The sequence below is a fragment of the Antedon mediterranea genome, chromosome 6 (assembly GCF_964355755.1).
Source record: "Antedon mediterranea chromosome 6, ecAntMedi1.1, whole genome shotgun sequence".
Taxonomy (NCBI): Eukaryota; Metazoa; Echinodermata; class Crinoidea; order Comatulida; family Antedonidae; genus Antedon; species Antedon mediterranea.
In genome coordinates, this window is record NC_092675.1 from 30,561,979 (window position 1) to 31,091,042 (window position 529,064).

At 32.9% G+C, this 529,064-nt stretch overlaps 44 protein-coding genes and 3 long non-coding RNA genes across 68 annotated transcripts; 27 read left to right on the forward strand and 20 right to left on the reverse strand.

Annotated features, from left to right (window-relative positions):
• Positions 1-1,322: 1,322 nt before the first annotated feature.
• Positions 1,323-13,618, reverse strand: LOC140052589 (ubiquitin-protein ligase E3C-like). Of its 3 annotated transcripts, none has more exons than XM_072098210.1 (22): positions 13,466-13,618; positions 13,136-13,189; positions 12,790-12,999; positions 12,341-12,453; positions 11,537-11,757; positions 11,292-11,448; positions 10,582-10,826; positions 9,935-10,068; positions 9,218-9,402; positions 8,777-8,863; positions 8,430-8,584; positions 7,914-8,119; positions 7,404-7,514; positions 6,850-7,008; positions 6,603-6,744; positions 5,861-6,105; positions 5,282-5,406; positions 4,891-4,981; positions 4,370-4,468; positions 2,964-3,120; positions 2,305-2,435; positions 1,323-1,578 (listed from the first exon to the last, which is right to left on the reverse strand). In XM_072098210.1, exons 1-22 carry the CDS (start codon positions 13,529-13,531, stop codon positions 1,411-1,413), a joined length of 3,261 nt encoding a protein of 1,086 aa, XP_071954311.1. In that variant the 5' UTR covers positions 13,532-13,618; the 3' UTR covers positions 1,323-1,410. The 3 variants fall into 3 exon arrangements, 2 of the variants coding, with proteins under 2 accessions (XP_071954311.1, XP_071954310.1); XM_072098209.1 differs by having other exon boundaries at positions 6,850-7,023; XR_011845631.1 differs by having other exon boundaries at positions 1,522-1,578; positions 3,079-3,120; positions 6,850-7,023.
• Positions 13,619-15,328: 1,710 nt separating this feature from the next.
• On the forward strand, positions 15,329-25,321 carry LOC140052030 (alpha-N-acetylgalactosaminide alpha-2,6-sialyltransferase 3-like). Its single transcript, XM_072097401.1, has 7 exons — positions 15,329-15,391; positions 15,642-15,775; positions 16,465-16,503; positions 16,808-17,068; positions 18,188-18,612; positions 20,774-20,881; positions 21,961-25,321. Exons 3-7 carry the CDS (start codon positions 16,483-16,485, stop codon positions 22,424-22,426), a joined length of 1,281 nt encoding a protein of 426 aa, XP_071953502.1. The 5' UTR covers positions 15,329-15,391; positions 15,642-15,775; positions 16,465-16,482; the 3' UTR covers positions 22,427-25,321.
• Positions 25,322-25,831: 510 nt separating this feature from the next.
• On the reverse strand, positions 25,832-38,542 carry LOC140051945 (protein wntless homolog). Its single transcript, XM_072097298.1, has 12 exons — positions 38,356-38,542; positions 37,730-37,996; positions 37,291-37,406; positions 36,718-36,903; positions 36,078-36,214; positions 34,076-34,116; positions 33,761-33,888; positions 33,390-33,487; positions 32,962-33,025; positions 32,510-32,653; positions 32,098-32,332; positions 25,832-28,506 (listed from the first exon to the last, which is right to left on the reverse strand). Exons 1-12 carry the CDS (start codon positions 38,459-38,461, stop codon positions 28,355-28,357), a joined length of 1,674 nt encoding a protein of 557 aa, XP_071953399.1. The 5' UTR covers positions 38,462-38,542; the 3' UTR covers positions 25,832-28,354.
• Positions 38,543-39,609: 1,067 nt separating this feature from the next.
• LOC140051230 (solute carrier family 35 member E1-like) lies at positions 39,610-47,905 on the forward strand. The gene is made up of 6 exons (XM_072096367.1): positions 39,610-40,010; positions 42,376-42,446; positions 43,641-43,778; positions 44,250-44,375; positions 44,751-44,996; positions 45,468-47,905. Exons 1-6 carry the CDS (start codon positions 39,683-39,685, stop codon positions 45,597-45,599), a joined length of 1,041 nt encoding a protein of 346 aa, XP_071952468.1. The 5' UTR covers positions 39,610-39,682; the 3' UTR covers positions 45,600-47,905.
• A 1,008-nt stretch (positions 47,906-48,913) lies between these two features.
• On the forward strand, positions 48,914-51,135 carry LOC140051406 (uncharacterized). The gene has a single exon (XM_072096616.1). The coding sequence runs from the start codon at positions 49,205-49,207 to the stop codon at positions 50,522-50,524; it is 1,320 nt and encodes a 439-aa protein (XP_071952717.1). The 5' UTR covers positions 48,914-49,204; the 3' UTR covers positions 50,525-51,135.
• A 253-nt stretch (positions 51,136-51,388) lies between these two features.
• On the forward strand, positions 51,389-57,816 carry LOC140051525 (translation initiation factor eIF2B subunit gamma-like). Of its 2 annotated transcripts, XM_072096770.1 has the most exons (12): positions 51,389-51,498; positions 52,163-52,335; positions 52,827-52,987; positions 53,291-53,462; positions 53,888-53,996; positions 54,319-54,408; positions 54,681-54,799; positions 55,084-55,274; positions 55,554-55,625; positions 56,166-56,314; positions 56,616-56,719; positions 56,989-57,816. In XM_072096770.1, the coding sequence occupies exons 2-12, from the start codon at positions 52,188-52,190 to the stop codon at positions 57,039-57,041; spliced, it is 1,368 nt and encodes a 455-aa protein (XP_071952871.1). In that variant the 5' UTR covers positions 51,389-51,498; positions 52,163-52,187; the 3' UTR covers positions 57,042-57,816. The 2 variants fall into 2 exon arrangements, with proteins under 2 accessions (XP_071952871.1, XP_071952872.1); XM_072096771.1 differs by lacking the exon at positions 51,389-51,498 and having other exon boundaries at positions 52,292-52,341.
• A 698-nt stretch (positions 57,817-58,514) lies between these two features.
• Positions 58,515-60,977, reverse strand: LOC140051526 (holocytochrome c-type synthase-like). Its single transcript, XM_072096772.1, has 5 exons — positions 60,890-60,977; positions 59,995-60,269; positions 59,522-59,790; positions 58,993-59,076; positions 58,515-58,775 (listed from the first exon to the last, which is right to left on the reverse strand). The coding sequence occupies exons 2-5, from the start codon at positions 60,262-60,264 to the stop codon at positions 58,559-58,561; spliced, it is 840 nt and encodes a 279-aa protein (XP_071952873.1). The 5' UTR covers positions 60,265-60,269; positions 60,890-60,977; the 3' UTR covers positions 58,515-58,558.
• A 920-nt stretch (positions 60,978-61,897) lies between these two features.
• On the reverse strand, positions 61,898-106,744 carry LOC140052220 (polypyrimidine tract-binding protein 3-like). Of its 7 annotated transcripts, XM_072097681.1 has the most exons (18): positions 106,653-106,744; positions 101,336-101,372; positions 82,045-82,158; positions 80,666-80,806; positions 79,647-79,793; positions 76,058-76,147; positions 74,204-74,414; positions 73,562-73,620; positions 73,079-73,250; positions 72,108-72,251; positions 69,222-69,358; positions 67,181-67,214; positions 66,091-66,183; positions 65,771-65,868; positions 65,422-65,540; positions 65,078-65,152; positions 64,537-64,600; positions 61,898-64,244 (listed from the first exon to the last, which is right to left on the reverse strand). In XM_072097681.1, exons 1-18 carry the CDS (start codon positions 106,658-106,660, stop codon positions 64,176-64,178), a joined length of 1,812 nt encoding a protein of 603 aa, XP_071953782.1. In that variant the 5' UTR covers positions 106,661-106,744; the 3' UTR covers positions 61,898-64,175. The 7 variants fall into 7 exon arrangements, with proteins under 7 accessions (XP_071953782.1, XP_071953787.1, XP_071953784.1 ...); XM_072097686.1 differs by lacking the exon at positions 82,045-82,158 and having other exon boundaries at positions 106,653-106,735; XM_072097683.1 differs by lacking the exons at positions 101,336-101,372; positions 106,653-106,744 and adding an exon at positions 101,149-101,265.
• A 7,040-nt stretch (positions 106,745-113,784) lies between these two features.
• Positions 113,785-115,880, forward strand: LOC140052179 (NADH dehydrogenase [ubiquinone] 1 alpha subcomplex assembly factor 2-like). Its single transcript, XM_072097617.1, has 5 exons — positions 113,785-113,940; positions 114,239-114,325; positions 114,445-114,560; positions 114,719-114,782; positions 114,976-115,880. The coding sequence occupies exons 1-5, from the start codon at positions 113,829-113,831 to the stop codon at positions 115,077-115,079; spliced, it is 483 nt and encodes a 160-aa protein (XP_071953718.1). The 5' UTR covers positions 113,785-113,828; the 3' UTR covers positions 115,080-115,880.
• Positions 115,881-119,767: 3,887 nt separating this feature from the next.
• LOC140051065 (DNA excision repair protein ERCC-8-like) lies at positions 119,768-127,114 on the reverse strand. Of its 2 annotated transcripts, none has more exons than XM_072096144.1 (10): positions 127,007-127,114; positions 126,281-126,485; positions 125,949-126,050; positions 125,365-125,570; positions 123,743-123,878; positions 123,221-123,324; positions 122,670-122,794; positions 122,105-122,302; positions 120,951-121,028; positions 119,768-120,845 (listed from the first exon to the last, which is right to left on the reverse strand). In XM_072096144.1, exons 2-10 carry the CDS (start codon positions 126,448-126,450, stop codon positions 120,795-120,797), a joined length of 1,170 nt encoding a protein of 389 aa, XP_071952245.1. In that variant the 5' UTR covers positions 126,451-126,485; positions 127,007-127,114; the 3' UTR covers positions 119,768-120,794. The 2 variants fall into 2 exon arrangements, with proteins under 2 accessions (XP_071952245.1, XP_071952246.1); XM_072096145.1 differs by having other exon boundaries at positions 127,028-127,050.
• Positions 127,115-127,213: 99 nt separating this feature from the next.
• LOC140051286 (serine/threonine-protein kinase Nek8-like) lies at positions 127,214-136,568 on the forward strand. Its single transcript, XM_072096449.1, has 15 exons — positions 127,214-127,305; positions 127,656-127,861; positions 128,059-128,114; positions 128,411-128,637; positions 128,825-128,906; positions 129,086-129,297; positions 129,598-129,668; positions 129,758-129,951; positions 130,261-130,405; positions 130,696-130,890; positions 131,166-131,316; positions 131,997-132,154; positions 132,418-132,582; positions 132,841-133,002; positions 135,888-136,568. Exons 1-15 carry the CDS (start codon positions 127,259-127,261, stop codon positions 135,893-135,895), a joined length of 2,079 nt encoding a protein of 692 aa, XP_071952550.1. The 5' UTR covers positions 127,214-127,258; the 3' UTR covers positions 135,896-136,568.
• A 957-nt stretch (positions 136,569-137,525) lies between these two features.
• LOC140052043 (multiple PDZ domain protein-like) lies at positions 137,526-191,539 on the reverse strand. Of its 3 annotated transcripts, XM_072097420.1 has the most exons (38): positions 191,420-191,539; positions 190,380-190,422; positions 189,400-189,937; positions 188,842-189,043; positions 188,329-188,478; positions 185,844-186,011; positions 183,918-184,014; positions 183,028-183,119; positions 181,776-181,896; positions 181,426-181,542; positions 180,796-181,043; positions 180,165-180,491; positions 179,666-179,899; positions 179,169-179,307; positions 178,427-178,545; positions 177,449-177,706; positions 176,612-176,810; positions 176,173-176,196; positions 174,132-174,327; positions 173,575-173,873; positions 173,304-173,404; positions 172,840-172,944; positions 167,646-167,723; positions 164,908-164,986; positions 160,619-160,703; positions 156,422-156,533; positions 152,942-153,091; positions 149,055-149,150; positions 147,372-147,473; positions 142,833-143,106; positions 142,249-142,403; positions 142,002-142,085; positions 141,513-141,712; positions 141,111-141,258; positions 140,591-140,732; positions 139,983-140,170; positions 139,326-139,570; positions 137,526-139,066 (listed from the first exon to the last, which is right to left on the reverse strand). In XM_072097420.1, exons 2-38 carry the CDS (start codon positions 190,399-190,401, stop codon positions 138,799-138,801), a joined length of 6,162 nt encoding a protein of 2,053 aa, XP_071953521.1. In that variant the 5' UTR covers positions 190,402-190,422; positions 191,420-191,539; the 3' UTR covers positions 137,526-138,798. The 3 variants fall into 3 exon arrangements, with proteins under 3 accessions (XP_071953521.1, XP_071953523.1, XP_071953522.1); XM_072097422.1 differs by lacking the exon at positions 177,449-177,706; XM_072097421.1 differs by lacking the exon at positions 176,173-176,196.
• Positions 191,540-193,488: 1,949 nt separating this feature from the next.
• On the reverse strand, positions 193,489-195,431 carry LOC140052107 (uncharacterized). The gene is made up of 6 exons (XM_072097516.1): positions 195,268-195,431; positions 194,942-195,080; positions 194,646-194,741; positions 194,177-194,410; positions 193,788-193,921; positions 193,489-193,673 (listed from the first exon to the last, which is right to left on the reverse strand). Exons 1-5 carry the CDS (start codon positions 195,353-195,355, stop codon positions 193,789-193,791), a joined length of 690 nt encoding a protein of 229 aa, XP_071953617.1. The 5' UTR covers positions 195,356-195,431; the 3' UTR covers positions 193,489-193,673; position 193,788.
• Positions 195,432-196,159: 728 nt separating this feature from the next.
• On the forward strand, positions 196,160-205,539 carry LOC140051743 (gelsolin-like protein 1). Its single transcript, XM_072097039.1, has 10 exons — positions 196,160-196,270; positions 197,573-197,821; positions 200,284-200,349; positions 200,719-200,846; positions 201,270-201,381; positions 202,207-202,317; positions 202,807-202,976; positions 203,283-203,361; positions 203,617-203,712; positions 204,834-205,539. Exons 2-10 carry the CDS (start codon positions 197,579-197,581, stop codon positions 204,927-204,929), a joined length of 1,101 nt encoding a protein of 366 aa, XP_071953140.1. The 5' UTR covers positions 196,160-196,270; positions 197,573-197,578; the 3' UTR covers positions 204,930-205,539.
• A 263-nt stretch (positions 205,540-205,802) lies between these two features.
• On the forward strand, positions 205,803-212,935 carry LOC140051763 (S-methyl-5'-thioadenosine phosphorylase-like). Its single transcript, XM_072097069.1, has 7 exons — positions 205,803-205,894; positions 208,835-208,921; positions 209,377-209,435; positions 210,478-210,748; positions 211,276-211,521; positions 212,144-212,266; positions 212,680-212,935. Exons 1-7 carry the CDS (start codon positions 205,880-205,882, stop codon positions 212,719-212,721), a joined length of 843 nt encoding a protein of 280 aa, XP_071953170.1. The 5' UTR covers positions 205,803-205,879; the 3' UTR covers positions 212,722-212,935.
• Positions 212,936-213,483: 548 nt separating this feature from the next.
• LOC140051762 (lysosomal dipeptide transporter MFSD1-like) lies at positions 213,484-220,284 on the forward strand. The gene is made up of 14 exons (XM_072097067.1): positions 213,484-214,123; positions 214,644-214,963; positions 215,140-215,243; positions 215,496-215,590; positions 215,973-216,028; positions 216,557-216,700; positions 217,052-217,137; positions 217,304-217,456; positions 218,056-218,183; positions 218,283-218,397; positions 218,540-218,677; positions 218,950-219,089; positions 219,215-219,314; positions 219,493-220,284. Exons 2-14 carry the CDS (start codon positions 214,945-214,947, stop codon positions 219,604-219,606), a joined length of 1,392 nt encoding a protein of 463 aa, XP_071953168.1. The 5' UTR covers positions 213,484-214,123; positions 214,644-214,944; the 3' UTR covers positions 219,607-220,284.
• A 2,645-nt stretch (positions 220,285-222,929) lies between these two features.
• Positions 222,930-224,600, forward strand: LOC140052693 (uncharacterized). Its single transcript, XR_011845655.1, has 4 exons — positions 222,930-223,080; positions 223,590-223,733; positions 223,884-223,969; positions 224,440-224,600. It is a non-coding gene; the product is annotated as an uncharacterized lncRNA (long non-coding RNA).
• Positions 224,601-225,162: 562 nt separating this feature from the next.
• LOC140051338 (uncharacterized) lies at positions 225,163-225,984 on the forward strand. The gene is made up of 3 exons (XR_011845508.1): positions 225,163-225,271; positions 225,452-225,589; positions 225,921-225,984. It is a non-coding gene; the product is annotated as an uncharacterized lncRNA (long non-coding RNA).
• On the forward strand, positions 225,985-231,591 carry LOC140051337 (uncharacterized). The gene is made up of 3 exons (XR_011845507.1): positions 225,985-226,060; positions 230,393-230,492; positions 230,769-231,591. It is a non-coding gene; the product is annotated as an uncharacterized lncRNA (long non-coding RNA).
• Positions 231,592-231,593: 2 nt separating this feature from the next.
• On the reverse strand, positions 231,594-236,633 carry LOC140051336 (lysosomal dipeptide transporter MFSD1-like). Of its 2 annotated transcripts, none has more exons than XM_072096522.1 (13): positions 236,369-236,419; positions 236,132-236,235; positions 235,771-235,862; positions 235,460-235,515; positions 235,214-235,357; positions 234,997-235,082; positions 234,620-234,775; positions 234,156-234,289; positions 233,941-234,055; positions 233,514-233,651; positions 233,262-233,401; positions 232,976-233,075; positions 231,594-232,773 (listed from the first exon to the last, which is right to left on the reverse strand). In XM_072096522.1, the coding sequence occupies exons 2-13, from the start codon at positions 236,165-236,167 to the stop codon at positions 232,588-232,590; spliced, it is 1,383 nt and encodes a 460-aa protein (XP_071952623.1). In that variant the 5' UTR covers positions 236,168-236,235; positions 236,369-236,419; the 3' UTR covers positions 231,594-232,587. The 2 variants fall into 2 exon arrangements, with proteins under 2 accessions (XP_071952623.1, XP_071952622.1); XM_072096521.1 differs by lacking the exon at positions 236,369-236,419 and adding an exon at positions 236,538-236,633 and having other exon boundaries at positions 232,048-232,773.
• A 32-nt stretch (positions 236,634-236,665) lies between these two features.
• LOC140052350 (RNA 3'-terminal phosphate cyclase-like protein) lies at positions 236,666-241,620 on the forward strand. Its single transcript, XM_072097877.1, has 8 exons — positions 236,666-236,804; positions 237,442-237,513; positions 237,843-238,018; positions 238,153-238,224; positions 238,635-238,885; positions 239,506-239,659; positions 239,974-240,077; positions 240,702-241,620. Exons 1-8 carry the CDS (start codon positions 236,666-236,668, stop codon positions 240,853-240,855), a joined length of 1,122 nt encoding a protein of 373 aa, XP_071953978.1. The 3' UTR covers positions 240,856-241,620.
• Positions 241,621-241,719: 99 nt separating this feature from the next.
• On the reverse strand, positions 241,720-247,936 carry LOC140052349 (calreticulin-like). The gene is made up of 9 exons (XM_072097876.1): positions 247,761-247,936; positions 245,701-245,805; positions 245,185-245,388; positions 244,886-244,980; positions 244,286-244,495; positions 243,595-243,708; positions 242,721-242,864; positions 242,521-242,613; positions 241,720-242,316 (listed from the first exon to the last, which is right to left on the reverse strand). Exons 1-9 carry the CDS (start codon positions 247,843-247,845, stop codon positions 242,113-242,115), a joined length of 1,254 nt encoding a protein of 417 aa, XP_071953977.1. The 5' UTR covers positions 247,846-247,936; the 3' UTR covers positions 241,720-242,112.
• Positions 247,937-248,165: 229 nt separating this feature from the next.
• LOC140052348 (uncharacterized) lies at positions 248,166-262,461 on the forward strand. Of its 3 annotated transcripts, XM_072097875.1 has the most exons (10): positions 248,166-248,295; positions 253,203-253,388; positions 253,614-253,703; positions 253,956-254,087; positions 254,471-254,620; positions 257,534-257,716; positions 257,972-258,187; positions 258,643-259,201; positions 260,162-260,247; positions 261,095-262,461. In XM_072097875.1, the coding sequence occupies exons 2-9, from the start codon at positions 253,248-253,250 to the stop codon at positions 260,236-260,238; spliced, it is 1,548 nt and encodes a 515-aa protein (XP_071953976.1). In that variant the 5' UTR covers positions 248,166-248,295; positions 253,203-253,247; the 3' UTR covers positions 260,239-260,247; positions 261,095-262,461. The 3 variants fall into 3 exon arrangements, with proteins under 3 accessions (XP_071953976.1, XP_071953973.1, XP_071953975.1); XM_072097872.1 differs by having other exon boundaries at positions 258,643-260,247; XM_072097874.1 differs by having other exon boundaries at positions 253,212-253,388; positions 258,643-260,247.
• A 667-nt stretch (positions 262,462-263,128) lies between these two features.
• LOC140052351 (arylamine N-acetyltransferase, pineal gland isozyme NAT-3-like) lies at positions 263,129-265,198 on the reverse strand. The gene is made up of 2 exons (XM_072097878.1): positions 265,147-265,198; positions 263,129-264,408 (listed from the first exon to the last, which is right to left on the reverse strand). Exon 2 carries the CDS (start codon positions 264,399-264,401, stop codon positions 263,514-263,516), a length of 888 nt encoding a protein of 295 aa, XP_071953979.1. The 5' UTR covers positions 264,402-264,408; positions 265,147-265,198; the 3' UTR covers positions 263,129-263,513.
• A 133-nt stretch (positions 265,199-265,331) lies between these two features.
• LOC140051091 (dimethyladenosine transferase-like) lies at positions 265,332-271,835 on the forward strand. Its single transcript, XM_072096183.1, has 11 exons — positions 265,332-265,593; positions 266,148-266,221; positions 266,403-266,489; positions 266,853-266,914; positions 267,295-267,438; positions 267,710-267,833; positions 268,175-268,267; positions 268,780-268,844; positions 269,130-269,193; positions 270,566-270,672; positions 271,162-271,835. The coding sequence occupies exons 1-11, from the start codon at positions 265,536-265,538 to the stop codon at positions 271,202-271,204; spliced, it is 921 nt and encodes a 306-aa protein (XP_071952284.1). The 5' UTR covers positions 265,332-265,535; the 3' UTR covers positions 271,205-271,835.
• Positions 271,836-274,400: 2,565 nt separating this feature from the next.
• LOC140051463 (mesoderm induction early response protein 1-like) lies at positions 274,401-281,889 on the reverse strand. Its single transcript, XM_072096682.1, has 9 exons — positions 281,847-281,889; positions 281,312-281,442; positions 280,723-281,041; positions 280,269-280,351; positions 279,550-279,619; positions 279,022-279,176; positions 278,272-278,448; positions 277,767-277,894; positions 274,401-277,185 (listed from the first exon to the last, which is right to left on the reverse strand). Exons 2-9 carry the CDS (start codon positions 281,417-281,419, stop codon positions 276,732-276,734), a joined length of 1,494 nt encoding a protein of 497 aa, XP_071952783.1. The 5' UTR covers positions 281,420-281,442; positions 281,847-281,889; the 3' UTR covers positions 274,401-276,731.
• A 4,974-nt stretch (positions 281,890-286,863) lies between these two features.
• Positions 286,864-297,683, forward strand: LOC140051435 (dynein axonemal intermediate chain 4-like). 2 transcript variants are annotated; one of them, XM_072096650.1, is made up of 20 exons: positions 286,864-286,998; positions 287,700-287,898; positions 288,150-288,275; positions 288,609-288,789; positions 288,974-289,155; positions 289,716-289,823; positions 290,715-290,784; positions 290,963-291,082; positions 291,715-291,833; positions 292,201-292,303; positions 292,485-292,636; positions 293,567-293,653; positions 293,992-294,069; positions 294,279-294,352; positions 294,687-294,974; positions 295,099-295,315; positions 295,612-295,709; positions 295,898-295,973; positions 296,416-296,493; positions 297,009-297,683. In XM_072096650.1, exons 1-20 carry the CDS (start codon positions 286,973-286,975, stop codon positions 297,066-297,068), a joined length of 2,442 nt encoding a protein of 813 aa, XP_071952751.1. In that variant the 5' UTR covers positions 286,864-286,972; the 3' UTR covers positions 297,069-297,683. The 2 variants fall into 2 exon arrangements, with proteins under 2 accessions (XP_071952751.1, XP_071952753.1); XM_072096652.1 differs by having other exon boundaries at positions 292,491-292,636.
• A 60-nt stretch (positions 297,684-297,743) lies between these two features.
• On the reverse strand, positions 297,744-300,785 carry LOC140051436 (NADH dehydrogenase [ubiquinone] 1 beta subcomplex subunit 6-like). The gene is made up of 4 exons (XM_072096653.1): positions 300,440-300,785; positions 298,559-298,660; positions 298,426-298,470; positions 297,744-297,995 (listed from the first exon to the last, which is right to left on the reverse strand). The coding sequence occupies exons 1-4, from the start codon at positions 300,698-300,700 to the stop codon at positions 297,987-297,989; spliced, it is 417 nt and encodes a 138-aa protein (XP_071952754.1). The 5' UTR covers positions 300,701-300,785; the 3' UTR covers positions 297,744-297,986.
• A 1,972-nt stretch (positions 300,786-302,757) lies between these two features.
• LOC140051344 (ferric-chelate reductase 1-like) lies at positions 302,758-319,005 on the forward strand. Its single transcript, XM_072096530.1, has 17 exons — positions 302,758-302,772; positions 306,401-306,477; positions 306,945-307,133; positions 307,426-307,521; positions 308,054-308,210; positions 308,494-308,582; positions 308,939-309,127; positions 309,380-309,475; positions 309,776-309,932; positions 310,619-310,732; positions 311,183-311,298; positions 311,601-311,696; positions 311,891-311,991; positions 312,859-312,917; positions 314,318-314,467; positions 316,863-316,945; positions 317,327-319,005. Exons 2-17 carry the CDS (start codon positions 306,403-306,405, stop codon positions 317,423-317,425), a joined length of 1,866 nt encoding a protein of 621 aa, XP_071952631.1. The 5' UTR covers positions 302,758-302,772; positions 306,401-306,402; the 3' UTR covers positions 317,426-319,005.
• Positions 319,006-319,109: 104 nt separating this feature from the next.
• Positions 319,110-321,898, reverse strand: LOC140052578 (uncharacterized). Its single transcript, XM_072098187.1, has 6 exons — positions 321,777-321,898; positions 321,270-321,330; positions 320,706-320,949; positions 320,397-320,456; positions 319,979-320,081; positions 319,110-319,566 (listed from the first exon to the last, which is right to left on the reverse strand). The coding sequence occupies exons 1-6, from the start codon at positions 321,896-321,898 to the stop codon at positions 319,533-319,535; spliced, it is 624 nt and encodes a 207-aa protein (XP_071954288.1). The 3' UTR covers positions 319,110-319,532.
• A 1,468-nt stretch (positions 321,899-323,366) lies between these two features.
• LOC140052711 (UMP-CMP kinase-like) lies at positions 323,367-341,657 on the forward strand. 2 transcript variants are annotated; one of them, XM_072098400.1, is made up of 9 exons: positions 323,367-323,517; positions 326,151-327,848; positions 329,222-329,350; positions 332,751-332,897; positions 333,421-333,558; positions 333,854-333,948; positions 334,194-334,290; positions 335,297-335,328; positions 340,091-341,657. In XM_072098400.1, the coding sequence occupies exons 2-9, from the start codon at positions 327,846-327,848 to the stop codon at positions 340,266-340,268; spliced, it is 819 nt and encodes a 272-aa protein (XP_071954501.1). In that variant the 5' UTR covers positions 323,367-323,517; positions 326,151-327,845; the 3' UTR covers positions 340,269-341,657. The 2 variants fall into 2 exon arrangements, with proteins under 2 accessions (XP_071954501.1, XP_071954502.1); XM_072098401.1 differs by lacking the exons at positions 323,367-323,517; positions 326,151-327,848 and adding an exon at positions 327,980-328,174 and having other exon boundaries at positions 340,091-341,655.
• A 78-nt stretch (positions 341,658-341,735) lies between these two features.
• On the reverse strand, positions 341,736-344,885 carry LOC140052710 (ribosome biogenesis protein BRX1 homolog). The gene is made up of 9 exons (XM_072098399.1): positions 344,728-344,885; positions 344,241-344,355; positions 344,107-344,150; positions 343,816-343,886; positions 343,518-343,567; positions 343,179-343,303; positions 342,544-342,645; positions 342,137-342,265; positions 341,736-342,054 (listed from the first exon to the last, which is right to left on the reverse strand). The coding sequence occupies exons 1-9, from the start codon at positions 344,827-344,829 to the stop codon at positions 341,869-341,871; spliced, it is 924 nt and encodes a 307-aa protein (XP_071954500.1). The 5' UTR covers positions 344,830-344,885; the 3' UTR covers positions 341,736-341,868.
• Positions 344,886-345,567: 682 nt separating this feature from the next.
• LOC140052579 (vimentin-type intermediate filament-associated coiled-coil protein-like) lies at positions 345,568-346,047 on the forward strand. The gene has a single exon (XM_072098188.1). It carries the CDS (start codon positions 345,568-345,570, stop codon positions 346,045-346,047), a length of 480 nt encoding a protein of 159 aa, XP_071954289.1.
• Positions 346,048-349,430: 3,383 nt separating this feature from the next.
• Positions 349,431-357,168, reverse strand: LOC140051047 (RNA 3'-terminal phosphate cyclase-like). The gene is made up of 12 exons (XM_072096120.1): positions 357,123-357,168; positions 356,444-356,483; positions 356,153-356,253; positions 355,616-355,759; positions 353,068-353,191; positions 352,805-352,863; positions 352,494-352,635; positions 352,164-352,288; positions 351,832-351,890; positions 351,637-351,731; positions 351,057-351,161; positions 349,431-350,755 (listed from the first exon to the last, which is right to left on the reverse strand). The coding sequence occupies exons 2-12, from the start codon at positions 356,480-356,482 to the stop codon at positions 350,660-350,662; spliced, it is 1,089 nt and encodes a 362-aa protein (XP_071952221.1). The 5' UTR covers position 356,483; positions 357,123-357,168; the 3' UTR covers positions 349,431-350,659.
• A 1,239-nt stretch (positions 357,169-358,407) lies between these two features.
• On the forward strand, positions 358,408-363,199 carry LOC140051048 (lipoamide acyltransferase component of branched-chain alpha-keto acid dehydrogenase complex, mitochondrial-like). The gene is made up of 11 exons (XM_072096121.1): positions 358,408-358,513; positions 358,923-359,025; positions 359,161-359,236; positions 359,359-359,540; positions 359,760-359,908; positions 360,130-360,232; positions 360,593-360,858; positions 361,091-361,168; positions 361,559-361,750; positions 362,002-362,073; positions 362,222-363,199. Exons 1-11 carry the CDS (start codon positions 358,433-358,435, stop codon positions 362,387-362,389), a joined length of 1,470 nt encoding a protein of 489 aa, XP_071952222.1. The 5' UTR covers positions 358,408-358,432; the 3' UTR covers positions 362,390-363,199.
• Positions 363,200-363,514: 315 nt separating this feature from the next.
• LOC140051633 (TLC domain-containing protein 4-B-like) lies at positions 363,515-368,963 on the forward strand. Its single transcript, XM_072096906.1, has 7 exons — positions 363,515-363,619; positions 365,439-365,633; positions 366,257-366,346; positions 366,613-366,671; positions 367,028-367,122; positions 367,599-367,672; positions 368,165-368,963. The coding sequence occupies exons 2-7, from the start codon at positions 365,449-365,451 to the stop codon at positions 368,487-368,489; spliced, it is 828 nt and encodes a 275-aa protein (XP_071953007.1). The 5' UTR covers positions 363,515-363,619; positions 365,439-365,448; the 3' UTR covers positions 368,490-368,963.
• A 3,193-nt stretch (positions 368,964-372,156) lies between these two features.
• LOC140051356 (small integral membrane protein 7-A-like) lies at positions 372,157-374,370 on the reverse strand. Its single transcript, XM_072096545.1, has 5 exons — positions 374,254-374,370; positions 373,659-373,700; positions 373,309-373,364; positions 372,898-372,988; positions 372,157-372,526 (listed from the first exon to the last, which is right to left on the reverse strand). The coding sequence occupies exons 1-5, from the start codon at positions 374,277-374,279 to the stop codon at positions 372,511-372,513; spliced, it is 231 nt and encodes a 76-aa protein (XP_071952646.1). The 5' UTR covers positions 374,280-374,370; the 3' UTR covers positions 372,157-372,510.
• Positions 374,371-388,362: 13,992 nt separating this feature from the next.
• LOC140051828 (alpha-N-acetyl-neuraminyl-2,3-beta-galactosyl-1,3-N-acetyl-galactosaminide alpha-2,6-sialyltransferase-like) lies at positions 388,363-412,312 on the forward strand. Of its 2 annotated transcripts, none has more exons than XM_072097149.1 (6): positions 388,363-388,444; positions 399,487-399,632; positions 400,729-401,169; positions 402,573-402,997; positions 405,056-405,163; positions 408,883-412,312. In XM_072097149.1, exons 2-6 carry the CDS (start codon positions 399,591-399,593, stop codon positions 409,292-409,294), a joined length of 1,428 nt encoding a protein of 475 aa, XP_071953250.1. In that variant the 5' UTR covers positions 388,363-388,444; positions 399,487-399,590; the 3' UTR covers positions 409,295-412,312. The 2 variants fall into 2 exon arrangements, with proteins under 2 accessions (XP_071953250.1, XP_071953251.1); XM_072097150.1 differs by lacking the exon at positions 388,363-388,444 and adding an exon at positions 394,810-395,076.
• Positions 412,313-412,596: 284 nt separating this feature from the next.
• LOC140052184 (uncharacterized) lies at positions 412,597-421,505 on the forward strand. Of its 2 annotated transcripts, XM_072097624.1 has the most exons (9): positions 412,597-412,832; positions 413,482-413,534; positions 414,112-414,214; positions 415,846-415,928; positions 416,055-416,131; positions 417,106-417,264; positions 417,800-417,900; positions 418,129-418,251; positions 419,971-421,505. In XM_072097624.1, the coding sequence occupies exons 1-8, from the start codon at positions 412,705-412,707 to the stop codon at positions 418,232-418,234; spliced, it is 810 nt and encodes a 269-aa protein (XP_071953725.1). In that variant the 5' UTR covers positions 412,597-412,704; the 3' UTR covers positions 418,235-418,251; positions 419,971-421,505. The 2 variants fall into 2 exon arrangements, with proteins under 2 accessions (XP_071953725.1, XP_071953726.1); XM_072097625.1 differs by lacking the exon at positions 419,971-421,505 and having other exon boundaries at positions 414,117-414,214; positions 418,129-418,460.
• Positions 421,506-430,140: 8,635 nt separating this feature from the next.
• LOC140051601 (uncharacterized) lies at positions 430,141-438,827 on the forward strand. Its single transcript, XM_072096867.1, has 2 exons — positions 430,141-430,191; positions 436,304-438,827. Exon 2 carries the CDS (start codon positions 436,314-436,316, stop codon positions 438,246-438,248), a length of 1,935 nt encoding a protein of 644 aa, XP_071952968.1. The 5' UTR covers positions 430,141-430,191; positions 436,304-436,313; the 3' UTR covers positions 438,249-438,827.
• A 3,682-nt stretch (positions 438,828-442,509) lies between these two features.
• Positions 442,510-462,026, reverse strand: LOC140051980 (fizzy-related protein homolog). The gene is made up of 13 exons (XM_072097342.1): positions 461,887-462,026; positions 460,878-460,963; positions 460,410-460,462; positions 460,179-460,297; positions 459,328-459,538; positions 456,413-456,596; positions 456,073-456,138; positions 453,127-453,229; positions 452,838-453,022; positions 448,594-448,827; positions 446,250-446,354; positions 445,502-445,594; positions 442,510-443,909 (listed from the first exon to the last, which is right to left on the reverse strand). Exons 2-13 carry the CDS (start codon positions 460,950-460,952, stop codon positions 443,868-443,870), a joined length of 1,470 nt encoding a protein of 489 aa, XP_071953443.1. The 5' UTR covers positions 460,953-460,963; positions 461,887-462,026; the 3' UTR covers positions 442,510-443,867.
• Positions 462,027-462,124: 98 nt separating this feature from the next.
• On the forward strand, positions 462,125-465,711 carry LOC140052134 (cilia- and flagella-associated protein 144-like). Its single transcript, XM_072097560.1, has 4 exons — positions 462,125-462,408; positions 464,229-464,288; positions 464,579-464,682; positions 465,068-465,711. The coding sequence occupies exons 1-4, from the start codon at positions 462,276-462,278 to the stop codon at positions 465,179-465,181; spliced, it is 411 nt and encodes a 136-aa protein (XP_071953661.1). The 5' UTR covers positions 462,125-462,275; the 3' UTR covers positions 465,182-465,711.
• Positions 465,594-471,142, reverse strand: LOC140052133 (probable rRNA-processing protein EBP2 homolog). Its single transcript, XM_072097558.1, has 9 exons — positions 470,889-471,142; positions 469,999-470,082; positions 468,643-468,773; positions 468,172-468,295; positions 467,673-467,762; positions 467,435-467,510; positions 467,198-467,270; positions 466,610-466,778; positions 465,594-466,172 (listed from the first exon to the last, which is right to left on the reverse strand). Exons 1-9 carry the CDS (start codon positions 470,928-470,930, stop codon positions 466,101-466,103), a joined length of 861 nt encoding a protein of 286 aa, XP_071953659.1. The 5' UTR covers positions 470,931-471,142; the 3' UTR covers positions 465,594-466,100.
• Positions 471,143-472,701: 1,559 nt separating this feature from the next.
• Positions 472,702-478,374, reverse strand: LOC140052263 (sulfotransferase 1B1-like). Its single transcript, XM_072097737.1, has 7 exons — positions 478,159-478,374; positions 476,017-476,141; positions 475,577-475,699; positions 474,799-474,925; positions 474,335-474,429; positions 473,732-473,921; positions 472,702-472,915 (listed from the first exon to the last, which is right to left on the reverse strand). Exons 1-7 carry the CDS (start codon positions 478,343-478,345, stop codon positions 472,797-472,799), a joined length of 966 nt encoding a protein of 321 aa, XP_071953838.1. The 5' UTR covers positions 478,346-478,374; the 3' UTR covers positions 472,702-472,796.
• A 1,191-nt stretch (positions 478,375-479,565) lies between these two features.
• Positions 479,566-491,334, forward strand: LOC140052202 (uncharacterized). 3 transcript variants are annotated; one of them, XM_072097655.1, is made up of 16 exons: positions 479,566-479,625; positions 482,969-483,520; positions 484,026-484,077; positions 484,715-484,779; positions 485,114-485,179; positions 485,285-485,635; positions 485,896-485,973; positions 486,122-486,232; positions 486,493-486,596; positions 486,764-486,834; positions 487,406-487,564; positions 487,961-488,172; positions 488,259-488,389; positions 488,742-488,867; positions 489,280-489,367; positions 489,484-491,334. In XM_072097655.1, exons 2-16 carry the CDS (start codon positions 482,980-482,982, stop codon positions 489,570-489,572), a joined length of 2,244 nt encoding a protein of 747 aa, XP_071953756.1. In that variant the 5' UTR covers positions 479,566-479,625; positions 482,969-482,979; the 3' UTR covers positions 489,573-491,334. The 3 variants fall into 3 exon arrangements, 2 of the variants coding, with proteins under 2 accessions (XP_071953756.1, XP_071953757.1); XM_072097656.1 differs by lacking the exon at positions 479,566-479,625 and adding an exon at positions 480,419-480,447; XR_011845591.1 differs by lacking the exons at positions 489,280-489,367; positions 489,484-491,334 and having other exon boundaries at positions 488,237-488,389; positions 488,742-488,854.
• Positions 491,335-491,906: 572 nt separating this feature from the next.
• LOC140051650 (uncharacterized) lies at positions 491,907-511,352 on the forward strand. Its single transcript, XM_072096925.1, has 13 exons — positions 491,907-492,037; positions 493,168-493,267; positions 498,117-498,317; positions 499,335-499,565; positions 501,992-502,112; positions 502,384-502,544; positions 505,256-505,437; positions 506,019-506,166; positions 506,430-506,506; positions 507,165-507,288; positions 507,643-507,747; positions 507,952-508,094; positions 508,569-511,352. The coding sequence occupies exons 2-13, from the start codon at positions 493,183-493,185 to the stop codon at positions 509,814-509,816; spliced, it is 2,826 nt and encodes a 941-aa protein (XP_071953026.1). The 5' UTR covers positions 491,907-492,037; positions 493,168-493,182; the 3' UTR covers positions 509,817-511,352.
• A 1,869-nt stretch (positions 511,353-513,221) lies between these two features.
• LOC140051437 (trafficking protein particle complex subunit 5-like) lies at positions 513,222-520,084 on the reverse strand. Its single transcript, XM_072096654.1, has 7 exons — positions 519,963-520,084; positions 519,490-519,578; positions 518,824-518,950; positions 517,350-517,407; positions 517,018-517,077; positions 516,347-516,411; positions 513,222-513,975 (listed from the first exon to the last, which is right to left on the reverse strand). Exons 1-7 carry the CDS (start codon positions 520,023-520,025, stop codon positions 513,877-513,879), a joined length of 561 nt encoding a protein of 186 aa, XP_071952755.1. The 5' UTR covers positions 520,026-520,084; the 3' UTR covers positions 513,222-513,876.
• Between the last annotated feature and the right edge of the window lie 8,980 nt (positions 520,085-529,064).

The window sequence follows — 529,064 nt, forward strand, 5'->3', positions numbered from 1 at the left end:
TGAGTAAAACTAAACAAAGAACTATTCATCTTTTGCATTACAAAACTGCCGTGGAAAATGTGGTTATGTTAATAGTGATATTATACAATTTAAGCATTACAGTATAATGATATGCTTCAATGCACATATGAATGTACCACACAACATCAATTGGCTGTCTGTCTAACTGTGATGTACCACACAACAGAAATTGGCTGTCTGTCTAACTGTGATGTACCACACAACATCAATTGGCTGTCTGTCTAACTGTGATGTACCACACAACATCAATTGGCTGTCTGTCTAACTGTGATGTACCACACAACATCAATTGGCTGTCTGTCTAACTGTGATGTACCACACAACATCAATTGGCTGTCTGTCTAACTGTGATGTACCACACAACATCAATTGGCTGTCTGTCTAACTGTGATGTACCACACAACATCAATTGGCTGTCTGTCTAACTGTGATGTACCACACAACATCAATTGGCTGTCTGTCTAACTGTGATGTACCACACAACATCAATTGGCTGTCTGTCTAACTGTGATGTACCACACAACATCAATTGGCTGTCTGTCTAACTGTGATGTACCACACAACATCAATTGGCTGTCTGTCTAACTGTGATGTACCACACAACATCAATTGGCTGTCTGTCTAACTGTGATGTACCACACAACATCAATTGGCTGTCTGTCTAACTGTGATGTACCACACAACATCAATTGGCTGTCTGTCTAACTGTGATGTACCACACAACATCAATTGGCTGTCTGTCTAACTGTGATGTACCACACAACATCAATTGGCTGTCTGTCTAACTGTGATGTACCACACAACATCAATTGGCTGTCTGTCTAACTGTGATGTACCACACAACATCAATTGGCTGTCTGTCTAACTGTGATGTACCACACAACATCAATTGGCTGTCTGTCTAACTGTGATGTACCACACAACATCAATTGGCTGTCTGTCTAACTGTGATGTACCACACAACATCAATTGGCTGTCTGTCTAACTGTGATGTACCACACAACATCAATTGGCTGTCTGTCTAACTGTGATGTACCACACAACATCAATTGGCTGTCTGTCTAACTGTGATGTACCACACAACATCAATTGGCTGTCTGTCTAACTGTGATGTACCACACAACATCAATTGGCTGTCTGTCTAACTGTGATGTACCACACAACATCAATTGGCTGTCTGTCTAACTGTGATGTACCACACAACATCAATTGGCTGTCTGTCTAACTGTGATGTACCACACAACATCAATTGGCTGTCTGTCTAACTGTGATGTACCACACAACATCAATTGGCTGTCTGTCTAACTGTGATGTACCACACAACATCAATTGGCTGTCTGTCTAACTGTGATGTACCACACAACATCAATTGGCTGTCTGTCTGTCTGTCTAACTAAGTTCAAAGCCTGCATCAGACTCAATGGCATACACCAATTTCTCTCTCATTATTTCCTCAGACTTAAATTCTGGTAACTTAAGTAGGTTCATGCAAGTACTTGCAGTGGGAAGTCTTTCCTCAGCTCCTCCATAATGTACACAAAACTTTGGCACCAATTCCTGAAAAAAATTATATTCTATTAATATTTAAAAATTTGTTCATCATCAAAAAAAAAAATGCTGATAATAAACAATACTATGGTAATAATTTAGATGCAATATAACCTGCATAGATGCAATATAACCTGCATGGATGTAATATAACCTGCATGGATGTAATATAACCTGCATGGATTCAATATAACCTGCATTGATGCAATATAACCTGCATGGATTCAATATAACCCGCATGGATGCAATATAACCTGCATGGATGCAATATAACCTGCATAAAATGCAATATAACCTGCATAAAATGCAATATAACCTGCATGGATGCAATATAACCTGCATAAAATGCAATATAACCTGCATGGATGCAATATAACCTGCATAAAATGCAATATAACCTGCATGGATGCAATATAACCTGCATGGATGCAATATAACCTGCATGGATGCAATATAACCTGCATGGATGCAATATAACCTGCATGGATGCAATATAACCTGCATGGATGCAATATAACCTGCATGGATGTTTAGTAATTGCATGTTTCTTATTTATTGCTTGTTTTGGACCAAATAAAAAGTAAGTTACACATCCAGGATTTTATTTATTTATTTTTGTACCACTGGATATTATGATCAGAATGATAGTTTAAAGTTCCAGCTGCCCTTTACACACCTTGCAACACTTGCCAAGCAGGTAATGTAAAGTTTGTGTTTTAAATGTTATCACTTTACCTTGAATCCAAGAAGAGGAGGGCGTGAACAACTGGTGACAAACTTGAGTAAAGCGGACAGCTGTGCTTCTGTCAAACTACTCACTATTTTCCAAAAACTTACAATCACTGGATGCTCATTGTTATAACCACCTAGAAAAACAAGTACATTAGCAATCACAGTAATATAAGCACTTCTTTTGGTATTAGCAGTTGAGGACGTTTGAGCCAACAATTACGTACAACCTGTTTTAGTCCATGATTAGGGCTTGATATTCACCATTTTATACTCATGATTTGAGTATAATTGCAATATTTACTTCAGATAATAAAGATAAGATGATAATTAAAAATGATTAAGTCTTATGCAAATTCAGAAGGATGAAATAAACTTTATCTTTATCAATGAATGAATGAATCATTTTTACTGGTACCGGACATACAGGTAAGATTAAAGTGAGATTTCAGCAGCTACCTTGTACATGGTATGTACAGGTAAGATTAAAGTGAGACTTTAGCAGTTACCTTGTACATGGTATACTAAGACAAAATACCATTGTCAAAAGGGTTTCCTGGTATAGCTAAATCAAACCCAAATTAAATAGTTTGAGATTGAATGTGTCTACAACATTGTAACATTGTAACATTAGGTAATGTTCAACTATGAACTAAGTAGCATACCAGAATAGTTTGTGTTATGTTTTAAGTCATCTATATCTATTGGTATTGAAGCACCAGATATGAGTACTTGTAGCTCATGATGATCAAACATCCTTAACCATTCCAAGTTAATTACCTCAGACATGCCTTCCCGGAACGCCATAATATGAGGCCGAATCTATGATAGGTCACAAATGAAGGAAAAACATTTTGTGTAAAAACACTGCATTACAAACACTGGTAGAACTATTTCTAGATAGCCATGGGAAAATATGTGCAGCTACAGTATATATTCTAGTATAAGGTTATCATCTATATATAAATTTACGTAAGGGCGAAATTTGGTAAATCGTGCGTTATTTCTAGAATGTTTACTCGATGGTATATAAAGTTGGTTAGAATCTCGGTACTGATTTTAACCCTTACTAATTAAATTGAGTTAGATAATTAGTTATTGACAATTAAAACGAATTTAGGTTCAACGATTTGCCCCAAATAGGGGTGTTTTCCGATCGTGGTATACACTGTCTAATGGATGTCCTCTTGAAAAATACCTGCACACAATAATACGAGGCTGCTTTGCATTTTCCTATCTCCTCCTATGATAATTGTTTTTAAGCTGAAAACCGATTGTTGTTTATGTATTGTATGTTTATCGTTGAGCGCATGCGTAGTTGTGATTTCAACCATCAAATATGAACCCGTATAAACAGTTTTTGTATATGGAAGATTAGACCAAGTTTAATTAAATTTATGGCAAGATACTGTATAAATTTGTTTTTTTTCTTTATCTCTTGTCCAATTGCTTATAATAGTGTACACTAAGAGATAAAATCGTTGCACCCTGCTTGTTCTTACGAAATACGGGAAAAATCTACAAGACCAGAACGTAGATATTTCCCGTATTCCGTGAACAAGCAGGGTGTAACTAATAGTATATTCTTTGGAATGTGTACTTGTATTTAATGTGTAATAGCATTGTGTAATGGTCGTAAGTGCTAAGATACGTAATCTATGCAAAACCACAAACCAATACCAGACTATTAACACACCTTTGTGTATGTTAATAAACATTATTGAAAACATAACAATTTATAGAAATAAGAGAGATATGTGTATGTGCACAAAATACACTTTCAACTTTTAAAAATTCAATCCAAAAAGTATCTTTTACCTTGAATTCCTTCCATTATTTATATACTGTATGTTTTGTAGATAGTTACCTTATTGTAAGTGTGTGTGTAGGCCTACTAATGTAAATTACTGTGTTAGTTGTCTTTGAATTATATATTATATTGATGTTAATATTCTCTTCTGAACCACTTTGGAAATCAATGCTTTAGCACTGATAGTGTCATTCAGTATAAAGACAGAATAAATAAAAAAAATGGCCAAGCACCAGAATCAGAGATTATTCAGTTTGTTACCTGTTTATTTAATCTGTAGTCGGCCATCTTGTATATGTAATCTAAGCGATTATTATTAGTTACAGCAATATCCTTCCCGCCTGCTATCAGTTCATGATTCTAAAAATAGAAAACAAATTTTCAGTTTGTTTATTTTAGTAAATAATGATAATGTTTAATAATAGGATTATTATCATTACAATACTAATACATTGAATTCATTCCAATAACATTTGCGAGGTTATTTAATATGATCTCCAGACTGTTGTTGTTTTATAATGAATGAGTCCAACGGGACAAATAATTAACTTCCCAAACATGCAGCCCACAGCCTAGCCTTGTGTCGCACATTCCCATTGCTCACTGTTAACACAAAATGAACAATGCACTCTGAGAGTTTAATAGTATATGTCTATCGAACATCATGTGACCCACTATCATCCAATCAAATGATAAGAATCTATTCAAGTGTGTAATATAATAAATGTTACTGTTACAGTTACTGCTAGTTAGATTATAATGTATAGCATGTTATTTCTTACCTGTGTTTCACCCATCTGACTATCAGTGACAACAAAGTTCAAGTAAAGAGATGACACGTCGCCATCGTAATCTCTCAGATACAATAGATTCCTACAAATATTAGTATAGGAATGCTTTAGGCGATTTCATAGAAGAAATACAATATCTGCTCAAATGCTCCATGCAAGTTAAATGGAGTTTATTTATTTATTTATTTATCTATACAGTATATTAATTTGGAGACTCAATATCAACGTTTATTCACAATTATAATATTCAATAGTATACCAAAAGAAGCAGGTGCTTGTCAGTTTGGTAACCACTTAAATGTACAGTACATACATGCCAGACAACATTCATAAACAAAAAAAAATTATGTACGATGTGATGACTTAACACCTTGGAACTTACTTGTACATGAGTGGATCTAAGGAGGCAAGGTGATGAATATCAACATCACCGGTGTGACGAGTTAAAATCTTGGAAAGGAAGAAACTTGCAAATGGAATCTCCACTAACATATTTTCATACAGTGCCTAAAATAAGAATACAATTTAATCAAATGTAGCATTATCTTCATGAAAGAATGAGGACTATACATATATATCAACAAAAAGGTAGTGAACTCAATCTCTCATCACTGTATTGTATTGCATACAGCTACTGTATTGAGTGGCAAGAGCTTTAAACTGGCTTGCTTAACATAACCTACAGTACTGTAAAGGTGTCTACACTATCAAACCTTATGTGACAACAAAATGTGATGTGCCCATATATAGACATGATGATGTCATATTACTACCATATTTGGGAATATCACTGCCATATTTGGGAACATCACACTTTTTTTGTCAAACTAGTTTGATAGTGTAGACAGAGCTTAAAGTTACTAGGGATACATTTTCAATTTTAACTTATAATGAAATTGATGATTCTGAAATCCTTAATGGTAGAAAATTCCACAATCAAAATAAATAAGAAGTTGCATACCTTTCCCAACATTCTACCCATAAAATAGTAATGTTTCTTGTAGTCTTCATGCAGAAGCACTGCCTGTGCATTGGGATACAACATTTGGTCTGTTGTTGTTTTAAAGAATCCTCGATTTGGATCAAAAGCTGTCTTGAGTAGTTGTGCTAAGAATTCTCTGAATATACCACCACCGTCAATCCCAGCTTCATTTAGGCCTTGAGCATTCCGAATCACAACACGCATTCTCTTCTTTAACGATGGTTCTATTAGAAGCAACGTTTTAAAAATTCAAATTGTGATCCATCATCAGTAATCAAACAAAAAGCTCTATCTACACTATCAAATTAGTTTGACAAAAAAAAGTGTGATGCACGCAAATATGGTAGTGATATGCTCAAATATAGTTGTGATAATATGATGTCATCATATCCATAGGCACATCATAATCCGTTTTGGCACATAAAGTTTGACAGTGTGGACAGAGCTTAAGTTGGAGTACACAAAAATTAATGAAGTAGCATTGTTGTCAATGCCATAGCACTCTGATAATGATGATGACATCATAATCAGATTTACTTTTGTCCTTTTCAAACTGGGGACAAACAGGGATAGTGCAAGTAAGTTTAGGAACTGAATAACTTGACTATTTTCGAACACTTCCAATGATACATTATATGTTTGTTTATGCTTACCATGTTTATGGTGGCTTATATTGAGTAAATAAAAGAAAAAAAGAAAGTTCAGAGTGTATTAACGTTACCATTTTCTGGCCTCAGTCTGTCATAGGCATCTTCATAGATGAAATCTCTACGTATAGTAGTATCAATACTGTGTCCAGACAGGTAACGTGACATATCTCCTTGGAATTCGTTTTTATCTTGCTTGATTAAATCATGTAATATCTACAATAAAAAAAAACAAAACAATATATTACAATGGAATTCAAATAGATATTTCAATGAGTAATTATGCTAATTCGTATGCTAATTAATAGTCAAAGTACATACCAAGACTCGTTCAGTAAATGGAATCACAAAAGGAAGTTCAGCCAAGATTGTGAGTTTGCGAGCTTCTTGCACCGAGAGTGGCGGACCGTCATCATCCATCGCCATGTGTGATTGGAGGAAACGAAGCCTACCAACGTTTGAATAATTTGCAATACGACTCTGCCGAGAAACACTCTGTCAAACATTGATTTATTAGTACAGTAGATTAGTACAATTTGATTTGATATGTTCAGTTTAATTTGTAATAAAAACGCAAATTACAAAGAGGTGTCTATGTCCGAGATGTCAGAGCTGGAACTCCGAACTTCAGTTTGGAAGTTTTTATTGTTTCAGTGACTTCAAATAAGCACATTATAATTATTACTAATAAATTATCATCTTCAATAAGATAATGTGGTAATTTACACTTCATTTCAAATATAGCATCCTCTCTTAGGATTCAAAACATGCTTTTAAGACATTTTTTTAATAGTCCCAAAATATACTAATTACTAGTTAATTAGGTAATTATTAGAAGACTATTAGAAGATCTTTAAGAATTGCAGGATACCTACCATAACCTTATCATCTAAAATATGTATATGCTTAGCAAGCCAGTGATCAGCAGGACAAAATGTCTTGCGTATATCTCTTGAATGTAACTGTTTAACTAAATGACTGGCCACCTGCAAGTAACAACAATGAGTAAACAATACCGTACTTAAGTACTTAGGCCCAGGGAAGAGTCACTCTTTCCTGGTTCTAGATAGTATGTTTGGTTCAATTTATAACAATTTTGAATGAGAATAATAATAGTTCATTCTTAGAGCACATATAAGCAAGCTCTCAATGCGCTGCACATTATTACCCCGGTCATTTTTTGGATCAAACACATATTGAAACATACTCCCATAATAAAGTAGCTAGTAATCAGTGCAAAGTTGTGTCTTGATCCATAGAGATATTATAGTGAACTATAATATCTCTATGCTTGATCTAACCGGTACCCATTTTATACACCTGGGTGGAGGGAGGCAAATGTAATTCTAATCTATTAGCATTTAAAAAATAAAAATAAATGGCACCTTAAAAACATGCATCCATTGTGCCACTTGATCTGGTGCATAGCTGGTGTGTATTCTACCAATGCTAGCCATTGCTTTACTGTAGTTTTCCCCTAGGCCTACATGGCTTTCAGGTAGGGCTAACTCTATCATACCAAGACAGGCATCACGCAAGATCAAACTCATGTTGACAAGCTCTGGCAGGTTAAATGGCATCAGGCTATAGCCTACCAAATAATGAAGTAATCAAAATGGTAAATTAATAATAAAAATTAATAAAACAATAATAAAATTAGTGATTAAATGAAACATCTGGAATTTTTATGCGCAACACACACATTTTGTCAAAATAGTTTATAAACACCATACACACACAATGGTGTGCGTGCCAATGTCTGTCAACTCTGGTATTTTCTTGGCGATGTGAAAGGGATATCAGACTTGTTTATTAAACAGATGCAATAAAAAACGTACAATTTAATAATGGAAATTTTAATAATTTTCTTTTTGTATGTTTTAGAGTGAGTTACTACATACCTGTCTGATTTGCATGGAATTCCTTATCATGAACTGATAGTAAAGCATGACCAAATAAGGAACAAAATACTGATAACATTGTAACAATTCTCTCAACATCTTCAAAACTCAACTTAATACCACGTGATAACAGCTGAATTAATGGTGTTGATGACCTTTTAAAGAAAATTAATAAAATACAAAATAAGTTAAGTCATGAGAACATATTTTGAACAAATAATACAAGTAAGGAGTAAGCAAAGTAGTAGTAAAGCCCAGCGCACACTAGAGCTTTCGGTTGAGCAGGTATGCGCTGGTCTTAAGCAAACATGTGAACCACTAAACAGTTAACATTATGATATACCTACCCAATTGTTGATATTGCTGATAACGATACAAGACTGAACCACAACTGTCTCAGAAATTTGGAATCTAAAGCTAGTTTATACAATAATCTGAGGAAATAACATCAGAATGTTATGTTACGACTTACAAGCTGTCATTTATATTTTAAAGATTTCAAAAAAATTGAATAGTGTTAATAAATAGAGTTAAAAGGTGATAATATTTTCATGATTTGAAAAAATAGCTGCCGTATTGTGGAGCATACATCTGTTCTAGCTTTATATTTAATCATGTTGAAGGCAGCATTCAGAAATTCTGGATTCAGCGGGAGAACAACTGAGCATGCAATAGTGCCATAGTATCATGATGAATGGATAAAATAATGCATGGCATGTGAAATCAACCAATCAAATGGCAAGGATACACTTTGTTATAAATAAACACCACATTAATTCTCAACTTACTTTGTTCTTGGTACATGCTGCCGATGTCGGACTATAAGTTGATGACATAATACACATAGATCAGTAAGAAGTTGTATACTACCTTGTTCTCCGCTGATTTTAAGGATGCTTGCTATGTGCTCCTCAGTATTTAATAAGTTCAAACATTTCTCTCTCAAAGCTGGTAAAGTGGTGAATCCACCAGTCTAAAAATAAATGAGTTATTATTTATGTATACTTCATTTTGGTCTTTTTTTAAAATTTATAAAATAATCTTCTTCACAAAAATCTGAGCCTATTCACTTTTTTAAATTATAGCACTGTACATCATCTCTATTCGGTATTTAAGGGGTTATATCTGATTTATTAGTATAACAATTTCAATTTGGTATTTATTGAATACCGGATATTATAGTATTTAGGGTGTAATTGCTGATACTATGTTGCTTTCATTTGAGTATTTAGAGGGTAATTGCCGACACCATTATGGTTGAGGTATATGTTGCTTTCATTTTAGTATTTAGAGGGCGATTGCCGACACCATCATGGTTGAGGTATATGTTGCTTTCATTTTAGTATTTAGAGGGTGATTGCTAATACCATTATGGTAGAGGTATACGTTGCTTTCATTTTAGTATTTAGAGGGTGATTGCTAATACCATTATGGTTGAAGTATATGTTGCTGTTTTAGTATTTGATGTAGTACACTATAACATCAATAAATAATTAGATATTAACCTCCGTAATCATAAGCTCATCATCTGAATCATCATCCTCATCATTTGAGTATTTATCAGAAATGCTAGGCAGGCTGGGTAATAAAACTTTAATAATGTGTAAATAAGTTTGGAGTGACTTTGTATCAAGTTGACCTGAAAAGAAAAATGTAAAATACATAAGTTATCATTTTTATCAATTAATTAAAACATTTTTATTTATTCTTCCTGTTCATATTTAATTTATGCAGAATAATATTTTTTTTGTAAATGAGTATGAAAATCAAGATTTATATAGCAATATGAGCAAGTTAGTAAAATATTAAGCTTTTTGGGGTTTAAAGCTCTGTCTACACTATCAAACTAGTTTGACAAAAAGAGTGATGGGCCCATATATGGTAGTGATATGCCCATATATGGTAGGGATATGCCCAAATATGGTAGGGATATGATGTCATTGTCACATCACATTTTTAGTCACGTGCAAACGCGACTCTACAGCTCACTATGTTGGTCCGTTGGTAAACACTAACACAAATTTGAGCATGCAACTGCAGCCATGTATATGGCCGGCCATGTTTTTTTCACAAAAGTTTGATGGTGTAGACAGAGCTTAAAGACTCAAGATATGTTTATAAATAAAATACATGGTACATGCGCATAACTTACTGACAATTGGTTTTCCAAAAGACAGTATGGAATAGAGTAACCATGGTGATGTTTCAACCTCAATATGACTAGTGTGACATTCTTGATTCATGTCCATCAAATCAGTTGGCAGTAAAGATTCAAACAGCTCAACAACTGGAAACTCTGTTGACTTGTCACATAATGCCGGCAAAATGAAATGTGCTATTTGTTCTGTGAAAGCGGGCCTCAGCAGGGAATTGCAAAGACTGAATAATGCCAACCTCCTGAACATTGAAGAAATTAAACAATTAATTTTTATTTCATACGCATCCAACAGCGAGTAACTCGCCAATTACAGGATGGGTAAACTATTTTACAATTTATTGTGCTTAAAAAATACTCATTTGAGGCTTAGGGAGTGGAGTTGAAAAAGTTGTGAGTTACAACCCTGGCACTAGGTCAGGATAGAACCCTGGACCTTGTGATTGGAAGGCAAGCATGTTTAACCACCAAGCTACAGCTCCACTTCCTTGCATTAGTACTTGTTATATTCAAATGGTAAACATTATTTTCTGTTTGGGCTCATGCCTAATAATTGTTTTGGTAAATTATATATTTTTTTTTTAAAAATGTAATGTTATTATTACGTAATAGAAACCGTTACAATCCATCCTTAATATTCATTTATCAACTAAATAATAAATGTGTTGAATTTGTAAGTTTGTTTAAAAACACTTTAAATTAAATACCTAAAGGAAGTAGATCTACCAAGGTCAATATTGGAGTTCAAAGGTCGCATGATCATGTCAAAGATTGTGTTGGCTAACGGTGTCGGCGGATTGGCTGACGGCTCTATAACAGGTGGTACTCTACAATGTAATAGTTCTCGCAAATGCTCATAATAATCTGAAATTAAAAGTTTTGTTGTTTTAAATTCATGGGCACACCTGGTTTTCATGTTATAATTATTCAAATAAAATTCAAATATACTTACTATTCTTAATTAGATATTGGAAGATTTGACAGGTAAACAGTTTCATAAAATCTGAGGATGTGCGTTCAATCATGTCTGAAGTGCAGCCAACTGTAACAGAACTAACTGTGTTTGCAGTCAAGCTAACCTCTTTAATATAAATATTCACATCAGTAAAAACCTCTAATATTCGAAGAGGCATAGCGACAGGCAACATTGAAAACTGCGGGTTACCTACATACCTATAAAATAGAATATTAGAAACTGTCTACAACAAAAGATTCAATAGATTAAAGCAATTCATTATATGATTGATCTACTGGTTAATAAACAATATATATTATCACTTATTTTTGTACCATGAGTATTATCATACCGATATTAATATCTCTATGATATTATTATTACATTTCTGGATTAGCTATCTGTAACATGGAGTACTTCACCATGTAGGTAATAATAATAATATCCTTGATTTGAACATTAATACCCCGGTCATTTTTGCATCAAACACGTATGGAAACATACTCCCATAATGCAGCTAGTAATCAGCGGAAAGGTGTCTTGATCTAACTGTAGATAGTTAGAAATAAACAAATATACAGATGTATATTGAATACGGATTGGATACATTTTAGAACAAGTATTTCATTGTAAACATAATAACATAAATCATAATAAATAAGTCATGAGCTGCACCTTTAAGTCAATACTCAAATTTCACATTTTCTGATATTTTTTGCAGCGCTATGAGCAATGACTGTTGGAATGGCGCTATATAAACCGAACGATTGATTGATAATAAATCATAATATAAATCATTACCTGACACAAAGCAGCAGAAGTCTCTTAGTGTCAAATAGCCATGAATGATAATTGACTGCTAACAATTTGAAGTACACTGCTTGGTGCTTCAACAAAATCTGACAAAATGCCACCTGTAAACAAATATAAGGTTTTATGTACAGTGAGTGTCATGTGTCATGTCATGTGTAGACTAAAGTCATGATATTACAAAAATATAGACATTTTATATACTATACATACATTTTTTTATACACTCAGTGTTAAATAAAGAACTTGGACTAAGTGGGTAGTCTGTCAGAAAAGTGCAAAGTCATTCCTTCAACTAACAAATGACATTTAAATATTAAACTTGCTGTTTGCAGACCTCCCAACTCTCTGGATAAAGAGTGAGTCATCTCCCTCTATAGTTTCATAAAACCTCCCGATATTTCATTTTTCCAAGTTTGAAGGTCTGCGTTTGCGCTTACCAATCGATTGCCATCACATTTTTGTTTATAGAAGAAAAGCAGCTTCTTAAGAAGGAGCACCAAAGAATCACCATTGACATTTTTCTTTTGCAATTGACGAATACAAACATCAAACTGGCTACGAGCTTCTTGCCTTAGCTGATTGCGTCTTAAACAGCCACGTACAAATGACTGAATTTTTAAAGCACTCTGCACTTTTCGTCTTGATTCCTTTTATAGACAAAAAAAAAATACAAGATTCATTATATTCTAGTTATATATAAAATAGAATTTCTTCTGAACTCAGCTTGAAGTTAGGCTATCCAATGTATTACTTTGTGTTGATTTCTTTCAACACTTTTATTACCTCACGTCTCTTTCGTTCTTCATGGTTTCTTTGAAGGAGCGCCTCTTTTGCTTCCTGAAATAGCAAAGAAAAGTTGTTTGGGTTAAAAAGAATAATAACTGTTTGTTTGGTTAATATAAAATCAACTACCAATTTCATTTTGGGATAGCTATTATATAGGCCGTTACCCAGGCGTTATTATGACAGTTAGGCTAGCTACCTAGGCACCATAGCATAGCTGCGGCCGGAACGAACCTCGGCCGGAGTGATCTATCTGTGTGGTACAATATGCCTCTCTACTCTAGCCTAGCTAGTGGTGGTCCTAACAAAAAGAGAATAAAATACATGTACCTTTTTACTCGCTCCTCTTAACGAAACAATAGGTTTAGTCCTGAAGTCCCCATTGAATCCGTACATATCGTAAATGTTTTGAATTTCTAAATGAAATGAACAATTTTAGAAAACTGAACTGATACTTTGTTGTTGTCCAGAATGTTCTGGGGTTTTTTGTTATTAATTTTTTTAAAGACACAGAAATCAAGTAGGACGCCCTCTGTAATTAGTATTTACAAGGAGGAATATGGTACTGTATTACAAAATGTAAATTGGTCATCAGTGTCAGTGGTACAAACTTCGTTTAGTGGTGGTGCAACCAAAATAAAACAATAAAATAATTAAAGCAAAACAAAGTGTATGGGAAAAACAAAAATAAAAACATATAAATATAACCAGGCACACTACATCAATCGATCAAATAAATAAAATATGAGCACAAACGTTACAATACAAAAGAAAAATGAAGAAAAAAACGCAAAATAATATTATTATTTTTTAAATATTGGTGGTAAATAGTCATCATTAATTTATAAAACTTGTTCCTGGCGATCCAAGAACCGGTCAGATATTGTTTACAATAATGTTCAAAAATGTTTATATAACAATGGAGCTTCTGTTAAATTATCAAAGAACGTGTTGAAATGGTATTTATATTCAATAAAGTCTTCCCACGTAGAATGGAGTCCGCAATAATAATCTGGGTTGTTTTAAAGTTCTTCAGCCAGAAATATATATTAATATAAAAACCACAGGTACAGAACAAATTCTCTATGTACTATCATACTTGCTACTCATCATTATGATACTTGGGATGTTGGTTTATTTACAGCTCGTCAAATTAAAGTTGAAAGCATTTTTATCAAACTTATTTTCAAATTGAACTTTATTGATATAGCGTGACCGGGCGTGTTGGTGTTTACGCGTTTTCACGAAGGATAGTTTAATAATATTCTTATATTTTAACTTCTTATATTTAACTTGTTTCTGGTAAAAACAAATACATGTTAATGAAATTTAACATTTTATCCTATTAATAACATGGATTTTAAACTAATTTATATTATAAAGACAATACTTAATTTACCGGGCGTGGCAATGGTAAAGAATAGGAGGCCGTGCTGAGTAACGATTCGTTGATTTTTGGTGTTATACACATTTTGAAAATTGTGTAGCAAAAAATACTATACAAAACTATGTTTCTCAACCTAAAAATCAGTTTGATTAGCAATATTGCTAAACAAAATTTTTAAATGAAAATTTTCCCTGAACTGTTGCTGTGTTAGGCCTTTTTTTGTGAACTAATTTAGCATGTTAGTAAATAATTGTCTGTAAAAGTGAATGTACACTAGTTTGTTAATAAATATGTATTATAAAATAGTTTACAATTGCTAAAGATATTATCATAATTCTATTTAATGTGACATGTATAATATCTATTAAATCAAGTCTTATTTAGTATGTATACATCCGCCCTTATGGAGCTCTTTGTTACAAATTTCTCATGCAAAAATCGCGGAATACTCATTCTTGTGATATATATTCTTTGATATTATCAAATTAAATTAGACCTATATTTAGTCCGATTTCGGGCGGCTACTATACAAAAAATTAATATAAAGTGTTTAATAATAATTATTATATAACACCTAAATAAATTCCTGTCATTTGATTGGACGATTGTGGGTCACATAACGTGCAATAGTACGCACTATTAAACGATTGTTTATTATTTGTATAATATTTGCTGGATAGCATCTATCAGATCAGATCTTGTATTTTATTTTGTTACACGCCACCACCAGGTTGTAACTCTACTTCCGGTATAAAGTCCACCATTCACCTCAACGTTACATGTAATAATGCATGCATCACTGGAGCCTTTTATGACAAAGTGATACACACACAAAAGGACAGAACTTGTCCGTTTTTCTTATGGTAATTGTAAGTATTAACACAGTATCAAAGCTAATGATTGGTTGATTGTTCATGAGTGTTCAATTTTTTTGCTTTTTGTTACTATTTTTTAAAGAATATACTTCTTTTATAAAGAACATAATCGCGTAAATATAATCTTGAATCTGTTTCACAGGCTTCCTAGAGACGGTATTTATGTCAGGCGTTGACAGGCCCAGCGCTAGCTTAAATCGTGTTATTTGAGCTGTCTGTTGTATATCTCCTTTCTTGCTTTCAGATGTATTCTTGTATACGTTTGGTTTTCCTTCTTAATAATTGTCGAAAATGAAATATAGGCCAAAGGAATACGTCTTCATTAGGAATAATAGGAACTACGATACGAACATCTAGTACTTTACTAGGTACACTAAAGTAAGTATTATTTTACAACTCTGACAGTGGTAGTAGAAACTTTGGTTTTGTTGGTTCAATATATTATTTGTTTTACCTAATTGTGTCCCTACCCTTCACATATAACTGGCTAACTATTTCAAATTTCTGACTATCTTATTTATTATCTGTTCAAAATGATTCCAATATTTGAAATACTTGTTGTTCTTTTCGATCTCACCTGCTTGGTTCTTCCTAACTTTTTTTTTGTTTTTCTAGTTTTAACTTTTTTTTTTATAAAAAAATTTTAATAGACAAGTTTTTTTATCTCTTTGTTGTATTGTATTGTATGTTCTAATAACAAAAAAGAAACAAAACCATTTATTTTATAATAATTGGGAATGTTAAACTATATTCAGTATATTCTCCCATTACTTTCTGACGATTCAAATAAAAATTTCCAATTACAAAAAATGCTAAGTGAATATTTTTCATTGACAAAAAACAGGGTCAGCAGCCTATAGAATAAAACATATATATAACATTGAAATGTTATGAATTTCTCAAATTCAGAATTCATGGTTTGTTTTGTTATAAAATGCCATTAGAACCTGATGCATTTACTCTGCAATGAAGTTTTCTTTTTTCAGGACAGCCAACAAACACTTTTTAATCATCAACAACAGCGTTTTCATTTAATATTAATTTTATACCATATTTATTATTTTTAGGTAAACCAGCTTACAAGGATGGCAGTCTATTTACCAAAGGTGTGTAAACTATATTATTACTATAGCACAGCATGCATAATATAAACTATTAATATAGGCACCAAATGCATACTGAGAAAGATCTGCTCCTGTATCATATATCAAATAATGTAATCCTTTTCAAATATAAGGTCCTTGAAAATAGTCATTAAAATATGTAGTAAATAGATTATGATGTTGACACACCCTTTTTTACCCATTACAATACCAACTACAGTACCAACACACCCTTGTTTACCCATTACAATACCAACTACAGTAGTCACCATTTAATGACAAAAACTATTATTTGTTTGATCTTCAGAGCTTAAATGGAATGTTATTTGTGGTGACATTATATGGATCTTTATGCATCATCGCCCTGCTCCTTATAACAATGTACCCTACTGATGAAATTGAAAAATGCACCAGACAAGGGGATAGCAGCTGTCGCCATTTACACGGGAAACAGTTAATTACTGACGGAGAGATGCGTCAATTTGACTATTTTAACGTTACTCCCATCGTACCTGTACTAGATACTGCCACTGAGGAAAGTGGCTATGTCGCTCTTCCAGGTCTAGAGGTAATAAACATTGCTTTGTTTTAATAATGTACATTATTTGTATTCTATTGCACATGAACATTCATGAATTATTTATTATGCTAATATGACTTATACCTGAAAAAATTCACAATACAAAAATGAAAATGCTATCCATAATATACACAATGTTGGTTTGTTTTAAAAATAGATTTATAAGGAAATGTTTACTTATGAAATAATTTCCCTCATATGCTGATTCAAAAGTGAGGGTTTGGTGGCATGGCTGACGGAGAATTACAATGTAAAGAACAGACTTTACGTTTGTTTGTTTCTTTATTTCCATTCACAAAATCATAAACATACATAAATAATCATTACAAAACAAAACAATGGAAAGAGGGTAATCTCTGAAGCACAGCTTATAAGTAGAAACCCCTTGTTACAAAACAATATATATAAATAGAAATGTGAAAAAAAGGCACAAGGGCATAGGCAAACAAAAGAAAATGCAAACAATCTTTTTTCTTTTTTTAACAAAAGACCATTTGACCCGAGGTTTAATATTTATTAAAATTATGTTAACCAAAAAAAGAACATGAATATCAAGGGTATTGCTAAACACCGCAAACCCCCGCAAACCTCCAAAAAAACATAGCAAACCCCACCGAACCAACAGAAAAGTGATTGAATAATGTAGTGTACGACCCACTGGGTATATAAATTATTAAATTTCTACTGTTAACTACTTTTTTGGGGATAAAACATCATTTTTTGGTTAAAAATTAGCAATCATTTTTGACCAAAAAATGATGTTTTACCCCAAAAATAAGTTGTTAACAGTAGAAATTTAATTTTTTTTACATGGATATACCCAGTGGGTTGTACACTACATGATTCAATCACTTTTATTATGTTGGTTCGGTGGGGTTTGCTATATTTTTTTGGAGGTTTGCAGGATTTAGCAACCATTTTTTACCAAAAAATGATGTTTTACCCTAAAAATAAGTAGTTAACAGTAGAAATTAAATATTATTTTACATGGATATACCCAGTGGGTTGTACACTACATGATTCAATCAGTTTTATGTTGGTTCGATGGGGTTTGCTATGTTTTTTTGGAGGTTTGCGGGTGTTTAGCAATCAATGTTGTTTTTGCAGCCGTTATCTCTTCAATGCTCAGAGTGTGCGTTTGTTACAAGTTCTGGTCGATTACAAGGAGAAGGAGCAGGTGAGGAAATAGACGAAGCACCTTGCGTTATACGAATGAATGCTGCCCCCACAAACGGTTACGAAAAAGATGTCGGTAGAAAAACAACTTTTCGAATTATTGGACATCGTAATTTTCCCCGTATGATGAATTCTGAGGAGAAAAGAAAGTATCATTTGGTAAATGCAACAACTAAATCTGATAATATTGTATTAGTATGGTTATATGCTGTAGACTTTAACCCCAAAAGAAATCCAGCGAGGAGGTGGGCATCTGCCATGGCTCAGAAATATCGCACTACCAATTTTTATATGGCAAATTATAAAACAATGACAGAAAATGAGGAGATATTTACAGCAGAGCTTGGTGTTTCTAGGTAAGCTGTTTTCTTTTTGTATTTTTTAATGTTTTGTATTGTAACTTTTTCTGGTGTTTTAATGTTTTAATCTTTTTATGAATTACTTTTACCTTTAATTTCTTCCATTTTTTATATATACTGTATGTTTTTATAAACCTTTTGTAAATGTGTGTGTACTATGAATTACTTTGTTAGTTGTCTTTGAATTATTTTTATTATATTGTTTATGTTCTCTACTGAACTCACCCAAATCAATACTTTAGCACTGAAAATATTATTCAGTATAAAGACATAATAAATAATTAATCAATAAATAAATATGTATTTTATATTGTATTATCCAATCACAATTAATTATGTGCAAGTAAAATGTAAAGAATGTTTTGTTTGGTAAAAGCCTGGTTGATTCAAAATCAGTTTTGCCTTGAAATAGAACAAATTCATAAAAATATTCTTGAAACCACATTCAATAAAAAAAACATTTATTATATATTTGTTTGCAAGTAAAATGTGAAGAATGTTTTGTTTGGTAAAAGCCTGATTGATTCAAAATCAGTTTTGCCTTGAAATAGAAAAAATTCATAAAAATATTCAACCACATTCAAGCAATAAACATTTATGATATTTGTATAATTAGTCTCGATCCACTCTGAATAATTCTCAGTCATATCAGCCAGACATTTAGTTTAAACTATTTCAACAAAAACTAATTTTACAACAGTACTTGATGTATTAGAATGTTGTATGATGATGATGTAATAATTCGTATTCAAATTCTTATACCTAATTTTCTCAATGACCTCAATCCTAAATGCATATAACATCTGGAAATGTACAGAGGCATAATATTAAATGCTAGCTGCAGTTTATACTGTAGTTGTTCATATCCTGTCTTCATTGGCTGGTAATGCAATTCTTGGATAGAAAAATAGCACATTGAAAGATATCATTTCTCTGACTGATTTCTGCACAATTTCATTAAATAATGTGTTTGAATATTGATTAATGTCGTACTGTACAAACTACAGTCTTTCATTTATGAATATTATTAGTCTTGGCCTATGATAATAATTACCTTTGTCAGAAATATAGCGAGAGGTTATGTCGTCGATCGCATTTGTTTGTGTGTGTTTTTGTTTTAGCAGGATTACTCAAAAAGTGATTGCCCAATTTCCATAAGATTTTAAAGGATTATTTCATAGGTGTATGGGAATTCCATTAAATTTTTATATGCATCAGATCAGACGAAGGTTTGCGCTCTCTGAGTGCCCTTCTAGTTGCAAATTGTAAATGATCCATTTGCAACCATACTGCTGATAACCCACCAGTACAAGTATTGCAACCATACTGCTGATAACCCACCAGTACAAGTATTATTAATAATTGAATGTTCAATTATTTATATAATATGTATCATATTACAAAATTGATTTGATTGAGTGATTTAATTTGTTTGCACATTTATTTGGCAGTCATAACCATAAAATACAAAAAATAATACCATAATTATTAAAAATTGAACTCACAATTCCTACATTACTAGCAATAAATTATAAAATATGGTTAAAACAATGCAGAACTCAATTAAGTGTGTAATATTTAGAAAGGCATACCGCTTTTTTTATTGTATAACGACTATAAACAATATGAAATCTCAATCATAATCAAAATCAATTGATAAAAAGAAAAACATGTGGAGGAGTTTTTGGATATTGTACATGTAATTCATTTCATAATACTTTCATGTTTCTGTGACATTGTACTCTGAAATCTAAAAGCATAAATCATAATTCAAACGATAAAATTAGGATTGATTTTTATGTTTTTGCACTTTGGGATAATAAGATTATAATTGGCCTAGTTTAAGCACATTACTAAGAACATTTCATTCAATTAAGATTTATTTCTTGTAGCATAAAATACCTCATATAACTGGTTGCAACAGGTTGATGATAAATTAGACAGATTAATAATTCTAGGGAGTAGTTAAAAAGTGAACCAGACTGGCATGTATAAAAGCATAGTTGAAGTCCTGTCTGCTACATTTTTTTTAAATATAATAAAGTTAAAATATATTGTATAATTAATATTATGATGTGAAAATAGTGGCAAATTGCTGCTTTTGAACCACACTTTATTTTATTTTTTTTTGTAATAATTTTTAATTGTTGAAATGTAGGAAAGAAGCTAATACATGGCTAACTACAGGATGGAATAGCATGCTGTTTGCTCTTGATGTCTGTAAGAAGGTAACAGTGTATGGCATGATATATGAAGATTTTTGCAAGTAAGAAACTAACATAATACAATGTACAGTACTGAACTTAGATAGAAATTAACCACAAAAAACGTTTTAAAGGCTATTTCAATAGTTCCTAATAAAAAGGATATATATATATATATACCATGACCTGTAACCCGTTGGTGCCTAACTAATTGTTATAAGTATTCCCTTTATGTACAATGTTGTGCATAATACTGTATAACAGAGATACAATTTGTCTACATACGTTTTACATTGTAATACAGGGCCGTAGGTGGGTAAGGTTTCAACCTCACCATTTTTCTCATAGGCCTTTGACAACCCAATGGCTTGCCAGAGATTGTTCCCTTTTCTTGCGATCACCGCACCACTTTATTTCTCATGACTATGGCACTGTATTATATAAACCATACAGTCGAATAACAAGTTTAATATTTGAAAAAAAAAAATAGTGGTACAGTACATACCAGCATGATTCATTTTTTAAATGTTAACAAATAAAGTGGCTCACATTTTTCAGAGTTTGTTTTTCATAATCCGTTTATAACTCTGTAATTGAAATATGTTATAGCAAAAAGTTTAGTAGGTATTAAATGAATGACCAATATCGTACCAGGAAGTACGTGTAATAATTAGTAGTTAATGCCATGTTGTATGCAAAGCATTGTGTATTTACATTTTATTATTCCACTGAGCATTGTGTATACCTACTACTGTATATTATTATTACCAGCATTGTGTATACCTACTATATTATTATTACCAGCATTGTGTATACCTACTACTGTATATTATTATTACCAGCATTGTGTACTATATAATATTATCCTATTAGAATTGTGTACTATATTGATATTTACCAAGCATTGTGTCATTATATTACCAAGCATTTAAATGTTCTTAACTTTGACCATCTTTATTGTTAACATGTAATGTTTGACTATTCTTATCATTTGTTTGTACATGAGGCTGACATTGTCACATACTGTAGTATTTATACAGATGTACCATTGACTCAGTTTGACCGCATTGTGTAAAGCAAACATGACTTTGCTTTTCGATAATATTTAACAGATGACAACTAACGAACTTTTTTTTTTCAGAGAGCATCCAAATGATCAGAAGTATTACCATTATTTTGACCATGTGCAACACGAGTGCAAATATTACGCTGTTAGTGAAAACAAATTAAGTACTGGACATAAGTTTGTGACTGAGAAAGCAGTGTTTGCTCGCTGGGCCGAGACACACAACATTACTTTTAAATACCCTTCTTGGGAAAACAAAACTGTAAAAGGAAAAGGTTTGGACACACCTTTCTTGAAACGATGGCGCGCTTATAAAGATTGTTTACAGGAACATGTAAATAATACTGTTGGTACATATGACTGCGGTGACCACAATGGTATCGTAATGAACGGTACCAACGTTCACACAGGTAATAGGACAACTGATTATGTAGAAACAATTATTAAGAAAGATGACGGCACTGTAATCAAACAACGTGTTTATCAAATTGCTCCAAATAAGAAAAAAATTGTAAAAATAATAAGTAAAAGGCGACATTAGTAAAGCATACACACACCAGTGCAGATGGAGATTAAAGTCCAGTGAGAAAATGAATTAGCACATCAACAAGGATGGACATTAAAGTCCAGTGAGAATACATAGGAAGCCTAGTAGCACATCAACAAGGATGGACATTAAAGTCCAGTGAGAATACCAAGCACGCCTAGCACATCAACAAGGATAGACATTTAAGTCCATCGGCAACACCAAGCGCATGTATTACACCAGCGAGGGTGGGCATTATCAATTTAATAATACTCATTTATTTAAATCTAATTTAAAAATTTTAACTGTTTTGGGCATTTCTAAGCCATATTTTATTATATTTTACTAGTCTACTAGCCACATTTATTGGTACTTCATTTGAAGCTATTTAACAATTATATTAAAATAAGAAATATGTGATGGGGGTGTACAACAGTTCCTTCCTTGTTCACCATAAGGGTACAAGCAGATTATAATATAATGTTTAAACCATACAATAGACAAAGGAAATATAACTAGACATTGTAACCATATCTGTATAGCAGAACAAGGTCATGTGATAAGACCATTTTTTAACTTGTTAAAAAATGATAAGAATTTCCCTGACGATAAAAGCAGTATACCAAAAGTTAAGAAAATGAAAATGCCAAAAATGTGGATAAATGTGTAGACTACCTACAAGCAGTCTACTAGAGTCTAGTAGTAGTACTATAAAGTGTGTATTCCAAAATGCTCTTCATTTTCCTCAAAACAAATTGCGTTGCAAATTGTTTTATTTTATGTTTGGCCAAATATTGCTATTTTAATTTCTTTTTTTTAATGGTTGTATTCTGAATTAAAATTGCATGGTCGCAACCAATAGTTATCAAATTAAATAATTTTTAGTACCAAATCCTAGATGTAAAATAAACTGAACATTTTTTTTAGAATAATTTTAGAAATTTTAAGGTAGGAGTTAATATCTAAGTTATTCTAATTTGTATGCACCACATTCTTGTGAGTTGAAATGGTTTTAAAATGTAAATGTAATTTAAATAAGGATAATATACGGTAATATTTGTTAAGCTAAAAAAGGTCAACCCCCACCCCCGCAGGAGGGGGTGGGGGTTGGGGGTACAAGTACTAGTCATGAGCCTAAACAGAAAACTGTCCTTACGTCGTTACGTCGCCATTAACATCAAATAAAAATGTAATAAAGAATAACCTCCTGCAGAAACAAAATTAAAGAGTCAATTATATTTTTGAGTTGCGGATTTATTGGCATCATCAACAACACTGCCTCCCCCACTATAGTCTTCTAATTCTAAATGTATAGAAGTACAGTATATTATAAGGTTTATATTAATGTTATTGCTTCAAAATGTACTTATTTTCGTGTTTATACTTTAAACTCGTCGTGAGGTGGTTTCCCATTTAATCGTACGATCAAAAACGGTATGTAAAACATGGATGAAAAGAATCTAGTTCCTTAATGGTATAAATATGTGTAATCATGTATACACACTGTATACCACTGTTTGGCAATGAAAACTGTTTATTAAAATGAATTACCAAATGTTGGTTACCATTACAAAGAATTACTTTTAAGAGGAAATATTTTATTGTTTTGCGGACAAAAGAATTGTACTATTTTCAGGATTACGTCAATGGTCACTCTATTTACAATATTTATTGCACGAAAAAGATACAAAACAGTAAATACAAAGTACCGTATATTGATAATATATTATGTTTGGTAAAATTCCTCCTTGGTTAAACATATTCTTGCGTAAAATTAATGATTGAATTTGATCAAATATTCTAGGTCAAGGTCCATTTGACGACTAGTGTCAGTGACACTATCGAACCATGGAGGTATAAAAATACCTCCATGATCGAACAGTTCAAATAATGTTGTCACGACATTGCAAAATATGGTATATTGGATAATGATGCTGCCTGTAGCACATCATAGTATTGTGTAATACATTCTATCTGACGAGTATATGTAAGCAATGCTTATATAAATGCTATGTTTCATTATCAACAGCTTTTTAGGTATTTACTACTCTATTATGTGTGCCAAATTGTCTTGATTTGTGGTTTCAGTATGTGTTTCTGTTACCATGGTAATTTATGTTTCATTTTTGTTAAAATTGTTTACATTTTTAAGTTTATTCTAAATTGTTTACATAAAATACTGACTATTTACTGACTATTTACTGACTATTTACTGTAGTTTTCTTTAAAAATGCCAAACTTATGAAATGTAGTTTTGAATAGTGTTCATTTCAAAATATATCAGTTTTTAAAATTAATTTTAATCATAGCTAATGTAAATATGTTTTTAAATATTATTAATATTTTGATGATGATGACTCAATTATTAAAGAGTACCATTTTACCAATAATGGTGTGTAACACAGTCTATTGTTATTCATAATAGTAAAGTAATTTATTTGATTATTGCATACAATGGTATTCATTGGTGCTAGTTAGAGTAAGCATCAAGAGAAAGACAACAAATGTCAATGGACAATATTGTCAATGACTGCATTGTATGTATGCTATTGCAGCTCTCATGTCTTGGTTTGTGTCACTGTGGCATCACATGCTTGCTGCTTTACCAATTCTTGGTTCCAAATTCTTTCATAGTTCCTAAGATTTCTGATGTCCACTCTCTTAGGGCAGCTACTTGCTGTCTCATAAAACATGTGTTTTCCATTCTGTAATTAGCTAGTCATGTTTTTAATAGAGATACCAGTGCCTTCCCGGTATAGGCATTCTAAGTCATTATATAGTATTGATATTAATTACTAATGTTTTTATATTTAAAAAAATAAAAATCTTTCGTTCGCAATTAATTGAACGTTGATTTGCTTTGAATTCAGGTGCTATAATATAACTTTTTGATAAAATAAAATATGTAATGTTGATAATGTAAACATCTTTGGTTTGTTTTATTTTTCTACAGTTCACTTTACGCGACTCTACAGTTCACTATGTTGGTCGGTCGGTAAACACTAACTCAAATTTATCACGCGACTGCAGCCATGTATGGCCTTGTTTTATTCATTGAATATTAACCAGGGAGTTATTTTACAACTCCCTGCTTGAACCCAACACAATTAGGACGTAAGCCCACCGTTGACCAATCATAATCATCTAAATTGTTGCTTGTAATAGGTCAAAACACTTGCGTTCATCCACAACATTACATAAGTTACCTACTATTAAGAGTTTACTGTAATGTATGGAATAGAAATGCTCCAAGGTCGGAAAAGTCAGACAACAGCAGTAACCTATGGCAACCTATAAATCAGTGGAGGATGCAAAAAAAAGAATTGAAATGAAATGATAGCAGAGATGTATGGATGGGAAAAGGAACTGAAAAAGGCCATACATAATAAAACCAGTATAAAAAATGTGGGGAATACACATTTATACGAAACTGGGCGGTAGGCAGACAACAGGTGGTGTAACACAGGTGATACTGACTGCTAGCTATTATAGTAAAATGATGATCTGAATGGTATAAAGTAAACTGCAATAATGCAATGATTATGTCAATTCAAGAAGTATGTAGGGTAAGGTTATCTCCTAAGCAACACATAGACACTGTAGTAAAACAACACAAATGTCAACCAACTATAATTACTTACTGTATTTCAATATCAAATATTTATTTTTATATGCGAATTACCTTCATACATGCAATCATTATCAGTTGTGTATGTATGCAGTTTTCTTTCTTTTTATATCAAAATGATTGATATCATGAACAAGATGTTTATCGATTTATATTAAAGACAGATGATAGGAAACATACAAGAAATCACCTAAACTAAGAACATGCAACAACCTGTTTTTGTAAAATCTAACGTTTTAATTTATTTTAACATTTAATTCAAAAAATATACTTCGCTTATACAACATTTACTGCTTTTGACAACTTTTAAGTTAAAAGGATTTTGCAACTAGTCACACACTTGGACTGACCTAAATGAATTAGTCTCTCACATCCAGACACAATCAAATGATTGATTGATTGATTGATTGACTTACTAAATGGATTCTCTTCTCAGCACATTTGTGTCACATATTGTTTGTATATATCATAATTACTTTTATATTTAAAATAACATAAACAAGTTCCATCAAAGCTGGATTTTAATTTTTACATAACAGCAAGGTATTCAGCAAAGTTTATATATATGGTAATATAATAGCATTGAAGGATTGTTCAACAGCTCCCAGATAACTTTTAGCAGAATTAAAGAATTTATTAAATGAAGGTGAATACATACAGAAAACATATAGTTTTAATACCTACATTGAAGATTTCTTTCAATTTATTCAATTAGTGTAATTATAAAGATTAAGATAATTTATAGCCATGATAAAACTATTAGCTTACTCTTAAATAAGACTACTAAGTCTAAGTTTAATCCTAGTTTAAGACTTCAAAGCACTTTAAGCATTCAAACTAGCAATAATTCACAAACAATAATTTAAACATACATTATCTTAAAGTAATCAATAAGTATAGTAATATTGATTAACTTACACATCACTAATCAAATACAGTACACATCCATATTACATTAGACACAATATTCAATATTAAATTATGAAGCTTCACTGGTCTAACGAGGCATAATCGTTTTTCACAAACTGATATTCAAACGAATTAAAGCACTTATAAAAATGAGATAAATACTTCAGAAAATGCAGAGTGCATGTTATTTTCAGCTCAATTTGACTGATTTAAAAAAATATATCAATTGGCATACTCAAGGATGACAAACAAACTTACAAACAAGTAATTATTATGTCTAAAAATATCAAACGTTATGTAACAAAAAAATGTGATGTGCCCATATGGACATGACATCATATCACTACCATATTTGGGATAGATAGAGCTTTATTAATTTTTGTGATTGACATACTTGCGTTTTATCTCTGAGAGAACTCGGATATTTGTCACAGTCAAAACAGCAGCATGCCTAATCTACCTAAGCATATATACTGTACAAGATTAGCTTCTGACAGGGAAGCCAGCAAGTAATATGCCTAAATGTACCTAAGCCTATACACAATCTGGTTTAATAGAAAACATGGCATCATTTTCTGACAGGAGAGAGAGGCCTAATATATAAATTTAACAGAATATAATACCTGAAACATGCATAAAATGCCATATTCTGACCTTTGTTCCAATTTAATTAATGTTTTTATGTACGTTAAGTATGCATACAATTTTATTACATTCTTGACACAATGAAAATATATAATACATGTTATATTTCGTTTAAAAATTTCAACAATATGACATCAAGAATATTATATCAGGGCTTGATATTTCACTTGTCTGGCATACAAAGTTGTATAAAATTGTTCTTATAAGACTGGGGCGACTAGTAGGCTTAGGACAAAATTACCTTAGCAATTAATAAAGAATCTATTTGGTCAGCATAGCATAGAAAGGATAAATCCTAAACAAGGCATGTATTTTAATGCTTGGTATATACATGGACCTAGGTCCACAGTATATATACTACTCTAGGAACAGTGGGCTAAAATACACAATATCATGTAGTATAAATATCCAGTTAGGTTAGGTACACTCAAGGATTCAATGTTATCTTAAGTAAACGTTATATACAAATATTGGTGGGCCTCTTAAAGTTACTAACTACAATCATTTGGATAGCTTTCACTAAATTAAACTTACATGAAGTTTATAAATAAAGAAAAATAAATATATTTGGCACTTTGTATTATGATATTTAATACTCAAGTTTTCAAGGAGAAATGCAATTATTCAAGTTAGTTTTAATCTGTGATTTGCATACATGTGTACATAATAAGTTGGACCACTTGTATGACACATTTTATACGGTTTTTGTATAAGAACATACAGTGTACCGTTATGCAATGAACACTCTTCCCTGATTTATATTAATCAATAGCGGTTTTTGTAAGGAGGTTCTTCAATTCTGATTGGTCGGTTCTTGCTGCTGCTGTTGCTGTTGACGGTGGGTCATCACACCCTGGGGTCGTGGCTGTAGATTCCAACTGGAACTCCACATGACTTCCTTCACTGCTGTCATCTGTAATGAAACCAATGTGAAAGATTGAATAATCAATAGTAACTCTCTGTCCACACGATAAGACTTAGATAATTTTATTTATACTTTCAAGTGTTTATAGTCACTCTCTGTTCACATGATGAGATTCATGTTCAATATTATGCACTTTAATTATTTATCAAAACTAATGGAAAAGAAGGAGTTTGTTGGTTCTTCATTTAGTGCTACATAAAAACACGATCACAACTATTAATTCTTTTAAAACAACAAACAATACTGCTATGATGTTGATTATAGATCATGCATGTTTTAATTTGGTGATTAAACTCCCACTCACTCACAACTTGAAATACATCATTCAGGTTGTCATCGCTCAATGACTGTTAAAAACATTAATGTCTTAATTTGATACAGAATTCAATTCAAGTATGATAATTGATTATTATTTTATATTCTTCTCATTGGATCATAACAATGCAACCCACTTAGGAAATTTGCAATATATATGGCAAGGCGACAGAAATATTGAATGATTTTCAATTTCAAGCCTTGAGGAAAATGGACTGCTAAAATATAAATTAAAAACCGAAGAGTAAAGTCCAATTATTTGATGACCTTTGACAGTTGTCATTGGCGACTGTTTGATATATTTATTGCAATAATGTATAAAAATTGAAACATTTTTTAACAAAAACAAAAAAAGAAATTTAAACAGTAAATGTTAGGATACACTTTTATCAAGCTCATTTTGAGTGTTTATGTTATTTTTACTTTTAATCTCTTTATCAACATTATTTTATAATTTCTATATTGTAACGATGTTGAATAAAATATATTTGAATTGATTGAGTATGTTGACATTGCGTAATGTTATAATCTCATTCTGCACAATATATTTTACAAATGTTGTTGATAGAGTAGGTCATTTTATTACTGTAATATAATAAAAAATTGGGAGTTAGGCCCTTAGGCGACTTAAAAGAACACATAACACTAAACTTGGCGCATTTTACTAAATTAAATAAACTGGGACCGACATTATTTTTATCCTAGTAAATGATGATGTCATTGAAAACATTTAAAATTTACAGTAGAAAGACAGATGTATATCTTGCATGTTGTTCTCACGAAAAGATAAATAAAGCTGTATGGATTGACCTCGGAGGAGATAATGCAGTTCTTCAATTAGAATAGAAAGGAGTCATCATCAACCAACAATCATGTTGTTTGTTATTTTAGATGCAAATTTCAGAACATACAGCTAACATGACTAATTTATATTGATGTAACTATTTTTTGTTGCTACTCTCAATTTAATTTATTGTAGAGTTTCAAAATTGTAAAAGAAGTTTAACAATTATAATACGAAAGTATAAAGAAACATGAGATATTAAAAGTATTTATAGCAATAATCTGATGAAGCTGAAGCTATAGGGTAGTATTGCTTGCCACATCAAATTATCTAAAACAATGTTTGATGCAAAGGAATCATGTGAAACTATCATACTGCATTTACTGCAGTAAGTACATTTTACAATAAACATTTTCAATTGTTTGAATGTCAAAGAAGCCAAACAAAGTGAAGTTACATGGTCCAAATAATATTTTTTTAAATAATAGAATATGAAATATATTATTTTGTGTACAAAAAGACAATAGGAGTGTCATAATAAAAGGCAGTCAAATTACATAGTTGACCTAAATGAACTATAATCAATTGATGTGTAACCAGGAAAATGAAAATCAATTGTAAACTTTTGTAAAAACAAAAGTAAATTAATAAATTAACGACTGTGATGTTTAATATCCATCATGCTGCATCATGTATCAAGTGACTGTGATGTTTAATATCCATCATGCTGCATCATGTATCAAGTGTCTGTGATGTTTAATATCCATCATGCTGCATCATGTATCAAGTGTCTGTGATGTTTAATATCCATCATGCTGCATCATGTATCAAGTGTCTGTGATGTTTAATATCCATCATGCTGCATCATGTATCAAGTGTCTGTGATGTTTAATATCCATCATGCTGCATCATGTATCAAGTGTCTGTGATGTTTAATATCCACCATGCTGCATCATGTATCAAGTGACTGTGATGTTTAATATCCATCATGCTGCATCATGTATCAAGTGTCTGTGATGTTTAATATCCATCATGCTGCATCATGTATCAAGTGTCTGTGATGTTTAATATCCATCATGCTGCATCATGTATCAAGTGTCTGTGATGTTTAATATCCATCATGCTGCATCATGTATCAAGTGTCTGTGATGTTTAATATCCATCATGCTGCATCATGTATCAAGTGTCTGTGATGTTTAATATCCATCATGCTGCATCATGTATCAAGTGTCTGTGATGTTTAATATCCATCATGCTGCATCATGTATCAAGTGTCTGTGATGTTTAATATCCATCATGCTGCATCATGTATCAAGTGTCTGTGATGTTTAATATCCATCATGCTGCATCATGTATCAAGTGTATTCCTTCTCTATGCACCATGCTAACAATGCAATTCATCAATCAATATAATAATAATAGTATTTTTACTCACTATTGTTTACATACTATTCATTGAAAATGAATTATCTTTTTTAAAAAAAGTATCTTCAACAACGCTTAATTTTGTAATCAATATTTTGTTTTGTTTGGAACATTCTGATGGAAGCATTGACAACACGAACCGCACATTTATATACTTTGCGTAGGTAGATGTAAATTAACATGAACAAGGCACTTATATTCTTTTTGTAGGTAGATGCAAAAAAAACATGAATAAATGTATTATATATCCTGTAAACAAGAGGTTGCAAAGACATATTTAATACAACTTTAAAAAAATAGGGAACTTTCAAAGATGATGAGCTATGCATGACGCAACTATGAGATCTTGTTCCGAATATGAGCACTGTGATTTGACAGCTGTATTATATATATATATATGTGTGTGTGTGTAGTAATGTAGTTAGGAAGTTACGGCCTGTGTGTTAATAGTATTATTGCACATGTCTTTGTACAAACCTTTGTTTCTTTTTTTTAAATGCTTGACTCAGTTTTATTTGGTTTTTTTTTTTCATGGTTAAAAGGTACAAAATATCTGCATTACCTATGCACAAGAATCATGAACAGGAATAGCTTTTTAGAATATTTCCATGTTTCAACATATGGAGCAATGCATTGTCGGTGCGAATTGGTCAATTTGAGGATGCAACCTATTGGGTGGTCCTTTTCCATGCTGGATTGCTTTTTGAGCTGTAAGTGCTGCTGTTTTGCTTGCTCTTTATGTATATATGATATTTGTGTTCTGTTGTTGGGGAGCGCAATACAAAACAAAAGTGGCCTCTAGTCGTTGTATAATACCTCTATCTTTTAATCATCCAGTCAAATTATTAGGGTAGCAAACTAATAATGAGGGCAGCAAACTTGAATAAAGTGATGTAGCTAGCAGTGGATATTTTCATCTGTGTATTTTCCACTGTGTATTTTCCAGACTTTTTGGAATAAATGAAAAATAAATAATTGAAGGCATGCTGAGAATATTCTTGTCTTAATCAATTGGATACACATCAGGAAGATAATAAAAGATATATGGTTCATACCGTTGTCAGAGGAGACTTGCTTGTGAGAAGGGGCATACAAAAAGATAACAGCAACCACATAGATGTTCCACATGCCATAAACACCGGTGAAGAAGGCGCTGCTAATCTGAAGCGTCTTCTCATGTCCCATTTTATAGTGATCTTCATAAACTTGACTCAAAATGAAGAAGATTACAGTGAGGGCAGCACATAACAAGGTGAACAACATGAAGAACTTGAATCTGAAAATCAAACCCTAAAAAAAAAAATAGCAAGACATTTAGAAAAAGTGAGACAGCAAGATTGTTCACCTTCCCGCACAAATAAGTATACAAAAAAAGAATATTATGTTATAAAATGTTAAAATTTAATATTACTAGATAGGTAGTAAAAAAGGAAATCAAATTTCTTTTAGATTTAACTTCAACAATACCTCATAATGAAGGCGTCTCGCTTTGGCCATGTGTGGAAGCGCCAGACGTTTAATACTGATGTTTCTGAATATTTGCCACACCATGAAACAAAGAAACAGGAAGTAAGCACTGAAACAGATCCCAGCCATAACAAGAAATATCATCTACACTCAGATAAGGAATTTATCATTATAGACAAGCAGACACTATTTCCATCGGAATGAATGGAATTCGAACGATGTTCGTAAAAAAAATATATTTTGTTAAAGCTATAAATATCTTTGTATAGAAAAGAAAAGGAGGTGGACATGAAAAACATTGTTGCCTTGTCTCAGGTACTTTGCTTGAAACTTACAAATGATAATATGAATATTGATGATGATAATGAAGATGATAATGATATTATGATGATGACGATAATATTATGATGACGATGCAGATGTATTGTGTTTAATTCACACTGAAAGGATACAGCCAAGTTTTTGCCCGTCTCTGTTGTCCATAAAGTGAAGAATGGATTTGAAATCTGCACTCCTCTGCAAATTACAAAGAGTTGATTTACATTGTTATTCTAGTAGTACATTATAACACTGTTATTCTAGAACTATAATCCCTAATAGGAGAGCATCAACATGAAACATGGATATAACATACTAAAATTAAAAATTAAGCAATAGTGGTAGAGTTGATTGGCAGCTTGCCTTACAATCCTAAGTTCTGGTTCTATTCACAGATGTCATTATTAAGTTACAAGTGACAAGGCTAGTGACACTATAAGTCTACACAACAGTGACAAATGCTCTAAACAGGGTCACTTACTCCATAAACCTACACATCTCATTAAGATTACAAATGTGCGTCTGGTTCATATTCTACATTTGATCAAGATACTTTACTTACCTTTCGCACATGTCAAAGACAAACATACAAAAACAACAAAAAGCAATTGTTCCAACTTGCTTCCAGTAGGCACTCAATCTTGCTCGCTCAACTGTGTCCTAAAAATTGAAGAAAAGAAAATATATACGACAGAAGTTCTTGTATTCCTTGCTATACATTTATAAACATGTTACACAAGCTTGTCCAATCACTTATTTGCGCACAAGAATGCAAACATTTTGTATAGAACAAATTTCCACTCTCAACTTGCACTTTCAATTTCAACGCAAAAAACGGTTTGGAAGATGGAAATGTGTTAAAAGCACGCAAATAAATTGGTCTAGTGTGAAAGGCTAATATTTCAATGTTAAGTAATTGATGAATTTAATTACCATGAGATGTTCACCAACAAATATGATCCAAGACGAGAGTAACGTGGCGTAAAAGATTCCTTGACGTATGTCACTAATCAGCAACATGTATGGGATGTTGAACCAGAACGTAAACCATTCAATTGGTACTGAAAACAACAAGGTCAAAGGTTAAAAACACAAATCTTGATTTCAGTACCTTTTATAAGTTTTTTAACTATCCTGGAAAAAGTGTTTAATGTCTTTTTTCATTGTCAGTAAATTATGTAATATTTAAACACTTTTTCTAAATAAAATCAAATAAAATAAACTTGTTTGTTAATAATTAATACTTACTATTGAGGAAGGTAATAGAAATTCCAAGAACCATAACAAATCTGTGAAATAAAAGTGTGATTGTGTAATCAGGAGTTAATGGTATACTACTCCTATATCATGGAATTAACAAATGTGATTGTGTAATCAGGAGTTAATGGTATACTACTCCTATATCATGGAATTAACAAATGTGATTGTGTAATCAGGAGTTAATGGTATACTACTCCTATATCATGGAATTAACAAATGTGATTGTGTAATCAGGAGTTAATGGTATACTACTCCTATATCATGGAATTAACAAATGTGATTGTGTAATCATGAGTTAATGGTATACTACTCCTATATCATGGAATTAACAAATGTGATTGTGTAATCAGGAGTTAATGGTATACTACTCCTATATCATGGAATTAACAAATGTGATTGTGTAATCAGGAGTTAATGGTATACTACTCCTATATCATGGAATTAACAAATGTGATTGTGTAATCAGGAGTTAATGGTATACTACTCCTATATCATGGAATTAACAAATGTGATTGTGTAATCAGGAGTTAATGGTATACTACTCCTATATCATGGAATTAACAAATGTGATTGTGTAATCAGGAGTTAATGGTATACTACTCCTATATCATGGAATTAACAAATGTGATTGTGTAATCAGGAGTTAATGGTATACTACTCCTATATCATGAAATTAACAAATGTGATTGTGTGATCAGGAGTTAATGGTATACTACTCCTATATCATGGAATTAACAAATGTGATTGTGTAATCAGGAGTTAATGGTATACTCCTATATCATGGAATTAACAAATGTGATTGTGTAATCAGGAGTTAATGGTATACTACTCCTATATCATGGAATTAACAAATGTGATTGTGTAATCAGGAGTTAATGGTATACTACTCCTATATCATGAAATTAACAAATGTGATTGTGTAATCAGGAGTTAATGGTATACTACTCCTATATCATGGAATTAACAAATGTGATTGTGTAATCAGGAGTTAATGGTATACTCCTATATCATGGAATTAACAAATGTGATTGTGTAATCAGGAGTTAATGGTATACTACTCCTATATCATGGAATTAACAAATGTGATTGTGTAATCAGGAGTTAATGGTATACTACTCCTATATCATGAAATTAACGAATGTGATTGTGTAATCAGGAGTTAATGGTATACTCCTCCTATATCATGGAATTAACAAATGTGATTGTGTAATCAGGAGTTAATGGTATACTACTCCTATATCATGGAATTAACAAATGTGATTGTGTAATCAGGAGTTAATGGTATACTACTCCTATATCATGGAATTAACAAATGTGCATATACTTATATACAGTACATCACATGTAAGGTGGATTCACATGGAGAGGACTATGAAAGTCAACATGATGTAGCTTTCAAATTGTGATGAAATCTATTTTCAGGGTTTGCTTGTCTTTTACAGATTAATATCCTTTTCACATCTGCATATATTATTACAAAAATTACAATCAATTATTGATCATTCTCCCGGTTTATTATTATTTTCATACACGCATACAGGAACCCTGAGAAACTTTGGAAGAAAAGCATAGTTGCGCGCTATTTGATTACTATGATTGGTCAGTTTAATACCAGGGCAATACACACACGCGCAGTGAGAACTCGGAACAACAGGCCTCTCATCAGTGTGTTTTCCCAGAGGTCGTCTGTGAAATCTTGGGAGATTTTCAACAAAATTGTTTTCACACTACCCTAATATGCAAACCTAGTTACAACTTGTTACAAGTTGTTACATTTTGCAGATGTGAAAAGTGATAATAAGACAACTGTGACAATTATACTGAAGAAATATTGTATCATATTGTAACTGTAGATCATAATCAAGTTGTTTATATTTTTCTGTCTTACTTTTAATATTTGTTTTGTATTTGGAATAAATGGAATTAAATCTATGTTTTTTTTTCACATTGTAATTCATTTAAAACTAATAAAAACTTTTGAATGTCATACTTTTCCATAAGAACTGGCGATCGATTTAACTTGGAGATTCTTAGCCAGAACCAGATGAGGAAAACAAGTGGAATAGGTGTCATGACAGTCTTCATTGTCAGCCAAACTAAGGTAAAACCACCAGTTTGATGAATCTCCTAAAACGGTAAAACAATGAGTGAGTGGCCAAGCGGTTAAGACAGTGGAACCATAATATGTAGCTATAACATCAGCAAGGTCTTCGAGGCTCAATCGCTCCATGGTTCTGGTGGTAGAACGAGTCTTCTTGGATAATGACTACTGTATAAACCATAGGTCAAGTGTACACATCTGGTTCATTTGCACTTTAAATAACCTAGTACATCTTTTGAGACGAGTAGGGGGTTTCCCCGGTGTACTAGTACATTACAGCCACTGTTTCATCATAGTACTACAGTATACTATACACTGGGCCCTCTGGGAGAACAGTATTTGACTAAGAGGCTACCCAGTATAAAGAACAAATAATAACAATCTTTGATTTCATTTACATAAATAAACACAATTTGTATAGATGTAAATTATTATGACATAGCATTTTAGTAGAGGAGAGAGATATTTGTTATATTAGTAAGATAACCAAAATGAATAATAATAATGTCTTTAATAAAATAGAACTCACAATGATCCAAATATCATTGATACTGCCTAACTTAGTGTTGTACTTCTGTTCATTGGTTTTTTTGTTAAATTCTACCGGTAATCGAATATTGATTAGGTACTGCTTATGATGGCAGGTGCTTAATTCAAAGAACGGTAGAGGCTCACAATCATACGGGTCACCGTCAACTGGACCTTCGTCTTCATTCTATAAAAGACAAATTCATCAACAGAACATTTCAATTACAATCAATATGGCTGATATTTTTAAAAGTTCAACTAAGTTCACAACTTTTAAGTCCTAAAAACAATTTCAGAAATGTTTACATAAACATACGAGTCATAGTCTGACAAGTCATTATGACATTTCATGTTTGACAAAATATATTTAAATACTTTTTAAGTTTAGACTATCAAACTAGTTTGCCCAAATATGGTGGTGATGTGCCTATATATGGTAGTGATATGACATCATTATGTCCATGTATGGGCCCATCACATTTTTTGTCACATAAAGTTTGATAGTGTAGACAGAGGCTAATAGTTAGTATTTCAACTTCTTCTCGCATTTAAATTTACAGAATTTAATATTTACCGAGTGCAGCAGACATTCAAGTTTTCTTGTTTCTGTTACTCTAGTAAGTTCTTTCCAATCTTCATACTCACTATCTCTGTAACCAACACGCACAATCATTGTCATTTCTTCTGGTGCTATTAAAAAAATGTTAACAAAAATGCATTCAATGGTCTTAAAATATAAATATAAAAGTATTGATTGCCTAATTGTGAGGTTTAGGAATAAGTCTGGACTGGATTTCATTTCATTTTTTTAATTACATGATACTTAGATATAAACAATTAAATTGATAAAGTGCATGTATAAACACTATTTTTTAGCAAAAAGTAACAACATTATTATTTTGGATTATGATTTACTTGTACATAATTAAGCTTCCCTGTATTTAATAATAATAATAGTAATTATTAATAAGTATTTTTTTAATGTAGTAAAACAATTTTTTTTAAAAGCTAACCATCAGGAACAGTTAACTGGTACTGTGTTTCCAATCTGAGCATGGTTAGTATGAATTGAAAGCTACGACTCATATTATACGGCCTATGTGGCATTTGTAACGAAAAAACGATCTGATTCGCATCGAAGTACTTCCTTGCTGCCTCTTCAAAGTTAGCAACTTTGGAACACTCTCCAGGTCCGTTGGGTATGAACCATTTATGAACATTGTCGGCAGGGTCTACGCATTTGGTGGTCAGGTGACTATTGGCATCTGTAGGTTTTGGAGCTAAATAAACAAAAAGAACATTTAACATTGTTAAAACAAAGAAAAATTTTCCCGCATTTAAAACATACATTATTCATTAAAATCATTTTATTTTAAAAGTTGTAATGGAAACAGCAGTAAGTAGTGCCATAATAATTTGAGAGATCTATACTGGATGAATAAAGCAGAATGTACCCCCATGTTCTTCCAACTAAATAGCCTAGATAAATCACAGTAGGCCTTAGCCTTATCAAGAAATTGAATTTGCTTCACATTCTCATCTTCTTCAGTTCACTCACTCACGTCAAGCCTGACTGGTCGCTCGGCGGCGGCGCGGCCGGAGTGAATTGAGTGAAGTGAAAACTTATTATGCAACTTACCGATAAGTCCCCCGACCAAGAAACAAATTATCTGAACTATTAGCAGGATTACACAAAAACCGAACAACTTCTTGGTACTGAGATTCTCTAAAATAACACCAGCCATGATTCTAAATGAGAAAAAACAAATAATTTGCTGAAAATGTATGGATATCCGTAGGTGGTCGTTTTCTGCTTTGTTAAGCGGCGGTTAGATTTAATTACTTTAATAAATACCAAAAATACCTCTTGATTGCGCATGCTTATCGAACCTTCTCTTTTCCGTTTGTCAAATAAAGTGCGTGTGCAATGCGTTCATATATTAATTGATAACACTTTGTGTCAGCGGCGCGCGCACTCACAGCAAGAAAATAATTTTTTTTAAAGAGAAGTAATTTTAACTTTAATGTAGCCTAGCATACATTAGCATTATATTAGAGGCACACCTTAGGCAGTAACATTTTCGAATAAAATTGAAATTGAATTGTATGGAGATTCAGGATAAGGCAATAATCTCTCTGATATTAGGTCTACAATGAAAATACTTCTCATATGATCTTTCCATTTGATTTGGTTTGACTTTAATTTATTTAGTTGTTAAAAGTGACAACATGGTATGAATACATGATAATGTAGCACAATTAAAAACTGTAGCAGACTAGTATTTCCAGCAATAATAAATAATTATAATTTCACACACAATTTGATGTATTTTTCTTTGTTGTTTTATTGTCTTAATTATGCCAAGCAAAACGAATTTCCATTTTAAAGTGGACCAATACAATTTCTTGAATCTTGAATCACAAACACGTTATCTAGAATTAATAGGGTAATAAAATACAATAAAACTGTAACATAATAAAATTGTAAAAAGAATACAGGTTTAAAAGGTTCATAATCATGGAACAAAATAGTGTTTTACATAATATTAAAAATTAAACCATAATTGCAATTAAATGAAGAAAAACAATAACAATTTCAGAATGAAATTAATTAAGTAAACACACAGAGAGAAGCCTTAAAAACTTTATTCAAAATGTTAAACTTTATTTCAATTCAATCAGTTCTTCCGAATTTTCTTTTTGGAATATGATATGAGGTCCTTCACTGAGTTTGAAAGAAACGCAATCGCGTTTCTAAACTATACAGTGAACGCGAAATGTCAAACTTCTTCACCGCTGTATACAAGGAAAACTAATTCAGGTCAAAGGTCAGTTAAAGTCAACAAAACAAAAATTAGAAGAAGAATTGAAACAAGTGGCAACGTAGGCCAGTATCACGTAGGCAGGCATGTACCGCTAACATTACTAAATTAAATTGACGGTTGTTGAAATATAATTTCAACATCATGCCTCTTCCAAACAAGGCATATAAAGAAGGATGTTGGATTGTTTTTCTTTGTTCTGTGTGGTACACAAGCAGTTCAGGACAAAATGTAATAAATAAGCAACTTCTAGGATATTTTCCGTACCCTGTCACGATATCAATGGTTCACATGCTTGCCGTTGCCTTGTTTCTTATACCGGTATTACGAATTCGAAAAGTAGAAAAACTAAAAATTCATGATAAACGTCGGTTTTTAATTCTTGTTCTTCCATTGGCTTTTGGAAAGTTTTTTGCATCAATATCTTCTCATCTAAGTATTGCAAGCGTGTCAGTGTCTTTTGCTCATACGGGTAAGTAATATTATTATTATTAATTATTATATTAATAAAAAAAAATGGGAAAAAAAAGTGGCAAAAGGCCATCATAAATGTTTTTAATTATACGTTTAATACTAGTTTATTATTATTTTATTGCTAAATCATGTCAATTTTGTGGTTATTTATGATTTAATCATGAAGAAAATTCTTGAAATGTGATCGATCAAGATTAAATGTGTTTTTAATTTGCAACCGTATATGAGTGTTAATGTATTCTATTTGCCACATGTTGTTTAATTTGTTTCGTAAGAATTGATTATAAATATTTAACCGCATATAATTTTATTCACAGCGCAAGTCTAATGATTTTGTATTAAAAAGCAAACATGAGACAGTATAATTTTATTATTGTAAATTTTCAAATTCAAATTATTATTATATTATATATAAATTAATATTTGTCCACAGAGCGATTAAAATGTCCAAAAGACTTACAAAACCACATTATTAAAATTTCAAATCTCAAAATTGTTTCCAATTATTATTTTTATAAATTGTTATTGGATAAATTGAATACAGATATAAAAATATTGGCTATTCGATTGTGTTCGACAAAAATGTGAAAGAAACCTTTGAATGGTAAATGCTAATTATTGCAAATTAATTAAGCTTGTTCATTGGGTATTTACTTAATGTTGTAAAAATAATCCACTAAATACTAAATGAAAAAATACAAAAATCAAAGTCAAAGAATATACGTCCCATGTGTGCGCTAAATGTATTATGATGGCATATGGAAGTCTAGAGGTAGAGAAGTCTATGCCACGTTACAGATTGATTCTTAAATGATTAACTACAATGCCATTCAAAATCTACTTTTCTCGTTAGTATATTTCTCATGAAAATAGGTACTGCAGGAATATTAATATATTTTTACTGTTTAGTCAACATTTACTGGAATAAAGAACATCATTACTTTTAATAACTTTATACAGTAGTTGATTAAATAATGATAATGTGCACCTCACTCAGCAGGAAATCATATAATTCAATTATCAATCAAAGGGAGTGCTAATGTGTTCTCCTCTTCCTCATTCTAAAATAGACAATATAATTTGTTTAGTTTGTTGTTGGATACACTCCAGGATTAAAGAACCTACTTGATTCTCAGCAAATAACTAAATGAACCGAAAAGACCAATATATCTAGACTGAAAGAAATCCAATATATCTAAACTGAAACAAATCCAATGTACTAACTGTAGACTGAAACAAATCTAAAGTACTAGAATGAAACACATCCAATGTACTACTGTAGACTGAAAAAAATCCAATGTACTAACTGTAGACTGAAACAAATCTAAAGTACTAGAATGAAACACATCCAATGTACTACTGTAGACTGAAACAAATCCAATGTACTAACTGTAGACTGAAACAAATCTATAGTACTAGAATGAAACACATCCAATGTACTACTGTAGACTGAAACACATCCAATGTACTAACTGTAGACTGAAACAAATCTAAAGTACTAGAATGAAACACATCCAATGTACTACTGTAGACTGAAACAAATCTAAAGTACTAGAATGAAACACATCCAATGTACTACTGTAGACTGAAACAAATCCAATGTACTAACTGTAGACTGAAACAAATCTAAAGTACTAGAATGAAACACATCCAATGTACTACTGTAGACTGAAAAAAATCCAATATCTAGACTGAAGCAAATCCAATGTACTAAAAGTAGACTGAAACAAATCCAATTTACTATCACTGAAACAAACCCAATACAACTAGACTGAAGTAAATTTAATGTACTAGACTGAAAAAAATTTAAAGTACTAGAATGAAACACATCCAATGTACTACTGTAGACTGAAAAAAATCCAATATCTAGACTGAAGCAAATTAAATGTACTAAAAGTAGACTGAAACAAACCCAATACAACTAGACTGAAGTAAATTTAATGTACTAGACTGAAAAAAATCTAAAGTACTAGACTAAAAAAAAATTCAATGTATTAGACTGAAACATATCCAATGTACTACTGTAGATTGAAACAAATTCAGTGTACTAGACTAAAAAAATTAAATGTACTAACCGTAGACTGAAACAAATCCAATGTACTCTATTGTAGAGTGATTCTTGTCTTAATCCAATGTACTCTATTGTAGAGTGATTCTTGTCTTAATCCAATGTACTCTATTGTAGAGTGATTCTTGTCTTAATCCAATGTACTCTATTGTAGAGTGATTCTTGTCTTAATCCAATGTACTCTATTGTAGAGTGATTCTTGTCTTAATCCAATGTACTACTGTAGAGTGATTCTTGTCTTAATCTTTGTTTTCACCATTAGAATAATTCAGTTTATGTGTAATTATATTTTCAGTGAAAGCCATGATGCCAATTTTCACAGTTATTCTATCAAGGTTTATAGTAAATGAAAGACCAAGTAACAAGGTATAGTTTGATTTCTCAATTTAAATACACAATGTAAAGTAAAAAAGTAGATAAATAGATTCAGTGTATATATTGTACCTGATTAAACTGACTAACTTTTGCCCTCTGAGGGGAGATTGAACATAAAACAAATCAACAAGTTTTAATGTACTTTCAAGACAGTGGTATTGTCGTCGGTGTGCCATGCCCTTTTGCCCTCTGAGTGGTATTGTCAGTGTGCCATGCCCTTTTGCCCTCTGAGTGGTATTGTCAGTGTGCCATGCCCTTTTGCCCTTTTGCCCTCTGAGTGGTATTGTCGGTGTGCCATGCCCTTTTGCCTTTTGCCCTCTGAGGGGTATTGTCGGTGTGCCATGCCCTTTTGCCCTCTTAGTGGTATTGTCGGTGTGCCATGCCCTTTTGCCCTTTTGCCCTCTTAGTGGTATTGTCGGTGTGCCATGCCCTTTTGCCCTCTGAGTGGTATTGTCGGTGTGCCATGCCCTTTTGCCCTCTGAGTGGTATTGTCGGTGTGCCATGCCCTTTTGCCCTCTGAGTGGTATTGTCGGTGTGCCATGCCCTTTTGCCCTTTTGCCCTCTGAGTGGTATTGTCGGTGTGCCATGCCCTTTTTGAGACGTTGAAGCATTAAGACATTTTTGCTGTAGCGCAAAGCCAAGTATAATCATAATCACCACCAATCAATAAGTTTGAATATTTCTGGCAGAAAAATGTTCAAAATCTTCTCAAGAAAATTTAATAAAATAGTAATTGGGGTTTATTCTCTCGAAAAATATTATATCATTCAATTTGCCATTTCAAATTACAGTACAATAAATTCAATAAAAAGAGGTACAAAAGTAAATCAATGAGGAATATCCAGACCAAGGATTTTCTATTCAATTTTATATTGTTAACTTTGATGTTTCTGTTATATATTTGGCCTCAGTCACCATATTGTGTGTTACATTGTTCTCTATCTTCTTTCACTAGAGGTGAATCATGTGGAAATTTATATTTTGATTAAACATCTGTATAAACTACCAAACTAGTTTAACAAAAAAGTGTGATGTGCCCAAATATGCTAGTGATATGCCCAAATATGGTAGTGATATCACATCACAAACTGGATGCCACACTGAATGAAATGCACCATCAGTATAAAGCTGATTTTAATGAATAAATAAAATAAATAAATTGATAACTGTATTATTTTGTTGTAGGTGTACATGGCCTTAGCTACAATAATTGTTGGTGTTTTGATAGCAACAGTCACAGAATTGACGTTTAATTACGTAGGTGGTGCTTTTGCATTAATAGCAACTATAACATTTGCTCTTCAAAATGTTTATACAAAAAAGGTGAGTTGATAATTCTTTGATTTTTTAATAGGTTTGTAAAACCATATTATGTCTAAAATAGTAAGAGATACCATCTGTGTGCAGTTTTCTGCCAATTTTGCTGGTGGTTTTTTGCAGATTGAGTTTATTGCCAAATAACATTGCAGTGTTCAAAGTCTCTTTTTATCTTAAAATTTCCTTTTAAGTGTATATACCCATCCATCCTCTTTATTTTTTCTACGGCATTTTCCTTTATTGCAATCCACTAAGGCACCAGCTGTCTGCCTCATATTGTTAATTTATCTCCAAGTACTCTAATTTTCTCTGACGAAGGAATTGTGTTCTCAGAAAACTTGGCACATTTTTCTACAATTTTTACTTTACCATTTTAATTCATCTTTTTACTTATTTTAGTATTATGATAATAATAATAGAATTTCAAAATCTAGCTTTTAAATTCCTGTTTTTTCTGAATGAATGTTTTGTTTGTAGGCAATAGGAGACCTGTACATCCATCATCTGAGGCTTTTGTTGATTATTGGACAGCTTGCGTCTCTCATGTTGTTTCCTATCTGGGTGTATGTTGATCTTACACGCATTCTCAACAATAAGGAATTAGTAAGCATTTATATTTATTTTATAGTAGAATAGAGAAGAATATGTATTTGAAGAATGAGCATTGGTGTTTGTTAATCAAAATAATGGTAGGCTTATATAATGCCTAATACAATGTTTAAAGTGCTTTTTACACACAAAATGATCCATAAATATCCAAAAAATGAAAATAGCAGATGAACCATTTACATCACTCCGTTCTTAAGCACTTACAAAATAGCAGATGAACCATTTACATCACTCCGTTCTCAAGCACTTACAGGAAACATTACCATTATTATTATTCTGATATATTCTTTGGTTTAAATTAAACAAACGAATACATATTATATATTATAAGTAATAATAAATAATTTTTTTTCACCATTTTTTTTTCAGATAGAAAAGTTGAATTGGCCTAGGACATTATTGTTACTTTTTACGAGTGGCTTTTTGAATTTCTTGCAAAATATATTTGCATTTAGTGTTCTGTCACTTACAAGTCCACTAAGCTATTCAATCGCTAATGCTTCAAAACGAATTGTTATTATTACAAGTTCGCTGTTGTTTTTACAAAATCCTGTCACACCTATGAACGTTTTTGGAATGGGAACAGCAATTTTAGGCGTCCTAGCTTATAATAAGGTATGTGTACAGTACTTATCAATATGTATTTGAAATATTTTGAAAGGTTTTATTTCAAATTCATTCACTGAATTCATTATGCAGTCAGTGGACTTGACGACAGTAAACCCTCATTCACACTGAACTTTTTTAACCAAGCGACTGTTCAGTTTGAGTGGAAATAGTTTAATGTGAACACTTAATATAATAATGAATATTTAACCCAGCATTAACCATCAGAGTCCAGTGTAAATGAGGCCTAAATCTCAGTGCGAATGAGGATTGAATTTACTGTGCAAATGAGGCTCAAATTCCACTGAAAATGCAGCTTAAATTCCAGTGTGCATGAGGATTGAATTTACTGTGCGAATTAGGTTTAATTCCAATACAAATGCAGCCTAAAGGTCATTGCAAAGTAGGCATGAATTCATGTGCGAATGAGACTCTTTGAAATTGTTTTAAATAAACTAAATCATTGTTATCTTTTGGCAGGCCAAATACGATGACCGATGTAGTAAACAAACGTTACCAGTATATACCAGTGACGCAGACTTGGTGCATATGAAATCATATAGGATGCGGGATGAACATGTATCTAATGGCCACCCCAATTATAATGTATAGCAAATAGTTACGCCACATGTTCAGTTCATGCATAGGGTAGTCCCGTATTGTCTAGATTGATCTTAATTCTCAATACATGCATAGGGCACTTCCTTATTGTCCAGATTGATTTTAAACAGTAAATAATATATGATTATGTACATTAAATCTATTCACTGTCAAATTGCAATTTTTATATTTATTGTTATATATTTATTATGCAATAATAACGTAAACCAAGTACTGCATACGTTTTAGTAACCTCAACTTAACTTAATATTTATAAATTAGGACCACTCTAAACTCTTCCAGGTAAAGTGTACTGATAATTACTAAGTATTATAATCAGGTTTCATCTGTGGTTTTGTCAGGCTGTACTAATTTGTATTCTGTTCTAAACCTCTTTAGCTCTGTCTACACTATCAAACTTTATGTGACAACAAAATGTGATGTGCCCATATATGGACATGATGATGTCATATCACTACCATATTTGGGCACATCACTACCATGTTTGGGCACATCACTACCATATTTGGGTGCATCACACTTTTTTGTCACATAAAGTTTGATAGTGTAGACAGAGCTTTTATAGACTGGTGGCGTTATAAACTAAGTCTGCTGAGTTTGTAACAGTGTATAATGTTGTATTCAGTGCCCCAATGAAAACCAGTTTAAATGTTTGGACTATACCCTGGGTAAAGAAATATAATAATAATAATAACTTAATTCTCCGATCACCTTTACCATATTTGGTATTTTACGTGTTTCATTCATGTTTGTTTTATCATGATTTCTTAAGTCATTTTACTTCATTTTAGAATGCAGTTTCTTATTGTTTATATTTAGGTTTTTTCTTTGTGTTTTCGTTATGGTATACAAATGTCTTTACTTGTTTACTTGATTCCCAGGATATCCTGGGTATAGAAGCCAAGCATACAGTGCTTATAGGCTTCTCAATGAAAATAATGTTTTAACATACGGCGCAAATTTTAGTGGGTGGTCAGCCCATTTCTCAATTGCAGCCTTGAAAGAATTTAACGATTTTGAATTTACATCGTCCTCAGACAGTGAATTCCATGATCTGGTTACTCTTCTTGAAAAAGCGTTTCTCCTTGGAAGAAAAATGATATTTACTTAAGATTGTTTTTGAGGTATAAAACAATCAAGGGATGCTACTTATTTTATTTACTTTTAGGTATTTTTTTAATGTTTCATTAATAATATATAAATAATCTAGAATATTACATAAGTTATTAACTGTGGAAACTGATCTCATAGTAATAATTATATATAATTAAACACGATTTACAGACATTTTACCTTAAATGTATATAAAAACTGGTTTGCTGCTGTACTATGTGTACTAAAGTGTGTACTTAAATGTGTACTAATATGATATATAAATGAGCTGTCTATATTATTGTCAATGTATGTTAAGAGATTTTAGACAAGGTTTAAAAAATGATTATATAGTAATATATTTGCTATGGATTGTAATTTTTCTGTAAGAAATTATACTGTAAATATAAATTGAATATTTTTATGTAATTTAAGTCTAACCCACCAAGATACTGTAATTTATATTTAGTCTACCTATCTTGCTAATATTTAGCCTAGCTAGCTTGCTTATAATATTTAGCCTACCTATCTTGCTAATATTTAAAGGTAGTTAGGCTAATGGCTCTAAAGACTCTTGAAACGACTGTAACAATTTATTTTCAGGGAATTCCAGTATATTTTTCTTTTTAGTTTGTAATAATTACTTTTGGTGTAGTGGTATTTAATTGATCTAAGCTAAATCGGTGCTTTTGGCAGGTTCTGTTTATTTATTAAAGCTATGGTGTAGACTGGTAAAATTATAATTAAACTATTTATTAACGAAATGCAGTATTGTGCGTACATACCATATCTTAAAGTAAGAGTAGGCCTACTTGAATTTGTTATACAAATTCGGATAAACTAAACTAATAAACATAAATTCGGCGATCAATTCGAAATCTACTCTTTGCAATGCAAACAAAATTGGCAACCAACATGAGCTCAGGAATGTTTGAACCGCGGCGGGACGAATAGATTTGCCAGTGGAAACTAGATAATTGATTGTAATTATGAGGTTCTAAGATGTCCGGTACTCACTCACGTACTGGTTACTGAATTGAAACTTATTTGGAAAATATACGACAAACCAAGCGTAATATTTTACAAAATACACATACAAAAATAAAACGGTGAGACACGACAGACAGACAGACAGACAAGTCAAGTTCAACCTGACAAACTACAATAGAAAATATTAATTGATTTATTATATTCTGTCAATTGGATGCGGACCTGTCTGACAAATTTGTTTTATTGTATTCTGTCAAATTGGGTCTGTCTAACAAATTATTTCTGTCGATCGGATGTGTGACCTGTCTGAAAAATTATCTGTTTTATTGTATTGTCAAATTGGATCTGTATAACAAATTATTTAATTTAGTGTAAATGATGATGTTTCCAACTCGTCGGAATGTTGTGTTTGTAGTAATTACAGTACGTTTACAACTCGGATTTGTGGCGTATAAAATATAAATGTGTTAAGGCCAGCAGTTTACACAGACGAACGGTAACGGTAATACAAATATTATAGAATCTATGTTATTCCTTATGACCATTTAGACAAAGCGGAGTAGACTGACGGGTTCCGCTCAATATAGATACATATTCTACGTGGGATAAGCTACGCGGCAAGTTCCGCTTACCGTTATCGCTCGTCTGTTTGGCCTTTAGTTGGGAATATCTTGTGAGTATTTCCATCTCCGCAAAACGCATCGATACGTCGCGTCGTCTAATATACAATTACACTTCATTCACGAAACCGTGATTTAGAGATGATAATTAAGAATACATTAATCGGCCATACTCGTAATATTAATCTACTTTTTCATTATGTCCAACCAAGGCCTTTTATTCAGAAACATTAATATGTATATCCACGCACACTCTAGTAACATTGAATGATAATTAATGCCAACGTTTGTTAATATATCCAACTGATACAATGAGAATCTGATAGATTCTTCTCACGAGTTGGCTTGAGAAAAGATGTTTTTAAGGTACTTAAAACTTTAGACTATATCAGGTGACTTGCATATCATCGCCGTCGTAAATGCATTGTCACGACATGAGGGTAGGCCTACATTTATTAAGTATGATACTTTAACTTCCTGTTTTATACAAAAGATCGTTGTTCGGTGGAAAACAAGAATTTACTAAATCATGCAAGCAGAACTAAAGCTCTTTCAAAGCAGTCATTTTCGTCATTTCTTTCTTGCGTACAAATTTGTGAACAAAAGAGTCAATGACGTTTGTATCTATTTTTTCAAAAACTGAAAAAAAAGTTATTGAACCGAGAAAATAATCAGGTATTATTTCCATTTTGGATGATTTTAGTGAAGCGGATCGTGGTGTTAGCTGGATATAGTTACGCATAGCAACAGTCAATGATGAAACAACACTAACCATTTAATATACAGCTGGGATTATACTTTCTAATTGGTGTTACGTTGATTTCTGTTTCATTGGATTCTCAAATTTGTGATACTAATTGTGTAATTGACTTCTGATGTGGTTGTGACTGTATTATGGGTGCAGATATTAAATTGTTACCAGAGCTACATGCTGCTATATGGACAGGACAGTATCAAGATGTGCGTACTATCATTGATACTGGGTGTGACGTCAACACCAGAGACCCGCAAAAACGAACCGCTTTGATAACTTGTTGTTTTATCGAACAAGAAGATTGGGCAGTCGGCATTGCTAGAATGCTGTTAGAAAAAGAAGCTAAGATAGGCCTAACGGATCGCAATGGTAGAAATGCTTTAATCCATGCTTGTATTTATCAACGCAACAAATTAATTTCACTTTTTCTGAAAGCTATTGATTATGACTTGGACCATCGTGATTGTTATGGAAACACGGCGTTGTTTTACGCGGCATCTTGTGGAAATGTCAAAATTACAACTGCGCTGATTGAGAAGATGTTAACATTCAAATTAATGATTGATCAATTAAACAAGTGGGGAATGAGTGCCTTAATGGAAGCCAGTCGACAAGGGCATACACATTGCTGCGATATTTTATTTACTAAAGGAGAAGCTTCTAAGGATCTTCGAGATTCGGTTTGTGGAAAAACGGCGGGAGAGTGGTTACTAGAGCACAAACGTCTTCAACAACTCCCCACTGAACTTTTTATTCCTCGTCGAAACCTTAGTAGACGTACGCACCAAAGTACTATTCATTCTAAAACTTTTCCCACCATGTTAATTAGATCAGAAACTCAAATAGAGATGAAAACTTTTAGTTACGACGGATTAAATCCACGAGAGGTAAGACCAAGTACCGGTGTGCGTCGCCACACTGCACGCAAAGTAAGCAATCGAGTTAGAATGGAATACGTGCAAAGAAATTGGATTCAAGAAGCTATAGGTGATAACATTATTTCTACAAGATTTAAAACGTGTCTTTACACCACGCCTACTGATGACATCACTGAGATGCCGCTGGCATTACCACGAATTAACAACTGCTGGAGACAAGATTTTGGAAAGTTATGTAAACGATTTGAGGTTGTAGTTTCCAGTTCATATAAAAGGAAAGCAATCCCACGGACTGTTGAATCACTAACACCACCACCAGACCCTCCGCGACTGATAAGAAGACATACCTCTCACTCATTGAATGAGTTCATTAAAAGCAACCGAAGAAATGTCAGCGAATCAGCAGAAACATCAACAAAAGTTTCGTCTAAAAGCCGGTCTGAATTTGGATCAAATCACCAGCTAAAATCCAAACGGGAGGACGACTCAACGTCGGGGGCAGCGCGGAAGCTGATGAGTGTTGTCCGGCGTCGAAATTTAAGAGAAACAAACAATAGTACAATAAATAATACAAATAAATAGAGATTCGACTACAAAAAGAAGAGTTACATTTTCGCAACAAACAAGGAATGAAATGTACTGTAAAAAGAGAGTAAAAGCATCAATGAGCAAAGAAAAAAAGACAAAGTCACAAATGGAAAAGCAGCCTCAGGATGATCCTTGAAACCTTTGGAATTTTCTTTTAAGTCCTCAACATAAAAATGTACATAATGTAATGTACATGATTATCTGCACAAAATAAAATTAATATTTATAATTTTTAATCATACAAACAAAATTTGATTTGTTAATTTGTTTATTATTTTTGGATTATTTATATTACAATATCGTAGAAAAAGTTGTATTGATTATATTAAAATTATGATAAATTATTATTTAAGTTTTGCAATGTAGATTGATATATATACAAATTCAAAATGGATATCGTAAACTTACTTGTCATTGAGGTAATGTTTCTTTAGAGCTAACTTGAAGGAATTATACGAGGTAGGCCTACCGTAATAAACCAACACACAAGTTGGTCGGCAAAAAACAACGACGAAGAGATAAACATAATTTTTTTTCTGATGAAAACATTTTTGAACGATAAAAATAATAAAATTAAGTTTAATAGGCCTATTAATAAATCGGACGTCACGATCAATAAGTTCTTTTTCTAGAATGAACTTGTTTTTCTTTTGTTTTCTTTATAAAAATATACATTTGTCATTCATTTTCCATTTATAGTTTCGTATACGGGGCTTTATTGTGTGAGATCATGAATACTGCATCCCCCCAAAAAAATAAAAACAGATCAAACCACAGCATCATCATCATTTGGAGCAGCAGCAGCAGCTTGCATGCACAACAGAGAGAGAGAGTGACTTATGTAGTTTGTCGCCCTCTACAGTCTCAAACTTTTGAAAAATGAAATGTGTATGGTGCTGCTGAAAACTTGTGCAATATTGTGAAAAAAGGCGTACATAATTCAGTATAAACCTGCATGATTGTACATGGTAGATTATATACTATTACAAATACTTATTTTATATTAATTAAGCCCAGGCCAAATACTAAATAGTAGTACATAGACTAGGCCTAGGCCACAGACAGACAGAGGCCTACCTAGCAGGCCTACTAGGCTAGGCTAACCTACCTTTTTAGTCTTCTAGGGGGCCCTAGTCTAGGCTAACACCGCCTGCATACCTAGCCTACCCCAAAATAGGCCTAGAGCTAGAACTAGTTAGAGCTCTTATAGGCCAGGCCTAAATAGGGATGTGTATGATAATTCAAGGTAAGGCAGCTATATCAAATTTGTCTCACCCTGTCTTGGAAGAAAATAAAAATAAAATTGTACATAACATAGAGTAGAGAGCCTAGAGGCTAGGCCTACACAAGAAGGAAAGTATAGCAATTTAAAATATGCGCGTTTAAAATATTAGGCCTCTCTAGACTAGGAGGCCTGAGCTTAATAAAACTGTTATGCAATTAATTAAAAATACTTTCGATTTCTTTCGCAAAAGCAGTAAATTGATTTTCTTCTAACCTCAGACCCCCATCTCTTTCCGTCTAATTTCGGTTGTCTCTGGAAAACAATGTATATTTTTGTATTTGTATATATTGTTATGATTTTGTCATGTTGTACCATATTGCATAATTTGATTTGTTGATGTTTTACAGCTAGCCTCGAAATTAAACGGAAAAGATGGAGTTGCAGGCTGTAATACTGGCAGCCGGCCGAGGTTCTAGGATGACAGACTTAACATCATGCTTACCAAAGCCTTTGATACCAATAGCAAATAAACCTATGATATGGTATCCAATAAATATGCTGGAAAAGGCAGGATTTGATGGTGAATGTAACTTATTTGTATTTGTCAATAATAATAATAATATCCTGGATTTATATAGCGCCTAATGTTGTGAAACCTCTAAGCGCTGAACATAAACTAATATGATAAAAATAACAAACATTAATTATCATCACAATTTGTTTGTCATTCACCTTATAAATAATGATGTAGCCACAAGAATTAAAATTGTTTGCAAGAAAAGGGAACAATCTCTGTTCAAGCTACTGGGTTGTCAAAAGCCTCTGTGAAAAGTGGTCAGGTTGAAACCTTACCAACCATACTGGATACCATTTTTCTTTTAGCATGTTAATACTTTTTTCAGAATATCTTTATAAATATTCATTGTAGTAGTGAAAGAGTAAATGATATTCTGACTATTGAAAAACACATACAAAACAAACACAACAAATACACTAAGTAAGTTGACCTACTATGCTCAGTTAAAAAACTAATGATGATTAATACAATCGCATTGTGATTTTTCGTAACAGAGGTGATTATAGTAACACTGGACAGTACCAAAAGCACGATATTAAGAGCATTGAAATCTGCACAAATACAAATCAAAATGGACTTTGTAACCGTGTCGGGAGAAGACGATCTTGGAACGGCGGATTCTCTCAGGATTCTTAATGAACAACGCAAAATAAAAGTATTCTTTTTTTTCATTTTATATTCAGCAAATTGATACTATCTAGTGGCTTTTACCATATTGATACTATCTAGTGGCTTTTACCATATTTGAGTCTATCATGTATAACACAACTTGTTAATATTAACCAAGATACTACAATTTAGATGTTTTATGTGAAATAAATGATATAGTATTCTTCATTTTATTGTTATTTTACTGATACCACTTTTTAGACATTTTGTATATTTAAACTCTTTTACTGTTATTTCTCAATGTACATATTTTACATTTATATAAGTTTCTGTATTCTTACCACTACAGAATGACGTGCTTATTGTAAGCTGTGACCTGATAACTGATGTAGCTCTTCATAAACTTGCTGATGTTCATAGGACGTACGATGCCACGGTTACCGCTCTTATGATGTCACTTCCTGAACAAACTGCCGAGTCTGTCACAACAGTACCAGGAACAAAATCAAAAAGAAAGCTAGGTAAAGAAGATTATTATTCAAGGTGTAGCGGCGCTCACTGGCTAAACCCAAGGACCTCAGAGCTCAAGGGGCCCCAGAGCATAAAAATTCCAATGCAACTACCCAATGTTGAAGGGGCCTTTGCCCACTGTCATACACCATTATCAATTGTGGCTGAATACCTACTTTAAATAAGAGATTACAGTATACCACCTATTAAGGTAACACCTTCAGGGCCCAACATACAGTAGTCCCCCCTTAATACTATCCCCTGAATATGAGTTGGCCATGGTACTAAAACATATTGTCCCCTTGTTCATTTCACAAACAAATTTCAAATAGTGGTGTCAAGTGTGAAAACTGTATAATTGCCCTTTTTTTTGGTTTTTTTTTATGATGTTTACCTTGATTTAGTTGGCATGTATACTATTTTGTTGCATTTACAGAATCACGGGATTTAGTTGGCCTAGACGAGAAAGGACAACGTGTGTTATTTATGGCTGCCGAGGCCGACATGGAAGACTTTCTGATGCTAAGAAAATCAATTCTTGAAAAGTAAGTTGATTATTCTTTCATATTGAGTTGATTTTGATAAAATAACTTCTGTGTTAATTATATTTTATTATAGAAAGGAAAATATAGCAGAACTAGATCATGTAAACATCTTGTTAGATTGCAAGCCGTCTAGATAAAATAGCAGTTCACATTTCATGATGATCATGTAAATGATGATTATTCAAATTTATTATAAATCTACCAAATTAAATGTTTATTGACCAATGTAATTTGATATAACCAGACATTTGGTAAGATGCAAATAATGGAAGGTTCCTAACCAACACCTAAGGCAGTACAGATGTTGTTTGTTTTTTTACAGACATCCTTTTATTAGAGTTGGAACTAATTTACTAGATGCTCACATGTATATATTCAAAAAATGGGTCATTGATTATTTATGTGAACATAGGTGAGTGTACTATTGTAAAGTATTAATACAATACTGTTTCAACAGTCAAAAACCAAACATTTAATTCAATTTTGGAGTTGAATTTACTTTACTTTTCCCGTAGCCATTTAAAGGGTGTTGGAGCATCATAAATGATTTAACAACTCTCCTCCATGTAGCCCTGTCCTCCGCCATCCTCAGTGTCTTATTGTGAGTCTTAAGTTTGGTCCTAAGACACTGAAGGAGTTGAATAATGTTTGCATAAATTAAATACATTGTAATTATTTTAACAGACATATTTCATCTGTCAAAGGGGAATTGATTCCAAGTCTTGTAAAAAAACAGTTTATTAAGAAGCAACCTAAAGATGTTATTAGTGAAGGCACTATTATGGAAGAAACAAACAATAAAAGTAAGATTATTGAATGTCATTGTCATTAACTGTTAACTTGTTATTTCATTCTAAGTTGCTTCGTAAGCTCTGTCTAAGTTTATGTGACAAAAAAATGTGATGTGCCCAAATATGGACAAGATGATGTCATATCACTACCATATTTGGGCATATCACTACCATATTTGAGCACATCACATTTTTTTTTCAAACTAGTTTGATAGTGTAGACAGGACTTTATAAGAAATGAAATCAACTCTTTCGCTATAATATTTGATTATGCTAAGATTTGATATATTTGATAGACAATGGTGGTAATCCAAGTGAAGATGATTTAAAGGTTAAAACGATAGAAATGTCATCATGGAACGAGGGAGGAATAACAAAAGATAGCAAAGCCAGTGTGGATGCCATCAAATGCCATGCATTCATTATGGATACTGGTTTCTGCTCAAGAGCCAACTCACTTGCAGCGTATTGTGATGTTAATAGACAGGTAAGTGGATGGAAGGCCGACAATTGATGGAACATCTTCTAACTTTACAAGTGTAAATAAAATCCTGTGATGTTATAGATGGTTAAATAGAGGGAGGCTGAAAGCTGATGGAACAGCTAATTTCACAATGTATCTTATTAGTGCAGTACTGTTTATACTCAGTGAACAATTTCTGAAATTGTAATTGTTACTGAGGTTCAGAAATAAAAATCTCCAAACTTAGTATTGAAAATCAACTCTTTTGCAATAATGTAATAATGTTCTTAATTTGTTTGCTAGATTCTTCAAAGTAAATATACATTAGATGAAGATTTTATTCATTCAACCGCCAAAGTAAAAGCAAAAACACAGGTAAATTGGTCATTTATACTGTATTATTTTGTTTAATATACAGCAGTACATTGCAGTTCAGTTCAGCTTCCATATCCAGCCTTTTAAGGCTATTGAAAAAGTGTCGACTTAAATATATTGACTGAGACAGGTGTATAGGTATTCAAATAATGAATTATTGTTATTATTGTATTTTATTGTCATGCATGTTTCATTTGTATGTTCATTCTGTTTGTTGTGACTGTCTATGCTGTTTTTTAAATGACCCCATTGGAATTAAGTTGATTTTTCTTTCGACTTTGGTTTCTTGTATTTGCTTGTAAATTGTTTGTGTTCATATTGTCTTGTAATCTTGTTGAAACCGAATAAAATCAAATCAAATAAAAAAAAACTTTTTTCTGTACATGAGAATTGCGTTGGCTTACCACAAGTTCTGTTGTCATGTGACATCTTACATAAATCATCTGGGTTTACATCCTCAAACGCTAGTCAAAACATGCTTTAGTGTCTAATCCACTGGCTAGTACCAAATGTCTTTAAAAAAATATCTTACAATGATAGGTTGGTCAAGATTCAATGGTTGGTGAGGAAAGCGTAATTGGTGAAAAGGTGTCTGTCAAGAGGTCAGTAATAGGTCAACATTGTAACATTGGGGATAAGGTGAAGATAGCTAACTCTATCATTATGGATCATGTCACTATCAAAGAAGGGTAAGTACAAGCTATTCAGTATTTAAATCATAAAGATACATATTACATTTTTTACAGTGTGAACGTACAGGAAAATGATTTTGGTGAAATGTTAATGCCAACAGTCTAGTCACATGCCTTGTCTACAGTATCAATCTTTATGTGACAAAAAAATGTGATGTGCCCATATATGGACATGATGATGTCATATCACTACCATATTTGGGCACATAACACTTTTTTTGTCAAACTAGTTTGATAGTGCAGACAGAGCTTTACACACTCCTTAATATATTGTTGTTTCATATCATTTTGTTGCTAGTTGTGTCATACATGGCAGCGTCATTTGTGGAAATGCCAGCCTAAGTGAGCAGGTTGAACTTAAAGATTGCCTCGTTGGAAGCAAACAAACATTACCAGAAAAGGGTAAGCTCTTAATAATAATAAAAATAATATCCTGGATTTATATAGCTCCTAGCGCTGAACATTATTACCCCAGTCATTTTTTTTATGGAAACATACTCCCATAATGCAGCTAGTAATCAGAGCAAAGTTGTGTCTTGCGACGAGAGTTGGATTCGAACCTTCACAAGTTCTTGCAATTACAGAATGCAAAAGCATCATACTTATTATTTATACTTTATTTATATATTTAAGTTATTGTTTGAATTATAATATGTCTTTTTTTTCTATAGCAAAGTTCAGCAATGAAATTGTTATTGACAATGACTACATGATGGAAATATGAGGATTATCAGCCTACACAGAGTGTATACCACTAAACAGGATCCATGCTGTGGATAACTCAAAATCAGGCCTTGTCTTTTAAGGCGAGCAAGTACGATCACTCACCTAACACACTCCTAAACTGTCCTTGAGGAGTGCGATTTACAACACGCTTAAATTTGGTAAACTTCTACACACCAAAATACAAACAGCACACCCTGAATGTATTGAGCAGTGCAATTTGTAGCACACCTATAATTTTTAAGACAAGGCCTGCAACATGACACATCTAACAGCTTTATGTGTTAGCTACAAATTAGCTACTAATTTTGTCATGAAAGAACAAAGCAAGGATTTTTAAGCAAGAACCTTAATTTTAAGACCACTAAGCGTGTGTATTAAGAGCTATATAAGACTATCATTATTATTAAGCTACAGTGGCCTTAAGATTTTGCAATATCATCCAAAACATGTTTATTGGCCAGGATAATGCAATGGAGATGCTAATGAATACCACAGTGTAAATAAAGGACATACACAAGTAACAAGTAGCTCTTTTGAATCATTTCACTTCTAAGATCCTAATTACTGAGTTCTCATACAGACAGCCTGTAGGCCATGTTCAGCCTGTAGGCCATGTTCAGCCTGTAGGACATGTTCAGCCTGTAGGACATGTTCAGCCTGTAGGACATGTTCAGCCTGTAGGACATGTTCAGCATTTTTAATTTATAATGTTACTGTTGAGAACCCTGTACTAATCAATCCAACATTAAAGGTTGTCAACGTATTGCATTGAATAGCAGGTCTGTCACATTTGTTACATAATTGGAATATAGTAAAGTAACAGTATGTTTTTTATTACCTTTGTACACTCAACTTGGCTACATTACATTGTCTGAGCTACTTTGGCGTATTTCGGCCATTTTTTTAAAAAGTCCCTGTACTATTTCGACCTTTTTATTTGTTGACATAAATGGTTACTAAAGGTCTATAAGATGATAATAAAGCAATATATGAACATATATAGCAATATTATTGCATAATAATAGTATTTTAAAAAGTGCATATTTTGGCCATTTTATAAAAAATCTCTGAACTATAGTACAGAGATTTTTTCGGAAAATGGCCAAATTTCGACCTTTTTATTTGTTGACATAAATGGTTACTAAAGGTCTATAAGATGATAATAAAGCAATATATGAACATATATAGCAATATTATTGCATAATAGTATTTTTAAAAGTTCGCTATTTTTTGAAAAATGGGCAAATTTTGACCTTTTTATTAGTAAAGTGAATATTTTTGTCATTTTTTGATATATCATCACAAAATTCAGTCAACAATTAGTCCTTCTTGTCATTGTCAATAGTAATATTACATGAATATCATTAACCTTTCATGACGTCGCGTAGTTATTGTACAAATAAACTAAATCGTTGAACACAAACAATCATTTATAATAAACTCAAACAACACACCTTGTTGAAATCCTAAATCAATTCGCTATAAAATATCAAATATATTTCATTGTTTAATTTTTCAATTGTCTTTATCAGCGTAAAACCACCGCCACCATGCAACCTTCATTCTATCCCATAATGCAGTAGGTGAATCTAACGCAGGCCTGACGTCAAGCAATGAGAAATGTCCACTATCGGGATCTACGTGGCCACTATCGTAATAGTCTATAACATAACGTACATGCTTTCCACACCGGTCTACGATCCAATCGTGTCTATCAAAAGGCCTTTCATATCTATAACAGAAAACATTGAAATATAATAAGTCTGCTATTAACTTTTAGTTCATAATAAGATTAAGCATAAAACTCTGTCTACACTATCAAACTAGACAAAAAAGAATGATGTGCCCAAATATGGTAGTGATATGCCTAACCATGGTAGTGATATGACATCATCATGTCCATATATGGGCAGATCACATTTTTTTGTCACATACACAAAAAAACGTACCCCATCCACATACGTATCCTTGCTCTAGGTGATAGTTCATTATATTTACCGCCAAACTTTACCAATTTAGGGTTACCGCATTCCCTGCAAAATAAAGTTGCAATGATGATTGTAAATTCATGATTAGATAAAACAAAAGCAAGAATAAAAAGAGAAATTAAAGGAATGACAGATTAAATTAAAAATAAATATTGAGCTATTAGGAGACAATAATTAGGACCAACAGTGTTCATTGACCTCGTTCATTTCACAGTGTCCCCTTAATAGAGGTGTCCCCTGAATATTGGTTGACTGCAGTGTTAAAACTTGTTCATAACACAATGTCCCCAATGCGCCTTGAGCACTCTGGAGTGGTATGTGCGCTATAAAAATCTTATTATTATTATTATTAATAGGAGTTGACTGCAGTGTTCAAACATATATTTCCCCTTGTTCATAACACAGTGTCCCCTTAATAGAGGTGTCTGAAATGAGTGGTTTTATTGTATATTAATCATAACCTCCTTGGCGGCAGAGGTAATAAGCGTACTTAGCATGCAGTGCTTCCCATTTAAGCACCTCTAGCCACGCCTGCTCATTGTTATAGTTGTGTATTTGGATGATCCGTGCCATGTCTTCCTGAAGGATATCTTCTTCCTTCCACCTCCAGCCTTTCCTAAGCATCGCATTCCAAAACATCTGTTGTGATGGATATTCCCATGTTTCATCTGAACCTGCTTTTGGTATTGTTGAACGTTGCCGCTTTGTATCTAGAAGAAATGGTTGATCTGGGGCAGGTCTTTGATTTGGGGGTGGCATCTAAAGTAAGTAACATACAAAGTAAAGTTTTGTAAAAAAGTTGGTTGCAATGTATAATAAATTATTTGGAGGTAAATCTGAAACTTGTATTGTAATGATTTAGCCTAAAATGATCATTATGTACAGTAGTAACATACAGTAAATAAAAATCAATGAATTACAATTTTAGTTTTTAAAGTTAGTTGATAATAACACTTCACTTACTCTGTTTCTTAAATCAATATCACTATCTTGCTGTGTTACTAGTGTGGTTTTTGATTGGCTACTCATAGGACATTCGCTAACATACGTGGCTTGATCATTTTGGTGCATTGGACATTCTGAGGGTGGGCTAGTTTGGGTTCTTTTATCTGAGGATTCATCATTATGCATTGGACAACCCGTAGGTGCTGGTGACCCCTGAGTAGGTCCTGATGACCCCTGGGTATGGTTGATTACTCCGGATGGAGCTTGTATCGACTCTCCTGCCCCCATGGATTCTAAAAAGAAAGAAATATTATTAATATTAGGATAATCATATTAGGCATGTGTACAAATTTGCATATGTGTGAAAAAAACATAAATTGTGTTCTTTTTGTAATTTATCACAATTTAAATTATCAATATGGTTATAAATATCTGTATGCATCAATATAGGCCAATTTAGGCCTAGGTTTTTATTATTATTAATATTATTATAATTTAAAAATACTTTACAATTAGGACATTGTTTCAAATTCTAGCTTAAGTAGCCGGCTATCTATGGCCTAGCTACCCTAAATTGTTAGGCCTTTTAATAGTACTGTAGCTAGCTAGCCTAGTAGGTGGCCTGCCTCTCAGTCTCTACTATCTAGGCCTAGTAGCAAAGGCCTACTCTAGCCAGATTCCCCTCTTTTAGTTAGGTCTAGGCTAGGCCTAGCTAGGAGCAGGGCCAGCTAGGCCTAGCTAGGCCTAGCTAGGCTAGCCCAGCAGCAGTTGAGTAGAGTGAGTGGTTTGGTACAACGCCCACCAGAACCAGACATGCAGTGGGCCTATCATATCTATCTAATAATTAAAACAATGGAAAATGAGAAACATACAGTTTAAAAGTATGTAATGTTGCTATTTAATCACAACTTACTTTTTACTAGCTAGGCCTAGGCCTACAAACGAACCACGTTGTGTCTGACTACTACCAACCAACTATCTTCCACGGATTTTCTTGTTCGACATCGAGTGATGTGATTGGCTGAAGCTTATACTTATGTAATTCGCTACGCTTGAATGAATAGCATATCAACAGAAAATATTTCGTTGTTTTTTGTAATGCCCTTGATAATTAATCATAGAAAAACTTGTTTTTATCATATTTTACATGCTTATTGTTTTCTTTCAATCTGTTATAAATAAATAGTGTTTATTTGGTGTTATTTTAGCAGAAACACCGCTAAGGATAAACTGAACCAAATTAATTTTTTCTGTAAATAGTCTTGCTTTTATCTTGCATTTGAAATAGGAACATTAAAAAAAATGCTGGAATTATTGTTTAAATCGCAAACTCATTCAATGCAATATCAATGTGTTCATAATATTGTCTCTCTTCTTGCAAACTATCATCCACAGAAACTATTCCAAATACAGATTTCTTCTGGGTAGGGGTTCACCATCAGTCAATATCAAATACAAAGGGTAGGGGTTCACCATCAGTCAATATCAAATACAAAGGGTAGGGGTTCACCATCAGTCAATATCAGGGAATTTTCTCCTTAAAGCTTGGTTCTCACTAGAACGCATCGCAAGGATGTAAGTGCAACGTAAGCGAGTTGAACGATCACTCTCTTGCGTTGCGTCTACGTCCTTGCATTCTATTGGAACCAAGCATTATAGTCATGTTCCAAAGGAGAGGTTCTATTGTATGGAGCGGCAAAATGTTTTAGCGAAATCTGTTAAAAGGCGCAGCATAAAGGCACACAAACACAATCATGCTGGTATGCCTGCTAGTATGCCTGCTGCCTTAATACAATCATGCTGGTATGCCTGCTGCCTTAATACAATCATGCTGTATTATGCCTGCTGCCTTAATACAATCATGCTGTATTATGCCTGCTTCCTTAATACTAAAATACAAAAGCAGACAATACAATTTGAGTTCTCTATTTTACAAATTCAAACTTTTTAATAATCTTCATTTGTTGTAATTCCACACTGGTTTGTATAAGGATTTGATGATGTAGCTAGATGTGTATGAAATATACCACAAAATTCAGAATGTTTACAAATCACTGATCCAACCAAGAATTCAATAAATGTTTTTATACCTAGAAATACACAATAAATAAAACATCAAGGTCTTCAATATGTGATATTATATAAAATGTACAAATCCACAGTACAAAAAGACTGAAAAAGACTCCAAACTATCTGGGTACAACACTTATCATTGTCGTTAAATAATCCAATAAAAAAAATGGTTGATCTTTCACGTATTGTAAAATGTATTTCAAAGCTCTACTTATTGCTCTGATTATCACCTAGCAACACACCATATGACTGGCTCTGTTTTATATCCACTACAAGGTTGACAAAATATGATATTTATTTTAAACCCCAGAGTGAAAATAGTGAAATGATTACATTGATACCAGCATTGTGGTAGCACCGTTCAAAATATGATGCCGACATTAGGAGTAAATAAATGACAACACACAAATATCAATGTTCAAAAGCCAGGTACGTATAAATGCTATTGCTTAGATGTCTTCACTTTTAGTAACAGAAATTGCGTGAACAAAATAACTTTTATGACTTGCATTGAGTTATTATTAGGCTCTAATAAATGTATCCAGAAAAAGCAAAAAGCAAAAGTTATTTAAAAACTGTCAATTCATATACAGTAAAAACTCCCTTTTTTCAGTCCTAAAATTTCACTCTTTTAATACAATTCCAACTATCTTGCATTTATTTATTTTCGCGATTTTAATGTATAATATAAGAAACATGTACAGTATCTAGCGTCAAGCAAATGGCAAAGGTATTCTAAGCAGGTTTCTGATTAAAATAACATTGTTGAGAATTGTGCAGGCACATAAACTTTGCCATAATAATAACAAGAAATAAGGGTACAGTACACTACCTGGCTTTTGAAAATATGTTTTGACTTATTACACATCATACTATTAAAAGAATTAAATGCAGTAGACTATAAGAAGCATTCTGACTATACGCATTCTGACTATACGCATTCTGACTATACGCATGCTCATCTTATACAAGACACCTTTTTATCTTCCATATTATCTTTCATACTATGGTCTTTTTAGACATGCAATTCTGTTTCAAACAAAGTCTTTAACTAAAATCTAAGAGAAAACGTGCAAATTGAACGTTCTGGTTAATAAATATAACACTATTTATAACATCTTTTAACATGTATGTAAGCAATAATATATAGTAATATCTAACACATGATAAAATGAAAACAAAGAACTTTTTAAATAAAATTGTAAATAAATGGTAAATATTTAAAGTAACAAAACTACAAATATGATAATAGTAAACATACAGATATTAAGGCACCATGCAATTGGGTTGGCCCCCACTGCCAAGATTACATCATTATATTCTTCTTGACCAAAAAAAAAAAAAAACAACCTGGTTATAATATTTATCAAAGTTGCTGGAAAGCCAGCTGTTTGTTGCAACTAGTACCAAAATATATAGTCAAGCCTCAAATACTTATACTTTATATAAAGAAAGATAAAATCCCACATACATAATAAAAAAAAGGAAAGATTAATGCAAGATAAGGGTAGTTATATTATATACTTTATCCTAAATTATTATCAGGGTCTATTAATAAAAAAACATACCTTTTACAAATACTTTGTTCAAACTGTTGATAATGGTTAAATTAAAGTCTAAGATTTGTCTAAAACATTATGTACCAACTAAAGGGTAACAAACACCATCAACAAGGTACTGTTTTAAAACAAATAACCTGTAAACAATAGGGTGACAATATCTATATTTAGATTAGATATCTACAATTATAAGTTTAAATATAGTATATTTAATTTAAATATAACAAATTACAAATAAATATAACATGTTATTTTATTTAAATATACATATACTTAAACATATCCTATATACATATGCAAGATCGCAACACAACTGGATTTCTATAGAAAATATGCGTACACATACATGAGTGTAAACTATTTAAAAGATTTTATCGACACACAGGTCTATAATTTCAAAAATAAATAAATATGGAAAAAGTGTTTTGAAAACATGTGGGATAAATTTAAATATTAAAATAAAAATTACAAATTATGATTCTCGTTTTATGGGTTAAACATGAGCAGTAGCTATCAGTTGGTCCATCATATAAAACATCAGAGACAGACGAAAAGAGGATGAAAGAATTAGATGTTGGCTTTTGAAAATGACACTCTAAGATGTTGATTGTCTCCAAGGGGATAGTTATGCATTGCCTGTTGAAGAAAGAAATAAAATAAATAAATACAAATCAACTATTTTTACTAAAAATACTTTTATTTAAAGTTCTTAAATTATTATTTGCACAACTACTCAAATAGTAGTAGGTGATTTTAATGTCTTTCCTGACATTTGATAAATGTGATGAAAGAACATCGAGGAAAGATATGCGAGATATTAGTTTAACAAACGATGTGAACATGTGAACTAATGATGTGAACATGTGAACTAATTTTGAACATTCAGATGACTTTATTATTGTGATGATTTTGGATAATTGATACTTACTACAAGAGCCTCTACAGATTCCTCTAGATTGTTCAGCTGAATTAAGGCCATCTTACGATCCTTACTGTTAACAAAACAAATATGTTTTAATAGGTGCTTCCTTAAAAACACTTTAGCTTTCTGTAGTTACATCCTAAATCCTATTAATGCTATAAGTGTTAAACTTGCTAATAGGAATTGGATAAAGTATATTGTGCTCATTTGAGGCTTAGGGAGCAGAGTAGTTCAATTACAACCCAACAAAGGGCAAATCAATAAGCTGTTTGTAACAGCTGTGGCATCTGTAGCAAACATGCATTTATTTATTAATGATTGTAGGTTTCTATATTGGTTATATTGGTTATATTCTTTGCTGCTAAGTATATCATGTTAAGAGAGTTCATTAGCATTGCCTACGGAGCCAAACTATAAAATTGATAATCAGCAACAAAAATGTGTTTTTTTTACAGGAGTACATTTATATACGTCTTCATGCTAATCTGAATTTCCTCAGGTCTTATTATCAATACCCTAACTTTTAATTTATTGATAACATACTTACGGGAAAAATTTAAAACCACACACAGTACCATGTTGGTTAAATGCTGTCTTTAGCTCGTCTTCTGTTACTGATGCTCTGAAAAATATGATTTATTTTCATTTTATTTGTATTTTCAGGCACAAACAACATAAAATATATGAAAACGGTGCAGCACCCTGGAGATGAGTGCTAAGCGCTATCAAATTGGCTTTCCATACCGATCACAATGTATACAGTTCTGTCTACACTATCAAATTTATGACAAAAAAATGTGATGTACCCATATGTGGACACGATGATGTCATATCACTACCATATTTAGGTACACTTTTTTTGTCAAACTAGTTTGACAGAGCTTAACTTACGGAATGTTTGAAAGATGGAGAACTTGGTTAGGTGGGTAAATATTCTGGTAATTTTTTGATCCTGGTTTTTTGAAACGATGAAGAGGTGAATTTGTGAAATCTTTTGTCAGTCCAGCATCCTTTTGGAATGAAAAAAAAATCACACAATGGTTAATGGTAATCGGATTGAAATTATTACTGCAATATATTGGGATTGTGTGGACACAGGGTTGTAATGCACCATGACTGTATCCAGTCTCACATTGAGCCATTACACTGATATCCTTATTTGGTTTGTTTTTATTCTTTTTTATCATCACATCATAAATAAAAATGCTCTTTAGTTACACAGCTATTTAGATTGACATACCTGCTGTCCTTCTTTAGGTAATGATACTTGTTGATGTTTTGATAACGCCACTCGCATTGGTTTATCGTATAACTTCAAACTATTCAAATGTGACATCGCTAAAAAGCAAATCAAAATTGAGCACCATTTAAAAATATTGTCAATATTATCTTTGCCCTTGTCTTTGTGGAATGGGCACTGATTGGTGGCAGCAATCAACATGTAGGGACTCTTAGGGTGAGATCAAACTTGTTGTGTCATTTAGTCAACAGCACATTCAGACGGTTATCGCATAAAGCGCAATATAAAAATGAGTAGTACTAGTAATACTAATAACTTACCAAGGTGAGACTGGTTTGAATCGGCCAACTGAATCAGAGCGCTGTCTCGCTTTTCATACAAGATTTTCACCCTATGTACGTCCCCATATACACCTGAAGAATTGTAACATACAGTTAAGATTGTATATAAAATAAGATGATATTGTGTAAATCAAAACACAGCAAACAAAACAAGGTTTATATAAAAAGAAAGCTTGGCGTCTTAAGATATTAAAATTGTTGTCTTATTAAAGTGAGTGTGTGTGTCATTAATGGAGGTGACTTAATGACATTTAAAGAATGTGACTTAAAATTGTATGAATAGAATTTAAGAATACAATATTCAGGACACCAATTACAAATGTTATTTTCACATGCACATCCTAAGAATGACATTTTGAACGCATCCTCCAGAATTGAATTATTAGTTATTTAATGAGGAACTTAAGGTACCTATTTAAATGTTTAAAGTAACTTAGGTAGTACTTCCAAATGAATAAGTAGATATTAATAGTGTGCAAAACCCAAATCATTTAGTAGTTATAAATAAGGCTGTCACCAAATATATATTAATCTTTTCAAAACAATTTTAGGTTTCAATTGTTTAATTTTTGATTGCTCATGGATAAAATATAAGTGGGGAGAGAAGCTTTGGGATAAATTTACATAATGTGTATGTATGAAGCTAAACATGCATGAATGGGTGGGAAGTTAATAAAGCCACATGCAAATGTGCACTACACAGCAAAACCAGAACCAATGGACAAATTGGGGTTTAAAAAATAAATCAATAAAAGAAAAACATTAAAAGATAAATAAATTAAGATGAAATTAAGACTACAAAGTTACATAAGAAATAAAATCACCGGGTGTAAATTGGGATAAAACATGCAAAAAAGGGGTTGCCAGAATATTTATTGGGTTCTATATGAACATAATTATAAAATTGAAGAATGATTTAAATTCAAATAATAATTATTAAATATTAGTTAATTAAATATAATTATATATTTTGAATGTTGTTTAATTGGTCTTTAAAAAAACCTTACTTAAGTTATATTAATAATGACTAAGTAGTAAGGAAATACAAAACAAAAAAGAAGGTGCATACCAAAAAGGGTAAAGAGAGCATCAGGCGTAACTCGCTATGCACACGTGAACGATTGGGTCAAAGGTGAAGGCACAGGAGACAAATGATACAGGAAGACATAGAAACGAGAAAAGGAGAGATGAAAAAAAGATGATCGTTAACAGTATATCATGAACATTCCACCTCCCTATATAATATAATATCGCTATAGACCATTTCTTAATTTGAACTAGACAATCAAAGGCTTTGTCAATCAGTGATAAATCAATCAATAAATCAATAAATCTGATCAGATAAGTCAGAATAGTTTTACGTTCAACTGCATTCGGTTTACAATTGATGTGCGTTCCTGTTGGCGGCGCTGTTTCAAATTATGATAAAATGGTCTATAGAATAACAAGAGACATAGTAGTCGGAGAAGGCCATAATATTATATTCTGTATTTGCAATCTCACAGTTGAGGAGGACGAATATATAGCCCCTGTGTAAGAAAAAAGCATTAGGTGGTTAGCCCAGCAGATTGAATGTTTTGGTGGATGTTATCGAATATAGAATACTTCGGAGACAGAGAGTGCTTAGGTTGTTTAAAAGTTGTCTCTGCTGTTATACACATAAGAATATAAATACCATCAACATCTAGGAAAAATAAATAGTGCTAGTTATATATAAGTGTGGATGTATACATATAAAGAAGCGGATTCATTTTCAATCATATTAAAACAATGTTTGACATTGATTCTAACTGAGCATGTGGGACTGATTAAATGCCATGCAATGACGTAGCAACTGCAGCAGCAGCGTATTAACAGGCAAAATTATAACCTACACAATATTACGCTGTTTCAATGATTAAATATATGAAAATTATCAGTATGGTATTTAAATGAAATAATGATTATCAACAAACAAACAATCATAACTTTGAAAAATTATAGAATTATAAAAAAGTTGTGATAGTATACGATGAATATTTTAATATAATACTAACTTTAGTATTATATTTTATATAATAAACTAGTACAATCATTCAAATAAAAATACATAAGAGTTCAGTATTTTAAATATTATTTACAATTTACCTAAATCGTCTACTATATTACTATCTTTATTGTATAAAATGTTACGGTGACCCATAAAGTCAGGGTAAACAGCAAATTGTCAATAACTTATGGGCTACCGTAGCTTTGGACATATATATTAATTTATTTCTGAATAGTATAATTTCACACAATATTCATATCAAAAATAATTTTAGAAACTATATAAAAATAGGAATATGCTGTGAAAAAAAAACTAAAAGATAGAATTGTGATGTATTTGAAATGAGTATAGAAGAAGATGTTCCTGGCTGTCAAATGGCACCACAGAGAACTAGAAGAGGAAGAAGAACAAAACAAAATAACAGAGAAAGATAGATTAATAAGAAAATATATGTAATATTTCTTTTAAACATTATTATATCATTTAAAAAATCATTCTAGTATTGAACTTTTCTTTAAATATTAATGTTAACATGTTCATAAATATTAGAATGTTTAATTTAATAATAAATAAGGTTGATACTGAACATTTTTACAAAATATTAACAGCATTTTAAGCATTTGAATAGTTGATGGCTTAAAAGGATATGGGGTTTTATCTGTTGACTATGTGTAACAGGGGAAAAGCCTATGAATCAGCGTCCTCAAAACAAAAAAAACAACATCCCTTCTTACAGCCTTAATGATGTTCAAGTTCTACTAAAGCTCTGAATAAACTTTTGACACTCACACTTTCACATACACACTTTGCCCACAAAAAAGTATTTTTAAATACTTATTAAAAAGCATCATTTTCAAAATATTCTCCATTCTTCTACACTTTTAAATACTTATTAAAAAAGCATCATTTTCAAAATATTCTCCATTCTTCCACACTTTTAAATAGTTATTAAAAAAGCATCATTTTCAAAATATTCTCCATTCTTCTACACTTTTAAATACTTATTAAAAAAGCATCATTTTCAAAATATTCTCCATTCTTGCACACTAAAACCGTAATAAAAACAAAGAAAATCACTTACGTCTGGGTTCAGGTTACTAACAAGAAGAACACTGCTGCCGCTATTGGCGCTGTGCATGTTGGGGAATCGCATTCCACCAAGAACAGGGTTATGATGATGATGATGATGGTGCGGGAATGAAGGTAGCAAACCGGGTACTGTAAATAACCAATGATTAAGTCTTTTAATCAAATTAAAGGCAACAATATCATTATACAACTTTTGTCATGAAAACTAAATTATATTTATTGTTTAGCATTTCACTTGTTATTAATATTAGGACTTGAGACCAAAGAAATGTATCGTTTATTCAAAATTATTTTAGAAAGTATAGTTTATTGATGAAATAATTATATTCAGGAGTAAATCCAGAGTGCTAACTTTTAATAATTATATTCAGGGGTAGATCCAGAGTGCTAACTTTTAATAATTATATTCAGGGGTAGATCCAGAGTGCTAACTTTTAATATTACTAATAGTCAGTCCAAATAATTATATTCAGGGGTAGATCCAGTGTGCTAACTTTTAATATTACTAATAGTCAGTCCAAATAATTATATTCAGGGGTAGATTCAGAGTGCTAACTTTTAATATTACTAATAGTCAGTCCAAATAATTATATTCAGGGGTAGATTCAGAGTGCTAACTTTTAATAATTATATTCAGGGGTAGATCCAGAGTGCTAACTTTTAATATTACTAATAGTCAGTCCAAATAATTATATTCAGGGGTAGATCCAGAGTGCTAACTTTTAATATTACTAATAGTCAGTCCAAATAATTATATTCAGGGGTAGATTCAGAGTGCTAACTTTTAATATTACTAATAGTCAGTCCAAATAATTATATTCAGGGGTAGATCCAGAGTGCTAACTTTTAATATTACTAATAGTCAGTCCAAATAATTATATTCAGGGGTAGATCCAGAGTGCTAACTTTTAATATTACTAATAGTCAGTCCAAATAATTATATTCAGGGGTAGATTCAGAGTGCTAACTTTTAATATTACTAATAGTCAGTCCAAATAATTATATTCAGGGGTAGATTCAGAGTGCTAACTTTTAATATTACTAATAGTCAGTCCAAATAATTATATTCAGGGGTAGATCCAAAGTGCTAACTTTTAATATTACTAATAGTCAGTCCAAATAATTATATTCAGGAGTAAATCCAGAGTGCTAACTTTTAATAATTATATTCAGGGGTAGATCCAGAGTGCTAACTTTTAATAATTATATTCAGGGGTAGATCCAAAGTGCTAACTTTTAATATTACTAATAGTCAGTCCAGATAATTATATTCAGGGGTAGATCCAGAGTGCTAACTTTTAATATTACTAATAGTCAGTCCAAATAATTATATTCAGGGGTAGATTCAGAGTGCTAACTTTTAATATTACTAATAGTCAGTCCAAATAATTATATTCAGGGGTAGATCCAGAGTGCTAACTTTTAATATTACTAATAGTCAGTCCAAATATTTATATTCAGGGGTAGATTCAGAGTGCTAACTTTTAATATTACTAATAGTCAGTCCAAATAATTATATTCAGGGGTAGATTCAGAGTGCTAACTTTTAATATTACTAATAGTCAGTCCAAATAATTATATTCAGGGGTAGATCCAGAGTGCTAACTTTTAATATTACTAATAGTCAGTCCAAATAATTATATTCAGGAGTAAATCCAGAGTGCTAACTTTTAATAATTATATTCAGGGGTAGATCCAGAGTGCTAACTTTTAATAATTATATTCAGGGGTAGATCCAGAGTGCTAACTTTTAATATTACTAATAGTCAGTCCAAATAATTATATTCAGGGGTAGATCCAGAGTGCTAACTTTTAATAATTATATTCAGGGGTAGATCCAGAGTGCTAACTTTTAATAATTATATTCAGGGGTAGATCCAGAGTGCTAACTTTTAATATTACTAATAGTCAGTCCAAATAATTATATTCAGGGGTAGATCCAGAGTGCTAACTTTTAATATTACTAATAGTCAGTCCAAATAATTATATTCAGGGGTAGATCCAGAGTGCTAACTTTTAATATTACTAATAGTCAGTCCAAATAATTATATTCAGGGGTAGATCCAGAGTGCTAACTTTTAATATTACTAATAGTCAGTCCAAATAATTATATTCAGGGGTAGATTCAGAGTGCTAACTTTTAATATTACTAATAGTCAGTCCAAATAATTATATTCAGGGGTAGATTCAGAGTGCTAACTTTTAATATTACTAATAGTCAGTCCAAAATTGAAATCAACAATTAATTCTAGTTATCAAAAGTAGGAGTGCATGCTCCTAGAGCTCCATCCAGGATCCACCCCTGATAATTAGGATTTATTCAATTTGAAATTTTTTGTTTTTTTTAAATCATGCAAGAAAGAAGAAACATCACGTTGTTATCATCACTAAGCATTCTAAATGTGAACATAAACAAAGCAGAAATCATTATCATAATCAATATTAGTATAATCATAATCATATTACATGTATTTATGAATGCAAAATATTCCAACATAATGCAATATAAACATAAAATGACAAATTTAAACTATGTTATGAAATTATGACAAATGTAATTGATTTAATATCGATTTAATTCTCAATTAAAAAATTTAAATTAGATATCAAATGAACAAAAAAAAACATTGATTTGAATGTCAAAGGTCAAGGCTAGTAACCATGACAATGATTTGATCATGCGGTTATGTTATGAAATCATACCATTGCATGTGTGAGTACAAACATTTCATGCACATTAGACTAGCGTTCATGCCTTAGTCATTGTTAAATGTTATCATCCTCACCGTAAAAGACAGGCCAAGAACCAGAGAATTTAAATAAAATCATATTTGCCATAACAACATCATCAAGAAACAGACAAAACAAAATGTTATACCTGTCTGGGCAGGTATGCCCGGTATTCCAGCAAGACCAGGGAAGCCAGCAAAGTGTGGGTTTGTAGCAGCTGTGGCAGCAGCAAAAGCAGTGGTTCCAGCCATTGATAATGGAGATGGGATGAGACCAGTTGCACTAGGTAAGCCTGCAGCACAATACAGGGGGGAAGCATGCGCCACCAAATGTTAGTGGGTTTAGTTTCAGCAAATGCCACATAAGGGATTGATAAAAATGGCCATGGTGGGGGTACGGCCATGGTGGGGGTAACGGCCATATATACAACTTGGTTAAAGTGCAATGATTTATAAATAAATAATAAGCATATATTAACAAATCAAAACCAACTATCAAAATATTATTATTCAAACACAATATATAAAATCAAAATATATCATCTTTAGTTTAATGAAACAAAATATTTCCCCCAAAGTTACATCAAAAATGTGTTATAGCCTAAAGTCAAGCGCATGCCAAAACTTAACGTCCTGACATGACCCAACTTTGAAAAAAATAATGGCAGGTGCAAAAAACCTGAAGCCATGTTAGGTGCACATTAAATTAAAATCAACCGTGTCTGCTGCAATGAATGATGGGTAAAAACAAGTGATAAACAGAATGAAAGGAATAGCAGTGAGAAGGAAGGAAGGATAGTACGTCGCCAATTTTTATGCAAATTGCTCATTTTCATGCGCCAAATATTTCTTTAGAAATTTGCTATGTAATTTTGTCTAATTTAAAAAGGCTTTTTAACCTTTTTCTTTTATCATTCATGCAATAAATTTAAAACAAAATGGTTTTTAATGGAAATAATATCTCTAACAAAAAATAGGTTTTTTTTGTAAACAGTTAGTATGATAAACCATCAAATATGGATACATCAAAAATACATTATGATTTACAAACTGTAAAAATGGGAGGAGGAGAAGGAAAAAAAGGAAACAAAGAGTGAATGAAGGTGGGAAGACGACCTACCGTACATAGCGTGGTCATGTGATGGCATACCCATCGTCTCCCCCGATGGAAGGTCCATCTTGGTATAATCTCTACTTTTATCGTTGTTATATTTCACTTGTAGCGTTGTCATTTTGGAGTAATCAATCCTTAATGTGCAGCATCCATTGTATACATTTTGACCATCTAAAGACTGGTGGTGAAATATATTGTAATTACAGATATTGTGAATGGTTACGTATATCAAAATATGGTTGCTAAGTAACACCCTTTTATTAAGCAGTGTGAAAGGAATACAGTAAAATAGTATATACAATATAATAGCACAGAGCAAAAACAGAATTTGAAAATGAATTTGGCGTTTCTTAATAATTTCTCTTCTCAGTCGTTCAACCAATATTGAAGGAAATCCCTTCAACACATTTATTTTTATTTGACCTTTCTTGATTAATTTGTCATAACCCTTGACCTCACTAGAGGAATGTTCCTATACTTTTGACTTACATATCTTGCGGCTTGTGCTGCTATTTTGTCTTGAAATTGAATCAGTGCTTGAAATTGTGCTGAAACAAAAAAAGATTCCATATTATAATTTTTCCTGCTAAAAGGCCTAAGGCTGTAATATGCCTCATCTGCATAAAGATGTTTTGCTTTTTTTGACATTCAAAAATACATAACACACCTTTCTTAAGAGAATCAATGATAAGTAGCTTAAATAAAGGATAGGAATCATCATTTAAATAATTTAAATCATCATCATCATGTGGACTAATACAAAGAGTGACAACATTTCTGTGTTTTATCTGTTTGTCTATATATATCTAGACTGTATCTAGACATTTCTGTGTTTTATTTGTTTGTCCATGTATATCTAGACTGTATCTAGACATTTCTGTGTTTTATTTGTTTGTCCATGTATATCTAGACTGTATCTAGACATTTCTGGTCATTCATTATTAATAAACTTGACACAATATTATGGTTTAATTCTGTTGACTCCTCACCAGAATGCTCTTTTGTTTTTGTCTTATTTTTTTTATTAAAAACGTATCAAGTTAACTAGGAATCACTTTATAAATGTTAATCTCCAGAAACGTTCATAATTTGTCAAACCATTGTTTTGTTTAGGATGGATGAGCAACATACTGTTTTTTGTGAATGTAACAATTCTGAGAATCTGGCCGAATTTGCTGAAGATTTGATGAAGAATATCCAACGTAACTGGGTAGAGCATATTGTCCACGATGACTCGGAGTACCGTGTTTTCTCCGCCGCCTTCTACCGCCTTTGCTGTTGCTCCCGGGAACGTTGGCAGCAACGATTGCGCAGCTTGTAAGGCTGCCTGTGCTGCAGCATTCTGTAGAATATCAATTAAATCAATTGAATAAACAAATTAAATAGGTTATTATTAGGTTAGTTTATTTACATTTTACACAATAGGTATGGTACAATTGTGACTACAAAATTATAAACCCACTCAATGTTGTGATAACTTCCATGTTTAACCTCAATCTGAAAAGTTAGTGTTAGTACTTTATAGTCTTTTAGGTGCAATCTGGAGTACCCACATAATATTACCCACAATCCATCCATGTTATTACAATGTCATTCTTGTTACTACAGTGCAGTTTGATTAATAATTTATCAACCAATGATAAAAACATTAGATAATCACATGACGGAATAAAGTGACCAAAAAAATATTAGTATTATTTTTTTTTAATGGTATTAAATAATGATGATCATAACAAAATTGAAATAAACAATTTATTTTATTTAGCTTATAAATAGTAAAAATACTATCTTGATACCAACACTTACTATTTTTTGCCAGTTTTTATTATAATCAGATCTTTTTTCAAGATATACTTGCATCAACAAACTAAAATACTTCTTCCATTTCGGCCATATTATGCTTTTAATATTAATATTTCACCAACTTATTAATTAAACATTTATATTCAAACTTGTGTCTTCTACGTGGCACCTGCACGTCTTTTAATTTCATCAAAAAGTGTTAAATTCACAAACATGTTAATAAAATAATTCTGCAAATGTTGATCTCACAAAATAAAACAAAGCTGTTACCAGAGTGCACCTCATTTATTTGAAATACGCAAGTAATAAACTTCACCACAAAATAAAAGAAGCTTAGCCAACTGGTGCATGAACCATTTAGCATTTGAATACATTGGTTTTATTAAGTGGCATGCATGAAACAAAAACCATTACACACTTATATCAACAAGATAAAATGAATCAATTATCAACGCCGTTGATTTAATTGACATAATACCTGCGAGACCATTGTGTTATCTGAAACCTCTCACTTACTAAAATCACCTTCATATTTTAAAATAATAATCTTGTAAGAGTATTTAAGAATAGAGGTAAGTGCAAATATTATAGTAAGTGCGCAGAAACAAGAACAAGAAGCATAAAGGTTACTTTGCATGAAAATAGACAAACACTGTATTCTTCCTCAAATTCACAACGCGACACAAATAACACCAATTTATTTATTAACCGTATCTTCTATATTTGAAATGTTTAATATTTTCAGTATGTGAGATAATGTATCTATCACGTGTGATCACGTGACACAGTATGCTGTGCACTTATGTATTATACCATGCATGATCATGTCTCACAGTAAGTTAACTCATGTATTGCGCGACGTGTGATCATGTAACAAAGTACTGTATGTTATTTATGTATGACATTATATGTTGTGCGATCATGTCTCACAGTAAGTTAACTCATGTATTGCGCGATGTGTGATCATGTAACACAGTACTGTATGTTGTTTATGTATGACATTATTTGATGTGCGATCATGTTACACAGTAAGATTGCATGTTGTGTGATCGTCTGCCTTAGTATGTTCACTAATAATATACGACACAGTGTGTGATCATCTATTATACAATAGTTGCGTAACAACCATGTATCACGTTGTGTCATTTTGGAAGAATAAGAATGAGATATAAGAGAAAGAACCTTATCAATAGGAGCATCTGATTGGTCGTTTCCTTCGTTAGAGTTCAATACTGCGTTTACTGCAGCGATAGCAGCTTGAGCAATAACAGTCTAAAGGAAAAGAAAAGCTTACATTGAAGAGAGATTTTAAGTTATTAAAAAGAAAGACAAAACATAGAATAATAATAATCAAGATGTTTGTACATTGATAGACAAGAAAGAGAAACAACCTAAAAAGAGAAAATATAATGTATTGTAAAAACAAATTACATTAGAAACTGTAACATTTAGTTTTTATACAGTAAAACCTAATAAGGGGACACATTTTGAACCCTCTTAAGCTCTGTCTATACTAGCAATTTTATGTGACCAAAAAATGTGATGTGCCCATATATAGACATGATGATATCATATCACTACCCTATTTGGGCACATCAGACCATTTTTTTCAAACTAGTTTGATAGTGTAGACAGAGCTTAATAGAGGGTTCTTCATTTGTTTCATTGAAAGTGTCCCCTCTAAAGAGGGTCTTACTACTTATATATTTTGAATAAAATATGTACTTTCCAAATACAGGATTGTTTTTAGACTTGCCCCAAGTCTGTATTTTTTTTATTTATTTGTTTTTATTTCGACCGTGATTTTTGTCTGAAAATACAGACTTGTGAAACACGTATAGAAATCGATTTGCAAAAAGGCAAACGTCTGATAAGAATGACGTAGTTTATCATACCGTATTTGGCTATATGGGGCGGGCGGTATGTAAATATGGATTTCGAATCAACCAATGATCATTTTGTTTCAAAATGAAAAAGATCGAGTACGTACAGTGCTGAATGTACGATCGAGACTGTTGAAATATAAAATCGTAATGCCTAGTTGTTTTGTTTATTAATTGTTTAGTCCTTGGCCTAGGCCTCTTTCGTAGGTCCTACTCAATTCGCACGTATGACCTGCCAAATAAAACGCCAATAAAGTAGGCCTACATACCACCACCGGCGGCACACAACAACAGGGCTACACCACCACACAGAACAGGACAGGGTCTGGGTGGGAATTAAATCAAAATTATCTCCGCGTAATAAATGATCCATTCAATGTTTGATTTGCGGAGAAGCTAGCCTATCATATCAAGACGAGTTTTCATGTTCTTGGGAAAAATCCCATCAAATGTTTACCAGACTACTAGGCATATAAAATAATTTCTAGCCTTCAGAAACTTTCATAAATGTACCCAAGTACACATTGTCTAAACGTAACATAGCGCATGCGCATCATCTTAGTTGTTGAGTCTTTGAAATTCTGAAATATGAATATTAAAACAGTGTACGAGTGAGTAGCCAATCGCATGCAGCTGAAACTAGTCAACCGGATAATCGTATGCACCAAGAATTCTTGGTGTCAAACCACGTGACTTGTGCGTGTTTCCCCAGACGGAGTATCCAAAATCAAGTAGTATACGTATGAAACGCCATATGTGCCAAAATATTTATCTTTTTACTAATATTAAGACAAAACTCCGTCTGGAACCCAGACTAGATTGTTTTGTTTACTGTGAGTTTGGGAGAGTTGATTCGTAGAGTATACAAAATATTACTTAATAAAACAGATGCAATAAATAGGTGTTCATTACCAATCCCTTCAGGGAATTCTTTCACAGCCATTTGGTAAAAGCTTTTTACTTGCATTTAAGGCAAGGTGAATAGAAATCATCACAATGGCTGCTGCACCCATAACACACCTTTATGCTTTTATTTTACAGTAAAAAATTTTTTTTTCAATATTTTTCCAACTTTATCATATGTCAAAAAGTAAAGTGTGGGTGTTTTACACTATTTATAATGCAAGTGAACAGTTAAATTTCGGTCTAGCATATGAAAGTTCAGAAATTAGAAAATCAAAGAAAATTTGTTGCGTTGAAAATAGAGAAAGATTGAGAAAAAAGGTTTTATTTTTAGTAGGAAAATGAGAATAATATGAATTAAACAGTTTATATTGAGAAAGCACAGCAGCTGCAATGTCATTGAGTCACTTACACTTGTATAAGATGAACAGCTGTGAAAAAAAACAGCCATTATATTATTCACTGTAAACATGTGACTACCCTAACACTCTACACCTAACAACACACTTTCACTTTTTTAGGGCAACTTTTTATGTCACATGACTTGCAGCACTATCCGCTCTAACATTTTTTTTTTCCAGAATATTAATGTTTTTATTAATAAATGTTATTTATTTACATTTTTCCAAGGATAATCAATGTAAAAGATGTTAAAAGTTTTTATTAATCTAATATAGACAAAAATCTTAATCTCTATAAATACATCAGATTTAAATCCAATATGTTTTTTAAAAACGAGTACAAATCTGGAAAGTAAAAACATGTTTGCAATTTAACTTTATTTATACAATTTAGTTTAGGACTATTAAATTTAAAAAAAATTATGTTTGAGCCTGAGATAATAATAATAAAATGGTATTAAGTATGTTAAATAGATAAACATAATGATTAAATCGAATAATAATAAAATAATTTATAATAACTGGTACTTGATATAGCGCATTATGCTGAAAGCCTCAATGCGCTTTACATAGACAGACAAATTTAGAAAATTAAAAATTTAAAAGGTGGGTTTTGAGGAGAGATTTGAAGACACTGGTGGAAGTTGCCCGACGGATGTCAATAGGCAACGCATTCCAAAGAAAAAAATGGAAGCAGAAGAAAAACAACGATTTCTTTAAAACTTAGTGGAAGGATGAAATATATGGGCAAGAGGAGACTCAGATCCTGATCTCAGAGACCGCTTAGGAACATAAGGTTGAAAAAGTTCAGAAATGAACTTATAATTAATTGTAATAATTTATAATGTTGACTATCGCGGGGCATAAATATAAAAACTATTGTGTGAAAATAAAGAAATAAGTTGAATTTCTGAAGAGACTGATTTTAAAGTGCGAGCTGAAATCAAATGCAGACTGCTGCTGCAGGAGATACATGCTAGTATGTGTGAATAATATCACTGTTAGGTTTGTCTATGTTTGGATACCTCAATTACCAATGCTTAATGATGCAAGATATGAAACATATGGATTCTACTATAAGATATGCATTATATCAAGCTAAACAACACATGTTGTACATTAATATTATTATTGCCATTTGTAAAACATATTTTGTATAATGTTATAATTTTTTGTTATTTCATCTTGAAAATTTAGTTATTTTATTTTCACATAATTATATCTACAGTAATTTGTTCAAATATAACTAATTTGTTTATTTAATTATTAATTATATTACATGTATATTTAATATACTCTTTATATTGTTGAATACAACACTTTTTACCCCTTTCACACGCCTAACTCTTTCCCCTTCACACGCCGAACTAAACTCTGGCATTTTGTATGGTCTGTGCTTTGGTGTGTGTGTGTGCATATATGTAAACTCCAGAGTGTTGCTAGGCAAACGGATATTACATAAAAGCTTACTGTTACTTGCTGTTGGTTTTTAAATAAAATAAAATTATTATTATTATTATATAATAATAAATTGCCATTGGGATTGTCATTAAATTATTAAATTGCCATTTTATATGTAAATACCTGTTGTGCGTTGATTTTATCAGTGGTAACCTCCTTGTGATTAGAGTACTGTACATAAACTGGTCTACCACGAATCGTTACAGATACATGTGTGTAGTAGTTTACCATTGTGGCTGCTGAGTTTTCATCAGGCATCTCAAGAAAAGCCTGATGACAAATACAAAATATAAACATTAAAATTGAGTAATAATTTCTCCAATTTTTACTTCATTTTAGTACTTTACTTCAATTATTATGAGCATGTTAAATTTAATACTAAATAATAACACCTATGACACATAATATTAATGGTGACTTTAATTAAGAACTTATTGACTAATTTGAGTGGACAGAACTTAAGACGTCAATATCATTGACCAAACAGCACAAAAGGTTTGACCAGTACTATTCAACAAACTATCTAAATAATTTAATAAAATACAATTTAGCAAAAACAAAATCAAGCAACGTATCTTTCGGCTTAATCCGATAAATTGCACACGAATACAAACTTGATAACATACATTTGTATTGTAAAACATAATCAATAGTGGATTATGAGAAGGTCATTGTTTTTGTTTCATAATTACATGCTTTAATATGTTTTCTCAATTTGTTATCACGAGATGTTTTAACAAACAACGAGCATTATGTTATCTACAAAAGCCTGTTGTGAGTGAGTGGCTGATGTAAAGACAGTTGAATCCATAGCCATATCGGCTATGGTTCGGTGCTCACTTGTTCCAAGAAGGTACAGGGTATAGACAATACTTGTATGCACAGTCAAAGAACCAAAAAACTGAGTAAATCTTTCGAGACGAATAGGGAGTTATTGCTATAGTTCATAAGTAGGAGAAAGAACAAGAATTGGTAGCACCGACCTTCAATGACCCCCAAAGGAAAAGCACATAGTTTAGTTGACCACTAGGCAGTCATCATTTATGGGCCATGTTGCACACAGAATCAACAGCTAAATGTCTCATTCAAAGAATGAGTGGTGTTTAGATGAGAGTAGATTTAGATATCAAAGGAACACTCACCTGTCGTTTACCCTTTAAAATAAGCACCTTTGTAGGTTTGGCAAAGGGCATGCCAAGACCTATTACGTCTGCTTCTGTTGTACTATCATCTAAGTTTCTGATGTGTACCACTTTTGATACCACAGGCTTATCTCGTTTTACCTGTACACACATGCAAATTAGAACATTAGAAGAATTACCATATGCACAATTACAAAATATATTTCAGAATTAAACAGCATATAGATCGTGGAATTTCGTTTTACACAAACCCATTATGCATATTGTAATGCATTAAAAAAAACTTTGGAATATCATTCATCATACATCAATTGTAAAAAAAATGTTAATTTTGTTGTACCAACATATGTGTAATTTTAAATTAAAATGATATTCTAATAGTAGATGGGTTTAATGATTGGTTAAATTTGAATACATTATGCGCAGCAAGTGGATTGTGATAATGAAAATCAAGCTGTCTTCTAGTTGAGTTGCTTTCTTTGGTATTCACCATTAATAGTCTTTTGGTTGACTGAACATTCACAATCTTTTTATTCTTTTATCATCAAGTTAACTAGCAGAAAAGCTTCATAAAGCAATCACTGAACTCCTCTGCACAATCTTTATAATACTGCTATTGCGCAACATGTTCTTTCTTAAGCTCTGTCTACACTATCAAACTAGTTTAACAAAAAAGTGTGATGTGCCTAGATATGGTAGTGATATGACATCATCGTGTCCATATATGGGCACATCACATTTTTTTTGCCACATAAAGTTTGATAATGTAGACAGAGCTTTATTCAACTAGTTAATATATTCCCTAAAGTATCTGCTATATTTGAAATTTATTATTATATTTTTAAAGAAAAATCAAATGTAATATTGAGAACTGAGCGAGTCAATTATTTTGTACTGTACCATTGCAAGCAGTTGATGCCATTTTAACATTTTCAAGTTAAACTTGGAAATTTACATTTTTTTTCGAAAATTCTGTGTCAAGACATACTTCTGGTTGTTAACCTTTTGAATGCAATGAATTGATGGCGTTGTGTTCAACTCTTTCAAAATTTATAAAGCTCGGCAGGCAATTACTAATTCAAACTTCATTTAGTTTTTATGAAGCTTGCATGGAAATCTAAAATATCATATTTTATTTAACCAATAATTTCAAGTTTTTATACATAAAAAAAGTGAAAACAAAAAATACAGTTTAAAATAAAAGAAATAGAATATTGAAAAAAAGGCACAAGCATGATTTAAAAACCAATATATTAGCTGTTACGTCAAATGCTCCCATCTCCTCTGTAGATAAGATGAAAATAGTATAAAAGCAAGATAAAACCAGTTACATGCAATAGGGGTGATGAAAGAAAGATGAGGGGGTAAAGTTGCATTACCTTCTTAGCATCATTGGCAATAGACGAGACACAGTCAGAGTGGTTTGATGGTGGTATGACGTTAGTAGTGACGCAATCGCTAGATGTCTGATTTAGGAGCTCATCAGACCCTCTCTGTGAGATGGAGAAAAAATACAAGGTGATGAGTGAAGTATAGAAAAACAAAAGAGGATGCGATATCCAAAGAGGTTGCCATAACAACTAAAAGAATCCAGCAGCAATTGTCATAACAATGATATAATGCTATAATAACCCTTGAAGATGTAGCAACTATTGAGCAACATATAGGAATGTCACTCAAAATAGTTTCTTCACCTAAAAAATGGTTATCAGAACACAAAACAAGGTTGCCATAACAACCAAAGAGGATTAATAAAGTTATGCCATAGCAACCACATGATATTAAGAATTTTCAGAGAAAATATAACAATAGGCAGAGTTCAAAGTATCCATGCTGTGAAATGATTTTAAATAACAAACAAGCTTAAAACATGCATTCTGTAAAAAATTAAAATAAATAGCATAACATACAATTTAAAGATGTTGTTAATTTGACAAGATTTTAAACCCTCTCTATACAATAATATAAAACACAAAAAAATATCTAGCATTAATTATGACTTAAAGATTTAGGATGTTAGTCCATAGTTTATGTTAAAACCCCTTACAGCAGTGTTAACTAGGTGAGGTCAAATGGGGGTTGTGACATACTAGTTACTACCATTTAGTTCTCAGGGTTACTTGTAATGACAAGGTCAAAGGTCATTAACCTTGTTCAATTATTTATTTCACATGTCTGGAATTCTCTGCATAAAAAATGAACTCCACTCCCAAAATTATAAGAAAGGCCTAGTTTTTTATGTTTGATCATAATAAAATAGTGAACAATGTAGTCAAAAAGCATGATTGTGGTTTAGATTTAAATGTCGTCAGGTGATTGACGGCTACTGCTTCATTAGTTATCAAACCTTACAGTTTTACTTTTAACTAAATTTAAAATAGAAAACTAAACTACTTTGCGAGTAGGTTATGTATTGTTCTTTTGCATTCCTTGTTCACTACTTTTCAAAGTGAAATTCAACCCTAACTGCAGCATTCAGTAACATCATTATATCCGCTTAGTACGTTCAGACACAGTAGAGTAAAGCGTGCATTTACAACATATTTAAGTCGATTTATATCCTTTCATATTATATCCGACGTGAGTAATCATGTGTTTGGTTAACCACGATCTTCAATGACATTATATAAAATGCCAATGTACCTCCAAAATGAGGTATGTTATATAATGTACTGTACCTCACTCACACATTTGAATGCCTAACAAATTAAACTGATCGAATAACTGACATTTAAATAAATAAAGGGCAGCGCTTGTAAACATAACTTGTCATGTGACCAACAGCCGTATAATAAAATATAAATTAAAATTTTCAGAAAAGTGATAAAATTTAATCAAACCGCTTTTATTTTAATTTGTTGGTTATTGTATTGATAAAAGATAATCGCAAGTAAGAATTCCTCATGTTTTGGAAAGAGATTTATTAGCAATTGCTAGTCGTAAGCAATTACAGTAATATTAGAATTGGAAATTTAGTTTCTGCCAAAAGCCGCTTTTGATGGATAGTCAACTAATTTGAATTTCTCCATCAAAGGACAGATTATGAATGTGTTAATTACACCCTGTGGAACTCATTTTATACCAACAGAGGTTAGTTGTTATAATAACAATATATGTAAATAACAATTAAGATCTAATTAACAATTCAACTGCTATACTTGTGTACTTTGCTGTACTGCTATTGTACTTTCATCAATATTAGGTTACACTCATTAAAAAGAAATTAGTAGACCCAATGTCACTATCTCCATGTTTTCAATATCAATTTCAATATCTTTTTTGTAGGTTTATTATATTTTCAACAACAACAATCTTGATTAAATAAAAATTAACAATCATTCAAATTTACTGCCAGTAAATATCAATACGAAAGAGAAAATAGAATAAACATTTTGGTTATTCACAAAGGAAAAATCATTATTGAGAAGAAACAAAATAATAACAAAATATGGTATTGAATCTTATATTCAACTCGCTACTAGCTGTACTTTATTTAGGCCTACCATCAAATAAAAAAAACAAAATTTTCAAATATTGAATACGAAACTCAAAACTTTTACAAATTTTTTTTAAAACAAACAGAAAAAAGTTTCTTTAGAATTTGTTATTGTAATAGTTCAGTTGTTGAATTCAAAGGTTTTTCTTTTCACCTGTATAAACAGTGGGAAACCACAATAGAAAGTTTTAAGAAAAATCCTTAAGGCCATTCAAACACTCAATGTTACTGTCCTCAAAGAACAGTGAAGGGCCTAACGCAAGCCTTTATGTTACTCTCCTCAAAGACTAGTGAAGGGCCCAACGCAAGCCTTCATGTTACTCTCCTCAAAGACTAGTGAAGGGCCTAACGCAAGCCTTCATGTCACTCACAAAGAACACTGCTGAAAGTCCTAACGCAAGCCTTCACACTGCCTTATGATAATTATAACAAAACAAAGACAAAAATAAATGTAATAATTTCAATCAAAAATCTAGTTTGGATATAATAATTTCTAAATAGTTTTTCAGAATTTAAGAATTTTTAGAGAACTAGTCTAACCAACAGCAAATCGTGAAAATAAAGAAACCTCATGCTTACTATTATTTATTAATAAATTCAAACAACTAAAACAGGTGGCATTAACTAAATGTCACAACTGAGATGATTGGTCAACTTGCACAATTCTAATTTACATAAAACTTTTGTACCAAATAAATATGTAGCAACTAGTATGTAATAAGCAGAGGGAGAGTATACAATGCTTAGGAAAGAGCATGGCTGATTTGAACAATTAAGAAGATACGGTCACTGTTATTTAAGTATACTAAATTAAATTCTTACCAAACTCCGTTTTCTTGACATCTGATGCGATAGCTGTAATGCAGATTGCGGTGGTAGGCTATTACTAGCGATAGCGTAAACTGGTTGACCCATCCCCATAGGATCCGTTACGAGAAACATGATGGGTAAGCAGTAGGAAATGTGATGGGGCCTGGTTACAGTTGAGCACACGTAACCAGAGTGTATGTAAGGAAACAACAAGCCCGCTCCTTGTGGCTTACTTAAACAATGCTTGTCTAGGCAATCAGAGATTTCTATGCTGTCACTCCTCACACAAAAGGCTTACTTTGCCATCTTTTCATAAGAAAATCAATGAGGCGTAAAGAACAGTGGAGCGCAAAGCAATGTGGGTGCAATAAGAACACTATGAATGCAAAGTCAATACACTGCAATGAACACAACCTTTTGGGAATAAACGCTAAATTAGTCCATTTTGCAGAGCTTTCATTATATTGCATTATGGGTCAAAATATGAATAAAATATGAATTGCTTTTCTGGCTTTTGATTCTATAACATAAATATCAGCTTGGCAATATATGGTATATCGATAGCTATTAGCGCGTATATTTTCACACGACGCTATGAGACAATCCGGTAGCGAGTGGCTCAACAATACTACGATATTTGGCCAATTAGCTCGCAATTATAACACAAACATGAATTCCCGTGTGACGTTTGATGCGGGTTTAAGTTGAAAATGTGTTGAAATATACTCGCAAAGCATTTCACAGTTGGACGACCTAGACTATCTTAGCTTTAATAATGCATTTTGCTATTCACTTTCTCAATACGTTGAATTAACAACTACAATAAAACGCGTAACGCACTCTATTAACAAATTCACATATAAAAGACTGAAATAGCTGGCAATTAGTTAGTTGGAAAATGCCTGGTTTAAGTCTTAAGTACTCGCAGTATTTCCCTCGGGAAGAGTTATGTCTACTTTGTTGCAAAAACAATACCTAATTAGTATGCATACTGATAAATATTTTTGAAAAAAAAAAACTATTTTTAGAATTTTAAATGGTGGTAGAAATATCCATAATGACCTCAAGTTGTTATAATTATCAAATATGGATATTTCTAAATGTAAAGTATTTGTTATAATTATTTATAGTATTAATTAGTAGAAATTCTGGTATTGTAAACTAACAGTGTATACAGGATAGGCTAGCTACATACAGTAAGGGTAGGTGTCAAAACATTACAGGTTTGATGACAATATAACAGTAGGCCTACATTCAGGAAGGTATTTTGAGTGGGTGCAAATTAAAAGCTGGGTGGAAAGAAGACATCAAAGGTGGTATTCCCACCTACCTCCACCTAGCACTATTACATCCATGTTACTATAACTAGAGTATTTACGTCATGTCCGATTGTTGTTATTCACTGTGTTCAATAGGAATGCGTTGGCATGTATACAACTCTTTAAATTATAAATCTAGATAAAATAATTAAACTATTAATGGCAGTAAACTGTAGACCTTGTCTAGCAAGTTATCAGATAAACCAAATAATTACCAATAAAATAACTCAATATTAATATGATGAGATAGCAATAAATAGACCAATCTGATATTAGCAAACAAATAATGAGTGGAATGGGGAGAATATTTCCATTAATGGCAACACCAGCCTTGCATTGCACACAATTCTAAAAATGTGTCCTTACAAACAAAAAAACTGAGAGTGCAATAGTATTCAAAATTCTAAAAGATAGGAGAAATAATGCATGAATATCAACCAATCAATAACAAGATACAATAGGTTTAAATGTTATAATAAATACTGTAATATAGGTATATTTGTCTTTGGTTTTTAATGTTTCATATAAAATATATATTGGATATTTTTTAAGTTTAAAATTTCTTTCATTCAAATCAAAATAACAAACATTTATGTCAAGTAACGCAGTAATAATATAGACTTCCTTCAGTACTTGAATGTGTAACAAAATATGCGACTAAGACTTGATGTATACTGGGCACTATAGAGTATGACATTGCCACGTTGTGGCTACAATTGCAATAGGCAAACATTAATTACTACTCTGCTTCTAGGGGGCTTTTGTAATGCAGATTATATTAAGCACAGTAAGTAAATATTACAGAATTGAAAGCATTCTTTGTACTACAATGTAATATTATAAGGGTAGCAAGGGAAACTGAACCTAACGTTACAAAATATTATCAGCATGTAATTTGATATAAAATGATCTTAATTAAAAGAATTCATAATTGGTGATATTTAATTATAACAATTTCTAATACTTAATTAAATAATTTATTTTAACATTTTTTATTTTCTACGGAAAGGTAGAATTTCAATATGACTTCTTCTTTTCATATGAATACCCAAGAATGATTCTTGTTAAACATGCACCATAATGCCATGTATGAACTCTACGATACAGTAGTTAATAAAAGCCACAAAAATTGGAATTGATTTTTATAAGCTTTGAGCTGCTGTAGCCTACTTGTATCTCAGGTTCAATTATCGTGGTAACATGAAGCGACTTCTCAACAATGCCTCACGGTTGCACACTCTGCGTACAATGCCTCACGGTTGCACATTCTGCGTACAATGTATTAATTTATCACATTTTTCTTGGAAATGCAAAAAGTATATAAATCACAAGATCAATGTGATTGTTGTAGATGTACACTTAATCACATTTCAGTGCCAAACAAACAAACAGTATGAATTTATAAACATCTACCGGTACTGTACAATTGTTGAGAAAAAACAGTTTTTATTGAAAAATCCCAAAAAGAACGTTTTTTTTCGCAACCAGTTTTGGTAGTTTGTTTTCAGTGACCATGTTGCAGGTTGATTTTTTCTGTTTAAATTAAAGAAACTACGTTATTCAAAATACTTTTTTAAAACCATACTCTGTTACTCAATTTAGATGGGCCTAAAAAAAGTAACATTTTGGATTCAAGGTCACTGACCATGTGCTCCATCATCAGCACATTAATGTAAGTTGATAACGAGTTAATGTAACAGCTTTCCATTATGTTTGTTAATATAGAGAGTAGCGTCTATTTGCTGATCTAATGTAATATTTATAAGGATTTCACGACTTTAATATGCTAGGTCATCTCACAATGCCGACTCAATCAACATTCTGAAATCTACCGACAACGTCTAATTAAACCATAATATTGTATCAAACCCACAAATGGTTTTAGGATGTTATATTCAAACACTGTGTTTGTACAATTAAGATGTTTATCAAATGGAGTTTGTCTTATCATGAATTTTAAATAAAACCTTTGCGGCATTTGGCAATAAAGAATTTTATGATGTTTGTGTATCTGTCATAAACATGGGACATAAGTCAAGAGCCATATGGATGTTCTAACATTAACATGATATTGCTGAGCATTAGGTGCTGTACCTTCAAAACACTAGTCTATCAAGCATTAGGTGCTGTACCTTCAAAACACTAGTCTATCAAGCATTAGGTGCTGTACCTTCAAAACACTAGTCTATCAAGCATGAGGTGCTGTACCTTCAAAACACTAGTCTATCAAGCACGAGGTGCTGTACCTTCAAAACACTAGTCTATCAAGCACGAGGTGCTGTACCTTCAAAACACTAGTCTATCAAGCACGAGGTGCTGTACCTTCAAAACACTAGTCTATCAAGCATGAGGTGCTGTACCTTCAAAACACTAGTCTATAAAGCATGAGGTGCTGTACCTTCAAAACACTAGTCTATCAAGCATGAGGTGCTGTACCTTCAAAACACTAGTCTATCAAGCATTAGGTGCTGTACCTTCAAAACACTAGTCTATCAAGCATTAGGTGCTGTACCTTCAAAACACTAGTCTATCAAGCATGAGGTGCTGTACCTTCAAAACACTAGTCTATCAAGCATGAGGTGCTGTACCTTCAAAACACTAGTCTATCAAGCATTAGGTGCTGTACCTTCAAAACACTAGTCTATCAAGCATGAGGTGCTGTACCTTCAAAACACTAGTCTATCAAGCATGAGGTGCTGTACCTTCAAAACACTAGTCTATCAAGCATGAGGTGCTGTACCTTCAAAACACTAGTCTATCAAGCATTAGGTGCTGTACCTTCAAAACACTAGTCTATCAAGCATTAGGTGCTGTACCTTCAAAACACTAGTCTATCAAGCATTAGGTGCTGTACCTTCAAAACACTAGTCTATCAAGCATGAGGTGCTGTACCTTCAAAACACTAGTCTATCAAGCATGAGGTGCTGTACCTTCAAAACACTAGTCTATCAAGCATTAGGTGCTGTACCTTCAAAACACTAGTCTATCAAGAATGAGGTGCTGTACCTTCAAAACACTAGTCTATCAAGCACGAGGTGCTGTACCTTCAAAACACTAGTCTATCAAGCATTAGGTGCTGTACCTTCAAAACACTAGTCTATCAAGCATTAGGTGCTGTACCTTCAAAACACTAGTCTATCAAGCATGAGGTGCTGTACCTTCAAAACACTAGTCTATCAAGCATGAGGTGCTGTACCTTCAAAACACTAGTCTATCAAGCATTAGGTGCTGTACCTTCAAAACACTAGTCTATCAAGCATTAGGTGCTGTACCTTCAAAACACTAGTCTATCAAGCATGAGGTGCTGTACCTTCAAAACACTAGTCTATCAAGCATGAGGTGCTGTACCTTCAAAACACTAGTCTATCAAGCATGAGGTGCTGTACCTTCAAAACACTAGTCTATCAAGCATGAGGTGCTGTACCTTCAAAACACTAGTCTATCAAGCATTAGGTGCTGTACCTTCAAAACACTAGTCTATCAAGCATGAGGTGCTGTACCTTCAAAACACTAGTCTATCAAGCATGAGGTGCTGTACCTTCAAAACACTAGTCTATCAAGCATGAGGTGCTGTACCTTCAAAACACTAGTCTATCAAGCATTAGGTGCTGTACCTTCAAAACACTAGTCTATCAAGCACGAGGTGCTGTACCTTCAAAACACTAGTCTATCAAGCATGAGGTGGGTCATTCCATCTCAGTTCACCCAAAAAAAATGGAATTTTAAACCCTACCTCTTCCAATTTTGATGAAATTTGGTATATGGGTGATTCATAGCAATTAAAGCCAAAATTTCAAATTTTAACTTTATCGGACCAACGGTTTTCGAGATATCGCAATTTCAATTTTCGGTTTTTACGCAAAAAAGCGCGCGGCCGCCACGTTTCAAAGAGCTGTATCTCGGGAACTATAGGTTCGATTTTAAAAACAAAGGTATTTTTGTAAAGGGGAGACCATAAGGAACCTAAATATACTAATTGTGTGTGTTTTATGTTAATTTTAAGTTGAATAAAACTTTGACATATATTTTGACCTTGAAATTGACCCCGTGGAACACGCCCGATTTGTTGGTGACTATCACAAAAAATGTAGCCCTACGTGTCAACTACAACATATAAAAAAATTGGAGGGGTTTTTTTTCTTTGTTTCCATGAAATTACAATTTGAAGTTGACATACCTCTTCCTTTATAGTGTATTTTTGGTGTTGTTATACTTATACACAGTGTGAACACTAACTGTTAAGGTGTCTTATTGTTACGCTTTCTCATCAGGCCCACTTAAACAGTAGATATATTTTGATATGAGAAATACTGGGTAACTCGCATACTTTTCAAATCAATTTTGACACATAGTTTAGTGTCCTTACTATGTTATTATGCACATTAACATATGCATAATAAGTGATTGCAGAGAACATACAACAGTTACTGTATATGCCTTTTTAAAGGTTGTCATCCCCTATATAAAAACAAAACTACCAACCATGAAAAAAGTTCATTATTTCACAGATGGATGTGGCGGCCAATACAAAAACAAATATAACTTTATTAACCTTTGCCACCACCAGGAAGATTTTGGTTTAGACGCCGAGTGGAATTTTTTCGCTACATCACATGGCAAGAGTGCGTGTGATGGCATAGGTGGAACAGTTAAGAGGCTTGTCACTAAGAGAAGCTTACAGCGTTTGACTGAATGTCATATTATCACATCTCTCAGTATGTTCGACTACTGTGTAATTTTTTATTTTTATTATATGTCTTTAGGCAATGTGGCCAAGGATTATCAATAGTGAATTAATCACTGTCCTATCAGATAGGTGGTAATCCCCCTGATACAGGGGCTATTGTGTGAACCAGTTCACCGGGGTAACCCCCTACTCTTTTTCGAATAATGAACTGGGTTCTTTAAAGTACACACATGTTATAACTGGACTGGACCTACGGTTTATAGTCCTTATCCGAGAAGACTTGTTCCACCACCAGAACGGAGCGAGTCGGCCTCGAACCCTTGCCGATGTTGTTGTTGGCTCTTTTAGGTACGGTAAACGGCGCCCCTGCCTTAACCGCTCGGCCATATGACTCGCTCATATGGACATTCCAGGCATCAACTTTTTTCATGTGGGAATAGATGAGGTATCTACTGTGGAAAAAGAAATAAAGCCGAGATTCAACCTCGCCCAGACCATCAAGGGTACATTAGAATATCATCGCTTTGTTCCCGTTTCTCTGGCACAGATGCAGGTCTACAAACTTAGTACCCAGATAAACCCTCCGGATGTGGTAGTGATTCAAGAATCTTTCAGTGATGAAAATGAAATTGTTGCTGATACACAACCCACCATTATTAGACTTCAGAATTTTGTGTGCTGTAGTTATGATGGTGTCCCATGGATTGGTTTGGTGGTGGATGTCTCACTCTCAGAAGAGTTTGGGGATTTTCAAATTAAATTTATGCATCCTCATGGGTCAGCGAAAACCTTTTATTGGCCGTCCAAAGAAGACTGTTGTTGGATTCCTGAATCAAATGTACATTGTATTATAGCCTCTCCGTTTATAAAATCCTCTTCGACTAGGAATTACAGTATTTCCCAAAATGATCGCCACAACATTTCTAAATACTGTTTGAATTGTCCAGATGACAAGGAGTAAAGGCCAGACATAGACAATTGTAACATTATAATAATATTTAGTTTGTAAATAAAATTAATTTTGGAATACATCAAATTGACATTGAAGTAATGCATGGACAGACACCAAAAATACACTAAAAGGAAGAGGTATGTCAACTTCAAATTGTAATTTCATGGAAACAAAGAAAAAAAACCCCTCCAATTTTTTTATATGTTGTAGTTGACACGTAGGGCTACATTTTTCATGATAGTCACCAACAAAACGGGCGTGTTCCACGGGGTCAATTTCAAGGTCAAAATATATGTCAAAGTTTTATTCAACTTAAAATTAACATAAAACACACACAATTAGTATATTTAGATTCCTTATGGTCTCCCCTTTACAAAAATACCTTTGCTTTTAAAATCGAACCTATAGTTCCCGAGATACAGCTCTTTGAAACGTGGCGGACGCGCCCTTTTTTGCGTAAAAACCGAAAAGTGAAATTGCGATATCTTAAAAACCGTTGGTCCGATAAAGTTAAAATTTGATATTTTGGCTTTAATTGCTATGAATCACCCATATACCAAATTTCATCAAAATTGGAAGAGGTAGGGTTTAACTCATTGGGTGATCTGAGATGGAATGACCCAGGTGCTGTACCTTCAAAACACTAGTCTATCAAGCATGAGGTGCTGTACCTTCAAAACACTAGTCTATCAAGCATTAGGTGCTGTACCTTCAAAACACTAGTCTATCAAGCATTAGGTGCTGTACCTTCAAAACACTAGTCTATCAAGCATTAGGTGCTGTACCTTCAAAACACTAGTCTATCAAGCATTAGGTGCTGTACCTTCAAAACACTAGTCTATAAAGCATTAGGTGCTGTACCTTCAAAACACTAGTCTATCAAGCATTAGGTGCTGTACCTTCAAAACACTAGTCTATCAAGCATTAGGTGCTGTACCTTCAAAACACTAGTCTATCAAGAATGAGGTGCTGTACCTTCAAAACACTAGTCTATCAAGCACGAGGTGCTGTACCTTCAAAACACTAGTCTATCAAGCATTAGGTGCTGTACCTTCAAAACACTAGTCTATCAAGCATTAGGTGCTGTACCTTCAAAACACTAGTCTATCAAGCATTAGGTGCTGTACCTTCAAAACACTAGTCTATCAAGCATTAGGTGCTGTACCTTCAAAACACTAGTCTATCAAGCACGAGGTGCTGTACCTTCAAAACACTAGTCTATAAAGAATGAGGTGCTGTACCTTCAAAACACTAGTCTATCAAGCATTAGGTGCTGTACCTTCAAAACACTAGTCTATCAAGCACGAGGTGCTGTACCTTCAAAACACTAGTCTATCAAGAATGAGGTGCTGTACCTTCAAAACACTAGTCTATCAAGAATGAGGTGCTGTACCTTCAAAACACTAGTCTATCAAGCATTAGGTGCTGTACCTTCAAAACACTAGTCTATCAAGCATTAGGTGCTGTACCTTCAAAACACTAGTCTATCAAGCACGAGGTGCTGTACCTTCAAAACACTAGTCTATCAAGCATGAGGTGCTGTACCTTCAAAACACTAGTCTATCAAGCATGAGGTGCTGTACCTTCAAAACACTAGTCTATCAAGCATGAGGTGCTGTACCTTCAAAACACTAGTCTATCAAGCACGAGGTGCTGTACCTTCAAAACACTAGTCTATCAAGCATTAGGTGCTGTACCTTCAAAACACTAGTCTATCAAGCATGAGGTGCTGTACCTTCAAAACACTAGTCTATCAAGCATTAGGTGCTGTACCTTCAAAACACTAGTCTATCAAGCATTAGGTGCTGTACCTTCAAAACACTAGTCTATCAAGCATGAGGTGCTGTACCTTCAAAACACTAGTCTATCAAGCACGAGGTGCTGTACCTTCAAAACACTAGTCTATCAAGCATTAGGTGCTGTACCTTCAAAACACTAGTCTATCAAGCATGAGGTGCTGTACCTTCAAAACACTAGTCTATCAAGCATTAGGTGCTGTACCTTCAAAACACTAGTCTATCAAGCATGAGGTGCTGTACCTTCAAAACACTAGTCTATCAAGCATGAGGTGCTGTACCTTCAAAACACTAGTCTATCAAGCACGAGGTGCTGTACCTTCAAAACACTAGTCTATCAAGCATTAGGTGCTGTACCTTCAAAACACTAGTCTATCAAGCATGAGGTGCTGTACCTTCAAAACACTAGTCTATAAAGCATGAGGTGCTGTACCTTCAAAACACTAGTCTATCAAGCATGAGGTGCTGTACCTTCAAAACACTAGTCTATCAAGCATGAGGTGCTGTACCTTCAAAACACTAGTCTATCAAGCATGAGGTGCTGTACCTTCAAAACACTAGTCTATAAAGCATGAGGTGCTGTACCTTCAAAACACTAGTCTATCAAGCATGAGGTGCTGTACCTTCAAAACACTAGTCTATCAAGCATTAGGTGCTGTACCTTCAAAACACTAGTCTATAAAGCATGAGGTGCTGTACCTTCAAAACACTAGTCTATCAAGCATGAGGTGCTGTACCTTCAAAACACTAGTCTATCAAGCATGAGGTGCTGTACCTTCAAAACACTAGTCTATCAAGCATGAGGTGCTGTACCTTCAAAACACTAGTCTATCAAGCATGAGGTGCTGTACCTTCAAAACACTAGTCTATCAAGCATTAGGTGCTGTACCTTCAAAACACTAGTCTATCAAGCATGAGGTGCTGTACCTTCAAAACACTAGTCTATCAAGCACGAGGTGCTGTACCTTCAAAACACTAGTCTATCAAGCATGAGGTGCTGTACCTTCAAAACACTAGTCTATCAAGCATGAGGTGCTGTACCTTCAAAACACTAGTCTATCAAGCATTAGGTGCTGTACCTTCAAAACACTAGTCTATCAAGCATGAGGTGCTGTACCTTCAAAACACTAGTCTATCAAGCATGAGGTGCTGTACCTTCAAAACACTAGTCTATCAAGCATGAGGTGCTGTACCTTCAAAACACTAGTCTATCAAGCACGAGGTGCTGTACCTTCAAAACACTAGTCTATAAAGCATGAGGTGCTGTACCTTCAAAACACTAGTCTATCAAGAATGAGGTGCTGTACCTTCAAAACACTAGTCTATCAAGCATGAGGTGCTGTACCTTCAAAACACTAGTCTATAAAGCATGAGGTGCTGTACCTTCAAAACACTAGTCTATAAAGCATGAGCTACCTTTAAAACACTAGTCTATAAAGCATGAGCTACCTTTAATTTTAAACATGCAATGCACTCGTAGTTTGGAATAAAAACACACTGTCAATTTCATACTGTCTATTTATAGATTTCATACAAATATTAGATACCATTATTAAAAAAGGAATAATAAACACGGTAAAGAATTTCATTTTTAGGAACACAATTTTACACCTTTATTACAATGCAGTTGAATTTTTCAGCAAGTACAAGCGCACCAAAAATAATTTGACCAATCTCAATGCAATGGCTCATTCAAACTGTTGCTTGTGATTGGTCAAATGCATTGTGTCTATACGCCATTGCAAAACCAAACTTAATACGAAAAAACTACAGATACATGACAAAAAAACATTCCAATCAAGTTATTACAGTTGTTTATTATTATTACTATGAAATTAGTCACCATTTCAATGTGGACTTTTTAGGATAATGAAATTACTGCTGTGCTATTGTGTTACTGCAATAATTCTATTTCATTTTCATTCAAATCATGAGACATATAATTTAAGAGGAAATTGGTGGTTGTCTTGTGATTCTGTGGAAGATTACAGTTCAACAGTATCATGTGAATTGTACGGTATTATACACAGGATTACTGTTATTTTGAGGTAAACTCCAATTTGAAAACTAGAATTATTCATGTATTTATGACATTTTGATGATTTCAATGAAGTAATTTCATCATGGTGTAATTTAGAAATTAATTCCATCACGTTGACAAATTTAATTCACAGTTTAAATCTAGTGTATGGTTCATTTTCCCCAGACTCAATTTATATTAAGTCATTAAACTTAATTACATATTAATAGACATTAGCATAAAGATTACAACTAACTCAATTAACAAACTGTGCAATTATAATCATACTGGTATGATATGTCCCAATCAACTGACATATTTGTAACTGTACTTTGTCTTTTATTGAGACGCTCTTGTTTCTATAGGGGTCCTCTGCAAGAGTGGAATTGTGGCTTGGTGGTTATGATGCTTGGCTACCACTCCAACCAAGGGTCCTGGGTTCAAGTCCCGTCACATGTCAGGATTTTTTCTAAGGACAAAATTACAACTCCACTCCCAAAGACTTGTAATAACACTTTCGTTTATGTAGAGCATCTTATGTATATGTTTGTCTTGTGAACCTCTGAGGGTCCCTAATAATCAGCAATTACTGGATGGATCACCCTCATTAAAATATGGTAAAAAAAAAAAAAAAAAAAAAATCTGACTTGATATTAAGTAGTCCCTATGATTTGTGAATATTGACTAGTAGTACCGTATTTTCCGGAGTATAGGTGGACCCCAAGTATAAGTCGACCCCCAACTTTGCCCTAAAATATCGTTGATTTTGGTATGACCTGAATATAAGTCGACCCCCAAAATCAGCTAATAACACAACTTACTTTAAAGTTCAAAGAGGGCTAGAAATGTATGAAATGCGGTTGTTTGTTTATATTATTAAAGTGTAATCAATAATATTTATAAGACAATCTATTATTATTATTTATGTAAACCACAACGACTTCGCCATCGTCTTCACTAGCCTATAATAAATGACAGCGATGTAGCGTTACTTGCCATCAGCAATGTTTTTTCGCGTCACTCGAATAAATTTAAACAAGTTTTCCGTTAGGAGGCTTATTAAATTGTACAGGCGAGTAGTTGTAAATCGCGTTATCTGTAAATGTACACGCGTCCGACTAAGGAGAATTTATTTTATGAATAGACATGCGCAGTAATTGTAATTACAAACAAACAAACTGCGCATGTGTATAGATGAAAATATCGCGCAATAACAAACATGCTGCATGGACATTCCGACGTCGTGTAGTTCGTTTGTGGTGTGTGTTACGATGTTTTCGCGAGTGAATAAGAAGCATATAAAACAAAAACTATTTATTCTTAATTACCTTAAAAGCGTAATATTAACATCAAAATGAGTCTTTGTGATATATTAATATTTTATTGACCAGTACTTGTTGGAGTTGTATTATTTTGTACAATGTAGGTAGGCCTATTAAATTGAAAACTTCTGTGAGTGATTGATGATAGGCCACTGACCTTGCTAGGCCTTGACAGCTGACAGCTTTTGAACAAATTTTTTCGGCTTGATTTTTTTCAAAAATCGCATGGTCGGAGTATAAGTGGACCCCCCGATTTTGCAATTAAAATTTTCCCACAAAGTCTCGACCTATACTCCGGAAAATACGGTACACCATTATCTAATAATATAGCTCTAAAAACATACTTATTATACAGTGATCAAGAAACATAAAACTGTGTTTAGAAAATGGCAGAACACTACTATAAGCTCAAAAGCTTGTTTCTAAAGGTTCCTCCAGCAACACTGTAGATTGTCACATGATTTTTGTGTGAATATTAATATTAAATGCATGTCACGTCTTGTGAGGCTCACACTATATTTTTACCCAATCTCAAGCTTTCATGCCACACACCTAAAATCTGACACTTTAAAAAAATCTCACTATTTCATTAAACCAATAATTTTCACTAAAAAGAACTTAATTGTATCATGCCTAGAACAACTGATCCTAGGCCCTTAATTGTATTGTCTATCATGCCTAGAACTGATCCTAGGCCACAACAAGCAAAGCAACATAACATCAACTTATTTTACGTTTCGTTCTATTCTACCCAATTTTATTGATACTTCTTTTTAGGGGTTGGAGATTTATAGTGGGGTTAAAATTGGTAAACCTAAAGCCAGCAGCAACCTCTAAGTTGACATGTATGTTTGGCTCACCATTTTATTTAATCACACTCTGAAATATATACTGTCATTACCTATGCAATATCAACGAAGCAAATATGATGCTTATACAGTATTGGTAAATTTGCTGGTTGAATTGGGTCAGAAAACAATCATTTGAATAGTTTAATAAAACAGACATCTCATATTACTAGTCACAATCAATTCAAACCAGGAATCTACACAAACCTTTTATTTTAGTTTGTTTCATTTGAATTTTCCCATGAACACGTTGTTTGTTTTGCTTTACACTATTACAGCCTTCTATGTCTGAATCTAACAATATAAACAAGCTAAACCTTAATGTATTGAAAATATGATATCCTAAGATGTGTACAGTAGTGTAGGTGTATATTGGGATAGAGTATTATGTACCTATGTATGGATTATAACGCTTAATGTAGAACCAACATTAGGGTTAGGTCACTCAACTACATACTATTCATTTATTTCCTTTATATCGGATCGTACATTCATACATATAAAAAACAAAAAAGGAGAAACAAATTCACCAGGAAATTAACAATAGCATCTCCCACAAAAACAACCTAAAATATCTATTTACACAATGCTGATGCAGGTTGGATTGTAAATAGGAAAACCAACTCTCATATTATTTACTGAATTTATAAATTGGTAAAACATGGCTTTTTTAAGCAGAAGAGGCACTAACAAACATGGTTGATACAAATGTCAATTGAGAACAAACTTCAAGCAAAAGAGACAATCATCCCTCAACCCTCTCACAATCATTCCTCAACAAAACACTACTACTTTTACTCCCTTCCCACCTCACTCCAACCAACCAACCAAATAAAACAAACCACCTTCCATACCCTGCCATTACACCATATGTCACTGATAGCACCAATAATTGTGTTAATTAGACATCAATTAGTACAATCAAAACATCCCTTTGTTTATATAACTAGTACAGAACAGTTGTCAGTCTGCTAATTAACTAATGATAAAATTGATAGTTAATTGATTGATTTTGTATTCAATAAACAAAACTATATCCTGAAATAAGTGTAGTGAGGTGATAAAATATTGATTCCTAATAAAAATGCTCTGAAAGCAAACAACAAAAACGTGACAATGAGTGCAGAGTGTTAACAACTTGATGGGTATATGTTGTGACTGCTAACAGATGATGGCATAGCAAATGAGTGCAGAGTGTTAACAACTTGATGGGTATGTTGTGACTGCTAACAGATGATGGCATAGCAAATGAGTGCAGAGTGTTAACAACTTGATGGGTATGTTGTGACTGCTAACAGATGATGGCATAAGAAATACTACAGTTCAATTAAGCTGCTAGTGCTAGTCTACAATTATAAACTGACAACAAAAGGGTGTAGACAGAATTTTAAAAAATGCTTGGATTTAGATCCTGGATGCAAAAATAAATCATTAAAGTTTTGTTTGACCAATAATAAGTGACAGATCATTCAAACTATCTTGTGACAAAAGTTGCTAAAAACTACAAAAAACATTTAAATTACATCAGTACAGAAGCTGTTGGCCTCTTTGGTCACTCCTTGGCGCAATCTAGCTATTTTTTGTCTTGTTTGTATAAATGTGTTTGTCGAAATCAATAAAATTAAATTAAAATTTAAGTGAACTTATACTTTAATACCCTTGTGATCTTGTAACCACCAGTAACTCATAAACAATTAGCATGATAAAAAACCTGTTGTTAATGAATGTAGCTCTAGCATGAATTTACTGCCATGAATATTCATACAACTTTACAATAATACTAATCATCATTTTATTGTATTTGATAAATATATCCTTGTTATTGTTATTAATAAGTAAAAGCCACTGGGAGAGCCAATGATGAAAGAATAAAATACTAATTATTATCTTGTAAATCAATAAAGAAAATATGAAATTGTCGCATAGAGTTATAAAAAGGCGTTGATTATAATAAGAATGGAAGTGAGGGGTATTGATGCATGCTTAATAATACATTGTAAGCTATGATCCAACCTACGTTAATCAATACAACTAGGCAAATTTAATTGTTACAATAATATTTTCATTTTGCAACCAGGACAATAGCAGTTGGGGGCAGGCTTCACATGTAACATACCATCATATAAAATAATCATTTTCGTAAAGGAGTCAAATGTTACTAAAAAATAGTAAGATTGGGAAAGTAAAGAAAAGGAATATCATTTTAAATTAATTTGAGTCAATAATATTAATTTTTACATATCTATCATTATAGATATGTTGTGGTGGTTAACATGCTTGCCTTCCACAAATCCATGAGATTGACTTGGTGTCAGGGTAGTAAACTCACAACTCCTTCTTTCTACTCCACTCTCTAAGCTTAAATTAAGATTCATATAATACAATACAGTATCTATCATGCAATTGGCAAGTTTCTCGCTGTTGTAGATAAATTTAAAAAAATTTTTTAATATTTAAATATAAAACACAACAGTAAATTATACATGTTTGTTATACTTGTAAATTTCACACACTTTGTGCTTGACCGCTTGTGTGTTTGACCCATTGTGCTTGACCCTTTGTGTTCGACCCTTTGTGTTTGACCCCTTGTCTGTTTGACCAATTATGTGTTTGACCCCTTGTGTGTTTGACCCATTGTGTACTAGACCCTTGTTTGATATCCTTGGGTCAAGATATTGAAACAGTACTACTGTACTCATCCTTATTGATTTCTTTCCTTTCTAACATAAATTTAAATTCAACGACATTTCTTTCAAAATAACATGTTGAACAATTATGGGTGCCTAGTTTATTATCGCATCAATTATAGACACCAGTACTTAGCCGTTATTTACTTTCTTTAAGCAGATTCTGTTTGGAGACAGGGGTACTATTTAGTTAGCCCACATAGCTTTACCTTCAGTAAACACTTCAAACAATTGCACTTGAATTCACAATGTGTACCTGTTGAAAAGGCCTAGCCATCAATTAAAAGTACACCTGGTTGCCAAGTGATACAGAAACTAAGCTAAGGAACTTAATACTAAATAAAGAAAATAAAACAGAATGCATGATGAGAAAGCAGAATATTCTGTCTACAGCAGCAATACTTGAGTACTATACAGCTGTCAACAAATAATGATATGCATCGTAGGTAGCAGTAGTAGTATAGTATGTAATCCTGACAACTCAATAGTACTGTTGTACCAGGGTTCACAATAATCATATAATAATATATCTTAATGGCTACTTACATCAGACATGATTAGAAGCTGGAAGAAAACAGTTAATAGAGATGAAAATAAAAGAAGTACTTAATACAGCTAGATGACAGTAGACTGACTTAGAAGGGTGAATACTAAAACAGACTGATCTAGCTTCACATCAGTTAAGCCCAACAGTGAGATTGAATAGCAAACATATTGATTCATTGATTTTTACCTTTGTTCCCGAGCCATTCATGTCCGTGGTAGTGATCCTGTGGGGTAGAGAGAAAAAAACATATGGTTAGTTGTTAATTCAATAAGTAAAATGGATGACAATAGACAGTAGTTATATATGCAATGTAACAGCCGGTATAATTTGGAGCCATGTGTCGTTTACGGCTAATTTGCTACATCAATTTCAATATTGATTTTCAGTAACCAGCTTATTGACTCCTAAATTGAAATCAGAATTGAAACAAGTCAGTAATGCTTCATGTTTTACACCTCAATTATAAACATTTCCAGCAGACTGATCACAAATACACCTTTTGATTTTAAAAACAATTTGGTTGGCTCTAATTATGAATCAACTATGAACAAACAAACTTCCAAATATCCGGATATAAACTGTAGTTTTCAATTTAGCAATGTCAGAGTCAAGGGTCGTATTCACCAATCACACTTAAGTGAGATATTTTTCTAAAATATTAAGCATTTCACTTAACTCAATACATATTTAAGTATTTCCCTTTAATTGTATTCACTTAGATAGGAGATTTTTTTAATGTTTAAGGGAGAATGTTTCCCTTAGCCTCTTGTACTGTATGTGAGAATAGCAAATATGGCCACTGGATCCTAAGTGAATCAGGACTCACAAATGATAACTTATAGTGCTAAACTTAATCACTTCAGATGTTTATAAATTTACTTGTCTAAAGCACATTCACAAATTTTTATAAATGATTAATTAACAGATTATTATAACGGTTGTGGAAACACTTTTTAAATTCATTCAGTCAACACAAAATGACTTGGACCAAAATAGTAGCCTTGCAGAAACAAGAAAACTTTTCCTATTCTTTAAAATAAATTCTGAACCTTTGCTTATTTTGGGGTTTTTATATAGAGTCTATTGTTCACATAAAAATATCTTTTAGGGTTAAAAAGGAATTTAATAAAAGCAAACTACGTATTTCCCATTGTACATTCAAATGTATTCACTCTGTTTTCTTAGCAATGCATACAGTACCAAAGCACTTTTATAAAAACAAAAAACAATTCATAAAAGGTTAAGTTGAAAGAGTATAGAGCAAAAAAAAAGGAGAAAATGCAACTCAAATTATTATTCAAACCACAAACCCACATTTTCTAAAACATCAATTACTTTGCCTAGTCTTTCATATTTATTTCTTTTATTATTTCATACTTGTGTTAACCTGTTAACCACAAATTAAATCAACAGTCTAAGGGTTCGAGCCTCACTCGCTCCATGGTTCTGGCTGTAGAACGAGTCTTCTCGGATAAGGACTATAAACCGTAGGTCCAGTGTACACATCTGGCTCATGTGCACTTTAAAGAACCTAGTACATCTTTCGAGACGAGTAGGGGGTTGCCCTGGTGTACTGGTATACACACAGCCACTGTCACTCATCAAAGAGGGCCCCTTGATTGTCAGCATACGCTGTTTAGGGTCACCCTCTATAAATAAGGTGTAATAAAATAAAATAAAGTTGACAAGCAAAACTTATTTTGTTACTTAAACGCCATACAGTGACATTTATTACGCGGTGTGTAAACTCACGTTTGCTAGGACACGCGTATGTATCATTTTTAATCAATCATTCTCATAGTGAAGTCTAAGCAGTACACTACAGAGTCAGTAGTTTACCAAAACTTAAAGTAAACCAAGAGAAAGTTAGTATTAATGTTTCACCACTGTTACTGCATGCATACTGTTTTCACTTTGAAATAATACATTGGCAGTACAGGATTACTTTATTTCATTACATAATAATAACTAGTACAGTAATACCATAATACAGTACTATATTGTAATTAAATTATGTAAGCAATTATTGTGAATGTGAGAAGGGTAATAATATAACCTGGTTTTCACTAAATAGTTAAATCGAAGGCCAAACAAATACAGTATTGTTAAGCGTCAATCTCTGAATAAATTTTAGGGAGGTAGAGATCGATAACCCACTCACAACCCCTATTAAATCACTATTTAACAACTCTTTTAAAGATCATGAATTTTCAACTTCAAGAAAACCATAATAAAATCAAATGTTCCAGTACACTCTATAAAATCAAAAACACTTGCCTAAATCATTATTTAAAATTTACCATTTTTTTTCTATTTTCCTCTCCTCACTGCTTAATATTTCTTCTGCTTCATATCATAGCCATTTTATTAATTTTATCTATTTTTCTGTAAATAATTCAGCGTCTTCATTTGAATGCCTCGTAGGTCGTTTTATTAAATTATATCTTAGTATTGTTTGCATTTTTATTTTATTGATGAATAAAGATTGATTTGAGATAGTACAAACCAACTGCACAATAGAACACACAACAGATAAAAAAACTCTTAATATATAGTAATCTAAATTACTAAGAAAACAATAAAATACAATAAAATCTATGAAATATTGAATTTGATTAAATTAGAGAACGCTATTTATAATACTGTAGATAAATTGACAATAAATTTATTTTTAAATTCTAAAAATATATGTTACTGAAAACATACAGTATTAATAACAATATCCTTTCTACCACAAATACAGACTTATAATACACTCTATTTTATTTTGGCAAGAGCATATTTTTAATACTGTACATAAAATATTGGTTACTGTATACAATTGTATGTATTGTATGAGGCAATTCCTCCGGGTGATCACATTAACTTGACATACCATCAAATAGTACAATATGCAAAGTATAAACTTCTAGGCCTAACAACTTTTTAAATAAAATTAACAATTTCATTAATGACCTAGAAAAAAAATGTATAAATGATCATGGCGAGGGATTTGTAACGGACAGGAAATTAGAAATTAAAAGAGTTAGCAAGTTTAAATGAGGGAAGGATGTAAGTGCTGCTGATGACTGTGATTATTATGAAATACTTATTATCTGAAGAATACATATTTCACTGCTTATTTCAGTACTGTATGCTATTTAGTATGCTATTCATTTTCATCCGACTGCATGTGTTCCTATACTTGATAATATTAACTTAGATTTCAATGTATATAATAACCTCATAAAAATATTCCCTATTTGTATTCAATAATATTACAATAGCCTAAGCTTCTATAGTACAGCTGGAAGTTGGAAAATAAACCTCAAATATTGGCATGGTTACTGCATGCTTTACATTGATTCTATTTTATTTTTACTTCCAAGCTTTTTCTCAGTTTTGGATTCTTCCAGTATTTTTTTAGTGTTTTAAAAAATTTAAATATTGATACTGTACATATACAGTGGCGGATCTAGGATCTGATGAGGGGGTGGGGGGTGGCCACGAAAGTGGCAAACGAGGTGCGTAGCACCGAGCGGGGGAGGGATTGGGAGGGGGTGTCCCCCTCCCGAGGCTCCGAAAATTTTTGAAAAAATAGAAGCTTACACACTGTTTAATAGGTTAGAGAAACTGTTTCCATCACACTTTTATAACAAATATCACATAATGTAAATTTAAATAAATCCTTCCTAAATACTGTACGGATCGTTTTTGACGAACTAATAATAATCTTTGGTCAAAAAACTTTCAAACAAAATGAACATTTGGTAATGCGTTACTCCGAAAATGTCTCTATAGTGCATGTGTTGTGTACCGTGTTTTGGTGATCTGTTAACCTCAGAGATATATACCCTACAGCCGGGTGAATAACTCAATGTAATTTGGTATACAATGATTGCAGTAATCGCCGTGTCTATAACACAAATCAAAAAACAACAAATACGTCACATACTTTTTTTCGACCGTCCCGTGTACATACAAGACATTTTATGTTTATTTTATGCCTATAAAATAATAAAAGAACACCATGTTTCTCGTTTATTTTTTCGTTTATACTGCATACTATAATATTATACAAAAAACCTTCTTGCGCGAAAAAAAAGTTCCCGATATTACACTCTCAGGGGTGTAAATATACCACGCTAACGCTTGCACACGCGGACGTACCAGAGCGCACCAATGGAAAATGGTGTATTTTTGGAGAGTGATGACGTCGGTATTCACACGATGAGTGAACTAGACAACGTGACGCTGGTAGTTTTAGGAGTGCGTGTGTTTTGAAAATAAATCAGTTGTGGGTATTTTCCGAAGATTTTAAATCGCGTTTTCTTTTTAAACTCTTGAATTCATAATACAGTCAACTCTCCCAATACCGGACTCTCTGAAAACCAGAAACTCTCCCAATACCAGACTTTTTTTGAGGACCAAAAGGTCCCAAATTTATATTTACCATTAAAAACACATTCCGAATACCAGACTTTCCGGAAAACCAGACTTATTTGGCCGGCCCAAAGGTTTCCGGTATTGGGAGAGTTGACTGTAGTAATTGAACTCTTAGCTCTTTCACTGTGTAGGCCTATTTACACAACTATTAATGCTAACCCTAGCTCTAGGCCTAGTAGGGCCTAGCTAGGCCTAGGCTACCTCTTCTTAATTAAAAGATTAATCCACGACTAGCGACGGTCAATCGCCGGTAGGTTGCATCTTTTTTTCTTTTTTTTTGAGAATTAAGGGGGGGTGGCTAGACACCCTATTTACCCCCCTAGATTCGCCACTGATATATTTATTTATTACGAACTACTTACTCTACTAAACTACAGCATCGATACAAACAAATTATACAACGGGGGTGGACACAGGGTTTTGCTCTGACTACTTTCTTTGTTGGATTGGTCAACAAATTGATTAACCGATATCACTGTACTGACAGAAGATATCATTTCTGCAAAAACAGTAGAGTCCTTCAAAGAAAAATTGAGGGCCCTTTCTTAAGTACTACAGGGTCTATCTACCAAGTAACCAAGTAAGTAAGTAACCAAGTAAGTAACCAGTGGCGTTTATTGTTTCTCTGTCAGCAGTACCTACCAGTACCACTGACTGCACCCCGCACGCTGCAGTGCATGCCAGGAGGAGGGAAAATCCTTCAGCTAGGAATCAAAACAAACTGTGTCTTTAATTAGCACTATGACGTGTGTAATGATATTTATTGATAAAACACTAGAAAATATAACAATGCATTTGTAATGGTTTATAGAATTTAATAAAAATAGACTCAAAAGATTCCTGAATGTCTGTTTTTATAGGCCACCGTCTGTTTGACTGCGAGGCACGTAAACACACACATGCACTTACTGTGTGTACCTTTTCTGAGTGAGTCAGTCAGTCAGTCAAACAAATTTATGACAAATTGTATTTTACTAAAAATTCAACCGAAATAGACAAGTTTGAGTTTTGACATGACAAAAGAAGCCACTGATAAATATATAAAACATAAGGAAAATAAATTTAATGTTCTATTTACCCCTCCATTCCTTGAAATAGTGAAGAATGTCTACAGAATTACAGAAGATAGGCTTAGAAAATCTGCAGGTAGCTGTACAAAGCAAAATGGCGAAAAATTAGGAGTGGGCCCTCAACGTTAATTAATTGACCATCCATCTTTTTCGCGCGTTTTTATACTCGGTGTGTTGCGCAGCAATGGTATACACTATAGTAGAGCAGTTAATGACATGAGCTGTGCATTTTATTACCAAAGCATGAAACTTGGCACAAAGTTTCTTTGATGTATATAGATTCAAAATATCGGGGGGTGCCAAGTGTCCAACGTCCGGTATGGCGGCCATCTTGATTTCAAAATGGCCACCATAAAAACAAAAAATGTTCATATCTTGGCAACTATACACATTAGAGACTTAATTCTGGTCTCAAATTGTTCACAAACTATGTATTTCTATTTGCTCTAATGAAAAGTTTCGTCTAAAAATGACCGGAAATGACGTTTCTTACAGTTTGACCTTTGACCTTGTATTTGTATATCTCTGTAACTACTGGTCATTTTCAATCGATTTTGGTGTCATTTTGTTCAGAATAAATACATTTATATTTGTAGTAATGAAACATTTTCACATAAATTGACCGGAAATACAATTTATGACCTTTGACATTAATTTATTGATTTTTAATTATGTGAATATACTGTAGGTGGTTTTTGTTGGTCTAAAGTGCACCTAATTTTGAACTTTAACCTGATAGGCGTAATTATATTAAATGATTAATGGACTTAAATTGTATATAGTACATAAAATTGGTAAACATTGTGCTTGGTGGTACCATTAGTTCAATGATGTTGGCACCTTCTGATTCGCTAAAAGTTTTAATAGTTTGACAGAGGAAATAACATACATGTTATTGAATACCGTAAAACCTCGAAAAGGTGATAGTATGAGCTTCTTTTCGAGACAGACTGTATTTGATTGTCAAATGAATATAGTATGATGATCGTGTTTATATCAATATATTATTAATGACCTTACAAAGAACCCTTTCTATTTCAACAATTAAGCCACAGTTATTCTACAATTTATTGTTTTCCAAGTGGTAGGCCTATTTTGATTGCATCTTATTTTTGTATTCTTCCTCGGTTAATATGGTCCTAACCCTCCTTCTTTGTCTGTAGATGATCTTATACCCCATTCTTTGTCTGTGGATGGTCTTTACCCGCTTCTGTGTCTGTTGATGGTATTATTACACCCCTTTCTTTATGTGTGGATGGTCTTACACCCATTTCTTTGTCTGTAGATGGTCTTACACCCCTTCTTTGTCTGTGGATGGTCCTACACTCCCTTCTTTGTCTGTGGATGGTCCTACACCCCTTCTATTTCTGTGGATGGTCCTACACCCCCTTCTTTGTCTGTGGATAGTCTTATGCACCCTTCTTTGTCTGTGGATGGTCTTACACCCCTTTCTTTGTGGACGGTCTTATACCCCTTTCTTTGTCTATGGATGGTCTTATACCCCCTTCTGTGTCTGTTGATGGTATTACACCCCTTTCTTTGTCTGTTGATGGTATTAAACCCCTTTCTTTGTGTGTGGATGGTCTTACACCCCTGTCTTTGTCTGTAGATGGTCTTATAATCCCTTCTTTGTATGTGGATGGTCTTACACCCCTTCTTTGTCTGTGGGTGGTCTTACATCCCCTTCTTTGTCTGTGGATGGTCCGATGGTCCTACACCTCCTTTTTTGTCTGTGGATGGTCTTATACCCCTTCTTTGTCTGTAAGTGGTCCTATACCCCTTTCTTTGTCAGTGGACGGTTCTACACCCCCTTCTTTGTCTGTGGATGGTCTTACACCCTTTTCTTTTTCTGTGGACGGTCTTATACCCCCTTCTGTGCCTGTGGGTGATCTTATACCCCCTTATAACAACTTTATTTAAAAACGGATGCAACACTTGAATCACCATATTGGTGTTTTTCACAAGGCCGTTACTTACTACAAAACTATTTATACTATTACACAAGTTATCAATTACAGTACAAAAACAACAAAAAAAAAAAAAAAAAAAAAAAAAAAAAAAAAAAAGATTTCATGAAAAAATATAGAGTTTCAAGTATATTTTATCTTTGGTCATTTATCATTTTTTTAAATATATGTATATTAGGAGCTGTAATTGCATTTGAGTTTATAGCATTTAAACTATTCCATAGCTTTGCGCCAGAATACGAGAAACTTTTCTTTTTATACTCAGTGTTTGCCTTATGTAAACTTAGAATATCTTTTGATCTAGTATTATATGTTTGTTTGCGTTCATAGAATCTGTTTCTTAAGTAGGATGGTGTCAAGTTATTCATTATTTTATACATTGTGACTGCTTCGTTGTAATATTGTTTTTCTTCTAAATTAGGCCAATTTAAATCTTTGAGCGCCTGTGAGCTAGAGTCATACCTAGATGTATGTGTAATTATTTTAGCCGCTCTATTTTGGAGTACTTGGAGTTTATATTTGAGGGTTTGGTTACAACGACCCCATACTACATTGCAGTAGTCAAAATGGTGGGCTATGATAGATTTGTACATTAATGATTGAATATTTTGAGGGAAAATATTGCTGCATTTTTTTAGATAGTACAGACCTGATATTACTTTATTTTTCACCTGATCTATTTGTTTATGCCATTTTAAATTTTCATCGATAATAACACCTAAATGTTTACAGTTATTTACCTTTTCAAGTTTTGTACCGTCTATATTAATATTAATATCCATGTTAATCAATTTATTTAATTTTTGATGTGTTCCTAAAATCATATATTCAGTCTTTTTAATGTTTAGACTTAATTTGTTACTTGCTAACCATAGTTGTACATGTTTTAGATCAGTATTTACTTTGCTTATTATATCGTGTATGTCTTTAGATGCATAATATAACGCAGTGTCATCTGCGTACATGCTTACATTTACATGAGAAACTGAGTTAGGTAGATCATTAATATACATGATAAATAGAAGGGGCCCTAATATTGATCCCTGAGGGATTCCACAAACACTATTAGACTTTACCGAATCAACATTGTTAATATTAGTAATATGTGTACGATTTGTTAAATAATTTTCAAACCATTTGATAACATGATTAGCAAAATTAAAATTGTGTAGTTTTTTTATTAGTATCTGGTGATTAACAGTGTCGAAAGCTTTTTTGAGATCAAGCATTATTAGTCCTATGTATTTACCATTTTCAATACTGTCAATCCAATCTTCAGTTATATTTATTAATGCCGATGATGTCGAGTAATTTGGCCTAAATCCAGATTGTTGATTGTATAATTTAGGGTTGATTTGTGGATAGAGTTGGTCAAAGACAGCGCGTTCAATAATTTTTGATAAAATTGGTAGTACAGAAATTGGCCTGTAGTTAGATGGTTCACTTCGGTCGCCATTTTTAAAAATTGGGCATATTCGTGCATTTTTCCATTTACTTGGGAAGTCGCTGGTTCTTAGAGATAAATTAATTAAAAATGTAATGGGTTGTACAATTGAGTTGATTGCTAATTTTATTAGTTTAGCAGGAATTTCATCAGTTCCTGTAGCCTTTTTGTCAGATAATGATAAAATTTGTTTATATACATATTCCTCGTCAACAAGTGTGAAATTGATTTTGTCTTCACCTTGATTTGGGTATTCATAATTTACATGGTTATTTTCAAATTGAGGAATTTGTTTAGCTAGGTTAGGTCCTATGTTTGCAAAAAACTCATTTAAAGTATTAGCTATCTTGTAAGAATCTGTTTCAAGGCCATTTATTGTATTTATACTATTTATAACACTTTTTTTATTCTTAGATGGTACAATATATCTTATGTTTTTCCAGATTATTTTGGAATCTTTTGTATTTAATTGTTCAGAGAAATAATTTTTTTTTGATCTCCTGATATCGTAATTTACTTTGTTTTTTAATTCACGGTATTCGTTCCATAATTGAGGACAATTTTCTTTACTCGCTCTTTTTTTCATTGAGTCACGTTTTCGCATTTGTAATATTACATTTTTTGTGAGCCATGGACTATCTTTATTTCGAACCCGTTTTTTCTTTAAAGGTACATGTTTATTAACAATTTGTAAAAACTTGTCTTCAAAAAACTGCAGAGCGTCATTCACATTTGTATATGAAGTTATTTCATGCCAATTTACATTTAACATATCAATTTGTAGTTTTTCCTCATCAAGGTTATTATAGTTCCTTTTTGTTTTATATTTATGGTTATGTTTTGGTTTTTCTTCTTTACCAATGACAGCGTAAATAGCTGAATGATCACTACTTCCTGTGTTAAGTACACCCGAGGAAGAAATTCGGTTTGGAAAGGATGTATAAAAATGATCAATCAGAGTTTTACTTTGGTTTGTTATCCTTGTCGGTTCAGTTATAATTTGTGTTAGAAAATGGTTATTAGTTATATCCATTAATTTTTGTGTATAGCAAGTAGGGTTTTGTGAAAGTGTGTCACAATTGACATCTCCTATTATTATTATTTCTTTGTTTAGACATTCGTTTTCTTCTAAAATTTGTTCAAAAATATCTAAAAGTTGAATTTTTGAGTTTGGTGGGCGGTACCATGCTATTAAAATGATTGGTTTAGTTTTTGGTTTACAAAGTTCGATTACTACTATCTCAAGCTCCATTTTCATGAAATCATTTCTTAGTTTACAAGTAAAACATCCTCCTCTATTTACATAAACTGCAACCCCTCCCCCTTCCCTATTTCTGTCATTTCTTTGTCTGTTGATGGTATTACACCCCTTTCTTTGTCCGTTGATGGTATTACACCCTTTTTTTGTATGTGGATGGTCTTATACACCCCTTTCTTTGTGTATGGCTGGTCTTGCACTCCTTTAATTTGTCTGTGGATGGTCTTATACCCCTTCTTTGTCTGTAAGTGGTCCTATACCCCTTTCTTTGTCAGTGGTGGATGGTCTTACACCCCCCTTCTTTGTCTGTGGACGGTTCTACACCTCCTTCTTTGTCTGTGGATGGTCTTACACCCCTTTCTTTTTCTGTGGACGGTTTTATACCCCTTCTGTGCCTGTGGGTGATCTTATACCCCCTTCTTTGTCTGTTGATGGTATTACACCCCTTTCTTTGTCCGTTGATGGTATTACACCCCTTTTTTGTATGTGGATGGTCTTATACACCCCTTTGTGTATGGATGGTCTTGCACTCCTTTAATTTGTCTGTGGATTTTTATTTCTTTGTCTGTGGATGGTCTTATACCCCCTTCTTTGTCTGTGGATGGTCTTATATCCCCTTCTTTGTCTGTGGATGGTCTTCTCCCCTTCTTTGTCTGTGGATGGTCACACCCCTTCTTTGTCTGTGGATGGTCCTACACCCCTTATTTGTCTGTAAGTGGTCCTATACCCCTTTCTTTGTCAGTGGATGGTCTTGCACCCCCTTCTTTGTCTGTGGATGGTCCTACGCCCCCTTCTTTGTCTGTGGATGGTCCTATACCCCTTTTTTTGTCAGTGTATGGTCTTATACCCCCTTCTTTGTCTGTGGACGGTCCTACATCCCCTTCTTTGTCTGTAGATGGCCTTACACCCCTTTCTTTGTCTGTGGATGGTCTTATACCTCCTTCTTTTTGTGTGGATGGTCTTACACCCCCTTCTTTGTCTGTGGATGGTCTTACACCCCCTTTTTTGTCTGTGGATGGTCTTATTCCCTCTTCTTTGTATGTGGATGGTCTTACAATCCCTTCTTTGTCTGTGGATGGTCTTACACCCCCTTCTTTGTCTGTGGATGGTCTTACACCCCCTTCTTTGTCTGGTCCCACTACTTTGATTGATTAAATTAGACATTGTTTCTTGTATGATTAGGAAACCAAGACCTTTAAAGTGAAAGTCCACAGGTGGATGCCTAAACAGGTCTTGTACAGAACAGTATATTGTAGGTCCATGTCACTAATTTGAGGATTACTTGAATAATTATATTGAGATGTCTTTTACGAACTGATTTAGTTCGGATTTTGCTAAAAAATCAATGATTAGAGAAAATCGAGGAAAAGGATTCAGATGAAAGGTTTACAGCAAAGGCCCATTACCATAAAAATGGAGTACATTTTTTTAGATGCAACGAAAAAACGATTGACACATAACAGTTTAGCAAACATGTCGGCATAGATGAGCTCAGTGATCTGTCATACTTTATGCCTATCCTATCACATCAAAAGTTAAAAATTCAGAATAATAATTCCGTGTCATTTATTTCGGTAAAAAAATTAGGTGCATTTATACCAATTTAACCACATACAGTATGTTCACATAGTTAAAAGTTATAAATTGTATTTCCAGTCATTTTATGTGAAAATGTTTCATTACTACAAATATAAATGTCTTTATTCTGAACAAAATGACACCAAAATCGATTGAAAATAATCAGTAGTTACTGAGATATACAGATAAGAGGTCAAAGGTCAAACTGGAAGAAACGTCATTTCCGGTCATTTTTGGACGAAACTTTTCATTAGAGCAAATAGAAATATGTGGTTTGTGAACAATTTAACACCAGAATCAAGTCTCTACTGTTTATAGTTGCCAAGATATTAACACTTTTTGTTTTTATGGTGGCCATTTTGAAATCAAGATGGCCGCCATACCGGACGTTGGACACTTGGCACCCCCCGATATTTTGAATCTATATACATCAAAGAAACTTTGTGGAAAGTTTCATGCTTTGGTAATAAAGTGCACAACTTGGCTATTTTTATGGCGTTAACTGCTCTACTACTATAAAATCGGAGCAGCTATAGGAAGATAGACCAGGGAGAGATGTAAAATCTCCCTGGATAGACATACACTAAACTACGTATAACATTACATATACACAATAAATTATAATTATGCAATAATAATATGCCTCTTCCCACCCATATAATATTAATTTATAATCTATTGTTGTTACATATGCTTGTACTAGGCCTGGCCCTACATACATAAACAAGAGGTATAGTTACTCTGTTCCTTGAGTTTTTGGTGCGATTAAAAAAATAAATCAATAGAAACAGAAATTTGTTTAGACCTTTTTAAAATCTTCTTGCCAATTAACTATAACTGTGTTGACGTATGATTTGACGCGTCAGCTAATTTGTTGACGCTTTTCACCAGGGGAGAAAATTTAAAATGTAGCGATGTTGTGAAATTTGAAAACGTAATGAATTTTATTAGGGCAATTTTCAGATCTTCAAAGGAAGTAAAGAAGTTGATTGGAACGGACCATTTGGGAAATAAATATTATGAAGTTCCAGAAGATGCTAAAGTATTAGGTAATTAAGTAAGGCATATAAAGGCTATACAGACATCTACCTAGGCTAGGGTCAGGTAGCCAACGGCGTAGGAGGACTGGTCGGACCAAACTAACTAAAATGACTTCAGAGAGAGGGAGCGAGAGAGAGAGAGAGAGAGAAGAAGCGGCCTAGAATAAGAGGTGATAGGTGGCAGCAGACTGACTAGTTTATCTCTCACAAATAAAACTGACAGGTCATGTATGTTTTATGTTAAAACTTACCTATATATTTCAATACTTTCAATATTTTTTTTTTATTTTTCATATATATTTTACAGGTGAAAAGCTAAAAACTAGAAGGTTTGTGGAATCTAATATAAGTCATTATGAATATGAACCAGGAATGATACCATATGAATGGGAAGGTATTTATAGTATTCAACTCATTTCTATATGAGTAAATTTAGAATATTTTCACAAAGTAGTAAATAATCTAGTTTTATATAAGTTGTGATTATACACATTTTTTATGTATAAACTTTAGCATGGATGCGAGGAAATCGCAAATTGCCTCCAAGTGCCGAGGAGATCGCTGGTAGAGAACAACAAACAAAAAGTGTGCAACAAAAAGCAAAAGAACTGGAAGAAAATGAAAAACAGGTATTTTGAATCAAATACTTGCTGTCTTTGAATTACTGTATAACACAACACACAGATTTATTTATAAAAACCTTATCAATCCAGTAACAAATATTAAACCAACTCGATTGGGAATTTAAAATACCGTAAATGTTGATGTATGGTATTTGTTTTAATAGGCAGAATTTACTAACATTCAAACTGCTGAAGAAGTAACAACAGAATCGCATACTAAACCTGAAGGTAGGGGCAATTTAGCTTTTAAAGGCTGTAGCGAGAGGTTAAAAATAAACGAGGCAAAGATGCTTTAATATATGACGAACTGTGCTGGGGGATCTCATGCTGGCTATGGCCCTGCTTTTCAAAACAGCGATTAATATGCATAATTTGTAATTGTACTTTATATCACCCCTATTAAAACGTGTTGTTGTTCTAGGACATGCTTCTGCACCTGTATATAAAAAAATTGATGGTGAGAGTGATGCTGTCAGCACAGGCAATGAATTTCAACCAGCAGCTTGGAAACCTGGAAAGAAGTGACCAGAAGTACTAAAGCATTAAGAGTATAAAAGAGCAATGGGTTTGAACTGCAATGTCCCTCGGGTAGGAAAAAGAGCATGTAAAACAGACACTGGCAGTGATACAGTGCAAGATGAAAGAGAAAACAGGCAAAATGAGGAACATAAAGATACGATAATCGCAAAATAAAAAAACAGTAATATTAACTAATGTCGGAATCAAGCACTGGAAATTAATATATTTATATAGAATTCAAACAAATAATATTAACTAAACTATGTTTAAAACTTATTCCTTTATTTTGTTTGTAATCTATGCATGCTTAAGATGATTCAAATACAAGTTACAGTCATCAGTTTTAAAACTCTCTCATACCTCTGCTGTTTCGTTAACTGTGATGGATACAGTAGGGTTTCAGAGTTACATTCAATGTAACTTTTAACTTGGATTGTAATATTAGAAAAGCGCTGCCCATTATGTAACTGCTCGGTAAAATGAGTGTTTGTGTAAAAATTGAAATTGAAAGTGTAATCGGATTCAAATTTATTATGTATATATCTTATTAAATACTTATGTATACAGTGCAACAATATGGTATATTAGTCAAACTTGTACAAGTCAACGTTGTTTTACTAATGTATATAAATATTTATATGCAGGTCAAAGTAGATATTGTATCTTATTTTGATGATTTGACTTGTGCAAGTTTAATTATTATTTTTAAAAATTCAACTTTTTTAAAGATTGCATAAAGCCTTGCATTGCGTAGCAAATTCACAGTTTAGTCATGATTTCATTTTTATTATTTAATTTACCAATATTTTATAGAAAGAATTTGAGGTATATTTTACAAATTAAATTATTTCTTCATATTAATATGTAGTAGTCTATAAAATAAGTTTCATTTTATTGAAAATCATTCTCCACCAGTTGCTCTTCTTAAATTCCTTTGTTAACGACTCATCTTGAACGGGTGATCAACAATCATAAGCTTGTTAAAGTTACAATTCACAAAATGTTTTATCAATTGCTTGCTTCCATTAAACAAACACAATTACTTTACTCCCATCACCAATGATTTTCCTTGAAACACAAACACCAAGAATACACAATGCATGAACACAGCTAATTGTCTTTCTTAGAGCGCCCCCTAGCCCTTGCCTGGTTCGATTCCTTTTTCGCTCTACGCTTTTTATCTTTTTCTCGCTTTTCAACATCTCTGTACAACATGTATGAGAGTATGGCACTGATTATAAATAACGGGCTCAATATGAGGAACACAGTGTAAAGAAATCCATAAGGGTCTTTTAAAACCCATAGCAGAATGTTTTCACGGAACCAGTATGTCCATGTTCCAGGCTCAGTGTCTTTCAGAATGCTATCCTCAATGGTTCGTGCTCCGTCCACACTATCTGCAACATTCTCTGCCATGTTCTAAAATAATAAAATGAGTTTATATTAATATAAGTCAGGGTTTATATTTTAAGTAAAAGCAATTTCCATATTTGAAAAGACTAGATCTTGATTATTTAATTTAAAAAACTCCAACTGGAGGAGTATCACTCAATGTGTAGATAGAGGTTGAGGAGGGGGAAAGCTAGTCAAACTTGGGTATCAGTATTGTAAAAACTGAATTGAATTTCAAAAACCTGTGACTACGTACAGAAGTCCATTCAAATGTTGTAAATGCACACAACACAAAGGTTTAAATTCTTAATTAATGATTGAATCATAATAAAAACAAACATACTAAAAACCACAAACATTTTGTTTACATAGAGATAGTGGAGAAAAGTCTAATAAGTGTAGCAGTACAGTAATAATAGTAGTATTGTAAACTACTATTCCTGCAACATTCCCAAGTACTACTATAATATTAATATTGACCGGAGATTTACCCTATTTTTAATCCTATATAACCACACCCTTTGATTGAATACAGTACTTTTAGAGTACACCGTACCCAAACAATTTCAAGACCCACCCACAAACACTCAACAATTTAAAAACTGAAAGACAACTCAACAAATATTGAAAACTGTTATGAATTATATGAATAATAATTTCAATAAAATGTAAAATAAGTGATCCCAATTCAATACAGTAAATATAATGTTCTGTTGTTTTGCTAGGCCTAGACTAGTGGTCGGGTCTGGGCGGATCAAGCTTCCTCCCGTCGTGGAATCCGGTGACAGAAAAGCACGATTGATATAAAAAAAAATACGCCAATACGGCCTAGCTAGGAGGAGGCCTAGGCCTAGAGTTATTTTCAACCCCTCAAATTAGAAACTAGTCATAATTTTGAAAAGATTTATTGTACATTACCTGATCACCTGTTATTTTTTGTGCACGACCGTATAACTATAGTTACCGTGTAATAAGTTTAAATTATATTTAAACTTTTAAAGAAATTTCACTTCGATTACAGTACTAGGAGGCTAGGCCTATAAACTACTATACCTACCGTACTACAAATTCACCGCGTCACGAGGTATATTCAGAGCGTCATTCTGGCGACTGGAGCGTTCTCTACTTCTCTACGGAGCGCCATTTATGCCTTTATTAACTTTAATAGAAATAGTACTACGGTAACTGCTCAAGTGTCACCCAATTTAACACCAAGGTTGCACAGTGACATAAAATGGAAATAAGTCACTGATACATACATTGTGACTGTGCTGTACACTGTTCTCAAATGGACCTAATTTGAAATCACTTAAGTTTAAATGTCTTTTCGTATGTTAATACACTGTGCTCAAGTGGACACGATTTGTCACCAGTGGAGCACAGTGATATATAAACAACAAATAAAATAAGTTACTGAATGTTAATATCTTTTCGTATGTTAATACACTGCTGTGCTCCAGTGGATCCAATTTGGCGCCAGTGGTGGAGCACAAATAGTCACATACAAAAACATCGAAAAAAAAATACTTTTGAAAATACTTCAAAAATATTTCAAACTTCCAGGTATATATAGGCCATGTTAAATATCGGTTACTCAATAAAAATTTCAAGCCAAATCAATGATTTTAATAACTTGTCTAAGATAAAAACTTAGTGTGGAGAGTGCACCTATCATTGAAATATGAAATAAGTTGGGGCAGAGCTAAATGAAAATAGAGCCCAGAATTGCACTTATACTTATTACTATACATAATCGATCATCTATGATAATTATGGTAAGTGTTGACCGCGAATGACTAACAATACCATCTTTCCCACTACACCTGCACACCCATTGCATAACAACGCACGACATACCAAACCGTTTCGTACACTACCTGTGATGAAAATATAAAATTCAATTTCTTTTAAAATTGAGGGCGGCAAACATAAAATTTACGAGATCGAATACAGGTTGAAAAAAAAAATTAAATAAAAAAAAAAGATGTTAAATGTGCTCTCCCTGCCTCAGCACTAAGGCCCTGCCACAGCCTTTTGGGGTCGTTTCCAGCACATCACCAGATGCATTGATGTTGTCGCCTCATGATGTGTGGTGGAAAGGGGGACGTATAATTCTGTGAACCCCAAACACAGTGGCCGGGCCGCATACCTTTAACTCTATTCCACCGACCAGCGTGGGAATCGAACCCACGACATACGTGTTGTGAACACGACGCTCAGGCGCCTGAGCTAACTGATCATTTTGGTTTTAACAAGGTTAATGTGATATTTATGATGTAATGAGGAATTACGTAATACACGTACAAATAGACTATTACCAGCTGTTCAATTCAGTTATCTACTAATTTGTGGCCTAACGGGTAATGCTCAGCTTTGGGCGCTCTCAGCTCTAGTAGATAAATCCTCTAGATTTTGTTTTAATAAAAAATAAATAAATAAGGAAAAATAAATAAATAAAAAAATAAATTAATGAATATTGTTTTCTTTTATTTTGAAAGAGAGATATTTTGAGGGTTGTAAATGTCAGGCCTAAAACAAGTGGACCTTTTTAAAAATCAGAAACAAAGCATGGCATTATTTTCCATTAAATAGACTGCCATAAAACCTCGAAAAGAAGCCTATGTGCTCCTTCATTTTAGTACTCTTGAGTGGGCTTCTTTTCCACATGAGTTCTTTTCGAGATTACTTTAGCAAACTAAAAGAGGGGAGCTGAACATTTTTTATTTACATGATTTGAACAATCTTCTAATGTAAAAATTTACATTTTAACTGTTTTAATCTGCTAAAGGGAACACAAAGGATATTATATATTATTCCTGAGGATATTGATCTAAACGTCGAGAAACTCAACAGTTCTTTTTAGAAACTAATATACGTGGTGTACCGCAAACTTAATTATCAACAAAGGATTTGTTTTTCTTAAATTTATTAAAATTGAGTGACTTTATTTCTATATACAACTGTGCTCAATTGAACCCAATTTGTCACCAGGGAAGCACAGTGTATTAACATACAAAATATATTAAAAATTCAGTGACTGGACCAGTTACCGTAGTACTATTTCTATTTCTGAACTAAATAAAGGCATAAATGGCGCTCCGTAGAGAAGGCTCCATTGTCAGAATGACGCTCTGAATATACCTCGCGTCACACGTCCTCCAGTGTGATCGTTGTTTTTTTTTTGTAGGGGGGTTTTTATGTGTTGTTTTTGTGTGTATAGAACAGCCTATTTGCGTCAAGATTCAGCGAAACGCGTTTTCAGTTTTATTAGTGATGATACAGAACAGTATTACAGTTGCTTTTTATTAAAATGTATTTTTATTATTCTGTTTTTTAAAATAAAATTGTACACACTAATTAAATCACAAAATGAAGTGATTTAAATTTATATTCAATATAACTATTTGTTTTTTAATAAATTTCACATGCAGACACATCTATTTTCATAATTGCTTCTCTATGCTTTTCTCAATATATAAATTCAATTCATCTGTTCTGTATGGCCTTAATTCTGTCTAATAGTGACTTTTACGAAACAGGAGTTTCAACGGTTGATTAATTTTACGCGTCAGTAAGCGCATTCTTACGCAATTATTGACCTCATATTGACATATATATTAATAAATTATTTATTGGTCAAATTTGTGATGTCCTTGTTTGATGAAACTCTTCATATATATTTAAATTCAAGACTATGTAAACTAAATAATAAACCCATTGTTCTACAAAGATAGACATTGTGGAAACATATTTACAGTTGTACAAATAACAATAAATAGAAATACACTAAGGGTCTATTTACATGTGTTTTAGAAACATTTGTTTAATATTAATATCACAGTGTCTAAAATTGAATTACACGTTTTCTTGTCATTTGTTTGTTTGTAGTTGGAATGTTTAAAAAGTTCATTTGCAGTTTAGTTTCTAGACAGTGATTTCGCTTAATACAGTCTTCATAAAAAGAACAATATTTTGGCACACATGGCGTGTCATAAATATTAGCTAATGATGGCTACTTTTAGTTTTCAATAATCATTTTTGAACTGGTAAATCTTACATATGGCTTAGGTTGGTTGGGCGCCATCTGTATTTCACAACTTGCTTGTGACTACAATTTTTATCAATCCACTGCTTACAATCCAAGTGAGAAACAATAGGTTGGTTGGGCGCCCTCTGTACTTCACCGCTTGCTTGTGACTGCAAGTCTTATCAATCCACTGCTTCAAAGATCTCAGTACAATTCAAGTGAGGAACAATAGGTTGGTTGGGCGCCCTCTGTGCTTCACCACTTGCTTGATCATCGCATTAAAATCAAAGCGAGAGATTTCTTCAATCCTCATCTGAGCTCCAATTATCTACATATTTCTGTTCTTTCTTATTCTGAAAAAAACACCAAAGAGCTTCCAATTTAATCACTGTATTAGGACACTCATATGGATAAAACAATGTAAAGAAAATAAAAAAAAGGTAACTTAAAAATCATACCATGTCAGGTTGCTGATCGCGACAAACTTCAGGTTCCCAAATTAAAATGCTACTGTCATTACTTCCACTGTACAGCTCCTGAAAGTCATGAATAAAAGTATGTTAATAGCGTGCTTTATATATCGGTGTGTATAGAGCAAAGCTACTTAGTCCTTAAAACACAAATAGTGCTTTATATCAATATGTATAGAGCAAAGATACTTAGTCCATACAACAAAAAGAGTGCTTTATATCAATATGTATAGACCAAAGATACTTAGTCCATACAACACACAGAGTGCTTTATATCAATATGTATAGACCAAAGATACTTAGTCCATACAACACACAGAGTGCTTTATATCAATATGTATAGACCAAAGATACTTAGTCCATACAACACACAGAGTGCTTTATATCAATATGTACAGAGCAAAGATACTTAGTCCATACAACACACAGAGTGCTTTATATCAATATGTATAGACCAAAGATACTTAGTCCATACAACACACAGAGTGCTTTATATCAATATGTACAGATCAAAGATACTTAGTCCATACAACACACAGAGTGCTTTATATCAATATGTATAGACCAAAGATACTTAGTCCATACAACACACAGAGTGCTTTATATCAATATGTATAGACCAAAGATACTTAGTCCATGCAACACAAAGAGTGCTTTATATCAATATGTACAGACCAAAGATACTTAGTCCATACAACACAAAGAGTGCTTTATATCAATATGTACAGACCAAAGATACTTAGTCCATACAACACACAGAGTGCTTTATATCAATATGTACAGACCAAAGATACTTAGTCCATACAACACACAGAGTGCTTTATATCAATATGTACAGACCAAAGATACTTAGTCCATACAACACACAGAGTGCTTTATATCAATATGTATAGACCAAAGATACTTAGTCCATACAACACACAGAGTGCTTTATATCAATATGTATAGACCAAAGATACTTAGTCCATACAACACACAGAGTGCTTTATATCAATATGATGCTTTATATCAATATGAATAGAGCAAAGATAATTAGTCCATACAACACACAGATAAATGAAATGGGTAGTGTACTGTAAGTGCAAGGAAAATTTGCCATAGATTTTTTCTAAAAAGTTTTTTTTTTCAAATGGTCAACAAACCTGGAATAAAGGATGGAATGTGCAGGCATTGACTCTACTATAATGTCCTGTAAGATTGACCACTGGTCTGCCTGAATGAATTTCAAAGACACAAATCTCTCCAGATGAAGGCACAAACACCAGATCATCGGATGCATCACAAGAAACACTCATCTTCAAGTTTCTTCTCGTGTCATTTATAACTTTACCATAGTTTACCTGAAAAACAATTTATTCAGTGAAAAATTACTTTAATTAAGTAATGAAAACAACCCATAACCCTTGATAATTTCTTTTTTTTTAAATGCAACTTTTTAAGAACTATTATATGATATAATGAATTCAATTCATCTTTTATTGGTCTAATTCATATAAAAATAGAAAACAGAAAATCTTTGTTAATACACTGCAGTTGAAAATACATGGAAAAATGTTTAAACAATGGCAAAGTACAGAAAATATTTAAAAGTTATAAAAATAAATAATATATATAATAAATAATTTTGGCAAAATTTATAAAAATTAATATATATATTACGATCCAGGTGTTCTCTTAAATAAAAAATAATATAATAAAATGACTTACCAATGTGTTTCTACCAGTCACTACATCCCATAATCGTAATCTGTCATCTGATCCACAGGTAAGTAAGTGAAGTCCATCACTTGTGAAGCACAGCCCAGTCACATAGCCATTATGTGCTGTACTTACTATTAGGATGAGATTGAATAATGACAGTTTTAAAAACTTATACAGAGGTTCAAAGTTGAACTATCAGGAGACTTTTTAAAAAGGTGCACGAACAATGTTATTTTAAAATGATTGGGCATCAACATCTATAGTAAACAATAGGTAAACAATTTTTAACTATGACATAATGTATATACATATCCAACCAAAAGAGGCCTAAAGTAGTAGAGCATAAATGATAGATTTCTTTTGTGTGTATAAAATAATCGGGAGAAAAAATCACACATTTAGTGGGAGATTGGAATACTAGAAAACTCCCATAATTATCCAGAGTTGGGAGGTCTTTTAAACAACAAAATTAAATGTGAAAAACTGAATTTACAGAAAGATTCACATAGTAATTGAATGATACACTGGTAATTGAATACATAACAATTGAATCATACCAGCTTCAGTGGTAGTTGCTCCCTTCTCTCCATTGTGTTGATCTAGAACCATCAAACTAGCTTTTGACTTGCGAACATCCCACAGCATCACACGGTTATCTTTACTATGTACAAATGTAAACATATGGTCATTAGATTTCATAGATTCATAACTAAAATACAATCTAGTAAATCTAAATTGTAAATCTCTGTCCACACTATCAAACTAATTTGACAAAAAAACATGGTAGTGTATGCCCAAATATGGTAGTGATGTGACATCATCATATCCATATATGTGCACATCACATTTTTTTGTCTAATAAGGTTTGATAGTGTAATAATAATAGTTCATTCTTATATAGCGCATATAAGCAAGCTCTAAATGCGCTGAACATTATTACCCCAGTCATTTCCTGATCAAACACCTATGGAAACATACTCCCATATATGCAGCTAGTAATCAGCGCAAAGTTGTGTCTTGATCTAACCGGGTTCCCAATTATACACCTGGGTGGAGAGAGGCAAACTTTAAACAAATACCTGGCTGTTGCTAATAGGTACTCTTCTTTACTAGACCATTGGATGGCCATTACAGAACCCTTGTGACCTTTCAATGTGTGTGTCGATGACCCATTTCGTAGGTCACACAATGTCACTAGTGATGATGCTGTTGCAACTATAATACAGAAAAGAGATTTGTACAAAAGTTTTAATAAGGCCAAATAAAAAAACATACTTGTTAAGCGTCACCGCCTGCTCCTGATTATCCAGCCGCCTCTCTTTTTATTTTTTTTTTTTTTTTACCGATATACAACGGAAAGTTCAGCGGCCAGGCCCAGCTCCAGAGTAGGGCTCGAAATTCACGCTAGCAAACTAGGATTTTGCTAGTAGATTCTTCATAATTGCTATTTGAAAATTTCAAAACTAGCAAATGTTTGTTAGGCTAGTGTAATTTTTGAAAAATACGTACTTTTTAGCTTAGACAACGCTAGCCGCCGATCGCTCTATGTCGACAACGGCAATTTGGTGAAAACAATTGTTTCATTTACACGCCGCCGATTTACGTCAAGGAAACGCGAATAGCACCGTGAATCATGTAATGTGGTAAACAGCAAGCTTTTTCCCCAACACATTAAATCATGTGCATTTAGTACGTCGCTGAGTATTACATCATCAGTCACGTGATTACAGAATACGCGATTATCAATTTAGGGATTTAACGAAATAAATATTTTGCCTACACAGTGGTCGAAGCGCGTTTTTTTATAGGTTCGTAAATAGGAAACACCCCATACATAATGGACTCTACCAATTTTGTTTACGATGATCTCGCGCTCGAGATCGGCACACCACGAGGTCCTGTTGGGCGATGGGTTTCCTTATGCCTGGTTTACCTGTGGAATAATTACATACACTTTTTGCATCACAACTTTAAATACTGATTTACACAGCAATTGGCAAAGGGTTCATCAAAGAAGAATGAATACGTTGAATAAAAATTCACTTAAGAAATGCCGTAAGCTGTTTTCAAACTATAAATCAGCCCACTATTTAGTATTATTGAGACCAAATCATGCTTCTCGCGATAGGAAATTTCCTGGATAGATGAGTCGAGCGAGAGACGGCGGATGGCCGATGAGTGAGGTGGGGGTAGCACCTTGGACGGATTAGTTAGCCTAGGGCCTACAATTTCGCTTGGTGGCAATTAAATTTAATGTTTTAATTACGTCTGGATATAAACAATACAAAACTCAATTTTGTCATAAGCAATAATATTTCATACATAGTCAATTTTGTTCTGTTTCGCATTTTAAAAGTTTGACGTTTCGTCCTAAAAAAAGTGGGGCAAAACGCCCACCGCGCAAAAATATACCTCTATAAAAAGTAAAAAAAAAAAAAAAAAACCGTCCCCCCGCCCCTGAAAATGTATGAGGGTGTGACGCTTAACAAGTATATTTTTTTATTTGGCCTAATATTGATTAAGTTGAATAATTTGTTTGATTAAATTTAAAAGTACATAAAAGTACTTAATTATCACGTGAAGAAATAAGTTAGGATTTCTCCATGGTTAGCACAAAAGCTTATGTATATTCTCAACTTCAAACAAATAATATTTGGAGTATAAAGAATATTTAACACAGAAGATGGGTTTGTAAACTTACCACTAATAAGACAGTGCTTCGTAGCAATCTGTGACATGTGATGGCAGTAGACTGGTTTATCAAAGCGGAAACTCTCTGCTGGTTTTAGTGTATTTGTATCCCATACTTTGAGAATGTTGTCCATTGCACTTGAAGTAAACATACCAGTGTCATGTGGGTACCATTGCACTGTCTCTACACTGTACTTGTGAGCTACTGAATTTGACCTGAAAGTGTCAACATCTTATTAATGTAATTCTTCTTTCAAATACCTTATAGTTCTAAATTAGTGTGTGGACTTTGTTTAAAAATATCATGATCTGTTCTGATCTGATCTGATCTAATAAACTGTAGAATATATTGTATATAAATTGGATTATTAATTCAATAAGATAATCTCATATCAGAGTTGTGCAAAACATGTGACCAATTAAATAGTTGCAATATTAACTGCATTACAGAATGTAAAGTCCTCGATTTTTGTTTGGAATGGTTTAAAAATGTCTTCATCTGTCCTAATATATTATATATAAATTGGATTACTATATTCAATAAGATAATCTCATATCAGAACAGAATGTGCATGTGTTCCCGAATAAAGTTACCTGTTAACCGAACAGACTAAAGGACACGTGAAGCTTGAGGGTGCTGGTTTACATTCAATGTCATATATTGCGATTCCACTGTCAGCTCCGCCAGACAACAAGCTGCAAAAACATCAATAATACAATAACAAATATACTCTATAAAACATTCATTCCACAATCATATAAATATAAAAGAATAGAAAATAACAGATTTTAATAACATTAATGTCGGTTTTCTACTGGCAATTTGGTTCGGAAGTTGTCTTAATTCTTGTAAAATAAACATTTCAGTAAATTATTCTGAAAGTTAATCTACTTACGACTTTAATAATGAGTGTAGTAGCACTTACTATTTTCCTTCAGCAGGGTCTATATCAAGACAGTTGACAGCACTTTGTATACGTTGTACATCCCTGGTCTTGCTCAGTTCTAAGCTGTATATTCTTCTTGTGATCTCAGCTCTCATCAGTTCCAGACTGCTCACAATACCTCTTTCCTGGTAATTCAGGAATTTCAACATTGTTACATCTCTCTTAGCTCATCATCATGCTAAGCCTAAAAAGGAAAATTAAATTAAATAAAACCAACAATTAGTATTAGTATAGTAAAATATGAACTCACTCCTGAAGTGAGAATACACATCTCACTTATCATGGTGAAAGGAACATTTATTGCTTTAATAGTTTTTGTCAATTGAATAAATTTTGCATGGTGTTGAATTGATTAAAAAAGCTAAATCTAAAACAACTACAGAAGGAAAACATTATAAATAGAATATAAATTGTAAACACCATTTAATAATTAAAACTGTTATATTATAGTGTTACATACGTCAAAAATTCAGAGCAGAGACACCACCGAATGACCCCCTACATCGGCAAGGTAGCTAAGCCTAGTGAGGTTGGGCCTAGATAGTCTAGACCTAGCCCGTGGCCGGCCGTGTAAAAGAGGCCTGAAGAGAGCCCGATTACTCTAGCTAGAGGGAGTTAGGCCTAGGCCATAATAATATGCTAGAAGGTAGATCTATATATCTTTTGCACTTATAGACATACACACCAACTTCTAAATGTACTCACTTAATGACTTATATTACTAACGTTAACTAATAATTATGAAAAATTGTAAGATTAATAAGCGTTAAATAATATTCCTATTCGACGACGAAAACAATCTCCATTTTTCGATGATTTTTTGTTTATAAAAGACAATTGAGGGCGTGCTTTTAATTTTTATTTGATGTTCATTGAACCATGAAATAATACACACAACAACACAAGTGAGAACTGCTGAAAAAGGTTGTTTTCATATAAATCTCTTTTGATTTCATCATGGAAAACTACGAAAAACTGAGAATTGTAGGACGCGGTGCCTTTGGGTAAGAAGTTTAAATAGCTACAAAATCGATCATACATTGAAGTTGGTATTTTCTGGTCAACTTGTCATGCTATTTACTTATTTATTGAAAATGAAATAGAGCAGAGCCACTCTCTCTATCTAGCTAGGCTAGGCTAGTTTACTTTTACCAGTGAGGTGTAACAATACCCTTCAAGAGTGGGGAATCTAGGCTCTACTAGTTTAGCCTAGAACCTACCTAAACCTACGGTAGTCCTATAATATGGGCTATATAGTGGCCTGGTCAAGAGAGGTTAGCCCTACTCTTTCCCCTTGGCCTTATGTATGATGTATCCTTCCTGTAGATATTGATTTAAAAAATTATCTATATAGAACTGTACATCTTTGTCGTCGATTAACGGATAAGAAGCTCGTAATTGTGAAACAAATTCCTGTGGAGCAGATGACGAAGGAAGAAAGGCAGGCAGCGTTAAATGAAGTGAAAGTGTTATCGATGCTTGATCACCCAAACATCATTGAATATTACGAAAACTACCTGGAAGGAACAGCATTGATGATTGTTATGGAGTATGCAGAAGGTAAACTGATATTAAATAATTAAATTTTTAAAATAATTTTTCATTTTTCTACTATATTATATTATTAATTATGTACTATTACCAAATCTATCAATAATCAATTTGTAGTAATGTCATTACTGTACATGTAGCATACAAATAAATTATTTTATTTGAAAAAATATGAATTTTGTTTACCAGACTTATTTTAATTTCAGGTGGTACACTCTGCGAATATTTGCAGCAACAGGGTAATGCTTTACTAGAAGAACAGGTAAAAGCACTATTTTTAGGAAAATATTACAAATCATAAAACATAAATTTGCATATTTCTGACAATCTTTTTTAAATTTTATTAGAAAGTTTCAGCATGATTGAATAAAAGGCACACAGTCAACCTTGCCAATATTAAAAAATATATTTGACACACAGTCGATTGTTCCTATAAACTTGACACCAAATATTGGCTTTCAGTACAGTCAACCATGCTAAGACTTAAGAAATTGAGAACTTAAAATGACATGCCTTATCCATACTTAAAAATAATAATTATTTATTATCTTTTTGCAGGAGATTTTGCATTTTTTTGCCCAGATCTTATTGTCTCTTCATCATATTCATTCGAAGCAAATTTTACATCGTGATTTGAAGACACAGAATATATTACTAACCAAGCAACATGACATTGTAAAGATTGGAGATTTTGGGATTTCAAAAATACTAAACACCAAAAGCAAGGCACAGACCGTAGTTGGAACGCCGTGTTATATTTCACCAGAGTTATGCGAAGGAAAACCGTATCCTTGTCTTTTAGATTGTAGTAAAATAGGATGACATAGTTTTGTCCCACATCTATATATTTTTTAGATAAAATTTGTAAGTAAATGTTCAAGAATGTCCTGAACATAAAACTGCTTATAATTTTGCATATCAATTAGGCCTACTACGATATTATTCAAGTTTTTATCCTTGATGTTGTTGCAGTTATAATCAAAAGAGTGATATATGGGCGCTAGGCTGTGTGCTGTATGAATTAGCTACATTGAAACGTGCATTTGAAGGACCAGTAAGTAACACACATATATTTCATGTAATATGGGCGCTTTCCATGTTTTTAATGATGAATTTTGGATATTATGACTGTACACAAATTGTTCTCAATTATTGAAAAATAAAAGAAATATTATCTACCACTGAATGATACACATAATCAAAAATGGAACTTTTTTAAAATTTTTCTCTAAGAACTTACCAGCGTTAGTTTTGAAAATAATGCGAGGGGCTGTTGCACCAGTATCTGATAAGTACAGCAAAGACCTACATCAACTTATCCTACATATGTTACATCTGACCCCTGAGAAACGACCCACAATAACGCAGGTCATGGCTGAACCAATCATTATCAATTCACTTCTTAATCTGCACTCAGAAATTGGAAGAGTTAAGTGTGAGAAAAAGTATGTTTTCAGTCATCCTCACTTTTTCTTTCTAGATTAGAAAACGACTCTTTTATAATTATGTATCTTATGAAAATACAGTTGAATTAAATTGAATTGAATAATCATTTTATATTCATCTGGGATATGGCGCCATTATTTCATTGCATTTCTTAGGCTACATCATTCCTTTTTTTCTTCCAATTAAAAATTGATTATGCAGGTTTCTTGATTAGCTATTTAGAACTCATGTACCATGAAACATGTAAATTAAAATGTCCACTTAAGATGTTTAGAATGTAGTGAATGTTCTTTTTGCAGACTTCCTCCGTTGCCACCATTGACTCCACGCACCATTGATGGCAGATCAAACAGTAGAATGTCAAGCAGAAGTAAGTCAAACAGTCTCACATTATTGCTACACAATTAATATCTTTTTATCTTTTGTCGCACATTACATTTTTATTTCTTGTTTTAATAGGTTCATCAAAGAATGTTATTCATGACGGATCCACAGTGCCTAGCGCCCTCAACACTATCTACTGCTGGGGTAACAACGTCAGCCCTCCAATCAAACTACCCTTACCACACAATGACACGCAGGTGGTGCAAGTGTCAACTGGACGTAATCAGAAGGCCGCAGTCACTAAGAATGGACGGCTTATACTTTGGGAGGTAAGGTGTATACAGACACTCAAATCAAAGTTTGATTCAACAAATTTATACCAAACTACAGGATTAAAGTGCACTGCTTATACTTTGTGAGGTAAGGTGTATACAGACACTCAAATCAAAGTTCAACTTAACATCTTCATACCAAACTGCACCGTTAAAGTTCATAAACTGCAGGGTTAAAGTGCGTGTTATAAATAAAAAATAATTAGTCTTCAGTGCACCTCTTCCAATGCCCTTTAATATTATTCCATAAACCATTTTAAGGGGCTTACAAATTCACATTAATAATATGTTATATTTATTACACAGTGTCCAGTTGTTGGAGCTGAGAGTATGTTACCAGGTGCTACTGACCCCGAGATGCCATCGTATATCCCTCGTTTTCTTGAGGGTCAGTCAGCAGTGACCATTAAGCATGTCTCATGTGGCGATTTATTCACCGCTTGTTTAACTGGTAAATAACACATTTTCTAATACTTTTTGTTTTGCTGATAACTTATATACAGTATAAACTTTATAAACTTTCTTTTGTTATTAAAGCCTGTTTGTTGTTTGGTTTGCTGTGTGTAAAGTTAAAAATTATTTTAAATCAAGATCAGCCTTTTTCTTTTATGGGTGAACTGTAAAACAAACTCTATCTTTTACTCAGTTTTGGTGTATTTTAGGTTCTAATTTTTAAATCTCTTTCTTACATTCTACCACATTTGCCATAAGTGTCCTAAAGTAAATCTAACTTCATTCTAGATCGTGGAATCCTAATGACATACGGCAGCGGAGCACATGGCTGTCTGGGCCACGGAAACTATCATGATGTACCTCAAGCTAAAATTGTTGAAGCTTTACTTGGTTATGAGATAACAATGGTGTCATGTGGTGCATCACATGTCATGGCAGTAACCAATGAGCATGAAGTATTTGCTTGGGGTCGAGGTGACAATGGTAAAACTAAAAAATGATTTTTCTTTGAAATTTGAGATTCAGTTAATTTTTCAAATTACATAGGATTATAAGATGAGATGAAATAAATAAAATAATGAAAAAAATGGAGGGAAAAAAACAAAAGAGCAATGCTTGTTTTTATGGCTAACCTTATACGTATACAATGACAATAAAAACAAATTACTTACACAAAGCAAATAAAGGCTAACATTTTGTTTAAATAAAGCTCACATTTATTATGAATTATTATATGATTGTTTTGATATTTTATGTAGGACGCTTAGGACTAGGAAATGCTGATTCCACGTCATCACCACACCCTGTACCCCTTGCAGACACTGATCAAGCTTTATCAGTTCACTGTGGAGTCGACTGCTCAGCTTTACTCACAACAAACAAACAACTCCTAGCCTGTGGAAGTAACAGGTATTTATTACATTATACTTTCACAATAATTTCTTATTTAGAATTGTCTTAGCAGTGCCTAAAAAAAAAATGTGATGTGTCCATATATGGACCACATTTGGGCATATTACTACCATATTTTGACACATCACACTTTTTTGATAGTGTAGACAGAGCTTTTATTTTTATTTTATTTATTCATTTCCCAACCAACAGTGAGCTCATGGTTCACCACTTACAGGAGGGAACACAGACAAACACGAACATATACAATAACAAACATTAAACTAAACTACTAACAATGTTACGAAACTTACGGAAATTATTACTAAAGATATCTAACTCAGGGTTTCTTAAAGTAAAAGAATTATAAGTTTGACTTAATCTACTAATAAAACCATTTTTTAAAACATTTACTCTACTAAAAGGAATATGAAAAGTAGTATTTCTTCTAAGACGACGACTAGGGACTCTAAGATAAAAATTACTAACTAAATTACAGTCAAATAAAGAATTAATACATTTATACAAAAAAACAAGATCAAAAAAGGTTCTACGAGACTCAGGAGATCGGACATGGAAATGAAAGTCAGGATTCTGGTTGTGGCTGATGTAGCGTAAAAAACGGTTATGCAGACGGTTATATGCTCATACAAGCATACAGAAAGCATTACAATAATATTGACTGTTTCTGCTTGCAGGTTTAACAAGTTAAATCTTGACTGTGTTGAGTCAGATGGTAACTGCACACAGCAAGTTGAAGATGTGCACATATTCACACATGCAGGCACAGACCCCCTCAACCAAGTACAAGTAAACCATGTTGCCTTAGGAACATCACACTCTGCTGTCATTACAGGTATCACTTGTTTTAACATAGAAAAGTGTACGATAGAATGTTAAGGCATTAACAGACAGCTTCTCGCAACGGCCTAAAAACTACAGCCGACGCTATCTCAAGACAACTCATCTCGTCGGAATTGAACTCGGACCACACCGATGAGTCAAGACGTTCTGTTGTTCTGGTACAGGTTATTCCTCCACGTGTCCAAGTTGACTGAATGTAGTGTAATTGACATAGTTACAAACGTTATTATGAAATTTATGTTTTTTAATTGACAGATCAGCGTGAATGTTACATGTCTGGATCAAACCTCTTTGGTCAGCTTGGGTTTAAGAATGAAGGTGAGGCAGCATCACGACAGCCCCACTTGTTAGATCTACCTGGCAGTGTCCATGTTGACTTAATTTGCTGTGGTGACATGTTTACAACTGCAGTCACTGCTGGTGAGTGTAACTTTTTTGTTGTAAACAACTTCATTGTAAAAAAAACACCTTGTAATAACTGAATGACATACATTAAATGAGGTATGACCTCTGTAGGTATGACCTCTGTAGGTATGACCTCTGTAGGTATGACCTCTGTAGGTCAAGCTCTGCTAAAAAACGATTGAGGATTCTTAATTTGAATCATCTAATTGTTTCATTAAAAAATCTTTAAATGTGATGAGTTTATGTAAATAATACCGTATTGTGTTTCCTTAGATGGAGAGGTTTTTTCATGGGGCAAAGCCTCTAGAGGGCGTCTTGGAAGGAAAGATGGTGAATATTTCAACCCGTCACCTTTGAATTTACAAGAAGGAGATGATGGGATAGAAGTCATCTCAATATCCAGTAGTCATGGCAGCACATTAATGGCTGCTAAAAGTAAGATTGTATTTCAAGTGTTTAGTTTAACTTATAGTCCATGGGATTTAGACTTTTAACTCACACAAATTGCAAGAAAAGGTTTTTTTGATGAAATGTGTTCTTTAGACCCTACTGAACACATTTTTCAACGTTACAGTAGGACATTTTTCGACAACAGGAAGTAGCCTAATTTGCATAATTAAAAATGGCGGCCATTTTTAATAACGTACTCTGTATCTTGGAAACCGCTAGTCACAGATACTTAATTATGGTGTCAAAATCATTAGAATATATGTTTTTATATTCACTTTAATGAAAAAGTTTGTCCAAAAATGAATGGAAGTGCTATTTCTAACATTATTGACCTTTGACCTTGATTTATCATATCTCAGCAACCACTAATCGGAGATATACAAATTAGGGCTTAAATTGTTCAGAAACTACACATTTATATCCAGTCTAATGGCATGTTTTTGCAAAAAATGGCGGATTCTAACATTATTGACCTTTGACCTTGATTTATCATATCTTAGCAACCACTAATCTGAGAGACACACAATATGGCTCAAACTGTTTAGAAACTACATATTTATATTTAGTCTAATGGCATGTTTTTTGCAAAAAATGGCCGATTCTAACATTATTGACCTTTGAACTTTGCACTACATAAAATCGCATAACTTTGAAAATATTGTACATATGAAATTATATTTAGTGTCAAATTATTCAGAACATACATGTTTCTATAGAGTCCAATGACACATTATGTCCAATAATGACCTATTGTATGGTTATTAACATTTGAACTATATTTGAAAAGGATTTTTAAACCCGGAATCTTCTTCATGTAGGCATTCATTAGAACATGTGATTTGGCACTACTTGTTTAGAATATGGTGGTAATTTAAAGTGCATGTAACCAGTTGATTTAAATTAAATTTTAAAACTGAAATATTCACTTTAAAAAAAAATATTAGACTATGTATACATACATTATAGGTTTGGATTATTAATAAATTTTTAATTAGGTCTTACATCTTACTCAGGAGAAAGTTGGTGTTGACACTATTAACAGAGCCAACAAAAATGTAGTTTTTTTTATGATATATTGTACATACTTTAAATAGGCCATGCCATTTTGCAGGTTTATTAACGTTTTTTTCAAGTTAGTAATTTATTTTTTGATCAAATTAAATTGCCATTAAATGGCATATTCAAAAAACAAATTTCTAAAGATTATTTAGTTTATATTTTGCTAAGGATAGCATCACTCTTGAGGGCATTCTTTTAGGTTGAAACATAGTCTTATTAAGAAGGCATTTTCTACTAATAGACGCATTGTTGACAACTGGAATTTTAAAAGATCGATATTAATGCAACATATTTAGTTTAGTTTAATTAATTGGCTATCGAGACTCATAATTAGGCTGACCACCACTTGCAATATTTTCGCCGTATACAGTAAAAACCCCAGTTTCTTATGGAATTTATTTATTTATTTCAATAACCATATACAGTACGACTACTAGTCGTGTATAGTTTTTAACCTTTTATAACTTGTTTTTGTACTTTTTTTATGTGAATGTATTGTGTATGTACCATGTTTCTATGTGGTTTAATTTTTACCATTTTTTAACCATCAATTTTAATGCTTTTAATATTATATAAATATATTGTAATTCAGCTTCAGCTGCGAAAACGATAAGAAATAAAATAAACAAACGTGTAAACTTGTAGGCAGTTTATGGATGAATGCAATAGTTTATGCTTATAAATTTAATGTACCATGGCCTACTTTAAACTAAACATAATAAGTCAACATTGCAACTCTTACATTTTAGAGTGCCAAATCACATGTTCTAATGGATGTCCACATGAAGAAGATTCCGGGTTTAAAGGCTTTTCAAATATAGTTCAAATGTTAATAACCATACAATAGGTCATTATTGGACATAATGTGTCATTGGACTCTATAGAAACATGTATGTTCTGAATAATTTGACACTAAATATAATTTCATATGTACAATATTTTCAAAGTTATGCGATTTTATGTAGTGCAAAGTTCAAAGGTCAATAATGTTAGAATCGGCCATTTTTTGCAAAAAACATGCCATTAGACTAAATATAAATATGTAGTTTCTAAACAGTTTGAGCCATATTGTGTGTCTCTCAGATTAGTGGTTGCTAAGATATGATAAATCAAGGTCAAAGGTCAATAATGTTAGAATCCGCCATTTTTTGCAAAAACATGCCATTAGACTGGATATAAATGTGTAGTTTCTGAACAATTTAAGCCCTAATTTGTATATCTCCGATTAGTGGTTGCTGAGATATGATAAATCAAGGTCAAAGGTCAATAATGTTAGAAATAGCACTTCCATTCATTTTTGGACAAACTTTTTCATTAAAGTGAATATAAAAACATATATTCTAACGATTTTGACACCATAATTAAGTATCTGTGACTAGCGGTTTCCAAGATACAGAGTACGTTATTAAAAATGGCCGCCATTTTTAATTATGCAAATTAGGCTACTTCCTGTTGTCGAAAAATGTCCTAACGTTGATAAATGTGTTCAGTAGGGTCTAAAGAACACATTTCATCAAAAAAACCTTTTCTTGCAATTTGTGTGAGAAAAGGGTCATTTTTTAGCTAAATCCCATGGACTATTAATGAGGTAGAGAGGTGTAATAAGCCAAAGGCTAGAGGGCATAGGACCCAACAAGTTACAATACAAACTACAAAAAAACAGTTTAAATTTCTCAATATTGCTTTCACATGTTTTCATGTTGTTTTTCATGATAGTTGACTGACTTTCACTTTTTTTAACTATTTACTTTATATATTTTTTCATATATAAGCTAGATATCATTATAACATTGTTTTCTTACTGTTTTCAGCTAAATGATTCAAAATATCAGCCAAGTCGTAGCATGTCGCTTCCAGAGGTTTTGATCTCTCTCTCTCTCTCCGATACTAGTTGATGTGTCCCTAATATTGTTATATTCATATAGTTTCTCTACTGATGTGCTCTGCTTATTTTTCCTTCCATTGATGTCCAAACTGTCATCTGTAATTCATCTAACATGACCTGTTCATGTACATTTGCTGAATTTAAACTGTTTCCATTATTTCTGTTGCATTTGTTTGTATGTTTTCAGCATGCCACACTCCAAATGTGCAATAAGTTCAACAATAGTTGTTTATTACCTGTTCCAGGAATTTTTGACCAATTTGAAGGTTTTATTCATAAACTAAGTAATTTTATGAATTTTACTTTTGTAGGTAAACAAATGAATAACTGTAATTAAATATACCTTGATAAAAAGGCAAAAATAATTGTAAAATATTGTTGACATGTTGACATGCTATAAAGCATACTGTATCCAAGTATGTACTAATATTAGCACCTTTTATGTGAGTACTTAAGTTCTATACAAAATATTTCATAGTGTATTTTATTAAGTTTAAACAATATCGATAAAAGATGTATATTTTTATACCATATTTATGTACTTACTGGTCAAAATTGTGCCAATTGTGATGATATTTGAGAATTTGATTTTTCTCACAGTTAAATATAGCCATAAAGAATGTGAATTTCCATAATCCTATATTATTTTTGTATACATACTTGTTTGTAATAAACTGTCATGAAGATCATTTAAAATTGTGTCAAATTAAATACTTGTTTGTATTGTTATACTTTATAATATTAATAAGAAAGAAAAAAATGTTTTAATTGATCTTCTATTGATTTCACCAGAAATAAAATCTACCTAAATAGTTGTGGTCAATATGTACACTAGTTTACCAGGAGCAGCACATTTGTATTTTATTTATTTGTTTATTTCACCTTATTATAGAGGGTGACCCTAAACAGTAAATAGACCCTAAACAGCGTATGCTGACAATCAAGGGGCCCTCTTGATGAGTCTGTGTGTGACAGTGGCTGTGTATACTAGTACACCCCTAAATTAGTTTTTCAAAACCGTCCTGTATGTGCACTTTCCCCATTTAGTTCACTACAGTAGTATTCAATGGTGTAATGGCTACAGTATAAGCGCTCATCGACTGACCAAGCTTATAGGGGAAATAACGAGAATTAAAATATGTCGAAAAGGGCTAAAAAAACACCCGAGGCATCCAGAGTTGGAAGGCCACTTAGGGTTCCCAAACCAGGGGGCTCAGGCCTCTGCGTTACTCCACTATATTGGGGCTCAGGCCTCTGCGTTACTCCACTATATTGGGGCTCAGGCCTCTGCGTTACTCCACTATATTGGGGCTCAGGCCTCTGCGTTACTCCACTATATTGGGGCTCAGGCCTCTGCGTTACTCCACTATATTGTATTGTATATGCCTGAGTTAGTCTCCTGGGCCTGAGTACAAAATGAGGCAGTGGGTATTACAGTACAGTACATTAATGTCATATATACAGTACATTAATGTCAATATTCAACTGATTGAAATACAAAGACTGCAGATGGTTCAATATTAGGGTACAAACAAAAACCATTTAATGCTACAGAAGAAAATCAACACCAATGTTTATCAATTATTGAATACTTTATTGTTTTAAACATTTATATTAAGAAATACCATAAATGTATATTTCATCTAAGAAATAATGTAACTGTATATTATTTTTATTAATCTACCTTATTCCGCTAAATATATATTGACCAATTTAACCGGCTGAGTTTCACAACACAACCCTATAGCTCACATGTGTTAAATATTGTAATACTGTATAATAATTGATAAGTATGATTTATAGCAATGCTTTTTATTTTATTAATACAAAAAATACAATATGCAATATCTCTATCTTCAAAAAGAACTACTGTAGCAACTCTACAAAACTACTGTCATCCATTTTACTATTTTAAAATTTGTAAAAATGTTCCAGTTACTGAATTTAAGTAAGTAAGTAAACCCCCATAATACAACACCCAGTTAAAAATGATTTCTATGCAAATGTCACATTCATTTGGACCGCATAACCATAAATTAAAAAATATAAAATCTTTAAAATGACGGTTTTCAGCTTTAGAATACAGGTCGAGTATTCAACATCCTTGTAACCAAGATACAGCACACATATTTATCACATGTGACCAATATCAGGAATTACTTTTACGGTTGGAGTAAATACAGTGTCACAGATAAATGTATCACAGTATTTGCCTAAATACAGTAGGGAGAATTAACTACTGCAGTATTATTAGTATGGTATAATGAATAATGGCAAAAGATGAATTAAAATTTGCTTAATGATATTTATGTGTGCAAAATTGAATCATCATCAAATTAATAATTATTATTCAGGTTAATTTAGCGCATTATGCAAACGCTTCAATGCGCTTAACAGTTTAAAAAGTGGATGTTTTAAAATGGCAACCTGCACCACTTATTTCAGCTTTATACAAATTGAGTAAATAAATTCTATGTTTAGAATAAGCTAATAAGTAGTTAAACATTATGCATCAAACATTCAAAACTTGGTTCTTAACAACATTACGTTTTAAAATAAAACGGTCCACAACATTTCACAATCGCATAAAATCATGAAGGCTTACTAACAAAACGTTACAGAGGGGTTGAAGTCGCCTAAATAAACAGCTTTACACGTAGGAATAGTATAAGATTATTATATTCTAGTTGGACTAACAATTAACAAGAGTAAATATAGTAAACAACACAAAGTTTGTGATGCATAATATCAGACGCAATGCTTCTAAAATCAGTTATTGAATGCAGTAGTATTCATAATGTTTATGTATGTCGCCCTCTAGTGATAAGTACAAATATTTACGAGAGTATTGTTAAAATAACTTTTCCTTTCGCATTCTTCAAAATGTTAACAGCTTCCTCGTGAGTGGCACCTTCTAACGATTCGTTATTCACCTGTACTATTTGGTCACCTCTTTTAAGTAACCCATTTTCTGCTGCCGCCCCTTTATTAAATACGGTCTTGACGTAGATTGGTAAATCGCCATGGGGACTGTCATGTCCCCCAACAATACTAAACCCCAAACCATCTGGTCCTCTGTCAAGCTCTATCGTTCGATATTGTGCTCTGAAAGAATGTATTCAATTTTTATCAAAAAAATAAGATTATATTCAACTATTGAATTAATATATATATATATATATATATAACCTGTGACTCGCAGCCTACTGGGCTGAATGCGCACAGGTGTGGAAGACACATACCACAACTTTCTACTCCCTAAGAGTCCCTTCATGTCGAGTGCTGCCACCAAACGGCGGCCATTCACACAACGACAGGGGCTGAATGTTGCATAATGAACATTATCAAAATCAAAAGTGCTTACCCTCCTTCCTCATTCAGTGACTGCGTACTTTGGGAGTCGTGGATATTAACAGAGCTAGCAGTGGCCGCTACAAAGCCACTGTTTGCGTCAGCTTCGATGGCTTCTGACACAAGTGAGCTAACATCTGGACGCTGTACGACCTCTAACAGGATCTTGCCAGTGGCCTCTTTGAGAAGGGTCACAACCCCTGCATGATTCATGCCCTCAAGGCTTTTAGAATTGATCGTTAACAGCTGATCACCAGCCTAGAAAAATGATTAGACATTTTAATATATTACTATTTAATTAACATGTCTGGAAAAACAATAACAAACTTCAAGTATCTCAGTATTTCATTTAGCTTCTATGTTTATAAAAGATAAGATTTTCTTTTTTGAAAGAGCAATTTATTAAACGGACAGTACTTACTCAAACCTTTCGATCTTTATCAGAGATATTTATCAATTGACTGCTTGTTTATGAGCAGCCTGACCAGGCTGCTTGTTCGAGTAAGTATTCTCCGTTTAAAGAAAATCTTATCTTTTATAAACTTCAAGGAGTTAGCAAGACAGAGGGCAAGTGCAGAAAAATAGCCTGACCGCTCTTATCAGATAAGAGCAGTGCCTTTGTTGGGTTTGATCAAGCTGCAAGGTAATTGGCAGTGATCAACATATTTACCTTAAGCGATCCATTAGAATCTGCAATACCACCTGGCTGGATATTAGCAATGAAGATGGGTACATCACCTAGAGGGCTCCCTACACCACCAGCAATGCTCAAACCAAGAGATCTGTTTGGTTCTTTTATTAACTCAACTCTTCTCATATCCATTAAAAATGCTGAATCTTGGTTTGTAGACATAGTCACTGTAAACAATGTATAATTATTTATTATTCCTTGGCATTTGTTTGCTGTGGAATTCAATAGCACATAGACCAATCACATTTAAGCAAAATACTTCACTTAAGTCAATAAATATTTCACTTAAGCACTTATTCAGGAGATTATTACAATTTCAATTTCTCAGTCTACACTATCACACTTTATGTGACAAAAAAATGTGATGTGCCAATATTAGGACATGATGATGTCATATCACTACCATATTTCGGCACATCACACTTTTTTGGTCAAACTAGTTTGATAGTGTAGACAGAGCTTTAGTCTAAGTGTATAAATGATAAATATGGTGCAAAAAAAGTAAAAAATTTAAGAAAAATTGTAAAAAATAATATATATATATGTGTTTGTTTGAATAGAAACTGAAAACTGACTGTATGACTTACTTGTAGTTGAACTAAGTGGCTGTTCAATATTCAGAGCGGGTGATGATGGTAGATTTTGAGACGATAACGATTGTCTTCTCGATGAACTCCTAGAACCACCTTTCAACCGTCCTACTTCCATTAGGATCTTACCTTGTGACATCTACAAACACAAATAAATCATTAAGTTATCAATTAAATAAATCATTAAGTTATCAATTAAATAAATCATTAATTTATCAATTAAGATCTTTGTAAGTCACACATTGTAATGACAATTCCTATTAATAATGGAATAATTACTTGTTTCTACCATCTTTTTGTATGCATTTTATTTAACTAACTGTGCAGATTTTGATACTGGGATTTAATAAATGTGTTCATTTTTAATGTTTGTATACATTTTATGTCAATTCTTTGTAACTTTTCATATCTCAACATATATGGCCAACACACTTGACCAGAGGCTGGAAATTTGACCAGTTGCTAGACATTTGACCAGTGGAAAAAATAATTGTGATGATGACACCTTTGTACTGACCTTCAATACAGAAGCAGCTACATCTTGTGTTGCGTTAGTCAGATCTTCTCCGTTTACAGACAAGATCTGATCACCTTTCATTACGCGTCCATCATTATCTGCTGTTCCTCCTTTGACGACCTCCGAGATAAAAACTCCTAATTCATTGCTGAAAAATAATATTGCATTTAAATTTATTCTGCTGCATCACATGTTTCAATAATTCTTTTGGTCTTTTGAATTAGGTCAATAAATGTGGTATTCACTTAAGTGTGATTGGTGAATACAGCTTCTGGAATATATTTTAGTAAATTTCCATGATTTTTTATGTGTTCAATGGATTGTATGAACTCTGACATTACACTTTCTAAATTAAACTGCCTTTGACTATTGTAAATTAAATATTTAATAACCAATATTTACCTTTTTTCCACGATGCTAAGTCCTAGCCCTCGACCTGGTTTTTTGTTTAATTCAATGGTAAACTTATCATAAATTAATTCATCTTCTTTAAACATAGCACTAGAGTCTCTGAAGACTACTAATTTCACTTCAGAGGGGGTTTGTCTTAATGCTGTAATGGCATCATCATGTTTGGCTTTTGAAAGATCAACTTCATTCACCTGAATAGGGAGTAAACATAAATTAGTAACTCATTGTAAGTAGCACCATCAAACACTTAGGTCCTAATAAGTATTTTGTTATAGTTTTCACATAAACAAATCTACTAATAAATTTAAAAATAAACTAAATATTTAATATACAGATATCATCAGTATAGTATTATTAGTCTGTTGGTCATCTGGATCTAGAACCTGTGTCAAGTGAGCAAATGACAACTCTATGCAACTACAGTAGTTCCAAGAAAGCACATTAGTGCTTTGCTATCATCTGTCTGTATATTTTGCTGACCTTAATAAGCTGATCTCCAGACCAGAGACGACCATCTCTTGCAGCTGCACCATCGTCATAAACTTCATGGACCATTATAACACCCTTTAAGAAATATATAAGTATCCTTCAAATTTAATTGTGCCAAACTTAGCTTTATTTAACAGATCTGAAACATTTTTTGAGTAAACATATAAACACAAAAAATCTGGTATTGGGTGAGTCCACTGTACTTTCAATTGTAAAGAATAAGGGTGATATCACTTACCAAAGGGGTATCACTTCCGCCCACGATGCTTAAGCCAAGACCCGTAGTACCTTTAGGGATGATTATAGTAGTCTCCTTCCCAGCCACTAATTCACAGGTGTATGGATCTTGTGGTGGCGATATAATTGGAGTGAAGATAGTTGGAGGAGATTTGTCTGAGAAAAAAAAGCAGCATTATAAACCATACAAACAATAATTCATAAAAATCTTAACAAATCTTATCAAAACCATACTAAATATTTCTGATAGTGGTGTGTTTCATCTGTTAGTGGTGGTTTCATCGCTGTTGGTTGTGAATAAAATAAAATAAAAAATAAACAAACAAAATCGTTGCTTATTGTTTGCCTTGAAATAACATATAGAACTGTAGAAACCGGATTGTACCAACACTTGATTGACTTTCTTACGTTTGCTCTCTATGTTGAAACTCTGGAAATACAGCATAAATACACTACTCCAAATAAAATAATTTGAAATAGTTGTAGTTTCTTTTTTGTATACCCACTAAAAATGTAAACATAAAAAGGCAAAGAGAAAAAAAACCCTCAAAACCCAGACAATTGTAAAATTACTAATAAAAATACCTGATGACTCTATCTTTGTCGGTTTTGACCTCTCTTTGACCCTTTGTTCCGGTTGAATGATTGCCTCTTGTATGTTTGTTTTGCTAGACCCATCAGTTTGATATTCCATTGGTTTTGATTGATGTACATTTGACTGGTTGGCTGTCGCATTAACAGTCAGCACAACTTTCCCTTTTGTATTTTTCAGGACAGAAATTGCACTGAGTTTTGAGAGGCCAATCAGTGACTGGTTGTTGACCGCTAAGATTTGGTCACCACATCTCAACCTTCCATCCTACCAACAAAGTACACAAAAACAAAAGTCAAACCTTATAATATTATGATATGTTGATCTAAAAGCTCGGCCTACACTATCAAACTGTACGTGACAAAAAAAATGTGCCCATATATGGACATGATGATGTCATATTACTACCATGTTTGGGCATATCACTATCATATTTGGGCACATCACATTTTTTTGTCACATAAAGTTTGATAGTGTAGACAAGGCCTAACTCACATCACTGTAGGTTAGGCTCTTCCACCCACAGTCGAAGTCTGTTTTCCCAGAGGGCCCAGTATACAGGACTATGATGTATGATGAGTGGCTGTGTGTGAACTAGTACACCTGCCGGTGGTAACCCCCCTAATAATTTTGACAGATACTAAAATCATAATAATCCATTTCAATTCTTTTTTTACCAGATTATAAAAAAGTTATAATCTTCTATCTATTGTAGTTCAATTTAAATTTCACATTTCATTTACACAAATTTCACAAGCAATGCTCATTAAATGTCAAATATATTCACATTCAATGTTTATTTTGTTATCACTTTTGATGAGTATTGAATTTTACTACAGAACCTAATTATAGATTTACTTCTATTTTGTAAACAAATTCATTATAATATGCAATAATATAAATTCCCATATAAAATTGTATTTAAAATGGTTTTCCATTAATTTGTACAACATTTTTAAGTTCATTTGTTCATTGACATTATACAATTTTGTTCTAAAATTAGAAGTTTTGGTCACTAAACCTGACATTTTAACAAATAAAGAATATTTTTGTAATTTTAAACCTTTTAACCATTTCAATAATAATTTAATTGTTAATTGTTATTATGTTGTATGCACTGTGCATATGAGCAACTTTAATTGATATGGCACAAAATAATGCTTAAATATTATTATTTAGAGGCTACTTATTACTATAGGCATCTAATATCTTTGGTACTAACGTCATACAATTATCTTAGCCTGGATATCATGCGAGAGGGGCCTAATTAAGGCAGACAAGCGGTGTAGGGTATCAGGCTTGATTCAATTAATAAGCTTACGTCTAGATAATATTACAAGAAAATTTATAATAAGCCAAACAATGACTAAAAACAAGGAGATAATCAACAAATCACTTACTCAATCTACAGTAATTTAACCCTATTCTCTGATTGAATATTAAATACTTATTATTTCAATTCAAAATGTCATATAAATTTTGATATATTATGTGTATTGTAAAGTAAACAAGACTATCGATGGCAGCCAACTCAACCTGTGTAACTACAACATTGCTTTAAGGACAGTCAAAACCTTTAAGGTTATAACAACTTGTTCCTCAGTTTGTCTGCCCTCCTTTAATAATTTTTATTCATTTTTATATGCATTTATTTATATTTTGGAAGGAAAATAAATATATTATATTGCTGTTATATTTTGTAGCACTCAATACAACATAGGCATTGCTGTTACAGTTTGAAATTTTGTCGACTAATCTCATGCATAAATTAGAAGTTAATAATGATTATTGTGAGAGTTGGGGAGTGCCATCTGCTTCTTATTGCTTAGTCTTTTATGAACATCAGCGAGAGGGATTACATCATATATTTTTGATTTATTAGTTTAAATATTGAGAAATGCATAATTTATTGTTTAGTGACATGTTAAATCGCCTATGAATGGTTTATACATACAAATAGTTAGTATATCAAGAAGCTGCTGATGATGACAATAATGAAGATGACATTTACAATGTGATATAGTAAAGGCTGTTTTTCACTAGCAAAATTTGTTCCACAAATGAAAACTGTCTGAATATTCATGTTTTTTTCTTCTAAATGTATTTCTGCGACAAATTCAAGTTCCTTGTGTTCAGGGGTGGCGCCAGGACAAATTCAAGTTCCTTGCGTTCAGGGGTGGCGCCAGGACAAATTCAAGTTCCTTGCGTTCAGGGGTGGCGCCAGGACAAATTCAAGTTCCTTGCGTTCAGGGGTGGCGCCAGGACAAATTCAAGTTCCTTGCGTTCAGGGGTGGCGCCAGGACAAATTCAAGTTCCTTGCGTTCAGGGGTGGCGCCAGGACAAATTCAAGTTCCTTGCGTTCAGGGGTGGCGCCAGGACAAATTCAAGTTCCTTGCGTTCAGGGGTGGCGCCAGGACAAATTCAAGTTCCTTGCGTTCAGGGGTGGCACCAGGACAAATTCAAGTTCCTTGCGTTCAGGGGTGGCGCCAGGACAAATTCAAGTTCCTTGCGTTCAGGGGTGGCGCCAGGACAAATTCAAGTTCCTTGCGTTCAGGGGTGGCGCCAGGACAAATTCAAGTTCCTTGCGTTCAGGGGTGGCGCCAGGACAAATTCAAGTTCCTTGCGTTCAGGGGTGGCGCCAGGACAAATTCAAGTTCCTTGCGTTCAGGGGTGGCGCCAGGACAAATTCAAGTTCCTTGCGTTCAGGGGTGGCGCCAGGACAAATTCAAGTTCCTTGCGTTCAGGGGTGGCGCCAGGACAAATTCAAGTTCCTTGCGTTCAGGGGTGGCGCCAGGACAAATTCAAGTTCCTTGCGTTCAGGGGTGGCGCCAGGACAAATTCAAGTTCCTTGCGTTCAGGGGTGGCGCCAGGACAAATTCAAGTTCCTTGCGTTCAGGGGTGGCGCCAGGACAAATTCAAGTTCCTTGCGTTCAGGGGTGGCGCCAGGACAAATTCAAGTTCCTTGCGTTCAGGGGTGGCGCCAGGACAAATTCAAGTTCCTTGCGTTCAGGGGTGGCGCCAGGACAAATTCAAGTTCCTTGCGTTCAGGGGTGGCGCCAGGACAAATTCAAGTTCCTTGCGTTCAGGGGTGGCGCCAGGACAAATTCAAGTTCCTTGCGTTCAGGGGTGGCGCCAGGACAAATTCAAGTTCCTTGCGTTCAGGGGTGGCGCCAGGACAAATTCAAGTTCCTTGCGTTCAGGGGTGGCGCCAGGACAAATTCAAGTTCCTTGCGTTCAGGGGTGGCGCCAGGACAAATTCAAGTTCCTTGCGTTCAGGGGTGGTGCCAGGACAAATTCAAGTTCCTTGCGTTCAGGGGTGGCGCCAGGACAAATTCAAGTTCCTTGCGTTCAGGGGTGGCGCCAGGACAAATTCAAGTTCCTTGCGTTCAGGGGTGGCGCCAGGACAAATTCAAGTTCCTTGCGTTCAGGGGTGGCGCCAGGACAAATTCAAGTTCCTTGCGTTCAGGGGTGGCGCCAGGACAAATTCAAGTTCCTTGCGTTCAGGGGTGGCGCCAGGACAAATTCAAGTTCCTTGCGTTCAGGGGTGGCGCCAGGACAAATTCAAGTTCCTTGCGTTCAGGGGTGGCGCCAGGACAAATTCAAGTTCCTTGCGTTCAGGGGTGGCGCCAGGACAAATTCAAGTTCCTTGCGTTCAGGGGTGGCGCCAGGACAAATTCAAGTTCCTTGCGTTCAGGGGTGGCGCCAGGACAAATTCAAGTTCCTTGCGTTCAGGGGTGGCGCCAGGACAAATTCAATTTCCTTGCGTTAAGGGGTGGCGCCAGGACAAATTCAAGTTCCTTGCGTTCAGGGGTGGCGCCAGGACAAATTCAAGTTCCTTGCGTTCAGGGGTGGCGCCAGGACAAATTCAAGTTCCTTGCGTTCAGGGGTGGCGCCAGGACAAATTCAAGTTCCTTGCGTTCAGGGGTGGCGCCAGGACAAATTCAAGTTCCTTGCGTTCAGGGGTGGCGCCAGGACAAATTCAAGTTCCTTGCGTTTTCCAATTCAGCGAAATTAGTAGTTTGAAAATTCACAAATAAAAAGAATTGTGGAAATGAGTTCATGTGAAAACAGCGCAGCAGACACAGATGAAATGAAAATCGCAGCTATTTGTAATTGAAACTAAATCAAAATGGATGATGAAGATTATGATTAGGATGATGATGATGATAATGATGACGATTATGATTAGGATGATGATGATAATGATGACGATTATTATTAGGATGATGATTAGGATGATGATGATGATGATTATGATTAGGATGATGATGATGATAATGATGACGATTATGATTAGGTTGATGATTAGGATGATGATTGTAATGATAGGCGCTAGCAACCACATTTAGAATCCGATTTCTTTTATTTATCCATTAATTAGATATGCCTCAGAAAAGAGATGTGATTTTATTGGTTTTTTAAAAATTAATTGTATGGAGATACCTAATCCGTTGAAGAACAGTATTCCAAAGACGCGGAGCAGCAACTGAAAAAGCTTGATGTGACGAGATAATAATAGTGAATAATCTAACCTGTGCCGCTGCGCCACCTGCAGTTACGTCTTTCACAAATATCCTGGAATTTCCGTCTTCATCTACATCTTCTAAGATTGTAAACCCAAGTCCAGTTTGACTCTGAAATAAATCATTGCTTTTAATTATAACGTGTACATGTTAGTGACGCCACAAAGTGACACTGATGTATTTACACACACTATGCACATGAAATGATGTGTTTCACCAACAGACACAAATGTTAACATACTAGTTGATTAACTTACTAGTTCATTAATTAACAAGATCACAATAAAAACACTCTTTAGGTGAATTGTCTGGCATGTAAACAAAACATCTAAAATTTCTTTTAAGCTAAAATGTATGTGTTTTGTGAAGCTAAACCATGTTTTTCGCGAATCAAAACCACTACACTTTGTGGCATCGCTAATGATTATATGCTACGATTCAAGACCACCTATAAACACCCGTGCTCAAATGATACTTAAGACTACCTTAGGTGTTAATATGGAAGGAAACCGGTACTACTAAGTTATAATCTGAACAAATCATACACAATTCAGTGCCATCATGTTAATACGTGTTGAGCACCTCCAAATGTTATTACTTTCTGGGTGTTGCCTCTTAATTATTTATATTTAAATTGTTATTTTGTTTACTTTGAAATGATAAGAAATAAATGTTATTATGAATGAATGAATGAATGTAATTTAATAGATACACTGAAAAATATTATATAAGATAAATTTTGGAAAAGTCTGGTTTTGGGAGCAATTTTGATTTTCAAGAGACAGTTGTCTATTTCTGTTTAATAGTTTGTGTGTATGTTGTACATCATGTGACAACTCATCCCACCCACACACTGTTGATAATGAAGTAATCTCTCACACTGTATTCTACGAATTATTTAAAGCAAATAACATTATTTGATTATTTACAAAATATTTGATTTTCATTATGTTTTGTAGGAGACTGTGATGATTATGTTTTGTAGGAGACTGTGATGATTATGTTTTCTCTCATAAACTAAAGAAAATACAAGCGTGCTCTAAGTAGTTACTTAATTAAGCATGAATAAATTCAACCAATCATGTAACAGATAATAAATTACATATCTGTATCCATTTAACATCTTCAAAACTACTTGCAAGACTATATTGAGGAGGTAACATAAAAGTTAACAAACGGTTATTGTAATAAGCCTCTAATAACCCAGTGCTCTATTTGTAACCAGTAAATTGGGAGGTAACATAAAGGTTAACAAACGGTTATTGTAATAAGCCTCTAACAACCCAGTGCTCTATTTGTAACCAGTAAAGTGGGAGGTAACATAAAGGTTAACAAACGGTTATTGTAATAAGCCTCTAACAACCCGGTGCTCAACTTGCCAGAGTATATTGAGGAGGTAACATAAAGGTTAACAAACGGTTATTGTAATAAGCCTCTAACAACCCAGTGCTCTATTTGTAACCAGTAAATTGAGGAGGTAACATAAAGGTTAACAAATGGTTATTGTAATAAGCCTCTAATAACCCAGTGCTTAGTTTTCTATTTGTTAATATTACCACTATAAATAACTCAATTCACTATTCGTCATCATCTTTTTTGTCTAGAGAAAGCACATTTAATTACTTATAGATTTAATCAAATCAAACAGTTATAATGTAATACAAATAAGTTTAAAATATTAAAGATAATTACCCTTGTTAAACTGATTGTGTGAACGTTAGAGTAACTTGCGAAATCCTTCTTTTTATTGCTTTTTGCTCCTCCTCCTCCTCCATCTCGTCCCACTAACTGTAAAGAAAAGATGGGCCTGCTTTAGAAATTCATGTACAGCTATTTTTAATTTAAATTATTTATTTTCAAATGCATCAATAGTGTAGAGAGATAGTTTGTCTGTTAAATACAAATGTTGTCTATTGCACGCAGCATACATACACATGGGATATTACAATGAACAGAATCGTACTTGGAAGATTTTAAACTACATGTGAACCAGCTGAGGAACAGCTATTTACGATTGTAGTTCAACAAACCAATTCATGCTGGTACAATGACTGTTGCTTAATATATAGAAAACATGAAATAAATAAAACTGGGAAAAAATAAGCAAAACTACTGCTGGAAATAAATAAAAATAGTCTCCATTTTATAATCACGTTCATTTTAGAATTACAATTTATTGTGGAATGACATCATTAAGTATGGTATCCCTATGGAGCGAGTGAAACCAACCAACTAATGCATACAAACCCATCAATCGGCTAATTGCATATTAAAGACACACAAATGCATATATCTAATCTGTAGTACTAATGATTTGAACCCTGCTGATTCAACTAGAAGCAAAGCACTTATCTACTCTAACAATTAAGTCTTCTGTCAATTATACCTAAATGTAATTGTTGATGATTTTTAACTGTTATCATAACTAATTGATATTTAATGACTTAAGATGTGGGGGTTTTTAATTAAATGGTTGGCTAGATCAATTCAGTACTACATATCAAGTATATTGAGATTGTTGAGATTTTTTAAAATTAGACTGAAATAACAAATAAATATTAAAGAATATAAACCAGATTGTTTCTGCATGATGAATTGTCACTAGGAATACTATAATGAATATGAATGAGTTGGAATCCTACAAACACTAGAAAGATAGATAGATGATGAGAGAGTGGATGAAAGGTAGAGCGACTATTAAATTGGTTTTGCACACAATATGATTTATTATCATATTAACAGGACTTGATTGAACAAGTACATTATCTTGTTGATAATTAATTACGCACTAAGTAAATGTTTATCATAGTTTGTAGTTACATGAATTATTAATGTATTAGAATCTCATTCCTGTCACCAAAAGAGGTATTTCAACTGAAATAAGCACTACAAATACTACTAGCTCTAAACACATTCTCCTTGTTAACTAGGAGACTAAAAAAAAACCAAACCAGTAAGCAATAAATTACATTTCAAGTATAATAGAATACAGTATAATAGAATACAGTATAATAGAATACAGTATAATAGAATACAGTATAATAGAATACAGTATAATAGAATACAGTATAATAGAATACAGTATAACAGAATACAGTATTATAGAATACAGTATAAAAGAATACAGTATTATAGAATACAGTATAATAGAATACAGTATAATAGAATACAGTATAATAGAATACAGTATTATAGAATACAGTACTCCAACATAAAACTTACATATGGATGTTGAATTGAAGTTAGAAACAAATAGATGGGTCATAATGATGTAGAATGACCTCTATATGACCTTTCACATCACCATAGCGATAATTATATTATATACTATAGTATCTCTATGATCACCTAGCACAATCCAGAGTGTTCACACCGGGACACACACCAAAACAAATCGTTGCTACTTCAGTGTGTGTAGTAGTTTTTCTAAGTGATTTCTAGTTTTGAGATTACATAATTATTTCATTATTTCATTTACTGTTCTTGTTACTACTGCCTGTCATTAATGACTTGTATTTTCTAAATCATAATAAATACACACTTAATATGCATACAAACAAAACATTTTCGTTTAAAATATAAAACCATCTTTATATTTAAAAAACATATTTTGAATAATTTGAGAGATATAAACATATGAAAGTTTTTGTGCATTATCCAAATTGTAATGTTACATAAAACTAGAATCAATTGTTATATCAATCAAAGAAATGAATTCATAAAACGTTTATTTTTTTAGCTTTTCATTCAGAATAAATAATCTCTTAAAATGAAAATAGTATACAGAAATTGATTCCTTTATTGATATCATCAGCATTAAGGAGATAGCTGTTGACACGAGATAATGTTATGCTTCCAAACATTATATAACATTATGCTTCTTTCAGACATTATATAACATTATGCTTCTAGACATTATATTAACGCTATGTGCTATGATGATCAGGCAATATATAATAACTTGTGATGTATACATTTTATCCATCTCAAAATAATAAAATCAAAATTCACAAAATTGTAATATAAATGAGTTTTACTTTCAGAATTAGAACTGATAATAATTATTATTTCAGTACGTCATGCAAAGGCCTCACTGGGACTGACAGTAAAAACAAAATGGCTGCAAATAAAGAGTATGAGATAAAAAGATGAGTTTTTTAAGCTGCCTGAAATTTGCAATTGAAGTTGCCCGAGTCTCTATTAATTAATTAATTAAATGGAGGGGAGGGATAAAAACAATAGCATTTACAGAATATATTAATTACTTTATGGAATGCAAAGAAACATTAAATAGAGATAATAATTTTTCCATTCAATTCAAAGTGACATTTATTTACTTCAAAAAAGACAGTTAAAAAGATGTAGGTAAAAAAAAAAACCAGTAACAGTTGAAGAAGGCATGCAAATATATATATATATATTGACAATATACTTGTTTATGCTATGATTTTCTAATGCAATTAGACATACCAATGAGAAAAGATTTCTTTTGTAATAAATTAGACGATTTGCAGAGAGCAGGTCAAGTAGTGGATGCAGGTTATAGTGACTATGAAGTCAATTTAATTACCTAATGCAAGCTCTTCAATTCAATACACTATTGAAAGGCTTTACTAGCAGCCAAAGTGAATTTTTCATATAGCATTTACATCTGAGAAAACACTACAGTCAAATCTGATTATTTCTAGTAAATCTGTATTTCTGTTTTGATTTTTGTAAAGTAACAAATAAAGAGTATTTAAATTATCATCGCTTCAGTCAGTTAAAATTGAAACATGAGGCTAGCTGCATCTATTGTCACAAACAGGTTATTTGTTTGTTTGTGCATTTGTATTTATAAATTAAATTATTAAAAAAGTAACAATATTCACAAAAATGAAATAGAACACATTTTGTAATAAATAAGAAGAAGCATTAGTGTTTAAATAGCTTTTTATTTAGTGTTTTTGTCAAATAAGTTAAGCAATGTAATTAGTATTAATTATTTAATATTTTGACAACAAACGGATGTAGATGAAACTGATTGAATGAATTCAAATGCAAATTATCATTTTGTTTTTTTAATATGAATAGTCAATTTAATTTCTCATTATTTATCTCTCTTTGAAATGTCATTTGCAGACTATTAAATGCTTATGTCGTCTCCTTTTGTCAACAGCATGCTAATTAAGCTCTGTCTACACTATCAAACTTCATGTGACAAAAAAAAATGGGATGTGCCCATATTGACATGATGATGTCATATCACTACCATATTTGGGTATATCACTACCATATTTGGGTATATTACTACCATATTTGGGCATATCACTACCATATTTTGATAGTGTACTGTAGATAGAGCTTATGTTTACATGGATAAAGCATACACAAATCAATTCTCTGACGAACAAATTGAGATTAGGCTCATAGCCAGTAATGGCGCATGACTAAGTAGAGCAACAGCAGCCATATTGTTTTGGGTTTTGATTCGGCTTTGGTGCGTAAAATCTTTAGGTGAATTTATTCAAATCATTGCAGAGGAGAAATAAAGTAATTTGCATAAGCTACATAAAAGGTCAAAGTTAACAAACTCTTACCTGACTAGAAGGTGATGTGAGTGGATGTACAGCGAGCTGATTAATAGCATCTTCACAACGACAGATCACCATGGTAACCATTTGACCAGTCGTCTTTATTATAGCAGACGCATTTTGGTGACTACGTCCATATACCTGATTGCCATTGATCTGAAAAACCATGCAACTTTCTTTACCAAATAATCTAATAAACTGGTTTTGATTTGTTTGTAAAGTTTTTATTTAAATGTCACTTATTTTTTTCTGACATTTTCAACACACACAACAGATAAGCACAACACACACAACAGACAACACACAAAACGCACAACACAGACAGGCACAACATACACAATGCACAATACACACAACAGACAACACACATAACGCACAACACACACAACAGACAAGCACAACACACACAACAGAAAACACACAAAACGCACAACACACACAACAGAAAACACACAAAACGCACAACACAGACAGGCACAACACACACAATGCACAACACACACAACAGACAACACACATAACGCACAACACACACAACAGACAAGCACAACACACACAACAGAAAACACACAAAACGCACAACACACAGACAGGCACAACGCACAACACACAACAGACAACACGCACAACACACAAACAGACAAGCACAATGAACACAACACACATAACGCACAACACCCACGCACAAATAACACATGCACACACCAAATTCACAATAAATGCTTGTAAAATTTTAATAAGTATACTTTAGATTTCATCTTTCACGCCTACACAGTTACCTGTCACATGGGATGATCCATTTCAAGGCTCTTATGAAATTATGTTATAAGAAGTATCTATGCTAATTTAACTCTTATCTCAACGTTTAATATAGAGGTAATAATGAATGTTGCAGTCAGCATCAACATATTTCAATATACATTTATTTTCCACCATATTATATTTTTAACTGGAATGGTATGTTCAAACTATTATTGTCTACTAAATAAATATAAATGGTTGTTACAATTGTGTACATACACAATTTTATGAAATATTTATTTTGCAATAAAAATTGGTAAGATATTTGAGAGCACTTTCAAAGAAATTGTCAAGGAAATCCTCAGTTCCAAGCCCTCAACCTCCAGACTAGCCTGGCATTTATACCTCTAGACCATACAGCTTATGCTGATGGCTAGGGTTAAATCCAAGCCCTCAACCTCCAGACAACTAGCCTGGCATTCATACCTCTAGACCATAGAGCTTATGCTGATGGCTAGGGTTAAATCCAAGCCCTTTACCTTCAGACAACTAGCCTGGCATTTATACCTCTAGACCATAGAGCTTATGCTGATGGCTAGGGTTAAATCCAAGCCCTCAACCTCCAGACAACTAGCCTGGCATTCATACCTCTAGGCCATAGAGCTTATGCTGATGGCTAGGGTTAAATCCAAGCCCTCAACCTCCAGACAACTAGCCTGGCATTCATACCTCTAGACCATAGAGCTTATGCTGATGGCTAGGGTTAAATCCAAGCCCTTTACCTTCAGACAACTAGCCTGGCATTCATACCTCTAGACCATAGAGCTTATGCTGATGGCTAGGGTTAAATCCAAGCCCTCAACCTCCAGACAACTAGCCTGGCATTCATACCTCTAGACCATAGAGCTTATGCTGATGGCTAGGGTTAAATCCAAGCCCTTTACCTCCAGACAACTAGCCTGGCATTCATACCTCTAGACCATAGAGCTTATGCTGATGGCTAGGGTTAAATCCAAGCCCTCAACCTCCAGACAACTAGCCTGGCATTCATACCTCTAGACCATAGAGCTTATGCTGATGGCTAGGGTTAAATCCAAGCCCTCAACCTCCAGACAACTAGCCTGGCATTCATACCTCTAGACCATAGAGCTTATGCTGATGGCTAGGGTTAAATCCAAGCCCTTAACCTCCAGACAACTAGCCTGGCATTCATACCTCTAGACCATAGAGCTTATGCTGATGGCTAGGGTTAAATCCAAGCCCTTAACCTCCAGACAACTAGCCTGGCATTCATACCTCTAGACCATAGAGCTTATGCTGATGGCTAGGGTTAAATCCAAGCCCTTTACCTTCAGACAACTAGCCTGGCATTCATACCTCTAGACCATAGAGCTTATGCTGATGGCTAGGGTTAAATCCAAGCCCTTAACCTCCAGACAACTAGCCTGGCATTCATACCTCTAGACCATAGAGCTTATGCTGATGGCTAGGGTTAAATCCAAGCCCTTAACCTCCAGACAACTAGCCTGGCATTCATACCTCTAGACCATAGAGCTTATGCTGATGGCTATGGTTAAATCCAAGCCCTTTACCTCCAGACAACTAGCCTAGCATTCATACCTCTAGACCATAGAGCTTATGCTGATGGCTAGGGTTAAATCCAAGCCCTTAACCTCCAGACAACTAGCCTGGCATTCATACCTCTAGACCATAGAGCTTATGCTGATAGCTAGGGTTAAATCCAAGCCCTTTACCTCCAGACAACTAGCCTGGCATTCATACCTCTAGACCATAGAGCTTATGCTGATGGCTAGGGTTAAATCCAAGCCCTTTACCTTCAGACAACTAGCCTGGCATTCATACCTCTAGACCATAGAGCTTATGCTGATGGCTAGGGTTAAATCCAAGCCCTTAACCTCCAGACAACTAGCCTGGCATTCATACCTCTAGACCATAGAGCTTATGCTGATGGCTAGGGTTAAATCCAAGCCCTCAACCTCCAGACAACTAGCCTAGCATTCATACCTCTAGACCATAGAGCTTATGCTGATGGCTAGGGTTAAATCCAAGCCCTTTACCTTCAGACAACTAGCCTGGCATTCATACCTCTAGACCATAGAGCTTATGCTGATGGCTAGGGTTAAATCCAAGCCCTTAACCTCCAGACAACTAGCCTGGCATTCATACCTCTAGACCATAGAGCTTATGCTGATGGCTAGGGTTAAATCCAAGCCCTTTACCTTCAGACAACTAGCCTGGCATTCATACCTCTAGACCATAGAGCTTATGCTGATGGCTAGGGTTAAATCCAAGCCCTTTACCTTCAGACAACTACCCTGGCATTCATACCTCTAGACCATAGAGCTTATGCTGATGGCTAGGGTTAAATCCAAGCCCTCAACCTCCAGACAACTAGCCTGGCATTCATACCTCTAGACCATAGAGCTTATGCTGATGGCTAGGGTTAAATCCAAGCCCTCAACCTCCAGACAACTAGCCTGGCATTCATACCTCTAGACCATAGAGCTTATGCTGATGGCTAGGGTTAAATCCAAGCCCTTTACCTTCAGACAACTAGCCTGGCATTCATACCTCTAGACCATAGAGCTTATGCTGATGGCTAGGGTTAAATCCAAGCCCTTTACCTTCAGACAACTAGCCTGGCATTCATACCTCTAAACCACATTGCTTGCACTGATGGCTAGGGTTAAATTCAAGCCCAATAAAATGTTTAAATCAACATACTTCCAGAATTTCATCTGCAATGTGTAACCTTCCATCATCAGCAGCCGACCCATCAGAATCTATTCCTACTACAAAGACACTCAGCTTTGACTTGTCTCTGTTGCCTGCAAGACTGATAATTAACACATTTAATTATTAAAATAAGATAAAACTCAATCAATATGGATATATTTATTTATTGTCAAATAATAATTTATTTATTGATGAAATAGGGCACAAATGAAAAATTAAACATGACATACAATTATGATGATTATACTAAATAAGTGATGAAACGGGCATGTTAAATACACATTGTTTTCGGTTGACCGAGAAGAACAAAAAAATGTGATGTGCCCATATATGGACATGATGATGTCATATCACTATTTATGCATTATCACTACCATATTGGGTACATCGTATATACATCATTAAGCATATTTTGTGGAATGGTTGAGAAACAATTAACATGAATAAAAAAAAAATAAGACTGTAATTTATCGGTGATTGAGTAGTTTATGCTCCAAGTTATTGATTTATTAATACCAAATTTAGCAAGGCGTTGAACACGTACTGTAAATCAAGAAACGATTGAACCTTGAAAAGTAATTCTGAATAAATAAAGTAATGAAATTAAAACACATTTTCATTTCATTCGACGACTAAGTAGTTTTTCATGCTTGAGTGATTTCAAGTTAAGTTACCGCAACATATTAAACAATCCATTTAATTAAAAAATGTTTTAAGCAATTTAAATTTGCTCTACCTTAAACTAATTCCACAATTAATTGAAGACAAATAAATTAGCATGTACTTTTATTCTGTGTTAATTATGTTTGAGTACCAGTATTGTAACCATTTAGGTATATTTATTCATAAAAAGACATCAAAATACAACGGCAGCCAAAAGGCTGAAAAGTAGTATTTTACAAAATTTGATAAAAATATATAAATACATTATGTATAAAAGGTAAAACTAGTTTAAAAAAAAAAAAAAATAATAATAATTTACCACATTAAAATTGGTCCACCTGTAAGTTAAAATAGTGCCAGCCTATTCAATATTCATCATTAATGAGTCGGACTAAAAAAGGGACTGGTGAAGATCTAAATCTTTCTGTACGACCAAACGGGATTTTGAGTAGAGGCTTACTCGCAGACCTCAGGGTTCTGCTAATGTCACGAACAGGTGGAAGAATGCTTCTAAATGTATCGGACTTTATTATTCCTTTACCAAATTTCAGTAAGAGTTGGACTCTTCTGTTAACTAGCGATGGAAGGTCTGACAATTTAAGAGCAGACTCGTAGGATACATAGTTCATGCCATAAATGATTTGTAGAGCTCTTTTTTGAACTCTTTCTATTGACTTAGTTTGGTCTTTCGTAATTGAACTGTGCCACACAGGGCATGCATATTCAACTAAAGGACGTATATAGCAAGTATATTCTTGTAGTAAATCTTTACAAGGCGCCTTGGCTTTCTTAAGTATAATCAAAGTGTACAAACGTCGACATGCTTTAGCAACGATATCATGAATATGCATCTCCCATTTAAGGTTATCCTGCAAGGTGACACCAAGCAGTTTAATGTGATTTACACATTTAAGATCATGGCCATTTAGATTGAAACTGGGAGGAGGACAGTCGGACTTTAGGAAGGAAATACGCATCACATTGCACTTGGATGGCTTGGGGAGGACTCTATTTATCAAACACCAATCATCAAGTTGATTTAAAGTGTCCTGCAACAATTGGCTATCACTACTTCTAACTACTTCACTAAGAGTGAGGTCGTCCACATATTTCCACCGCCTGTCAGTTCCCTCAGCAACATCATTGACTAATACCAAAAAGAGAAGGGGACCCAACTTCGTGCCCTGGGGCACCCCACAAGTAATATTAGAATTTGAAGAGGTGGCTCCCTTAACTTTGGTATTGCATGTGCGATTTAAGAGGAAACTACAAACGGTAGGAAGAATGGACGGCCTCACTCCTATGGATATTAATTTATTTATGACAACATTATGATCCACACGATCGAAAGCCTTCGTAAAGTCTACAGCACATAAGTTTAAATATTTGCTACCCCCCTCCAGGTCAGATACAACAGAATTTATCAAGTCTACGAGGTAGTGTGAAGTTGACGAGCCTCTACGACAACCAAATTGCTTACTATCTAAAGAATCTTTTATATCATTAGTTACCCACTCCGCTAAAAAGCTTTCAAATATCCGAGAAAAAATGGGTGTTAGGGATATAGGCCGAAGGTCATTACAATTATTAGCATCTGGAACCTTAGGAACTGGTATTATAGTAGCCTTTTTCCATTGTTCAGGAAAATTACCTTCATTTAAAGAAGAATTAAAAATGTCCGCTAATGGATAAGAGAGTTCAAATGAGAATTCCTTAATTAATCTGATCGGTAGATCTTCTGGGTGTCCTGCTTTTTGTATGTTTAACTTATCGATTGCAGATTTCACTTGTCCTGGGTAGATAACGGGTGGGGGTTCCGATGCTGGTAAGTAACTTGGTAGTTTTGTAATGTCAAGTGTTGGTTAATTACTGTAACTGTAACTGACATACACAGTACTGTCTTAGTGTAATATTTATTTGTTCAAGGAGACAATCTTGTTGGCACACTGTGTACTACAGCACACTGTGTAATACAGCACACTGTGTAGTACAGCACACTGTGTAGTACAGCACACTGTGTAGTACAGCACACTGTGTAGTACAGCACACTGTGTAGTACAGCACACTGTGTAGTACAGCACACTGTGTAGTACAGCACACTGTGTAGTACAGCACACTGTGTAGTACAGCACACTGTGTAGTACAGCACACTGTGTAGTACAGCACACTGTGTAGTACAGCACACTGTGTAGTACAGCACACTGTGTAGTACAGCACACTGTGTACTACAGCACACTGTGTAGTACAGCACACTGTGTAATACAGCACACTGTGTAGTACAGCACACTGTGTAGTACAGCATACTGTGTAGTACAGCACACTGTGTAATACAGCACACTGTGTAGTACAGCACACTGTGTAGTACAGCACACTGTGTACTACAGCACACTGTGTAGTACAGCACACTGTGTAATACAGCACACTGTGTAGTACAGCACACTGTGTAGTACAGCATACTGTGTAGTACAGCACACTGTGTAGTACAGCACACTGTGTAGTAGCATACTATAGTACTATTATAGTACAGCATACTGTAGTACAGCACACTGTGTAGTAGCGTACTGTAGTACAGCACACTGTGTAGTAACGTACTGTAGTACAGCACACTGTGTAGTAACGTACTGTAGTACAGCACACTGTGTAGTAGCGTACTGTAGTACAGCACACTGTGTAGTAACGTACTGTAGTACAGCACACTGTGTAGTAACGTACTGTAGTACAGCACACTGTGTAGTAACGTACTGTAGTACAGCACACTGTGTAGTAACGTACTGTAGTACAGCACACTGTGTAGTAGCGTACTGTAGTACAGCACACTGTGTAGTAACGTACTGTAGTACAGCACACTGTGTAGTAGCGTACTGTAGTACAGCACACTGTGTAGTAACGTACTGTAGTACAGCACACTGTGTAGTAACGTACTGTAGTACAGCACACTGAGTAGTAGCGTACTGTAGTACAGCACACTGTGTAGTAACGTACTGTAGTACAGCACACTGTGTAGTAACGTACTGTAGTACAGCACACTGAGTAGTAGCGTACTGTAGTACAGCACACTGAGTAGTAGCGTACTGTAGTACTGTAGCACAGACTACTGTAACACAGTGTTTGCCTTTTGTTAGGCTTTCTCAGTGATGGTTGCTCTGCCTTGTTTTTGGCCTAGCTTTTTGTGATGGGTTTCAATTTAATTTGTTTAGCTAGATAGCCACATCACTGTAGTACAGCATACTGTAGTACAGCATACTGTAGTGTATTATACTGTAGTACAGCATACTGTAGTACAGCATACTGTAGTGTAGCATACTGTAGTGTATTATACTGTAGTAGAATACTGTAGTGTAGCATAATTAAGGTATACAGTGAAAATACAAAAATAGTGAAAACACAAAAATAGTAATAGATGTTCATCTGCAGTACTCCACACTTAATTTCTGCATTATGTCCAGCCAAAAGGGTCTACTAATTAATTAGTTTGATATATGATAATATAAAACAAGGTGAGGTGATATATGGCCAATTTACCTGACTCCAAGCCCCATAGCACCCTTCTGCAGGTCAATGATATGAATCTCGCCATCAAGATCATTATACTTTTGGCACATCTTCTCTGGAAAAAAAATAAAAAGAAAGAATCAATCATGATTTTAGAAAAAAAATATTTCAAATAGTTCAAAAATTACAAAATGTTAAAACAGAAAGTAATTTAAAATGCTAAATTTTATACAATAACAACTGCCTTTGCCAAAGCATACATTTGTATATTAAATTTTGGCAAATGTACAAATAGCAGTAATCAATGGATGGTTAACATGTGTGCATGTAAAATAGAACTAAACACAGGTTAGTGTGCATGTAACTCTTTGTGTCAACATGCACGTCCAGATTATTAAGGCCGATTGTGGCTGTAATGGTCAAGTTGATTATATGGAAATGAAACATTGTATTTGTCCATCGTATTATTTTATCCATTGCATATTATCCATTGTATTATTTTATCCATCGCATTATTTTATCCATTGCATTATTTTATCCATTGCATATTATCCATTGCATTATTTTATCCATTGCATTATTTTATCCATTGTATTATTTTATCCATTGCATTATTTTATCCATTGCATTATTTTATCCATTGCATTATTTTATCCATTGCATTATTTTATCCATTGCATATTATCCATTGCATTATTTTATCCATTGTATTATTTTATCCATTGCATTATTTTATCCATTGTATTATTTTATCCATTGCATATTATCCATTGCATTATTTTATCCATTGTATTATTTTATCCATTGCATTATTTTATCCATTGCATTATTTTATCCATTGCATTATTTTATCCATTGCATAATATTATCCATATTCAGGAAAAGAACTTGGATATGAAACACATTATTTATTATTCAGTACAACTGGTATAAAATCAGCTACCTCTGTATCAATGACCCATCACTAATTTCACGTATAACATATTTTAGAAAAAAAAAACACATTTTGAAATATTTAAACTTGACTAATTTTATGCTACCATAATTATTTTAGGAAAAAATTTAATTTGTATATTTTTATTCTTACTGGTTGTTGTTTTTCTTATTAAATGGTATGAGTATACAAATGACCCAAAGAGACACCCAAAGAGACACCCAAAGAGACACCCAGAAGAGACACCCAGAAGAGACACCCAGAAGAGACACCCAGAAGAGACACCCAGAAGAGACACCCAAAGAGACACCCAGAAGAGACACCCAGGGTGTTATCCACTTGCAAATCAATGCAAATTAACTGCTGAATATAACAACTCATCTTTACAATCTTAATACAACAAATTCCACAAATTAAATTGTAATCTAACTAGAAAAAATAACAGTTAATAAATTCCACCTACCTAGTGATAAAAAGCACTTAAATATAATGCATTTGAATCAATTGGTTTACCTGGGAAACTTGTAGGTGCCATCATACTACACAAATATATTGACACATTTCGAGAAAAGCAAGAATATTCTAATGTATTCTAAGAGAGTATACAGAAATGTTCAGCTTAATAGTCAAAGAAATATCTTTGGCCACACTACAAGATGATTGTGTTTCTTAGCGGTTTTGATTGTATTTCAAATCAGTTGAAATAGGAAACCTTCAATACATCCAGAATAGACAACTTAAAATTTAATTTGCCTTGCTAGAGCTCTGTCTACACTATCAAACTTTATGTGACCAAAAAAATGTGATGTGTCCATATAAGGACATGATATCTCAGCACTACCATATTTGGGTATTTCACTACCATATTTAGGTATATCACTACAATATTGGGGCATATCACACTTTTGCATAATGAAATGTGAAAGCAAGGGTTTCTAAGCAAAGGTTGTTCCCTGTACTCTTAAAAAACAACATAATTAAAAAATAATAATAATGATAATGTAAACCATTTTTTTATAAAACATTATTTAAAAATGTACATCTATAGAATCCCAGGTAACGTCCTTGCACTGAGTATTGCAGGCAACACATGATGATCAACAAGACATTAAATGGTAGAAACATTCACTAAATTGTTTATTATTATTTTCTGAATCTTGAATGTTTTAATAGTAAGATAGAGTATTGCAAGTGTAGAATAATTTTTTTGATATCATATTGAATATATGCTATCATAAATCCTGGCTTGTGCTGTGATAGATATACTGTTGAATAATATGAAATTTGAAATTGTAAATAATTATATATTATTAAAATCAGTCATACAGTAAAAAATCAAAGTCATGCATATCATTTTTTATAATATTTTAAAGCTGTCTGAATCATGGAATTTATGAATATTTATGTTATATTTTAAAGCTGCCTGAATCAAGAACTTATGAATATTCATAATGTATTTTAAAGCCATCTGAATTAAGGAATTTATGAATATTCATAATTTTATATTTTAAAGCTGCCTGAATCAAGAACTTACGAATATTCATAATGTTATATTTTAAAGCCATCTGAATTAAGGAATTTATGAATATTCATAATTTTATATTTTAAAGCTGCCTGAATCAAGAACTTATGAATATACACAATGTTGCATTATAAAGCCGTCTGAATTAATGAACTTATGAATATTCATAATGTTATATTATAAAGCTGCCTGAATCAAAAACTTATGAATATTCATGTTGTATTTTAAAGCCATCTGAATTAAGGAACTTATGAATATTCATAATGTTATATTATAAAGCTGCCTGAATCAAGAAGAACTTATGAATATTCATGTTGTATTTTAACTGTCTGATTCAACTTATGAATATTCATAGTTGGAAATGAAATTGATGGCATTTTTTTATCAAAAATGTAAATCATAATTAATAAACATGTTTATGAAGATCATTAATGCATAAAGGTTACCAGAACATAATACATATTAACATATTTTAAAACAAAAGATTCCTGCTGTATTTCATTTCATGTGTGTGTGTGTACACTAAGATGCAATGGTCTTAATTACATTCAGCTGATTATAATGCAATGGATATTTTCATACTTAGCATGACTGTGGATAATAATACAAAAAGAATAATATGGAAACATATCGCAGAAAGCGTAATGTCGGAAAACAATTCAAGAAGAGAAGCAGTAATGTTGAAAACAAAGTACACTAAGTATGTTGATTGAATACTAACGCCAGCAGTGTATTGAAAGCGTTATGTTGGTATTACTAAACAAGAAACGTATTCAACAGCGTACGTTGACTTGCCATTTAAAGAGCAAGTAAATAGCGTGTTGTTCTAAAAGATGTTGTTACACAATGTGAAATAGATGCTGCATAGACAATGTGTTTAAAACAATTGCTAAATGACTAATGAATAGATGCTGCATAGACAATGTGTTTAAAACAATTGCTGACTAATGAATAGATGCTGCATAGAAAATGTGTTTAAAACAATTGCTAAATGACTAATGAATAGATGCTGCATAGACAATGTGTTTAAAACAATTGCTGACTAATGAATAGATGCTGCATAGAAAATGTGTTTAAAACAATTGCTAAATGACTAATGAATAGATGCTGCATAGACAATGTGTTTAAAACAATTGCTAAATGACTAATGAAGAGAGAAACATGTAGAAACATCATAAAGGCAAATAGCAATATTATATTACCGTACATATTTTCATATTAACACAAAATATTTTTGTTTGAAATTAAATGTATGATATAATTATTTTTCAATTTATTTGTTTATTTACCTACTTTGTCCCATGACACATTGATAGATAATAAATAAATTATAACTATTTCATGGACATATAAAGTTTTACAGCCACAAATGAAGGTTTCACACTATTTTATTGATAATTTAGTGAACATCCTACAATGTTTTGGAGCGCGCTCTCCAGTGAGTTCACATTTTGAAACCTCTTAATAATAGTTCATTTTTATATAGCACATATAGGCAAGATCTCAATGTGCTGCACATTATTACCCCAGTCATTTTTTGGATCATACACAGAACAGTTGGAAAATCACGTAAAATAGACATTGTTATTTTGGAGTATATATAACAATGTTTAAAAAGTAAATTAATACATAATTTGATGGTGGGGGGTAAATATAATCTTATTTGTCATCTCATAGCAGTCTATAAGTTATCTTTACACAATTCTTTATGATAAACGGGTATAAGCTGTGTCTAATTATTTATCGACCTGTTACATAGCTGTTCGTTGATTAGAATACTATTTAACAGTTGAATAAGAAGAACTAACCAACACCACGAAATCAACCAATCATGAATAATAATGTTGAAAGAAATATACTTACTCAATGAGTATCCAAATTGGTCTTCATCACCTTCCTCATTATCACATTCATCAGTTCCAGCTTCACCAGCTAGCTCAAGCTAATGCAATCAAATAACATGCAGACAATATTACACAACATTGTTTTATGCTAATCATATATATACAGTTGAAGTCAGATTTCACATAGCTACTGTACCTACATTTATTTATTTAGAGTTGGAGCTTTAATACAGGATGCATGTAAATAAACTCACTGACACTACAACTACTAATGCTTTTTACTAAACACAAATCAATTTACAACCTTTTCACTATACGTTAAAACTAAAAAGAGCAGTGATTGCTAATTATACATGTTTTTATTTTTTTATGTATTTGTCTGAATACAGTAGCCTTGTTTTTTGTGGTTTTTTTTTTGGTATCGTGTTGTCACTTAATGTTTTATTGGAAAAGGTTTTTGAAAGGTTTTCAGTAAACACTGAATACATTGATAGAAATAAATAATATGGCAATCATAGCGCTTACTTAAACCTTCTAAGCACTTGTCATTAACACTCTGTCATTGGATGAAACATGTATGAACAGCTCCCTCTAATGCAACTAGTAATGAGCGCAATTGTTTTTCACCCTACCTACTAGGTACCAATTTACCACCATACACATATTTATTTATAAATGTCTAGCCTATCTTTAATAAAGATTATCTTTAAATATCTTTGAATATCTTTTATAAAGAGAACATGTATAATCTGTGCAAAATAATAATAAGTGTCTAAGGACACAAGCTATTTTGTTTTGTACCCAAAAAAGACTAAGTATAACAAATGTGTTTGGCTCTATGGAGCAAGCAAGTAGGATGACAGAAGACAGGAGATGGTTTCAGAATACTGTTAGAGAAGCTACGCTCTAATCAGAGTTTGCTTTGACGACGACGACTGTCTACAAACAGTTTTCAAAAAGAGACAAACATAGGAAAGAAAGATTTGAGCTCTTACAGTACTTTGTATTAACTCTTCAAACAGCAAAATGGAATCAGAGTCCAAATACTTTGTCTAAAAGGTCATTTACTGTACTAAAAGGTCATTCCTTAATGAACTTGTCATTGATGTTTAAGAAAAAAATATTATTTATTTCAGTATAAATCATTTTTAATAAAAGCTAACTATGATTGTGAATATTGGTTCCCAAAGCTTGAAATAGGACACAAATAAACAGTTGTGTTTTAATTCAAGAAATTGTTTTCTTCTTCTTTCTTCTTCCCAAAAGTAGAACAAAATTAATATCTTAATTTATATCAATTGTACTCCTTTTTAGAAGTAAAAATAATATATATATTTAAGCGAACAGCGTTTTTTGTAAGAAATATTTCTTGTTTAAATTTATTTTAAAGTAATATTTTATTACTTTGTTGATTAATAAAACATATTTATTATTGTGCATGATTAGTGTTTCTGTTTCAAATGTCTACTTGTTTGTCTAAAATAATAATATGACCATAATGATTATAATTTTTAATAACTAGTCAATTATAGTCTGAAGAATGAATTGTTAATTGTTTAGTTTGTTGACTACTAAATCAAAGAGCGTGGGTAGATAGCAGACATAATTGAACAGACTGCACACTATTCTATCCTAAAAATGCATTCATTTTAATTAAGTTTATTTTTAAATGGTTTTTATTTGGAGAAAAATATTCAGTTGTGTCCACCCAAACCATGGTTTTGTCTAATTTGAAGGAGCAGGTACAGAATTGTTAACAGATAGTAGATCATCCTAGCTAGCTATGGTATATTTGTCTTTAATTGAAGGGGTCTTCAATTGAAAGGGGAGATTATATAATCTTTAATTGAGAGAGACCTCTTGTATTCAACTTTTGTTTGTTTTGTTTGTTTGTTTGTTTGTTTATTAGTTTCTCCACACATTTTAAAATAAAAGATAAAAATTACAAATTGCAAAAAGAAAATTACAATAAACAAGAAAAACATCAAAAAAGTGCGGATGGAGATCAAAATAAATTGCGGACAACTTTAAGTCGTGACCACCAGTTAAAAAAAAAAAAATAATAATAATAATAATGAAGGTGTACAATAGCAGTCCGGCTTACATTAAAAATACAGAAGCTTAAATTGCTAAGACAATAGTACAATTACAAGATGAACAATATGATAAGGTATTCAATTCAATTAAGCGAAGAAGAAAGGAAAACAAGAAGAACAAGAACAGAGGAAAACAAGAAGAACAAGAACAGGAGATTTAGCTGCCATATGCTGCAACCAAAGACTTTTTTAGGTTAGATTTGAACAAAGGTAGATTAGGAAGAGATTTTAATGAAATACTTAATAAATTCCATAGTTTTGGACCATTATAAAAAATTGATTTTCTTCTTAAATGAAAAGTATGCTTCAATACAAGTCATCATAATATATACCTTCCTTTTTCTCTTAATTCTTTTATAATTTTATTTGTTTTAATTTTCACTCTCCAAGATTTTAGTGAGTAAAATATTTATTGTTTGACAAGAGAGGCTGAAATTGTTGTAAGCTTTGTGAAAGGTGTACTACAATGCTTATGGCTACTGTAATGTCTGTGTTAAACGTAAACGTAAACTTTATTGAACAAACGGTTTTGTATCAGCAGCACACGTTTATAACGCAATCGAAAAACAAAAAGTATGAAATCTTAATTGCCAGAAAATCAAAATCAGTCTTATTCATTTCCTTTTAATAAAAAAGACGAATTAATATATGTGCAACTCACCTGGCCTGGTTTGCGGGGAAGTGTACCAGACTGGACCAAAACAGCAGTTACCTCATTAGCCTCTACTATTATGTCCTCCTAAAGAATAACAAGAATAATTTGAGTTAAATATTCAAATTACATTGATAGCCACTCAGCTTTGTACGATACAATGTTTAAAAAAAATTAAAGCCTTCTTATCCCTTTTCTATACTTTAGCAACAACTTAAAAAATACATGCATACAGGTCAAAGGTTAAACAAATTACATGTCATCATGCATCATGCGATAACTAATAGCAACAGTCTCCACGGATACATCAAATGTGCAACTGTTTTTTACTTGCCATTCAGCCTTAACAACACTACGCGACGACGACGACGTTGCTTTCTAACTAAAAACACCATACAATACATGTAAATTAAACTACTCTCAAAACGAGGTGGTGAATCAGTATTTACACATTATCAAGTTATTCCATGTTTTATTTAGTAGATTTATTCATTTTACTTTGTACTGTCAGTATTCAGCCAAATACTCTGGTATGATTGAATTATGATAACTAATAAATATTTCTACAAATGAATATTCACATTTAAGGCTTCATTTAAATCCCACTTGTAATAATTATACTAACATTGTAAAGCCTGTATTATGACTATTATGTCAATGATCTATTTCACATTTATTGTGGATTTTAAATGATTTAGAGGTTATTAAAAGACTTATCTAAAATAACATCCGACCCAGACACCGACTAAATTAAGAAAAATAAAATGAGATGAATTTCAGAGTAAACCAGATAAACACTCATATCTAATTTATTCATATTTATAAATAACAAAATATTCAGTTGGTCAGGTGTAGTCCCATGGGGCAGCAGTTTGGTCCAACCTTGTTGGTGGTAGAAACACTTATTTCAATACCCTACTCAAAGAAGTTTTGTGGATGTTGTTTTTTTATAGAAGGTTGTACCAGAACAATGATTTGCATTTGACAAAAACAAACATAATATGAATTTGGAACTAATTTAAGCCCACAATGCATCAGTTTTATAGTATAGATGAAGTAGATTAATATCCAGTAAATGCAAATGCTTTTAAAACAAAACTTAAATATGCAAATAACATTGCATGCTTAATGAGGGTCCCTGGGGTTTGCATGTCTAATGGGGGTCCCTGGGGATTCTTTATGGGATTTCGAGACTACTCCCAAATACTATTAAATGTTTATATTTTACATGTTGTTGTCTGTTTCAACCGTGGACGGAAATAAATAAAATGCGTAATATCAATATGGTATGTTCCTGCACGTAAAAATGACATTTGTCACATTATGCGTAGATTATTAATGTACACACGCGCAATAAATGACATTTGTCACATTATGCGTAGATTATTAATGTACACACGCGCAATAAATGACATTTGTCACATTATGCGTAGATTATTAATGTACACACGCGCAATAAATGACATTTGTCACATTATGCGTAGATTATTAATGTACACACGCGCAATAAATGCAGTGATACCAAATTTGCATAATATTATACAGTGTTTATAAATCCATCTATCACACATGAATATTGGTATCATATTGATATCATAAAATAAACACACACATCATAGTAATTAAAGCAATTTAAAGACAGAAAATATCTCTTTGCAGAGTAGGTTACGAGTTAATCTGTTTCAATGCAAGGTGATAATTATGTGGGACGGCAGGAATGAAAAGCAAGAAAAATAATTAAAAATATTCAAAAACAAACGATTATTCATAGCTACAGACAACATAAAACCCAAGAACCAGATATACATGTTTCTACAAAAAAGGCAATAAAACACATGCAGTTAAATAGAAAAGAAACATCTTAGTTTATGCATGCTTTAACAATAAAAGCACAACTACTAGATACTAAGTTAAAAGTTAAAGCAGTGGGATGCAGTAATAGAAGTAAGCTAGCCCACTCACCACCTATTAATAGACTGTGCATGGTCCCCTGTAGTCAACTGCATCCAATGGTGGGTGGTGGCTAAATATAGACTTGCTCAATCATCAGACATGAAGCATACAATTGAAGGTGAAAGAACTATATATCTGAGCCCTAATGTAGTGCCTGTTACATTGTGGAATATGTGGTCTATAGAACCCTAAATGTAGTGGAATGTGTGCTCATTTTGTGTCAGGTCTGTGTGTGAAATCATGGAAATTAAATTCTTGGAGAGGGTAGAGTTACCCTATGGCTCTCCACAGTGCAGCATTGGATGGATGTCAAACCCACCACCTATTATGATGATGACATCTCATCATATATAAAGCCTGTATTTGTGTGCTGTTTGCATGCCATCTTGCCACTGCAGCAAAGCATTTGTAAATGAAAGTAGTTTTCATGATGTGACAGGTTGATGTGACTGATAATCACCAGTTTAATACTTGTTTGTATCAATTAACTTAACATTAATGTCATATTTAAAATATTGTTCTCATACGCAATGATACTGTATAAATGGAATTTAATTATCATTATTTTGTAAAATCATTTTGTAGATTTTTTTTCCAGTACTTATTTTAAATAGATGTGTGTTTTCTCCATTCAGATAATGTTTAGCTTTATACTTATTTAATTATTTTTGTAATCTGGGTAACCTAGAAAATTTCAAAGGTAGATAAGACGACCGTTGACCTTTATCTTGCCCGAGAGAAAGTAAGACAAAGTAAAGCAGAGAAAAAAGCCAAGAAGTCTAGAGACAAAGACAAGTTTCAATCTAGTATTATTATTATTGTCCAATTGAAGTAAAAAGATGTAAAATATTCCAAAAAATGGTATAAGAAATAACTTAAGTAAAAATAAGTAATATAATAAATTAGCTGATGTCAGACATGAACTACACAAACCGCACAATTTAATTAGTGATTCTTAAAAAAGTATATTTTTTTGTAATAACTATTTTCACATTCAACGTTTGCATATTTAATCATAAAAATAACAAATAAACTACAATTCTAATAAAATGTTGATTTGTTATTATAAACAAAATGAAAACACTGTAGTGCTGAAAGGCATTAAGATAAGTGGGCTGACTAACAAGTTAATTTGGTTAATTGATTTTAAATTGATTAGGAATGATGAACTGTTAACATAGTGTCACTGTTTCATCAATATATAAAGTAAGCCGTAATCCTTAAGCATACTGCATTATGATTGAGGAGGAGAGCAAAGGGTACACGCACTAAATAAATGAATGGTAGTAATCAACATGTAGAATAATTAATTGATGAAAGAAAATAATTTTTTTAAAGCAGCCAAGCTTTTTATCCTGTTGCTATAATGAATTATTTTGAATTATTTTTTGATTTCTTTTTTCTAAAATGTGTTTATTTGATGTGTCATGCTATTAATGAACAACGTGAACCTAAGCCACAGCAATGCAATGCATGCAGTACAATCAGTTAACAAATAGAATACTAAACAACATTTAAAATCATAAAACATGCTAAATAAAGTATGTTTAACATTCTTAAATAAAACATGAGTATGAACTAAAAAAAGAATATAACAACATGAATGTGTGTTTGTTTATTTAGTAGAATCAGCATTTACAATGTTTAAACTTTGTATATTTTATATATCTTACAGCAGAATGTATGAAGGTAAATTGAATGAATTGAATTGAGAATAATTAGGCATAAAACAAATTGTTGCCCAAGCCGAAACAAACACAGAATTTTAGAAAACTGAGCACCCTCTTTGTCTTATTAGTACATAGTAAGCAAGTATCAGTTAAAGAAAGCAAAATGTACCAAAATGGCTGATTCAAATTATATTTTTTTTATAGGCTTTACTCTTTTTTAACTACATAACTAAAAATGATCATTTTATAAGATTTTCAAAGTGGTGCAAAAAAAAAAAGCTAATTTACTGTAAATTATTCAATATAGTGATAAATCAAGGCTGCAATTGGGCGGATAAAATGGACGGGTTCAATTGGACATACTTTGGACAAAATGGACAGGTTCAAATGGACATACATTGGACAAAATGGAAAGGCTTTTTGGTTGTCAAGGTTATATGTTTCAATATTGATACTCCTAATTGTCAAAGTGTACTGCATAATATACTGCATTTGTCTAACTAAAAAAAACAGAAGTGTAAAAATACTAATTATCATAAATACAAATGCACATCATAATTCTAGATATCACCTCGGTCATCATCTAAAAATAAATCCTTTCTTTTAATAAACCCGACCTAATTTAGATTCTAGATTGATCAAAACTGATTAATTATTGTCTTTTTTTTCAATCCCCAATCATTCTTACATTCTATATGGTATACAGTACAGAATTTGATTGATATGGTTTAAATTAGACTGAGTTCCAGTTGAAGTACCTCCTAGTAATACTTTTCACACTTTTATACATGTCAAAGGAGAAGCAGTTAAGTAACACATCAAATAATGTACACTAGCTAGATGCATCTTATATTTGTATAAACAGAATTAAATATGAGTAATTTACCATTTAATTCAAGATGCATTTTTACTAAAAAAGTATAATAGTATATCATATTAAACCTGAATCAACCCATGTAGGGTATGAGGTCCTTGTGCGTGAATTGCACCGTGTTTTTACTACCCAATATTCAAAGGTGGTCTCATAAAAACAGCGTACTGTACAATAACAAATTCAGCATACACAAAGCAGTTGGTAAAATAGTTGTACAGTATTTGGGCCATGAATGACAAAACATAATATCGGGGGACTGCTTGCTTAGGTTTTTATTGCTATGTATTGTATAAAGGGTAAATTTCTTAAATGTGTTAGTGTTCTTCACAGATTATACTACCATATACCTTATGTCTGGCAAGAAAATGCATGTGACGTCATAATATTTGACGAAGAACAATAAACAGTATGTTTTATCGCTGCACTCAAGACAATTAATTGAAATAACTATAATATTGTCTTTTCTCACAAATGACGCATTATTAAAATGGTATAGTATTATTATATAAACAGCATTATATTAACAAGCTTTGCTTTAACAATGTGTTATATAATTAAAACATTTAATGACATCAACACAATATTGCACTGCCTATACAATGTATCGCCACAATGTAATTTAATTCATTAAGTAACATTTATATAACTACTTAAAAAGAAGACTTGAGGTCAAAGGTTAAGTATTATAAGTGTGGTGGATTCTTACCCCAACAGGTAAACTCTGGATAAGGAACTGCACTGGATTTGATGTCTTGCGTATTATGTCAACAGCTTCTTCATGAGTGGCTTTTCGGAGGTCAATGCCATTTACCTTGGAATCAGAAACACCATTTTAAATTAGCGTTTTTATTCTAATGCATTCATTTACATATATTTAGTCATCCTTTGTAACTTTACAATTACAATATATTCTGCATTTAAGTAGTTTACAATTCTGTTTTTGCAGGACACTTTTACATAAAACATAAAAATAAAAAACATAAATAAAATAAAAGTGAGGAAAAAATGAAAAAAAATCTTCAATATATTAGAGTAGAAACCTATTCAGGGGTCACCTTTAGGGCTCAAAAAAGTGACCCCTTAATAGGGGGTGTCCCGTAATCAGGATCAGAAATGTGTCGGTACAGGTGTGAAAGACCCTTTACTTTATATGACATAATAGGCAGTTACCTGAAGGATTCTGTCTCCAGTTTGAAGGCTACCATTCCTACCAGCAGGACTACCATCAAGAATGTGCTTTATATAGATACCTTGTTGCTCAGCAGTTCGACCTGTTAACACAAATTTGTATCTCTTATTTCACAAGATATCTTTCATTCATTTTTTTATTTTTTATATACTTGAGTTAATACTAATCAAAATGTATCTCAAATGGAAGTTATCTATTTGACAATATCTTAAAAGATAAAATTATATTAAACTATAATAAAAATATGCTTACCTCCAATAATGCTAATACCTAGACTTTTATGAGGTTCTTTTAGTAATTCCACCATTCGCGGTGGTGGCACATCAGCTTTTGCTGCTGCATCTCCGATCTGCTTCCTTGGAGCTACTGGTGAACGTGATGATGCAAGAGCAGCAACTTTTACCGTTTCCGTTTCGATGGTTGTGATTGGTTTAGCGAATTCCAATGTAGCAGTATCTGGTTCGTCATTAGATTGTTTTTTCTGAGCATTTGCAAATGCGTCTGGGTTTGCTCGAAACGCTGTGGCATCACTGGCAGAAATGTAGTTGATACTGTGAATAAAAATGTTATCCATTACAAATAGAAACATTTTGTAATGAAAGTAACATTTTTCCATTATTATATTCTTTTCAGAAGCACTGTTAAAACTAATTTTCTAAAAATTATCATTTAGGTATTGTTTTGCCAATCAAATTTATTGTCATTCTTGGAAAAATCAGTCTGTCAATACATGTTGTTTTTTTAATTTAAAACAATATTGTTTCATTTTATTTAAATTTTATGTAAGCTTTCTATAAATAAAACCTCACTTGATATCATTACTGGCCATGGAGCATTTTCTGAGAACACTGCGTGCAGTAGCGTTGTTCAAGTTGCGCATGGTTTCACCATTAACAGCTGTGATGTAATCACCGATACCAATGCGGCCATCTTGATGCACTATACCTCCACGTATTATACTCTTTACTATTACTCCATTGCTCTTATCAGCATTCACAGTTAGCCCTGTAGGTAACAACAACACATTGAAAACCATAAAATATTAATATACTATATACAACCATCACTTTAAATTAACTATTATCGTACATATGATTCGTGTTTAACTCAGTATTTGTATGTATATTTACTTCCTTTTGAATCTATGTACTGTATTGTTGTGAACAAGCTTTCGTTTCGGGAGGACGGTAGACAAAGGAGTAAATTGTAATTTATACAAAATATAAATCTGTGCATATGTAGACATCTGTTCTATTTAACATTTGTCCTCCATCTATTGTCCTGAAACAAAAGCTTGTTGTTTCTTATTATAAATAAACTTATGTAATTCATTCTGAATAATTGGATTATGTAGTACAGTGTAATTGCAAACATATACTTATTATATTAAGTATGTCATGGAGGTATTATACCTCCATGAGTATGTATATGCTGAGTTATAGACAGAAAGCCATCCACTAGCATACCAAATAAGGCAACCACCATTACTGATATCATGCTAAACGTAAATATTCAACAAAAGTAATAAAAAAGAAAAGGGTTTAAAACAAACACAATACTATTAAACATCAAAATAATAAAAAAAACTAATAATATATAAAATATATGATGTTCTATTAATATTGACAAATAATGAAGTTTGTTTTTTAACATAAATAAGTATTATCTGTTGATAAGTACATTATGAATATGAAACAACAAAGATGACAAAATTAGCAAGAGTGATAATGAAGCATTGAACAGAAACTTGAACTTGGAATGTAATGACACTTCTACCATCAGACCAGTGAGGTTCTCATGGTATCATTAAGTATTTTTCTCACTCTTGGTGTGGTATGGTCAGTGAAAATAGGAATATTGGTTTGAATGTCAGTTGGAGGAACTTGTTCAATCCTGTAGACATCATAAAAACAACAACTATAAAGCTATGCACACTAAACTAACTTATCTGTTGATACTATTCTATCCAGGAACTAATATAGCAATAACAATAATAATATCAGTCAACCCTCTTAAAACTTATGCAGACATAAAACGTCTGGTTTTCACACAAAAAAAAAGAAGTGATTTCCAGAGTTTAATTTGTACCTAATAAAGACTTTTAACAACAGAAAAGTCTTGTTTTTGAAGATTTTCTATATTGAGGAAGTTTAAGGAGAGTTGACTATCAAGAGGTGTAACAGTTACAGAGTTTAGCAAGATAGGAGCTAATTGGTCAGATGACATAATTGTACCATATACTTTGTACATTGAGTGAAACATCTGACCAACTTAGCTCTGACACAAGGCTACTCTGTAGTAATTTTAGCAGTTAAACTAAAGAAGTCAACATCCTAAACTATGCCAACTGATCATTGTTAAAACCAGCTTTTTGAATGGCTTAATTTTTTATCCACAATATTTAAGTTAGATTTAAACTAGATGGCAATAAAAACTGTATGCACTGTACCATCAACGTCTACATTTGACTAGCAATTGCCAAAAATATTTACTGAAATCTACAAAAGCTTGGTTCCCAGGATGTAAACACACCATATGTAATTTGACCAATCATAGGTGATAGTCACCTGAGCTGTCACCTGTGATTGGTCAACTCACTTATGTTGCGTTTATGTCTAAGTAGGAAACAAGCTTTAAGAAAATATTGTAGAAAAAGCAACATATAAAAGAACATTTAAAAGAGATGAAACTAACACCATCAAAACTATGTATAACTCTATTTATAACCTATGGATTTGTTCACAATAAAACTATTAAATAAAGTAAGAACTAAACTGAGTTTAATAAAACAGAAACAAAATATGTAAAAAGATAAGAAAAGAAGTTAAAGAAATTATGAGATTTAGTTACCTCTATCACGCTCAACGACTAAGCCTAATGGTCAAATAGAACGAAACAAAAAAAGTAACAAAAGAAAAACAAATGAACAAAAAATAAATTAAGGTACACTCAGTGCAATATCAGGTTTCACAATCATGACTAACTTGTTAATGTTTCAGTTCATACTGTGTAGAAATATGAATAAGTGTAAAACCTTGAAAAAACAAAACCCAAAAATTACCCTAAAAAAGTAACTCCTCGTCAAGTTGCAAATTAATTTTGAAAAGAAACCCAACTCAAAAAAAAAAAGATTTTGAACAGAGAATCATTCCAAACATTTTTATAAAAAGAAGCCCATGGGCTTGTTTTCAAGGTTTTACAGTGATGAATTTGAGCAAGACGATAGTTGTATGGAATGACTTACCTTTACCATTACCTATGGTTCTACTTTGGAAACTGAATAGCTTACCTAAGCCAGCGTTGCCTTTCTTTAAGATTATATTAGTCTCCAAGAAGCTGGGTAGAACAGAACTTTCTCGTCGAAGACTCGATGCGGATGACAGAGGTATCAGGTTCGGTGGTTTATTACTCACTGGTTCTTTGACAATTACCTCAGCCTCTTTGATGAGGTTTGGACCTGCAGCCACACTGACAACTGGTGCATGTGTCTACATATAAAACATATAAAGTTGGAATGCACATTCTGAAACTGCATTTTGTAAATCTTAAATATGTTATAGGTATAGAAAAGTCATATTTGAAAATATTAGTGTTTGTGATAAAAAGTAATAATATTAGATGTTAGATTTCAACAAGTTAACATTAGAAATAAAGGACATACTACAGGGTTTGTTGGCATGGTTTTCATGTGTTTGTCTTCAACAACACATCTAATCCAAGACTCAGGTTAGTGGGTGCACTGTTAAATTATTAGTTGGAAAATCTTATTGCTTATTAGAATGCATTGATTATAAGGAAAAAATGTTAGTAAGGATTTTACAGACAACCAACAGTTAATATGTTAACTGTTCTTTCTATGAAAAAGGAATTTTGCACCACAACAACACTACAATCACAAATATCTTTCAAAATATGAAACAGATAATATTGAGATATCATATGTTACATAATTTTATCATTCAGTCAATACTAATCAGAATAATTTGGTTTAAAAACTTTAAAAAAAACCTTAAATAATAAGGTAAAAAAATTTATTTTATGCAACGATTCATAATTAAACATTTGTATTGAATAATTTGAAAGATATCCGTCAATTTGTAAACAAAAACAAAAAAGCTGGACACACATTCACATCAACTTGATCCTCCTCCTCATCGTCCACAATAGGAGTCCAAATGTCAGGTCCTGGAGTGTTAGCAACCACTTCTGTAACGTTTACCTCAACATCGTTGTTCATAACGCCAGATACCAAAAGAGCATCCATCACATCCAACTCTTTTAGAGAACCTGACGGGGATGCAAATGGCGACTCCGACAAAGCTGGGGAAGGTATCGGGGTAGGGTCACCACACTCCAAGGGGTTCTCAGATGCATCTGCCCATTCCTGTATTAATCATGCAGTGAGGTGTTAGCAAACATACACAAAAATAAGCAGTCACCCATGTGGTACCATGCACATATAAAAAAATGTTAATAGTGTTAATAAACCAAATGCTACATTTAATTAAGCCTATTATACTGTTATAATTAAAACATCCAATAAAGTATTCCAATTCTTTATCACAACATTTAATGCTGTAGTTTATAACATAAAGAATTCTAGCTTTAACTTGCTCACAATTTATTAGTAAGCAGTTTTTGGTAAAAGCATGAAAATCTTAATATAATAACACTATATCCAGACATGTCCATTCAGTTATCAAATTGAAATAAAAACAATTAATACAACTCTTTTTCAAACTATGCTGCCATGCTGAGTCATAGAATGAGGACATCATCCGTTGAAAGTTAAAAATTAATTATTTATCATAATTAAATAATTTTTAAAGAAAACATATTAACAATGAAACCAATGCTGATGATAACCAAGATATAACCGAATAATTTGTCACCTGAAATGAAATGCCCGGTATTGATGAAAATGATTATGAATAAAATGATTCCAATAAAAACAATGTTAATTAGGATGGTAACTAAACTGGATGATAACAATGATAGTGACAATCAACATGATTATAATAATAATGATTTCTAGTGTGGATGGCAATAATGAATACACAGTAGGGTAACAAATATAGGTAGGGTGAGAACATAAACACCTTACCTCATCTGATGTAACACTGTGTTCAGGACTGACAGCATTTGATGTTACTGCAGCTGAAGCCAAGACAGCAGAAGGTATCAAGTCAGGAGCAGACCTATCAGGTACTCTTTGCTCTTTCACTACAAATCATAACAATCAGAGGCATTCACTTTATACATTTTTTAATCTTACTTATCACAATCAGACAGTGCACTTCCCTTAACTCATTTAAGATTCAATTCAAGACATTCCTTTTCCAACAAGCTTTAAACTTAACATTTCCTCCTTTTACTTTTGATGTAAAGCGCATTGAGAGCCTGCTTATATGCACTTAAAAGTGTATAAAGAATTGAAACAATTTAAAATAAATTTGTCAAGAAAATTCTGAGTATTAATTAGTACATAAATCATAATAATAAATGATTACTTTCAAATGATAGACATTAAACAATCATGAACTAATTTCATTTGAGACACAAATATCAATCCTTGTTAACGTTATATTTTATGTTTCTTCAATAAGAATGCATTTCTTCAATATAAATAAGGACTTCGTAATTTATTCTTTACATGGTGAATTCAAATGTTGCAGTACACAACATGCATATATAGTTCTGAAACGACCTATTGAGTTTCTAGATGTTACAGTCAATAGGACGATAGGAAACCACCTCACGATGTTACGGTCAATAGGACGATCAAAGTATATTGATCAAAACTATACACATGTGGTGTACCACTACAATTGTAATAATTAATTTACCTTCATCTTTTGGTTTAACTGGTTCCTCTGCAAAAGCATCAAACAGATTTGCATGAACAACTTTCTTCTCCTGAGGGGTGATTGGCTCCTCAGTTATAATCCTTGCTTCCATTGGTCCAACTTGTTCCGATGTCGTTACCTGTGTGGACAAATAAATAATGATAATGTATAAGTCGGTCAAGCGAATGAAAAATAAAATAAAGAAAAACATATTTATTCAATATTATTACATTCATTTAAATATTACTACAAAATTTAATTTTTAAAGAAGGTATACTGCAATGTAAATAATATGAAACTTCATTAACAAATTTGAGAAAGAAAGAAAAAATAAATCAGCTTTCGCTACTCGAGTTTTGGACAATAAAAAGTAAAGTACATTAATTAAACACAATTGATTGTAAAGTTAGTTCAATCAAATAAGTTTAAATATAATAATATAAGCGTATTTCAAAATAAAGGTTAATCACATTGTTCTAGTAGATAATGTTTAGTACCTGTTGTACTGGATTTTCAGCGGATGGTATAGGTTTTGCCACACCAATGCGTACCACACCAATCGGCGCCCCCTTCAGGGCTTGTACCGCCATGTCCAGGTTACAATCTTCAAGGTTTGATTCATTGACAGAGATAAGTCTGTCACCCGGAAGTAGACGTCCATCGATCTCAGCGACACCATCTGGTACGAGACTGCGAATCACTATCACAATCTGCGACGGGTTTGTTGGGTCCTATGTAATGAAATTATACATTTAAGTTTGTGAATACTGTAGTGTCTTGCATGGCTTTCAGTACAAATTAGCTAATGTCAACAAAAGCAATAGAAAGCTTTCTATTTGAAACGACCTATGACTCTGTCATTGGTCGTTACCTGGGCCTAAACTCTAATAAAATGTCCTTATATGGGCATAATAAATCAACATAACTGGTTCTTATTTCCTAGTTTGTAACAAAATTAAAAGCTCCAAACTATCAATTTTAAACTTTGACCCTTACTTGATAGTCAAGAATACTGAATCCTAGTCCCTGCGCTCCTTTCTGAAGTTCAATAATCTGAACATCATCACTCCACATAGCTAGGCCAGCCAATGACTCTCTGCTTTGTCCAACTTCACTCATCAGACTTTGAGGCCCTGCTGAAGAGTCTTGGGTAAGTGATACTGTCACCTCTTCAACTCCGATGGCTTTATCCGTTGCCTCTTGATTATCAGGAAAGACTTGGTGTGGATGACGAGCACACACAAGGTGTACCTTCAGTGGCAGCTCTTTCAGAATGTTGACAACTTCGATATGGTTCAAACTTAAGAGTTTTGTACCATTAACCTAAAACAAGGGGTTTCAAAATTATTTTCAAACATTTTTAATCACAATAATCAAGTTTATCCGCATAAGTGAATAAATCAAATAATAATTAGGTAGTTCTTATTCCAACAAAACACAGAAGAGCAAAGTAGCAGCCCCAAGTTGGAGTCCTGAGTCCACCTCCAAATTTAAAGCTTAAGTTGGAGTCTCAAGTTAAACTGTTGGGTACCTTTTCACCATTGCTGATTTATCTACATTATTTCTTGTATATATTTATTAATATATTTTTTGTTTATGTAGTCTTTAAATATCATGAGAAACCAACCTCTAACAATTCATCCCTGCTTTGAAGTTTCCCATCCATCGCCACTGGTCCATTTGGTAAAATGCTTCTAATATAATGATGTGGACCATACTCATTGCCATGCTCATCTATATCAACCGTGCCTTCAAGACTAATACCAAGCCCACCACCATCTTGGAACTTTTCAAGAGATGCTATAATGATCTCAACATCCATACCCAGGATTCCCTGCCACATAGCAATCTTTGCATCGTCTGGTGGCATAATCACTGTAAATCAAATAATAATTGTAGTCTTATATAGAGCCTAAAGCTCTATTTTATTATTTATTTATATATTCAATTTTCTGCCATACACAATACAAAGAAGACAAAGAAACAAACCAAAAAAAATATGTACTCTGTTTTACACGAACAAAATGAAAAAAAAAGTGTGATGTGCCCAAATATGGTAGTGATATGCCCAAATTAGGTAGTCATACGACATCATCATGTCCATATATGGGCACATCACATTTTTCTTAGTGCTTTAGACACAAAAATGGTTAAGTAGTTACTTACCAATTTCAGCATGATGGGTTCAAAACAAATCTAGGAATTGTTTAAAAAACTTTAAATAACACTTTAACTAGAAATATAGAATGATAGTTACCACATGGACTGACTTCACCAGTATCTTGTTCAACCACGTGGCAAGCTGGTTGAGAGATTGATGGAGGAATAATGGGAGGTACGTTATCCTCTTTGGATGGTCCAGCAACATCAGCAGCTGATAATGTATAAAAAATACAACATTTGAAAGTCCATCATTCATACTGCCAACATTGTAGTGACACTCCCTCTCTCTTAGCACAATTTTACAATACAATTCAAAATATTAATGGAACAAGCTTTTGTTTTTTTCATTAAAATCACCTCATGTTTAGTTTATGTATTAATATTTGAAATGTTTTCTATGGACATAAATTCTGAAATAAAGTGAAATGACTGAAATGATCTCACCATCTGATAAAAAATATCCAGCCCTATGCCTGATGAGTCTCAAGTGTACTACACTGCCAGTTTGTCTCAACACATCTACTGCTTGCTGGTTAGTGAAACCTTTCAGATCTTGACCATCAACCTTTAAACACAAAAGGTCAAGTTATAATAGTAGTTACTTAAAACAAAGGTCATTCCATTCCAAGTACTGGTCAACAGCACCAAAATATTTCGTCTTTTAAGCTTAAGCTTGCATCTTTTTGGACAATAATAGTTTGAATTGTTGTATCATGAATAGACGCATATTCTTCACAGGTACTAGAGAGGTTTCGCAATCGTACGAATACGATAACGAAAACGGATATGTCACGCACACGTATTCGTTTTCGTAAGCCCTAAAAAAATCTGTTTCGCATGGCAACGAAATATTGTGGCGCGTCCAAAATATGACTGCGGTAAATTTGAGCGAAGCGCAGGTACGTGTTGCTTGGTGCTTGGCTGCCTAGGCCTAGCGTAACATCAAAGCGAGTGAGGACTTTAAAAACTGCTATTTATCAAAATTGACTTGGCATTTTAGTAAATTACTTTAGTAAATTATTTTCAATAAATCTATAATTATATTATAATCATGAATCATTCCTGATTCAAATGCAAAATGTGCAAAATAGATCAAAAACTATACTCGTTTTGTAGTTACGAATATGACTGGTGATATTCGTCAACACGAATACGCTTTACGAATATGAAATGGGGATCAGCTCAAAAGTTTCAGAAATGTATGACGTATCCGTTTTCGTTATCGTATTCGTAAGGTTGCGAAACCTCCCTATTAACAAGCTCATGCAACCCAGATATAAGGATGGGGCAAGTAACACCATACCATCAGCATAACTAAGATTGTTAATTTTAACATCAGAGATAATACAGCCATATTTAGACATATTCAAGTTCTTATTTAGATCATCATTGTAAAAATTGTAAAGCAGCAGGGACATGACACCACCTTGCCTAACACCATTAGTTACAGTGAAATGTTTTGAGTAAGTTTTTCTCTAACGTACAATGAAGCGTTGAACATTATACCACTCTATCAATATTTTAACATATTGTTTGAAGGTTTGCATGGCAAAATCAAATGTTGATATAAAGTTTGCAGTACACCACGTGTAGAAACTAAACAATTCTTTGCAAACTTTATATCAATATTTAACTATATGATATATATATATATATTATCAACATGATAGGCCATTGAATAGTAATCATAACTTACCTCTACAATCTGATCATTTGACATGATAGTACCACTCTTGTCTGCCGCACTATCCGCCGCAACATTCTTCACAAAAATTCCATTAATTTGTTCTAAAATATACAAAAATTAATGTAAAAATGATCATGAACTACTGAATTACTTTAAATTAACATTAACAATGATTCTAATTAAAAAAAGGATTGATTAAAATATTTAAAATGCCATTGTCATCATATTCTCATTCATTCAATCTTTTTCTCTGGTCCATAGAAAGTAGTGTTATGTACAAAATTAACAAAAATAAACTGTACCGACTAATTAAAATAAGATGCACTCTCATCTCAGGATGCTATTCCAAGTGGAGAGCATCTTGGACTTATAGAAGACATTCTATTATCGTTGAGAAGTGTATCATTGTTTAATTTTATTTTATTGTAATTGTTATATTATCTGCTTTGATATTTTTATTTTTTTTATTTTATTTTATTTCATACTCATCCAACAGCGAGTAACCCGCCAATTACAGGATGGATAAACTATTTAATAATTTCACAAGACAAACATAAACACAAGATGCTCTACATAAACAAAGACTTATTATTAAGTCTTTGGGAGTGGAGTTGTAAATTGTCATGAGAAAAAAAACCTGACATATGACAGGACTTGAACCCAGGACCCTTAGATTGGTAGTCAAGCATCATAACCACCAAGCCACAGCTCCACTCTTATTAATTAAGGTCATTTTACATTTTTTTTTTTTTTTTTTCTTTTGAGCACAGCCTTACTGAAAAACAACTTTCAGTTGAGTTAAGTATACGTAAATAAATAAACTGTATTATTATTATCATTGAGACTGAAACATTTTAACTTAAAGAAACATTACAATGTATAACATGATCTCCCCTTACCTGATCCATGTCCTACATAACCAGCAATGGTGATACCAAGACCTTTGGAATCTTTTGTAAGCTGCACATTAAATGCATTTGGCTCATCCGTAGCAGGCTGAAAAAAAAATAGATATCAACATTTATCATCTAAACATTTAACATCTAACTTTCATAAAATTTTAATCATCTATATATAAATTTACGTAAGGGCAAAATTCGGTAAATCGCGCCTTACTTTTAGAATTTTTACTCGATGGTATGTAAAGTTGGTTCGTACTTTCGGTACTGATTTTAACCACCTGATGTAACCCTGTTTACTAATTAAATTAAGTTAGATAATTAGTTATTGACGATTAAAACGAATTTAGGTTCAAAGATTTGCCCCAAATAGGGGTGTTTTCCGATCGTGGTATACACTGTCTAATGGATGTCCATCTTGAAAAATACCCGCCACAAAAATGCGAGGAGGCTTCGCATTTTTCTATCTCCTCCTACGATAATTGTTTTTAATAGCTGAAAACCGGTTGAACAGTTCGAGTACAGCATCATAATGTTGAAGACAGGCCGATTTTCTTTAAAAAATACTATTTTGATACATTTAATATACGTTTTTACAAATGTATTGATTTGTGATGAATGGAACATTCCAAATTATTTGGTTTAACCATACAGGTATAGATTTAGATTTATGGGCCTCCTTGGAGAATAAACATAAATAGTATTGCAGTGCTGTACAATACTGTTAAGGTATTAACCACTTTTGATCGCAATTTGAATCGCAAATGTCTTACTGTGAGTGTTGGTACTGTTAGATGTAATATAAAAATATATACAAATAAACTTTATTACTGTGAGTGTGGGTAGGCCCTACTGTTAGATTATAAACATATAATATACAAATAAACATTCCAAATTATTTGGTTTAACCATAGAGGTATAGATTTAGATTTATGGGCCCCCTTGGAGAATAAACATAAATAGTATTGCAATGCTGTACAATACTGTTAAGGTATTAACCACTTTTGATCGCAATTTGAATCGCAAATTTCTTACTGTGAGTGTTGGTACTGTTAGATGTAATATAAAATATATACAAATAAACTTTATTACTGTGAGTGTGGGTAGGCCCTACTGTTAGATTATAAACATATAATATACAAATAAATAAACGTTATTACTGACAGTTGCTTCTCAACGTTTGTATTAATTAATAATTTAAAAATATATAAACGTCGTAGTGGTGTATCGTTACATGTACTTTACTATTTCAATCGACTATGACAGTGAGAGTTTTAACAAAGTACCGTATTAAATCGTAAATGTTTTACTGTATTTAGTGGTATATTATTTATAGGCCTATAAAACATTAAAAACAATATTTCGTTACTGAGTGGATAAGAATATATTTTAAAATGTTTCCTCTTTGTACCTATCTTCTTTCCCCATCCCTCAACCCTTAATGTTACATACAAAACACAAATTGGGTTTGTTTAAATGAGTCCAAATAAAAAAATGTGTTTCTCTCTCGGAAGTAATTCCCAGGGTGCTAATTTTGGTTGACTACATAAATCATTGTGTATATTTATTCGTTTCTGTAAACGACAATGTATTATAGTCCTGCGGTACGTACATTTGAAATCTCCATTTTTTTCTCGCTGGAAATACTGTGTATTCGAGAACCATCTGTGGGCACGACCTAGATGGTACGCGAGCGAAGCGAGCGTGCCATCTAGTTTAGTTTAATTTATATATCAGGCTATGAAGAATGAGCATTTTCAAGACGGCTTGATTAAAGTTATAACTAAAGTTAATAAAGTGAGGCAATATGCCTGAATGAATGAAATATGCAATTATATTTTGATTTGCCTTGACGTAAATTGTTAAAGAACAATTCCGTGTGTAAGAAAACAAGTCAGACTGCTGTTTAAAATTCAATGAACTTACTGCACTCTTGAGTTGAATGTCCGCATCAGGTGGTGGCGCTCTAGCAACTGTAAGAACAACTTCCGTGCCAGCCTCTCGTAGGATCACAGCAACCTGATCACTACCCACTCCTTGCAGACTTTTGTCACCAATTTTCAGAATTACATCTCCACTTTGAAGTCGCCCATCCTGATTTTAAGACATGTATTTTTTGTTTTTATTTTCAATTTGTATTTTCTTATTCTATTATTGAGAGATCCACTTGTAATACAAGTGCTACCACAAGTGCTACCACAAGTGCTACCACAAGTGATACCACAAGTGCTACCACAAGTGCTACCACAAGTGATACCACAAGTGATACCACAAGTGCTACCACAAGTGCTACCACAAGTGCTACCACAAGTGCTACCACAAGTGCTACCACAAGTGCTACCACAAGTGCTACCACAAGTGCTACCACAAGTGATACCACAAGTGATACCACAAGTGATACCACAAGTGATACCACAAGTGCTACCACAAGTGCTACCACAAGTGCTACCACAAGTGCTACCACAAGTGCTACCACAAGTGCTACCACAAGTGCTACCACAAGTGCTACCACAAGTGCTACCACAAGTGCTACCACAAGTGCTACCACAAGTGCTACCACAAGTGCTACCACAAGTGCTACCACACGTGCTACCACACGTGCTACCACACGTGCTACCACAAGTGCTACCACAAGTGCTACCACAAGTGCTACCACAAGTGCTACCACAAGTGCTACCACAAGTGCTACCACAAGTGCTACCACAAGTGATACCACAAGTGATACCACAAGTGATACCACAAGTGATACCACAAGTGATACCACAAGTGATACCACAAGTGATACCACAAGTGATACCACAAGTGCTACCACAAGTGCTACCACAAGTGCTACCACAAGTGCTACCACAAGTGCTACCACAAGTGCTACCACAAGTGCTACCACAGGTCAGGGCATCACGTATGCAAAACCCAGGAGAGCAACAAATCGCTCTCCTCAAATCACCGAGGAGAGCAATTCGCTCTCCTTGCAAAAATTTTAAATCGCTCTCCTCAAATATTTATGTTGAAGTTGAAGGATGGTCGCCCTTATTAAAAATGGCTGGCCCTTATTAATTTTTTGTACACATTTTTTTGCCCGACAGGGCACAACAAAATCCCCCACACCCACCTTTACACACAATATTTTCCGTGGGGATCGTATTATTCTACAGTACAAAAAACTCAAGCCAATTTTTTTTTTATGGCCTGCCTGGGTAGATTGGGTTTCAGGAGCCTGGAGAATCCTGTCCTGGCCAACTATAGGCCTATGCCTTTTTAGCCTAGCTTTTCTAGCCTAGCTTGTTGGCCTAGAAATCAGACAGAAAACCTGAAAAGTATTTACCTGCAATTCATAAATTATACAATTCTAACATGCAACAGCCATTAAAATATTGATAATAAGTTACAAAGTGTCATTTTAAAATAATTAAGAAAGATATTTGATCGTGTTTACATGTGTCACACATGGGCGCACGCACAATAGGGGAGGGCTGAGAGAGCTTCTAGAAGATGCTGACGTCACACATCAGCACGTGTTTTGAGGAGGATTTGAGTGACCAAAATTGGTTAGAACTTTCGAAGAAAAAATCCATCTTCAAAATGACATAATTAAAGCAACCAGCAGCTAAGCTTTTTTAAATAATAAACATTATATTTAGGCCTCCTATATTAATGTTTCTTTCCTTTTAAAATTAAATATATTTTATTAACTCGTTCCATAAAAACATAAAGGGAAAAATTATTGGTTGGGACATGATCTTCCTGTAAAGGAGGTGTTTCTATGACACCGTACTGGTTGCACTATGAGGCGATGAAGTAAACTCGCCCTTGAATGCGCGCAGGCAGGGGAATCCCCTTTGTTGGTACCTCGCACTGTGAGATGGAGCGCGATGAATTGCTCTCCTTTTCGAAGGTTGTTGATTGCGATCGCGCTCGCGATCCTTAAAAACGAGGGACTGCCATTAGGCTTGTAGCTTTATAACTTAGCTTATATATTATTAGCCTAGGCCTAGATTGGTTTTAACTTTTAAAAATCCACGTGTTTTTAGGCCTCTTGACAGAAAAATCAACACTGTCAAAAGCTAGGCTCTATTTTGAAAATTAAGGAGCGCGATAAATTGCTCTCCTCGAAGCCTGTTGAGGAGCGCGGAGGAGCGCGGTCGCGCAGGCGCTCCTTATAAATGATGCCCTGACAGGTGCTACCACAAGTGCTACCACAAGTGATACCACAAGTGATACCACAAGTGATACCACAAGTGCTACCACAAGTGATACCACAAGTGATACCACAAGTGCTACCACAAGTGATACCACAAGTGATACCACAAGTGATACCACATACTGTAGCCAAATTGAGAATATGCAAAAACAATAGAAGAATATTATTACTGAAATGAAAAATATCAAATAAGAATGATAAAGTAAATATTACCTTATCAGCTGCGCCTCCTTCTAGAATGGTCTTGACAATAACACCATAGTCTTTAGCCCCTACAATGCCAAAGCCCAGACCGAACCCTTCATTGTACAATGTGATGGTTTCTACATGAGATAACTCGGGAGCCAGATTGTCAGCATTTTCCTTAAAAAATAAAACAATACAGTCAAAGTTTATATGATGATTGTGTTGCGACAGTAAATACACATTTTGTGCAATATTCATATTCAATAAAACTCTAGTCTAAAGCCATACAATAATTTGTCTGTAAGTCTTCAATTAAAGGTAGAATAATTAATTGTGAAGTGCTATACAATCATTATAGTAAGGAATAGAACGTGTGACCTTTATTTACTTGACCTGCAAAATTACAATTACAGTACTAAAATATAACACATCAAAATGAAAAAACATATGCTGTGCAGGGATAGCTTTAAGCTGTAATTCAAATGAGCCAGCTATGAAACATAAAAAAAGGAATTTTAATTTTTTTTTAAACCATTTTACCTGATTAACCTCTGCTTGTGTTGATATAGTTGAACCAGCTGGTTTCTCAGAAATAGCTGGGAGTAATCCTCGGGCAACCACTAAATGAACCGTTCCACTGGTCTGTTGAAGTAGCCCAATAGCATCCTGATGCGAGATTGAAGTGTCAAGCACTTGCCCATCAATCGCTAGAATCTGATCATGTTCAACAAGGCGTCCATCCCTGAACACAAACAATACAGCAAGCTTTTATATAACAGGCAAATTATTTTCAAAAACATAATTTTGCCATATATATCCTTGGGTATAATCCCACTTTGGGTTTAATCTCATCCCCTACCTGATTTCACAAACATTCATATAGTCCTTCTGGTCTGGATGCAAGCCTCTCTCTAGCCAGTTTAGATAGTTGTTACAAGTAATGCTTAACAATAATTTTTTTTTCCTGAATCAGGCTTTCTCCAGGTATAGGCCCATCCCCAAATATTGTGTTCTAGGGGGTGGGATTATACCAGAGGATATAGGGTATATATAGACAGCAAAATAATTTCTCTGAAAATTGAATACTTAAAAACTTACTTGGCAGCAGTACCACCAGGTTGAACAAGCTGAACAAATATACCAAGTTCTCCATGCTGATCACTTTTTAATCCAGCCACACTGAATCCTAGGCCTCCTACCTCAGGCTTTTGCAACTGAATATGAAGTACTTCTCTACCTTGTGCTTGTGAGTCAATCATGGAGTCAAAATCCTGAAGCCTAGGGCTAGCAGTAGACCGGTCTGCTAGCCCTGAATCCATGTCAGCATACATTGGGTTATCATATTCGAAAGTATTGTTGTCGTACGTGTATTTTCCTGCGGGTTGCTCGTCTTCCAAGTCGTGGAAAACAATCCGTCCATCTTGTGAAAAGTCAAAATCGGTGATGGGTTCGGCTGACGGGTTTTCAACAACGGTTTTCAGTTGATGTATTGAAGATTGGATGTTGAGAATCTGCTTGAAGAGTGGGCTCTCTAGCATGCAAATCATTGAAGCTATATCATCCTCTACAGAATTATCACCAGCAGCCAGAAGCTTAGCCTGGATATCACCAAGCACTTCTAAAGCCTTCTGATTATCTAAGAAAATTGAACATATTATTTTCATTAGTACAGTAGGGTATATCATCCATTTAATTATTAATGATTATACAAGTTTTCAATCAAGTTTTTCAATAAATATTTATTTTAAAAAATTGTCTTTTTTTTAATTACAAACAATATTATGACAATAAACAATAATCAACATTAAGACCATTTTTAGGGAAGTTAAACTTGTCTCACAATTTAATTGGGTAATTATTCAACATTAAGACCATTTTTTGGTAATTATTCAACTTTCAGAAAATGTTTGCTCTTTAAAGCTTGCTTGAGCAGTAATAACATAGAAAATAAATTCTACCACAGCACAATCAACAGAGTTCAAGATACACAATTAATAGCAATATACATGGACAAGTTACTCTACATGTTTCTTAACTTCTGTACTATATGTTGACTTATTAAGTCTGTAAGGACTTACCTGCTAAAGCAGCACTTGACATATTGGGTATAAAGACGAAATGCTACAGAAAAAAAAATATATATTTAGTACTGTGTAAACTGTAACCCTTGTTTCAAAGATTTCAATCAATTCAAATGTTTAAACAGATTACATAAACTGGGTAATATAAGAAGTAAACATTTACTCAAATTTTAAACCATCATGTCAGATTACCTATCTCAGTGACATTCATGATCATACTATAATGATAATAAGGAAGTCATAAACATTATTGATAAATTAAAACTTTTTGCTGTTTTTTGTAATTTTTATATGTTGCATTGTTTGTCCTTTTGCTGTTCTTTCAAAGGACCTCATTGGAAACAAGTCCGTAGAGGACTTTTATGAGTTATCCTTGGCATCCTTGTTTTATATTGGTATTTTTATATTTGCTAATTTTAATTGTATGTCTGTGATATTTTATGTACTGATGCCGAAATAAATCAAATCAAATCAAATCAAATCAAGGCTAGTGTTGATTGCTATTGAAAATTAAAAAATTTGTTTTCATTTTATTATATATTATTATATTAATATCTGAATGAGCTATATTATTACTAAAAAATATATAAACTAGGCCTACTGGACATACATAGTCATAGACTACTATATAGACATAGGCCTACTGTTTTTACCTCTTCTTAAGTTGTTTGAAAATGCTATATAGGGCCTAGGCCTATATACGGCCTACTACTGTAGGCTAGGCCTAGTATTTTTATTTTATCAATTGTTGTCATTAATTAGAAAAACATAATCAGTATTCGAATTCCAAAATGGGCCAAAACTTCTTGACTGCCAATCACTCTAGGCCTACGTAACATTTATAAGAATACAGTAGGCCAACTAGAATCACCTGAACCACCCTAGTTCGATGCTGCTAGCTATTTCTCCACTCTCTAGCTTTTGGCCTAGCCTAGTTAGGCCGCCAAACCTTCTCCGATCCTAGAAATATACAGAGTGTGTTGCCTAGATTTTCACGTTTGAATCTATTAAATACATAATTATTAATACATACTTACAAAGCAGTAATATCTGATAATACTAACTACACGTCAATCTACTGCTGTATACGCCGTAGTTGGAAAGAAAACAGTAATATTTAGGATTATTTTTATCCCACTTTTATTATTCCAACGGTATTTTTGTGTATCTCGTTACTTCCTGTAATTTGGACGATTCCATTCTGTTTAAAGGAAGACGTATATTTTAATATTTCTCATAACATGACTAAATTCTAATAAAGATAACGTTTTCTATTATATGGTTATTTTTTATTGATACATAAATTATTCATGTTAATATTAAAATATGTATGATGCATTAAAAAGAATGTAGAGTATATTGTTTTTATAGGCAATACCTTAAAACAATAGAATATTCTATTATGCTTTATCGGTACCTTTTGACTCATCATTTGAGAATGGCGTTCAACTGAAACTTTTTTATGTTTTGTTGGGATTACTGGTCACAAAGAAAATAATTGTATAGTCAATCAATATTATTATCAATACTTGATATAAACAAATATTACAACACACGCGCCCTCAGTCAGTCCCAATTTCTATTCTTTGCGTTAACTTATTCCTTTATTTTTACGCCTAAGAAAGTAATATGGGTCTCCTTATGGAGTAAATTAGTAGCTCCATGTTCTCTTTAAAAGCTTTCCTTGAGTTCCCTTTCCAAAAACTTCTATAAATAAGATGATGTTCTGTACATAATCTAATGTTTAATGGCCCATATGCACGATCAATAAATATAGGCGGCAACATCAATGCATGGAATGGACGTAGGACTGGTGAGTTTTGCCAAAGTGTGAGCCAGCGAGGCATGCAATTCATTTTTACATTGTGGCGTTTTATTTATTTTTTATTTTATTTTATTGAGCGGAAAGTGCACCTATTCATTGAAATATGAAATTAAATATTAAGTCTCCAGTACTAGCCCACCATGGTTGGGGCAGAGCTAATAATGAAAATATAGCCCAGAATTGCACTTAGACTTATTATGATAATGTTAAAATTTCAACTATCCAGACGCGACTTCAGAATTTTAGGTGGGGTTTTCTACTTTAAAAACTCGACTTCGTATATGTATAAGGCCTAGACCGGTGGCGGAATTAGTTTAAGCTTCGAAATTGGTCTATAAATCGACATCTTTTGCAAAATTTGATCTTATTTCACTCTCCATTAACCCCATACAAAAAAAACATCGGAGACATGTTTATTCAGCGACGGTGCGGCCATACGCACCAACTACCATAATCGTTTATTCATAACATAAAATTTACGAGATCGAATACAGGAGGTTGAAAAAAAAATTAAATTAAAAAAAAGATGTTAAATGTGCTCTCCCTGCCTCAGTACTAACGCCCTGCCACAGCCTTTTGGGGTCGTTTCCAGCACATCACCAGATGCATTGATGTTGTCGCCTCATGATATGTGATGGAAAGGGGGACGTATAATTCTGTGAACCCCAAACACAGTGGCCGCATGCCTTTAACTCTATTCCACCGACCAGCGTGGGAATCGAACCCACGACATACGTGTTGTCAACACGACGCTCAGGCGACTGAGCTAACTGGTCATTTTGGTTTTAACAAGGTTAATGTGATATTTATGATGTAATGAGGAATTACGTAATACACGTTTAGATAGACTATTATCAGCTGTTCAGTCATATACTACTTTGTGGCGTAACAGATAATACTCAGGTTTACTGATCTCAGTCCTAGTAGTAGGGTTCGAACCTCAGTCTACGGATATTTTTTAAATTATTTTAAGGGTTGTAAATGTCAGGCCTAAACGTGTGGATCTTTTTTAAAATCAGAAACAAATTTGCATGGCATTATTTTCCATTAAATAGACTGCCATAACAACCTGCGATGAAAATAATAAATTCAATTTCTTTTAAAATTGAGAGCGGCAAACATAACATTTACGAGATCGAATACAGGTTGAAATAAAAAGATGTTAAATGTGCTCTCCCTGCCTCAGCAAAGGCCCTAGCACAGCCTTTTGGGGTCGTTTCCACGACTTTCTTTTTATGTTGCCGTGTCATGATGTGTGGTGGAATACAGACAGGTATTTAATCTCATGATTCATGGTCTACTTTTATTCATTCATTCATGATTATTAACATTAAAATATAGTTTGTAGGCTACTAAGTAGCCTACTAATTATTCAATTCTAATTAAACATGATTTATTTGTTATACAGCGTATCCACCATGTGTCGTTGCTCAGTGATGATCTAAGTAATCGAACACACGCACTTTCTGGAGAAAAAAAATGAATTCAACAAAAATTTTGTTCTGTTTCTCGAAAACTTCGTTGTAGTGTTTGTAGTGTGTATCTAGCTAGACACACAACCCATGTTTTCTTTTTTATACCTTAATTGTGAAGCTCTCGAAGACGACAATGGCAGCATTTAATCTCTGGTAATATCAACGAATTGCGACTGTTAGTTGACCGCGCTAAAGAAGTGTTTGATTCTGTATGGCACGAGCAGACTTCACTGTCTAAACTGCAACAAGACAACAGTTTGAATTTAAAATAGCATACAACGTAACAACTCTATAGCTCAATCATTTTTTTTTTCTATTAATTTTTCAAGAACACTCATTTTTTCCACTGTCTACGTCATCGTCGTCATCATCATGCTCCGTCTGTTGTTTATTGGTATCATCCGTTTCGTTTGAAACCTCATAATCTTTTTCTTTCTCTCAAAGAGAGAGATTATAAATAGAAAATGCCCTGTCGTCCGTGCGGCGTGTCATACCTTTTCCAACTGATCTGTTTTAATGTACTAAAACTGGCGGGAATACCATCACCTGGTAACGGTGTTCCAAATAACGTAGGTGCACTTTTTGACGTTTTTACTAATATCCTTTCATTGTCGTTATTCTTGATGTAGGAAGTTGATGATATTTTTTTGGTTTTTATTGTTTTTCGATGACTTTCCTTCGATTCGACTGTTATCACAACGTTTCTCTGTGAAGGTGGGCTGTATAACCTGAAATAGAACTTATAATTTTAAGCCTTGTCTACACAATTAAACTTGATGTGACAAAAACAATGTGATGTGCCCATGTATGGACATGGTGATGTTATATAACTACCATGTTTGGGCATATAACTACCATATTTGGGCACATCACATTTTATTGTCACATTATTATAGTTTAACAGTGTAGACAGAGCTTAATAGTAAAAACATATCTCTACGATATTTTACCATTGTAACTTACTCGATTTTTGATTGGTCCTTGGTGGGTTTGTACATCTCATATGACGTCATATCCGTTGTTTTCATCTTAATATGAGGATAAATTGAACTTTTATTTCTGTAAGATAATAAGAATAGAAAGAATATGCAAAAGTCGCGGTTACTGTTTCAAACCACATAATAAGAAAAATGAACACAACGAACTGCTTAAGTTTAGTTGAGGCGCGTATCCTACGTTTAAATCAGATGCGTAGAAAATAATCAGGAATAAAGAATGATTTATTTGGAAACTCAAGATTAATTGATTTATTCCCTTACTTTGATAGCCGTACATTGATTAAACTGATGATAATGATAATGACGAACAAAGCGATAAATGGACCAACTATGCACAAGATAGAGCCTGCATCCCAATAGCTTACGTCATCTTGTCGCTGCTCAACACGTATGACGTCATCTATGTTATTGTTTAAAATAAGAGGAAAAGTAATCATCATCATCTTCATATCATGTCATCAGTTCTTACTTCAATGTTGCCTCCTCCATATTTAAATTTAAAAAAATAATAATAACAGTATGAAGAATATACAATATGGAAGGAAAGTTTCGTTCCCATTCAAAACAAATTCATCTGAGTAACCTACCTTCCAGCAGAGGCCTAGTAAAGAGACTATTTGTGGTAACAATATTAGTAGGCCTAAATGCATCCGTATTTGAATTTAGGTTTGTCATGATTTGTTTTATATTTAAATAAATTGAAACAATTCGTGTATAGGCCTAGGCCTATATAATACACACCGTGTGTGATGATCTCTCTGGGTGAGTTATTTTTTGTTTATTCAAAGAAGAGACGATTGTTATGCTTAGTAACCTTGGAACATAAACACGCACGCACAAAACGCACCGCGCGCGACAGTGTGCTTAAGAGCGCGCAGTGTACTTAGCACGTACGTACCACAAGGAGATCGACCAGCAGAGAACCGGCGACTTTAACCTATATACAGCGATCCTCTTGTTCCGTTCTATTTTATGATTTTCCAATAACAAAACCACGGAAGTCATTTATTCCGTGAAGCGAAACAAGTACTGGTGTTGTATAAGTTAGTTAATTTGATAAGAAAATTGGTTTCGTATTAATTCGTTTCCTCCCAAACAACATAAGAGGCATATTACTATCTTCACAATTTATTCATGCATTGAATGAGGCGGTTGAATTGTACGTCATAAATCGCGGTGCCTGCGTCATGTAAACTTTAAATATCATCATTATCATGCGACTATGTAACTATATCAGGCTTCATTTAGTATCACACCGTACCTAGAACGTTTATATATTTAATTCAACCAATGAGTTTCATTCAAGTTTCTATAGTATATCTATTTTAACAAACAAACATTTTAACAAAGTATTGTTCTTTGATGGTCCTGATTGGTCGAACTCTACAGAATGGGGCAGACTGTAGACATCCAGGTGTATTCAATAGATTTGTCGAGCAGGTTTCTGATTGGTCAAAGTATACAGGAAGATGGGTGCGGCAGACCGAAACAGCATCCAGGTTTTTTATACGAGTGTTCATAATTTAGGAAGCTGTGTTAATAAGAACAGTACTATTTCCGCGTCTGTTCTATTCTAAATTCTCCAAAAAGGTAAGAAATCAACAGTTATAAAGTTTGTTTAAGACTTGTTTATTGATTTAGCCTACTTTTACCAAATCGTAAGTCAAATAATTCTAAAATCTGAAAGTTTCATTTATCGTTTTATATTATGATAGGCTTAATTGTTAATATTGTTAATGAATTATGCCGCTCGGTGGTGTTATAGTTATTGAAATCTGTTCTGAACAAGTCATCACAGTTATTAAATCGATCTACCACTTTGAATCACATGCCAAAGTGTTAGCTTCCATTTGAGGTAGTTCACTGATCTGTAGGTTAACCCTTCGGTAAACAAGGCAGAAACTGATCGCCTTTAGTTCCTTGTAATTTGCATAATATTGAGATGAGAAAATGTATTCAAAATGTTCATTATTCCATGATGCATCCATTGTTAACGTAGATATTGACGTAATCCTTTCATGCTGAGCCATGAAAACACTTAAAATTATTTATTTATTCCACATTTATTTAGTCATAAATTACAGTACATCATAATTACAGTACAACTGAAAACAGGGATCCTGCATAAAAAAGCTGTAGCTTCGTTATTTTGTAGGACCCTTTTACATAAGAACAAGTATATAGAACTTAAATAAACAAAGGTGTTGTTAATCAGCATAATAGTGATAAAAAGTATTTTTTGAACTGTTTTTGTATACATTTATTTTGTTTCTTTAAAATAACCGGTTTATTACCACCATTACAAGTGAATTCTTTCCACAATTTTGGTCCATATATGTGTATAAACTGTTGACTGCAGGATAGTATAGTATACGGTAGTATATACACGGATATCACTCGGCCTTAGTGGATTTGTAGCTGGTGGTTTAGAGGCTCGACTACCAATACAAGCAGGGTCATGTGCTCAAATGGGCTCAAATCTTCACAAATACTTTGTTTTATGCAGAGCAGTGTATGCTTGATTGTTTGTATATCATTAAATCTCTGTTTACATTAACTTTAGGCCTATGCGACAAAAAAAAAGTCATGCGCCCATACATGGACATGATATCATATCACTACAATATTTGAGCATATCACTACCATATTTGGACACATCACACTGTTACTTATTTTCCTAAATAATTTTGTAATGAAGGTATACACTTTCGCAACGCTAAAATTCCGTTCACACAAAGAAAACGTACAAAATATGTACTATTGAAAGAAGCCTTTGTAAACAATGATGTAGGCGATTTAAGAAAATCATAAACCCCCCTCCCCCCCCCCCCCCCCCGCCCCCATTCCTCAATATATATATGCCTCTGGAAGACATGTTTTCGCTTTTTGAAGGTTGCAATGTCTGGTTTGGTTAAGGCGAAGAAGTATGACTGGAAAGACTCCAATTTGGCGCTGTTTGGAAGCGACACTGAAAAAAATGTGAAGAAGAGCTCAGCTGAAACAGAACCTGCGTGGAAAGGTGCTGGCCAGAAAGTGGGCATAAGAATCTGGCGTATTGTCAAGTTTAAGGTTACTGATTGGCCAAAAGACGACTATGGCAAGTTTTACAACGGTGATTCTTATATCATTTTGAATACATACGTAAGTTGATACAAGAAGGGTTGTACTTGTTCATTATAATAAATGTTATAGTCCAGATCCCTATGTAAAAAAAAGTGCCTTCGTGTGCAGATCATGGGGAAAGTGTAAACATTGTGTTTTATGAATAATTGAATCATGCTGGTTATAAAAACCCATGTTGTCAAATTTCTAAAGTTCATCTTTGACCTCTGACCTCAATTTGGATGTTTTGACCCATTGAAAACAAAATGGTCATATCTTTGCAACGCTTATTTTAAATGAAATAATTTTAGTGTCAAATTATTTGGGAGATGCATATTAATATTCGTTCTAATGGAAAAGTTTGTCCAAAAATGGCCGGAAGTATGATTTTTGGCATTTTTGACCTTTGACCTACATATCATATAACTCCGTAACTAACAGTTGGACAAACTTTAAATAGGGCTCAAATTAATCTGAAGATATATATTTCTATTCAGTCTAATAAGAACTTTTTCGAGAAAATGACCCAAAATCTTCTTATTGACCTTTGACCTGTACAGGTAGTACACATTCCTACAGTCTTAAAAACTATTGGCCGTAAAAGGTTTTTTTTGTGAAATTGTTCGAAAAATTTACATTTATATGTTGTATAATAACAATATTTTATAGAAATGTAAAAGAATTCTATTTATGATAACTAACTTTGTAATATATTAACATCACTAGCATTTGTTAAAATATTAAAATGTGTTATATTTGCTGATTTTAAGCACTTCACATGAATTTATCAGAATTACGTGTATTTAAATATAAAGTTTTATTTTTTTGACATAAAGAAAATTTAATTATCTATCAAATAAGACTATTTTCAAATTATTATGGCTAAAACTTAATTAGATACAGGCAAAAAGGTGTATTTTTTTTACTTGTGTGAACAGCGCCCTCAATCTTCATTTTCCTTTCAAAATACCACATTTTTATGTGGTTTCATAAACTTTAGCGGGTTGTAACTTTTTGTTAAGATTTGTTGTCAGTGAAGTGTAACTCACATACCCCTTCTACCATATACTAAGTAAGTTTCTGAGATAAAATGAAAAAATATTTTTATTGCTTGATATTTTTCTTAAGGTTTTTACATAGTACACGCTAAAAAAGATTTTGATTTTGTGCTAAAAATCCATGTTTTTAGTTCAGTACAACAATCTTGTACAGACATTCTTACACAAACAGCATATTTTATTGGAAAGATAATCATAATATCTATCCAATAAAATATGAATTTTGTGTTAATATCTGCTAGATAGCTTTTATTAAACCAAAAAGATGGACTTTTAGCTCAAAATTAAAATATTTTTTGGTGTGTATCATGTAATAACCTCAACAAAAATATCAAGCTATCAAAATATTTTTCTCATTTTTTTTCAGAAACTGACCTAGTACGTTATAAAAGTGGTATGTAAATTACAGGTTACTGTAAATAATCTTTAAAACAAAGTTATAACCTGTTAAATTTATGAAACCACATAAAAATGTGGTATTTTGAGGGAAAAATTAAGATTGAGGGCGCTGTTCACACAAGTAAAAAAATACGCCTTTTTGCCTGTATCAAATTAAGTTTTAGCCATAATAATTTGAAAATAGTCTTATTTGATAGATAATTAAATTTTCTTTATGTCAAAAAAATAAAACTTTATATTTAAATACACGTAATTCTGATAAATTCATGTGAAGTGCTTAAAATCAGCAAATATAACACATTTTAATATTTTAACAAATGCTAGTGATGTTAATATATTACAAAGTTAGTTATCATAAATAGAATTCTTTTACATTTCTATAAAATATTGTTATTATACAACATATAAATGTAAATTTTTCGAACAATTTCACAAAAAAAACCTTTTACGGCCAATAGTTTTTAAGACTGTAGGAATGTGTACTACCTGTACAGGTCAAAGGTCAATAAGAAGATTTTGGGTCATTTTCTCGAAAAAGTTCTTATTAGACTGAATAGAAATATATATCTTCAGATTAATTTGAGCCCTATTTAAAGTTTGTCCAACTGTTAGTTACGGAGTTATTTGATATTTAGGTCAAAGGTCAATATTGCCAAAAATCATACTTCCGGCCATTTTTGGACAAACTTTTCCATTAGAACGAATATTAATATGCATCTCCCAAATAATTTGACACTAAAATTATTTCATTTAAAATAAGCGTTGCAAAGATATGACCATTTTGTTTTCAATGGGTCAAAACATTCAAATTGAGGTCAGAGGTCAAAGATGAATTTTAGAAATTTGACAACATGGGTTTTTATAACCAGCATGATTCAAATATTCATAAAACACAATGTTTACACTTTCCCCATGATCTGCACACGAAAATACATAGGGATCTGGACTATTATATAAAATGTTAAACCTTTAGTTCTCTTAATTATTAAATATACCATAATGTAGGCCTTATTTATCATTTTAACTTCTTTTAAATTATTTTAGAAAGAGAAAGAGAGTGATGAGCTGCTTTATGACGTTCACTTCTGGATTGGACAATACTCCACTCAGGTAAGGATTTTTCAGAAAACGACATTTAAAAAAAAACAACAAAACTAACTGTTTTTGCAAATAAATACCCCCAGGTATGTGAATCTTTTATAAAAACTAGAAATAAGATATATTCGGACTGTTATACTATACTTATGTCGCTTGAGTCAAATGGGACAAAGTATAGTGATTATACAGTTGGAATGTTATAGGTCTACTATACTTAATGTCCGTTGTAGTATACAAAGTATATTAGTAATTGCAGTCGGATTGTAGTGTTATATACTATATTATATTGTAGTCAAAGCATCTATAATATCTTTGTCAAACAGGAACTGAAAAGTCCACTTCAAAATCCCAAACGGAACTCTGTATTTTTTTCCCCACCAGGATGAATATGGTACTGCTGCATATAAGACTGTTGAATTGGACACGCTTCTTGACGACAAACCGATACAACATCGAGAGGTTATGGATCACGAATCAAGCCTCTTCAAGTCGTACTTCGATAGTTTTTCGTATGTTTTCTTATTATCGTTGTACTTGGTATAAAGTATAATATGTCAGAGGGCAAACAAACATGCGTCTCGTTATCACGTTGCGCCTCGTTTGTTACGTTGCGCCTCGTTTGTTACGTTGCGCCTCGTTTGTTACGTTGCGCCTCGTTTGTTACGTTGCGCCTCGATTGTTACGTTGCGCCTCGATTGTTACGTTGCGCCTCATTGTTACGTTGCGTGGCGTTGTTACGTTGCGTCTTGTCAACCAATAATTAGCAAACAATTAGCTAAAATAATTGTCATTTATTAATGTAATAAATGATCGATATTTAATTGTAATTGAAGATTAAGTTTCATTTAATCCAGCCTACTTTGCGCATTATTATTAGAATCCATATGCTTTCCTATTATATTGATAAGCATTTGTGTGTATATACATTTTAGGCTTCTTGAAGGTGGAGCAGATACAGGTTTCAGACATGTAAAACCTACAGAGTACCAACCCAGGCTGCTTCATTTTTGCAAAACTGTATCTAAAAAAGTGGAAATCAAAGAGGTACTGTTATTATGTATGCATTGAGAGATCCAAGAGACGCAACACAACGACGTAATGCAATGTAAAGGATTTGACCAATCACAAGCAATGAATTATTCAAACTGTCGCTTGTCATTGGTCAACATGCTTGCGTTGTGCCTACGTCTACGAAAACAAGCATAACTGTCTAGGTGCTTAAGTAACGAACGACGACTTTCAGTAGGCCTTCTTTTATGAAAAACCGATTGTTTTCGCGCCGCGGCTCTAGCGAGCTATGTCCCAAGAGAACATATTCATTAATAAGCGGTTTCATAGCGGTAGCTTTGGTAGCTTTAGTATCTAAGGCCGACAGTTTTGCGAATTATTAAACTCTACTATAATTTATAGGTCCCAGCTGATGGACCCAAAAAACGAGGGCCTGCGTTGAACGATTTTGGATTCTCGCCCTTTAATTGGTTGACGCGAATCAACAGACTGGGAGTCACGTTGTCTGTAGAGGGTATTCAGTTGCATGCCTACAGTACAGGTTGAGGTCACACACAAACAGGCTACAGCACATTAAAAGTTCAAAATTGCCATTTTTGAATTAGTAGATTAATATTTGTTGGCAAATATTACATTGCTGGAAAGGTACACATGTCTTCTTTCAAATGCTGTGTATACAATTAACTAGTGAAAAAATGGGCATGTGATTCATAATTAAAGAACTATCTGTGATTTGTCCTTGCGATTAAAGGACATCTTTAATAATTATTCATAAATTAATCAAAAGAACAATGATTCATTTTGAAATGTCGAGCGACGTTTTTTGTAAGAAATATTTCTTGTTATAAATTGTTCTTAAAGGTTCCACTCTTTAAGCAATGTCTTGATTCAAGTGACGTGTTTATATTGGATTTGGGATTGGAAATATTTCAATGGAATGGTAAAACATGCAATAAAGACGAAAAATTCACGGTAAGTCATTTATTTTGTAGGTCTATTTAATGTTTTATTTTTCGCACACATATGCCTCATTAACCACTGATATTATTGAAATAAAGAATCGCTTAACCGTAATAAACTGAAATAATCCAATATTTCTATACCTTAATTAATTAATATATAAGATATATAGGTCTACCTTAATTGTTAGATTTTTTTAATTTTAAAGATGTATTGTCCCCCTAAAAAAAATTACATACAAATTTTTGTTGTAGAATATGCCATTTTAATGTCACATAATAGTCACTTTGACCAAACATTTTCATTTACCTGAAGAAAAAAACTACAAAATGACCTATTCAGTCAGATTTGATTATTTTTTATTTTTCATGTGCCCATATATGGACATGATGATGTCATATCATTACCATATTTGGGCACATCACTACCATATTTGGGCACATCACACATTTTTGTCAAACTAGTTTGATAGTATAGACAGTGCTTTATGTCTTTTTATAGGCTGTACAGTTTTTACAAACGTTAAAATCTGAAAGATCTGGAAAGCCAGTGGTTGAGTCTCTTGATGAACGTGATATAAGCGAAAGCCATAAGTTTTATTCTAGTCTGACTGACGGTGAAAAGCCAGAAGCAAGGACTGCTCCTGCTGCTACAGAAAAAATCTTGTACAAGTAAGAAATCATTTTATATCAACATCGGTCAATAAATAATTTCACATTTGCACCAAAAAAGAAGGTCGAATGTACATGCGCCATGAAATAAAAAGGATGAGCTAATCTAGAGATATTTCTCTTTTGAAAAAATTCAATCCATTCTATTTTGTTTTTGTATTGATTTAAACCACTAATTATATTTATTTACTAAACATACCTAATTTTAGGAAAATGAAATCTGTGGCAAATAAGTTAAATTTTATTTAAAACAGTATTTTTCTGTCGTAAATGTATTGATTATGCATTCGATTTGTTTGTGTTCAGGTTGTCCGATGAAAGTGGTAATTTGGAATTCACAACAATTGCAACCGGTCAATTCCAAAAAAGCATGCTTGATAGACAGGTTAGTTTTTATTTATCATTAAAAGTAACTTTAATATCCTTTACTCATAATCATTATTACGACATAAACTATAATTATATAATGTGCAAATGAGAGCAGATATAAAATATTGACAAAGTTTGTGATGATTTTAAAACTTAGGTTAGGTTCTATGACCGGACCTGAAATCTTTCTGAACATAAAATTGTCCAAAAACATTGTTCAACATTGTTCAAGTTCGTTTTTTTCCTAAATATTTATCTTAATACATTGCAGGATGTGTACATTATTGATACTGGTAGTGAACTGTTTGTCTGGGTTGGTTCGGGTGCAAGTCCTGACGAGAAAAAGAACGGCATGACATATGCCCATGTAAGTCGATCGACAACAGTATTAATCAAATTCTAATGAAATGTCACCGAATCTCTTTTGTTTTTTTATTTTAATGCAAAGTGGCCGCTTGAGTGGCTCAGCGGTTACGACAGTGGAACCGTAAGGTAAGAGGTTCGAGGCTCACTCGCTCCATGGTTCAGTTTTGATTTGATTTGAATTTATTTGGAAAATCATCATAAAAAATACATACAAAGTGATAACATAAATTACGGACATTACAAATAATACATTTATAAAAGACTTTCCAGGATAGCCCAAAAAGCTTATCAGCTTATTTCCATTAGGATCCTTTTACAATCTAAAATAAAAAATATAAACATTACAAAGTATTGCATTAAACACGTAAATATTACAAAAACAATAATATAAAAAACAAGTTAAATTAAAGATTATGATTGACTTATAAAATTATTTATTATTATTTAAATGTGATTTAACATTTTTCTTAAAATTAAATTTGTTTTCTATTTGTGGTGGTAGTGTAGAATGATTCTTCTCAGATAAAGGACTATAAACAGTTGGTCCAGTGTACACATATCTAGCTCATGGGCACTTTAAAGAACCAATAGGGCCTACATCTTTTGAGACGAGTAGGGGGTTAGCCCAGTGTAGGCCTACTAGTGCATCACAACCACTGGTCATAACTAGGCCCTCTGGGAGACCAGTCTGTGACTGAAGAGGTCGCCCAGTATTAATAAAATATTTCAATTCAATTCAGACGTAAATTTTCTGGGATAATTGCCTCTGTGTATTGATATAAACATTTCATAGGAACTTACATACTCCCATCCAACTTATGGATGGATTGGTTGATATTATTTTTTTAATTACCATTACCTACTCTAGTAATTAACCATACAGTCAGTGGACGTAACGGCTATGAGTGACCACTGGCTAATCCAGGGCCCCCGCAGCTCACGGGGTCCAGTAGGATGATCAGTCCATTGCAACTACACGACGTGTTGGAGGGCCCATTGAGAGTGCTAAACCAGGGCCTTTGCCCTGTGCGTTACGCCACTGAATACAGTAAATATTTGTTTTTATAAGTTACTGTATAATAATCATTCTCTGGTTCAACCATTTTATTTTATTTTTTATAGAATTACTTGATGAAGACTGACCATCCTTTGATCCCAGTTACTGTTGTGAAAGAAGGCCAGGAAAGTGCCGCATTTAATAAAGCGTTCTCATCATAAATAGGAAATAAAAACACCATTAAGTTGCAATGACATAAATAGTGTTTACACCTATACTAATTTGTTTACAGTAATAATTAATACATTTAAATATCAAGTAATAATCGTACATTTAATTGATAACTTCAGAAAATCTTATTTGTATTCAATGTCATCGCATAAGTTTATTGTCTGAATTGAACTCATTTATATATTTTAAGGTGTGATGATCGCTAATAATAATATTATCATGTCATTCAACATGCCATATAAGCCTTTTAAAAACAACCAAAATCACTGCTATATAACATGATTATTCCGTCGGTGGATGCTTTGTAAAATAATTGGTAGCAGGTGTCATGCCAAATTAGGTTCCACTGCCAAATTAGGTACTGAACTTAATTTGGCGTTACACAGGACTGGGATGGTTCGTATCCTGGAAAGGAGTGCGTCGACTTAAAAGCGTGTTGATAATGCTGATGCTCGTGTAGATTCACGCTGTAATTTATTTCACATTTCTTATATTTTGTCAGTCATAAAGAAGGGCCTGGGTATCGCACTAGAAGTAGTCGGCAGAAAATGAATGCGATCTCAATACGAATTTCTACAATAAAATGAAAATGCCATCAAACGTCTCAGTTTTACTTTATATTCCATGTCGCCTTTTGGTGGGCAAACAATCAGTGGACTGCGCACAGTAGCCTTTTACCTATTTTTAATCGTACTTTTTTTGTCCAATGTCAAATGCCCGTAAACGACGACGTTATGACTAAAAAAACGCAATATGTGCAATATTTTTGGTAAAAGTTTTGAGACAAGTGAGGGAGCTCTTCCAAAATGTTTAATCCACGTGGGCGAACCATTCATGCATGTCCACCATGTGATCAACAACACAAAAAGCGTTTGAGAAGTCTTGGTTGGTTGGTCTTTGGTTGGATATAGGCCCAGTATTGTATGAATAGAAAATAAAAATGACTGCATTAAAAGTATGTACTTTTACATTAGTTACACCAAGAGGGAATGAAAATGAACCTAACCTAATCTTAAAATAGTTGTAATATTCATGTGTAGGCCTAGCCTAGGCGTAGGTAGGCCTATCCTAAATAAACTAACTTAACTAGGGCCAGGCCTAGCTAGGCCTAGACTATATTATAGCCTAGGCACAGCAGTAGAGTAGTAGTAGGACCGTGGACGTAGGGGTCACGACCCCGTAGTAGGGTACTAGTACTACTGTCTAGCCTAGTTGTAGGCCTAAGAAGCTAACGGACCATCATCAGGCCTAGTAGTACGATATGCAGGCCAACAGAGTCTGCTGAGAGGTCTGTGTGTGAGGTGCTAATACTATAGTAATATTTTGAAGAAAAAAAAGACTACCATTTTTATTAATTATTATTCACTGCTCAGTCGGGGCGGCGAGGTCAAGGAGAGGATCGTTGTTTGTATTAGGTATTATAAATGTTTTTGCAGTCCAAACTAATTTTTTTTTGGATGGATGGGATAGAAGGTGGCCTATAGTTATACAGTACTACTGAAATAGGCTTAATTTTACTTTTGATGCAGTCTATGTTGCAGCTCGTAAAAGCCAAAAATGCAGGAAAAATTGTATTCTGTGGTGTTTTGTGTTAAAATTGCACAACAGGTTTTCTTGCATATTTTGCCAAATTGTGCAAGAAATCTTTCTGTATTGCACAAAAAAATGCATTTATATAAATAATTATTTAAAAAAAATGAATTTTGCATTTTGAAATGACTATTAATATTAATACAATACAAAAAAAATATTAATACAACACCTTTGGCTATTTGGAATGTGTTTTTAATGGTAAAATGGGACTTTTCAATCTCAAGAAAAGCTAGGGTTAAGATCCGCGACATTCATTCACCCAACAGATGTCATTAAGAAAAGCTAGGGTTAAGATCAGAGACATTCATTCACCCAACAGATGTCATTAAAAGCTAGGGTTAAGATCAGAGACATTCATTCGCCCAACAGATGTCATTAAAAGCTAGGGTTAAGATCAGAGACATTCATTCACCCAACAGATGTCATTAAAAGCTAGGGTTAAGATCAGAGACATTCATTCACCCAACAGATGTCATTAAAAGCTAGGGTTAAGATCAGAGACATTCATTCACCCAACAGATGTCATTAAAAGCTAGGGTTAAGATCAGAGACATTCATTCACCCAACAGATGTCATTAAAAGCTAGGGTTAAGATCAGAGACATTCATTCACCCAACAGATGTCATTAAAAGCTAGGGTTAAGATCAGAGACATTCATGCACCCAACAGATGTCATTAAAAGCTAGGGTTAAGATCACAGACATTCATTCACCCAACAGATGTCATTAAAATATTGGAATGAATGAACATCTATGTGTATTATGTTATTTTGATATTGAGATTGAAAAATGGCGAAAAGGTATTTAAATTGCAGATTAAATGGGAGACTAAGGGTGTGTTCAGACTCACGGAGTTACGGTGGAGTTATGTACGCGGCGTACATATTTTTGTGTCTGAACCATGCCGCGGATTAGCGTTAGGGAGCTGTTACTCCGCGCCAGTGGCGTTAATAACTCCAGCGGGAGAGGGTAGATTTCATAAGGCTAATCCATTGATGCATCAGTGATTTCAACCTCTGGTCAACGTCAGCCAATGAAAAGACACGACCGCAATTAGCAGCAGTCTATTCGCGCGGTTTTTTTTTAATAGCAAAACAATATAGCCTATTCCTCGAGCTAGCCTAGATCAACAGCAACATTCGAATTAAAATGAAACGTGTTACATGGAAAAGTACAGAAGTGGCTGATTTGATTTCATTATGGGGCAGCCCTGAATTTATAGACAAGATAGAAATTAGAAATTTGAAAGCTAGCGCCTGCAACAAGATGGCTATTTTTAAAGAAATTGTATCTAAACTGCAAAATTCTTCCTGACGAAGTTGGCGTCGGCGACATGATTTCACAAAATTAATTAAAATCATACAAATAATGGCAAAGTCATTGTCCGTGTAATAATTATGTTCGAAATTAGGCCTACTATCTTCTGTAAGGATTTGCAAAAAAACCGGCAAAAAAACCATTACATTTGAAGGTAACATTGTATTACGGTATATTGCTAGGCCTAGCTAGTGTTGTAAACTTTCGCGCGTGTCACTCTCAGCTCTGTTGTTATTGTGTGTATGTATCCCATCGGCCGTTTCGGTATGACGGAACTTCCGCTTTAAACGCAAGACGTTTGGAATGCTAATCGTTGTGTCTGAACACCTTGACTTTTAACGCCACGGATTACCGTACGCCTTGCGTAGATAACTCCACCGTAACTCCGTGAGTCTGAACATACCCTTAGATGTATGAAAACTAGAGTAAAGTACTTGAACTCTGTTTATACTGGTACTTCATTCAATTTTTTCAGAATAAAGTATGGAATACTGGTAATGAGCTTTATACACAGTTTTGTAAAATACTGTAGTAGTTTTAGTTAATATTATAACTCATAAATCCTGCAGCCATTTTCATGTATGTTCTATACAACAACAAAAGGTTGACAATTGACTTAATTGTAATTACAGTAACTAGTATCTGTTGTTATTGTTTCTCACTTTTATTATATTACTGTATATCCTCGGGTATAATCCCAATGCGGGTATAATCCCACTTCGGGTCTAATCCCACCCCACTACTGTATGTCTGATTTCACAAATAGGCATATCCCTGGGTATAGTCCCAGTATTGGATGTAGGTCTCTCCATAGCAAGTTTTTTTTTTTTTTTAGCCATATTTAATGATGAGTTATTGATTAATTTTCACAAGAAATGCTTACCAATGATTTTTCCAGAGTTGACCCAATTTTATTATATTATTATTATACAAGATGGTATACAGTATAACAGTTTTATTTGGTGTAACACCATTCTTGTATTCAGATTGGTATTATAGGAGGTACAGGATTGGACAATCCTGAATTGATTCTTGAAAGAAAAGAGCATTATGTTGATACACCATTTGGCAAGGTAAACATTTACTTTTGTCTTTTTTTTAATAATTAAATTCCTCTATTTGTATAACCATATAAAGCTCTGTCTACACTATCATTATCAAACTTTATGTGACAAAAAAATGTCACAATGATATTACTACCATATCAGAGTGGTGGCTTGGTGGTTATGATGATTGGCTACCAATTCAAGGGTTCTTAGTCCTGTCATGTCAGGATTTTTTCTACCTCCAATCACAAAGACTTGTAATAAGACTTTGTTTATGTGTATATGTTTGTCTTGTCTTAAGAAGGATAGTGAATTAATTCGCTTCGGTTATCCTTGTTAATTTGCCTAAATACTGTGGCACATTACACTTTTTTGTCAAACTAGGTTGATAGTGTAGACAGAGCTTTAGACTTTCATCACTCAGATTCTTGGCTCCGTACAAATACTGTTATACAGTAACTAATGATTGATTGTTTCCATAGCCATCAGATGCACTCATTCATGGCAAGATTAAAGATGTCAATTGTGTGCTACTTCCAAGGTAACATTCTTATTATAATATCTCATATTTGTTTTGTTCAAAATTGTACACAACGTAAGCTTTTAGCTTCAACGTTAAGCATTTATTGTCTCCCTGAAAACAATATTTTTATTCTATGGTTGATATGCCATTTTATGTAACATAGAATTCACTTTGACCTTTAACTGAAAAAAAATGTAATTTAAACCAAAAAATAGTACATTTGTTGTTTAGTTAAATCTAACTCTTTTGTCTTTTATTAGTGAAATTATTGTGACTGAATAATATAAGTAATTTTAATGTTTGTGTAGGACACAAACACTAACCTTCCAAAATGCAGTACTAGTGCCTTGTTCGTCCGTCTACTTTCATTGCCTTCCAAAATGCAGTACTAGTGCCTTGTTCGTCCGTCTACTTTCATTGCCTTCCAAAATGCAGTACTAGTGCCTTGTTCGTCCGTCTACTTTCATTGCCTTCCAAAATGCAGTACTAGTGCCTTGTTCGTCCGTCTACTTTCATTGCCTTCCAAAATGCAGTACTAGTGCCTTGTTCGTCCGTCTACTTTCATTGCCTTCCAAAATGCAGTACTAGTGCCTTGTTCGTCCGTCTACTTTCATTGCCTTCCAAAATGCAGTACTAGTGCCTTGTTCGTCCGTCTACTTTCATTGCCTTCCAAAATGCAGTACTAGTGCCTTGTTCGTCCGTCTACTTTCATTGCCTTCCAAAATGCAGTACTAGTGCCTTGTTCGTCCGTCTACTTTCATTGCCTTCCAAAATGCAGTACTAGTGCCTTGTTCGTCCGTCTACTTTCATTGCCTTCCAAAATGCAGTACTAGTGCCTTGTTTGTCCGTCTACTTTCATTGCCTTCCAAAATGCAATACTAGTGCCTTGTTCGTCCGTCTACTTTCATTGCCTTCACTGACGCCTTAAGTTTGTGTGGCAATGTGATCAAATTCATTATTTTAATTGCTTTATTGTTTATGGAAACTTCAAAGTAAATCAGTTATTTACCAATCAAAATTCCTAATTCAAATCTCTATTTTTTTAATTATATTATCCTAGGCATGGCAGAGATCATACCATTATGCCATCAAATGTAAATTATAGAGCCAACATACATGCACTGGTAGCTGCTGGATGCACTCACATCCTAGCGTCCACTGCTTGTGGGTCACTCCAGCAAAATATTGTACCTGGTCAGTTTCTCATCTTGGACCAGTTCATTGATCGAACCACTAAAAGAATTCAGACATTTTATGATGGCGAAGCAAGCAGTCCTGAAGGCGTTTGCCACACACCAATGCATTCCCCTTTCTGTGAAGATACACGCCAGGTAACGATCATTAGTTTTACATTTTTCTTCCTGTGTTCAATCACAGAGTAATTTAGAAATGTACAGAAACAGAATACAAACAGAATAATAAGCATAAATTATATTTCCACTTGTAATGTTGTTTCTAATTTCAATTTTAATGTCCCAATTCGTAGATTTCATTTAAAATCAATGTTACATGTACAACTTTCCGTGTTAATGTCTGTAACAATGGTAATTTTGTAGCTGTTGATAACATTAACAGCTGTTTTTGTCAAAATCCTGAATTATATATCTTTTGTACCTTTTCTAAGTTTAAGTATATTTTCCATGAATTAGTTGACAATGCTGCCAATCTATAGCTTAGATCAAATATTATGCTTTCTTTTTGTTATTTTTGTGTGATGTGTTTTTTTCATATTTATATTTTCATCCTGTAATTGTTGTATACATTGTTGGATGTGAACAGAAATACAAATTTTACGCACTATTACATACAATATAGATAAGTGTAAATTGTATTTATTTGGCATTATCTTATTCACTAGATTCTGATTAAGGCGGCAGAGAAAGCTGGAATCGAGTGTCATAAACGAGGGACTGCTCTTACCATTGAAGGACCAAGATTTTCATCAAGGGCCGAGAGCATCCTCTTTCATAAATGGGGCGCTGATGTGATTAACATGACGACAGTGCCAGAAGTTGTCCTTGCAAAAGAGAAAGGCATTTGTTATGCCAGTTTTGCCATGGCAACTGATTATGATTCCTGGAGAGATGATGACAAAGCGGAACATGTATGTATTATTATATTATGCTTCTGTAAAAAAAAAATGGCGATGAATAAATAAAAAAAATGTATTAGTTAAAGTACCCTGTTGTTTGAAAAAAAAAAAACTAGACATTTTGTGCCAGCTGTAAAGAGAGAGAGATTTACTGTTGCTTAGTTATTACTGTTAAACTTTAACTATCATTTTGTAAACAAGAAGTAATCTGGTGTCTCTATCATACAAACCTTCTGGTTTAGGTAGGTACCCACATCACTGAGAACACCTGTGAGTTATGTACTGGCTGGTCTATGAACCTTAAATTGCTGGTAAACGGAAGCAGTGATGTGGGTTCGATTGGTCTTGTTTTTATTTCGGTTTTTGTCAAAATTATCAGTAGTATTTAGGTTTCAAGGTTTATATTTTTATATGGTTTTTTTCATGGTTTTTCACAAGCACCTTGAGCATTTTTGTGGATATGTGCGCTATATAAATCTTATTATTATTATTATTATTATTTCAAGAGACCCTATTTCATCATTTTCTTAAATCATTGTACATACTATTATTTTATTGTGATTTGATGAATAAATGTATTTGTATTGTAGTAACCCAGACTGTCTATACTTGATGTAATTTTGATTTATTGCAGGTGAACGTTGAGGTTGTAATGTCAATTATTAAGGAGAATGGTGAAAAGGCCAAGAAGCTGTTGTTAGAAGCAATACCAATGATTGCCAAGCAAGATTGGACTCAAGTTATAGCAGAAACAAAAGTAAGAAAAAAGAAAGTGCTTGATTGGTGATAATAATGAATCACATTGTTAATCTCTTTTAATATTGTTGCCATAAAAAATAAGTATATCAATTTTGTTACCATCAATTTTTATATAAAATATACTGATGAAGGGCTAGTGTTGCCCGAAAGCTCTTATACTTTTTTCTGGCTCTTTTACTTTACCGTTACTTATTTTATTTGTGTCTCCATTGAGATCTAGCCACTGATACCCACAAAATTGTCATTTTTCAGTGCTTATTTTATTTGTATCTTCATTGAGATCTAGCCACTGATACCCACAAAATTGTCATTTTTTCAGTGCTTATTTTATTTGTATCTTCATTGAGATCTAGCCACTGATATCCACAGCATTGTCATTTTATAAATAAATATATTGTGTTTGATTTTTAGGCTGTAGCAGCTGGATCTGTTATGGGCATTCCTAAGAAGTAACAATGCTCTCACCTTGGAAACCAACTAATCTTCTATTAACAAAAGTACAGATATTTATAACAAAAAAAAAGGGGCTTCAGGTTGATTGAAATAAACAATATATACTTGGTTTATGGGTTGTACAGTACTACATTTATGTTGCATTTTAAAATTACTTTAATATTTTAGTGTTTGACATGCATTTCATTTTTTTAACAAAGAATTATGAAGATTAGGTGGTTTTTGTTTTTAATGTAATGGTTAGCTACAATGTATGAACTGATAACTTTCAAATAATATCAGGATTTTCAAATGTATGCCACAATGCTATAAGAACGATTTTTTCTTTACCAACTTCAGATCTTACTTTCAATTCAGATTTAATGAGTGGCATTTTAAGGATAGCCACTGTTTCTTAAGGCTACTAAATAAAACCTCAATAAACACAGTACTGTATTCTTGATTAAATTATGTTTGATTAATACAGTACTTAAAATATGTTAATAGATCAAGATATACCAGAGCAATTTATTTATTTATTCGGTATAATAAAAATACATCCAATTACAACAGGACTGAAATGAATTGCATTACAAATATATAAAAATTTGATAAAATAGCTATAAAAAATAAAACCATCCTATTAAAATTTAATATTGTACAATGCATTAAGAAAACAGACATGAATAGAAAATATCAAAACATGCACTTATTAAAAATCTTAAAATACAGGGGTACCAAAGGGTGTAATTATTGAATTAAATTATTACATCATTTTAATTGATACTGTTTAGTCTATTCATTTGTCTCAAGTTTTAAAATGTACACAAGGACTACTACTACTAATACTATCATATAATAGTTGTACATTACATTTTATAAATAATTCAAACAGATTGATTTATTTTATATAATGTTAGTTCCTTGTAATTCTTATTCCTGATCTACAGTTTCACTGAACCTCTCATACACCATCCCCTATTTCACTTCGTGCAAGCCCATATCTAGAGAAGCTGAATATGCTTAAACTAGCCTAGTTTATGACGATTTTTTCCCTTTTTTGTAGAGAAAAGACCCCTCTGTACATATCAAGGATATTACAGGGTTTGACGTTTTTTGTTTTAAGCATTCTTTTTCACCTTTTCCATCCCTCTGTATCTCACCTGAGCACAGGATCCAAAACCTTGTCACCTTGGTGTCTTATTTTAAGCATATTTCCACCAGGGGAAGCTATTCCCATTCCTGAGCTCAGAATTTTATTACATCATAAAACTAGATGAAAATACAAGTGGATAAAGCAATGCCTTGGTTTATACAAATCAAATACAAATGGATAAAGCAATGCCTTTGATTTATGCAAATGAAGGGCAGTAGTGGAAACAGAATGGAAGTCTAGCTCCATGGAATTAAATCATCACACCTGGTCAGAATAAAGGACTAGAGGTCAGAATAAAGGACTAGAGGTCAGAATAAAGGACTAGAGGTCAGAATAAAGGACTAGAGGTCAGAATAAAGGACTAGAGGTCAGAATAAAGGACTAGAGGTCAGAATAAAGGACTAGAGGTCAGAATAAAGGACTAGAGGTCAGAATAAAGGACTAGAGGTCAGAATAAAGGACTAGAGGTCAGAATAAAGGACTAGAGGTCAGAATAAAGGACTAGAGGTCAGAATAAAGGACTAGAGGTCAGAATAAAGGACTAGAGGTCAGAATAAAGGACTAGAGGTCAGAATAAAGGACTAGAGGTCAGAATAAAGGACTAGAGGTCAGAATAAAGAACTAGAGGTCAGAATAAAGGACTAGAGGTCAGAATAAAGGACTAGAGGTCAGAATAAAGGACTAGAGGTCAGAATAAAGGACTAGAGGTCAGAATAAAGGACTAGAGGTCAGAATAAAGGACTAGAGGTCAGAATAAAGGACTAGAGGTCAGAATAAAGGACTAGAGGTCAGAATAAAGGACTAGAGGTCACAATCATTTTGAGATATCTTTCTGCTGTTACTTGTGTGACATTATTCTACAGATTTTATTTTATATATAACAATTTACATAAAATATTAATTATTCATATTGTTAAATGTCAGTATTATAAATAAAACCCTGCTTTTGCTGTTTAGCCAGCATATTGTAAACCCTTATTGTAAACCATATTTTGCTTTTTTTAAAAGCATTTTGTTTTCGAAAATTGATTTACAATGAAAAAATATTGGATTTTATCAAAACTGGTTTTTATTAGCCCGTGCCAATCATGCCGTCAGCCACAAAGGGTAGGTATTATCATCATCATCCTTATTAAAGCTTGTATTGTATGTTATATCATTGTTACCACGCTGGTCAATATATAAACAAAACAAACGTGCTTTTATATTATTACACTTTTTAATTGTGTATATATATATTTTTTTTAATTGCTGGTTTTAATTACATTTTTATTACATTGTAGGATATTATCGTTTCCTTATTCTCACTTTCAACTCTTTGGCTCTTGTTGGATGTTATTATTGTTATGATATACCAAGTACTATTCAAGGGATTCTTCAAGCACCGGTGAGTAAAGAACACGTTGGTAACTACTGTACCTTCTGATGAACAAATAAATGTGAAATATTAAGTCAATATTTGTTGCCTACTAACTTGTTTTGGAGTATGTTTTTGTTATCATAACACCATCATCAGATATTGTATGCATCCAAAACAGAATATTTTGGCAAAAAAGCCGATATTGTATTATTTGGTGGCTTGCTTAAAAACATCAAATGAGACATAACTTTATTAAATTGATTAATTTGTTAATTTCAGCTGTCTTGTAACGAATCAAATATTACAGAATGCACTGAGGGATTTGGACTGAATTCAGTACAATACAACCAACTATATGCTATTAGTTCATTTTCGTAAGTTATGTAGCTTTTTAGCATTCAGTATAGATTTAATCCGTGTGTATTATTTGCACCATTCTCATGATGCAAAAACAGCATGTAATTTTTATATATCTGAAATTTGTTTTGGTAAATGTTTCGCAAATAATATGCTTGCTACACAGGCATGATGTGTGATTGCGTATTGGGGCGTGGCTTCAAACTTTTGTTTGTGATGTGTACCTTCTTCATGTTAAAACGCTTTTTGAATAGTGATTTAGTAATGTATAACGACTATGGCTAAGATATAGGGAAAAAATAATTAAGGCATTCCAAAATGGATGAAGTGCATGTCTTATTGTAATCTCTATACCTACAGTACCACCCATTTTCTACAAACTTTTAATATTTATTTTAGATGTGGAGTTTCTGTTTTGATAGCAGGGTATTTAGTTGACAGATGTGGGAATGTAGGTAAGTTATTTTATGATTCTATTCTAGTGTTCTGCATAGATTCAGGCTAGGATCAATGTTCTTTGGAGTAAAATTATTTTGTGAATTATTTTATTTTGTTAATCTTTATAAATTCCATTTATTTTGTTTTTTAAATTGTTGCATGTTTATGTCTTGTCATATTGTATATTTGTGAGAGTCCTTAATGATCAGCTTCGGCTGGATGCACCTCCTCTTTGTCATATTGTATATTTGTGAGAGTCCTTAATGATCAGCTTCGGCTGGATGCACCTCCTCTTTGTCATATTGTATATTTGTGAGAGTCCTTAATGATCAGCTTCGGCTGGATGCACCTCCTCTTAAAATATTGTATATTTGTGAGAGTCCTTAATGATGGCAGCTTCGGCTGGATGCACCTCCTCTTAAAATATTGTTGAAATAAATAAGTGCAATAAATAAAATAATTCAGCCTAATTTTGGCATAAACATTCAGACCAACAATAAATGGCAGATTTTTGTGTTATACTTTTCTATATTTTGTTATTCTAGTTGGACTAATCATGTTTTCAGTGTTTGCTGTGATTGGAACATTAATTTTCGCAATTTCTGCATTATTCAAGGGAGCATTACTAATGTTTCCAGGGATGTTAATTGGCCGTCTGTTTTTTGGTAGTGCATATGGCTCAACGTCGGGTAAGATTTTATCCCTCTTTCAAAGTGTACTGTATTCATGTTTAATTTACTAAAAAATATGAGGTCAATTTGGTGAAAGTTAGATGAATAGCAGCTTTTAAAGTTGTCATTCGTCTTGTTAGGAAGCCTAGCAATCATGCCTTCACTTTCGTTCAAATTTACTTTTCAAAATTTGGAAAGCGGCCTCAATATTTTGTTACCATGAAACTTAAACTTACCTAAAATTTATTTTTACTAGCTTACGAAAATGACGACATTTCTGTGATGTATTCGTTTTGGTAATCCTATTTGTAAGGATGCGAAACCTCGCTATTACCAACAACATTCAATTTTACTTTGCTTATTTTCCAGTTATTGCAAATAGAATGACTGCATTCTGGTTCAAAGATAAAGAAATTGCTTTAGCTTTTGGATTTGTTATTTCAAGTTGGAGAGCTGTAAGTTTTTTCTTTGTTTTTGCATCATCATCATCATCATCATCATCATCATCATCATCAATATAGTAAAAAGTAATTTCATAAGGTGGAAAATAAAGAATTTTCATTGAAGCACTTACATATTTGTTAATAGTAATGCATATATATAAATATTTCTATTCTATAGGCTGGTTGTTTAAATTTCTTCTTAAGTAAGAGCTTTGCAAATGATTTTGGTGTAATTTGGACTCTGTGGTTCGGTACATTGCTTGTGTGTATAAGTTTTCTTGCTGCAATTGTTAGTAGTGCTTTAGAAATACATGGAAAGAAGCAACTACCGGTTTGTACAAATTGTTAAATATTAATAAAAAGAAAATTGTTCAATATCATTAACATCATCATCATAAAAATCAATATCACTATCATCATGATCACACTCTTGTGGTTTTCCATATAAAAAGATAGCGTGTGACAGCAGAGGCTGAAATGAATGATTGTAGTATCCCTCTACTACCTGTATTTCCAAAAGATGCACACGCCAGATGTGTACACTGGACCTCCATTCCTGATCCTAGACGATTCACATTGCTAAATCTCTGTCTACACAAATCAAACTTTATGTGAAAAAAATGTGATATGGCCATATATGGACATGATGATGTCATATCACTACCAGATTTGGGCACATCACACTTTTGTTTGTCAAACTTGTTTGATAGTGTAGACAGAGCTTATCAAAACTAGTTTTCACACTGGAGAGCACACCATACAAAACATAGGTGTTGTTTTTTAACTCCTGAATTTAAGGCTATAGTTCTACCATAGATATTTAACAATATAATCATTTTTTTTTTTATTTTACTGTAGGCATTCAATTATAGATTTAATATTTTTTCATGTACAATTAATAATAATGTCTTTTTTCCTAATTTTACTCAGATAATCGATTATAAACTTGTAACATTTCGGCTTCTTGATGTCGTTAAACTTTCACCTCTATACTGGTTGACAAGTGCATCATTGGCCTTAAATTTTAGCATAATTTACGCATTTATTGCTGATTCAAGGTAAATACCAATTATAAATGACAGTTTAAAAGAATGTACTTAAATGTCATTTATTTCAATTTCTTTGTATGATATATTTATTTATGATTTTTTTACCAGTGAATTTATTCGAATCAAGTATAACTACGCCGCAGATTCAACAGCGCCATCGTACTACACTGGGACTGTGTATTTAGTCGCAACATTTCTCAGTCCAATTATTGGTATGCTAATTGTAAGCATCATTTTTATTTATCCTCTTTACCATGTTCCTTTATTTCAACATAAATATTTAATGATAAAATTACAACATATATTCTTTCAGGGAAATAATAAAATGTAACATTATTTTGTCTTAAATTTTATTTAATTTGCAGGACCAGATAGGTAGACGATGTTTATTAGGTGTCTTTAGCAGCATTGGTTCAATCCTGGTATTTTGTATGTTTGCTTTCACTCACTTTCACCCTTTAATTGGTACAATTCTTCTGGGCATTATCGTTGGAATCACAGGTGTAAGTTTTTTTATTAATTTCTTTCATTTTTAGTATTTCATATTTAGTGTAACCAATACCATGAAAGAGTGATATTACAATCTTCAACGATGTCAAATTATATATGGATTTTATTTCAGCTAATTCCATTTTTTTCTTCAAATACACTACACAATATTTAATTACCTATATTGTATTAGGATTGATTTAACAACATAAAGTATCGCTTAGGTACATTTCCTAAGTTTTAATTTACCAAAGAAACTATCTTAACTTTGCTGTACCTTTAACAGACAGCACTGTGGTCATGTTTACCATTGGTTGTTCCAGAGGCAATTCTTGGTACCGCTATGGGGGTGTCAACATGTATTGTTATGTTGAGTATATCATCCTGTAATATGATTGTTGGTGAAATATTACAAGATCAAGAACAGTAAGTAGTATGAGCATTCATATTTTTCATCTGAAGATTTTTAGCATGAACAATACATTATGATTATTTACTTTTATTACTTTACTGGTCACACAACACAAATTAGCATACTTTTTTTTTTACAGAAATGAGAAAAGATGGAAATTGGTGATGATATTCTTACTAGGCTTGTCTGTTGTGTACTTAATTATAAATATATTGACTTACATCATTGACATTAAAAAGGTGAGCACACATGTTGTAAGAATGTTATCAAATAATGTTTGTAGACTTCTTCCTCTCTGTGGCTTGTTTGCCTTCTGTAACCCAGACTTATGTATTGTGATTAATCCTAATTCATTTGTTTGAATAAATATATTTCTAAATTTAATCATATTCTTAAATGTGTTATGTTCTTCGACAGGGTGGTGTACTAAATACAACGAAAAAGAAGACAAAGAAATCAAGACCTTCTTCAGAAACACAAGATGCATTATTCACAAATACTGAGAATGAAGGAATTCCATTGATTCATTAATTTAATTTGATAGAAATCTGTTTAGACCTGTTAGTAAATTAAAAAATTATACAATAAAATAAAAATCAATTTCATGCATTGAAGTATTATAAAATGGTTAAACAAGTAATATGATCAAGAGGCTGAGGGGTAGCTGACTCATATTGCTTAAGCTGCCCCTGCCCAGAATTTAGTGATCTCTTTTTATTTATATATTGTGCTGATTTTATGCTGGTCAAATAAATAAACGAAATGAATCACAGTGGACAATACAAAAACAATATCATATATATTTATTATGTATACACTCGCACAATCAATGTGGTCTTATTTTAGTCACCAAAATGACAAATTTACATAACTTTCCTTACCTCCACTTAATGACAATTCCTAGGAAGAGTGAAGAGGCCTACGGTAATAAGATGTATTTAATATTTAGCCTTTAAAAAGTTGTTTTTGTCTGCGCAGGTGTCAATTATGGCCCTGGACACAGTATGGCCCTGGACACAGTATGGCCCTGGACACAGTATTTTATACACAAATTCATAGTTTAAAATCACCCCACCCCCAACCAATAAAAAAAATGCAAAATAAGATTATAAATGTTTACATTGAAAGGGTTCGTTACATCAATGTTGTATGGTTTACCCTTTGTGGAAAACACATGGAATAATCAGGTATGTTATTTATTTTTATGATCAGACAAGAAAATCAAATAATATCAGTCAAAACAATTTCAAAATATCTGTCAACAAAAGTGGTTATAGATGTGACTATCATTCTAATATTTGATATCTAAAAATTTACATAAAATATTAATTAATTCATTATATTTGATTGCTATTTGAATACTAAAATCCTATTGTTATTTATACAGCATATTGTAACTGTATTTTTTTGTGCACAGTATTTGTAGTTTTTATCAAGTACATACGTAAATATAATTTTATGTAACATATTTATTAAAAAATTGATTTGCAGTTAAGGAAAAATGTCAGTTACTTACTAGACTGTGTCAATTATGGTGGCTTTATCAGCCACAAAGGGTAGCTAAGTTTTTTTTTATTATTTAGAGATAACAAATTAAATTATAATTTTGATCTGCTTGCATTTGACTGTATTGTACTGTTTTATATTATATGTGTGGTAGTATATCCTGTGTATTTTCAGTAAATTGCTGTTGGTGTTTAAATAAGTATTTATTACATTGTAGGATATTATCGTTTCCTTATTCTCACTTTCAACTCTTTGGCTCTTGTTGGATGTTATTATTGTTATGATATACCAAGTACTATTCAAGGGATTCTTCAAGCACCGGTGAGTAAAGACAACTTTGGTACCTACTGTACCATGTGAACAAAATTTCATTCCTGAAGATCAACAAATACTTGTGAAATATTGATCACAAGTTCAAGTTATCTTTATTGTGTTTTCACAAACAAAAATTACAATGGGTTGCCTTTCTTTTTTGAGTATTTCCTATATTATAATTCAAACTTATTTGTGGAGACCATCATCAGATTTTGTATACATAAAAAAAACAGCGTATTTTGGCAAAAAGCTGATATGGAAATATCATCATTAACTGCAAGGTATTTTTTATGATATGTTGATATAAGTTTGCAGTACACCACATATATTAGTTCTGAAAGGAAATGTTTCGACCAATATGCTTTGATCGTCCTCAGGAATCAACGAAAGGTATCTTTTCCTAATATGAAGCTAAATAAAAAATGTGATTTTTCAATTTCAGCTGTCATGTAACGAATCAAATAATACAGAATGCACTGAGGGATTTGGACTGAATTCAGTGCAATACAACCAACTATATGCTGTTAGTTCGTTATCGTAAGTTAACGGAAGATTTTATAATGATTTTTTTAATTTTTTTTATTTTTATTTCAACAATATTTTATGAGGGTGGTCCATCCAGCATCAGCTGATCATTAGGGACCCTCAAACAATACAAACAGTAAATACAAAATGAACTATAAAAACACAAAATTCACAAAGATATAAAACATAAATAAATAAATATATATAAATATACAGTATGCCAACAATGAAAGAAGGATAAAAAGAAATAAAATCAGAGAGAGAGAGTTACGAATGCTTAAAGGTAGAGAATTAAAGAAAGAAGGAGCATTGAAACTAAAAGAAAGTTTAAAGATTTCAAGGTAAGGACGAGGGATAAGAAGATCTCCTTTAGTAATTTGCCTAGTGTTCATACGGCCGTTGGAAGTTACTTAAGTTAAAAGCTGACAGATAGTAAGTGGAGCAGAGTGATGAAGAGCTTTGAAAGATAGACATGCAAGCTGAAAGAGGTATCGTTCATGGAAGGGGAGAGTCTTAGCACTGGAAAAGTGATGAGGAGAGAGATGTGTAGTGGGAGATAGATTGAGTAGTAGACGGATAGCTTTATTCTGGATTTTTTAAAGTTTAGTGGTAGAAGAAGGTTTAGAACCCCAGACAGAGCAGCAGTAGTCAAGTCTAGAAAGGAAAAGTGAATTGTACAGAAGATGAAGAGAAGATTTGTTTGTAAATTTAGAGGTACGTTTGAGTAAGTAGATAATAGAATTGAGTTTTTTACAGAGGGAAGATATGTGAGATTTCCAGGTTAGAGTATTGTCAATTATGAATCCAAGGCGTTTGTGAGAAGTAACAGATTGAATAGGAGAATCATTAAGAGTAAGGGTGATAGAGTTAGATTTAAGTTTTTGAGAAGAGCCAATGAGCATAGATTTAGTTTTTGAGATACTGAGTGTTAGTCTGTTAGATTTTAGCCAGGTAGAGAGATGAATTAGAGCATTATTAAGATTCTGTTCAATAAGTTTAGAAGAGGAGTTAGAATAGTAGATGATGGTATCGTTAACATGTAGATTGATAATAATAATATAATAATAATTAGAGTTATGAGAGATTAGAGAAGATGAAAGGTCGTTAATGTAGATGGAAAAGAGAAGAGGACCAAGAGTGGAGCCTTGAGGAACTCCAGTAGAAAGAAAACCAGAGGAAGAAAGAGTTTTTTCAAAAAGAACTTTTCATATCCTACAGTATGTCACCATTGTGACATACTGTAGGATATGAAAAATATGATTTAAGGCCTTCCATATAGGATGAATTACAGGGTGCTCTTTATATGCTGCATAACACCACATTTTTTTTTATATTAACAACCAAATTTCTGCTAAGTACTGTGTGTGTTTTACAAAAAACAGTGTTGCAATGTAAAATATTACCTAAAATAATAAATAAAGTAAATGGGAGGTGATTTAGTCACAGGCTTTTTTTTTTCACAGGCGAGCCCTGTGATATTTCAAAGATGTATTTTAAAATATTAATCTACTTATACTTATAATTCATTTTTATTTACATTTATATCAACTATTGAAATTACAGTTTCTTAATTTAAAAGATATTCTATTGCATGATGTTTTAGATGTGGAGTTTCTGTTTTGATAGCAGGGTATTTAGTTGACAGATGTGGGAATGTAGGTAAGTTATTTTATGTTGTATTAATGATAATATAAATTTTGTTCCTAATATAGCTATAAATGATATAAAAACCAAGTCTGTTTCCTGATAAAAAACAATAATCTACTCTACTATCCATTCACATACAATAGAACCATGTCTTTTATATTTGTAAAACGTATCACAACTTAAAACAAAAAAAAGGTTTTCCAATTAATCTATTCCAGTCGTCCATAAATTCACAGTCTAGTATCAATCCTTGAGTAAAGTGAACAATGTTCCTATAATACAGTATAGAACTCTGTTTACAATATCAAACTAGTATGACAACAGAATGTGGTGTGCCCATGGTAGTGATATGCCCAAACATGGTATTGAGATGACATCCTCATGTCCAAATATGGGCACATCACATTTTTTGTCACATAAAGTTAAGTTTGATAGTGTATACAGAGCTTAATGGCATACAAATAACAATGGGTGATTTTGGGCTTTCTGTGAAAGATTTTTTTTAAATTGTGTTTTTCTAGTTGGACTAATCATGTTTTCAGTGTTTGCTGTGATTGGAACATTTATTTTCGCAATTTCTGCGTTATTCAAGGGAGCATTACTAATGTTTCCAGGGATGTTAATTGGCCGTCTGTTTTTTGGTAGTGCATATGGCTCTGCATCGAGTAAGTAATGTTAGGCCAGTATATTATGAAGGATACAAATAAGGACAATCTAAAAGATTACCATGATATTAACCAATTAGTTAGTTAGTTAGTTAGTTAGCATTCATATTAAATAAATGGAACAGACTTATTTATTTGCTTATTTTCCAGTTATTGCAAATAGAATGACTGCATTCTGGTTCAGAGATAAAGAACTTGCTTTAGCTTTTGGGTTTGTTATTTCAAGTTGGAGAGCTGTAAGTTTTATCTTTGTTTTTGCATCATCATCACAGTGGCATAATGACTATAAGTGCTCACTGGCTAAACCAAAGCCCCCTAGAGCATCAGAAACACATAACTACCCTTTAGGGGTGCCAAACTAGAGGCCTTGCCCACCTGAGTTAGACCACTGCATCATAATCATCAACATCATCAATGTCTTTACCTTAATCATGTAAGTAAATTCTTATAGACTAATGGTCTACAGGTATGAACGTCAGGCTATTAATCTGGATGTTGTGGGTCCTAGTCCCATGCACTTACCCAAAATAGAAGAGTTCTTATGTATATTATATCAGGGCAAAACAGAGTAAGGCAAAAGAGAGAAGGGCAACACAGAGTAGGGCAAAAGAGAGAAGGGCAACACAGAGTAGGGCAAAACATGTGGTTAAATCATCATAACATACTCAATAGTAATGCAAATATTTTTAAAATTAAAATTCTATAGGCTGGTTGTTTAAATTTCGTCTTAAGTAAGAGCTTTGCAAATGATTTTGGTGTAATTTGGACTCTGTGGTTCGGTACATTGCTTGTGTGTATAAGTTTTCTTGCTGCAATTGTTAGTAGTGCTTTAGAAATACATGGAAAGAAGCAACTACAGGTTTGTACAAATTGCTATACAGCATCTTCATCAAGTCAATATCGGTACATTTTCTTGATTTTACTTTAATAAATATTGAAAACAGACTTTAATTTGTATAATAATGCCTTTTTTCTTAATTTCACTCAGACAATTGATTATAAATGTTTTCGTCTTCTTGATGTCGTTAACTTTTCACCTCTATACTGGTTGACAACTGGATCAATGGCCGTCAATTATGGCATAGTTTACGCATTTATTGCTGACTCAAGGTAAATACCAAGTAGCATAGATGACATTTTAAGAAAATGTACTTAAGTTGTTGGCATTTTAATCATCAATTGCTGACTTTTGTGTGCTTTATCGCATGAAACCGAAAGAGAAAGTGAACTGGATGTTTTATGATGAGCTTTGATCAGCGATTTAACAGGTCATTGTATACATTAAAAATGACCTGAGTAAACTTAAATAAATTCAATGTCAGAGTCTTGGTATCAGATGTGTTATATATCTGTCCATAGTATTTTATTTGTAAATTATTTCATTATTATATTATTATTTCATTATTATATTCATTATTACCAGTGAATTTATACGAATCAAGTGTAACTACGCCCCAGATTCAACAGCGCCATCGTACTACACTGGGACTGTGTATTTGGTTGCAACATTTCTCAGTCCAATCATTGGTATGCTAATTGTAAGCAACATTTTTTTTGTTTTAATTCCGATATTCCTCTAGTACTTTATCCCAATCAAGGATTTCCTTACCCCAATCACATGAATAATACAAAAACTATCCCTTTTCCTCCAACACACCTCTAATCAGCAGAATAATACAACAGTTATGTAATGTTGTCATATATGTAATTTATTGCAGGACCAAATAGGTAGGCGATGCTTAATAGGTGTCTTTTGCAGCATTGGTTTAATCCTGGTATTTTGTATTTTTGCTTTTACCGACTTTCATCCATTCATTGGTTCAATTCTTCTGGGCATCGTTGTTGGAACCACTAATGTAAGAACCGTATTCAGATTCAGATTTATTTGGTCCTTGCAGAAATTCATGACAGGCACAATATAGCTGACATAACAATACAATAACATACAAAATATATATAAGTAAAGTAAATACAGTATAAACAAGTAAAGAGTTGTAATAAAGATACACATCTTTAAGTAATAAGTTGGAAGACCAAACCTTACAACTTGTTACCAGTTGTAACAATTTATGCAGATGTAGGTATAACTCTACAAATAACATCTTAGATTAGTGTCTCAGTCTATTTCAGTTATTTCACCAATTATGTTAACAGTTACTTGTATTATTAAGTGTTTTGCTTTAATAGCCAGCTCTGTGGTCATGTATAGCATTAGTTGTTCCAGAGGCAATTCTTGGTACCGCTATGGGGGTGACAATGTGTATTGTTATGTTGAGTATATCATTCTGTAATATGATTGTTGGTGAAATATTACAAGATCAAGAACAGTAAGTATGAGCATTCATATTTTTCATCTGAAGATTTTTAGCATGAGGAATAAATTACGATTAATTACTTTTATTATTACTTTACTGCACACACAACACAAATGAGCATTCAGATTTTCAGATTCTTTTTAGCATAAGCAATATTCAATTCAATTCAATTCAAGGAACATTTATTCACGTCCAAAAGACAAAAGTAACAAAAACAAAATGGCAAGTGATAAAACAAGAAAATGGACGAAGGCAAATCCCAAAAAGATTACAATCTTGTGACGGGATTGCCTTTACAAAATATTTAAATAAGAGAAGAAAAAAAAAAAAATATATATATAAATAAAGAAAATAAATTAATTAAACAATAAAGAAATACAAAATATATATAAAACCAGTAGATAAAAGTTGGAATAAAAAATAAAAAAAGAACAGAAAAAAGTACAGCTGCATGGCATATAGCGAATATGATGACAATTGAATAATAAAGATAGCAAGTCACGGAACATGGAAAAAACGACCATATCAAACAGATCGATCAGTAATGAGACAATAGGTAATTTTTTATGTTATTATTAAATGAATAGCGGTTGGCAGCACAGGAAATTGAGGGGGGTAAATTGTTAAACAATAGAGGTCCAGAATATCTAATGCTATGTTGAAAATAATTGGTGTTATGGTTAGGGATATATATGTTATTTCTTGTTCTAGTATAATATTTATGAACGGTATTATTAGGAGCGAAAAGGTCGTTTAGATGGCAAGGGAGAAGTGAGTGAGTGGCCAAAAAAACAAAGACACCTTGCTGGGATAGGTTAATGTCCGAGAGTTTGAGAAGATTGAGTTTGGAGAATAAGTGGGAGGAATGTGACAGTGGATGAGCGCCAGATATAGTCCTGATAGCTTTTTTTTGTAGGATAGAGAGTTTAATGATGTTTGAAGGGTAAGTGTTGGCCCAGACAATGTTACCATAGCTCAAATAAGGAAGGATGAGTGTGCAATAAAGGGTCCTGAGAATATTAGTTGGGAGGAAGGAAGAAAGCCTAGAAATGATCCCAAGGTTCTTAGACACTTTGTTCTCAATTTCTTGGATATGGGGTTTCCATGAGAGAGAGTTGTCGATGATAATGCCAAGAAATTTATTATACTTAACAGAGGGGATTTCTTGATTATCAATAACGACTTTAAATGGGGACACATCAATACCTCTAGTCAACTGCGGGGTTCCGAATAGGATGTAACTACATTTATTATGATTGAGGGAGAGTTTGTTGGCAATAAAGTACTGGGACAAGGGGATAACGTTGGTATTAAAGGTGTCAAAAAGAGTTTGGATATTTTTGTTGGCATGAAAAACTGTAGTGTCATCAGCATATAGAAAAAAATTTAGCAGGTTTGAGGTTCGGTGGATATCATTAATGTAAAAGGTGAACAGAAGCGGGCCAAGTAAGGAGCCCTGGGGAACGCCACAGGTGATAGGGCAAAAATTAGAAATAGAGTTAAAATATTTAGTACATTGGGAGCGGTTAGTGAGATAGCTTTTGAAAACGTTTAAGGCGGGTCCTCGGATTCCATAGTGAGACAATTTAAAAAGAAGAATATTATGATCAATGGTGTCGAAAGCCTTGGAAAGGTCGATGAAAAGTCCGATTCCAAATTGACGATTTTCGAATGCATGAATAATTTTGTTAGTGAGGTCGATCAAAGCCATGGAGGTGTTATGTCCTTTTCTAAAGCCATATTGTCTCTTGAAGAGGATGTTATGTTTGCTGATAAATGAAAATGTTCTATCATAGATAATTCTTTCCAAGGCTTTCGAAAAGATTGACAGGATGGAGATAGGACGATAGTTAGAAAGGTTGGATTTGGGGCCAGATTTGTAAACAGGGGTAACGCGCGCCAGCTTCAACCTGTTCGGAAAAACACCTTTGCAGAGGACAAGATTAAAAATGTGACACAAGGGAAGGGAGATAAGGTTGATAACATGTTTAATGGCTTTAGTATGGAAATCATCAGTACCAGGAGCTTTATTGTTATCGAAGGAGGAGATAATTCTTATGATATCCTCTTCTAGGACGGGGGTTAAGAACATTGATTTCGGATTTGGTTGAGGAAGAAATTCTTTGAAAGAAACATTGCTGGGAGGGATTTTGTTAGCAAGGGAGGGTCCGATTTCGACAAAAAAATCATTAAATGCTTTAGAAATAATGACGAGGTCTTTAGTTGGTACTCCGTTACAGTTGACAGGGGTATTGCCTTTGTGTTGGTTTCGGTTTTTATGGTTCAATAAAGAGTTAATTGATTTCCAGGTTGCCTTAATATCATTTTTTTGCTTGGTGAAAATATCATGAAAGTGGATTCTTTTGGCAATTTTGATAGTGGAGTTAAGTTTATTACGATATCGTTTATATTTGATTTCATTGGCAGGAGAAGGGCGGTGAAGAAATTTTGCATAGAGTTTATGTTTATACTTTATTGATTTTAGCAGTCCATTTGACATCCAAGATTTAATTTTTTTGTTCTTGTTTGTATTGTTCCTTTTCAGTAACGGGAAGTGTTGGTCATAAAGGGCTTTAAGTGTGTTATCAAAGAGGTCATAAGCAAAGTCAGGATCATTAGAATTAAGGATATCAAACCAAGTTTGATTAGAGACATCATGGTAAAAGTTGTTAAGAGACGTATTGTTAATCTGTCTGAGAGATGGGATCTCTTCATTGTTTGAGCTAGTGGCAAAACTATCAGAGAGGTTTGAAATATTAAAAACAGGGAGATGATCAGAGATATCACTATATAGCAGACCACTTATATGAGAACAATCAAATTGATTTGTAATAATATTATCTAATAATGAGGCTGTGGAATTTGTTATTCTGGATGGTCTGTCGATAAGTGGAAGATAGTGATTGCTAAACAGTGTGTTAATGAATTGACGGGCAGTATTGTCGGATTCATGTTTAAGAATGTCAATGTTAAAGTCTCCAAGAATATAAACATTTTTATTTTCTTTTGTTAAATTGGAAAGGACAATGTCAAGTTCAATTAAGAATTGATTTGGGTCAGAGGAGGGGGGTCTATATACAGTACCCACTATAATGTTTTTGTGATGAGGCCGTTTAATTTCAATAAAGATGGATTCGCAGTTGGAAGGGTGTGGGTGTAGGTCACTTCTAATGGAGAATTGTAGAGTATCAAGGATATACATGGCGACTCCTCCACCGTCTTTATGGGTTCTGTGGTTAGAGACAAAATTATAATTTGGGAGTTGGACCAAAGGATTATCGTACTTGAGCCAAGTTTCACTTACTCCAATAATATCGAAAGGCAGATTAATGGATGAAAGGAGTTGTTTAATTTCATCAATGTGCTTGAGGATGCTTCTAGAGTTGAAATGAATAGTGGAGAAGCAATCAGAAAGTGAGTCAACAGGAAATTCATTAGGATCATAATATTGAGAGGGACTGTGGTTGCTGTTGGTGAAAAAATTAGAGTCGGGATCAATGTTAGATGTAGAATTGCCAAGGTTCCTGTTAATGTTATGGTTGTCTGAATAGCTGGGCAAGGGGAAGAAGTTTATGTTTGATAATCGGTCGTGGTACGATGTTCCGTCATCTGCGTTAAGGTTGTACATCAAGTAAAAAATGAAAATATAAAAAGAGAAATCTGTTCAGTGAAAATACTAGTTAATATATAATTTAAAATATATGTATAAAATAAATATAAATAAATATACACTGTATAAATAAATAAACCAATATTAGATCAAACTGAATATTGGAAAAAAGAAAAATTAACAATGCATAAAAACAAGACTGTCAAAGTAAGGCGAGTTAAGCAGAACTCCGGCAAGGAACTAAAAATTGCAAAACAACAAGAGAACATTATGGAATGGTATAAACAATAATGAAAACTACATGAATATGGCAATCAGGCACTTAAACACTTGGATGATAATAGTGTTCAAAGCAATGACACATGGCAATGTAATCTGATTATTTAAAGATTTTTTATACTGAGAAACAATGAAGAAAAAAACTAAGATACCAATAAGATATAACACACAAACACACCATCACACACACACCAACACCCATCCACCCACACGCATGCACAAACGTATTGAATATTGAAGCATACAAAGGTCAATACTCTGTGTGAATATGGTAATAACATAAAACAAAAAACAGAGAAATAAAACACAAACAAATCAAGCCGAAATCGATGGCGAAAATGGGTAAGTAAAATACAAAAGGTGAAAATCATGAGAAAACGTCATAAGAAGTCAATGCAATGATTATGATGATATTACTTTTTACACAAATGAGCTTACATATTTTTTTTTTACAGAAATGAGAAAAGATGGAAATTGGTGATGATATTCTTACTAGGCTTGTCTGTTGTGTACTTAATTATAAATATATTGACTTACATCATTGACATTAAAATGGTGAGCACAAATCTTCTAGATACACGTTATAAGAATGTTATCAAATAGTGTTTGTAGATTTTTTCTTGGTGGCTTGTAGGCCTTCTGTGTACATGCGACTTACATAGCACAATATGTTAAGGCAAGTTTTTAAACCTCCATTCATATATTATAGCATGATTCATATATCATTTTGTATACTTGTTTTTGCAATCTTAAGGAGAATCCAGTCACATTTCTGTATGCACTGTGATCAATATAAATCAATATTCTTAAATGTCTGATGTCCTGTTACAGGATGGTGTACTAAATACAACTAAGAAAAAAAGGAAACCAAATCCTTCCCAGGACAAACAAGATGAAACGCACAAAAATACTGAAAATGAAGGAATTCCATTAATAAAACATTGAATGCGATTTATGTTTTGATAACAAAGAAACAGTAACTGTGCACTGTGTTAGAAAAACCAGCATACTGATAGAAACAGAGTATAAATGGGCACTGTGTTAGAAAAACCAGCATACTGATAGAAACAGAGTATACATGGGCACTGTGTTAGAAAAACCAGCATACTGATAGAAACAGAGTATACATGGGCACTGTGTTATAAAAACCAGCATACTGATAGAAACAGAGTATAAATGGGCACTGTGTTAGAAAAACCAGCATACTGATAGAAACAGAGTATAAATGGGCACTGTGTTAGAAAAACCAGCATACTGATAGAAACAGAGTATAAATGGGCACTGTGTTAGAAAAACCAGCATACTGATAGAAACAGAGTATAAATGGGCACTGTGTTAGAAAAACCAGCATACTGATAGAAACAGAGTATAAATGGGCACTGTGTTAGAAAAACCAGCATACTGATAGACAAAACAGGCAGGAGGGGCCGTTATGTATAAATTCAATTAACTGTGGAATGTCTTTTTAATAAAGAAGCAATGACACTTGAGAGCGATCTCTTTGGGTACATAAAGTTTTGTCATCTGTGTGGGTGCCAAATCTGCAAATTCCACAATTAAAGAATACCTCAACACTCCCGTAATAAGAACATTACTGCACACTTTAACAATAAATAAAACATAAATACATTTATTAATAATTGTATTTCATCCATGCAGACAGTATAGTATTACCATACAAACAAGCAAATTATTAAAAGTAATTTACAGTCATCTTATAAAATTGGAAATTCAACTTTTAAGTATGTTTTGGCAGGACCAGCCTACATGCAATTTTTGCTTTGTTTTTTCTTTATTTAGTCTTTTTAATATATTACTCTACCGTAATAATAATAATAAATGTGGACTTATAAGAGAGCATAAAATACATAAAGCCTATTATGTGCTTAATGTCACCATACATCATAGATTTAAATCCTTGTCTTAATCTTTGTACAATCAGGGAGAGATTGCAATTCTTTATTATTGTGCATTAAATTGTATGCTAGAGTGTCTCTATGATTTATTATGCAAATACCATGCAAGTCCCCTTTTCCAACAGGTACCCTGTGCAGCCACAATATGCGTAACTGAGTTAGTGATTACGAAATCGTAGACTGATTTGCATAAATTACGTATAATGGAAATCTCACTAGCTCTAGTGTGGTTAGTTGAGACGATTCCAGCATATGACCGGAAGTCTTAGTTATTATGATTGTGTTATGTTATACACTACTATATTGAGAAGTTATACAATAAATTATTTTGATTGTGGCATGATTACAAGCCTTCCGTGTTCTTTCTTACATATTATCTCAACTCAAAGTGGCTAGTGAGGCCGCAGTTATACCCTGTGTATTTTAAACAAAGTAAAATGGACAGTATTATTATAAAAATTATATAAAAAATACCCTGTAGACTACAAAGTATAAAGAAATATAAGTTAAATGTGAAATATACCTTGCAGACTATACTGTAGTACGTATAAAGAAACACAAATTATATGTGAAATATAGACTATACTGTAGTACAGTATATACTGTATGTGAATCAATGATTATTATATTCTATACTACTGTATGATCAAAATATTGTTTTTTGTTACTTTTGTGTATTGTTGTGGCGGCAGTAACAGGCCATCATTAATTAAATCGGCAGATCCAGGAACTATCTAAGCATCCTGTGGTTGTATTGGAGGCAGTAATGGTTCGGTCCCATCATACTCAGTAGATCCAGGAACTATCAGAGCATCCTGTGTTTCTGTAGGGCCATCATAGTCAGTAGACTGGATGGACTTTTCAAGCCAATCACTAACACGTTTTCGTTTCTCTTTCCTGCTTTCATTTAAGATTCCACCCTGTCAAAAAATCATTGGAAAATCGTTTAACAATAGATATACACAGTATGTATGTATGTACTGTAAGAGTAGTGTGTTAAAAATGAATGTGTTTTGAGGTAAATATACAGTACAATATGAATATAGAAAGTAAACTCTATTATTTTAACTTCAAACTTCCATCCTGTAAGTAAAACAGCCTCTAATCATGAAGGATACAAACCTTTTTCTTGTCAACAATGTTAAGTAATGCAGCCATTGTTACACAAGCAATTGTGTTGAATAATAGAAATATCATCACCCATTTATATCGTTCAATTTTGCTGTTGAAAAAAAAACATATTTAAAAATAGCACAATATAAGGTCTAGAGCTCTGTCTACATTATCAAGTTAGAAAAAAAAAAATGTACCCAAATATGGTAGTTATATGCCAAAATATGGTAGTGATATGACATCATCATGTCCATATATGTACTACTGGAGTAACAATTACAACAAATATTCTTACTCTTTGGAATCTCCAACTATTGCACCAACAACAACATTTGAAATACCGATGCCAATCATTTGTATTGATGTAGTCAAACCCATTGCTGTGCCAACTGTAGCAGGAGGTACAACTAAAGGTATGGAAGGCCACAGACTTGCCTGGTTAAAATAAAAACAGATGCAAATGTTTTATGGCAAAATCTGAAAGGTTCTTGCGGCCAAGAGTATGAATATTAGAGTGCATTTTATTAATATTATTTTCACTACCTACCGCTGCAAATGAATATGTAACTCCAAGCCACAGTGTACAAACAAGAGCAGTTATGTTGGTAAAAGCTAAAATTCCAAATACTGGAATAGTAAGAAGTCCACAACATAGTGCTAGTATACCACGCATTCCAATATAATCCTGGAATTAAACATTGCAGATACTATAAAATCACACTTTTTAGGCTGAAACGTCAATCATGTATTTAAAAGTAGGAAACATTAATTTCTCTTGAAAACACTAGAAATAAATAAGCATGTTTATTTATAAAATGTATCTCATTGAAAAATGTTTATTTTACCTACTGATAAATGTGATATCCACATAACATGAAACATTTAATTTAAGAAGAACTAAGAATTTGTTTAATAAAATGCTGCAGTAATATAATACAAAGACTATCTATAATGATATACTGTATTGCACTTACAATGACTATCCCAAGAAATGGAGAAAGAACAAGTGAGACATCATATGGAGCTCCAGCATAGTAGGATGGTGTTAAAGAGTCATCAGAATAATTGTACTTGATTTGAATGTAATCACTATAATAATATTAAAGTTAAAATATTAATGTTCAACTATTATGTTTGGTTAATGTCTTGTGTGTTGGAGCATTGATGAAGATAATGGACAATGTTTTACCTTGCGTCAGCAACAAAGGGAAAAACACCATTATAAAAAAACATGATTGTTAAAGCCAGCAACCAAAATCGAGATGAAAAATACACAATATCTTTCAGATGTACTTTCTTAGACTCAGCTTTCACGATTGATTCCTAGGATAAAATTCAAGAATAATTTGAAAAATGTTTATTAGAAAATGAGAAAGGTCACTCATCTTGTATATCTTCATCACCTATCACACTATTTCTAGATAAATGCTAAATTTCTAAATACAGTGGATATACACTAATACAGACGATTCATCTCAATATACTGTATAACAGGAATCATCATGATAGTTCCAATCACTACAATTAAGCTCTGTCTACACTATCAAACTAGTTTGACAAAAAAAAGTGATGTGCCCAAATATGGTAGTGATATGCCCAAATATGGTAGTGATATGACATCATCATGTCCATATATGTGTGCAAATGTGTTACCTGTCCTAACTGTTTTATTCCTGAAACATCTAAAACACTGGTAACAATTGCTGATAGAAATCCAACAGCAACAAGACATGTACCACCCCATAGTGTCCATACAAGACCATGAGCATTCTCAAAGTTCTTTGTAAAGAAGAAGTTTAATACACTGCCCTGAAGGTGAATAAATAGTAGTGGTTAGTCATTTGGACGAGTTATTGCTTTTAACTGGTATACTGCAGTAGTCATTGGTATACTGCAGTATTTTTACATCGAATATAAATCTGACTTAATATGGTAATATCTTCTTTGTAATTTACTTTAAAAACAATGTTTTAGTTAATGGTATTTTAAATATACTATAATAAAATGTAATTCTATAAAGAAAAACTCACAGCTCTTGAAAAACTTAATGTAACTCCAAATGCAAATGCCAACTCTTTATTCCGAAACCAAAATGCTGTAATTCGATTTTGAACAACTAGAAATAAATAAAATATGAATATTATATGAATTTGATGACATTTCCAAAATAATAATAATATAGGTAAGTACATGAAGCCAAGTACGATGATAAAACAGAAACTTTAGTTTGTGATTTTGAACACTTACTTGTTAATGATCCGTTTCCAGAACCAAATAGCAAACGGCCAAGTAACATGACAGGAAACATGGCGGATGTACCTTTCAACATCGAACCAATAGCAAAAAGGCAAGACCCAAGTAAACAAAGACCAGAAAATAAAAACAATCCAACTACAAAAAAAGCAAAATATAATAATTTTTAATTAGTTATTAAAAGCGATATTTTCTCTTTCACTTTAATTCAATCCCAAATTCATTTTTAAACTTTCTTACCAGGGTTACCTAACTTGTCAATCAAAAACCCTGCTCCTATGACAACCAAAGCATTTCTGAAATTAAATAAAATCTAATCATATATCTAATAATATTTAATCATATATTAGTCAAATAAGAAATTAAAGCCTTGTCTAATGACTATCAAACTTTATGTGACAAAAAAATGTGATGTGCTCATATGGACATGATGATGTCATATCACTACCATATTTAGGCACATCACATTTTTTTTCAAACTAGTTTGATAGTGTAGACAGAGTTTTAGGACAAGTAATAAGAAAAACGTAATAATCATGAAGTAATCTTACGTCCATGCATAAACAGCATACAGCAAGTTGTACTGACTGGAACTAAGTCCGAGGCCACCCTCACAAGTAGTATCATTCTTTTTGCAATTATCCTAAATAATAAACAAAATTACAAACTAGTTTATTATCTGGAATAATGTATATGACCAGAAAGTGTCAATAATAACATTGTCAACGATATTGTTACCCGGGAACCACAATTGTTTTATTTAAAACGAGTCGGCCTCGAACCCTTGCCGATGTTGTTGGCTCTTTAGGTACGGTAAACGGCGCCCCTGCCTTAACCGCTCGCCATTTGACTCGCTCAAATGGATAAATTCATTGAAATGATAAAATCTGAGAAAAAGAAAGGTTGACTAACTGGAGCCTGTAGAGTATCTTGAAGAACGCTTGGCATATCAAAACAGAAGTATGTCCCAAATGTCAACAAACAATTGAAAAATAAAACCACAAAGCGATAATAACCTGTTTATAAGAGAAAGAGAAAATTAATGATATCTTAATTTGATCACTGGTATGGGTAAGTTTCCTAAAATGTGCATTAGATTTATTATGATGAGTCAATGATGCATTTGAAATGGCCTCTTCTTATTCTTACATTAATATGCATATTCCAGCAAGAACCAGGTCAACAATGTTGCTGCTTCTGTTTGATCACACCTTTTCAGCTCCTAACTATTTTGAACCAATGGAGGTTTATTAAATAATATTTAAGCTTGAACGATTAGTCTTGAACTAGCCTACTATATAAGCCATGCAATATTTACCCTTTGATGAATTTAGCCAAGCCATGTTTGCAGAAAAAAAGAATTCTTCCCAGAAAAGTCACAAGACCTTCCAGAAAGAGGAAGGGAAGACTGCTGTTGTTTTGAGAGGGCGGTATATAAAAACAAACATGGCGGCGCACAGGCAGAACACGTTGAAATACGAGGGTTGTAATTTTTTACGACAAAGACTAATTTTAGCCACTTTAAGTGGTAAATCAGTAAAAATAACAAAGATTAGAGACAAAGACGATGATCCTGGTTTGAAAGGTACTAAAATAAAAGTTAAAATGTGTTAATATTACGTTCCTAAGACCTGGGCTAGGCCTAGCTAGTTGAGTTAGTAAAGAAAGGATAGTTAGACTAGCCGTAGAGGGCCCAGTCTAAGATAGATGTACAAATCAGGACGTTTCGTCCCACGGACATTTCGGCCACTTTGAATCACTCTTCCCGTGATTTGTTGATTTATACTTTTTTTAAATGGATAATTATTATATATATTTAATTTTTAATTTACACTAACTTTGTAATAATTTAATTTTAAACAATTAATACACACAATGATGACATCACATGTGATTTTTATACTTATTATTATTTTTATTTATTCAATTTCTGCCATATACATAACAAAGAAGACAAAACAATTATAAAAGGAGGCACGGTTAGGGTTTTTTTATGTATGTGGTTTTTACTGAACATTTAATTGATGAAGAAGATGGGTGTGTGTTGGGATGCTCCACTTGAGGGCAGGGTTCATGGAATGTACCATTACCTGATAGGGGTGCTTCATAACATTTTATAAATTATATATTAGAGTTGTTTGTAGCTCTCTTCTCAAAGAGAATAGGTCAATATTTCGGTTTATCCAGGTAAGCTAGCACTTATAGACTTTTTGTTGATACAGATTTTGAAGCAAGCCTAATCCGCCTTCTTGATAAACTTACTAATGGTTCAAGAATTGAAGTCAATGAAACAGGTACTACTATTAAGTGTTTGATTACTATTTACAGCAGTATATTTATTTGTGCATGTTTTTTTGACGTAACATTTATTTGTGGTTAAGTACCCTGTATGAAAACATGTTATTATCTATTATGCAACAGCTCATTTTTTCCACAAAAAAATAGAATATTGTTCTCACCTACTTTTTAATGTTTTTAATGTTTTTGCTATTGTTGTATTTCATTTGGATATGAATTCCGAAATAAAGAGAAATGAATCAATGAATGAATTTAACTGTTTTTTTAAAGAAAATGTCATAAATTTATAACCAACAGTTTCTCAATTATTTTGTTCATTTCTAAGGCACTAGTCTTCTATACCAGCCAGGACTTTTGATAGGTGGAACACTGGAACATGAATGTAGTTTAGAGAGAGGTCTTGGTTACTATTTAGAGGTCTTAGTGTGTCTTGCTCCGTTCACCAAAAATTCTCTAAAAATAATTTTACGCGGCGTTACTAATTGTAAAGAAGACCCATCGGTATGATTATAAATATTATAATTATCAATTTTTATATATAATTAATAATAACTTGGATAAAAATTTTAAAAAAAAACAATTTGTAGTATAATTGTTTGTTGATAGTTTATCAGAATCATTTGTACTTGTTGTAGGTGGATATAATAAGAACAGTGACAATACCATTGATGACTAAATTTGGAATAAGTGAAGGACTTGAACTAAAGGTAAATAGGTGTTTCACAAACTTATAGATTCATGACTAGAAGTTGGAGAAGTTCAACATTTAGACTTTATTACAATAAATAATTTTCTTATCCATAATAATGAAAATTACATTACTCATATGGAGTGGGTAGTATCTCTCCTCTAAAATGTTCTTAAAAGCCTCTGTAAGTCACTCTTAATAAAGCGTGTCCAGCAACTGAGCTTGAGGTGTAAAATTTGAATCAATTTGTAGCACTTTCAAGTTCAGAGGTGGTTTGATTGCCATCAATTATTATTTAGTCCACTAATTAATTTCAATTACAACACATACTCTAACCAATGGATTACTTTCCATTCAACATTATGATGAATTCCTAGTAATTTACTTAAAATACAGTAGTTATAATATCATTTTAAATTGACTGAATAGGTCACAAGAAGAGGATCCAAACCTAATGGAGGTGGAGAGGTCATTTTTAAGTGCCCTGTACGTCGCAAGCTTTTACCGTTGCAGTTTGTGAAGCCTGGTAAAATCAAGAGAATCCGTGGAGTTGCATACGCCATGAGAGTGTCACCAGCAATGGCCAATCGCATTGTGGATTCAACTCGTAGTGTTCTTAACCAATTTGTTCCTGATATTTATATTTATACTGATCATATGAAAGGTGCTCAATCAGGAAAGTAAGTATGTTTTTATTTTTGAATATCTGATATAAACATTGAACAGATTTTGGAAAAAAAATTACTCAACATTTGTATATTTGAATGATGATAACTAACATACACAACCATCTTTCGGGGCAGAAAAACAATTTGGTGATAGTTGGAATCTGACATAATGACGTAGTATACTAACCTAAATTTGGCCTAATCAGATTGGAAGCTTGATTTATTTGATAAATTCCAAAAACTGACTTACAATCCCTGACAGTTCTGACTCCCAAACTACAATAAATAAGTCAACATCATTGCTGGCCATTTTCAAACCACTGCAGGTTGAGAGCCTTTTCAAGTTGACTCTTGTCTAGTTTGTGCTATTCTCATCCATGTTATTCTAAGTGCTTGGGAAATATCATCGTGTGATCTCTTTAGTGTCTTACACAGTCATTGACCGCTTTTGTCCTAACATCAGTCTGTCATGCTATAAAGATATTATATTGTACTAAATACACTACAGTATACAAAACAGTTTATTGTTAATGTGTTACAATGTTGGTATTCACAAGCTTCAAAATTAAAGACTACAATTTGTTTTTTTACTAATGAATAAAAAGTTTGTTTTGATATTAATCTTGCATAAGATCTCCTGGATTTGGCCTTTCGTTAGTTGCTGAAACTACAGAGGGCGGTTTTCTTAGCGCTGAAATGTCATCTAATCAACCTGGTGAGCAGCCATCTATACCAGAAGATATTGGAAGACAGACTGCTCAGTTATTACTTGAAGAAGTGTATAGAGTAAGTCATTGTAACTATGTGAAAAATGTAGTGTAGTTTGTTGCTTGCTTACCAGGAATGAGACACCTATACCAGGTATGAGACACATATACCAGGTGTTATCTTTTAAGTGTCAGGCTTTTATTTAAAGATGTCTTGTATTTTGCTTATTAACATGTTTGATTTAATTTTATAAATACAAAAACAAAAATTTGGTCAATTTGTATGTACCAGGGATAGCCTTCTAAATCTCCAAAGGGGGATTTACATCCTAAGAGGTCCCCTAAAAAATGTGCCTAAAGTAATTTGTATACAATATTGGTATTTTCTATTAGGGTGGATGTGTTGATAGTAGACATCAAAGCTTAGCCTTGTTGTTTATGGCATTAGGACAATCAGATGTTAGCAAGGTACTAACAGGACCTTTATCACCTTACACGTAAGTATAATAGTACACTGTTGTGTTAATAATTTGATTTGAGCTAATTAAAATAAATAATTTAAATTCTGATAGCAAGGATTAGCCCAAGTTTTAAAGGTATTAACTTTCTAAATCCTTGGTCAAAAGTGTTTAGCTAATTCATCAAAATGTATGGTATGTGCAGTATGTGATTTATAGTAGAGATTACAGAACAACCTTGTAGCCAGATTAAAGCTGCATTGAGTATTGTACCTATTTCACTTCCTGGGATGCTTCCTGTTTTAGAAGATCACTGGTTATCTATGAATAAAATACAATCTTAACTTACGTAAGGATGCTTTTGATTTGAGAGGACCAAAGAGCTACAGATAATAATATGTCACTGGTCATCAATTGAATCTTGATTGTCAAAACTTAAACAGACATCCCAATGTCCTCGCATGCACACAATGTATTAACAGGACAAACTATCTCCTAGGCTGCTGCAAATCAAAAGCTTCCTAATCATTCTAATAATGATATCCTGTATTTATACATACAGTAATGCCTAACGGTGCAATACCTAGGCACTAGAATTATAGGTTTGAATTAACCCACATATGGAGTTTTCTAATATTGGATACTCCTTTTTTTTTATTACAGAATACAATTTTTACGACATTTGCGGGATTTCTTTCAACTAATGTTTAAGATAGAAGTTCAAAAACAAGAAGATGAGGAGCAGATTGGAGCCGAGAAGGTTTTATTGACGTGTATTGGTGTTGGATTCTCAAACTTAAGCAAAACTATTTTATAATTTAATTTTAAAAACTGATTTAATTATGGTGCTTCCATCATTTTTATTTTGTTCACACCACATAATGGATTGAGTTTCCATTTGACCCCATGCATAATGCTTTAGAGTGTAAAGCTGTGATTATTCGCCAGTGTGCAATGACACAAACCAGAATCCAGAGAGTAAAGCAAAATTTCACCATCACTAGTGCATTACAGGAGAGTTTCATTTTTTACAATTATATTGTAATTATTGTATACATGTTGTAGATTAAATGAAATCATTGTAAACATTGCTTAGTCGTAATACATTTTGGGTTTATGTCTATAGCACACTTAAGCACCTTTCTCACATGCATTCCTGGAAAATGTTGTTATATAGGCTTGCAATGAGGATGTTTCCAACACAATATTTATTGAGGGTGGTTTTGTTTGCATCTATGCAGTACATCTGCGACAGTCTCAGCAATTCATTAGTAACTGTTCTACAGTTTTTTACTTTAAACAATTTGTCATCGAATGCTTGTAACATCCTAGTACAGTAATATTACTATAGGTCTTTATATAGCAGATATATGGGGTTCGAATCCTTTATAGTTAGAGGGTTAAGTTCAATTATATTTAGGAAGTAGTTTGGCTATCTTTCCACGTAAGGAGTCCCCAACTCATTTAAGGGAAAAAAAAAATCGCCTCCCGGACTTAACGTATTTGTTTCGTATCCTGTCGTCTCATAAAGTAGTCAGAAATGTTTGTAAATGAAATGAATGACATTTAATATTTAGTTTTTGTAATTTAATTTTCAATATAACTAAATTATTCTTCATGTAAATGAAGATTACAATCATTTTGTAGACATTTAAATAAAATGCATTATTAAAAACTTCTTTAAAGTAAACAAACTTGATAAGAACTGGAGAAACATCAATTTCTACAACACGATAAACTTGTTAAAAATGCAATAATAAATGTGATAAATATGCCAATTTTCAAACCACTTAAGAGGAGACTCTACCTCTGCTGCAACAGCAGACTAAAATAAATTTAAACTTACAATAAGGGGCAGGGTTTTCTAAAAGGAATAAAAAGTCTATGAATAATACTAAAACAAGTAGTTGATATATTGCATTTAGCTCTATTGTTTTGTTATTTAATAGCCAGACATGGTAACATTCACACACACTGTTGAGAAGGAATTTGTAGACAGTGATCTGTGGTAGCGGCGGCGGCACACCACCAGCCTTAAAATGTGCAGAAACTTAAAGCAGCAAAAGCTAATTATCTATAATTCATCATGCGTTTCTTTGTCCTCTTCTTCGTCTTCAGTGGCATCAGCTTCTGGTTCTGGCGTCTCTTCATCTTCATCATCCTCTTCCTCCTCCTCCCCTTCTTCTTCCTCTGCCTCATCTTTCCTTTTCTTCTCTTCCTCCTCTCTCTTTTTCTTCTCTTCTTCATCTTGTGAATCTTTCATTTTTTTTTCTCCAGTCTGTAAAATATAAAGTATAATATAGAATACTTTATCATAGAGTTATACAAATAGCCAATTTGGTTGTTACAAACTTATTCAAAAACATGTCAGATTCCAACTATCACCAAATTGTTTTTCTGCCCCGAAAGATGGTTGTGTATGTTGGTTATCATCATTCCAAATGACAAAGCTATATATTTCAAATAATGTACAATTACATACCTTTGTTGCTTCAAATAAATCTTTAGCCTGCGTTTCTGCTTCTTCGATGTCATTACCAATATAAATGTTATCAAAGATTGTTCCAGATTTTACCTAGAAAAGAAAGACATTTAATATTTCTTGTTGGAATAGTTGGGTACAACAAATTTGCATACAAATGTGTCAAGCCTCTATATCAATATATCATGTGTAGTATTTACCTGCCATAAATCAAATCCTATAGCAGACAAGTCTTCCTGTTTGTATAATTCATCGTCGGCTTCGTATTCAGGATTATCTATTTCTGGATGGATCCATTTGCCTTTATAATTTGGATTATCAATCTGTTTTGGTTTCCATTCTCCCTGAAAATAAAAATTAATGTTGTATCACATTGAAAATATACACGAATACACATGATGTTGTATCACATTGGAAAGTATACACAAATACACATGATGTTGTATCATATTTCACTACACAGCATTATCAGTAAGTAATATGCTGAACAATAGTTCATAGAGCCAAATCGAGATACATCGCGATAATTCTATGAAAGATGCATCAAGATATTAAACATGCTAAATAACAAATTTACAATAATTATACATAAAAAATTCCCTTCAATCAGTACAATCCTCTCCTCAAAACCATAAATCGACCCCTTATTTGATAAATATAATAATGGCGAAATATTCAAATTATTGCATTTGTCAGATTCCAACAATCACCATAGTAAAGTCTGCCCCGAAAGATGGTTGATGTAAGTTGATTATCATCATTCAAAATTGCTTTTCCTAATAAATTCAAATCAAAATTGCAACATTTTAAAATGGTTACTTACTTTGCACCCAATACCTTTCTTTAAATCTTATTAATATCATAGAGCCAAAGCGGGATACATAGCAATAATTGTTAAACCTTTTTATTTGTTTTTATTGCATTTGTTATTTAAATTGTGCAGTATTTTTGTAAATACGTTTTTAGCAATACGGCTGAACAAATAAATTTACATTCATTTAATCAATTCTATACTTTTATGTTAATTATTAAAACATGTTGTTTACTAAAGTACTAAGTTCTTTTGCTGCTCACCTTGTATTCTGGATTGTCAACCTGAGGTGGTTCCCATTCTCCATCCATTTCATCATCCCAGTCTTCTGGTTTCTCTGCATCAGGATCAGAGATGAATTCGGGCTTTTCCCAATCCTACAAAAAAAAACAAAGGTGGTTGTTGTTTAATGTTGGGATCAACTGCTGATTTGGCGCCGGAATTGTTAATAGGGTTATTCCATTAAAAAATAGGGTTGTGGATGTTTATTGTGTGCAGGTACGTCATTACATTTTTTTTATAACATAATTTTACTTTCTATCGACCAGAGATTAAGAAAAAAAAGATTGAATAAATGAATGAATAAGGTATTGAGTGTGTTTTCCTTTCCTGGCCTGTTTCAACTGGAAGTTTCATAAGCTTTATAACATTATTAGTACTATTAGAATAGTACATTATTAGTACTATTAGAATAGTACTATTGAATACAACTATACATTACATGTTGTACAAGCACAATTCAGCAAACATTGGTTTATGAATTTATTAATAAAATTTGGTAAAACAAATGATCATCTGTGCTATTATTGCAAAATCTGCTGGTAACCATTGAAATTATAAAATATATCAACAATAGACATCTATTGTTATAGAAATTGTACAGACTACCATCATAAAATTAATTGAAAGATATGCAATTGATTAGTATTGAGGCAGCAAGACAATGAAAAGTACCTCTGGTTTGGCGTCTTCTGGGTCATCAATCTTCTCATTATCATCCCAATCTTCAGGCTTGGATGCCTCTGGGTCTTTGATTGTCTTTGGTGGCAGGAAGTCCCAGTCTTCCTCAAGATTACCAGACTCTGCTTTCTTGTTATCAATGCGTACTTCATACGTGTTATCTGGTTTCACTATCAGTGTGTATAAATGTGTGAATTCATCATCCTGAAACAAAAGAATTTTTAAATAATTATTGACATCAGTGTCACTCAATCTATGGAGCTAATTTTATAGCTCCATTCTCAATCTATGACGGGTGCATTAAAACAACAAAATATTAAATAGCAATCAATTTACAATAAATTATACAGAAAAAATTCCCTTCAATCAGTACAATTCACTCCTCTTCACGACCCCTTATGTGATCAAATATATTAATAGTAAAATGTTAATCACAAGGTTTAAATTATTGCATTTGTCAGATTCCAACAATCACCATAGTAAAGTCTGCCCCGAAAGATGGTTGATGTAAGTTGATTATCATCATTCAAAATTGCACTTTTTTATGATTTCTTAATAAATTTAAAATTGCAACATTTTAAAATGGTTACTTACTTTGCACCTAATATCTTTCTTTACTAATAAATTCTTTCCTTTGTAATGGAAAATGACGTGAACTTTTTTGGTTCCTGGTCCGCAAATATCTGGCCCTGTAAATTAACGATACAAATTAATAATCACCTTTTAATCTAGTTATTATTTTTAGAAATTTAATTTCAACCTCATCCAATCGTAACTACATGTAAGTCGCGTCTAAAACAGGATAAATACAATAAATAAGTACACAATATAAATATTGATGTCAATTTCTGTTAAGAACTAACTTAAGTTTTTATTTCAAGTACCATACTTACCAAACATAATGGCGTACTGAGAATCACCATGCATATCTTCCTGATCAAGTGTGGATGGGAATATTTTAAGGTATCCACCACCACAATCTATCTTTTGTTCATGTTTTACTGTAAATTGGATTACTAGATCACTTCCCTCTGTGTTTACTTTATCAAAAGTTGCTGAAATCCCATAGAATCTTGCATCTTGAGTTGTCTGTATACCTACATTGATTGATGAAAATTATGTGTTAACTGAATACAATAATTTGAATGCCGGCACTATGTATAATTTTGTAGGGCCTCTTCAAGTCAGCTGTACTGCTGTAGTACAGCTGTTAGAGCTACCCTTTTGTAAAACAAAGTTGAATAAATACATTTCTTATTTAACAGTATGAAACAGATTGCCACAAATTGTTATTATAATTGCATACATCATTTAACTAGTAACTTCTACTGTAGAATGGTCGAATGTATCAAAAGTGGGTTTGAATAAAAGTATATCAGTATGCCTAATTATTGAACAATAATTTGTACCTTTATCTTTTTCTGCATCACCATAAAATTTTCCAGCAGTTAGCTTCCATTTTCCCTGTTGATCTGATTTGTGTTTTGATTCTACCCACCTTTTTTCCCATGCATCTATATAACAAAAACCCCAAAAAACAGATGTTTTGTTAGTATTCAAAATTACTATCAGTAATTAGTAATTACAATATTAATTAATTGTAGATTTTAGAGATTGTAAAGTTTTAAGAACACTCTAACAGATGTGATTTTGGGTCTGATAATTTTTCAGTTTACAAATTTAACAGAATAAAATGTTATAAATAAATATGAAGAATAAATTGATTTTTTTTTAAAGAGACGAGAAATTGAACGGCCAAGCTAGTAGTGCGACTGGACTCATATGCGACTATGGTGGGGCTACCTCTAGAGACTAGGCCTAAAGTACTATGTTTACATCTTATTATGTGTTCAAATTCTGCACAATTTTAAATTACGCAAGTAAATTCTGGCGCAAATTTAAATTGCACAAATTACGCATAATTAGGGCCTAGGCTAATTGGTGAAAGTAACCAACATCTAATAAAGTACGCCGTGGCTAAAGATACGGTACCGTATCCTAACTTCCGTTTACTAAAGGTACGGTAATCAGCCAATGGGGTGATGGTACGTGTGTGACGTCATCGTATAAGGACTTTGGATTTTTTTTCACATCGAGTCTGTAGAGAATGGCTATCGGCGGCGCCAGGCTGCATGGATGTGTGCGCTGATGATTCTGTGACTCGGCCTCGGGGCTAGACCTAGCAATGTTGAATCCAGAATCGTTGATGCTGTAGTAATAGAGCAAGATCATGTGGTTGGTGGACGTTACATAAAGCGTTTAAAACATGCACTCAATCTCAAATATTATTTCATTATACAACATTAAACACTACACTACAGTAGAAATATGTTGATAGCCAAATTGGAAGTCAAGAAGGAATTAATTCAATGTTGGAAATTGTGTTGCGTCTAGTTCATTCGTCCATAGGCCTATACTGTAGTTACTATGAGGGTTTTATTTTTATTCCAAATGGCCTATTAGGCCTATATTTTTTAATAAACTTTGTTTACGGATGGTGACCATAAACAAAATGCAAATGCGGACAATAAAGGGGCCCTCAAATACTATGATTTAGACAATAGGCCTAGCCCCAGGTCTTATAGTCACAGAAATCAGCGCACACATGCAGCTGACCCTAGCCTGGCAGGCCTGGCAAACTCACATACCGAGGCTATAGGTTATAGCATGGTTATAGTACGTAGTAGGCCTCTTTTGAAACGGTAAATTTCTGTATTCTAGAATTAAAATCAACATGTTTTGGCCTATCAATAATAATAGGCCTAGGCTACATTTAGTTTTGTTACACACGACGGGGATAATAGCGATAAATTATTAAATGAAGCATATTATTAAAGAAAATGTTAAGCCGCCGGTTGATCACTGTTTTCGCGATATGAAAAAAAATCCCAAGTCCCTACTATACAATGACGTCACACACATTATTACCAGCACCCCATTGGCTGACTATGACATAATGCAATTTTACCGTACCTTTAGCAAACGGAAGTTAGGATACGGTACCGTATCTTTAGCCACGGCGAATAAAGTAGGCATTGGTTGGTTAAAAAAGCTCGCATAACAATAGCATGCACATTTTATTCATACATAGGCCTATATCTTAGAGAATTATTCATATATATTATTATTTATAAATTATAAATCATTCATTAAAATCAATCAAATCATCGACTCGTGACACGACAGTTCCAGCAGTTGAGACTTGAATGAATTGAATTTCTAGGCCTAGGCTAATTAAAGTATTAAGCTATATCATGGTTTGCAATATGCACTCTCTCTAACCCTAACCTTGGCCTATTCTATCAGTTGATCACCAGCAGTTTCCGATCTTTCATAAGGCCAGCATAGCCTTCTAGCTAGCCTAAATAAGCCCGGCGAAGAACTCCCTATGCAAGACATCAGGCCCCGCATCTATCGGGCACTTCCACATTTTAATTTACTTTTTTAGTAGGGCATTCATCATACTTACCATCATCAAATTGTTCTTGAAAATATACAGTAGCATTACTGATTACTGCACTAAGTGCAACTATGAGAAATAACAAAAACTTCATGTTGTGAGTGAATTTTAACTGAAATTTATCACCTACACACACTCCCCACCGCCTATAGAAAATAATATCTTTGCTTCTATATTCATTCAGCAGAAGTTAAAACACATCATATACCATTTCCACGTGAAAACGCCGACAGATGGCCAAACCTGATTGGCTCGAAACCCAGGGTTATGAAGTTTTGTCCAATCAGCATTAACCACGCAAAAACGTCGCGTTTAAGTCAATCGCCCCCACGTGGCGAAACCATCCTGCTTTATAAATATTAGGCTTCATTCAGACCGTATTAATAACAAAGTAACAGGATTAGAGTCTACGAGAGATAGAAAAAAATAAAAACGATCGAAATCATCAATCACCAACTTTGATTTTTGTTACTCGATTGTTGTGACTATGTGTCTCGCGTGATCAATGAGTGAGTGGATGGAATAATATTTGATAGTTAAAACAGTAAGTATTTATAAATATAAACCTAATTTTATAAACCTAAGCCTAGCTAGCCTAGGACTAACACACTCTGACTCAGGCTCTCTCCTCCTCCTCTCTCTGCATGCTAGCTAGGCCTAGCTAAAGCCGATTTTCCACTAGGCGAATTTGTTCGCGCGAATCGAAAGCGTCATGCTATGCGCATGCGTATTCGCGTTTCTGTCTGTCATACTGCCTTCTTCGACGAATTCTATTCTATTCTATTTCGCTTCAGCAAAATTTACTAGTTCGAATTGTTTCTACTTTTTGCGAAGCGAAACATTGCGCAACCAATCAGAGCTCAGGAAATGAGCTATGACGCTTTCATGAGCACTCATGCGAATCGAAATGCTCAGCAACCACGCGAGGAACATGAACGTCGCAGCTATTCGCTCATGTAGTGGAAAGAGAGTAGGCGATTTATTTCTCTTCGAAACGTTGGATTCGCGCGAACAAATTCGCTTAGTGGAAAATCAGCTTAAGAGCAAAGAATATATATCACAAGAATGAGTATTCCGCGATTTTTGCATGAGAAATTTGTAACAGAGAGCTCCAGTGAGTGATGCCCGCCCTCATAAGGGCGGATGTATACATACTAAATAAGACTTGATTTAATAGATATTATACATGTCACATTAAATAGAATTATGATAATAGTTTTTGCTATTGTAAACTATTTTATAATACATATTTATTAACAAACTAGTGTACATTCACTTTTACAGACAATTATTTACTAACATGCTAAGTTAGTTCACAAAAAAGGCCTAACACAGCAACACCAAAAATCAACAAATCGTTACTCAGCACGGCCTATTCTTTACCATTGCCGTGTAATACTCTACGCCCGGTAAATTAAGTATTGTTTTTATGATATAAATTAGTATAAAATACATGTTATTAATAGGACAAAATGTTAAATGTCATTAACATTTATTTGTTTTACCAGAAACAAGTTAAATATAGGAATATTATTAAACTATCCTTCGTGAAAACGCGTAAACACCAACACGCCCGGTCACGCTATCGTAGCGCCCGGTTGATAAAGCAAACTGTTTATACGGCAGTTTTTACTAAATAAATTGCATAAAACGAACAATTAAATATCCAAATAGTATTTAACATGATGTTGGCATGTAGTTGATAACATTTTTTATCATGAAAATACTACCGGTGGTCTAGCCTTTGATTATTGAAACCGTCACAAAAAGTTGTATACATCCCAGATACATCCACACTTATGGCGGCGCCCTACCACATGGACAATATTACTGTTACAGGGAAAATCGCGGATTACTCATTCTTGTGATATATATTCTTTGCTAAGAGTACTAGCTAGCTGGAACTGTGGGTTTACCGCGCGCTGTGTGTGTCTGCTGGTGGTACGATGTGCAGTGTGTAAACCCACAACACAGTCTACTCTCAGTTCACAGTGCTACTACTACTATATGCTGTGACTACTAATTATTTATAGGGTAGGCATACAGACTGTAGTACTAGGCTAGGGCTAGTAGTAGGCTAGTTAGCTGTGCACAATTTAGAAATTGTGAAAGGATTTCCTTGCGCAATTTGAATCAAAATACTCAATTTAAATTGTGCAGAAATTTCTAAAAATGCACAACGCCACAAAGTTTTTCAGTATTTGTTTCATAGAATTAAAACCAAAGCTTGATAACCTTTACTTATATTATTAAGGTATAAATAAAATATTGTACATCACTGATGAATAATAATATAATATTTATTTATTAATGATTTAACATAATAAAATAGTGATGAAAATAATGCTGTAGCTATAATAATAATAGTAATTCCAGACTGTTGTAGGCCTAGTAGTAAAGCCCCTGGTCACTAACAATTTTGTTTTATTTGGTCTAATTATTTTGCAACATCTTATCACTGTTGATTAGTTTGCTAATTTACTGTACAGCACACTGTATAGCCCTCTAGTCTTATCACAGTTCACTGTTTGTACCACTCTTAAATCAGATCAAGGTCCATATACATGTGTACATTAAAGTAGTAAGTAGTATAGTACTTCAAATCAGGAAAATCTATTATACAGGGTGTGTAGCACCAGGTACAGAGATAAGGTTGGACAAGTGAAGGCTTATTGCAGAGAATAGCCTTGCGTTACATACTGTTCAGTGGTAATTACCGTAGAAAATCCAAAATTAGTACAGTAATTCCTTTAAACATCATCTATTTCTATCAGTTTTTATTCAGTACTACACTACTTGTATTAGTTCCTGTTTTTGCCATTATATTATTTCATTTTAGTATCAAAAACTTTATAAACATTTTGCAATGTGGCAAGTACTGTAGCATGTTTTTTTTATTAAAAAAGTTATGAATGCAAACAACATTCAAGTTTTCTCTTTAGTCTCATAAATTTCCTTCAAAGTTTATTTGAGGCCCATCAGAGACTTTAGCTTTCATTGTTTGTAGGATCAAAGTGTCAGTGACATTTAATTGCATTTTCACTCACCTGATGCAGTAATTGTTTATTATCGATAACAGATTCAAGATTTTTAGAGTAATATTAGTACTGTATATGTTCATTTTCTTTCATCTTTGATGACTGTTGTAGGAAATATGTTTATAAAACACCAAACAGAAATATTCATTTACATATTTAATATCTTTCTGATATTTTTTTTTATTTATTTTTTTTTTTATTTCATCATCACCCTACAGTGACCAAACGTCAACATTAACAGGGTTGAAAGTCGTAAAATATAACATATTATATACAAGCAAAAATCAACAGATAACAAGACAACATTTAAATATTACTGACATTAGACAAAACCTTGTGACGGAAACAAGCAAGGGAATAAAAAAAAATATCAACAGATCCATCAATTTTACATAGTGAGTGGTATAACTTAGGCAAACGATTAACAAAACCATTTTTAGTAATATTTACCCTCCCTCTTGATATAGAAAATAAAGCAGGATTACGCAATTGATATTGTGGAACAGAAATAGGAAAGTACACTTCAAAATTACCATGGAAAATAGAGTTCACAGCCTTAAAAAGAAAAATTAAATCAAATAACTTACGCCTACCCGCTAAATTAATAAGAACGTCTTTGCTAATAGAACCAAATTTACGCACATAAAATCGACAAAACTTGTTCAAAACTTGCATTAGAATGCAATGCTACTATTGAAAGGTGTCTGTCTATCAACAGATACTGTACATACAATTGTACATTTGTACATACAATTGTACATTTGTACATACAATTGTACATTTGTACATACAATTGTACAATTGTACATACAATTGTACATTTGTACATACAATTGTACATTTGTACATACAATTGTACATTTCTTTATATCACAAATCTTACAATTTGACATCTGGATGATATGACACAGTATGTTGAGTACCTACCACAACATGTTTCACTGCAGTGACATTTATAACATCTGGGTGACCTTCACCTTGTTTACATTGCTTTTAGACTTTTATAAACTTTACACAGTTAGGAACACCCACAAGGTAGTATAGTATAGGGTCTGTTTCTGCTGCATAGCGCTGCCGAATAAACCGTTTATTTAGATCGATCGCATTTCTGTAATTTTATAGCATGTTAAAATTTAAGCATGTGGTACACTACAGAATTATTAAATTGACACTTTTAATTTATTTTACTCAGTTAGCTATCTTTGAGCTTTATCAATATTCTTCACTTTACAGTTTAATTCAATGACATTTAAAGACTAGCTTGTTGTATTACAGTTTTATTCTTTGTATCTGTCTTCTGCATATTGTTGTAGTAGTCCTATAAAAGGTCAGCAGTTGTAAGAAAGACACTAGACTAGTTTTGTGTGTCAAGCTATGGATTAATTCTTCATGGTCAAACTAAGAACTGTACTCAACTGTTGAGTTGAACTTAATCTTCAATGCATTTAACAAATGTACAGTAATCAATAGTTTTACATCGAAATTTACGCTACCAAACTAGATTTTGCTAGGATAGGAGATTTTCATAATTTTTGCTACCGTAGTTGAAATGTCAAAACTATTAATTAACTAATTTAAATTAATTTACCACACATTTGATAGTTAGATTTTGTACAACTCAATGGTTTGGTTTGCAATGCCCTGTTTTATACAATAAATTGTTGTGTTGATACCATTTGCTTCAACATTCAATCATCTTTATTTCCTTATTTCTAATAAATGTTCTGATTTAAAAATAAAGCATTTTATTCTATTAATATCCTTTCAAAACCTAAACAACCAACTTTCTGTAGTTTTGATAAAAACTGATTTGATGTTATTTTCGATTTTATAAATGTTACTACAGTACTATACTTCCTGTTACAAGTATTACAAGGACTTAATTTCTAGACTATACAGTAGTCTACGCACCATATGCTCAATGCACTTACAGCTTAGAGAATTTTCTAAATTGTTATAATATATCTATTTATTTGTACCTGAAGCAACAAAGATTGATAACTATACAAAAAGCATCATTACAGAGTATGTATCATTTTTAATTTTTTAAGATTGTACAGAAATTAGAATAAAATTGTCTATATGAAGTCTGTTGTTACAATACATATTTATAAATTCAAGACTGATTATTTGACATTTACAGGTTAAATAGAAAAAAAGCATGACTGATATAAACATTATATTCATACTGTAACTTACAGTGTAAGAATAATAATGACTGTCTCAATCACAACCACCCACTGTTATACCATTTGGAGTAGAAATGTATTGTTTGTATGGAAATATAACTATTTATTATTATGTATGATTTTATGTTATTTATTTGTATGGTGTCTGATAATCACTATTTTCAATAAGCTGTAGTTTTCCTTTTAGTTTGTGTAATTGACCAATTTGTATTTCTTTTATTCCGTTAAACTAGTATCTGTACTTGAAGTGGTATTGAAGGGCGGTTGCTATGGCACAGAAAGTCAAGAAGGAAGGACCAGAGCGCTTCCATGGAATGGGCATTGACTTCAAAGGCAAGATGATTGGAATTGAGAAAGTTGATGAAGCTAGAGGGGATAGAATGTGTCAAGAGGCTATGGGAAAACTAAAGGTAACTCTATAAACTGAAAGTATTATATATAGTAGTTGGTGTCATTGTTTTAGTTTATATATATTATATTAAAATCTATTTCATGGCCAGCTTACAGTACCTGGATAAACTGGCCTATTGCTCACTGAGAAGAGCACTACAACTTAAATACATAAATCTTTATTAAACACCCCTATTGGACAGTAGTACATTCCATAGACCATCAACACTTTTATTTACTTGTAGGCAATGGTAAAGGCAGCAGGTGAACACAAGCAGCGTATTATTGTCAGTATCTCAATAGAAGGGCTCAAAATTATAGATGAAAAAACAGGAGTAAGTTATTACTATTTTATACTATGAATTGTCTACAAAATGTATAATCTAACTTTATAGGCTACATGTACATACTGGTGTGGAGTATGCAAGTTGTAGGGTATTCCACATATTAAAATTCCGAATTCCACCACTGCACACACAAAGAGTACATCACACCAGCTCTATGCTAGCCTCAAGTTGTACACCTTAAGTGAATTGACCACAACTTGACTCAACAACAAGTAGAAAGTTTGATATGTTTTCTTTTAGAGCATAAATCATCATCATGAAGTACACAAGATATCCTTCATCTCCAGGGATCCAACTGACAACAGAGCATTTGGATACATCTATGGAGAGGCAAATAATCACCAGTTCTTTGGCATTAAAACAGAGAAAGCTGTACGTATATTGTTTGTTTGTTTTCATTTATTTATCTTCCACACATTGAACAAAAAAGAACAGATATATATATATATATACTTTAGAAAAGAAAATAAAGATACAAGATCATCATAGAAGGTCGACTGTAATATGAATTAAAGCTTTAAACAATATATAGTTTACAGTTCTTTATTCTTCAACCAACAGTGCAGTGTCACCAATGACAGTTCACTTCAGAATAACAAAGCTTTATATTTATTTACTTTATAAAATTATTTTAGATTTATCTCATCTTAGATTTAAGAAAGAACTAAGCAAGGTCATTGATTTTAAGACCAACTGAATTTTATAAAATCGATGCCAATTTAGCTTTGACATGTTTGTGTTGTTTCATTATGTAGTCTGAGCATGTGGTATTGGCATTAAAAGACTTGTTCCAGGTTGTATTAGAATTAAAGACTAAACAGATGGAGGATCACCAAATGGCATCAGCAGCACCACAACAGACAGTACTGCACCTTAAGCCTAGCTATGATGACCCTTTGTATGAGGTAATCAATTTAAAACAATCTTTATTTCTGCATGCATTGGTTTATGTGCATGCCTATTCATTCTTTTTGTTGAGAATATTCAGTTTATTTGTATATAATTCTTTACGTTAAATCATTCATTAATACGTATGTGTGCAACGTTTCGACTTGTTTTTACTTACTTGTTTGCGGAGCTCAGCATTTGCTGGGTCCAGATTCAACTAGAAAAGTACCCACTTCAGGGATGTCACCAGCTTTTTGGAGTGCCGGTCGGCAAATTTCCCGGGGGCTGGAGGGGGGAATTATGAAAATAAATAACAACAAATTGCGTCAGGTCTAGGCCTAACCTTGTACCACCGGGGAGTCGCCGTTATTATTCGCGAAAACAAAAAAACGCTTACGAAATGAATAGCAATAGATCGCGTCAGGCTTAGGCCTAGCCTTGTAGACACTACGACCACTGGCACTAGGCCTAGCCAAGGCTTAGATAGATTCAAAGTAAAATTTTTAAATTTATATGGAACGGAAAACCCGATAAAGTCAAAAGAAAAGTCATACTTAACAATTTTGACGAAGGAGGGTTAAAAATTCCCCATATTAAGAGTTACTGTACATCTCTCAAATCATGTTGGGTGAAAAGATATCTTGATGGAAATCAATCCAAGTGGAAAGTGTTTTTAAAAAGTAAGATTAAAGAGGTTGGAGGAAATATTGTTTTCGAAACCAACTTTTCTAAATCTTCAAAAATATTAAAACAATTTGAAAGGTTCCATAAAGATATACTCTCTGCGTGGAGTGAATACAATTTTGTAGAACCGTATACGATAGAGGACATCTTAAATCAATCTTTATGGAACAACTCATGTTTTGATAAAAGAGAATTTAAAGTTGAAAAAAATTGGTTGGTTAAAAATGTAAACTATGTAAAAGATATCGTGAACAAAGAAGGGAAAATATTAGAACTAGACGAATTTAACCAAAAATATAATTTTAAACCAGACTTCTTATTATATCACCAGATTGTAAATTCAATTCCAAAGCTCTGGAAACAGAAATTAATTGAACAAGGTATAAACACAACTAATGAAGTTGAATCCAAATTACAGACATTCATTTTTGTGAAAACGAGAAATTGTCATTATGTCTATAAACACATTATATTAAAAAATGTTGAAGAGCCAATTGGAATTGAATCCAAATGGGAAAAGGAGTTTGACAACAAACTTAATTGGAAAAACCTTTTCTCAAATTTACACGCCTGTACAAATGACACTAAGCTAAAAAATGTTCAATTTAAATTTATTCATCGTATAATTTATACAAATACAATGCTCTTTAAGATGTCAAAGGTCGATTCACCAATGTGTAGTTTTTGCAAGGAAAAGCAGGAAACACTGCTACATATGTTCTTTGAATGTGATCTGGTAAAGAACATTTGGGAAAATGTAAAACAATATATGTATCGAAATATCAACAATAACTTAATTATCACCAAAGAAAGTATATGTTTTGGTTTTGGAAAAACACACAGTGATGCAAACATTTTAATTTTAATTACAAAGTGGTACATATTTAGTTGCAAAATCAAAAAACAATTACTTAATTATAATCATTTATTTCACATTTACCAAAAATACAAGGCAACCATATTATTAGCAAAATGATTATTATTAAGTGTATTTTTGCGATACATTATTTTTTTTTTCTTTAATTTCATTACTCTCTTATTTTTGAGAGAGTATTATTATATCGTTTTAATAGTTACGTTGCCTTTATATATTAATTTTGTATTATGTAAGTGATGAAATGAAATAAAAAAAAAAAAAAAAAAAAAAAAAAAGGCTTAGATAGATGCCCCAAAATCTGAATTCCACAAAAACAGGCGCTTCCTTATTTAGGCCTAATCCCTAATCAAATACTGTAGATAAATTATTAGCCTAGACCTTACTACTTGTTGCTCGATATAATGTTCGTGTTCTTTTGCGCGAGAGTTTTTTAGCGAATTCCGGATTTTTTGTTTCACAACTGTGCGGCAAGCATGTAGTGCATGGCCGGCAAGAACAGACACGTGTTTATGGGTTAACTGAAGTTCAGCAACCTGAAGTTATCCCAGGGACGTGTAATTATTGTACCATGCTCGGCGATCATAAACGAACGAACTTGCCCGGTCTCACTGAACCATGCGCATGTTTTTTTATTTTCTTTAATAGTTCGTAGAGTACAAAAATGTAAAACTAGTAACATAATATAATTAAAGCAGGGTGACAAAACATTCAGCATTTAAAAATGATTTTGTTTGGGTCTATGTAGTTGTACATTTTTAATTACTGCGTACTTGTTTGTATTTTTAATCTGTGCAAAATAAAACGCTTGAATGGTCGCTATGTGAACTTTAAACTTGTACACTGTGCTGTGTAGCACGTTGTTCGCCATGACTCACAAGCTGTAACAATGAATACCAGGGCAGGGTAGGCCTGGTATTGTGTTACAAATAAAGTAACGTACGTAACACGGAAACATTTGCTGTAGTCTTTTGTCTTATCTATATGAGGCTAGCTTGACGATGTGCTAGGTAAAATGTTTTAGTACGAATTTTAGTTAGGCCTAGGCCTAATATAAATATCGTAATAATTAATAAATAATAGTGGTGGTCGACAGCCTGTAAATCCTGGTCGGAAATGTTGAGTGCTGGTCGGGGCCAACCAGCGCCGACCAGCGTGGTGACATCCCTGCACTTATATTCTGTATTTTGAGTGTTGAGATTGTTTTTAACGAACAAGCTTGCGTTGTTAATGTTTTTATTCAAATTATTTTCTTTTGAGAACTATCCGTTTACATTTGAATACAAAAAAGTACTCAACAAATCTTTATGTTGACTACAAAAGTTTCGAATCGAATATGACAATTGTCTATTTCATGTTGCATATTAAAAAGGTTCCGATTGGACAAGAAAAGACTGACACGCAAGAGAATGGTGTGATAGTATCTGAAGCGCCTGTAGTACAACAAGAAGATGTCAACGCATTGTATGCCGTACCAAACAAATCACATGATCAAACGGCAGCACCATCTAATAATTTACTAGATCTAGCTCAAGAAGTCAAAACCCTGCAACTGGTAATAATTTAACCTCTGTAATAGTAATTCTTGATTTATATACTGTAGTGACATATTCACCCTAAAAGAATGGCACCCAGGGATTTGCTCTGTTGTTATTGCATTATGTTTTATTTTGTATATGTTTATTGTTATTTTCTTGTTTATGAAATAAAGAAAAAGAAAACCATGAAAAATGCATCCCAAATAATTTAGCTGTTTAAATTATATAATTAGACAAAATCATTAAATATTGATAAAACTACTTTTTAACAGGGCATACATGATATGGATCAGTTCTCGTTTGACCCAGTAACCGAGGGCAACCAGAACAAGATACCAGATTCATCCAATAGTAAGTCTCCAAATCCATTCCAGATGTCAAACTCGTGGAGTACTGATCCTTTCAACGCACCAGAGCCAGCACCAACACAGGATAAACAGACATCAAACTTTGGAACAGCTTTTGGAGACCCCTTTGTGGTACCTACTGTAAGTAATAATCACTAAAGTACTCAATTCTAATGCAAAACATTTTGAGCCATCCCTAGTACTATCATTCACATTTTTTCAGCAATATATATAAATATTTACATTCTTACAATATTGCAGGGATCTTACAGAGACAAGTCTGTAGTTGTTCGTAGATCCTTTGAACAAAAAAGAATATCAATGAAATAAAGTATAAGTTTTAGGTACAAGTTAGGGAAAAAAGTATACATACATATATATATATATATAAACACAACAGGCAAAGAACATTAATTCTAAACCGCCCGGTGATATACTGAAATTTAATTAATTAATTTGAAACGATAAAGATGAGGAAATCTGTGAGAATGAGAAAAAGTATATAATATAAAACAACACACTTCTAAAACAGAATACCATGATAATGTTTTATTGATTTTTTTACTGAAATAATCTTATAAATATTTTGTCCACAGAACACATCATCCCAAAGCAGTTCGGCCAATCTCTTTGCAGAATTCTCAGACACATTTATTCCACAAGCTGCTACAACAGCACCCTCAAACACTGCCAATCCATTTGGAAACACTTTTAACAGCGCAGCATTTGGAAACACTTCTACAAATACTTTCAATTCCACAAGCCCCTTTAGCACCCCTGCAAGCAATGCTTTTGGTAGTGCTACATTTGGGGCACCCACAAACAACACCTTCCAATCTAATATGTCTCAAGCTCCTGCCATGCAAAAGCCTTCCGATCCATTTGGTGACCCTTTCATGTTTGGCGGTCCACTATCTGCCAGTAGTGGACAAGGAGCAATTGGTCAACCTCTTGCGCCAACAGCGGTACCAACATCGGAATCGAATATGAAATCGGACCCATTCGGTGACCTTGGCTTAATAAACAGTTCGTCGTCAAAATCAGGAAAGGACATGTTTGCCAATTTCCAGATGGCAAAGCCTGGAGAGGTAGCAATGCCTGACATAAAACCTGTAGGAATTCCTGACAGACCACCACCAGATGTGCCAACTGATGGTAAATTACACTCAATATTTAATTCCAATGAACAGGAAGACAGTACTGATGATTTTAATTTGCCCCCTCCTCAGGTTCCACCACCAACTCTTCCTCCAAGTTTTAAAACATTTGATGAGTCAAATGAAGTTCCGCCCCCGCCACCTCCTAGGCCTCGACATTCGTCATCAAACACGGTTTCTATTCCAAGTAGACCGGACAGACTTAATAGCTTTGAAAATCTGAACTCAAATCACACTAGTAGCTTATCGCCTTCAACAGATTTATTTTCAAAGCAACAATTTTCATTGCCTGTTAATTGGACAAGTGACTCTTTACAGAAACAATTTGATAATAAGACATTAGAAGGAAGTTCACATTCTGCCAGTAATTTAGACTCTTCATCAAATATATCAGTTCATGATCAACAAGTATTTGATCCTTTTAACCTTCATTCTAACAAAGACAGTACACCAGCCTGGTCAATACCATCCAGTACACCAGCCTGGTCAATACCATCTCATAACATTTCAACTACTAACCCATCAATGTCATCATCGCCGCATGCCAGCAGCTTAACTTCTCAATTTTTACAGAAGCCATTACTTCCAAACGGCATTCTTTCTTCATCCTTGCCAACAAACGAAAGAGTACATATGAAAATGAGCTCTTCAAAATCGACATCAAGTCTTCAAACTAAGGCAGCATCATTGCCAGTTCATGAGGATCCTTTTGCGGATGATCCGTTTACTATCAACATTAAGTCATCTCGCGCATCATCTATGTCGTCTTGTAAACCATCTGTGTCATCTTGTACTCCATCTGTGTCATCTCGCGCATCATCTATGTCGTCTTGTACACCATCTATGTTACCATCATCTATGTTATCTTCATCATCTCATGCTACTACTGTTGTTCCACCACCATCACGTCCATCACAATCTCAAAGTTCTGTTAATAATGGAAAGACTCCTATTGTAGGTGCTGGCACTGCTAAGAAGTCTGGATTAACAACTTCTGATGGACTCTCTCTCTTTGATGACTCTTCATTTGGATAAGAAGTTAAGGTCAGTTTATTGTGTGTGTCATGTGCCTAAGTCACTTAAAAAGGGACCATATCAACATTATTCTACTGCAGTTACTACTTTTTGTTTACTTATTACCTGTTCATGCAATATATGTAGCAATTTATCAGTTTATTGCAGTCACTGACTCACAAACTAAAATCATATGATATTGTAATGAAGAAAATGCAGCTACTACAGTAGACTAATGCAGCTACTGCAGTAGACTAATGCAGCTACTGCAGTAGAATAATGCAGCTACTGCAGTAGAATAATGCAGCTACTGCAGTAGACTAATGCAGCTACTGCAGTAGACTAATGCAGCTACTGCAGTAGAATAATGCAGCTACTGCAGTAGAATAATGCAGCTACTGCAGTATACTATTGCAGCTACTGCAGTAGACTATTGCAGCTACTGCAGTAGACTATTGCAGCTACTGCAGTAGACTATTGCAGCTACTGCAGTAGACTATTGCAGCTACTGCAGTAGACTATTGCAGCTACTGCAGTAGACTAATGCAGCTACTGCAGTAGACTATTGCAGCTACTGCAGTAGACTATTGCAGCTACTGCAGTAGACTAATGTTGGCATGATCCCTAATCCATAATATCCTAATTTGAATGTTTATGTAAATAAATCAGATTATATTGTAAAATAAATTCTTAAATACTGTAGTATTAAATAGTATTCATCTAGTGTTTTTTTATGTAATTTGTAAATTGCCAGATTGCAAAAGTTGAAATTAATTGCCAAAAAGGTAATGAAATTATTTTAAACTTTTTAACGAAATATCACATTGTGAATACTAAATTAATACTTATTTATTGTGTCTTATTGTGATCTTTTCAGTGTGTTGTTGTTAAGAGGTGCTGAGATGGTGATTGTACAGGATAAAACCTTCCACATAACAAATTGCGAACACTGATTGAATGTGATTTATATAACATTTTACATTAAGATTACATTTATAGAAATTACATGATGTTATCTGAAACTAATTTTTACATTTTATTAAAGAAAAAAATGATATTTTAAGAAGTTTTATTACCTTTGTATTTAAGAAAATGACATTTTATGCAACTTTATTGGAAATCTAATAGAATGTGTGCTAATATGTCTTGCCTGAAGTGGAATGAATTATATTTTAATACTGTGTTTACAATATGTTATGATATCTATATGTTTGGTATCTGAATCTACTGTTTATAGACTATCATTTATTATTAACATCTATATGAATGTTTATATAATGATGCCATTTTGATTATATTAAATTATTAAGAAATAATATTTTGATTTATAAATTATATATATTGATATTTTTATTTTGTGATATATACTACAGTATGACATAGATTTTTAAATAATATATTAATTCATATTGTATAACTTTGCATATATATTAATTCATATTGTATAACTTTGCATGAGGCAAAAAAGAAAATCAAGCATACAACAGCAATAAAATAAGAAAATACAAAAATGTGTTAGAAATATGCAAATTAAATTTATTTTAATCTACATTTGTTCATTAAATAAAACAAAATGATATAATTATGTAAATATTTACTTTTATTTCCCAAAAGACAACATTGACTTTTTACCTGGCATCATTGCCTTTTCCAAAGATAAACAGTCAATAACAAATTGTCATCTACCCGTCATCACAAATGACGCCACTATGTTGTTTTTACGATGTGACGCCACCATGTTGTCTCTGTGATGTGACGCCACCATGTTGTCTCTGATGTGATGCCACCAGTTTGTTTTTACGATGTGACGCAAGTCCATGTTATTTTTTTGATGTGACGCCACCATGTTGTCTTTCTGATGTAATGCCACCATGTTGTTTCTGCGATGTGACGCCACCATGATTTGATTGTTTTTAATGCTAGAGGCCAACTAATGTTCCTAAATCTAATTAAAATGGTGCACCTTAAACCATGCCAAATATATAACATGTATCATAATAAACGCATGCATATTTTTATTTAGTGATATATAAAAGTATTTTATTTTATTTTGAGTAGAAAAATATACTGATCACAAAATAATATGGGCAATAATATCAAATGTATGAATTGAAAATCAAAATAAACTATGGGCCCTGGTAGGTCCTATGCAAGTACTAATTGGTTTTGGGGGTTTTTGTTGCATGATACAGTTTAGTAGTACCTGACGGACATCCGATATCGACACTCTTTAGAAATTTAAATCAATGTCATACAACATATACATATAAAACTGATACAACATTTCAAATATTTTGCTCAATTTTACTGTTTACATTTATTAAAAATATAATTTGAGGTAGGGTTGCAGTCTTACAGTTGAGATAGTATACAGCTTTAAAATACATTAGCACTGTACATTTTTTAATAAATCCAAAAACAAAATATTTAAAATAATTTTAATTGAGTAAAAAGAAGAGGAAAACCAAAATATAAAAGTACAACAACGTGAGAGAAATGTCAAGAAAAAAATGCTGTTATGTTGGTGATGAGTACTGAAAGGCATCGGTACCGGTAATACAAAAATGCTGTTATGTTGGTGATGAGTACTGAAAGGCATCGGTACCGGTAATACAAATATAGAAGCTATGTTATTTCTTATGACCATTTACATAAAACATGGAGTAGACGGGCGGTTTTCTGCTCAGGATAAATAACGATTCTATGTGGGACAAGCTACAGTACATGGTTTTCTGCTTACCATTCTTGCTCGTCTGTAAATTGGCCTTAAGAAAAGTAGACTACATAGAAGAAGGCAGGGAACATTTAAATAGAAGGCAGGGAACATTTAAATAGAAGGCAGGGAACATTTAAATTAACATTAAGAAAAGTAGACTACATAGAAGAAGGCAGGGAACATTTAAATAGAAGGCAGGGAACATTTAAATTAACATTAAGAAAAGTAGACTACATAGAAGAAGGCAGGGAACATTTAAATAGAAGGCAGGGAACATTTAAATTAACATTAACTGCTGATAAATATTTTGGCACATGGCGTTTCATACGTATACTACTTGAGCTCGAAACACCGGCCCAATTTCAAGTTTAGACAAACATCGAAAATCCTCCAACTACGGACTTGGGGCAAGTCTAATTATGTACAGTATAACAATATTATCTTAAAATAGGTACTAAAATAGACTCATTTATAAAATAAAAAATATATTTTAAGTACTTGTAGTCCGAACTAACTAAAAGTCTAATGTAAAATCAGCTATATTTACAGTAATGACATAATTTGGATTCCTTCTGCTTGCTTACTCGCCGCATTCAAATTGAAGTTGTATGTTGGTCACGGCTGGATTAATGTTGGACACTGCAATTTGTGGAGTATATTTTTCAACCCATTTGATAAGGTCATTTTTAGATAACAATGTAGTATCAACTAATTCATTGTTTTCGTTTTCTGAGAAAAAAGTTGTATTTTTAAGAGCGACTAACTTTCCTTGTGCTTTGTGCACCATGCGGATATCATTTAGGAACCACCCTGAGTGTGCGTTTCTTACTGTATACACCTTCCTCATTGCTTCTGAAAAATAATCCAACTCTCGCGGTTCAAGAGTCATTTCAAGAAAAACAAACCAATTGCGTTCTTTAGTGATTTCTTTTTGTAATACTGGTCTAAATTTTGCAATCGTTTGGATTCTTTGTATAACTCCATTTTTGCGTACAAACTGATAACGTATAAAGCCTTGATGGTATATCTGAGATTTCTCATCAAACTGCATTGATATAGGTTGCTCTATCAGATAACCACACCCAACATCGACGTAATAGGAATCTCCAGGCTTAATCAATTCCTTTACAAGAACAGCGACATGATTACCAGGGAATCGGATGTCACAGGCTATAAAGTGAACTTGGTAACCAAGGGATTCCAGAAGATACTTCATAAAAACGTTATGGTGAAAGCAGAGACCTCCGACTGTGGAGTAGATGTCCTTTTGAATTTCATCGAGCGTTGGACAATGTCGTTCTTCATGTTTCGTGGCCAAGAGTGTCAGGTTCTGGAACGGCTCGGTGTGCACATACTTCTTTGTGATGCTGCATAGCAACGCATATTGATCTTTTTTGAATTTCTCTTCTACATCTTCTATTTTCAGCACACTCCTTACAAAGTCAATGGCATCATCTTTTGTCAGCATCTTGATTCTAGAAAAATAATGAATACATTTTTAAGACCGCAATAAATGACCACATATGTTTAGACAGACTGCAATAAATGACCACATGTTTTCCAGATGGATATGGAAGGTTGTTGGTAATCACCATTCTATTCTCACTCTTTCTTTTAAAAAACTGCAGAACTATCCTCATCCGATCCTCATCGTCACAAAACACAGATACAGCACTATTTCCGGAGGGCAATCGGTTTAGTAGATAAAACATTGCATTAATATAATAACATAGACTATGGAAAAATGGAATAAACTTATTAGTGAGCTTTATTACCCGGTAGTATTAAATTTTAAACGTTGAGAGTAAACTGAAATAAAAATATTTTAAATGATTGAAAATGTGATTAAATATTATAGCCCCTAATTTTAGTTGAGTATCATTGATATACAGTATAGTTTTTATTCATACCTCATTGAGTCAATCAAGTCATATCATAGACCTATAAATTATATTTTATTATTATTTATATTATAAATTATAATTTATGGATCCATGATTTATCAAATAAATCAGTCAATCAATCTGAATCAATTGATCAATCATCAAAATAATATGGATGCATGGTCAAACAAATTATAATTTATATCCTATATTCACTTCTTACACATTTGCAGTGTGATATTTTAACATTAATTAAACTCAAATATTACAGTATCAATGCCACAAATAATAATTTAAAAACATGTTTTTAGATAGTATTAGTAGACCTACATTGTAATCTAGAAAATGCAAAATACAGTATCTCTTCTTTTTTTTCTATCTTGTGTGCAAAATGTCTGCTGTCCTCAAGCGATGTGGTCTACAAGCCGCACACTAAGGTATTGCCAGTAAAGCCATAATAGAGAATAGAAGGTTTTAACCGTATATTTATTCATTTTGCTAAAATTGTAATATTACTGTAATACTATTAACATAGAAACTTTATAAATAAAATCAATAACAAATTGTTTTCTTTTCAAATATAACAAAATATAAAGCATGTTTAACATTTCTCTGGCAACGGGCACAAAGATTTTAGCAGAAGTAAGTGTGACACGGTGATTTACTGATTTCACAACACACATGTTGACAAATGTTACAGATTTAAAATACATTACAAAATGCCAAAAGTCAAAAGCGAAAAAAAGTCTCGGGTTCATCAACAGGTTGTTAAACAAGGTATTTATTTTATATGTTAAATTTTATAAAATCTATGATATGTATTTATGTAGGCTGACGTCTAGGCCAGGTCTGGTAGAGAGGTCATGTCTCCTGCCTTGTCTGTTCTGTTCGGTCGTGTCAAAATGTAAACACAGGAAGTGATCCCAATTTGTTATTTTATTATCAGTATTTGACGTTGTGAGTAGGATCTCTTGTCAGTATACAGTACGGTATTATTAATACTCTAAACGGCACGGCACTTTTGTTTTGTACTGTCTAAATCTTATTTTTAGATATTATTATTAGGTACAAAAATTATATATTCTGCTTTTCATACATTGTTTTTCGTGGAAGAGAGATGGTATGGGGTTTGCAGCAGCACAGGGCGGAATGATATATGATGGTTCAAAGCCCATTGCTACAATTTTTTTTACACTCAACATTGCCTAGAGGGATGTTTTTTTGTATTAATTAAGACACAATCTTCTAATGGATAAGTCTTGAAAACTGTGCATGCTTGATAGATTGTCGTCAGCATATTCTTATGACTCATTTCTTCATCTGTTAAATAGGAATTATGTTTAACACTGGAGTTGGACAGCACATACTCAAGAATCCATTGATTGTAGATAACATGATAGAGAAGGTAATCACATCATCTGTTTAATAATTACGGTATTATTATTTTGGCTTTTTTTTTATGTGGTCCATATATAATAATATTGTTATACTATAGTCCTCCATATTTATTAAAAAATTATATGTTAATATTTCAGACATTACAAGTTATTTAAAACATTGTTAAATGTTCATTTCTTTACTTTTAGGCTGCATTAAGAAACACAGACATCTGCTTAGAAGTGGGTCCTGGTACTGGCAACATGACAGTAAAGTTATTAGAAAAAGCAAAAAAGGTTTGTAAACATACTGAGACATAATTGTTTGAAGGTTTGCATTGCGAAATCAAATGTTGATATAAAGTTTGCGGTACACCACGTATATTAGTTCTGAAAAGAACTGTTGAGTTTCTTGACGTTTCAATCAATATACTTTGATCATCCTCAGGAGTGAGTAAGTGAGACAATTATCCATTTCTTTCACATTTTCACCTTTTTATCACTTTGATTCATTAAATAAAGGGCAATGCATATCATAATGTCCCCAAAGAATGTAAAATATTGAATGTCCGTGAGCAGCAATTTACCAGTGTACTCATTATCACCTTTTTGGTTTCCATTTTAATGTTTATAACAATGTAAACTAATACATTTTAACAGGTAATTGCATGTGAGTTGGATCCTAGGTTAGTTGCAGAATTACAGAAGAGAGTACAAACAACGTAAGTGGATGAAACTATGCACTTGTTACCGTGTTTATTTTAAATCTTTGGGTCGTATTTTTAAATGATTTGTAATACGTAAACTTGGGAGAATTGCATATTCTTTAATCTTGAATAAGTACATTGTAATCATGTAAATTTGTTTTTATTAAAAATGTTAAAAAGGAAAATAGTAAGTAAAAAAAGTAACCAACCTGATCTCTCATTTGTATTTATTTATAACTTCAGAAATGATTTGTATTGAAGAGCCAAACATTTAGACCCTTTTCCTAATTGTTTCAACTGGAAGTGTAGAACTTTAAATTTAATTATCTGGATTGTTGTTACTGCTGTGATGGGACAATGCATACTAATACTACCTACCTTGTGCATCTTTTCAGACCTTTAGCTGCCAAACTGAATGTAATTGTTGGTGATGTACTAAAGACAGATTTACCATTTTTTGATATCTGTGTTGCTAATCTTCCATATCAGATATCATCACCGTTCGTCTTCAAACTTCTACTTCATCGGCCTTTCTTTAGGTTTGTAATCTGTTTGTTAATTTGTCTATTCCATCATTCTGCTATACAGTACTACAAACATTAGTAGCTATATAGTATAGTATATTACTGAAATAGACAATCTCTTTTCATTTATATTAAATTAAACATGATCACAATTGATAAAATAATGAAATAGAATTTTAGAACTGGTATCTTGAAAGTAAATAAATTAGCTGTAAGACCAATTAAAATACAAGACATATAAAACATGTTGACAAATAAACTAATAACATACACTGTGTTTTAACAGATGTGCAGTACTAATGTTCCAGCAGGAATTTGCTCAGCGTCTTGTAGCACAACCTGGAGACAAACTTTACTGCCGACTGTCAATAAATACACAATTGCTAGCAAGAGTTGATCATCTCATGAAGGTAAGTGCCAAATTTATTTGAATAAAAACCCTGGGGCGTTTATTTTTTACGAGGGCGATAAAAATTGTATTAAAATGCTAGGTAAATTTTAGATCATAGCAGTCAGGAAAATCTACTGCAAATAGAAATGTGTTGTAATACAATATTGTGTATATAATGCATGTGGCAGGGCGTTTATACGAGGAAATAAATAAAGGCCATGTGGTGTTTATTTGACTGGGTCGTTTATTCGAGTGATGCTTTAATCAAAGCGATGCCTTTATTAGAATAAATATGGTAATCATCAATTAATAAAGCAGTATTTCAATTATGTACTTAATAATAGTATCATTTTTCAACAGGTTGGTAAGAACAACTTCAGGCCACCACCAAAAGTTGAGTCAAGTGTCATCAGACTTGAACCCCGCAATCCTCCACCACCAATCAACTTTCAGGTATTGTTATCTGTCATCTTTTGTCATTACCATAATTATTTTCTTTTAATCATCATCATTGCACACTCAAAGAACATGCAATGTTTTTAATGCAAAAATTAAATAAAATTAGAGGCCCGGGATTGGATTATATTTTGGTCATCACATCAAGACATCGTCAACATTTAAGCTATTTAATCCTTACAATAACATTAGATAATATTGGTCTTTTTGCATCTACAGTAGCTTCCATCTTTCCAATTGCCTTGTCATTTTACTGGCCATAAGGAGAGAGTGTGCTGAAAAAGTGTGTATAGTATTTTCCCAACCAGTAATGTATACATTGGGGGGAAAAGGAATCTTTGTGTAACAATCCTGCCTATGGGCTTGCACATTGTTATCATCACTGTTATAATCTATCATCTGACTTATCCACCATCATTTACTTCACATGTTCTATGTGATGACCCACATTATAACCGTATTAGGTTACACATGAATGATAAATGAATAATATATATTTGACATCTTAGGAATGGGATGGATTGGTGAGGATAGCGTTTGTGAGGAAAAACAAGACTTTAATGGCATCATTTAAGTGAGTGCTATATTTTAATTTTCTTTCATTGTGTAAAGCTTGGTCTACACTATCAAACTTTATATGACAAAAAATGTGATGTGCCCATATATAGACATGATGATGTCATATCACTACCATATTTGGGCATATCACTACCATACTTTTTTTCAAACAAGTTGATAGTGTAGACAGAGCTTTAAGAGAATAATAATGTTACCAATGTGATGAAGGTTTTATGGGACTAGTGCGAACAGTGTGGGACATGGAAAACACTAGATAACAACTCATTGTTATTAATTTCAGGACAAAATCTGTACTTGAAATGCTTGAAAAGAACTACAGAATTCATTGCTCTATGAACAACATTGTGAGTATATACAACATAAGTACTGTATATGATTAAAAATCAAAGAGCTGCATAGGCAGAGTAGATAGAAAAAAGCAAACTCTAAAAACTGCCTCAATATAAATGTATTAACACTACATGTTTCAGTCATAGCTCATCATCAGGTGCCTCAATATAATGTATTAACACTACATGTTTCAGGCATAGCTCATCATCAGGTGCCTCAATATAAATGTATTAACACTACATGTTTCAGGCATAGCTCATCATCAGGTGCCTCAATATAAATGTATTAACACTACATGTTTCAGGCATAGCTCATCATCAGGTGCCTCAATATAAATGTATTAACACTACATGTTTCAGGCATAGCTCATCATCAGGTGCCTCAATATAAATGTATTAACACTACACGTTTCAGGCATAGCTCATCATCAGGTGCCTCAATATAAATGTATTAACACTACATGTTTCAGGCATAGCTCATCATCAGGTGCCTCAATATAAATGTATTAACACTACATGTTTCAGGCATAGCTCATAATCAGGTGCCTCAATATAAATGTATTAACACTACATGTTTCAGGCATAGCTCATCATCAGGTGCCTCAATATAAATGTATTAACACTACATGTTTCAGGCATAGCTCATCATCAGGTGCCTCAATATAAATGTATTAACACTACATGTTTCAGGCATAGCTCATCATCAGGTGCCTCAATATAAATGTATTAACACTACATGTTTCAGGCATAGCTCATCATCAGGTGCCTCAATATAAATGTATTAACACTACACGTTTCAGGCATAGCTCATCATCAGGTGCCTCAATATAAATGTATTAACACTACATGTTTCAGGCATAGCTCATCATCAGGTGCCTCAATATAAATGTATTAACACTACATGTTTCAGGCATAGCTCATAATCAGGTGCCTCAATATAAATGTATTAACACTACATGTTTCAGTCATAGCTCATCATCAGGTGCCTCAATATAAATGTATTAACACTACATGTTTCAGTCATAGCTCATCATCAGGTGCCTCAATATAAATGTATTAACACTACATGTTTCAGGCATAGCTCATCATCAGGTGCCTCAATATAAATGTATTAACACTACATGTTTCAGTCATAGCTCATCATCAGGTGCCTCAATATAAATGTATTAACACTACATGTTTCAGTCATAGCTCATCATCAGGTGCCTCAATATAAATGTATTAACACTACATGTTTCAGGCATAGCTCATCATCAGGTGCCTCAATATAAATGTATTAACACTACATGTTTCAGTCATAGCTCATCATCATGTCCCTTATAATAAACATAAGTACATTATATTGTTTTAGTAATGTGTAGTTATTTTATGTATTTTTTTTTTACAGAAAATTGAAGATAATCTAAATATGAAGGAAAAGGTGTCTGATTTACTAACAAAGAATTCATTTGATAAAATGAGAGCCAGGTTAATGGATATAGACGATTTCTTACGGTAAGATTTTATTTCTAATTATCAAACTTGTATTTGATCACAAACTTTGTTGACTTTCACACTTTTGAAATTGATAACTCTCCCATACCAGAACATCTAATGTTGCTAGCAGCCTATACAATGAGATTATATTAAATATTAGGTTGCTTTTGATTTGTATCCATATAAAAATTAAAAGACAAAATGTTAATGACACATGAGTAAGTGGCCAAGCAGTTAAGACAGTGGAACCGTAATTACGTAGCCATAACATCGGCATGGGTTCAAGGCTCACTCACTCAATGTTTCTGGTGGTAGAACAAGTCTTCGCAGATAAGGACTATAAACCGTAGGTCCAGTGTACACATCTAGACACTTTAAGAAACTAGTACATCTTTTGAGACAAGTAGGGTGTACCCCGGTGTACTAGTACATCACAGCCACTGATCATAACTGAGCACTCTGGGATATTAGGCTAAATAAATAATAACAAGCATTCCTTATTTTCAGGTTACTGCAACTTTTCAATTCAGAAGGAATCCACTTTTCATGATCAACTAAGCTTGTGATTTCGCAATTGACTGTTAAAATTATCAAAATGGTGATTATTACATACCAGTACCAACCATGTAAAATTATTTTAGAACACCATCAGTTGGGATTTCATTGGATAGAACAGAAGAGTTGAAATTATGTACTTACCAAATATATAGCATTAATGATCAAATGCTGTATGGTTGAATTGGTAAGGCAAAATGACATCGCGGTATATGAATTTCTTGTGCAAATTCAAAGCAACAAAAATATTTCATCACCAACCAGACTGTTTGATTACTAATATGTTCTTCCACTAATTGCAGTATGCCACAGTTTTTAGAATTGAAACAAATGACAGAAGTTTATTGATACTTTTAAATGAACTGTTTTAATAACAACAACACACCATTAACAAGCAGAAAAGAAGAAAGAACGTTGAGGTTTATGTTTATTAATAGCTTCATTAATAATTACAAACTCAGAAGAAAGTGAGGAAAGTGGTGTATGCCAAATTATTTTGTCATCTTCAGTTCAAAATGTAGAATCACAAATGACTTATTTCACTTTCTTAATATTATATTTTAAACATGTAGTTTATTTTTATTTTCTTTCAACTTAATATTGAATGTTGAAAGATGAATAAAAGAATGAAAGAAATGAAAAATTGTCTTTGTTTTGTTCAAGCACCTCAATAAATTAACAATAGAATAAAAATGATCAATGGTCGAATTAAGTACTGGAACTGGATTAAGTACTGGATCTGGATTAAGTACTGGATCTGAATTAAGTACTGGATTAAGTACTGGATCAGGATTAAGTACTGGATTAAGTACTGGATCTGGTACAAGATCTTTTGCCAAGGGGTTCATATTGTTCACTATAATATGAAAAAGATTTATAAGAAAAAGATTAATATGAAAAAGATTAATAAAAAAAAGATTAATATGAAAAAGATTGATAAGGAAAAGATTAATAAGATAAAGTTTAATAAGAAAAAGATTAATAATCTTTGATATAGAATTTTATATAAATATCTCTGGTGCTTTGGGTTCCTAAATGTTGGTACCAGGGTTTCCTCAATAAGTAACACTGAACTGATTACCAGTAGCCACCACATTAACCGATTTGTAATGGTATTCATTTAAGATAGAAGTTTGTTATCATATTGGTCCTGAGCCGCCTGTGAATGATGATGTATGTGATCTGGACCTATATTATAATACTATAAGAATGTGAAAGGGTCTACAGAGGAGTAGCTGTGAGACCTTTTCCTAGCTGAGTCCTGTATATACCTTTCTAAATTGAGGAGGTACAGTAATGCTATTATTTTGCTTTATTAACCCCTTCCATTAGTTCCATTCTTCTTCATAATTTTTCGAATAGAGAATGTGATTCAGTAAGTTAAATTAATTATCATTTAATGTTCTGTGTTCCTAAATCATCAAGTAAATTGACTTGCTATCTGTATATAATTCTTTACGTTCAACCATTCTTGAGTAATGTGCGACGTTTTGACTTGTAATGCTTCTAGAAATTCACATTCATTCACAAATAATTATCACATTTGTGGATGTTTTTAGGTTCTATAAGAGAACAGTTTACCCAATGTTTCACGCTCTGTCTATTAAACCAGTTTGACAAAAAAAGGTGTGATGTGCCCAAATATGGTAGAGGATGGTTAAATAATGGTAGTGATATGACATCATCATGTCCATATATGGGCATTTCACATTTTTCACATCAAGTTTAGTGGGATTGAGTACATATAGTAAACTTCCCTTCATATCCTGGGGAGTTGCACTTGGGTCATGTTATTCTGTTTTGTCAGCTAAAATTAAATTTTAAATAAATACAATTTTATATCATTTTTTGTTATACTATATTATGTTACTCCCTCATTTGAAAATACACTGGATCCAACGTTGTTGGCCCAAACACTGGATCCAACGCTGTTGGCGCAAATGTTTGTGTATATTGATACAACAATTGTACAACTGAATAAAAAGACTCGCAGACATTATTTTGTAAAGATAAAAAAACGTACATGGGTACTTGAATTTATTGTTTCCCTCTAGGCTACAACGGGAAGCACTACAACATAGGGTTTGTTGTTATTGGGTTTAATACGCTACTACAATTTGTAAACAAGTTTCACAGAAAGACAATACACAATAACAAAAAAAATACAACCATTACATTATTGTGCTAATTTGATTTGGGGAAAGTAGGGGAGAGGTCTTGCTCTGAATTTAGACTAAAACCAATCTACAATAATTAAACACCCAAAAATGATTGATGATTGGTATGTACAGCTATGGTACACATTCGCTCAATGTAACATAAAATGCTCTCTAGATGACTAGACTGGAATCATTAGACCACCGAGCTTGATAGTCCAAGTCTGTAGTAGGTACAGCAAATTATAATGATAGTGTAAGATGTTTCTTTTACTATTGACTACTTACAACACTAGTATCACCAGCAGCCTATTTCATATAAGAAAAAACCATTCAAAAATAATATTTTTAGTTTTTAGTATAGTAATGAATTTTAGTGTACAGTTGTATGGTGAAAAACCATGTGCCAATATTATAAAAGCAATGCAAATCTAGTTTAACCATTGAATTGATTTATCTACATAATTGTATAACCTATTCACAATCCCTTTAAAACATGTTACACAATTAAACCCAATCTGTTAACATAAAGAAAATAAATATATTATACAGGTAGTTCAGAAGAGAATGCAAATGTGCCATCAACTAGGTGCATTTAGATTCCCTCTAAACTCTGGTTTAAACCCCCTGCCCTCTTCACAACCCCAATCCTCCTGAGTAACAAGGTGAAAACAATTAAAGTGAAAACACCTCACGACCAGTAATGCTGGCAATAGAATCATATCTTTATATACATCATTAGACTAATTCCATTGTACATAGATGAGATTAAAGAATATTAATTAGAAGAATAGATCATTGCAAATTATTAAAAAATTCTTAATTTTCTTTGGATGAACAACTGAAAGCAAAATGTACGTTAAAAAATTACTGGCAAACGTCTATTACTATGCAATGCAACCAGCTAAACAATACTAAAGCAGAAAGTGCACTACTTGGGAAACCTGGTTGTTGGCAGATCACAAAACTTTGATTCAAAAGATTGTAAAATTAAAAAAAACACTACAATTGTCGCAATAATGTGGATAAAAAGTGTTTACTTCTTTCAGTGCATTTTAATGAAACACTTTCAATTTGCTCTATCTACAAATTTTATTTACAGTCCTACTACTTATAGAAAACAGTTATCTATCGAAAATCTATTATGTACAAAGGTTACACTAGTCAGACTGTTTAAATACAAAGACAATAGTTACAGTCTTAAAACATACAGTTAAAAACACACAAAGTGTAATGTAAAAATATCGGTGCTGAGCTGGAGAAACATTATCTTTATGGAGATTTTTAATTTTGAAAGAACAATTGAAAAATAAAAGACAAGTAAAGGGGTAAAGTGGTTATGATAACTAAACTGGAATAGACGTATCATAAACCATTCATTCTAACTAGAAACATAGCTTCTATCTATTTCTCCGTTTTAACAACAAACTGATTTTTGATGCATTTGTTTTATCATAGCACCGGTTGCCTTTTGAGAAGCAAATACTGTTATAACTTTCAACATTCTTTGGAAAAATTTTGTTGATCAATAAATATTAATGTTTAAAATACCGCTGTTATTACTAAAAAGTCCATGTATACAATTAAACGAGATCAGCATTGCGTTAACAGATTACAACATAATTTTAACCAAGATTTCTTTTATGATTAAAAGCTACATAAAATATGAACTATAATACATTATCATAAAGTTATGAACATTTCAAAAATAAAACTTTGTTTTACATAAGAGAACATTATGCATACCTGATTATTATTTAAGCATGGACTTATAAGTCCATGGTTTAAGAGTGCATTGTTGACTACTTTCTAATTACTGGGTCAAAGTTGATGGTATCCTGGCGACAGATTAGCTTTGTCAACGCTAAACGTACATCATTTCAACTGGCTTAGTATACATTGAGATTTACAAATGTTTGCAAAAATAAAATATGTTAAAAATTGAAGATTGTACCTAATTCTACATAAAATAACCATTTGAGTTCAAATCTAGGAGCAGAAGCAGACAATTGAATTACTGTATAAAAGAAAATATATGTTGGGAAACATTACATTGTGCACCATCATGTTTACAGTGAATACTCATTTGTGGGTTTTCATGCTTTATATATAAATACTCTCTTTCAGTTCACTAAAATATAGTGACAGCTTTTTACGAAATGTAAAATATCTAAGCCTTAAAACATGTCAAAGGTCATGTAACTACCACTGGTCGTAAATAAAAGAAAGCTAACAACATTTGGGAAAGGATAGGTTGACAAAATGTATTAAACTCTATGTTAATAATAAGCTTAGCTTTCACATAAATAACTTAATCATTTGGTTACTACATTTAACCATTGGCACTAATCAGCCACTATACACACCCCACTACAAAGCTATGTCTGCAGCATTATTAACTGATAAAATTATTATTACCTTTATATATTATCATCCATCACCATACCTCTTTACAATAAACATAGTATAAACCAAAATGCCTGCAAAAACTCACTATAAGTGGTGGTAGTACACCAATATGTGTTTGTACACATTATGCATGTTGAGTATTACTGTTTTCAGATGTTATTAGCAACCAAATTGTCATTAAACACTCAAATAATTTAAGCTGTTTAATTGTCGTCAGAGGTACACTTATTGTCTGACATTATTAATGTACTTTATACACCCAATACCATAATCTGTCTCTTCTGCTAGCAATACCCATAATGCATGGTCGCATGCTATCACTACCCATAATGCTTGGTTACATTATCTGTACACATGTTCACGATAATTTCAATTTTATCATGATCAATAAATAAACTCTATTTTTCCTGCAGATACACTTTTTGGATACATTAAACATTTGGTTCATACAAGTTACATAGATTATTGCAGTTTTACTCCACTTTGTATTTTTTTTAAACTGGTTTATATTATGCCAAACTTGAATTTTTATTTACAATCCTCCTCCAATACATTTACTTTAATTAAAATATAGTTGACTCAAAGTATAAACCATTTCACTGTTTGTTGTTAATGCTAAATAACCACCCCACCAAATGCCCTTCAAATTAATCAAATACTTAGGGAGATTCAGAATAATCTGAGCCTGTTGTTAATATACAGTAGTTTGTGCATTATTAATCCACAAATTCTGATTTCTACTTTGGATCCTAGAAAAAGAGCGACATAACGCCTTTGGCAAGGTTTCCATACATGTTTATATATATATATATTCATTTATATATTTTCAATTTATATATTAAAAAAGAAATCATGCCATAGTTGGCCGACGACGAAGACAGTACGCAAACAGTAGCAAAATACACAATTCAGTCTCTGCACTTTGTAAATAAATAAATGAATGATTGCATCACGTAATCACTGTGGTACTTGTACTGCTTCAGGCAATGATGGGTTCAATGTCCTACTATCAAATGGTATAGTGATAACACTTTGTATATTATTCATAGATGTTAGCCTAAAGTCGTGTCCTTGAATGTGTTTGGCTAAATCTACAGCAATATTGTTCGTTTCGTACGTTATTTGGTTGTCAGTGTCTACTTTTAAACGCTTCACTACCGTTCGATCCGCGTCATTATCCGTTAGAGGATGTTTAAGACTAGGTGCATTAAGAGGTGGTACGTCCAATGGCAGATTGCTGACTTGTAGTCCGCCAAGTTCAGGAGATGATGCTTCTCCCGATTTTAATTCTGGAATGCTTGCCTCATTTAAATTTGATGATTTATTTTGACGAATATTATCCACGATAGTTTGTGCAGGAGTTGGACTTGCTATCGTCTCAGCGTCGTCTAAGAATCGATCCATATAATCACTGAAAGAAAGTAGAATAAAAGAAATGTACAAGAGCCTCCAAAACTTACATTATCTGAAAGAACACAACATTTATTTTTATTTATTTAAAAAATATTTAGACAGGATAAAAACATATCAGGTATAGATATTGCACCTGCTTTACATATGGTCCTGTTTTTTGAGCAACATTAATTACAGACTTCCTGAACACCAATTATATTAGTTTACACTGAAATAACCATCACATTAAAATGAGCATGCCCAAACATCATCATACCCAGTACCGTTTTGATTTTACATTCATTCGGGAAACCACCTCACAACACCGTACACTACATCAGTACTTCTATGAATGGATGGCTAGTTGGTGACAAGAACGCTAGCTAGTTCATCATACCCAGTACCGTTTTGATTTTACGATCATTCAGGTGTACAGATATGCTACTACATCAGTATTCATTCGGGAAATTACCTCAAGTTCTATTGCTAAATTCATTTTTCCTTTCTGGCATTTTATTTTTTACTCTTAAATGCATTAAGATTATTCTTATCAACCATGCAGCACTTTCTACTTTTTAGTGATGTGATATTTATACTTACGTTATACCAGGATGAAGGTGATATTTTTTCTTAGATATTCTAGTTTGGTTTGCAAATACATCGTGTCTTACTGTCTTTTTCCACAGGTAATAAAACTGAACAAGTTCACCAACAGATCTTGTTTGAACCTGCATGGCAACAAAATTATATATAATACTAAGGCTGTGTTCACACTTTAAACTCAATTACATGTGTAACTTAAATTACTCTTGGGACTAACCGGACAAACTGTTTGGACTACAAAAAATGTAAACTGAAAAATGTACCCAATAAGGTCATGTTTCATGCATCTTTTTACACTAGTAAGGTCAAATTGCTGTGTTATTGTTTGTGGAGGATCACAAACAATTGAACATGAATAATGTCTAGGTATTAGAGAGCTTCCGATTTGCGATGACCAAAGTATGTCATGTTAATTCACTTATACAGGGATACTGTCAGGCATTTCCAAGTATGCCGGGTGAAGAATAGAGTGGTTGGAGTGGCTAAACAAATAAAGTCATACCTTGTGCTGCTTAATTAAATGGAAGTTTTTGCCATAAGACCTTAGTCCACTTTCAAAGAATCTACATTCATCTTCCGACCATAAGCTCATCTCATCTGTGATTGGTGGAATTTGAATCTTGTGTCTTCTCAGTGCTTCATCAACGTTATAGCCACATTGTAGTAGCACATACAAAACCTAATAAATAAAGGTTAAAATTGTAATCTAAAGCTCTGTCTACACTATCAAACTAGTTTGACACAAAAGTGCAACACCCCCAAATATGGGGTCCATAAATGAACACATCACATTTTTTTGCCACATAAAGTTTGATAGTGTAGAGATAGCTTTAGAAAACATGTATGCAGATGGTTTGTGGATTAGCATAACACAGCAATGTAATGTCCATTTGTACAATGGAACAACCCAATAAGGTTGATATTTCAACATGGACTTGAGACTGCAAATGTCCCCTACTTTCATCAATGGAACAACCCAATATTGGTTGATTGACTTCAACATGAACTTATTCTATTCTACATTTTATTTGGCTGTTTAACAACTATTTTCCTATAATGTCCAGATAACTGCCAAACTCATTGATTTATCCATAGCTACACAATAATACTCAATATATGCTATCAAATCAAATGTATTCATCTCATAAACAAAACAATACACATAACAAAAAGGAGTAAAACAAAGAAGATGAAAGGGACCTCCAGGAACCCCAGAGGTTTGTGACAGGAGAAACTAAAGTATATATCCTACCTTCTCATCATCCCTGGTGTGAGCTCCTTGTGGTACTGCTTCAAGTCCTTTAGCATTCGATGATGACGACGTCTGAATTTGATTTAAATATCTTTCAGTTTGGTCATCATCTAATTTACTAGGATCCCATAGAAGTCTGTCCTCATTCTCATATGCTATTGAAAGATTACAAGATAATATTATTTAGGTAAATAGAAAAAAATGTACTCAATGGTAGCAATAAGCACACAGGGTAAGGTATGTGAGCTTGGACATAGTAAGATGATCAACTATATTAAACAATGAAGTGATAGAAACAGTGGGTCAATTACAGAAGAAAAACAAAAATATCAATGTTGGGATTTATAGCGGGATGCTAACATTATTAGAATTGCCTTATTTTTCACATTTGTAACCATTTAAAGATGAAAAAAGTTATCTCAATAGGACCACATAGTATTTTTACATTAAATGTAGTTTGTGACCTTAAATTAGATCTAAAAAACGTAGGGAATGGGACTTACTTAAATTAAAAGATTATAGGCTTACCTGGAACATCATCATATGGAGATAGCCCATCAGGTATCGTGGCTTGGAAGTCTTCCCCAATATTAATTTCCTGAAAAATAATAAATTACCATAAAAAATGATATATCATACAATAATTTATTCATTAATATTGATATAAACCCAGCAATTAGTATAAAGCTAAAGTAGATTTATACCATAGTGACTGTATTTCACTATATAATGTGAATGCTAAGTGAATGTGGTTTATCAAGGATTTAAGTCAATGGAATAAATAGGGTGAATGAATATCACTGGCAAATAAGGACGTTTTATGTCAAGCTTTACTTATACTACTTTAAAGGGCTTGACTCATTGTATTGTCTCCTAAACTGAAACCTTTTTTCCCCTAATGTTTTTATTAAAATTAATCAGGAACTTGCTTCCCCTATCGAAATTCTTTTTACTGGACTGGGCGAAAGAAAGAAAGAAGAAGAAAAGTCAAACAAACTGTGTTGTTTTCTTTAGTAACTGCTAATGTAGGGAGGCAAGCTCTGTCTACACTATTATTAAACTTTATGTGACAACAAAATATAATGTGCCCATATATGGACATGATGATGTCATCACTACCATATTTGGGCATGTATTACTACCATATTTGTGCACATCACACTTTTTTTGTTTGATAGTGTCTAAGAGAGAGCTTAAGAAGTCTGGTGTGAATTCACATATGTAGTATAGTCACCAAGTGTGTTTACCTTTTTCCAGTCATGCTGTGGAATATATTCTGATCCTTCAGAACAACTATCTTCTTCATCTCCAGTGGTGTGGTGAGTGGTTGCTACAGAAAATGATATCATTAATTAGTTGAATGTACTTTAAAACTCTGTCTACACTATCAAACTAGTTTTTTTTTCACATTTTTTTGTCACATAAAGTTTGATAGTGTAGACAGAGCTTAAGGACAAATACATTGCATTTACATTTTTTTTAGGTAGGCCTAGGCTTTTTTTGTTGTTGCATCAATTATGTCATTTATTTATTTTTTTTATTTTTAAAAATCAAATCAAAATAGATACGGTTTTGTTGGTCTAACATTACCAAATTCATAATAATTCTTTTTTAATAACATTTTTTCTACAAATTAATTTGATTACTATGATTATTTTTAATTTCAGGAACACTGCAAATAAAACTAAATAATTCACTCACATCTAAGTAGTCTAGCTGTTGCCAATCCATCAGCACTGCGGTCTGTGAAGAAGTTGCTTTGTAACTCGTCTGGGCTGTGCTCTGGGAAGAAGTCGCTATGTAGGTCATCAGCATCTTCATCTCCAACACTGTTCACAAGGTCGTTGTCATCATTTGGCAGCAGGTCGCGAGCTATTTGTTCTTTATCTAGAGTCAGATCATTTGTTTCTAGTATTTCATCGGTGCTGTTATCAGTACTGTTAGCATCATCTTGTGCAGGTGAGGCATCTTGACGTCCACAGTACATTGCCATTAGTTCGTCCATTGGAATTTCAGCATCCTAAAACATTTTCAGTTTCAATAAATACATAAAGCTCTACATTTTTGTAACTTCAAAAGTTTCTGATTGAACAACCATTGTTAATTATTGTTGAAATAAAATTTAAATAAATGCTTATTTGTTTTTAGTAAAATGTAGCACTGACCACATACAAATTCTTTATATTATATTTGTAATAGATATTCAGGGTTTAGTGCTTGTATTTCTTGTCATTTCAATTGCTATATTTCTGGAATTTGTTGGTTTACTGCTTCTTAAAATATTTGTTACCTTTTCTAAATCGTCCAGTTCCTTCGCTGTATCACTTCCATCCTGGTTTTCTTCATCCTCTAACGTTCCCTCGTCATCGTAGTCGTGCACCATCATATCGGCTGTCATCTCAAAATCCCTATCTGGGCCCTCTGTTGAAATAATTACCAATATATCCTATTCATGTGTGGAAACCCAATTGTAATTTAATTATTATCAACAATAGCATGTGTATAGCACTTTTAACATACAATCAGCAGTTTGTCCCAAAGTGCTTAGAAATACAAAGCGAGATAAATAAATAATAGATTTGGATTACAAAGAAATAAAAAGGTTTTGCAAACAAAAATTCTTAGATTACATCTTCTTTAAATTGGTAAAAAAATATTTTTTTAGTCATATTTTTATTTGTAATCTCAGTAATTGATGTTATCACTTTGTACGTATTTTTTAAAATCATTTATTACTTTGTAAATATTTATTTTTGCAAATTCTGTCCCTATGTAAAAAAAAAGTTTAAGCACAGAAAATGACATTTATAAAGTTTTTAACAAACCTGGACTAGAGTCGCTCCCTACAGTTGGCTGAAAAAGAAATAAAAGTTTTAATGTCTTTATCCAATTATTGTTGTCTATTTGGGTCATTCCATGCCAAATCAACAAATCTGAACAAAATTTGGGCAGGTCACCTCTTAGATTTTACTGATTTTTTTTCCTAAGGTACCTCTATCTATATAATGAACACATGCAAAAAATTAGCCCTCAATTCCAAGTGGTTTCGGAAATATGGCCGTTTTAAATTTGGGCGTCTCGCCCCATTTTTCGTTCCAAAATCGCGGAGTTTAATATTTTGTGTTTTTGGAGGCTTATATTTCCGCAACGGACAAATATATTAAGCTGAAAATTGCTACATATGGATAATTCCCACTCAATAAACAGAATCTGGTGTAAAAAAAAAGTTATCTCTACTACTTTGGAAGATACAGCAGTCCGAAAACCCATTTTCGTTAAGCAAAATTAGCTTTTTTCGATTTTCGGCAGCCCTGTATACCCACATTAGCATTCATAGAGTGTTCAAACTTTTTAATTCTGTTATGTAAGTACATACATTTACTCTAAAAGAATAATATAGTATTTTAAAGCTGAAATAACAAAATAACTAGTACCCAAAGTATGGTCCGGGGGGAAAAACCATGAAAATAGCCCATTTTCTCGTTGACCTTTGACCCCGTAGATGGATCTTAACAAACTTCAAAATTGCGTTAATTATTAAATACATACCAGATCTATATCTGATTCAAATTTGAAATTTGCAACTCCACTGCTTCATGGTTATCTAAATTTTATAAATAGTGCTACTTTTTCATTTTTATATACTTTTTTTATACTATAGCCGTTTTTCGTACTTTTAGAGTTCTCTAAACTGATAATTAGAACTATTAACATTTTGAAATTAATCAGTCTTAGCTAACTTTTTGTGCTGATTCCAAAAATTTAAATAGATTTATCATTTCTTGTTTTATTCCTATTGATACTGGAGCCTAAAAATGATCGAAAATGAAATTTATAGGATTTCTTTGTTTATTGAAACCACTAACTACATGTCACTGGGTGGTATCCTTCAACCATGGACATACCCATGTCTGCCAAAAACATCAAAATGTGAAGCTTCTTATTGCAGCTCTTCCTAATAAACAAGAATACAAAGACCTGCTCGCAAGAATGGTATGCGACATAAGTAATCGGGACTGCATGATGCGGTCTTGTACCAACTGTCCTGGTAAAGCAGCCCTCATGAGCTATTTGTCGATGTCGCAAGTGTGCTCAGACTACGAAGTTGACATGGAGGATTCTGTTAATTACAAGCAATGGATGCACACAGACAGAACACAACTTGCATCTTTACAACTGTCAATTCAAGAACTCCTTTAGACACTATGCGATGCTTTAGATAAACTTTGTCAACACTATTTTGTAACAAAAGCTAGCCCAGGCTGCCTACTACTTGCGAAACCTTAGAGCAGTTAGCAGCAGGAGATGAAGCCATCGTACTGTTAGACTTTGCAGAAAACTATTCTATTGGGACAATAGCCAGGCGACACTCCACCCATTTGCTATATACTATAAGGAGAATGAAGATCTCAAGTGCATTAGTGTCTGTGTTATTTCGGACTGCCTTAAACATGCAACATCAACAGTTCATGCATTTATTAAATGTGTTGGCATCTTATTTAAAAGAAATCTTACCACATACAACTAAATTAATTTACTATAGTGATGGTGCAGCAAGCCAGTATAAAAATTACAAAAACCTCACAAACCTATGTCATCACCAATCTGATCATGCATTAATGCCCAGTGGCATTTTTTTGCCACTAGTCATGAAAAAAGCCCATGTGATGGTATCTGCGGTACAGTGAAGAGGCTTGTTGCACGAACAAGTTTACAGGCAACAGAAGGAAACCAAATCCTCACGGCTCTTCAAATGTTTGACTGGGTCTCTAAAAATATTGCTGGCATCAAATTCTTCTTTGTATTTGATAAGGATGTACAGAAAAATACAGATGCTTACAAACTAGAGAGGAACGCTATTTATCATCAAAAACTATTATGGGTACTCGCTCCCATCATAGCTTTATTCCGGTATATCTGCAGGAAAGCTTGAAATGCGCAGATTGTCTGAAGATGACTTTTACAGCACTGTGTGTTAGTTAGGTAGTGAAGAAGAAAACATTTCAATTCCGAATAATGACTATCAACCTGGTAAATATATTGCTTGTATGTATGAAAGGAGTGGTACATTGGAACTATGGATGAACGTTCAGATGAAAACAGTGATGTACATGTTAAGTTCATGAAAAAATCAATACGCACAGGCAATCTTAACTGGCCACCAGATAATCCAGCTAACCAATGTTATGTGCCGTTTCAGGATATTATCTGTGGTATTAATACTCCAGAGATACAAGGTCATGGAGGTCGGCAGTACAAATTATTGGAAGCGGACCACAAACGTATTATAGCACTGTTACCAAATTTTAAATAGCTGAACACTATTATTATACATACATATATATCAAAATTGGCATGTGCATGGTTGAAATACAAAGTAATACCATCCAGTTTTGTTGTAAGTTGTGTTTCAATATGTACAAAGAAATCCTATAAATTTCATTTTCGATCATTTTTAGGCTACAGTATCAATAAGAATAAAACAAGATATGGTAAATCTGTTTACATTTTTGGAATCAGCACAAAAAGTTAGCTAAAATTGATTAATTTTAAAATGTTAATAGTTCTAATTATCAGTTTAGAGAACTCAAAAAGTACGAAAAACGGCTATAGTATAAAAAAAGTATATAAAAATGAAAAAGTAGCACTGTATATAAAATTTAGATAACCATGAAGCAGTGGAGTTGCACATTTCAAATTTGAATCAGATATAGATCTGATATGTATTTAATAATTAACGCAATTTTGAAGTTTGTCAAGATTCATCTACGGGGTCAAAGGTCAACGAGAAAATGGGCTATTTTCATGGTTTTTTCCCCCGGACCATACTTTGGGTACTAGTTATTTTGTTATTTCAGCTTTAAAATATTATATTATTATTTTAGAGTAAATGTATGTACTTATATAACAGAATTAAAAAGTTTGAACACTCTATGAATGCTATTGTGGGTATACAGGGCTGCCGAAAATCGAAAAAAGCTAATTTTGCTTAACGAAAATGGGTTTTCGGACTGCTGTATCTTCCAAAGTAGTAGAGATCAAATTTTTTTTTCACGAGATTCTGTTTATTGAGTGGGAATTATCCATGGGTAGTAATTTTCAGCTTAATATATTTGTCCGTTGTGGAAATATAAGCCTCCAAAAACACAAAATATTAAACTCCGCGATTTTGGAACGAAAAATGGGGCGAGACGACCAAATTTAAAACGGCCATATTTCCGAAACCGCTTGGAATTGAGGGCTAATTTTTTGCATGTGTTCATTATATAGATAGAGGTACCTTAGGAAAAAAAATCAGCAAAATCTAAGAGATTACCTGCCAACTGATTTGTTGATTTGGCATGGAATGACCCACTTGTGAAATGATTGAAATGTTCATTTTGATGATTAATTATTACCCATGGCATAATCATTAGTTTACTGTCTTTTTTAAGTTCCTTAACTCAGAGGATTTAATTTTAAGTGACGGAAACTGACTAAATACTGCTTTTCTAATAGTACTGAATAAAAAAAGGCCCTAAAAATAAAATTCCTGGAATTAAAAACAATTTTAAATTTCTGAATAATACCACCAAACTTACGAGTTAAGATGACTATAGCGAGGCATTTAATAAAAAGGCAAACTGCCTTAAAATGTAAATGTGACATGTTTCATTTACATTTCAGGGCAGTTTGCCTTTTTATTAAATGCCTCGCTATAGTCATCTTAACTCGTAATTTTAAATTTGCAATAAGTAATTTATTGATGAACTTAAATGACACTCAACACTACTGCTTTTATTTGTCAGATTTATCCAACTTTCCTTAAATTCAAATGACAGGCCCATATACCAATGAATTAAACCAGTTTAATAAGCAATGACATTTATTTTAGGCCTATATGCCAGGCAGGGAGGCCAGGGCACTTGTTCAAAAAGTAAGTCCGGGAAATAACATCGCCCAACCAAGAAGTACGATTCTGTGTGGCTTTTTGCATGCGACTGAAGTTTCTGTGATTTATTCTTTTCTAATTCTATTTATAGCAATTTATTTTAAACTTTGTTTATAGATACATCAACGGCACCTACATAAACATTAAAAATATTTCTAAAAAATAATTAGCGGCATAGTCATCGAAAATATTTGCTAGCTAGCAAACTAACACAGGCCCAGCAAACTTTTTGAGCGCTCGCGATGTTGTGTGACCCACTGAATTGAGTGCGTCATCTTGTGTACGTCTTTTCTCGACTCGAACACCGCCTAGTGGTAGCGACGCCTACGTCGAAAATCAAATGTCGACGAATTTGAAACGTCGACTATTTCAAATAATATTTTAATCACTCAAAAGCAACTATATTCGCTGAAAATCAAGATATGAGTTATTAACAAATCCATTATTATAATCCGAAAATTAGGATATAATGTGTGCATTTTAAATATAAAAATATTACGAAGTAAAGATAGGCTTTATATTTCCTTTCAACTTACCTCCGCCATTCTTGCAAACTATTATGGGATACCAATTTACTGTAAAAATAACCCGTATGGGAATTCCCTTCAAAGGGGTCACTAGTTGAAAGTAGGATTCTGATTGGTTACTTATTATGTTTTTAACAAAACCGATTTAATAAATCTATATTTTTAAATATAAAAACAAAATAAGTATTTATATAATATTTTTACATATAAAACATTTTTAAGTCATCAATTATGTTAAAATATTATATAATTATACAGTTTTATACGGTTTACTATATCAAAGTAAGCCGAATAGGAGGGAAACCCCTTCTGAAACAACCAATCAAATCATGGGTTTTAAAAAGGTGTTCAAAATCGTCTCATGGCAACATTCAACAAAAAATATCTCAAGAGTGACACGAGAAATCAAATTGCCTTATCTTTAAACTCATCTTTTAAATATGTTGTGGTATTGGTAATACATTTTTTTTAAACAATTGTCAATTTATTTGCCATGTCGATTGAAAAATCAAAAACAGGGTAAGTTTATATTTGCATTTTTAGATTACTTCAGCCACGAACGAGGCAGGCCTCCTCATTATTATAATAGTCTACTTCATCTTCTATCTAGGCCTAGGCTAGCGCCTAGCTACTAGGCCTAGCTAGAGTAGGCCAGCGGAATGCAGTCCTAGGCGTAGTAGCTATGCAGGCCTAGGCGTAGTAGCTAGATAGATAAGCCTAGAACTAGGCTAGCTTTGGTTGTGCTGGGACCGGCTGGCTGGCTGGGTGGGTGCGTCCGTGTGTGATAGGCTAATTTTCTAAAACTTTTCGAAACAGAATAAAAATTATATTTAAAAAAATTCAGAAAATGATTTGCAAAAAAATCATAAATCAGTAAATGGATTGAATTTATTACGTTTTTATATAATTTCTCACATTAAAAAAAAAAATTTTCATTTATGGATTTGCGCATATCACACATTATTATTATTAAACCACACCAAAGTAATAAACAACAGATGGTCAGTTATGTATTGTGTTTAGAGACCAGAATGTTGACAGTGTAACGACAAGTGGCGGTCAGTGGCTATGTGATGAGGAGAATCTACCTTCTGTTTCATCAAACATCATTTGGCCAAATTAGTATCACATTACCTTTTATTTTTTAAATTATATTTTAAATGACAAAAAATGAATTTCCACTGACTAACATTTTCTATTCCTTTTAAATTTGATTATAGAAATATGTTGAAGGTACATTCGCATTCAACTATTAACCGTAGCAAGGTAGCTTCAATGAGTCAAAGTAGATTGGGTGGAGGTCATAAAACACAGATAAACGCATCCAGAGCTACATTGTCGTCTAGTCGTCGTAGCAACACTGCATTGGAAAGTAATGCTGATAGTAAAATTCCTGCAAACAAGTCTCTAAATGTTCAAGTAGGTTTATTTCATTTTTTTACAATTTCAGGAAAGTTTTTAGATGTTATTATTTTTAAACTATGTTTATGACACATGTTGCCTATTTAGTAAAAAATATTTGATACAACACATACCCCTCCTTTCAGGGCAGGCATTTCCCAGGGTAATTTACAAGATTTATGCATGCTTGCCATCTTCTAACTGTACAGACTTGTTAAAATCCATCTGTTTAAAAATGTAATATTTTTTAAATTTACGTTTTGTTGTAGGTGTTTGATGATGTTGGCAATGATGTAACTCCTCAGCCATTACTCATAGTTGATCCAAATACTCTTAAACAAAATCAAAGTAAACTTTTTGGAAGTACACATGGAGCAGAATCAGGTGGTGGAACCGTTAGTACAGTACTTAATTTTAAATTAATAATATAGTAAATATATTGTGGTATGCAATAATTGGTTGTAAGCTTTTAAGACATACATAGTCAGAAATAAAACCCCACAATGTTTTGATTTCTGATTTGGTGTTTTAACTAAAAATGTATTGCATATGATTGGAAAAGAAGGAATAGTGACAATTTTGGCAACATTCAACAAAAAAATATGTCAAGAGTGACATGAGAAATTTAATTTAAATTATATTTAAACTTGACATTCTGCTATGTGATTACATAATACAACTCTACCTAGTATGTATGTTTTCTTATGTTCCTTTTCATATTCTTATAGCCCACAGACCTAATGTCACAAAACTCCATCTATCAGACCGGCACCACAAGCTTCGCAGCACCCTTCAGACGGTCAATTTTTGGCACCAGTATCACCCAGTCAGGGAGGTCAACACCGGAATCATTTACTGATGTCATCATCGACTCACATGAAGGACCAGATATTGTTACAGGGCTTGGAGGTATAATCACATTTGTTATTCATATTATTTATTTTTAAAATTTTATTTTTATTTCACCTTATTTATAGAGAGTGACCCTAAACAGCGTATGCTGACAATCAAGGGGGCCTCTTGATGAGTTATGATAAGTAATATAGCATAGAAATAGATTTAATTAACAATACTAAGTATTTTCTGTTGGTAGACGTTCAGACGAGAAGAGAGGAGGTAGCTGAGACCGTGACAGAGGCCGACCTGGATAAGATTCATGAGATAACACTGTCAGAAACAAACACCTTCTGGTTATTAGATATGAATGGCGTATGTGTATCAATAGAGAGTGATGATGCTACTGAAGTTAAGACACGAAATGATCAATACAAACAAGTATGTTTAATTTAATTTATCTATATGGACAAATTCAAAGGACGGTGGAACTAGTTTTGCCGTCACTTTTAAAAGGTGAAAATAGGACATGTGCTAGGAATGTTTTTATGGAGGACCCACACCATGCCCACTGTTTGGTCCCCTAAATCTCTGTCTACACTATCAAACTAGCTTGAAAAAAAATGTATGATTGTATGATTCTGTTTTTTTTTTTTTTTTTTTTTTTTTACAGCGCCATGAGCAATGAATGTTGGAATGGCGCTATATAAATCGAACGATTGATTGATTGATATGATGTGCCCAAATATGGTAGTGATATGCCCAAATATGGTGGTGATATTACCATCATGTCCATATATGTGCACATCACATGTTTTTGACAGAGCTTTATCTATGTTAAAAAAGCAGTTTGTTAATGCCCATCCTCATATATATCTTCTTCTATTAAGTTGCTGCCTTCAACAAGAAGATTTTGCAACTATAAATTAACTGTAGCATAAAATGACTATTAAGTATTATTTCACAAAATAGATTTGTTCTTTTCTAACATTGTTTTGCAGCTTTGTTTAGCCAGGGAGGGTAATGATCGCTACATGGACAGAGGTATGCAATCTTTTAATGAAGCACTCAAAAATAAAGAAATACAGACATCGAAGGTTGCAATGATTGTAAGTTGATAAATAATATATTATAAAAAACATTACACATTATAACAAGTATTTAACTGAGGTAACCAAGTTATCATAACAATACTGTTCACTTGCTATTAAGTACTGCCAATCTCTGTGTCACATCATAACAATACTGTTCACTTGCTATTAAGTACTGCCAATCTCTGTGTCACATCATCACAATACTGTTCACTTGCTATTAAGTACTGCCAATCTCTGTGTCACATCATAACAATACTGTTCACTTGCTATTAAGTACTGCCAATCTCTGTGTCACATCATAACAATACTGTTCACTTGCTATTAAGTACTGCCAATCTCTGTGTCACATCATAACAATACTGTTCACTTGCTATTAAGTACTGCCAATCTCTGTGTCACATCATAACAATACTGTTCACTTGCTATTAAGTACTGCCAATCTCTGTGTCACATTATAACAATACTGTTCACTTGCTATTAAAGTACTGCCAATCTCTGTGTCACATCATAACAATACTGTTCACTTGCTATTAAGTACTGCCAATCTCTGTGTCACATCATAACAATACTGTTCACTTGCTATTAAGTACTGCCAATCTCTGTGTCACATCATAACAATACTGTTCACTTGCTATTAAGTACTGGCAATCTCTGTGTCACATCATAACAATACTGTTCACTTGCTATTAAGTACTGCCAATCTCTGTGTCACATCATAACAATACTGTTCACTTACTATTAAGTACTGCCAATCTCTGTGTCACATCATCACATCTTTTGTGACAGGAAAATTATTACATTTACACTACCTGAAAATATAATACTCAAACTTATGCAAAATTAATATAATTAACATTACACTATATAGAAATGGTAACATTTTTTATAATAATAATATTGTTACAGGATGAAGAAAGTACTGCCTGTACATGGGATATGTATGACACATACCAAGATCTAGAAAATAAACAAAAAGGTAAACTAGAAGATAAGAATTGTTACAGTTGTGTCAAGAATTTTAGCTACAGTTGTTTAATTGCTGTTCTTTCCCACTTTTCCAATGGGCCTTTAATACTCAGAGGTGCCTCCACTGCATACTGTCTCTTTTATTCTGTTGTTACTTACAAAAACATTTGTTTAATTTCTTGATACAGATGAAGCATTACCAGGAGGAGGTGTGTCCTCGGAAACACCCCCTCAACATGTTGAATCAGGTGAACCTCAGAATTCCAACAAGCAACAACAAACTACTGGTGGCTCTATGACAGATGCTGGTTCGTTTCATTTCAATGTTTTTTATATGTCAAATGAGAAAATAAACAACATTGCTGTACAGATAGGAATGAAAATGTAGGGTTATAGCCTTTGTCTTACTGTACCCCCTAACTGTGCGCTGAATTGCACACAGATGTGGACGAAACATACAACTTTCTTCTCTGCATAGGGTCCCTTCATGTACAGCTGCCACCAAACAGCGCTTATTTGTCTGTCCACAAAAACTGATATTGATCTGTACACCAGGGTAATCCATTTTCTCAAAAGTTTTACTGGGCTCTTGAAAAGGATGAAAGTAGACCCTAATTGTCATTTTGCAGAAGGCTGTGACAATGACATATAAGGTAGAAATGTTTCCAACCATAAATATACTGTTGTGTTATTGTCAAACCAATGATTTCCACACAGTGTCACAAACACTGTACATTATTGTAGTAAGTATCCTAAGCTAATACTGGCCAAATATGTCTGGTTTTCCAAAAAATCTGTTATTCAGAATGTGTTTTTAATGGTTAAAATTTGGGAGAAATTTTGAGAATAGTCTGGTTTTGGGAAAGTTTCCGGTTTTCAGAAAGTCCGTTTTTGAGAGAGTCTACTCAAGTGTATTTGTGTTTATTTGTTCTCAATACAGGAAGCAAAACCAGCATGCTTACTTCAATTGCTGAATCATCAGTTGACTTATCTGAAAACGCAAAAGGAACAACATTACGTAGGGTTACAACGAGTACAGTAGATGATACCGTATTACAGGTTATTTACATGCATTCTTCATACTAAAGTTTTATATGTTTGTACAGTACTAAATTTGAACTTGTAAATGTCAGGTTCACAGTACAACATGTGGTTCCAAAAAAGAATAGTAAGACGTTTCGGTTATTGTGCTACGAACCATCTCCATCAAATCAACATTTAATACTCTTTTGTGATACTTTTTTCTCTACAGTTTATATTCATAAAATCTATATCCTAGAAACCCTCATCATACAGCCTTAAAATGCAAATATTTAAGTGCTATTTAAAGAAACATTGTAATCAATTTCCAATCCTATGTTTCTTTCAAATAACTGAAAAAATAATTATTTTTTTAAAAATTGAATTGCTAAACATTTTGTTTTAGTCTGAATCTCTGAAGAAAAACCTGTTTGTAATGGAGCGTGTAGTCACACTCAACATCTTCCAACCAAAGCAAGCTGCATATAGAGGCCTTCCTATCATTTTGGGTATGTCACTTGTCATATTTTTTATTATACAGTATTATTGGATGTCGTAGGTTCGAGTCCACCCGAGAATTACTGTATTTCTCAGTAGTTATTATTGGTATTATTATAACAGAACCAACATATTACTTTTTATTTATTTATTTATTGTTTTTAAATTAACTACAGTATATTTGATTGTTAGATATAGATAGAGAAACAGCAGCTGAAGAGGAATCGCCCAGCAACATGAACTTGACCCAAATTGGTCCAAATCTTGACCGACTGTGGGCGTTCTCATGCAACCTGACAAAAGGACGTAATGTAAGCTGTATTGCATGGAATAAAACCAACCATGTAAGTTTGTGTTAACAAGGATTATCTTTAATAAATGTATACTTGCTACTGCAGTAGTACATACTGTATTAAGCTGTGTCAACACTTAGTATCACACTTTCTGTGATAATGTGCCCATATATGGACATGATGATGTCACATCACACCTTTTTTGTCAAACTAGTTTGATAGTGTAGACAGAGCTTTACTTATGTACCAGCTTAGGTAGTTTGATAGTGTAGACAGAGCTTTACTTATGTACCAGCTTAGGTAGTTTGATAGTGTAGACAGAGCTTTACTTATGTACCAGCTTAGGTAGTTTGATAGTGTAGACAGAGCTTTACTCATGTACCAGCTTAGGTACTGTAGTTTGATAGTGTAGACAGAGCTTTACTTATGTACCAGCTTAGGTAGTTTGATAGTGTAGACAGAGCTTTACTTATGTACCAGCTTAGGTAGTTTGATAGTGTGGACAGAGCTTTACTTATGTACCAGGTTAGATAGTTTGATAGTGTAGACAGAGCTTTACTCATGTACCAGCTTAGGTACTGTAGTTTGATAGTGTAGACAGAGCTTTACTTATATACCAGCTTAGGTAGTTTGATAGTGTAGACAGAGCTTTACTTATATACCAGCTTAGGTAGTTTGATAGTGTAGACAGAGCTTTACTTATGTACCAGCTTTGGTAGTTTGATAGTGTAGACAGAGCTTTACTTATGTACCAGCTTAGGTAGTTTGATAGTGTAGACAGAGCTTTACTTATGTACCAGCTTAGGTAATTTCTTGAGCTTATTAACTTTTTTTACCTGATAAGTAAGCCTAAGCCTGATCAGCTCAAAGGTATCCACAGTACTACAGCACATGAAATTTCATATTACAAATTAATGTTTTAATATATATTTCACCTGTTGACATATTGTTCAAGTGAATCACTGCATTTTATCAATACAGGATTTGCTTGCTGTTGGTTATGGACAGTTTGGATTCTCGGAGCAGAAAGGTGGTTTAGTCTGTTGCTGGTCATTAAAAAACCCAGAGGTCAGTCAACTTACATTTGAAAACATCTGAGTTGCAGATATACTTAAGTAACTTGTATGTTACTGGCTTGAGCATTTGAGACTGCTATCAAAGTAGTGATCATGCTACAGTACATACAGTATACTGTAACAACCTCTCCAATTTGCCACACAACTAATCAACTGTCAAGTTGAAAAGTCATTTTGTGCATTCTCAGAAATATGTAAGGACAATAAAGAATGACTGTTAGACTTAATGTTGCTCTGCGTTATTTAAAGCAAGATGCAAAGGGAGTTGTCGGTACGCTTTATCACTGAAGACTTAATACAATGTTTTAAGCTTGATAATAATTTTTTTAGTACCCAGAAAGAGTTTTTCATTGCGAAGCAGGGGTGACATCGATGGATTTCTCAGCAAATAATCCAAACCTTCTAGCAGTTAGTATTTTTTTATTGCATTTTCTACATTATTGTATAGTTATGTGAAGTTAATAGAAACGGTGTGATTTTAAAATGACAGTTACTGTAGAAAGTAGGAGACTACTCTCTTGTGACTATTAGCTAAAAAGCAATTCAAAGTGAAATTATACATGTTCTGCTAGCACATACACACCTTCATTTTATAAACTTAAATCTAAATTTAACAGATTGGTCTATATGATGGTACAGTTGCAATCTACAATGTGAGAAGTACTAAAGATGAACCAGCACTTGATAGCTAGTAAGTAGGCTACATTTATTTTGGTGCAGCCAATTCGCTAAAGAAAGTATAAAGTTTATGTAAGTAAGTAATATTTATTTCTTTCCAAGAACAGTACAGTTTATAAAACAGCATAATATTTGAATGAAAATAAACACATAGAATAAAACAAAGACTTGAGAACAAAAACATGGAAAGGCTTGTTTCCAAAGGGGAATTGCACCAAATATATTTCTTAATAATATGTTAAGTATTCTCACTACCTTAGAGGGTATATTTCTGAAAAGATTGAATATCTGCAAGGAATTTTGAAAGAAAAGATTAGATAATAATAATTGTTTTTGCTTGATTACAGCGAGAGTAAAGCAAAGCATTCATCCCCAGTGTGGGAGCTAAAGTGGATTGAGAAAGACAGAGGGTCAGGTGACGAGAAAGGAGAGATGTTGATATCAATCTCAACAGACGGTCGTGTTAGTCAATGGCAAATAAGAAAGGGTTTTGAATGCGCAGATCTGATGAAATTGAAACGAGTTGTAACAAAAAGTCGTAAGAATAAGGATGGTCGTGAAGGCAAGAGCGAGGCCTTGATATCAAGGCATGCTTCAGGGTTGTGTTTTGATTTCAGTCCAAAAGATTCTAACATGTAAGTACCAAGCTTTATTGTTCATTTGAAAGTTAATTGAATTGAACAGAAATATGATGTTGCAAGTAGACACAATGTACAGACTGTTGCTATTTTAATTTTGATAACATTGTGTATTTTGCAGTTACTTAGCTGGTACAGAGGATGGACTCATTCACAAATGTTCTTGCTCTTATAATGAGCAATACCTAGACAGTTATCATGGCCATACAGGCCCTGTAAATCGTATTGAATGGTCGCCATTCCTACCGGATGTTTTCCTTAGCTGCAGTAATGATTGGAGTATCAGGCTGTGGCAACATGATCACCTACAACCTGTTCTTAACTTCTTCTCATCTACGGTAAGTAATTTCTTAACTTTTTCTCATCTCTGGTAAGTAGTTTCTTAACTTCTTCTCATCTACGGTAAGTAGTTTCTTAACTTCTTCTCATCTATGGTACATCTATGGTAAGTAGTTTCTTAACTTCTTCTCATCTACGGTAAGTAGTTTTTTTAACTTCTTCTTATCTACAGGCAGTAGTTTCATGCAATTATACTTTAAATATTAAGCAGTGTGTGAAAGATGAGTCTTTGCTGTTGAAATGTTTTACCTGTATCTATGCAGGAATTCTATAACTAATTTTATTATATTAACAGAAATCTGTGATGGATGTCTGCTGGTCTCCTACCTCTGCTTCGGTGTTTGGTTGTGTCAATGAGGGCGCTATTGAAATATGGGATTTAGACCAAAATACGTAAGTGTAAAAAAAGCAAAGAATTCCGAACATAATAATAGAAATAGTAAATGTTATATCAAAAGATGAGTACATACATTTTGTCACAGATTGGTTGGCTTTTTGTTGTTGTCTATCTTTTTTGTTCCTTACCAGTAATATTATTTTAAAACCAATATAAACAACCAATTTATTTTATGTTCTGTTAGATTGGATCCAATTATAGTATCAGTGCCTGCCCCAGGAGTCAAATTATCATGTTTAACATTTGCCATCAATTCAGATGTAAGTATAAGAAAGGCGCAGAAACCGTACACAAAATATTTACACTTTTTATTTTATTCTGAGAATTTGGTTTGTGTAAGTTTCAGGAATGTCATTTTAGAATCTATTTAAAAAGCTCTGTCTACACTATCAAACTAGTTTGACAAAAAAAAGTGCCCAAATATGGCAGTGATATGCCCAAATATGGTAGTGATATGACACCATCATGTCTCTATATGGACACATCACATTTTTTTGTCGCATAAAGTTTGATAGTGTAGACAGAGCTATATACTATGAGAATCTGGACATGTAAGGCTGTAATTATTGTGAATGAATTCCACTGTCGTCACATTACATTTTGATAGTGTAGACAGAGCTATTATACTATGAGAATCTGGACATGTAAGGCTGTAATTATTGTGAATGAATTCCACTGTCGTCATCACATTTGTTCTTGTAGTGTATACTGGTTGGTGATTCTGAAGGACAGGTGTCTGTATTCCAACTAAGGTGCATGCCTTCAGTAGCAAAGGATCAGGTAAATGGTTTTTTTTCATATCCAAGAAAAATGCATTATATATAATAGACAATTGGTTTCTACCTGCAGTATTTGATTCTTATAACCAAAAATGATGCGTGTTGAATGGCCTATTTAAACATTTTCTTGAATAAGTTTGTAAGAAGGTTGTCTATAGTATAAAGCTCTGTCTGCAAATCAAACTTTATGTGACAAAAAAATGTGATGTGCCCAAATGATAATGTCATATCACTACCATATTTAGGCACATCACACTTTTTTGTCAAACTAGTTTGATAGTGTAGACAGCTTATATTATTTTTATTATTGCACACAACACACATAGGGTATAAAAATGGCTGCAATTGTACTGCTGAGGTTGAGTGTGATGGGTGTATATGTACACTTGTAACATACTGTATGCACCTTTCAAGTCCACATGACGCAACACATACAGCGTGTATATACATCTTGAGACGACCTCTATTGTTACATTTTACTACAACCATTTTGAAAATTTTCCATTTTGTTTTTAGACTGAAAAGCTTTCTCGCTTAATTGAGCAAACACTTGCAAGCCAACTCAGCAAGCACTGAAGAACAACACCCCGGTAGTCTACTGCAAGTTGCAATCAATTATGGCCAATTGTAAAACCACATGATAGTTTTATGCCTTCAAAATAATCAGAATCTACCTAAAATGTATAATATTTAATTTATAAAATAAACTATATATTTTAATTTTTAAATGGAAGGATATGATTTTCTAAGTTGAATTTTCAGGCTCTTATAATACTGCTGTTTTCCTTTGAAGGTTTCTGCAGATTATAATTTTTGTGTAAATAATGTACTGTATGTAAAATAAATGTATAAAATTTGAAATTAAATGTTTCTATTATTTGAAACCGAATCTTTTTGTTTTAAAAGAATTCATGCAAAATCAACCATTTAGGTATAGCGCCAACCCTCAAAACTTAGTTGGAAAAGTGAGTTTTAGAATGTGAATTTGTGAGTGACTAAGGAACTAATAACACAGGTTGTACTAACTTGGAAAATGAAATATTTGGAGAAAGTATTGACAAGCAAGAAAGGGTGCTATAACAATTTCAAATATGCATCAAATTATAGAGGGTGCTTTTACAAAACAATAGGCACTTTTATGCATGGCAAAGAAAGGTGAAAATGTACCTCTAGTGATGACTCAAAACATCTGGGAAAAAACTCCCATGATTATCTAGAGTCTGTAACCATTAAATATGACACAGTACAAAATTTCAAATTCAAATTGTAATTTCTTTTATTCCATCAATTCTATTCTTTAAACAAACTAAAGTAGTAACTGGCAGTTGGGCACAAATTATGCAAATGTTCTTTATTTTTGTACTACTTTCTGTATTTGTACAGTATCACCACAATAACACATATAACATTCCATCCACACTTAAATCACTTTCTATTCTGTAACTATGCTTTGCAATAAGGAGTCTATCAACATGCACTACTGCGATGTCTTGCTTATTTCCCCTGAAAGTTAAAACAAAAATATTTCAGTTGTTTTTAAATTTCTAATAACTTAACACAAGCTGTGACTCTATTCTAACAAGTCTTTATTTTTATCAAATTTATTTTTAAATTAAACTCTTGTAGTAATATGTATTCATATTTTTACCAATTGCTGAATATAGAAATTGCCGACTACATTACTTGCTTTTCACGAAAATAATGACATAAAAAAAAAATATTAAAATCAGTATCTTCAATATGGGCTAAAAATATTAATTCTCTGAGCGCTTTATTTCATTCATAAATTATATCTATCAATTTCAAGGGTGTGCTTGCATGTACAGACTATACCTATCAATTTCAAGGGTGTGCTTGCATGTATAGACTTTAATAATAAATTGAATATCGAATAAAATCAATCAATCCAGTTTAAATATAAAAAATAACTTACTCCAGGATATACTAGTGGCTTTGATACTGTGATGTTACCTTTTGCCTATAAAGAAAATGTAAAAGACTTATAATTGTACACATTTGGATCAAGTACATTTAGCATAACAAACTGGTAAGTAGTAGCTACTTACCGCTATATGGTATTTTACAAAGTAATGTGCGATCCACATTGGTACAAAAACCCTGGAAACAACACGACGTGTCACCAAAAAATAATGTAGAGGTTTGTTATTCTGTAAATAAAAGTATAAATGTTGTTAGTCTATAAAGTATTATAACTATTTGTAGTATACAGTATCATATATAACTGCTGAAACACAAATTATTGTTAAAAAGCTGAATTAAATATATTATAAAGTATAATAATATTAATACGCCATAGTTTAGTTTCTTTAAATAAAGATAATTGATTTTTAAAAGATATATTGATTGATTGATTTTCTCAGAATCTTTAATTATTTATAATATATGATAGGACCTTGCTAACGCGAACACCATAGCCGGTATCACAATCCGATCAAAGATCCATATGCGTATAATGTCATAAACCACATTTGTTGTTACATAATAATAAAGACATAAGTTAATTTTTTATCTAGATTTCATTATAAATCATGTGTATAATCTATACACTAAGAAATAAATTTGAACAAACAATACGGATAATAAAAAAAAATCTTATTTTGTTTCCCAAGGTGAGACTCGATCTTGGTACCTTGAATGCCATAGACACGAGCACAGACCATCGAGCCATACACAACTGACTAAAAATTGTAGAAAAATTCCTCCGTGTATTTACTATGCAGTAACCTCTTTGGTGCAAATAGATTATTACATACCGCAATGAATTATAATTTTTTACTATGATGACATCTTTAAAAATGTAAAAAAATGATGCACTGTCAAACTATATACTTTTAACTTTAATATATGAACATATTAAGGAAGAAAGTTACTGTTAAATTTGTTATTTTGGCCTACGAAAATGTCATAATTTGTTTGTCGAAATTAATTTTTTAAAATTTAAAATGCAATTAATGATGACTTAATCAACTTTTGTTCTCTTAATTTCATAATAAATCATACATATGATACATACACTTCAAGAAAATTAAATAAAAAATAGGTGTTCCCGAGCATTCTGACGATCTATATTAATTTTTAAATTTAGCATATTTTCACCATTTTGTTAACTTACACGTGCGTAGCCTGTCACTTTTGACGTGCTTGTATAACGCAATTTTGCGTTGAAAAGTGAATAAAATATGATATTATTAAAGAAAGATTGTACAACAGAAATCGGACAAAAATAGTGCGCATTAACGTTTAACGCGCAGTGCGCGTGCAAAAAATCTGCGCACTCATGGCAATTTTTTAATCGCTTAAAATTGCCTGAAACGTACTCTAATTTCATCGAAAATAAATTTTGACAATTTTAAGCGCGCGTACGCATGCGTTATATGCGCTACACACGTCATTGTATTGCCATATGATGAAATATGACTTGAAATTTATGAGTACCAAATTTTGTTTAATTGTAATTCATGCTTGTGAAGATATGATTACAAACGTGATTTCGTTAAATTAATTTTTGATTGTGCACCTTGAAAACATAACCACATCGATTCCTGGCCATAAGGAATATACTCTGAAAAATTGACTTAGCTAGATGAAACTGATATCAAGATAATTGACGGACAAAATAGTGCTAAGGAAAGAATAAATAAACAAAGATTTTGACAGAATCAAGAGGTTATATGCATGATAATGCATATAACCTAATAAACACACACACATATGAGGGTACAGTCAACCACCCAGTCAACTCTACACCACATTTGATTCGGCCGCGCCTACACTGACAAGCTAGGTCTAGGCCTAGCTAGATCTCTCTTACTCACACTACAAATTCTTTAATATTTAAATTAATACTATTAAATGTCATTATAAACATAGACTCAACAAATTGATATTGTATTGATATTCAAATATTTTAAATAAATTACACGTACAAATCGTGCATTTAAAGGAGCAAATAACTTTCGAAATGGTTTGTTGAAAGCCTCAAATACAGGTTTCTCGAATTGCGACCGAGGAAGAGGTTCCCATGCCTCAAGCTGCTGATCCTTCAAATACCGACGTCGCCTCGGTCTTTCCTCTTGTATCCACTTATTTAGAACGTAGTCATTTTTAGCCCAACTTGGAATTTCGGGATTAACACCTGCAGGTGGACGAAGATCCAATCTTGCTTTTGATAATTCTGGAGAGGTCATAATTGAAATATATTTGCCGCTTTATATGTAATAAACTTAGGCTTTACCGTCGGGCTAAAGTCGTGACGATAGCCACCATTTTTGTTTTCGCATCGATTGTAAAAAACAAATATCGCCCTCTCTAGTAGTAGTATTATCATGACACTTATTCCAATGGTAAGGGTGGGGGGGGGGGGGGGAGAGAGGTGGCGCCCTATAGAAAATTCATATAGACAGTCCATGAATGAAGTTATAACTCATAAACTACCCCCATCCCCACAACACCTTTCAGAATGTATAGTTTTGTAGTATATAAGTATAACGGCCTTGTGAAAAACACCAATCTGGTGATTCAAGTGTTGCATCCGTTTTTAAATAAAGTTGTTAGTATATAACCACTCGCTACCCGCAGTGCTTAACCCACACAATACTGTATTATAGCATATTTCTATTTGTAAGACTTCTATATTTTATCAGAATATTTTGTGTTGTTGGCATATTTATTCTAGAGTAGAGGCCATTCATTTTGATTAAAACTACAGATACGACGCGCTCTATAATAAGGCCTTTGATTTACAATACATCATATTATCGATGGGACTGAAACTGCCTTGAATTAAGTATTAGTTCACACAGGCCACTATATCGATTTTTCATAAAGATTAGGAATTCTAAATTCTTATTCAATACACGTCGACAGGCCTAATTGACTGTTTTCATTAGCACGTTTTTGCTCACGTTAAGATGATGAACGTGTTACCTGAGATCGATTATGCCATTTTGAAGAGAATAATTATTTCCCACCAACAACAAATTAAATTGGCCATTTTTTGCAGTTGTTACTTCCACAGATAAAAAAATACGAAAAAACATTCACTGTTAATAAACGTTTACATTAACTTTTGAATTGAATTTGTAGAATTATTGCTTTGTATGGCCGTGTTTCCATTATTTTTTGGGCTGCGGAAACACTAGTAGCTCAGAGCTGGATATAGAACGGTAATAACTGAGTTTCTCTATATTTAAAGTACTCTTTTATCTCCCCCCACCTCTCCCGACGGTTAAAATACTCTGTCGGCAAACGAGGGCGTGGCAGCATTGATCGTAATAGTAGTACATTTTACAACTCCCTGCTTTAACTTTACCAGAGAAGAGTGGTGGACTGTTCTGGGAGGGATCACGACAGCTACCAATATATTGTAATAATTTAGCAAAGAAGTAAGGTAAAGTAAGACACTTTTGAACTACAACTTTTTATGCGTTTTATGCATATTATCGTATTTTAACTTTTAATTCCAATTTTTTAAACTTAAGTTTTTGTGCAATAATGTGTGTGAATTCTATATTAAATTTTTTTTTTTTATTTATATCTGTTTTTTATCGTACTATTATATATTTGCTAATTAAGAAGAATTTCTATTATTATTATGATAATGGCAAAAAAATAAAGCTTTTCAGTATGTCAGTAATTCTAATTCATTCAGTGACTTTAAATGTGGGCTAAAATAAATTTTATCAATTTATTATTATTATTTTTTAAATTATTTTATATTATAAGAAACAAATTTAAAATTACACTAACTCGCCAGCGGCCAAAACCTCCTCTCTAAATACAATGTTTTGGATCCATCCTGCAAAACACTTTTTCCCATTGGGGTCCTTTTGCAACCGTTTACAGTATATATTAGGCCTACTATGTAAGTACATATTGCAGTAAACACAAAAAATACAATAGTAAATAGGCCTACATAGTAAACATAAAACCAGTTTTATAGTTTTTTTTACATTTTCTTAGTTAATTGCCTACCGTATATGTTTTATTTATTTATTGATTTGGTTAGAAAAAAAGAAAATGTATAATAATTAATAGAAAGTTTTACATATTTTGATTTCATTATCATGCGGGTTATAAGAACTCAAATATTTCATTCAAATCATAAAATTAGTAATTCGCATTTCGCATTCCGGTTGGCTGATATACTTTTAATATTCATTGCCTTCCTCATGAATATTCATAAAGAAGGGACCACCACAAGAAGTGGACACAGTCTCTTGTTTCCTCTTCTTAGGTGGTGTGTTGTTGTTGTTGAAAGGTAAGTACATAGGCCTAGGGCCTAGTGCATTACTGTAATATTATAAATAATTTTTCAATTATGAACTTATTTTGTATTTGTTCATATACACTTGTATAACGTCATGTTAAGGTAGAGAGTGGATATTGAATAAGCTAGCTAACCGGCTCATGTTTTGGTAGGCTGCTGGTGTAATATCACTTTGTTGACATTCTTGCCTGGTGTGGGAACTGCAATGAGAGTGCATCTATTGACTATGGTGTCATGCATGCAGTACTACTACTGTAGGCCTAGTATGGAGGGATACACCCTCTTTTCCCACCAGGGTTCGGTCAAAATTGTTGTTGTGTCTAAGTCTAAAAACAACATATATACTTGCTAAGCATTAATGATTTTCAAACTGTCGTTTTCTAAATATTTTTTTTATTACAAAAAATTACAAACAATTTCCGATAAAATTGTAATATTTAATACACTAACAATTGTATTGCATTAAATGGTTTTCTTGAAGTTGATAATGTATTTAGTGGTTCATGTTGGTGTCATGGTGGTGTTTGTTTATTTAGTGGTTCATGTTGGTGTCATGGTGGTGTTTGTTTATTTAGTGGTTCATATGTTGGTGTCATGGTGGTGTTTGTTTATTTTAATAGTAGATATCAGTGTCGCGATGACCTATTAAATTCAACATTAATAACATCGTTAAAGTCGAGTCAAAATTGTAGGATACTGTGGATGCTGTAGAATCATTTATTAGTTTTTTTTTATCTGATACTTCTCAGAATACATTTATTTTTGTTATTTAGTATGCTCTATCTCTATGCATATTTATCTGAAAAAAGGATGAATGAATGAATAGTAAATATATTTGTTATTTGACCTAATTAACTTTACCCACCATTGTATTATGGATAAATTTAAGTATAATTAATTTTTTTTCTTTCACAATCGGCTCTCGCACACCAAAAATGGGTGTATCACAGAAGCAAAATTGAAATATAAATTCACACGCAATGCATGCTTGTATTTATAGCAGGTCGATTAAATGATCAGATTCAATTGTTTTTCACATTAAAAAAAAACTTTGTGATATGCCCAATATAGTATTTATTTATACATAAAATGCAGTTTTTTACCTTAGAATTAGATAAAAAGAATGTATAATATCTTTTAAGTGAACTATTAGCCAAGTGATTCATCATGAGGTGGGGCCTATACTATATAGCCGAATTAAGTATTTACTTAGAAAATAATGTCAGACCTCTAAGCTTTATTTATATTGCGGTGGCCTTATAATACAGAAATGTTTTTTTGAGTTAATTATGATTTATGAATTAAACACTGAATGAAAAAAATTGTTTGTTAGTAACGATGACTTGCAGAATTGGTTTACACAATGTTGACATTGGTATTGGATTTCAGAATGATTATATACAAGCTTTAGTTCCAAGGTTTGCACAATTCTGCCTATCATTGTGATTCTTTCATACAGTTTAATCAATCACTGACTTCAAGTGTACCTCAAAAGCTATTGTAACCTTGTCTAATCTACTGTGAAGCTTCTACAGTGTGTATGAATATTGCCATAGGCATACTTAGGCATATAGTATTCGGTTTCTTAGGACAATTTTATTAAATTCACTCTGCACTATTAGTACTTTCTCTTAAGAAAAAATTGACTTTCATTGGTGGATGAGGATTATTTGAGTGGCACTGCCCCTTTATTTTTTTATTCCAATATAATTATCCAAATCTGTATTATCTTAAGTTAATGCAAACAAATATAATCTGTTATTTTAATCAAATCAGAGTTGTCACTAGATGTTACCATTATCTATCTAGGTGATTACTGTCACTAGATGTTACCATTATCTATCTAGGTGATCACTAGATGTTACCATTATCTATCTAGGGGATTACTTATGAATACCGGTACTTTTAACGTTGGGAAATAAAATGTAGTGGATGGAAATAAAAAATAATGATATCAATTAATGGTAGTCATAAATTTATTTTTAACTATCAAATATTATCTTATCAACTTTTATTACTAGTGCAGTATAGCAATGCTAGAGTTAAATGTTTAGTAATTATCATTTTGAAAATTAAAAAACCTTTTATTTAGACGATTGAGGTATGTGTCTTAATGAGGATGAATTAATGAGTGAGGTTGATATTAAAGGATTTCCTAAAAAGCTTGATAGCTTTCCTGAAGAAAACAATAAAATGAATTCCAAATAACTGCGTCAGTTTAAGGTCAAGTACTACAGTACTTACAGACTACATGATTAATTATATCAATTAATAATTGTTGTGGGCTGCTTCATATATTATTAAAAAGAAAACAATTTGCTGAATCATTTGTGAAAATAAAAACAGAATAAAAAAAAATCACCAAGCTGTCTCATCATTGTAAATGTATACATTATACTGATATCTGATTGGATAATTTATAATTTAAAATGCTTGAAAGTAAAGCCAGTGTTATGATCCCTTTTGTTAAGACTTGTTTCTGCTCCGTAACTGCAAATAATTGATTTTTTTTGGTAATAATAATCAATTACTGTAGACTGTTAAAAGAGACTATTATTATATGCCTGGCTGCTCCCTATTGGTATAATGAACAACAACAACATTTTTATCACAAAGGGTTTTTTTTCATCACTAATTAGTTGTTGGTTCATTAGGTTATTAAGGTTTTTTTCTACATTAATACATTTTATGACAAACTGTATCGGTTTGTTTCAAATACAGTGACATCAGTATGTCTACAACTTGTTATTGAATTCTTATAATTAAATAATTCTATGGATTTCCTAAAAATAAAAGTACACTGAAAATAATATGTAAATGGATAAAGTTACTCAATAACTATAAGAATATATCAATACTGTTTTCAATTTCAAATAACTAATTATTAAACGAGTACTACCATTTCAACTAAATTTGTAAAAGATTTAAGACAAATCTGATGATGACATGATTTTATTGATGCAAATATTGTGTCTTGTGCATATTCTGACAAAGTCAAATAAAGTTTTGCTGGTTGCCTGTTAAAATATAAAACAAGTATACCTCTGTTAATTTATTAATTAATTCTGTGCTTAGTATTAATATCAATGACTAGTTTATTTGTGTGTATTAATTTGCTATCATAGCTAGCATAATCCCTAGCATATTTTAGGTCTTTACTCTTTCCTATGGCCAATTGGATATATTGAATTCTTCTTCAAAATCTGAAGTGTGCTGGTACGATAGCATAGAGGAAAATGGTGAATCGCGATGACATCACTAAACATTGGCAACAAAAGTAGTTCTCCATTGTTTTTGTGTGTGTTACTGTTAGTGTTACTATATGTAATATGATAATGCTTCATAAATTATCAGAGCAATGCTAGCTACAGGCCTACGCCCGAATATAAAAGCTTTAGTGTGATTTTTTTCCAATGTCTCTCATGTACTGATCTTTAGGGTACTGTATATATGCTGAATTTGTTGGTAGGGGATGTGAGAGATACCCCATCAACTCTATTTTTAGGCCGGGGTTCTCATCAAAGTCAAAGTCAAGTTTATTAATCTCAACCTAACCAAGAATAAATCTGTAGAGTAACATATACAACACTAACATCTATTATTTTGTTTTTATTGCTAGAGATGATTGTAACTATGAATAGGTTATTCAGTTTGTGTGTACTGGTGTCTCTTTGCCTCATAGTCCATTCACAAGAGGTAGAGTATGATTTGATTTATTTTGATACCATAGCTTAACACACACATATTAAATAAAAACATCAATCATTTGCATAGCACCATGGATAGCCCTTTCCATCCTGGGGAGTCTCCTCAAACATAAAAACAATTAACACCCCTGGCATAATTGATATTAAAAATATAAACTAAAACAAATTTAGATAAAAACATAAATAATTAAGTCATAAAAAAATGCACAAATAGTTTATAAACAATTTCTTTTTTCACGTGGCTATGCACATATCAATTGGGGCATAGCCGTGGTGCGTCATGAAAACGAAGCATTGACGTTCAATCTGATTTGCCGGTGCAGGACTGAACTGTGCCGGTACAGGTGTGAAAGACCCTTTACAGAGGTGAACCGAATGTCTAATAAGTTTTAAAAGGAAAACATAATCATCCATTAGCACTGTTCTTATGGCAATTTATAAAATGTACTTTTTTAGGATCCTTGTGGTACAACTCATGGTTGTTTCAGAGACCCCCAAGGCTGTTTCCCTTCATCAGAATGCACATATTATGTGTCTTGGACTAATAACACTGCTGATACATCACTTGTTGATTTTGAAGTGAGCGTTGCTGTTGGCTCTGGAGACATGTATGCTGCTATGGGACTTTCTCAGAATGATCAAATGGTATTTAATGTCACTTTGTAGATATAGATCTAATTTTGATCATGTTCTTGTCATAATTTCCAAGTAAAGAGACTCTGCTTTTCAGTCTTTTACTTGTTAAGATTGGTAATTTTAAGCAAAGCCCTTAAATACAATATTATTAGAAATAGCTTGACAAATAGAGGTTGATACTATACAGTAAGTGTAAAAAAAAAAGTAAGAAGAATTTATATAGTGCTATTGTGAAGTATAAATAATATTACTGTACTCATCTTGAGACGTGTTAAATCAAATGTTTTTCCTACGTTTCTAGCCAGAGAGTGACATCTATATGTGCAGATCAGATCAGACTATGGTTGGTTACTATCCCTCATCCAAAGGTATCACATCAGCTGATGAAAGGGAATTAGTAAGTGTTTGAATGCTACAACTTAGAAGTAAATTTTAAGGAGAGTGATGCCAGCCGAATATAAAAGAAATATATTGAAATTAAAAACAATTGTTTATTGTGATTATTGTAATATAATGTGTGGTGGTTTTACTCAACTGTATTAAAGACTCTACTCGCTTGATTTATTGAATATCACAGTTTATATCATATTCAATAATACATCGTTATAATACTCATTACGATACAATTATAAAGAAGCAGGAACAAAGTATAAGTGATGCTGTAAGTGAGGTGTGGCTGTAGATGTGCTTCTGAGGAAGTGTCAGTAAGGTGATGTGTCTTTGAAGAAGTGAAGAAGTATATATAAGGTGTGTGCTCCAAGAAGTGTCTGTGACAGTGTGAGGTGTGTTTGGGCTATTCTCTGTTTTACTTTATCTTTTTGATTTAGCTTTTCGCTTTTTTTTTTTTGTATCTCCATTGAGATCCAGCCACTGATACCCACAGCATTGTCATTATTTACTATACTATAGCCTTAATATATTGTTTTCAGAAAGGAATTTCTAACATGGTGGTTGACTCTATAGTAGACGGTGACCTTCACTGTACCTTCTCAAGAATGATTGATTTAACTGAAACTGATCCAGAGTTCTTTAGTCTTAATGATGACCTGTACGTCTTGGTAGCCTTTGGTGCATTAACAGGAGGAAGTAAATATTCTACATTTTATTTAATTTATTATTGGAATGAAATTAATTTATTGAGAAATATGGTACAATCCAGGAATTGAATTTGTAAACAATCAATGATTTACCAAATTGTGTAAATCAAATGAATTTACTGAGATTGTTGACAGAATGTTATGACGTACCAAAGAAAGTAAATATTATGAAAGTATTTCTTCTATTATAGGAATCTGAACAGAACGGAATCATTGAATCTCATCGTATAATTCATAAGATTATATTTTTAATTTCCTTTTTAATATTTCAGCCACCCCAGATTACCATACTGGAGCTGGAAGGTGGTTGACTGCTGAGCCAGTTGATTTGTTAGATGTCGGTCTCAAGCCTTCGGATGAAGTACGCTTTTAGTTATATTTCATTTTTTTTATTATTATCCGTTATTATTTTCTATTTATGGACAAACAACATTTTGAGAAAGCAAGTTTCAATTTTAAGCAAAGCCCTCCAACACAATATTATTACAAAACTCAACAAATAAAATTATAGCACCAATTTAAAAATAGAAATAATGCATTTTGCATCCACAAGAGAAGCTTCTCTGCCTTTTAAACGTTGTTGTACAGCCGACCTAATGTTTAAAAATTGCGTTAACCAATGGGAGCACTACACTTTCTTGCTTCATTTGCTGAATAAAACATAAATAGTTCATTCATAGAATTAAAAATTTAAAATCTACCTTTCTTTTTTTGAAGGATCCTTGTGATAAAACTCATGGTTGTTACAGAAACCCTGAGAATTGTTACCCTCCATCAGAATGCACATATTATGTGTCTTGGACTGGTAACACTGCTGATGCATCACTTGTTGATTTTGAAGTGAGCGTTGATGTCGGCTCTGGAGACATGTATGCTGCTATGGGACTTTCTCAGAATGATCAAATGGTATTTAATGTCACTTTATAGATATAGATCTAATTTTGATCATGTTCTTGTCATATTGGTAATTGGTAATTTTAAGCAAAGCCCTTAAAATACAATATTATTAGAAATAGCTTGACAAATAGATGTTGATACTATACAGTAAGTGTAAAAAAAAAGTAAGAAGAATTTATATACTGCTATTGTGAAGTATAAATAATATTACTGTACTCATCTTGAGACGTGTTAAATCAAATGTTTTTCTTACGTTTCTAGCCGGAGAGTGACATCTATATGTGCAGATCAGATCAGACTATGGTTGGTTACTATCCCTCATCCAAAAGCATCTCATCAGCTGATGAAAGGGAATTAGTAAGTGTTTGAATGCTTTGGGTTTTTAACAGTAATATCGAAAAACGCAATCTTGAATGGTGAAAGCCACAACTTAGTAAATTTTAAGGAGAGAGATGCCAGCCATTTATGAATGAAATATATTGAAAGTAAAAACAATCGTTTATTGTGATTATAGTAATTAATTAGTCGAGCAGTATGTCTATATAATCTCTATGGTATCATGTGCAACACCAAGTCATCATTCAATTATCTATAAAGTCACCAACAACATAGCATTGATTTTTAAGACGAACTATTGCCTTAATATTTTGTTTTCAGAAAGGAATATCTAACGAGGTGGTTGACCCTATAGTAGACGGTGACCTTCACTGTACCTTCTCAAGAATGATTGAATTAGATGAAGATGATCCAGAGTTCTTCAGTATGAATGATGACTTATATGTCTTGGTAGCCTTTGGTGAATTATCAGGAGGAAGTAAATATTATACATTTTTTTTCTATGCTCTATGTCGTGTTATTTTTCTGCTTAATGAATTATATTTTTATTAAGATTTTAACCAGCCTGTTAGTGACGATGGTTCACTGTTGGTTTGGAGTGAAAAAAAAAGAAAGAATTTGATTTAATTCATTATCCAAATTTTGCCGCAACCTGTCTATTCAGTTTGTAGAAATCAATGATTAATATTACTTTTTATTCTTGTGTGAAATCTAAACCGATATTATCAGGGTAGCTTGTTTAAATTAAATAAACTCTAAAGCTAGGGACATGAACGCCACCGCTACTCTAATTGATTGTGAGATGATTGATCTCCCTATTGACACAACATGTTAACTAGGCCAAGTAGAAAGTAAATATTATCAAAGGATTTATATTATTATAGGAATCTGATAAACAGAATCTAATCATCAATCTTAAGCTCTGTCCACACTATCAAAATAGTTTGACCAAAAAATGTGTGATATGCCTAAATATGGTAGGGATATGCTTAAATATGGTAGGGATATTACATCATCATATCCATTTTTTTGACACAGAGTTTGATAGTGTAGACAGAGCTTTACTAAAACTATGACTACAGTTTGATAAAATACATATTCCCTACTACTATAAATTATTAAAGATGATTATTTAATTAATGATATATTGTATAATTATTACAGCTACCCCAGACTACCATGGTGCTGGAAGGTTTTTGACCTCTGAACCAGTCGATTTGTTGGATACAAGTTCCGCACAAACCGATCTAAAGCTACCACGAGCTAAGAAAGCCCATGGTATGTTAACATTTAATACTAAGACCAGTAAGGGTAGCCATTAAAACAAACTTTTCTCTGTTTGTTTATTCCCTGCATTTTTGCTTTATTTTATCTATTTAACCACTTATTAATAAAGTATCTTTTAGGCAAGATACTTTACTTACGTTTGCCTCTCTCCACCCAGGTGTATAAATGGGTACCCAGTTAGAACAAGACACAACTTTGCGCTGATTACTAGCTGCATTGTGGGAGTATGTTTCCATGTTTGATCCAAAAAAATGAATGTTCAGCCTTAAGGGTTTCACAACATTAGGTGCTATATAAATACAGGATATTATTATTTTTATTATATTATCTTATAAAATAATCTTATGCAATTTGGAAAATAAATTGAAATTGAATTAATATATGTGATGCTTAGTGGAAACATTTTATAATTCATTATTGTTTGACTTTGTTAATTATTAGCATGCTTGATGGTGATTGGCTGGATGGGTTTGGCCAGTACCGGTATTTTGTTTGCTCGATACATGAAACCGTTCATGTCCGACCAAACTCTTTGTGGAAACAAAGTTTGGTTCAATGTAAGTTAATCAGTATTAAGCTCAAAAGTTCAAAGGTCATTATTAGTGTTAACATCGTTCTCACACTACAAGTGTTTACTTGTTTAACGTACCATTAATAACTCTATGGAACCAGATGAATTAATTTAATAATTCAAATAAACAAATATCAATCAATCATGCGGACGCATCAAAGAAATATACTCACAATAATTAAAGACAATTGATAAATTGCCTTTTTTGCCATTGTATCAATATAGTGCATTTTAATAGTAAAATTAAAATAAAACAATAAACAAACATGTTTGTTGTTTATTTCTTAGAGTCACAGGATCAATATGATTTCGGCATTGGTGTGTTTTGTGTCGGCTTTTATTGTCATTTTTGCAGTTAAAAAGGAATTTGTTGACTCTGAAATTGTAAGTTAAAACATTTTTCTATTTTTTTTAAATCCACAATTTGTTTTATAGTTTGTGGGCTCTGTGATTGTTTGTGTTTATAGGACTTTTTGTAAAAAAAAAAAATTATCTAATTGCCTATTTGCAACATTTGTTCTCTTATTATTTATATTTTATTCAATATATTATGTTCATCATGGTTGAATTTTTTTCAGAGAGAAATCTATGCTCATGGAATCATTGGTTGTATAGCTGTTGGATTGGGTGTAATCAACCCCATAATGGCCATATTCAGACCTCATCCTGGCACACCCAAGTAAGCAACAAATACTTTCATGTTATCTACACCAACTGAAGTTGGCTGCTACACAACAAACACAATATTATGATAAATAGCCCGACAAATAGATGTTGATACTATACTAGTTGAAGTTGGCTGCTACATAAAAAAAGGAATTGGGGCAAACCATTCCATCTTGAAAACAATTCTCTAAATTTATAACCAAGACAAATCAAGCATCCCATAGCTACTTATACTGCAGAATCCTGTTGCAATAATGGATTTTGAAAATCCCAAAGCAATACTAGTAAAGAAATCCTGTAGCAATACTAGTGGAAAATCCTGTAGCAAAACTAGTGGAGAATCCTGTAGCAATACTAATGGAAAATCCTGTAGCAATACTAATGGAAAATCCTGTAGCAATACTAGTGGAAAATCCTGTAGCAATACTAGTGGAAAATCCTGTAGCAATACTAGTGGAAAATCCTGTAGCAATACTAATGGAAAATCCTGTAGCAATACTAGTGGAAAATCCTGTAGCAAAACTAGTGGAGAATCCTGTAGTAATACTAATGGAAAATCCTGTAGCAATACTACTAGTGGAAAATCCTGTAGTAATACTAGTGGAAAATCCTGTAGTAATACTGGAAAATCCTGTAGCAATACTGGAAATCCTGTAGCAAAATTGGAAATTTCCAAAGCAATACTAGTTGAAATTCCCAAAGCAATACTAGTGGAAAATCCCAAAGCAATACTAGTGGAAAATCCCAAAGCAAACTGGAAAATCCCAAAACAATTCTGGAAAATCCTGTATCTTTACTGGAGAGGACAATCCTGTATATTTTTAACACGCTTGTGTCTATGTTTTGTATGTCAAATTAAACATTACATTGTTTATTACAGTCGTCCATTTTTCAACTATGCACACAGAACTGTTGGCATTCTCGGTTGGATGTCTGCAAGTAAGTTTATGATTATTTGTATTAATTGTATAATTTATGTTATATTTGACATTATGATGCCACATTATTGACTGTAGCCATTTCAAGATTGTAAACACTGTTTATTGCACTAAACAGTCAAGCATATCAAACATCTGCACATTCACTCAATATATTTCTTCAAAGGCAAATAAATAAGCAAAAAGCTAAAGTAAACCCTATACCTAGACCTATATCCTATTGGTAGGCCTATATCCTATATTGGTAGACCTATATCCTATATTGGTAGGCCTATATCCTATATTGGTAGACCTATATCCTATATTGGTAGGCCTATATCCTATATTGGTAGGCCTATATCCTATATTGGTAGGCCTATATCCTATATTGGTAGACCTATATCCTATATTGGTAGACCTATATCCTATATTGGTAGGCCTATATCCTATATTGGTAGGCCTATATCCTATATTGGTAGACCTATATCCTATTGGTAGGCCTATATCCTATATTGGTAGACCTATATCCTATATTGGTAGGCCTATATCCTATATTGGTAGACCTATATCCTATATTGGTAGGCCTATATCCTATATTGGTAGGCCTATATCCTATATTGGTAGGCCTATATCCTATATTGGTAGGCCTATATCCTATATTGGTAGACCTATATCCTATATTGGTAGGCCTATATCCTATATTGGTAGGCCTATATCCTATATTGGTAGGCCTATATCCTATAAAAAGTGGAAAAAAAAAAAAAAAGTGGAAGAATATAAATATCTAGGACAAACACTGAAAATGGAAGACACCACGAAGGAAGAAGTTCTGTTAAGAATAAAAGCAGGATGGATGAATTTTGGCAGACACAAACACATGTTGACTGACAAAAGTATACCAATGTCACTGAGAAAGAAATTATTTAACCAATGTGTGCTATCAAGTATGACATATGGTTCAGAGACATGGGCAATAACAAAGGAACTTGAACAGAAACTTACAACTACTCAAAGAGCAATGGAAAGGAAGATGATGAACTTATCGCTTCGAGACAGGGTAAATCATACAATCATAAGAAAAAAGACAGGTGTTACAGATATAATGGAGAAAGTAAGACAATCAAAATGGAGATGGGCTGGGCATGTGGCAAGATTTCAAGATAATAGATGGACATACAGATTAACAGAATGGCAACCAAGGGTAGGAAAAGAGGAAAAGAGGAAGACAAAAAAGAAGGTGGAGAGATGATCTAACAACATACATTGGAACGGCTGCATGGACTAGGACAGCAAGAATTAGACAGAAATGGAAATGTTATGAGGAGGGCTTCATTCAACAATGGATGAACTAATGCCTAGATAGATAGATAGATATCCTATATTGTTAGACCTATATTGTGTTACATTATTGTTGTTTTTCAGTGATTGCAATCATCCTGGCGTCTGATTTCTACTTTACTGCTGAATCCATCACTGATGTGAATGCCTTTTGGACAATCACTGTATTTCTTATAATTGGTCTTGTCATTATTATTTTGTTTGAAGTGTTTGAATGCACTGTTGCACAACAAGGTAAGTTTATTAGTTCATCAGTTGAATATGTTAAATTATTGGAGATAATCCATCATTTCTAGTGCCTAATGAAAAGATTCAGTGTGGAAATAATATTCATTTTATTTATTTATTGCGGTATAAAAACAAACAAAAAGCAGCAGAAGCTGAAAAAATTGTATTTACATGATATAAAAATAAATCTTCATCATTAACATGACTTTGTAATGTCATAACCACAGCTAGCAGATTCTGACCGCTCTGCATATGATAAGAAATTCAATCTTCATCATTACATGTGCAAGGCTGGAATCTCCAATATCAATAATAATCAATAAACTAATACTTATGTATGTATTACAAGATATAAAATGTTTGTAGTGTATTTCAATAATGCATTCATACTGTTTCACATATGTATTAAGCACTTTTCACCGGCCTTCCCTCTGTTGTAAGACATCCGGTCTGTATTGAGCACTTTTCACCGGCCTTCCATCTGCATTATCTCCAATTTACTTTTTCTTTCTTTTCTTGTGTAAAGCCCTTAGAAACATTTACATTAGGCACTATATTAATTAGACAACCATTATCATTAATATTTTTAGTTATTAAACCATAACTATTTGAACTATGCATTCTTTAATTAATAATGAATGAATAAATCAAATTGTTATACTTGTTGGTATTACAATTTGTGCCCCAAACTACAGTGCATACACACTACTGTAACATGACATAGATTGTACAAATGTATGTTGGTATTACAATTTGTGCCCCAAACTACAGTGCATACACACTACTGTAACATGACATAGATTGTACAAATCCCAAACTACAGTGCATACACTCTACTGTAACGTGACATAGATTGTGCCTCAAACTACAGTGCATACACTCTACTGTAACATGACATAGATTGTGCCTCAAACTACAGTGCATACACTCTACTGTAACATGACATAGATTGTGCCTCAAACTACAGTGCATACACTCTACTGTAACATGACATAGATTGTTCCTCAAACTACAGTGCATACACACTACTGTAACATGACATAGATTGTACAAATGTATGTCAACATTTAAGCTAGTTTAATGCCATTCTCCTCAATTCAATCATTTTTCAAATAAAAGTCTACAATTTTTGGTAATGCATGTTATTTCATAAATGTCTTTCCTTCATTGCATGCCACCAAAATGATTTTAACAATTTTGTTAAAATCATTTTTTTTCTTATGCTAGTGTGGCATATTTGTAACAGGAATCTTCCTATTTGACTGGTATGTATTTCTATTGCCAGTGATGTAACCCTCTGTGTGGGCTTAGAATCATATAAACTAGCTTTCTTGAAATTCTATAACAGTGTTGATATGCATGTTGGTTCAATGGTAGTGTTTGTTGTTTAGATTTGTGAACACATATCATATTTGCTATACTAGGGTGTGTTGATGACAATAGGTTTTCTCTAAAAGGAGTACAGGTACGTTTATATAAGGTCATTCTCAATAGATTGTTCGGCTCCTTTGTCCTAGATAGAATTTCATCAAGTGTTCTGGTTTTGTTTAAAAAATCTACATTTGAATCAGAAACTGTTTTCAAATGTGATGAAGGTTTTCTATTTGGTGTTCATGGTTTTCATTGTCGGCACTTTCATCATCTGTCGTCTCGGAGTCAATCATAAAGATTGAATTTGTTTAGACGTCTCATGAGTCTCTTTTTTTTTCTCGTTGCTGTAAATTATTTTACCGACTTTAGACTATGAGGAGCGTGAACAATTAATTGCGGATCTTCGGAAGAATAGAGAAAGTTGTAAGTGGCTTCACGGCTCTGTTGATTGGCTGAAAATTTTCTTCGTCTTTTCTACCATTTCTAAATAAATTCTTATGAATGAATGAATGAATGTGCTGCTTTCCACAGCATTCATTTGTGCAATATAAAATCAGAAATTTGCTTTCTGTACACTACATGTAATATCATACAGAAATCAACCATATTTAGTTCTTTCACTTACTACTGCAATAAAGTATTTACATACAGTAGTACAATATCTCTATGTTCATATAAACAAATCTAAAGAAGGGGTAAGGGTATATTGATTCCAGAAAAGATTACTTTGATATATTACTTTGACAGTACAGACACACTAGTGAAAATAGCTTGGATTTTGATAGATGAAACTAAGTCGGTTTGCAAAAGTATATGAATCGTTATTGATTTGTCAAACAATTCGATGTTCCATGTATTTTTGACTATTGTACAAGGTTAGTTTTGTGTTTTCCCAAACATTTGCATCAATATTAATTATATACATTATAGTTGATCAGATAAGGGAATCATAACAATATGTTTATAGTTGCCTCCTCACTGAAAATGAGCATAGGTTGGACAAATGTCACACATTATGTTGTTTTTTTAGATTCAGCTCCATCGGCAGACATTGCTTTGAGGCAACCAGGAGATCAAGTCTCAAATATCACAGTTCCACCAACTGCTCACCCAGTAAGTACCTAATTGTATGGTAACCCTGTTTAAGAATGTTATTATTTATTTTATTTAACTTATTCAAAATAATGAAAAGGAAGTCGTATTGAATGTTTTGATCATAACTGCCTCTCACTATTTGGAGTAAGTTGTATACTATTACACTTGGTGCATCTTGTGTTATTACAGCCCAGTAGTTTTCACTGACACTACAGAAATATAATGAAAAAGAGAAGTCTAGTCAAATATTTTCTTTCTTTCTAGACTATGTTAAATTGCTTTACCATGGTTCAATTTTAAGCCAGAAGTTTTCTGAGCTTTTATTCTACATGTTAAAAGTCACTATTTTATACCTGTTATTTTTCTTTGATTAAATATTTTGTTGTTTAATCTTTGCAGGCTGAAAGATGGAGGTCAATGATATTCAGCCTTGCTTTGCTGGACATCCTCGTCTGTACCATTGTCATGGTTGTATTCATTATACAAGTTGAAATCTGATCATATTCATTATTCTCATCACATTTTTTATTAATCATTATTGTGTTGAATAGCAACTTTTTAGAATGGTCTTAATTGATGTTTATAGGTAGCTTTTGTTTCAGAGACGTAGATGATGAAGATGACAATTTTATACAAACAAGCCTAGTATGCATTGCACTGTCTGTCATTCTTAAGCTCTGTCTACACTATCAAACTTTGTTTGTGATGTGCCCATATATGGACATGATGATGTCATATCACTACCATATTTAGGCACATCACACCTTTTTTTGTCAAAGTGGTTCATTCTTCATTGTCTAACATCCCAAATGAAATTTTCTATTAACTCTCATTAAAGCCTTATCTAAATTGATGGAGCCTCTCTATTTGACTGTTGTTTGTATTATTATAATGTTAGTTTCCTTGTAGATATAAGCAGTGGCGTAACAGCTATGAGTGCTTAGTGGCTAAACCCAGGGGCCTGTAGCTTATGAGCAGTGCCTAGAGGAAAAAACAGGCATTAAAGTATGTCAAAAAAGGTAAAAACGCCCGAGGCCTCCAGTGTTGGAGGGCCACTTAAGGTTCATAAACCAGGGGCCTCAGACCTCTGCGTTATGCCACTGGCTATAAGTCCACTTTTGCTGGGGATATATAATAGAGCATTTACTGGGTGTAAGGAATTAGCAATTTTACAGTAATATTTGATAATATGTAGCTGCACTTTGCACTGTAGATTATAGTTCTATTTTTATATATAAGTACACACCTTTGTATCAAAATTATATTTGTAAATTTTCTACTGTATTTAATGTGCAATCATTGCTGTGTGATGAAGAAAAGAAAATAAGTAAATTATGCGTGATGCGATAAGAGGTGAAAACTGGTTACTGTGTAAATACTCTCAGACACGGTAGTTATGTGGAGAATGTTACATTTCGTCACAAAGACAACTGAGTGAAAGTAAAGTATACACAACCATGTTGAATGTGTGGTGTTTTTAAATGTTACCAAATATATAATGATACAGTACTCTATCAAACTTTGTCATTTTATGCAGCCATATTTTATAAAGTGAATATCCAGCCTGTAATTAAAGGAATTAAAAAGGATTAAACTATCATTTTGTAATCACATACATTACCAATGAACATGTTAGTATGTCATTATGGGACCATGTTAATATTATTCTACTGCAGTTACATAACCTAAATTTGTTTAACAAGCTTTTTGAGGTCATCATACACAGCGACTGCTTCGACCTTCGACCTATAAATGAACTAATTTATAGTCCATGCTTCTACATTGAAACAATTTAAAATCTAAAAATAAAAAAGAATAGAATAATTTTGACTTGATCCCTAAATTTATTCTATTTCAAAACTCTTTAAATAATTTCATCTGGATTCTTTTGATTTAAACGTCTGATTTTTTTTTTTTGCTCACTCAACAGTGATTTTAGGTACCCTTACTAACTTCTTGTATTAACTTGTTTTAATTTATTGCTCTAACAATTTAGTTTTATTGAATATTTTCATTTGTTTGATTATCTTTACACTGACAATCATACTTAAAATAATAAAACCTTTGAAAATAGTTTGTAATACTGTATGTTTTATCGCACAATACATTTTAATAAGATAAGTACACCAAAACTGTATTTGTATTTTGTTAATGCTTTTGCTAATGAATTTTATATAGTCACCATTAATACATAACATGTACAGTTTAAGTATGCAGAAACTTCTATACAAATTTAATCTCATTTACATTATAATTATTATTGACATAACCATTAGTTTTGTTATAATTTAATATAATAATAATATAAATACGAAAAATAAAGCCACACAAGCACTGTTGTATTTATTATGTTTATTTTAAAATCAAGACAATATATAGAAATAGTTAAAATACAATAATTACAATTTTTACATCTATTTACTACATTTATTATTTATTTTGTTGATTGCGTAGATGTTTACCTACTCATTTATAACTAACTTGTACCTGATAACTTTGTTAATTGGTACTATAAAGATAGGAGGTAGCAAAATTATAACATTTAAATGAAAGATAATCCACAATGTATACTTATTTATTGCCTTTAAATGAACACAAACTGTGTCTAATCAAATTCAACCCCTCTGGCCATCTTCCTCCTGAAAAATAAAATAATAGATGTTGTCTGGGTACCTTCTTAACACTAAGGCGCAGGATTGGTCATAGCAATAAATAGCAAACAAATAACTCCTTAAGCAACATTCTCAACACACTATAATATATCAGTGAATGATATCAATAGATAAGTCTTTTGGAAGCAAGTAAGAGTTGATTAATATTTAATTAAATCATTTTTAATAAAGACCAAGTTATTCTGGCATTGATAGAGGATAATTTGGTTTTTGAAATATGAGAACTTGTTCAGTGGCTCAAAAACAAATACAACATGTTCAACGAGAAAAATGAGTGTGGTGTGGTTGTAAGCAGAGAAATACCCAGACGAGGGTACATATTGACAAGGACAGGAAATTACTTAAATCGGCACAATAAAATAAACATAAAAAGACTAACTTTTTACTATTTGGATTGATGAGGCTTCTTCCGGGATCTTTAGCAGGTTTATTGACAACCAATTGTTTAGTTTCCAAATCAGAAATGTTACTTCCAATTCCATCTTGAAATAAAAACAAAGACAATTTAACTATTACTGTACTAAAAACAATTGACAAAAGTTACTGATTCTGTGTAATACACATGTAAGAAGTTTTTTGTTGGTCTGTCTACTCACTATCAAACTTTATGTGACAAAAAATGTGATGTGCCCATATATGGACATGATGATGTAACATCACTACCATATTGAGTACATCACTACTATATATGGGCACATCACACTTTTTTTGTCAAACTAGTTTGATAGTGTAGACAGAGCTTTAGGAACGCATTGGCATACGTTATGTTGTTATTTTATTTGTTGATAGATAATCACCTTGCAACTTCTTTGAAGTGTTGCCTACATTCTTCAGTCTATCTCGATCTTTTTTTAAATCTTGAGGAGAAAAAACATATACATATAGTTATTGACCATTTTGTTATTGACCATCTAGTTATTGGCCATCTAGTTATTGACCATCTAGTTTCCAAAAAAAAGCGCCCATGTCTGCAGAACAGAAAAGGACTTATGACTTTTTTAACTCAACAACCAAATCCACTTTTCTTGTTTACTTCTTGTGAATGTGAGCATTCATTTGTTTCCCTCAAAATTCCCAATGTATAAGTAGAAATAACTTATATTAACCTTTGACCTCCTGCTCTAGCTTATCCATTCCAGCTGCTAGGTGAAATAAAATTTCTGTCAAATCAGACTTGCGTCTGCTCACAGTGGCTTCAGTTAATTCATAACATAAACATTTTGTTCCACTTCCCACGGTTACCAAGACAACCTCTTCTGATTGCTTTGTTAGTGTTAGTTTGTTTTCATCAAAAGCTGCTTTTAATTGGCTGAAATATTCTTCATTGTTTGCAAATCCCGACTCTTCTCTCTAAATAAAGACAAAATCGGCTTTTAAAAACTTTTGCTCTCAGCAAGATGTTCACAAAAATTTAAAAAATAAGGTTATGTGTTGAGCTATTTTCACAGTCGAGGCAGAGCACACATTACGGTGGTCGCCAGACAAACAGAATTTCTGTCAATAAATAATCAAATTTTAACTTTTATATTTTTATAAAAAAAAACAAAGTATAATTTAGAGACTGTTTTTATACAACTAAGTAATCTGAACACAGAATTTAAAATGTTCATTTTTCTATCTAAATCGTCGCCATGTCCTCCGGGCTGGGAGGGGATGAGAACGATACTTACATGTAAGTTAAGTTCGGATATGTCCAACTGTTGCTGCCATAGGTTAATCCCATTTGTTGCACTAAAAACAATTTTTTTTAAACAATAACATTAAAAAAAAACTTTCTAGGCCTAGGTAGCTAGACCTAATTTAATTAATATCATAATTCAATTATCACAGCCAATAAATGATGACTGACTGCAATAAAATGTGACTAATTAATCTTTGTAAACCGATGTATTATATTTTGTAAAATGTACCTTTTGCCTGAATAAAAAATAATAAATAATGACACATGATTGATATGTTTAGGAAAGCAAAATGGGATACAGAGGCATTATAGAGGGCGCTAGATAATAGTGTTCTAGAATAGTTAGGCCTAGGCCTTGAATTGAAAGCTAGAGGGTGTAGCGGACGGATCGCCTGTCGCCCAAGTACTACTTACTAACTTACTAGGCCTAGCTCTATTCTAGAAGTAGGCACGAAACCTTGTTTTCAACTAGTCTACTGCATTATTTTTTTCTTACTGAAATACCCATTCAAATTGAGTTGATGTGGTAAAACTTAAATATTTTATTCCCTCTGAGATAATCGTTGATCGCAAATTTGATGCATTGTTTGATTCGACAATCTTTGCTAAAGATTCCATGTTTTTGTTTTTAAAAGACCGCCCTCTATAATTGTCATTCATGATTTCAACTTTTTTTTTCACGCTGCTGCTCTAGCCCGCTACGTCACACGAGATGACTCATTCATTAGATGAAATCAAGCAGCAGTATAGTACTACACTTTGACATTTTTGTTAAAATGGAAACTCGACTTTAATTTATAGGTACCACCTGTTGAATCCAAAAAACGGCTGGGAAAAGAGTCTAATGACAAATCCCAAAGCATTTCTGGTATTTATGAGTCCCATGATATTACTATAATTCACTGTCAGATAATCATTGAATTATTATCAAAACAGTCCATTGAAGTTTTTGTTTGTAATAGGATACTTGAAGTATCTAGGCGTGATGAAGTGACCCCCAGACTTGACATTAGCAATAACAATTAGCGAGCAGCGTTTTTTGTAAGAAATATTCTGGTCATAATCGGTTTTTTCGCTCTTTATTTGATTTGATTTATTCAATATCGGCTCATTACAATTACAACAGAAATACATAAAAATACAAAAAGAAAAAAAAAAGCCAGGATTGTCAAAAGCGAACCCAATCACTGTTTAAAGACTTTCAGAAATAAAATATAATATAAATGACGAAAAAAAAATCTAAGACGTTATGAAAAAAAATACAGCAGGGACCAGGTAAAATCAAAAGAAATAGTGTTGGCGAAGACTAGTCTCGAACTCTTGAAACCTGCCAAGGAGAGCAAGCTCACTTAATTCAGAGGGAAGACCATTCCAAAGTTTACAGAATCTAGGAAAGAGTGAAGATTGAAAACAGACAGTTCGAGCAAAGGGTGGCCTGAATAGAAGATCAAATTTGTGACGAGAAATAGGAGAAAAAAATGAAGAAACATCATTTACTGTTAATGGAGGTAATTAAACTTATTTATTAGTTATATTAATTATTAATGTAGTTTATTTTAGAGTTAGAGGTAATTTTCGGAGGGATGGATTTTCCGGGAGAAGTTTTATATTGTGTAGAGGCACATATTTATATTTACTAATTAATATTAAGACACAACTCCGTCTGGAGCCCAGACTAGGTACTTGTGTGCACGTATCTTAGAAATTATATATTATTAAATCCATGCGTTTCTGTTGTTAATTTTATATTTTATACACTAAACAATCACAAAAATATAATTTTGATATTTTTAAAGATATGTTCATGCACTTGGATGTTTTCCAGTCCCACAAGCTTCATTCATTCAATCTTTTATTTTGGAATCTCTGCTCCATAGAAAGTAAAAATTACATATAAATGAAATAAAATAAACAAGACTAATTACTACTACTCATCTCAGGATGGCATTCCACATGGAGAACATTGTTTATAATCGTTGAGACTAAAACATTTTGGGTGGGGGATGAGTTAGGCAATACTTGGCACGTTAATCAATTTAAATGATCATTTTGATGAAACTGTAGTGCCGCTACACAGATGCTTAAGCGGAGCGCGTCGTTCTAAACACCTGGACGCGCTCCGCCGTGCGTATCTTGGAACGTCAAGTACGTTTGGGACACTTGAGAAGTCGACGACGGAAACTAAACCTATATTATTACTACTCACTTATTATTATCATACAAAGACTATTACAATGGTGAGTATTTTACGTTGTAGTCTTTTATCGTAGTTAAGGAACTAAACCAAGAGACTAGCAATCTCTTTATTGGCGACGAGGATTAAAATTAAACGCGATATTTTTCTGGCGAAATATGACGCCGAAAATACGCGAATCTGGACGTGCGTTGTTTATTTATTTACATTCAATGTATCGGCCCTCGCCAATTCATCACCGTCTCGAGGATAAGAACGTGAATGTTTCTTATAAGTTCATGTTCTCTCCGAGAGTTGGGGATGAATAGTAGATTAGGATTTATTATTTTTATTTTTTATATTTAATATTCGACGAATGAACGATTGGCCTATACTAGATGAAACTGTAGTATAAGAATATTATTATTCATGCTCGTGACATGAATTTCATGCTTGTGACATGAATGTTCACGCTCGTGACGTGAATGGGTTTTGTATGTTAACCCGCTGGACTCGTGATTCCAGAACGAAACGACATGGCCCGTGTTTCATGTCCGATTTCGGAAAATATACGATTAGGTTAGGCTAGGAAGTATTAGTTATCATATTAGTGGGCCAGTTGTTTACGTCGTTCCTTCACTGGAAGTCGGCAGTGTTGGAAGAATTTATTTATTTATTTTATTAGTTTATCAGGAACCGCAAAAATGAATAAAAACTTTGCCTTTTTTGAAAAAAAAAAAAAATTTTTTTTTCATTAGAGGGAAGATGGTTGAGAATGTATTTAAGGTATACTGGTCAATTGTATTAGGGTAGGCCTAGGCCTAGATCCTCCGAGTCTTGGGCGATAGTTTTTCGATATTGTTTCAGATCTCATCCAGGTCTTATTCCATTCGAACAAACTGCCGCGCAGTTCTTGGGCATCATACGATTGGCTAGGCTACAGCAACCAATCAGATCATTGCATTTGCATACTCGCTACCTGAGAGGGTCGTGCAGCGCGAGCTGTGCATTATCCAGGGAATGAAAATGCAAGCGATGATGACGCGGTTACGTGCGTACTCTGATTGGTTGAGCAATGAAAGAATTCTATGTACTAATAGTTTCTGATTGGCTATTTTACTTTACGGAAACATCCTATTTTTAGAATACTATTTTTAGGATGTGGATGTGAGTTTTAGTTATACGCACGCCGGTATGCTCAGGCGAATGCTCAGAATTCTATTATTACGCGATTATTTACTGTTGGGTTGTAGTTGTTTTAGGAATCAATGAAGTGGACATTTATTTGAGATTAGAAAGAATTTATTATTAGCTTACATTGTGATATTGTTCTGTGTGTTCTTTCTAAATGTGCCTACTATATTCATTGGTGACTAATTCAATCGAAAGATTCCAACGGTAAATTTAGTTCAGTCACAGTATAACTCGGTAATTCTGAACGAGTATACTAGAAGAAGGGCGAGTTTTATGGTAAACTAGTTCGCTCAATGTAAGAAGACTGAGGGAAATGGTTGGAGGTCGGAACGAGTTCTTGCACGTGATCGGGAGACGTAACATTAGTTGCGGATCTAGATAGCTATATGGCATCAACTACGTGCTTTATTCGGTGTTTGCTTATAACGAAGAAAGCACCGGCTCTGTTAAAAAAAAAAAATAATAATAATGCGCCGACATCGGCGAAAATCATAAAAGGATAGTACTGACGAGGTCTTTGAAGGGTCTGATCTTGAAGTTAATCCTAATAATCAGGTGACTTCAAAGAATGCGTCGATTAGTTTTAACGGGGAGGAGGAGCAGTTATTCCTGACGTTAACTCTGTGTCGAATGTAACCACGGATAGGCGGTTTAATTCCTGTTCCAACTACGGTACTCCTAATGGGGATATCTGAAATCGCGACTCTCATTATCCGGGCGATGACAACATGCGTTTCGATGAACGAACTGGCGGCGAGTCCAATAGGTTTGTGCCTATGGAACGCGGTCGAGTTCCTTGGCGATCAATAAATCGCCAAGGGGACGCAAGAGATTGAGAGCCTGAACGACGGTATCCTAAATCGGGGTAGTAGAATGGGAATGTCGCCACGGGGGTACATCGACGGTAATCGCTATAAACGCTACTCGGACGATGTCGGTCAAGTTCGGACTGATTGTCGAGGTTTCGATTACAATGATCGAGATCGCGGTAATGAGGACAATACGAACGAGTACGTCCGAAGAGAGAGTAATGGCGGAAGTTTCGGACGTGATCCGCGCTGAGTTCATTATGTGAATAAGGACCACTTGCGTGGTTGATACGGTCATAATGAAGAATGGCGAGGTGAGCGTCGGAAAAGACTACCTTTCCGCCCTCAGAGAAACCTGGAATTTTTCGGTCAAAATGACTGGTACATTTTCTGGGATAGATTTGAGGGGTATGCCTGAATTAGTGGATGGAACCTGGCGGAGAAGAAGGAGGCTTTTCACTTAGGTAAGAAGGGGAAAGCAGCCATGTACTACTTACGTTGTACATTCTTCACGGCAGTGACATCACAAATAACTCGATAACTAGCTCTGAAGAGATGTTGGAACTCCTCTGGCGGAAACGATGATCACTATTTTTGTTACAGGCGCCAGAGTTTTCGTCCCAACAATTTGTAATCGAGGGGTAGAAATACTATCTTGTACTAAACTTGTGTTTTGCCTCTTAATGTTTTACAGATGGATAACTGCACTACTTCCGATCGAGTAACGGTGGAGGAGGAATTGTTCCTGCTGCAGGTGGAAGACTTCCCGCCGTTGGGCAAACCAGCTGCGAAACGAAAGTCTCCACCTTCACCTACTGGATTGGAAGAAGATGATGTGGCGATGGAGGTCGGGGACCTAGATCCGCCAGTAGTTGAGGGCAGAGAGACGCCAGAGGTCTTGGCAGGATCGCCGGAGAGGCCAAAGTCCACCTCCATTTTTCGTAAAGAGTTGCTTCCCGCCGCGCCAGCCGTGAAGGTATGGCGAACTCCGGGAAGTAAGGAGTCGGACTTTGCGTGCCGAGACGTCCGTCTCGTTGGTACGGCGACCAGTGCTGTTCCACCTAGTGCTGGGGCGGTACCAAAAGTTAAATCTCAGGGAAAGGCCGACAAACGGTCGAAAGACAACAAAAGACCTCATCCTGAAGGCGGTCAGAGGGAATCGGGTAAGCGGTCACGTCGGGCATTCCTGTGTCCAGTGGCAGGATGTGGCCGGGTGCCCGAAAACCCAAAACAACACCTGACGCACCACATACCGCCATTCATAACGGAAACATCGCCGGAGGTATCGTCGACCACCTCATCTCGGCGCTGGAGTTTCATCCAGGAGTTAGTGAAACTCGTTCCGGAGTGCGGCGGGAGTGTCACCAAGGCGGTAGCACTTTTCAACGCCGAGGGGAGAATCCAGCCTGGATTCTTCTTCACCAAATCTCTAAGGAAGATGATGGAGTCGATGGGCGAGGCGGCGGGGCTCGAGATGCCCGAGTCGAACACTCTATCGCCGTTAGTGTCACCGCTGGGTCTGCTCCACACTCGGTGTCTCCTTTTCCTGGTGGCGAGAGCCACTAGGGATAATAAGGGGGCATTTGTGGAGCTGTGCCAGAGGTATGGTAGGCCTACCTCGGCGGAGCCCAGACGCCGTCGATTTCCTAAGCCAACTGGACCACTACGTCAACGGACCGGACCATCATCACGCCAAGCACGGTGGCAACCGAACGTGGAAAACAACATCCATTCACCCACGCCATTGTTATGCCAGTTAAGGCGGGCCGACAGAGTTGCTCTGCGGTCGGCATTCAATGCCAATCGGGAGGTGGTGGAGCGTTTGGCTCAGCCGGGAAGTGGCCAGCTGAGGGCAGCGGCGGTTAGGATGTTGGAGGGATTCTTGGAAAACCTCCACTTCCACGCCCAGTTTGCCTATGAATAGGTTAAAAAAAAAAAAAAAAAAAAAAAAAAAAAAAAATCCAAGACCAAATTAATGAAAATTTATTTAAATTAATTTTAAAATTAATTCCAATTAGTTCATTTTTTTAAACAAAATTCTTATCGGGTTCTTGGTAGTTTCTTTTTCTGGAATTCTATGTATGTATGTTGTGTTATTGTTGTGTTTAAAAAAAAAAAAAAAAGAAGAAAAATGAAGTGGAAGAAAAGAAAGAAAGAGCAAGTACGTGTGTAGAAGAACAAGAGGGAAGACAAAAGAAATAAAACAAGGAGGAATGTAGTGCCGCTACACAGATGCTTAAGCGGAGCGCGTCGTTCTAAACACCTGGACGCGCTCCGCCGTGCGTATCTTGGAACGTCAAGTACGTTTGGGACACTTGAGAAGTCGACGACGGAAACTAAACCTATATTATTACTACTCACTTATTATTATCATACAAAGACTATTACAATGGTGAGTATTTTACGTTGTAGTCTTTTATCGTAGTTAAGGAACTAAACCAAGAGACTAGCAATCTCTTTAAAACATCATTTTTTTTATTTTACTACCCAACATTGTTGCTAAAATAACAACTTAATATTAAATCGCTCCGGTTTTTGCGTGCACGTACGACGTACGTACAACGTCCCGTGTGTCTGATCGGCAAAAAAATGCTTTTGCCGCCCTCTACGTTTTTACTTGTTGCAATTAATGATGACGACACTTTTTTATGGCGAACAATTAAATCCGATCCCACACCACCACCACCACCACGTAAAGTGCGGAGGAGTTGTTGAAAGGTATTTGAAATCTATCGTGTCTTAAAACATAGTATTTCAATTGTTATATGCTAGGCGGCCTATAGTATTAGCTAGGCTAGGCCCTACTTTAGTGAGAGTGTAGGCTAGCCTAGCCTAGCCTAGTCTAGACCTAACTAGCTAGTGCTAGGGGCTAAGCGGATCTAGGCCTAGCCTAGGCCTAGAGAGCTAATCTAGGCTAGCTAGCTAGGCCTAGGGCCTAGGCTAGGCCTAGGGCCTAGGCTAGGCCTACTAGCTAGTAGGCTAGGCCTACTAGCTAGTAGGCTAGCTACTAGCTAGGCCTATGCCAAGTGCACTGTTTTTAATTCCACCAGTGAGGTATACCTCCCTGATTCCACTGCCTCAAGTTTTATTCAAATGCTAGACCCTAGTAGAGTCTAACTCTAAGGCTTACCTTACAACAGTTCCATGCGTAAATAAATGCCTATCTAGGCCTATACCTAGGCCTAAGGCCTACTGTAGCTCGGTAGATCTATGAATGATACAGAATTTATTTTTAACATAACTTTGATTTTGTTTGTTTGCTTGTTTTTTAGATTTTTTTTATTACTGATAATTAATGATGTTGAATTTTATGGGTATTTCAAAAGAAATCAAATCAATATTAATCATATTAAATTTTCAATTCAAATAATTATAATAACAAATATCCACAATGTAGTACAAAATATTAAAAATAAATCTTATTTCATCACCTCAATACATTTCAATACAAATAGGCTGTATCGATGATGGCGACCTTAGCAAAGTCAGATGAAGAACAAAATATTTTTGTATAATGATACAATGATGAATATCAAGTTGAAAATTAATCGTCTTGCAGCAGCAGAGAATTCACTTTTACTTCATTCTCCTTTTCTTAGCCACAGCTATTAATAGGCAAAGATTATGTGATGAAATGCAACACAACAATAAAATACATAAAGATTAGATAACAATTTGCATTAAAATACTAAAAGATAATATTACTAGTACAACAACCTCTTGCATCCGTTCATCTGATCTCAAATCGTGTGTGTTTGTTTTCAGCATTGTATGTTGGTAACTTTTGTTCGCTTTGCAAGTCGGATCATAATGTCATCTGAGAAGCCGTTGGTAGCATTTGTGCTTGGAGCCCCTGGAGCAGGAAAGGGTACACAATGCTCTAAGATCGTTGAGGTAAGTTTCATTCACACTGAATGTTCTAATTAATATTCTACTATTGTCAAGATAAGATAAGATAACTTTTATTGATCCTCAACAAGGAAATTCATTGCTCGTCATAATAACAAAGAAAACACAATAAAAACAAATATAGCATAAAACCATTCATATAAAAACATCTAAAAAATTACAATATAAAATTATCTTCTTGACTTCCTGTTGTACTGGATGATACCGAAGGGAATAAAGGATTTAGCAAATCGATTTGTTTTCACACTGAGGAGCCTCAATCTACCACTTGGATTAAGTTGGTCTATGATCACTTTGTGGAGAGGATGAGAGGCATCCGACTCAATGCGTTCGAAATCTTTCTGGAGGTGTTCTAGGTGCACATCGGTAAAGGAAGGCAGTTCCAGACCAATCATTTTACCAGCCCGACGAAAGTTTCAAGGCGTCCTTTATTCCCTCCGGTAACATTACCAGCCCAACAGGAGAGGCAATACGTCCAAACACTACATATAACGGATCTATAAAACGAAAGTAACATCAAATCACAGGAGTTAAATTTATATAAAGTTCTCATACAATACATTCTGGGATTTAATTTTTTGCTGATGTAGTCTATATGGTCTCCCCAATTCAGTTTATCATTGAAAACAATTCCTAGATACTTGTACTGGTCAACAATTTCAATTTCTTTACCTTTGATAGTGATTGGTTGAAAATTAAATTTATGTTTAGTCCTAAAATCAATGATCATCTCCTTTGTTTTTGATGCATTTATTTGGAGATAATTATCGTCACAAAATTTTACAAATCTTTGTATTTCGCTACGATAATTTTCATCATTGTTTGAAACTATGAGACCAATAGTACTAGTGTCATCAGCGAATTTAACAACGGGGCAAAGCTCATCATTTAAAGATCTGTAATCGGCCGTATACAAGGAATATAATTTAGGTGCGTTGACAGTACCCTGAGGAACACTGGTGTCAGAGGTTACGATTTCTGACTTAACACCATTAATATTAACAAATTGTTTTCTATCACAAATGAAATTTAAAACTAAACGAACAATCGGACGGGGAAACTCCATATTCAACATTTTGTCTGCTAAGATATGGGGTTGTATGGTATTAAACGCAGACTGAAAATCAAAATACATAATACGTGCCGAGTGGCCTTTCTTTACATTATCTAGATGTGAATACAATTTATGTAATTTAAAATAAATCGCATCACTGGTACTACGGAGTGATCGGTAAGCAAATTGCAACGGGTCTAACACTTTTTCAGCATAAGGTTGCATAATTTTTAAAATAATACGTTCCAATATTTTCATCGCGACAGACGTGAGTGCAACAGGTCTCAAATCATTCATGCTGTTAATCTTAGGTTTCTTAGGTACCGGTATTATGCATGAAAGTTTCCAAATATCCGGGAACGCATGATAAGAAAGACACATATTGAAAATAAATGTAAATATACCATCAAGGTGAGGAGAGCAGACCTTAAGTACTCGTGGTGGGATTCTATCCGGCCCAGCAGCCTTCGATGAATTGAGTTTCATGAATTCGTTATGTACATCAGAAATGCTTATACTAAATTTGGGATCATCTTCAGTCACCCGACACAAGCTAAATAGGGCCTCTCTTTCTTTTTTAAAATCATGAACATTAAAACGGTTATAAAATTCATTTAACTCATTAACATATTGCACAGTAACATTCGGAATCGAGGTGGGTGTATTACCACCGTTTGTGTAACCACTCATAAGTTTAATACCCTGCCAAACTTGTTTCATATTATTAGACCTGAAGTTATGTTCAACTTTTTTCCTATAAATGTTCTTCTGTTTCATTATTTCAGATTTAATCTCTCTAGTCAATATTTTCATACGATTAGAGTCGCCCATCTTAAAGGCTTTACGTTTCTCACACAACAGTAATTTAACGCCTTTCGTGATCCATGGCTTGTTATTAGGGTAGATTTTCACTTTTTTAACTGGAACGCATTTATCAATACAAAAGTTTATGTACGAGCTCACTGCATAAGTAATACTATTCAAATCTTCATCCTCCGTAAAAATATCCCAATCGGTAGATTCAAATTCCGCTATCAGGGCTTCCTCGGCTTCAGGAGACCATTTACGTACATTAATAATTTTTGGTTGGCATGTCTTATTTAACGGGCGATATTTAGGACTGAGTAAAATCAAATTATGATCAGATTTGCCCAAGTTCGGTAGTGGGGTCGAAATATAGGCATCCTTCACACTAGAGTAGCATAAATCAAGAATCGCGTTGTCCCTCGTTTTACATGTAACATGCTGATAATATGTGGCCGTTGTTTTCTTGAGCTTGCATCTGTTGAAATCGCCATTGATAATTACAAGCGCCTCAGGGTGACTACACTCAATACCTTCGATAATTTCTGCGATCTCATTTATAGCAGGCTTTTTAAGCTTTTTGTTAGGTATGTATACCATAACATTGATAACATGCGAGAACTCTCTCGGAAGATAGTAGGGGCGAATACCAACAACCAGCACTTCCGAGTGTGGCGAACATTTATGAAGCTTAAGCGTAGAGTTATTTGGATGACAGTATTTCTCATTAATGTAGAGGCAAAGACCACCACCGCCATCTTTGTTCGCTTCGGCTGTACGATCCCCACGAACAGATTTAAAGCCAACTACTTGAATATGTTGATCGCTGTGCTTATCGCTCAGGTGGGTTTCCGTGAATGCAAGTAAGCTGGCATTCCTAAAATCGCTGAAGTGTTCGACGTTTGCTCTGAGTAAATCGACTTTGTTATTCAAAGATCTAACATTTCCAAATATTAAAGATGGTATAAAAGGCTTACATTTCCTTCGTTGTAGTCGTTTTCTGACCCCACCAGCCTTGCCCCTTTTCCGAGGCCTGCGACGTTGTATCTCAGATGGTAATTCAACGTGTGCCGGTAGCGGTGAGGTCGACCTCTCGCCCATGGAATGCAAATCAGATGACGTGTACGCAATTCCACCGCCCGGCTTACTCAATCCACACAGTAAGAACATCCAATAAATCAGCAAAAAATACAGAAATTTCAAAACTTTCACATACAACATAATGTATAAATCAAATGACTTCTTCCACAATACAATACAGTCCAAATATACGAAAATAACGTCAAAAAATGAGGAACAACAGTGAGACGAGCTGTGTCGCCGTGTTGCACAGCTCCACTAACAAGTCAAGTAATGGTTGGTAGCTTTTAAGTTTTTGTGGTGATATACCTTGTTTTATAATGTTGCTATCATATTTGGGCACATCAAACTTTTTTTGTCAAACTAGTTTGATAGTGTCAGAGCTTTATAATTTTTTTTAACAATGCTTTTTTTAGAATCAACTTAAATGTGTAATTTTGTATGTAGGAGTTTGGTTATGTTCACTTATCAGCAGGTGATTTATTAAGAGCAGAAAGAAACAAGGAAGGATCCGAATATGGCGAGCTAATACAGACACACATTAAGAACGGCTCTATTGTGCCGGTTGCAATTACGATAAGTCTCATCGAAAGGGTATGCTATGCAACTATGTTACATTATTTTGTGTTTGCCTCAGCACTGTGGTGCTAGTATGTTTGCCACGAGGAGAATTCTTTCTTTACCAGCATGTCCGCAAGTGCGCCTATGGTTTTAGAATAAGAATTTTGAATAATGAAAATGATCTTGTTAGGTGTACTACGAACTATCTGTTACGATCTTCAAATGTCTTCACTAAATGGGAGAAAATCATATTTTATTGTGATTTTCCATTTTGTTTGTTGTATATATGGAATTTTTATTCTTAAATAAAATGATCAATAAATATTGGTCTCAAACAGTTTAGAAAACAGGTTTTAGCAGTAGCGTCTGCACACAAAAACCTTAACATTTGTCTTTTAAGCTGGGTGGGAAGTGTTTACTTACAGTGGGAGGCGTCGCCTTGCTCTGCTCCCCATAACTACATCCCTATGCAGAAAGTTTTTCATCATGACATGACGTCAGTAGCAATATTTAAAGTAATAAAGTCCATTATATAACATAATGATTTCTTTACTAGGCCATGAATGAAAGTACTGTTAAAAAGTTTTTAGTGGATGGTTTTCCACGAAATGAAGACAATTTAACCGGTTGGGACCAACAAATGACCGACAAAGTTAATCTCAAATTTGTACTGTTTTTTGAGTGCTCAGAAGAGGTAAATTTATTTTTCTTTTATTTCATTAAAAACATATTTGTACAAGCGAAAAACATATCAGGTATAGATATTGCACATGTTACATATGGTCCTGTTTTTTTAAAGTAATAGATTAAAAAACATTCATAAAAAGACATTAAAACTGACTAATAAAACTGTAAAAATGGCCTTTCTTTTTGCTGTTTATGTTTTAAATGCAAGGTATATATTTTGGTGAAATGCTTGTTGTCAAAAAGTCTTGTGAATAACTGATTTGTAATTTCCAAACTTGACCCTGTCTCCATGTTATTAACAGGAATGTGTAAAAAGGTGTTTAAAAAGAGGCGAGGAAGCCGCTAAACAAGGAACAGCAGCAAGAGCTGACGATAACGAAGAGAGTCTAAAAAAGAGGTAAATCTTGTCTTCATAAACAGTGCTGTTTTTCTATAGTATTAATAGGCCGCAGATAATTTTATGCAGGATTTGGAGGTCGAAAGTTGTTCTTCCTAGACCTAAGTATTCATTAGTTATGTTGCTCCCTATCTGGCAGAGTAATACTGTGTATCTTGCCAACATTTTAATGTAAATAAAAATATTTACTAACAAAGCAATGTGTTCTAAATAATATGAATTAAATGACTACAATTTAATTTTAGGTTTAATACACACATGTCATCAACAATGCCAATTATTGAGCATTATGCCAAACAGAACTTGGTGGAGAAAGTAGAGGCTAATAGACCAGCAGACGAGGTAAGTAAATAACAAAGCAAATGTATCAACTAAACATAAAGATATCAGAAAAAAAAATCATGCATTTGTACCGCAAAATGTGCGTACTATGGCATTCAATATTAATCCCTTTTGTAAAACAGGCTGATATAATTAACTTTTTCTGAGAACTAGGTCGTGTTCGTACGGTGGTTAAAATAAGCGCTTAATTTCACCCATGCCTCGGGTTATAAATTGAGTGTTGTTCGTACTTAAATGCTTAATCGACGAATCACAAACCGGAAATTACGTTTTAAGGTCAGTTGTCTTTACAACCTACGACCCCATTTTCGCACGCTAGTTTCGTGTTGTATATTTTTTACTCGCGATCTTTCTTTACAATAACAATTACTTGCTACCTTTTACACTGCTTATCCTTGCGACAAACCTTATGCCTCTTAACGCCGAAATATGCCTTCTCCTGACGACCATTTATTTTACTTGACGAAGAATTTGAGCCCAATGTTACACGAAACACCACCGACCAGCTAGGCCTACTAAGCGGTCTACACCAACAAGGACAGCACCAGCTGACGATCGCTCTCGAAGCGTGTATGGAAGAGCTTCGTTGGAGAAATGACGGGCCTAGGCAGCGAACGTTTGTCAAAATTTGATACATTGCCTCTATCGGAGATTTATTATCCTCGAAGGCCGAGTATAATTGGATTATCGCTGAAATAACCTGCAAATTTGGTGAACATTTTGCCTCGAATTTTTTGTAGCCTGAGGAAAAAGTTAATTGGGTCACGCGAACGGAAATCGGGAATAAGCTGGTATTTTCAACCCCTACGAACAGGCCCCTAGTCCTTCTAATCATTGTTAATTGACAGACAATATCCTTCAAACTAGTTTTGTTCTTTTAAATGTATAAACCATTTCCATACGAAATTCTATCTACTATGAATATACTGAATTATTCATTTCTTAGCTCGGTTACTTTCTATTTCAAAGTCACACTCAACTTTGACCTTTTCCTTTATTTTTGTAGGTGTTTGCCGACGTTAAGAAACTTTTTACTGAGTAAGCAAATTTTAAGGTTTTGTAGATTTTTAGAAACTTGTGATGTAATAAATAGTAATATAATTGGGTATCTTTGACAAGATAAACAGATTATAACATATTGATAAGGATAGTAGAACATATTGATAAGGATAGTAGTGCATATTGATAAGGATAGTAGAACATATTGATAAGGATAGTAGTGCATGTTGTATGCATGTACTTGATGCATCTTGTGGAATACAACATTCAGCATTGACATTTTATTTCCTACTCTAATATTCTGTTTCACTTTTTTTAATAATATAGTATACTAGGATATTCCAAATATCTATTTTATGTTTAACTTTTACTTAATTCCTTGCTTTTTGGTTGACATGGTTGACATATTATAAATTGTATTATTTTAGAATGTAAAACAACTCAATTTTTAACCTACTAAAGCTTAAATAACATAAAAGATGAACTTATATTAAGTACCACCACCGAGTTTTTTGTTTTTTTTTACATTTTTCCTGAAAATTATTTATAGGCCTAATTTTGTAGAGAGAAAAGAATTATCAAAAATAGCATAACTATGACAAAATAATGATTTAGCTGCTAAAGCTGTTGACAAATTCATTTCAAATGGATTTGTGAATATTTGGATAAACCTAATTTAAAATGCAAAAGCAGATATTTACACTGCTATTCTATTTTTAACATATTTATAACAAATGTTCATGCTACAGTATATTAAGGAATAATCAATATCATACATCTGCCATCAGTGTGTAAACTAACTCTACTGAGATATTCATTTAAGTACATGCTATAATATCATTGAGCATATACATTCAACTCAATTGTAAACTAACTCTACTGAGATATTCATTTAAAGACACGCTATAATATCATTGAGCATATACATTCAACTCAATTGTAAACTTTACTCTACTGAGATATTCATTCAGACACTAGACCTACAATTGTTGACGTTTTGTAAAAATACTGCATAGACTGTATACTACTTTAAAAACATTAAGTCAGTTCATCCCTTGTCTTAAATTGATACTTTACTTTAAAAACATTAAGTCAGTTCATCCCTTGTCTTAAATTGATACTTTACTTTAAAAACATTAAGTCAGTTCATCCCTTGTCTTAAATTGATACTTTACTTTAAAAACATTAAGTCAGTTCATCCCTTGTCTTAAATTGATACTTTACTTTAAAAACATTAAGTCAGTTCATCCCTTGTCTTAAATTGATACTTTACTTTAAAAACATTAAGTCAGTTCATCCCTTGTCTTAAATTGATACTTTACTTTAAAAACATTAAGTCAGTTCATCCCTTGTCTTAAATTGATACTTTACTTTAAAAACATTAAGTCAGTTCATCCCTTGTCTTAAATTGATACTTTACTTTAAAAACATTAAGCCAGTTCATCCCTTGTCTTAAATTGATACTTTACTTTAAAAACATTAAGTCAGTTCATCCCTTGTCTTAAATTGATACTTTACTTTAAAAACATTAAGTCAGTTCATCCCTTGTCTTAAATTGATACTTTACTTTAAAAACATTAAGTCAGTTCATCCCTTGTCTTAAATTGATACTTTACTTTAAAAACATTAAGCCAGTTCATCCCTTGTCTTAAATTGATACTTTACTTTAAAAACATTAAGCCAGTTCATCCCTTGTCTTAAATTGATACTTTACTTTAAAAACATTAAGTCAGTTCATCCCTTGTCTTAAATTGATACTTTACTTTAAAAACATTAAGTCAGTTCATCCCTTGTCTTAAATTGATACTTTACTTTAAAAACATTAAGTCAGTTCATCCCTTGTCTTAAATTGATACTTTACTTTAAAAACATTAAGTCAGTTCATCCCTTGTCTTAAATTGATACTTTACTTTAAAAACATTAAGTCAGTTCATCCCTTGTCTTAAATTGATACTTTACTTTAAAAACATTAAGTCAGTTCATCCCTTGTCTTAAATTGATACTTTACTTTAAAAACATTAAGCCAGTTCATCCCTTGTCTTAAATTGATACTTTACTTTAAAAACATTAAGTCAGTTCATCCCTTGTCTTAAATTGATACTTTACTTTAAAAACATTAAGTCAGTTCATCCCTTGTCTTAAATTGATACTTTACATTAAAAACATTAAGTCAGTTCATCCCTTGTCTTAAATTGATACTTTACTTTAAAAACATTAAGCCAGTTCATCCCTTGTCTTAAATTGATACTTTACTTTAAAAACATTAAGTCAGTTCATCCCTTGTCTTAAATTGATACTTTACTTTAAAAACATTAAGTCAGTTCATCCCTTGTCTTAAATTGATACTTTACTTTAAAAACATTAAGTCAGTTCATCCCTTGTCTTAAATTGATACTTTACTTTAAAAACATTAAGCCAGTTCATCCCTTGTCTTAAATTGATACTTTACTTTAAAAACATTAAGCCAGTTCATCCCTTGTCTTAAATTGATACTTTACTTTAAAAACATTAAGTCAGTTCATCCCTTGTCTTAAATTGATACTTTACTTTAAAAACATTAAGTCAGTTCATCCCTTGTCTTAAATTGATACTTTACTTTAAAAACATTAAGTCAGTTCATCCCTTGTCTTAAATTGATACTTTACTTTAAAAACATTAAGCCAGTTCATCCCTTGTCTTAAATTGATACTTTACTTTAAAAACATTAAGTCAGTTCATCCCTTGTCTTAAATTGATACTTTACTTTAAAAACATTAAGCCAGTTCATCCCTTGTCTTAAATTGATACTTTACTTTAAAAACATTAAGCCAGTTCATCTCTTGTCTTAAATTGATACTTTACATTAAAAACATTAAGTCAGTTCATCCCTTGTCTTAAATTGATACTTTACTTTAAAAACATTAAGTCAGTTCATCCCTTGTCTTAAATTGATACTTTACTTTAAAAACATTAAGTCAGTTCATCCCTTGTCTTAAATTGATACTTTACTTTAAAAACATTAAGTCAGTTCATCCCTTGTCTTAAATTGATACTTTACTTTAAAAACATTAAGTCAGTTCATCCCTTGTCTTAAATTGATACTTTACTTTAAAAACATTAAGCCAGTTCATCCCTTGTCTTAAATTGATACTTTTCACATTTTTAACCGTTTAAAGATAAAAACAGTTATTGCAATAGGTCCATATAGTATTTTGTAAATAAAATGAAGTGTGTGACCTTAAATTAGGTCGAAAAACGTAGGTCTAGTGTCTTTAAGTACATGGTATAATATATAGCATGACACTCAACCCAAATAATGTTAAATATTTTATTTTACATCTGAGGTGAAAAATAATAAAAAATACTAACAACTAAAAAAGGTTATTTAAATCATAATACAGTACAGTCAACTAACCAAAAGGTTCCAAATTCATTAATCCATATTTGGATTATCAACATTTCTGAAAACCAGACAGGAGAGCCCAATGGTGAGTTGACTGTATATAAAAACTACTAACTGGGCTAGGTAGTGTAAGGGATATCACATCTGGTGTATATTGCAAATGATCTTATACTAACTGGGCTAGGTAGTGTAAGGGATATCACATCTGCTGTATATTGCAAATGATCTTATACTAACTGGACTAGGTAGTGTAAGGGATATCACATCTGGTGTATATTGCAAATGATTTTATAATCATATTTAAACTCATAGTCCGCATCTGGCTTTGTCTCTATTAGCTTATATTTTTTGTTATGCATTCAAATGGTAAAAATTCTTTTTGTACACCATTACATATACTACTATACAGTCTACTCACTCAATACCTATAATTCTGGTGTTCTAAATAATAATTTGGGACCTTTTGGACTTCAGTTTTCTGTTTTTGGGAGAGTTGACTGTACTTAAATAAATGTGTGTTTACATACATAAAAGGTGTATTGTAATTGCAGGTATAATAATAGTCACTATGTGAAATATGTAAATATAACCTGTCATTTGTACCATTGTCAATGTAAAATTAAATCGAATTAATTAATTTTACTGAATTTTGACTTCTTTCTTTTCTTGTTTGTGGTTCTTTCCTGCTATTCATGCATGTAGAAACCTAACACATTTTCATTTTGTCACTTTCACTCTAACTCAGCACAAGAGAGCACATCAAATGAATTTGTCCAAAAAGTATGTTTATCAAAATAAAATACTTTGAACACAGTTTGAAACTTTATAGTACAGGTATGCCTTGTGCTGATTGCAATCTGACCTGCTCATAGTAGTATAAGCTACATACAGTATTTACAATTGTCTTTAAGAGGTTCTTTTAAAAGGTAAGGGACAAATTTGGGCTTCCTAATTTCTGTCATTAAAAAAAATTGGCTGCAAGTTTCATAATACTGACATTTTTTAAACATTTAATTTGACTGCAGACTTAAAAGCTCTGTCTACACTATCAAACTAATTTGATCAAAAAAAGTGTGATGTGTCCAAATATGATAGTGCTATGCCCAAATATGGTAGTGATATAACATCATCATGTCTATAATATGGGCACATCACATTTTTTGTGACATGAAGTTTGATAGTGTAGACAGAATTTAGAAACATATTACTAACCATGGCTGCATATTTGACATTTATCATCTACTACCATACTACCACCGTACTACTACCATACTACCACCGTACTACTACCATCGTACTACTACCATACTACCACCGTACTACCACCATCTAAGAAATTGATTACTACTACTATTACCACTAATTAATACATTGCATAATGATGACACTGACAGTTCATACAAATGTTTTTATTTACAGTCAACCTGCTGAGCCAACATCACCAGCACCTGCTGCTGATATTACACCCTCTAGTGAGCAATCCCCTCAAACCGCCGAGGAACCAGCGACGGAAGAACCAGCGAGAGAAGAATCAGTGACACAAGAACCAGCGACAGAAGAACCAAAGTCAACCTCCTGGTTTTGTCAAATATTGTAATTTCTTAGGACATGTTTTATCTCATTTAAAAAAAAATTATTTTGTTTTGTTTTTCTATAACTTTTAGACAGTTTTTATAGAATAATAGCCACATAATTACATTACAGAGATACAAATTTACCTAAGTTTGTACTCAATTTACTAAAGTTTGTACACTTGATTACTTTTTGGTGGTAGGTGAATTGTGACCAAAAAAATTAAAAAGTTAACTAACTTTATCTATCATTAAAATAATGAATATAAATTTAAATAATATTTATTTTACCTTGAGATTTAGAGCCAAGTGTTGCTTTTGGGGTTTTTAGAAAAAGTATAGTTAGTTTTAATATATCTTATTTGTTTAAATCAAAAATATACATTGCACACATGCTATTTTGTTTTACAAGGCAAAGTTTAGCATCTGAATCATGTTTGAGTGAAATACAAGCAGTGCCATTAGTAAAGTTTAGCATCTGAATCATGTTTGAGTGAAATACAAGCAGCAGTGCCATTAGTAAAGTTTAGCATCTGAATCATGTTTGAGTGAAATACAAGCAGCAGTGCCATTAGTAAAGTTTAGCATCTGAATCATGTTTGAGTGAAATACAAGCAGCAGTGCCATTAGTTTATTGACTGTATGTATGTCATAGTTTTAAAAAGGAGTATTCCATTCTGTTGACATCTGTTTTTATTTGCTTTTGTTAAATGGAAAATTATGGTAGATTTATAGCTCTATGTTTGACCTACCAAAGCAATTGTTGGAGACGCAAAACGATCATGGTGATAGCAATCCTGAACATAATTCAAAAATTTGTAAAAATGTATTTAATTATATCAAGACTTCGAATAACAGAATAGCAATTTGAATAACTCAAATTTATCTTGGAAGTGAAAAGAAAACTCAAACTATTGTTGTTAAATGTGTACATTTAATGTAACACAGTTTGTAACTATTGTTGTTAAATGTGTACATCCAATGTAACAAAGTTCATGTCAACATAAAAAAAAAAAACCAACATCGACAATAAGAATTGTACTGTGTACATGCTTATTAAAAACATGGCTTGAATATGTTTGTCTTTTTGCAAATTATTTGAAAGGATAGATGTCTTTTCGTTACTGAACTAGTAGATAAACATGTGACGGCTGTAGGTATGTGTTAATGGTGTGGTGACGGTCAGTGGGTGTGTGAAGGCCTCCGTTTAAATGGCACATCAGTATATTAATTTGTCCCATTTTATATCTTTTTACCAGTAGTAAATGTCTAATGTCAATATCCGGTCTCGGTGTATTCCTGTGGTCACCAGCTAGACTTTAATGGTGATGATTTATATTCTGTAAACTCCCACTTCCCTGTAAACTAGTGATGCACTGGTTGTGTATGCTATAGAAAAGGGAGTGCTGTAAAACATGCCTTAACACTTCAATGTTTATTATACTGTAAAAGTTTATGTTTTGTACTTAATAATCATACAGATACAACATAATGCTTACTACATTTTATTATTAACAAATCAATTTTTATTTGACGTTTATACATATAGAAGTATTCCAACGTTTGTAGAAAAATGCCTTGATTTACATTTAAGTTAATATGCTTTGTGTTCATTTGTGAAATCATTCACCTCTTTCTATAAAAGGTACTTTTCTCAATTCCCTTTGCATCCTCTGGTCTAATAGTTGTGAATACATCATCTGTGACATCTTCTGCATATAATGGTCCAGGTTCCTTGGCGTCTTTGGCAATCTTAGCAAGCACTCTCTCCTCGTACTTACTTCCTTTTGCAAGACGTACTTCTCTTCGTAACTAAAGATAAAATAAATTTAATTTATAAATACGTATCAAGGTTTGTAATCAACACAGATAATTCATGAAATTGACAACTCACCAAATTTGGAGACTTGTATGCAGCATTCTCATACAGAACTTGTCCACTAAAACTGCCTGCAAAAATCTTGATGGGGTTAAGAACGAACCTAGGACCAATCTCAACTAAAGAACCATCCTCTTCAACCACCTAACAAACATAAGATGGGAAGGATTGTCAAAGATGAATAAATAAAAGTACAAAAACAAAGATATTTTGTTCTTTGCTTGTCACTCTATCCACATCCCCCTTAAAATATACATAACAGTAACAAATAGAATATATAAATGCACAAGGTAAATATGAAAATACAGTAGCTGAAATATATTGCTTTTAAATACTATACTGAATACAAACCTCCTCCTTTAACAAACAAACTTTGATTTACTAAAATGTGAAATAAATCCTGTATGGTAAGTAGTAGTTACCTGATAATTCCTGAACCACACTCTGTTGTCGGCAATTGAGAAATTAAAAACATGGTCAATAAACGGCTGACTCTTTGGATGACGATGCGGTGTACCAAATGTCTACATTATTCAAATAAATCAATAAAATAAGTTTGGAGACATCCCTTTTTTTCTTTACATTATCTTTCCATGTTACTACATCATAATTGGTGTAAAACATAGAGAAATGAGAAGTTATTCTAACTGTTATTCAAATTGAGGTCAGGTCAAAGATGAATTTTAGAAATTTGACAATAAGAGTTGTTATAATCAGTATGCTTCAAATAATCATAAAACAAAATGTTTACACTTTCCTCTTGATATGCACAAGCAAATACATATAGGGAACTGGACTATGTTCTGAAATGAGTAATACTACATAGGGAACTGGACTATGTTCTGAAATGAGTAATACTACAGAGGGAACTGGACTATGTTCTGAAATGAGTAATACTACAGAGGGAACTGGACTATGTTCTGAAATGAGTAATACTACAGAGGGAACTGGACTATGTTCTGAAATGAGTAATACTACAGAGGGAACTGGACTATGTTCTGAAATGAGTAATACTACAGGGCAGTTTTAACTGTAGGTTATGCGGACAGTTTCTCACCTGTATAAATAGTTCTTTTAAAAGCCTATTATGAGGAGTTTTATCGAAAACAGAGTCGAATGACAAAATAGGACGTGAAGATTTTAAACAATTTCCAGTTAGTTTCAGCTCAAGCATCGTGTGAACTGTGAAGAAATCAAAGATTTAATATTGCTATTAATAAGGTGCAGTTAACATTTCTCAATCAACTGTAACTGAAATGTTATCTGTAGTTGTGCAAATTTCTAATAATATTTATTCTACAGTACAAACAAATTTTCAGTTAATTTTTACAGTTTATTTTTTACATCACTATCTCCAATAAAAGATTCAAATAATATATTTCCAAAAAATGTTTACCATTTTGAACAAGAAACTTGGCAGATGGTCCATGTGGTACATTTGATACCCTACAGAAACAAATATTATATATTATATCAAATGTATTCCTTTGTTATTTATAATGTGTACTGTATAGATCTATAACATTTACAGATGTGGTTAGAATAGGGATGACATCCATGTACTGTATGATTGAATAACAAAAGGAAATGTATTGCTTGTTTACATTAAGATATGACTTATTCTTTCTTATTCTGTACATGCTTGGAATCATTGATTATATTAAACATTTTACTAGAATTGAATACTGCATTACCACATGTACAGGTCTTTTTTCTTCCTCGCTTCAAAATACACACATTTGCTACAATTTTTCATTTCACAAATCTATAAAAAAATATTTCAAAATGAAGAAAAATCAACATAAAGTTTAGAACATATATATTTTTGGTTTGTTTGTTTGCATTGCTCTTATGCAAATACAGTACTTGAATATACATTTGGTAAGAATGGCTAAATAAGTTAATACTAAATATTTATTCAGAAATCAAACACAAACTACAAACACTTTATAAATAAAATAAAGATGACTAAAAAATGTACTTACTTCATTTATACTAAATAGACCCTGTCCTTTAGACATCTTACAATCTGTAAACAAAAATCAATATTAAGTAAACATTTTAATCATTAAAACACAAATCTATTAAAATTGAAGTAGTTAAGTTTATTATTTCTTACCAGGTTTTGAATGTGGCATCAGATTTCGAATATCTTGCATAAGATGTCGATCTCGATATGATACACCACGCGATGCAAAAACCAGTACTCGCTCTTTGTTTGTCCATTTCTCTGACTAAATAATAAATATTTTTAATTGCTAGATTCTAAGGCTAGAATGAATGGTACATTTATAAAATCAAAACTATTAGTATTAAATTAAATAAAACACATTTTTTTATCAGTTTTTTATAAAATATAATTAGTAATAGTATCCAATATTCTTTCATCTTTAAGCCAAATTTACAGTCAGCTAGTCCCTGCCCCCTGGTATCCTAAATTAAATAAAACAATAGTTCCTAGCTAGGCCTCCTAGCCGTCATATTCCTCCCAGGTCTAGCCTGCAGAACAGCAGCCTACTTACTATAAACTAGAAAGTTTAGTTAGGCCTACTAGAAGGCTAGAGGCTAGCCAATATTATCTCTCAATATTGGTGAAAAACACTTACCGATGAAGAAGTAATCTTTGATTCACTTTGTTTTTTGGTTGCTTTAAGACGCTTTATATTCTGTTTCGGATTTGTCTCCTTTTGAAGCTTCCTTTTCGTCATTTTAAAGCCTATTTTTACTCTGACAAAAACAAAGTTCACTTTGCGTTTCCACGTTCGTACACATACACATGGATGTGCGTTCCTATTTCAAGAGGGCGCAATTGCAATTGGGAATAATTCGATAATCGATATCACGAAGAAGCTGCTTTTTTAGAAGATTTTGTTGTTTGAATGAAATAATATCTAATTTCTCTTATTTACATAAATCAAACAAATCTGTATTATATATTAATGTAAGGGTCAAAAACAACTTTTATCGAAATCCGAAATCCTGAGGAATTGGTAAAATAACTGAACGACGGGAACTAATTGACACACCGCCCTCAATTATTGAATATCAATCAATTATTTTTTGTTGTTTAGCATTTGTTTTGGAATGTAATGTTAATGGTCTCTGAAACTCCTGGGACTCTTGAATATGACGGATACAAATGAATGAAGGCGATTATAACGTGCTAGGTCTAGTTGATAAGTTAAATTACAATATAATATTATAATACACTCGTTTATTGATAATTATTCTTGACTACCAACAAGGTATGCTGCTTGTTCTAGCTTAGGCTCTAGGCTAGCCAGGCCCAGGGAAAACAACAGCTGCTGCATCTTTTACTTTTAGTTAGCGGCGCGGACGTGGCAGTTTTCGTGGCAGGAGTACCTTCTGGATTGATTGAGAGTTCAGTAGAGAGGCAGTGCTTTTCAGTCTGTTCAATTTCTTGCTGTTCGTAGTATTTTCTCGTCATGTTTTCACCAAGTAAATCAAGTATAAAGGAAGCAAATGAACACTTTCAGGCCTTGTACAATAGAATCAGTGAACTAGAAAAGACCGTAAAAGACCAAGCAGAAGCAATTATAAAACGAGATGACGAAGAACAACAACGAATGAACGCTGTTACTCAAAAACATCAAGAAGAAGTTACGAAACTAACCACAAATTTAGAAACAGCAGAAAAGAAAATTGAAATATTATCACGAAACCTTCAAGAAAAAAGTGCAGTTACTACAACCTTGCAATATAAATGTCAAATAATAACTGACTTGTGTGCTAGTATCCCTGCTTTTGAATCGTACTTAACAACTCTTAAACAAATTGAAAGCTTAAATTCAGGAGAATGTAATCACATTGGCCATGGTGGAGCAAAGAGAGTTTTACATAACAATATTGATTCCATTGAATTGAACAATGAAGATGTGGAAATGGATGGCCAGACAACTGTGTAAATGATTTGGTGACCATGGGCTTTTGCATCGTTGACCATGGGCTTATTGTAGGGGAAGGGAGAAGGGTATTGATTGTGGGTTTTTACCGATTTCTACTGAATATTTCAGGAGATCATTTGGGATTTTTTTTCTTTGCAATGTTTGAAGGATCATTTTAATTTATTCAAGTACTTAAACTGGATGTATTTAATATTATTTACCTCAAGTTTATATCTATTTATTATTTGTAAGGTATATTTTTGGTGTATATTTAAAACAAAATTAATTATTGACCACTCAAACTAGAAGCCAACAAATCTTTCCATAACCTTGGATGAACACGATTTATTAATTTCTGAGGGAAATTTTAATTCATTTTCTTGCCCGAGTACAGCTTTTTTGTTTATTCATTCAGGTGTATTGCCTGCCTTTATTAACTTTAGGCCAACTAGAGTTTGGGTTTTGATCCTGTGTGTGATTGCCATAACTATTCTTTTCAAACCTACATCCTCCAAAAAATTATTGAAATATCGTACATACCTACAGAGTACACTGCAGGATTAAAGTACATTCCTTGAAATATAAAATATAATTTTAATAAATGAAATAACCTTTTCTTCTCTCTATGATATTGAACTGAAAAAGTGTATATAGGATTTTAATGACGTCACAATCATCATTTTAATTAAAATTAAATTGAAATGTTTCAGTTACAGCATGCTTTATTTATTATGCAATAAAGATAATATTTTAGAAGTTTACATTGTGCTTATTTTGTTTTAATTATTAAATATTCACCCATCCATATACCATGGACCCTACACCAGGGAGGTGATTTTTTCACCTCCCTGCCTACACCATCCCTATTATACTGTACCAAGGATCCTACACCCATAATACCATGGATCCATCTCTATTATGAGTACAGCCATTCATGAATCAACATTATTCGTGAGAAAAACAAAAAATAATAATTTAGTTTGGAAATTATATTAATTGATTAAAAGTGATATCGCGGACATTTCATAGTTGCCGTTCGTGCGTCGTATGTGAATAGTTCAATGACCCTGGCATACCAATCGATGATGTAACACATCGAGTCTAAATGTCTGTGATGTAACTTATCAAGTCCCTTCTGCACCCAATAAACACCCTTTAAATCGGATTAAACCATGCTTCAACCAGACCCTAAAAACAACACAGCTAAGCTACTCATTTACATATCCTTTGATTAGCTTTCGTAAACAATTAAGCATCGGTGATCAGCCAACACAACGTGCAATGCGTATAATTATTACAGTTATTGAATTGCTCTGACTTCTTGCAACAAGTTACAGATCAGAGACTGTTACTATGTATTTATTTGGAATGTATTATCTACGTATACTTCTGAGCATTCATTTTATTTGGTAAGTTTTCAACTGACGAACGGAAATCGGAAATAGTTCGTAGTAAATAAAGGAAATTGATTAGGCCTATTATAATCATTGACATTAGGCCTACTCTATATATTTGTTTTAATTATGTGCGTATATATCATTTTTAAACATTCATGTACGTCTATTAGGGATCGATCCGTCTATTAGTTTTATACGGATAGAGAAGAAAGGTATTGTTATTTTTTAGTGTAATCATAGTCAATTAGATTCGAAGATTCTTCCTCATTTTATTTTTAAAATACATCAAATTTCAATTAACTAATTCAATTCTGAATGTAACGTTCTTATTAATAAATATATGGTGTTACAGTATTATTTGTATACCTTATCCGTCAACAAATATGTAAGAAAAAACCTATAGCTATGGTTATGCCTAAGTGTGCATTGTTGTTGTATCTTTATTACCATAACATAGAGTGGAAAGCTCAACAAGCATTTTGCATGACAAGTGAGAAGTCAACGTACTGTGTACATAATGCTTGTTTCGATGATCCGTTTAGTTTCAATCACGCTAACTGACGGTTAAAATATAGTTTCAAATACAATACAATCGAATGACTTTGGCAGGCCTAAATCGTACACCAAACGTCAAATTTAATGTTAAATTTAATTCTTTTTACAGCACCTTTCAACTAGTTCATTCTGCACACGGTGAGTTTAAAGTAAAATAACTTTTACACTTTTAGTTTTTGTTTGTTTCATTCACATATATTCAACAAAATAAATATTTACATTACAGAGATTTTACAGAGACAATTAATTGTCTGTAGTCCCTTTAGCACAAAACACATATAATCACAAAGAAAAAAAGATATAGGCAAAAGTATAAATACATATAATATAAAACGAAATTTTCGTTTTTCTATGAAGAATACTAAAACCATAAAGGATGATAAATTGAGGAGTTTAGTATTATTCTTGTTGCTTTGTATGTACCTATATATTAACTTTGTCACTATAATGTTGAACCTTTCAAAAGGAATTCATTTAACTTTAGGCTACATTACAAAAGAAACTTGAACTTGGGTTAATTGATTTGGCTTTATTTGCATCTTATTAAAAATAAAATAGTTTTAATTTGTTTCTAAATTATAGGTGAATTCAAGGAAGGGACAACATCGCAACCATTACAATGTAAATACAGAATCATTTAAATTTTTAAAAACAGGAGGCTTGCCATGATGACGAATGCATAGGGCCATTTCAACATTATTCAATCAAAGGGGTATAGGCCTACCATATGACGACGTGACGAATACATATGGCCATTTAATCAAATGGGTTCTCAGACGGACGCATTCTTATTAATGTGTCGTTAAGTTCATGAAATAGCATAGGAAGTCTGTAAACCATCGACAACGTTTTTTTTAAATGTAGGCCAATGATATTTACATTGTGATGTTTGATCGGTTCTTATAATTATAATTTTTTGTTATTGATTGATATCGATTAGCCATCCACTGGTCTTCACATTGTAAGAATGGAGGTACCGGGTTCTTTGGATCGTTCTGCCATTGTCCACCAGAATACGAAGGCCGCTTCTGTGAAAGCAAGAAGGACGTTAGTTGTGGCAACATTCAACACGGGTTTTGGGTCCAAGATGACTGTATGACTTGCTATTGTATTCATGGTACTATCAAATGTACGGATAACAGTCCTAAATGCAGTAAGTATTATTCACGGTCTATCAAATGTTCAAATAACAATCCTAAATTCAGTAAGTATGTCTAGCAATGGAGAGACTCGGACGCGATATTTCTTGTCGTGAATAAGTTGGGGACCCCTCATGAAACGTCACAAAATAAACATGAATATTCTACGAAAAAAAATCGCGAACCGGACACTGATATAATGCACAGGAGGCTAGTAAAGGAACAGGCAATTTTCTCATTTTATTCGTAGAACAAATTTAAATTGCGAATGTATTCATTCTGTTCATGAAAAATTTAACTATATGACGTGAGTTTTAATGTAAAAATTTAGTACAGTAAGTCATGTTTGCGATGCACCATTTAATTTTTTTTTTTAAAGAAGAGAACATTAGTCGAGAGTGGGTCTACATTTCGTTTGTAGTCATTCTCAACTGCATTTTTTGAAATCGCAAATGTTTTGATGATCATCACGTCACAAATATTTCTTTTTTTTAATCAGTCATATTCCCACTTATTGGTTTAAACTACATCTCCCAATACCGTACTTATTTAACACACATTCTTACACAATGTGATTATTAATTCATTGTAGAGACACAGTATGGAATGGGCCTGGATGAACTTCTACAACTACAGATCAAGGACTTGCCGACGAGGGAAACATCACAAACAACAGCACATAATAACGGCAGTTTATCAACAACATCATGTTTGCTTATTATAATAAATTTAATAACATTTTTAATAATTTAGTTACTGATACCGATCTTACTGGTCTTTATATCAACATGGTGCTCTTTGTGTTTTTATGTAACAATTTGTTTTAACATTACAACTTTACTGTATGTCCATTTCAGTATTTTATCACACTTGTTTTGTATGTTGTTAATGTACTATAATTTAATGATAATTTTTTTTTTAAATTAAGCATTTTATAATTTGTGTTTAAATAAATAATAGGATGTTTCTTACTTAAATACAATTAAAATATCTAATTTAAAACAACATTTCATTCTTTAAGTACAGTACTTTTATATGTAATTACATAATATATGTATTGTTACAGTCAGGGTTACCTTGTGTACAACTGCCAATACTAGGCCTGTATACTCAAATGAAACTAAGATGGGGACTACTTTCCTGCAGTGCAATTGAACTAATATGTTTGTTAGGCCTATTACTACGGTAGGCATATAATCTAAGGTTCAGCCATAGATTGTAAGAATATTTATAACAACATCATGATTTTAACACCTTTTTCTGTAGAAATATTACAACTGGCCTACTTTGATAAATATTTAGTAGTAATAATACAGTATATTATAAGATGGTTCAGCCTAGCTTGTGATAATGACATCATGATTGTAATGCTGTATTCTGTAGTCCAATACCCTGGCATTCAATCATTGAAATAAGTAAGATGGTTCATCCTAGCTTGTGATAATGACATCATGATTGTAATGCTGTATTCTGTAGTCCAATACCCTGGCATTCAATCATTGAAATAAGTAAGTTGGTTCAGCCTAGCTTGTGATAATGACATCATGATTGTAATGCTGTATTCTGTAGTCCAATACCCTGGCATTCAATCATGAAACATGCCTCCTTTCCTGCTGCAGGTGTCACTGTAAACTTGGCCTGAAAATGAATGTTACGAATTAATTAATGCATGTTTAGTTTAGTAAACATAAAGATAATTAATCTTGTGGTAAATGCTCATAGATGGATCCGGGGGGGGGGGGGGGGAGGGGCCTAGCAAGACCTAGATTTAGCAATTATACTTCATTTTGAATACTGATACAAGTAAGGATTTACCTTATTCAAATTAATTGTCTTTATAAAGTCAAAGTAATTTTACTTTTGTTTGTAATTTATTAGTCACTATATTAGTTACATTTGTGTATGTTTTTTAAAATAAATAAATATGAAATCCTCATACCTTTGTGAGTTGCTCTGCTATGTGGATTGCAGTTTGAGTGTGCAGTGAGATTGGACCACAAAGTAATCTTGACTGTCCTTCAGCAAGTGCCATGAATATAATCAACTGGAATAAAGCAAACACATTCACCAACAGTTATACAAAATATACAGACAGTCAGTGCAATTGCTTGGATGAAATGTACAAAGCTTGGCTACATAAGCAGCTTTTAGACCAACTACCGTATGTTATTTGTACCTTTAAATAAGGTTGATTGGTGTAAAGCTCTGTCAACATTATAAAAGTTTATGCGATAAAAATATTTATACATATATGGACACGATGATGTCATATCACTACCATATTTGGACACATTGTCATTTAAAAAAATATCTTTTTAAATATCAATCCGCTCGCAAAGCATCTTGGGATTTATAGCGGGCATTATTAGAATCGCCTCATTTTTCACATTTTTAACCATTTAAAGACGAAAAAAGTTATCTCAATAGGATCATAATAGTATAAATTTTTACATTAAATGTAGTTTGCGACCTTAAATTAGATCTAAAAAACGTAGGGAATGGTTAAGTTTGACTATTACCTGGTCTTGTAGGTATTCATCAACACATCCTCCATGCTGTATTTCTGCTATCAGGCTTTCTGCCGCATCACTGGCTACTTTCTCGGCTTGAACTCCTTTAATGTTATTAAACAATAATTCAATTGTATTTAATAAACTGCCAGTGGCTAAAATAATATTAAATTCTTTAAATATGGCAAATAAAGTTAGTATTACCTCTTTTTCCAAGGCCAGAGCCTCCCAATAGACATCCTGTACTGGTCTCTGCAACAATTCTGTAAGATACAAAATGACAAAACTTTTAACTAATCCTATTGTATCTTTATGTTTGAAAGTCGTATAATTTGTTTGTATTGTTTTTAAGAGGGCCTCTTCAAGTCAGCTGTACTGCTGTAGTACAGTTAGAGCTACCCTTGTAAAACAAAGTTGAATACACAAATCAATAATTGTCCAGTAATCAATAATAGCCAAAATGACGATGTATCTTGTCTCTACTTTTATAAAATCTTCATTTACTTACACCAGTTGTTAATTAAGCTTGTACTTACATTATGCCAGTACCATTACCAAGTGCGTCTTGCTCTGTTTCATGTACAACATCGATTTTGACAGGAATATTTGGGAATCTCTTTTTCAAAATACTAGTTGCTGTTTTGGACATTGTATCAGCAATCTAGGAAGAAATAAAAACATAAACTTTTAAAATAGTAACTGAAAAAAACAAAACTTCTTTTGGGCCCGTTCAAAAAGGAGCTTTTACATCCCCACCCTGCACAACTATTTGCTAATTTTCATATAATAAAAATTGATTTAGAAATGAAACTTGGGTGTCAATTAGAGACATCACTATCCTCAGATAAAAAGATTTATAAATTTACCCTGGCTGGTAATACACCAGCAACAAAAGCTCGACCAGAAATTCTGACAAGATGACCTGGGTCAGTCAGGTTCAGTGGTTTGATACACTTGATTGGTTCACACACAACTGCAATTGATCCACCACCTTTTGGATAATAACCTCTGGGAATAAAATGAGCAGTTTAAACACAATGATATGTCTTGAGATTTATAAATTCAAAACCATTTTAAATATAAATAATTATTAGTACAATCTACTAGCAATGTTTATGGCTTTTGTGCATAAATTTTAAGGATAACTGTGCATTAAAGTATGATACAAATGATTTACCTTCTAATGATATCAGCCTCAAAGTTTATTCCGAATCGCTTTGCAATCGGTTGGAATACCTGTTATAAAAGACAAAGTTATTTATTTTACAAATTTAAATGTTCAATGCAATAGCTAAGTGTGTATGTTAAAGAAACTAGTACAAGTTACCCCGGTGTACTAGTACATCACAGCCACTTATCATAACTGAGCCCTCTGGGAGACCAGTCTTTGACTGAAGAGTTCACCAAGTAAAAATAAATAATAAATAAAATAGTTGTTACCAGGAGACTGTAATCAATTTGTGGTGCAAATTCGGCATTTGTGCCGCCTTTGAACGTTGCTTGAATACTGCCATCAGCAAACAGCATTACAGGTAAAGACACTTGTAGTAATAAACAGATACTCCTGTAAATTTGATACAATAAATATCATAAATGCATCCAAAAGATAAGTCAATTTATTAGCAACAATGGTGGAAACATACTTAAGTATTTAAATAAGAGTGAAACAATCTCTGTTCTTACTTATCTTACCCTGCAGTTTTTGTGTCTGCCTCATAAGTCCCCTTGCTTACCCTGCAGTTTTTGTGTCTGCCTCATAAGTCCCCTTGCTTACCCTGCAGTTTTTGTGTCTGCCTCATAAGTCCCCTTGCTTACCCTGCAGTTTTTGTGTCTGCCTCATAAGTCCCCTTGCTTACCCTGCAGTTGTTGTGTCTGCCTCATAAGTTCCCTTGCTTACCCTGCAGTTTTTGTGTCTGCCTCATAAGTCCCCTTGCTCACCCTGCAGTTTTTGTGTCTGCCTCATAAGTCCCCTTGCTTACCCTGCAGTTTTTGTGTCTGCCTCATAAGTCCCCTTGCTTACCCTGCAGTTTTTGTGTCTGCCTCATAAGTCCCCTTGCTTACCCTGCAGTTTTTGTGTCTGCCTCATAAGTCCCCTTGCTTACCCTGCAGTTTTTGTGTCTGCCTCATAAGTTCCCTTGCTTACCCTGCAGTTTTTGTGTCTGCCTCATAAGTCCCCTTGCTTACCCTGCAGTTTTTGTGTCTGCCTCATAAGTCCCCTTGCTTACCCTGCAGTTTTTGTGTCTGCCTCATAAGTCCCCTTGCTTACCCTGCAGTTTTTGTGTCTGCCTCATAAGTTCCCTTGCTTACCCTGCAGTTTTTGTGTCTGCCTCATAAGTCCCCTTGCTTACCCTGCAGTTTTTGTGTCTGCCTCATAAGTCCCCTTGCTTACCCTGCAGTTTTTGTGTCTGCCTCATAAGTCCCCTTGCTTACCCTGCAGTTTTTGTGTCTGCCTCATAAGTCCCCTTGCTCACCCTGCAGTTTTTGTGTCTGCCTCATAAGTCCCCTTGCTTACCCTGCAGTTTTTGTGTCTGCCTCATAAGTCCCCTTGCTTACCCTGCAGTTTTTGTGTCTGCCTCATAAGTCCCCTTGCTTACCCTGCAGTTTTTGTGTCTGCCTCATAAGTTCCCTTGCTTACCCTGCAGTTTTTGTGTCTGCCTCATAAGTCCCCTTGCTTACCCTGCAGTTTTTGTGTCTGCCTCATAAGTTCCCTTGCTTACCCTGCAGTTTTTGTGTCTGCCTCATAAGTCCCCTTGCTTACCCTGCAGTTTTTGTGTCTGCCTCATAAGTCCCCTTGCTTACCCTGCAGTTTTTGTGTCTGCCTCATAAGTCCCCTTGCTTACCCTGCAGTTTTTGTGTCTGCCTCATAAGTTCCCTTGCTTACCCTGCAGTTTTTGTGTCTGCCTCATAAGTCCCCTTGCTTACCCTGCAGTTTTTGTGTCTGCCTCATAAGTCCCCTTGCTCACCCTGCAGTTTTTGTGTCTGCCTCATAAGTCCCCTTGCTTACCCTGCAGTTTTTGTGTCTGCCTCATAAGTCCCCTTGCTTACCCTGCAGTTTTTGTGTCTGCCTCATAAGTCCCCTTGCTTACCCTGCAGTTTTTGTGTCTGCCTCATAAGTTCCCTTGCTTACCCTGCAGTTTTTGTGTCTGCCTCATAAGTCCCCTTGCTTACCCTGCAGTTTTTGTGTCTGCCTCATAAGTTCCCTTGCTTACCCTGCAGTTTTTGTGTCTGCCTCATAAGTCCCCTTGCTTACCCTGCAGTTTTTGTGTCTGCCTCATAAGTCCCCTTGCTTACCCTGCAGTTTTTGTGTCTGCCTCATAAGTCCCCTTGCTTACCCTGCAGTTTTTGTGTCTGCCTCATAAGTTCCCTTGCTTACCCTGCAGTTTTTGTGTCTGCCTCATAAGTCCCCTTGCTTACCCTGCAGTTTTTGTGTCTGCCTCATAAGTCCCCTTGCTTACCCTGCAGTTTTTGTGTCTGCCTCATAAGTTCCCTTGCTTACCCTGCAGTTTTTGTGTCTGCCTCATAAGTTCCCTTGCTTACCCTGCAGTTTTTGTGTCTGCCTCATAAGTCCCCTTGCTTACCCTGCAGTTTTTGTGTCTGCCTCATAAGTCCCCTTGCTTACCCTGCAGTTTTTGTGTCTGCCTCATAAGTTCCCTTGCTTACCCTGCAGTTTTTGTGTCTGACTCATAAGTCCCCTTGCTTACCCTGCAGTTTTTGTGTCTGCCTCATAAGTCCCCTTGCTTACCCTGCAGTTTTTGTGTCTGCCTCATAAGTCCCCTTGCTTACCCTGCAGTTTTTGTGTCTGCCTCATAAGTCCCCTTGCTTACCCTGCAGTTTTTGTGTCTGCCTCATAAGTCCCCTTGCTTACCCTGCAGTTTTTGTGTCTGCCTCATAAGTTCCCTTGCTTACCCTGCAGTTTTTGTGTCTGCCTCATAAGTTCCCTTGCTTACCCTGCAGTTTTTGTGTCTGCCTCATAAGTCCCCTTGCTTACCCTGCAGTTTTTGTGTCTGCCTCATAAGTCCCCTTGCTTGTGTGGCCTGGGCTGAAACTGACACAACTGGAGCCTACTTCATCTCCTCTTAATTTCCCTTTACAAAGGTTTGCTACTAGCTTTATTCCACTTAAATGCTGAGGTCTGAAAAATAATAATAATATAAAAACAGACTATATAATAATAAATTTTCTTGTCAATGACTTACTGGATATTCATTATTAGACCGTCCTGTTTCTTTATTTATACCATGTAAGGTATAAAGGGTCTTTCACACCTGTTCTGGCACGGTTCCAGTACGGTGCCGGAAAATCCAATCGAACGTCAATGTTTTGTTTTCACGCGGCTATGCGCATATCGATTGGCTCATAGCCGCGTGGAGCTTCATGAAAAAGAAACATTGATGTTCGATTCACCGGACCGGAAGCGTGCCGGAACAGGTGTGAAAGACCCTTAAGTCATGAAATAAAAACTTGTTAGCGTACTAATTGTAATCATAAATAAAACTTGTTAGCATGCTAACTGTAAATTACTAACCGTAATCCTGGTTTACTTCGATTAGCTCTAATATTGTTGATGGTAATTGGTTGTTTAGTTAAACAACTTAAAGCAGTTGACATTCTTAAAATCTGTCCTCCCTGCAAATATAAATAACTAAATAATAGTTAATACATTACATACAGTAAAACGAATGAAAATGAGAGGTTACTATTTCAACGCATTTCAGTTCATACATACACAGTAAAGCTCTGTCTCCATTATCAAACTTAAGGTGTGCCCATAATCCATATATATATAAACTAATTGTAAAATAACTCAATGACTTACACCCTCTAGAAATGCTCCATCAATAACAACTGCAGCCATCTTTAAACAAAAATATTTAAAAAAGTGAATTTTAAATTTAAAAGTATTTGTATGATCTTCTAAATACAATACATCCTACACTTCTTTGAATAGGCCATTTTGCAGTTAGTAAAAGTTAATCAGTTCCATAGAAAATAAACTTAAAATCAAATTTCAACAAATACTCATTGACATTGGGCATTCTGACAAAGTCACAAACACTTTTTTTTTAGATTCAATTTTTTTTTTAAATGTCAAATTGAATATCTATGAAAATGTTACAATACATATTAAAATGGCATTATTCAATAAACCCCTACCATGCCAATGATATCGTGCAATATGTCCTAATTGTCTACCACATTGTACACTAGATTAGCTTATAGGCCTAGGCCCTAGCCTCTCAATCACAGCTTTCAGAAGAGAGGTTGTAATACTATTACTATAGTAGACCCTTCTTGACCACAGCAGGAGGTACTAGGCCCAGCCTAGGCCTAGATAGAATGCTTACAAAAAGGATGTCGCGCTTCAGTAATTTATATATAACAGCAGTAATGGCTGCTTAAACAATATACTTAGAATTACTAGGCCTAGGCTAGATATATTAGGAAGAAGAATACTTTCTATCCTGAATTTAAAGACAACGACTTCGTGTTTACCTTTTTTTTTAACAAAAACACCGCACCGTGTATATTACCAAGTCAAGCGTGTCGAATACAAAGTCTGAATGTGGTTTCACAACACGTGTGTACTTACCGCATAAGATGAGTCAATTATTTTAACGTCAAAATAAATATAATTTATAATTTTTATTTAATAGATGCAATATGTTAAACTTAACTAACACTTCCTTTCTTTCAAGATAAATAAATTAAAATGTGTTTGTACTAACAGTTTGGTTGATAATAAAATACCGTATATCAGTTATGTAGAAACAGAAATGAAAATTCACAAAACCCCCTTTCATATTAATGGAATCGAACGGTCTGTGTCTTGCAGAAGTATGTTGCAATTAAACTTTTATATGATGAATATACAAACAAACACAAAATCATTGAGAGAGGAATCTAAGACACTCTGGAATCCCACAATTAACATTCGTTTTTGCTTTTCATTAATCTGGCGAGAAAACTGTAAAATCACAACAAAAACAGCCTAGCAATTCATAGAAGGAAGGAATATCATGTAACCATGGAGGTATAAACTTTCCACAAACGAATCTCGCACTTTTATCTCTTCGTGGTATTATTATATTAGATCAATCCACATAAACATCGTCACCATAAATATCGTTTTCTGCCAAAAGGATAATAGGAAACGATATTAAGAAATCATATGAAGTTGTTAACAACGCACTTACAAATAGGACATCTTGTTCTCAGTTTTATGTGATTTTATTCTTTTTTACTGTTCGTGCGACAATGTTTTTAGACAATTTTAATGTGTGTACTTTCAGCCAAAGTTTCAAGCCATTCATGAGTTTGACAATAAAGTTTATTGAATTGAATTGAATTGAATTAAACATTCATATAATAAATTATGTATAAGAATCCAGATAAGGAGGAGAGGATCCACATCTACCTAATTTATCTGTGCATGACATTCTTCTTTTATAAAAAATGTAATTATTTAATAATAATATAATTGATATATTATTCTTTTGTCATAGTCCATCGTCGTCGGGTCGTCGTGTGTGACCATTGCAATGCCGTGGGAAAACAACGGTCGAGTCGGTTCCTCGTCTTATCGTACCTTACATTCTGAAATACCATGCGCAATTCATTTGTTTATTTTATTATTAAACTTATCTTGAAAACAATAATATATTGCAGTAGCATAAAATAATAAACATACTAAAGTAATATTTAAATAAAATATACACGAAATATTAAGACTTTATTTTATAAGACGTGAATTGATGTATATTTAAAATAATAATTATAAATAAGTAACCTACGGAAAAAGGACAAGATGGCTGCCACCTGTGTTAGAACAAGTTTTAGACTTTCTCAACGATTTCCACGAATACTCACTGTTAGATGTCCATTGCATGTACGGGTAGTTATATTTATTAACTTTTGCAGTATATCTGTTAACTAATTTCGATCAACTTTGGTTAAACCCCTCAATTTAACTAACGCAATCCGTCAGGCCAATCGAGCGGATCCAGCCAACTCAATCAAAGCCTAAAGGCAAAATGGCACCGTCCGCACCGCGAAAGGAAAAGCGGTCCTAGCCTAGCTAGGCCTAGTACTACTAGCCTAGGATAGGACGTGCTTTCTTGAAAGGGTCCGGACTGCTGTGTTGGGCTGGTTGTAGAAATACAGTAAATAAATTGTTAAATATTGGGGTTTGTAGAATAAAATAATGATTATTATTATTTAGTAGCCTTATTTATTAGGTAAAAAGTACTAAAAAGGCTAGCATTTTGTAAACATATCTGTGATTTATTTGATTTCAGAGACAGAGTGGAAGGCATGCAAACTCCGCTGGGTATCGAGAAAAAAATTCAAGTATTTTTACAAGTAATTATTTAATTAAAAGATACCTGAACACTTCAAATGGTAAGTATTGATTAAAATCCTACATGATATTTGATCGTTCTTTCTTAACGTCATTAGTTTACAACTGTATATTTTGTTTTACTTTTAGTATATTTTGGAGAAGTAGTACCATTCAAACTTTTGTTTTACTTTTAGTATATTTTGGAGAAGTAGTACCATTCAAACTTTCGGACATTGGAGAAGGCATAGCAGAAGTCACTGTTAAAGAATGGTGAGTGTGTATTTAACAAATCCAAGGAGCATCAATTTTCTCTTCATTTATTGTAGAATATAGTCTTATTTATTTAATACAGTATGTTAATTTATTCTGTCATTTTTTTTTTCATTTTGTAGGTATGTAAAAGAAGGTGACACTGTGGCCCAATTTGATAGCATTTGTGAGGTTCAAAGTGACAAGGCTTCTGTGACCATCACCAGTCGTTTTGATGGTGTCATTAAAAAGCTTTATTATGAAGTTGATGATATTGCCAGTGTTGGGAATGCTCTTGTTGATATTGAAACATCTGGACAGACAGGTAAGATACATAAAAAAGGTCCAATTTAAAAGATTTACTTTCATCCAGCAGATAAATAGTAAGAAAAAGTAAAATAAAGATTTAAATGTAAAAGATGGATTGAGGCAAAATCCCAAGAAGGAAATAAAAGCCTAAGTCAGGGTTTAAGGGAAAAAAAGTAGTTATTAATAGTAATAGTATGTACATTTATTTTAATGTTATTTTGTTATACATTTATAGAAACTGGTGAAGTAGAAACTATTGAAGTAGAAGCTAGTGAACTTAGTGGTGATGATAGCGGTGTAGACTCTGTAACTCAACTTAGTGATAGACTAAGTACAAGAGCTATAGCTACTCCTGCTGTCAAACGCCTTGCAGCTGAGCATAAGGTGATTATTAAACCAGTGCTATTATACAAATACATATTATATAGATAAATAAACATTGAATTCAATAACATTAATTACATCATCCATCTTTCCCTAAACATTTAAAAATGTTAATCAGACAAATGCGGATTTTAAACTTCTGAATTAAATGACAAATGATAATACATAAATACGTTTAGTTTTGCTGGAAATAACCTAAATATGTCATGCAATCCATCTAGATAAATATTGCTGATATCCAGGGAAGTGGAAAAGATTCAAGAGTCTTAAAAGAAGATATATTAAAACACATCCAAGCAGCATCATCAGCTACCTCAGGAGAAGGTAGAATAAATAATATTTATTTTACTGTACTTCAAAATGTCTAAAGCTCTGTCTACACTATCAAACTAGTTTGACAAAAGAAGTGTGATGTGCCCAAATATAGTTGTTATATGCTTAAATATGGTAGTGATATACTCAAATATGGTAGTGATATACACAAATATGGTAGTGATATACCCAAATATGGTAGTGATATACCCAAATATGGTAGTGATATGACATCAGCTTTATTCATCTTAGTTTACTGTACTTACAGTTTTTTATTTAGTACAGGTGTACTGGTCAGTGGTCAGTAATGGCTGATTGGGCCAATAATAAAAAAAACTTTAATCATGGCATTTTATTTTATTGACTTTGTAGGACCAGGATTCCAACAACAAACATCAACCGCGACAACAACAACAATAGCGCCACCAATCGTCACCTACAGTCCAGATGATCGAATTGAGCCAATCAAAGGCTTTCAGAAAGCTATGGTCAAGAGTATGACCGCTGCTAATGCTATTCCTCATTTTGGTTATTGTGATGAAATTGAATTGAATGAATTAGTAGAACTAAGACAAAAACTGAAGAGTTTGCCATCTACAGGAGGGGTCAAGTTTACATATATGCCAGTTTTTATTAAGGTAAGAGTTTCTTTTTTACTTATCCTGGTTCTGTTTTGCTATACCATCTTAATTTCATTTTACATTGAACCGAATAAATCAAATTGAGAAAAGATATATTTCATAAGCTTAAAATTCACATTTAAAACAATTTTGTAAAACAACTTGTAACTTGCAAGGTTTATTAAAAACATAACAAATGATTCCACTATTTTATTAAAGTTTGAAATGTTAATTTATTATTTTTTGACAGGCTGCATCAATGGCTTTACAACAGTTTCCCATCTTAAATTCATTGGTAGATCAAAATTGTGAAAATATTACCTACAAGGTAAGTTATTGTGTTAAATCGCTTGCTTGTTTCCGTCATAAGGTTTTGTCTAATGTCAGTAATATTTAAATGTTGTCTTGTTATTTTTGCTTGTACATTATATATTATATGTTATGTCTTTCAACCCTGTTGGTGGTGAAAACAATTCACAAATGCTATTTCAAATCCCTTTTTTTTTTATATGTAAAGTCATTAAATCATACTTTTAATCTTTTATTTGTGATTTTAATTTATGCAAAATGTACTAAAATGACACCAATTTATGTACTAATTATGGTGGTGAATTTTGTACTGAATATTTGATTTTAAACCTGTGACCTCTGAACTTTGGTCCTGATGAAAAAACCCCAGCAATTTCCAACTAATATATTTATTATCTAACTGATACAGGGTTCACATAATATTGCTGTTGCAATGGACTCACCATTAGGTCTGATTGTTCCAAATATAAAAAATGTACAAAATCTAACTGTATTACAAGTTGCCCAAGAATTGAATAGACTGATGGAAGCGAGTGCTTCGGGCAAACTATCCACTCAAGATTTGACTGAGCCTACATTCTCACTCTCAAATATTGGAGCTGTAAGTATTAGCATTTGTAAGAATGCCATGTAGCTATAAAAATGTACTCTATTTAAGTTGATTAAACAATGTAGCTAAAGTTGTACGTATTAATGTTATGATTTTATAAGTTGTTGGAATATTGGAGCTATAAGTATTAACATTTACAAGAATACTATTTAGCTATTAATGTTGTGAGTTTAACATTTAAATTTGTCTTTCAAGGCTTTAATTGTTCTACAACTTTAATATAATATTTTGTACTACTTTAGATTGGTGGAACATACGCCAAGCCTGTTTTGTTACCCCCAACTGTCGCTATTGGAGCACTTGGACAGATCCAGGTATTGCATTTAGAATTTTTAATTTTGTTATTATTTTACTACTGACGAAGGATTTTTATTTCAGTCTCTATAATCATCTTTTTAACTTTAGTTTGTTTGTTTTTCTTTCCAAATTAAACTAATTTGTGTAAATTTTCACCTTTTTCAGGCATTACCACGTTTTGATAGTGAAGATGAAATCTACAAAAGTTATGTGATGCAAGTGAGTTGGGCTGCGGACCACCGTGTAATTGATGGCGCTACAATGGCTCGTTTTTCAAATCTATGGAAGAGCTACCTTCAAACACCATCTTCTATGATTCTAAATATGAAATAAACTTGAATCTATAGACTTAGTAAATTATTCTGTATCCTTCCTTCTTGCCAAGTTTTTTCATCGTGAAAAAACCACAAAATCAGGATAAAAATGCACAACAAAAAAGCAATTGTAATGCTACATATTACACAGACGTGTAGTAACTGCCATTTATTTATAGTGTATATATTTAATCATGGCAGAGAGACTTTCAATAAATGATGATGAAAGAATGTTGAATAGACTTCATGAATCAAGTTGTCAACTTTTACTTTAGTTCACAGAAGTTGTATCCTTAGATATCAATATATGATAGTGTGCTCTATTTGTAATGCTGCTATTATTAGTATGGTTGAAGGGTTAAGGTTTGGTAGAATTTAAAATTTCAGTGAATTTGAAATTACTTTGAGAAAAACATTTTTTAGGGGATCTAAATGAACTATTTTTGCTAAATAATTTAAAAAATACTGCTCTCTTTAAGCTCTCTAAAGCTTTCTTTGATGGCGCTATAAGATTCATTTTAACAAGAGAGATTTATTTTGCACCAAAAACTTGAACTGACATTATGTGAAATAATGCAGGATCTAAATAAACCAGCCTGTGCTACAAAGTACATACTTAACTACGTTTAATGTCATTATTACTGGCTATTTTATGTTAACTTGGGTAGGTAGCCTGATAACAAATGTGGCATGTATATATATATATTATAAATAGTAGTTTATAAAAATATGTGGAGGCCTACAAGATCATGAATCTTTGTGATGTTATTCTCTTTTATTTCTAAGAATAGCCAATAAAATTGCAGATACACAATCAACGATTTATTGTTTTTTTTCCCGCATATTATGTATTTTCTGAGATAATTGAAAAATTAAACGTTCAGCCATAAAAAATGTCTGATATAATACAGTACAAGTTTTCTAAATTTGTCAATTATGTTGGTCATGTCCTTTTGTTTAAAATAAAGTTTCATAATCTAAAAACTTTTAACCAATCATCAATGAATACGCCCGAGGTACGTCTTTATTGTATGGCGCCCTCTCAGCAGTGTAGATCATGCATGCTGCCTGGCGCCGGCTGGCGCGCTCGGCGCGCCTGCTGCATGCGCTGCTGCAGCAGCAACTAGCAAAGTCCCTGTGCCTAGCCTAGTAGAGTGTGTGTCTGACGAACGACTGCCTAGCTGACACAGTGACAGGACAGCTGACAAGTAGAACGAATTGCTAATTTATTGTTGAATTAGAATTCAAAGTAGGTATTGTATTTTATTTGTATACATTAAAAAATCAGGCAATTAAAGAGGCTGAACTCTCACTTGGCCCCTACTAGGTAGGCTAGGCCTAGAGGCCTAGCTAGCCTAGCCTACCGGGTTAGCTAGGCCTCCTTATACTACTAGGCCTAGGCCTCCTAGCCTAGGCCTACTCTACTAGGCCCTAGCTAGGTAGGTACTACTACTAGCCTAGCTAGAGGGGTAGAGTAGAGTGGAAGAGTGGATAAAATACATTTTTTCTACAACACAAGCCATGTTAAAAAAGTGCGACTGACTGAGAAAAAAAATAAATTGTGCAATAAAATCCTTGTGAGTACTTTCAAATTTCTCAAATCAAAAGTAACATAAATAGAATTGGGACTGTCACTGTGTTGGTGTGGATCGGCACAATAACTTGACATAATAAATTGATATTAACATGAAACCTTTTTATTTGTCTATTGGCAAGGTCGCAAACGTGTACCTTTATATTCTGTATTACTGAAAACTAGGCCTAGACGCACGTTTGACTCTGCCAGTAAAAAGACTGCTTTTCAAAATTGTTCATGAATGCAAAAAGATATGCAAAAAAGATATTATGAACAGAATATAAAGTAGAAAGAACCGAACTGAATGAGCAGCCTTTAATATCAATCAATCAATCAATCAAAGTAACATTTATTTCTCTTGTCTTTCATAGAAAATAAAAATTAACAGTAAAAATTATTAAAATAAGAGGGGCAACATTCCTAAAAAGCAAAGCTTGTATAAGGCAGCCCATAGAAAATGAAAAAAAAAACAGGACAACACGGGAACCGGAAACAGGACAAAAACAGTAATGAAGACTTTTAGATTCAGGGTACCGAAAAGACTAAATATCAAAACTACAATGAGTGAAAGGATAATTAAACATAACTAGATAAGAGGTGCCGTTTCAATTTAAAAGAAAAACTCTTCTTAGACAAAGCACTTTTTATATTAACTGGTACGTTATCCCAAAGTTTAGGACCAGTGAACTTAATGCTATGTTTAAAAGAAGTAGTTTTAAAAAAAGGAATACGTATTTGATTTGCGCTCCGAGTACTGTGGTTATGAAAATTAAGATTGAAACTAAATAAATCATTAAAGTGTGATGGCAGGATCGAGTTTAGCCATGAATAGAGGAAAACACTTTGTTGAATATCCGGCCCATTTGTTTGTTCATTTTGAAGACATGTTGTTTATGAATATATATTGATATTGAAACAATACTCTCTTGTATTAAGCCTGCTTAATGATGTTTCTTTACAGGAATTAATTTTACTTCCCTGGATCAGGCCAGGCATACCACTCCTTTATATTAGTTCAGCAGATTTATACTTTTATTATGAATATAACACATATTTTTCAGTTGTATATCTTTCAAATTATGTTATATCATAATTTAAAGATGAAAACCACATAAAATACACCCACAACCATGATTGTGGGTGTTTTTTTATTGTATGTTATATTAAGTGTACTTTATTTGACCCGTAGGATTTGGCTAAAAATAATCTAGTATAAACTTCATGATTAAACCTGTATTCAATGAGTAAATAATGTCCATAATATAGTAGGTAAAAATAGTATCATTGCTTCTCAATTGTTTTAATTGTTGTGTTGTTGTTGTAGTGAAACCAGACTACGTGAGTACTTAGCACTGGTACTTATCCCTTAGTTCCTTTCTGTTTAATCCTGTATAACCTTTGTACAATACTTGATAATCCATTGATAATGTAATCAGACAAACTAGTTAACTTATCATTAGCTGACCTAGTACTCATTCACACACATTTGCAGGTAGCTAACCATGGATGCCGAAGAGGAATTTGTGGCCCAGCTTTCTGATGATCGTTTGAAGTATTTTGCACTAATTCTGGCAACATTTTGCTGCTATATGTTTGGTTATCTCTATATTTCTCCTACATTGTCAAGAAGGTTTTACAAAGGTTATGATAATCTAAGCGACTTACAGAAAAGGGACTGGAATACAAGGTTAGTTCTACAATAAATAAAACAGTTTGCCTATAGTATCATCATGTTCATAGCATGTTCCTATCATGCTCATGTTATGCTCTTTGATTATTGTTAAGATTGCCTAGACACTGCAGTGCTAGTGGCATGTTTGTTATTAGTAGTGTCCCGTCTTTTGGGGAATATCTGAGAAAATCTGTCATTTCATTGGTACAGAGAATGTCTGATAACAAAAATTAAATGATAGAATGTGATGTATTATGGTATCATCATTTGAATCATCCAGGCGTCATAACAAAATGATCCTGAGATGATCTGATACCGGTGTTTTTTTTAAAACTTAGTTATGCAATTGATTTTGTGACTACAGTAGGCCTGTGGATGTCTGTTTCCGAAATAAAGTATACTGAATGAATGAAATGATTACCCTAGCATGCTCGTCTTAGTCCTTTTTCGTGGAATCATTTTATTACCCTATGAAGTGACATCATGTTCTATCTGTCTCATTTCATTCTTGTATCATCATACTGTTGCCATTATCATTATATTCTATCATTTTCTTCTATCTTATAAATTGTAATGTCAAAAACAAAAGCCAAACACTGTAAATAAAAACCTGCTCATTGAAAATCTTTTTTTTACAGAGGCTTTTCGACTGTAAATTCTGTTATCACAAGCAGTTTGTGTGTTTATATTCTTTTATTTGATGAAAAAGCCAATTTGGAACATATTTGGTAAGTTTGGATTACTTACGCCTTCTGAATATAGCACACTATAATACTAAGTTAAAGGTTTGAATAGTGCGTACTATTACACGCTATGTGACCCACAATCGTCCAATCAAATGAGAGGAATTTATTTAGGTGTTATTTAAAGCACACTAATATACTAGGTTAAAGGTTTGCTGCTGTGTCAATGTCAGCTATTAGCTCTGTTATGAATTAATAATATATCATACATATACTCAATTAGTATCATTGTTGTGTTGTGTTTTTGTCAGGGCTCGCTCTACTCTTTCAAGTATTAATATCTCATTGTTAACTGGATACATTCTATGTGGTAAGTGCTATTAACATGTTATACAGTAATGTAGTAACTATAAATAATAATTTTTACCCAGATTAAAAAACAGAATAATGGTAGTCTGATGTCTATTCCAATTTGGTGAATATAACCTGACTAGCTAAGGTCTTTGCGGAACTGTGCCGGTGTAAAAGACCCTTAAGACTGTGTAGACCCAATTTATGCTGCGTACTAAGCATGGTTCTTACTTGTTTTTATGGTGTCCTTCATACTGATTTAATTAACATACTTTCAGTAACAAATTATTAACAATTATTAAAAAGAAATATATAAATGTATTTATGTCATGGTGCCTGCAGTATAATTTAATATTAATTTTGTTTTCTCTGTAGATTTAGCTATTGTGTTAACATACTTCCCACTTATTGAAAGCCTCAGCTATTCTTCTCACCATCTAGCTGCAGTGTGTGCTTACATATACAGTTTAGTAAGTATCACTTTCATTTGCTGTTTTTAAATCTGTGGAAGTTTCCTGGATGTAGTGATTTAGTCTCTTTCCACATCATCCATCAACTCTGGATTTTACACAAATCTACACAAAACATTGGTGTGTGTAAAGCCCAGAGTTTTGCTAGGCAATATGGAAGGGGTATTAGTTTTGATTCCTCAAGATAAATATGTATTTCCTATGAGTATTATTATTGTCCAATCAAATTTGAGCATGCCTTATAAGGTAAAGTGGTATGTATAACAAGAAAGAGAGACATAATATTTAAAATCTTTCTCGTGTTTATCATTTTATCATTTAGTCATTTTCAAAATTATCAAACTTTTTTCTTATTAATATTTCAATTATATTAATTCTTATATGAAGCTTTAGTTGTATTATATGTTTGCTTTGTCTTAGTAATAAATAAATAAATGCTTCATAAATATAATAGTATATTGTTTATTTTTCTACAGACATACAATGGTCTTCTTTATTTTGCTAATTTCCGTGTATTAGCTGAAATCTCAACACCGTTTGTGAACTTCAGGTACGGACTAAGTATTCATGTATTTGATGTCATTATGTTTGTGTTATAATCATGTTTGTGTTGTAATCTTGAAAGATATAACATATTCACCAACAATGATATACAGCCATGGATGACAAGGGTGGATCCAAGGGGTACCACATACTCCCCCACCCAAACTTAAAGCCTTGGCTTAATGCGTCCTCCTCACACAATTATATTTATTAATTTATGTTTTGTATTATATTTTATATTGTATTGTGTGAAACAATAAACTTGAAACACTATTATTTGATATCTATTTTTTACATTAATATATTAATACAGTATTAATAAAAAGTTGCAAATCTTGACCAAGTACCAAGCTTAAACAAAAAAGTGATGGTAATGATCCATTGACCCCGTTGACACGGATACAATTTAGAAAACGTATGGAATGAATGTATGAACAATGTATAGAAAGATAATACAGATGATAACAATTTTATTGAATGAATGTTATTCCTCTTCCAGATGGATAATGAGCACCATTGGTGTCAAGAAATCGCATAAATTATTTATCATAAACGGGTTAATGATGGTGGCTGTATTCTTCTCTGTGCGTATATTAACCATGCCATATTACTACTATAAGATGATATCTGTCTGGAGATCACCAATAGTTGATACACTCAGTCTACATATGAAAATATGTTGGATGTCAGCTAGTATAGTGTTGGATAGTATTAATTTATTATGGTTCAGAAAAATGTTCAACGGGGCTAGAAAAATTTTGAAAGAGAATTCAAAAACACAAATTGAAGATTCAAATATCAGAAAACGAGAGAAGGGCAAGTGAGATTAATTGAATGAGAAGACATTGTTTAGTTTAGTGTGTTTATTTGAAGAAAATATATAAATTATTGAGAATTTAACACAAATAATTTAACATTTTAATTAAATTTTATGCAATTTTTAACAATTCAGGTGCATGTACACATTTATATTATTGTTATTGTAATACAAAATATTGTTAAATATTAAAATAGAATAAAATATTGTTATTGTAATACAAAATATAATGTTTCAATTCAGGAGGACATATTGAGGACACGTAGTCAAGTATCATTTCTATGTCTTTTTTTAAAGAAAAAAACATAGAAATTCTGTTTGCTCTATTGGCGGAGCACAATATCCAACGGACACAAGATGAACTCAAAACAAAAACATTACAAACAGTGTCTACATGGTGTGTTGGCGGAGCACAATATCCAACGGACACAACACGTACTCAAAACAAAAACATTACAAACAGTGTCTACATGGTGTGTTGGCGGAGCACAATATTTAACAATATTGGTTGGCGGAGCACAATATCCAACGGACACAACACGTACTCAAAACAAAAACATTACAAACAGTGTCTACATGATGTTTCTAATGTTACAATTAATTTGAGTAATGTGATTTTACACATTTGTTATTTTATTCATAATTAATTATATAATAATATTCTATTTATAATATATACTGTATGTCATATTGCACAGGATACATTGTGTTAGTAATCTTACAATTGTTATAATTTTACAGTATTATTAATATTAATATATTGTATTCTTGAAATATATATGGCATCATCCCCTTTTCCAGGTACATAGAGAGAATCACAAAAGGTTAGGGACAAAAGAAAGTATTCACGTAAAGGAATTGAAAGTGATGAGAGGATGAATTTCACAAAAAAAGAAACTCTGCCTATGTTTTACTTTATAAAATTGTCTAATCCTAATCACTAACTTAACTCATATTATTTTACGAGTAAATATGCAGGGATTTTATGTGTCAATGCTTGGAATAGTGGCACTTGCAAACTATAGTACAAATAGTGGCACTTGCAAACTGTAGTACAAATAGTGGCACTTGCAAACTGTAGTACAAATAGTGGCACTTGCAAACTGTAGTACAAATAGTGGCACTTGCAAACTGTAGTACAAATAGTGGCACTTGCAAACTGTAGTACAAATAGTGGCACTTGCAAACTGTAGTACAAATACTGGCACTTGCAAACTGTAGTACAAATAGTGGCACTTGCAAACTGTTAGTACAAATAGTGGCACTTGAAAACTGTTAGTACAAATAGTGGCACTTGAAAACTGTAGTACAAATAGTGGCACTTGCAAACTGTAGTACAAATAGTGGCACTTGCAAACTGTTAGTACAAATAGTGGCACTTGCAAACTGTTAGTACAAATAGTGGCACTTGCAAACTGTTAGTACAAATAGTGGCACTTGCAAACTGTAGTACAAATAGTGGCACTTGCAAACTGTAGTACAAATAGTGGCACTTGCAAACTGTTAGTACAAATAGTGGCACTTGCAAACTGTTAGTACAAATAGTGGCACTTGCAAACTGTTAGTACAAATAGTGGCACTTGCAAACTGTAGTACAAATAGTGGCACTTGCAAACTGTAGTACAAATAGTGGCACTTGCAAACTGTAGTACAAATAGTGGCACTTGCAAACTGTAGTACAAATAGTGGCACTTGCAAACTGTAGTACAAATAGTGGCACTTGCAAACTGTAGTACAAATAGTGGCACTTGCAAACTGTTAGTACAAATAGTGGCACTTGCAAACTGTAGTACAAATAGTGGCACTTGCAAACTGTAGTACAAATAGTGGCACTTGCAAACTGTAGTACAAATAGTGGCACTTGCAAACTGTAGTACAAATAGTGGCACTTGCAAACTGTAGTACAAATAGTGGCACTTGCAAACTGTAGTACAAATAGTGGCACTTGCAAACTGTAGTACAAATAGTGGCACTTGCAAACTGTAGTACAAATAGTGGCACTTGCAAACTGTAGTACAAATAGTGGCACTTGCAAACTGTAGTACAAATAGTGGCACTTGCAAACTGTAGTACAAATAGTGGCACTTGCAAACTGTTAGTACAAATAGTGGCACTTGCAAACTGTTAGTACAAATAGTGGCACTTGCAAACTGTTAGTACAAATAGTGGCACTTGCAAACTGTAGTACAAATAGTGGCACTTGCAAACTGTAGTACAAATAGTGGCACTTGCAAACTGTAGTACAAATAGTGGCACTTGCAAACTGTAGTACAAATAGTGGCACTTGCAAACTGTAGTACAAATAGTGGCACTTGCAAACTGTTAGTACAAATAGTGGCACTTGCAAACTGTAGTACAAATAGTGGCACTTGCAAACTGTAGTACAAATAGTGGCACTTGCAAACTGTAGTACAAATAGTGGCACTTGCAAACTGTTAGTACAAATAGTGGCACTTGCAAACTGTTAGTACAAATAGTGGCACTTGCAAACTGTAGTACAAATAGTGGAACTTGCAAACTGTAGTACAAATAGTGGCACTTGCAAACTGTAGTACAAATAGTGGCACTTGCAAACTGTTAGTACAAATAGTGGCACTTGCAAACTGTTAGTACAAATAGTGGCACTTGCAAATTGTTAGTACAGTCAAATACAAACATCAAATAAATAAAGTTAATAACTTGACAGCCAGGATCATTTAAATTAGCCAAATGTGGTCAATTTTGATCATCTTTAAATAAAAACACAAACAAATTATACAGTACAGTATTTACAAAGGATATAAAAGGCACAATTCTATCCACCATGCAAGTATATAAGTATTAAAGATTATAATGACACAAATCAATTTAACAAACCTGCTGTCGAAATGGTAGGCTATTTATTAGTTAGTGATGTTTAACACATTAGTAAAAAGCAATATTGACAAAGTGTATAACATGTAATTAAAATAAATCATTTTAATTTAGAAGCATTGTTGAATAAAATATTTTGTAATCTGAATAAACAGTTTATTTCAAAATAGATTTAAAATATAATTTGTATAATATGTACCACATTTCTGCTGAATGGAAATACTTAGCATTACCCAACATGCAATGGGCTCTGGCAGTCAATTAAAATGTTGCTTCAGTGTAGTTGACTCAAGGTCAGCGACTGTCAATCAAATAACTGTTATTTTGTGTTGCAGCTAAGGGTATGCTCAGATCCATGGAGTTATGCTTAACTAACGTTTCGTTTGAAACTAAATTGTCACCGATTTGGATGAACATCTAGTATGCAGGAGTAAATTTGATTGGTTAGAGGTCAGAGGTCAAAATCGTTCATATCGTAAGCGTCATTCACTAATCTTTTACCTTGAGCTGTCGTAACAAACAAAAGATCAGTGTCGCAAGAGGTGGCTTCTAATCTTTTCCTGGTTCAGACCTATGAAGTTGTGCGCCGTGTACAATATGAAAGCATAACTCTGTAGGTCTGAACAGGCCCTTAATGAAGTATATGGAAATGAATGTTTTAGAACTAAAGGTTTCATTCTGTGTAAAAGACAGAATAAGTAAATAATTGCAACTCCCTTGCAGTCCATACTGGTAATTATTATTTTATAATCTAAATGAAGTAGATAAAAGTATTGTTTTGACATTTAAAAAATAAGCACATCCATACAGTATTTATAATCCAAAATATATAAATTTATTTACATAAAATTTACCTTTCTCAAGTTAAAAACAAATTTAACAAGCAAATAAATATAATTTAAGATGTACTCTATTGAATTGTTAAGTCTAAGAAAATCTTAGTAATAATATATCAATCATTAGCTTATTTGTGTACAATGAAAAGTTACAAAAGATACATGTTTGGGTCTACAGACATCTTTTTAAATCATTGCTCCATTTTTTGATAATGTTGTCACTTTTAAATATTCTTTTATCCTTGGACGAAGATTAGAAATTGTGCTGATATTCAACAATAAACCTAATCTTGGATATTTCAAGAATGGACTGACAGCAGACTGCATGCATTGTGGTCTTCAGGCTCCAAACAATCTGTAAAAAACAAAATTAGCATTATTCTTTTCTGTTTATAAAATAAACTTGATACATTATTGTTAATACACTAGGAGTTGTAAGTAGGGGTGAGGGTGAGTACTTCATAAAGATGTCCTTGTCTGTCTGGAGTGGCATAACACAGAGGCCTGAGGCCCCTGGTTTAGGAAACCTAAGTGGCCCTCCAACGCTTTTTTCTAAATATTTTAACGCCTGTTTACTGTTTCTTCCTCTTGGCACTGCTCAGGGGCCCCTGGGTTCAGCCAGTGAGCTACTCATTCCATAACAGTAGAGGCTTAATTGTGTGAGTGTGTCATAACAGCCAACAAGCTATTCAAACATAGCTTACAAATACTGTATAAATAACTTACACTATCATCATGAAAATCACAGCTATATTCCAAAATCCTATAAATATTCTGAAGTACCGTAAATTGAGTAAAAATTCACGAATTTTATCACCTGGAATAAAAATAATAAATATTTAACCAGAAAAGGATGAAATACTGTATTAGAATGTATAGAATATCTGAATGATTGTAAGCAAATTTGTTTACATAATTTAAAGAATAAATTCATTACTTAATTTGTTAATCTGTCGGATATCTAACTTTAATTTGTTTATTGGGTTGAGTGAAACTAAGCAGTTAGTTGTGTGCCTTAAAATGAAAACTTAAAATAGGAGATTATGTAAAAACACTTATTAAGCTTTCACGTATGGGGCGCCATAAGCAGCAAAAGTGTGTAGCTTTTGCTGCTTATGGCGCCCCATATTCACGTACCAGTAGTTGGTTCTGCAACACTCTCTCCAAAACCTTCTACTTCTTGCTTCTTCTTTCTAATAATTTAGAAGAATAATTTAAGTATAGTTTGACAATAAAAAGTAAAAACCTAACGATTCTAAAATATGACAGGAAAGCTAAGAAAAAACTACAGTATGAAGAAACAATAGTGAGTTGTAGACAAGAGGTAGTTCAGAACGATACGGTAATTAGATTTGACGTATGACATGGCATCGTCCATAGACCATAAGTGGTTTGTTTTAGATGTGCAGATAAACTGCACTCTTTCAATCATGATATCACCATATATACTTAATATGTAAACTTATAATTTGGTTGGTAATACTTACAACTTAAAATTAAGAACAGCTCCAGCATTTACAAGTAAAGTCCTATATTAATGCAACAATAAAAGGGATCATGAAAACAATAATCAATTTCTTATATTTGTATTTGTAGCTAAATTAGTAGGACAGCCTTATACGTACATAAACATACAGAGATCCAACAATGCATACATAGACTGTCTACTTTATACTGTTTTTTTAATAATAATTAAAACTAAAAAAGGAAAAATTTCATTATATATGACGTACAAAACAAAAATAATTTACGTTTATTAATATATTATTAGTAAAATTTATATTTTAAAGATTCTTGCTTAAATTTAATGGTTCAGTTTGTGCACATTAGTTGTTTTATGCGCGATTTTAAATTGTAAAAAAATCTCTAGGCCTAGATGAGCCTGGAATGTACGACATAAGACACAGGTGTTAGATGATGTGGCAAAGAGGTTTTCACTACACACGACAACAAAGATAGATGGTGCATTCGCCAAGGCCTAGCTAAATAATTAGGCCTAAGTAAACTTTTCTGCAAAGAATGAAGTCTTAAGTATATAACTATACATAAATATAATCTATCTATAATATTTAAAAACCATACCCAAATAAAATAAGGTCGGATATCATGATTAAAATTGGCTTTATAAAGTTTGCAATTTATAAACAAACAAGCAATTGCAAAAGGTAGAGTGAGTCCTCTACGGTACCGCCGTACTCCTCATGCGAGTGTAGAGGGCGCCAGACAACAAAATGTAATACACACTGCTGCTGCGCATTTAATTGGATATCAGAGCGTCATTTCAGGTATATAAACTATACCAAACTGGCGAGTAAATCATGTTTTACTTTTTAAACCTCGCAACGTCTGGTTGAAAAGGCTACTCGGACCAATAATTTCTATTAGCCTAGAGGTTATTGCGATTTGGACGTTTCTGATTGGCTGTAGCCATGGACTATATTGATTAACACTGCTCTGATTGGTTGTAGCTTTGAATACATCTTCTCGGAACTCGTCCTTAATACAATAGCAATTTAGCACAGTGTTTTACTATATAACCAGATAAATAATAGGAAACATTTAATAATTTGATAAATGACATTTAAATAGCAATTTAGGTAAATGTCTTTTGAAATGAAATTATATAAATTATAACCAATTTGGTTAGAGTAAAACACAATGATAAAGAATAGGAAACATTTAATAATATGATAAATTACATTTACATAGCAATTTAGCACTGTGTTTTACTATAACCAATTTGGTTAGAGTAAAACACAATGATAAAGAATAAGAAACATTTAATAACATGATAAATGACATTTACATAGCAATTAGCACTGTGTTTTACTATAACCAATTTGGTTAGAGTAAAGCACAATGATAAAGAATAGGAAACATTTAATAACATGATAAATGACATTCACATAGCAATTTAGCACTGTGTTTTACTATAACCAATCAGATTAGAGTAAAACACAATGATAAAGAATAGGAAACATTTAATAATATGATATATAACATTTACATAGCAATTTAGCACTGTGTTTTACTATAACCAATTTGATTAGAGTAAAACACAACAATAAAGAATAGGAAACATTTAATAACATGATAAATTACATTTACATAGCAATTTATCACTGTGTTTTACTATAACCAATTTGGTTGAGTAAAACACAATGATAAAGAATAGGAAACATTTAATAATATGATAAATTACATTTACATAGCAATTTATCACTGTGTTTTACTATAACCAATTTGGTTAGAGTAAAACACAATGATAAAGAATAGGAATTTAATAATATGATATATAACATTTATATAGCAATTTAGCACTGTGTTTTACTATAACCAATTTGGTTAGAGTTAAACACAATGATAAAGAATAGGAAACATTTAAAAATATGATAAATGACATTTACATAGCAATTTAGCACTGTGTTTTACTATAACCAATTTGATTAGAGTAAAACACAATGATAAAGAATATGAAACATTTAATAATATGATAAATTGCTAGCACTGTGTTTTACTATACCAATTTAGTTTTGGATAAAGAATATGAATTTAAAGAATGGATATAATATGATATGATACAATATGATTTTCTCCCAATTAGTAAGACATTTTGGAATATTGCGTGCGTAGTGCACCTAACAAGATCATGTTCGCTATTTAAAACTCACATTTTAAAACCGTAAACGCATAAATTTGCGGACATACTCGTAAAACACACTTCCAGAGATTTAATAATTTTAACAGTACTACAAAATCCATAATATAAAGTATAGATTTGTACAAAAAGAGCAGAACAATTAAATTAACGGTCATTACATCTACTGAACTGTCTCATTACATCTACTGAAAAATTCATCGCGATGAATTTATTTATAATACACCAATCAGATCACACGCAATTAGTATGGAATGCCAGTTTAGGCGATGATAAAATCGCGTCGATGATGCAATGAAAATTGCGTCGATGTGATGAAAATTGCGTCGATGAATATAGTATTGATGTAATGAAAATTTAAGTCGATGTGATGAACATTGCGTCGATGAAAATTGCGTCGATGTAATGAAAATTGCGTTAATGTGATGAAAATTGCGTCGATGAAAATTGCGTCGATGAAAACTGCATCGATGAAAACTGCATCGATGAAAAAAAAAAAAAATTTCATCGATGCAGTTTTCATCTGCATCGATGAAAACAAAAAAAAATTTTCATCGATGCAGTTTTCATCGATGAAAATTGCGATCTCCCTGCCGGTATGATTTGAATATGATGTCATGGATGCTGGACATCTGAATTTTATGTACTGCACTGGTGGATTAACGGAAGCAATTAGCTAGAAGATATAATGTGTTCGAAAGGACAATAATGGATCCATTGCTAAAATGTGTTGACAATAAATCACTAAAATGTTAATCAGTGCATATATTTCAACATTGTTTTAGTGCGCGCTCACTGTGCGCTTGTCTATAACGCGCGCTAGCGCAAGCGGTAAACATGTTTATCATATCAAAATATTCAGAAACCGTCAATTTTTTGCAACATAATAACATTATTAACAATCATCATTATTAACATCATCATTTACTTTACTAGTAGTCATTTTCATCATTGATTGAATTAAAACCATTTGGAATTTTCATAATCAATTAAATTCATCACATCAATTTTCATCGATGCAGTTTTCATCGACGCAATTTTCATCGATGCAGTTTTCATCGACGCAATTTTCATCGACGCAATTTTCATCGATGCAATTTTCATCGACGCAATGTAAATTGCGTCGACGCAATTTACATTGCATCGACGCAATCTACATTGCGTCGATGCAATTTTCATCGACGCAATTTCATCATCGACGCAATTTTTATCATCGCCAAAAACTTGTGTAAAACGGCGTTCCATAATTAGTGACGAATCGCATATTCGCCGTTTATTGTTGAGGCGCGTAAACAGTGTGCGCAATGCACGTTTTCTTCCCATGACGAGACGAATCGATATTCGACGCTTCGTGTGACGAATAATCGCCAAATTATAATTAATATAATTAATTAATGAAATAAGATACGCAGTTGATGTTTGCATCAATTGTTCTTTAGAATAATACTTTCGAAATACAAAACAAAAAATGTGTGGTGAGTGACGATATGTTCAATCATGGACCTATAAATTACTAATTTATAGGTCCATGATTCAATATCTGTAGCTTCAATTCAAACATAATGTAACAGAAAATTCGAAGCGTACAAAAACGTTCGTTTACACAACACTTTTTTTAATACTTTATTATTGATTATTATATTATACAGGAATACTATTTATTTCCTCATTTCTACCCAAGAATAAACAATTTTTGGATACAAAACTTTATGCATGTGAATTACATTACCAAAATATTAAAATGAGGATAAAAAACATCGCGTAAAATACTCGTATTCAAAAGCTTCTGAAATTTGTAGATATATGTCATGAAAAAGAAATTTGACATTCCCAATAATTTTTTGGGGCAAAAATGTAATATATGAAACATACAATTTACATAGTTTATCATTGTTTTTTATTAGAACCAATATGGTTACACAGTTAAACATAGTGATAAAGAATAGATACTCAGGGATGTCACCAGCTTTTTGGAGTGCTGGTCGGCAAATTCCGCCCCCCCCCCCCCCGGGGGGGGGGGTACTATACCCCCGGGGGTTGTCGTTATTTTAGCGAAACATAAAGAATTATGAAAATAAATAACAACAAATTGCATCAGGTCTAGGCCTAACCTTGTACCACCGGGGAGTCGCCGTTAATATTCGCGAAAACAAAAAAACGCATACGAAATGAATAGCAATAGATCGCGTCAGGCTTAGGCCTAGCCTTGGTAGACACTACGACCACTACTAGGCCTAGCCAAGGCTTAGATAGATGCCCCAAAATCTGAATTCCACAAAAACAGGCGCTTCCTTATTTAGGCCTAATCCCTAATCAAATACTGTAGATGAATTATTAACCTAGACCTTAATACTACTTGTTGCTCGATATAATGTTCGTGTTCTTTTGCGCGAGAGTTTTTTAGCGTATTCGCGAATTCCGGATTTTGTGTTTCACAACTGTGCGGCAAGCATGTAGTGACGTGCATGGCCGGCAAGAACAGACACGTGTTTATGGGTTAACTGAAGTTCAGCAACCTGAAGTTATCCAGGGACGTGTAATTATTGTACCATGCTCGACGATCATTAACGAACGAACTTGCCCGGTCTCACTGAACCATGCGCATGTTTTTTTATTTTTTTTAATAGTTCGTAGAGTACAAAAATGTAAAACTAGTAACATAATATAATTAAAGCAGGGTGACAAAACATTCAGCAATTAAAAATTATTTTGTTTGGGTCTATGTAGTTGTACATTTTTAATTACTGCGTACTTGTTTGTATTTTTAATCTGTGCAAAATAAAACGCTTGAATGGTCGCTATGTGAACTTTAAACTTGTACACTGTGCCTGTGTAGCACGTTGTTCGCCATGACTCACAAGCTGTAACAATGAATACCAGGGCAGGGTAGGCCTGGTATTGTGTTACTGTTACAAATAAAGTAATGTACGTAACCACGGAAACATTTGCTGTAGTCTTTTGTCTTATCTATATGAGGCTAGCTTGTCTGTTATTAACGATGTGCTAGGTAAAATGTTTTAGTACGAATTTTAGTTAGGCCTAGGCCTAATATAAATATCGTAATGATTAATAATAATAGTGGTGGTCGGCAGCCTGTAAATCCTGGTCGGAAATGTTGAGTGCTGGTCGGGGCCGACCAGCGCCGACCAGCGTGGTGACATCCCTGGATACTTGTTAGGTTACTACCCTACCCTCTAGTTTGAAGCGACATTATAAATTCATCGAGAGAAAAAACGTATCGTATTCAGAAACGTTTGACATTTTGTATAGATATGTTCAATAAGACAAAACAAATTATAAATTTCAAGACAAATCGATGATTTCCATTATTTGCATTTCTAAAAATTCACACTTATGGATGAAAGACCATACATTTTCAACATATTCGTTTTTTCTGTGTACCGAGTTTAGAAACTTTTTGAATACCAGACGTATTTTTTTGTGATGCTTTTTCATTTGAATTGTAGTATAAAATGTCATTGAAACGAGATAAAAATCATACAAGACATGTTATAATAGGTTGCTCTATATACATAACAAAATTAGTTCTTTTTTTTTGGTAAGAATCGCCAATGAAGTAGAAAGTTATTTCAGATGTAGTGTGCATTTATACGTCATTAATAGTAGGCCTAAAATATAATATTAAATATTATAAAGAATATCAAACATTTTATGTTATGAAAAATAAAATTTACATATAAGTTTATCATTGTGTTTTACTATAACCATTTTGGTTAAAAGTTAAACACAGTGAGTGATAAAGAATAGAACTGTTTTAGTTTATTTAACCCTAACCCTAGTTTGAAGCGATCACATATTTAATATTCATCGCTAAAAATACGTATCGTCTTGAAAAACGTTTGATATTTGGTAGATATGTTCAATATAGGTTCTTACATCTATAATGCAAAAGAAATATCCTAATAGTTTTATTTTGATTTCTGGGAATCATCAATGAAGTAAAAATGTGTTGGAAATGTATTGTCTTTCATAAGTGTAAATGTTTAGAAATGCAAATTATTAAAATCACGAATTTGTCTTGAAACTTTTATTTTTTGTTTGTTTTATAGACGTAAGAACCTATTGAACATATTTACCAAATTTCAAATGTTTCTGAATACGATACGTATTTTTTCGCGATGAATTAAGTATGTGATCGCTTCACACTAGGGTTAGAGTTATATAACCTAAAACAGTGTCTATTCTTTATCACTGTGTTTAACTGTGTAACCAAATTGGTTCTGTAAAACAAGATGATAAACTATGTAACTTGTATTTATTATATTACATTATATGTATCCTATAATGTAATATGAAAAATAAAATGTACATAGTTTATCATTGTGTTGTACTAAAACCAATTTGGTTAAAAGTTAAACACAGTGTTAAAGAATGGAACTGTTAGGTTATTTAACCCTAACCCTAGTTTGAAGCGATCACATACTTAATTCATCGATAAAAATACGTATCGTCTTAAAAAACGTTTGAAATTTGGTACATGTTCAATATAGGTTCTTACATCTATAATGTAAAAGAAATATCATAATTTGTTTTATTTTGATTTCTGGGAATCATCAATGAAGTAAAAATGTGTTGGAAAATGTATGGTATTTCATAAGTGTACATTTTTAGAAATGAAAATTATTAAAATCACGAATTTTTCGTGAAATTTATATTTTTTGTTTGTTTTATAGACGTAAGAACCTATTAAACATATCTAACAAATTTCAAAAGTTTCTGAATACGATACGTACTTTTTCCCGATGAATTCATTATGTCGCTTCAAACTAGCGGGTTAGGGTTATATAACCTAAAACAGTATCTATTCTTTATCACTGTGTTTAACTGTGTAACCAAATTGGTTCTGTAAAACAAGATGATAACCTATGTAACTTGTATTTATTATATTATTACATTATATGTATCCTATTCTTTATCATAACGTTTAGATAATAAGATATGTTTAATATAATATTTTGCTATGTAAATAACATCATATAATAAATGTTTCATTATCATTGTGTTTTACTGTAACCAAATTGGCTATAGTAAAACACAATACTAAATTTGTATGTAAATGTATCATATTATTATATGTTTCCTATTCTTTATTTGTGTTTTACTGTATCCAGCACAGTGCTAAATATCATTTATCATAGTTAAAATGTTTTACTCTAACCAAATTGGTTATAGTAAAACACAGTGATAAATTACTATGTAAATGTCATTTATCATATTATTAAATGTTTCCTATTCTTTATCATTGTGCTTTACTCTAATCAAATTGGTTATATTAAAACACAGTGCTAAATTTCTATGTGAATGTCATTTATCATGTTATTAAATGTTCCTATTCTATATCATTGTGTTTTACTCTAATCAAATTGGTTATAGTAAAACATTGTGCTAAATTGCTAGCTATGTAAATAATCATTATTATTAAATGTTTCCTATTCTTTATCATTGTGTTTTACCATAACCAAATTGGTTATAGTAAAACACAGTGATAAATTGCTATGTAAATAATCATTATTATTAAATGTTTCCTATTCTATATCATTGTGCTTTACCATAACCAAATTGGTTATAGTAAAACACAGTGCTAAATTGCTATGTAAGTCATTTATCATATTATTAAATGTTCCTATTCTATATCATTGTGTTTTACTCTAATCAAATTGGTTATAGTAAAACATTGTGCTAAATTGCTAGCTATGTAAATAATTATTATTATTAAATGTTTCCTATTCTTTATCATTGTGTTTTACCATAACCAAATTGGTTATAGTAAAACACAGTGATAAATTGCTATGTAAATAATCATTATTATTAAATGTTTCCTATTCTATATCATTGTGCTTTACCATAACCAAATTGGTTATAGTAAAACACAGTGCTAAATTGCTATGTAAGTCATTTATCATATTATTAAATGTTTCCTATTCTATATCATTGTGCTCTACCATAACCAAATTGTGAATGTCATTTATCAAATTATTAAATGTTTCCTATTCTTTATCATTATGTTTTACTTTAACCAAATTGGTTATAGTAAAACACAGTGATAAATTGCTATGTAAATGTCATTTATCATATTATTAAATGTTTCCTATTCTTTATCATTGTGTTTTACTTTTAACCAAATTGGTTATAGTAAAACACAGTGCTAAATTGCTATGTAAATGTCATTTATCATTATTATTAAATGTTTCCTATTCTTTATCATTGTGTTTTACTTTAACCAAATTGGTTATAGTAAAACACAGTGCTAAATTGCTATGTAAATGTCATTTATCAAATTATTAAATGTTTCCTATTCTATATCATTGTGTTTTACTCTAACCAAATTGGTTATAGTAAAACACAGTGCTAAATTGCTATGTGAATGTCATATATCATATTATTAAATGTTTCCTATTCTTTATCATTCTGCTTTACTTTAACCAAATTGGTTATAGTAAAACACAGTGCTAAATTGCTATGTAAATGTCATATATCATTTTATTAAATTTTTCCTATTCTTTATCATTATGTTTTACTTTAACCAAATTGGTTATAGTAAAACACAGTGCTAAATTGCTATGTAAATGTCATTTATCATATTATTAAATGTTTCCTATTCTTTATCATTATGTTTTACTTTAACCAAATTGTTTATAGTAAAACACAGTGCTAAATTGCTATGTAAATAATCATTATTATTAAATGTTTCCTATTCTTTATCATTGTGTTTTACTCTAACCAAATTGGTTATAGTAAAACACAGTGCTAAATTGCTATGTAAATGTCATATATCATTTTATTATTAAATTCCTATTCTTTATTATTCTGCTTTACTTTAACCAAATTGGTTATAGTAAAACACAGTGCTAAATTGCTATGTAAATGTCATTTATCATATTATTAAATGTTTCCTATTCTTTATCATTGTGTTTTACTCTAACCAAATTGGTTATAGTAAAACACAGTGCTAAATTGCTATGTGAATGTCATATATCATATTAAATGTTTCCTATTCTTTATCATTGTGTTTTACTCTAACCAAATTGGTTATAGTAAAACACAGTGCTAAATTGCTATGTAAATGTCATATATCATATTATTAAATTCCTATTCTTTATCATTCTGCTTTACTTTAACCAAATTGTTTATAGTAAAACACAGTGCTAAATTGCTATGTAAATGTCATTTATCATATTATTAAATGTTTCCTATTCTATATCATTGTGTTTTACTCTAACCAAATTGGTTATAGTAAAACACAGTGATAAATTGCTATGTAATGACATTTATCATATTATTAAACGTTTCCAATTCTTTATCATTGTGTTTTACTCTAACCAAATTGGTTATAGTAAAACACAGTGATAAATTGCTATGTAAATGTCATTTATCATATTATTAAATGTTTCCTATTCTTTATCATTGTGTTTTACTCTAACCAAATTGGTTATTGTAAAACACAGTATATTTTACCTCAGCAACATGTAACATCGCCGCAAAATTGTTTATACGTTTATTTTGATTGGCTAACTAAAGTACGGTCTAATGAATATTGATATCAGAAGATTCCCTAGCTTAGTGAAAAAGTTTTATTACCAAAAATATGCTGATTACGTCACTACCGGAAGTTGTAGTCTAGCATGATGCAGACGCAATTGATTATGTACGTTTGTTAAACATATAAAAAGCTGTAAATTACCACAAAACGACAATAGGAAAGAATTCAAAGAAATGCCCTACGTGTTCAAAATCATTGTTTTAATATAGTCTGTATGTATAACTAACAATTGACCTTGTGGAAGAGCGTATAAATTTAATTTAAAGTAAAACATGATTTACTCGCCAATTTGGTATTGGATATATAGCTCGTCATTTCGCATTTCGACGATCGAGCATTCTCTACTTCTACGGAGCGCCATTTATGCCTTTATTTACTTACGAAATAGAAATAGTACTACGGTAGCTGCTCCAGTGGACCAAATTTAGCACTAGTGGAGCGCAGTGATATAAAATAGAAATAAGTCACTGAATTCTAATATATTTTCGTATGTTAATACACTGTGCTCAAGTGGACCCAATTTGGAGCCAGTGGAGCACAGTGATATAAAATAGAAATAAGTCACTGAATTTTAATATCTTTTCGTATGTTAATACACTGTGCTCAAGAAGTGGACCCAATATGGAGCCAGTGGAGCAGTGATATAAAATAGAAATAAGTCACTGAATTTTAATATCTTTTCGTATGTTAATACACTGTGCTCAAGTGGACCCAACCCAATTTGGAGCTAGGGGAGCACAGTGATATAGAAATGTCACTGAATTTTAATATCTTTTCGTATGTTAATACACTGTGCTCAAGTGGATCCAATTTGGAGCCAGTGGAGCACAGTGATATAAAATAGAAATAAGTCACTACATTTTAATATCTTTTCATATGTTAATACACTGTGCTCAAGTGGACACAATTTGGAGCCAGTGGAGCACAGTGATATAAATAAAAAAAAGTCACTGAATTTTAATATCTTTTCGTATGTTAATACACTGTGCTCAAGTGGACCCAATTTGGAGCCAGTGGAGCACAGTGATATAAAATAGAAAAAAGTCACTGAATTTTAATATCTTTTCGTATGTTAATACACTATGCTCAAGTGGACCCGATTTGGAGCCAGTGGAGCACAGTGATATAAAATAGAAATAAGTCACTAAATTTTAATATCTTTTCGTATATTAATACACTGTGCTCAAGTGGACACAATTTGGAGCCAGGGGAGCACAGTGATATAAATAGAAAAAAGTCACTGAATTTTAATATCTTTTCGTATGTTAATACACTGTGCTCAAGTGGACCCAATTTGGAGCCAGTGGAGCACAGTGATATAAAATAGAAAAAAGTCACTGAATCTTAATATCTTTTCGTATGTTAATACACTGTGCTCAAGTGGACCCAATTTGGCGAAAGGAGAGCACATACAGTGATATAAAATATAGAAATAAGTCATTGAATGTTAATATATTTTCGTATGTTAATATACTGTGCTCAAGTGGACCTAATTTGGCGCCAGCGGAGCACAGTGATATAAAATGGAAAAAGTCACTGAACTTTAATATCTTTTCGTATTTAATATACACTATGCTCAAGTGGACGCGATTTGGCGCGCGCGCCAGTGAGCACAGTAATATAAAAATAGAAAAAAGTCACTAAATTTTAATATCTTTTCGTATGTTAATACACTGTGCTCAAGTGGACCCAATTTGGCACCAATGGGAGCACAGGGAAATAGTCACATACAAAAACATCGAGAAAAAATACTTCTGGAATTTAAAAATATTTCAAACTTGGTATATATGTTCAATATCGGTTAGGTACTCCATCCGTAAACCAAACGAAAAAATAGTTTCAAGCCACATCAGTGATTTTAATAACTTGCGTTCGCTTAAGATAATACTTATGAAAAAACATATAATTCCGACACATGTTAAACTCTAATAATGATTTTGACAAAAAAAAAAAACGGTTAGGAATTCGATTTTTTCCCTGTAAATTGAGCAACTTAAATTAAAAATATACCAAGAAATATATATTGAAATCAAGGAGTTTTTTTTTTTTACAAAAGAAATGTTCGTATGTTAATACACTGTGCTCCAGTGGATCCAATTTGGCGCCAGTGGAGCACAGGGAAATAGTCACATACAAAAATTTCTAGAAAAAATATTTATCGAATTCAGAAATATTTCAAACTTGGTATATAAGTTCAATATCGGTTACTCCATCCGTAATGCAAAAGAAAAATTAGTTTCAAGCCACATTAGTGATTTTAATAATATCTCTCTTTCAAAATGAAATAAAGATAATATTTATTATTTTCCATAAAAAAAAAAAAAAATTCTGTAGAGGTTCGAACCTGATCTACTAGTGTTGAGAGCACTCGAATCTGAGCATTACCCGTTACGCTACAAAGTAGTTCATGACTGACCAGCTGATAAAAGTCTATTTATGCGTGCATTACGTAATTCATCATCACGTCATAACTATCATATTAACCTTGTTAAAACTAAAATGACCAGTTAGCTCAGTCGCTTGAGCGTCGTGTTGACAACACGTATGTCGTGGGTTCGATTCCCATCCTGGTCGGTGGAATAGAGTTAAAGGTATGCGACCACTGTGTTTGGGGTTCACAGAATTATACGTCCCCCTTTCCACCACACACCATGAGGCGACAACATCAATGCATCTGGTGATGTGGTGGAAATGACCCCAAAAGGCTGTGGCAGGGCCTTAGTGCTGAGGCAGGGAGAGCACATTTAACACCTTTTTTTTATTTAAATTTTTTTTTTCAACAGTGTATTCGATTTTGTAAATTTTATGTTTGCCGCCCTCAATTTTAAAAATTGAATTGAATTTTTTTTTCATTGCAGGTGTACGAAACGGTTTGGTATGCCGTGCGTTGTTATGCAATGGTTGTGCAGGTGTAGTGGGAAAGATTGTATTGCGGTCAATACAAAATTGGTAGCGAAATGTCCGATTCATGCATGATATTATTGTATTGTAATATGTTATGAATAAACGTTTATGGTAGTTGGTGTGTGTATGGCCGAACCGTCCCAGAATAAACATGTTTTAAACAGATAGTTTGTCTCTCCGATGGTTTTTGTATGGGGACACTAAATAAGTATTTATTTTAGACAAACTCAAGTTATTAAAATTACTGATAGGACTTGAAACTAATTTTTCTTTTGCATTACGGATGAAGTAACCGATATTGAACATATACCAAGTTTGAAATATTTCTGTTCTCCACCACTGGCGCCAAATTGTATCCACTGGAGCACAGTGTATTAACATACGAAAATATATTGAAACTTAAATTGGGTCCACTGGAGCACAGTGTATTAACATAGGAAAAGATATTAACATTCAGTGACTTATTTCTATGTTATATCATGTCACTGTGCTCCACTCGCTCCAAACTGGGTCCACTTGAGCACAGTGTATTAACATACGAAAAGATATTGAAATAAGTGACTTCAAATTAGGTCCACTTGGGCACAGTGTATTAACATACGAAAAGATATTAAAATTAAGTGACGTTAGCCTATTTATATTTTATATCATTGTGCTCCACGAAACGGTTTGGTATGCTGTGCGTTGTTATGCAATGGTTGTGCAGGTGTAGTGAGAAAGATGGTATTGTTAGTCATTCGCAGTCAACACGCCACACTGTTAAATTCCAGGGGCGGATTGCTATAAGCGGTCTATAACCGGTCTTAGCGCTTAGCCGGCTATAATTCGTGACGTAGCAAGTAGTCTTATATTATAGACCATTGCTATACCGCGGTCTAACCTGTAAACGGTCTTTAAAATTAAAGCCTACTCGAAGGAGTCTTAAAACAGTCTTAAACCTCTCTTTTTGTTGCTTTTACGTATTATTTATCGTCAAAGACAACCAATTGAACGAGTTTTAAGTGTTAAATCAAATAATAACAGTGATTTTATTGTTATATAGGCCTAGAATGGATTTTCTCGCGTAGAAATGTACGTACTGTTAACAAAGAATATAAATATTATCTTTGCTGTTAAGTTATGATTGTGAATTGAACAAGCGTGACGAACATTACCTTATTTGGTATTCTACGCGCAAAGTACGCCCTCAATTTGTTACTTTACGTGGTCTTATTTAAGACTGTTTTATAGCAATGGTCTATCATGAGTGGCTTTAATAAGACCGTCTATCTGATAAAGCCGGCTTTAATCGGGGAGTTAAGACCATCAGTTAAGACTGTTTTATAGCAATCCACCCCTGGTAATCAATGTTTAAAAAGGCATAAATGGCGCTCCGTAGAGAAGTAGAGTTGAATATACCTCTGCATTTTGGATAATTTTCTAAAAATATTATTTCGTTAGTTCAATAAATTTATCTTTATCTTTATCTTTATTTATTCAAGATCCAACAACAGTGTATAAATGGTAAACAATACACAAAATACACAGACAATTTAAATAAAACAGATATTTAGATGATAGAAAAATTCAAGGTACATTGTTGATTAATAGAAGATTTTTAGTAATTCCATGCTAGTTCTGCAAGGATTTTTTTTTTATATTAGGTCTATTTTTTTTTACCTAACTTACAATGATTACAATACAAATACAAGAAAACAATAATAAACAAATATAAATAAAAGAACTCTGTGTTTTCTTGTTTAATTTAATATTTAGTTATTTAAAAAGTTTGAAACCAGTTAAGAGGGTACGTAATTTTAAACAGTTTATTTATTTTGCACAATAATAATATAGAAATAAATTATATTGTACAAATATGAAAATAAAATTACATTTATTTTAAGCATGTTAAATGTACAATAAATTTGGTCAACCACTGTTTTACTTTGAGCAGGTACTAATTAATATAATTGGTTCAAATTTTGTAATGGGTGATAAATATAAATATCCTGGCAATTCTTTATAAGAAAGTTCACAAAATTAAAACTCGAGGATCGGAGAAATGAAACGTGAGACGAATCTCTAGCTTGAAATTTGCCACTGTCGAAGAAATGCCCTCGCGGCGATGTTGGATTATTGTACTGTATCCTGTTTTCATGAGAGAGAGAATGGTAAGTATGTTTTTCTATTTTCAAGTGTGTTTTATCATTATTTTTCTATAAATATTTATAAGATTAACCGTTCGAACTTGTATTAAGGAAATCATTCTTTAATACTGTTTCTTTAAAAGCAATATTAGAACGGTAAATTCTATGATTATTATTTTAAAAAGTCCGTCATCTTTTTATATCAGATTTATTCACTTTTTCAATCCAGCCGGCCACCTCTCTAGCATAGCAGAGCCTAGGTATCATGTGCGGACAGAGTGCGGTGTGGTCTCACTGCTTTCGTACCACATATCGGGGGGGAGCACTAGTTAATTTTCCTCTTGATCTAGACCTATACTAGTCTGCGTCTTCACAAATGTGTACATATGTTTTAGGTATTTTTTACCTCATACCGTTTGTTTTTGTTTATTTCTAGGCCTATAAACATTTCTCTTGTTTTTTTTTAATGTTTTGATTTTCAACAAAATGTTCTGAATGTAGGCCTAGGTTTATTTTTGTCAAGACTTTCAGATTTCACTGTTTTTTTGCTCCTTTCTTGAGAGTTTGTCAAACACATACAATGTAAAAATCACCCACCACACCTCTATTACAGTAGTATTAGCATTTACAGATGCCTCTTAGTCTTAGAAATTTTCTTCTATCAGAAAAATGTGGAATGTATTAATAATTATATTGAAAGTAAAATATGTTTTTCTAATTGAATCCAGTGTTTTATTATATTTATTTTCACCGTATGTTGTTCTTTTCCAACATGTTACTAATAAAAAGCTTCAGCTGGATTGACCACCTTCATTAAATATTGTTGAAATAACATTAAATAAAAAAATTAAAACAAATAAGACCTCATGGCCTATGTGGGCAAAGTGAAACTTATACTACTTAATTAAACGATTATATTATTATTATGTTAATTATAGAAAATCGTGTTAATAATAATCAGATTACGTTACATTACCGAAAGTGCTATTATACTCATTCACCATATAATGGAAATCTACCAGATGGAACAGTATTTTGTTTGACTTTATAACAAAAGAACAATATTTTTTTGGTTGCCAGATTAAATGAAAGTATGTCATAATATTTAAATTGCATTATAACACAAGTGAATATTAAAACAATGTGACAATGGGCCTGTTTCTGCTGCATAAAAAATAACCGGTTAAAATCGGTGTGAATAAATTAAAATCGGTGTGAATAAATTAACTCCATTTTCTTGGCAGCAGAAACAGGACAAATTTGTGGTAACCGGTTAAAAACACCAATTTAAATCGGTGTTAGAACGCCGTTTAACCGGTTATCGCTGAGCAATTCTTAGCTGCAACACGAAATAACGGTTATTTGATTGACAGTTGTGACCCCGGGTCAGATACCGTCGCATACACGATGTGTGTTTTCCTCGTGGTTTTGACAGTCGAACGAAGAAGTGAACATGTATGTGGATGAATGAAATCACAAGATATGTTATTCAGTTGTGGGGGGAGAGAAAGTACGGAGAAGGATGGCAGGCAATAGAAAAGAATCACAGATAATAAATAAGAGCATTTTTGCGAAAGTAAAAGAGGAATTTGGGGTGGAGTTCCGGGGACTACCCAACAAGCTTCTAAGCAATTTGAGGCGTTAGTACACGCTCGCGAACGAAGGAGAGGGTATGGATGGTCCTATATAAACACCAAAACGGAAACAAAAGGGACTCAGAATGTTGGAAATACCTACCAAACGAGAGTAGATAATGGTTAATTAATTATGAAAACCCAAATTTTATAGCAAAAATCATCCGAATTTATGTTATAAACGATGAATTTAGCAACAAAAACTTAATCCAAACGAGCGTATTTATGGCACGCCCTTAGTGCCTTTAATAGGAGAACAATGAACAATCTTACTTTGATCATTTTACATATAATTTTTTTAGAAAAACATCACATCGACCGCAAACAAAGGTTATAAGAGCCTTTGATAATATATTAAATATGATTTTATTAAGCATAGAAATGTGTTATTATTTATGTTAGTACATAAATATACGAAACAATGTTTAATATTGTTTCCGTTTGGTTTTTTGTAGGACTGCGCTCGCGAAAGACAACAGTCGTTCACGTGGGAAGGGCCGTGTGTCATATCGCCTTTGTTGAGGAATTAGGCTAGATAAAAATTATCCTAGGCGGTCGGGCGCTGCACGACCCTCCCCATGTTATTGAAGGCGCCATGAGAATTAATTTTATTACCGATGGTAAGTAGGCTTTACAAAAAAACAAAATTTGTAGACCTGGAGACAACATTTTATTATGTTAACATGTTTAAGATGGCAATATCACACACGTGTGTACTACCGTGTACTGATGTCGATGTAAACAAACAGCCAACTTACTACTTCCGTCTGAGTGTATTGCATTTTGGGTAATGATGACGTTTTGCTCGACGACCACCCATAGATTTAACCGGTTATTTCGGAGCACAAATTGAGCAGAAACGCGGTCTTGTTATTGTTATCTATTTTTAATCTATTTTAAAATAACCGGTTAAATTGCGTTATGCAGCAGAAACAGACCCAATGTGACAATGTGACAATGAAACATTTTCTTTTGTACTATCCAATGTCAATCTTGGAATACCAGAACAATATAGACTGATAACTAATCATATGAAACTCTAGAAAGCTTTTTGCCATTAAAAAAAATTTTATTAAAACAGATTATTCTCTACGAATGTTTGATAACATTTATTACTGTACATATTTCTTTTCCTTATATACACTTTACAGTAGTATTTCATTTCCACAAAGACATAAAAAACAACCACAGTCCGCCAATACACATATTTTATGTTTTGTTGGAAATTAAGCATAAATGAAAATTGCCAATTAATAACATTAAATGCTAAATTTGAAGTATTAATAAATTAAGATAAGAACACATCAATGTGTAAAGTTTAAAATGTAGGAATAGGACAAGCCGGTTACTTTCAAATTTAGTTCTAATAAAAGTAGAACTGGCTTGTTGTTGCAAAGATAAAGGAAATCCTAGAAGACATTATTAAGTTTACTTGACTTCTTTAGATTGATGTCAAAGGTCATCTTTGAATAAACTAATTTGTATGCTCAATTAACAAACCTTCCAAATGAGTTTATTTTGTTGTGGATTAATAAACCATCATGTATGATCTTTATATTAATTGTTTGTTTTATTTATGCACACATCCTGGTATGTTTATTCATAGAGATATTATAGTAATATCTCTATGGTTTATTCAAAGAAAAAAGCGATTAAAATAAATCTTAGAAAAAAAGTATAAAAAGAAAATTGTGATTTGAGATTAATTGTAATACTTGTTTTTATCATATCAAATCAGTGACACACACAGGTACAGACACTAATCGGCATCCTTCTCCTTGCCAATGCTCATTTCGATCGAAAAGCAAGTTGATGTTAGTTTTAGAAAATCCATAAAAGATATTTAGATTATTATTGTTATATTGTATACTTATTAAATGTGAAAAAAGATCGAATGTCATATACAGTACAGTGTTCAAAACAGTGTGTGGTAAAGCACTAAACACTTTTAATTTTCAAGATTCACATTGAACCCACTCCCCACCCTCCCAAATCCTCCTTGCTGAGTAATAGAATTTCGTCTGTGCCTATAAAATTAATTAAAAGTGATATTTTCAAGAGTAATTTATTGAAATGAAATCTATGTTAGCTTTTTAAACAGTATGTTTTATTTTATTAAAATCTCCAAAGCAGCAGCTGTAAATGAAAGTTTTAGCACTTAGACTATACTTGGCAGCCTTTTAGCAAGACTGTACTTGGCGGCCTTTCAATAATATTGATTCTGACATCAACACATTAATACACAAATTGTATTTCATAACATTGAACAATACTTCTTTCAATTGTCTATAATATATATTGTTTGAAGGTTTTCATGATGAAATCAATATGTTGAAAACCATGAGTTATAGTTCTGAAAGAACTGTTGAGTTTCTCAACATTTCAATCAATATACTTCGATCATCCTTTATTCAATTAAGCTTTATTGCAACAAAATTGCAAAGAAAAACATATATAAATATGTGTGAACTTTATTCGAACAATCATACATTTTTTTGGTATTATAATGGTAACTAAACCAGTGAATTTTGGTATTATAATGGTAACTAAACCAGTGAATTTTACCAAAAAAATTTATATTTTATAAAATATATACTGCAGTGATTATTTACAGTAATGATAATAATAAAAATTAATTGTTTATTTATATTTGACTATTATTGGAAACAGAAGTTGAATAATAAAATATTGAAAAATACAAAGTTTCATTAGAGGTTTGGAAATGGAAACAATTCACATTATGATTTAACAACCATATAAGTCATAGTCATAGTCATATATACTTTATTGTCCATTTAAAAAACAGAAATGTGATTTGAAAACTGGCAAAATACACAAATATAAAATACAATTTACAAAAACACACACAAAAAGTTAAGAGGCTAAAAATTGTTAAAATTAGATAAAAATTATTATTATTTAATTATATTATATGATTTATTATTATATTGAACTAACGATGATTTAAAGTTTATATAAAAGCATTAAAACTATAAAAATAAACAAAAGCGGTTACATTTTACCTTTGTACTCTGGAGTTATATAAGTGTATAGCATTAGGTACAAACGAGCACCTAAACCGTTTTGTTTTGGTATTAAGTGCACGTAGTCTTATGCCAGAATTCATGAGAGCAAATTGTTTGTGAAGAGGATGTGTTTCATCATCAATGATACTTTTTACTTTTTTTAACACATTTTCTTTATACAAGGATTCAACATCAATAAAACTGTATTTAAATAAAAATTTAAAAAACAGTAGGCCTATATGTATAAAATATTTACAATTCAAAGAAATGCCTTCAATATATCGATGAAAAATATGACAGAGAAGGAATTTGTTATTGTGATATTGCGAAAATAATAAAGAGTAGATAAAAATTAATCCTTTAAATCAACATATTCTATAAATAAATATTTCAATTTAAACGTAGATTAAATTTAGAATCAACTATACATTATGTCTTTGTGGTTTTCTTTTTTCCAAGACTTTACACTTTTTTTAATCAACAAGAACTCCACATGTAATTAACATTTTTATCTACTATATTTGATCATTTTGAAGAGTATGATGCTTTTGAGTCAATCTGTTTTTGTTTGTAAATATTGTATTATGAATATGAAAAAGATGAGTCATGCTCATTAGATTTTAGTGTGGGTTCCAAATGGAGTTTTGACTTAATACTGTAATAATATTAGTTAAAAAAGATGATTATTTTGGCACATGTGGCGTTTCATATGTACTGTACACTATGTATTTTCAGAAAAAATTTGAAATGTGGACTAACATAAAAAAGACAATAAATGCAGACTTTATATTTGTTGTGAAACAGTGAGTTGTCTTTGTTTCCCTTTATTCAATGAATCTTAATCAACGGATCTTGCATTTATAAATTCAATTTTGAAATGTATTAATACATATTCAAGTTAGTACAGTAGGTAAGATGAATTTGATCTTCATGATACAATTAAGAATTGCAAAAAAGTCAGGCAGGACATAAAATCCACATAATTAGTTTTAAAAAATGCAAAAAAAACAATACATACAGAGTTGACTATATCTTAATTATTAACATAAAAATCATAGTAAACATGATTGTTAAATTGCTAGATCTTTTTTTTCCATAACTACCTAAAATGTTATTCATTATTGTATAGTCTGCAAATAGACCCTTAAATTGGTATATAGTTAAGACATGGTGTCACCATGACATGGTGTCACCATATATGCAATTAACTAATAGTAATACCAGTGACTTTTTGAGCTATATTTGATGAGAAAATGACACGCCTACATAGTTTGAGTTACCACCACCAGTAGAAGCAGTTGAACAACCAGATGCATCATAATACATTGAATATTCAACCACACACATGGAATAGAAACATATGTGAAAACAGACAGACATACTCAGACAGACAGACAGACAGACAGACAGACATACTCAGCGTGTAAATTATAATAAGTCACAAAATCAAACCGTAATATATTAGAGTACATGAATAAGAGAAAGTTAATAGCAAACATTTTAAGCGTTACGTGATATTGTCAGCCTTTGGCACACAATGCAGTATTTGCTACTATCACAACAATGAGAGAAGGTCTATACAGTAGGTATTAAAGAATTAAAGAACATATGTATAAACAATGTCATTTATTATAATCTACGTTTAATTACTTGAAATGCTCATGCTGATGCACTACAACACATGTTACTGTTTGTTTTGTTTTGTTTTTTTTTTTTTTTGTCTTTTTACTCTCTAAATTTAATCAGCTGATATAGAACTTAAATATACACGGAAGGTAAAGGAATCATTTTAATTAATTGCTGGTACATTTTGCCAGAGTGACTTTATAGTCTGTCTGCATTTGCCTTGGATCAAACTTCCAGGAAATGGTTAAATACTTTCTTCCTTTAATAAACAATGGATTGTTTATGATGACTGCATTGAATGCCTTGCATTAAGTATGAACTGAGCTCTGGTAGGTTAACATAACACACAGGTCTCTGGAGGTGGCCACTGGTAAGAATATTATAGTGTTACTTAGCATTCATGCAATTACTGCTGTAAGTAATAGTATGTTGCTTTATGTGCCTCTCTAAATTGAGTGAAGGGAGTGAGTGGAAACAGTTTGTAAATCACAACTAAATTGAGTGAAGGGAGTGAGTGGAAACAGTTTGTAAATCACAACTAAATTGAGTGAAGGGAGTGAGTGGAAACAGTTTGTAAATCACAACTAAATTGAGTGAAGGGAGTGAGTGGAAACAGTTTGTAAATCACAACTAAATTGAGTGAAGGGAGTGAGTGGAAACAGTTTGTAAATCACAACTAAATTGAGTGAAGGGAGTGAGTGGAAACAGTTTGTAAATCACAACTAAATTGAGTGAAGGGAGTGAGTGGAAACAGTTTGTAAATCACAACTAAATTGAGTGAAAGGAGTGAGTGGAAACAGTTTGTAAATCACAACTAAATTGAGTGAAGGGAGTGAGTGGAAACAGTTTGTAAATCACAACTAAATTGAGTGAAGGGAGTGAGTGGAAACAGTTTGTAAATCACAACTAAATTGAGTGAAGGGAGTGAGTGGAAACAGTTTGTAAATCACAACGAAATTTTGATATTGATCATTTTTAGGAACACAATTTCAGATTATAGGCCTACACAGTAAGTATAGTTTAAAGAGGTCATAGACCTGAAGAAATGCATACAGAATTTAAAAACATTCATTAGTCTGTACATGAGTGTACTGCTAAGTAGTAGCTACAATTTTTATTTATTTATTTATTAAAGATCCAACAGTCAAAAACCAATACAGGATAGCCATACAGTAATAATAATATAAAATGTGGTTTACATAAAAATATATCCAACATACTGCAAGATCCAAGGCACTGGGCCTAAAATTCAAAATCCTGGATCCGCCAATGTACAGTAAGAAAACAAACATATTATTATGTATTAAGGAATGGCATAAAAAATAAAGCGTCGTTATAGTTAAAAGTTGGTAGTTCAGGTCTCCAGACATTTTCGTCATAGTGGATGTGGGCGTCTACCTCCACCAAGCACGAGTACTTTATGACGTCAAGTTAAAATATAAAAAAATCTCATATCAATTGATTAGATTAACATATCCAGTAAATTGTATTCACATTTCCCACAATGTCATTATGTAATTAGGTTATATGCATTATCATGCATATAACCTCTTGATTCTGTCAAAATCTTTATTTATTTATTTATTTATTCTTTCCTTAGCACTATTTTGTCCGTGAATTATCTTGATATCAGTTTCATCTATTTAAGTCAATTTTTCAGAGTATATTCCTTATGGCCAGGAATCGATGTGGTTATATTTTCACGATGCGTAATCAAAAATTACGCGGTCTACGCGCGATTTTACGAAATCACGTTTGTAATCATATCTTCACAAGCATGAATCACAATTAAACAAAATTTGGTACTCATAAATTTCAGGTCATATTTCATCATATGGCAATACAATTACGTGCGTAGCGCATATAACGCTTGCGTACGCGCGCTTAAAATGTTCAAAATTGTCAAAATTTATTTTCGATGAAATTAGAGTACGTTTCAGGCAATTTTAAGCGTTTAAAAAATTGCCATGAGTGCGCAGATTTTTGCACGCGCACTGCGCGTTATACGTTAATGCGCACTCTTTTTGTCCGATTTCGGTTGTACAACCTTTCTTTAATAATATCATCATATTTTATTCACTTTTCAACGCGTAATTGCCTTATACGAGCACGTCAAAAGTGACAGGCTACGCACGTGTAAGTTAACAAAATGGTGAAAATATGCTAAATTTTAAAATTAATATAGATCGTCAGAATGCTCGGGAACACATATTTTTTATTTAATTTTCTTGAAGTGTATGTATCTTATGTATGATTTATTATTAAACTAAGGGAACAAAAGTTGATTAAGCCATAATTAATTGCATATTAAATTTAAAAAAATTCATTTCGACAATCAAACAAATTATGACATTTTCTTAGGCCAAAATAACAAACTTAACATTAACTTTCTTCCTTCAAAAGTTCATATATTAAAGTTAAAAGTATATAGTTTGACAGTGTATCATTTTTGTACATTTTTAGAGATGTCATCATAGTAAAAAATTATAATTCATTGCGGTATGTAATAATCTATCTGCACCAAAGTGGTTACTGCATAGTAAATACACGGAGGAATTTTTCTACAATTTTTAGTCAGTTGTGTATGGCTCGGTGGTGTGTGCTCGTGTCTATGGCACTCAAGGTACCGAGATCGAGTCTCACCTTGGCAAACGAAATAAATTTTTTTTTTATTATCCGTATTGTTTGTTCAAATTTATTTCTTAGTGTATATATTATACACATGATTTATAATGAAATCTAGATAAAAAATAACTTATGTCTTTATTATTATGTAACAGCAAATGTGGTTTATGACATCTTTGATCGGATTGTGATACCGGCTATTGTATTCGCGTTAGCAAGGTCCTATCATATATTATATATTATTTAAAGAATCTGAGAAAATCAATGAATCAAAATATCTTTTAAAAATAAATTATCTTTATTTTAATTATCAATGCATATAACCTATAATTCGTCATAGTGACGAATTAAATCTAGTTTAATATTAGTTGGGCTATAGTATTACACAATGCATTACCATGATTAAATAGGTATTTTGTTGTTATTAGTACGATACAGTCACATAATCAATATATCTTTAATCATCTTGATGAAAAGTTTAGAACTGATAATATCAATCATGGAAGATAATATTAATATCAAAGTTAAATGAATCTACCTATTTTACACACTAACTTTATTATCTTCATTCAGATATGATAATACTTCATTTATTTTTAACATATTAATTAGTTTCCTTGGAGGAATGATTATAATAATCATTATGAGTAGTTGGTACTACTAGTATGTAAGTTTTTATAATAATCATTATGAGTAGTTGGTACTACTAGTATGTAAGTTTTTATAATAATCATTATGAGTAGTTGGTACTACTAGTATGTAAGTTTTTATAATAATCATTATGAGTAGTTGGTACTACTAGTAGGTAAGTTTTTATAATAATCATTATGAGTAGTTGGTACTACTAGTAGGTAAGTTTTTATAATAGTCATTATGAGTAGTTGGTACTACTAGTATGTAAGTTTTTATAATAATCATTATGAGTAGTTGGTACTACTAGTATGTAAGTTTTTATAATAATCATTATGAGTAGTTGGTACTACTAGTAGGTAAGTTTTTATAATAATCATTATGAGTAGTTGGTACTACTAGTAGGTAAGTTTTTATAATAGTCATTATGAGTAGTTGGTACTACTAGTATGTAAGTTTTTATAATAATCATTATGAGTAGTTGGTACTACTAGTAGGTAAGTTTTTATAATAATCATTATGAGTAGTTGGTACTACTAGTATGTAAGTTTTTATAATAATCATTATGAGTAGTTGGTACTACTAGTAGGTAAGTTTTTATAATAATCATTATGAGTAGTTGGTACTACTAGTATGTAAGTTTTTATAATAATCATTATGAGTAGTTTGTACTACTAGTATGTAAGTTTTTATAATAATCATTATGAGTAGTTGGTACTACTAGTATGTAATGTAAGTTTTTATAATAATCATTATGAGTAGTTGGTACTACTAGTAGGTAAGTTTTTATAATAATCATTATGAGTAGTTGGTACTACTAGTATGTAAGTTTTTAATGCAAAAAAATAAATAAAACTTTATTAATAGAGAGGATATATTCTATTGGTAGTAGAATTCATTGAATTCCATCATCTACAATTGACCGAGCATTTTGATTTTTTACTGTATTTTATCACTTCTTGGTATTAATTGTGGTGTATTTTTTCATATTTAGGAAGAATTAATTTGATTATACATGTTACCATAAACATCCCAAAAAAATAAATGCTTCCGCCGAATAAAGGCTCTCTAAAAATAATGTTATTTGAATAAATACAATAACTAAATGAATTGCGTTTGATCAGCCTTAACATGGTTGCTGCATGAGTCTTATCCAAATTAATGTTCTCTTTCTTTCTCATAAAAATTAATGATCATTCAATTTATTTTATATTCACATGATCAGAATATTGTAATACCTTCTGGCTACAAATCAAATATTTACCATCAAGAAAGCATTAAAATCTCTATTTTGTTGGTAAGAATAGCTTGGTAATTATGATGTGTTCAGAGATAGAAACATTGATAATCAATAGTTCAAACAGCTTGAGGCAAAACTGTATTATTTCAAATTCTTATACCGGTAACTGACTTCATTGTGCCAATAATACAGTTTAATAATTTAGCCATTATAAAAATAAGTACTAATGCTTATTATTTGATCATTAATTTCATTTTTTCATTCAATACAGTTTCTTTTTTTTAGGATGATTAAATGTCAGATGATTAAAGACAAGGATGGATTGCAATAAATATATTAGTTTTTGTTGATGCAAAATGGAATTATAAATTTATTACAACTCAATTGAGATGAGGCTGCCATCAAGAAGATCAAAATGGTACTTTTGCCTGGTAAAAAAAAACCTTTATTTTGTTTCTTAAATCACAAGCATTATTTGATTTAAAACAAAAATATTTTTTTTTTACAAAATCTAAATTCGTTAATTTTACAATTTTAGTAACTGTATCCAACATGAAAGTTGCTAAACCAAACAATTTGTACTGTAAATACCTACAGCAGTAATATTTCATCATTAATTTTAAAAGCATGAATTCTTTCCTGTTTTTAGCATTTCACAAATATAAAACATTACAGAAACATATTTTTAAAAATGAATCAAACCACGAGCCTGTATACTTCCTTCATATCAATCACATCCTTTTGTACCACCACACCTTGGCTTGGCTTCTATGCATGGTTGGTATTCAGGATAAGGTGTGTTTGTGTGTACATTTGTGGTGGTAATCATAATGTTAACAACATTTACCTTTTTGGAAAAAATACCCTAAAATTAATGTTTAGTAATTTCATTAATTTTAGGTTTTCTCCAAAAAAGGTAATGTTTTTTAATTGTAATTTCATTGATGTAATGAAATAAAAATATTATTAAAATGAAGTGTCTTCCCCCTCTTTCTCCAGTAGCAGTATATATTGTCTACAATTTAGCTTTTTTTAGTTCAAACCTGAACCTTGTTGCTATTGATCTCTCATCTTCAATGCTTACTTACACTATCACCAAGTTTCTATTGAATTGAAGTATGGTGCGCCGTCTGGTAATAATGTATTTAAATGTATCTACCTAGTGGTTTACTAGAGGATTGGGCAAAGAGTCAAGTTTATACAGTAGTCTGTTAAAATTGAACTCTGCTATTATATTAGTCTATAATTTTTGGAATAAGTTCCTCAGTAAAATCAAACTTGGTACTAAATCGTTTTCTAAAAAAAACCCCTAATTTTGTTAATATTGATTGATCGATAGGTGTTTGGTTTTTATTTCAGTTATCTGCAAAGTTGACTTTAGCTTACACAGTAGATTACCATCATACAAACATTATGAAACAATGTGTGTATGTACTGTAGATCTTAAATTGAATAATTTTAGATGTTAACAATTGCAACAGTACTACTGTATGTTTTAAACCGTTTTTTTTTGTTTTTATATTTCAGAATCGAAAAAATTTAATTTTAGGTATATTTTGGTATTCAGTAATTGCCTCGTCATTGTTTCTCTATTACACTCATGAAAGTCACCAAAAGGATTCACGTTTTAGACGATTTTACCAATCATTATTTGTAGAAGATACAATACGATGTACTTCTGCAAGCCTTGCTTCAACAACGCGCATTACAACGCAGGGAACAGCTGCATACAACTTAACTGTTTTACGAAAATATTGGAAATTGTTCCAACTAAGAAATAATTTTAGTGAAATTAAATATACTATACCAGAAAAGTATAATAATGCAAGGACAAGACAGTTTAGTGTTCCAAAAAAAATAAGTTCTACAAATGTTCCTGTAACAACGAAAATAAATGTAACTGAAAAACCAGTTCCGGTTACCCAAGCTCCTGTTGTTAAAGGTTATTGGGGACTTCTTGATAATAAGGTAAGGAATACTTTAAAGAGTCTATAAATGCATTTGGCATGATCTGTAAATACAAGAAAGTAGGTTAAATAAAGAATCTTTTTAGGATAATATAATGATGATGATGATAATACAGTAACTCATTCTATATAGCGCATATAAGCAAGCGCTCGATGTACTCTACATAAATTAAAATAGACAAGAAGTTATCAATAATTTAAATTAATGAAAAACTTGATTCATGATAGCTTGGTAGAATACTGCATGGTACCTGACTGGTTGTAAACCAATCTTATTATTTTAGAAGAAGTTTTCTCAAAGCTGTAATGAAAAACAAACAAATGATATAATTGAATGCCTATTTTTAATATTGTTTCAACAGAATCTAAGAATTTTTTTTTCAATTTTGATATTTAAAGAAATCTGGTTTAACATTCTTGGATTATCAATACAAGTCAACTGCTTAAAATTTTATCAAGCTAAATATTTCATTCTCAAATCCAAACAGCTGATATTGTAGTTATAGTAGTAGATTTACTAATCTTAGTTTATCCTTGATCAAAATGAATTCAATATTGGAATTGAAATACAGGTCTTTTTTTAGTACATCTACAGTAGTATCAAAAATACTTCTACTGTGTATTGTTTATAAATTATAATAAAAATTTATAAATTTTAATATGATTAAGTAATAATAATAATTTATTTTGTTTATTCACGGATGTACTTCATTCACACATGGGATTTTTTGTTTGTTTATTATTTTTTATCATAAATATACATTTTTACAGATAACTTACTGTAGGTTTGTTGAACTCATTTTAATAAATTTGGATCTAAATTACTCTTAGTATAGCTTAGGTTATATGCAACGTTTTGCGCTACAGTATTCAGTATTTTAAAACAATGCTATGATAACCCCGCAGTTATTTACATAAAAAATACATTAAAAAAATGCAAATTAATTAATAAATAAGATTAAACATTGTACAGTAGGCCTAGTAACAGTATTTGTTCTTTATCAATATTTTGTCACTGAAAACTCAAGGCATTAGTTTTAATTGCATTTCCTAGAACAGCGTACTGTACTACTGTATGCCAAGGTTCTTAGACAAACAATACCCTTTTTTAACTCATCATTTTAATTATTGCAATTTGCTTTGATTTTTTTTTCTCTCTGTATTAAAATTGTATGAATGAGTATAGTTTCAGAAGGCATGGGTGTATAAATTAGGGGTGGTGGGATTATACTTGGATATCATTAAAATGGCATTTAATTACCAAAGTCTTTCGTCCAAATTTAATAACCTAAATTGAGATTACAGTAATTGGGCATGGGAGTATAGTTGAGGCTAGGATTATACTTTGAGCATCATATACAGAAATAAAGATGATGAAACTATTACAATTTATTTTCCCCTCAGAAACTACAGCTTCACTGTTCACAATGTGCTGTTGTAGCCAGCTCAGGTCATCTTCTCAACTCCACCGCTGGTCAAGAAATTGACAAATATGAATGCGTTATTCGTATGAATTCTGCACCAATCAAAGGCTACGAAAAATTTGTTGGGACAAAGACAACAGTTCGGGTCATGGGTCATGTAAACATGCTATGGCTGAACCAATCAGAGGATTTGCAGAAAGAGACGTTAGCGAACACTTCCACTATGCCAGAGAAGATGATTGTACCATGGCTATATAATATACAAATTAATAGAAAAACAGACAAATATTTTAATCTTGCCAAAAACTTTTCCTTAAAATATGGCTATAAGGAAATGTATTTGTTGGACAGTGAAAAAATGAAATATGCAGAAACTACATTCCACAAAGAAACTGGTTTAACAAGGTATGTTATTAAAATATTTTATTGTTATTAAGGCATGGCTGCAAAATGGCCAACTTTGCATCTCTGTGTTGGGTCTACTTCATGCCTAGCTTACCTGGATAAACCGACATAGACCTTTTCACGTCTCCTCGGATAAGGACTATAAACAGGAGGTCCAGTGTACACAGTTATAACCTGTGTGCACCCAGTTCATCATTCAAGAAGTGTAGAGTGAATTTGTTCATAAAATAGCCCCTGTATCAGGACAGTGCTTAATATACTATTGGTGGTAATCCTTGGCCACATGTGCCTAAAGACATAAAATAAAAAAAAACATGAGTATTAATAGGTTATTTTTTTGCAGCAGCAAAGATTTGTTAGTCTGGAGTTCGCAGGATAACCTGTACCACAAAGGTCAAGGAAAATAATCTGTGTTATAATAAAGGATGTTAAGCTGAGCAGCCACAGCTGCTACAAAACATAATGTGAAAACCTGAACATTTTGAAAAGTACACAAAAGGCTATTAGGGATGTGGCTTGTGTTAATGGGTACAATTAATGCATCCCTTTCAGCCATGGCTAAAACTTAAAAGTACATTGGCAAAGAATCGGCGAATGTCTAGTGAAAATATAAACTATTAATACCAGCAGTAGTCACAATCATATGACACCATGCTTTTCTAACAATTATGCTACTACTACTAATAACAAAAATACAACAATTTGATAATAAACAAAACGTAGAAAGTAGGTGAGGTGAGCTGCTAAACACTAAACATTATAGTCTTAATATGAACTAAAATCTAAATAAATATTTAATTATGCAAAATTAAACAGAAGAATCAATTTAAATACTGTACAAAGTTTGCTGAATATATTATTTAATAATAATGAATACAAATCTATTTATACAATTAATTTACAAATTACTGAACTTATCAGTAAATGTTACAATGCAGTATGACTAAACATGAAAGAGTAGAAATATATAGTACTGTACATTTCACAATGTTGTATAATGCATTTTGTTTCCGTTCTTCCATCTGATTTTGTCATCATTTCCCACCAGTTTAAATGTCAAAAGGTCAAGCCGGAAATGTGCCATGTTTCTTCAATGTACATTGCATCCCATTGTGAATAAAAAAAATGTTTTTAAATTCCAAATAAACATTGATGCATGATGATTTGAAACTGCAGACGATTTCTGTAAAATAAATTAAATTATATGTTTACTTGTAGCTAAGGATACCAGTGATAAAATCTGAATATTGAATATTGTGATTAAAATTTTATGAAATTATGCATTTACTTGCAGTATTTATCAGTTACTATGATAATATTGATGTTCACAACAATGTCTGGAGTATTTGTTGCTGATAACAGTCAATTCAAGTATTTTGTAAGACTTTGTATAATCAATGATAATCATTCTTGATATACAAAAACATAGCAGCCATTGACAGAATTACAAATACAATTTGGCGGTGTTCGGACGTAAAATCAGTTACATCTGTAACTTTACATGTGTAATCAATGATCGTTCAGACGATGAACAATTTACACGTGTAAAGGTCATATTTCATGCATCTCTTTACACTATTAAGGTCAAATTGCTCCTTATCTTGCGGTTAATCAGCTTGCGGTTTAAGGTGTAATTGAAAAATCCACCTCATGAGGTGGATTTTTGAAACAGCAAGTTTATCTCAAAATTTACACCACACGCGACCGTTACACGTGTAAATTTGTTCCGTCCGAACAGGCTCCAAGTTTATCTCAAAATTTACTTCACACGCGACCATTACACGTGTAAATTTTTTCCGTCCGAACGGGCTCTTTGTTTTGATACAAAAAAATACAGCCATTCACAGAATTACAATTTAATACAAAAAAATTAACATTAAATAAAAATTAGATATAGAATGGATTTAACTCTTAAAATAACAATCAGGAAAAAAGCAGCATATTTTAAAAATGTGTCAAACAAATTGGGTCTACTCTCTGATTTGTACAATTTTAATACATTTACTACTATTTTAGTGTAATTTTTTACCAGATTTCTTCACTTAATTTGTTTTTAAGGCGAGAAGCTCGAACTTGGTTAACAACGGGTTGGATGACAATGTTGTTTTCAATAGATGTTTGTGATAAAATTGATGTCTTTGGACTTGTTCAAGAAAATCACTGCCTGTAAGTATCATATTTGTTATCATTGTATACAATTACTGAACGACCCATATTAGCTGCTGTAGAACACTCTTGAAAACTCACACCAGAAGGCAATGATAAAGAAATGACAACCACACCAGCATAAATCGTCTCGTTTTATAGACACCCCGAAAATAAAAGGTTTCTGACATTTTCAGGACCCAACACAGTGTCCTCTTAATTGGGGTTGAACGTAGTGGGTTAAAACATAGTCTTGTTTGTTTCACAGGAAAGTGTCGCCTTATAAACGAGCGTGTCACCAAAATAGGAGTTGGCCTTATTGTCAAAACATATTTCCCCTTATTCTTTTCCCAGGAAATCTCTCCTTAGTAGTGTTGTCCCAAAGGAGGTGCTCTAATTGTTTTCATATTTTATGAACGATGCACCCACTCCCAAATTTTAGGTAATTTTAAATTGAAGAGAAAAAAAGGATAGAAATTCGAAAAAAAACTGAATTTCTGGAAAACCAGACATGTTAAATTGTTAGCCCACGGACAATGTTCAGTATTGGTAGAGTGGACTATATTAACCTAATTATACTGATGATTTACCCATTACAACAGCACCCACTCCAAATTTTAGGTAATTTCACATTGAAGAGAAAAAGAGGATAGGAATTAAAAAACCAGACATGTTAGCCCACGGACGGACGATGTTCAATATTGGGAGAGTGAACTGGACTATATTTAACCATAATGATTTACCCATTAAAATACACCCACTGCCAAGTTTTAGGTAATTTATTATAATTTGACAAGAACAGTATGACGTGCATAGACAATGATTGTCAAAAGCACACTTAGTAATTAACATGACGTTATTAATGGTTACTTGAACGTGAAAATTAATAATTCAGGTTTTCTCTATAATTGATTTGCGACAGTACTACTAGTATTGGTTTTTACTAAATTATGATACTTTCAAAAGCTTAAAAATCAATATTGAAATTTGAGTTAGAGTGAAGTAAATTGAAAACTGCACAATTTGTGTGGTTCATTCTTATGTTCAACTTCTGTTGCACTTTATTCTTTGTCTTTTACAATCAATAAAGTCATTTATTCATTTTTTAACAATTCTAAAATAATTTCCATAAATTTTGTAAATAAATTACAGTAAACAATTAACTGTGAAATATGAATTTAAAATATTTTAAAAATAGAAGATTAAATTTAATAGAAGAAGCAAAAAAAAAAACGGGAAAAAAAAAATCAATGTGATGAGTAAATTGATACAAACAACACAGCAGTAAATGAAGATGGAAAAATAAAATACACAAATTATTTAAAATAACAAAACACAGTCTATAGCATTAATTGTTAAAAACAGCATGTTGAAATACCAAACAAAAAATTGTATTCAGAATCTTGAATTAATTATTAGTATCTTACAAAGATATTGCCGCATTGGTATAAAAGAGAAGCATGCATTGAATACAAAAGAAACACTGATAAATAAAACTTTTATTATCTTGGGTTCTATTAATATAAACTTGATAGAATATGATAATTAAAAAATGATGACAAGCAATCGTGATTCTTATACTATTCTAACTTAATTTATTCATCTTGAGGAATGAATTTGATTACTGTTACACAATAGTCGTCCTTTTCTCACAGGCATGCTGGTATAGATACCTGCTGCATTGTTATTGCTTTCTACCAGTACCTATTCAATATGACTATTGATTTTGCCGGGAATATAAGCAGTACTTGCGACTTTCAGAGACAAGGGTTGAAGTACTCTCTATCCGGCCAATAATTAGTGTCTTTTATTTAGTGCCCGTAATCGTTATTGTAAAAAAACAGACCTGGCTCCCACCTAAATTTTGAAAATTAAACTGCAAAAGATATGACAAAAATAAGCTTTTAATGTTAACTAACTAGATTCATCAATCAAGGTACCATTAAAATATTCAGGTGTTTGTCAAGCACTGTACTTATGTCCGTCTTGTTTTCGTTAGAAACTTTGTTGATATACAAGATATTAAATTTAGATATTAATATTCTAATAGTCATAATGTGCATATCTGTTAACAGTTAGCATATTGAAATAAAAAGTACATTTTATTAAAGTTGTGAGGTCAACTTTATTCTCATCATAGTACTATAATTTCCAAGCAGAATTAGGTCTGTCCTCTTTCTGACCCTGCTGAAGGAATGACCTAATTTTTACTGACAAGTGCACTTTTTGGGTTCCTATACTGTGTGCACCCTAGTGTGTCTAATGTTCTAGATTTGATGCAGTCTATTCTGTAAATTTACATGTATTTGATTCATTATTTATTAACCATTTGGCAAATAATTGAACAAAATTTGCAAAGCTGTGGATTGTATAACAGAGTATTGATTTCAATTGAGAATGAAATATAAAGTAATCAAAAGGCTAAATCAAAATGCTGAGAGGTAAATATCAAGATAAAACATTCCTTCAGCTATTATTGACTGTACAACTGTATATTACACTCTGTAGACATACACCTACTGTATGTATGTGTAGAAAATATTTATAAAAATGTAGGCCGGTTTGTTTGATGTTAGCCTACACTGACGATAATCATGTAGTGTTCATAAAACTGTACCTCCTTGGAATAATTGTTTAAATTAGAAAATGTTTTAATATTAAATTACTTTTTTATTCATTCATTTTTCTTCACCATGAAGAAATTTCTCCATGGTATAATAAGTTTGTAATCTTGAACAAATTGTAAATTTTAACAAAAAATGGTTTACTGTGTATACAGTATGGTAATGGTAGGTAATATATTATCAGCTTATCTTGGCAGTGTGAAGTGTCTCTCATGCCTTTTAAATTAATAATAATTATTATAAAGCAATCATAGCAATGAGATTAATGGTAATAGAATACCAACAGACTTAATTGGGTTGCCAATTGGGTTGCCAATTTGCTGAGTACTAGTGTACAGACTTTACTGTATGTATAAAAAAGTAAATGAATTGTTTGGAATCTCCCATTTTTTTTCAGGGAGGTATGTTATTCATCATGAATTACCTTGACCCCTGAACTCCAATTCCTTAATTATTATGAGAATTTTACAGCTGTATAGTTAATTATTTCCTTATTACTTTGCTGTAAGGTCATTTGGTTTTCATGTTTTATGTAGTTGGACAAAGTATAATGACCTAACTAAATATAGTACCCATGTCTGCTGCTGCTGTTGCTGTTACCAATGAGTTATTAATATCTCCTTGCAGATGATGCTACTAACCCTTATCTACCCTTTAACTAGTACAATTTACCAGAGAGACCAATTTCCTTTCTTCCAGTTCCGTTTGTGCTACAAGTGTCATTTTCTGGTAAAGTTTCAGAACAGATAAAGGAAATAAAGTTACACATGGCAGTACAAAAAAGACATTATTTTGTCCCATGGGCTTAAAACATAAACACACGCATAAATACACATTAATTAACTATCTAAAATCATTATACTCAGCTTTTACTTTAATTAACTGTAGTTAAATTAAAACAAAAAGAAAATGCAAAAGAATTAATGTGTACTTTTTGTACTATTTTAATTTATAGGCCTATATATATTATTATAATAATCGTTTTTGATCTTTAAAAAAAAACCTTCAAACAATGATTTTTGTTTTACTTAATTCATTTCAAACCCTACTGTGATGTTTTTGAAGTTCAATTTTGTTTAAATATTTCGATTATTTTTCCTCTTTTATTTTTTTCAGATTACATCCAAATGATAGCACACCTTACCACTATTATGAACCAGATGATAAAACAGAATGTAGTTATTACAAAGTTAGTGAGGAACGCTTGACCTCAGGTCATAAGTTCATAACAGAGAAGGCGATCTTTGCACGATGGGCTCATAGACATAACATCACGTTTCTTTATCCCTCCTGGAACAATTCTCATTCTTCTAATTCAACAAATAAACTTGAGACTCCATTCCTAAAATTGTATCGTGAAGCTAAAGCTAACGGTTCTTTACCAGAAATTCCTAGAAAGACTATCATACAGAAAAAGATAATTGAAGGCCCTCCAGATGAGAACGGAGTTAGAAGGCCAATCGTTAAAAGAATAATTAAGAAGATCATTGTAAGAAGGAAGGTACCAGTTGTAAAACCTAAGAAATAAGTACTTGGTTGAAAAGTACTTTAAACCAAATATCTTTTGTAATTTGCTACTTGCAATTTCTTTCAACAGCTTTAATTTATATGTTCAAACAAATTCCAAACAAAATAAAGCCCTCAGTCAGAAGGGGTTAGCAAGATTTACCGTACTTCCTGATGTAAGTATAGGTAAAACAGTAAACATTGTTAAATCTGATTATTATCATAACTGATGCTATCAATATGTTGGTTGGTTGGAGTTTTGTGAAATTTGGATGTTTAGTCATTTTACAAATTCCATTGTGAAGTTAGTAAGATGGCACAATGACATTTGCCAAGCAATCTATAATGGATGAGAACAGAACAAATAAAGTAAACTTGGACACTAGGCCTTCACCCTGCTGCAGTGGGTTGAAAATGGCCAGCAATGATGATGATGACCATTTTAAAAAGTGAAGGGTTTTATTATTTTTATATATATCACAATGAGTGCCAGTACATGAACTTGGAATGTTGACAACATTACCAACATTGAGTAGGGTAGAATGTGTTAGTGGTTTGATTATGCTGCAGTTTAGATGAAAATGGAATCAACTTTGCATTCCAGGTGGGTGGGAACATGTCATGGGTCGGGAGAATTTCATTCATAGGAAACATGTCATTGGTAGAGAAATGTGTCATGGAAGGGAACATGTCATGTGTGGGGAAGATGTCATGGAAGGGAAGATGTCATGGGGGGAGAAGATGTCATGGAAGGGAAGATGTCATGGAAGGGAAGATGTCATGGGGGGAGAACATGTTCATGTGTGGGAGAACATGTTCATGTGTGGGAACATGTTCATGTGTGGGAACATGTTCTTGTGTGGGAACATGTTCATGTGTGGGAACATGTCATGGGAGAGAAACATGTTCATGTGTGGGGAACATGTCATTGATAGGGAACATGTAATGTGCGGGAAAATGTAATCCTGCAGGATTATGTGAGGCTGAGTGAAAGCTGCGTCCATAAAGAATTTGCAATTTTGTTGTGACATTGTTTTATTAAACATGTTAACAGTAGTTTCTATGGCAATCATTTCTTCAACCTCCTTTTGGTGCTATTTTAATGTATCCCCAAATGTGCCATGGACTGTATTTTAGTATTAAGATATTTATCTTAATTTTAATAACCTATTATTAAGAGTGTATTATGTAAATAATTAAGATGCATGTTTTTATACTTACAATCATATTTTAAGATTTTATCTTTTAAATGATCGTGTTTATTCTAGATTTTATGTCAAGTTTTGTTAATTTGTGTATAATTTATTTCTTTAGATAAGAATTAAGTAATAGTTTAAGTTTGTAGTATACAACACGCTTTTATTTTGGTGCTAATCTGATAGTTTTAAATACCACAACGATAGGTATATTGGTTATAATGATTAAAAACGAATAAATTCACGAAAGCCATTAAATGTATGTAAATTAATTTTATGTTTGTTACTGAGTAAGAATCAAAACTATTGTTAATGTATTTATTAAATACTTTTAGTGTATTTTATTTTAATCTATCTAGAGCGGCTTTGGCCATTTAAAAAATAACAACGGTTTAGTTTCTTTCAATATGTCAATACAACTCTCATTCTATTTGGTTCCTCAAAGCCTATTCTGAATAGTAGTACAGTAGTAAACTGTATATTTTGCACAGGATTATAAAATAATAATATACTTGTCGTATACTATGATTAAAATTTGAATATGCAAAAAAACATAGGAAACCATTTTCAAAGTTGAAGGTTTTAGAATGCTTTAGCCGACACTGTTCAAAGCACAGACAACATGTTATACCCTGCTATTATGATGTGATTTCAGCATGTTTATTGTTTTCAGGGTTGCAAGTAATTTCCTGAGGGGTGACTCGCCGTAAATTTGTATTTTTCTAAATTTATATGGTATGATGAGATAAAGGATTAAAAACTCATGTGATTGAATTAAGTGTCATGTTTTGATATTTCTTTGACCCTTGGCCAGTGCTAAAATGGATCTTAAGTTGATGCTTAATTAGTTGTGATTTCCATGCATTACAAAGACTGTATCAATATGCTGTAACTAAACCATAGACGAATAAGTTAGGATCTCCATACTTAAACTAATAATCACTTAATAACCAAAGGTTCAAAATGTTATAGAATTATGTTTTTTAACTAATTTATTGATGATTATTTTTGACATAAAATACAATGTAGTATTTTAAGATGATGTTGCATGTTAATTTGTAGTGTTATTTTGATTATTTGTGCATTTATATAAACAATGTTTCTTGTTTACATTACCGTATAACAACAGACCAAACTTTGCCAATACCGAGTATATTATTACGAATAAAATCATATTTTACTCACACTAAAATGCTTTTTTCTCTTTTGAGTTTATGATTTCTTCAGAAAGCCTTACCACTTTATTAATTTATTATTTTATTTGTTATTTTATTTTGTGATTTATATTATTACACCATACACTTATTCATCCACAATAATTTATTTACAACAGCATAATTATTACTAAACATTATTCATTGTTTTCACGCTGCTGCTCTAGCCCGCTACGTCCCATTAGGACTACTCAATCAGAAGCTAAAGCAAGCAGCAGTTATAGTTCTAAGGACAGACAGTTTTGTGAAAATGGAAACTCCACTATGATTTATTGATTCACAGTAGACCCAAAAAACGTCTGGGAAAGAGTCTATTAGGACATGTCATGCTAAAATTACAAATCCCAAAGCATTTCTGGTATATTCACTGTCAGATATTCATTGAATTATTATCGAAACAGTCCATTAAAGTTTGTGTTTGTAATAGGATACTTCACAATTGAAATATCTAGGGTGATGAAGTGACCCCCAGATTTGACCTTAGCAATAAAATTAACTAAAGTGACAGAAATTGAGTATTCACTTCTGTAACAAAAATATAATATTTATTCACATATAAAAAAAGAAAAGAAACCCAAAAACCATTGTCTGACAGACAATTTAAGTATTTGTTGCTTTAAATTACATTTTTTTCAGGTAAAATAACTATTATGTGACAATAAAATGACACATTAAAAAACGTTTGAAATAAAAAATATTTTTCAATAAGCGAGCAGCGTTTTTTGTAAGAAATATTTCTTGTTCATTCTATTTCAAGTAAGTTTATTATCATAAAACTAGTGGTGGCGACAAACATTTTAAAACATACATAAAGTGACGCGTCAGCAGCATGCAGGGTGGCAGCAGCAGTGTGGTTACCTACCTACCTTCGAAATGGAATAACCCATGTTCGTCACCAATTTTTTTCCGCTCGAGTTTCTTCCTTTTCGCTCGAAAAATTGCATCGCGCGGAAAGAAGGAATTGAGAGATTGGTAAGCCTACTACTACTAGCCTAGTACTAGGCCATTAGAATCGGGCAAAAATGTCAGGAAGAAGAGACAGACGAGATTATGACAGTGGAAGTTCTAGTTATAGATCATCAAGACATCATGACGGGGGAAGACATGGAAGGCATAGCTCTCATCATGATGGTGACTGGATCTGCTCGGGGTAAAACGATTCGATGATCATGTGCTGGGTGGAGTGGTACGGCCTAGGCCAGGCTAGCCTAGCTAGGCTAGACCGGCTCATCCATTCGGCTGCTCAATATATATAGGTCTGGGGCTAAAGTAGACCCATTCCCCTAGCTATGAATAGGTCTAATAGTCCTGGACAATCAACCATGAATGTTGTTTTTTTTCCTTCTCCCTTATTTTATTTTTTGGTTGGTGTTTTTTTCTTTCGTATGTGACTTGGCCTGGTATTTTTTGGTCAATTCTATTATTTTAGAGGGTTACATATAACTACCTATTTAAATATCGGCATTATCAAATCATTGTTTGATCAAAATAATTGGGTTAATATTGTTTGTTAAAGCATTATTTGAACATAATAATATTATTTTATTTTAGAAATAAATATCGCGATTGACTGGGAGTAGTTTCATTGTCTTCTGTTGATCACAAAACATGACTTACTGCATTATGTTAATGTGAAAGAGTAGGCCTAGGATCAAAGCCACCAGCCACATACCAATTTTGATGCAATTTTTTAAAGTATGAATAAGAGTAACAAAAACCTGGTTTGAACCATGTAAAGAATAATGTATACTGTAGCTTGTTCCATTTCAGTATCTTTATTTACCTCCTTATTTTTGTAGGTGTGGTAACAACAATTTTGCTAGACGAAGGCAATGCAATAAATGTGGACAAGGTATAGCCTGTTTAAAGCATTCTTTTACTTTACTCAAAGTATAGCATGAATATTGCAGAATCTTTAACATTTACATATTTAAAGCAACATGGAAGGGATTCTTTTTTCCCTTCACATATAAAGTCTGGCGTTGACAATGTTTATTTGGATGCTTTTCTGACACTGGATTAGTAGTACTAAAAAATACAATGTTTTAGTAAAATTTACTCCTAACATAAACATCAAATTTTAATTTATTGAACACAATATCTGTAAATTACTATACATTTACATGAAAATTTAAATTTCAAGGGATCTAGATAATATTAGATATTTATTACAAATAAAATAGTAAATACTCAATTTTTTTTTCAAAATTTGATTGTCAATTCATTGAATTCTATTTAATTTAATTTCTATTGTTAGAATGTCTCGTCATATTGTAATTTTGTGAGGGTCCCTAATGATCAGCTTCGGCTGGATTGACCACCCTTGTAAAATATTGTTGAAATAAATAAACCTTTTAAAATTCAACACTTGAAATGATAAGTTTTTAGACACTCGCCTCTTTAACTGAAATGTAAATGACTATTTACAGAGAAGTCTCATGCGAAGACAAAGTCAGGAGGAATAGAGATTGGGAAACAGCTGGCAGAGAAGAGCAAGGGGTTGTTTGCTGCTGATGACTGGCAGTGTAAAATGCAAGTTTAACACTTTTCATTTATTTACTCATAAACTAGTTTTAAACCTTGTCTAAACTATCAAACTTTATGTGATGTGCCCATATATGGACATGATGATGTCATATCACTACCATATTTGTTGGGCATATTACTATCAAATTTGGGTATATCACACTTTTTTGTCAAACAAGTTTGATAGTGTAGACAGCTTTACTTTCAACGTTTTAAATTTTAATACATTACATACTTATTTTTTTGGTCTAAAATATTAACTTTCTATGTACTGTGCATATGTTTTATGACATTAGTAACAAAGTGTTAACTTTCTATGTACTGTGCATATGTTTTATGACATTAGTAACAAAGTGTTAACTTTCTATGTACTGTGCATATGTTTTATGACATTAGTAACAAAGTGTTGGATTAATATAAATTGGTTTATATTTTAAACCCAGACTTGGTTGTCTATATGTAGGTTTATATTTTCAATTAAATTTATTCCGGATTTTATATGAACAATATAAACAAACATAACACAACAGCAAACTGTACCATACAAAAGTATTGGTTACTTTTTAGTGTTTCTAAAAATATCATGAAATACTTTATTTTTGTTTTGTCAAATGCTGAAATGTGCCAACGAATTATGACAAAAAATAACTCTACATCATTTTAACAGAAACAGGATTTAAATGCACACGTTTAATGTGATAGTCAGATGCTGAAATAACAGAATGTGCTTCTAATTCCCTAATGTCATCCCTAATACCAAGAAATCTGAATGTTATAATATGTATTTTAAGCAAGAAATTGCTTAATAACTGATTAAAATTCAGTATATCGCCACACGTCCATAAATACAGTTTAATAAACTAACCCTATAATGTTGTTTATAGGTTTGTTTCTTAGTTCCCTACGCTTCACTTATAAATTGTAATTGCAGATACTGAATGGCTACTTAGTAAGCCTTCAATATGTTAACCCTTTGGGATACTCTGTTTACACTTAAAAACCTTTTTCTGACTACAGGTTTTAGGATTTCTTTTTTGCACTACATATTAAATAATAATAATAATGGCTGCCATTATGTCATCGATGTCCACTATGTGTGCATGTCACTTCTATACACAGGTTATGACACTACACTACCATTTGAATTTATGCCTAACAACCTATAATTAAAACAATAACATAGATAACCTATAATATACTCAATAATCATAGAATATCATATCATAGTTTAATCTTTCATCTATGGATCCAATACAATAGTTGTTCTTTCACATTTCCATCTTCCACTTATATCAAATTATTTCTTTCTTTAATGTGATTGTGATGCAACACTGGTATTACACGTGAAGCACACATAAAACAAAAACGTGAATATAGTATAAATACGCAATCACAGCATGCAACTTTTGTTGCAGGGGTCATAATATTACATTTTTAAATGAACATACACTCACACCAAGGACTATAAGTCATGTTCACACTAACAGTCACGATGATATTCTCAGGGTACATTTTCATTCTACTGCCCTCTATAGAGGAATACTGTAGCCTGTGAGGTAAAAATATGTTGTTTTAATACACATAATACATTTTATTTTTACAATTTAAAAAAAACATTGTTGTATTGGTTGGTACAGGTGTGGCAATGTGAACTGGTCTCGTCGGTCTGAATGTAATGTTTGTAAATCCCCAAAAGTTGGATGTGTAGAGTCTAGAACAGGTAAATAATTGACTTATTGAATTGAATATCTGACATTTTTGTATAATTTTTAGCTCAAAATGTTGAAAACAGTTATCTTAATTTAGTATAGTATATGTCATGTTTTTTTAAACATTGTGTCTGTAGGCTATGGTGGTGGATTTAATGAACGTGAAAACGTACAGTACAATGAAAGGGAAGATTCTGATGGAGAGTTTGATGAGGTAAAAACATTGCAACATTCATGTCATCAACTTTGTCATCATGGCCATGAAATCATAAGTCTTAAACAAAATGCCACAGGCTGGCTGATGAATGGTTGTAACTAAACATGTATGGCTCTACTCCAATCAGATAGTCTTAAACAAAATGCCACAGGCTGGCTGATGAATGGTTGTAACTAAACATGTATGGCTCTACTCCAATCAGATAGTCTTAAACAAAATGCCACAGGCTGGCTGATGAATGGTTGTAACTAAACATGTATGGCTCTACTCCAATCAGATAGTCTTAAACAAAATTCCACAGGCTGGCTGATGAATGGTTGTAACTAAACATGTATGGCTCTACTCCAATCAGATAGTCTTAAACAAAATGCCACAGGCTGGCTGATGAATGGTTGTAACTAAACATGTATGGCTCTACTCCAATCAGATAGTCTTAAACAAAATTCCACAGGCTGGCTGATGAATGGTTGTAACTAAACATGTATGGCTCTACTCCAATCAGATAGTCTTATTTGTATGGTAGAATACTAAATAATTTAACAAAATTAAGTTTAAATTGTTTTGAAGAAATCATTAAAATAAAAGTCTCAAAACAAACGTAGGCCCCAACTACCCAACTATAATAAACTAAATTGACTGGTCGACAAACACAGAATTAAACGAATCACACAATAATTGTTTGGTGTCGCCGAAGCTTCCATTTATTTGTTGTATTGGCTGCACCCAGCACGAAGCTCAATTGTCGACTGCCCCGTACAACATCCTGTGCAATGTTTATTTATAGCTAATTTGCATAAAGGTATAACAAAGAACAATACAGTATGCTCTATTGCACACTGATGTATTCACCTTCTGAACAAAAAGACAATTGGCCCATCGTAGTTGCAATTATTGTTTATGTCAGAGGTCATTTAAATCCTTATTTTGGTGTAAGTAAGTACATCGATTAAGTAACTTTTCTTTTTCTACAGTTTGGAAGAAAAAAGAAGAAATACCGCGGTAAGCTTGATGATGAACGTAAAGAACGTGAAACAAAAAATGAAACAAATAAAAAAGAAAAAGAAGATGAAGAAGATGAGGAGGATGATGAGGAGGATGGTGATTCAGATGCGTACAAATTGACATCAGATGTAAGAAGAATAATCAGTATACATAGTAATAATAGTATATCACAATGTAGACTTACCTATACTTAGACAGCATCATACGATGAGGCTCGACGCAACGTCTTGACTCGTTGGTGCTGTCTGAGTTAAATCCCAACGAGACGCCTTGAGATAGCGTCGGGCATAGTTTTTAGATTGTCATGAAAAACTTTAAACATGTATAATTTTCTTCCGATGAGACAACCTACAAACGTACAATGTGACCTACAAGTCATCTATTAATAGTGATAAGATGGCAGACTTCAAATTTGATACATTCAGATTTGTGTAACTTGTTCACTTAATGCTAGGTGAATAAAAAAAATCCACCACAGTATTTCAAGTTTTATTGTTTCACACAATACAATATACAATATAATACAGAACATAAATTAATAAATACAATTGTGTGAGGAGGACGCATTAAGCCAAGGCTTTAAGTTTAGTCCTCCAGATGATCAGATGATGATGTTGGAAAGTATAACAAATAACATGATGGTACTAAACTTATTTGTTTCAGGAAGAAGAAGAAGAAGATGAAAATGATGTATCAGCTTATGATTTAGGAGACAGTGATGAAGACACAAACGATAAAAAAGATCCAAATAGCTCTGCTGCCAAGTAAGATCTTATAATGAATAGAACAGGAATCCCAAAATTTTAAATGCCCGACATGATTTTTTAATTGCCCCGGACATTAGGCTGGTGATTTTGCAATTGCTGGACAAATAATCAAAAATGAGAAAGTATGGTTTATAGACTTACCACAATACAAGGTGGCTATAATGTATTTATCTTACTGAAAAGTAAACATAAATTAAAAAGATTATTTATTTTATACTTGATTAGATCGTCTGAAAACAGTGAATCCGCTGGACACGACGGACAAAGGAAACGGGCAAGAAGTCGGTCAAGATCACATGAAAGAGAAATAAAGAAATTTGCCGAATCATGATAGCAAGAAAGGTTTTGGTAAAGCATGGCTAGGTTCAAGGGATTGTAAACAATTCGGAATAAAATGAATAATCTATTAAAAAACAATACAAATTATACTGCAGTGAATTGTTTTAAACATACAGTAGTCCATACTCTAGCCATTTTGTTTTTTTTAAATAATAGATTTAACTATGAAATTTGAAATTAATAGCAATTTCCAAATACTGGAATAAAACAAGTATCAAATTAATACACATTTATTTCTTTTAAATCATTTTAAAAATACATATTACCTGTTTTTCGTTTTGTTATGAAATTATACAAATAATTCAAATCCCATATTGTTCATTAAATTATAAGAGGAAATTACAAGCAAGTTTTTCAATTAAAACGTGTGTTGCGAAAGCTATGTACTATTATGGTAAATACATATGGTCTATTAGAACACACACAGTACACCATTATTACACAACACACACCACAACACTCCACACCACACACACAACACACCACACACGCAACACTCCACACACACACAAAACACTCCACACACACACACAACACTCCACACACACACACAACACTCCACACACACACACACAACACTCCACACACACAACACTCCACACACTCAACACTCCACACACTCAACACTCCACACACACAACACTCCACACACACAACACTCCACACACACACAAAACACTCCACACACACACACAACACTCCACACACACACACAACACTCCACACACACACACACAACACTCCACACACTCAACACTCCACACACACAACACTCCACACACGCAACACTCCACACACACACAAAACACTCCACACACACACACAACACTCCACACACACACACAACACTCCACACACACACACACAACACTCCACACACTCAACACTCCACACACACAACACTCCACACACACAACACTCCACACATACAACTCAATCACGCACAGACATAAATTTGAAAAAGAGAAAAAAACATGGAATTTGCACAATAACTAGCTATACATAGAAATATTGCTATTAATTGATTTAAAGCAAGCAGTACCAGTACTGAAATAGAGCAGTGTCCTACTTAAACACAACTAGGACGATGTCATCAATTTGTCACTTTGTAACTTTAAATGACTTCATCCTCTTTATATAATCTTAACCTTTATAAAATATTGAATGACATTTGAAATGAAGTCATCACTGCAGAATGTGAATTGAGGCAGAACAACTTAATGTTGTCTATTAAGTATTTACTTTACTCTCTCTCTAAGTTGAATGATTTATTCTACAAGTTTTTACCCATTTTGTTTTTACATTCAATCTAAGCAATTGGTTAAGAAAAGAAAATGTACAAATTAAATCAAATTATCCAAAAGTTTGGTTAAAAATATATCTTAAGCTATCAAACTAGATTGACAAAAAAAGTGTGATGATGTGGCCAAATATGGTAGGGATATGCATAAATATGGAAGTGATATGACATCAGCATATCCATATATAGGTACATCACATTTTCTTGTCATACAGTTTGATAGTGTAGACCACGCCCATCAACAGATACTGGATATAGAATACCAGTTTGATAGTGTAGACCACGCCCATCAACAGATACTGGATATAGAATACCATTTTGGCATTTCTGAGTGGATTCCAGATTGACATACTATACATTGTAGTTTCTATCTGCCAATTCAATGCTGTTATTAACTCTTACTGTGTTTTTTTTTCTATCTTTTTCAGATACTATAGTATTCAATGCCTTCTGTCTGTAAGTATATTAAGCTTCGAAGCTCGTTATAATTACTACATTATAATACTTTTATTATAAATTTCAATTTTAATGACAATATTATTTTAATTTTATTTTAATTTCATTAAAGATACTTTTCTATTTAGTATCAACTCTAGTATTTGCCTATTTAAAAACTAGTGTCTGATAATCATAATAATTTCTGTGTTATTAAGGTATTTCATTATACAAAATGTTATTTTTATTCGTAAATTTATTCAAACCCTTTATTCACTATCAAACTTAAAATGGTTACTGTATTCATGCATCATGTTGGTTTAGCATGCAATGTGTTACCTTGAATTATCAACACACCTATATTAAGGTGTTTTTAATCAGTTTGAATCTCAACAATTATGATTGTGTTAGAAAATCTTATTTTATGTTTTGTAATTTATATGAATATGACAAACATGCAGCGCAGCAAGTGTGTATATATTCATTGTATCATTATTATTTAAAAAGTAAAAATTTGGCATATTCAATTTGGGAATTTAATTTTATTGTTTCTTTTGTTTTTTTTTTTAATTGAGTATTTCAGGCCTGACTACAAGCTTGAATTAATTATTGTTTACTAATCAAATACAACAATTATATAAGTCTGTTGAGATCAAAGGTTACCAATTGAATATGCCAATTACATACTTGCCAAGGCCCTCATATACATCTTAACTGAGGCATGTCAACAAATAGGCAATCCTTCAGTCAAATAAGTGCTGCATTAAAATCTGCAGCATTGCTAGCTTAATTATACAGTTCATTTTATCTGTCTAAAAGATAAATTGTTTTTCTTAATACAGAATGAATCAATTATTATTATTTACGATCGTCAAGATTTGTAAGAAATTAGCTTTTTTTTCTAGTAGATAGATTTATACTAACTGTAGAATAGAATAATTATTTAAGAATACACTTATTCACTTGACTATGTGAAGGAAATGATGCTATAAAGTTTACACATCAAAAAATATCCAATAAATTACAATATTTTGATTTCTATACTCTTACAATAATTACAATGAAGACGTTTAACAACTAAGAATATTATGTGGCAATTATTTCTGCTTTTACGTTTTAATAAAAATAATCTGTTTGTACCTTAAATGATGGAATAAATGTGCAGCTTAATGGAAACACAGGCAATGGTTCAAGTAATACAACACTTTGTGATTGGTCAAATTCTGTTTAATGTTGCTTGTGCTTTTCTATAGCCAGATACATGCCTTAATAACTCCCAACATTCAAAGTTTACTTGTTTACAACATGCACGTTAAGCTGAGTCACAATGAATCCTAGACAAATCAACGCTGCAAGGCTTGTTTCATCATTTATGGTATTTTATAAATAAATGAGATTTTTTACAGCCAGTGGGCTAAAAAATATTTTAAAATATGCAAAATACCTAATAAACAATACTACTTATAACACTAATATTGCTAATATATTTACACTGTTGTAGGCCATGACGGCTATAAAAAATTAAAAAGTTATGAGACCATGAAATCATAACGAGGCCAAATATTTGCGATATAATAGGAATTTAATGTCTGTATAATTGTGTGTATGTAGGCTGTATTACTAACTTTTATTAAAAGATTACAAATAAATTGAACAATGCTGTGTAATGTACTTAATGTGTTTACGTGTTGGCTTATGTATTTAAGCATGGCCTCATGCTAAATTGAGCTTACAAATATCAATTTTAATATTAAAGATCAAATTTTGTCTACTGCAGTAGCTGCATTTTGTTACTGCAACTGTAAACATCTTGCTACATAATGAACAGATAATAACTGCAGTAAACAAAGGTATTAACTGCAGTAAAAACGATTTTAAAATGGTCTCTTAGTGATCTGTATTGCATAATTACCAAGTAATAAAACTAACTTCTTATGAATTATATTATTTATTCATAACTGAACATACTGGTAGTTTCCAGCAGTAAAACAAACAATAGTCTTCCTCGTCAAATCTGAATTGAAATTCCTCAATAATTTACTTGAACCTCGCATATTTAATTTATGCCACTTTTTTAAACATTTCCCTTCTAACAGCGTAAACGCCAATAACAGGATCGATACATACAATGAAAAGTATAAATAGACGTATAAAGTGAAGAACATTCATAAAATTCGCAAGAAAATACACCGAAAATTTATGATATATACGAGGTAAGAGTGATTTTTTTTACGAATAGTGACTTAATTTAAATGATTTAAAGTGTTTTTTTTTTCTTTTGTTGTCATACTAAAAATATTCCTTCAGGAGGACAATATATCTTTAAATTTATTTAATTTTATTGACAAATATAGAATAACAAATTGTTAAGACTAAACATGGAAGCAAGTAGGCACTAGCCTGAACCATGCAGAAATAAATAAGTTATTTCTCCATGCCTGAACTAATTCCATCAAACATTAAGTAAACCTGACGCATAAAAGGCTTAATTATTCACTTCAGTCAAAAATTGGATCGAAACAAATTATTTACCTGAAAAACCTAATTTAAAGCAAAAACATTTCGCCCTTTTTTTTCTACGAAAGTGAATAACTATTAAATTGGAAATCTCAATTGTTCATGTTTTTAGTCGCGTGCAAACGCGACTCTACAGCTAGCTCACTATGTCGTTCGGTCTGTCGGTAAACACTAATTTGCGCACGCGACTGCAGCCATGTATATGGCCTTGTTAGGGGACATCTTTATAGGACTACATTTAGTATATTCGTTTGTTCAGAGTATTTATATAGGCCTATTATTATATTATATAATTATATATTCTGTATATAAATGTTATATGCGCCGGCACGACAATGATAAATGACCGAGTTACATATGCCAATATTTGCTCAGTATATGAAAGCCTGGTTTATATGCTCCTTTATAATAACTTACAAAATCCATTTCTACAAAAACGTCTATTTTTAAATATATTATTATTAGAAAGAGGTTAAGTGTGTGCTATTGGCTAAGAGTGTGCGATATAACACATGCTGTAACTACTAGGCGTTTAAATAGTATCTGTTGGGGAATAAATTAAACTTCTTGTACGTGTAAATGGACCTTTATACGCTGGGGGCAGCCATTGATACCCAAATAGACCTTAGATCAAGCATTGGTTAACTAGTTTCTAAAGTGATAAAATAGCGCCCTGGTTTGGATGTTACGAAAGGTTAGAAATTCAGTATTGAAAGGTTTATAGATCTTCAATTTATTGCAACATTGATAATGTATTTGAGCTACTTTGTTTCTCATTTTTAATCAATTACATTTTAAGCCAAAATTGGTTTCTTGTTGCGAAGCGATGATTATTTCTCGTTGACGTAAAACCTGTTGGATAGATTAAACATAAAATAGTGTTAATATAGCTTTTGTTAGATGATTCTGAAATAGTTTGTTAAAATGTGTGTTGCAATGCAGTATTACGGTACCTTACCTTGCCTATCCTCTTCGTGTGGTGGTGTAAGTTTTCTTCTCCATTCAAACTGGACTTTGGCCACAGAATTGACTTTGTTTCAAGATCTCAATATCAATACCAAACTATGCGGCACTTGTACTTCGAACAACAGGCATGCCTCGTGAATGTATATGCTCTTTTTTCTTTGTTTGATTTGTTTACAATTTAAATTTAATATTGTTATTATGCCTCATCAGAATTCTTAAGAACTTTGAGTCGAAAAGTCGTACAAATGTTAGCACCTTGAGCACTTCTAGTGGATATGTGCGCTTTATAAATTATTATTGTTATTTATTATTATTTATTATTAAAACTGAATCTCGTTTTGCAAAACATATCTTGTAACCTACATTCCATCAACAATAATATGGACACATCGTTGCCATGGCTTTAAAATGAAATAAACAAACTACGTATCATAAGGCAATCGTGGCGCGGAGGAGGGAGATTGGTGGAACTAGTTCTGACAGACAGCCGCCGCGTCTCAAAAACGTTACTATCAAATTAATCTTTTGAACACATTAATAACATCAAGACGACGCGATTCAAGATTATGATACCGATTTATGAACGTATGTGACGAAAGAAATGTTTTAACAACAAGAACAAACATTAATGTTTTTCTTTATCGTCAGACCGCGCCGCTTCTGGAGATGACTTCTTTTAAGACTTATTTTCCGTCTGAAATTAATGCGAATTTAAGTAAAATAGACAATATTCAACTAAACGAAATGAACTGGTTTGTACAGTCGTTAGTGGGCGCCACGTGGGATTTACACTGTCATTTAAAACACTCTTGTAATTATTTTCATGCTTTTTCAATTGATTTTTGTTGCAGACCGACACAATTGCTTTTTTGGTTTTCATTAGTTTTTGCAATCAGATAGGCCTATTTGCTGGCGTTTTGTTTTTATTATTTTTTATCGAATGTTTTGTTTTACCTTATCATGATTTTTTGGTTCACAAGTAGGAAGATAGCCTAGTCGCTATAACTTCCCTTTGGTTCCCACTATAGGACACAATACAATGACGTAAGCGCAAGTAATTTGACCAATCACATGTGACGGTTCGGATGAGTAGTCGCGCTGTGATTGATCCTTGCGCGCTTACGTCTGCGTTGCGTCCTAGTGGGAACCAAGCCTCTTCAATTAATTCACCTGTGTGAAACCTGTGTTACAATTACCTGTGTTTGTTAACATGGTAGTAGAAAACGTGAAATGTTTCTAGAACATGCATATTGAAACACTATGCCGAATAATTCAAATAAAGCTCTGTTGATACCAATTCAGAAATCACGTTAGGCACATAATGTTACGCCAGAAATTGATTAAGACTAGTTTTCAAATCAAATCACAAAAGGTAAGCCGCCCTCAATGCAAACTATCTTACGTGTCTTTCATTCTTCTCGTAGGCCTATGATCAATTCGGTAAATGTTTTGTGTTTTGTAAGTCATGTACAGGAAGCCCTTTATTATTATTATTATTATTATATTATAGCACCAACGGTATCCTTTTAAAAAATGCATTAACTGCGCATGACGGTTATACAAATACATTTATAAAAACATCTCTCTATTTTTCTCCTTAGTAAAGTTTTAAAAGGCTACTTCAACAGTAGGTCTGAAAAGTACCTGTTGTAGGCTATAGAACTCAATAAGTAAATTTATGAATAATATGCATCATCTTATTGATTATGGAAGGAATTACAGAACATTGCAATCTTATCTTTTTTTAATTTCATCTACGATCCATATTCATAACTATTTGAAGAATGTCTAATAATCCGAAGCCTATAATAGTCAAAATGTAATTCTGTCTGTTTGTGAGAATCACGTTGGAAATAACATATTAAATCAGTGTTTGTAATGAAGGCGATAGAAAAAAAACCACGGCGCATGATTTTCACATTCTAGCACAACTATCGAAATTCGACTCCGCATTTCAATAATCGTAAAGTTGTATTATTACTATCAGTAGGAAATTTAATTTACATAATATTTGATTGATATTGGAAGTGTACATTTCAGTGTAAATACAGTAGTTTATTTATCTGGTCCTTTGTTTTTTAAAGGTTTTTTGGTTCAAATTTTAGAGTCACCTTTGTTTATTTTATGTATACAATCATGTGACAAATGATACCATAAAGTTGGTTACAAGTTATGTAGTTATTTTAAGTCAAAAATACCGTTACTGCTATACGGCTATTTTCACACTTGGTTATTTCGTATTTTTTCCATAATTCTTGTATATTAACTCATATTAATTCATGAATTGTCGACTATTTTTATTACAAAGTCTTCAATGTATTTCGATTTTATGTATTTCAATTAGTTTTTAATGAATTAGAAATGACGTCACTGAAGGTTATAAATCGCAATATAATTATATTTATATTATCTTTATTTGTTCAAATGTTTTGCAACTCAATTTCATTTTTAATGCGTTTTTGCACTAATTAATCGCACACAGCTAGGATCGGGGGTTTGCAGTGTATATAACATATTTAAAAGATAATACACAGTATTATAGTATCATCATTATTATTTGTATAGAATGAATAGCTTCACACAATGACTAAAGGTACAGAAAGTATGAAGATTATTGAGTGTATGAGGGTCATTCTGAAACGTTAAATAATAATTTTTCTTTGAATTTGTCAAATTTTTAAATCATTTTCTTAATTTTAGTTGCAGATTAAGCATGATTAAAACGACCTTTGTATACCATATCGATCCTTTATACAAAGGGTACATGTTAGGCTATTGCTTAAATCAATCATGGAGGAGTTCCTTGTCTTTGACAACATATGAATGAACTTCATTTAATTAAAATAATTACACAGTTCAGAACAGTCCCACAATCCTACATTGTTAAACGTCTGTTAGCGTTAACGTTCTGTTTATTATCGTCTTCGCCATCGCGTTGTGCGCAATTGAAAATTATATTTGCAAGAATTAAAGTGACCTGTTGAAAGCACGGGACGAATGGTGCAATAGAATTTCGATTTGAATCTTAGTAATATTATTGTTTTATTTGCACATAATTTATTAATATATTCATTTTGTTTTACTGCACGCTTCTTTCTTCCGCGTCCATTATACGAACTTTGGTTCGCGCCATTCATGGTCCTAGTTGCGATGTGATTGTATCAACATTTAAACAAGATAATTGATTCGGAATTTAGACGGATGCTAGAGAGGTAGTGAGGAGGGGTCTACTTAACACGTCACATGAATGATTTACTCCTACAAATACATTATATACTCAGAGTACACCGCTTCATCCGCCCAAAGTCATGATTATTCAAAAGTAAACGCTTACAATTTTTCTTTCAGCAAAACCCTTTAAACAAAATTTAAAGTCAATCTCTTTTAAAATTTGTTTTAAACGAATTTCGTTGAATCTGTTGAAGGAGTTTACCTTTTAACGATATCACGTGGTCATCAAACGGCAGTTAGAAAAATTATTACCCGGACGAGTGATTGACATTCAGACCAGGACAGCTTGGACATGTAATGCTTGTACGCGTTAATATGTTTATTGCTTAACATTTATTGCCAATTTCGTTAGACTAAGTTCACCGTATGCGTGAAGACTGTGAATTTAATAGCGAAACCTCTGTGTTGTGGCTGCCTCTGTTTATTTGCATACATTTGTCGTGGTTTAGGAATTGAGCATAGATAACCTACCACCTGGATTATGTAAATTAGTTGATTGATGCAGGGTACTTGGTATCGATAAGCGTGGTTGGCTGGTGGTTCACCTTAGGTACTATTACAGTTGTGCCATTGAGACAATTGTTAGTAACCATAATTTGCATGAGATGGATTGTAGATACTGACCTTTGACATGAACCCATCAATTCAAATTCTTTATTGAATAGTAGGCTAAAACTTTGTCTACACAAAAAAAGGGTACTTGGTATCGATAAGCGTGGTTGGCTGGTGGTTCACCTTAGGTACTATTACAGTTGTGCCATTGAGACAATTGTTAGTAACCATAATTTGCATGAGATAGATTGTAGATACTGACCTTTGACATGAACCCATCAATTCAAATTCTTTATTGCAACAAAAAAATTACAATAAAACGAGTAAAAACAAAATATGAAAAATACAAATTCTCATTACCACTTTAAAAAGAAATTTTAAACATGTGAAAAGTTAAAAGTACAAGGAATAAGCACGAGTGAGATGTGCTTTAGGCCTCCTATGCATTTTAAACTGCTCGTGATTTCCGAAACTCATTGAAGAAAATCGAATGTTTTATTTACAAGTATATACTTGTACGTGATTATTCATCGAAGTGCCAATAATATTGGAAATATGGAAATAGAGATAAAGTAAATTTCTAATGACGTCATAGTTAGTTCACATAGAACGAAGAAGTTTTCTACTTTTACGTACTTTTGTGACGCGAAAATTGCGCAACCAGTCGAGTCAGAACTCTGGAATGCTCGATTCCACGAATAATGCGTAACCATCGTAATTGAAAGTTAACTTTCTCCTATTCCTTTTTGTGTTTAACAGAATGAGTAGGCGGTCGTACACAACATTCACATGTAAATAAACTTCTATTGTATTTGAACGGTTTTACATAATGTTTGTAGGTTGTCGAACTCGACGGTAAAGCTTTGTGGGGAATTTATCGAAGAAGACAGTGTTTTTTTTTCTTTGAATATTTAATATAGTTGCATTATTTTACCTGCATTAAAACCCTGCTGCTTCAGTTTGCTAAATCATAAATGATCAGTAACGTATATTGAAACTTTGGATGAAACAATGTGACATTTATCGCTATTCTAGAGCTTGCTTGTAATTATTTCTGTGAAATGTAACTAGAATGCATGTGTTCACTGTAATCTGGTTACGAAACGTTCTAGTTTTCCAAGTCTAGCAGCAGCACAGACTACTGCAGCTATCCTCAATATTTAGGCCTATTTCAGTCAATCTCTGTTTTTTTTTTAATGTACCGTTGTTGAAATTGACACTGATATTGCTGTAAACTTGTCATCTATACGCAACGTGCTAATGTCAATTAAACAAACCTCGTCGTTCACTTTCGTGAAAAAAATAAGTTGAAGAATAATGTTTATCGCAAATATCGTACGCGATGCATGCTGGGAAAGAGCAAACGTCACGACGCGTACATACATGATGATTTGTTGTTTGTATGTACGCGTCGTGACGTTAGCTCCCAAACACTTCCCATAATGCATTGAAATCAACCTTATTAGAATATATACGGCATACAAGGTTCAAAGTGCTAGGCCTCATGTTTGATTTGAACCAGAAATATAATAATGTCTAAAATTTAATTCTTTTAAAAAATTGAGAACAAACAAATCTCGGGTAAGCTTCGATGATATTTTATTTGTTTTTTTTTTAAATTATGTTTTTATTATGTAAATACTTCTTACGAGCGCCAATATAATGATATCCATGAGCATATACTTACTTGCGAACTTTATTACTGGTAGAACTTTAGCCGAAAGTTGTTATTTAGTTTCTCCATCATCAATTTGATTTAATTATAACAAGCATTACACTTGTAATTAGGAACTAAGAACACTAGTAGAATGGCAATGTACAGCATTGATTAATTGAAAGTATAATGGACAGTTTGAGAACGATCTTAAATAATGTGTTGGAATTATTGTGAACTTAGTAAGAATTATGAGATGAAGATCTTGAATTGGCAACAAGAGTAGTAGTATATATATATATATTGCGATAATTAGTTTTTATAATTATTCTTTAAATGATATACAAAGATCTTTTTATTCCCAAAGGGCAGAGACACTGAAAATTCACATCCAAGTAATTGAATAAGACGAGTCAGTGCTTCTATTTTTATTACTAAATTATCTAAAGTGTTTAAATAATATATTATTGATGATCGTGCATATTTGAGATGATCATTGATGACGATGATGATAATGACGGTGATGCGTAACGCGCGCGTGTATAATGTGATGGTATATCAAGGAGGTTCCTTTTATTTTCTCCATGGATGTACACACTTACCGGAACATTAGCGTGAAGAAAATGTTTTAATTTTAAATTGTTATCCTTGAATAGTGAATTTCTACTGGTGTATTTGGCACACACCCTTTTAAATTACCTATCCGGTTCCAACTGAATGCGAATGTAGATTGACGTTAGAATGACGTTCTCTTTAAAATAAAATAGTATTACACGTTGATATTATAAAAATAAAATTATCTTATGTTGAAACAGAGTATACGCTGTTTTACAACCTGTGGGACCAATACTAGGAAAACCTAGTATTTTGACTTTTATAATTGTGCATTAATTATCTTTAATTTCACATAAAAATGACACTGCATAGATAAATGACTTGATGATATCTGTATAAAGATCGTAATTCACGTTTCAATCGATGTTGGAAGCCCATAGTGTGTTACAAATCATTCTTAAACTCAAGTTAAAATGAACACAAATTCCTTTAGCGTATCCCGGCGTTCAGTGACAGCAGTCTGATCTGTAATTAATAGTATATTATCTCCTGCTACAGCATACAATCGATTCACATCAAATACTTCATTTTTATACGTCTTCGTCTTACGTACAGTTATCGATACCTCAACTGACCAATCAGCGAGTAGATGTTATTCCTTTATAAGCACATTCCTTGATTTCTTAGCATTGGTTGTGTATTGATGAGCTCACACTAGGTAACACTAGGAAACACTAAGGTAAGTTACGTTTTATTCATTCAGTGTTTAAGAACACCAATCACCCCGACGGTAAGTAAATTTTAGTTCAACACTAAGAAATTAATTTAAAGTAATTATTACAATTTTGTAGAATTTAAAAAACAAATATATGTGTTTTGGTGAAAATACAAAATAATTGTCTTTGTATGCCAAACATTATTTATATTGTTGATATAAAGTTTGCGGTACACCACGTATCTGAGTTTCTCCACGATTCGATCAATATGCTTTAATCGTCCTCAGGAGTGAGAATGTTTTTATTTATTTATATTATTCATATTCGAAACTAATTACACGTAAAAGTAAATTGTTATGAGAAGTATTCTCAGTTTATTAAGCCAAGTGAACTGTGTCCAATTATTGTATATTCTTCAGCTACCGTATATCTTTTTATCAACTATAACACTGCAAAACCTTTACAAATATGTGTTTGTCAATATATTCAATGTTTATTAGAAAATTAAAACTTTATATTACAAATATGTAAGTAGGCCTACAAGTGAGTAGATAGGTGTAGGTTGTTGGTTCTAGGACACAATTGCAAAACGATATTTTGAAAGAACCGAATCACTTTCTGACTGACTATGCAGCATTTTCGAATCAAGACTGATTTATTTATAGATAGTAAGTTATTAAAGTAGTTCCCTGGTATGTGTATTAAAAAGGGCGGGGAGATGAAGTTCTAACAAGTTATGAGTTTGTTAATTATATGCATATTATTTTGTTTTATTATGAGGGCCCTTTTCACACTACGACAATATTTAATTGTAGCATTGTTGAATTAAAATAAATACTATTTATAGGACAAGTTTCTAAATACATAACGTGTAGAATCTATAGCAGAAAAGGTCATCAACATACAAACAATAAACATGTACACAAAATATAATTACCAGTCATATAATGTTTGCTTTGCTCTGGAATGAGCATTCAATGAACTAAAAATAGTAATTAATTTCCTTTAAAATCGTTCTTAAATCGAAAGATTACGTCGTTGCAGGTCTCAGTTATAACTGTGTCGTCACCAGTGGTCATATTCATATCACACTTTAGGAACATTTAAAATCTAAAAATTATCCAATTTAAGTAAAAACACTTCAGTAAAATCCTGAAATAGCCTAGTTATTGGCTTAATTAAACTATACTTAGAATTTTTAAAGAAAACTTTCTAATGTGTGATCGGTGAATGTACAGTCAGGTTGCCATGTATTTTAGGCCTACATATTGTGCGTTAGGTCAGTTTTTCACTCTTCCCTGGTTAGGAATATTATTCTTGAACTTTGCACGTATTTGGTGGAACGAACTGACAGTTTCCCGAATACACTATTGCGCATGATCGGTACGAATGGGTTATTGATAGTAAATCTTTGTGATTAGTTGAGCATTATCAGGTTGCGCCAAATTATGTGGTTGTGATTTCATTGCGCATGAGTGATACTGTGCGCGTCGATTAGTAGTTTACGCGATGGTTAGTTTGTGCTTGATTAACTGTGCGTGTATTCGGCAAGCGGTATTAGATGTCTAATGAGTTCGTATCCAACTGGGAATGTGTTGTAGTCACAATATATGTTTTTATCGTTGATTAATTTGTAAAGATGAAAGATCGTGTAAATTTTGGTAATAAGGATATTTCGATTTCCGACAACTTAAGAACAATTAGTTGAGTCTTGTTATTTTATTTTTCGCAGCAGGGGGAAGTTGGGACGTGCTCCATACTCTATTCCTCAATACATTGTTGGTGGTTTGTAGGTACGTCCAGGCGTATGTCTCCTCCATACTCTATTCCTCAATACATTGTTGGTGGTTTGTAGGTACGTCCAGGCGTACGTCCAGGCGTATGTCCAGGCGTACGTCCAGGCGTATGTCCCCAAATCGTCGGTTTTCGAAAATAGGAAGCTCCCTAATGTCAGAGCACCCTATTTCCCTAATGTTCAATTTCAACAAATACATACTTGGGCTAAATTATGTTTTATTTTGTAAAAATGTTGTAACTTCCTTGTATCAAGGAGCAACACATTCTACTACTTAATTTAATATTTACTCGCTAAAGCGTGATTCCCACTAGAGACGCAACGCAATGACGTACGCGTGCAACGCAAACGAGTTGACTAATGACAAGCCACTGTTCGAATAATCCATCGCTTGTGATTTGCCAAGCTTTACGTTGCATTACGTCTTTGCGTTGCGTCGCTAGTGAAAAATAATGACATTCTCGGAGGCTAAGTGAGGATTCTCAGAACACGTTTGCAAATGTCAATTTAAGAACCGCTATTAGACATTCAGGGGTCAATTATTATTAGTCAAAGTTTAACGGCGTAGTTAACATGTTTAGACTACATAAAATTAAAGAGGACATTTACTCCGAAAATTCCTCTGTACTAGCCACTGACAACCAAACAGAAGTTGTTTAAATGGAAAAGTTAGAGAAGACATTAAACTATAGGTCTCTTTGAGAGTTGAGATCACTTAACAGTTTTGTAACATTTTTGTGGTGATCAGGCATATCAAAAGAATTAAAAGTTTATGATGGTCTCTGCTGAACATGAACGAATATCATTAAATGTCGGTCGGCGGCGGTAAATGACATACTAGCGATAATATCAATAGGCCTAAATGCCGCTCGGTAAATTACATACTAGCCGTAAAATCAGAACTTAAACGACGCATATTATGCTCTGTCAATATCGAATTCAAATCACCAACAATTTCAGAAGTAGAATAATTATATTACCGTACTACTAAATAGGCTCAAAATTGATGCACAACTTGTTTTGGGCGCGCGCGCCATAAACTTCGTAGTGTAGGAACCATTAAAGTGACATAATAAATGTTTAGTATTAATGAACGCACTCAAAGTCTAAACGATAGAGACGCGCATACCTTTTCACCACCGCTGATATAAATCACATGCATTGCGCTTACGTCGTTGCGTTTGAATGCGTTGCGTTGCGTTACCAAGTGGGAATCAAGCTTAATTCATACTCGGAGGACACTATACATAGTATGTTTGTAATGAATTCCAGGTGAAATCTAACTAAACATTGTATTTAGAGTAAGTGTTTATGTAAATAATTTAAGAAAGGCGGTTGTCAAAAGTGTCCATTTTGATGAGTTGAAAGCTGAAATACATATACATTGTATTATGAAATATTAAAAAGCGAATGTTAATGAATTGACAAGTAAAATTAATCTTGGTTCACGCTTGGACGCAATGAAATTACATAAACGCAACGTATGGGAGTTAACCAATCACAAATGACAGTTTGAATGATTCATCGCTCGTGATTGGTCAAATTACTTATGCTTGATTTCCATTAGAAACGCAACACAAGTACGTAACAGAACGTAAGTGATTTGGTCAGAAGCGGTGGATTATTCGAACTGTCGCTTGTCATTGGTCAACTCGCTTGCGTTGCGTCTACCAAACGGTTGCGTACCGTATTGACCGAATAAACCGTAACGACAGTTGACTGTAAACCAAACAAGCAATTACCCCAATCACAATTAAACATTGATGAGTAGGCACACAAATTCAAATTAAATTTGATTAATTTGAGCGGTCAAAATGAGTTGCATATATATTTATTATTTTATGAATGCCAATCATTTCGTGTGAATGGACATCTAAAAACCTACCTTCTCAAATTAATTAGTAAACCAATAGTAATTTGATCACATTGGTGGGTTCTTTACTGTGTATGAATATATCCTTCAGCAAATTTAGTTAGTTAGGCCTAATATTATATTAAGTATTAATATACTGTCATCCAGCAGACAGTCACAGACATTGGGGCTTCCGACTATGAATATTCTATACTGATACTAAACCACACCTGCATTTCGTTCTAAAGACACACCTTAAAGACATACCTTAAAGACACACCTTACTAGTTTTTTGCTCCCTTGGCATTGTATTTATACATTATACTTATTTTTATATAGGCCTAAACAATGTTTAAATCATGCAACATACTATGGTCTACGCCTTTATATTGGCCTAAACAATGTTTAAATCATGCAACATACTATGGTCTACGCCTTTATATAGGCCTAAACAATGTTTAAATCATGCAACATACTATGGTCTACGCCTTTATATAGGCCTAAACAATGTTTAAATCATGCAACATACTATGGTCTACGCCTTTATATAGGCCTAAACAATGTTTAAATCATGCAACATACTATGGTCTACGCCTTTATATAGGCCTAAACAATGTTTAAATCATGCAACATACTATGGTCTACGCCTTTATATTGGCCTAAACAATGTTTAAATCATGCAACATACTATGGTCTACGCCTTTATATAGGCCTAAACAATGTTTAAATCATGCAACATACTATGGTCTACGCCTTTATATAGGCCTAAACAATGTTTAAATCATGCAACATACTATGTTCTACGCCTTTATATTGGCCTAAACAATGTTTAAATCATGCAACATACTATGGTCTACGCCTTTATATATATAGGCCTAAACAATGTTTAAATCATGCAACATACTATGGTCTACGCCTTTGTAGTGGCTCGAACTTCAACCTTGGTTTTTTTTTTTAAAGAAGTACTAATTTTAATTGTTATTTCGTTTATGAATATTTAATTAGTTTATTTTCAACATTTATTTTCTGTGTAAGATATTTTTGTATTTAGTCGTGTTGAGAATTAAACACTCTCTCGTCATTTCTGTATTCCTAATACAATACTGCTTGCAGTGTAGACGAGTGTTTTAGTTTTAATTGAACATTTTTAATTATTTTTTATTTTGTAATAGCTTGTTCACTCAAACAATCTGCAGGGTTAATATAGATATCTATACTGTCATTAAATAAAGCATAAACTTTAATGAAGCCTGCTATTTGATTAGAATGTGATTAACGTGGATATTGGTTATATGCATTAATTTACGAATTCAGTTTATTTTACACTTTTATGGCACTGCTGTGCTAACAAATTGCTCGAGTATCCATAGAGATGCTGAGTTAATTGAACATGTCCAGTCTCAAGCTCAATATTTACATAGAGTATGTAACTTCCAACAGCAGTAGTATGGCAAATAATGTTTAATTAATTCTAACATAATCAATTTCATTTCATAATTTATTTGGTCTATTTGAATATATACATAACAAACAAAAACTGAAATTGGGGAGACCAGGGTCAACCTAAGTGAACTGAATCACTGTAGCTGAGCCGGTTGACCCAATTATTAGGAACTTAATAATAGTAACTTAATATTGAAACATTTCGAAGAATTCTAATCAGTTATTTGTATGTATATCATTCATTGAACATAAAAAATGCCAAATTAATCTAAACCAATGAAAACGATAGCGTACGTCATGTGACCTTCATTCAACTTGCGAACTGCATTGTTATTGGTCAGAAGTATCATTGAGTTCTATCATTGTGGCTGTACTATCACCATGGTTTCAATAGCCTGATAGACACGTACCTGCCAATTTAAACTGTCAAATTGTTAACGTAACGTCTAAAGGTTACACGATGTGATAGTAAAAGCGTATTTACCAAAATTGGTTTTCAACGTGATGAGAAAATTAAAATCTTGCATGCTAACCTTGTGCGATGAAGAATCAAAGTTAGATTTGTATAATAATTATGGCTCTTCACAGCTTGACGTTTTAACAATATGTTGATCGCAAATAGCTTGATTTCGCCATCCCAAGGAACGTCATTGCACAATCCATGATGGGAAGGGTTTGGGAGCAAACGTAATGACGCGTACGTACAAATAACAAATCATGTACGTACGCGTCGTGACGTTTACTCAAACCCTTCCCATCATGCATCGCGCACGCTATTTGCGATAAATAGAACGTACCTTAAACATTGTTAATATATCTCTGTTGTACCACTCTCCAACCTGGATCATCAATGTAATATGTTACATATTTAATTTGCCTAATTTAGTTGTATTACTTAGAATCGGTGACCAAAACTTAAAGTTCACTCACATTGTTTATGTCTGATGAGTGAATAGCTGCTTGATTACTATTATGTGACCCATCGCATTTACAAGTTGTATTTTCTGCTGACTGACGTTCTTATTCAAATCTTATTCTTTTCTAGACTCTTCAAAATGTACGTGACATTTGCACTCATTCTTATACTAGTTCCAAATGGAATTTTGTCAGCCGAAAGTGTTATCGGCACAGAACCGGAAAAAGTACTCGTGAAACCAGTAAATACTAAATGTGACAATGAAAAGGCCACAGATACAACAACTACGAAAAGTTCAGGATGTGTTGTGAGTGGTGATACAAAGGATTCAGATGAAAAACGAGGAAATTATTTTCAACGTTTGCAAAAGGATACAAAAGAAATTAGCGACGACAAGGAAGACGACAAACGGGCCAACTATCACCGTCGACTAAGAAGTGACGGTGACGACGTTGAGAAGGAACCTGAAAAACGCGGCAATTTCCATCGACGTCTAAGAATGGATGAAACGGACATGGCGGCAAATAAAAGAGCAAATGACTTTGACGAAAGCGAGATGACAGAAGAAGAAAAGAGAGCAAATTACTTTCGGCGTCCAAGGCCACGAGCGGCGGACGAAAGCGAGATGACAGAAGAGGAAAAGAGGGCAAATTACTTTCAGCGTCCAAGGCCACGAGCAGCGGACGAAAGCGAGATGACAGAAGAGGAAAAGAGAGCAAATTACTTTCGGCGTCCACGGCCACGAGCAGCGGACGAAAGCGAGATGACAGAAGAGGAAAAGAGAGCAAATTACTTTCGGCGTCCAAGGCCACGAGCGGCGGACGAAAGCGAGATGACAGAAGAGGAAAAGAGAGCCAATTACTTTCGGCGTCCAAGGCCACGAGCGGCGGACGAAAGCGAGATGACAGAAGAGGAAAAGAGAGCCAATTACTTTCGGCGTCCAAGGCCACGAGCGGCGGACGAAAGCGAGATGACAGAAGAGGAAAAGAGAGCAAATTACTTTCGGCGTCCAAGGCCACGAGCGGCGGACGAAAGCGAGATGACAGAAGAGGAAAAGAGGGCAAATTACTTTCGGCGTCCAAGGCCGCGATCGGCGGACGAAAGCGAGATGACAGAAGAGGAAAAGAGAGCCAATTACTTTCGGCGTCCAAGGCCGCGAGCAGCGGACGAAAGCGACATGACAGAAGAGGAAAAGAGAGCCAATTATTTTCGGCGTCCAAGGCCACGAGCATCGGACGAAAGCGAGATGACAGAAGAAGAAAAGAGGGCAAATTACTTTCGGCGTCCAAGGCCACGAACGGCGGACGAAAGCGAGATGACAGAAGAGGAAAAGAGGGCAAATTACTTTCGGCGTCCAAGGCCACGAGCGGCGGACGAAAGCGAGATGACAGAAGAGGAAAAGAGGGCAAATTACTTTCGGCGTCCAAGGCCGCGATCGGCCGACGAAAGCGAGATGACAGAAGAGGAAAAGAGAGCCAATTATTTTCGGCGCCCAAGGCCACGAGCGGCGGACGAAAGCGAGATGACAGAAGAGGAAAAGAGAGCAAATTACTTTGACGAAAGCGAGATGACAGAAGAGGAAAAGAGAGCAAATTACTTTCGGCGTCCAAGGCCGCGAGCGGCGGACGAAAGCGAGATGACAGAAGAAGAAAAGAGAGCAAATTACTTTCGGCGTCCAAGGCCACGAGCGGCGGACGAAGGCGAGATGACAGAAGAGGAAAAGAGAGCAAATTACTTTCGGCGTCCAAGGCCACGAGCGGCGGAAGAAAGCGATATGACAGAAGAGGAAAAGAGGGCAAATTACTTTCGGCGTCCAAGGCCACGAGCGGCGGACGAAAGCGAGATGACAGAAGAGGAAAAGAGAGCCAATTACTTTCGGCGTCCAAGGCCTCGAGCGGCGGAAGAAAGCGATATGACAGAAGAGGAAAAGAGGGCAAATTACTTTCGGCGTCCAAGGCCGCGATCGGCGGACGAAAGCGAGATGACAGAAGAGGAAAAGAGAGCCAATTATTTTCGCCGTCCTCGTCCACGTCCACGAAAAGATACAAAAGCTGTAGCTGAAGAGAATAATTAACAAAACATTTGAACAATTACGTCATCCAAATATTATGACGTCAAAAATAAACTATTAAAAAATAAAACAAATCTGTTATTATGAATTATGAAAATTATCTCTGTGGTAGCAGTGTTAGTGATGAAAAAAATCCGATAAACGACGAGTATTTTTCTATTAGACTAAAGTATTAGTAGGCCTAGACAAAAATGAATCGTGAATTTTAGAAAATGTATTAATGACATTCACATACAATTCATTTGTTTTGTTCTTGTTGTATAATGTTGTAGACCGCAAGTGTGTCACGAGAGACATTCAGATTCATCGCCCTGTTAGATACTACCCAAGCAGACAATAGGGTGGGGGATATGTGAAGAAATTAAATCAATACGTCATGATACGCATTTAAGAAAGTTGTAAATAGAAAACTTAAATTTAAATATGTATATTGCAATATAAAAATATTTTAAATTGATTAATTTATTAACTAAATAATGTGTAAATGTTAATTAATGTAAAGAATAAGATGCTCTATAATGTGTGATTGTGTTAGACGATAGTCCTGTGTTGAAATGACGTAATAAAATGTTGATGCAATTGCGTAACGTGTCAGTTTGCTCGTTGAAAGCGCTATCTCATCAAATGACGTCACAAATTCGGTTGTTTTATTTTGTTAATCTTTACGACCCCGATTTATCGTAAGGACTCTCTCTATGGTTATGCTTTATTACGTCATCAAGTTCATTAATATATCCCATAATGTTCGACCAATTTTGTAACAAAGTTTACAAAACTTTTCCAACAATCTCAAAAGAATGCCAAAGGGATTGTTGTTGAGCGTGATGAGAAGAAGCGGGAAAATCTTGAATTTTGAGGTACAAACAAAACGAACCATGCAATCTTCGTCGTAACCAACTCGCTAAGCATCCGTGTCGAATTCTCATATTGCTCAATATTAAAGTCGACACATACTCAATGTTTCGGTTCATTTCCTTAACTTCAGCTAAATAGCTCTTTCAGAAAAGAAAATTTATCTTTTATAAACTTACTAAAATGAAATTGAAAATTCTTTTCTATATAATTCAAATCTCTAAATTTCAGCAATGTTAATGCTATGTATAGTTTTTGTTTGTGTTGTATGATCGGATGCGTGTGCAGTTTTAATATCGCGTTAGTAACGCACATTAGTGAGTTTTCATAATAAAGCAAATTAGTCTACATGTATATCTTAAGGCAAATGAAACTAAGTTGAACAAACAAATCATGTCGAATCCATCGCTTTAGTGAAGGAAATCTCATATCGTTTGACACATTTTCATTAATTTAACTGCCTAGATTGTTGGAGACTTTCGCCAAAATGTCATCGGATACTATCAAATCAAATCAAATGATGCGGACGGACGGTCCGTATCTAGAACGCGTACACATATTTTGTAACGTATGGCAATAATATCGCACGCCAAAGCATAATGACGTTTCCGGGCGATAATTGAGAGTAAACAAAACTGAATCGTCATTTAAAAAACGTATTTTAAGCAATAAAGGTTTAATATAGTTGGCCTCCTAAGTCCTTTCATTACAGATTAGTACGACGTAACAGTACGTTGATCTTTAATTGCATGATGCTCTTCAAATTAGAAATAGAAAACAAATTACAATACACTTAGAGATGTTTGAAAAAGGATTCTGTTTGCGCTCTGAATGTTACGATGGGAAGACGATGGTTGTTGTGCTACTAATTAAAAACCCCACTCTTTGCCCCTCCTAGTTCACGTACCGTTCGTTTATAATGTTATGGTATGCTTAAATATTTAATCTATTGTTAGTCCATTCTTTCGACTCTCTCATACCACTGTTAAACAATGTATCACCTGGTGCATATAACCCGGCTCAATTAAGGGAGCTATTTGAAAGCAAACATTGCGGGTAAAATTGACACACCGCCCGCCCCACCACATACACGCGAACAACACAGGCACTTTTTATTCCAAAATAATAATAAGTAGTTTAGTGCTGCGAGTACCTGATGCATGTGAATGCACAAATTATCTATAAATTAATGAAGTTGTATTTAAAATCGTTGGTTTTATTGATGGTATCCCACACTAATGGCACATAACTATACAACTTGATTACTTTTCATCCCCAATGATGTGTGTTTAATCGCCGCTATTGCATTACCAACCAAATCACCTCCCCACAGACCACATCAACTCTTTTATCAGTTTTTTTTTCGTTAAGGAAAATGAGTATTCGAAAGGGAATGTAGTAGTTGTCATGCATAACTTCCAGTTGACTCGTATCCTATATTTTAATGTTGAGCACCTTTAGTGAATCAATAGTTGTATTTATTTATCTCATTAAATGTACATCATCTGTTTTCAAACGAAGAAGCTCAACGATAATGATACAGTTATCATAATGATAGATAACTTTATTTAGAGCTTTCATTTGAACCTTTCAATATGCTCGTTGGACCTATCCAAACAATTCACCCACATCGGGCCAAAACCGCTAAATATACCTCATTAAATTTCTAAATTTAAAAAAATCTATTATTACGGTGTCCAGTCAGTCAGAGCTTAAACACAAGGGCACTAGAACATGTAAATTATTACGGTGTCCAGTCAGTCAGAGCTTAAACACAAGGGCACTAGAACATGTAAATTATTACGGTGTCCAGTCAGTCAGAGCTTAAACACAAGGGCACTAGAACATGTCAATTATAATGCTGTTGTATGGTATTCAAAACACTGAGCGGATGGAGACGTATCACGTGTTTGCACTAAGAACAATACTGTAGTGGGACGACCAAAAGAAAACTAAAGATTAAGAATTGTGAAAATGTGAAAGGTGTGTTACGGGCAGAGCTCAAGACATGGAGCAAATCGTGGACAAGAAACAGGTAGTAGGCCTATTATAGTGAGAGGTTTGGTTTTTTTTTACGAGATTGAGGCAGGCAGATTGTGTATTCTGTTGAGTCGTCGCTGTTTAACCTATAACTTGTAAAATATACTTGTGTTAGAAATTGAATTGCATCTGCAGTGTTAAAATGAGAAAGACGAAAACCTGTTGAAATAGTATAACAGCGATAAGAGATAGATAGATTATTAAACACTTAGGATGATGGGAAATGTAATTTGAGATCCGATATCAATGATGCTAATCCTAAGCTTTCACGTTTTTATTACAAAGTCATCTTCTAATTTGTCACATCACGTGTTATCGTGCTAAATATAACCCGCGTGCGTGGGCCTGGTAATGACATTACTTTCTCATTATTCTGTTTGGCGCTTCACATAGATACTTATAATCACTTAATTTATGATGTCATGGAATAAGATAGGGAAATTCCCTAAGTGGGGCCCGACGGCTAGAGCAAGGGGATAAACGAAAGGAATGATTACGAGCTGTTATGCCTTAAGATTAATTAGTTAACCGATATGTATGTGGAACGATAGTCATTATTCGATAATTCCACATAATCAACAAGCACAAATTGTCGAATATAAGGCGTCTTCCTGAAATCGACACTAATATTTCATTATTTTTCATGTCAACGGCAACTTAAGCCTATAGCAATTCTGAACGAAGCCTATTTCAACATAGGTCTGAAAACAACTTTTATTGTGCGATAATATTGCTATATATTGCGTTATAATCATCTTAATAGAGTGTTTGTAACCAGTTATGTCGAAAAAGAAAAGGGTCGAAATTTGGCCAATTTTGGAGAAAAAAAACCTGTACTATTAGTACAGGGATTTTGTCGGAAAATGGCCAAAATATCCACTTTTTAAAAGTCAATCATTGTGCGATAATATTGCTATATATGCGCATATATTGCGTTATCATAATCTTATAGAGTGTTTGTAATCAGTTATGTCGAAGAATAAAAAGGGTGGAAAGGGATTTTGACAAATGGCCAAAATATGACCTTTTGAATATTCAATTACCGTACATTACGCGATAATGTGCTATATACTGTATTCGCATACTGTATATCAACAAATGACCAAAATAAGTAAAGCTGTCTACACTATCAAACTAGTTTGACAAAAGAAGTGGGATGTGCCTAAATATGGTAGTGATATAACATTATCATGTCCATATATGTGCACATCACATTTTTGTCACATCAAGTTTGATAGTGTAAACAGAGTTTAAGTTTGTCTACATATGGAAATCTCATCAATCATTAAACCTTGAATAGTGTAAGTACAAAGTAATACTGTACTGTAATGCCTCTGAAAGATTACTTTATGGGGATTTGTTGTTGCTGCTGTTACGATCACCAATTTGTGGTCACCACCCTACGCCACCAATATCGTAATCAATATTGAATGAGCAATGTCTTTTTACAAGCAAAAGTTCTTCTTGAGAAAAATTGATATAGGTGTTAATTATGTATGTGTTATTAGTAAGCACCAGGGGGGTTACATTAAGTGGTCATATGTTCACATGCCCGAGGCTCTACAATTATGATGTTAAGACATTAAGTATTTCTGCATTAAGGTTTTGACATCAAACGCTGATTCTCATACTAATTCTCGTAGCTTATTTACTTATTGTTAAAATTTAGATAACACAAATCAAACCAATGCCATAGGCTCCTTTACAATTTCACTTTTTACTTTTTCTAATAGAAATTCATTCAATGTTGTGCTTTTAAATAATAATCATTTTAGAGTAACTATTAATAGTAACAGTTCACACAGATCTAATATATGCATTCTGTTACTGAAAAGAAAAATATTGTATTACACATGTTGTACTGCATCTCTATCTCTACAGAGTTCTTGCAACAGAGGCATTACGGTACGAATAAAAGACAAAAATCTTACTATTTAAAATAAAAACAAAAACAACCAGATACCAGTATTTTTACTTATAATGTTTTTGAAATAAATTATACAAAATTAACTTCTAATACATATTAAAACAAATTCAAAAACTAAATTAATGAAATAAATTCTGTTAAAAATAATACAATTTTCTGTATGTTCAGCTTATAATGTTTTATTTAGTAAAAGAGCCATGACAGCAGTATACATATTAAACAGTGATTTTTACTAAACACATAATTGAACCTTGTTTAGAAGTGAAACTAATGTTGTTATACTTTACTCGGCGGGCCTTCTTTACTAAATCTAATTTTATCTGCTTATATTATGAATTTTATATTTGACTTTCTTACAAAAAATTATTGTCTAGCAGTCTGAACCAAACATAATAGAGCATTTGTACATATATAATCAATAAGTTGATGTAGCATGATTATTTTCTACAAATTGCATACGTAATTGTTTTTATAGTAATGAATACAAAACTAAATGAAAGCAAAAGTGTAACAGTTTTAAGAGTTGAGTTTCATAATACTGAAATGTTTTTTAACAATACACCAGTTGTATTAATTATGTCTTAATACTTTGTAGAATAGACGTCTGTTCACACAGCATTGTAGCAGGAGTTTGGAGCATTCTTATGAAATAAGAAGTTTGTAGACTAGACGTCTGTTCACACAGCATTGTAGCAGGAGTTTGGAGCATTCTTATGAAATAAAAAGTTTGTAGACTAGACGTCTGTTCACACAGCATTGTAGTATGAGTTAGTATTCATTTGATACATCCTGCCTACTATTAGTTACCTGATGTGATTTAGTAGGTTCAAAACAGACTTTGATTCCTGAGTAAAAAAACAGAACATTCTGGTATTCAAAATAAGCAAGAATAAAACTTGTAAATCACAAAAATACATTTAAATAAATACAGATCTATTAAACACAATTTGATTTCAGTATAATTAGTATTATTCATGCGGTTATTTTGATAAATTTGTATTAGAATTTATAAATTTTGTAACTTTGATCAAGTCATTTCAATTTTTAAATCCCTCTTCTCAATGTTTTATTACCTGTATAATTTGTTTATTTCTTTTTTAATGTATTAGCAAACAAATTCAGCCATTATTATTATACCAAAATAAATAGTAGTAGTTTATATCATGTATTAAGCTCTGTTTACACTATCAAACTAGTTTGACAAAAAAATGTGATGTACCTAAATATGGTAGTGATATGCCCAAATATAGTAGTGTTATGACCTCATCATGTCCATATATGGGCACATCACATTTATTGTCACAATAATAATAATAATAAATTATGATAGTTTGGACAGAGCTTTAAGTGTGATTTAAATGCAATTATTTCTATCGCAATGACTTTCATTTGTTTATTCTTTATAACAATTATTAATGATTCAAAATAGTAGTGGGAATCAGGTGTAATGTAATGCCTACTTTTATTAAATAGTGCCGTGTGCATAATAGTGCCGTGTGCATAATAACATTGTAATCATTATGCGCACATGCATCATCACCTTGTTACAAGTTTTTAGTTATCAAATTTGGGTAAAAAAAGTCAAGCATTTGAAAATTAAGGTTGATGATGATGTAGATTGAAGTATTACAGAGTGCATTTCATAAAAGACAAATGATATATGATTATTATACAATGTATGTTGCTTAAAGTAAGTAAAATAAATATTATTATAATATACAATGTATGTTACTTAAAGTAAGTAAAATGAATATTAGTTAGTTAGTTTTTCATTTATCTGTTTTTGTTTCTCAAAGCAAACATAATTTCTATGTATATTTTATATGCAAATGACAATAAATAGAAGTAATGTTCCACCGATGAATAAACATACTGTTGTATACAGTGGCAGTGTTATGAATAAAAATGTTATTCATTATTTATTGATATTGTAATAATAATATTTTGCTTCATATTTAAAATTCCTGTCATCTCACCATTATATAAAGTCTACTACTACTGCCATTTATCTTATTTACAGCAATTGCTACTCAATGTCCGAATATTTCTCATATTATTTACATATTATTTTGACGTATTGCAATATTCCGTTGTTATAAATCTTGATTTAATGGATTCAAGTTGGCCCTGTTCTGAATACCAATAAGAGGTTTGGTTCTAATTGAATTTAAACATTGCCAACATTACTATTATTACTTTATCCAATACACGGCTATCTTGTTTCTTTCAATCAAATTTAAACACCGCAAACATGGTTACTGCTTCTTTCAATTGAATTTAAACATCGCAAACATGATTATATCGTTTTATTCTTTTTTGCAAATTTACAAATAAGAGTTATTATTATTAAACTCTCTAAACCCTTTGGGAATTTAAGAAAACTAAAACATAAACGAAAGAATTCTATAAAAAGGAGGAATTAATAACTTCAACTTACCTTAGTTGACCTAGATTTGCTAAAAACGTTCCAGAAGCGTAAAGTTTCGTCCCCCGCCCCGGTAACTATGGCTTCACCATCGGGAGACATTGCCTGCATAAATTAATAAATAAAAATGTATCAAATAACTTAGTATTGATTTTAAAGATGTTAAAGCTATATATCAATATAGTTCTGAATTTCAAATGTTACAAAATTGTTTTTTTTTTTCAAGTTAATTATTTTTTTGTGAATTGAGAAATTATGTGATGTGAAATTAAAATGATAACATACTGTATTCAACAAAAATATGGTACAATACATAGAATTGAGGAGGAAATAATACATTTTAATAAATAAATAATACATTTAATAATACATACTCAACACAGACAAACAAACATGTGTATCCATTGAAATGTACAACATGATGATGTGAAGTTGTGATAACATAAATAACATTCAGATTGATATCACATTAATGTCAGGCTGTAGTTGTTGAAGCTCATGTTTCTTAATTACATACTGATGATTCAATTACAAAAAATAGAAATAAGCATCTCCTTAACCTTTTCAACTACGATTCTTGACAGTAACATTGGCAAGCTGATTTAGTTGACTTTATTGCTGCACCATACATACATTTGTTGGTTGCTGTCTTTGGAGGCTATGTTGATCAGTTCATATACATTCTCATTTGTATTGTAATCATTAGAGACACATTGGGCCAGTAAAAATAATGCAAAATATCACGTTTAAATCTACTTACCAGATACAAGACACGATATGAATGGCCAGTAAGTTTAGCTACTTGTACCAAGGATGGGTATTTCCACACTAATATCTGATTCTGTGAGTAACCATGTGTGCTAACCTGAAACAAAAAAATGTACATTTTAATACGCTATATTCTATTATATTTTTTACTGAGGTAAACATAATGTTGAATGGGCATTGATTTGATTTGATTTGAGGCCAAAAACTGGTGAGACAAGGTACAATAGATTAATACCTGTAAAAATATAACATTGTTTTGATGCCAAAAACTGGTGAGAATACTATATTAAATCACTCCATATATAAAATATACATGCCCATTATATAACATACAAAGGTATAAACAAGGTATATAAAATTATAACATAGAATATGTTTAAACTCCCTATAGAGTTTATTTGCTAAAGTTGTTAGTAATGTAAGAATCATAACTATCGGGATAATTACAGCAGCCAATGTAAATATGTACCACAAATTTAGTGACCTAAAGAAAATGGTAAATTTGTGAAAGTTAAAAAAAAAGGTAAGATGGAAAGCCTATATGTTAGGTTATTTTCAAATGGTATTAAAAAGATAATATTTCAAAACTAAATCTTTCATCCCACGTCTATTGTAAAATCTCAATCATCAAAAGATTAAAAAACATTTCAATGTGTTTTACTGTGAATAAAATGGATAGTATTGCAAAGCAGATATTTTATTTGATAATTTGTTGAAGATTTATATTGTAGAGTGTTTGTAAAGTATATAATTTGCCTGTTACCGTCATTAACACATCAGTTTATAAAGAAAACATAAAATTCACATTTGTACAATATGTGAAATCAAACAAAAACGATGAAAGTCTAGACAATACTGCCTCCTTTTCCTCCCTCAAAAACAACAAAAACAAAAAACAACACTGGCAAATACGATCCTTTCTAATAATCAATTTCTGGTTCAATAGCTTTCAAAATTTAAGAGAATTGTTCACACTTTTGATGTGAACTTTACTCAACCTTATCCGGACGGACAATTTAATTTAGAATAATAGTTATCACTTTCTCCCATGAGGTGGGCATCTTTCTCTGTTAACAAATGAGTTTGAATTGAATCACCATCAGTAAGTCATGTTTAAACTGGATACTGACCACAGATAAAAAACAGGCATTTATTTATTGTTAATGATATTTAATGTGTTGTAACATTGATGTTGATAATGATGTTGATAATGATATACCTGATGATAATGTGGAGGTAATATTGATTATAATAATATCAGTGATATGATGATGACATGTGTATAATATAATTTAAATTACAAATTTACTATATGTGTAAGTAATGTATCAAAGTTCGATAATACATTTTCTTATGGCTAAATAAAGCCAATTAATTTCCTCAAGAGCTAGCGTTTATGTGATAAGCCAACGGTAAATTAAGAAAACTCAACCAAACATAAAGATAAAACAACTCACTATCAGACGTAATGATCATATCATCATCATTGGTCATGTACAATGAACATTAATAACAGTAAACAAGTTGTTTATAATGCTGTTATAGTTTCTTTCTTATCATAATTCTGTGCACTGTAGGTTAAAATGATCATTTACACTCAGCAATTTGAGTTGACAATAACAATTGAGTTTTTAATGATTGTAAGACAATTCCAAGGTGTATGTTTCAAGATTTGTTATAATATGTGAGGAGGACGAAATGAGATGTTGATTACTCTAGTGTGAGAGAGCGATACTGTATAGGTAACTGACAACAAAAAGTTTACAAACGGACTAAAAAAAATTATGGGCAACTGATTTTTTCCATACTGTACAAGTTAGTTTGTAGAGTATCTGGGGGAATTTTAAACACTGTCACATGTTACAACTGTATGATAGGAATTACTGTATTTTAAAGGTACTGTAGGTTAAGAATAATAGCATATGTTACAACTGTATTTAGGAATGTGGCCATGATAGACAGGAGAAGAAGGAGCTTCTCATTTTCTGTACAATCTGCTTTTGGGAAAGTTCACTGTACAATAATGAATTAATATTAAATTACATAACATCTCGTTATGAAGTAAACTGTATGTCGCAAAATCATTTTGGCTATGAGAAAAATATAGGGTTAGCAATCAAGCATTTTACCAGCCAACTTTTAGTAAAAACAAAAATATAAACCAAATGTGTTAGTTCTATATTGAAAAGAGCTGGAACTTAACACAAGGTGGTCCTGGCATTTGGAAACAGCTACAATAAATATATATTCTTACACTGGTAATTGGTATTTCAAAAGATCTGTATTCAATAAAAAGTAAAAATACAAAAATAAATAACAAACAAAGTGGTACGTACCAATTCATTATCATGTTTAGACCAGGAAAGATTGCAAACTTGTGAGCCTGTATCTACTGTCTGTAGTGGTTGGCCTGTTAAAGTATTCCAGAACCTGATACAACGGTCAGCGGTACCCCCTCCTGACGCTAACAAACCATGTTGGTGAGGGGACCACGCTATAGCTTTCACTGCTGCTATGTGGTCTGTATATTGCTGCACTGGTGTTAAACTTGAGTTGTTCCATACAAATAACTATAAGAATTACAAGTAAATTAAATAAAAATGTAGCAAATTAATTATTACTTTAAAAAAAAACCATTGAACTAATAATTAAACACTTTCAAAAAACTTTGAGAATCATAAAAGCAAGAATTTCTATTCCTTTAAGTCCAAAATATTCTTCCTTAATATTCAAAATGCATTTTGGAAATTGAATAATGAAAAAAAAGTTAAATTAGTATTGAGAGAATGAGTTAAAAGCAAGTACAGTAGGTTGTAATAAGTAACAGTTGATGACTCTGAGTGTCCAACGCTATCATCAGTCTTGCATGACTTTAAATGATATTGCAGCATCTGCGAATACAATCAAATAAAAGCTTTACTAAACTAACTTGATATTATTTACTGCTTACTTTCTTAAATTTGATTCTAATAATATAAGAGAAGATTATATGTTGAGATAGAATTATGTATTTTGATATTATTTCATACGTATATCAATATTTGATACATGAAATGATAATATTAAGTTTATCAAAGTTTGAAATAAACCATCATTAATATCGGAAGAATAAATGTATTCAACAAGATGCAGATGTAAGTGGGCAGGCAGCTGTTATTGTCTACTCTGTGCCTTGTTTGATTTGAATCTATTAGGAAAATCATCATAAAAAATACATACAAAGAAGTGGAGTTGAGGTTTGGTGGTTATGATGCATGGCTACTACCACAAGGGTCCTGGGTTCAAGGATTTTTTCTAAGGACAAAATTACAACTCCACTCCAAAAGACTTGTAATAAGATATTGTTTATGTATAGCATCTTGCATCTATATCTTTGTTTTGTGAACCTCTGAGGGTCGCTAATGATCAGCAATTTCTGGATGGATTACCCTCATTTAAAAAAATAAATAACATAAATTACAAACATTACAAATAAATACATTTATAAAAGATTTCCATTGGGATCATTTTATAATCTAAAATAAAAAATATAAACGTATAAAATAAACATATAAAATAAGTTATTTAAAAAGACTGTGATTGACTTGTAGTTAGTTGGTTGAAAAGAAATGTGATTTAACATTTTTTTAAATTACTTTTGTTGGGTTTAAATTAAAGAACAGCTTCATTGTATAAACATTATTCAAACATTGTACAATTTAAATTTAACCGTTATATTTAGAATGTCAATGTACTGTTCGCTTGGTCAAATTAATCAGGTTACTCTGGAGATTTATGCAAACACACATATCTCTGATTTAAGTAAATTTAAAGTTATTACTAGTAGTAAATGCTCAAACATTATCTCATAAAATTACCTGAAATAAAGTTAAAACCAAACCTATTATTGTAAATTGAAAAGAAGACATTAGTTGGTAACCTTTATCCTCTCATTAAATTATCAACAAAACAATAAAAAAACATTCTAATGTGACATACTTAATTTTAAAATTCAGAAAAAATAGTAACCAGTTGTTATATGACTCTTAACAGATTGTATGACCTTAACCAATAAAACATAAACATCCTATTTTAGTATGACTTCTTTCCTTTTTTATTCTGAAAATATTCAATCAATCAATCCTTTACTTTGCAATCTTTCTGGACTAGATGATCCAATAACTTTTACAGGGCTCATCATTATCATACTAGTGTAATACAATAAACTCACCACAGGACACAGAATAAAATGTTGAAAACAGTGAATAAAGCAACATCTTTTCTCTACAATTGATTTTTCTACAAATTGAATTAATTCCCGATAGAAACAACTATCATTTTCTGTAAATTAGAATTTGATTACAAATTATGTTTTCTTTTGGGACAAATTGTTATTAAGTTGAAAGAAGCAACAACACCGTTGTTGTTACTGTAATTGTCCCTATTATTCTATGCATAATAATAATAATGAAAATGAAAGCAATTCAACTTGTGTAATCTATACATTCTATTTTAAAAATTAGTACGATACAAAAATGTTGCCCTCTGGAGCCATAAAGGATGTACAGTCGGTGTCACGTTTTAAGAGCGTGCTTAAAACGCATCTGTTCACTAATGCATACTGAGTTTTTCCTAGGGTAGGAGGCGCCGGAGTCCAAGATGACCGAGACATAACTGGTGCTGTTCACTAATGCATACTGAGTTTTTCCTAGGGTTAGAGGCGCCGGAGTCGAAGATGACCAAGACATTACTGGTGCTGTTCACTAATGCATACTGAGTTTTTCCTAGGATAGGAGGCGCCGGAGTCCAAGATGACCGAGACATAACTGGTGCTGTTCATTAATGCATACTGAGTTTTTCCTAGGGTTAGAGGCGCCGGAGTCGAAGATGACCAAGACATAACTGGTGCTGTTCACTAATGCATACTGAGTTTTTCCTAGGGTTAGAGGCGCCGGAGTCGAAGATGACCAAGACATTACTGGTGCTGTTCACTAATGCATACTGAGTTTTTCCTAGGATAGGAGGCGCCGGAGTCCAAGATGACCGAGACATAACTGGTGCTGTTCATTAATGCATACTGAGTTTTTCCTAGGATAGGAGGCGCCGGAGTCCAAGATGACCGAGACATAACTGGTGCTGTTCATTAATGCATACTGAGCTTTTCCTAGGATAGGAGGCGCCGGAGTCCAAGATGACCGAGACATAACTGGTGCTGTTCACTAATGCATACTGAGTTTTTCCCTAGGGTAGGAGAGGCGCCGGAGTCCAAGATGACCGAGACATAACTGGTGCTGTTCACTAATGCATACTGAGTTTTTCCTAGGGTAGGAGGCGCCGGAGTCCAAGATGACCGAGACATTACTGGTGCTGTTCACTAATGCATACTGAGTTTTTCCTAGGGTAGGAGGTGCCGGAGTCCAAGATGACCAAGACATTACTGGTGCTGTTCACTAATGCATACTGAGTTTTTCCTAGGGTAGGAGGCGCCTGAGTCCAAGATGACCGAGACATAACTGGTGCTGTTCACTAATGCATACTGAGTTTTTCTTAGGGTTAGAGGCGCCTGAGTCCAAGATGACGGAGACATAACTGATGCTGCATCTGTTCACTAATGCATACTGAGTTTTTCCTAGGGTTAGAGGCGCCTGAGTCCAAGATGACCAAGACATTACTGGTGCTGTTCACTAATGCATACTGAGTTTTTCCTAGGGTTAGAGCCGCCGGAGTCCAAGATGACCGAGACATAACTGGTGCTGTTCACTAATGCATACTGAGTTTTTCTTAGGGTTAGAGGCGCCTGAGTCCAAGATGACGGAGACATAACTGATGCTGCTGAACAGGGTTAAATTTAGACCGATCAATACAGTATTTTGGTTTTGGGGTTTAGCTTTTCCCCCCCTCTCAGTATGTACAGTGTTTAGAGGTTTCACATAAAGAACTTATTATTAATTATATTATTATTAAGATACTATTTTTATTAGAGCTTTAAAATAATTTGTTCTTGTTTAAAATCTCACGTAATTCAAGTAATAGCAATTTGAGAGGGTGTTTTCTTGTTCTAATGGTACTATTTTCAGTAGTAAACCTACATATTGTAGCAACAAACATTTTGAACTACTGTAAAGACAGTCATGGCGCAAATGTGAGTTTATCTTTAAGCCTATTCAGATATCTCCAATCTAATTACAACTACAGTTCTTGTTTCAATATTCGCTTATTTTTTTACTCTCAAATGCTCTATTTATTTGGAGCATTTGGCCTCGAATTAAATCACCAAGGTAATAAAAACCACATTTAATTACGATAAAAATACTCTCAAGAATAGGGAACATTGTATTCCAAGATGTGATAATAGAGTTGTCCTCAATTACATGCTTTTTATAATTTTATATTCTAGGTTTGATCGTGAACTAAACCTTGTCTATACTTTATGTGACAAAAAAATCTGATGTGCCCATACTGTATATGGACATGATGATGTCATTATAACTACTATATTTAAGCATATCACTACCATATTTGGGCACATCACATTTTTTGTCAAACTAGTTAGATAGTGTAAACTGGGCTTAAGAAACAATTATTATCAATTGATACCCACCCTATTATCATTTCCTCCTGAGGCTAAATGCTGATGGTCAGGTGACCATTTAAGTCCGCAGACTTCTTGACGGTGACCTGTAAGTCGTCTGTCGCCCATAACGTTTGAATTACGTAAATCTCGTTGAAGAATGACGCGATCCCTGCTTCCAGATGATAGCATATCGCTGTTCCAAGCTAACGCTCCTGAAAAAAAACCCAGAATAATTAAATAAATTGTAGAAGGGTACTCCGTAAACTTTTATAGTAAAACATTTATTTTCCCCTTAATAAAATATTAATTCTCTTACCAACTCTTGCTGAATGACCTTCTAAAACATTCATTTTCTTCTGTGCCCCTGCATCCCATACTTGAACAAAGCCTTTATTGGTTCCAACTGCTACTAGATTACCCTTTAAATTACAGTATGAATAATGAATTAAAGATCAAGCATGATGTAAAACTGTATATTGCTCAAAACCCATCATAGTGTGTGATTTCATATTCTTGACACTCTCTGATTTCTTGTACTCTTGGCTTTCTATTTATTTTGTAGTGATTTATTATGTTATAATCATATTGTGGCTGTTAAAATGTTTGTGTAAACATAAACTCATGTTGACTAATTGAAACCAAATTGGCCAACAGTAGTTCCTCAAAGAATCCATCTCAATTCCTCCGTTACAAACCACCACAAAGATCCTGACAAGTTTTAGAGCGACAACTTACTTTAAAAGTATATTGATTGTTGTTTTAGAGCGACAACTTACTTTAAAAGTATATTGATTGTTGTTTTAGAGCGACAACTTACTTTAAAAGTATATTGATTGTTTTTTTTATTCTCTAATTATATAAAAGTTCACTCATATTTTTTATGTAAATATAATCCCTTTTATTAACCAGATATTATATTTAAATAAATATTCCTTCTTCATCTTCAATTTCATCTTTAACTCAATTTCTGAGTGTTTATTTTGTAAGGTATTAGTTTTGTACAATAAAACAATATCATATTTCATAAATCCTTCTTTCTTGATTTCTTCTATCAATTTTATTAGATTTATTTGGAATTAAAACCAAATGTATATTTGAATTTGATTGCAATAATTACGGTACATCATAGACAGTTTTGAATTAAAATCATCAGTTTTTTGTTGAAGGCCCCATTGAATCATCGCTGGTAGGATCACCTTAAAATATGGTGAAATAACAATAAATCAATGCAGTTTATTTTATATTTAGAATTTATTATTATTATTGATAATTAATCTGAAGCAGCACAAATTTTGCATGAAAATTGAATAAAGAATTTTAGCTAAAAATGTTAATTACTTGGCAAGCATTGCAATATAAAGGAGGTTAAAAGGTCAGACAAGAAAGTAGTAAGCTGGCTTGTTTAAATACTGAGCAAAATTAAATGGCCTAGTTATTACTCTACATGTTGTTGCAAGTAATTGATAGGCAAAATAACCAGAGTGTAAAATAGTCTGCAAAAAGCAACAATTTAGAAATTCCTTTTGTGGTCCCCAGCTTGGAAACGATTTACATATCTTTAAAATATCTATGATTCAAATGTTATAGCATAGAGGTCCTATTAAAGGATTTTTTGAACTCTAGTTTGTACCTTTATGTCGGTTTAAGGGAAGTATTGACTGAACAGTGTTGTTCCAACTGTATTAATTTAGCCCTTTAATTGTTTAAATAATGATTTCGATTTTTTCGAATTTTAAAAACTAACATCATGTCACCAAAATAATTAAATTTCATTGTTTGTTCTTTCTATAAAACGGATTAATTTTAACCTTTTTAATTTATTCCCATGTTTTCCCGTTGTGTATTGTCTCATTCAGTTCATGTCGGATTAGCAGTGAAGTAAAAAAAAAAGGACCATACAGGTGCAATATCTACAGTATACCTATAGGCTTTTATCCTGTAAAAATATTTTTTTTAATAAATAAATTAAAAATAGCATGTTGACATTTTTTACCCCTTTTTGCTTACTACATGTGTGTATGAGAAGAGGAATGAATGAATTTGGATTTGATAGAATAAAGATGATATTGCAAGTCAGCATCATAAGATAGTAACGTCAAGCGTAAATATCTATATTAGATTTTTATTCTAGTAGTAGTAAATGTTATAAATAGAAGGATTTATGAAATCTAATACAGTTTTATTTATACAGAAGTAATACCTTAAATAAACACTCAGAAATTGAGTTAAAGATGAAATTGAAGATGAAGAAGGAATTATCTTTACACAAATACCAAGTGAAGCTTTTATGGAAAATAGCGAAAACAAATAATTGTAAATGGTTTTACAAATTATTTTCACCAATACAAACAATAAGTGTATAAAAATATTGTGAAAACCATTGATGATCGTATTAATCTCAGAAATTTAAAACACCTGAATCGATTACGCTTCTAGCGATTAGGAATGTATGAATATTCATGAGTAAAGATCAATATACAGGCCAATTCTTGGACAGAAATCTTCAATAAAGTCGATTTTGAACCACTTTAAAGATGTAAATATAACTTCTAAACATACACGTACATTTCAACATGATCAATTTTAAATCATTACTTAATTGTTGACATACAGAACACACAAATGTACTAATCAGTTTTGCATACATATGGTGCACATTTAGAAGTATATACTGTAATCTAGATTAAAAATAAATATTAAACAGTATACAGTACACTATAAAGGGTGTGTCTAAAACCTGTGGATAGGTTGTAAAAACCAGTACTGCCATGTACCTACTGTACAAGTACAGGTGTTTCCTGTAAGGGTGCTATGTTGACATTCGTCTGGGCGGGAGGCCTTAAATAATGGGCAGAAGAATAAGGGGGCCACCTCAGCCTGGCAGCACAATTAAATATACTCCTTAAATATCAGAGGGTTTAAATTTATGATTCATATAGAATGAAACAAATACATGTGTAGGGAGTTGAATGTGCAAAGAGCATGGATACGCAGGAATAAATATGAGCAGGTAGAAGGTCACAGGTCAAGATATAATTAAATCCTAGATTTGGTTATAACATTTCTATAATAGACACAATACAATGTAAAGTATGTTTCTTTCTTAAACCTTCTCAACATTAATAGAGGGTGCTATACAATGTCACTGCAGTTATCAGAAGTAGTGAACATCACTGATAGGAATTGTATCATAAAATGTCCTATAAAAGGTATTCACTGAAGTATTACAGTAATTGTTAGTAAGTGACTAAATAAAGCTCACCCTTTCATTCCATGAAACTGAAGTAACTGTGTCACCATCCACTGATAAATCACATAATTTAGTTACCTGAAAATATTAATATCATTTACTTTTTACTGTACAACACATGAAGTACTAAGAAGACTAAAGGTGCTTTCACATCGCGCCCGAATCTGTACCTGATTCGGGCTCTGAATTCGTAGCAATGGATCACGAAGCCATTTGTTTTTGGAAATCAGCAGCAGTGGGCATGACAACAGATAACCGAATTCAACGCTTGAGATATTTTTCTCAGCGCCAGGGCCGAATCTGGGCGTGATATGAAAGTAGCTTAACACATAAAATGATTGAATTCACTTACCTGACTGGTACAAGCACTCCATAAGTATACACATGTACCAAGACCAACGCTTAAAATATTTGTGGAGGACCAATCTACCAAATTTAAGTAAAAATCATCTTGCAGTTCAGGTGCATCTAACACTTTAAACGGTATTTTTGAAATTTTTCTAATTGGTTTTCTTGGAGATCTCAGTAGCTTTTGACTGAAAAATAAAATAGTGATTATTAAAATTAAATAAAAACACAATGATAGTAATTATATTGACGAAACAAAGATACAGTTTAAATAATAATACACTTTACATGAACTGTGTAGATTTTTTATGTGGCAGTTACTCATTATTTTGTATTCAATTTTCTCTTACTTACAATTACATTAGTAAAATATATTTTGTAAACTGCAGCACCCTGTATTCATAATATCTCAATTATGACTCACATTTCAATTTAGCCAATTGCACTAAATATTCACACATAATAATGTTTAAATTTTGTGACCCACCCTAGAGTCTCTTTCAATATTATAGCCACCCCAAGGGTCTCTTTTAATCTTGCTTCTAGAACATCAAAGAATTTTATCGATTAATATGATGAGCATCATAAAATTCCAACAGGGAAATTTGTTTATTAAATATTTGATCAAACAAATATTTAAAAAAAAAAATAAATATCCTTGAAATTCTCTTATTAGCTGCCATCACCTTATAATTCATCTTCGATTGGTTATTATAATTCAAATAAAATAACGGAACCAGTAGTTTTTTAGAACTGAAAATGGGTTGTCACAAAAAAGAACCAAAAAAAAGACAAATCACCACCAGAAAAACTGCACTCATTTTTTCAATTTAAACTGCAGTTAATTGATGGTCTACAGTAAGTCTAAGTTCTGTAAATTAAGATCACTTTGTAATGCGCTGTTTGTTGGAACAAATACAAACAAACTCTTTATACTACTGTATACTGTAATATCACACAAATACAAACAAACTCTTTATACTACTGTATACTGTAATATCATACAAATACAAATAAACTCTTTATACTACTGTATACTGTAATATCACACAAATACAAACAAACTCTTTATACTACTGTATACTGTAATATCACACTAATACAAACAAACTCTTTATACTACTGTATACTGTAATATCATACAAATACAAAAAAACTCTTTATACTACTGTATACTGTAATATCACACAAATACAAACAAACTCTTTATACTACTGTATACTGTAATATCATACAAATACACACAAACTCTTTATACTACTGTATACTGTAATATCATACAAATACAAACAAACTCTTTATACTACTGTATACTGTAATATCACACAAATACAAACAAACTCTTTATACTACTGTATACTGTAATATCATACAAATACAAACAAACTCTTTATACTACTGTATACAGTAATATCACACTAATACAAACAAACTCTTTATACTACTGTATACAGTAATATCACACTAATACAAACAAACTCTTTATACTACTGTATACTGTAATATCACACAAATACACACAAACTCTTTATACTACTGTATACTGTAATATCACACAAATACAAACAAACTCTTTATACTACTGTATACTGTAATATCACACAAATACAAACAAACTCTTTATACTACTGTATACAGTAATATCACACTAATACAAACAAACTCTTTATACTACTGTATACTGTAATATCATACTAATACAATACAACAAAATTACTAAATAGAACAAATATTTGAAAACAATTAGAGAGTGACAGTCAAGGCTGATCAAATGTTAAGTCAATCAGATCCACTGTAGTAAATGTATTTAAACCTAATGAGAGTTGTGGACTTACAGCGGTCTATAATAAACAAATATTTTATTAACATTCCCTGTGGATAATAGTACACAAATAATGCATAAGTCAGAGTGCGTTAGTGGAGATGCGGCGTACTTGAGGGTATTTATAATGTTGCAACATGCACAAAGCGTAGCCTAGTGCATGTTACACAACACTGTGAATACCTGAACACATCCTTGAACCCAAACAGTATTACTGTAAATGTTGTAATTGAAGATTGAAATACAACTTATGTATTGAATAATAAAAAGCTGGTTTTCGATTGTAATCCTCCAGTGAAATAGTGTTCAGGTGTTAATTGTATACAGTACACAAGTGAACAATTAGTAAACAGCTCACTTCACATGGCCGACAAGTACGCAACAGTAATTTATTGATTGAGACTTTTTCATAGAATTTGTATTAACTATTTATTTAATCATTTCTAATTATAAATAATTGGAAGATGGCGCCGTTCAATTTATTATATAATTTTTAATTAATTACCAAATGAGCGATTTTTTCAATAAGAATGACGGACTAAAATAAATTTAATTTAAAAGTTTTTGACCGTGACAAACCATGGTGCTTTCTCAGGAATTAAGACGCCAACCTACTTATGTTTGTATTACAGTACATAGTACATTCATTGTTCAGACTGTTTAGAAAAATCAGCATTGTGTGTACACTATTCTTGTACCGTAGTGAGCCACAGGGAGTTCTAGTTTTACTAGTAACATTATTATATTATTTATTCTTTATACTGGGTTGCCTCTTAAGTCAAAGAGGTCAACACCGATTGAGTACAGTAGTGATGAGTTTTGTGTACAAGAAGGCAAAGAGTGACTGTGTGTGAACTATTACACCGGGTTAACCCCGATTGAGTACACTAGTGATGAGTTTTGTGTACAAGAAGGCAACAGTGGCTGTGTGTGAACTATTACACCGGGTTAACCCCGATTGAGTACAGTAGTGATGAGTTTTGTGTACAAGAAGGCAACAGTGGCTGTGTGTGAACTATTACACCGGGTTAACCCTGATTGAGTACACTAGTGATGAGTTTTTTGTACCACAAGGCACGCATACATGTAATTCATACCTTTTACTACCAACAGGTGAGATTGAGTACGGTGATGAGTCTGCATTTTGTGTACTTGAAGGCCTATAAGCATGTACTTGGTAATGAAACAGGTTCTTAGGCACCTTCTGTGGTGTTACCATACGACGGTCTTCTGATTGTGGGTCTTTTATTGTATCAATACCAGATCCTAACAGTTCATTCTTTAACAGACAATGGTAAGCTAATGTATCTAGCAAAATACAAAGGTACAATGTTTATTATTATTATAGTATTACTTTGTTATCAACTAAGTCAAACATTTAGCCCATACAGTAGGTAGTTGGTAATTGTTGTATCAACTGAAAACATTTGTATTATGTTAAATTATATAATTAATAATAAAATTAATAGTTTTAAGCAATTTCATATTTATACTCATGCCTCAAAAACCATTATAAAGAAATTATTGGGGAATTTTAAACTAAACATCTTCTACATGAAAATAATCACATAGAATATGTCATTTATACATCATTTAGGAGTGGAGTTGTGGCTTGGTGGTTATGATGCTTGGCTACCACTCTAAGGGTCCTGGGTTCAAGTCCCGTCAGGATTTTTTCTAAGGACCAAATCACTCCACTCCCAAAGACTTGTAATAAGACTTTGTTTATGTAGAGCATCTTGTGTATATGTTTGTCTTGTGAACCTCTGAGGGTCCCTAATGATCAGCAATAGCTGGATGGATCACCCTCATTTAATATGGTAAAAAAAAAAAAAAAATAATAATACAGTCAACTATGCCAATAAAGACACCTGTCTTGTTTACAATATAACTCATACAGTACGTCGTCATTTAATGAATGAATGCCTACAGCACCCACATAATGTACCTTTGCCAGATTCTACATTGTTATCCCTTGGTCTTTTCATTGAACTGGAATTCTTGTTTTTATCTTCAATTGTATTGAACCCTACGTGCCAATTTGTTGCTGCTCTACTTGGAATAAATCTATAACAAAATATAATAGTTAAATATTATTGTACACAGTGATTTATAAAAATAAACTATGCATTATTACAGTAGGCCCCCAAATTTGTTTGTTAAATACAATCAAACTAACCGGTCTCCATATCTGTCTTTTGTAGGTGATGCTGCTTTCCCGGGTGATAGTGGCTAAAAAGAAAGGAAAACAAAATATTATTCAAGTGTGACCGGCAAGACAAGAACCAATTTGAGGTTATGTTGGTGTTACCTTCACATTGTGGGTTTGATTTAAAGATAAAGCTCTGTCTACACTACAGTATCAGTTTGACAAAAAAGTGTGATGTGCCCAAATATTGTAGTGATATGACAGGCACATCACATTTTGTTGTCCCATAAAGTTTGATAGTGTAAACAGAGCTTAAGAGTTATTTTCCAAATGAATCAAATCATGCAAATTTGTTTTTTAGAAAAGCTGTAAGGGCAGATAACCACATGGGCGGAATTTTGTTATCTTGTTCAATTACCAGTTTTGTTTTGTATTTTACATAACAAAAATTTAATATATGGTAGCTTTTTAATTAAGTTTTAATTAGTACAAACTGACCACTTTGTTTGGAGTTCCAATCGTGCTCAGTCCATTCCGCTGTCTCAACAACCGATTCTCATAGTCATGGTCCATATTTGGTTAGTCTGTAAACAAATCTTAAAGTTAGTTTTACTGTATATTGTTCTCAGAAAGTAACACTTATTGGAACAATGGAATAGTATTAAGCAGGATGTTCAATTTAATTAATAATAATGCTACTAACTGCTAAATAGAGCCAACAATGTTAATTTTAAATTCTGTTAAAAATACAAAATTTCAGTAGTTTTTAAATAATTTTTCCATAGTAAATGTTTTAAGTGATTTCAACTCGTTTAGCGTAGATTTAATAGTTCGACCGTGAGTGAGGCCTATCTACACACTATATCTAGCTACTATTCTGTATAGTAGGCCTACTATAGCTAGCTACTATTCTGTATAGTAGGCCTACTAGCTAGACTAATTTATTAACTTGTATTGATGTAATGTTCTTGATCTTGATTGAATAATTGATAAACTCCAACTGGAGTATCACTCAATGTGTGAGTAGAGGTTGAGGAGGGGAGAGCTAATCATAGATTAGTTTGGTTTAGTGATTTACTAATTAGGTTTTAGTGATTGTGATCGAAGTTCTAGAGAACGGGAGAGCATTCCAGTCTCTAACTGTGTTAAGGAAGAAAGAGCTCTGGAATCGGAGTGGCATTCCATCAGAGTCAGGTTCCTGACTGATGATGTACTCTCTATGTAGCCTAGCCTTTTATAGACTTATTATATAAATATAGTTTTTAGTATAGTTAGTTGATCCGTAAATTTTTAAAGAAAAAAAGTTAAAGTAGATGGACGAACAAAAATACCGGCACTAAACTAAACCTCGGTAATTGACCTCGACCTTGGGCGAAGCATCTTTTGTTTTCACTGGCCGCAACCAAACAAGCTTCGACACCGAACTTCCGAAGCTTTTTGTTAGCGAGGACAGGCCTAGCTAAGCTTGTAATAATTTCATAAAAACACATATATCTAATTATATTACCTTAATTGGTTGATTTTTAGTATATTAAGGTTCGACTCTATCTATATTTCATTAATTAAAACTAGTATTTTATAGCAAATAATGTAAAACAAGTAAGCCTGAAAAATATCAGGCGCATTTAAAATCCCGTTGTTGTTTTCATTTTCTATGGTGCTAGGAATTGTGGGATATCAACAGTGACCTTCGCCCTCGTTTCTATGACAGCATTGTTTGTTTTTATATTTTGTCAACCATGAACAACAAAGCTCATCATCACACACAAAAACACACGTCAACAGTCATTCAAACCAAACCAAGTCATTGAAAAGTGAAAGGCTAGGCTGCACACAGGCTAAAAAACAGTACCAATATCTGTTTTTCTTCTAAGTTTTAGTATAATTTTGTTTTAAATGGCAGCGCCAGCAAGAGAAAAAGATCCTGTAAATATTGTCCATCAAAATGCAATTTTATGCGAGACAATAAAGAAGGAACAACAAACACAGAAATTATATACAAGTTACAGCATTAATCCGTTCAAAAAGAGTAAGTTAATTGTACTGTCACACCAAAATCAGTCCAGGCCAAAATCGGTCCGGCGGACCAGTTTTGGCTGCCAAAATCATTCCGGGGGACCATTTATGGCTGCCAAAACCTGTCCGGCCGGACCAATTTTGGCCGCCAAAACTGGTCCGGCCTGGATAAAATCGGTCCGGGCAGTAGGACTGTTTTTGGCCGCCAAATATGGTCCGGTCTTACAAATATATGGTGCGCAAAATGAGTCATAATGTATTATATCATTTTAAAAAATGTATTAGTCATTATATTGAAAACTATGGGTTTTATTTGTTATTTTAATATTATAAATTAAGCCTGTTTTTTAAATTATCATTATTAGTAGTAACTCATCAATAATAAGTACTAATTGTTAAGCTTTTTGTATACAATATGTATCTCTGCCTGTTTTTAATCCATATTGTTCTTTTTTAACATCTTCGTTTCCCCATGATGTTAAAAACAATTTAATTTATTAATTATTAATGGTTGATCAATCAATATCAATTCAATACAATTATTATAAAACAATTATCCAATATTGATTAGGCTGAGGACGGAAAAAGGCCTCAATCATAAATAAAATCTAGCTGGCAATATCAGCGTCTCATACCCGTTCATGTGAGTGTGTGGCAGGCCGAAATATGAGTGAACACCTAAGTCATGTTTTTAGATAAAATACATTTATTTATAGTATTTATCCGACAAGATAACTTACTAATATATATCATGGGATATTTTTCTAGCCATAAACAACTTAAAACAGCATCATAGGCCTAGTAATTCAATTAAAATCAACAGAAGAAAAGCCCGGACCGATTTTGGCAGTGGCGGACTGCTTTTGGCCACAATTTTAGAGCCAAAACTGGTCCGGCCGGACCGATTTTGGCCCCGGACCATATTTATCGTGACAGTACATTTTCACTATTTATCAATCATGTTATCTTATTTTAAAGTAATCCATCTTGTTTTTGTATTTATTGATATTAATAACTTCTTTATTATTACCTCACCTTATTGTTTCTTAATTAAAGGGTCTCGGCTTATTAATTAAAACTAAAAGCATTTGTTTTTTTGTGTTCAGTTTCCTTTTCCATATTTTGTTGATCATCTTTCTTAGCTTTGTACATTAGCCTATATCCTTAGTTTTATGGAATAAATTGATTTTGATTGATATTTATATCTATGATTTATACAGTAATTATTAAAATATGTGTTTCTTTTTAATCTCATGTTTTATACTGAGTGAAACATGTTTTTTTCTCCTAAAGATTGGTGGAATTGCATTCTTGAATTGGATGTATTCAGTACAGTGGCTTATTGGCCTACAGTTATGTCTTTTGAATGATCACCAGTATTCATTACAGTGGCTTATAGGCCTACAGTTATGTCTTTTGAATGATCACCAGTATTCATTACAGTGGCTTATAGGCCTACAGTTATGTCTTTTGAATGATCACCAGTATTCAGTACAGTGGCTTATAGGCCTACAGTTATGTCTTTTGAATGATCACCAGTATTCATTACAGTGGCTTATAGGCCTACAGTTATGTCTTTTGAATGATCACCAGTATTCATTACAGTGGCTTATAGGCCTACAGTTATGTCTTTTGAATGATCACCAGTATTCATTACAGTGGCTTATAGGCCTACAGTTATGTCTTTTGAATGATCACCAGTATTCATTACAGTGGCTTATAGGCCTACAGTTATGTCTTTTGAATGATCACCAGTATTCAGTACAGTGGCTTATAGGCCTACAGTTATGTCTTTTGAATGATCACCATTTCATTTTATTTTGTTTATTACAGTGTACACATTAACTGGAAAGCCCAACTCAGTTCATGACTCAGCAGATGGTGAAGAAGATGGTGAGTTTTAAAAATCAAATCAACAATGATTAGTGAAATTATTGATGTACTTTACACTAAATATTCTGCAATAATTCTATATTTTACTCATGAGCTATTGAAGAAATAAAAATGTTAGGACAAGAACCCATAAAAGACATAAAAAAAAGATAAATAGTTCCATAATTACTAATAATAATATTCTTTCAGATTATTTGCGCCTTTCACCTACAGACAAGTCGCCCTAACTGTATTTTTATTGCGATTCAATTATTTAATTTTATTTGTTCTTAATTTTTCACATTTTATAGGCAACTTCCTACGAATTATTAAACGAGCTTATCAAGAACCAGTTAAAAAGTTTGAATCACCTCAGACGGAAGCACAAGAAATAGGCTGGTACTACAAGCCCTTGGTATGTTTAGTATTGCCTACTATTTCTAGTAGTATTTCTGTAATAACTTATCCTATCACATGTTTGTTTATATATTCTGTAAATTTAATATTCTCATTCCACATGTTAAGTAACTTTTTATGTAGTAAGCTGTCTTAAAGTTTGTTCAACCAACTTTCTGCAATGACAAACTAATACAGTAGAACCACTATTTTAAGGGGACACCTTTGGGACCCAACAATGTCCTCTTAATTGGGAATTCCCACAATTACAAACATATTGCCCTCATTTGTTTCCCTTATAGGGGTGTATCAAAGGAGAAGTTTCGCTGTACTAGTATTACTAAACATGCTACAATTATTTGTGAATACACTAATTCTGTTATAATTTCTGTGTATTTTTTTAGCTTCCGCAAGACAGAGAAGATCGACGACTTAATTATCCACGAAAGAACTCTGAAATAACAACATATATGGATGCAGCTTGGCGTCAAAAAGAACAACAGGAAAATCTACAATAATACTGAACTGAAATCATGGGTATAGCAGCAATAACTAACATTTTATAGTAGTATAGCCATAGTAACAATACCTCTATGAGCACTGAATTCAATGCGCAATTTTAAACGTTTTAATTATTAAATTAGGATTAAAAAGTGTTGTACAGTTGAGTAGTTTCTTGTTTTTAAACATTGCTATGTAAGAATAACCAATCGCAAAGAATTTGTTAATGTTTGAAAATTGTTATTGATAATGGAGGAATGCATTACAACAGCAAGTTGTTTGTATATACAATGTATTCAATAATATAATGCATGTTGAATGATCAAGTTGTCTAAATAATTATACTGTAAATACATTGAAATCCACCGCATTGGATGATTCGATCAAACTTGAGAGTAGAAAACAAAGATCAAAATTCATTATCTTTATTACCAGCTTACATAGAATAGGTACTCAGTTTAGTAGTTTAGTAGAATTGGTTAAATAAAATCAACCAACAAATGTTCGCTTCATTACTTCAATAAATATTTATAGAAATATCACTTGATTGATGTGGTTATACAATTTTATATAGCCCTAAAAAGTTAACAAACAATGCTGAGCCACACAGACTTAACAGGTAACCCTACAGACTTGAAGAATGTTTAGTACTAGACTTAACTGCTGACCCTACAGACTTAGATGATGTTCAGTCACACAGACTTAACAAGTGACCCTACATACTTGGAAAATGTTGAGCACTGGACTTGAAAAGTGACATTACAGACTTAACAATGTAAAACCATAGAATTAACAGGTGAGTCTATAGACTTAGATGCTGTAAAGCCACACATACTTAACAGGTGACATTACAGACTTAGATGCTGTTTAGCCCTTGACTTAACAAGTAACTCTACAAGCCTTCATTATTTTAGTGGATATTTGAGTAATGTGTTTCTATTTCCTTTTATTCTTTGTCTGTTGTCTTCTGTTCTTTCCTGGTCTCACGTTCTTTCCGCCCTTTTTTCCCTACAAAAAAACAAAACATTTATGCATGTAAATTAGAAATTGCATCCGATATCAGTGTTAACTGTTATATGGTAAAACCTTCATTTTACAAACAAACCCACCACTCAATCATTTTACCCAGCCTACATCAATGTAGCCTACACTTAACTATTTTAGCCTAGATTCAACTATTTTAGCCCACACTCAACCATTTTAGCCCACACGCAACTATTTTAGCCTACACTCAACCATTCTAGGCCACACTCAACTATTCTAGCCCACACTCAATTACTTTAGCCTACACTCAACTATTTTAGCCCACACTCAACTATTTTACCTCACTATTCCACCCATCCTCATTTTAATCAACCTAACCCCATAAAAGACCATTCAATGACTGAAATTATCTGCTCAGGTTTAGTCAACACCCATCATGATACACTGGCACACAAACATACCTTGTTCATTTTTCCACCACTAAATTTTCTGTTCATACCAGTACTTTTCGGGTTCTTAGAGTTTATGTTGTCAACTTTTCTAAAACTATCCTTGGTATTTTGTTTTTGTCCTTTCTTTCGACCACCAAATCCAAATTTTTCATTTTTAAATTGTCTTTTTTGCCCTGGTCTGAAAAGAATATATTTGGTATATTTAGTGTTATTTTTTTTTAAAATGTCATCATATTAGCGGTTTAGAATTTGTTCTGTGCATGTGGTGTTAAATGTTATTTTTAATTGTACAAATTTGTTTAAAAAGTTGGGACTATGTATTAGAGATGATACATACCCTTTAGAGATGATACATACCCTTTAGAGATGATACATACCCTTTAGAGATGATACATACCCTTTAGAGATGATACATACCCTTTAGAGATGATACATACCCTTTAGAGATGATACATACCCTTTAGAGATGATACATACCCTTTAGAGATGATACATACCCTTTAGAGATGATACATACCCTTTAGAGATGATACATACCCTTTAGAGATGATACATACCCTTTAGAGGTGATACATACCCTTTAGAGATGATACATACCCTTTAGCTTTAGAAACACCAGGTTTCTTTTTATCTTCTTCATCATTGAGAAAATCAAGTTCCCTCTTTTGTCCTAAAATAATAAAATAGCGATGATTGTGTTTTTATGCTTACATCAAAGGTTTTAAAATGCTAGTTCTCTTTTTGAAATGTTCCAATACAATGTACCTGTCCTACTCAGTGACTTAGTTACTACTACTTGGTTAAATCTCTATCAAGTATATTGCCGAATTTTACCTTTGCGATATTTCTTGACTGCTTCAATCATTTCTTTTTTTTCTTTCTGTCTTTTTAGTAACACTTCATGTTGAACCTAGTAAATAAAACAATACTTACAAATTGGAAATGCTTTAGCAAATTTGCTTAAAGAATGAAAATGGCCAAATGAATTACGTAACAAGACATGATATAATTGTCAGTGGTCAGTTGGTTGTCCAAGACACATGATATAATCGTCAGTTGTCAGTTCACTCACCTTTTTACCATATTTCTTTAATTCCCTCAGTTTCTTTGCCTTTTCAGACTTTTCTATTGATGCTTTCTTTGTTATTATTTTTTGTTTAACCTGTAAAAAAAAAAAGAATCAACCATTAAGTTGTATTGTGCAGTAGTCTACTCAACAATAAAACATATGACAGTTTGATTTCTGTGATAATGATTAGGGAAAAATGCAAAATCTAGGTAGATAATAAATCCAAAAATACTGTATAAAGTGCTAAATAGGAGAACATAGGCCCTGGCCTGTTTTAGCATTATAAGTAAACATTACATTATAAACTTTAAATTTCACCAAATATTGCTAATTGTCTCTCCATACCAGATTATAATTGTACCAGCAAACACTTCATTGTCTGGGTGCAGTTGACATTTGTTTCAACACAAGGTAACAACTGAATTATATGCATGTGGACATCTGATTTGACCATTTGACATTAATTTGTTTCAACAAATCATTTTGCAAGGTAACAACTGACCTTTTGCATGTGGACATCTGATTTGACCATTTCAGCATAATAATCAGGTGGTCTTTTTGTTGGTATTCCAAGTCTTTCAAGTTTTGGTAAAGATTTTAATACTGCTTCCTGAGCTTGCTGATAACTAAATAATATCTGATAACTTTCAATTTAATTATTTTATTTCATCAAGCACTCTGGCTCGAAAATTGTCTTGCTTGTCACATACATATACAACATTAAAAATATGATAAAATGGGTAAAGTCAAAAATAGTGAGGCTTTAAAAACAATCATCTTTCTACGGCTTTTTCCATTTTTATGTATGTTCTGTATTTTTAGAACTTTGAAATCCATATTTATTTGAAATATTTGGATCAAACATTTATAACATTTAGGAGACTTCTAAATAAATTGGAATGTTTGGAACTACAGTATATGATCCGACTAAATTGATAACCAACAAAAAAGATTTTACACAAAAAAAACTTACAATTTTAATTCTCTTTGAAAATCATCGTCATAATTAGTTTCATCTTCTTGATTATTTTGTATTGTTACATCAAGTCTTTCATACCATTCTAGTTCATTTGACAACTCTTCTAATTTACTTTGCAACCCAGCCTATAAAGAGAATACAAAAAGAAAACATTTAGTTTTAGTCCTAAAATCCTAAAATCATTTTTGTGTTGCCTGACCTGGACGCGATTTTTTTTTTCGTACATAAGTTGGGGACCCCTTAATGAAACGTCACAAAATAAACATGAATAATTCATCAGTTAAATTTTCTTGTTCCGTGTGCACCCAAGCGTATACAGTAGCAACAAGAAGTGACACTGCGATACGATTCTAGCCTATCTCCGCTGTGGTTGCGGCGTGCGATTTCATAAAAGAATAGCGGCGTTTTGTGTGGATTGTCGAAATAATCAGCCTTTAGTTTATGATAGTGTTTTTAATATAATGTACAGTATTACTAAAGAATTACGTGTTAAAATTATAGTTTCTATTAATACTATTAGGCCTAATTATTAGTCTCTAAAGCCCATGTCTATTCTAGTAGTCTGTGTGGGTGTGACGTGTGTGTTACTGTTAGGTATGACACAGTCCGAGTAATCAGCAAAATTAAACAATTACATTACACAAAAATACATTTTTTATTCTCGTGGTTCTAATCTTTCCATCTCATGTGTTCATAATTTAACGCGCATTTTTAAAGTTCATTTGAGTACATGCATATTGTTTGATAATAAAATAGCAGAATTAAAAAATTACAGTACACAAATTATACATCTTCTTGTGGGTCTAATTACTACCGTATACTTAGTTGAATGTCTTGCCTAGCTGTCGATTAGCCTCGACACATTTTGCATAGGTTGGTGTGTGTGTGAAGAAGAGTGCGCGAAGGCAATCACATGAATTGACCTAGAATCCTAGGCCTAGAAAGTATCGTATCGCAGTTGTAATCACTTGTTGCTATACGCTTGGGTACACACGGAACAAAACATTTAACTGATGAATTATTCATGTTTATTTTGTGAGGTTTCATGAGGGGTCCCCAATTTATGTACGAAAAAAAAATCGCGACCTGGACCAACCCAAAATTCTAGACAATCCTGGGACAGCTTTTTTTGGCACAGTCAACTCTCCCAATACCAGACATCTTTGGCTGGCTTATTATGTCTGGTTTTCCTCGGAAAGTCTGGAATTCGGAACGTGTGTTTAATGGTAAAAATGAATCTATGATTAGGAAGTATACAGTAAGTTTTTTAGCAGGACCTTAATTATTAAAGTGTTTCTGGAATAAAAACATTAAGAAAAAAGAAGCATGAGGACATAGTTAATATCTTACCTCATCATTTGAGTATTGTTTTGGAGCAGCAACAGCAAAATTTAAACCAGGTTTAAGGCTTCCCTCTTTAAGTGCCTGTTGCAGCTGAAAAGTTTTTGGAAACATAACTAAAGTCAACTAGAATATAGATTGGATTTGCGAGCAAGGCATTCAATGCTATTGGGATTTAAAAAGCTTTGGTCTAATTTAATACGCATTTACAGACAATCAGGGCCCATTTTTATATGTGCCCGGTTGTCTTATACGTTATACAGATAGCCAAGTGTATCGTTTGTAAATCTGTTCCATTACATTATGGTTTCTCGGCAAACAATGTTTATATTATTAATGGTAGCCATTATTATGTGCGATTAAAAAAGATATGAAAATTATTTGATTAATAAAGGTGGTGTATAAGCTAAAAAAACCCCACCACATTTTGTCATTTGGTAACTGTATATCTGTGTCTACCTATTGCAATTATTTGGCAGAGAGAGAGAGAGAAATTAAAATTGAGTCCCTTTTTTAGCCTAAATGAATTATTTGAAAAAAATAATGACCATGTCCCTTTAAATAGGGTAATCATAATAAATAATAATAAAATATTTTATGGTGAACAATTATAAATCCAATTCGTTTCCATGGACACGATAGTTTTTTTCCCTTTATTTTTATAATGGGCCCGATCGTCTAATTATATTGGGCCCGAACGTACGGAATCACCAACGTACGTCCGCACGCGTTGGTACCCGATCGTCAATCCTCTAGCTAGGCCTACTACTAGTTAGGCTAGTAGTACTCTACTACTATCTAGGAGGCCTCTAGCCTAGCTAGCTAGGCCTAGCTCTTTTAGTTTTACCTCTAAATTAGATTAAAATCAAACAGTACACATATTCATAAATTGAACTCACTTCTTCATCAGAATCTGAAAACTCATTTGAATCTGATTCCATTATGACTGGAGCAAATTTAACAACTAAACTTAAAATTATTAAATTAATCTCAACATAACATGTGTTTTCCTCTTGTTGCTCGATCGCGTGTGCAGCGTATTTATGAACATACGCCCTCTATATCGTCACCCACGTTGTTGTTGTTCTCAAACACAGTAGGCCGAATGGACGCACAGCGTCATAAAATTCATGTCTAAAAAATGTATTATTTACAAACGAATAACCTAAAGTTCTGTTGTTAATAGAGGGTTCATCTCATCTAAAACATTAGGTATATGTCTGTAAACTGTTCAAACTATATTGACATATATACCGGATTGTTTTCTTAAGATCCATCGAGTGTAGGCCTAGGCCTGCTGCAGTGCTATATACCATGGAGGTATATATGGCTTTGTTATGCGCGATTTGAACGATTTGCGCAATTTGAAATTGCGCAAAAAAATCCTTGCGCAATTTGAATTGCAAATTGCGCAAGGTTTTTCGACAGATTGTGAAATCATGCACACCCATATTTTTATAGTAATTTCTAAGAATGATTCAAAATTAAAGATAAATATTGCATTTCCTTATTTTAGTAGTGCAAATATTGTTATAAGTTAGCATACCGTCGAAGAACCGACGAAGGAAAACGAAGCGGTGGTGTTCCACCAGGCGGGCGCGGCGCGGGCGGCCGGCTATAGCCTACTACTCTAGCCTAGCTAGGGTCTGGACTACTGATACTGACTAGGTTACATGGCCTAGCTAAACTAATATTAAAAACTTAAAAAGTGAGTATTAAACATTATCTTCATTGAAATGGTCTTATTTATATAATAAAATACTAAATTTTAAACTCCTCTGCCTAGGCCTAGCCTAGCCATGTATGGGAAAATTTACAGTTCGTTTTCAAATTGCGCAAAGGTGTCATATTGCGCAAGAACTACCTTGCGCAATTTACAAATTGTGCAGCGCAATTTAAAATTGCGCAAAGATTTTCTTGCGCAATTTGAAATTGCGCAAGTTGATTGCGCAATTTGAAATTGCGCAAAAAAATCCTTGCGCAATTTTAAATTGCGCAAGGATTTTTTTGCGCAATTTCAAATTGCGCAAATCGTTCAAATCGCGCATAACAGCTTTACTGTACTCTCGCAAGTTTAATTTTTAATTATTAATTAACAATTTATTAAAATGATTGTGTAGCAGTTTTCTTTTTTCCAAAATGTTAAGGAAGAAATTACATTTATGGCGAGGGAGATCATTATTCGTTAATTTAAGTCTATCAAACAATATCCTTGAGGATCGGTCTACTCCAACCACAAATATGCCATGACAGACGGTTGAGACGCCTTGTAAATTTACATAACGGTCATGTCGACTTTACGTCATACATAAGTCGCGTTTTACAATTGAGGATTTAATACATTACCAATATATTACTACCTACATTGTCCACCATATTTATTAAAGTCATGTGGAGAGTGATAGTTTATACATGGTTTATAGTTCTGTAACTCGCTTCAATTCTTTTTATTCGGAAGTCTCCCCCTTATTTTTTTATAACGGTTCAAGACCCATTTATTTTTGCCAGTTTAGTAATTGTTTTTTTTTTATTGTTATAGCTTTTCTAGGATATGTAGTGTTAACAACGTCACAAATAAAGCATCGTTTATTTATTTATGTATTTCAAAAACCTCCCGAAGGAGAAGCATAAAATACAAATATTTACAATGCAAAAAGTCTACAAATACTACTTACATACATCGTTATGAAATAAAAATGAGTTCACTCCTATCACAGATTCCCATGACAAAAACAGTAGTTTTTCTTTAAATATGATTAAAATAAAAAATAGATTTAATAAAGAACAATTTTCACGGTGAACACAATTTAATTAATTAATTCAAAGCAGAGTTTTAATCCTGTTCCCTGCATTCGTTCATGGTACACTCTGTCGTACTCTTCGTTCTGCGTAACAGTAAAATAATTCTTCCAGTCACCTACCTCACCTGTGGAAAAGATGTAAATAATGATAAAATTAAAAGACGATGGAGGACGATTGATGTTATGCCGGTTTTTACGGTAAAGTAGATTACTGTCGTGATAGCAAGCGTAAAGTAGATTACTGTCGTGATAGCATGCGTAAAGTAGATTACTGTCGTGATAGCATGCGTAAAGTAGATTACTGTCGTGATAGCATGCGTAAAGTAGATTACTGTCGTGATAGTATGCGTAAAGTAGATTACTGTCGTGATAGCATGCGTAAAGTAGATTACTGTGTCATGATAGCATGCGTAAAGTAGATTACTGTCGTGATAGCATGCGTAAAGTAGATTGCTGTCGTGATAGCATACGTAAAGTAGATTACTGTCGTGATAGCATGCGTAAAGTAGATTACTGTCGTGATAACATGCGTAAAGTAGATTAGTGTCGTGATAGCATGCGTAAAGTAGATTACTGTCGTGATAGCATGCGTAAAGTAGATTACTGTCGTGATAGCATGCGTAAAGTAGATTACTGTCGTGATAGCACGCGCATGCGTCTTTATGGTTCACACTAGGACGCAACACAAGGTTGACGTACGCGCAACGCAAGTGATTTGGCCAATCACAAGGAATGGATCACTCGTCATTGGTCAACTCGCTTACATTGCGCCTACATCATTGCGTTGCGTTTTAGTAAGAAAATGGCGTACCACCTCAGCGCAAGTAATTTGACCAATCAGAAATTAGGGTCGGATGATTGATAATATTGTGCATGTACGTGTTTTTGTTTATTCCTCCTCCTTCTAGTGGGAACCAATTTAACAATTAATCATTGCAAACCTTTTCTAATAAATGATGTTTTACTGTAAATCTTATGATCAAACAGTGGCAGCCATGTACCGATAATGTTGGATTGTGCGTCATCTTTCATACTTGAAAACGACGAGTGTTTCACAACCTCGTCAATAGCTTCGTCAGACAGATTGTGACCTAGGAAGTCTGCCATCTGAATAACCGTACTTCTTGGATCCTATAAACATGATTATTAACGACATGTTTAGGATTATAATTTTGCTTTATCTTTGTTGCAACAGATAATACTCGGTATGTGTATGTATTTTTAATGAGATACAAATAAATCAAATCAGAACAAACATGATCATAGTTGTCATCCTCTCATATCTCCCACCATCGCATCTATTGTTTATTTTATTTTTATTTTATTAATTTTGGCAAAGACATTTAAACAAACAAACAGATAAAAATTAGCTAGATTACGCCAAGGAATGCCAAAAAAAGGCAACAGCTTCTGTCGCCGATTAGGCGTGCCACTCTAACAAAAGGCTAAAATGTACAGAAATGAATGAATGAATTTATGATAAAATCATATGTGTATATATAATTGCTTTTTTAACTCAATAATAATATTGATAAGTCACTCACCATTTTTACATCCTCATATTTAAAGAAAAGAATGTTTGGTAAATGACGTCGTTTCCACCAAAACAAATTGTGATCAAACCAAGATCCATAAATAACTGTTAAAATACACATATATTTTTATTTTGAGACAGAAGTTGAGAAGTTTTTGTGGGACCCGGGTCTCTGTTTTTTTTAGGTATCTAGTTTCGTAGCACCACCGTGGTAAATCAAGTTTACACGGCCGGCCTCCGCAGAACATTCGATAATAAACAGCGTTTCTCTAACGGTGATTTCTTCATGAGATCTAGATGCCACCAGGGTTAATCAGGGTGAGAGTAAGGGTAACGAAAGAAATTACAATTTCATTCTCTTGGACTATGATTTGAAATCCTTAAAGCTATAAGGACTGAAACAAATAGGTGATGTGCTTAACTTAGGTCTTGCCAAAATGTTGCCCTAGTCCCGTCCTGCAATTGTATGCTTACCTTCGTTTCGAACAAAATCCTGATAGAATTGATTCCACTGCGTATATCTAGGTAAGACCACGTTATAGTTGTGGAAATGGAAGTAAGATACAGCCACGTCCTTTGGATTCCTCGATATGTAGATTACCTAAAGGAACAAATATCATAATTCATCGGGTAGATATCCAATCGATATTAAAAAGCCAAACGGAATGTCCAGAGAGATAGAAAAGATTTTGACTACTGTATACTTAAGAAAATGTTTAAATTAGATGTACGGTATTTAAAGGGGACTTCGACAAAGTAGCGCTACCTTGAATGTTGGTTCCCACTTAAGCGTGGTTCCCACTAGAACGTAACGCAATGACGTAAACGCAACGCAAGCGTTTTAACCAATGACAAGCGAAGTTATAGACAGTTAGCAATCACAAGCGAATAAGCCATCGCTTGTGATTGGTCAATTCACTTGCGTTGCGTTGCGTCGCTAGTGGGAACCACGCTTTAGATGCAACGCAACGACGTAAGCGAATCACCGAAAGTAATTAGACCAACCACGACACAATGAATCATCGCTTTTGGTCAACTCACTGCGCTGCGTTCGTTCGTTCGAAACCAATATTAATTCAAAGTGATGTCCTCATGCCTATTAAAATATTACACGCGCGCGAGCATGCTTTTAAAAAGTAAGATATAAGAGGTAAAACAAAATAGGCAAGCTAGGTGATGATGTGATAATATCTTTGTTAGAATTAATGTATCTTTTAATAATTTTACGAGGCATAGCAAACGTAGTTTTTACCTTTGCCCTATTTTCAAAAAGTTGCTGAGGTAAGTGCTTATCTGGAAGGTGCGTTTTAATAATACGCGGTGAAGGTGCGTCCTGCAGTTGATGATGACGAAATGGTGTAGTGAACTTCTCAAACTATAGATGTCAAAGAAACAGATAATATTTAGCTTAAGCTCTGTCTACACTATCAAACAAAATGTGATGTGCCCATATATGGACATGATGATGTCATTTCACTCACGAGTGCTTCTAGTGCGGCCCCAAGTTGTTATTGTACTTATCTGAATAAATGTGCATGAATGAATGAATTTTTGGGCATATCACTTCCATATTTGGGTTGGTACATCACATTTTTTGGGTCAAACTATTACTAGTTTGTGTATGTAGACAGAGATTTAATTAAAAAATACAATGATTATGTTAAATATTATAATTTACAATACAGTACTTACGTGTGAGTAGTGAAGGGCAGCATTCATCTCTATGTATTTTATTGAGCTTAGCACGTGCTCTGTAATTTGCTTCCGATCTCCTTTTACCGAAATAAGTCGCAACATTTGCTGTATCCAAGTAGATCCTGTACGATACAATATGTTTGTCGTCAGAATACATAAATCTATCTCTCATATGCACTGTTTACCGATAGTGTAAAACAAACAAAGTGCAACTACTAAACTTGGAAACATATTATTTTGCCAAGTAATAATTGTGTTACTGTGTCTTTCTGGGCAGAAAAAAAACATATAATAGGGCAGGCCCGTATGCAGCATTTATAATGGGAGGGTGCGAGCGAAGCGAGCAACAATGGCTGGGGGCCAGGGGGCCGCCAAGGGCCCCCGGTCAGGGTCCAGGGGCCGAAGGCCCTGGAAAAATTTGCGTTATTTGACGTTCTAAAGACTGATGTAAGACTCTCTGTTGTGGCTTGGGCTAGTTGAACGATGGACACCAGAACTTAACGCTTTCATGATGAGGCCAACTCAGCAGGGGTGGCGCCAGGATCTTCCCGACGCGGGGGCTACATTCCCCGACGAGGGGGCTATGATGCGAGCGAAGCGAGCATCACTAGGCTGAGGGCCAGGGGCCGCCAAGGGCCCCCGGTTGGGGTCCAGGGGGCGAAGCCCCCGCAAGCAACGCGTTCTAGCGTCATTTGAGGTCTTTTTAATCAGATTTAGGGTAGCCATTTTTTCCATTTTTTATAATGCATAAATAAAATACTGCGTGCAAAAAAACGATGCGCGATGACGGTTTCAATCCATATTTTTCAATTTAAAAAATAAAAGTTCAAAGAAAATTTTGAAAAATAGAGTTGGAGGTCCCGGAAATTGGACTTATTATACTTCAAAACATGAAAAAAAATATATAAGTCTCTATCATGGGTTGTGACTGAGCTAAGAAATGTTTGAAAAATAGAGATGTTAGATCCCGGAAAATGTACTTCTTGTTCTTCGAAATATGACCAGCTTTATTGTTGGGGCTGAGCTAAGAAAATGTTTAAAACTAGAGCTGCAGGTCTTCAAAAAATTGCATTTTATACTTTGGAAACATCAGGCCTAGAGGCTTAAAAAACGCAAGCGTAGACCTTTTTCAGTCGGGGGAAAAAAGTTTATTCCTCCCAGGTGTATGCATGCGTACCATCTGGACTTCCGAGTGGTGAGAAATTCATGACATACAGGATATTGAAAATGTAATAACTATAGCTATAATGTTGGCTAAGCGAAAATGGCATGTTTTTTTGTTTAGTAATGGATGAACAATTTATTTTAGGTGCCCCACGGTACAGAAGGTTACTTGTAAATTAAAAAATTGGTGAACAAACGAACAATTAACATAATTCGTTTTTGCTGTAGTGTAGCGTACGTCGACGCAGTACACGACGTAACCGTCGGTAAACTTTGCCTGGAAAATAACACATTACACATTTTGGTCCCTGGATGAAACTTGATATCACGCGTCTCGACCCAACGTTGAACGATTCGTACAAAGGGATACCGCCAGACAAGTGCGTACCTAGCTATTGTTTAGTAGTAAGTTAGATCGCTGGCAATAATGAATGCATATAACGTGCATAATATCACTCTGACGTACTCTCACGGTCAATGAAACGTCGCGGTTTTCTAGGCGCTGAAGCTAGCTACGAAGTGAACGCGAACGCTTTTTACTGTATATTATATTCCCCGACAAAAAGTACACGTGTTCCCTGACGTTAAGTTGTCTGTATTTCTCCAGCAAACACTTTACCGCGTACCGCGTACATGAAGCGCTAAGCTATTGCTTGTCGTCACATGATCGACTGCGCATGTTTTACATCGAGTTTGTAGTCAGTTCAGATTCCGTAATTTAATTACCGGTATTTTTTCATTTTATATTAGCATATTTTTGTTTGTATACCATTGATAATGTAAATTTTGTATATATATAATGATATTGTCTTTAGTTAAACAAGACAAGAAAAAATACCAACCGAGGAAATAGTGGACCTTTTGGGACTTGGGGGGGGGGGGGGTGCGTCTGCACCCAACGCACCCCCCCCCCCCCTGTAGGCCTACACAGCCGACCTCCTTATAGGCTAATAGGGCAAACATTAAAAAACATACCTGATTTGGGATATGAAACAAACCACACATCATCGTCTCGTACTTGATATGTCCTAAGATCATCAAGAACGTTTGAAAGCATCCATTTTGAATACAGAATTCCGTCCTTTTTATGCGTTACACATTCGTTTTCCCAGTCATGATCCTGGGGAGAAAATGTAGCGTTATTGGGTCGGGACGACAACATTCAGACTCCGTGGAGACCCTGTGTTAAATATTGTCAATATAAACGGCGTAATCCGGTGTAAATTATAGGTTAAACAGTGTTATTTAGAATGTGCTTATTTATCAATGTCTGAAAAGTAGGCCCTATGCCGCAGATATACCAGGGAGGTATTTTATACCTCCCTGGATATACTCTATAAATAGTTCTTGAACTAGTGAACCATGTAAATAAAAGCATTGTACAGCAGGCTACAAAAGAGATACAGCGGATATTGGTAAATCGTGCACCGGATAATACACATCCACTAAAATACTGTCTGACTAATACAATCTACGGCGGAGAGCACCCAAAGCTGAGCATTACCCGTTACGCCACAAAGTAGTACATACTGAACAGCATATCGTGGTTCCTACTAGCGACGCAACACAAGGACGTAACGCAACGCAAGTGAATTGACCAATCACAAGCGATGGCTTATTCGCTTGTGATTGCTAACTGTCTATAACTTCGCTTGTCATTGGTTAAAACGCTTGCGTTGCGTTTACGTCCTTGCGTTACGTTCTAGTGGGAACCAAGCTTGATAGTCTATTTATACGTGTATTACGTAATTCATAATTACGTCATATGTTAACCTTGTTAAAACCAAAATAACCAGTAAGCTCAGTCGCCTGAGCGTCGTGTTAACAACAGGTATGTCGTGGGTTCGATTCCCACGCTGGTCGTGGAATAGAGTTAAAGGTATGCGAGCAATTGTGTTTGAAGTTCACAGAATTATACGTCCCCCTCCCCACCACACATCATGAAGCGACAACATCAATGCATCTGGTGATGTGCTGGAAACGACCCCAAAAGGCTGTGGTAGGGCCTTAGTGCTGAGGCAGGGAGAGCACATTTAACATCATTTGTTTTTTGTGGCTCTCGCCACCTGTATGTTTATGTTTAAGGCGCTCAATTTTAATCAGAAAAAAAGGAATTCAGGTTACACATGATAAAAAGCTGCCGATTGTGTCTGAGCCGTTTTTATTTTTTCCTATAGGCCTAAATTTTTGCGATCTAATTTTCAAAGTGAATTTAAAAGGCATACGGTATAGATGGTGTCGTATGATATTTGTCCACCGAGTGTGACGTGCCTATTACACCGCACTCAAAGGCACTTATTTCTTTGACGCGGCATAGATGGGCTGTCGTAAATTTAGATGGTATTTCCCCTTGTCTATTTTTAGTGTTTTTCCGACAACTTCTTGAGGTGTTGGTCGGCGAGATGTAAGAGAATGTTATTCAAGGTTTGGTTTCTAGAAATAGTAAGTCAATTTTATTTCTTAACCCGGTTTATGCTGTATACAGTAGTACTATGTTTTTTATTTTACGTTCTACGTTATTTTTAGATAGCTAGCCCAAGAGCTATTACTACTGTGACACTTTTGTTAGGAAATGGAAAGGGCTCTAACCATGGAGTACTCCATGCTCTAGCCTAGGCGCGCCTAGGCTTACAACAGGCCAACAGGGTAGTATTAGGTGTGTTTCCGGGTTGTAGTGAATGTGGTGTCTGATCATTTCGGCCGCCAGTCATTTCGGCCGCCGGTTATGGAACGCCCAAAATCATGAAACGCCAAAAAAGACAAAATATGTATTATTCATTTCGGCCGCCAGAATCGTCAATATTGTTAATAACGTATGGCACGCCTTAATTGTCAAAAAGGGTGTATACATGTGCCTATCGCCTGAATAGACGTGTGTAAATGGTGTCAATGAAATCGATCGCGTTTGAAATCGGTCGCGATAAAATAAACATCCGGTATTTTGTATGGAGCGCCACTAGATACGCTTTTTATCCTATTAGTTACATTTAAATATCGGTCGCGTTTTATTTTGGTCGCGCTAATTTGTATACGGCGCATTAGATACATTTTTAATGAAAACGTTCATTATGTTTTAGTTAATTTTGAATATTGGAATTTCTAATAATACTGTTTGACATTTTTTTAAACCTCGATCGTTATTTTTTAAGTACAGTAAATATAAATATTTATCTCATTATTTATAAATAATTTGTGTTTCCATTTTATCTTACAGGTTTTAATGAATTGTAATGTGACTGTTCTTTTAGCATGCCGTTGTTTAAGGTTTTGAAAATAAATAATAATCTAATAGTTAAAGCCCCATTCCCTACGTTTTTTAGATCTAATTTAAGATCACAAACTATATTTAATGTAAAAATAATACTATATGGTCCTATTGCGATAACTTTTTTCGTCTTTAAACGGTTAAAAATGTGAAAAATAAATCGATTTTAATAATTATAGCGGCCCGCTATAAATCCCAAAATGCATTGCGCGCGGATTGATATTGTTGTTTTTCACCTGTAATTCGCCCACTTTTCGATCGATCGTGAAGCCAAAACAAATGGAAGACTCCTAACTTTTCAGCGAAAATACCGGGTTTCCCCCAATTTGTATCAACGGAGTCTGGCAAAAATAGAAAGATAATTAATGCAGCAACTATACAACGTCAGGCTAGGTATATAGCTAGCGTACGATGTTCGTACGTTACCGATGTTTACCAGCTAGGCCTACAAAACTAAGCCTAGCTAGGCTAGGCCTGAGACCGTCCACGAGAGGTCGATCGCCGCGAGCTACTTAGGTAGTGCATTGTTTCTCACTTTTTATCATAATTTACCATAAAACGTACATTTAAGACAAGGAAAGACATGGTTTAATGTTTTTAAAGTGATATATATGTATTATTTTCCAAAAAACGTCCAAAATTGCAGGGAAGGGGTCTTTAAACAAGTAGCACAGTTAATTACGAAACTCGTTCTATACCTGCAAGTGGATAGCTCAATGAGGTTTATGCAATAAAGGAATTTGATGCATGATAATGATTTTTGCATTCGATATCCGCCACTCTGACGTGAGCATGGTTTAGGATAATAATAAAGTATATAGATAATATTCCGTTATAAATCAATCTACCAGCCCTACAGTAGGTCTATGATGTACAATGATGATAGATGTGAGAATAATGTATGGATAATAAAGGTGGATACGATTCTCAAAGAGGTACTGATATTTAAACATTTAGATTTACGAACGTCGTATGGATGTTATGTGAGACTACTTACTTAATTATTTACATTAAATGATTATTGTAAATAAAGAAATAAAAGATATTTTTCAAATTAAAATCTACACTATAGTATTTACGTACAGTATACGTAAATTATATACATCGTTTCACAAAAACATGTGCAGGAGGCCTATAGACGTTTTAAAAGTATGGTTGTTAGTAATAGACGTCATCTTTAGCTGGCCATGGACAACGATCGTACGTGTTTTGTCCATGATTTGACACACTAACAAGTGCGTGCTTTTTAAAAAGGGGAAACCCCGTCAGCAAAATAACTCATTGTTAGAGGAAACAGCTGCACGATCATAGAAGGCGCATCTCCAATATGACTTATTCGGGGGTTTATTTCAGTAACTCGCCTTTTAACCATCCGCATATAATGATCATTTTTACTAACAACTATTTTTAATCACACAGCCGATTTATGACTTATGGGGGGATTAGTTTAGTAGTTTTAACTAAAGTATTTCTACACGACTTATTTTATTTCACAGTGGTTGTTGTGGGTGGGGGGTGGGGGGGGGGGGGCTGAGAGGTTGTAGGGCTCAGGAAGAAGCCGGCGAATGATAGTAAAATAGCGCAACTCTATACAAATCAAAAAGTATGATCGTTTTTGTTGCTTGCTGTTTGAATACGCACGTCTATTCAGGCGATAGGCACATGTATACACCATTTTTTATAATTGAGGCGTGCCATACATTAACAATATTGACGATTGTGGAGGCCGAAATGAACAATACATATTTTGTCCTTTTTGGCGTTTCATGATTTTAGGCGTTCCATAACCGGCGGCCGAAATGACTGGCGGCCGATATGCACTGTGACCGTGAATGTACAGGTATATTTTAGCCCGAGAAACTCAAACGCATTCAATCACTCGTTTTAATCGTTGATGATTGAATGTTATTCCTTCTTTCTTTGAACATACATATTCTAATTGCTTTGTACATAAATAAAATAAGATATAACAGGAACTAGGCTAGGCCTACAGTAAATAAATTAGGCCTAGTTGTAATTTTTAGAAAAAAATCAAATAACAGTACAGTAATTGTAAATTGTAAATATAGATTTAATTAAGACAATATTTAGGCATGATGTTAATTTATTGTTTTTACATAAATAACAAACATATCTTGTTTAACAACATACAATTAAGCCAAAAAGTGTAATTTTAGCTGAAACCTTATTTCCCAATAATAATAATGATGATGTGCTGCGTCTCCACTAAAAAGAGTCATGTCATTGCTGTCATTTCTAGGACTCTCTCCTCTGTCCACGACAACAGAGGCTGTACACTGTGGTAACTTCTTCATCTTAAGGTGAAGTTCTTTTACAAATTAAGTGTGTACATACAAAGAAGAATTGTTTTAACACCAGGACCACAGAGCGAGTAAGCCTCAAATCCTTGCCGATAATTATGACTATGGATTAGTTTGCTAACTGCTTGGACACTCGCCCACACTCCCTCTCTCACTCATTCCCGAAACCTGTTTCTACTTATATTTTTGTATTTTCTAGATCTAGTGAAGATGGCTGATTCTGCTTTTAACAAAGCTCTGGTTTGGTTGTCTCATGAAATATCAGAAGAAGATGAGCTTCACTGCTTACGGTTTATTACATCTTCTATTCTCAAGGCAAACTACTTTGACAGGCCTGCACAAGGAATATTTCATCTTTTAAAACAAAATAAGTTAATTTCAGAGATGAAATGGTCTATTCTGTATGAGACATTAGGATTCATGGGACGTTTAGACTTACAAGTAGAATTCAGGAAAAGATTTGACGGAAAAATACCAAAACAAAAATCGCCAGAGATATCCTCATTCACAAGAATGCTCATCGGTGTTTGTAAACATGTGTCCGTGTCTGCTGATGAATGGCAAAGTTTTATGTTTTTGTACCGACAAGAAGAAGGAGGTGCTAAAATTGATAGAGGATGTGTATATGCCTGCCTGCAATATCTCTTGGATAGAGATATTTTAAGAAATGACAAAAGTGCTTTAAACAAATTTAAACAAGTTCTGGAGACATCTCATCTTATACAAGCCAAGAAATGTGTGGAGCAGTACTGTAAGTTTAAATCTTTTGTAACATTAACACAACTATAAAGTAAAATATTGTTTGAAACTTGTCCCTGTGACCATCATTTTTTAAAGGATGCTATAGTCCATGAACAAGGATTAGATTTACTATGTAATGCCATTACACTTGAATTGAAGAATGTTCTGATGTGACTCTTGGAAGTCCTAGGTCCTTGTAATAACTGTCCCAACCACCACCACCTGCTTTTTTTCATAAAATGTTGTTAGGCAAGTTAAAATTAGTAAGGGCATGTATGTGGCAAAAACTTGTCTTGCTTTCCACAATATTATGGAACAATGATGAAATATCGTTGCCAAGAGGATATGATTTCCACAGAACCCTTTAAATGTTAACCTTGTTATTACCAATATTAGTGGGACTACAAAAGCGTACTTTTTCTTTCACCTAGCCAGTTGTTCATTTGTTGTTATTAACTATCACACATGTATTTTCTTGATGATTACCACAGTGTATATTTTTATACATTTTTTAGTAAAAGAGAATAAAAGACTTCCAGAAAGAGAAATCACACCAAAACGTTCAAGGTACAGTATTTGCTACTTTTTTTTAATGAATATGTAAAAGCCATTCTAACATAAATAAATTAATGATTGAAAAGATAAAAGGAAACCATCAAGTTACTATTTTCTGTGGTAGACTACCAATAGTTTGCCTTTAAAATACATTTCTAGAGTTATATTTATACATATTTTTATTGCCCTATTTTGTAATTTATAAAGTGAGATATTTTGCCTTATACAATTAGGCCTACACTTTTTTCATTAGTTGGCCTAAATGTTAGCAAGTGTGTTCATATTTTACACATATTATTTCACTTGAACAGTAGAACAATTGATTGTTAAGTAAGAAATTCTTACTAATCACTGATATAATGACATTTTGATACTAGAAAGTACTCTGGTGATATGTTATAATAGGTTGATTAAAGAAAAATCAAATGAAAAAAGCATTTTACACCTAGATTTCGAGAAACCCTGAGACCTTCTCTAAGCTTTGTTTGTACACAAGCACATATGTTTTTATTTATTGACTTTATTTATTTATTTGGATTTACACCTTATTAGTAGTAGTAGTAGTAGTTATTAGTAGTACAAAGTTGCATGTGTGTGTCTATTATTGCTACAACATTTGTATATATTATTTTCTCTTCTAAACAATCAGCCCTATTATTGCTAAAGCATCTGATGGACATGGTGATGATGGATCTTCTGCAAAGATTAATTCAGGTATAAAAATTTATATAAAAAGAAATAATTATGGGTGCAAAAATACAATCAGTTTCGATTGATAACCTAATAACTAAATTTCACGGCAAAACTGTACTACAACAAAGAGGCTTAGAATGATTAATTAAATTTTTAAAATAACCAAAACAAAACGCAAACAAAACCTACATAACTTATCTTAACAGAAAAAAATGATATGAATTGATGATGATATCATAACCAACTAAGAATAAATAAATGTTGTGATTTTATATTTTGTGTAATTTGTTTGTGATGTTTAGTTGTGAGTGGGTTGTGTGTCGAATATGTGATTGATAATTCTTTTAATTTTCAGAATATAAGATTTCTGGGGATCATAATATCATTGTAATTGGTTCATCAAGTGCGAATATAAAACAAGGTTACCATACTTTTTAAAATATTTTTTAAAATAATCAGTTATTAACATTTTTCACTAAAGATATAATAATATTGAATAACGCAGCAATACTTATTTAATTTTTAGCTGGATTGGTTCCATCAGGTATCCACCCAATGTCTGGCCAACAGATAGGAACAAAGGAAGAAGAACTAATGAAGGACCAACAATCAATGGTTTCTGATCATCCTGAGGATAAAATGAACAAACACCAAACATCAGTAGCTGAAGGCCAACCAATGCACCTCAAGTCAGAAATTGACGATCAAACTGACCAACAGGAAAAGGTGAATGAAGAAAGAGAACCCCGAGACTCAATGGACCAAGCAGGCACAGACTTACAGTCACAATCACCAATGCACAGACAGGAGGGAATAAAAGGTCAAATGTCGGTAACAGACAACCAAGATAGTGGAATACAAAGGGATTTATCTATAGGTTTGTCATCAACGTTTTTAATCATCTTTTTTAAAGACTTGGTTTGAATAAAATTGAATGTGTTATTGTTTTTTTGTGTCTCTTTTTAGTTAGGTTGAGGAACCCAGTTAGACAAGGCTCACCTTCTAGTTGTGATCCTTTAGCTGTTAAATTATTATTTATCATTTCTGTATTTCAAGTATGCTTAATACATTTTTTTTTTACAGTTTTCAATACAATAAATATCACATAATAATAATAAGAATTCTAACACTTTTCAGATTTTCCAAAATCATTGTCATCTTTCCCACCAACATCTCCAGAAGGTGCACGTAACCTTAAACCTACACCAGCAGCAGGTAAATTCATTTTTTTTTCTATTCATGATAATCATAATAATCAGCATAGTTTTCATAATTATATTTGTTATTTGCTATATACCAATTTATATTTTAGTATTTTGGATTAAAATGTCACAATGTTAAATTTCATTTGTATTCCAACAAGGGAAATGGTGTGAAGACAAAAGGTGCTATTGTTTCAGTAAAGATGAAATAGCACAAATGAAGGAAGAGGAAAAGAAAATAGGAAAAGGTGGTTTTGGTACTGTCTACAAAGGTAATTTCTGATGAATTAGAATTTCTTTTGTTTGTTGTGGTAGGCCCTATGCTGTATGACGTCAAGCATGGAGGTATTCATGACGTCAAGTGTAGTAGTTTTGTGAAAAGACACAAATAAGGGTGAATATAACATCAGTTTGTATAATGTTCCACAGGCTGAATATATTTAGATTTTACTCAACATTCAGAGTCAATGTTCTTTCATTGTAATACTATTTAAAGATGGTAAAAAGTAATTAATAATGTTTACCTTTCTAGGACGTTTGACACTACCTTCTGGGCAAGAAACTACAGTAGCTATTAAAGAATACTCTGAAGACATAGCTAAATTTACAGGACAAGGGGACATACAATTTGAAAAAGTATGATAAAAATTATAACTTTTAGAGGAAGATGAATCTTCCTGGTAATGGGAGAATTATTAGAAAAATAAGGCTTTTGATTTTTAATACAGAATTTTATTCAATTTCGAACAAATTCAGAAAACAATTACACAAACAAATTTTAGTTCTAATCTAATTTATTTTAGGAATTATACGCTGTAGATATATCAAAGCATTGTTTTGCAGTGACAGTTATTGGGTACTGTCTTGATGGAAAGTAAGTAATTTGCATTTAATATTTAAAGACCCCTTTATTACGTTTTGTAAAAATAATGCATATATATTACTTTAAAAACATTAAACCAGATCATTCCTTGGCTTAAATTTTTATGGTAAATCGATTGAAAGTGTGTGAATTACAGGATAAAACCAAAAATGCATGTTGGGATTTATAGCGGGCCGCTAAAAGATTAGAATCAACTTATTTTTCACATTTTTAAACGTTTAAAGACGAAAAAAGTTATCTCAATAGGACCATATAGTATTTATTTTTACATTAAATGTAGTTTGTGACCTTAAATTAGATCTAAAAAAACGTAGGGAAGGGGTCTTTCAAGAGTAATACATTATTTTAACATATTTTCTATTAATTTTCTTTATTTTGAATTAGTAATTACTTCATGTTTGCCTCTGTTGTTCAAATAAATAAATAAATTTCTATAAATGCTAAAAAATCTATATGTTTATAATTTGAATAAAATACCCTGTACCCTGTTTTATGGCTATTCATTTCTTTCATAATACCATGTAATTTTAATGTTTACACACATTTATTTTTCTTTCTTTAGATACAAAGCACTTGTTTACCCATATATGGAGAAAGGAGATTTAAAAAGGCTCATTGATGATCGTAACCCTGCCTTGACATGGCGAGTCAGACTGTGTATTCTACATCAGATCTGTCGTGCCATGTGTCATTTTCACAACTCTTTCAAAAAAAGAAATGGGTAAGTATACAGTCAACTCTCCTAATACCGGACACCTTTGTCTGGTATTGGGAATGTGTTTTTAATGGTAGAAATGAATTGGTATTGGGAGATTTGACTGTATTAAAAAAAAAATGTTAAACATTCACTAAAGAAAAAATTATTTAGTGAATACTCAAATTATTATTATTATTATTTATTTTAATATATCCACAAATCACAGAAAACAAACTGAATTGCTTGGGATTTACATAACACAATAAAAATTGCACACATCAATATACACATATAAAGACAAAAACAAATTTACCAATTAGATATCAAAAATATATGGTTGAAGAATTATTTTTAAATTACTAATTATAAAAATTATACTAATGTTTAAATGTATGTATTTTTATATTTATATATTTGCAGCCAAGATGTTATACATGGAGATATTAAAGATGACAATATATTTGTTGACAACAATTTTAATGCTTTCTTGGGAGATTTTGGTGTAGCAGAAGAAATAGCAGAAGAGCATACACACATTACAAGAATACAGGATGCATGTGCTCTTGGTTACAAAGACCCAGACAACATTGGGCATTTTACTCGATTATCTGATATCTTTCAGTTTGGAGTCTGTAAGTTTTTAAATTTTAGCTATTATAAATAGTATATTCCTGTATGGCATGGCAGCAATGATAGGTTTGTATATTTGTTCTTGCAGTAATGTTTCGCTGCCTTACAAGTAAACCTGTCCACCAGAAAGATGAAGGTTCAGAGTGTGAATCTTTAGCATCTTTGAAAGAGACACATGTAAAAGAAAATTGTGACGAGCTTTGTAACTTCATAGATAAAGTATGTGGGATGTTTAATAATAATAATAACATTTGTTTCCACAAATTATAGAGCAACATACAGAGTAACAATATAAATATACAACCAATAATTAGTATTAATACTGTACATCAACAAAATAACTTATGTTCATGAATATTGATATTCGTCAATTTTTATTTCATCTGTAGCAGATTTGTGTTTGTTGATGATTAAATAAATGATAATTTTTAAAGTCCAATTAAAGGTAGACTGTCTTTTATCCTTATTTTCTCTCATCTTTACAATGGAAAGTTTTTTGTGTTTTTGGAAATTGCTATATTTATAGCAAAAATGGTACGTTCTCTTATTATATCCATTGTTTACTTTTCAGGAAATCTGGAAAGGCAAAGATGATATAGCAAAAGAACTTGCATGCTTTGTGGTTGAAAGATGTTTGGTCAGAAAAAGGTCTGGAAAGAAGAGATGCTCTTTTGAAGACATATTTACATTGCTAGATGTAAGTAAGAACATTGAAAATAAAACAAGCCTTACCTGTATAATGAAGTTTGATTACCATATCAGCATTGGCACTTCAGGGTTAGAGGGAGAGGCAAGCCTGTAACCAAGATTAGCCACGACTACCCTTTCAATACATTTTCAAACTTTGATTGATGTTTATAACAGTAATAATAGGAAAATATTTTTAAAATATCAACATTTTGTAAATTATTTAAAAGATCCAAGCCTTTATACTAGGAAGCCTGTTTAGTAGTAAACTACTGTTCTCCCACAGTGCTCAGTATAACATATAACAAAAGCAAAAGCCTCCTGTATACACATCCTTTGTGATCCTACTACCTTTTAAGATTCTATGATTTCAGGTTGTTGTGTCAAACTGTAGTTTCTCTTAATGTTTTGTTTCCTTTCAGAAACACATGAAGAAAGAGGACATTCCACCATTTTCAAACCCTGATGATACAATGTGCGTTTGCTGCCGAATACAGAAACCCATTGATTGTGAGCAATTTTGTTTATTATATTTTTATGTGTTCATCTTGTAACATTTCACAATTAGATTTTGTTGTTTTGTTCAAGAAGGATACTTTGAGCTGAACTCTTTTTTTAATCTTTAGTTGACCCTAACTGTGGTTGCCACTTCAGATGTCCAGAATGTCTTCACAACAGCAGCCTGTCTTGCCCATGTACAGCTGAAAACCAGTAGATACTCCATGATGGAACTGATGTTCAAATTGGGTATTTTTTTGTAAATATAAGTATACTTAAAATAACCACTCAGTATTCTCCCAAACGGTGGCTCCCAACTGGATTTTAAAATGGTGTAAGATAATAAAACTATTCTACTTCATTTTACAAGGATTAAATACCAATCAGCCTATGCTGTGTCAATTTGATTGATAGAGATATTTTAGTCTTTTTGTACTGTACATCTTAAATATTGTAACTGTACTTATATTGTCTAAATTTGGGAAATGCTGCTATTGTACTGTAATATCTGAAAATATATAAAATAGCTCACTATTGAAGAGCTTATTATTTGTGACAAATACTATATAAAAATTAAATTTTGTAAATCCTGTAGTGTATTTCACCATTATACTACAGTAGTGTATGTAAAATTAGTCAATTTACTCGGTAAAAGATAATCTTACAAAAATCAATGAAAAGAATCGAATAAAGATTATTTGACAGATCTTGATCTATATATAAAATAGATTGTACAAATCACATTTTAATTAATTCCTGCAGTCAATTATTATGTAAAGGGTTTTTTTTAAACAATCAACATTCCATACTAGAATTGGATTTAATGTGTCAATAGCCAAATGAGGCTGTGTTACTGATAAAATTTAATCGGTAATTAAACGATAAAGTTCATGTGGAAACAGTTTATAACCATTAATTATCTCATTCGAATTTAACAGATAATTATCTCATTCAAATCAGATAGTTTATACAATAACTAAAATACATTTTAACCTTTGACCTGAAGGACAATTGCTGTAATTGATCATGAACATTTGACTTATCTGATTTATTAAAAGATTAACCAATAATGTTTTAATGGCTTTATAAACAAAGATAATACAGTAATATTGATTTATACATTGATTGTACTTATTTATTTATTTTTATTTTATTTTATTTTATTTTATGTCTTTAAATTATTTTGTATTAATATTTGTCCTCAGTGAGGAAATTCGGATTAGGCCCTCCACGGACCCACGGCAGCCAGCAGTGCAGCGCCTACCAGATTAGGCAATGAGAGTAAAGCATCTTGCCTAAGGATGCAATTAGTATGATAACCTCGAACCCATGCCTATCACATGCTAGTCCGATATTACCATTACACCATCACTCTCCAGTATATACAGCACCCGCCACGATTTCTAGATGGTCTCCCATCCAGAACGCAACCGGGCCAATCACTGTCCTATCAGATAGGTGGTAATCCCCCTGATACAGAGGCTATTGTGTGAACCAGTTCACCGGGGTAAACCCCTACTCTTTTTCGAATAATGAACTGGGTTCTTTAAAGTACACACAGGTTATAACTGTGTACACTGGACCTACGGTTTATAGTCCTTATCCGAGAAGACTTGTTCCACCACCAGAACTAGGAGCGAGTCGGCCTCGAACCCTTGCCGATGTTGTTGTTGGCTCTTTAGGTACGATAAACGGCGCCCCTGCCTTAACCGCTCGGCCATATGACTCGATACTTAATACATTTTTAAACAGCACGGTACGTTTTAAAAATACTACAGTCGAATGAATGTATTTTTAATGATTTGTTTTATTTGCTAAATTGTTAATAAAAGTATGATTTTATAATTTCAAAATATATAGCAAGGACTATACATGTTTTGATACAGAGTACAAATATATTTATATGTGTATTTAATGTGAACATGCAATGTTGACTTCTGTTTAAAATCATTGATATATACTTTGAATAAATTGTGAACCATTTTTTTTGTTGATAATGTATCATGATACATTTTCTATGAAATTAATAATAAATTCATTAATTCATGAAACTGATGTGTTACTAATTTATTTTCTTTATTAATTTATATTGCAATTTTTGTATGCAATTGGACTTTACCGTTGAGTACTTTACTTAACAAAAAGTTTCCAATTGAATATGACAATTGGCAACTCAATAATCTGTATAATGGTCTACAGTATTTTAAAGAGAACAGCAGTCTACTCAAAAATATATCACAGATTTTGGATTATTAGTGGTGCAATAATAGAAATTCATCTTTCAGTACGTATTGTTCAGAAATCTCCATGTGAACCCATTTGAACCAGGACATGGGAAAAAAAGTCACCAGAACAATGTATTGACATTTTAATTTATCGGTAATTATATCACACAAATATACAGTTTTATTTAGATCTAAAAATAAATTCACGTGTGACGTATGTACTCTCTTTTTTCTAAGAAGAAGAGAAAAAAGATAAACTAATCGCACCAGAGTGTGCATGATGCCACCAACGTCTCCGATCATATCCACACCAGACGTCAGCCGGCCACCAGGATCAGGAGAGAGAACACTAAAAATGAAATCGCGATGATTTTTTGTGCGATGGGACGACGATGTGAGGAAAAGGTTGACTAGCTAGGATGGACTGATAAATAAATGTAATAAATCTAGCGCCGAGGTAAATAAAGTATTATCACTGAGCATAAATCTAGTCCCTAGAAGTAAGGCCTAGTACTACTTGTAAGTAGGCGAGACCTACAGAACTGAGGCTAGGGCCTAGGCCTAGCTAGGCCTCTACGTCGTAGGGGATTTGTCCGTCGTAGGAGAACCGGAGAAACTCGAGAGTAGACGAGGAGTGCTGCTGCAAGCCTAGCTAGGACTAGCCTACTCTAGGTCCCTAGTACTAGGCCTGCTTTCTATTATTACTGCACGGCCTAGGCTAGACCCTCTGGAGGTAGATTTAGGGACCATACATTACATCATTATAGAAATGGTTTGTACATCTTATTTGGTTTTTACATGTTATTAATTACTTAGCCAAGTTAAGAAAAATAATGGAAGATAACTCACACCCATTAAATAAATATGTTGTTAATAAATCAGGTAGAATTTGTCCTTTAATGTGCAATACCACTCGATGTAGGAAATCATTTGTCCAAAACTCTATTCATGTTAAATTCCAACTCAACATTTCAAAGATAGTTGTTGTTTTTATTCCTTCTGTAAATATAACTTGTTTACTTTATAGTTTTAATGTATTGTATTGATATTTTTAATGTTTTATACATTGTATGTGTTTTTAAGCATCAAGGAAAACCAATTTTATGTTCGCCTTATTGTGTTTATGACATTGACAATAAAGATTTATCTTATCTTATTTAACAAGTTATAACTTATTTTATTAAATCACAGTTTAGTTTCGGAACTCAGTATCCGTAAGAAGACCTTAAACTTATTTTCACAAGAACTGATGATTTGGGACCTGACCTACTTTTAAAACAAAATTTACATTTTCATTTCATTTACATACATTAAAGAGTAACATGTAACTATCTTTACCAATACAATACTATTAATATGTATAACACCATGTGGATTTTAAATACTAATTCTTCCTATAAAATTCTATTTTGTGTCGAATCGTCGCTCAGATCACCATTGAACCTATTTTTGTTGACTACTGTAGCAAGGTTACAACTAGCTCATTATGCTTGGTTCGGTCACTGAGAAGTACTTACTTTATTGAATGTGGTACCAACATTGTATTTTTGTTATAACGTAGATAAATTGAAATGTACTCTCTTATAGATCTCTTGTAAAGACATGAAGAAGATGATGATGTTATTACCATTCCAAGTCGTTTTTGTAACAACCATTCTGATTGGTTACTTAACAAGTCATTGCAAAGGTAACCCTTTTATTTTTTAAACATTATTTTTAAAATGTTTAATCCGTATCTTATAATAGAATGTTAGTATAGATGTTTTTAGCTGTGAATATTACCACATCATTTCATTTATGATGTCTATTTATGCATAATAAGAAATAAGCAATGAAAGGAAACACATAACATGTGTGTTTGTTCATTTTGAATTCATAATGGTACAGGGTAACAATAAAGCTCTGTCTACACTATCAAACTTTATGTGAAAAAAAAAAATGTGTCCATGTATATAAACATGATGATGTCATATCACTACCATATTTGGGCACATCACAATAAAAAGAAACACATACTGTAGCAAAAAGAAAATGTGTGTTTGTTCATTTTTTATCAATGATTATGGTACAGGTAATAACAACTATAAACAGTGAATATGACAATAAAAAAAACAAAGCCCAATAAAACAAAATTGTGTTCTTAACTTAATTTTAAGTAATTGAATATGTGCACTAATATAATAACAACAGATATTATTTTTTAAAGAGTTAACAAAGATAATTATTCAAGTTGGCTATCTAGCTCATTCCAAAGTTTGTGAAATCAATGATGATATCAGAGGGCTTGTAGTACATGATGAAATATGGTTGAAAAACAACCGACACAACAGAATTGTGAAATTTAACCACTTTGAGAAATAAAAATAGTAAAATATGCGTCGTAATGGAGCCAAATGTGATTGAAAACTCGTAATATAGCAAGCACCGTCTTGAAATCATTGTTATTCACCAAATGATGCTAATTGCAATCAATCACATCATGGTAATATTGTCTGATGATGAAGACGATTTTTAATTCAACCACCGTTGTTCAGACTAAATATTCACACAGAATATACTTACAGAATCATGCTGTTGGATGTAGTTGAAATTAACAGAGCCTAATAAATAATATAAGTGAGATTGTTTTCTTCTTTTTTATTCTTGTGTATTTAATTAATGAAGATATGAATGGTGTTATCAATGTGATTCTAAGAAGGTTGTATAGACCATTCTAGGTTGGTAGTGTTATGCATTGTAAATAGGAATATTTACTAAGCCAAATACTGTATTGTTTATACATTAAATACCAAACAAATTGAATAATATTTAAAGCTGACTAGTTCATAATGCATTATTTCATTTAATTTTAGGGCATTTTCATAATTCTATTTTTTATTTTGTTTGTTTTTATTTTTTTTATCCTCACATCATGTCATACAGTACATAAGGAAATCAAATATAAACATATATAAATATGAAAGAACACAGATTGTTAATTTTAGGGGTAGCGTATCTAAACAGTTAACTTGTAATACAGGTGCACCACAGGGATGCGTTCTCTCACCCTTACTTTTTTCATTATTTTATATTCTGATTTTTATAGTGATATTGATCCAAGTAAATCATTTAATGTTAAAGACCCCTTCCCTGCAATTTTGGACGTTTTTTGGAAAATAATACATATATATCACTTTAAAAACATTAAACCATGTCATTCCTTGTCTTAAATGTACGTTTTATGGTAAATTATGATAAAAAGTGAGAAACAATGCACTACCTAAGTAGCTCGCGGCGATCGACCTCTCGTGGACGGTCTTAGGCCTAGCCTAGCTAGGCTTAGTTTTGTAGGCCTAGCTGGTAAACATCGGTAACGTACGAACATCGTACGCGAGCTATATACCTAGCCTGACGTTTTATAGTTGCTGCATTAATTGTCTTTCTATTTTTGCCAGACTCCGTTGATACAAATTGGGGAAAACCCGGTATTTTCGCTGAAAAGTTAGGAGTCTTCCATTTGTTTTGGCCTCACGATCGATCGAAAAGTGGGCGAATTACAGGTGAAAAACAAAAATATCAATCCGCGCGCAATGCATTTTGGGATTTATAGCGGGCCGCTATAATTATTAGAATCGACTTATTTTTCACATTTTTAACCGTTTAAAGACCAAAAAAGTTATCGCAATAGGACCATATAGTATTATTTTTACATTAAATATAGTTTGTGATCTTAAATTAGATCTAAAAAACGTAGGGAATGGGGCTTTAAGTTTGCAGATGATACTTGCCTAGTTGGTTTAATTTCAAATAATAATACATCCCTGTTTAATGAATATGTTGAACAATTTGTAGTCTGGTGTAAACAAAATTTTCTTGAACTAAATGCCAAAAAAACTAAAGAGGTTATTGTCGATTTTAGAAGGAAAAATAAAACTAATCATGTAAATATTGAAATAGATAATGAAATCGTTGAAATAGTAGAAAGTCATAAGTACTAGGGATTAATAATTGATAATAAACTAAATTGGGAGAGCAACACTAAAGAACTCCGTACCAAGGCTTATAAGAGAATGTACTTTATATACAAAATGAAACGGTTTAATGTTAGTTCTCATCTCATTCATATGTTTTATTCCTCTGTTGTTCAATCAATCATTTCTTATTGTATTATTGTTTGGTTTTCTCATATCAATGTAAACAGTAAAAGTCAAATTCAGAGATTAGTAAACAAGGCCAGCAGAGTTATCGGTGTAGAAGTGAAACCTTTAGATGAAATGTTTAATACATTCATACTTCAGAAATTTGACCACAATTATGCAAGACCCATCACACCCATTACATTCGGACATCATTATAAGTAGATCAGGAAGGGTTAGACTGACACAGAAAAAAATATCCACAAACAGTTTCAGATTTTCACCAATGTACATTTTAACAAAAACTTTTCAAGATAGTCACTTGTATCATTTGTATTTATTTATATAGTTATCACATCGTATTATTTATTCTACTCCGGTACAAAACATCTCGAAATTGTTAACAATTTTGACAATAAAGTTATCTTGTATCTTGTATCTTGTAAAAATTGAACAAAACGTAATAACAAAAATATAATAGATGTTCCTCTCATAATTTATTATATCAAAAATTCTTTTAAAAAAAGCCATTGTTATATTTGGTACTGTACAGCGTCTTGAGACTATACCATCATCCTATAATGACCTTTAAATACTTAGGAATGGTAATTTAAATGGTTTGTTTATATTAGTTTGCAACATTAGTTTCTTAATGAACAGTGATAGCATGATACAAACCAATAAAGGAGATAAGATTACATAATTTATTTTGGTCATTACTTGTTATGAGTTCAAGTAGAACCGTCTCAATAAAGACTACTAGGTAGAAGTAACATTTTTGAAGGGACTGTTTTTATTGACAATTGAAAGTACAAATTATTCTTCGAAAAACCTGTTTTGGTAGTTTTGTAAACTACCAAAACAGGTTAATTGAAAAGACTGCTAGCTACAGTGGTTTTAGTTTCATTATTCGTGGGCTAGTTTCCTTGTAATCCTGGGCTTGTTTCCTTGTTAAACTTCTTCCAATGAACAATTTACAATCTCAATTCATGTAGAATCTTGGACAAAGGTTTAAAGATTTTAGTTTATGGATTGAAAATAATTTGATTTATTGGTATTAAATCCAAATATTCTTTTTAAACTTTGTTTTTTATTTTAAAGACATCAATGAATCATTCAAGATCCTCCTACTATACATTGTAGTCAAGTTTAAGTTTCCATTATATATTATATTTGATTTTGATAATAAAAGGAATCTGTATCTTCATTTAGTTTCACTAAAGATCATTATTTTGATGAATGTGCAGGTTTTAATTGCAGTTAGTATGTACTTAAATGGTTTGTATGCTTTTTATTGATCATTGATTATTGCTTATTTCCTGGAAGATCAAACCAAATTTGTTAGAGATTATTTTCCTGTAAACATACACTGGCATATTTTATGAGTCATTCTTCAGCATGGACATTATCAGTGTTTGAATAGATACAGTATATTAACGTTTTCTGCCATTTTCTGTTTATAAATAAAAATAATTACATAAGGGCCTACAGGATTGAAGAAGCACTGTTGTTAACTATTATTTTAATTTAAAAAGTACTAATAAATTGTAAATAGTGCCGTTAAATGGAATGGAAAGGAAAATTAAGGAATAAACAAAATAGATTGTAGTGCTATGTCTTCTTGAGTTGAGTTACTTAAATAGATTGTAGTGCTATGTCTTCTTGAGTTGAGTTACTTAAATAGATTGTAGTGCTACAGTATGTCTTCTTGAGTTGAGTTACTTAAATAGATTGTAGTGCTATGTATTCTTGAGTTGAGTTACTTGGTTTTATTTATAATAAGATGTCCCATTCAACGTTTCTAAAATTAGACTTTAATGAATTTTCATTTTGTTTTCATTGTTTAATTTAAATTATATTTAATTAATATTCATGAAATCATTTGTAGACTGATAATAAATGTAATTAACATGGTAATGTTAAGTTCTAATTATGATAATGTGATAATTTACATTTTAATTGCATACTTAACTTAAATATGATTATTATGCCATGGGCTAATGCAAATCATAATGTTTAATATTGTCATTCCTAATTTTAGACTTTTAGTTTGTGTTTATTGGTAAAACTAAGAATTATTACTGTATTTATTCAAATAAACACACAGGAGCGTTTGGATGGCATTTAATCGAGGGAGGTGTTTATTTTTAATATGTAATATGTATGAAATATATCAATGAATATATGAAATAAACACCCCTGGATATGAAACAAAATGCCTGGTAAATTGTAGATCAATGACTTCTACTACAAATAAAAATGTGTTGTAATAATATTGTGAATAAATAAACTTCAAAATTTGGTTTTCTGGCCGGTTATTATTAGGTACTAATTTATATCCATGCGGGAAAGATCTAAATTAGATGCTCTTTACATTTTGAACACTTTCTTAAAACACTATTTATTTCATTTTGTTTGTAGGTCAATCAGAATTAATACTAGCAGTTGGAAATACTAACCCTCCTAGTTGTCCAGTGTATAATCATTCAAATGTATCTCCTGTGATCAAGGTGGATGATAAGTGCCAACTAAACCAGACTGATTTCAAGATTATATTTTCCAAGCCTTATGAATGTCAAAGATATACTTTTAACGAAACTGTATGTAAATACATACGAGATGGTAAACTATATTTATTATTATTTTAAAAATACCGTTGACCTTCTTATTTACATATACAGTTGACCTTCTCATTTACATACAGTTGACCTCATTTACATATACAGTTGACCTTCTTATTTACATATACAGTTGACCTTCTCATTTACATATACAGTTGACCTTCTCATTTACATATACAGTTGACCTTATCATTTACATACAGTTGACCTCATTTACATATATAGTTGACCTATTTACATATATAGTTGACCTCATTTACATATTCAGTTGACCTTCTAATCTACATATCTCATTGCCTGAAAGCGGTAACTGAAAAGAAAGTTGATAAATAAGAAGTTGTGAAGTATTAAGTAATATAATAAATATTGAAATACAATTTTTTTCTTAATATAATTATATTGTTAACCTTAAATACCTACTGCAACAGTTTTCTACACAATCATATAAGCAACATTTGGACAAAATTTATAAATTACATCATCAATTACCGTTTGTAAAGTTGAAGGTTTGTAAAATGAGAAGAGACACATTAATTAGTGTTTTTGACTTTCTCAGAATTTTGTTGAATAATAAGTTTCCGTCAGTTTCGGGTAATTATTTGATACAAAAAATAAAATCTACTAGCTAACATCATCACAATTGCTAGCCATTTTCAACCCACTGGAAGGGGAAGGCCTCTCCAAGTTCTCACATAATTCCATAAATGTCTATTTTATCCTAAAGCTTTGAATTAATTAATTTACTGTACATACTGTAGTCTATGATACTGGTCCATTTTACTATATGTTGCTATGTTTATTATGTGTCTTCCTTATTTCTCTATTGACAAGTTTGACCTTCTGCTATATACATTAAATCTTAACTTTATATCCTGAAAATGTGTAGTTCTCATGAAACCAAACCACCAAGAAACATTAGATTACAATCTAATCATATCAGCCTCTAAGCCACCTGTCTTAAAGACCATATTTTGAATCTCGTGCACTTTCTGTAGCATCATGTGTAATTTTCTTGTAGAGAATGCGACTGAATTGCACGCAGTAGCAATTATCAAGAAAAACACAACAAGGTACTTCTTTTGCTCTGCAAGCTCAAACGGCAAGGGCTGGTTAAAAGATGGTACAGAGGTGGACGATTCATTACAATCGTTTGAAGGTGATTATAGGATTCTGACGTTTACTGCCACCATGTTTAGTGATTCTGGACATTACACATGTGGTGACACATCGATCAATATCACTGTAGCAGGTACGTTTAATGTGTTGATATTAATGCCCAATCACTGTACACTAGCAAGTTTAATGTGCTGATAGTAGCATATTGTCAATATGACTGTCATTGTAGCAAACAAGTTTAATGTGCTGATAGTAACATATTGTCAATATGACTGTCATTGTAGCAAGTAGGTTTAATGTGCTGATACTAGTAGCACATTGTCAATATAACTGTCATTGTAGCAAACAAGTTTAATGTGCTGATAGTAGCATATTGTCAATATGACTGTCATTGTAGCAAGCAAGTTTAATGTGCTGATAGTAACATATTGTCAATATGACTGTCATTGTAGTAAGTAAGTTTAATGTGCTGATAGTAACATTGTCAATATGACTGTCATTGTAGCAAGGAGGTTTAATGTGCTGATAGTAGCATATTGTCAATATTACTGTCATTGTAGCAAGTAAGTTAAATGTGCTGATAGTAGCATATTGTCAATATGACTGTCATTGTAGCAATTAAGTTTAATGTGCTGATAGTAGCATATTGTCAATATTACTGTCATTGTAGCAAGTAAGTTAAATGTGCTGATAGTAGCATATTGTCAATATGACTGTCATTGTAGCAAGTAAGTTTAATGTGCTGATAGTAGCATATTGTCAATATGACTGTCATTGTAGCAAGTAAGTTTAATGTGCTGATAGTAACATATTGTCAATATGACTGTCATTGTAGCAATTAAGTTTAATGTGCTGATAGTAGCATATTGTCAATATGACTGTCATTGTAGCAAGTAAGTTTAATGTGCTGATAGTAGCATATTGTCAATATGACTGTCATTGTAGCAAGTAAGTTTAATGTGCTGATAGTAACATATTGTCAATATGACTGTCATTGTAGCAATTAAGTTTAATGTGCTGATAGTAGCATATTGTCAATATTACTGTCATTGTAGCAAGTAAGTTAAATGGGCTGATAGTAACATATTGTCAATATGACTGTCATTGTAGCAATTAAGTTTAATGTGCTGATAGTAGCATATTGTCAATATGACTGTCATTGTAGCAAGTAAGTTTAATGTGCTGATAGTAACATATTGTCAATATGACTGTCATTGTAGCAATTAAGTTTAATGTGCTGATAGTAGCATATTGTCAATATGACTGTCATTGTAGCAAGCAAGTTTAATGTGCTGATAGTAGCATATTGTCAATATGACTGTCATTGTAGCAAGTAAGTTTAATGTGCTGATAGTAACATATTGTCAATATGACTGTCATTGTAGCAAGTAGGTTTAATGTGCTGATAGTAACATATTGTCAATATGACTGTCATTGTAGCAAGTAGGTTTAATGTGCTGATAGTAACATATTGTCAATATGACTGTCATTGTAGCAAGTAGGTTTAATGTGCTGATAGTAACACATTGTCAATATAACTGTCATTGTAGCAAGTAAGTTCAATGTGCTGATAGTAACATATTGTCAATATGACTGTCATTGTAGCAAGCAAGTTTAATGTGCTGATAGTAACACATTGTCAATATGACTGTCATTGTAGCAAGTAGGTTTAATGTGCTGATAGTAACACAGTGTCAATATAACTGTCATTGTAGCAAGTAAGTTTAATGTGCTGATAGTAACATATTGTCAATATGACTGTCATTGTAGCAAGGAGGTTTAATGTGCTGATAGTAGCATATTGTCAATATGACTGTCATTGTAGCAAGTAAGTTTAATGTGCTGATAGTAACATATTGTCAATATGACTGTCATTGTAGCAGGTAAGTTTAATGTGCTGATAGTAACATATTGTCAATATGACTGTCATTGTAGCAAGTAAGTTTAATGTGCTGATTGATAGTAACATATTGTCAATATGACTGTTATTGTAGCAGGTACATTTAATGTGCTGATAGTAACACATTGTCAACATGACTGTCATTGTAGCAAGTAAGTTTAATGTGCTGATAGTAACACATTGTCAATATGACTTTAGCAGGTACGTTTAATGTGCTGATAGTGATACTAACTAATACTTAACAGTACTAGCAAGTTGAGCTTTTGTTTTCATTACTCGTCACTCAACTACAGTATGCAAAATAAAGCCACTCTGCACATGCTCAGAATGACTTTTACTCTACAGCTGCATACCTTCTTGTATCTAGTCCAAAGAATTAAAATGTTTATAGATTGGAATCTGCACTATTTTGTATTAAAATACAAATTCAACTCTCTCAATACCAGACTTTATGTAAATCAGAAACTCTCCAAATCAGACTTTTTCTTTTACCATTAAGATCACATTCAGACTACCAGCCTTTGTGGCTCAGCAGCCTAAGTTGACTGTAATTGTAATAGTTGTTCGATTCTCAAAGCAATCGTTTCATTTTAAGAAATCAATTAAATTGTTCATTAACTAACAATTTAAATGTATTGCTGTACATATTGTTCTTTAAGAATTACCAGTTTTAGATGTTACCTGTTATTCATATGCTCCTAAAGAAAACTACTGTAGTTTGTCACTAGTTTCTTCAACAAACTTGCCAACACAATATGAATGTAGTTATAGTCGAAGCAAGTAAGTTTACCATCAGTTTAATTCTAATATTAATATAAGAACCATTTCTGATTTGGTCACTTTGGTCAGTGATGTTAATCAATAACATTATTTATAGTCTGACCAAAAACATCCAAATAATACATTCATGTTTTCTTCCCCAGGAATGTGACCTATGACATTTAATTCCTTATATACCTGTTAAGTTAAAGTTAAAATTGACTTTGATGTACACTGTGTATTATAAAAAAGATTGTTTATTTATAAGATGAAATTATTATTTTTCTTTCAGTGGTAATGGTAAAGCAACATCTGCAACATTGACTAATAGTGACATTAGTCCTATCTGCAATTTCTCAGGTGCTATAGACATTACTTATAATGTTTATGTTACAAGTCACAATGTCCTGGGTAGTACTACTACAACATTAAAACTAGAGTTTGAAAATTCACGTAAGTAATACATTGTTCTGATCAAGCATCAATAAGGCGTCATGTCCAAATGTTTCCAAACGTACAAACCGCGTCAAACGGTCACCGTTGATAGCTTGATCGTTTAACGCGTGCAACGATCGTAAAAGAGCTAATTAATTTATGCATTTAGTATTGTACCGCCCACTGTAATTGTTTAGCCGTTAGCGTTAAACGTCGTTTGTTTTAAAATGTCTATGTGTCATCGCCTTTAGAAGCATGGACAATACACACAAACAATGTATTGTTCGCTATTTAAAATCCTATTTAAAGACGTCAATTTTTGTAGCCGCCCTACGCATCAGTTTTCCTAATTTGGCCGGAAACATCAGCCGACGAGACGACATCGGGCCCGTGGACCTCAGCTCACACAGAGAAAGTTCAGCCTAGCCTAGTTTCGGCGGCCTACACTATAAATTATTTAATCGTACCTTGGGTTAGCGAATTATAAAAACGACACCTAGGCTAGGACACAAACAAAATATATACAAAATAAATATATATTCCATGTTAAGATTTACCAGTCATAGGCCTTTTAAATGATTAATATATTGTGTAAAGAAAAAGGCCCGACCAGAATTTGGAGTGGGAAAAACCATGGAAAAACATGCGAGTGGATCGGAGTCTGGGAACAGTTTAGATATAAATAGAGGAAATTCAGGTACACAATCTTAAAATTACTGTTTTCAGCATCCACCACCCTCTAATCAGGGAGTTGTAAAATATAATTTTACAACTCCCTGCTCTAATGGACGGCCGGCCGTACTGAGTTAAAAAATATCATGTTAGAGGTTGAGGTAAAACATCGAGTAGTATCGCGTTTCATGCCAAAAAAACCAGGTCTGTATTAATTACGGTCTTCTCTGTCGGCAATCTTTTTGAGCGACTTGAACGTTTTGATACCATATTTAGAATGAATGTTTTACCATCTTTTTTGTGGGCATCGTTTCTGGATCGACGGATGTTCGATCGCGAAGATCGCATCCACAATGGATTAACGCGATCTTTTTTTTACAGTATACAGTTAGGCCTATTTACTTGTACTTTTCAAATGTGCAAAAGTTTTATGTCACAAAAGTGTCTGGTTTTACAGTATTATATTATGCTAGTAAATTCTAACGACGACAAAGCTCAAAAGCCTTCACATTCCTTGTTTAATAAGTATAATAATAATTATTATTGGAAAAATAGCCAATGATTTATATATTTATTTTCAAGAATATTTTACGAAGCTGATCATTAGGGACCCTCACAAAATTACAATGACGAGACATATATAACAATAAAAATTAAATTAAAATAAATCAAATTTATAAAGATAAACAAAATAAAATAAAGCACAAAAATAGAATCAAACATTAAATGAATTCAATTAATGATCAGTCATCTTTTCAACGATCTAAATAAGATTACCGACCGACAGAATTTGAAGTAAAAACATATGAGCGCTGTGAACAGGAGGAGAAAGAGGATATCGCGTGACCAACATCTAGGTACTTGTTTACCTTTTTATGTTATCGGCCTGCAATCTATGGGCGCGCGAACACCGACGGTCGGCCGAGCATTCACTGCTGCTATTTTTAGAAGACCTTTTTTTTTTATCGATTGGATACTAAAACTGTAGACGTTCGCTAATGCATTTAGAAGTGAGATGTGAATAGTTCACCTGTGGCGTGGCACATCGTTTTGCTATTGTCTCAGGTGCTTAGTTCATCGTATGAACTTCCTAATGATATTTTCAGTCGGCTATGTAAAAGAAAGCAACTAAAAAACATTCCAGGCCCCTGTTTATTATTAATATTAAATTATTTATTGAGGTTACGAACTTATAAACATTTTAGAATGATGTTTGAGATCGGCACCCCTGGAATACAATTCAGCTACAAACTCTCTTAATTAAAAGGCAAACTGAAACGGGAATTATTTGGGCCTGTTTGTGATGACTCATCGTTAAACGACGTTCACGAAGTGATTCGCAACGACGTTCACGAAGCGATTCGCAACGACGTTAAATGATTCGTAAAAATCAGTCAAGCATGTTAGTGGGCGGAACTATTACAAGCTATGCATATTGTCCATTTTCCAAACGGTGTGACGATTTTAGAATTTTCACGCTAACGCTAAAACAAAAGAAAACGCGATTAACGAGCTTTGTCAGTTTGAAAACATTTGGACATGACGCCTAACAGCAATATTTTTTGATTAAATTTTCAATTTAATTCAAATATTCATAAATAGAAATTAATGAGTTTATTAATTATAGTTATTAAACATTTTTTAATTTCTGATACTTCAAAATAAATTAAACAATATTTGAATTGAACTAAAATTTTCCCAGAAACAATCAGATTTTGGTTTATAGATCATTGCAGCCAAGTTTGGGTAAAAAAACGAATTATAATTCTGAATATCACTTTCAGGTTTGGTAACAAAGTAACTCTTGAGTAGTTAGTTGTTTTTTATTTCGGTTTTTGTCAAAATTATCAGTTGTATTTAGTTTTAAGGTTAATTTGTTTCATGGTTTTTCTCAAGCACTTTGAGCACTTCTGTGGATATGTCCGCTGTATAAATCTTATTATTATTATTAGTTTTCTTGTTTATGCTAAATGTTGATTGATATCAAAATTCAGAAATTTTAAACAAATTGATTTAAAATGAAATTAATGTGATAATGTGTTGCTGATTTATTTTAGGAATTCCTCACACTCCTACAAAGTTGATGCTAACCGAGCCCAAGACTGACCCATTAAGTAGTACTAAAAAATTGAAAATAAGTTGGAATCTTCCTAAAGGCTATGATAACAACACGGCTCATTTCTTACAATACAAAGTTCGCTTCAAGGCAGGCAGTGTCAGTTGGAATAAATCACAAGAGGTATATTAATTAAATTATTATTATTGGTTTTTATAGAATGTTAATCTATGTCATTAAAACAAATTAATTTCCAGGATCCATGAATTACTACAGTGTGTTCCTTGGTACTTTCTGGACTTGACTACTGCAATCCTTCATTACACTTGATCATGTGAAGCACTCAGTAACCATGCACTTGAATAGGCAAACAATGTTTGTTTTATATTATAACATTTAAACACACCTACATACTGTTGTTCTAAAGTAAACTTGTATTCCATTTGTTCTTACCATCTTCCAATTTTGCAGAAGGCTATGGCAGAACTTGAGTTTTGGATTGGGTACAGAACACTCTAGTTGTCAAGTTGTGATGTCATCTATTGACAAATAGAATATATTATATTATTGAATAATATAATTTGACTGTCAATGCTTAAAAATAGTAGATTTAGACTTGATCATGTGATACCATTCAACCAATCACTAGACAGTAAATTTTGCACTAGGATATAATTATTGTTTAAGCTATTATTGTTTCTTACCATTTTATGATGAAACTGTAAATTTGTTTTACTCAATTGGTTTCTCATTGTTTTCTTTAGTTAAAGAAGGTAATAGGTGATCGATTTCAAGACATTCCAAATTTGGATCATTACACAACTTATTATGCACAAGTTAAAGCAGCAACGTCAGCTTATGATGTATATAGTGATTGGTCTATGATTGTAAATTGCACTACATCAGAAGGAAGTAAGAAAAATAACCATTTTTGTAATAGTGAAAAATGTGTATGTACAAATTAGAATAAGGATCTTTAATAAGCATAACTTAATGCCATTTATAGTTTACATTTACTGCACAAAAAAAATAAATGTTGATGCCCGGTGTGTGCCAAGTTTGTACATTTTGAAAAACTAAATTCAGACATATGTGTCCGATGTAGTGTTTGTTCTGTGTAAAGCTTTATGAAATAAATATCCATTCCAAACACCTTGATTCATATTATTATTTAGAACCAGAAAATCCGGTTAAAATGGACTATACGCAGAAACTGACAGATAATGGAAGAGACATCACTATCCTCTGGGAGGTATGCTATTGCTCCAATTTTGTAAGACAAATTGATGACTGCTAATAGCTCCAGTTACCAGCATTGTAGTTTATGCATATAGATATGGAATGATAATACTATTAAAAACAATGTATAAAGCTGTCTACACTATCAAACTAGTTTAACAAAAAAAGTGTGATGTACCCAAATATGGTAGTGATATGCCAAAATATGGTAGTGATATGCCCAAATATGGTAGTGATATGCCCAAATATGGTAGTGATATGACATGTCCATATATGGGCACATCACATTTTGTTGTCACATAAAGTTTGATAGTGTAAACAGAGTTCAACTTTATCATTTACTGTACAAATTTATTTATGATAAAAGTTGAGTGGAGTTTGGTGATAAAGATGCTTGCCTATTGGTACCAGAGTCCAGAGTTTAAATTCTTTCAGAACAGACTTTGTTTTAAGTAGAACATAGCATAGTTTATATTTATCCTGTGAACAGGGTTGAGATTTGCTACATTTATTTGTGTTATAAAAGTGATATAATAATTGAATTAAATTACCTAGAACCCTTATATTATTATTTAGTTATGAATCTTGTACTGTGGAATTGAATTTCACATTTTTCAACAATTTGTATAATTGTGCGTAAGCCTGATAAATAACAAAGGATATGTTTATAGCCTTTAGATGAAAAAGGTGCAAACGGAAAAATTGTAGCTTATTATTTAAGCCTTGGCAATGAACTGCATCATGTACTAGAATCCAACATATTACCAGCTGAAAGAACTAACTTTACATTTAAAGGTAATTAAATTGCTGTAAAGCTCTGTCTACAGTATCAAACTAGTTTGACAATAAAAAGGGGTAGTGATATTCCCAAATATGGTAGTGATATGACATCATCATGTCCATATATGAGCACATCACATTTTGTTTGATAGTGTAGACTGAGCTTTAGTTTAAAGCCATGATAGGACTTGAGGAGTAATCTCGAGATGCACACTGTCAAGATGCCTATATTCAGTTTTAAGCTCCTCTCCCTTATTCTACTATTTTAAAATATCTATGTAAGTTTGTTTATCACTGGTTTTTAGTAGTACTGTAATTTTGTTTAGCAACAGCTTTTAACAAATAAATTGTTTTTTATGTTTTATTAAGATTTGGAGAAGAACAAGGCGTATTATGCAAATATCACAGCCGCTAATTCAGTTGCAAATTCAACTACAACTACACTATTTATTAAGGCTGAACCGTACTCAAATGGTAAGTATTACAGAAGAAAAGAAACGTGCTTCTCAAATTTAAATGAAAACTGTAAAAAGTGATTTTGGAATAAATTTTGAGTTAGACAGAAATATGTTGATTAATGTTTTCTATAAACTTTTTCCACAATGACCTTAATCTCAATCCTTGGGTCATTGTCTTTTATGTCACACTGCTACTGTTATTATTTTCTAACTTTCTTAGAGGCTGTGATTTTAGTTGTTATCATTGGCTTAGTGATTATCATAGTAGCTGCAATTGCCTTTTTATGCTGGAATAAACTTGTGAAAGCTGACTGTATGCAGCCATTGCCTGAACCAAACTTCCTAGACCTTGCGTTATACACAGTAAGCACATTTGTATTATCACAACAACAAGCACACATTGACTTGTTTGTTGTAGTTTGAGATACCCATTAACACAAACCTTGTATGAGGATTGGTGTTGACACTGTTAGGAGAATCATGATTTGAACCTAAGACCCTGGGTTAAACATAATAAACCACTATAACTCCCTCCTGTTGACAAGCTTTTAACTTGAAACAATAGTATGAAATAATTAATTTGTCAGATGTAATTTTTAACTATATACCATTAGTACATAAGAACACTTGCAAACAAGTAATTGTTAGGTGGGACTCGCACCCACGACCTCCAGGTCACGACCTCCAGGTCACGACCTCCAGGTCACGATTTCCAGGTCACGACCTCCAGGTCCAGGACGCTACTCCACTGTAGTAAAATTTAATAAGAAATAATCAAATTGTATAAAAAAAGTTCATGTTTATTAATTAACTTATAATAATTGGTTTCACTTCCAGTTTGATATATCTGAAAGTCAATACGAGACCATTGAATGTCGTCATGAGGTGTTTGACGCCCTGAAGTGTGAGAATCCACCAGAGACCATTGAATGTCATGAGGTGTTTGACGCCCTCAAGGTTGAAAACCCACAAGATACAGATTTGATAACGTTTAATAATGATGTCATCATTCAGCCAAAACAAGTTCAGTTACCTCCTATTGACATATTTGACAGTGGTCTTGATGAATTCAGAAACATGGAAAGCTTTCTCAAGAAAATCTCACCACATGAAGACAATTCACAAGAGTCTTATTTTAATCTATCGTTGAAGAAATTATCTGCGAAGTGCAAAAGCACTGACTTGCCTGATGGATTTAATGCTCCTCACACAAAGAAATATGAAGATCCAACAACGCAGATAATGACAGAGGGTGCATCTGATGGATATGCCAGAATGGATTCAACTCGCAGCATGTCAGATGCAAACCATAAAAATGAGGATGATATCAATGATTACGTAAAACGAACATTTCTTCCAGGATGCTCCGGTCAATGTGACAACTCTCCAACTAAACAAACAATCCATAGCGGTTATGTCGACAGTCGCCAGTTACAGCAGCTAACAAAAGTTTCACCTAGCAGCCCTTCGAAGAACATGACAGCAGTTGCACAGTGTGATGGTCAGACAGACTTAAGTGAAGAAGGTTCTGGTTATGTTCTGTCATCAATGATGTCAACTCTCTCTGGTACATCTGTTTCACTCGAAGAAGAGGGCCCTGATGATGTTTTTAGATACCCAGAAGAAACTGGTGATGCTGTTGAATCTGGAGAAACTGCATCATCTCCAAGAATAGAAAATGATTCGTTACTCAATGAAAATAGACTTGGTACAGAGTGTTCCGGTGCAACAGGAATTGGTGTACATCCACAAGAGGCTTCTAAAAGGAGGTGCCAACCTAATCCATGCTTGCCATCTTGTAAAAATGACAGTGACAATAACCAGAATGGTTTTACGCATAATAATCCTGGAATGGGAGACCAATTGCCAGATACACAAAATAATATGCACACAAATATTCCTTTTCGTAGAAATATATCGCCGCAGTCTTCAAATTACGAGTCAACATCCACACAAAACTTGATTTGTGAAAACCAAGAGTTGGCGATGACACAAACTAGTCCAGCGATAAATCATAATAGTAGAGCTATAACCCCTGATAACACTGGGTATGTACCATTAAGTAGTCTTGGTAGTCCAAAGTGAATGAGTGCAAAGTGTAAAGAATAGACAGACACGTTGTGTGAGGCTAAGTGAGAGACCGTTTATTGTATGTAGTGTCTTTGTATAGAAATATACACAGGTGGTATGCAAATGAAATACAGTAGTGCCTGCCATATTACATAAAGGACCTAGTTGAAATAATGTTTACTTTCAAGAAATAACATATAAAATGTTTATGAAAGTGAAAGAAAATAAGTTCTTGTTAATATATTTGCATAAAAAACAAAGTGCACATATACAATAATATATGTGTGCTTAACTGTAGTACGTGAATGGCAAATTTTTTAATTTATATTAGTTTTTACTGCTTATAGTAGTAATTATAATATGTTACTAAATGTTGTACATATTTTAGTCCTTGTAAAATAATTTAAAAAATTGTTTAAAACTTTCTTAAGGTCTAAGAGACCTAAATTGTTTTCTACCATGCATTCCAAAAACTTGACCAGTAAATCAGCCATTGCCTCTAGTTTAAGGATAGCTGACTGTATACCAGGCTTACAGGCTTGTAAGAATTGAGTATGGTTTAGTAGATTCCAGTAGAATTGAATTTCTATGTAAACTTTTCTTTCTTTACTAAAACAATGCATAATTTCAAATTCTTTGTTACCGAGCTGTATGGTTATTTTATATACTGTATTAGCACAAAATAAATACATTATTTTTATATAGCAATATTTTATTTTTGGAAATAAGATTTAATGGCACAAAAAAATTGTTTAATCTTTATAATTGTGCAATACTGTAAAGGTCTATGCATGTAGGGCCTAGTGTATTGTAAATGTCGTGCTTTTTGTGTTGCTAGTAGTGTTAACCATAATCCTCTTTATATATTAAGAGAACAAATATGAATACAAGTTGACTAAAGCTCTGTCTACACTATCACATTTTATGTGACAACAAAATGTGATGTGCCCATATAGGAACATAATGATGTCATATCAATACAATATTTGGACATATCACTACTATATTTGGGCACAGTTTAGTACAGTGGGAAAATGCTATGCTCCAACAATTGTTGCATTAACTCCCCATCAGTCCTTATGGCAGACACTTTGCCTCTCCATCCAGGTGTACAAATGGGTACCTGGTAAGATCACAACTACACTGATTACTAGCTATGTGTTTGGTCCAAAATTACCAGGGTAATAATGTTTATACAGTACAGAATTATTATTGAATAACAATATAAACTATTATTAAATACTTACTTACTTAGTCCAGGATTATTAAATGCATGTATGTAATTGTAAACTAATTGATAAAGTGATGCTTTGTAATTCATGGTGGAAACAGACATTTGTAAACTGGCTGGTTATACAGTTGTAAATATGTTATGTTTGTATATGTTTTTATAGCCTCTTATGCAGTTTTACCAGTGGTGCTACAAGAGCCTCACCAATTTCATATTGTACACAGCATAGAAATCCATTAGTGGAAAAATCAAGAAAGAATTTCATTTAGCTTCGATTTTGTATAGATGACAAATTTCGTTTTTGTAAAAGCACAAGTTAACGGAGTACTTACTCGAACGTTTCGATCTCTATCAGAGATCCTTCTCAACTGACTGCGGAGTGTTAATGCAGCTTGGTCATTCTTGACGTCATCTGTTGATGACGTTGTACGCCTCCGGTTGTAGGTTGGAGGTTGGTTTCCTACCCCAAAATAAAATCAAGAATAGCCTCGTCCACCCAAAAGATAAAATCGAGAAGATGGATACATGTGGAGTAATCTACGAAGTCACCTGCCGCAACTGTCCACAAGTTTACATTGGGGAAACAGGGAGGGCATTACAAACACGAATTAATGATCACAAAAAAGATGTTACAACAAACACGGGGGGAGTAATGACTAGGGCCTCCAGAACATCCACATCTTCGATCATACACAAATCTGCCATTACAGAACATGTCATAAAACACAATCATGTACCGAACTGGGAGGCTACCATCTTAACCAAAGAGCCTAAACGCAAAGACAGACAGATTAGAGAATCATTACATATAAGGAGAAATAAAGAGAAGACCATGAACCGGGACACTGGAGCCCACGAACTCTCGCATTTGTACAATGATTTGATAGACACATCACCTGGCCGAGCCCCGCACAACCTCCAACCTACAACCGGAGGCGTACAACGTCATCAACAGATGACGTCAAGAATGACCAAGCTGCATTAACACTCCGCAGTCAGTTGAGAAGGATCTCTGATAGAGATCGAAACGTTCGAGTAAGTACTCCGTTAACTTGTGCTTTTACAAAAACGAAATTTGTCATCTATGGAAAAATCAAGTTAACTAATTTACTATAAACAGTATTAATGGAATTGGTATTTGTATGTTACTATTTTAATTATTATTTTTTAAAAATCTTGTGTTTCCAAGATGTTAGTGCCTGATGCACTGTTTTGAATTAATCTTTAATGCTCTGTAGTAAGGTATTAGTCTTTCAGTTGCTGGATACATCATTTTTTCAGTACAGTATAATATTGTAAGAAATACAATAAAATTACAAGCTAAGATGCTGACTTTTGTTTCATATTTAATTCTATTCTCATAAACGAAAACGTTATAGTAAGAACAGAACATACACATGTATTATAGTGGGGGCTGTTAAGGCTCAAATAAGAATATTTGGTTCAAATTTTAGCAATAGCACCAAATTGGTTATACAGTATTTTGCAAAATTTTGAACCAAAATATCCATAACGAAACCCATTATTATATAGTATTTCCAATTACTTTTATAATGTACCAAATTAGGCAATCTCCTTCAGTGCGATCCTAGTCAAGTTAAGAAGCTAACCCAGTCAAGGAAGCCCTTTAATAGTCGGACCCAGCATACAGTATATTTGGATGCTAGAGAAGACTGCTTCTTGGATGCAACTGGCATCAGTGGGAGGAACAAAACTGTACTGTACTGTATGATCACGCAACACTATTGTGTGCGACTGTGATATTCCTTTTAGTTTTCTGATACTGGTTTTGTAGCGTTCCCAAATACTTTAACCACCGAGAAGATATAGCAAGATTTAGCCATCAATTGCATTTTCAGAGGAAAAGCATAAGATACAGTAGGTGTAATGTTCGACATGGAACTACCATTATTAGACACTTATCAGCATGAGTGGTGAGTGGCCAAGCGATTAAGACAGTGGTTCTGGTAGTAGAACGAGTCTTCTCGGATATAATGACTATAAACTGTAGATCCAGTTTACACCTCTGGCTCATGTGCACTTTTCGAGACGATGTAGGGGGTAACCCTGGTTCACAAGTATACACACAGCCACTCATTAAGAAGGCCCCTTGATTGTCAGCATACGCTGTTTAGGGTCACCATTTATAAATAATCCAAATGGACAGCATCACTCAAAACTCAAATGTGTCTTGTAATGTATACTATTTAATCACAGACTACTACATATCTATACATAATTTTCCATTAAACATCTTGAAGTAAATAATATTTTGTTGGTTTTAAAACTATACAACGAACAAACTTGTTGATAAATATTAATATGTAAACTTGTAAATAAATTTTAGCTAATGCTAAAAAACTATAATCATAGTTGTGAAAACAATATATTATGATGTTATGGGCTGCCTCCATCGTACACACATGTTGTTTGTTGTACAAAGAATCGTGTAGACTGGCAAAATGATTTGACATTTGTGCTCTTATGATTTTCTTTCCTTCTATTACTATTCTTATATTTCATACCATAGAGTTATCAAATTGTGTGGCACACCAAATGCAAGAATATTGTATTCTTTAAACTTTTGGTTTTATCTCTTGTAACCCATCAAATGGCTATTTTTTCAATTTTATCTGTTGAAATTTCTACAGAATCATAAGATTATGTGGCCAGAAAATCTTCTGAATTGACTAACGTTGTTCTAGTATTTTATCTCTTGCATTAACAGAATCATAAGATTGTGTGGCCAGCAAAATCGTCTGAATTGACTAACGTTGTTCTAGTATTTTATCCCTTCAATAACAGAATCATAATATTGTGTGGCCAGCCAATCATCTGAATTGACTAACGTTGTTCTAGTATTTTATCTCTTGCAATAACAGAATCTTCAAACTTGATCATGAATGTGGTTCCTTTATGCCAATGTGCTGTCACCTTGCATGGCTTTAAAAAATAAACAAATTACATTAAATTTTTATTTTAAGCTATTTAATGTGAGTGAGTGGGTGGCCGAGCGGTTAAGACAGTGGAACCGTAATTACGTAGCCATTACATCGGCAGGGGTTCGATGCTCACTCACTCCATGGTTCTGGTGGTAGAACGAGTCTTCTCGGATAAGGACTATAAACCGTAGGTCCAGTGTACACATCTAGCTCGTGTGCACTTTAAAGAACCTAGTACATCTTTCGAGACGAGTAGGGGGTTACCCCGGTGTATTAGTACATCACAGCCACTGATCACCAACTGGGCCCTCTGGGAGACCAGTCTTTGACTGAAGAGGTTACCCAGTATAAATATAAATTTCAATTTCAATTAATGAAATAAGCTCTGTCTACACTATCAAACTTTATGTGACAAAAAAATGTGACCCATATATGGACATGATGATGTCATATTACAACCATATTTGAGCACATAACACTTTTTTGTCACTAGTTTGATAGTGTAAACAGAGCTTTACTTTTTTGTCACTAGTTTGATAGTGTAAACAGAGCTTTACTTTTTTGTCACTAGTTTGATAGTGTAAACAGAGCTTTACTTTTTTGTCACTAGTTTGATAGTGTAAACAGAGCTTTACTTTTTTGTCACTAGTTTGATAGTGTAGACAGAGCTTTACTTTTTTGTCACTAGTTTGATAGTGTAGACAGAGCTTTACTTTTTTGTCACTAGTTTGATAGTGTAGACAGAGCTTTACTTTTTTGTCACTAGTTTGATAGTGTAGACAGAGCTTTACTTTTTTGTCACTAGTTTGATAGTGTGGACAGAGCTTTACACTGTAGGGTATCCAAGTAAATAGTAACATGATGAACAACCCTCATAAAATATTGTTGAAATAAAATAAATACAAAATAAATAAATAATTTAATAGAAAAATAACATTTTAGTTTAACCATCCACAGATGATGAAACAATGTAACTAAATTAATCTCTAATTTTGTCTTGTAAGGTAACACAATTTCAATACTGAAATTGATTCAATATATACAGTAGTATGAACAAGATTTCTGTTGTTCTATTATACAAAGCTAGGTTAAATACTTCCTGAGATAATTACACGCTTCATTTAAGTTAGTCACGAAATATTGAAATGGAATTTGGGACAAGTCATAGGGGACAACAATTCACGTCAGCATTCCCCTTCATCATTGTAAAAACACCTTGAACACAGTTCACAAAATATATGAATCAGACAAATAAGATTTAAAGAGGAACACCCACAGAATGCTATTTATTTAATACGATTATAATTAATAGTTCAGTAGGGTTCATAAGTTGTACCATTGGACAACAGTACATTGACTTAATATAACATTTCCAATTAGCATTCTTTCTAAAGCTCTGTCTACGCAACTAGTTTGTGATGTTCCCAAATATGGTAGTGATGCCTAAATATGATAGTGATATGACATCATGTCCATATCTGGACACATCACATTTTGTTGTCACATAAAATGTGATGTGTAGACAGAGCTTTAGTATTTTGTCTTCTTAGTAATACTCAATGTTACATTTGATTATTACGTTTCTGAAACTTGTCCAAAATGAATTGTTTTATGCTTGGAAACAAAGCAGTAGCCTTATTCCACATCCTCCCAAATGACCAATGAGAAATGATCAGAATCAGTAACATTGTACAAGCAGTGCCAACGTAGCAGTCGCATTACTACCGTCACCAGGGAATGTGAAGTACATCAAAACAATCCGTTTTACATCGATTCATTACCAAGCAAAAACAACAATGATAGATTTCATTACCCTCACATGTTCTTTGTTTAAATAAAATCTAACGTGAGCAATCTGAAAATGCTGTATAAACACAGTTTAAAGTCTCAAATGGTTACATGTGGTATGGTAGTGTCACACATACATGTCACAGCTGTATTTAGCTCTGCCCACATAATTTTCACCTAATGCTTCCAAAACCCCATAACAAGAAAAATATGAATATTAGATGGAAACCATCTCAAGAGAGGAAACAGGCCAGGTGCTTAGGAATGAATACTGAATTGTAAGATAAACATTGTGTTTGTACCAATAGAAGTTGACTGTCTTAATTGCTTAGACTGGTGCTTCACAGGTCAACAGGTAAGATACCACGTACCACTATCTCTACTTTATAAATCTTTTTAGTCGCATGCAAACGCAACTATACAGCTCACTATGTCGGAAAACACTAACTCAAATTTCAGCACGCGACTGCAGCCTTGTATGTGACCTTGTTTAAATACATTTCAATTAATTTTGGGATAAATTCTCAAGCTTTTGCAATTCAGCCAGTACATTTTTCAATTAAAATAAATACTTGTATACTTACAAAGTTTGATCCAGATAGTATTGCTTCTACTATTCCAGCAGTAAAAGAAGCACAATTTAGACTTCCTAAAAACAAAAAAAAACCTGCTGAAACACCTTTTTTTCTTATATGAAATTGAGACATAAAATATTTCTTCAAAGTATTTCATATCTAAATTCATATAGAATAGAATAGACTACAAAATAGAATGCACTCTATAATGTACTGCAAAGTGTGGAGATGATTAAGTAAAACATTCTTGATCACTTAAGCGTGGTACCCAATGTAGCGTGGTACCCAATGTAGCGTGGTACCCAATGTAGCGTGGTACCCAATGTAGCGTGGTACCCAATGTAGCGTGGTACCTAATGTAGCGAAGTAACGTATCGATGCAAAGCATGGTGTTGCGTATTTACAAGTGGGATCCGACGATGCAACAGTGCTGCAAACATCGCTATGAGAAATCAAATCAGTTTGATTTCACGCCACAATGCAATGCATGAATGCTTGAAAACATACAACTAACAAATGCGCAACTAAGAAGGTTTGATTTCACGCAGAGGCAAACACAATTATTGGAAGGGCATTTTTAAGGTGGCGTTACATCGCTAGTGGGAAGCAAGCTTAACCGCTTTACAAAAGGGAAGAAGTTGAAGTTACTATTACTATCATTCAATTATAAAATGACATGCCTTTATCTTTTGGAACAGATATAAATCTATTTACAAGGGATTCTTTTTCAATGATGTAATCTGAAGTTTATAGTCAAGAAAAACAAATATACAAAACCATTACAGTATAGCATTTTCGGACTTATATATGTACACCACCAAATAATTTTGTTTCTGCTAAACAATGCTTCAAGGGTGCTTGTCATAAAGTGAGGGAATCCTTTTTTTATAATTTACTATTTGAAAATACTAAGAATTACTTAGTATAAAGTACAATTATGTCAGAGTAACGGCAAACATCTAAATAACAATATTTATGTTGTATAAAGTATTTTTAATAAATAAAAAGATACAAGTTCTTTCGTCATCATTTGCATGTTCTAGTTTATCTGCTTCTTTGCCAAATAAAGTCTGAAATTTAAAAAGACATTTTATTCATTATTCATAAAATATAAGTACAGTACATGCAGCAGAAGGAAATGAGGGAAATCACATGCAAACTTATGGCCACATCATAAGATTAGTTAGTTAAATTATCTAGCCACATCATAAGATTAGTTAGTTAAATTATCTAGCCACATCATAAGATTAGTTAGTTAAATTATCTAGCCACATCATAAGATTAGTTAGTTAAATTATCTAGCCACATCATAAGATTAGTTAGTTAAATTATCTAGCCACATCATAAGATTAGTTAGTTAAATTATCTAGCCACATCATAAGATTAGTTAGTTAAATTATCTAGCCACATCATAAGATTAGTTAGTTAAATTATCTAGCCACATCATAAGATTAGTTAGTTAAATTATCTAGCCACATCATAAGATTAGTTAGTTAAATTATCTAGCCACATCATAAGATTAGTTAGTTAAATTATCTAGCCACATCATAAGATTAGTTAGTTAAATTATCTAGCCACATCATAAGATTAGTTAGTTAAATTATCTAGCCACATCATAAGATTAGTTAGTTAAATTATCTAGCCACATCATAAGATTAGTTAGTTAAATTATCTAGCCACATCATAAGATTAGTTAGTTAAATTATCTAGCCACATCATAAGATTAGTTAGTTAAATTATCTAGCCACATCATAAGATAGTTAGTTAAATTATCTAGCCACATCATAAGATTAGTTAGTTAAATTATCTAGCCACATCATAAGATTAGTTAGTTAAATTATCTAGCCACATCATAAGATAGTTAGTTAAATTATCTAGCCACATCATAAGATTAGTTAGTTAAATTATCTAGCCACATCATAAGATTAGTTAGTTAAATTATCTAGCCACATCATAAGATTAGTTAGTTAAATTATCTAGCCACATCATAAGATTAGTTAGTTAAATTATCTAGCCACATCATAAGATTAGTTAGTTAAATTATCTAGCCACATCATAAGATTAGTTAGTTAAATTATCTAGCCACATCATAAGATTAGTTAGTTAAATTATCTAGCCACATCATAAGATTAGTTAGTTAAATTATCTAGCCACATCATAAGATTAGTTAGTTAAATTATCTAGCCATGGTCCGATATGAATGTATATAAATCGAACGATTGATTGATTGATTGAATGTTAGGATTCAAAAACTTCTTTATTCATCATGTAGATTGCAAATAAATATAAATTTATACATTATAGCCCCTGTATCAGGGGGATTACCACCTATCTGATAGGACAGTGATTAATTTACTATTGGTAATCCTTGGCCACATTACCTTTATTTATTTACTTATTACTTATTACTGTAGTATATGAACATGGAGGAGGTGAAACATTAAAAAAAATATAAATCATAATTGTAAAATAAAAACCGTACTAACCTTCCATACATTTGATTTAATAAAAAGTAGAATGTTTAAAAGTTTGATTTCACGTTTGAGATTCCTTTCCCTAATAAACAACAATTCTAAAATGCGAACTCCAACATGCTGACCAAGTTCCGATAGCCTTAAAACAAAATCAAAACAAACATTTCTAAATTTACATGTCAATGTACTATGCTATAAATAGATGAAGAAATATAATATCTTATACCAATATAAAAGAAAGCTACAATCATTACAAAACTTGACCATATTATTAATATAGAAATATCATATTCTGTTTGTCGGGGATGGTTGAATATAACATGCTTACTCCCTCTGACTTGAGTGAAACTTGTAATGTAGTAGTAGCCAGCTAGTATACTGTAAGTATTCATACATAGTTTTGCCAAGTTTCAATAAGGTTTATCGCAAATAGCTTGAAATCGCAAGGAATGTCATTTTACAATGCATGATGGGAAGGGTTTGGGAGCAACGTCACAACGCGTAAGTACAAACAACTAATCACGTACGTACGTACGCGTTGTGACGTTTGCTTCCAAACCCTTCCCATCATGCGTCTCGCACGCTATATTTGCGATAAACCTTATTAAATACCGGTAATGTCGACATGGATAGAGCTTAAATATACAAATACATTATATTATGAATTATTGAACTTACTTGTTCTGTAATTCAGGAACAGAGCCAACACGATTTTGACAGTATTGTATCATCTCAGAAAACAGTAATGCAAATGAATTTATATTTATCTTGTTGAATAAAACAGAAACAAAATGTTCTTTTAAAGCCATATAACAAAATTGTAATGTAATGATAAAAAAACATTTGCGAAAGATAAATCATCAGATGATACAAAATACACACAATCAATGCAAACTCTCTCTTCTTACTTACTTACAAATCAAGGCTTAGGCCTATATGTAGTAGTACACACCACAACAAATCATGAAGGCAACGCCGTGGCCATGCCCTTCCAGCAGGCGGCATTACTGTCACCTAGCCAGACTAGCAAGCCCTCTACTCTACCTAGCTAGCTGCTAGGCTAGCCCTTCCTTGCTATCCTCTGTTGTTGGCAGGCCTAGCTAGTTGGCTGTTTTCGTTATGTAATCAATAACAAATACACTATATCTCACCTCTGCTTTACCCTTACTTAAAGGCCGTTCTACTGCACTTGGTTTATGTTTTCTATCTGTCATTTTAGCTGAAAACACTTCTCACAACAACATCAAAAAAGGATTTCAATTTCATTCATGTCAAAGGTCAATATGGTATTTAATATTCATAGGAGGATGTGATACACATCTACATATTAAATTCATTTAGCTGTCAATATCTAATTCATAAAACATTTTTTATGGGCCTAGCCTATAACAGGGGGTGGATCCAGGATCCTTTTAATAGTGGCCAGATACTAAAGATATTTGAGCCACAGACTACAGACATTGAATAGGCCCTAGTTTAAAAATAAAAAATAATTTACAGACTAACTGAAATAATTATCCCCTATTATAATAATAGTTTCTCCCAAAACTTTTTCTTTGTGTCTTTTCGATGATCGCGCGAGGAGGAGCATGCTGCAAAGTACCAAAGATCCTATCTTTGAAAGTACCTGTGTGTTGACATTGTTTTGTGGGGTACAGTCGGGTATGACTGGGGGCTCGACAGAGAGCAGCAGGGGGGTGAGGTGGCAATCATTCGACGTGTGAGAAGTAGGCATGGCTTCCTATGATAATAATGTGTGTGTGTCCTGGACGTAAATACATCGGGCTTTGACTCTGAGGTATTGAGGTAGGCCTTAATTGTTTTGTATTTAAAAGTACGGTAAGATGTGTCTTTCAACTTCAAAACTGGTATTGTGCACATATAAATTTTCAAATCAAAAGACACAGATCATACCTAGCCTAAACTGTTTCTAAACTCTAGGCCTAGGCCTACTAGTACTAGACCTAGGCTAGGCCCTAGCCTCTGTTTGTATTTCTATTTTCGTTGATCTAGGCTATGTAGGTTTATCATGTTGATAAGCCTAGCCCCAGATGGTTTGATAGTTCTATAAAGCTGAACAAATTCGTCTAGGCTAGGCCTAGGCCTAGTGGAAACTCAGCTTTATTTAGGAATTCGAGGGAGATGATTAAGTTAGGCGTTTTGGTACTTTTAACGTTTTCACTCATCAATTTATTAGTAATAAAATAATTATCTACTTCAGTTTGATAACATTTTATTGTCTGTGCCACTAATCGTCAATTTTATGACAACACTGTTAAATGATTTTATACGGGGTGTGTCGAAAGCGAAGACCTCGAAAGCGAAGATCGAAGACCGAAGACCTCGAAAGCGAAGACCCTACGAAATGGTAGTGTGCACAAAATCCGACCAAAATCATACAAAATCGTGATAACACTTTGAATTTACAGATCCTGAAAAAATATTTCAATTTTAATCGTTATATTAAAAAAAATCATGACTTTATCTATGAACAAGCTCACGTGTTTTCACCAATGGAGTTAATATGTGATATAGTTTTACGAACAAACACATCGCGCTATTTGCAAGGCGACGGACGCACAAGAAGGACCTCGCACATGAAATGTCACTTGTTCCGATAACAATTTAAAATCATAGCCAATTGTTTATAAGTATAGAAATAAACTACAGTAATTAAATTGTAAGAAGTAAAGGATGGCGGTAGGCCGGGTATTTAGGTTTATTTTAGAGCCTATAGGCCTATAAAAAGTGTCCGTATCATAGATTTTACACTTGCTTTTAAATGTTAGGTACAGAGATCTTTTTTGCATTTAAATATGTTGCTATGTGTTTTTTATCTATAATATTTGCCTATTGTTTATTATCTAAATGTAGGAATAAATACAATAAGATATTCATTTTCCTGTATTGTATTTAAACTTTTACATTTTCCCATTGTAACTATTGCTATTTTACTTAATCGCCAGTTTCAAAATGTTTTCTAATGTATTCATAATAGACAAATAATAGGGCCTATATCAGTATCAGAATATTTAGTGTGGTTGGAGAAGCGACAGATGATGTAAAGAAAAATGTAAATTTTTTTTTGGTTAATGAAATATTTATTTTCCTTTTAAGGAAAATAAATATTTCATTAACCAACGTATGAACCACTAAACCAAAACAATTCTGCCGCAACGTATCGTTGGCGCGCGCAACAGAAAATCTATCCATCTATCTTCTATCTATTTTGCATCCCCTCTTACGATCGAGAATCATGATGAACGTAATAAAGCAGAAATAGTGTTGAACACATCGGTTTCCACGCAACGTTATTTAGACAAGTTCTATTTCCTCTGAAATATGATGTAAGAAGCATTTTTGGGTAGAAGCTGGGATCCACTTGATTTAGGATATTTCGACCTCGCTGATTACGAATATGGCGGATCCCAAGCGAAATTCGGCCATCTAAGCCCTTAATTTGCATAATTAAAAATGGCGGCCATTTTTTATAATTACCCTATATCTCGAGAACCACTAGTCACAGATAATTAATTTTGGTGTCAAAATGTTTTAAATATATGTTTTTATATTCACTTTAATGACACATTTTCTCAAAAAATTGATGCAAGTCGTATTTCTGACATTTTGACCTTTGACCTTGATTTATCGTATCTCAGTAACCAATAATCGGAGAGACACGAAATAGGGCTCAAATTGTTCAGAAACTATACATTCTTATTTATTATAATGAAATGTTTTTACAAAAAATGGCCGATTCTACAACTATTGACCTTTGAACTATTAGTCAAATATAATAATATAATAATAATATAACTTTGAAAATTGTGGTCTTATGAATTTTTTTTTCTTTTTAAATTGTTTAAAACATGTGTGTTTCTATACAGTCTAATGGCACATTTTGTACAAGAATGGCCGATAGTATGGTTATTGACCTTTAAACTACAGCATAGGCCTACTGTATACTGAATATAATATAATATAATTGCATAACTATGAAATTATTTATACTCAATAATAATTAGTAAAATTATAAAATTCACTGCCATCAAATATGATGTGTTATGATTTATATAGATTTAAAAAAAAATTGAACACGCAAGTTACATTTGTTGAAATTTAAAATTACCTGCCATCAATATGATGGAGTATGATTATAGATTTTTTTAAATGTGAACATGTCAGCTACATTTGGAAATTACCTGCCATCAATATGATGGATTATGATTATAGATTTAAAAAAGAATTTGAACACATAAGCTACATTAGAAAATTACCTGCCATCAATATGATGGATTATGATTATAGATTTAAAAAAGGATTTGAACACGTCAGCTACATTTGGAAATTACCTGCCATCAATATGATGGATTATGATTGTATAGTACCAGCCATCAATATGATGGATTATGATTATAGAATTAAAAAAGAATTTGAACACGTCAGCCACATTTGGAAATTTGGAAATTACCTGCCATCAATATGATGGATTATAATTGTATAGGTTTGAAAGAATAGTGAACACGTAAGCTACATTGGGAATGAACATGTTAAGGGCATCAGTTTTGATCATTCATGCAAAGGTTTCCGTCATCTTTAGCGTTGTTACAGTAGCATATTAAAGCTGTACATGGTAGTTTTGACTTTTTGCACCTACATCTATATGGTTATGCATCGTGTCTTGCATCCACAATAAATCATCTCTAACGAAGCAGTAGGAATAGCTTCATTTTTCAGAAGCACTGGTTGAAGTTTACCATTAGATAGCTCCCAACCAAAATATGTTGGTGATGGCAAATGCTGGATTGGCGATACAGCTTTTTTCAATACGAGTGCTTGGAAGTGTGCTCTTTTTATATGATGCTGGTGCACTGCATCGCTTGTTGGAGGTAATTTTTTTTTTTTAAACATGGCATGCCTAACTTAAAACTGTCGATAAAGGACACCACCAGACAAAGATGAACCAAAACACAGAGACCAATTCGTCGAATTATAGAAAGTGGTGAAATACCGCTGCCAAATTGCTGGTCAAACTTGTTGGCATTACAAGATAATAATGCAGATCTGACACGATTTCTATCAGAGGAGTTGATTCGTCAAGCTCCTATAGACAAAGAAATTGTCACAGCTGGTGGATTTATGAAAGAATCAGTTGTTAAATCATCAAAATTGTACACGAATACGTTGTTTCTGGTCAGACCATGAAGAATCGGACACGAGACTTGTCATGCTGCCAATGTCCGATACGACACAGTTGTAGTTGCTTCTAGGGATACAGACGTACTAGTGATTCTAGTGTCTCACTACCAAAGCATGGTATCCAAATGGATGATGACAGGGACATCCAAAAAAAGAAAGTATCTATAAAAGACATTTTTCAAGCCTTGCCCGAGGGTTCTGCAAAAGCACTGATTCCATTCCACACTATTAGTGGATGCGATACTACCTCATATCCAGGGAAGAGTTAAATTATATTAATACATACATACAGTAATTTAACTCTTCACTGCTCATATCTAAGTGGTCACTCAAAGGCATCGGCATGGGAAGTATTAAAAAAAGGTATGAACTAATTAAAGACCTGGGAGAAAACCTATCAGTGACCAAGTTATTATGAAATCGGAAAGATTCATTTGCTACGTTTACGGTGTTGGTCAAGTTAAAAGTACCAATAAAGTTAGGCTTTAAAAAAAAAAGGCATTACCTCCAACAAGCGATGCAGTGCACCAACATATAAAAAGAGCACACTTCCAAGCACTCGTATGGAAAAAAGCTGTATCGCCAATCCAGCATTTGCCATCACCAACATATTTTGGTTGGGAGCTATCTAATGGTAAACTTCAACCAGTGCTTCTGAAAAATGAAGCTATTCCTACTGCTTCGTTAGAGATGATTTATTGTGGATGCAAGACACGATACATAACCTGCCAATAGATGTAGGTGCAAGAAGTCAAAACTACCATGTACAGCTTTATGCCGCTGTAACAACGCTAAAGATGACGGAAACCTTTGCATGAATGATCTTAACTGATGCCCTTAACATGTTCATTCCAAATGTAGCTTACGTACGTGTTCACATTTTCTTTTAAATCTATACAATCATAATCCATCATATTGATGGCAAGTAATTTTCAAATGTAGCTTACGTGTTCAAATTCTTTTTTAAATCTATAATCATAATCCATCATATTGATGGCAGGTACTATACAATCATAATCCATCATATTGATGGCAGGTAATTTCCAAATTTCCAAATGTAGCTTACGTGTTCAAATTCTTTTTAAAATCTATAATCATAATCCATCATATTGATGGCAGGTAATTTCCCAATTTCCAAATGTAGCTGACGTGTTCAAATTCTTTTTTAATTCTATAATCATAATCCATCATATTGATGGCAGGTACTATACAATCATAATCCATCATGTTGATGGCAGGTAATTTCCAAATTTCCAAATGTAGCTGACGTGTTCAAATTCTTTTTTAAATCTATAATCATAATCCATTATATTGATAGCAGGTAATTTTCTAATGTAGGTTACGTGTTCAAATTTTTATTTAAATCTATAATCATAATCCATCATATTGATGGCAGGTAATTTCCAAATGTAGCTGACATGTTCACATTTTAGAAAATCTATAAGCACACTCCATCATATTGATGGCAGGTAATTTCAAATTTCAAATTTCAAAAAATGTAACTTGCGTATTCAAATTCCTTTTTAAATCTATATAAATCATAACACATCATATTTGATGGCAGTGAATTTTATAATGTTACTAATTATTATTGTGTATAAATAATTTCATAGTTATGCAATTATATTATATTTAGTATACAGTAGGCCTATGCTGTAGTTAAAAGGTCAATAACCATACTATCGGCCATTCTTGTACAAAATATGCCATTAGACTGGATAGAAACACACATGTTTTAAACAATTTAAAAAGAAAAAAAAATTCATAAGACCACAATTTTCAAAGTTATATTATTATTATATTATTATATTTGACTAATAGTTCAAAGGTCAATAGTTGTAGAATCGGCCATTTTTTGTAAAAACATTTCATTATAATAAATATGAATGTATAGTTTCTGAACAATTTGAGCCCTATTTCATGTCTCTCCGATTATTGGTTACTGAGATACGATAAATCAAGGTCAAAGGTCAAAATGTCAGAAATACGACTTGCATCAATTTTTTGAGAAAATGTGTCATTAAAGTGAATATAAAACCATATATTTAAAACATTTTGACACCAAAATTAATTATCTGTGACTAGTGGTTCTCGAGATATAGGGTAATTATAAAAAATGGCCGCCATTTTTAATTATGCAAATTAAGGGCTTAGATGGCCGAATTTCGCTTGGGATCCGCCATATTCGTAATCAGCGAGGTCGAAATATCCTAAACCAAGTGGATCCCAGCTTCTACCCAAAAATGCTTCTTGATTCGTTTTCTAGGCCGTTTTTTGAGAAATGGAACCTGTCTAATTTTCTTACGGCGCACTTTGCGTCGATCTGAAAACCAATTACAGCTCTTAAAATATTTCCCGGGCCAATGACAGTTCGTCCCAATAGCTTACCGTGAACTAACGGAACTTTATTTTATATCTTTGTATTGTCAAAGTAAAAAATAATACTGTATTCAAATTATGATTTGACAAAAGGCTAATACTGTAGAACGAACGATAGACATCACACTCTGAAAAATTTTCTTGATCGTTAACCCGTTATAATAGTATAATTCTGTTAGATTTGTTCGTATTAGTGTCAATTCTATATTTAAATGGTCAACAACCGGTAACCTGTTTCTTAATTAAAATGTTATGTTTTCTTTTGTTAATGGACACTCATGGCAGGGATGCAAACATTTAGAAGCGGGACGTCGACAATCTGTTGAAAATCGGGAGACTGTTGAATAGTCGTCTCAACCACAAGCCTGTGAGATAGAAGGTTGGGGGTTAGAGTGGTTAAGCCCGATAAACATTCACCATCACTTAATAAAGATTTATAGAGAGTATCTCTTTTTGTATTCACCACGGGCAATGCTTGAAAACAAAAGTCAGTTTTTTATTTGATGATGAGGAAAATTGTGGTTGGCGGGACTGGAACTTCATTAAACTAATCTTTTGACAGTGTCGGTAAACGTAATACCGATATGAATAAACACCCGTTTTAATATTGAAAAAAAAATTAAACGTGAACACACTATCGTCACTAATCACATTGCAACCGTAACAAAATCGGCAACTTGTAATTTTGGAGGGAATATTTTTTATTTCAATCTTTGTTTTGAATGGCTTTTGTCTTTGTGAACGTTGACATAATGGCATAATTATTCGGAATTATGGAAGCCGTGAAATCGACCGATTTATAACCAAAATTTGCAGAACGCTGATGCCTATATCGTTCGTTCTTTTTACTTCTTGTCAAATCATAATTTGAATATATTCTGCCAAATTTGGCCCGGGAAATATTTTAAGAGCTGGAATTAGTTTCCAGATCGACGCAAAGTGCGCCTTAAGAACAAACTTGCGTGTCAACATAAGTGGGAACCGACGTGTTCAACACCGACTGCTTTACGTTCATCATGATTCTCGATCGTAAGAGGGGATGCAAAAATAGATAGAAGAGTATTTTCTGATGTTGCGCGCGCGACAATACAATACGTTGCGGTAGGATGTTTTCGTTTAGTAGTTCATACGTTGGTTAATGAAATATTTATATTACATTTTTCTTCTTTACATAGTACTGTCGCTTCGCCAACCACACTAACCGATACTGATAATATTATTTGTCCATTATGAATACATTAGAAAAACATTTTTAAACTGGCGAATAATTAAATCAGTAATAGGCCTACTGTAGTATTGGCTACAATGGGGAAAATGTACAAGTTTAAAATACTATACAGAATAACTAAAGGAAAATAAATATCTTATTGTATTTATTCATACATTTAGACAATAGGCAAATATTATAGATAATAAACATACATCAACATAATAATATTTAAATGCAAAAAAAAAAGATCTCTAAGTTGTATTCACGCGTACGTATAACATTTTTAAAAACAAGTGTAAAATCTATGATACGGACACTTTTTATAGGCCTAGGCCTAGGCTCTAAAATTAGGCTAAATAAGCATATGGCCATCCTTTACTTCTTACAATTTACTTACTTTAATTTATTTACTTTACTGTAGTTTATTTCTATACTTTTCTATACAGTTGGCTATGGCTTTAAATTGTAGGGGACGTGTGCTACAATGCTATAGAAGTTATCGGAAAAAGTGACATTTAATATTGCATTCAATTCGAGGTCCTTCTTGTGTGTCCGTCGCCTTGCAAATAGCGCGATGTGTTTGTTCGTAAAACTATATCACATATTAACTCCATTAGCGAAAACACGTGAGCTTGTTCATAGATAAAGTCATGTTTTTTGATAAAGCCTGTTTTCCTGTCGACGTTGAAATACGTTGAGTTGCGTTGAGTTTAAAATCGTTAAAGTTGAAAATAAAATAGCGATGAGGATGATCGAGTCGGACCGCTAATATTTACACATTTTTACGCGATCGTTCATAGTTTCTTGGTTCTCTCGAGCGTTGCTGGGACACGCGGACGTGAAGTGTTGCAAAACTAAGGCCGGCCACGCGCAGCCGGGACCGCGTGAAAATTGAAAAAGTTACGGGTTTTGATGCTTAAACCCAGCCTAGGACATGCTTTCGTTGATATCTTAATATAGGCTTACACTAAAGACAAACATTAAATTTAATTGGTTTAATATTATAATTTAATTTAACTTACACTTGTTTTTTTTAAATATCAGACCTTAAAAGTGTACAAAAAAGGTGAAAAACATCGTCGCGTTGTAAATGTTATGCGCGATTTGAACGATTTGCGCAATTTGAAATTGCGCAAAAAAATCCTTGCGCAATTTGAAATTGCGCAAAGAATTCTTGCGCAATTTAAAATTGCGCAAGGATTTTTTTGCGCAATTTCAAATTGCGCAATCAACTTGCGCAATTTCAAATTGCGCAAGAAAATCTTTGCGCAATTTTAAATTGCGCTGCACAATTTGTAAATTGCGCAAGATAGTTCTTGCGCAATATGACACCTTTGCGCAATTTGAAAACGAACTGTAAATTTTCTAATTGCGCAACAAAATTCTACCAGACAATCGGTATTAATAATTTATTGGAAACTAAATAACTCAAAATAAAACATAATAAATGCGAAGATGTGTGTAA

Excerpts from the sequence above, each read along its gene's own strand:
- LOC140052589 (XM_072098209.1), bottom strand. The coding sequence starts at position 13,531 with ATGTACGGATTCAATGGGGACTTCAGGACTAAACCTATTGTTTCGTTA. Across the intron at positions 8,864-9,217 it reads CAGCATGTACCAAGAACAAA|ATTATTGTATAAACTAGCTT; the intron begins GTAAGTTGAGAA and ends TTATTTCCTCAG. Across the intron at positions 8,585-8,776 it reads TCAGCAATATCAACAATTGG|GTCATCAACACCATTAATTC; the intron begins GTAGGTATATCA and ends TTTCTTTAAAAG.
- LOC140052030 (XM_072097401.1), top strand. The coding sequence starts at position 16,483 with ATGGCAGTCTATTTACCAAAG. Across the intron at positions 16,504-16,807 it reads TGGCAGTCTATTTACCAAAG|AGCTTAAATGGAATGTTATT; the intron begins GTGTGTAAACTA and ends TTTGATCTTCAG. Across the intron at positions 17,069-18,187 it reads TCGCTCTTCCAGGTCTAGAG|CCGTTATCTCTTCAATGCTC; the intron begins GTAATAAACATT and ends TTGTTTTTGCAG.
- LOC140051945 (XM_072097298.1), bottom strand. The coding sequence starts at position 38,461 with ATGGCTGGTGTTATTTTAGAGAATCTCAGTACCAAGAAGTTGTTCGGT. Across the intron at positions 37,997-38,355 it reads CTTGGTCGGGGGACTTATCG|CTCCAAAACCTACAGATGCC; the intron begins GTAAGTTGCATA and ends TTGTTTATTTAG. Across the intron at positions 33,488-33,760 it reads TTGTTGGTGAACATCTCATG|GACACAGTTGAGCGAGCAAG; the intron begins GTAATTAAATTC and ends TTCAATTTTTAG.
- LOC140051230 (XM_072096367.1), top strand. The coding sequence starts at position 39,683 with ATGCCTCTTCCAAACAAGGCATATAAAGAAGGATGTTGGATTGTTTTT. Across the intron at positions 42,447-43,640 it reads ATGAAAGACCAAGTAACAAG|GTGTACATGGCCTTAGCTAC; the intron begins GTATAGTTTGAT and ends ATTTTGTTGTAG. Across the intron at positions 44,376-44,750 it reads TTCTCAACAATAAGGAATTA|ATAGAAAAGTTGAATTGGCC; the intron begins GTAAGCATTTAT and ends TTTTTTTTTCAG.
- LOC140051406 (XM_072096616.1), top strand. The coding sequence starts at position 49,205 with ATGGGTGCAGATATTAAATTGTTACCAGAGCTACATGCTGCTATATGG.
- LOC140051525 (XM_072096770.1), top strand. The coding sequence starts at position 52,188 with ATGGAGTTGCAGGCTGTAATACTGGCAGCCGGCCGAGGTTCTAGGATG. Across the intron at positions 53,997-54,318 it reads AGAAAATCAATTCTTGAAAA|ACATCCTTTTATTAGAGTTG; the intron begins GTAAGTTGATTA and ends GTTTTTTTACAG. Across the intron at positions 54,800-55,083 it reads GGAAGAAACAAACAATAAAA|ACAATGGTGGTAATCCAAGT; the intron begins GTAAGATTATTG and ends TATATTTGATAG.
- LOC140051526 (XM_072096772.1), bottom strand. The coding sequence starts at position 60,264 with ATGGGGGCAGGAGAGTCGATACAAGCTCCATCCGGAGTAATCAACCAT. Across the intron at positions 59,791-59,994 it reads ATATTGATTTAAGAAACAGA|ATGCCACCCCCAAATCAAAG; the intron begins GTAAGTGAAGTG and ends TACTTACTTTAG. Across the intron at positions 58,776-58,992 it reads AGGATACGTATGTGGATGGG|ATATGAAAGGCCTTTTGATA; the intron begins GTACGTTTTTTT and ends TTTCTGTTATAG.
- LOC140052220 (XM_072097680.1), bottom strand. The coding sequence starts at position 85,103 with ATGTTTCTCGTAACGGATCCTATGGGGATGGGTCAACCAGTTTACGCT. Across the intron at positions 80,807-82,044 it reads TTGCCAATGATGCTAAGAAG|GTAAAACGAGATAAGCCTGT; the intron begins GTAATGCAACTT and ends ATGTGTGTACAG. Across the intron at positions 73,621-74,203 it reads TGTTACATTCACAAAAAACA|CACAATTTCAAGCACTGATT; the intron begins GTATGTTGCTCA and ends TTTTTGTTTCAG.
- LOC140052179 (XM_072097617.1), top strand. The coding sequence starts at position 113,829 with ATGAATTTTATTAGGGCAATTTTCAGATCTTCAAAGGAAGTAAAGAAG. Across the intron at positions 114,326-114,444 it reads GATACCATATGAATGGGAAG|CATGGATGCGAGGAAATCGC; the intron begins GTATTTATAGTA and ends TATAAACTTTAG. Across the intron at positions 114,783-114,975 it reads ATCGCATACTAAACCTGAAG|GACATGCTTCTGCACCTGTA; the intron begins GTAGGGGCAATT and ends TTGTTGTTCTAG.
- LOC140051065 (XM_072096144.1), bottom strand. The coding sequence starts at position 126,450 with ATGTTGAAATTCCTGAATTACCAGGAAAGAGGTATTGTGAGCAGTCTG. Across the intron at positions 123,879-125,364 it reads GAAGCACTGTCTTATTAGTG|TTGCAACAGCATCATCACTA; the intron begins GTAAGTTTACAA and ends TCTGTATTATAG. Across the intron at positions 120,846-120,950 it reads GCGATCAGCAACCTGACATG|AATAAGAAAGAACAGAAATA; the intron begins GTATGATTTTTA and ends TGTTTTTTTCAG.
- LOC140051286 (XM_072096449.1), top strand. The coding sequence starts at position 127,259 with ATGGAAAACTACGAAAAACTGAGAATTGTAGGACGCGGTGCCTTTGG. Across the intron at positions 130,891-131,165 it reads TTGGGGTCGAGGTGACAATG|GACGCTTAGGACTAGGAAAT; the intron begins GTAAAACTAAAA and ends TATTTTATGTAG. Across the intron at positions 132,155-132,417 it reads ACACTCTGCTGTCATTACAG|ATCAGCGTGAATGTTACATG; the intron begins GTATCACTTGTT and ends TTTAATTGACAG.
- LOC140052043 (XM_072097420.1), bottom strand. The coding sequence starts at position 190,401 with ATGTCAAGTGCTGCTTTAGCAG. Across the intron at positions 181,543-181,775 it reads TGGATATTTTTTATCAGATG|CTGCTGATGTTGCTGGACCA; the intron begins GTGAGATCATTT and ends ATACATTATCAG. Across the intron at positions 172,945-173,303 it reads CTGGAGACAGAATCCTTCAG|GTAAATGGCATTGACCTCCG; the intron begins GTAACTGCCTAT and ends TCTGATTCCAAG.
- LOC140052107 (XM_072097516.1), bottom strand. The coding sequence starts at position 195,355 with ATGACAAACCTAAATTCAAATACGGATGCATTTAGGCCTACTAATATT. Across the intron at positions 195,081-195,267 it reads TACTAGGCCTCTGCTGGAAG|ATGACGTCATACGTGTTGAG; the intron begins GTAGGTTACTCA and ends ACAATAACATAG. Across the intron at positions 194,742-194,941 it reads ATCAATGTACGGCTATCAAA|AAATAAAAGTTCAATTTATC; the intron begins GTAAGGGAATAA and ends ATTATCTTACAG.
- LOC140051743 (XM_072097039.1), top strand. The coding sequence starts at position 197,579 with ATGTCTGGTTTGGTTAAGGCGAAGAAGTATGACTGGAAAGACTCCAAT. Across the intron at positions 197,822-200,283 it reads ATATCATTTTGAATACATAC|AAAGAGAAAGAGAGTGATGA; the intron begins GTAAGTTGATAC and ends AAATTATTTTAG. Across the intron at positions 201,382-202,206 it reads AAAAAGTGGAAATCAAAGAG|GTTCCACTCTTTAAGCAATG; the intron begins GTACTGTTATTA and ends TTGTTCTTAAAG.
- LOC140051763 (XM_072097069.1), top strand. Across the intron at positions 208,922-209,376 it reads TTGATACACCATTTGGCAAG|CCATCAGATGCACTCATTCA; the intron begins GTAAACATTTAC and ends TTGTTTCCATAG. Across the intron at positions 212,267-212,679 it reads AAGTTATAGCAGAAACAAAA|GCTGTAGCAGCTGGATCTGT; the intron begins GTAAGAAAAAAG and ends TTTGATTTTTAG.
- LOC140051762 (XM_072097067.1), top strand. Across the intron at positions 215,591-215,972 it reads TATGCTATTAGTTCATTTTC|ATGTGGAGTTTCTGTTTTGA; the intron begins GTAAGTTATGTA and ends TATTTATTTTAG. Across the intron at positions 216,701-217,051 it reads TGCATATGGCTCAACGTCGG|TTATTGCAAATAGAATGACT; the intron begins GTAAGATTTTAT and ends CTTATTTTCCAG.
- LOC140051336 (XM_072096521.1), bottom strand. The coding sequence starts at position 236,562 with ATGGCTTGGCTAAATTCATCAAAGG. Across the intron at positions 236,236-236,537 it reads TTGGCTAAATTCATCAAAGG|GTTATTATCGCTTTGTGGTT; the intron begins GTAAATATTGCA and ends TCTTATAAACAG. Across the intron at positions 234,290-234,619 it reads GAATAAAACAGTTAGGACAG|GAATCAATCGTGAAAGCTGA; the intron begins GTAACACATTTG and ends ATTTTATCCTAG.
- LOC140052350 (XM_072097877.1), top strand. The coding sequence starts at position 236,666 with ATGGCGGCGCACAGGCAGAACACGTTGAAATACGAGGGTTGTAATTTT. Across the intron at positions 238,019-238,152 it reads ATTGTAAAGAAGACCCATCG|GTGGATATAATAAGAACAGT; the intron begins GTATGATTATAA and ends TACTTGTTGTAG. Across the intron at positions 238,225-238,634 it reads GTGAAGGACTTGAACTAAAG|GTCACAAGAAGAGGATCCAA; the intron begins GTAAATAGGTGT and ends TTGACTGAATAG.
- LOC140052349 (XM_072097876.1), bottom strand. The coding sequence starts at position 247,845 with ATGAAGTTTTTGTTATTTCTCATAGTTGCACTTAGTGCAGTAATCAGT. Across the intron at positions 245,389-245,700 it reads TGATGCAGAAAAAGATAAAG|GTATACAGACAACTCAAGAT; the intron begins GTACAAATTATT and ends CAATCAATGTAG. Across the intron at positions 243,709-244,285 it reads CAGAAGACGCCAAACCAGAG|GATTGGGAAAAGCCCGAATT; the intron begins GTACTTTTCATT and ends TTTTTTTTGTAG.
- LOC140052348 (XM_072097872.1), top strand. The coding sequence starts at position 253,248 with ATGGCACAGAAAGTCAAGAAGGAAGGACCAGAGCGCTTCCATGGAATG. Across the intron at positions 253,389-253,613 it reads AGGCTATGGGAAAACTAAAG|GCAATGGTAAAGGCAGCAGG; the intron begins GTAACTCTATAA and ends ATTTACTTGTAG. Across the intron at positions 254,621-257,533 it reads ATGATGACCCTTTGTATGAG|GTTCCGATTGGACAAGAAAA; the intron begins GTAATCAATTTA and ends CATATTAAAAAG.
- LOC140052351 (XM_072097878.1), bottom strand. The coding sequence starts at position 264,401 with ATGCTGACAAAAGATGATGCCATTGACTTTGTAAGGAGTGTGCTGAAA.
- LOC140051091 (XM_072096183.1), top strand. The coding sequence starts at position 265,536 with ATGCCAAAAGTCAAAAGCGAAAAAAAGTCTCGGGTTCATCAACAGGTT. Across the intron at positions 266,915-267,294 it reads CAGAAGAGAGTACAAACAAC|ACCTTTAGCTGCCAAACTGA; the intron begins GTAAGTGGATGA and ends GCATCTTTTCAG. Across the intron at positions 270,673-271,161 it reads GATATAGACGATTTCTTACG|GTTACTGCAACTTTTCAATT; the intron begins GTAAGATTTTAT and ends CCTTATTTTCAG.
- LOC140051463 (XM_072096682.1), bottom strand. The coding sequence starts at position 281,419 with ATGACAGCCGATATGATGGTGCACGACTACGATGACGAGGGAACGTTA. Across the intron at positions 281,042-281,311 it reads AACTGGACGATTTAGAAAAG|GATGCTGAAATTCCAATGGA; the intron begins GTAACAAATATT and ends AAAATGTTTTAG. Across the intron at positions 278,449-279,021 it reads ACACCAGGGATGATGAGAAG|GTTTTGTATGTGCTACTACA; the intron begins GTAGGATATATA and ends TTTATTTATTAG.
- LOC140051435 (XM_072096650.1), top strand. The coding sequence starts at position 286,973 with ATGTCGATTGAAAAATCAAAAACAGG. Across the intron at positions 291,083-291,714 it reads TGGCTCTATGACAGATGCTG|GAAGCAAAACCAGCATGCTT; the intron begins GTTCGTTTCATT and ends TTCTCAATACAG. Across the intron at positions 294,353-294,686 it reads GAACCAGCACTTGATAGCTA|CGAGAGTAAAGCAAAGCATT; the intron begins GTAAGTAGGCTA and ends GCTTGATTACAG.
- LOC140051436 (XM_072096653.1), bottom strand. The coding sequence starts at position 300,700 with ATGACCTCTCCAGAATTATCAAAAGCAAGATTGGATCTTCGTCCACCT. Across the intron at positions 298,661-300,439 it reads CTCCTTTAAATGCACGATTT|AATAACAAACCTCTACATTA; the intron begins GTACGTGTAATT and ends TTTTATTTACAG. Across the intron at positions 298,471-298,558 it reads TTGTAAAATACCATATAGCG|GCAAAAGGTAACATCACAGT; the intron begins GTAAGTAGCTAC and ends TTTTCTTTATAG.
- LOC140051344 (XM_072096530.1), top strand. The coding sequence starts at position 306,403 with ATGATTGTAACTATGAATAGGTTATTCAGTTTGTGTGTACTGGTGTCT. Across the intron at positions 306,478-306,944 it reads TCATAGTCCATTCACAAGAG|GATCCTTGTGGTACAACTCA; the intron begins GTAGAGTATGAT and ends GTACTTTTTTAG. Across the intron at positions 311,697-311,890 it reads AATTTGTTGACTCTGAAATT|AGAGAAATCTATGCTCATGG; the intron begins GTAAGTTAAAAC and ends AATTTTTTTCAG.
- LOC140052578 (XM_072098187.1), bottom strand. The coding sequence starts at position 321,898 with ATGGAATCTTTAGCAAAGATTGTCGAATCAAACAATGCATCAAATTTG. Across the intron at positions 321,331-321,776 it reads CAATTTGAATGGGTATTTCA|TGCAACAAATGGGATTAACC; the intron begins GTAAGAAAAAAA and ends AATTGTTTTTAG. Across the intron at positions 320,950-321,269 it reads TATCCGAACTTAACTTACAT|AGAGAAGAGTCGGGATTTGC; the intron begins GTAAGTATCGTT and ends GTCTTTATTTAG.
- LOC140052711 (XM_072098400.1), top strand. Across the intron at positions 333,559-333,853 it reads TTTTTGAGTGCTCAGAAGAG|GAATGTGTAAAAAGGTGTTT; the intron begins GTAAATTTATTT and ends TGTTATTAACAG. Across the intron at positions 334,291-335,296 it reads CTAATAGACCAGCAGACGAG|GTGTTTGCCGACGTTAAGAA; the intron begins GTAAGTAAATAA and ends TTATTTTTGTAG.
- LOC140052710 (XM_072098399.1), bottom strand. The coding sequence starts at position 344,829 with ATGACGAAAAGGAAGCTTCAAAAGGAGACAAATCCGAAACAGAATATA. Across the intron at positions 342,266-342,543 it reads TGTGGTTCAGGAATTATCAG|GTGGTTGAAGAGGATGGTTC; the intron begins GTAACTACTACT and ends TATGTTTGTTAG. Across the intron at positions 342,055-342,136 it reads CATACAAGTCTCCAAATTTG|TTACGAAGAGAAGTACGTCT; the intron begins GTGAGTTGTCAA and ends TTTTATCTTTAG.
- LOC140052579 (XM_072098188.1), top strand. The coding sequence starts at position 345,568 with ATGTTTTCACCAAGTAAATCAAGTATAAAGGAAGCAAATGAACACTTT.
- LOC140051047 (XM_072096120.1), bottom strand. The coding sequence starts at position 356,482 with ATGGCTGCAGTTGTTATTGATGGAGCATTTCTAGAGGGT. Across the intron at positions 355,760-356,152 it reads CGAAGTAAACCAGGATTACG|ACCTCAGCATTTAAGTGGAA; the intron begins GTTAGTAATTTA and ends ATTATTTTTCAG. Across the intron at positions 352,864-353,067 it reads AAATTGATTACAGTCTCCTG|GTATTCCAACCGATTGCAAA; the intron begins GTAACAACTATT and ends CTTTTATAACAG.
- LOC140051048 (XM_072096121.1), top strand. The coding sequence starts at position 358,433 with ATGGCTGCCACCTGTGTTAGAACAAGTTTTAGACTTTCTCAACGATTT. Across the intron at positions 359,541-359,759 it reads TGAAACATCTGGACAGACAG|AAACTGGTGAAGTAGAAACT; the intron begins GTAAGATACATA and ends ATACATTTATAG. Across the intron at positions 360,233-360,592 it reads ATCAGCTACCTCAGGAGAAG|GACCAGGATTCCAACAACAA; the intron begins GTAGAATAAATA and ends TTGACTTTGTAG.
- LOC140051633 (XM_072096906.1), top strand. The coding sequence starts at position 365,449 with ATGGATGCCGAAGAGGAATTTGTGGCCCAGCTTTCTGATGATCGTTTG. Across the intron at positions 366,347-366,612 it reads GCCAATTTGGAACATATTTG|GGCTCGCTCTACTCTTTCAA; the intron begins GTAAGTTTGGAT and ends TGTTTTTGTCAG. Across the intron at positions 366,672-367,027 it reads AACTGGATACATTCTATGTG|ATTTAGCTATTGTGTTAACA; the intron begins GTAAGTGCTATT and ends TTTTCTCTGTAG.
- LOC140051356 (XM_072096545.1), bottom strand. The coding sequence starts at position 374,279 with ATGATATCCGACCTTATTTTATTTGG. Across the intron at positions 373,701-374,253 it reads TCCGACCTTATTTTATTTGG|GACTTTACTTGTAAATGCTG; the intron begins GTATGGTTTTTA and ends GCATTAATATAG. Across the intron at positions 372,989-373,308 it reads TGTTGCAGAACCAACTACTG|GTGATAAAATTCGTGAATTT; the intron begins GTACGTGAATAT and ends TTTTTATTCCAG.
- LOC140051828 (XM_072097149.1), top strand. The coding sequence starts at position 399,591 with ATGAGGCTGCCATCAAGAAGATCAAAATGGTACTTTTGCCTG. Across the intron at positions 401,170-402,572 it reads GGGGACTTCTTGATAATAAG|AAACTACAGCTTCACTGTTC; the intron begins GTAAGGAATACT and ends TTTTCCCCTCAG. Across the intron at positions 405,164-408,882 it reads GTTCAAGAAAATCACTGCCT|ATTACATCCAAATGATAGCA; the intron begins GTAAGTATCATA and ends TATTTTTTTCAG.
- LOC140052184 (XM_072097624.1), top strand. The coding sequence starts at position 412,705 with ATGTCAGGAAGAAGAGACAGACGAGATTATGACAGTGGAAGTTCTAGT. Across the intron at positions 417,265-417,799 it reads CGTACAAATTGACATCAGAT|GAAGAAGAAGAAGAAGATGA; the intron begins GTAAGAAGAATA and ends TATTTGTTTCAG. Across the intron at positions 417,901-418,128 it reads CCAAATAGCTCTGCTGCCAA|ATCGTCTGAAAACAGTGAAT; the intron begins GTAAGATCTTAT and ends ATACTTGATTAG.
- LOC140051601 (XM_072096867.1), top strand. The coding sequence starts at position 436,314 with ATGTACGTGACATTTGCACTCATTCTTATACTAGTTCCAAATGGAATT.
- LOC140051980 (XM_072097342.1), bottom strand. The coding sequence starts at position 460,952 with ATGGACCATGACTATGAGAATCGGTTGTTGAGACAGCGGAATGGACTG. Across the intron at positions 460,463-460,877 it reads TTGGAACTCCAAACAAAGTG|CCACTATCACCCGGGAAAGC; the intron begins GTCAGTTTGTAC and ends CTTTCTTTTTAG. Across the intron at positions 459,539-460,178 it reads CAATGTAGAATCTGGCAAAG|ATACATTAGCTTACCATTGT; the intron begins GTACATTATGTG and ends GTATTTTGCTAG.
- LOC140052134 (XM_072097560.1), top strand. The coding sequence starts at position 462,276 with ATGGCAGCGCCAGCAAGAGAAAAAGATCCTGTAAATATTGTCCATCAA. Across the intron at positions 464,289-464,578 it reads AGCAGATGGTGAAGAAGATG|GCAACTTCCTACGAATTATT; the intron begins GTGAGTTTTAAA and ends CACATTTTATAG. Across the intron at positions 464,683-465,067 it reads GCTGGTACTACAAGCCCTTG|CTTCCGCAAGACAGAGAAGA; the intron begins GTATGTTTAGTA and ends GTATTTTTTTAG.
- LOC140052133 (XM_072097558.1), bottom strand. The coding sequence starts at position 470,930 with ATGGAATCAGATTCAAATGAGTTTTCAGATTCTGATGAAGAA. Across the intron at positions 468,774-469,998 it reads AACAATACTCAAATGATGAG|GCTGGGTTGCAAAGTAAATT; the intron begins GTAAGATATTAA and ends TTCTCTTTATAG. Across the intron at positions 467,763-468,171 it reads CAGATGTCCACATGCAAAAG|GTTAAACAAAAAATAATAAC; the intron begins GTCAGTTGTTAC and ends TTTTTTTTACAG.
- LOC140052263 (XM_072097737.1), bottom strand. The coding sequence starts at position 478,345 with ATGTTGTCGTCCCGACCCAATAACGCTACATTTTCTCCCCAGGATCAT. Across the intron at positions 476,142-478,158 it reads TGTTTCATATCCCAAATCAG|GATCTACTTGGATACAGCAA; the intron begins GTATGTTTTTTA and ends TGTATCGTACAG. Across the intron at positions 473,922-474,334 it reads AATATGAGGATGTAAAAATG|GATCCAAGAAGTACGGTTAT; the intron begins GTGAGTGACTTA and ends TCATGTTTATAG.
- LOC140052202 (XM_072097655.1), top strand. The coding sequence starts at position 482,980 with ATGGCTGATTCTGCTTTTAACAAAGCTCTGGTTTGGTTGTCTCATGAA. Across the intron at positions 484,780-485,113 it reads TTCTGCAAAGATTAATTCAG|AATATAAGATTTCTGGGGAT; the intron begins GTATAAAAATTT and ends TTTAATTTTCAG. Across the intron at positions 489,368-489,483 it reads AATACAGAAACCCATTGATT|TTGACCCTAACTGTGGTTGC; the intron begins GTGAGCAATTTT and ends TTTAATCTTTAG.
- LOC140051650 (XM_072096925.1), top strand. The coding sequence starts at position 493,183 with ATGAAGAAGATGATGATGTTATTACCATTCCAAGTCGTTTTTGTAACA. Across the intron at positions 498,318-499,334 it reads ATGTAAATACATACGAGATG|AGAATGCGACTGAATTGCAC; the intron begins GTAAACTATATT and ends ATTTTCTTGTAG. Across the intron at positions 506,167-506,429 it reads TTGCACTACATCAGAAGGAA|AACCAGAAAATCCGGTTAAA; the intron begins GTAAGAAAAATA and ends ATTATTATTTAG.
- LOC140051437 (XM_072096654.1), bottom strand. The coding sequence starts at position 520,025 with ATGACAGATAGAAAACATAAACCAAGTGCAGTAGAACGGCCTTTAAGT. Across the intron at positions 519,579-519,962 it reads TAAGTAAGGGTAAAGCAGAG|ATAAATATAAATTCATTTGC; the intron begins GTGAGATATAGT and ends TTATTCAACAAG. Across the intron at positions 517,408-518,823 it reads TTAAATCAAATGTATGGAAG|ACTTTATTTGGCAAAGAAGC; the intron begins GTTAGTACGGTT and ends TTTAAATTTCAG.